This window comes from Papio anubis, chromosome 18 (assembly GCF_008728515.1).
Source record: "Papio anubis isolate 15944 chromosome 18, Panubis1.0, whole genome shotgun sequence".
Lineage (NCBI taxonomy): Eukaryota > Metazoa > Chordata > Mammalia > Primates > Cercopithecidae > Papio > Papio anubis.
Window position 1 is genome coordinate 59,039,688 of NC_044993.1, and position 554,810 is coordinate 59,594,497.

At 44.8% G+C, this 554,810-nt stretch overlaps 10 protein-coding genes, 2 long non-coding RNA genes, 2 other non-coding genes and 2 pseudogenes across 37 annotated transcripts in view; 6 read left to right on the forward strand and 10 right to left on the reverse strand.

Annotated features, from left to right (window-relative positions):
• LOC101025731 (mpv17-like protein) overlaps positions 1–2,780 on the reverse strand; it is a 12,588-nt gene extending 9,808 nt beyond the window's left edge. Inside the window, exon 1 of one of the 2 annotated variants that reach the window (XM_003916579.3) lies at positions 2,366–2,780. In XM_003916579.3, coding sequence (XP_003916628.2) covers positions 2,366–2,675 — 310 coding nt within the window. In that variant the 5' untranslated portion in view covers positions 2,676–2,780. The remainder of the gene's footprint in view (positions 1–2,365) is intronic. The other variant, XM_009196052.2, reaches the window with a different exon arrangement.
• Positions 2,781–23,910: 21,130 nt separating this feature from the next.
• On the reverse strand, positions 23,911–24,761 carry LOC116271315. The gene is made up of 2 exons (XR_004179833.1): positions 24,692–24,761; positions 23,911–24,401 (listed from the first exon to the last, which is right to left on the reverse strand). It is a non-coding gene; the product is annotated as an uncharacterized LOC116271315 (long non-coding RNA).
• Positions 24,339–84,307, forward strand: PDXDC1 (pyridoxal dependent decarboxylase domain containing 1). Of its 7 annotated transcripts, XM_031658427.1 has the most exons (26): positions 24,477–24,683; positions 25,499–25,620; positions 42,353–42,426; positions 42,936–43,001; positions 46,676–46,756; positions 49,040–49,186; positions 51,237–51,426; positions 53,619–53,687; positions 54,521–54,599; positions 61,964–62,048; positions 62,948–62,996; positions 63,149–63,250; positions 64,681–64,806; positions 68,178–68,228; positions 72,100–72,163; positions 74,330–74,418; positions 75,412–75,517; positions 77,164–77,335; positions 78,341–78,459; positions 78,755–78,876; positions 79,745–79,837; positions 79,916–80,012; positions 80,902–81,006; positions 81,477–81,709; positions 82,620–82,782; positions 83,983–84,307. In XM_031658427.1, exons 3-26 carry the CDS (start codon positions 42,377–42,379, stop codon positions 84,144–84,146), a joined length of 2,622 nt encoding a protein of 873 aa, XP_031514287.1. In that variant the 5' UTR covers positions 24,477–24,683; positions 25,499–25,620; positions 42,353–42,376; the 3' UTR covers positions 84,147–84,307. The 7 variants fall into 7 exon arrangements, with proteins under 7 accessions (XP_031514286.1, XP_031514287.1, XP_031514285.1 ...); XM_031658426.1 differs by lacking the exon at positions 25,499–25,620 and having other exon boundaries at positions 24,339–24,683; XM_031658425.1 differs by lacking the exons at positions 24,477–24,683; positions 25,499–25,620 and adding an exon at positions 24,776–25,095.
• NTAN1 (N-terminal asparagine amidase) lies at positions 83,345–101,730 on the reverse strand. 4 transcript variants are annotated; one of them, XM_031658433.1, is made up of 10 exons: positions 101,550–101,730; positions 94,118–94,220; positions 93,976–94,041; positions 93,564–93,672; positions 90,130–90,203; positions 87,241–87,294; positions 86,695–86,748; positions 86,120–86,213; positions 85,609–85,706; positions 84,131–84,150 (listed from the first exon to the last, which is right to left on the reverse strand). In XM_031658433.1, the coding sequence occupies exons 1-8, from the start codon at positions 101,628–101,630 to the stop codon at positions 86,140–86,142; spliced, it is 615 nt and encodes a 204-aa protein (XP_031514293.1). In that variant the 5' UTR covers positions 101,631–101,730; the 3' UTR covers positions 84,131–84,150; positions 85,609–85,706; positions 86,120–86,139. The 4 variants fall into 4 exon arrangements, 3 of the variants coding, with proteins under 3 accessions (XP_031514291.1, XP_031514293.1, XP_031514292.1); XM_031658431.1 differs by having other exon boundaries at positions 84,124–84,150; positions 85,609–86,213; XM_031658432.1 differs by lacking the exon at positions 84,131–84,150 and having other exon boundaries at positions 85,876–86,213.
• Positions 101,731–106,003: 4,273 nt separating this feature from the next.
• Positions 106,004–142,627, reverse strand: RRN3 (RRN3 homolog, RNA polymerase I transcription factor). The gene is made up of 18 exons (XM_003916571.4): positions 142,278–142,627; positions 140,649–140,754; positions 139,439–139,495; positions 131,846–131,935; positions 131,616–131,745; positions 131,096–131,155; positions 130,088–130,151; positions 128,998–129,067; positions 125,567–125,665; positions 122,420–122,512; positions 120,333–120,471; positions 118,564–118,694; positions 116,765–116,895; positions 115,712–115,896; positions 113,841–113,949; positions 110,893–111,045; positions 109,194–109,281; positions 106,004–107,900 (listed from the first exon to the last, which is right to left on the reverse strand). The coding sequence occupies exons 1-18, from the start codon at positions 142,364–142,366 to the stop codon at positions 107,739–107,741; spliced, it is 1,956 nt and encodes a 651-aa protein (XP_003916620.2). The 5' UTR covers positions 142,367–142,627; the 3' UTR covers positions 106,004–107,738.
• A 21,726-nt stretch (positions 142,628–164,353) lies between these two features.
• On the forward strand, positions 164,354–172,226 carry LOC100997094 (annotated as a pseudogene).
• Positions 172,227–172,556: 330 nt separating this feature from the next.
• Positions 172,557–172,659, reverse strand: LOC116271433. The gene has a single exon (XR_004179985.1). It is a non-coding gene; the product is annotated as a U6 spliceosomal RNA (small nuclear RNA).
• A 1,451-nt stretch (positions 172,660–174,110) lies between these two features.
• LOC101023973 lies at positions 174,111–178,338 on the forward strand (annotated as a pseudogene).
• On the forward strand, positions 174,622–175,727 carry LOC110742003 (28S ribosomal protein S36, mitochondrial-like). Its single transcript, XM_021931776.2, has 2 exons — positions 174,622–174,792; positions 175,224–175,727. Exons 1-2 carry the CDS (start codon positions 174,733–174,735, stop codon positions 175,488–175,490), a joined length of 327 nt encoding a protein of 108 aa, XP_021787468.1. The 5' UTR covers positions 174,622–174,732; the 3' UTR covers positions 175,491–175,727.
• Positions 178,339–179,139: 801 nt separating the features above from the next.
• On the reverse strand, positions 179,140–180,819 carry LOC103880338 (nuclear pore complex-interacting protein family member B3). Its single transcript, XM_017953208.3, has one exon. It carries the CDS (start codon positions 180,577–180,579, stop codon positions 179,968–179,970), a length of 612 nt encoding a protein of 203 aa, XP_017808697.2. The 5' UTR covers positions 180,580–180,819; the 3' UTR covers positions 179,140–179,967.
• Positions 180,797–198,369, reverse strand: LOC101026791 (nuclear pore complex-interacting protein family member B4-like). 4 transcript variants are annotated; one of them, XM_031658436.1, is made up of 10 exons: positions 198,223–198,369; positions 195,018–195,146; positions 191,593–191,692; positions 191,294–191,432; positions 187,212–187,272; positions 187,067–187,102; positions 186,930–186,991; positions 186,718–186,812; positions 184,960–185,033; positions 180,797–183,207 (listed from the first exon to the last, which is right to left on the reverse strand). In XM_031658436.1, the coding sequence occupies exons 1-10, from the start codon at positions 198,286–198,288 to the stop codon at positions 180,817–180,819; spliced, it is 3,153 nt and encodes a 1,050-aa protein (XP_031514296.1). In that variant the 5' UTR covers positions 198,289–198,369; the 3' UTR covers positions 180,797–180,816. The 4 variants fall into 4 exon arrangements, with proteins under 4 accessions (XP_031514296.1, XP_031514295.1, XP_031514294.1 ...); XM_031658435.1 differs by having other exon boundaries at positions 184,960–185,030; positions 186,930–187,102; XM_031658434.1 differs by having other exon boundaries at positions 186,930–187,102.
• A 16,723-nt stretch (positions 198,370–215,092) lies between these two features.
• PLA2G10 (phospholipase A2 group X) lies at positions 215,093–240,802 on the forward strand. The gene is made up of 4 exons (XM_003916574.3): positions 215,093–215,653; positions 219,828–219,978; positions 223,992–224,098; positions 240,601–240,802. Exons 1-4 carry the CDS (start codon positions 215,557–215,559, stop codon positions 240,741–240,743), a joined length of 498 nt encoding a protein of 165 aa, XP_003916623.1. The 5' UTR covers positions 215,093–215,556; the 3' UTR covers positions 240,744–240,802.
• Positions 240,803–244,251: 3,449 nt separating this feature from the next.
• Positions 244,252–284,769, reverse strand: BFAR (bifunctional apoptosis regulator). 6 transcript variants are annotated; one of them, XM_009196044.3, is made up of 9 exons: positions 284,566–284,769; positions 267,521–267,856; positions 265,017–265,221; positions 263,649–263,818; positions 260,482–260,526; positions 258,433–258,577; positions 250,557–250,730; positions 248,442–248,644; positions 244,252–245,856 (listed from the first exon to the last, which is right to left on the reverse strand). In XM_009196044.3, the coding sequence occupies exons 2-9, from the start codon at positions 267,781–267,783 to the stop codon at positions 245,664–245,666; spliced, it is 1,398 nt and encodes a 465-aa protein (XP_009194308.1). In that variant the 5' UTR covers positions 267,784–267,856; positions 284,566–284,769; the 3' UTR covers positions 244,252–245,663. The 6 variants fall into 6 exon arrangements, with proteins under 6 accessions (XP_009194308.1, XP_009194310.1, XP_021787465.1 ...); XM_009196046.3 differs by having other exon boundaries at positions 267,521–267,796; positions 284,566–284,734; XM_021931773.2 differs by lacking the exon at positions 284,566–284,769 and adding an exon at positions 284,070–284,534.
• On the reverse strand, positions 268,600–268,661 carry LOC116271354. The gene has a single exon (XR_004179918.1). It is a non-coding gene; the product is annotated as a U7 small nuclear RNA (small nuclear RNA).
• Positions 284,770–287,284: 2,515 nt separating the features above from the next.
• Positions 287,285–487,344, forward strand: PARN (poly(A)-specific ribonuclease). 6 transcript variants are annotated; one of them, XM_031658441.1, is made up of 24 exons: positions 287,288–287,453; positions 287,881–287,995; positions 289,285–289,364; positions 290,197–290,264; positions 290,346–290,427; positions 298,035–298,095; positions 304,786–304,951; positions 306,462–306,527; positions 307,265–307,303; positions 309,056–309,098; positions 311,363–311,443; positions 315,624–315,680; positions 322,415–322,492; positions 330,716–330,759; positions 332,263–332,305; positions 332,631–332,706; positions 334,756–334,866; positions 336,126–336,195; positions 360,996–361,051; positions 362,581–362,667; positions 364,644–364,718; positions 438,285–438,474; positions 475,708–475,901; positions 486,310–486,365. In XM_031658441.1, exons 2-24 carry the CDS (start codon positions 287,944–287,946, stop codon positions 486,363–486,365), a joined length of 1,875 nt encoding a protein of 624 aa, XP_031514301.1. In that variant the 5' UTR covers positions 287,288–287,453; positions 287,881–287,943. The 6 variants fall into 6 exon arrangements, with proteins under 6 accessions (XP_031514302.1, XP_031514304.1, XP_031514303.1 ...); XM_031658440.1 differs by having other exon boundaries at positions 287,435–287,453; positions 287,881–287,958; positions 486,310–487,344; XM_031658442.1 differs by lacking the exon at positions 315,624–315,680 and having other exon boundaries at positions 287,285–287,453; positions 287,881–287,958; positions 486,310–487,344.
• Positions 421,336–423,513, reverse strand: LOC116271316. The gene is made up of 3 exons (XR_004179834.1): positions 423,430–423,513; positions 421,602–421,715; positions 421,336–421,440 (listed from the first exon to the last, which is right to left on the reverse strand). It is a non-coding gene; the product is annotated as an uncharacterized LOC116271316 (long non-coding RNA).
• Positions 487,345–554,810: the final 67,466 nt, after the last annotated feature.

Consider the following 554,810-nt stretch of genomic DNA (forward strand, 5'->3'; position numbering starts at 1 on the left):
ACAAAGGAGGAAAAGAGCTTAGAGAGGTTAACAGCAGACAGAGTTCAACCCAGGTGTCTGATTCCCAAGCCAGAGTTGTTAATCTGTTACCACTCTGGTTCCCCAAGGCGATCCCACAAAGATCATCTGATTCGTGCAATTTCCATGTAGAGCCTCATGCAAACCTCCAATCCATCCCCTTCCACTTCCCCCTTCATGGAAATTTGAGGTGAGGGAAACTGAACCAGAAAAACTGAAAACCGGCTGGGCGAGGTGGCTCATGCCTGTAATCCTAGCACTTTGGGAGGCCGAGATGGGCAGATCACTTGAGGTTAGGAGTTGGAGGCCAGTTTGGCCAACATGGTGAAACCCCGTCTTCATTAAAAATGCAAAAATTAGCCGGGTGTGGTGGTGTGCATCTGTAATCCCAGTCCCTCCGTAGGAGGAGAATCGCTTGAACCTGGAGATGGAGGTTGCAGTGAGCTGAAATCGGGCCACTGCACACTACAGGCTGGGCGATAAAGCAAGACTCTGTCTCCAAAAAAAAAAAAAAAAAAGGAAAGAGAACAATCTCACTAGTTGTTTCAGGAATAAATAGGATTCTGGTTCCCCACCCCTTCACCAGTGTACAAGGCTTCTGTAACAGGTGCTAGGAAGTTGTTTGCAAATCTAGTCTGGAAATCACACCCCGCGACCAGGCAAAGACCTTCTGATAAAACAGGAGGCCGTAGCTCTCAGGCTTTCTGTCCTCCTGACCCACTGATCCCATGAGCCATGTAGTTGGCCGCAATGGCAATAGGCAACCAGGTGGTTTGTGTTTCTGGTGGGGTCTGTAGAGAAAGGAAGTGAATCCAACTCTTCAAAATAAGGTTCAGGGGGCAGGGTAGCTCTCTTCAAGATGGTGGCTTGTCTGACCTCAACCTGGTTTAGAAAGCACCAACAGCCCTTAGGAGAAGTTCCCTCCCATTTGGGGGAAAATCTGTGTTCCCCAATCCCAAGGTCAGGCTTAAGACCCATAGAGATTTTCTCCCCAGTTACCCACCCCATCCCCTTCAAGGTTATAGAAATTACAATGATGATAGAGGCCACAGGGCCTGTTCTGTAAGCAGACGGAGGATCTCCAAAGATCACAAGAATTTAACCAGCTTGAGCAATCAGCCTGTTTTACAGCCTCCTGCCCTCAACTTGTTCTTCCCCAACCCTGGGTGGAATGAGGTCACCCTGTTTGTTTAAACCAGCTCCGAAGTGACCCCAGGTTACTTATAGATGAACCCACGTTAACTCTCCTCATTTCCATGCTAAAGTCTTCACCCCGGGAGAAGCTATAGCTTCATGACTATAACCTATGTAACCAATGCAATCTATGTGCTAGCATCATGACTCACGGGGACTCCTACTCTGCATGCAATCACGTGCCCTCTCCTTTCTCCATCACCCCATAAAACCCTCCTGTCTCCTTCTCGGGGGAACACACTACTTTGGAGAACACCCCCAGTGTCTTCCTTACCTGTGCCAAGTAAAACTCCCATTGACCAAAACCTGCCTCTTGATGGAGTCATCTGGGACTCGTTAGGGGAATGAACCCCGGTATTTTTCAGGTAACATTTCCATTGTTCTTATTGTAGGCAGTAGAGGAGGTTTCCACAGTCAAGCCCCCGTCCCCCACACCCCAGGCCCGGGTCGCATTTTCTAAGGAGAGGGTTCCCTGAACCCTCACAGGTATATAGTCCTCCAATGGCAAGGATCCAAGGTCCCTTGATGTCTTCTGTGGGACCCCCAGGGGAAAATCTTGTCACCAAAGCAGGACTAGGCGCCTGGGCATGAGTTTTCTGAAGATCCAGGCCCAACCTCAGATTCCACCTGCTCTGCCCCCCAGGGTCATGGGTCCCCTTGCGTTTTGTTCCTGTGTTGGCCCCGGAGCCCCAGGCATGGATTTTCTGAACAGCAGGTCGGTCCCTTCCCTGCCTACGACTGGTTCATGGTCATGCAGCTGCTATGGCCTTGAACTGGGATCTCCTTTATTTTCCCGTGGACCCTTTTTCAGGGGGAAAAGACCTCCCCAGCCCTGCCAGCTCCAGCCTTGACCTACATCCAACCCCCGAGTCTGAGCCCCGACCCTAGCCCCTGACCCGCTGGACCTCTGGCTTCCCAATTTCCCGGCTCCCCAGCCAGTGCCCCCCGCAACTTCTCGCAATCAAACACCCCAGTCTCCAGCCTTTGCCCTGGCCCTCCAGGCCCCTGAAGCAACCCCGGTCTCAGAGCCTCAGCTCCTACCTGGGTCCCCAGGCTCCTGTAGCGCCCTCCCTCCAGCTGCTTGATCCTGAGTCCCTGCCTCCAGTCCCCCAATACCGGGTCCTACCCCCTAGGCCCCCTCCCGGCCCCTCACCGGTGTAGAAGGCCGAGACCGCGATCGGTGCACCGACCACCTGGTCGCAGAGCAACTTGGCCAGCACGGCGCGCGGCGCGCGGCCGGGGAGCGCGCGCTCCAGCAGGCCCAGCCACACGTAGTTGAAGTTGGCGTGGAAGGTCACCGCCAACGTGGCCACGCGCCGCGTCTGGCGCCAGTCGGCCTCGCAGCCCTGCAGTCGCTGCTGCAGCGCGTCCCCGGCCGAGTAGAGCGAGCCGTAGAGCAGCACGTTGGTGGGCCACGGGTGGCGCCGGGCCGCGCGCCACAATGCCGGCCACCAGCCCGCCATGTCCGCGCCTGCGATCAGGAGCCAGCGTGGTCAGCAGCTTCCTGCACCGCGTCCGAGCCTTCTGGGCCTCCAGCAGCCCCTGAGCCCGCGCCGCCCGCACCTGCACCTGCCCTCTCCAGACGCTCCGGAGCGATTGGGCGCCCCGCGCACACCCAGCCCGCGCCGTCCAATCCAGAGGCCACGGGCCGTCGTGAGGGCTGAACATTTGAAAGGTGCCCGGCCCACCCCCATGCATGGGTTCATTCACACAAAATACCCAGAACAGGCAAAGCCACAGAGGCAGAAGTAATGGGGTTATTTATTTATTTATTTATTTTTATTAATTAATTAGATTTTTTGAGATGGAGTCTCGCTCTGTCGCCCAGGCTGGAGTGCAGCGGCCCGATCTGGACTGACTGCAACCTCCGCCTCCCAGGTTCAAGAGATTCTCCTGCCTCAGCCTCCCTGGGACTACACGCGATTCTGCTGCCTCAGCCTTCCGAGTAGCTGGGACTACACGCGTGCGCCATCACGCCCGACTAATTTTTGTATTTTTAGTGCAGACGGGGTTTCAACATGTTGGCCAGGCTGATCTCGAGTGATCCGCCCGTCTCTGCCCTCCGAAGTGCTGGGATTACAGGCGTGAGCCACCGTGCCCGGCCAAAAACATTTTGAAATTAGATAGGTGTGATGGTTACATGGATTTGTGAATATATTAAAAACCACTTAATTGTACACTAAAAAAAGGGGGTGCATTTGGCCGGGCGCAGTGGCACATGTCTGTAATCCGAGCACTTTGGGAGAATTAGGAGGATCCTTTGAGGGCAGGAGTTCCAGACCAGCCTGGGCAACATAGGAAGACCCCTGCTCTACGAAAAAAAAAAAAAAAAAAAAAAAGTATTGTAATTAGCTTGCAGTGAGCCGGAAGGGGCCAATGCACCCCAGCCTGGGAAAAAAGGGAGACCCCCCCCAAAAAAAAAAAAAAAAAAAAGGGAAAAAGAAATGAAGGGATAGCAAAACTCAGTCCCCAAAATGGAAATGTGTTTTAAATGTTTGCAGGCCACGAATTCACATTTGCAACACACGCAATACACTAAACTGATTGTGTGACTTCCTCTAGAGAGAATATCAAGTTAGAATGCGAGGGCTTTTATGAATTCGAGAGGAGGCCCATGTGCCTTCTCCTCTTCAGTTTGTACCTCAGTGATCATCACTCCCCAAAACATATCCTGAGCTCCCAGCTTCCAGGCACTGTCCCAAAAGTGGGGTGTTAGTGGGAACCCAAGCAACAGACACTATAGAGTCTCTCACCTCATAGAACTCATTTTTCTCCTTGCTTCTTTTTTTCTTGATTTTTTTTTTTTTTTTTTTTTGAGATAGGATCTTACCCTGTTTCCCAGGCTGGAGTGCAGTGATGCAATCATAGCTCACTGCAACCTTAAACTCCTGGGCTCAACAGATCTTCCTGCCTCAGCCTCCCGAGTAACTGGGACTGCAGACACCTGCCACCATGCCCAGCTAATTTTGTAATTTTTTCGTACAGACAGGGTCTCGTTATGTTGCCCCAGGCTCGTCTTGAACTACTGGCTTCAAGTCATCCTCCTGCCTTGGACTCCCTAAGTGCTGCGATTATAGGCATGAGCCACCATGTCCGGCCTTTTCTGACCTTTTTTCCTACTCTTTCACAGTCACATCCAACCCTGTTCTCTTCTCTATTTACCCTACTTTTATTCAGTTTTCAAATGTTTAACTTTTAATGATTGCATTTATTTATTTTTGAAAGAAGGGTCTCACTGTGTTTCCCAGGTTAGTCTTGAACTCCAGGACTCAAGCGGTACTCCCACCTCAGCATCCCCAGTAGCTGGGACTATAGGCACATGCCACCAAACCCAGCTCTGATTTTTTTTTTTTTTTTTTTTGAGATGGAGTCTTGCTCTGTCACCCAGGCTGGAGTGCAGTGGCGTAATCTCGGCTCACTGCAAGCTCCGCCTCCCGGGTTCACGCCATTCTCCTGTCTCAGCCTCCCAAGTAACTGGGACTTCAGGTACCCGCCACCACGTCCGACTAATTTTTTTTTATTTTTGAATTTGTAGTAGAAACGGGGTTTCACCATGTTAGCCAGGATGGTCTCGAACTCCTGACCTCATGATCTGCCCACTTCAGCCTCCCAAAATGCTGGGATTACAGGCATGATCCCCCACGCCTGGCCCTGATTTTTAGCTTTTCTTTTTTTTCTTTTTTTTGAGACAGACTCCTGTTGCCCAGGCTGGAGTACAGTGGTGTGATTTCGGCTCACTGTAAGTTTAAGCGATTCTCCTGCCTCAGCCTCCCGAGTAGCTGGGACTATGGGCATGCACCACCATGCCTGGCTCATTTTGGTATTTTTAGTAGAGACAGGGTTTCGCCACGTGGGCCTGGCTGGTCTCCAACTCCTGTCCTCAGGTGATCCGCTGGCCTTGGCCTCCCAAAGTGCTGGGATTACAGGCGTGAGCCACTGTGCCCAGCCTTGATTTTTAACTTTTAATTTTGAAATAACTACAGACTTTGAAATAAGTTGCAAAAATAGTACAAAGAGTTACCACATACTCTTCACCCAAGCTTCCTGAAATATTGACATCTTACATGACCACAGTACAATGATCAAAACAAGGAAATAAGCACGGAGATCATATGCTTACCTAATCTACAGATCTTATTCAAATGATCACCCTTAGGTTCTCTGTTCCCAGTCTGGCCTCCAATCCCGGATTGCTTCACATTGTGTTGAACTGTCAAATGGCCTTAGTCTCCAAGCCAGACCACTAACCAGCTATTCTGTAGGCTGTCCCTCAATTTATCAACCCAGTTGTTATGGGCTAAATGATGCCGTCCAAAATTCGTATGTTGAAGCCCTAATTTCCAGTACCTCAGAAGGCGACTGTGTTTGAAGATAGGGCCTTTAAAATCGCAATGAAGTTAAAGTGAGACCTTTAGGATGGGCTCTAATCCAATCTGTCTGGTGTCCTTATAAGAATAGGAAATTTGGGGCCATGCTTGGTGGCTCACACTGTAATCCCAGCACTTTAGGAGACCAAAGCAGGAGGCTCACTTGAGGTAGCAAGATCACTTAAGACCAGCCTGGCCAACATGGTGAAACCCTGTCTCCACTAAAAATACAAAAATTAGCTGGGTGTGGTGGCACATGCCTGTAATCCCAGCTACACACGAGGCTGAGGCCGGAGAATCGCTTGAATCTGGGAGGAGGAGGTTACAATGAGCCGAGATCGAGCCACTGCACTATAGCCTGGGTGACAGAGCAAGATTCCGTCTCAAAAAAAAAAAAAAGAAAATTTGGACGCACAAAGAGGCACCAGGGGCTGGGCGTGGTGGCTCATGCCTGTAATCCCAGCCCTTCGGGAGGCCAAGTCAGGAGGACTGCTTGAGCTCAGAAGTTCGAAACTAGCCTGGGCAACATAGCGAGACTCTCTCTCTCTCTCTCTCTCTTTTTATTTAAAAAATAAAGAAAAAAAAAACGAGGCACCAGGGATGTTTTCACACGGAGGAAAGACTATGTGAAGACACAGCAAGAAGGTAGCCGTGGGAAACCAACTCAGCAGGCACCCTGATCTTGGACTTCTTGCCTCCAGAACTGTGAGCAAATACATTTCTATTGTCTAAGTCACCCTGTGTGTGCTATTTTGTTATGGCAGCCCCAGCAAACCAATATATCCATGCTCTTCAGTTGTTGGCAATCTGCCCATATCTATGTTCTCTAACCCTTTTTATCTGCTCATTTGTTGATTTCTAGCCTTTTCCGGCTCCTTATCCTTGTTACTGGTCCCAAGTAAATTTCTGTTAGATTTCTCCCAGCTGGGCAAGCTTCCAGCTCACCAAAACATCTCCTCCTTTGCTTATTACTTATATCCCCCTTGTATCATTTTTCCATTGCTGAGGTAACAAATTCCACGAATTTAATGGCTTAAAAGAACACAAATTTGTTGTCTTAGAATTTAGGGGGTCAGAGTCTAAAATGGGTCTGCAGGACTGCATTCCTCCTGGAGGTCCTAAAGTAGAGTCCATTTTCTTGCCTCTTCCAAGCTTCTAGATGCTCCCTGCACTCCTTGGCTCCCCATCCAACATCTTCAAAGTCAGCAGCACAGAATCTTCCCATCTCCCTTTCTCTCTCTTTTTTTTTTAGACAAAGTCTTACTCTGTCACCCAGGCTGGAACGCAGTAGTACAGTCATAGCTAACTGCAGCCTCAAATCCCGAGGCTGAAGTGATCCTTCCGCCTCAGCCTCACGAGTAGCTGGGACCACAGGCACGCACCACCATGCCTGGCTAATTTTTAATTTTTTGTAGAGACAGACTCTTGCTATGTCTCTAGGGCTGTCTTGAATTTGGGCGCCCGCGATCACAAGCCAGCGTGGTCGGCGGTTTCCTGCACCACTTCCGGGCTTCCCGGCCCTTCAGATGCCCCCTGCCGCCGCCGCCGGCGCCTGCACCTGGCCACTCCAGATGCTCCGGAGGGATTGGGCGCCCCGCGCACCCGCCTCCCGCGCGGTCCAATCCGGAGGCCATGGGCCGACGTGGGGGCTAAGCGTTTGAAATATGCCCGGACCACCGGATGCATGGGTCCATTCACACGAAATACCGAGAATAGGCAAAGTCACAGAGGCAGAAGGTGTAGGGTTATTTATTTATTTATTTATTTTAATTAATTAGTTAATTAACTTTTTTGAGACGGAGTCTCCTCTGTCGCCTAGGCTAGAGTGCCGATCCCTATGTTGGCTTGATGTGGTGGCTCATACCTGTAATCACAGCACTTTGGGAAGCAGAGGCGGGAGGATCGCTTGTCAGGCCATGAGTTCAAGACCAGTCTGGGCAAAATAGTGAGAGCCCCTGCTTTGTGTCCCTGCCCAAATCTCATGCCAAATTATAATCCGCAGTGTTAGGGGAGGGACCTGGTGGGAGGTGATTGGATCATGGAGGGAGAGTGCCTCCTTGCTGTTCTTGTGATGGTGAGTGAGTTCTCATGAGCTCTGGTTGGTTTAAAAGTGTGTAGCAGGCCGGGCGCGGTGGCTCACGCCTGTAATCCCAGCACTTTGCGAGACCGAGACGGGCGGATCACGACGTCAGGAGATCGAGACCATCCTGGCTAACACGGTGAAACCCTGTCTCTACTAAAAATACAAAAAAATTAGCCGGGCATAGTAGCGGGCACCTGTAGTCCCAGCTACTCGGGAGGCTGAGGCAGGAGAATGGTGTGAACCCGGGAGGCGGAGCTTGCAGTGAGCCGAGATTGCGCCACTGCAGGCCAGCCTGGGCAACTCAGCAACAAAAAAAAAAAAAAAAAAAGTGTGTAGCATTTCCCCCTTCTCTCCCTTCCTCCTGCTGCAGCCATGTAAGACGTGTACAGCCTGTGGAACTGAGTCAACTAAACCTCTTTTCTTTATAAATTACCCAGTCTCAGGTAGTTCTTTATAGCAATGCAAGAACAGACTAATACAACCTCCCTCTCTACAAAAAAAAAAAAAAAATTGTTTTAATTACATGGGTGTGGTAGTGCACACCTGTAGTCCCAGCTACTCTGGAGGCCAAGGCAGGAGGATCATTTGAGCCTTGGAGTTTGAGGTTGCAGTGAGCTATGATCACATCAGTACTCCAGCTTGGACAACAGAGTGAGCCCCTAACTCAAAAAAAAAAAAAAAAAAAAAGGAATAATCTTTATGTGAAAATTATATCTACAAAGTTCCTTTTGCCATGTAAAGTAACATATTCCCAAGAGATTCAGATGTGGGCATCTTTGGGAGGCCATTATTCAGCCTGCTAGTCCCCTCATTATTACATCTTCCTTCTCCATGGTCCTTTTGGTCTCACCTAACAGCAATTGATCATCTTAGCTGAAATCTTACTCGCTCTTTCTCTACACACACAGCCTCAGGACTATGTACGTCCAGGCATTCATTCAATCATTCATTCAATTGTTAAATATTCATTAAGAACCATTATGTGCCAGGCACTGAATTATATGCAATGAGAAGACTTTTTAGTATTTGCAATGCTTTAAAAAAAAAAAAAAAAAAAAATCTAAGACCAGGTGCAGTGGCTCACGCCTTTAATTCCAGCACTTTGGGTGGCTGAGGCAGGTGGATCACCTGAGGTCAGGAGTTTGAGACCAGCCTGCCCAACATAGCAAAACTCCGTTTCTAGTGAAAAATAATAAAATTAGCAGGGCATGCTGGTATGTACCTGTAATCCCAGCTACTCAGGAGGCTGAGGCAGGGAGAATTGCTTGAACCTGGGAGGCAGAAGTTGCAGTGAGCCGAGATCACCCCACTACATTCCAGCCGAGCAACAGAGCGAGACTCCATCTCAAAAAAAAAAAAAAAAAAAAAAAAAAAAACTGATCCCTGCCTAAAATAGAGAAAGCACTTATTGTCTACCAAAAGAAAATTTCCCTAATGAATCATACACAATTCCCTTAACTAAATTTGTTAGACAGAAAAATAGGGCAAAATTGAGTTTCTAGAAAAAAATTCTTATAATCTACAAAAAAAAAAAGAAAGAAAGAAAGAAAGAAAGAAAATTTCCCAAATAATTTCTACACAATTCCTTTAATTACATTTGTTAGGGGAAAAAATACAGCAACACTGGGTTTCTAGCAAAGGAAACTGGGACCCGCAAAGTGGAGTGGGGGAAGGGACTAGGATTGCCAGGTAAAATGTAGGATGCTAAGTTACCTTTGAATTTCAGATAAATGATAAATACCGTTTTAGTATAAGTATGCCCCCATGCAATAACTGGGGACTTTTTATAAGTATATACTAAAAACTTCTTCATTGTTAGCCTGAAATTCAAAGTTAGCTGGGTGCCCTGTATTTTTAACATTTATTTATTTTATTTTATTTTTATTTTTTTGAGAGGGAGTCTCGCTCTGCTGCCCAGGCTGAAGTGCAGTGGCACAATCTTGCCTCACTGCAAGCTCCACCTCCCAGGTTCACGCCATTCTTCTGCCTCAGCCTCCAGAGTAGCTGGGACTACAGGCTCCTGCCACCACACCCAGCTAATTTTTTTTTATATTTTTAGTTTCACCATGTTAGCCAGGATGGTCTCGATCTCCTGACCTCATGATCCGCCCTCCTCTGCCTCCCAAAGTGCTGGGATTACAGGCGTGAGCCACTGCACCTGGATATTTTAAAAATTTATTTTGCTAGCTGGCCATGGTGGCTCACACCTGTAATCCCAACACTTTGGGAGGCCCAGGTGGGAGGATCGCTTAGAGCCCAGGAGTTTGAGACCAGCCTGGGCAACGTGGTGAAACCCCCATCTCTACCAAAAACACAAAAAGCAGTCGAGCTTGGTGGCACTTGCCTGTAGACCCAGCTACTTGGGAGGCCGAGCAGGAGGATCATTTGAGCCTAGAAGTTTGAGGCTGCAGTGAGCTATGATTGTGCCACTGCATCCCAGAATTTTGGATTCTCAGGGGTAGTTCAATTCCTATGATTCTAGAAATAAGAGGATTTTAACTTCTATACTTTATCAAAGTAACTCTTTGTCAGACATATTTCTTATGTTTGAGGTGGGTCTGGGTGGCAGAGTGAGACCCTGTTTCAAAAGAAAAAAAAATTAAATTCTGACACTGATCAAAAACGAATAAAAAAATTTAAAAAATTAAGCCGGGCACAGTGGGTCACGCCTGTAATCCCTGCACTTTGGGAGGCTGAGGCAGGCAGTTCACTTGAGCTCAGGAGTTTGAGACCAGCCTGGCCAACATGGTGAAACCCCATCTCTACTAAAAATACAAAATTAGCTGGGCGTGGTGGCAGGCGCCTGTAATCCTAGCTACTCAGGAGGCTGAGGCAGGAGAATCGCTTGAACCCGGGAGGCAGAGGTTGCAGTGAGCTGAGATCATGCCATTACACTCCAACCTGGGCAACAAGAGCGAAACTCAGTCTCGGAAAAAAAATAAAAACAAAAAAATTTAAAAACATAAATAAAAAAATCGTTTTGCTAAATCTGGCAACACCAAAGGGATGAAACTGACATTTACTGGGCGCCTTCTGCACATGTCAGTTCTCCCAGGAACCCAGAGAGGCGAGGGATTGGTAGCAATCTCTAGAGGCGAATATCCTCTAATATCCCTGGTGTTCTTTGTGGAACAGCTGAGTGGATTTACTTAATGGGAACTGAAAGAAGGAACAATGAAGACTTAGAAGGCTTCGATGATTTCCAATGCATTACTGGAAACTTGTCTCTTCTTAGAAGCAACAGAAAAAAAGTCAGGAACTAAAGGCAATCTATTACTCAAGTAATGCTAAAGGACTCCCATGGTCTTCAAACAAGAAGAGATGCTCTAAGATAAATGAATTCATTACGTTCATGCTTCATCATCTGTGGAAGCTGTGACTCAGAGCCCTCCAGCAATAATGAGGCAGCGCGTTCATGTCCCGTTAATATCCCCAAACAGTGGGAGATGAATGGAGAACATAGGGCTGTGTTCGAATGAAAAAGAGGAGTTTTGTTCGGCGCTCTTTCAGCAGGGAATAAGTACTGATGTGGGAACTGAGCTTCAATTTACAACTAAGGATCACATTAAAAATATATTAAGAGGACTACAATGAAGCTTATTGTAGCTATTATTATTTCATTTAAATGAATCCCAGTTTAATAAGAACCATCAAGGGGGCTACCATGTCTAAAATGTAACTTCTCTTGCGAATCCTGAAATTTCTACTGACAAAAGACTACAATGCGCAATTAATTAATTAATTTGAGATGGAGTCCCACTCTCTCGCCCAGGCTGGAGTGCAGTGGCACGATCTCAGCTCACTGCAACCTTTGCCTCCTGGGTTCAAGCAATTCTCTTGCCTCAGCCTCCTGAGTAGCTGCAGTTACAGGCATGTGCCACCACGCCCAGTTAATTTTTTTGTATTTTTAGTAGAGATGGGGTTTCGCCATATTGGCCAGGCTGGTCTCGAACCCCTGACCTCAGGTGAGCTGAGATCGTGTCACTGCACTCCAGCCTGGGCGACAGAGCAAGACTACATCTCCTGCCTCAGCCTCCCCAATAGCTGAGACTACAGGCACCCCCCACCATGTCCGGCTAATTTCTTTTTGTATTTTTAGTGGAGATGGAGTTTCACAGTGTTAGCCAGGATGGTCTCAATCTCCTGACCTCGTGATCTACCTGCCTCGGCATCCCAAAGCGTTGGGATTACAGGCGTGAGCCACTGCTACCGGCCCAGAAAATTTTTAATCTACCTATAACCCAGACCAAACCAATGTAAATCTTTAAATGTATTTGATTATGTTTAGTGTTTCCCTAAAGTGTATAAAATCAAGCTGCACCCGGACCACCTTGGGGACATGTTCTCAGAATCTCCTGAGGGCTGTGTCACAGCCATGGTCGCTGTTATTTGGCTCAAAATAAATCTCTTCAAATATTTTACAGAGTTTGACTCTTTTCATTGACAATTTTGGCTCAAAATGTGGCTACAGACTAATAAAAAATAGCTATGCTTTCTGCAAATTTTCCAGACAATTTTTCTTTTTGTTTCTTTTCTTTTTTCCTTTTTTTTTTTGAGACAGAGTCTCACTCCATTGCCCAGGCTGGAGTGGAGTAGCAGGATCTTGGCTCACTGCAACCTCTGCTTCCCAGGCTTGAGTGGTTCTCCCACCACCGCCTCCAAAGTAGCTGGGACTACAGATGAGTGCCACCATGCCCAGCTAATTTTTGTGTTTTTTGTAGACAGGTTTTCGCCATGTTGCCCAGACTAGTCTTAAACACTTGGACTCAAGCGATCCGCCCTCCTCAGCCTCCCAAAGTGCTGGGATTACAGGCAGAAGCCACTGCACCCAGCTAGAAGAGGGAAAGTTTAATATCATTGATTCACATTGTTCAAGATAGTTATGTTGTATAAAATCACCATGGACACTGAATTGGCAAATATTGAATCATTGCTCTAAACAAAATGCAGGATTGGGTTTCTCCAAGCCTCTGGTCACAACATTTTTATAAAGCAATCAATACATAACCTTGTGTTTTATGTGTGTGTGTTGAAGGATGCCTTATCTAATACATATTGTTGAATCATTGACACTGAACTCACGGCCAACAGCACTGTAACTCATGCCTGAACAAAGCTTATCTAACAAATGTACTTTCTCCATTAGGCACTTCACAGCGTTCTTGTACTCAGAGATACTCGATAGCACTTCAGGAGGACACTTAGGGGCCTTTTGTTGTTGTTGTTGTTGTTGAGATGGAGTCTCACTCTGTTCCCCAGTCTGGAGTGCAGTGGCGTGATCTCAGCTCACTACAACCTCCACCTTCCAGACTCAATCAGTTCTCCTGCCTCAGCCTCCGGAGTAACTGGGATTACAGGCATGCGCCACCATGCCCGGCTAATTTTTTTTATTTTTAATAGAGACAGGGCAGGCTGTCTCTAACTCCTGACCTCAGGTGATCCACCTGCCTTGGCTTCCCAAAGTGCTCAGATTACAGGTGAGAGCCACCGCACCTGGCTGGGGGCCATTATAAGCAGCAAAATCACAAAAAGCACAGAACTGTGAAAGATATGACACTAAATACACTGCAGAAAGGACACTTGTTTGCAGTCTGAAAACTGAGACAAGAAGGCAGAGTGTGACCAGGTACAGTGGCTCATGCCTGTAATCCTAGCATTTTGGGAGACCGAGGCGGAAGGATCACTTGAGGTCAGGAGTTCAAGATCAGCCTGGCCAACATGGTGAAACCCTGTCTCTAATAAAAATACAGAAATTGGCCGGGCGCGGTGACTCATGCCTGTAATCCCAGCACTTTGGGAGACTGAGACGGGTGGATCACGAGGTCAAGAGATCAAGACCATCCTGGCTGATATGGTGAAACCTCATCTCCACTAAAAGTACAAAAATTAGCCAGGCATGGTGGCACATGCCTGTAGTCCCATCTACTCAGGAGGCTGAGGCAGGAGAATCGCCTGAACCCGGAAGGCAGAGGTTGCACTGAGCCGAGATTGCGCCACTGCACTCCAGTCTGAAGACAGGGCAAGACTGTGTCTCAAAAAATAAATAAATAAATAAACAAATAAATAAAATTAAAACATAAATAAAAATAAAAATAAATTAAAAATGTAGAAATTAGCCACCATGGTGGCACACGTGTGTGACCCCAGCTACTCTGGAGGTTGAGGCAAGAGAATCACTTGAACCCCAGAGGTGGAGGTTGCAGTGAGCCAAGATCATGCCACTGCACTGCAGCCTGGGCGATAGAGCAAGACTCTGTCTTAAAAAAGTTTTAAAAAGAAGGCAGAGTGTCACCTTGTTGGACCTCAGCTTGGAATGGGCGCATCATGTGACTTAAATATTTTGCTGCTCTCTTCATATACATGTCTTCAGATAATGGCAAAAGCACCAGAATTATTGATTTGGGGTCCAAATACATTTTAGCAAGGTAGACAGTTTTATAAATACGGAACCCACAAATAATGAGGATGGACTATATGAAGAATTGTTAATAGGAGACTGGAATAATGAGGGTTTGAGTAGTAAGAAGGGAACTCTGAAAAGTATACAGGCAGGTGCAGGGCTCACGTCTGTAATTCCAGCACTTTGGGAGGCTGAGGCAGGTGATTAGCTTGAGCTCAGGAGTTGGAGACCAGCCTGAGCAATACACCAAGACTCCATTTCTAAAAAAAAATTTGTTTTAATTAGCTAGGCATGGGAGCTCATGTCTGTAGTCCCAGCTACTTGGGAGGCTAAGGTGGGAGGATCGATTGAGCCCGCGAGGCAGAGGTTGCAGTCAGCCAAGATTGTACCACTGCACTCTAGTACGGGCAACAGAGTGAGAACCTGTCTCAAAAAAAAAGTATACAAATAGTAGATACAAGGAACAGCCGTGACACTCATGGAAACAATCACCCCTGGAGGTCTGAGATCCTGACCAGGTAGAGAGGGTACAGCCCTGCATCACTGAATAGCAAAGAAGACAGTTGCTGTGATGCCCTGCTGGCTGGTAGAACTTGCTGGAAAGCTACCCTCAGGGTAAACTTTTCATGGCAAGGTGTCTCTCTGAAGGTACTCTGCTGCAAAACCACCAGAGGGGAGTGCCAGGGGAAGCTGCCTGCCAATGGGTGGTGCCAGACACTGGTGAGGCCATCAGCAGGAACCAATAAGCAAAACTCTTTCCTCCTGCAGTGTCTCTCCAGCACCCTCTACTGACCAAACTTAAAATAACGTGTTTTCTGGCAAAGGAAAACTACTTTACAGGGCCCAGATCCATTTTTACCCAGAAGGCAAAAAGGATGGATTTGGAGCTGGAAGGCAATAGATCAAAAACTGGCATCGTACTGTATGATGTTTTTTCTTTTCTTTTTTTAGATATGGGGTCTTGCTGTGTTGCCCAGGCTTGCCCCAAACTCCTGGGTTCAAGTGATCCTCCCACCTCAGTCTCCTGAGTAGCTGGGACCACAGGCTCCTGGCATTGTGCCTGGCTGTTTAATGGTTTTTAAAAATAATTCTACATGTATGAAAAACAAAAAAGTGTAATTAATAAAATTAACATCTTGGCCGGACGTGATGGCTCACACCTGTAATTGCAGCACTTTGGGAGGCCAAGGTGGATCACCTGAGGCCAGGAGTTCGAGACCAGGCTGGCCAACATGGCACAACCCCATCTCTACTAAAAATACAAAATTAGCCAGGAGTGATGGTGGGCACCTGTAATCCTAGCTATTTGGGAGGCTGAGGCAGGAGAATCCCTTGCGCCCGGGAGGTATAGGCTGCAATGAGCCGAGATTGTACCACTGCACTCCAGCCTTGGCAAAAGAGCCAGACTCCATCTCCAAAAAACAAATAAAATTAACATCTCTAGTGTTAACCACTCTTTTCATTTTTAATGAATTTTTTATAATCTTTTCCTTGCATGTAGTTTTTTATTAAAAAAATTAAATTAGGTTCATATTACACATGCTGTGTTCTTACCAGCCCTTTTGAGTTAACAGTGTCATCTTTCCATGTTGATAAATGTGTACCTGCATCACTTTTTTTTTTTTTTAAGAAGGAGTCTCACTCTGTCACCCAGGCTGGAGTGCAGTGGTGTGATGTCAGCTCACTGCAACCTCTGCCTCCCAGGTTCAAATGATTTTCCTGCCTCAGCCTCCCAAGTAGCTGGGATTACAGGTGTCCACCACCATGCCCGGCTAATTTTTTTTGTACTTTTAGTAGAGACGGGGTTTCACCATGTCAGCCAGGCTGGTCTCAAACTCCTGACCTCAAGTGATCCTCCCGCATCGGTGTCCCAAAGTGCTGGGATTACAGGCAAGAGCCACCGCACCTGGCACTGTTTTTTTTTTTTTTTTTTTTACAGGTTATGTCTTTTAACCAGTTTTCTGGAAGTACCACTGTTTAGCCAATTCCCTGTTATTTTGTTGTATATATAATTTGTTTTCAATTTTGTTTCATTATAAGCAGCGTTACTGTGGATAGTCTTATAGTTAAATCTCTAACATATTTATGTCTTTACACTTTGGGAGTAGAATTTTAAGTACAAAACAGGTATATTTTAAGTGTTTTTGTTACTGAATGCCCAGTTCCATTCAGTTCAATACTTTGAACTGAATCTTTGAAATACGTCAAAGGTTTTATAACAATCTGGAATTCTACCAGTAAACCATGAGAATACTTATTTTCTTCTTTTTTTTTGAGACGGAGTTTCACTCTTGTTGCCCAGGCTGGAGTGCAATGGCACGATCCTGGCTCACCACAACCTCTGCCTCCTGGATTCAAGCGATTCTCCTGCCTCAGCCTCCCAAGTAGCTGGGATTACAGGCATGGACCAACATGCCTGGCTAATTTTGTATTTTTAGTAGAGACGGGGGTTTCCCCATGTTGGTCAGGCTGGTCTCGAACTCCCAACATCAGATGATCCACCAGCCTCCCAAAGTGCTGGAGATTACAGGCTGAGTCACTGTGCCCGCCGAATACTTTATCTCCTTCTACACTAACACTGGATGTTATTTTATTTTATTTTTTGAGATGGAGTCTTGCTCTGTCGCCCAGGCTAGAGTTCATTGGCATGATCTCCACTCACTGCAACCTCCATCTCCAGGGTTCCAGCAATTCTCCTGCCTCAGCCTCCCGAAAGTAGCTGGGACTGCAAGGCGCAAGGCCACCATGCCCGCCAATTTTGTATTTTTAGTAGAGACAGGGTTTCACCATGTTGGTCAGGGCTGGTCTGGAACCCTGACCTCAGGTGATCTGGCTCCACCTCGGTTTCCCAAAGTGCTGGGATTACAGGTGTAAGCCACCACGCCCAGCCGAATGTTATACGAAAAACAACTTTGTAATTATATAGGCAAAAATGCTATTTCATCCATTTCTGCATTTTTTTGGTTACTAGTAATGTTGAACTTTTTGTCATGTTGACTCTTTGCATTGCTTTTTCCTTTTTTTGAGACTGAGTCTGGCTCTGTCACCAGGCTGGGAGGCGGGTGGCCGGATCTCAGCTCACTGCAAGCTCCTCGGGCCCTGGGTTCATGCCATTCTTCCTGCCTCAGCCTCCGAAAGTAGCTGGGACCCCTCACAGGCTTCCTCGCCACTTCTCAGCCTCGCTAGTTTTTGTATTTTAGTAGAGAGACGGGTTTCAGCACCAGTGGCATAGGATGGTCTCGATCTCCTGACCTTTCTGATCCGGGCCCGCCTCGCCTCCCAAAGTGCTGGGATTACAGGCTTGAGCCACCAAGGCCCGCCATGTTTTTCCTTTTTATATTGTCTGTTAATATCTTTGCTCATTTGCCTTCTGGGCACACAGTTTTAGAGAAGCCTGTGCACTTTCATGAAATGGAAATAAATCTGAAACAAGTTAAACACAAATTATACTTTAAAATGCTAATAAAAATTCTTATTTTCAGCCAGGTGTGGTGGCTTATGCCTGTAATCCCAGCACTTTGGGAGGCCAAGGTGAATGGATGCTTGAGCTCAGGAGTTTGAGACCAGCCTGGGCATCATGGTGAAACCCCATCTCTACCAAAAATACAAAAATTAGCCAGGGGTGGTTGTGTCTTAGCCACTGCGGAGGATGAGGTGGGAGGATGGCTTGAGCCCATGAGGCAGAGGTTGGAGTGAGCCGAAATGCCACTGCACTCCAGCGTGGGAGACAGGAGTGAGAGCCTAGCTCAAAACAAAAACAAAAAGAACAAAAACAAAAAGGTTCTTTGAGTACCAGAAAAATTGTCAGTGGGAATACTTTCCTCAAGGTGCTGAAAATTAATAAAAAATCAACAAATCATTGATGGTAGTGGCTGGTTTTGCTTTCTTCTATCTCTAGCTAATTATCACTGAACAAACATTTTCTAAAACATTTTCGATGTTTCAGAACGGAGATTTCAAATTGACAGCCAAGGGACGGATTCATTCATAATTTACTCTCTTTTATTTTGCTTTATTTTTCTTATGGTATTTACAAGTAATTAATGTACATTATATAGCTACTTATCTCTCTGTTACTATAGGATGTAAGATCCACAAAAATAACCAGGCACAGTGGCTCACACCTGTAGTCCCAGCACTTTGGGAGGCCAAGGCAGGAGGATCACTTGAACCCAGGAGCTCAAAGACCAGTCAGAGCAACATAGGGGACCCCATCTCTTCAAAAATTAAAACATTAGCTGGGCATGGTGGTGCATGCCTGTAGTCCCAGCAGTTTGGGAGGCTGAGGTAGAAGGATCACTTGAGCCCAGGAGGTTAAGGCTGCAGTGAGCCAGAATCGTGCCACTGCATTCCAGCCTGGGGGACAAAGTGAGACCTATCTCAAGTTTAAAAAAAAAAAAATCCACAAAAGGCAAAGACTTAATCTCTTTTAATTGTTGTTGTATCTCCAATTTCTAAAATACTGTGTGGTATATAATGCACCTTCGGAAAATATTTGTTAAATCCATGCATTTAGTGATTATTTATTGAACTCCCACTGCATCCTAGGCACTGGACTAGCTAGACTTGGGCGGTAAATTGCCTCTGCGTCTATGAAGTGTCTTTAAAATATGATTCTTGGTCTGGCGCGGTGGCTCACACCTGTAATCCCAGAGCTTTCAGAGGCTGAGGCGGGCGGATCACTCGAGGTCGGGAATTCGAGACCAGCCTGGCCAACATGGTCAAACCCTGTCTCTAATAAAACTCCAAAAATTAGCCAGGTGTGGTGGTGGGCACCTGTAATCCCAGCTACTCAGGAGGCTGAGGCAGCAGAATCGCTCAAACCCAGGAGACAGAGGTTGTAGTAAGCCGAGATCGAGCCACTGCACTCCAGCCTGGATGACAGAACAAGACTCTGTCTCAAAAAATAAATAAATAAAATATGATGCTCATTAAAACCAGATTGAAAACAGTGGAAATGTTTTGGAAATAATATTACTGTGCCAGTATGTGGATTCATTACTCATTCGTTCTATGACTATTTTTTTGAGAGCCTATCTGCTACTCACTTGGGGACACAATAATATTAAAGACAGATTTTGTCCCTGCAGATATGGCATTGATAATCTATCAAGGGAGGCAGACATTAAGCAACTAATTAATTGTGATTGTGCTAAGTACATAAAGGAGAAAGACAGGTGCCTCTAAGCACTCATGAGATTTCCCTGAGAAAATGATACTTATACTTCTACCAAAGGGATTAGAAGTTACACAAGACAAAAGGGAAGGGAAAAAAAGAATAGCCTCATCAAATAAAACAGCTTGTCAGGAAAGATCTTGCAGTACAGGAAGACCAAGATGGGCACTGTGGCTCGCGCCTGTAATCCCAGCACTTTGGGAGGCTGAGGTAGGTGGATCACTCGAGCTCAGGAGTTGAGGACCAGCCTAGGCAACATGGTGAAACCCCATCTGTACAAAAATACAAAAAACTTAGCCAGGCATGATGGTGTGCACCTGCGGTCCCAGCTACTTGGGAGGCTGAGGTGGGAGGATCACTTGAGCCTGGGAAGTGGAGGTTGCAGTGAGCTGTGTTCACATCATTGCACTCCAGCCTGGGTGACAAAGTGAGACCCTGTCTCAAAACAAACAACAACAACAACAACAAAAAGACCAAGAGGATAATCAAGGGGATAATGACAGAGACCGAAGAGGTAGGCAGGGGCCATATTATATACTCATGGGCCAAGTGAAGGATGCTCGCTTTATTCCATGTGAACAGTTGAAGGCTTGTAAGCAGACCATCTGATTTCTACATTTAACAGATGACTCTGGTTTCTGTATTAAGAATGGTTTGGCTACAGAGACTGCTTAGATATGGCAGTAGTCAAGGTGGTAGCAACGGAAATAGAGATGCAGACAGCTTTGAGAGATATTTAGGAGGTGGAAGTGGCAACACGGATTGGAAGGGGTTAGGGAAAGGAAAGCGTGAGAGAGAGGATGACACCCTGGTTCCTGGCATGAACAGCTGGGTGGATGATGGGGAGCTTTTATGGGATGAGGAGTGTGAGAATCCCTGGTTCAGGGTGGAACAGGAGTTCAGTGCAATCAAGGTACAGCTATAAATGTGTATAACTGAAGCAGAAGTTTCAGAAGCAATGAGTACCCTTCCTACCATAGAAGGTGCTCTGATTTGTTTTTCTTCTTTCTTTTTTTTTTTTTTTTTTTTAAGAATTTTTTGGCTAGTCATGGTGGCTCACGCCTGTAATCCCAGCACTCTGGGAGGCCGAGCTGGATGGATCATTTGAGGTCAAGAGCTTGAGACAAGCCTGGCCAACATGGTGAAATCCTGTCTCTACTAAAAATAGAAAAATTAGTTGGGCATAGTGACTCACACCTGTAGTCCCAGCTACTTGGGAGGCTGAGGTACGAGAATTGCTTGAACCCAGGAGGCAGACGTTGCAGTGAGCTGGGATCACACCACTGCACTCCAGCCTGGGCAACAGAGTGAGATTCGGTCTCAAAAAAAAAAAAAAAAAAAGGAAAAGAATTTTTTACTCAATAGTAAATAACCAACCAATGCTCTGATTTTTTTTTTTTTTTTTTTTGAGACGGAGTCTCGCTCTGTCACCCAGGCTGGAGTGCAGTGGCGCCATCTAGGCTCACTGCAAGCTTCGCATCCCGGGTTTACGCCATTCTCCTGCCTCAGCCTCCCGAGTAGCTGGGACTACAGGCGCCCGCCACCTCGCCCGGCTAGTTTTTTGTATTTTTTTTAGTAGAGACGGGGTTTCACCGTGTTAGCCAGGATGGTCTCGATCTCCTAACCTCGTGATCCGCCCGTCTCGGCCTCCCAAAGTGCTGGGATTACAGGCTTGAGCCACTGCGCCCGGCTGGTGTCATTCTTTTAATGGTTGAATAGTATTCTATTGCTTGAACCTCGGAGGCGGAGGTTGCAGTAAACCGAGATTGCGCTGACAAAGTGAAACTTTGTCTCAAGAAAAAATTAAGGCTGGGCGCTTGGATCTCACGCCTGTAATCCCACCACTTGGGGAGGCCAAGCTGGGCAGATCACCTGAGGTCAGGAGTTCGAGACCAGCCTGGCCAACATAGTGAAACCCTGTCTCTACTAAAAATTCAAAAATTAGCCAGGCATGGTGGCACATACCTGTAATCCCAGCTACTTGGGAAGTTGAGGCAGGAGATCTGCTTGAACCTGGGAGGCAGAGGTTGCAGTGAGTGAGCCGAGGTTGCACCACTGCACTCCAGCCTGGGCAACAGAGCAAAAAAAAAAAAGAAAATTAGCTGGATGTGGTGGTGCAAGTCTGTAATTCCAGCTACTCAGGAGGCTTAGGCAGGAGAATTGCTTGAACCCAGGAGGCAGAGCTTGCAGTGAGCCAAGATTGTGCCACTGCACTCCAGCCTGGTGACAGAGTGAGACTCCATCTCAAAAAAAAAAAAAAAAAGAAGTGTTTGAGGCCAGGCTTGCTGGCTCAGGCCTGTAATCCCAGCACTTTGGGAGGCAGAGGCAGGAGGATCACCTGAGGTTGGGAGTTTGAGACCAGCCTGGCCAACATGGTAAAACCCTGTTTCTACTAAAAATACAGTGCATGAGGTGGTGCACGCCTATAATCGCAGCTACTCGGGGAGGCTGAGGCAGGAGAATCACTTGAACTGGGTGGGGGGCGGGGGGCGGAGGTTGCAGTAAGCCGAGATCAGGCCACTACACTTCAGGAAAAGAAAAAGAAAGGTCTGTTAGCAGCACATAAAGCCATATGTCTGTAGAGATTAAAGCTCCCCACAACTGATGGCTTCATGCTCTAAATTGTACAATATTCTGCTTATCTCTCTTCACTAGTCCATAGAATGCTGCTTTATAATTTATCAGTTTTCCTATCTGTGCATCCACAAGCCAAATGGTTTCAACATTGTTTTTTTTTTCTTCTGGGGATGGGGGAGTCACAGACTTGAGTATATCATGAAAACAATGGATGTTTTCCCCAGAAAAATGCACTCACACACACAACAAATTTTGAGTATAGTTTCAGAGACCTCCATCTGCATCCCAAAGTAAAAACCTCTACCCAAAATAGTGTTTTTCTTTAGGGCAGAGAGAAAATAGTGTTTTTCTTTAGGGCAGAGAGCTTGTCTTTGTGGTGTGTGTGTGTGTTTGTTTTTGGAGACAGAGTCTTGCTCTTGTCACCCAGCTGGAATGCAGTGGTGCAATCTTGGCTCACTGCAACCTTCACCTCCCAGGTTCAAGCGATTATGCTGCCTCAGCCTCCCGAGTAGCTGGGATTACAAGCGCACACCACCACACTCTGCTAATTTTTTTATTTTTAGTAGAGAGGGGGTTTCACCATGTTGGCTGTGCTGGTTTCGAACTCCTGACCTCAGGTGATCTGCCCACCTCAGCCTCCCAAAGTGCTGGGATTACAGGCATGAGCCGCCGCACCCAGCCTTTTTAAAATTTTTAAATTTTTTATTTATTTTATTTTTGAGATGGAGTCTCATTGTGTTGCCCAGGCTGGAGTGGTGTTGCACCAGCCACTCTAAAGTTTCTGCCTGAGCCATTTTCTGTTCAGTTCTCCGAGTAGTTGGATCATTAGGAAGCCTGACCACCACCAGCTATTCTCTTTTTTGTATTTTGGTAGAGACAGGGTTTCACCGGGTATTAAAGTTAGAGTGAAGTCTGTCGCCTGGATTTGATCTCGGCCGCCCAGTGTTGGGATTACAGGAGAGTGAGCCACCGTGTCTGGCCCAGCCTCTTATTTTTATTTTTACCAGCTTGAGACGGAGTTCATTTGTTGCTTCCCAGGGCTAGAGTGCAGGTAACTCGGCTCACTGCAACCCTGCCTTCCGGGTTCGAAAGTGACTTCCCGCCTCAGCCTCCCAAGTAGCTGAGATTACAGGTGTCTGCCACACCAATGCCCAGCTAATTTTTTGAACCCGGGAGGCGGAGCTTGCAGTGAGCCAGATCAGCCACTGCACTCCAGCCTGGGCGACAGGTAGAGCCAGACTCCATCTCAAAAAAAAAAAAAAAAAAAAAGGCCGGGCGCTGGTGGCCTCAATGCCTGTAATCCCAGCACTTTGGGAGGCCGAGCGGGCGGATCACAAGGTCAGGGAGATCGAGACCACAGTGAAACCCCAGCTCTCTACTAAAAATACAAAATTAGCCGGGCTGTGGTGGGCTTTTCCTGTAGTCCCAGCTACTCTGAGGCTGGAGGCAGGAGAGAATGGCGGAACCTGGGAGCGATGCAGTGAGCCGAGATCGCTGCCCACTGTGCACCCAGCCTGGCGACAGCCGAGACCTCGGGCCTCCAAAAAAAAAAAAAAAAGAAAAGAAAAGAAAATCGTGGAGAAAAGGAGTAAGATTTGTGGTTGTAGCGTCATCGCAGAGGTGAAGTGTTCCATTGATTGCAACTGTGGTAGTCTACATCAGTTTCCCTCATTAAGGTGGGAGGAATCTACTATGCAAATATACGCCTTCCCCATTCGTTAGAAACACATTGCAGTAAAACTGCAGAAGTGGCCGGGCGTGGTAGCTCACGCCTGTAATCCCAGCACTTTGGGAGGCTGAGACGGGAAGATCGCCTGAAGCCAGGAGTTCGAAGCCAGCCCGGGCAACAGAGTGAGGCATCCCCGCTTCTTTATTAAAATGAGATTTAAATTTTTTTTCTCTTCAATTCATCGGTAACAAGATAAAAAAATTAATAAAAAATTAACTTTTTAAAACATTTAAAGTAAAGTGGGAGTGGAAGCGGTATGTGGACTCATGGGGCTCGGGTCTGAATCATACCTAGATCGGCACTGCGAAATGGGGATAATGATGATCTCCTAGAGCTGTTGAAATAGGAAAATGGAAGAGCAGCAGCTGATGTATTAATATTATAATTATTATTATTACCCATTACCTGACAAGTTATAATTGTTACATGAAGGAGGCTGGCCCAGTTGTCTGAACAATTTTTTCCAGTCTATAATTCGGCGGGAAGGTCTGAGACAAACACCTCTGCTTAGATCAGTGCCTTCGCCGAACAGCGTTCACCAAGCAGCCCCCAAACCCAAAAACCCCAAGTCCCTGGGCGCCGAGGACGCTGTGAGTCCTGCGCATGTGCAAGGGTGCTCGCTCGCTCACCGCCTTCGTGGCGAATGGCCTGTTCCATTCTCGAGGGATGACGGCGGGAGGGGAGGCGGGAGACTTGGAACCCTGGGTCCGGAAGTGCAGGTGCGTCACTAGTATTTCCAGCCTTTCCCTCCATGAATAGTACTTTGTGATTATTATACTTCTACCTTGTTGATTCCGACAGGCTGCTGGAAAGAGTGAGTTTGGTGAGCAATCCACCGGGCATCCTCCCCTTTTCACCTACGCACGTTAAGGAGGGCCGGCGTGAGGCCCAGGTACAGAATCCCAGAGGGCTCCGCCTACCTCCACGGGGCCCCGCCCCGCCGCCCCTCAACCCGCAGGTTCGCCAGCCCGCGGCGCCGCTGGGCAGCTCCTCCTCCTCTCCGCCCCGCCGGCCACGGGCGCGGAGGACGTCAGCGCTGCCAGCGTGGAAACAGCGGCGGGGCGCGGGAGGAGGAAGTAGCGCCCGGGACCATTGGGCCACCACCGGCCGCCTCAGCCATGGACGCGTCCCTGGAGAAGGTCCGTACCGGGAGGGGGCGATGGGGACGTCGCTGCGGCCCGGGGCTCCCGCCTCCGAGGCGACTGTTTGCCAGTCTCAAGCTGCCATTGTGACCCGGGCAGGGGGACGCGGGCTGACGGGCCCCGCCTGAGGAGGCCTCGCCAGGAGGGCGGCTGGGGCCCGGGCGCGTCACGGGACCGGGTGTCTCTCGGGTCCCCGTGGGCCGAAGAGGCTGGGCGGGGTTCCGTGGGGGCCGTGAGGGGCCCGGAGCCCAGAACTGGGACCGTGGGGCCGACCTTGGGCCCTGCCGAGGTTCCGTGAGTGGCCGGCCTGAACTCGGCTGGCCCTTTCGGAGGACTGGGAGCTCTCCGTTGGCGACCCCAGATGCTCCCGGAAAGAAGCCGCAGTTATTTCGGAGCCAGCTGCAAACCTGTAGGTTTTTCTTGGTCTCCAAGTTAGGAATGAAAATTGCTAAAGCGGTGGTTTTCCAACTTCAGCCTGCGTGGGAATCACCTGGGGCCTTTGGTAAAATGTGGAGGTTTAGTCCCGGGGTCAGAACCTCTGGGGGCGGGACCGAGATCTGCATGTTTAACCGCCACGGTCCCCCTCCCACTCCGCCCCACGAAGGTGATTCCGATGCTAAGCCTGCGAACACTGGGCGGTAGAACCTCTATGAGTTCCAGAAAGGGGTGGGTATTGCGTAGATTGCGAATTGAGTTTCAGGGATCGCAGCTGCCCCACAACTTCCTGGCTCCCCCTTTCCAGTGGCGAAGAGATATCCCCGAGTCAACTCCAAATCCACTGGTAACAGAGCCTACCTCTGATTTCCTTTTAGGGGAACGGCAGCGTGGTGTACCTGGCTGACTACTCTACCATGTGAAACGGATTCTCATTGTCCCAGTGTTAGGGCTTGTAAATGGGAACCGGTTTGGGTTTCTTCATGGATTCCTGCTTTCGGTACCTGACATTCTGCCCTCCCTCAAAGCCCTTCTCTCTGTTCCAGCTTGGGAGTCAGCTTGTCCAGTCCAGTGCACACCCGGCTTTTCATGCATGTGGCATTCAGGAGCAATGCTAGTGTTTTAAGACGGCTACATTTGAATTTTGAGCTGGTAGGAATAATATATTTTGTCTTTTTTCAAGGCAGCAGCTGCTGTAGATTTGTTCACTTGTCACTGGAGAGTTGAAGGCAATAATTGTAAAAGGCCAGATGTCTTCATGTGCTCATAGTGGTGTAGCCTACTCCTCGGTTGCTTAGCATACATTGGATGGAAGACAAGAAAAAGATAATATGGTTTTCTTGTGCCATCTCTGGAGTGAATGTTAAGTGTTTTCCTGGCTGGGAATAAAGTCTTTACCGTCTTCTGATTAGCAGAGTGTCTACCTTTTGGTACTTTGAGTTTGTCCAGGTGAGTGGTTCTTAAAGCAGGGGGCAATTTATTTCCCCAGGGGACATTTGGCTATCTCTGGGCATATTTTTGATTGTCACAATGGGGGCAGGGAGGTGCCACCGGTACCTAGTGGGTAGAGGCCAGGGACACAGCTAAACATCCTACATTGTACAGGACAGCTCCCCACGCTGGATAATTCTCTGGCCCAAAATGTCAGCAGTGTTGAGGCTGAGAAATCCTGGTCAAGATCATGTTACCAGCAGTTGAGTACAAAATGATGCAAAGTGGTGTTTTCAATTTCCTAAGAAGGTGGATGGGCTTCATGTGATTGTAATTGGAATCCTAAAGAACTGGGATGATCTTTACTCCAGGAGTAATTAGCCTTTATAGGAAAATCTGCAGAGTGGGTCGGAATCCTGCTTTAAATACTACTTTTCTGGCATTTGATCAGTAGATTGCAGTGGTTGCTCCCTAAGTGTTAATTGATGATAAAATATCTTAAACTCTCTCAATGAAGGTATCAAGAGGGACTGCAATTCCAGTGTGTTTGATATTGGAGCATTCACAAAAATTGCAGTGATCTTTTAGGAATTCAGAACATATGGGCTGGAAGTTTCTGCCTTAGGTCAGTGTGAAAATTCTGAGTGTAAGTTTTTCAGAACTATGACTGGGACTTACTTTTTTGTTTTTTGTTTTGAGATAGAGCCTCGCTCTGTTGTCCAGGGTGGAGTGCAGTGGTGCAATCTCCGCTCACTGCAACCTTCGCCTCCCAGATTCAAGTGATTCTTCTGCCTCAGCCTCCCGAGCAGATGTGACTACAGGCGCATACCACCACACCCGACTAATTTTTGTATTCCCAGTAGAGACGGGGTTTCACCTTGTTGGTCAGGCTGGTCTCAAACTCCTGACCTTGTGATCCGCCCATCTCAGCCTCCCAAAGTGCTGGGATTACAGGTGTGAGCCACTGCGCCTGGCCGGGACTTACGTTTATATTCCCTGAAGTAATAGAGGGTGTTAGATGGAATGAACAATTTATGTTGGTGCTAATTGGGCAGAAAAGAAAAAGCATTGCTATGATGTGAGTGTTGATGACTTTATGTTCTGAAAAATAGTCTGAGTCAAAGTGAAACATGTAACTGTGTTCATTATTCCTGTTTATTTGAGGAATAGACTATGCTGCGTTAAATTCTATGTTGTTAGTATAAACTTGAGAGCTATGTGAGCAGTTATGAACCCATTTAAACTGATCCTTGCATAATTTATACTGATTACAGAAACCACAATGTTATTTGATACTCACCCTCTAAAATTTAAAATAACATCTCTCACTTTAAAATGTAGTATGTGAAAAAAAAAAAAATGTGGTATGGGATCATCATTTAGTAGAATCACTTGATGATTGGGATTTGGTCCAAATATAATTCTGTCCCTTGCTTTTTCTGTTGGTATGTAAACTTGCAGACCTGTGATAGCAGAGCCATTTTCTTGTCATGATTCGCTTTTCTTTCACAACAGTATCAGTTTTGTTGTATCTGAGATAGTGATGTCCCAATAAATCAGATGATCAGGTGGGTTAATTGAGGAGGCAAGGAATTCAAACTAGGAGAGTAGCAGTAGGGGCTTTGCCCCCGCCCTCCACTGTATGTTCAAGGCATAAGGAACAAGGCCCTGTAGCAGAGCCTCACAGTGTGTACTTATGTTAATATTCAGTAAAGAAAATGCCACAGGAAGTAATCACTATAATGATGAAGATTTTAAGTTATTAAACACATACACCTTTCAGTAAAATCCTGTTATAGTATTATTTTTGAGACAGGATCTCTCTCTGTCACCGAGGCTGGAGAGCCGTGGTACAATCTTGGCTCACTGCAACGTCCGTCTCCAGGGCTCAAGAGATCCTCGTGCCTCAGCCTCTTGAGTAGCTGGGACTACAGGCATTCACCCCCACACTGAGCTGATTAAAAAATTTTTTTTAATCGAGACAAGCTCTCACTATATTGCCCAGGCTGGTCCCAAACTCCTGGGCTCAAGCCGTCGTCTTGCCTTAGCCTCCCAAAGTGCTGGAACTATAAGCATGAGCCACCATGCCAGGTCAAAACCTGCTACTCTAAACTTGTAGAACGGCCCAGACCTTTTTCTGTTGGTTAAGAAATCTCATTCTTCCTGGGTATTATGTTTAGACAAGGTATGCTGCAGTTTGTTTTGCATTTACTTTAATTCTATCCTTGAGCAAACTTAGAGCAGTTTCTCAGCGACCGCACTACTGATATTTTGGGTCAGATAATTCGCTGTTGTAGGGGCAGGCCTGTGCATGGCAGCATGCTTAGCAGTGTCCCTGACCTCCGCTCAGTAGATGCTAGTCGCCCTCCCTACCCCCAGTTGTGACAATAAGAAATGTCTCCAGATGGAGGCAGCTGTCCCCCAAGGGGTGGAGGGAATTGCCTCTGGTTGAAAGTCCCCAATTTAGGGAATCTAGAGCTACAGTTGCAGTTTGGTAGCCACTAGCCATATTTGGCAGTTTACATTGAGATTAAGATTAAACACAATTTAACATTCCTTTCCTCAGTCATGCTGGCCACATTTCAAGTGTTCAACCACCACATATGGCTAATGTCTGCTACATTGGGCAGCACAGATGTGGAACATTTCCATCGCCAAAGAAGGTTCCACTGGACAGTGCTAAGAGCTGGCAATTTCTTTTTCTTTTTTTGAGATGGATTCTTGCTCTGTCGCCGAGGGTAGAGTGCAGTGGCACAGTCTTGGCTCACTGCAACCTCTGCTCTCCGGGTTCAAGCGATTCTCCTGCCTCAGCCTCTCAAGTAGCCGGGATTACAGGTGCCCACCACCACACCTGGCTAATTTTTGTACTTTTAGTAGAGATGGGATTTCACCATATTGACCAGGCTGATGTCAAGCTCCTGACCTCAAGTGATCCACCTGCCTTGGCCTCCCAAAGTGCTGGGGTTATAGGTGTGAGCTACCGTGCCCAGCCAATTACTTGTTATATCTAATTCTCATCTCTGAAAGAGGCAACTTTGACCCTGTTTCTGACCTCAATCAGCACAACTCAGTCCATTTTCGGTTCTTGAACTCATCCTGAGCTAAGCGTTTCTTTCCTCCTATTTGGGCCTAATTTTAGAAAATTCTTTGTCACCTTGCTGTTATGCTAGAGGTTTATAGCAGCATCAATAGAACATTCCTGATCATTACTTACTGATAAGGACTCCGATAATTTCTATTCCTGCTCCTTCCTTAAAAAGCATGAGAAAGGAACCCCTGTTAGGCAAGGTTGAAATGACCAGTTTCCGTGTATGACTTTGTAGATCCCACTCTTTTATATAGAATGGCAGGAGATGAGAAGCTGTAATTGTAGCTTTCATATAAAGCCAAGTGCAATGTTATAATGTGAGGGTTTTGCATACAGGTGCATGGTGGCTAAGGCTGTAAATGATTATCTAATACTGGCTGTCAGGGAAAACTGATAGGACTCGGCCATAGTACAAAGTTCCTGATACTAGATATTTATGGCTTTGTTCATTCTTGATTTATTAAAGATTTCAGGGGAAGTCAGGGGCAGAGCTATTGATGGTCCCTATTTCCGTCTTTGCTCTACTGTATCTAGGATTATGAGTTATAGGTAGAAGTTGCTTGAGCTTAATGTCATCTGTTGTCACCTAAAGCAGAAACCTGTTTTGATTTATATATATATATTTTTTGAGACGGAATCTTGCTGTCACCCAGGCTGGAGTGCAGTGGCGCAATCTCACCTCGATGCAACCTCTGCCTCACTGCAACCTCTGCCTCCTGGGTTCAAGCAGTTCTCCTGCCTCAGCCTCCCAAGTAGTTGGGATTATTTTTGTACCACACCCGTCTTAATTTTTGTTTTTTTTATTTTTTATTTTTTTGAGATGGAGTCTTGCCCCGTGGCCTAGGCTGGAGTACAGTGGCTCAATCTCGGCTCACTGCAAGCTCTGCCTCCTGGGTTCACGCCAGTCTCCTGCCTCAGCTGGGACTACAGACGCCCGCCACCACGCCCAACTAATTTTTTGTGTTTTTAGTAGAGACGGGATTTCACCAAGTGTTAGCCAGGATGGTCTTGATCTCCTGTCCTCTGCCTCGGCCTCCCAAAGTGCTGGGATTACAGGTGTGAGCCACTGCGCCCAGCCAATTTTTGTATTTTTATTTTTATTTTTATTTATTTATTTATTTATTTTTTGAGACGGAGTCTCGCTCTGTCGCCCAGGCTGGAGTGCAGTGGCCGGATCTCAGCTCACTGCAAGCTCCGCCTCCCGGGTTCACGCCATTCTCCGGCCTTAGCCTCCCGAGTAGCTGGGATTACAGGCGCCCGCCACCTCGCCCGGCTAGTTTTTTGTATTTCTTAATAGAGATGGGGTTTCACCGTGTTAGCCAGGATGGTCTCGATCTCCTGACCTCGTGATCCGCCCGTCTCGGCCTCCCAAAGTGCTGGGATTACAGGCTTGAGCCACCGCGCCCGGCCTTGTATTTTTAATAGAGATGGGGTTTCGCCGTGTTGGCCAGGCTGGTCTCGAACTCCTGACCTCAAGTGATCTGCCTGCCTCAGCTCCCAAAGTGCTGGGATTACAGATGTCAGCCACCATACCCGGCCTTCATGTATAATTTTTATGAATCGAAGGTGAGCTGTGGCCAAAGCCCAGTGCTGAGTGCTGACAGAGACACCAGGTGAGTAAGATGTGATCTCTGCAGATCACTTTCTGGTAAGGGGTATACTTTTTGGATAAAACCTTGCATAGAAAGGAGGGATAAAAAGCACAGGAGTTAAGAAACAAGTTGTGAGTGCAAGGAGCAAGTGACCAGGAAAGATTGTGTGGAAAAGATTTTTTAGGCAGAATATTTAGCTCAGAATTATGCTTTTCTAGAGTTTAATTATAAATGTAATGCAATTCTTTTTTTTTTTTTTTTTTTTTTTTTTGAGACAGAGTCTCGCGCTGTGTCACCCAGGCTGGAGTGCAGTGGCGATCTCGGCTCACTGCAAGCTCCGCCTCCCAGGTTCACGCCATTCTCCTGCCTCAGCCTCCGAGTAGCTGGGACTACAGGCGCCCGCCACCACGCCCGGCTAGTTTTTTGTATTTTTAGTAGAGACGGGGTTTCACCATGTTAGCCAGGATGGTCTCGATCTCCTGACCTCGTGATCCACCCCCCTCGGCCTCCCAAAGTGCTGGGATTACAGGCTTGAGCCACCGTGCCCGGCCAATTCTTTACTTTATGAGCGTGCCTCATATTATTGCTGGTAGATAAAAATCAAGAAACAGGAAAGCCATTTCATCTTTACCTTTCTGGTTTGATCATGCACTAACAAGCCCTAGGAAACACTGCCTATGAAGAAGCTTATCTTAAGGAAGAGTTATAACAGTATCTGCTTCTGTTCAGCAATTTTCTTTTTGTTCCGGAATAAAGGTGTGATTCCAGTTAAATAGTAAAGTTTTTAGAAATAGAGCTTTCCTATTGTATGCTATTTTTCCATCAGTGTCATTATCTGGAAGTGTTTACTCATAAGGTCTGTGTGAATCGACACTGCAGTAGTGGTCTCTGAGAACACAGTTTTTTGGAACGTGGAGTTGGATCTCTAGCATCTCCAACATATATCTGAGTCAAGTGATTAGAGGCTTTTTCCCCCTTTCACATACTGCTCTCTGTGACTGAGATGTGATCTGTGCAGTTAACTTTGCTCCCTCCTTTCCACTGTTGGGTATTTTTGCCCCTTTCTTATCTTTCTTTCTTTTTTTTTTTTTTTGAGACGGTATTTTGCTCTTGTTGCCCAGGCTGGAGTGCAGTGGCACGATCTCGGTTCACTGTAACTTCTGCCTCCTGGGTTCAAACAATTCTCCTGTCTCAGCCTCCTGAATAGCTGGGATTACAGGCACGCACCAACACGCCTGGCTAATTTTTTGTATTTTTCGTAGAGACAATGTTTCATCATGTTGGCCAGGCTGGCCTCGAACTCCTAACCTCAGGTGGGCCACTGTGCCCAGCCTATTTTTGCCCTTTTCTTTCCTATTTTCCGCCTGTCTTCTTGAGGAATTTGTAAGGTTAAATACTCATAGTTACACCTTATACAATACTTGGCTAAGCCTTTGCAACTAGGAAGATTATGATGCTTAATGAGCCAGTAATTACAGTATGTCTTCATATTCTCACAGACACACTCAAGCGTAGAGACCATGATGGTTAAGAATAAGACTTTCAAATGATAGTATCCAGTTCTTAGAAGATGAGAGGAGACGGCTGGGTGTGGTGACTCATGCCTGTACTCCCAGCACTTTGGGAGGCCAAGGTGGGTGGATCACCTGAGGTCAGGAGTTCGAGACCAGCCTGGCCAATATGGTGAAAACCCATCTCTACTAAAAATACAAAAATTAGCCAGGTGTGGTGGCTCACGCCTGTAGTCCCAGCTACTCAGGAGATTGCACCATTGCACTCCAGTATGGGCAACAGAGTGATACTCCATCTCAAAAACAAAACAAGAAGATGGGAGGAGACAAAAGTTCTGGTTCTTAATTAAATACTGTACTATTGAATCAGACAAAAAATACTTAAAATGTAGAAACTGAGACTCCAATAAGATAAAGCAGGTTTACAAGTCACTGTATCAACTTGGAGGATACCTGTTCCTCTCCTCTCATCCTTGGCCCATAAGGAACATTGTGTTCTTGCCGTGGCTTCTCAGAGGTATGTATTATAATAGATGTGTTTGGGGGACTTGTTTAACTACTGCTAGACAGCAGGCACTGTTTGTTTTTCCCTGGGAGGAAAATAAATGCTTTTTGCAGAGGTGAAGTTGAATGATTATCACTATTCAGGATTTACCTTGTTCAGAAAGCTGTGGGAGGCAAGAGTAGTTGGTAAGTTAGGAACAGCTGTTTGGAGCTTTACCTCTTTCTTTTTATCTCAGCCGAAGATAGGTAGTGATTTTTTATATGTCTAATGCATATGGTATAAACTAGCATTTGATAACACCAAGGTCTTCTAATATGAGCAGCTGGTTTCTCTTTAGCCCTAAGAGGCCCCCAAAATAAGCCCTAAAAGTCCCCCAAATAAGAATATTTCTCTCCTGAAAAAAACTTTGTTGAAATGAAAGTATTACATACTTCTATTATTGATGAATGTTACAATTAATATACTTTTAAAAATAAATTTTAGACTTTCTTTTCTTATAGACGTTGCTTCTCTTAAAAGCCTTCTTTTGTCTGGCTGTGGTGGCTCATGCCTGTAATCCCAGCACTTTGGGAGGCCGAGGCGGGCAGATCACGAGGTCAGGAGATCGAGACCATCATGGCTAACATGGTGAAACACTGTCTCTACTAAAAATACAAAAAATTAGCTGGGTGTGGTAGCATGCACCTGTGGTCCCAGCTACTTGGGAGGCTGAGGCAGGAGAATTGCTTGAACCCGGGAGGCGGAGGTTGCAGTGAGCCGAGATCACCCTACTGCACTCCAGCCTGGGCAACAGAGCAAGACTCCATCTCAAAAAAAAAAAGAAAAAAAAAAAAAGCCTTCTCTTTAAAGGCTTAGCTCTGTATCTCCCAAACAGCAGTTATTCATGTACCATCTGTGAATTTGGCCACATCAATGTACCACCTATACTATTATTTGCTTAATATTTTCTTTTAAATCTAGTTTACATCAATTTACTCCCCCTTTATGAAAAATTGAGGGGACAGTTTACATACAACAAAAATACCCATTTTAGTTATAGAGTTTGTGTTTTGGAAGTTGTATATAGGGATATTACCACCAGCATGATCAAGATACGAAGCATTGACCTGGTACGGTGGTGCACACCTGTGATTTCAACACTTTGGGAGGCCAAGGCAGGAGGATCACCTGAGCCCAGGAGTTTGAGGGCAGCCAGGGCAACATAGTGAGACCCCCATCTCTGTAAAAAATAACTTAGCCAGACTTGGTGGCATACACCTGTAGTCCCAGCTACTTGGGAGGCTGAGGTGAGAGGATCACTTGAGCCCAGGAGGGTGAGGCTGCAGTGAGCCACGATAGTGCTGCTGCACTTGGCCTGGGTGACAGAGCAAGACCCTGTCTCAAAAAACAAATCCCCTACCCACCCACCCGAAAAAAGGTACAGAGCATTTCCATCTCCCTGAAAATGTCCTTTTGCAGTGGATCCCTGCCCTGCTTTCTGTCATTCTCGCCCTCTTTACCCACCCATTGCATCCCTGCACACCCCCCTTTTTTTTAACTTCAATTTGTGCTCAACTGTAATGTCTCTGTATTCTGAGATTTGAGGTGTGTGTGTGGGTTTTTGTTTTTTCCAAATCACATAAAAGTGTGTGTGTGTGTGTGTGTGTGTGTGTTTATTTATTTATTTATTTTTGAGACAGACTCTCATCCTGTCACCCAGGCTGGAGTACAATGATGCCATCTCAGTTCACTGCAACCTCTGCCTCCCAAGTTCAAACGATTCTCCTGCCTCAGCCTCCTGAGTAGCTGGGGTTACAGGCACACCACCACGCCCAGCTAATTTTTTGTATCTTTAGTAGAGACAGAGTTTCACCATGTTGGACAGGCTGGTCTCAAACTCATGACCTCGTGATCCGCCCGCCTCTGCCTCCCAAAGTGCTGGGATTACAAGCATGAGCCACTGCTGCCGGCCAAATGTATTATTTTTTAAATTCACACTTTGATGAACTGGTTTAACTGAGGAAAGTGTTGATTAGTGTCAAGATAATTTCCCCCCCCCCGCTCCCGAAACAGTCTTGCTCTGTCACTTAGGCTGGAGTGCAGTGGTGCGTTCTTGGCTCACTGCAACCTCCGCCTCCTGGGTTCAAGCGATTCTCCTGCCTTGGCTTCCCGAGTAGCTGGGAGTACAGGTACCCGCCATCGTGCCTGACTAATTTTTGTGTTTTTAGTAGAGATGGTCTCGATCTCCTGACCTCGTGATCTGCCCACCTCGGCCTCCCAAAGTGCTGAGATTACAGGTGTGAGCCACTGCGCCTGGCCTAAGATGAAACAATTTTTCAAGTGACTAGTTCATTAATTCCCAAATCTTAGGCTCTAAAGACTCCTTTTATTTCTACTGTAGCTTCCACTTTTGGAAGATATGATAAACAGCTTTTTTTTTTTTTTTTTTTGAGACAGAGCTCCACCTTCCAGGTTCACGCCATTCTCCTGCCTCAGCCTCCCGAGTAGCTGGGACTACAGGCGCCCACCACCATGCCCGGCTAATTTTTATGTATTTCTAGTAGAGATAGGGTTTCACTGTGTTAGCCAGGATGGTCTCTATCTCCTGACCTCATGATCCACCCACCACAGCCTCTCAAAGTGCTGGGATTACAGGCGTGAGCCACTGCACCTGGCCTTGCCAATTTATAATTTTCTGTTAGCTTTTTTGAAAAATTGAGAGTTGCTCCCTGACCTCCTTAACCGTCTTACATTGCGTTTGATTCTTGACTTTTCCTGCAGCATTTAAATTGTCAGAACTTTTAAGCAATTTTAACATTACATATGTAATATTTCTTCTGATAGTGAGGGAGTATTTTAATATCCCATACTGTCCGAAAGTGATAAGAATCACCTAGCATAAAAACGATTCTTGGCCGGGCGCGGTGGCTCAAGCCTGTAATCCCAGCACTTTGGGAGGCCAAGGCAGGAGGATTGCTCGTGAAGCGAGGAGTTTGAGATCAGCCTGGGCAACATAGTAAGACCTTGTCTCTCCAAAACATTTTTAAAAATTAGCTAAGTGTGGTGGCATGTGCCTGTAGCCCTGTCTGCTCAGGGGGCTGAGGTTAGAGGATCACTTGAGCCCAGGAATTCAAGGCTGTAGCCAGCTATGATCACGCCACTGTGACAGCCTGGACAATAGAGTGAGGTTGTGTCTCCAAAAAAAAAAAAAAAAAAAAGATTGAAAAAGTGCTCATGAAGGTATGAATAGTAGGGCTTGTTTTATAGAATGATCTACCTATTAAAGTCTCAGTTCTGGCTGGGTGCAGTGGCTCATGCCTGTAATCCCAGCACTTTGGGAGGCCAAGGCGGGCAGATCACCTGAGGTCAGGAGTTCAAAACCAGCATGGCCAACATGGTGAAACCCCGTCTCTACTAAAAATACAAAAACTTAGCTGGGCATGATGGCGGACGCCTGTAATCCCAGCTACTTAGGAGGCTAAGACAGGAGAATCACTTGAACCCAGGAGGTGGAGCTTGCAGTGAGCCGAGATTGAGCCACTGCACTCCAGCCTGGGAGACAGAATGAGACTCCATCTCAAAAAAAAAAAAAAGTCTCAGTTCTGTGATAGTGAGCATACAGTTGAATGGTTCTTCTTAGAAAAGGAGAATTAAATCATACCTACCATGCATCTGTGTTAGATAAAATTGTAGCAAAAATATTGAACCCACTTCATTTATGCAACAGAATTAACCATAGTCGAAATATCATTAATAAATTTGTAGAGAGGTATAACTGTGTCTAAATTCTCAGCAATTAGCATCTATCAGAAAATGTGCATGTAGATATATCCACTCTGTAAATGCTTTGTTGCACTTTTTTTGGTTTTGGGATTTTTATTTGAGACAGAGTCTTGCTCTGTTGCCCAGGCTGGAGTGCAGTAGTGTTATCTTGGCTAACTGCAACCTCCGCCTCCTAGGTTCAAGTGATTCTTGTGCCTCAGCCTCCTGAGTAGCTGGGATTATGGGCACACTGCCACGCCCAGCTAATTTTTGTATATTTAGTAGAGATAGGGTTTCACCATTTTGGTGAGGCTGGTCTCAAACTCTTGACATCAGATGATCTGCCCCGCCTTGACCTCCCAAAGTGCTGGTTTTACAGGTATGAGCCACCACGCCTGGCCACCCTTTCAGTCTTAAAAATGCTCGAGTTTAAGGGTTGGTGGAGAAAGGAAAAAAAAAAAAATGCCCTGATCTGGATGATGAGTCTATGGCCATTTAGTTGAGACTGTTGTAAAATAGAAATTTTCCCTGTAAAGAGTCACTTTCTTCCCAGGTGAAACCATTAATCAAACAAGGATAATCTTTAAAATTAAACCTTAGTTCTAAATATGATTTTTGAGTACGAGCTTTTTTAAAGCATTGAGTTGCTTCATTGACTTACTTGATAAAATTGGGAAGCAGTATTGCCCAGTGGTTAAGAGCACTGGTCTTAGAATTTTACTTAGTTTTAAACGTACTATGATTTGGGGCTTGTGAGGAAGTAATGTGTGTAGAGGCGTTAATTATTAGCACGATGCCTGGAATGTAGTAAGCAACCCAGTAAATATTAGTAATTATAAGGATCATAAATCTGATTGAATACTTACTCTGACCCTGCACTCAGTGCTAAGGGATTCAGAAGTTATTTGACATTCTTCTCAGGAACCTGACATAGAATAGTGTTTTTCCTTTTTTTGTTTGTTTGTTTTTTGTTTTTGTTTTTTGAGATGGAATTTTGCTGTCGCCCACGCTGGAGTGCAGTGGCATCATCTCTGCTCACTGCAGCCTCCGCCTCCCACGTTCAAGTGATTCTCCTGCCTCAGTCTCTTGAATAGCTGGGATTACAGGCGCCCCCCCACCACGCTTGGCAAATATCTGTATTTTTAATAGAGACAGGGTTTTGCCATGTTGGCCAGGCTGGTCTCAAGCACCTGGCTTCAGGTGATCCACCCACCTCGGCCTTCTAAAGTGCTGGGATTACGGATGTGAGCCACTGTGCCCGGCCTGTTTTTTTTTTTTCTGCCAACATTATCAGACAGCCTCCTATGTACTAACTAATAGACATCTTTATGCATCTTTCTACAATTTAATTCTTCATTTAGGTTTGTGTCTGGCTGTTGCCCTACTCTTGTTTATTAATGTTGATCATACAGCTATTTTGGCATTGCCCACAGCTATTGAGTATAAGAAATGTGATGAAGAAAGTGGTAACTGCCCTCAGTAGAAGCTTATGAAGATGCTGTTTTTAGTTTTAAGGGATCAGTTAACGTACAACTTTTAATAGAGCATTCCTTGGTTTAGATCTTAATATTATCCTGAAACTGGGTAATACTTTATATTTTGGATTATCCAATTAATGCAACAAACACATGAGGGTCTACAGCATTGGAGTCATTGTTCACATTTTTTCACCCAAACTTAACTATCAGTGCTGCTTTTCCTACCCATCCACTGCCCCACCGGGCTTACCCCCTGAAGAGCAAGAACTATTATTTTTATTTAATTTTTTGAGACAGTCTTGCTCTGGCGCCCAGGCTGGAATGCAGTGGTGCAATTTCAGGTTACTGCAACCTCTACCTCCTGGGTTCAAGCGATTCTCCTGCTGCAGCCTCCCAAGTACCTAGGACTGCAGGCACACGTGACCGTGCCCAGCTAATTTTTGTATTTTTAGTAGAGACGGGATTTCGCCATGTTGGCCAAGCTGGTCTTGAACTTCTAGGCCTCAGGTGATCCGTCCACCTCGGCTTCCCAACATGCTGGGATTATAGGCGTGAGCCACCATGCCCAGCCAGCAAGAACAATTTAAATGTAAGCCAGTCCGTGCAGTGCTTGTGCACTCCAGAGTCAGAGATTCGCCTGGGGATTATGAATCTGCATTTCTCTCGTGCCTCTCACAGTTTAAACATCTTGTCATTACATGGGATTTTAGTGTGTATAAATGCGTATGCACACAATATGGCTTCTAAACTATTTTGTGTGTGTGTATATATGTATTATATGTGTATATAGATATGTGTGTGTATATATGTGTGTGTGTGTGTATTTGTTGTCGAGACAGGTTCTCTGTCGTCCAGGCTGGAGTGCAGTAGTGTGATTATGGCTCACCACCAAAGCCTCAACCTCCCAGGCTCACGTGATTGTCCCACCTAAACCTCCCAAGTAGTTGGGACTACAAGCACGCACCACCACGCCTGGCTGACTTTTGTATTTTTTTGCATACATGGGGTTTTGCCCTATTGCCTGAGCTGTATTTTCTCTATTTTTTTTTTTTTTTTTTTTTTTAATTGAGACAAGTTCTTGCTCTGTCACCCAGGCTGGAGTGCAATGGCATGATCTTGTCTCACTGTAGCCTTGACCTCCTGGGCTCAAGCAATCTTCCCACCTCAGCCTCCTGAGTAACTGAGACCACAGGCATGCACTACCCTGCCTGGCTAACTTTTTTTGTATTTTTTGTAGAGACGAGGTTTTGCCATGTTGCCCAGGCTGATCTTAAACTCCTGGACTCAACTGATCCTCCTGCCTTGGCCTCCCAAAATGCTGGGATTACAGGCATGAGCCACCACACCTGGCATGTTTTCTCTATTCTTACTGGAAATATTCGTTATAATTCTATTGAAGGAAATAGCTGTGTTGCGCTTAGAGAACAGTATGTTGATACCCACTCTGGCATGCCTTCCTAAGGGATTTTCAGGGTAATATGACAATCAGAATTGAGCCAACTTTAGACCCTTGATCTAAAGAGAAGTCAAAATTAGTAGGAGTCTGAATCCCTGCCTTTAAGAAGCTTGTAATCTAATTGGGGAGCACATTTATACTGGAAAGCACATCTGTAAAACAATTCACAGTAAAGGGTGTAAGGAATCTTGAGGATAAATGGCAGTCGCAACAACTGCAAGCATTCTGTCCTATTGTCCCCATAAATACAGCCAACATTGTCAAGCAACAAGTCTAGATTTTTGGTTTACGACAGAAGGCGTCAGTGTCATTAGAGGGTATGTGAAAGAGCAAAAGTGGCTTTATCCATAAAGGTTTCCTGGAATTATTGACTTGTAATTGAATAGGTGCTAGGCGAGAGATAGATAAAAGTCATGAGAATGTTTGAGACAGGACGGTCGTTGGGAGCATGAAGGTGTGAATCAAGCCAAAGTGTTTATCTTTTCATTTGGTCAGATGGTAGGGGACACACGGGAGTGTCACAGGAGTGAGGATCATCAGGAGCATCACCAGCTGACTCAGGGGTGAAGATAAATTCTCTTGACCATCGTCTGTTCCTCATTCTCCTCACTAACTGTCAGCCCTGAGTCCTTTTTCATGTGCTTTCTGAGCCTTTTCATAGTTAAAGTGGTGAATTTTATTGAAAACACCTGTTTGAAAATTTGTCTATTTTATCTAAAAATTTGGTTGTGGCTAAATGATTACCTTGTAAGCCCTTGTGGGAGCCAGTGTGATATAATAGAGGTGAGAAACAGGAGTCAGGGACTCCAGGTTTTGGCCCCTCACTGTCATTTATTAGCTCCATGACCGTAGGCAAGTCACTTAACCTCTCTGCATCTTAGTTTCCTCACCTCCAAAATGTTAGACCAGAATCAGATGTTTTTATGCTATACTTTTTTTTTTTTTTTTGGCAACAGGGTTTTACTCTGTTCCAGGAGTGCAGTGGCACTGTCATAGCTTACTGTAGCCTCAAACTCTGAGGCTCAAGTGATCCTCCTACCTCTCCTTCCTAAGTAGCTAGGACTGCAGGAGTGCACCACCGCACCCAGCTAATTTATTTATTTGTTTTTTTGGAAAAGTGGGGTCTCACTATGTTGCCCAGGCTGATCTGGAACTCCTGGCCTCCCAAACAATTTTTTTTTCTTTTCAGTGAAACTTTTTACAAATAAAACTTTACTTAAAAGCCTGTTATATAAAACAGAGCTGATCTGCTAGGGAGCTAGAGGCCCCAGCTGCTTACGTAACCTTTCCTTCTCAGAGTTCTCCCAGGGGCCTTAAGGCTCAGGAGAACACGGCTGGAAAATCCCTGGACTAGATCCCTTAGGTCCCTTCTAGAATGGAACAATTTCTGAATCTTATATTGATAAATGGAGTGGAATTTCTTAAAAACAATTTTGAGGAGGCAGTGCAGTTTTAAATACGTACATATTGTATGCCACGCTGTAAGATATTGCTAGATACAGTGAGCAATACGAAAAGATAAACACAGTTCTTCCTTTAAGCGGCACACTTAGAAGAGTAAGAGGGGAACAAAAGAGCTCTAACTTATATATAATAATGTATGTATTATTGTGTATAATATATATAATTTATTATTATAACAACTCATACTACATAGAGATTGAAGTCAACAAGAATTTTCTCCCTAAAAATAACTACAGAGATTAATAGAGAAAGGAAAATGAATGTGTGTGTTTTAATTCTGCAAAAAGGTCGGGCACGGTGGCTCACGCCTGTAATCCCAGCACTTTGGAAGGCCCAGGTGGAAGGATAACTTGAGCTCAGGAGTTTGAGACCAGCCTGGACAGCATAATTAGATCTTGTATCTACAAAAAAATTTTAAAAAGTAGCCAGGCATGGTGGCGAGCGCTTGTACTTCCAGGTACTCAGGAGGCTGAGGTGGGAGGATCACTTGATCCCTGGAGGTCAAGGCTGCAGTGAGCCACGATCAAACCACTGTACCCCAGCCTGTGTAACAGAGCGACTGTCTCAAAAATAATATTTGTCACAATAGCATGTCTTTGTATCACTGCCACATTGCTTGTCTGAAGTGAAGCTGACTCACTTTGTTATCAGAATTGATCTCGTCAAAGATCAAGTTGTCCTGCTGCCCTGGAGTGTGGGTCATGCATTGCCAGTACCCCGGGGCTGTGTACAAAGGCCAGGCTGAGGGGACCTTGTGGTTACCTCCATGGGACTTGTAACTTGTCAAGGGGGAGGGTGGCACCAAGTGTGAAGAAGGGCAGGGTCCTTGGTTTTGGCCTTACGTGGTTCTTCCCAGAATGAATGGTGAAAAAATAATAATTCTGCAGGAAATTTAAATTATATTTTGTTTACTTTTTGGATGGGAGATAGGTGTACACATGGTACTAAAATTCAAAAGGAACAAAAGGAGGCCAGGTACGGTGGCTCACACCTGCAATCCCAGCACTTTGGGAAGCCGAGGTGGGCAGATCACTTGAGGTCAGGAGTTCGAGACTAGCATGGCCACATGGTGAAACCCCCATCTCTACTGAAAATATGAAAATTAGCTGGGCATGGTGGTGTGTGCCTATAATCCCAGCTACTTGGGAGGGTGAGGCAAGAGAATCACTTGAACCCAGGAGGCAGAGGTTGCAATGAGCAAGATTGTGCCATTGCACTGTAGCCTGGGCGGCAGAGTGAGACTCCATCGCAAAAAGTAAAAATAAAACAGCGACTTTCTGTGGAAAGTGGGGCTGGAGGACTTTTACTTTTTCTGTTATACTTTTGTACTGTTGGAAGTTTTAAAATCATGCATGTATTTTACAGTAAATCCAGAAGAAATGATGCGCTTAATTTTTCTGGGTGAATTGTGTTGTAGAGGTAATAGAGTATTATTAAAATTTCTTTCTTTTTTTTTTGTCTCTCAGATAGCAGACCCCACGTTAGCTGAAATGGGAAAAAACTTGAAGGAGGCAATGAAGATGCTGGAGGACAGTCAGAGGTGAGCAGGACAGAGGTGACCCTGTTCAACGAGTTCAGCCTGCTGTGAAGCCAGCAGCTCCGGTTTCCTTCTGTTAAAGATGCCTCTTGGCTTCACAGTGTCACATATAGCTTTGGCCGACTTGAAAATTGGTATTTGTCTTGGGTAAAGGGTGCCTTGTAATTAAAGGATTTTGAAATTGAGAGGAAGGGCTTACAATATTTAATTCTATTAAGAGTTTCATTTACTTAATATATTGATTTGACTCTATAAGTACTTATTATATATTCAGGTCATATAGAGCACCAAGTAAACAAGAAGTGGGTGGAACTTTTTTGTTGCATATTCTTGTCTTTTCCAGAAACTCAAACGGTACCTGAAACTGGAGGCAGGAAGATGTGATAAATGTGTTTGAAATCCTGCCTCAGTCACTAGGAGGTTATAGGCAACATGGTCATGTTTGCATGTTCAGGAGTTAGAAATTTGGTATGATGAAATAAATGAACAGCTTTTTCTTTTCTTTAAATTAGAAGAACAGAAGAGGAAAATGGAAAAAAGCTCATATCCAGAGATATTCCAGGCCCACTCCAGGGCAGGTAGGTGGCAATGAGGATCCATACTTTTAGTTAAGGTATAAATTTTTGTTTGTTTTTGAGACTCAGTCTTGCTCTGTAGCCCAGGCTGGGGTGCAGTGGTATGATCTGGGCTCACTGCAACCTCCACCTCCCAGGTTCAAGCAGTTCTTTCTTGTGCCTCAGCCTCCTGAGTAGCTGGGATTACAGGCGTGCACCACCAAACCTGGCTAATTTTTGTATTTTCAGTAGAGATGGGATTTCGCCATGTTGGCCAGGCTGGTTTCTAACTCCTGGCCTTGACCTCAGGTGATCCACCCACCTTGGCCTCCCAAAGTGCTGAGATTACAGGTGTGAGCCACTGTGCCTGGCCTACAGTTTTCTTAAACCAGTATCTTACCATCATTGAGTTACGGTTTTAGTTTTAATGAACACGTAGCAAATTTAAATAGACTTATATGCAGTATAACATTAGAAAATTGAAGTGCCATTGGCTAGTTGGTGATACTGCTATACCTACTGGCTTCTCTCCCTCTCCCTCTCCCATTTGGAATTTAATAGAGGCTGAGTACAGTGGGCCACACCTGTAATCCCAGCACTTCGGGAGGCCAAGGAGGGAGGATCACTTGAGCCTAGGAGTTCAAGGTTACAGTGATCTGTGATTGTACCACTGCACTCCAGCCTGAGTGATACAGACACTCTCTAATTTTGAGATGGAGTCTCACTCTGTTGCAAGTCTGGAGTGCAGTGGCATGATCTCAGCTCACTGCAACCTCTGCCTGCCGGATTCAAGCAATTCTCTTCCCTCAGCCTCCCGAGTGGCTGGGATTACAGGCGTGCGCCACCACTCCCAACTAATTTTTTTATTTTTAGTAGAGACAGGGTGTCACTGTTTTGGCCAGGATGATCTCTATCTCCTGACCTGAGGTGATCCGCCTGCCTTAGCCTCCCAATGTGCTGGGACTACAGGTATGAGCCACTGCACCCGGCCAAAAATTTTTTTAAAACCAACAATTTAATACAACCTCATGACTCAAAGTGATGCATGGAGCTAGGCACCATGGTGCACACCTGTAGTCCCAGCTGCTTGGGAGCCTGAGGCAGGAGGATAGCTTGAGTCAAGGAGTTCGAGGCCACCCTGAGCAACATGGCGGGACCCTGTCAAATCAAAGTGATATACAAATTCGCCATTATAACTGGGGTATCATACTTAGGTCACTGTTGAAACCTGTAATGTATTTGGTGGACTGAGTTTTATTCTAAGAGGTATTTTAATTTGATAAGATTTATTGTTTTCATAATGTAAATGAAAGGAAAATGTCAAATTTAATTACTTATTTTTTGGCAACTGAAGCAAATCTGTCACATCTTCATGGTTTGAGTAGCAGGAAAAGTAGCAAAAAAGTAAATAGCTGACTAAAAGTTTCCCAAGACGTTAGCAGTTAATCTGGAATTAGTGTCCCAGCCCTGCTTCCCTGAGACAAACTTATTTTTTTTCCTATTATAACCAAGAAACTGCACATAAGTAAACAGTACAACTCCTTTAAATATCCTTTGACCTGAATATAAATGGAACCAGGTTGCAAAAGAAACATACAGAGGAAGGATCACAGTGTGTTAATAACACGCCAAGATACTAATACTTTTAAAAGTCACTCCTATTCATAGCATGAATAATGCTGATGTGAAGCTAGGTGTGAAGTGCTTTCTCAGCTCAGAACAGGAGGCAGGTCCTATAAAATCTCCTCATTCCGGGCCTACTGATGGAAACCAAAGGCTATAAGGTGTAGTCTCCTGATTCTATGGAAGTTTTCCCAGGAGAGATACTCCCAGCAGCATCTGTAATTCTCAGAATGACAGCGACTTAAGCCACTGACTAGGAGGATTCACACTTAGGAATGCTGCTACCCAGCATTGAAGACTAGTAGCGTGCCAAGCATAGCTAAGCGCTGTTCCCTCACTGTCTGAAGCCTCCCAAATCCGTCACATCCGGCTCGGCAAGTTGGAATAGCTTGCTCAAGGTCATGTGGCAGGCAGCCAAGTGTGCCTCAGGGGCCCCTGCCTGCCCTAATCTCTACAGTGTCTAAGGCCCAGAGCCCCTCCCCACTTGAAGGGCAGCACCTTGGGGACAATTGGTTTGGGGACATTGTTTTGATGGCACTTCCTTTTTTGAAAGAGGAAACATCTTTTTAGTCTATTCTCATTGACAGAGGAATAGCTTTACGTTATTCTTGTTGCAACTTGCCTTGCCATTGCTTGCTACTTTAGCCATTTGAATTCTTTTCATAACCTTCCATCTCCTCATGTAATGAGCATTTCATAGCAACATATCTTGGATAGAAGTAAAATGTTTTTACACTCTAAGCAGATCTCAAGTTTCCCAGCTTGGGGAAGAGCTGGTAATAAATGAAGCTTGCATAAAGGCTGTTAGTCCAAACAGACAAGAGCCCTAAAGAGGAAAATTAGATATATCAGTGGCAATGGAGTATTCTGTGACTGTCTAGCATTATAATATACTAAGGATGATTATACATTTGTTATATTTTATATATTTTACATATTTTATATTTTATATAACATATATAAGTATATATTATAAGGACTTTTGGCTCTTACTACATGCTTATTAAATATTCTCTGTCTTGTATTCCAAGATTAAAATGAAATGTGTAGAAATGTTGCTAGAGCAAGACTGGTGGCTGGGCAAGGTGGCTCAGGCCTGTAATCCCAGCACTTTTGGAGGCTGAGGCAGGAGGATTGCTTGAGCTCAGTGGTTTGAGACCAGCCTGGGCAACATGGCAAAACCCTGTCTCTACCGAAAATACAAAAACAGCTGGGCATGGTGGCTCACACCTGTAATCCCAACACTTTGGGAGGCCGAGGAGGGTGGATCACTTGAAGCCAGGAGTTGAAGACCAGTCTGGCCAACATGGTGAAACCCCGTCTCTACTAAAAATACAAAAATTAGCCGGGTGTGGTGGCGTACACCTGTAATCTCAGCTACTCAGGAGGCTGAGGCAGGAGAATCACTTAAACCCGGGAGGTGGAAGTTGCAGTAAGCCCAGATCATGCCATTTCCCTCTAGCTTGGGTGACAAAGTGAGACCCAGTCTCAAAAAAATAAATGAAAATGAAAAGACTGGTGACATTTATTAAAATGAAACTCTCATTTAGGTAGAAGATTAACCACAAGTCAGTTTATATCACAATTCAGTTTATAATTTGAGCTTTGTTTTTTAAAAAGGATAAACTATATACCACATTCTTTTTTTTTTTTTTTTTTTTGAGACGGAGTCTGGCTCTGTCACCCAGGCTGGAGTGCAGTGGGGCGATCTTGGCTCACTGCAAGCTCCGCCTCCCGGGCTTATGCCATTCTCCTGCCTCAGCCTCCCGAGTAGCTGGGACCACAGGCGCCCGCCACCTCGCCCGGCTAGTTTTTTGTATTTTTTAGTAGAGACGGGGTTTCACCGTGTTCGCCAGGATGGTCTCGATCTCCTGACCTCGTGATCCGCCCGTCTCGGCCTCCCAAAGTGCTGGGATTACAGGCTTGAGCCACCGCGCCCGGCCCACATTCTTTCTCTTATAGTTACTTAAGAAAAAAAAAAAACCCTTTACACTAATTGCATGAGGGAAGCAGCGGGAGAGTGGTGGGGGATGTGTGCTGTTCCCATCAACCCATCAACTCTTCTTATTCTGCAGTGGACAAGATATGGTGAGCATCCTCCAGTTAGTTCAGAATCTGATGCATGGAGATGAAGATGAGGAGCCCCAGAGCCCCAGGTAATAAACCTGGCAGCTTCTCTTCTCGAGTGTATGTTCTTGATTTCGGTAGTGATTGTACTCTGACAAGTTGCTCCAATAAGGAGCTATATTTCATCGAGTTACGTATGATATTAAAATAATCCTTTTTCTTTTCAGAAAGACATTTATATGTCATATATATTTTGTGAAATGAATGCATTTATTGAAATTAGATCCCGTAGTTTTTATGATATCATGCCTTAGAGAGGCGCTGACTCGAAGGACTGAAGAGTGAGTGTTGCATGTCTTTCTGCTGCTGTGCTTCTGCTTCCTAAGAATTGCCGCACCCGTATTAGTCATTTAGTTCGTTTTCTCTTTAATTATTTGAAATTTAATGTTTTGAAATAAGTCAAATTGTTCTCTTGGTTCAAAATTCAGATAATAAAAAACGATATACAAAGGGAATTTTCCTTCCTACCTCTATCTCCCTACCGTGTTTTCTTCTCTAGAGACAGACATTACCAGTTTCTTATGTGTTCTTCCAGAGAGGTTTTATATGTATTATACACAAGCAAAATGTCCATGCCTACCCTAATACATAATTACTGCGCACATGTTCTGCACCTTGCATTTTTTCACTTATGTCTTGGAGCTCACTGCATATTAATGCACAGGAGCTTTCTCCTTTGTCAGAGCTATGTATTTTACTGTGAACAGATGAACCGTATTTTATTTTATTGGTCCCCTGTCATGTTGCACTGTTACAAACATTGCTGCAGCAAACAACTTTCGACATGTGTCACTTCTTATAGAAGCAAGTGTCTGGAGGACAAAGTCCTGAAAATGGGGTTGCTGTCTCAGACAGTGTGTGCTGTTGTAATTTTGATAGATCCTGCCAAATTTCCCTCCGTGGAGTTGTGACATTTAGCAGTCCCTCCAGCAATGTATGAGAGCACTTTATTTCCACACTTTCACCTGCAAAGGCATTATCAGACTGAAGGATCGTTGATAAGTGATATTCTGATGAGAAATCCGATAAGTGAGAAATGGTATTTCAGCATAATTTGAATTTGCTGGGTTTTTTTATTATGAACCAACTGAACCAAGTGAAGTGTCTTTTTGTATGTTTTAAGACCCATTTATATTTCTAGGAACTGTCTGTTGCCCATGATCCTAGGTTGTCTTTTTCTTATTATTTACAGTTAACAATTGTGAACTTATTCCTTCTTTTTTACAGTTATTCTTTATAAGGGAAATTAGTTTCAATTATATATAAAACATTTTATATAATCAATTTTAATTGTATATAAAATAATACCTAGTCCCCCATGAATTTGCTATATTATTGCAATAAATCCTATTTGATGTAGAGACTTGGGAATTAATTCTTTTTTTTTTTTTTTTTTTTTTTTGAGATGGATTCTTACTCTGTCACCCAAGCTGGAGTACAGTGATGCCATTTTTCCCTAGTAGCTGTTACAGGTGCCCACCACCATGCCTGGCTAATTTTTTTGTATTTTTAGTAGAGATGGGGTTTCACTATGTTAGCCAGGATGGTCTCGATCTCCTGACCTCATGATCCGCCTGCCTCAGCCTCCCAAAGTGCTGGGATTACAGGCATGAGCCACTGTGCCTGGCCAGGATTTCATTCTTTAAAAAATGCTTTCAGCTCATTTTACCTTAGCTCTACCCTCCATAATTCTTAAGGCTGGTGTTTAATTTTTAAAATATTTTAATAGGAAATTACTTTAAAACAGTTTGTAGGTACTCAATTTAAAAAGGGATATTTACCTCCCGGAACTCAAATTATAAAAATATTTTTCTGGCCAGGTGCAGTGGTTCATGCCTGTAATCCCAGCACTTTGGGGGGCCAAGGCAGGTAGATCACTTGAAGTCAGGAGTTCAAGAGCAGCCTAGCCAACATGTCAAACCCCATCTCTACTAAAAATACAAAAAATTAGCCGGGCTTAGTTAGTGTGGGTGCCTGTAATTCCAGCTACTCGGGAGGCTGAGACCAGAGAATCACGTGAACCCAGGAGGTGGAGGTTGTAGTGAGCCGAGATCGCACCACTGCACCCCAGCCTGAGCATCAAGAGGGAGACTCCGTCTCAGAAAAAAAAAATATATATATTTTTTTCTCCGTCTCAAAAAAGAGAAAATTCTCACCAGACTATCAATACTGTATATGCATTGAATTTTCATTTGCTTTCTGGGCCATTAAGTAGATTTCACGTCTGACAGATATTTCTGTGGAATTCTGTGTCTCTAAGTTCTATGTCCTTTTTTATGGTTTGACTCTAATACTTTGACTTTGCTTAATAGAATCCAAAATATTGGAGAACAAGGTCATATGGCTTTGCTGGGACATAGTCTGGGAGCTTATATTTCAACGCTGGACAAAGAGAAACTGAGAAAACTTACAACTAGGATACTTTCAGATACCACCTTGTGGCTATGCAGAATTTTCAGGTAAAGACATGATGACTTTCCAGTGAAGACTTTTATGAGTCGCGTATAGTCGGAAAGATCTTTTTTCTGGAGCTGTACTACTTGGGTTCAGATTTCCTCCTTCTTGGAAGGAGTGTTTAACCTCTCAATGCCTGTTTCATCGTCTGTTAGATGGGGATAGTATTAATACCTATTTCATAGAAGTGTTGTGAGGATTAAATGAGCTAATAGACTAACACATGCGAAGGGTGGAGAATAGAAGCACATATGTGTTTGATAGGGTGAGCAGTTATTTATTTGTGGGGTATCTAATTGGCACATGTCAGTAGAAGATAGAGCAATGATCTAGATTCAAATACCGTTGTCCCTTATCCTTGGGTGTCCTTGGGGGATTGGTTCTGGACCTCTCATCGTCACCCCATGGATTAAAAAAATTCATGGATGCTCAAATCCCTTATGTAAAATAGCCACAGTATTTGCATATAATTTAGGCACATCTTCGCATATACTTTAATCTCTTGATTACACATAATACCTAATATGATGTAAATGCTGTGTAAACAGTTGTTACACTGTATTGTTTAGGGAATAATGACAAGGAAAAAAGTCTAGATATTCAGTACAGATGCACCCATCTTTTTAAATTTCTGAAGATTTTTTACTCATGGTTGGTTGAATCCACAGATGCAGAACCCACAGGTTCGGAGGGCCAGCTGTGCTTTGAAAATATTAGCTTGTGTTTTATTAGAAAGAAAAAACTCTTAAGGCCAGGTGCGGTGGCTCATGCCTGTAATCCCAGCACTTTGGGAGGCTGAGGTGGGCGGATCACAAGGTGAGGAAATCGAGACCATTCTGGCTAACACGGCGAAACCCCGTCTCTAATAAAAATACAAAAAAATTAGCTGGGCTTGGTAGTGGACGCCTGTAGTCCCAGCTACTCGGGAGGCTGAGGCACTGCACTCCGGCCTGGGTGACAGAGCGAGACTCCGTCTCAAAAAAAAAAAAAAAAGAAAACTCTCTCATAAGGAAGATGAATATGTGCTATGAAATTGAAATTCGTTTTATTCTGTGATAATCCTAGCAATATTAAGGAATTACAACAGATGAGCATTCAGTAGGAGACATAGGAGTAGTGGTATTGGGTTTATGCTGTTACTTTTGTGGAGAAGGAATGTTTGCCTAACTTGAGACATTTAACTTGAGAGATCCTCACTTTCAGTGTTGGGAAAGAACTTGGCCAAGCAGGAGTGTAAGTTTCCCCAACTTTATTAAAGGAGCAGTGTTCTGTTGTTCTAGTAAAAATCTAATGCCTGTAGTTGAAATTGTCCCTCCTCCTCTAGGAGATGGAGCCTCAGCAGATTATAGTAAAACCAAAAGTTAGCCTGACTAGCTTTTTTTTTTGAGACGGAATCTCGCTCTGTCACCCAGGCTGGAGTGCAATGGCACAATCTTGGCTCACTGCACCTTCCACCTCCCAGGTTCAAGCAATTCTCCTGCCTCAGTCTACTGAGTAGCTGGGACTACAGGCACTCCACCACAGCTGGCGATTCATAGAGACGGGGTTTCACCATGTTGGCCAGGCTAGTCTCGAACTCCTGACGTCAGGTGATCCGCCTGCCTTGGCCTCCCAAAGTACTGAGATTACAGGTGTGAGCCACCACACCCAGCCTCTGACTAGCATTTTTGACAGTTTTATTTACTTTGGATGTTTTAGGGCTGAAACTCTGCTATGAACTATGCCTGTGTTATCCGGTGCTGGCTTTAGTTCATAATAAAGCAGAACCATGATCTTCAGGCTTCTTATATCTGGGAACTCCTGGTCTCTACTTGTTTTTGGTTTCTGCTCTTTATGGAATTGGGTATGGATGGAGGGTTATTGTCTCGCTGCTTGGTAACCCTAGCTGTAATGAGGTGTCAGCCATCTATGAGGATTTTTCGCATTCCTGTCCTCTCTGCCTAATATAAGTGACAATTCCTAGCTTGAGAAAAGAATTGTCTCCATGATTATTAAGGTTGACTTTTACAATCCTTAACTAGAAATAAGAGCATATTCATACGTATCTCTTAACAGATATGAAAATGGCTGTGCTTATTTCCATGAAGAGGAAAGAGAAGGACTTGCAAAGATATGTAGGCTTGCCATTCATTCTCGATATGAAGACTTCGTAGTGGATGGCTTCAATGTGTTATATAACAAGAAGCCTGTCATATATCTTAGTGCTGCTGCTAGACCTGGCCTGGGCCAATACCTTTGTAATCAGGTAATGTGTTATCAGGTGGCTATTTTAAAGAAATAAAGTCTTCTTTTGCCCTGAAAGTTTTAAAGTTGACCCATTTCTCTAGTTGCTGTTCTTATTGAGTTAAAAGAAAGATGGTCTTATATGCTTTTGTCATATTTGTAAAAATTACTGAATTTAGAAATAAAGAACATGTGGTAGATTATCCAAGGGCAACCACAGTCAACATTCTCTCTTTCTTCCCAGACTTTAGTCGAAGGGGGTGTGTTTGTGTTTATATGGTTGTATCTGGCTCTTTTCACTTACTGTTAAAACAAGAATATATCATTTTAATAATAATTTTTCAAAGTATAGTTTTTTTTAATGCCTTTATGGTATTTCTTCAAGTGAATATATAGTAATTAACTGTTGCTTTTTTGGAAAATAGTATTTGCATTCTCTTGCTTTCTGTGACCATTTTCAGGTAATGCTCTTTGTGTAGTGCTGTTAGGGACTTCTCTGTGCATAAAGCTCTTGCTGTATTTTATTTAGGGTTATGGTCCTCAGATGGATTTTCAGAGTCAGTCTAGAATTGCTGGATCAAAGAGCATGACTGTTTTTGTTTTTGCTTTTGTTTTTTGTTTTTTGTTTTTTTGAGACGGAGTCTTGCTCTGTTACCCAGGCTGGAGTGCAGTGACGCAATCTCGGCTCATTGCAAGCTCCGCCTCCTGGGTTCACGTCATTCTCCTGCCTCAACCTCCCAAGTAGCTGGGACTACAAGTGCCTGCCACCACGCCCAGCTAATTTTTTTGTATTTTTTTAGTAGAGACAGGATTTTACTGTGTTAGCCAGGATGGTCTCGATCTCCTGACCTTGTGATCTGCCCACCTCAGCCTCCCAAAATGCTGGGATTACAGGCATGAGCCACCGCACCTGGCTGAGCATGACTATATTTAAAGTTCATGGTGCTTCTAGCCCAACTGGGGGGACTACATTGAGATAAGATGCTGTTAACCTTCTTCACCAAGAACGTTTGAAATCAAAACCCATAGGGTTGGAGTGTTCCTCTTTTGTAAGCTGTAGGAGTCCCAGGGGTATGTTTGGGAGACACTCAGTGATTTTTAAATTGATTCTGAGCTGTGATCACTGGTGGCAAGAAATTATGTCCTCTTCTTGAGGGTGTACAAAATGGGGAGTTTAATAATAATCCTCTGAAACGTGAAAGGAATTACTTAAGTGTCTACTGCAAGCCAGGCTCTTGGGGACACAAGGCTGTTTTGGGTCAACAGTCTGACCTTCAAAAGATGTGTGAGAGTGTTCTGTTGAGAACTGCAGCTGGCAGAGCAGCATATGTAACACGGTTATGTTCATGTTTTTTAAAGTGTGTGTATCCTTTATACCTATGTTTTTGTACCTAGAAAAAGACATAATTTTATACCTAGAAAATATCTGAAAGGTTATGTATTAAACTGTTAACGGGTGGATTGCTGGCTTATAGGGTAGGGGGCTAGGCATTTTCACTTTTAATACCTGTATTTTTTTGATGATTTATTTTACTTGGGTGTCACATTCATAATTTTTAATCCTTTAAGGAGAAAAATGTGCTTATTAAATTTTTGGTCTCTGAAAGCTACCAAGTCTTAGTCATACAGAACAATATGTTGCAACTGTTTACAATTCCTAAAACTGTAAACTCCTCAAGGAATTGGAAGCTAAACATTAAGAATATAAAATTAAGTTGACAATCACTGTGTCTATGCATAACACTGACTTCACTTCTCTTGAGAAATGTGCATCTGCTAATCCATATTTATTACTTTTTGGGTGTGGGTGGACCCAAAAATAAGATACTGTTCTTTGAATGCCTTCAGCTGGTGTTATTTACCAGTAATGCTTGGAGAAAGAATCCAAAATTACCCCCACGAAAATGCTCACGACCCAGTTGTTTCCGTGTTTGCCAAAGTGTTTCTGGTATATTCTAGAATATACCAAAGATAGTAACTTGACTCATTTAGAAAATTTTACATTGTATCCTCTTATAAGGCACTTGGAAATTCACCTTTTGTTTTTGGCTTGGCTTTCTAAATGTACTTTTACATTGATTTATAATATTAAGAGTTCCTAAGGAGAGAGATTTCTTAGAATAATCATGGCTTGTCTTAGAGCCACAGCCTTTCACAATCTGAAGTGAATGGTGCAGAGAGCTTTCTTGTTAAGTCATGTGTTTCTTCCTGCAGCTCGGCTTGCCCTTCCCCTGCTTGTGCCGTGTACCCTGTAACACTATGTTTGGATCCCAGCATCAGATGGTGAGTTTTACTTCTGGTTTGTAAAATCATGTGGGATTGTGTTTTGAAACTGCCTTTCAAATGAAGTTCTGTTTGCTGGCCTCCAGATAATTAGTAGCTTACTCATGTATTGCTTGGATCCTTGCTTTATGTAATATATGCTTCTGTTAATATGTGAATGTCCATGAAGGTTGGTTCGTATATAGGTCAGGAGCACCTGGCTTTTAAGGAGTCTTGTAATTACTGTATCACCTGCTTTAAGTAGAAACATAGCAGCTCAATTAAGCACCAGGAATTTCTTCTAAAGCTCGTACTTTTAATGAGTTAGCACTGTTGCCTGGATTTATGAATGGGCAGATTTTGAAAATGAGGTTCTTCATTGTCATCGTGGAATTGAGTTCTGCTTATTTTCAGACATGCAGGTGATAAATCTCTCCTTAATGATTCCGAAAGGAAAATGAAGGGATGGATTTTAGAGTTTTGTATTTCTTTTGTCAAGGTAGTTTTATTTTCTAGTTCAGGTACGTCAATGAGTAATAGTAGAGATACATTCTTGGCTGTTACAGGGGAGTTGAGAGAACATTTCATTTAAATGTAAATGTTTAAAACCAAAGAAATGTTCCTGCATATGTACAGTTTTTACCTTTAATCTTGTTTAACTGATTTTTCTAGTCTTCAAGGAAAACTATTTGATTTTCACATCTATGATGAGAGAAAACAGAAAAATTGTCAAGAGTAAGAATTGATTTGACATTATTTTTGAGAGTTACCTGCTTCTTTTGTAAGTCATAATTTTTCATTTTATAGCTTTTATACCGGGCGCCTCATTTTTTAATGGTTTGTTTTGGTTCCAGGATGTTGCCTTCCTGGAGAAAATGATTAAAGATGACATAGAGCGAGGAAGACTGCCCCTGTTGCTTGTCGCAAATGCAGGTAGGTAGCATGATGCTCAATCTACCATTTTGAATATACAGAAGTGAGACTAAGTCCTCAGCCTATAAAAGATAAAGTCTTAAGAAATGTGTGTGTGCCGCATGTTTAAGATAGTCCGTGTCCACATTGTAGCAAAAACTGTAAGAGTGAAGTTGGCTCGTTAGATTTTCTTTAATCGTTGGTTTGTTTTGGAAGTTATTTTATGTGTGTGTATACCTTTCCATTTAGATTGTAAATGCTTCTCTATCTTCTCCTTCATGTACTTCCTTTCTCTGCTCTAAACTGAATTTTATTTTACTTTTTTGAGACAGTCTCACTCTGTTGCCCAGGCTGGAGTACAGTGGCAGAATCTCACCTCACTGCAATCTCTGCCTCCCAGGTTCAAGTGTTTCTCCTGCCTCAACCTCCTGAGTTGCTGGGATTACAGGTGCGTGGTACCACATCTGGCTAATTTCTTGTATTTTTAGTAGAGACAGGGTTTCACTATGTTGGCCAGGCTGATCTCGAACTCCTGACCTCAGGTGATCCGCCTACCTCAGCCTCCCAAATTGCTGGGATTACAGGCATGAGCCACTGTGCCTGGCCTGAATTTTTAAATGACACATTTAAGCCAGGTGTGGTGGCACGTGCCTATAGTCCCCCTACTCAGGAGACAAGCAAGATGTTGGCTTAAGCCCAGAAATTCAATACTAGCCTGGGTAACACAGCAAGACTCCATCTCAATAAATAAATAAAAATAATTGTACTGACATTGTAAGATTGTTGTAAAAATTAAACAAGAAAATATATTAAATGTCACACTTAAATATCTACCTTATAGGCGGCAGAGCAACTACCACTTTCTGCTCCATTTATCATATTCAGCATCATACTTGAAATCTAAGACAGTGCAATAAGGTAAAAAAAAAAACTGACATATAGATTAGAAAGGAAGAAGTAGAACTTGGTTTGCAGGCATGATTGTATAGATAGAAAGCTAAAGAAAAACTACTGGAACTAATTATCAAATCTAAACCATTTTCTGGATTTTTATATTACTAGCAAAGAGCAGTTGGAAATTGAATTTTAAATGTCATTTATAGTAGGATCAAAAAACATGAAAAATTTATGGATAGATTTAACAAAATATATGCAAGATCTATACGTTGAAAACTAAGAATGTTACTGAGAGAAATTCAAGAAGACCCAAAAACGATATGCCATACACATGGGTTGGAAGACTAAGTATTAGGTCAGTTCTTCCCAAACTAATCTATAGATTCAACGCAGTCCCTCTTAAAATCTCAACAGGCTGCAATTTCTTATAGAAATTGATGAGCTAATTCTAAAGTTTATATAGAAATACAAGAGATCTAGGAATTAGCCCAAAGAATTTTGAAAAAGAACAAAATTGGAAGACTGATCTTGTCATACTTCAAGAATTCCTATAAAGCTACAAGTAAGACTGTGTGAGATTGGCCAAGGAAAATAGAGAATTCAGAAATAGACTCATGTGACATATATGGTCACTTCAGGTTTTTACAGATGCCCAGGTAATTCAAGGGAGAAAGGACAATCTTTTTCCATCAGTGGTCTTAGAGCTTGAATATCCATATGGAAAACAACTGAATCTTAACCCTTATCTTATTCTCTGTATATATAAATATTAACTATAAATGGTTCATCCACCTAAGCATAGACCTAAGACAATAAAATGTCTTGAAGAAAATACAGGAGATCTTTGTGACCTTAGGTTACATTTCTTAGAACATAGAATATGTGAACCATAAATTGTACTTTATCAAAAATTAAAAGCATTCACTGTTTGAAAGCCCCTAGTAAGATGAAAGGTAAGTTATAGACTGGGAGAAATATTTGCAAAACATTTTTTCTTGTTTTTCTTTTTTTTGTGTGTTTTTTATTATTTTTTTTTTTGAGGTGGAGTTTTGCTCTGCTGCCCAGGCTGGGGTGCAGTGGTACAACCTTGGCTCACTGCAACCTCCACCCCCTGGGTTCAAGTGATTCACCTGCCTCAGCCTCCCGAGTACCTGGGATTACAGGCGCACGCCACCACGCCTGTAAAATGCAAAATATTTTTGTATTTTTAGTAGAGATGGGATTTCGCCATGTTGGCCAGGCTGTTCTCAAACTCCTGACCTCAGGTGATGCACCTGCCTTGGCCTCCCAAAGTGATGGGATTACAGGCATGAGCCACCACACCCAGCTAACCACTGTCCCAGGCCTGTCTTCTCTTAAAATTTCTTTTTCATTCTTTTCCCGAGAAGCTACAAAACATTTGTTTGACAAAGAAGTTGTATCCAAAATATCTAAAGAACTGTTACAACTCAATAAGGAGACTAGCAATACAATTTTTTTTTTTTTTTTTTTTTTTGAGATGGAGTCTCATTCTGTTTCCCAGACTGGAGTGCAGTGGTGCAATCTTGGCTCACTGCAACCTCCACCTCCCGGGTTCCAGCGATTCTTCTGCTTTAGCCTCCCAAGTAGCTGGGATTAGAGGCATGCGCCACCACACCTAGCTAATTTTTTTTGTATTTTTAGTGGAGATGGGGTTTCACTGTGTTGGCCAGGCTGGTCTTGAACTCCTGACCTCAGGTGATCCACCTGCCTTGGCCTCCCAAAGTGCCAGGATTACAGGTGTGAGCCACTGTGCCTGGCCTACAATACAATTTTTTCAGTGAACAGAAGATTTGAGCACATACTTCATCAAAGAAAATGAAAATGTATAGCACTTGAAAAGGTGTTTAACATCATTAGTCATTAGTGAAATGCAAATTAAGATCACCATGAGCCATTACTACATATCTGTTAGAATGGAGAAATTACAGGTGGCTCACGCTTGTAATCCCAACACTTTGGGAGGTTGAGACAGCAAGATCGCTTGCCCTCAGGTGTTAGAGACCAGCCTGGGCAACATGGCGAAACCCCTAGGAAATTTCTACAAAAAATACTAAACAGTAGCCAGGTGTGGTAGTGTGCACCTGTAGTCCCAGCTACTCGAGAGGCTGCGGTGGGATGTTGGCTTAAGCCCAGGAGAGAGAGGCTGCAGTGAGCCAAGATTGCACTACCATACCCCAGCCTGGGTGACAGATCAGATCCTTTCTTAAAAAACAAAACAAAAAAAAATTCTTTAAAATACAATGTCAGGCCAGGCACAGTGACTCATGCCTGTAATCCCAGCACCTTGGGAGGCTGAGGCAGGCAGATCACCTGGGTTTGGGAGTTGGAGACCAGCCTGGCTAACATGGTGAAACTTTGTCTCTACTAAAAATACAAAAATAGCTGGGTGTGGTGGCGCTTGCCTGTAGTCCCAGCTACTTGGGAGGCTGAGGGAGGAGAATCACTTGAACCTGGAAGGCGGAGGTTGCAGTGAGCCTAGATAGCCCTACTGTATTCCAGCCTGGGTAACACAGTGAGACTGTCTCAAAGAAAAAAAGGTCAAATGCTGGTGAGGATGCAGAGGACCTGGAGCAAGTGAAATGCAAATACAGCGTCAAAGGCAGGGGATGTGAGTTGTTACAGCAACTCTGGAAAAGCTTGGCACTTCCTCAAAAAGCTGAACATAGAATTTTCAAGTCACTATACTGGCTAGGAAAAAAAAATAAACATCGAATTGCCATATAATAATAAAGAGTAATAAAAACATATCTCCGCACAGAGACTTGTATGCTGCCTGTAATCCCAGCACTTTAGCAGGCCAAGGTGGGAGGATCCCTTGAGGCCAGCCTGGGCAACATAGCATGACCTCATATCTACGAAAAATAGAAAAAAATTAGCCCAGCGTGGCGTCTGTAGTCCCAGCTGCTTGGGAGGCTGAGGTGGGTGGATTGCTTGAGCCCAAGAGATCAAAGCTGCAGTGAACTATGATAGTGTCACTGCACTCCAGCCTGGGTGACAAAGCAAGACCTTTTCTCTAAAAAATAAAAGACTTGTATGCAAATGTTCAGAACTGAAATAACCCCAATGTCCTTCACCTGGTGAATGGATAAACAGATAAACAAATTGTGCTATGTTCAGCTCATGGACAACTAAGCAGTAAATAGAGCTACTGACATACATATTACCGTGAATGAATTTCAAAAGCATATACAAAAAGCCAGACTCAAAAGTTACAATAATGAATGATTCCACTGATAAGAAATTCTACGAAAGTTACAATAATGGATGATTCTACTGATAAGAAATTCTATAAAAGGCAAAGCTAGGCCAGGCATGGTGGCTGATGCTTCTAATCCCAGCACTTTGCGAGGCCGAGGTGGGTGGATTACAAGGTCAGGAGATCGAGACCATCCTGGCTAACACGGTGAAACCCCGTCTCCCCTAAAAATACAAAAAATAAGCTGGGCGTGGTGGCGAGTGCCTGTAGTCCCAGCTACTCGGGAGACTGAGGCAGGAGAATGGCATGAACTTGGGTTGCAATGAGGTTGCAGTGAGATGACATCATGCCACTGCACTCCAGCCTGGGTGACAGAGTGAGACTCCGTCTCTATTAAAATAATAATAATAATAATAATAATAATAATAATAAATTAGCCGGGTGTGGTGGCGGTTGCCTGTAGTCCTAGCTACTCGGGAGGCTGAGGCAGGAGAATGGCGTGAACCCGGGAGGCGGAGCTTGCAATGAGCCGAGACTGCACCACTGCACTTCAGCCTGGGTGACAGAGTGAGACTCTGTTTTAAAAAAAAAAGGCAAAGGACTACAGTGACAGAAGCAGATCAGGATTTTCAAGGGCCAGTGAGGAGTCGGGGAAAGGGTAATTATAGTAGGGTTGACGGGATTTGGGGGTTGGTGGAAGTATTCTAAATCTTGATTATATTGGTGGTTACATGCTCTATATATTTGTCAAAACTCATTGTACTGTATACTTACATGAGTGAGTTTTATTGCATGTAAATCATACTGCAGTAGGCCGGGCTTGGCAGCTCATGCCTGTAGTCCCAGCACTTTGGGAGGCTGAGGGAGGTGGATCACAAGGTCAGGAATTCAAGACCAGCCTGACCAGTATGGTGAAACCCCGTCTCTACTAAAGATACAAAAATTAGCCAGTTGTGGTGGTGCGCACCTGTAGTCCCAGCTACTCAAGAGGCTGAGGTAGGAGAATCGCTTGAACCTGGGGAGGCAGAGGTTGCAGTGAGTCAAGATTGCACCACTGCACTCTAGCCTGGACGACAGAGCGAGACTGTCTCAAAAAAAAAAAAAAAAAACTACAGTAAAACTGCTTATTTAGGCCGGGTATGGTGGCTCATGCCTGTAATCCCAGCACTTTGAGAGGTCAAGGCAGGAAGATCACCTGAGGTCAGGAGTTCGAGACCAGCCTGGCCAAAATGGTGAAACCCTGTCTCTACTAAAAATATAAAAATTAGCCAGTTGTGGTGGTGGGCGCCTGTAGTCCCAGCTACTTAGGAGCCTGAGGCAGGAGAATAACTTGAACCCAGGAGGTGGAGCTTGCAGTGAGCCGAGATCGCACCACTGCACTCCAGCCTGGGCAACAGGGCAAGACTCTGTCTCAAAAAAAAAAAAAAAAAAAAGACAAAATAGAAAAACCACATAAGTATTCACTTTATTGCCAGCAGGAAAACCATCACTTCCTGCCTTATTGTTGTTTAAAAACACAAATTCACCCATAATAAATCACGTGATAAACTGGAGGGGCTGCAGTTTGCATGTGACTGAGTGACTTGCCAGTGTGACTGTGTTGCAGGTGCCAGAAGACACATCTCAAGGGTTGGTCACCAGTCGTTGCCAAGGAATATAAAAAGAGAATCTGAATGCGACCCAGGCACTAGCACACAGCAGTACGCTTTTATTTTGCCGGAAGAGCCTGGGGCACAGCCCATGCATTGACGTTTGATCTTGTTTCAGCTAAACTAAATGTGTCTGTTAAGATTTTTTTTTTTTTTTTTTTAATTTGAGGTAGATTTAGGTGTGAGGGGAAAAAGTTTTCAGCCATTTTCCTGGCATAGACCTTACAAAAGAACCACTTTCTTTAGCTGTGTTTGCTGAGGGTGTTGGTGAGGGTTTGAGATCTTATTAGTTGGCTTGCTGCTAACTGGAAATTTAGGATGGTTGGGGGAATGCCTGACTCCACGTTTTACCTAAGCTCTCTCTGAAAAGGGATCTCCCCAGCAAAATCTGTAGTGTAATCAATTACCAAGGGAGTGGCTGAAAGTGCTTAATATGCTTAAGCTGGCTTCAGAATGCATGTTCTGTATTACAAAGAACCTGGGTAGAAAAAAAACAAATTCATCTGTATGGTTTTTTTGTGTGTGTTTGTTTTTTGAGATGGAATCTCACTCTGTCGCCCAGACTGGAGTGCAGTGGCACGATCTCGGCTCACAGCAAGCTCCGCCTCCCGGGTTCACGCCCCCCACCACGCCCGGCTAATTTTGTTCTTGTATTTTTTAGCCAGGATGGTCTCGATCTCCTGACCTCGTGATCCACCTGCCTTGGCCCCCAAAGTGCTTGGATTGTAGGCATGAGGCCACCTATATGATTTTTATAAAGGGCATATCTAAATCAAAATAATCCAGGAAGTGACAATAAAATATAAAGGTGGAAAAGTTCATGTTGGACAAATGCTGACAAAATGAAAGTACCATAGCAATATTAGTGTGGGATAAAACAGACTTCATATTGATGAAAGATGTAATCTCCTAAAAGAAATAACAGTTATACCTGTTGGGCACGGTGGCTCATGCCTATAATCCCAGCACTTTGGGAGGCCGAGGCAGGCAGATCACGAGGTCAGGAGTTGGAGACCAGCCTGGCCAACATAGTGAAACCCCATCTCTACCAAAAATACAAAAAAATAAGCCGGGCGTGGTGGCAGGTGCCTGTAATCCCAGCTACTTGGGAGGCTGAGGCAAGGAGAATCGCTTGAACCTGGGAGGTGGAGGCTGCAGAGCTGAGATCATGCCACTCCAGCCTGGGCAACAGTGAGACTCCGTCTCAAAAAAAAAAAGAAATAACAGTTATGAGTGCTTGTGAACATAACCTTAAAATATATAAAGGAAAGCTAAAGGAAAAGTCTGATAGAACACAAGTATATATTGACAAACCACAGTCTTGGTGGGAGATTTGAATATATTTCTCATGAATCAGCAGATCAAGTGGATAGAAAATAAGTATATAAAAGATTTTAATAACACAGTTAGATACATGTAATAGAGTTTACATGCTCTTCAAAGCTTGTAATAAATCAACTTGCAAACACTGATTTTAAGTCCTTCCACAAAGAAAATATCAATAAAATAGGGATATAATAAGTCACTTCCCTCCTAGGGCGATAGTGTGTATAAAAGTGCTTAAGGTATAAAGCCTTAGAAAACATTTGTTCCTTTTAATGCCCTGATTTGTTTGATCCTAGGAACTGCAGCAGTAGGACACACAGACAAGATTGGGAGATTGAAAGAACTCTGTGAGCAGTATGGCATATGGCTTCACGTGGAGGGGTAAGCTGGCAGTCAGGCTGGTGGCTCCATTCGGGCCTGCAGAGTCCTCATGAGGACTGGACATCCAGGCTCTCATTTTGGTGACATTTATCACGAAGGGCTCTTTGGGTCACAGATCACAAAATAACCCAAATTGGCTTAAGCCGAAAGAGATCTTATTGGCTCACATAACTACGAAGAGCAGTGCCAGGACTGCCTCAGGCATGACGCCAACTAGGATTCAGTGTCTTACTCCCACCTCTGCTCCCCCAGTTACAGGCACTGGGCTTGGTTTCCTCTCTCTCTGGACAGATCTTCCTGTTACAGTGCAAAGTAGCTGCAGAAACTCCAGCCTTCTTTTCAGCTTCGTGGTCAGCTGGAAGTCCTAACAAGTCTCATATTGAACCAGCCACTGTGGCCAGCGAGAAGTAATCCTCTGATAGTTCAGGTTCTTTGCCCTCCTCTGGAGCAGATAGTGGTGTCTCCTCCCCACAAAGCTCATGTTCTGCTGGAGGAAATGGGGGTGGCGCCCCAGAAGGCTGTTGGAGGGCCATTAAGAGAAGCAGGGGGAACCGATGTGGGCAGCCAGAGTAGCCCGTATCCACCACATCATACAGGGAGGTTTCTTTTTGATCCCTAAGTAAAGAATGATAACTGGAAAGTGAGATCCATGAAAGAGAATAATACTCCCATTATACTAAATGAGCAGGGTTAGTTCCTGAGACACATTTTTATTAAAGTGCATTTTCAGGATTTTCCTTCATTTGTGTGAAGCACATCTTCTGTTGCTGTTATAAAAGCTAATAACACATTAAAAAGATATTTAAGTGTCAACTTGCAACAGCACAACCTTTATTTTTTTAAGTACATAGTGAATAAGCAACATTAATTAGTTCTTAGGCTGGTGTTTTTTCTTCCAGTGTGAATCTGGCAACATTGGCTCTGGGTTATGTCTCCTCATCAGTGCTGGTATGTTGTTGATTTACTGAATATTGGTGTTTTTAAGAAGGAATTTAAAATCACCCAGTCCCTCATAGCTCTTCACAGTTTTTATGAACGGAGGAGGGTGTTGGGTTTGTGTATTCTGATAATCTAATGAAGAGTTGTTCTTGTTTTGGTAGGCTGCAACCAAATGCGACAGCATGACGATGACTCCTGGCCCGTGGCTGGGTTTGCCAGCTGTTCCTGCAGTGACACTGTATAAACACGATGACCCTGCCTTGGTCAGTTTCCCCTCCCTGGGGAGGGAGTGGGTGTGGCTAATACACATTACTGGCTTTGGGGGCAAAATACAGAAAAATAAAGGAAAAAGTGAAAAATACCCATAATTTCACTTCTATTTCATTTTTTAAAAGAGAAACTTGTGAGACTTTTTTTAGTGACACTTTTTTTTTTTATGATTGCCTAATATTCTGTCACAATTTAATTATTCTCCATTTATGAACTTACAGGATGTTTTCAGATTTTGTTACTGAAATAGTGAAGCAGTGAACGTCTTTCTGTATTTCTAATTATTTCCTTAGAATAGGTTCCCAGATGTGGAATGACTGAGTGGGGGAATTTTAAGCCTCCTGATCCACATTGTCCAATAAGTTGTAACTTTTTTTTTTTTTTTTTTACGGAGTCTCCCTCTGTCACCCAGGCTGGAGTGTAATGGTGAGATGATCTTGGCTCACTGCAACCTCCACCTCCTGGGTTCAAGTGATTCTCTTGCCTCAGCCTCCCAAGTAGCTGGGATTACAGGCATGTGCCACCACATCTGGCTTATTTTGTATTTTTAGTAGAGAGAGGATTTTACCATGTTGGTCAGGCTGGTCTTGAACTCCCAATCTCAAGTGATCTGCCTGCCTCAGCCTCCCAAAGTGCTGGGATTACAGGTGTGAGCCACTGCACCCGACCACATTTTTTTTTTTTTTAATTATAGTTGTGGGCCAGGCGTGGTGGCTCATGCCTGTAATCCCAGCACTTTGGGAGGCTGAGGCAGGCAGATGGTTTGAGCCCAGGAATTTGAGACCAGCCTGGGCAACACGGCGAAACCCCATCTCTATAGAAAAATACTAAAGAATTTGCTAGGCATGGTGATGTGAGCCTGTAGTCCCAGCTACTCAGGAGTCTAATGCGGGAGGGCTGATTGAGCCCTGGAGATCAAGGCTGCAGTGAGCTATGATCACACCACTGCACTCCAGCCTAGGCGACAGAGTGAAAACAAAATCCTGTCACAAAAAAGAAAAAAAAAAATAGTGTGGTTCTTGATAATATACGTCAGCATGCAAAATAAGGTTTAAGTGATTTCTGCTAAAACACTGTCTGCTGTCTTGCTCAGCTAATAATGGCCAGGTGTTTGAGGATGCTCAGAGCTACTTTCGAAGTGGGGAGTCTCCTAGGTTCTGGGATGTGACCCATCTGGGTTTTCTACTGGCTTTTCCTGGCTTTGCCACTCCTGAGCTGTGAACCCTTGGACAAACCGAGGTCTCTGAGTGAAGTTACCTGGAATACTTAGCTCTTAAGAGTTGTTGAAAGATGAAATGGAAAATGTAAGCCAAATGACTAGTATGGCATCTAGCCCATACTAAGTGGTAGCAAATGGTAGCTGGTTAGTTCTATTATGAGATTGCAATGGTTTTGATTAATAAACCTCTTTTGGCTTTTTTAGACTTTAGTTGCTGGTCTTACATCAAATAAGCCCGCAGACAAACTCCGTGCCCTGCCTCTGTGGTTGTCTTTACAATACTTGGGACTTGATGGGATTGTGGAGAGGATCAAGCATGCCTGTCAACTGGTGAGTAGAAGCCTGACATTTAAATGAAAGACTCTTTGGCCACAGCAGAAACAGAAAAACGTCTCATTTCTGTACCTTCCGTCCAGAATGTTGTTGTCTGGATTGACTGTCTTGTGAGCCAGTGACTAACTGCCCTGCATGTAAATCTTTCTTGTTCAGAGTTCTGGGAGAAACTGCTGGGTTGTCTGTCCCTGCATTTGTGTGCCGATGAAATCAGATGAAAAGGAACACCATTGTCAGCATGGGATCAGAAAAGAAGTCACAGATGACTTCCGAGGAGTGGAGAAGGGTGCAAAAGGTGGAGGGGTGGGGAGCAAATGTTCCCCTTAATTGACTGACTATGGCGAAGGAATGGGAAGGTTACAGGGTGATTGTGGAGGGCATGGATATTTTGAAAACCAGCTGGCTTGGGTTCCCAAATTGCAGGGCTCTTGGGGACAATTCTAATTCTCTCTCCATTTTAGGTGTGTTCTAATTGTGAAAAATACATAATTATGCTATATTTCAATGTTTTAGACCAATCTTCTCTAACAAAATACCTTAGACTGGGTAACTTATAAACAACAGACATTTATTGCTTACAGTTCTGGACGTGAGAAGTCTCAGATCAAGGTGCCAGGAGATTCCGTGTCTGGTGAGGGCCCATTCCTCATAGATAGTACCTTGCATGTGGCCTCACATGGCAGAAGGGGTGAACGCAGTCCCTTGAGCCTCTTTCAGAAGGTCACTAATCCTGTTCATGAGGGTTCCATCCTCATGCCCTAATCACCTCCCAAAGGCCTCAACTCATTTGGGATTAGGTTTCAACAAAGGAATTTTGTGGGGACATAAATATTCAGATCGTAGCATTTAGAAAGCAAAAAAACAGGCCAGGCGCGGTGGCTCATGCCTGTAATCCCAGCACTTTGGGAGGCTGAAGCAGGCAGATCACGAGGTCAGGAGATTGAGACCATCCTGGCTAACATGGTGAAACCCCGTCTCTACTAAAAATACAAAAAATTAGCCGAGTGTGGTGGCGGGCACATGTAGTCCCAGCTGCTTGGGAGGCTGAGGCAGGAGAATGGCGTGAACCCGGGAGGTGGAGCTTGCAGTGAGCCGAGATCGCGTTGCTGCACTCCAGCCTGGGTGACAGAGCGAGACTCCATCTCAAAAAACAGAAAAAGAAAAAGAAAAAAAACCAAGGTCATATTTACTCAGGGTTAGAGCTGAGCCCTACCTAAGCTCAGAAGTGCGTCACCATTTTCTTACCTGTGAAATATATGTATGACACAGGATTGCCAGGATGGCTTGAGGAAAGAATACAGGTAGAGCTCTTTCTGTAGTGTCTGTTCATATAGTAAATTATGCACGTGGGTTGAAATCTTTGTTTTAAATATATTCTTGGGGAGTTGGCACTTCCTCAAGTATCATTTCTATATTTAAGAAAAATAGGTGGCCGGGTGCGGTGGCTCACACCTGTAATCCCAGCACTTTGGGAGGCTGAGGTGGGCGGATCACCTGAGGTCAGGAGTTTGAGACTGGCCTGGCCAACATGGTGAGACCCCCCGTCTCTACTAAATATACAAAAATTAGCCAGGCATGGTGGCAGGCGCCTGTAGTCCCAGCTACTCAGGAGGCTGAGGCAGGGAGAATTGCTCGAACTTAGGAGGTGAAGGTTGCAGTTAGCCGAGGTCGTGCCACTGCACTTCAGGCTGGGTGACTCCATCTAAAAAACACACACACACACACACACACACACACACGAAAAACAAGTATTTTCATAGTGCTCTAGCAGTAGTGCCTTTGTTCATCATATGTTAGGATAGTTCAGTAGTTTTAAGATTTATGCTGTGGGCTGGATGCGGTGGCTCATGCCTCTAATCCTAGCACTTTGGGAGGCCCGGGCAGGTGGATCACTGAAGCCCCAGAGTTCAAGACCAGCCTGGGCAACATGGCGAAATCTTGTCTCTACAAAAAATACAAAAATTAGCCAGATGTATTGGCGCAAAACTGTGATCCCAGCTCCTCAGGAGGCTGAGGTGGGAAGATCACTTGAGCCCAGGAGGTCAAGGTTGCAGTGAGCCCAAATAGCACTACTGCACTCCAGCCTAGGCGACAGAGTAGGACCCTGTCTCAAAAAAAGAAAAGAAAAAAGATGGATGCTCATTATGTTTACAGAAGCGGTGCATTTTTTGAAAAGTGTCTCACTGTGCTGTTAGCTCACTTCTTGAGATGTGGTTCTTAGGAAGAGAAGCCTTAATAATTTAGAGACGGTTTAGTGCAGAATGATGCCATTAACTACCAAACCCTTGAGGTCAGCACAGCTCTGGCATCTTCCTGCAGGCAGAACCGTATGCTTCTGAGGAATTGAATGCTGTCCTGCTTCCGACTCACGGGCTAAATGCATGTGTTAAACTGCATGGACATTTAGCAGACATGGTCATCTGTATATAGCCATGCCTTAGAGTCCCCAGTGGGAGCGTACATTTCCTGAGCGCGCAAATCAGCATTCGCCTCCTCATCCTCCTCTTCCTTCTCTTGTTTCTCTTCTTCAGTAGTTATTGACACCTCAGTGTCAGGCACCACGAAGTACTTTCATGCATCATCTCATTTGATCCTGCAGCTTCACTAGAATGTAAGTTCCACTCATGACAGTGTATTCAGAATTAATTTTCTTGAAGAAAAAAAGGAATTTCTTGAGGGGCTTTCTACTGTCCAGTACTCATTGAGTGTCTGTTTAATGAATGTACTCCAATCCCATGAGTTAGATACGATTAGTGATGAGGGACCTGGGATTGAGACATTAGTCTAGTGACACTACATTCTAGACCGCCTTCCTAAGCACTTGTTGTATTGCATATCAACTCATTTAATCCTCACAGCTACGCGAGATACATACTGTCCTCCCCATTTTATGATTGAGGGAACTGAAGCACAGACAGCTTAAATAGCTGGTGACTGGCAGATGAAGTGACTTACCCGTAGTCCTGCAGGTGGTAAGTGGCAGCATCGTGCTCTTATCACCAGCTCTTGAGTGCACTGTGTCCTCTCATTTGTCATTGGTCTCCCCCAGTGTTCGGTACTGTGCCTTGCACGTGTTTATACTCAGTAGCTTTTGAATGAAAGACAGACTTACATTGCAAATACTACAGATTTCTGTGTCTTATTAGAAACTGCTTTTCTTGAATTACTAATGTAACTTTTAAATGAAAGATTGGTGAATATTTACAGATGTTGAAATACAAAAATGGGTGGCTGAACTTAGAAACCACCAAGTCGCAGGTGACTTTGCCTGATATCCATGTTCACAGACCTCCACAGCCCCTGGTGAAAACCACTTCTTCATATCCCGTGTCCGTTTGATTACACATGCTATTTTTTGTCATTTGCAGAGTCAACGGTTGCAGGAAAGTTTGAAGAAAGTGAATTACATCAAAATCTTGGTATAGTATATAATTTCATATGTTTTCAAAACATAACTTTTTTTTAAACTTCGGCAACTTAGAATGATTTTAGAACTTTAGAATGATTTTCTCCACATTTCAGTGGAATTGTGTCACCTCCAGTGAAAACAACAACAAACTGCCTATATTTATACAGTGAGCCTGAAGCGAAGAAATTTGAACCATACAATGTTTAATTCCTACGGTGCTTTTCATAGACTTTATTTATTGTGTTAAAGTTCAGAATTGCACGAAGATAAACACCATTGACTTCAGCTGCCCAAGGCCTTGGGCACACTCATCTTCCCAAAATGAAAACTCACTGTGTGCCTCAGAATGCTTTGGGCTTCTCTTTCTGAAACCTTCTGCCATCAGTTTTCATTTGCATGAAGCGGGAGAAAGGGAAAAGGAAATGGCCCTGCTCTTGTCTTCTGATACCTTCCTGAAGTGAATCCAACAGAGATTGCTCCCGAGGCATGACTAGACAAGGAAATAAGGATTTAGGAGAGAATGAGGGTCAGTTCAGGTTTGATTGTTTTTGTGTTTCGCTTCACTGTATTTTAGAACTTCAGGAAATATATGTCAAATTCTGATTTAAAAATTCTGATTTAAATAGGTTCACTGAGTGTTTCTTTGACAATTCTGCAAGGTATGCTTAAGTTTACAACTAACATTTGAGCGTATTTGGGGTTCAAGTCAGTAGAGTTTATTTTTCTTTTAGAACATGGTTTGGTTTAAATACAAAAAGTAGCCGAGCGTGGTGGCACACACCTGTAGTCCCAGCTACTGGGGAGGCTGAGGTGAAAGAATTGCTTGAACCCGGGAGGCAGAGGTTGCAGTGAGCCGAGATTGTGCCACTGCACTCCAGCCTGGGTGACAGACACCCTGTCTCAAGGAAGAAAAAAAATACATGGTTTTGTTGAAGGGGGTGTGTCTACTCTGCCTTCTGAGTGGGAGTCTGGAGCCAGTTGACCCGAGTTCTAGCTCGGTGGGGGATTCTAGCCTTGGACGAGGAAGTGGACCACTGGAAAAGCAGAAGGCATGAATCTAAGTTCAGAGGCCTGGGCCCTACTCTGAGCAGTGCCACAGGGTGACCCTGTGACATTGAGTCATTTTCTTTCCAGGCCTGTGAGCTCCACTGTCAAAGTATATTGGTTGGACTCCTCTGATTGCAAACAGAGAAGCAAATTATGGCCTCGCTTGAACAAGCTGTTAGGAATCCAGGCAGTGCTGGGCCTGTCTGCTTTCCTGCCCCTGCCACGCTGAGCGCACTCAGCTTTTCCTCAGTCATCGCTGCTCCCTCATTCTCAAATTGGTGGACCCAGTGGTGCTAATCACCAGTTGTTTTGGAGCATCTCTGTAGGCCACGCTGGCCCAGGCAGAAAGCCTGCTCTGTCCCTTCTTCCAGTGGCTATTTTCTCAGTAGAGGATACAATAATTGGCTAACACCATGAGGTGTTATGGTCTGTGAGTCATTGTTGTCATCACCGTCATCACCACCGTCCCAGCTGCTGCTTGTGAAATGCATGCATGGTATTAAGTACTTTACATGCGTTATTTCATTTAACCCTCCCAACAGTCTCCTATGTACATGCTGTTCTCTCTGCCTGGAAACACCGTTTCCCACCCCCTCACCCCCAATTCTTTTTATTTTTTTTGTGATGGAGTCTCGCTCTGTAGCCCAGGCTAGAGTGCAGTGGCACGATCTCGGCTCACTGCAACCTCCGCCTCCTGGCTCCCTGCTCAAGCAGTTCTCCTGCCTCAGCCTCCCAAGTAGCTGGAATTACAGGCACGCGCCACCATGCCCACTAATTTCTGTATTTTTAGTAGAGACGGGTTTCACCATGTTGGCCAGGCTGGTCTTGAACTCCTGACCCCATGATCCTCCCGCCTCAGCCTCCCAAAGTGCTAGGATTACAGACGTGAGCCGCGCCCAGCCTCCCCAGCCTCAATTCTTCTAATGGCTGGTTTCTTACCTTTCAGATCTTAATTCAAATCTCACCTCTTCAGAAAGGCCTTTCCTGACCACCCTAAGATACCCTCCCACCGTCAGATGTTACTCCATCCCTTGGGTCGTCTTCATCACTCTTATTACTATCTGAAATCAGATCTGTTTGTCTTTCCTATAGAAGCTTTGTAAAGGCCTTATACAGACTCACCACTGTCCCTCACCTGGGCATTAACACCCAAGACCCTAGCCCTGAAAGCCCAGTGCCAGGCCCCAGACATGCCCCCATCCCCTGCCACTCAGCTGACAGTCGTCTTTCTGTTTCCTCTGTGTGGATTCACCTTTTTGTGTGTGTGAGCCCAGCCATGGTTTAACCTTTTTTTGGTTCTTAGTTATATTTAATCCAGTATTTCAGATATTCAGAATTGACAGCTTCAGTATCCACTCAGTCTATCACGTTGCTAGAACCAGGAGTGTCTCTAACCCTGTGTAGTATTTCTCACACACCTTGACATTTGAGACCACTGAGTTCAAAGAAAGAAAAGATGATCATAATATTCATAGAAGTCTTGGCACTCACCTCACTCTGCCATCTCCTAGCTGAGGATGGGAGAATGGGTGGATTATTTTGTTGCCTTTTTGTTCCTACTTGCTTATTGAACTTGCCCCCCTATTTAAATATGAAGCAACCCCCCCCCCCCCCCCCCGCTGCCGCCATACCTTTAAAAGTATCACGTTTTATTTGTGTAAGTGAAAGATGATGGATGTGAAGGCACTTAGCACGGGACTGGCCCCGTAAATAACTGGCAGATTTGAGTTCACATCCTGCTTGATCTGAATCCTGTCCACACGGTCCTTTCAAAAGTTAGTAGAAAAGATCTTGGGCCGCTGCTTCTTGCCTTTCCAAGTTAGCATTTCCTGTTGAGGCCCTACCAGTGAGTCATCACACTCAAAGAGCCTTGGAACAGAAGTTTTATGACTAGAGCCATAGTTCTGGGATTGTTGGACGCTTAGAGATCTTCTCCCCCAGGACCGCCCACACGCCCCTGCAGTACCACAGAGCCGGCCAAGGACATGGCTGCTTGTGGTACCCTGACCCCATGGCTTGACCAGGTCAGGGTATACTGTTTGATGCGGAACAGGAACTCGCTGCTGGATTATCATAATACATAATGCAGTGGATGTCTTCAACTGTTAGGAAACCCACTAATGAAGTTAGTCGTCTGTGGCCTGTCTTTAATAATAAGTAAATATATTAGAAAATACACACATCCACTTCTCAGCTGTGCTTGTCTACATCTCCAGCAGGACTTGCATCTTGTTCCAAAAGTTTTACAAAGGGGAAGAAAGTACTTGTTTCCCCCTCTTTTTTCCTGCGAGTATAAAAACTTCTAGTTGGCCAGGCACAGTGTCTCACGCCTGTAATCCCAACACTTGGAAAGCCAAAGTAGGAGGATTAATTGAGGCCAAGAGTTCAAGACCAGCCTGGACAACATAGCAAGACCCCATCTCTAAAAAAAAGTTTAAGTTTCAGTAAATCTTGCATAATTTCTGGGATTCTTGAAAGCATGGGCTCTCTCAGCACTGAGTCTAATTTCACTGCTTCTTACTGATTTGAATCTTTAATGTTAGACCTATGTTTATCCCTTATTAAAATTTCCCCTTGCTTTAATTTCAATGTACCAGTGTCAGATATCTTATAATTCACAGTGTGCTTTCAGGGGCTGGCTCATAGTTATTTTTGAAAATTTTACTAAACATTTGATTTTTGTTTTTCTAGCAGCTGAAATTAATCTCTGAACTTTTTAGTGTGTTTTATTTACAAATATGGCATCTCTAAGCGAGTTTTTGAACTCAGCATTTCATTTTGAAGGTGTCTGGAGTTTAATGTTACTTGGTAATATGAGACTTCCATTCTTCCAGGTGGAAGATGAGCTCAGCTCCCCAGTGGTGGTGTTCAGATTTTTCCAGGAATTACCAGACTCAGGTCAGTGAATTTTAAAAGAGGGTTATTTTCATATCTGTGTTGAAGGCTTTGAATTTGATACCATTTCAAGTTAAATAGTTCAAAATATTTTTATTGCGAAAAATCTTCAGTCAGCATTTCAGAAAAATGTAATAATGTTCATGAAAACTTCAGTCCGAAATGCCTTAGCATTTTGCTGATAGTTTGCGGTGATTAAACCAGGGGTTCCCAAATGCCAGTCCCTGGACCAGTGCTGGAATGGCTGAGAAAGAGTTGCTTGAACATAAAGATTTGTGGGCCTTACTTCCCACATATTTTGAGTCAGTAGGTTGTACCCAGGAATCTGTATCTTTAAAGAATGTCCCAAGTGCCACCAGTCTAGTCCAGAGCACCATTATTTTTTACCTGGATGGCCATTGTCCCCTCTCAACTGATCTCTGACTTTCATACGTTCTACACAGCCCATTCCAGACCATTCTCCACCTGGCAGAGTGAGGGTTATAAGTGGAAGTCACATGGTGTTGAAACTGGAAAGGTTCCCTTGTCCCCCTCACGGGGCACGTGATGGGGGTGCGGCTCACTTCTTCAGTGCCCCGCTGCTGCTCAGACCTCTAGGAGAGCATACAGACAGGCAGGCTGTGGGGCTCCGACCCCATGGCAGCATCTAGGGGTGAATGTTTTATAGCTCCTAAGGCCCCAGTGGGTATGTGTTATAGTGTGCTCTTTTAATTTAGTCATCTGTAGGCAGCTTGTTTTAGCTCAGTTAGACCCCCTTCCTTATCACAAGGACAGAGGGATTAATGTATCCCAGGTTCTTGCCTTGGTGTACCGGAAGAATGGGATCACACGATCACACATGGGCTTGGAGAATGAGTGCAAGGTTTATTGAATGGAAGTAGCTCTCCGCCAATGGGGGAGCCAGAAGGGAGATCGTTTTCCCTTGGAGTTGGGCCAGTCAGCGGCCCTGGCCGAACTCTACCTCATCCCGCTGGCCGATGGCCTGCTGGCTTGCCGGTCGGGGTGCTCTTCTGCCGGCCTGCTCTCGATGACCAGCCCCTTGTGTCTTTTTTCCACCAATGTGTTCCTCTTGCCATCCGGCCACTTTGGTCTGCCCACTAGGGTCTTTATAGGCCCAGGATGGTGGTGTGGCGGGCCAGGGTGGTCTTGGGAAATGCAACATGTAGGGGAAGGCAGGAGTGCCTGTCCTCACGTAGGTCTGTGGGGTGGAGCCCTAGCCAGGGACCGGCCTTTCTCTCCCCAGCAATTCCCTTCCCTGTTTCTGTGTCATTTAAAGGGACCCCGCTCTTCCCTTCCCAGCACTCCTGTATCAGTGTCACTTCCCTGCCCAGAGCCCAAGGGTATCTTACCGTTTCAGTGGAACAAAGGCCAGGCTTTCCCACGCCCCATGAGGCCTGCACACTCTGCCCCGACTTCCCCTCTGCCTTCCCCCCTTCCACTCTCCCTCTCGTTCATTGTGCCTCAGTCAGACCAGTCTTTTCCGCGCTGCAGGAACACTGCCCTTTCCTACTGCAAGGGCGTAACACTCGGTGTTCCCTCTGCCTCACACACATTTCTCTCTTCTGGTGCCAGCTCCTCCTCACCATTTTGGTCTCTACTAAGTATCCCCCTCCTCAGAGAGCCTTCCCTGCCTATCCTGCCTGAGGGACTCCATCATTTTCTATCAGAGCCCCCAGCTTCTCTCGTGACACTAACAACCACATGGAGTGATTTTCTGTCTTTATGGCCCATTTCCTCAACTAAAATGTAAGCTGCAAGATGACAGAAACCTTACCTGCCTTCTGTCTGAAGTGTTGGGCTCTGTGCCTGGCATGGGTTGGTGCCCACTGTGAGGCCTAGTTGGATGATCGTGGCACTCACAGACCTCACACGGTGCTTGGGAGACTGGTTACTCACTTACAACAACTGCTGTTTCCTCTTGAAATCCCTTGAAAGCAAACCTTTTCAAAAATGAAATTAATCATTCTGTTTTATGTGAATGTATTCAAGTGTCACATAGATCATGAGGAAAAAGAAACGTAGCCCTTGTGTCAGATAATACATGAGAATTCAGTAATACGAGGCAGTGCCCTCGGGCTAATATTGGGATGGGAATGAAGTGGGGTTGGGAGGGTGTTTCTGGTCAGCTGTGTTTCTGGGAGTGACTGCCTTTCTGTGTTTCGGTGTCAGATCCGGTGTTTAAAGCTGTCCCAGTGCCCACCATGACACCTTCGGCAGTTGGCCGGGAGAGGCACTCGTGTGACGCGCTGAATCGCTGGGTGAGAATGGCAGTTGCCTGCCTTTCCTTTCAGGTCCTGGCCCATCACCGTCCCACCTGCTGGTGAGGGTGACGCATGCTCCCGTATGGGAACTGAGGCCCACAGGAGGAGCCGCCCTGCCAGTGCTGGGCCTGCTCTGGGGTTCTGTTCCCCGTTCTGTTACCGCCTCACGAGCTGGGTCACCTCTGGCAAGTCCTTCCGGCATTGCTCCCTCACTTTCCTTGCTGCCGTATAAGGCTGTGAGATAACAGGCAAAATGTGGGCTGCAGGGCAGCTGCGGTGGGTTCTGGTGAGCCCGGGCAGCACAGCCGGGAGCCCCAGGCAGAGTCTGCCGAGCATCTGCGGCTGGCAGTGTGAAGCCAGGCCTGCGCTTCGGTAGCTTTTTGGGCACTGGATAGTAACTCTAGGATTTGAGTCTGAAGCGTGTTGTGAACAGTGTGGGATGGCGTCAGCAGCGGTCCTAGCCAATGCTGGACACGCCCAGCCTAGCAGGGTTGGCAGGTAAGTCCTGGTACACCCATGCTGGGGCTCAGCACAGCTGTGAGAGACCATAGAGCTGAATGTCTCACGCAGAAGGGAACTGGTCATCATAAACGAAATGCATCAGTGCAGGTTACTAAGCAGTGTCGAGTAGCCTGTTTTATGGCAACAACTACAACACCCCACCTGCCACTCAGAGAAGTGACACTGGGGGTAGACCACATGTCAGCAGTGGGTGTCGCTTAGTAATGTGTTGTGGGTCATTGTTATTTTTTTTCTTTTTGTTTACCTGTATTTCCTAAATTTTTCTACGATAAACTCGTATTAATAAGAAAAAAGCATAAAATTTACTGTTTTTAAAAAGCTGCGCTAAGTATTCAGAGACAGTCAAAAGATGAGAAGGAACCAGTTCTCCGGGAGCCTCTTTGGTCTGGGGCTGAGGGGATGAGGGTGGGTCCTGAAGACTTCTGAGTCCCTCGTGACAGGAGGGTGTTCATTTTGTCCTCCTCACAGCTGGGAGAACAGCTGAAGCAGCTGGTGCCTGCGAGTGGCCTCACGGTCATGGATCTGGAAGCCGAGGGCACTTGTGTGCGGTTCAGCCCTTTGATGACGGCAGCAGGTAACCAGGCTCGCACATCCCTTGCTCTTGTTCTGGGGCTGCTGGGTGGATTGGCTTGCGCTTATGATACTCCGTTCTCCTGGAGTCATTAGCATCTCTTTTTGGAGGGGCATTTTCTTTTCTTTTGGGCTAAATTTAGGTAGATTAGCATTCCCATGTAACTTATCAGAATCAGAATGAGAATTCAGAAGTCACCTGAATTGGCTGGCTTGGTGGCTCACGCCTGTAATCCCAGCACTTTGGGAGGCCAAGGCAGGCGGATCATCTGAGGTCAGGAGTTCGACACCAGCCTGGCCAACATGGTGAAACCCCATGTCTACTACAAATACAAAAATTTAGCCAGGCCTGGTAGTACACGCCTATAGTCCCAGCTACTTGGGAGGCTGAGGCAGGAGAATCACTTGAACCCAGGAAGCAGAGGTTGCAGTGAGCCGAGACGACGCCACTACACTTCAGCCTGGGCGACAGAGGAGACTCCGTCTCAAAAAAAAAGTCACCACCTGAATTCCTTTTTTGTTGCTGTTGAGTCGGTCTTGCTCCGTCACCCAGGCTGGAGTGCAGTGGTGCGACCATGGCTCACTGCAGCCTTGACCTCCTGGGCTCAAATGATCTTCCCACGTCAGTCCCCGAGGAGTTGGGACCACAGGCACGAGCCACCACGCTGGACTAGTTTTTGCATTTTTTGTAGAAACGGGGTTTTGCCATGTTGGCCAGGCCGGAATTCCTGTATTTTGATGTCTTGTGATCTTCGGTTTCCCACTGCAAGGGTTCTCACTCCCCACTGCACGTGACAGTCACCCGGAGCTTTACACACACCAGGGGCTGCCCACCTCCAGAGAGTCTGGAATGAAGCCTGGGGGTCTGTGCTTTGGTTTTTATTATTTTTTTAGAAACAAGGTCTCATTTGTCACCCAGGCTGGAATGCAGTGTCTTGACTATAGCTCACTGCAACCTCGACCTCCTGGGCTCAAGCAGTCCCCTGCCTCAGCCTCCCAAGGAGCTGGGACTACAGGCGAGCACCACATCTATTTTTTTTTTTTTTTTAATTTTTCATAGAGACGTGGTCTCACTATGTCACCCAGGCTGCTCTTAAACTCCTGGCCTTAAGTGATCCTCCTGCCTCAGCTTCCCAAAGCACTGGCCACTATAAGGATTGTCTGGCCACAGCTCTACAGGCTTAGTCTCTAACACTGCAAAAGTAAGCCAGTGAGCCCTGAGGCCCGGCACTGTCCCCATCTCCCTGCCGTTCCTGTGGGGACACCAGCCCACCACAGTACTTCCCTTTCTCTCCGTCATAGGAATGTATGGAGTCTGTGGCTGGCTTTTTATGCTGAACCTGTGGTGTGATGTCTCCAGCCTGCCTGAAGTAGGCTTGCTGTGGGAAGAGTGATTTCTAACACTGGAGTGTGTCATTGTGGGCCACATCTGTGAGGGAAACACTCCACGCCTGCTACAGCCGGCTGTGTCGTTTCTAACCCTAATTCTTCCATGTCTGGGTTGAGTGCCTTTGTTTTTAAATCTCCACGGCTCCAGGTAACTGGAGTACCTCAAGCTTTTGACCTTCCCGGTAGTGGAAGAGGGAGCCCTGCCCTCTTGTCATTGGCCATCTCGTGAGCATTTCTCTGACATTTTGTGAACATCTTCAGTTTTAGGAACGCGGGGAGAGGATGTGGATCAGCTCGTAGCCTGCATAGAAAGCAAACTGCTAGTGCTGAGCTCTACGCTCCAGTTGCGTGAAGAGTTCAAGCAGGAAGTGGAAGCAACGGCAGGTCTCCTATATGTTGATGACCCTAACTGGCCTGGAATAGGGGTTGTCAGGTAAAGTCTTAGCCTGCCACTTGATGTTAGAGATTTTTCTGTATGAAGAACACGGGTGGGTCATTTTGTGAACCACCTTAGAAATCCAAGATGACTGTGTAGTCACAATATACTTAACAAAAATGCAACTCAGTTTTCTGAGCATTTACAAAAGCACAGTGCAAGCAGGTGATTCGGCCCACCATGGCACTCAGGGAGGGGAGTTGCTGAATGTCTTGCCTGTATGTGCCGACTCTCAGCTACCTAGGAGAAGATGCCGACAGGTATAGATCACTGACAATGGTTACTATCCAGGGCATATAGAGAATTGCAAATCAGTAAGAGAAGGAACCCAGCTCTTGGGGAGAGAGAACTCCCCTGTCCTTTCTCATTCAGTGGGTGCAGTCCTGTGGCTGCTTTCTCTCGCCTTCAGAGGTGAGGCAAACCTCTTTTTGTATTGCACATGAGACTTCCAGACCTTGCATGGAACTAAAGACTTAGGCTTTCGGCTGGGCATGGTGGCTCATGCCTGTAATCCCAGCACTTTGGGAGGCCGACAGGAGGAGAGATCACTTGAGGTCAGGAGCTTGAGACCAGCCTGGACAACATGGCGAAACCCCATCTCTACAAAATTACAAAAGTTAGCCAGGGGTGGTGGCACACACCTGTAGTCCCAGCTACTCGGGAAGCTTAGATGAGAGGATCAACTGAGCCCAGGAAGTGGAGGTTGCAGTGAGTCAAGATCATGCCACTGCACTCTAGTCTGGGCCACCGAGTGAGACCCTGCCTCAAAAAAAAAAAAAAAAAAAAAGGCTTTCCTGTGACTTTCTCTTTACTCCTGGCAATCTATACACCTGTGGCCTTCCTGAAAGTTTGGTCTGGAGACACTCAGAGTAGCTCTTTTGCCCATTGGTTCCACTCCATTGTCTTGCTAATATCTAGAGGTTTCTACTCCACCCCTAATCCTGTATCAGAAGAGACATTTGATCTTTCAGGCTGAAATGCTGTCGTTTGATGTTATTTTAGGTATGAACATGCTAATGATGATAAGAGCAGTTTGAAATCAGATCCCGAAGGGGAAAAAATCCACGCTGGACTCCTGAAAAAGTTAAATGAACTGGAATCTGACCTAACATTTAAAATAGGTAATTACTTTTATAAGTCAGCTGTGAGGTTTGGAAGGACATTTGCTAACTGGCTTTAAAGAAGATGGCTTATCTCTTGGAGGGTTAGCATCTCTCCGGCTGAGTTCCGGGCGAAGGTGCGGTTCTGAGACCTCCCTCCCGTTCTGCAGCCTTGCCAGGCCTTTCTCTCTGTCCTTAGAATCTCCGTGGAGGAGACCCCTTTGTGTGTGGCCAGGCCACTGGACAGGAGAGCAGGTCCACATCTCACCCATGACAGAGGACGTGGGAACCCAAGTTTGTCTCATTTCCTTTGCAGGCCCTGAGTATAAGAGCATGAAGAGCTGCCTTTATGTCGGCATGGCGAGCGAGGACATGGACGTGGCTGAGCTCGTGGAGACCATTGCGGCCACAGCCCGGGAGATAGAGGAGAACTCCAGGGTCCGTAGCACCCATCAGTGTTCATTCCTTTTCCGAGTTTTGTCCCACCAAACAGCAGGGGTCACGAGGAAAGGAGCTGCCCTTGGGATGTCTGTTCATTCTCTCTTAAAGTCTGTCAATATTTCCTGTAAGCTGGGTCTTGTGCCAGGTGTCAGGGATGCCAAGTGGGTTTGACAGCCTATGCCCCAGTGATCTCACAAGCTCAGGGGGAAAGATCCACATACACGCTGTGTAGTAACCCCGCCTTGGAGAAGAGGGCGGGTAGCTGGACACACAGGCAGACACAGTCACCCCTGCCACCAAGGTCAGGGAGGACTTCCGCTCTGGAGCTGTGTCCTGAGGGTGAATGAAACGGGCTTCTTTATGTGTGGTTCCCCCCATACCCCTTCCCTACAGCACTTCCCACCAGGAACAGACCTACTGCTGTGGGTCCCTTAGTGTGGAGGACCAGGCTAGAAGGCTGATCAGGTATCCTCCAAACAGATCATTACTTCCTTAAAATCACTCAAAAGGAGAGAAGAGGGACCAAGGTAAGACTGCTGTAAAAGGAGAGAGACATGTGGCCGAGGAGCCAGCTTCATTCCTTCCTGGGTGGACTCCTTGAGGTTTCTTCCCAGCCTGACTTACTGACTTCTCCGTTTTCAAGAATACCTACCAAATGAGGCTGGTCACCAAGGTGTGTCTGCCTAGGCCTCTGTGAGCATTTTATCCGCTTGTCTTTGATTTTCTATTTTTTTTTACACAGCATTTCAATGCAGGATTTCACTGACGTGCTTTTGAAATATTCCCTCAGTGCCATGTTACTAGCTCTTCTGGGCCCCAGGCGAGAAGCTTAAACAAGTAATGCCTTTCTTGGTCTTAACCGCAGCTTCTGGAAAACATGACAGAGGTGGTTCGGAAAGGCATTCAGGAAGCTCAGGTCGAGCTGCAGAAGGCAAATGAAGAACGGCTTCTGGAAGAGGTGAGGCCCCCGACGGGCAGCAGGCTGGGGGAACCGCCGCGAGGCCAGGTGACCCTGAGCACTGGTCCTGTCTTGCAGGGGGTGTTGCGACAGATCCCTGTAGTGGGCTCCGTGCTGAATTGGTTTTCTCCGGTCCAGGCTTTACAGAAGGGAAGAACTTTTAACTTGACAGCAGGTAGGATGGCGTAGCCGCCACCCAGGTCTCATTGACCTTGGGAGGTTTCACCAGATGCCCTTGGGTCCCAACACTCTTCGCACTAAGAAGCCCGGCCTGGTTCCCATTCTTCATCACTGGATGTGGGCTGGGCATCTGAGAAGACAAGGTCTGGTGTGCCCTGCCCTCCTCCCCCTACACCCTGGCGGCTAAAACAGCAGGGAAGCAGCTACCCTGCTCTCCGCAGCTGTTGCCACCGCGAGGCTATGAGGACACGCCTACTCAGCCATGCAGACTCTCAGGGTGCTGTGTCTTGGGCACTTTGGTTCAGGGTTAATACTTCTTGTCTTCACGTGTGTTCTGCGCCAGCAGAGGACGGCTTTTGCAAGCGGCAATGCAGAGACTGAAGCATGGAGCGCTGGCACAGTTTATTTTGAACCAGGCAGCCAGCAAGCGTTCCAGCCGCTGGAATGTGGGGAGGGTGTTAACAGTCTGTGACTCCTTTCTTGTTCTACCGAGGAAGTAATTTCCTACACTCGAGCCCCTTCCTTCATTCTTCCCCAGGAAACGATGACTCCATTGTCATGAAAGCAAAGATAATCTGATTTCTAATCTCCCAAGCCTTAGCCTTCAGCAGAGGCACCCACTTCTTGTGGCTACAGTACGTTTCCCTGTTGGGCCTGGCTCCCCGGGTGCGCTCATGCGGCACTTGAGTGCTGGCAGTGCTGGCCCTGTGAGGCGGCTTTCTCTAGCTCTCGGCACATTCATAAGTGCTCTCGTCTCCACCGGTCTGTGGCAGGCTCAGTGGCTGGAAAGAGGTTATTGGGGAACAAGGCTATGTGAGGGCAGGTGGTGTCTTCCAGGGCGGCCTGTGCCTGTAGTTTCCACCCAGCCCTCTCCTCTCCCGCAGGCTCTCTGGAGTCCACGGAACCCATATACGTCTACAAAGCACAAGGTGCAGGAGTCACGCCGCCTCCAACGCCCTCGGGCAGCCGCACCAAGCAGAGGCTTCCAGGTAAGTGACCCCCCGGCCCACGCTGAGTTCGGGTATTCCTTTGTTTTCTGGGTTCTTGAACTCCAGACGTCTATTTCTCTTCATTTAAGACCAACCACCGCCATCTCTTTAACCATTTTGGTGGCTGTGGAATTCAGCCTTGAAGAAATCCCTCGGTAGCATGCTAAGGGGAAGTTGGGGTCTTCTTCCCCAACTTCCCCCCAACAATGAAAGATGACATTGTCACTGTGGTGTTTACCCTCCTGCGCATTTCCTAATGAAGATGACCTTGAGAGTTCCCTGGCCTGGGGAGCATGTTGGTGTCACGCTAGCAGCTCTCGGTTTTCTCATCTCTTAAAACACCTCAGAGCCAGTAAGGATTTCTGCTGAAGCCGTGTCCAGAAGTAAAGCAATTATCTGTTGCAGAGCCAGCCTGTGTTGTGGAAGTCTCCTCACTGAGCCTCGGCGCGGTCTGTCTGCCCTTTCTGTAGGCCAGAAGCCTTTTAAGAGGTCCCTGCGAGGTTCAGATGCTTTGAGTGAGACCAGCTCAGCCAGCCACATTGAAGACTTAGAAAAGGTGGAGCGCCTGTCCGGTGGGCCGGAGCAGATCACCCTCGAGGCCAGCAGCACTGAGGGACACCCAGGGGCTCCCAGCCCTCAGCACGCCAGCCAGAGCGAGGCCTTCCAGAAAGGGGCCCCTCACCCAGAAGATGACCACCCACAGGTAGAAGGAGCGGAGAGCTTAAGATAAGACTCACTGTGTGGTTTGAGACTGTACTGAGTATTGTTTCAGGGAAGATGAAGTTCTATTGGAAATGTGAACTGTGCCACATACTAATATAAATTACTGTTATTTGTGCTTCACTGGGATTTTGGCACAATTATGTGCCTGAAAGGTAGGCTTTCTAGGAGGGCAGTCGGCTTGTCTACCTTCCTGTAAATGTAGAACCACCAGGAACTGTTTGCTGTCCTAATACCACTTTTTCCTAAGTTACCATAAACGCTTTTTATTCACAAAAAACACTTCGAATTTCAAGTGTCTACCACTTGGACCCTTGCTCTTTCTAAACATAAGCCTAAGTGATGAGGTTGCACGTGGCAACTTTTTGGTCAGACAGCTTTTCATTAGCATTCTCCAGGTTCTCTGCGACACTTCAGAGGTGAGAGTGGCCGTTTCCTTTGCTGTCGGTGTTAGTCGGTCTTTACTATGATCAACTTGCAATATACAACGGGACTGCTAGGCTTGAAGGAAAGCAGTGTTTGTGGGATTGTAAATAAGAGCATCAGAAACCCTCCCCAGCTACTGCTCTTCCTGGAGACTTAGTAAGGACTGTGTCCACTTGAGCTGTGGCAAGGCTGCTGTCCAGGACTGTCCTCTGCCACAAGCCCGTTTCTCCCTTTATATACTGTTTGTAAAGAGAAACTATGTAAAGTCTCCTCCTGACCATATATTTTTAAATACTGGTAAAGCTTTTAAATTGGCACATAAGTACAGACTGTGCTCATTTCTGTTTAGTAGCTGAAAACCCAATAGATGCTGACCTTCAGAGCCTGCTCTTCCGTGTGCTGCATAGCACCCACGTGGGTTAAAATCTGAAAGCAAATACCCCCCTTTGACTTGTCTCCCACTGAAGCTTCTGCAGCTTCTACTGCCCTGGCAGCTCACCTGGGCCCAACTCAGAAACACGAACCAGCAGATCACTCTCATGCTGATCCAGCCAGGCTCCCTGCTTAAGTCAGTAGAAGCTCGCTCGCACTGCCTGTTCCTCCTTTTCCGAAGTACTGCATCACTTCGTAGTAAGTAATGGCCCCTGTGCCTTCTTAGTCCAGCAGAGTCAAAACTTTTGGGAGACCTGAAAATGGGGAATTCACACTGGGTTTCTGGACTGTAGTATTGGAAGCCTTAGTTATACCATATTAAGCCTATAATTATACTCTGATTTGATGGGATTTTTGACACTTGTTAAAATGCAGGGTTTTTTGTGTTTTTTTTTTTTGGTGCAGATGATTAAAGTCTTCCCTATTTGGTGCAATGAATTATAGCAGATAAAATGGGGGAGGGGTAAATTATCACCTTTAACAAAATTACATGTTTTTATATATATTTGGAATTGTTAAAACTGGTTTTGCTGAAACATTTCACCCTTGAGATATTATTTGAATGTTGGTTTCAATAAAGGTTCTTGAAATTGTTAACAGTGAATTCAGTTTATAAATGTTATTACAAAAGACTTACCCAAGTACCTGAAATAGCTGCCGATAGACCAGTGGGAGGTAGGGTCTCCTCTGCCCCTTGTTACTGACCAAAAAAAAGCTGGACATCAACTTTTTAGTAAACCAAAAAGTAAGTCTCAACAAATGCCTTTGCCAAAATAAGGTTTTATTTTGAAAGTCATTTGAAAGACAGGAGGCAAGGAGGCCTACGACCCAACGGATGTAGGTTCCAAATCTGGATTCGTACCAGCCCCCACCAATGGTCTCTGTCAGGCCAAAAAGGTGCTTTCTTTGGTAATTCCTGTTTTTTAGCTTCCTGGAGAAGAGATCTTTTCCCACAAGCCATCTTCATTTTTTTTGTAGAGTAGGGCTTTATTTCCAGGAAACAGTGTGTTAGTTGGAGATGGGTATTTTTTTAAAAACATCAAGGTAGATCTAATATGTTCAACAAAGTGAGGCGGCTCAGCCAGAGGCGAAGTAGAAAGATTCTGAAAACACAAGATGGTGGGCATGAGAGAAGTCACCTTGCTGTTCCCCGCTTTGATAAAGATGTCAAAGTATCTTTGTTCTTGGACACATATATAGTAAAATATGTAAGAAATGAGGTGGCCTGGATTAATAAGAAAAAAGTTGAATGCTTACTGCTTTACCCACACAAATTTCCATCCAGGACTTTACATATCCCCAGTTGATATACAAGTTAAATGGGGTCTGTCAATGGCATCCAAAAAGTAAAAGGGAAAGCAGCTATGACCTGGTCTAAACCCTTTTTTTTCCTTACAGATGGGGAAAGCAGGGTCCAGAGATTTAAGACTTACCCAGCCTGTAAACTCTCACCTCTAGTATTTGCTTGTCATCTTGCTGCAACCAGAAATCCACATGTGGAAATGGCGTCCAGGAGTACGGTCCTATACGAAGTAGTTCTGTCTCTGCATCATAAATGCTAATCATCTACAAAAGAACGTGTCAAGGATAGAATTTCAGGAATGTCACCCACTTTTCAAACCCTCCCAGTAACGCAAGCGCCAGTGTAGTCCTTTCATGCATTTCTCTGCATAAGCTGCTTAAAGCCTGTCTGAAATAACAAACTGCCAGCTACTGAACACGTCCCATGTGTCTGCTGCTGCACGCTGTGGGGCATACACATGACTGCTGAGCGCCAACAGCAGTCCCACAGGACAAGGGTGTTTTTCCCATTTGGGGTGAAAACTTGAGGCTCAGAGAAACGGGGCCCATTTCCCAGGTCATGTGTCCAGTAAGCCTCAGAGCTGGGCCTCAAACCCAGATGCGTCTGACTAAAGTCTGTGTTCCTCATTGCCTCATTATTTATACCCCAAACAACTGATCACCTTGCAATTGAAAAGCATACAGTGCCTGCTGCCCTGTCTCTGAATTGACAAAAGACCAAGGCGAAAAGTCTGCACAGTCTTAACGTTTCTACCTCCACTCCTAAGAGAAAGATAGGAGGGTGAACAGAATGGCTCCTAAGTGTCTAGAGTTCCCCTCCCTGGAGAGGGAAAATGCAGCCTTTACCCCCATCAAAAGAAAGAAGCTAATTTGCCAAATGATCCATTCCTTGAATTCCCAAATTTGCCAGTGGCAGCCTCAGCTTACCCAGCAATACTCACTTTGGTAACTGAGACTGAAATCTGTTCTGAGTATCAAACTAAACTAGGCCTGTTACGCTCCTTGAGAAGTCCTAAAAGTGTTAAAAGGGGTGGCAAAACAAATCGCTCTGAATCCAAACACATTTTCCAGTGAAAACATCAGCATTTCATAAATGAGAAGATTTCTTTGGGGTGGCCTGAATATGATTTCTGTTTTTTCACACTTTGAGCATTTTTAAAGCTTTCACCCATTCCTCAAATGGCATATAAACCTTGAGTTTTCTGTTTTCTAACTTTTAAAATCACAGTGTTATCTAATTAAGTTCACTGAGGGAATCACACTTTAATTTGATCATTATTTTGGGTTAATTGTTTCAGCAAATTGCTCTTCGGCGACCCTGTCCAAAAGAATGCCTAGTCCCGAGTGCAGAGGGGAGAAACCTCCACTCCTGCGTCCCAGGTCTCCTCTCTTTGTAGGAACTTTATAGGAAGGCTCTTACCAAGTAACAGAAGTTTGTTCTCTTTGAATTCAGATGCTTGGGTTCACACATACCTCCCACACCTTTTAGGCAGAGAACTGGAGCTGATGACCTCAAGATGTTCATTACTATTTTGAGACAGTGAGTGTGGGGAGGTATGTGTGTATGTGCTGGTCCCTGCTAATTGACAACTGTAAAGAAGCTGACATACAGCATAAACTTTTCTAAGATCCAGAAAACTTAAGGCCTTGATATTTGATACCCCCTTTTTTTTTTGTTTTTTTTTTTTTTTTACCCCTTAACAAAGATGATTTCAAACTCACTGGTCCTCCTGCTAAAGTCCGCGCGGCCCGCAGCTGCTCCTCTGGACCCCGATCTTGAAAGGAGGCTCTGTAAATCTCTGCAGTCTTAATATTGACAGCTGTGAAGGACAACAGGATGACTCTGAATTGACAAGAGACCAAGGCGAAAAGTCTGCACAGTCTTAACGTTTCTACCTCCACTCCTAAGAGAAAGATAGGAAGGTGAACAGAATGGCTCCTAAGTGTCTGGGGTTCCCCCTCCCTGGAGAGGGAAAATGCAACCTTTACCCCAAGAAAAGTGCAGGGAGGCCCGAGCTGAACTCGATGAGATTTTGTTCTAAACCAAGAGCTGCTTTCCACATGGGAGGCAGCCATTCCTTCAGTCGGACATGTAGCAAAACCTCTGGTCAGCCCTACTGGTGTACAGCCAGGGGTAGGTAGGTCAACTGTGATCATTCTGTTGGAATCTTCACAATTTAGTATTTTATACATACACGAAATTACACAGAATAGAACAGTGAACACCATGTACCTACTACCCAGCTAAATCAATCAGGTATCACCGATACAGCAGCAGCTCTCTGAAATACAGCCGATTCTTCGCCTTTTCCTCAGGAGTCCTGGGGCTGTCAAGCAGGGAGGATGGTTCTGGGTTTTCTCTAGCCTGAGCTTTACACTTTGGAGGACTTCTGTTCTCAAGCAGAACCTCCTCAGTTCCTGATGTATAGAAGGATTCCAGTGCCTACCTTCCTCCCCCAGAGCACTGGCCGGAGAAAAGCGCGCCTGGCCTGGGGTGCTGGGGAGAGGTGGAAACAAAACCAGGTGCTCTCCCAGCTCCTGGGAAGGGTGGGCAGGGCCTGTGCCTTCTATCTGCTACCACGTTGCTGCCTCAAAGTCTTAAGAAGTGAATGTTACCTCCGTTTTGTAGGTAAAGCTTAGAGAAGTTAAGCTACTTGCCCAAGGTTTCACAGCAGATGTTCACAGGAGCTGGGATCTGAACCCAAGGCTGTCCCATCCTGACAGCAGTGTGGTCACTGGTTTGTTGAATTAGACTTTAACCACACATGTGACCAAGCCTCCAACCCACAAAAGATGCACACTACTTACCAATGCCATATATTATCGGAAAGTGGTTTTCGTTTTCTTCCCGGTCATTTAATTCTACAAAATAAAAATGTTTAAGATACACTTTTTAAAGAAATACCAAACAATTATTTTTACTTTGTATAATGAAGGCCAAGAAGGAACTCCTCAATGCAGAAAGGGAGGAAAATTCCAGAAAATGAAAAGGATTGTGGCCCTGTTTCCCTACCCTGTCCCAAGGCAGGGGGGTTTCTACTGAACAAACTGGCAGCTGCAGAATTGGTCCCCACTCCCCCCACCTTCTCCGTGCGCCCTGTCTGCCACACAGGTGGTGGCTCCTCTGAGATCCAGTGCCCTCCTTCCTGGGAGACAAGGGGGCCGCACTGAAACTGAGGCTGGGCAGATGGTGACAAGGGCAAGGGGAAGGCCATCCCACCACAGGAAGAGCCAGAACAGATGCTGGCCAACCCGTGGCAGCAGTGTGTGCCAGGACTTGGGCCCACTGCAAGGCTGGGGGCAAAACAGTCCTGAGACCCACATCTTCACTTTGGGACAAATGGCAGAACTTACCTGTCACACACAGTGTCACTAAGTGAATGTCATCTTCTTGCCTGTCAAATTCACCTACGATGAGAAGTTCAAGACTGGATATCAGAAAAGTTCCTCTAGTTACCAGAACAAACTGCTGAGCAAGCCAAGGACAGGCAGGGACGGCAGCCAGCTGAGTGTGCTCCACCCCACACCCCAACGCCCACGCCCAAGCAGCCACAGCCTGGCCTCTGGGGAGCTGACACCACAGAACCCCGACCGCCAGAAGATGGCCACATTCTCAGTCTCAGGCCCAAAGGAGCCTGGGCTGAGCCTTCCCATTTTTCTCCTCATTCTGAGAGTTTTGCGGGGACCCATGGATTCATAAGATTTTTACTTTTCTCCTAAGTAAACTGTTTTCCTGATTATCAGAGTTGTAAAAACAAACATCTGGCCACTGTAACAGATTTGAAAAATACAGGAGAACATAAGGAAGTCGGTTTTTAATGTCCATAATCCTAGCACTGTTAATAATTAGTGTATTTTCTTCCATATTTTTCTGTGCTCAGCAAAGCTGACCATAAAGACAATTTTACAATTTTTTTTTTTTAAGATGGAGTCTTAGGCTCTGTCACCCAGGCTGGAGTACAGTAGAGCGACCTCTGCTCATCACAATCTCCGCCTCCCGGGTTCAAGTGATTCTCCTGCCTCAGCCTCCCGAGTAGCTGGAATTACAGGTGTGTGCCACCACGCCCAGCTAATTTTTGTATTTTTAGTAGAGACAAGGTTTCACCATGTTGGCCAGGCTGGCTGGTCTTGAACTCCTGATTTCAAGTGATCCACCAGCCTTGGCCTCCCAAAGTTCTGGGATTACAGGAATGAGCCACTGCGCCCAGCCAACAATTTTATATCCTGATTTGCTTGTGCATAGGTATTTTCCCATGTAATTCTCACCTTTATGTGTTATTTTTTAGCGACTACATAATTATTATTCCATAACATCAGATTTCCTGTTATACGTAATGTTCTACTGCTCATCTTCAGGCTCAAATCTCTATGCACATTTCGGATTATTTTCTTAGCATGTATTTCCACAAGGGGAATTACTGGGTCAAAGGATATTAACCTTTTACTTAATTTTTTTGAGACTGAGTCTCCCTCTGTCACCCAGGCTGGAGTGCAGTGGTGCGATCTCAGTTCACCGCAACCTCCATCTCCTAGGTTCAAACAATTCTGCCTCAGCCTCCTGAGTAGCTGGGATTACAGGCGTGCACCACTATGCCCATTTCGCTCTTGATGCCCATGCTGGAGTGCAATGGCATGATCTCAGCTCACCACAGCCTCCACCTCCCGGGTTCCAGCAATTCTCCTGCCTCAGCCTCCCAAGTAGCTGGGATTACAGGTATGCTCCACCATGCCCAGCTAATTTTGTATTTTTAGTAGAGACGGGGTTTCTCCATGTTGGTCAGGCTTGTCTCGAACCTCTGACCTCAGGTGATCAGCCTGCCTTCAACTCCCAAAGTGCTGTGATTACAGGCAGGAGCCACTGCGCCTGGCCTAATTTTTGTATTTTTAGTAGAGACAGGGTTTCACTATGTTACCCAGGCTGGTCTTGAACTCCTGACCTTAGGTTATCCACCTTCCTCGGCCTCCCAAAGTGCTGGGATTACAGGCATGAGCCACCGTGCCCGGCCGGATATGAACCTTTTTTAAGAGTTAACTCATGGCAAGACCCTGTCTCTACAAAAAATTTAAAAATCAGCTGGGCATCCATCCTGGCTAACACGGTGAAATCTCGTCTCTACTAAAAATACAAAAAATCAGCTGGGCATGGTGGCGGGCGCCTGTAGTCCCAGCTACTAGGAAGGCTGAGGCAGGAGAATGGCATGAACCCAGGAGGCAGAGCTTGCAGTGAGCCAAGATCGCGCCACTGCACTCCAGCCTGGGTGATAGAGCAAGATTACATCTCAAAAAAAAAAAAGAAGAATCAGCTGGGCATGGTGGCATGCACCTAGTCACAGCTACTTGGGAGGCTGAGGAGGGAGGATCACTTGAACTCAGTAGGTTGAGGCTGCAGTAAGCCATGATGGTGCCACTGCACTACAGCCTGGGCGGCAGAGTGAGGCCTTCAGTCATGATGCCAAATTGCTTCCCGGACAGGCTGTACCATTGTATGAGTAAGCTTACCTCACAGCCTCGTGCTTAGTCCACACACAACAATGTCATCTTTGTTTCCTTCTTTCTTGAAAATATTTGCTAATTTAGGCCAGGCACAGTGACTCACACCTGTAATCCCAGCACTTTGGGAGGCCGAGGCAGGTGGATCACGAGGTCAACAGTTCACAACCAGCCTGGCCAACACGGTGAAACCCCGTCTCTACTAAAAATACAAAATTAGGTGGGTGTGGTCGCTCACGCCTGTGATCCCAGCTACTCGGGAGGGTGAGCCAGGAGAACTGCTTGAACCCAGGAGGCAGAGCTTGCAGTGAGCCGAGATTGTGCTACTGCACTCCATTCTGGTCAACAGAGCAAGACTCCGTCTTAAAAAACAAAAAAAGAAAGAAAAAGAAAAAAACATGCTAATAGGGAAAAAACGGTATCATCAGTGTTTTAATTTTCTGCAGATTAAAATGGACATTTTTGCCAGGAGGGAGGGTGGCTCTGTTTTCACACAGTTGAGAGCACTTACTGTTTTGGAATGTGTCCACTGCTGTTTTAGTAGAAAATCTTGTCGCCAGCCCTGCAACCCTACACATGAGCTCCATGCATTCAGTGTTTCTGTGAAGCTCCAAGCGAGGCAGTCTGTTTCTCTATGCTGCTCCAAGGGGGGGTACCCTTCTCAGGTTTTGTACTAGTTGGGATTTTTAACCCAAGCAAATTCAGGTACATATTTGTATCCAATTTGGGGGAAAGAAAAAACAATGAACTTACTAAGAAGTTGATGAGTGAGTTTTTGTGACAACTGCCTGTCGTCACTGAAGCCTCCAACGAGGTGCATTTCCAGCCTGGCAAAGAGATGGGACAGGGGTCAGAGGCCAGAAGACGACACCAGTGCGTGCACTGGTCTCACTTTGCACTTTCATTCTCAGTTTCTGTGAACCTTGCTCTACAGCAGAGCTGCAGGTCATCTTCGTGCCACCGCAAAACACAACACCTGCAGCACACGGCCAAGGCCAATGGCAAGCTTCTGGGGACCCTGCCCAGGGGCCCTGAGGACTCAGGGGATCCATATCTGAACACAAACGTGATGCCGCCTCCATGCACCAGTGGGGAGCTCTGCTCTAGAAGAGTACGGGCACAGGACGGGCGCAGTGGCTCACACCTGTAATCGTAGCACTTTGGGAGGCTGAGGTGGATGGATCACTTGAGGTCAGGAGTTCAAGACCAGCCTGGCCAACATGGTAAAACTCCATCTCTACTAAAAATACGAAAATTAGGCCAGGCATAGTGGCTCACACCTGTAATGCCAGCACTTTGGGAGGCTGAGGCAGGCGGATTGCTTGAGCTCAGGAGTCTGCAACCAGCCTGAGCAACTCCATCTCTATTAAAATACAAAAAAAATAGAACTCCATCTCTATTAAAATACAAAATAGAATAGAAACTCCATCTCTATTAAAATACAAAAAAAAAAAATCTGGCCGTTATGGCATGCACCTGTAGTCCCAGCTACTTGGGAGGCTGAGGCAGGAGAATTGCTTGAACCCGGGCGGCAGAGGTTGCAGTGAGTCAAGATCGTGCCACTGCACTCCAGCTTGGGCTACACAGTGAGACTGCATGTCAAGGGAAGAAAAAAAGAAAATTAGCCGGGCATGGTGGCGCACCTGTAATTCCAGCTACTCGGGAGGCTGAGGCAGGAGAACTGCTTGAACCTGGGAGGTGGAGATTGCAGTGAGCCGAGATCGCACCACTGCACTCCAGCTCTGGGCAACCGAGCAAGACTCCGTCTCGGGAAATAAATAAATAAGTAAGTTGGGCGTGGTGGTGGGCGTCTGTAATCCCAGCTGCTTGGGAGGCTGAGGCAGGAGAATCACTTGAACCCAGGAGGCAGAGGTTGCAGTGAGCCAAGATTGTGCCATTGCATGCCAGCATGGGTGACAGAGCCAGACTCTGTCTCAAAAAAAAAAAAGTTTGGGGCCAGGTATGCTGGCACATACCTCTATTCCCAGCTACTCGGGAGGCAGAGGTGGAAGGATTGCTTGAGCCCAGAAGTTTGAGACTAGCCTGGGTGACGGTGAAACTCTGGCTCTAAAACAAATTTAAAAAAAAACAAAAAAACTGAGCAACTGCCTCTTGGAAGCCCTCCTTAGGAGTCACACTGCACATTAGCACAGTGAAACTCTGAGAAGTCCTGCGATTGAAAAAACCCAACTTTGTTGAATCCAGTGTTTCCCACACTCACCTACTACCCCCTTTTCCACAGCCCGTCAACCGGGGGAATTCATGCTCGGCAAAGTGTTGCCGGACTTCACGCTGCCTTCTGAGACACACAGTCTTCCTAAGGGATGAACCAGGACCTTGGATGTATCCAGCATGGGGCACAGCCTCAAGGGGCCTCCTCATAAACTCCGAGTAGTAAAGAGAGCTGTGCCCACCATGGCTGTGCTCGCCACTGGGCCACTAGGTTTGCCTCTGACTCCCCAAGTAATCACAGTTGTTCTACAACAGATGAGGAAGAGCTGACAAGCATGTTCTGAGAACCATGGAGCACAGTGTGTGGCAACATAATGACACTGATTATGTCCCCCTGCCGGGGACAAGGTGATAGGCAAATGAAAATACTATTTTGGGTCTGCATGGGTCACATGCCCATGAAGTCAGCCCAGCGTTGGCACAGACCGCAGAGGTAGAATTTAGAATCGATCACTATTGACTAGCAAAACTCTCCCAGAGAACTCTCTTTCCTTTTTTTTTTTTTTTTTTTTTTTTGAGACGGAGTCTCGCTCTGTCGCCCAGGCTGGAGTGCAGTGGCCAAATCTCAGCTCACTGCAAGCTCCGCCTCCCGGGTTCCCACCATTCTCCTGCCTCAGCCTCCCGAGTAGCTGGGACCACAGGCGCCGCCACCTCGCCCGGCTAATTTTTTGTGTTTTTAGTAGAGACGGGGTTTCGCCGTGTTAGCCAGGATGTTCTCGATCTCCTGACCTTGTGATCCGCCCGTCTCGGCCTCCCAAAGTGCTGGGATTACAGGCTTGAGCCACCGCGCCCGGCCTCTCTTTCCTTTTTTGACTCCTGCGATTCCAAGCCTTTGTATATGATGGGAATAATTCACTCAATGGCTGCCTTAGACTTCAAATAAAATGACAGCAACGCCTGCCAGGTCTACACAAAGACAGAGCACGGAGAGGGGACAGGTGTGTGAACAGTGGTCTTGACAGCAGGCCTGTGTCATCAGCCTCCACTTAGCTCCTGTGTGCTCCAGCATGTTGGGCCTCAGTGCCTGTCTCTGTCAAACGCAGGCAGCAGATACTTTACTGCAGGGAGAGAGGATAGGTGCTGCGGGGGCAGCCGGGCTGGAGGCTGCTGCTTCTCTAGCAATCCGTGGGAAACTATCAATCTGCTAGAATTTAAAACTGCACCCCCCTCAGCTGAGAGGATCACTTGAGCCCAAGAGTTTGAGACCAGCCTGGGCAACATGGCAAAACCCCGTCTCTACAAAAAAAAAAAAATACAACAAACTAGCCGGGAGTGGTGGTGCACACCTGTGGTCCCAGCTACTCGGGAGGCTGAGGTGGGAGAATCACTTGAGTCTGCGAAGTCAAGGCTGCAGTGAGCTGAGATCACACAAATGCGCTCCAGACAGGGCAACATAGCAAGACCCTATCTCAACAACAACAGAAAGAGAACAAGAAAAAGAACTACAGGCCTCACCCCCTGACAGTCCCCACATCTTCCTGGCCTCGTCTTCTCCACAGACCGCCTCACCACCCAACACCCCCTCTTGTGTACAGTCTCTTGGCTTCGGAATACGAACACCTTGGGCCAGGCTTTCTGTCTACTCTTCACTGCTGTGTCCCTAGAAACTACAAGGGGTAGGTGAGAGGAAGCATTTAACAAGTAACTGCGGGAAAAATGACTGCACGAAGAGCTACCACACCTGGGGGGGAGCAAAGCGACCTGAAAATCGCAAACGCGACGTTCCTAAGAGGACATCAAGTTCAAAGTTAAGCCTTCCATCTCAAGTCCCGCACCCCCTCATTCACTCAACCACTGCTGATGCAGTGCCCACGTCGTGCCAGGTTCTGTTCCAGGGGAACGAGGCAGACACAGCGGTGGCAGCATCCTGTGTTCCCCTAACAGCTTCCAGGCCACGTCCTGCACGCGACGGTTCCAAGATCCCAATTCACCTATGAGAGCAGCGTGGATCTCACCTTCCACATTGAGCGTGGTCGGAAAAGGATTTTATGGAGTTCATGATCAAGGGGACCTCAGCTTTGGTGTCGGTTCCGTCACAATGTGTCAAGCAGGTGGCCCCATTACCTGAAGAACAAGGGTAAAAGGACTCAAGTTATTCCTGATGCAAGCGCAGTGCAGAGGCCGAGACTCCGCCTGTCCCTCTGGACCGCCTCGTCTTTGAATATCCTGTAGGGGAAAAACGGAAAGGTCTGTGCTGCCCAGCCAACCCATTCTGACCAGGACACCAGGGAGACACCATGCAGACCAGAAAAAAGGTAAGCGGAGTCCGCTTCCAACAAGACACCAGGAAACTCAACGCGAGAATTTCAATGGTCCCAAAGGTTGGGTCAGTTTAAGTAATGGTTTCCTTCACCTCTCTCGTCATACCTGTGTGCCTCAGGACCACAATGTGACAAGTAGTGGCATCATCAGAACCCAGAATGGAGATGGAGCCTGTTTAAAAAAGAAATAAAATAAAATATCCAATAGCCTTTTGGGATAACGCCCAATTCACTGCTTCCTAACCTACCATCCTTTGGGGAGGTCACTGCAAGCTCTCTTTGCTGAACATACAGAAGGCCCTGGGGTCCCACTTGTTGAACAGACTGACCTCTGAGAAGTCTGGCTCTTTCCTGTTTAATTAAAAAAAAATAAAATAGTGATGTAAATTAGTGAGGATGGAAAAACTAAAGATGTGGAGAGAGCCAAAGCGGGCTCTGGTGGGCAGCACGGTAGTGTGTCGGGAGTGTGTTAGCGGACAGAGAGGCTCAAAGAAAAAGGCAGCAGCCACGGTCATTCGGAACAATGCAGAGAAGACGATGAGGTTCTGCGCAGTGGTTTAACCTACGAAATCAGATGTCATAGTAACCTATGAAATGAGATGCAAAAATCCTTTATTACAGTTTTTTTTGTTTTTTGTTTTTTGTTTTTTTTTAAAGAGACAGGGCCTCACTATGTTGCCCAAGCTGGTCTTGAACTCCTGGGCTCAAGCAATCTTCCTGCCTTGGCCTCCCAAAGTACTGGGATTACAGGCGTGAGCCACTACACCCGGCTATCACAGTTCTTTACTAAAGAGTGTGAGACTCTTCACAATTTAAAGAGAATCAGATTACACAGGAATAGTGGATGGATGGCTCTGAAATCACATCCCCCTTTTTTTTTTTTGGAGACAGTCTCTCACTCTGTCACCCAAGCTGGAGTACAGTGGTACAATTTCAACTCACTGCAGCTTCCACCTCCCAGGCTCGAGCAATCCTCCCACCTTAGCCTCCTAAGTAGCTGGGACCACAGGCCTGCACCACCACACCCAGCTGATTTTTATACTTTTTGTAGAGATGGGGCCTCCCTATGATGCCCAGGCTGGTCTCAAACTCTTGGACTCAAGTGATCCACCCGCCTTGGCCTCCTACTGTGCTGGGATTACAGGCATAAGCCACCATACCTGGCCTCCTCTTTTTTACCTTAGTCCCTAATCTAGTAATTTCAATTCTGGAAATCTGTCCTAAGGAAATAACTCAAAATGTGTTCATCTCTGTGTTATTTGTTTTGTCTTTTTTTTTTTTTTTTTTTTTGGGACAGAGTCTTGCTCTGTTGCCCAGTCTGGAGTGCAGTGGCATGATCTCAGCTCACTGTAGTCTCCACCTCCCAGGTTCAAGTGATTCTCATCCTCAGCCTCCCCAGTAGCTAGGATTACAGGCAGGCGCCACCATGCCCAGCTTTTTGTATTTTTAATAGAAACCGGGTTTCGCCATGTTGGCCACACTAGTATCAAACTCCTGGCCTCAAGTGATCCGCCCGCCTTGGCCTCCCAAGGTGCTGGGATTATAGCATAAGCCACCGTGCCCTGCCCCCTGTGTAATTTGTAATGGGGAAAAGCTGGGAGCAACAATGGAAAAAGTAAGTAAATTATGCACAGAACCAAGTCACAACCACTAAGTACACAGTCATGAGAAATGAAAACTATGGGAAAAAGAGTTTCAAAATGCTAATTGAAAAGCCAGCTATAGAAGTAGAAAAAATGTTTTGAAGAGCTATAAATGTGCCATTGACATGACAATGATTAAATGCTTATAGAGAAAAATACTGGAAGGAAATTTCACCAATACAACCATGGCTGTGCCAGAAAGAGCAAACATGAGTGATTTCCTGGTGCTGTTGTCCTCTCTTCTCTCAATGTTCTATCACATAGTTATTATTAGAATATAAAAACCGAATGGATAAGGTAAATTTACGAACGATATGTTAATACTAAGTGTCAATAATCTAATTGAATATTTGTACAAACTTATTTAGTGAGCTTGCAAAAAAATTTAAGTGGTTAAAAATTCAAGTGGTTAAATTATTTAATGAAAACTTTTTCAAAAATGTTAAATTGATATAACACTACAATGTATCATCATTTCCTTCTTACTTGCAACAAACTCCTGGATGAACAAAATCTTCCTCAAATGTCTGGACAACGTATGTATGTATTGCCTACACGGGAGGACAGTTTTGCAGTCTCTGTCTTCTATCGACTTCCTGCCATTTCGCATGAGTGGTGCTAATTTAGGTTAGTGCTCGCTTAATAAAATATAAGAGCAGCTGGTTACGATGGCTCCCAACTGTAATCCCAACACTTTGGGAGGCTAAGAAGGGAGGACTACTTGAGCCTTGGAGTTCAAAACCAGCCTGGGCAACGAGGAATATCCTGTCTCTACAAAAAAAAAAAAAAAAAAAAAATTAGCTGGGTGTGGTGGTGTGTGCCTGTAGTCCCAGCTACTCTGGAGGCTCAGGTGAGAGGATCACTTGCAGCCAGGAGGTGCAGGCTGCAGTGAACCATGATTGTACCACTGCACTCCAGCCTGGGTGACAGACCAAGACCCTGCCTCAAAAAAAAAAAAAATTAAGATTAAACTAAAAGAAGACATCTAATAAACATAATGATCAGCTTGATTACTTACACGGCGTTTTCTTCTCTTTATACACTTCCATTAACCGGAAGCAAGGTGTCAATGAAAATGAGACAAGCCCCTCAATTTAAGAAACAAACTAAAGATTAAATGAACTGCAGTGTAAAATTAGATTGGCAAGACAGCCTTGCGTGCTCCAGAAGTCAATGAGAAACGGGTGTGACAGACTGTGCTCTAATTCAGAACACCTCTACAGGTGAAAGCCTCTCATTCTCATTCCACTTCCTACCTCACCTTCATTCAGAATAACATAGGGGAGAATTCAGAATTCCCTCTTGATTACTCCTGAAATACTTACCTTCTGCTTTGCTCTTGGAGGGAAGGGAAGGGAAGGGAAGGGAGGGCGCAGAGGCGAATTTTTAACACTCATTTTCACAACTGGGTCACCACTCAAAAGCAAAGCTATTTGTGAGAAATTAATTATTCCTTTCACAGAGACCAGAAAGCATGTCTCTCTTCAACACAGCTCCTTCGATTTCCCAAAGAAATAAAAGCAAACATTATCGGAAGAGAGAAAGCCAGAAAACTAGCGCAGCAGACTACTCTGCTCTATGTTTTAATTTCTGTTTTTAGACGGGGTCTCACTGTCTGCCAGGCTGGAGCGCAGCAGCAAGACCGTGCCTTACTGTGGCCTCTGGCCTCAAGCAGTCCTCCCACCGCAGCCTCCCAAGGAGCTGGGCGCTACAGGCGTGAGCCACCACACTGGGCTAACTTTTGTATGTTTTATAGAGATGGGAGGTCTCCCTGTGTTATTGCCCAGGCTGGTCTCGAACTCCTGGCCTCACGTGATCCTCCTGCTTCAGCCTCCCAAAGTGCTAGGATTATAGGCATGAGTCACTGTGCCCAGCCTCTACTTTATTTTTAATTATTTTTTTTTTTTTTAAGAGACAAGGCCTCACTCTGTTGCCCAGGCTGAAGTGCTGTGGCCCCATCATAGCTCACTGCAGCCTCGAACTCCTGGGCTCAAGCAATCCTCCCACCTCAGCCTCCTTTGGAGTAGCTGGAACCACAGGCGCACGCCACCACACTTGGCTAATTTTTCCTCTTTCAAGTAGTGAAAAGAGTTTACCCAAACTTCCCTTCTTTGGAAAAACACACAGTCCTACTTTATAAATTCATATACAAATAGTCCCAGTTTTCTTAACCTCTCATATTCTCTAGACACTAATATTTGCTTTAAAAAAAAACTTTTCCCTCAGTCCCTCATCCCTATTTCCCAATTCCTATTCAAAGGCAGTATTCTCTTAACCCAGTGACCAGCAGATTTTCTCAAAAAGGCCAGACAGTAAATATTTGGGGTTCTGCAAGGCCGCAGTCCCCGTCACAATTGCTCAACTCTGCTGTGACGAAGTGAAAGCAGCCACAGACCATACAGATGGTATGTGTAAAACTATAAAGGTGACACCGAAGTTTTAATTTCAATACAATTTAACATGTTACAAAATATTATTTTGATTTTCGACCTTTGAGAAATATAAAGACCACTCTTGGCCTACAGGCTATACATAAACAGGGTCTGGCCCATGAGCTGTGGCTTGTTGACCTGTGTCTTAGCCAATCACCGAGCTGTCACCTAGGGGATGATCATGTGGCCCTCACCCCTGCTGTCCTGTTTGTCAATTCTTCCTTTATAAACAGGAGAGGGGCATGAAAGTGATTTGTGAACCGTAAAGCACAACAGTATATAAGAAATTATGAGGCTCAACACAGTGGCTCACGCCTGTAATCCCAGCACTTCGGAGGCCGACGCAGGAGGATCACTTGAGGTCAGGAGTTTCAGACCAGCCTGGCCAACATGTTGAAGCCCCATCTCTACTAAAAATACACAAATTAGCCGGGTATGGTGGCGGATGTCTGGTATCCCAGATACTTGGGAGGCTGAGGCAGGAGAATCGCTTGAACCTGGGAGGCAGAGGTTGCGGTGAGCCAAGATCGCGCCATTGCATTCCAGCCTGGGTGACAGAGCAAGGCTGCGTCTCTCAAAAATAAATAAATAAAAGCAGGAACTACGCCATGCTGTGAGCATCTTGTAGACTCTATGGAACTATATCACCCAAGATGTTGCAGGACTGGTGACCGCGTACCCAGTGACTGGTTAAGAGTGACTAAGGGAGGGCTCTCAACAGCTCTGGCCAAAGGAACTTTCTGCAGGGATGGTCAGTCTATATTCGTACTGTCTCATTAGGAGCCACTCTGTCTGCTCAGCACTTGAAATGTGGCTACCGCTACTGAAGAACTGAGTTTTCAATTTTGTCTAATTTTAATTGATTTAAATCATAAGGAACCACAGGGCTCGTGGCTACTGTACTGAATAGCGCAGCTCCAGAGGTAAGGGCAGGCTGCCAGGGTTCCAATCCTGGCTTCCCGGCTCCCAGGATGTGGGGCCTGGGGCCAGTTTCCCAGCCTCTCTGTGCCTCACAGTTCTCATCTGTAAAATGGGAATAGCAGTAACACTTGCTGTGGTGCTTGGCAGCTTCCACTGTATTACTGTTATTGTTATTTGCTAGTCATAGCTACACACAGGCTTTGAACTGTTGGTACTCCATACTCAGAACACATTGTTACATGAAAAAGACACATAAAACAACATATAGCAAGCTATCATTGTTTAAAAGCAAATTATATACAAAGAAAAACCTCCATTACGACTTCCACCAAACTGAAGAATGGTTGTAGTCATACATTACTTTTTTCTTCTCTATATTATTATATTTTGCTTTCCTACAAAGAGGACACCCTGCTTTATTACGTAAAAATAGTCCAGGCCGGGCAGACTGGCTCACACCGGTAATCCTAGCACTTTGGGAGGCCGAGATGGTCAGATCACTTGAGGTCGGGAGTTCGAGACCAGCCCGGCCAACCACGGTGAAACCCCGTCTCTACCAAAAATAAAAAAATTACCTGGGCTTGGTGGTGTGCACCTGTAATCGCAGCTACTTGGGAGGCTGAGGCACAACAATCGCTTGAACCTGGGAGGCGGAGGTTGCAGTAAGCCGATATTGCGCCACAGCACTCCAGCCTGGGCCACCGAGCGAAACTCAGTCTCCCAAAAAAAAAAAAATTCCAACCTTTAATGTCTCCCTGTTGCTAAGTAGGTGAAAAGTCCATCTGAGCCCCCTGGTCATTTGGTCATCTGGGTACAACCCACCTCTGTAGGTTTACTTTCCATGTTTCCCCTCCTCACCCTGGCTGCTCTGGGGAAACTGGCCAGGCCACCCACCCACTGAGCCCTTCCCCTCCTGCCCACCGCGCCCCAGGCGGCTTGCCCAGCTGCGATGCCTTCACCCTTCTTTTCAAATCTCTCTCGTGCCTGCATCCTTCACTTACACTGCCGCAAATCAAGGTGATTGCCCCCTTCCAAAGTTCTTGTAACACAAACTGGTCCCCAGTACACAGTCTTTCTAGGACATGTCTTCTTAAATAGGCCAAAACCTTCCTTCCAGAGGAGCAGTCCCAGTATGTCACCAAATCCCCCTCCACACTTAAGTGTGCAGCCCGGGACACCCATCTAACTTTCTATCACGAACATTTTCAAACAGACAAAAGTAGAGCGTCCCCTAAATTCTTCAGGCTGCTGAAATTATTTTTCCTTGGTGAGTCCTACTCCTGACTTCGCTAGTTAACAAGACAGTAACACAATGCAAGGATAAAATGACACACCACCACACCTAGCTCGGTGCATGTTGGCTAACAGACGATGGTCGGTCCTGAAATGCAAGCTGAGAATCACACAGAGCTGTCTGCCTTCTCCCGTCAGTAAGTACTTTTCACCCTTCAGATCACGTTCAGGGGTTATTTTGTGCCCTCGTTTATGCAACACATCTTTACTGAACGCCAATTCTATGCCAGGGACCGTCCTACGCTCTGAGGATACAAAAGTGAGGATACTACTCTTATCTGCCTTCAGGAGGCTTACATTCTGGGGACAGATCAAATAGAGAACAAACGAGCAAACAAAATAATCACAAACTGTACGGCTGTGACAGATGAAACCTCTAAATGCCTTCCCCAACCCCACACACTTGGTCAGGTTCCTGTGCTTCACATCTCAGTGAAAGGTGACGCTTTTTCTTTATGGCACTTAACAGTTTACAGTATCTGAGCCTTCTTCCATCAGAAACCATTCTCCCTTCTAGACTATAAACACTCCGAGGGTAGGGACAGTGATAAGTACGGTGCCCAACAGATATTAGGGGCTCGATATTTGATTCTCAAATCAACGAACTGATTGAGTCCCCTTTAACAGGATCTATGGCAAGTAGGACGTTTGCCTCCCCCGCTCCACGCCCCGCTCTTTTTAAAAACTAAGAACCCCTTTGCCAACAGCCCTTGCAGAAGCGTGGACAAGAGTTGAGAGATCCATTTGAGCACAAAAGCAGAAAAAACAAACAAAACCCGTGCATCAGGGCGTGGTCCTATGGCCCAGCTGGGTTGCAAGGCTCGCTCTTCCGGCTAAAAATAACTCGGCGCCCTACGCCCCGGGGGTAGGGGAGAGAGGAGGAAGGAATGGGGGTCCCCGCCAAGATCCCCCGGCCCAAACGCTCTCCGAAGCCCGCCCTGGAATAACCTGCTTCACGGGGACGCAAGGACGAGGCAACGTTCACGGCAGGCTGCCGGTCCCCGAAGGCGGGCGGCCGGATTTGCCTAAACGGACCGGCCCCTCTGGGGGCTGCAGCCGCCCCGTCTGGGAATAAGGGTCCCGGCGTGTCCTCAAGCCGCAGTGCTGTGCGACCTTGGGCAAGTCACCTAACCTCTCTGGGCACCCGTCCCCTCCCCAGTCAGAGAGTGGCCTCCGCTGCAGTCCGCTGAAGTCTCAAGAAGGCAAAAGCTCCCGGACCCCTCAAGGGGAAGGCGCGAGCCAACAGCCAGGGCTCCGGATGTGCCGACAGCGCCAAGTTTCAAGTCTGTGTCGCGTGAGACGGGCGGCGGCGGCGGGGTGAGGAGGGCGCTCGCCCGCCCTGCAGCTTCCCCTCGGGCCCTCCCCGAAGCCCCGCGCCGCGCCCCGCTCACCTCCAAAGGCGGGTGGGCTCGGACGAGGTCCCCGGCGGACTGCGGCAGCCGCACTCGCCTCCCCTCGACGAGCAGCGGCATCGCGGAGGCGGTCGCCCAGGCAGGCCCAGGGAGGCGGTGGCCCCCCCCCGCAGCCCCGGGCCGCCCGCCACCCCCGCCCCTCGGGCCGCGCGTCCCGCCTCGTCCTGCCCCGCCCCGCCGCGGGCGCTGCCGGGAAGTGGAGTCCAGGCGGAGGCGGCGCTGGCCGAAGAGTCTGGAGAAATCCAGGACGGGGCCGCAAGGCCTCACGGGAAATGTAGTCCAAAGCCAGGAAGCGGCCCCGGAAGCGGCCCGCGGCCCGCCTCCTCCGCAAGTGGCGCTGGGAGGTGTAGTCCCAAAAGCGTGGGAGTGAAGGAGGCGGGGAAAGGGGAGCGGCCAGGGAGCAGCTGTGCGAGCCAAGAGAGCCTCCGGGGGAGTTCCCGGGGCGGGTTCTGGCTCCGGCTACTGCGCTTTAGGTCATTGCTCCACGCTTCCCAGGTGTGACCTTCCACAAGCTTGAGTTTGGGACCCTGCTGTGCAGCTCCGTAGGATTGTATTCAATGAGTAATAAACCTAATCAGGCGGGCACGGTGGCTCACGCCTGTAATCCCAGAGCTTTGGGGTGCCGAGGCAGGAGGATCGCTTGAGGCCGGGAGTTCGAGACCAGCCTGGGCAACATAGCGAGACCCACTCTCCCCCATACCCTCGTCTCTGCCAAAAATTAAAACATTAACTGGGCGTGGTGGCATGCACCTGTAATCCCAGCCACTCTGTAGACTGAGGCGGGAGGATCTCTTGACCCCAGGAGTGGGAGGCTACAATGAGCTGTTTGGGCACTGCAGAGGGAGACTCTGTCTCTAAAAATAATAATAATAATAAACGTAAAGAGTCTTAAACTGGGAAAATATATGCTGAACTGTGCTAGCCCCATGTACTAAAGAGATCATCGATAACACTTTGTGGTTGGAATCCAATAGGCCACTCACAGGTGGGCTGGGAATCGTGGGGGAAGGATTTGCGGATACTGACTGCACAGTCCCTAATCTGAGGACTGGTCCCCAAGGCGAGAGGCGTCTCACCGTGGAGCTCTCGTCTCAAATCTGGAAATACTGCTCAAATTCATCTGACTCTGCAGCACATGAACAAAAAGTAATTTTACAAAAGATGCAGTGGTGAGTTTACAGAAGCTACAGAGGAGCCACATGATAGAGCAGAAACTTCATTAGAATTGTATCATCTGTATTCATCGTCTTTCATAAATCTCCCCTCAGCTTACACACCCCATTCAACAAAAATACCAGGAAATTTACTACAGTAAAGAAGTGACTGCAGAAATGGGTGTTCCCATTGCCAGGTTATCCAACTTCCCACCCAAAATAACTCTATTTCTAGCTACCAGGAAATTATTTCTCTGTATTATTACACCTACATTTCTCGTTTATCCTCACAAATGTAGGAGCTACTATCAACACCTCATTTGTCATTTGTCCTCACAAATCCAGGCGCTACTATCAACACCTCCGTCATAACAGATACGGTAACTTGCTCAAAGTGGTAGAAATAAGTAGTAGCACCAAGACTGAACCCAGCTTTGCATGATTCCAAAGGCAGTGCTCTCCATCACTATAAGATGCTCCTAGACTGTAAACAACTCATTCTAACACAGGTGACATGAAGTAAGTCCCAACTAGGAAAATCGGAGCTAAAAACAGGGTTTCAATCCAGGGTGATCAATGACGAGCAGGCTGGCCTGGAGCAAGCTACTTAACTTCCCTGAACTGGTTTTGTAGAATAGCATGTTTGTTTCACCTGGTACCTACTAAACACTCTAAAGATAGCTATTATTGGAATTGCAGAGCAAAGAGTAGTCAATGAAAGTGAGGCATTTGGAAGTGCAAAGGTGAAGAACAAGGGTCTATGGGTTCTGCCTGGGGCTGGTGCAATTTGCCTAAATGGTTTTTCACTTTTGGGTGATCTTTTTTCAAGTAACCTCAGGTTATCAATCTCCTAGGCTGAGTCCTGCGCTAAAGGACTAAATGAGCGAGATAACAAGCAGGAAACCACTCCCTACCTCTCTTCCACCCTAGCTCCACAAATTTTGGTCTACAGGCAATGAGGAAGCAATAGCAGCTGTGTAGCTGGCACTGCGGCTCATGCCCGTAACCCCAGCACTTTGAAAGGCCGAAGGACTCATTTGAGCCCAGAAGTTCGAGACCAGGCTGGACAACACAGGGAACCCTGCCTCTCCAACAAATACAAAAATTAGCTGGGCATGGTGGCGGGCCTGTAGTCCCAGCTACTCAGGAGGATCAGTCAAGCGTGAGAGGTCAAGGGGTCAAGGCTGCAATGAGGCACGACTGCGCCACTGCACTCCTGCCTGGGTGATTAAAGCAAGACTCTGTCTCAAAAACAAAAAAAAAGAAAAAGAAAGCACTAATTACAATGTTGGAAAGCCTGTTTCAAGATAGGAAACCAACCTGCCTACCTCACAAAAAGGCTGATGGCAAGGTTCAAAGAATATATACAGGGAAGTATTTTTTAAATTACAATTTTTTGAGGCCAGACTTGGTGGCTCACGCCTGTAATCCCAGCACTTGGGGAGGCCGAGGCGGACAGATTGCTTGAGGTCAGGAGTTTAAGACCAGCCTGGCCAACATAGTGAAATGCCATCTCTACCTAAAGATACAAAAATTAGCCAGGTGTGGTGGTGCGTACCTGTAGTCCCAGCTACTCAGGAGGCTGAGGGGGTGGATCACTTGAACCCAGGAGGTGGAGGTTGCAGTTGAGCTGTGATTGCACCACTGCACTCCAGCCTGGGTGACAGAGTGAGACTCTGTCTCAAAAAAAAAAAAAAAAAAGATGGAACATTATATAGAACCTTAGTAAATATTTAGTGAAAGGATCTCAATTTGTTTTTCAAAATTTTTAACATAGAGATGGGGGGTCTCATGATGTTGCCCTGGCTAATCTCAAACTACTGGCTTCAAGAGATCCTTTTGCTCACCTCTCCAAGTGCTCAGATTACAGGCATGAGCTACCACACCTGGCCCCAAATTATTACATACATTATAAATCCTACTCAACGATCCAGTCAGACTGAAACACACAAAAGGAAAGCATTTGATGGAAGAAAACATGGTGGAGCTTTGGATGTTCAATTAGTTGAAACAAAAACACTTGCAGTTGTAAACCAATGAACAGTTCTGAAGGCAGCCTGCACCTTCAAATCACCAGAGGGCTTTAAAAACCATCCATGTCCAGATCCCTCTTCTGGAGACTGATTCAATCAGAGGTTGAATTGGTGTGTGATGTGAGCCTGGGCATACTTAGTTTCTCAGCACGCCCTGAGGGATTGATTCTAGGGCATACCCAGGGTTAAGAACCACCATCATAAGCACTGCCTAGCAAGGGAAACACACTGGTTCCTCCTCTCCAGTTCAGATCTAAGTTGGTACCATTATGGAAGAAATGGATCTTTTTTTTTTTTTTTTGAGACAGAGTCTGGCTCTGTTGCCCAGGCTGGAGTGCAGCGGCGCGATCTAGGCTCACTGCAAGCTCCGCCTCCCACGTTCACGCCATTCTCCTGCCTCAGCCTCCCGAGTAGCTGGGACTACAGGCACTCGCCACCACGCCCGGCTAATGTTTTGTATTTTTAGCAGAGACGGGGTTTCACCGTGTTAGCCAGGATGGTCTCGAGCTCCTGACCTCGTGATCCGCCCGCCTCGGCCTCCCAAAGTGCTGGGATTACAGTCGTGAGCCACCGCACCCAGCCGGAAGTTACCTTTAACCAAAAAAAGCTTCCCATGAAAGTGCTTCCTTTCTTACAAGAAAACAACCGCCATTAAATTGCACATGAATCGAATTATTAAAGCCTTACACTAGTATCTTATTCCCATTTTACAGTTTAATTAGCGCTCAGAGAGGTTAGGTAACTTGCTCAAGGTGAAACAGCTGGTTAGGAAAGGAAGCCCGTGGCAATCGGTAAGTTGACTTGTAAAAATTCAGCCACTTCTCATCAAGGAAGACCAAACCAGAGCACACAGACAAAAGGACAGACCCTGGAGACGCCTACAACTGACAGCTTGCTTTTCAGTGAAAGGGAAAATTCCCATTGTTGGCATGTAACTTATAAGGAGATTTTACAGTATTTTTCCCCATAGATGGCCCTTCAAAAGCCTGTAACTTTTTGCAAGAAGTGTCTCCTTCCCTTGGACCTGCTTAAGCCTCAATCACTCTTGGCTGGGTGTGATTAGGGAGAGTCGCGGATACTTCATATGGTGCACATGGAAGCCATCCTCAGCCCGGCATCCAGTGAAGTTCATCGAGCTCCCTGCCACACCAGCACAATTTCTCCCTCTTCAACAGCATTGTCTCAGGAGTTTTCCACTGCAAAATGCTTTCATACATTAAATTAAAAAAAAAACAAAACACAGCAATTGAAAGAACATGTATTGAGGTACCTCCTTTTATTGGTATAAGAATGGAAGTTCCAGATTAACCATGTCATTGTTTTATTTTCACCATGGATTTTTTTTCACAAACTCCTTTGAAATTAAACAGACTTATTTGTAAATGTCTTTCTACATTAAAACTACTTCCCAACCCACAAAGACCCCACTTACTATTAATTTCTGGGGAATTTCATTTACTCATTTTATCTAACATACAAAAATCCACATTTTACCAGCAGTTAAAAAGAGAACCTTAACGTTCTCAAATGACTTTCTACCAAGACCCGAAAAGAAAACCACCCATATCCAAAACTTTAAAGCAATAAAAATTTCTATTTTCCAAAAAAGTATTTACAGACTGAAATTCAAACTCTACATTTCCCTCAATGTAATTATACAAGTACATACAAAGCCCTGGGAAACAGGAAGTATTTCATTACAAAATATTATGATCAAGAAAATATTGCTTGCCTTTAAATAAATAGAAGTGGCAGAAAATAAATATGCTTAAAGATGGCCATTTTCACCAGTAAACAAAAATACACATGTTAAGAAACAAAGTGAAAATGCTTGAGCTTCAAAATGACTCTAGCAGTGTTTTGCACAAATTTGTTATAAAGCGAGGTCTTCTGAAGACTTCCTCTGTTTAGTCATAAAAATACAAAAAGAGGCTTTGAGAAGGATTTCACCAGGCCGAATCTACGATACGCACAGCCATCAGATGAACACCGCACTAGGAACTTCCACCTACTGTTGTGAGCAAAACCGTTAACACCAAAGAATCTAAACAAATGTTCCTGTTTGAACAAAGAAATCTCAATAACCAACTGATGCAGATCAAAACCGACTCGATTTAATGGCTACCAAGGAGCATTTCTAGATCTAACGGGACGCTTGAGAGCCAAGGGGTCAAATACAATCTCATGTGTTTTACACAAGCCCAGGCTCACTTTCAGTCCATGTGAATTACATCTACCTGGACCTCCATTTTTTGTCTTTTAAATCCATTTTTTTGCTGTGCCAAGGATATTACAGGTCTGATTCTGTTTCCCTAAATCTTCTCTCTCTTCCCTATGGGCTTTTATTGGTCTCTGAAGTCCCTGGAGATCTCCTTCAGTGCCAGCTCCAATGCTGTGTCTCAGACCACGTCGTGCCAGCTCTCGGCTTTCCTTCTATCTTCTCTACACTCCCTTGAAATCCCAACAGACAAATGCCAATACAGCAGAAGGTGAACAATGTAGCCAAAATAAACACTTTCTAGTTAAAGTCTTTAAATAGGAGTTTTATCCTAGAGGATTCTTCACTGAAAGCTGATCAGCAAAATCCCAGGACCACGGACCTGACAAAACCCATGTCAGAACAGCGACCCGTGAAAACAGTCTGCTGCCTATATTAGAAATTACCCGGTAACTGTGTCAAAAAGCTGTTAACACAAAAAATGTACATATTAAACAAGCAAATCCTTCCAAATGTATCATCAACCCCACTGAAAAATATTGCACATGACAGTCAGTCTTTTCATTTTGTCTGTAAGGGGAACAAAAAAAAACCCACCTAGTCTTCAGATGCCTGACTCCGTCTAACCTGGCAGTGCCACAGCCGAGGCAGGCACTCGTTCTAGTTCAATGCCATCAATGCCCAATGGCACGAGCTGGGTGCTGAGGGCATGATGGGTGATGGGGAATCCCAAATGTCACATCTCAGTCACAAATCTCTGTGGTCAGAGGGGACTGGGTTGCATGTACAACATGGGTGGGGAGCCCACACTACTTGAAGGACTTCGGAAATGTGCATCGAAGGAGCTCGGTGTGATCCCAATCACGGTATCATTCTGGGGCACTTCACCTTTCAGAAAGTCATCATCTTCATCTTCCACTATCTCCTGTAGAAACATCAGAAATCATCAGTAAGATCAGTGCTGACTGAAAAGCTTTCAACAATTCCTTCCTTAGGAAGGTGTTACATCTGTAAAGATGGTGAATAAAGTATCTTAATTTCAAAAGAAAGCCAGTGTAGTGGCACACGCCTGTAGCCCCAGCTACTCAGGAGGCTGAGGTGGGAGGACTGCTTCAGTTCAAGAGTGCCGAATCCAGCCTGGGCAACATAGCGGGACCATGTCTCTAAAAAAACAAACAAAACACAACAGAACAAAGCTCCCTCTGAGAAGCACTTCCTTCTTACCAACATACCCACATACCTGCTCATCATATGTTGTAATCATTTGTTTAAAGTCTGACTTGCAAACAGATTTGAAGCTCAATGGGGACAGGAAACATGACGAGTCATTCTTGCCCAGTGTTAGAGCTCTCGTACCTAACACAATGTGAATGAATTACACGCCCCTCAACAAACACAAAACATAAAGAAAAAGATGAAATGACCTTTCCAATGGTTCCTTATTAAAAACAACAAAAAAGCCATCTTGAAGCTGCTTTTAACGCAAAAACAAATGTGCTCCCAAGCAACAGAGCAGCAAAATTCTTCATCACTGGATTCTAACTTTCCTCTCTAACTGTAACTCTCAGCTCCGCCTCATGTGACCTGGAGGGTATGTTGCAACCTGCATTTTCGCCACCCATCCATGAAGATCTATAAAACCAATGGAAACTGCTGGGGCAATTTTAACATGGGTCAACTGGAGATTGTTACTTGGTGAGCATGCGCAAGTAGCAAAGATCTAAATTTGGTCAGCTAATTTGTAATCAACCTTTGCTTCTCACATGTCAGTATGTGAGGTATCCCGTTTAAGCAATTTATCAAAAAAAGCCACAGACTGACTCTACATAACAACAAAACCTGGGTTTGGAATTTATAAAGGCAGAAGGAGTAAGACACGGTTTCAGTGTGCTTTTTTAAAGAAAACAGGGTCTTGCTCTGTCACCCAGGCTGGAGTGCCGAGTCGCATTTACAGCTCACTGCAGCCTTGACCTCTCACCTCAGCCTCCAGAGGAGCTGGGACTACAGGTGTGCACCACCACACCCAGCTAATTTAAAATTTTTTTGTAGAAACAGGGTGTCACTGTGTTGCCCAGGCTGGTCTCAAGGAATCCTCTGGCCTTGACCCCCTAAAGTGCGGGAATTACACGCATGAGCGACTTGCCGCTTACTATATCACTATGACCTGAAACCAGAAAGGAGATTCCGAGAGAGTGTGCTCAATAAATCACAAACTGACCTTTTTCATGGGTTTCTTGAATTCCTGTAGCTCTTCAGCACTCATGTCTTCCCATATCTGATAAATAGGATCAATGAATTTCTTTGACCTGTCAACAAAGATCACATTTCAAAGTCAAGTTAAATACTTCAGCAGAAGTCAAAACTAGTTTGGATCTTTTCTCACAAGACCTACTACCCAAAACCAAGAAGTGAAAACTACAGCTCAAATAATTACATTAAATTATTACCAGGCGCGGTGGCTCACGCCCGTAATCCCAGCACTTTGGGAGGCCGAGGCAGGTGGATCACGAGGTCAGCAGATCGAGACCATCCTGGCTAACATGGTGAAACCCCATCTCTACTAAAAATACAAAAAATTAGCCAGGCATGGTGGCGGGCGCCTGTAGTCCCAGCTACTCGGGAGGCTGAGGCAGAATGGCATGAACCTGGGAGGCGGAGCTTGCAGTGAGCCGAGATCAAGCCACTGCACTCCAGCCTGGGCAACAGAGCAAGACTCCATCTCAAAAAAACAAAACAAAACAAAAAAAAACCCTCTATGTAAATGCTGTAACTAATGTGGCTCTTTCTGGATAAGAGTTCATTCACTGACGCCAATGGAGTATTGAACTACCGTTTTTCATCTTTCCATTTTCAAGTGAAATTTTTTCTAAACTTTACAAAGACTGACAAGTCAGTTATATGTAGTATATCCAAATGAAAATGAAACTAATATTCTGGAACTCTCTTATTTATATTTCTGTAGTAATTTGCTGAAAAGTAAGTCTAGGAAAAACAACTAATCTGGTTTCAGTCAACCAAGACTTCAGGGACCAGACAATCCCAGATGGTCATGATGCTGCTAGTTATTTTAGAAACCATAATAAGCAAAAATCCTGCTGCCTTATACAAGTGCCAAGTTAAGGCTGGCCCACTGGTTTTCTAGAATAATTTATCTACATAAATCGTGGGTTTTTTTGTTTTTTTGTTTTTTGTTTTTTGAGACAGACTCTCACTCTGTCGCCTAGGCTGGAGTGCAATGGCACAATCTCAGCTCACTGCAACCTCCACCGCCCGTGTTCAAGTGATTCTCCTGCCTCAGCCTCCCAAGTAGCTGGGATTACAGGCGCCTGCCACCACACCCAGCTAATTTTTGTATTTTTAGTAGAGACAGGGTTTCACCATCTTGGCTAGGCTGCTCTCGAACTCCTGACCTCAAGTGATCTGCCCGCCTTAGCCTCCCAAAGTGCTGGGATTACAAGCGTGAGCCATTGTGCCCAGCCAATCGTTTGTTTTTTGTTTATCCTGTGCAACAGAATGGGATGTGGTCTCTAGAGGAAGGAACAAGGCACTTGACAGAAAATTATGCAGCAAGAAAAGACAGCACCCTCCCCTATCCTGGCACTGTTATCCCCACAACCTTATATGTTTAAATAACAGTTTAAAGAAAAATAAAAAATAAAACAAAAACCCTTGGTATCAATCTGGCTCCTAGTGAGGCAAAGATCCACCCACTCTGGGGTGCCTGCGCCACTCGGCAAGTCCTGCTAGGCATCCTCCACTTTGGGCCTGTGAAATATTCGCAGGGAGACCACGAGACGCTCATCAACAGCGAGGAAGGGCCACTTCTGGCGAACAGCCCTAAATCCCAATCTTGGGAAGAGCAAACGTGTATCACGTATAAATCCACCTCCTCCAGCGTCAAGGTTTAAAGTACCTACCTCTTCAGCACACAGGGATCAAAGGGGAAGAAGGTGTCCAGTGGGTTTGTGCAGGTCTGCACCGAGTCTCCTCCAGCTGTACTTCTAATGACTGGCAGCATCTGGCGATTGTTCCTCTCAATGATGGTGTAGCAGAAGACGAGCTGATACTTACTGTGGAACAAAAAAACAACACAAACAGAGGCATTAACACGCTGGAGTGACTGTGCAGATGTGAGCTGCGTGTGACAACTGTACCCACCACAGAGAAACCGCTGAACATAACAAGTGCTAGTGAAAATAACAATATAAAGCAGAAAGTAACACTTCTAGGGTACCGTTCTCTGGGTCTTCTATTTGCAAGTTTGCTACGGAGAAAGAAAATGTGGCTATCACTCAGAATGCAAAACTGGGCTTAGATTTTACTGAGTAATAGATATTACTCATTAAAAATAACTGTTTGCAAGGCAAAACTCTTAGATTACATAACTACAGGTGTCTTTATTTTTACTGTTTGCAAAAGAAGTAGAGGGTTGGTGGAAAAGGGATTCAGGAGTTACTCCGGAGGAAATAGCGGTTGGTGAAGAGACTTGCTGAAGAAGCCCCGAAGAAGAAATAAGCCTTTACTGAATGAGGGACATGGGGTTGACTAAGTCATGACCTCAGAAACAGGCTAGACATGCAGAGTGAGAACAGTTAAATGCACAGAAGAAAGCATAAAATCAAAAAGACAATTACGTTTTTAATTTTTCTGGTAGTTGTCTCTAAATGATTGAGCAACTTGAAAAATTATTTATTGGACAGCTTCTCCAAGATGAGGACTTAGATCTCGCTTCTGTCACTCTCCACCTCAGGTTCCCAGGTCACCATGGCAACTTCAAGCCACATACTTCGATTTGATTTCTGTCCTGTTAGCCGAGGCTCACGGCACTTGACCCCTCCTCCTGGTGGAGGCCACATCAGCAAAACCACACTGGAGGGTGGTTTGCACTATCAGGTCAAGTTGAAGATCTGCATCTCCTACAACCCTGCAGCTGACCGCACTTCCGGGTGTGTGACAAGGAAGCATGTGTCCACACACAAGGACACACACACAGGAATGTTCCTGAGCACTAAAACACGAACACAGCCAGCCGGGCACGGTGGCTCACACCTGTAATCCCAGCACTTTGGGAGGCTAAGGCAGGCGGTTCACTTGAGCTCAGGAGTTTGAGACCAGCCTGGTCAACATGGTGAAACCCCATCTCTACTAAAAATACAAAAATTAGCTGGATGTGGTGGCAGGTGCCTGTAGACACAGCTACTCGGGAGGCTGAGGCATGAGAACTGCATGAGCCTGGGAGGCGGTGCTTGTAGTGAGCTAAGATCACGCCACTGCACTCCAGTCTGGGTGACAAAGCAAGACCTTGTCTCGGAAAAAAAAAAAAAACACAAAAACTAACAAATGAAATCCCAACAAAGACTCAATAAAAAAGATTCCCAGAACATAACACAGCAGTTAAAATCAAAATAAAGCTTTGTGGCAATATGGTTCAATCTCAAAACCATCAAGCAGGCAAAAGCAATAGCTGCAGAACAGTACACACCTTTATTTACAATATCTGTACCTAGGCAGAGACCTTTATTTCATTCCCCTGCTCTCAGCCTCACATGGCATCACACTCTGTACCTCTAATGCGCATGCCAACCCCAAATTGAGAGCCCCTGGACCAGCTGGTTCACAAATGCAGTCCTCTGTCCCCACCCCGAGAATATACTAGGGCAGCGGCCTCTGCTTTCTTCATCCGTCCTCACTCTTTGAGCTGCTCACCATCTTAACCAACGTGCTGAAGCCTCCACCCACTCACTGCTGCTGCTTGTCGGTCTCTTGATGCCTTTTCCTAATCCTTCACTATCACTGAGATCTCAGAAGAGAGGTTACCTTGAACCAGATGCCTAGCAAAGGAGAACTAAAGAGGCTGAAGGAGCTCAGCAAGCTGCTGGCTCTTACCTGTTGAAGATTATAGGCTATGATCCGGCCTGAATATCCTCATTAAATATTCAATTCTCCAATTCGTTTTCTCCATAAAGCAGAATAACTTAGTGAAAGCTTACGAAGGAGCCAGACTACATTAAAATCTGTGCCGCCAGTCTAGCTCTATGACTTCAGGTTAAGTGATTTCAGCTCTCTGTACCTCCACCTCCCCATTGATAAACAGGGTTTCATCCTAGAGGGTTGAGGATCAAATGAGTTCTACGTAAAGTGCTGAGAACTGCCCGGCACAGAGGAAAGGCTATGAATTAACCATAGCTACCAGACCTGAGAGAACAGTACTCTCTAAACCAATCTCTTACTGGTCAACATTTGCCTCACGTCCAGTTTATTTCTGTTACTATTACAGGAGTCACTCTAATAAGCATCTATGGCTTTGCCCCTCTCAGCTTACTGGCTGCCTTACTTATTTCAAAGTGCCTAGGCTTCTGCTGAATTATGCCCTTTGGATAAGAAGTAGCAGCAATTTCCAATGCCATTAAAGTACAAAAACAATAGCTGTATTACAATATTTCCTGCAAGGACTGGGTTGTTTTTGTTTAAGAGACAGGGCCTCACTCTGGAGCCCAGACTGGAGTGCAGTGGTATAATCAGGGCTCACAGCATCCTTGACCTCCTGGGATCAAGTGATCCTCCTACCTCAGTTTCCTGAGTAGTGGGGACTACAGGCACAGGCCACCACACCCAGCTAATTTTTTAAAATGTTTTGTAGAGACAGGGTCTCACGATGTTGCTTAGGCTGGTCTTTAACTTCTGGCCTCAAGCAATCCTCCCACCTCAGCCTCCCAAAATGTTGAGATTATAGGTGTCAGCCACCACGCCTGGCCTTTTATAATGTTACTAATTTCACAGAAATTTAACAGACTCTTATAATACTAGATAAACATAAATAAAAATATTTTAAATAACTCCCATCAAGAAAGTGTAAATAACTTACTTTGTGATTGCAGCAAAAAAGTTAACCACCGAGGGCAGGCAAACCTTCAGGGGATTTAGCTGGCTCATCACTATCCGCTCAAAATTCAGACTCTGAAGATACCGCAAACCTTTGGTTAAAAAAAAAAAAAAAGATTTTTTTAGAGGTACAAATGTAAGTGAAAAGTGTAAGATATCTTTAATAGCACAAATTATCACACATTAAAGAAAAAAAAAACTTAATTATTTGCAGAAATGCTTTAAATAAAGGTCCATGCAGATAGTCACACAGTGTATGGCCCAGAAGAGTATCACTAGGCTAACCACATTCATTGATCACCAAGGCAGCTTCTCTAAAGAAAACTCAGGAAGTAGCAGGCTGTAAGATTCCATGACAACTGGAAGTTCACACGTTTGTAAGCTCAGTATATGCTGAGTTAATACAGAGGGGAAAAACACCTTGTGATTTGGTTTCAGCTGACGATCATGACAGGCAACAAAACAAAACAGCAATTTGATTCTAGCTTGCACGTCTCATTAGTGAAGCTGAGCGCTGTTTTCAGGTACACAGTAGTCATTTGTAGTTTTTTTTGTTTTTTTTTTTCCAAACAAGAGAACTCCAAATGTGCCTTCTACCTCAACAGAAGGCAAATTTAGACAGAAACCACTTTCTTAATGAATATAATTCTCTCCTACATGAGTAAAAGAAAGACATCACATTTATTTTAAAAGGCAAGCTGACCAACTTGTACTTAAGTGTATTTTCTTAGGAGTTTCTTTGATGCATATTTTGATAAAAATTACCTAAATGGGATGTCACAGCTTACAAAAACAAGATCTTCAATTCAGATTCCTGGCATTAATTTATACGAAGAAAAGCAGAGCTGATATTTACTTACCTTGTGATAAAACCTCATCCGACTAGTTCATACAACATCTTTTTAGAAGCATGTAGAATGTAGGTAAATACATATAATGCAACACGTACAACTTTCAGTTTAGAGCTCTGGCTGTTAACCCAAGGAGACTATGTCCGCCGCAGAGGACACATGGCAGTGTCTGGAGATAGTTTTAGTTGTCACAACTGGGGGTGGTCGGGGACTGCTGTTGGCAGCTAGTAGGCGGAGGCTGTTAAACATCCTACAGTGCAGAGGACAGCCCCCGACAATGAAGGATGATGCACCCAAATGTCAATCGTGTGAGGTTGAGGGACCTCGCTTGAGAGGAAGTGGCCCACAAAACCATGTGAATTATTCATAAACAGAACAATTTACAATGACTTATAAACACTGTTCTTGGAGACTCTCTTCAACTAAAATACACTAATCTAATAAGTTTCAACTGACAGATTTGAATTATAAGTAACTATTAGAAATTAGCAAAGCAATACTGGTGAATTAAGTCTCAAGGCTTCAGGCAGCGTTTAATCTATATAAACCCAAACTTTAGGCTCAGCTGAACCTGGCTTCGGTTTTCTAATCCTGCCAATAACCATGTGATCTTGGGAAAATGACTTCCCTGTGCTTTGGTGCTGTCTGTAAAGGGAGAACACCTGCCATTTACTGGGCTGTTACAAGGACAACAAAGAGAAGGTGCATCCACCTGAAGCTTTGTACAGGGCGCTGGCACAGCCCAGGGCTCAGCCTCACCTCTGCAGACATCTTCACATTTCAAACCTTCAAAAGCAGAAACCTCTTTCTTAACCTCAAATCCATCTTAAGGGGTTTGCAGGGGCCTATGAGCTGCTTGAAATGATTATTAAAAGTTTGAGTGTACATGCAGTTTTCTGAATCCAGAGATTTTAATAAAAATCTCAAAAAAGCAAAGAATCACCATTCTAAAGGGTGACAAGAACACAAGGAAAATCCAGTCCTGCACTCCCACAACACCGACCTTCTTTCAGGTTTCCGCTCAAAAGCTGCTTGTGTCTAAAAACAAAGGTGTAGAACACAGCTTGGCAGGCTGAGTAAAATGGTCCATGGAGAACAACATCGCAGAATGCCTTTGTTCCCGAATCCTGGTTATTAAGGTATATGTGCAGCCAGTTAACCAAAAGATCTAGGCACGATTTTACAGTACTAGAGAAAAGAAAAATTCAAGTCAACTTTGTATTTCATAAAAAAACCAGAATAACATAAAAACACACAACTGCCTTTCATTACAAACCACGCTAAGTTCATATGTTTCTTTAAATAATACCCATGGGCACAGAGGAAAAGCAAAGAAAGGAAGGATATGGATGGGTGCGTAGGAAGACAAGCTTCCAATTACAAGGCAGAGTAGCTCTGACCTTCTAGGAACAGGTGAGCCCCTAAGGACGTCCCAAGGGATGGAAAGCAGGTTCTCCTAACCATCTCAAAGGTACCCTCTTAGGGTGACTGGCCAAACAGGACACGTTCACCAACATCTCCCAAGAGAAAGACAGTCTGGTGGACTTCAGTATTCCCTGATGCATCCTAGTCAAGTCCTATGGTCAATAATTTTGTGGTTGGGGAAAGGTTTGAACAGCATCCTTGTCCAAAGATATCTTCATGGGCCACTGGAAGAAACTGGCCTTCTAGATAGGTCTATTACCTTTAAAAGGGTTTTTCTTCAGCTTTAACAGATACAATAGATTCGGAACGCAAATGAAAAAATGATAAACCTACAAAAAGAATCAAAACAGTATACAACACTGTTCTCTATCCACAAAAACAAATGGATCTTTAAGTGCAACCACACAGAAGAGATGACAAAAGCCTTACATATGGGGTTTTATATATAAAAAAAGGGGACACTTTATTCTAAAATCACTGCTTAGAAATATAAACATCTTGCACAGAGTAGGAATTTTATTCACTTTAAAAACATACCCCAAAAAAAGGGAGATATTTCTGACTTGAGACAATGCTATAACTCTTTTTAAAGCATGATATTAAAAAGTACTTGGAAAATTAGGCTACTTACATAAGAGGAATAAATTTAGCTCTTGCCAAAAAGCTTCCAATATAATTTCCAGCAGCCTGCCTGATGATGGCAGGATTACTTGGATCCTGCAATTTTTTCCAGAGATGTTCCAAAAATGCCTCTGCGAATCCCTATAAAAAGAGAGGGTGTCGGTGTGATCTTTTTTAATGCCTAAGATAATCTGGCTATCAAAATCCTAAGATTTTTACTTCACCAATGTAGGAAAAAGTTCTAGTATGTCATGGTCTTCATTTTTTAAACATGTTGAGAGAATAACATTAAAAACAAAAGGCATCTCAGGTGTTAATTCAACGGATCCCAAACCTAGCTAAGCATCAAAATCAACCTGGTGCCGGGCACAGTGGCTCACACCTGTAATCCCAGCACTGTGGGAGGCCAAGGCGGGTGGATCACCGAGGTCAGGAGTTCGAGACCAGCCTGGCCAATATGGAGAAACCCTGTCTCTAGTAAGAATACAAAAATTAGCCAGGCATGGTGGCAGGTGCCTGCAATCCCAGCTACTTGGGAGGCTGAGGCAGGATAATCACTTGAACCCAGGAGGCAGAGGTTGTAGTGAGCCAAGATCATGCCACTGCACTCCAGCCTGGGTGACAGAGTGAGACGACGTCTCAAAACAAAACAAAACAAAATAAAAAACAACAACAAAATTCAACCTGGGAGGTACAAATTCAATAGGTTTGTGACAGGGCTTTGGAATCTGCATATTATAAAAGCTCTTCAAGTGATTCCAATGTCAGCCAGAACTGGTGATCAACAATAACCCGCATCCCACGGAGCTCCACACGGGCACTCCTGTGAGTGCAAAGCTCCCTTCTGGTCTCTGTACACACTGAACTCAACCATGAATGGAAACACGGACTCATGTACAGCTGGTATTTCAGTAATTCCGCCAGTCATGGGAAAAAACAGACACAGCTTCTCACCAAAGGGTGTAACTTCCAACTTCTCCTAAATAGCGCCGTTCTAAAGCTAGGCGCGCCCATGTGGGCAGACAGAATTCAACCTCCTTTCCCATGACCAACACTCTCCCCACCTCTAGGAAGCCACAGAACCCCTGCAGAGAAGCAAAAGCTTTCTATCTTCTTTCCCCCACCAAAAAAAAAAAAAAGCCACAGCCTAAAGTTTTTAAAATTCTAGATTAATAAATTGGTTTGGGCTATTCTTTCCAACTTAACCCTTGGAAAGAATAAAGGAAATACAGTTAATTACCCCACGAGATTTTAATAGAGAAAGGCTTAAGGGAAGAGCACCACCTAGTGACCAAAAGGCAGGATGACATTTTCGGAGCACCTAGCTGGGCTGGCAGGAAGCAATCTGTTTTCTCTCCAAGTGTACGGGAAGGCAATGTGGGCCAGGCACAGTGGTTCACACTTGTAATCCCAATGCTTTAGGGGGCAGGAGGCGGGCAGATCACTTGCGGTCAGGAGTTCCAGACCAGCCTGGCCAACATGACGAAATCCCGCCTCTACTAAAAATACAAAAATTAGCCAGGTGTGGTAACCTGTGGTCCCAGCTACTCGAGAGGGTAAGGCCTGAGAGTCATCTGAGCTCAAGAGGCAGAGGTTGCAGCAGTGGACAGCAGAGCAAGACTGTGTCTCAAAAAAGAAAGGAAAAAAACAAAAAAAGAAAAGAGTATGCGATTTTATTAAGCAGACTAGCAAGTAAGCGCAAGGAAAAGAATTATTTACTTCATGGTCTCCATCCACCCCAGTTTTTAGGGAAAAACTTCGGGCAAAAACAAAATAAGCTAAGATAATGTTAATCACATTTTTACTCACCAATTTGAAACTACAGAGGTAAAACATGAAAAACTGCACATGGCAGGAGGCATGGGTGGGCAACAAGAGTTTGTCAAAGATGTTTATCAGGTCGCGATACAGATCCTTTGTTTTGCTGTTATCAACCTTACCTACGGAGAAAATTTGGCATCTCAGTTTTTATAAAGGCATATTTTCAAGTTTCACTTGCCAGATTTTTCATAAAGAACACAACACCATTAAAAAACATTATCCAGCCAGGCACAGTGGCTCCTGCCTGCAATCCCAGCACTTTGGCAGGCCAAAGTGGGAGGGAGCCCAGGAGTTCAAGGGCAGCCTGGGCAACATAGTGAGGCTCTGTCTCTACAAAAAATCAAAAAATTATGGTGGCATGCCTGTGATCCCAGCTACATGGGAGGCTGAGGCAGATGAACCGCTTGAGCCCAGGAGGTCAAGGCTGCACTAAGCCATGTTTGTGCCACCAATGCATTCCAGCCTGGGTTACAGAGTAAGACCGTGTCTATTAAAGAAAAAAAAAAAAAGACAGACATTATCCATTAAAATATGATGAAAACAAAATGCTATTTTTAGTTTGCACAGATTTTCCTCTGAGTATAATAATCTAACACCTGCAAGGAAGCAGGTCCTCACCTCACACACTGTGGCAAGGTCAGAAATGCAAACCCTTCTGAAGGGCAATTCTACAATTCGTGTAGCAAAAGACCTCTGATCCAATCATTTTTCTGCTAGTAAACAACTGAATATAATGGCACAAGGATGTTCATTATGACTATTACTTATAACGGTGAAAACAGTAAGAGACAGTTAAACCCATGTGATCAATAACATTCATTATTAAATTTTGTTTTAGAGATGGGGTCTTGTTATGTTGCCCAGGCTAGTTAGTCTTGAACTCCTGGCCTCAGGTGATCCTCCCACCTTGGCCTAAGCGCTGGGATTCAATAACAATTATTTTAAAACGGGCAATGATATGAGAAAATGTTCACCTTCAGCATCCATGTAAAGGGCAGATTATGAAACATTCATGTTTAGTGTGACCCCCAAATCCCACTAAAAAATTCACTCCTACATATACACACGCTAACAGAAAAGGGAAAAACGTCAAACTTCAAAATGCTCATAACGGTTCTCTGAATAGAAGAAATGTGGCCATTTAAATTGTTTTTATCCTTTCCTGTAGTTTCCAAATTTTCTCTAATCAACATGTATTATTTTCGTAACAACAAGACCATTAAAATAGTAATGCAGTTAATTCAGATTCCAGTTCTATTATTCTGACTCACCGAGCTCATCTTAAATCTTAGCAGTGTGAATGGGAAAAAATTCTGTTTTCGCATGGCAAAGCCTTTAAAGTTCCATGAAGGCAAGAAGCACATATAGTACTAACACCGGCACAACAACGGTGCCAGACAAAGACCCTCTGAACTCAATACGTAACAGAACACCATATATTAGTGCCCTCTACATCATTCTTAAATGCATTCAGCAACCTGAGCGTAATTTAATCTAAAACTGGCCAAACTCTATAATCTTTCAATACAACAATCAGTGAAAAGACGGAAGACAAATATAACTCAGCCGGAATCCCAGTCCCATTTTCAAGCTATGTGACTGGCAAGTAACTTGACCTCTTTAAACCATCTTAAACTCATACTCAATAGATATTTTTACAGGATTTTTATTAGTACTAGAGATAATGGATGGAAAATGCCCAGCACAAAGCCAGGTACACTGCAGGTGTTCAATAAACAGTAGCTAGTGTGATTTACCATCTACATAGCAGACATCCTTCATGTAGGACAAAACCAAAGACATCAGGATGTCCAGGCGCTCGGCTACAGGATGCACCATCTGGTCGAGTCGTGCAGGACCAGCCTTTGTGTCATGTTCAGTTTCTTCATCTTCATCCTTTGAAGACAAAAAGTAAATACTAACATTAAAAAATTCAATGTGGGCCGGGCACAGTGGCTCACACCTGTAATCCCAGCACTTTGGGAGGCCAAGGTGGGCGGATCACGAGGTCAGGAGATCGAGACCATCTTGCCTAACACGGTGAAACCCTGTCTCTACTGAAAATACAAAAATTAGCCAGGCGTGGTGGCGCACGCCTATAATTCCAGTCACTCGGGAGGCAGAGGCAGGAGAATAGCTTGAACCAGGAGGTGGAAGAGGCTGCAGTGAGCCAAGTTCGTGCACTCCAGCCTGGGCAACAGAGCAAGACTCCATCCTCTACCACAAAAAAAAAAAAAAAAAGTAAAACAAAGAAATGGACCAGGCACAGTGGTTCATGCCTGTGATTACCAAAATTTTGGGAGGCTGAGGTAGGAGGATCACTTGAGTTCAGGAGCTTGAGACCAGCCTGGGCAACATAGTGAGACCTGTCTCTACAAAAATACAAAAAAACGTAGCCAGGTGCGGCAGTACTGTAGTCCCAGCTACTCGGGAGGCTGAGGTGGGCAGATCACTTGGGCCCAGGAGGTCGAGGCTGGCATGGGCCAAGATCACACAACACTGCACTCCAGCTGGGGCAACAGAGCAAGATCCTGTCTCAAACCAAAAAAAAAAAAAAAGGGCCGGGCGCAGTGGCTCATGCCTTAATCCCAGCACTTTGGGAGGCCGAGGCGGGTGGATCACGAGGTCAGGAGTTCAAGGCCAGCAGGCCAAGATGGTGAAACCCCGTCTCTACTAAAAATACAAAAATTAGCCAGGCATGCTGGCAGGTGCCTGTAATCCCAGCTACTCGGGAGGCTGAGGCAGGACAATCGCTTGAACCAGGAGGCAGAGCTTGCAGTGAGCTGAGAAAGTGCCACTGCACTCTAGCCTGGGCAACAGAGCAAGACTCCATCTCAAAAAAATAAAAAATTTTTTAAAAATTAACAAAAGAAAAGAAAGAAAGAAAGAAATGCAGACACCTTTCCAGGCAGCGGTCTCATTCAGGGATGTGAATCAGAACCACCTGCGAAATTTAAAATAAAAGCCAAGACTCAGCACCAGTTTCTGATTCTCATTGAGAAGACCCAATGAGCGCTAGCCATGCAAACCTTACAGATGTCCCCTACCTCTATTCCTGGTGCCCACCAGAGTGGGTGCTTTTGGTGCCAGGCCCCCTTTTCCAGGTCGGGATATCCACCTCCCCGCTGCTGTGAGAACTGGTGGCCACCAGCTCACAGCTGCCTACTTTTTCCAGAGAGCTGCCCTGAGCAGAAAGGAGCCAGGACCACCGTTGCACTCTTTCCAGCCCCTCCCCGCTAGAACCAATGACTGATGGACAAGGCGTCAGAAAAGGACATCTCCTTGGTCTCGAGCTGGGACCTAACTCTGTAGAGCAATCCACGCCCCAGAGGGCCTGGTGGGATCAGGCTGTAGCGACCTCCCAAGAGAGACCCACCCCTGAAGCTCCCCTGCCCTCTTCTGCTCCCTGACACCCTCTGTCCCAAGGGCACCTGAATCCCTGTCTCAGACTCTCCTTCCACTGTACCCAACTTCAGATACCACCCAAACAAGTAATGCTATAAAGCGTCCAAGTGGTAAAATGTAGAAATTAAACAAGTGTGCTTTTCTACTAACCACACCCTCACAAACAGCATCTGGCTTACAAAAACAAACACTTAAAAGTTATAAGAACAAAAGGGAAACGTACTTCACCAAACCCAAATTCAAAGCCTTGCAAATAAACCAATTACGCTAAGTGCTAAATGACATGGCAGCAAATTACTCATATAAGGAATCGTTTTCAAGTTTGCTAAACTATTTTAATTCTTTCAATCTAAAGTCTTAACAAAGATAAGCAGCACTAGCTGTTTCCACCCTTTGATTATGATAAACCTCATGTCGACTTCATTAATAAAATGCTAACCATATTAAACAATCCTTCTGTGGAATCTGTCCCACCACAAGTTTGAGTTGCTGTTTCTTCAGCGTCTTCAATATCCTGCCGGGATGCATTCACCTATAACAAAGGGAAAAAAAAAGAATAGAAGGATTTTAAATATACAACTATGTTACTTTGGGATGGAAATTCATCTGATATAAACACGTTCAAGGTGTCCAGATCAGTGCCTTATATCGCACTCCAACACAATACACAATTATGGGGCAAGCCTGTAAATTGACCTAGGTCATGAAGGAATTTAAATATAATAAACCAAGCCCCTTTTACTACATACTTATATAAAATCGACAAGAACTATCACATGATGCTCTATGCCAGGTAGCCTCAACAAATTCAGCATTTATTTTAGTTCTGATATGGTCTGGCTCTGTGTCCCCACCCAAATTTCTTTTTTTTTTTTTGAGGCAGAGTTTCACTCTTGTTGCCCAGGCTGGAGTGCAACAGCAAGATCTCAGCTCACCGCAACCTCCGCCTCGCAGGTCCAAGCGATTCTCCTGCCTCAGCCTCCCAAGTAGCTGGGATTACAGGCATGCGCCACTGTACCCAGCTAATTTTGTATTTTTAGTAGAGATGGGGTTTCTCCATGTTAGTCAGGCTGGTCTCGAACTCCTGACCTCAGATGATCCACACGCCTCAGCTCCCCAAAGTGCTGGGATTACAGGCGTGAGCCACTGCACCCGGCCCCAGATCTCATCTTGAATTGTACTCCTATAATTCCCACACGTTGTGAGAGGGACCGGTGGGAGATAATTTGAATCATGGGGTCGGTTTCCTCCATACTGTTCTCGTGATAGTGAATAAGTCTCATGAGATCTGATGGTTTTATCAGGGGTTTCCACTTTTACATCTCCCTCATTTTGTCTTGCTGCCACCATGTAAGAAGTACCTTTCACCTCCCGCCATGATTCTGAGGCCTCCCTAGCCATATGGAACTGTAAGTCCAATTAAACCTCTTTTTTAGCCAGGTGCGGTGGCTCACGTCTGTAATCCCAGCACTTTGGGAGGCTGAGGTGGGCGGATCATGAGGTCAGGAGATCAAGACCATCCTGGATAACACAGTGAAATCCGATCTCTACTAAAAACACAAAAAATCAGCCGGGCACGGTGGCATGCGCCTGTAATCCCAGCTACTCAGGAGGCTGAGGCAAGAGAATTGTTTGAACCCAAGAGGTGGAGGATGCAGTGAGCCGAGATCGTGCCATTGCACTCCAGCCTGGGCAACAGAGCAAGACACCGTTTCAAACAAACAAACAAACAAATAAAACACCTCTTCTTTTTCCCAGGCTCAGCTGTGTCTTTATCACAGCATGAAAATGGGCTAATAAAATCTCTATGCACAAGACACTCACAGACACATTGTGTAATAAACATATCATCAATCAACTGAGCAGAAAAATGATAAACTGCAAGCCAAATGTGAATTACTCAATATTTATTTTGGTATATCACCATTCAAATATCTTAACATACCACTCAAACCATGCCATTTTTTATTATCTATGCTTGACCTTCTTTGTAAACATTCTAAAATGCTCCTTTTAAGTATATACCAGAGAAACACTACAAAGAGTACATATACAGTTGGCCAGAGAAGTGCAACTCCAAGTGAACACTGCACCAATGGGCCCAAGCTCTAGCTCTTCTAAGACCTCGTTCCATCTTCCTGCTTCCCTACAGCATCAATGTTTTCCTCCACCAAAGCTCCTCTTCCCTCAGTCCACAAACCTGCTCACATCTCCCCACTCCTGAACCACGCCTCTTAGCCCTGCTCTGTCCCCTCCTTCCACCACAACCCTGCACCAAGGTTGTAGCGACCAACTACAGCCCTACTTCTGCTTCCCTACCACCCACACATCCCCTCTCGAAATGCAGTTTCTGCCTCTTCACTGACATGGTCCTCCAGAAAGCAACAAAGACTACCTTCTAACCACTAAATCCAAGGACTGTTGCACTTTTCATCCTTCCAAAAAATGACAGCAGTATCTGATGCTGCTGACCAAACTCCTCCTTCCAGCAGATCCTTCCTGAGCATCCAGACCCATGGTTTTCCTCATACTTCTGATCACCCTTCTCCTCCCCTGTCCTAAACTGTATCTTTCCAAAGGTTTATGCTCAGGTCCCCACCTGCAGCCACCACTGCCAGTGAGTATTCTCTAGTAGGCTGCCCACCAGCAACTGAACCTGGCCAAGATGGAACTCCTCTCTCAACTGCCTCCTCTTGATATTTCTGCCTGCCATGAATGCAACACTACGATTCGACTCCACAGGGAGCAACCTCTGAAGGATTCCTTTCCCTTACTATCTGCCTCCCCTCCTCCAAACCAGTCTCGAGGACCAGTTCACCTTTCCTCACAATGTCACTAGAATCCACCACTTTCTTTCATTCCCACTGCACCTTAGTGCGGGCTTCCTTAAACAAAGTTTTAGCTGTTTATAATTATAATCTGCCCTTAAGAAAGGCCAAACAAGAAAAATCACTTCCTTAGGAATCCCTTCCTGACCCCACTGCGATTCTATCAGTTTCTCTAACTCATAATGTATGTTTCATTCATAGCATTTTCCACAACCATACTTTTACATTTGGCTAAGTATGTATTTAACGCCTTGTTCTCCAATCATGAGAAGGAACTGTCTACAACTCCCAGCACATACACAGATGGAGTTCAAGACACATTTAAAGGAAGGAAGCAAAGAATGGCGCAAGTGGTTTCTTTTGAGACGGAGTCTCACTTTGTCACCCAGGCTGGAGTGTAGCAGTACAGTCTTGGCTCACTGCAAGAACTGCCTCCCGGGTTCAACCAATTTTCCCACCTCAGCCTCCTGAGTAGCTGGGATTACAGGCACCCGCCATCATGCCTGGCTAATTTTTTTTTAATTTTTATAGAGATGGAGTTTCACCATGTTGGCCAGGCTGGTCTCGAACTCCTAACCTCAGGTGATCTGCCTGCCTCGGCCTCCCAAAGTGCTGGGAATACAGGTGTGAGCCACCACGCCTGGCCAAGTGGAGGCCAAGTGGATTCTTTTCTATCACTGACTATTGTTTCCACATACTGTGATTATAACACATTCAAGTCAGTAAATGAAAATAAAAATAGATTGCTCAATACTTACATCCAATTTGAGCAGCTTTTCAATAATAAGCTCCAAAATTTCATGCCTCAAGGTTGGAAAATACACACTAATCCTTAGTAAGTTATGAACGTAACATTCCTAAAGCAGAAAACATAAGATAAAACATTTCAACAGAGAATAAATGTTTCACAATTATGTAAGCGAAACATCAATTACACAATTGAAATCTTTAGTTTCAAATATTTAAACAGAAAAAAACAGACTATCCAGCAATACAAAACTGTACTGTTTCTACATATGTATTATGTTAGGTATAATCATTTCAATTATCCTCAGTAAATGAAGTTTTTAATTTGCAAAACTGTAGGTTTTTAAGTAGCTGTATTGATAAAACTCATAAATCATACAATCACCAACTTAAAGTATACAATTTAAGTTTTTAATATATTGAGTTATGTGACCATCAACATAATCAATTTCAGAACATTTTATTTTAGAGACAGGGTCTGGCTCTCTCTCAGCCTGGGGTGCAGTGGTGCAATCATAGCTCACTGTAACCCTGAATTCCTGGGATAAGCAATCCTTCCTCCTTAACCTCCCTAGTAGCTAGAACTACAGGTGCACACCACCACATCTGGTTAATTTTTCCTCTTAGAGAGACAGGTTCTCGCTATGTTGCCCAGGCTGGTCTTCACCTCTTGGATCTTCCCACTTCAGCCTTCCGAAGTGCTGTGATTATAGGCATAAGCCACTGTGCCCAGCCAGCAATTTTATAACATTTTAATCACTCTAAAAAGAAATCCCATATCCATTAGTAGTGTACCCCTAAAAAATGAAGACTTTGGCAACCACTAGTCTATGAATCTGCCTCTTCGAGACATTTCCTATAAATGGAGTCATATAATACATGTTTTTAGTGTTCAATCATGTTGTAACATGTAAACCATTCCTTTCATATAAATGGAATCATATAATACAGTCTTTTGGCATGTTTTTAGGGTCCAATCATGTTGTAACACATAAAGCATTCCTTTTCATTGCTAATATTCTATTGTACCACGTTTTGTCATCTGTTCATCAGCTGACAGACATTTGAGTTGCTTCTACTTGATGCTATTATGAATGATGCTGCTATGAACATCCATGTACAAGTTTTTCTGTGGACATATATTTTCATTTCTCTCAGGTATAAACCCAGAAATGGAACTGCTAGGTCACATGGTAATTCTACATTTAACCTTTAAGAAATGCCAGGCTATTTTCAAAACAGCTGCACCATTTTACATTCCCACAGCAACATATGACAGTTCCAATGTTCCCATTTCTCCACATCCTTGTCAACACTTGTTACTGTCTTCTCATCCTGAATATAGCCATCCTTGTGGGCATCAGTGAAACCATTTCCCTGATGGCTAATGATGCTGAGCATCTTTCCATGTGTTTTTTTGCAGAAATGCCTATTCAGATCCTTTGCCCATTTCAATTGGGCTATTTGCCCTTTTATTATTCAATTGTAAGAGTTCTTTACATATACAAGTCCATTACCATACATAAAATTTAGAAATATTTTCTCCCATTATTTGGGGATTCTTTTCATCTTCCTGAAAATGTCCTATGAAGCATAACAATTTTTAATTTTGAGGTACAATTGATGTATTTTTTCTTTGGTCACTTGTACTCAGGCATCAAATCTGGAAATTACTGCCTAATCCAACATGTACCCCTATTTTCTTCTCAAGAGTTTTACAGTTTTTACTCTTCATGTAGGGCTTTTATTGATTTTGAGTTCATTTTTGTACATGGATATCCATATGCTTCATTCTTTTGCATGTTCATGTCCACTTCTGCCAGCAGCATTTGTTGAAGTCTATTCTCCCCTATTCAATTGTCTTGGACAAGTGGTTACTGTATGTTGGTCTTCTGTCCCGTAACCATGCTGAACTCATTTATTCTCTCTAAAATGTCTTGTGTGTGTGTGAACTCCTTAGGATGACATATAAAATCACCTTGCAAAAGAGTTTATGCCTTCCACTCCATCTGGATGCCTTTAATTATTTTTCTTGCCTAACTGCCTTGGCTAGACAAGCAGCAAGAGCAGACATCCTTGTTTTGTTCTTATTCTTCAGAAAAAACTTTTGGTCTTTCACCATTGAATATGATGTTAGCTGTGGGTTTTTCAGATGCCCTTTATCAGGTTGAGAAAATTTCCTTCTGTTTTTGTCATAAAAGGATTTTGGCCTTTGTCACATACTTCTGCATCTACTGAGATGATTATGTGGTTTTTGTCCTTTGTTCTATTGCTATAAAATATTTTATTAATTTATTTTCAGGTACTAAATCAATCTCAGCCGGTCACGGTGGTTCACGTCTCTAATCCCAACACTCTGCAAGGTGGAGACGGGTGGATCACTTGAGGTCAGGAGTTCAAGACCAGCCTGGCCAATGTGGCAAAACCTGTCTCTACCAAAAATACAAAAATTAGTGGGGTGTGGTGTCCCATTCCTGTAGTCCCACCTACTCGGGAGGCTGAGGTGGGAGAGTCGCTAGAACCCTGGGGAGGCAGAGGCTGCAGCGAGCCGAGATGGTACCACTACACTCCAGCCTGGGTGACAGAGAGAAACTGTTCCCTCCCTGGAAAAACAAAACAAAACAAAAAAAAAAACCTCAATCTTGCATACCTAGCGTCAATCGCACTTGGTCATGGCACATAATTATTTTTGTATGCTACTAGATTTGGTTTTATACTACGGCAATCACTATTAATTATTAAAAACTGCACAGATGATCTGAACGTTGTACAAAAACTTAAGCACAATGCTTCTACAGAAGGCTTTGCTTTCAGGTTAAAATAAGGCATATTTACAATTAGTAATACAAGAACTATTGTCTTCTAGTAATTCTTGTATAAGCATGAAGCCACTACAGATATTCCTGAAATGAACTCACACCTTGACTTGCACATAGTAATAACAGAAAAAGGCACTGGGAATCCCCAATAGCCGCTTGATAAGAAAGGAATCTGAGTCAAATTCTTAGACATCAAAGTCTAGAAGACAAAGTAACCTTTAAAAGAAAAAGACATAACATCGGCCGGGCACAGTGGTTTACTAATCCCAGCACTTTGGGAGGCCAAGGCGGGCAGATCACAAGCTCAAGAGTTAGAGACCAGTCTGGCTAATATGGTGAAACCCCACCTCTACTAAAAATACAAAAATTAGCTGGGTATGGTGGTGGGCGCCTATAGTCCCAGCTACTCGGGAGGCTGAGGCAGGAGAATTGCTTGAACCCAAGAGGCAGAGGTTGCAATGAGCCAAGATGACGCCACTGTACTCCAGCTTGGGCAACACAGCAAGACTCCGTCTCAAAAAAAAAAAAAAAAAAAAAAACAGAAAGAAAAAGACCTAACATCATCTAAAACGAAACCATGCAAACAAGTTTTCCATGATTTTCTCAATGAAAAGATTTCTTACCAGTGTTCTCTCTGATTTTCGAACAAATGGAAATTTTTCCACCAGTATCGGCATAAGAAACCACGGTGTCCTATTTTTAAAAAATTAAATCAATCCATGTTAACTTTACTTTCTAGAAAAGTAATACTACCATTCTAAAAGCAAATATGGACAGATACAGGAGGCAAACAAGAACCCCTACCGCAAAGAACTGCAACTTTATTTTTTTTTGAGACGGAGTTTCGCTCTTGTTGCCCAGGCTGGAGTGCAGTGGCGCAATCTCAGCTCACTGCAACCTCCGCCTCCCGGGTTCAAGCTATTCTCCTGCCTCAGCCTCCCAAGCAGCTGGGATTACAAGCATGCACCACCATGCCCGGCTAATTTTGCATTTTCAGTAGAGACGGGGTTTCTCCATGTTGGTCAGGCTGATATCAAACTCCCAACCTCAGGTGATCCGCCCGCCTCAGCCTCCCAAAGTGCTGGGATTACAGGCGTGAGCCACCGCGCCCGGCCAGAACTGGAACTTACATTGTATAGCTTCCGAGAAAATCTATAATGACTTAGAGAAAATAAGCTTCTGTTAACTCTGATATTGAGAGCAAATCAGAGGGAGCTTTTTGCTGACATTTCCCACTACACATGTATATTATTTTTAAAAGAAGAAAAAATTATCAAGATGGATTGTTTCAAGTTAACAAATAATCAACGGACAGAGGGAACTAGAAGTCCACCCTTCCAAAAGAAACCCACAAACCTGAAAAGCTTTTCTTAGAAGTGCAATTTTTATTCATATGGCATGACACAAACACACACAGGGGTTTCTCACTGAAAATGTTTGGATAGTGTATCTGTTGAAGATAAAAGCAAAATTCCAACCACCATACAAAATTGGGGGAGAATCTGCATACAAACTTTGAAAAACAATCAAAGATAATAAATAGAAAATGGAAATGCCACTTTTTGCAGAATGTAGTTTCCTCAAGTGGATACAAAAAAAAAAACATGCAATGTAAGACTCAAGCTTTAATGCTATTAACATTTTATAATTTTTACTAATTCATTACAATTTTCTTGAGAATTGAACATTCAAAATAAGGAAAAGTATACTCACGATGGGACATATCTTGCTATTATTTGCAAGGCTCTGTGACATGTGTCAAAATTTGCAGGAAGATCTGCAAAGAGAAAAGTTGAGAGTATGAGCATCAAAACAAAACTGAAGGGCAACGCACTTGAAGCTAAAAATACATGCTGGTCGGGCGCGGTAGCTCACGCCTGTAATCCCAGCACTTTGGGAGGCTAAGGCAGGTGGATCACCTGAGGTCAGGAGTTCGAGACCAGCCTGACCAACATGGTGAAACCCATCTCTACTAAAAATACATAAATTAGCCAGGCATGGTGGTACACGCCTGTAGTTCCATCTACTCAGGAGGCTGAAGCAGGAGAATCACTTGAACCCAGGAGGTAAAGGCTGCAGTGAGCCGAGATCATACCACTGTACTCCAGCCTGGGCGACAGGCAAGACTCTGTCTCAAAAAAAAAAAAAAAACAAAAAAGTGACATACTTGAAGCTAAAAACACATGCTAACCAAAACGGAATTTATCACAGAAATAATAACTTCAAGATTTTTTTCTCACAACCATCAATGAAAACTAAATGGACTAATTATATAAATAATGCATTCAGGACAACTGACTGCATATCAATGCTAAATATAACAAAAACATTTTATCAAAGGTCGTCATTTGTTGCAGTCTACTTACCAGGATAGGTGCCAGGTGTTCTGTGCTTTACTTTTTTTTTTTTTTTTTTAAAGAGAGAGCGTCTTGCCATCTTGTCCAGGCAGGGCTTGAACTCCTGGCTCAAGCAATCCACCCACCTAAGCCTCCCAGGTAGCTGTGACTAAAGACACACACCACTCTGCCTAGTTCTACTTTAAGCATTTTCAAAGAAAATATTTGAAAAAAATGTTTTTTTTGTAGAGACAAAATCTCACTATGTTGCCCAGGCTGGTCTCAAACTCTTGGCCTCAAGTGATCCTCCTGTCTTGGCCACCCAAATTGCTGGGATTATGAGTGTAAGCTACTCTGCCCAGGCTTTAAACCTTTTTACACTTACTATCATCTTCATCCTCAGAATCTGAAACATCTACATCACCTTCCTTAATGATCACTCGAGCTTTTGAGGGAAAAAGAAAATATGTTATTCTGTCATTGATCTAGACAATAAACAGCTACACAAAAAAGTTACTGACGTAGACAATGAACAGCTATACAAAAAAGTCATTTTTCCATAATCCAAAGTTACCCCAATGATTAATTAAAAGCACAATCTGAAAAAAAGTAAAGCAACTATAGTTTTTAAACAGCTAAACATTCCTAGATGAGTTCTAAGACTTCACCAGGAGTTCAATAAAGCAAATTACAATTCATAAAACGCATAGCAACAAATGAATCTAGACACCTCCATAGGGGTCATTACGGGGAACATATGTCTACCAGACCTGGTGCCAATATGCATCTGGAATCTTCCATGGTAGCAGTATCTCTCACATATAACGGGAAGGTGGTATTTTAATAAAGAAGTATTAAACAACAACAAAAAAAAAATTCCAAGCAAGCAAAGAGTAATGACTTACGAGGCACAAAATGGGAAGCAATCATGCTGAGACATGGTCTGAGGAAAACAGTCTGTGCTGATACAAGATTACCAAGAAAAGCCAAATACTCTTCCACTACTGTTTGACTTCTATTCAACCAAGGCAATCTCTAGAGTTGGGAAAGAACGATAAAAGCAGCATGTTATTAATATATACTACTACGAAGTTCTGAATTACATACTAGACAGTGAGATAAATGGTGAACTTACCAATATAATACTGATAAGCTGCTCAAAGTCTTTTGTCAAGTACATGATAGAAGAACGGAATTCCAGCAGCCAGTTGATGATCTGGTCATCCTTAAGTTAAACAAAGAAGAGTACTTTCAAAATCACAAATCCTCTAAGATAACAGAAATTTACAGCTATCTTATATCAATCATCTATCAAGAATAGCTTGGGGGGAAAAGGTCACAAACTTGGAAGGAAATGAAAACTGGGTATCAAAACACAAAAATGTGTCACAATAAACTTTCCTGTTTTAAAAAAGCAATCTAGCAACTCTAAAATGTAGGAAAAAGACTTAAATGCAGTACTTCAGCCTGATCACTTTTGTTTGCCCTAAAAACACAAAATCACCTCAAATGTTGACACCTGGGACTTTTAAAAATTGCAGAAATCTAGCAGATTCAAGTATTAGAAGATCACAAAGGAACAATAGCTACCTCTATTTCCTCTATATTCAAGCTGACCAGAAAGCATGCTGATAAAACTCAGTCTAGGCTGATCAATTGGGGTCATGAATAAACGTAACTTTTCTAAACTAAACCTGTGGCTGAGTTTAAATATATTATGATGTGTTTGTTCTGTATAAATGCCATTCCTCCATGAAATATTTTTCAGGCAATCAAATTACTGTTCACAATAATTGTTAGTGACATTAGAAGAACTGCTAAATTTGAAATGCAATGTATAAAATACAGTGTCAATTATGTAAAATATTACTATACTAATTATATTCATGCATACATACATACACACATTAAGAAAAAGCCCCTAATTTGTGGAAGGGTTAGACATACATTAAGAAAAAGCCCCAGCCGGGCGCGGTGGCTCAAGCCTGTAATCCCATGCACTTTGGGAGGCCAAGACGGGCGGATCACGCAGGTCAGGATCGACCATCCTTGGCTAATATGGTGAAACCCTGGCTCACTAAAAAAAATAATTAAAAACTAGCCATGCAGTGGTGGCACCTGTAGTCCCAGCTACTCTCGGGAGGCTGGCTGAGGCAGGAGGAATGGCGTGAGAACCCGAGGCGGAGCTTGCAGTGAGCTGAGATCCCGCCACTGCACTCCAGCCTGGTGATGAGACTCCGTCTCAAAAAAAAAAAAAAAAAGAAAAAGAAAAAGCCCTTAATTTGTGGAAGGGTTAGACATACAAATAAAAGCAACACAAGGTCATACCTACAGGGATATTCATAGGGAGTTATCATTTAGTGAGAACACACCATATGCCAGGCACAGTGTCTGACACTCTATATACATATCTTCTTCTAATCCTAAAAACTCTGCACGATGTTTAGTTATTCCCATTTTGCTGTTCAGGAAGCTGAGACTAAGAGAGATTAATAAGCAATCTGCCCAACCAAAAAGGCAGTAAAGAAGCAGGTCCAAACCTGTCTGTCTCAGTCAAGGTTATCCTCCATCCACTGTCCCACACGCCTCCCTATATGTGGAGAAGGAGCTGTCTCCTTTTCCTCACCTTAATTCAGCTACTGAGTGCTTACTATGCCATATCCATGTGACAAACTCCCACAGATCACCCATTTTCTGATGAAATCCCAAGTAGCCTGGCAGTAAAATAAAGTAAAACCATAACTCATTTGTACTATGGTAATTTCATAACGTCCACAACTGTTAAGGATAACATTAATGGTAGCTCGCTAAGGCCAAAGGCACGTAGAAAACAAGCTAAATTAGTGTGCAAATAAAAAAAAATCTATCCCATCTCTTTTCCACTAAAAAGACTGCAACAAAACTACAAGGATAACATTTAAACTGTACCATTTTTAAAAGTAAATCAGGCCGGGCGTGGTGGCTCACGCCTGTAATCCCAACACTTTGGGAGGCCAAGGTGGGTGGATCACCTGAGGTTGAGAGTTCAAGACCAGCCTAACCAACGTGGAGAAACCTTGTCTCTATTAAAAATACAAAATCAGCCGGGTGTGGTGGTGCATGCCCGTAATCCCAGCTACTAGGGAGGCTGAGGCAGGAGAATCGCTTGAACTCCAGAGGCGGAGATTGCAGTGAGCTAAGATCGTGCCATTGCACTCCAGCCTGGGCAACAAGAGCAAAACTCCGTCTCGAAAAGGAAAAAAAAAAAAAAAGTAAATCAGTTGCAGGCTTTGATGCATTAGTACTGAGCTATTATTATTTCTACTAACAGCCAGGAACAGTGGCTCATGCCTATAATCCCAGCACTTTTGGGAGGCCAAGGCAGGAGGAGACTGCTTGAGCCCAGGAATTTGAGACCAGCCTGGGCAACACAGGGAGATCTTGTCTCTAGAAAAATTAGCCTGGCATGGTAGCACACGCCTGTGGTCCTAGGTGCTCGGGAGCCTGAGGTGGGAAGACTGCTTGAGTCTGGGAGGTTGAGGCTGCAGTGAGCCATGATCAGGCCCATTACACTCCAGCCTGGGTGACAGAGCACGACCCTGTCTCAAGATGAAAAAAGTTCTACTTGCAACACTCCACACAACTAGTGCAATTCTTGGTATGTTCAAATACCAGGAATGAGAACTGCTGATACAAAATACAGTGGAACACCAAGAAAATGTCCCTTTGTATCTGGGAAAGAAGGCAGGGGTCAGGAAAAGCTTTAAAGAGAAAGTGATGTTTCAGCGGTCTTTAAATAGTAACACAGTTGAGTCTTTTCTGGAAGTTCTACTTCTTACAGAAGGAAAAGTACGTTTTCAGAAAACTGAAAGACGTTCAGTATGGCTGGCATGAATAGTGAGCAAGCTAACAGATAATAAATCTGGGGAACAAAGAAGCACCAAATAGACCATGGAGGGCCTTGTAAACCAGGTCTGTAATCAGAGATCTGGAAGTGTGGGAAACGGACTCAATGAAGGAGCAACCATGTGCTTAGAGAACCAGGGAAAGCTCCATTAAAGACGACACTTCAGCTCAGTTTAAAGGGTGAGCAGGAACTTTTTAAACTACAGTAATAATAACAGTAAACACTAATATAGCACTTACTGTATGCCAAGCACTGCCCTAAGACTTTAACATACAGTAACTCATGTCATCCTTACTCCATGAAGTAGGTACTACTACCGATTCCCATTTTACAGATGAGGACACTGAAACAGAAGCGCAGCAACGTGTCCCTGGTCACACAGCTGGCAAGAGGGGAGGCAATGTAACTATAGCCGGTGCTCAAATAGGTAGCAAATGAAGTACATACAGGGACCTCCTCCAGCCAGCAAAAAAAGGCACAGGCAAAGGCATAAAGATGCAAAGTGGCAAATTCCAGGAATAAAGTATCTAGCAAGAGGAAACATAAAAAAGGTTGCAGGCCACACTGATTTTCATTTTCCATAGGCATAAAGTTTTTTAGTAAGGGAATGACATGCCGAGACATGTGCTTTCCAGAGATAATTTAGGCTACACTGTTGAGGTTAAATGGTGGTTGTGGGGGCCACACAGGTATGAGATAGAGGAGGACTGGGAGAACAGAGAGACCCACTAAAGAGGTTACCAGAATCCATACAAGAGAGAACCAACAAAACAGAAAGGCTTGAAAGATTTTTTCCCCCTAAGGGCTTGATCAGTGAATGGATTTGAGGGGTACTAAAGACCCCAAGGTTGCTAGCTCAATAATGAGGGAAGTAATGAACAGTTAAGCACATAAAAAAATGTGCAGAAGTGGTGGGTGTGAGAGAAAGGTTAAGAGTTTATTTATTTATTTATTTATTTTTATTTTTATTTTTTTTGAGATGGAGTCTTGCTCTGTCGCCTAGGCTGGAGTGCAGTGATGCGATCTCGGCTCACTGCAAGCTCTGTCTCCCGGGTTCATGTCATCCTCCTGCCTCAGCCTCCCGAGTAGCTGGGACTACAGGTGCCCGCCACCATGCCCAGCTAATTTTTTTGTATTTTTATTAGAGACAGGGCTTCACCGCGTTAGCCAGGATGGTCTTGATCTCCTGACCTCATGATCCTCCCGCCTCAGCCTCCCAAAGTGCTAGAATTACAGGCGCAAGCCACCGCACCCAGCCAAGAGTTTATTTTAAGACATGCTAAGTTTGGAACACCTATGATGATTCTGGGTAAATGCATCTAACAGACAGTTAAGAAACAAGTCTAGGCCGGGTGCAGTGGCTCACGCCTATAATCCCAGCATTTTGGGAGGCTGAGGCGGGTGGATCACTTGAGGTCAGGAGTTCGAGACCAGCCCGGCAAGCATGATGAAATCCCAAATCTACTGAAAAAACAAAAAAATTAGTTGGCCGTGGTGGCATAGCTACTCAGGAGGCTGAGGAGAGAGGATGGCTTGAACCCAGGAGGCAGCGGTTGCAGTGAGCCAAGATCATCCCACTACACTACAGCCTAGGTTACAGAGCAAGACTCTGGTCTGCCCCTGCCCCCAAAAACGAAAATGAAACCAGTCTGGAGCCCACAAGAGCAATCTTGGCTACAGACACAAATATATTAGGACACAGGTAGATTTCAAAGCCATGAAGGGAGATGAAGAGATCACACAGAAAAATCTACAGAGTGAGGAAAGAGTCGAGTTTTGAAGCCCAATCAACAACAAATTTAAAATCAAGAACCTATAGAGAGAGATTAGAGATTAAAGGATCCAAGACAGGAGGATCAGAAACACTGTTTTATTTATTTATTTATTTTGAGGCGGAGTCTCACTCTGTCACCCAGGCTGGAGTGCAGTGACGCGATCTCGGCTCACTGCAAGCTCTGCCTCCCAGGTTCACGCCATTCTGCTGCGTCAGCCTCCCAAGTAGCTGGGACTACAGGCGCCCGCCACCACACTCGGCTAATTTTTTCGTATGTTTAGTAGAGACGTGGTTTCACTGTTAGCCAGGATGGTCTTGATCTCCTTGACCTCATGATCCACCCACCTCAGCCTCCCAAAGTGCTGGGATTACAGGCGTGAGCCACCGCGCCCGGCCCAGAAACACTGTTTTAAGAAGTGGGTGGCCAACAGTGTCGGCTGATAGAAGGCTTAAAAAAATAAGTCCACTGAGGCTGGGCTCAGTGGCTCACACTTGTAATCCCAGCCCTTTGTGAGGCCGAGGCGGGCAGGTCACCTGAGGTCAGGAGTTTGAGACTTGCCTGGCCAACATGGTGAAACCCTGTCTCTACTAATAATAAAAAATTAACCAGGCATGGTGGCCGGTGCCTGTAATCCCAGCTATTTGGGAGGCTGAGGCAGGAGAACTGCCTGAACCCGGGAGGCAAAAGTTGCAGTGAGCCCAGATCGCACCACCGCACTCCAGCCTAGGCCACAAGAGTGAGACTTTGTCTCAAAAAAAGTCCACTGAAATCAGCATTTAAAACAATGGGTAACCTGTCAGGGTAATTACTGTGTCCAGAATTCGTGGGTTCTTGGTCTCACTGACTTCAAGAATGAAGCTGCAGACCAACGCGGAAAGTGTTACACCCCTTAAAGGCGGCGCATCTGGAGTTGTTCCTTCTGATGTTCGGAGTTTCTTCCTTCTGGCGGGTTCGTGGTCTCCCTGGCTTCAGAAGTGAAGCTGCAGACCTTTGCAGTGAAGGTGGTGTGGACCCAAAGAGTGAGCAGCAGCAAGATTTATTGTAAAGAGTGAAAGAACAAACCATCCACAGTGTGGAAGCTGACCCCAGTGGGTTGTCACTGGCGCTCGGGCAGCCTGCTTTTATTCCCTTATCTGACCCCACCCACATCCTGCTGATTGGTCCATTTTACAGAGAGCTGATTCATCCGTTTTGACAGAGTGCTGATTGGTGCATTTACAATACCTTTACCTAGACAGATTGCTAGGCAGAAAAGTTCTCCAAGTCCTCACTAGATCAGGTAGACACAGAGTACTGACTGGTGTATTTACAAACCTTAAGCTAGATACAGGGTACTGATTGGTGTATTTACAATCCCTTAGCTAGACATAAAGGTTCTCCAAGTCCCCACTAGACTCAGGAGCCCAGCTGGCTTCACCTACTGAATCCTGTGCCAGGGCCGCGGGCAGAGCAGCCCTCCAGTCCAGCACCACACCTGCACTCCTCAGCCCTTGGGCAGTCGATGGGACCAGGCGCCACTGAGCAGGGGGTGGTGTCCGTCAGGGAGGCTTGGGCTGCGCAGGAGTCCACCGTGGGGGAAGGGGGGCTTGGGCATGGTGGGATGTAGGTCTCCAGCCCTGCCACGCGGGGAGGCAGCTGAGGCCCTGCGAGAATTCGAGTGCAGCACCAGCGGGCCGGCACTGCTGGGGGACCCGGCGCACCCTTCGCAGCTGCTAGCCTGGATGCTAAGCCTCTCAGGGCCTGCCGCTCCAAGTGTGGGGGCCAGCCGAGACGAGCCCACGCCCACTCAGAACTCGCGCTGGCCCTCGAGTGCCAGCGAGCGCTGCACGCAGCCCGGTTTCCCGCCTGCGCCTCTCCCTCCACACCTCCCGGCAAGCAGAAGGAGCCGGCTCCGGCCTTGGCCAGCCCAGAGAGGGGCTCCCACAGTGCAGCGGCGGGCTGAAGGGCTCCTCAAGCAGCCAGAGTGGGCGCCGAGGTCAAGGAGGAGCCAAGAGCGAGTGAGGGCTGCCAGGGCTGCCAGCACGCTGTCACCTGTCATTACTACAGTGATAAGAATAGTGGACTTAAATGTGAGTGAGAAATGATACAGCGAAGTCAGCTGGAACAAAACCAACAGATGACAATTACTGCCCTTATTTTGAGTCAGAGACTGTTCTAAGTGCTTCTTGCATATTAGCTCATTGAATCCTTGTTAAATATTTCCATGTTTAAAGCCAGGCACAGTGGCATGCACCTATAGTCCCAGCTTCTTAGGAGGTTGAAGAGAAAGGATCATTTGAGGCCAGGAATTCAAGGCTGTAGTGTGCTATGATCACACCTGTCAATAGCCGGGGCAACACAGCAAGACCTCATCTCTTAAAAAACAAAACACTCCATATTTTTGAAATCTCTATTGTTTTCTTGGTTTTACACAGTGAAAAAGAGGTAGAGAGGTTAAAACAATTTGCTCAAGGTCATGCACTGGATAATAAAATTGGAATTTTATTCCAGGCAATCTAACTACTGTTGCCATGGTAATAAACCATTCTCTTCAAAATTGGGCAGTAAAGGAAGAATGGTGAAACAAAATGTATCAAGGTTTTACTACATGATAGGTATATCTTGAACTTGGAAATGCTGAATCAGTGGTTGTTTTTTGGTTTGTTTTAGCTTTAAAGAGACAAGAGAGTTGCACGCAGCATGGAGGAAAGAGGTAGTAATCTAATAGAAAGGAAGCATTAGAACAGGGTTTCCCAGCCTCAACACTGTTGTCATTTGGGGCTGGATCACTCTTGGTTATAGGAGGTTGCCCTGTGCACTATGAGATGTTTAGCAGTATCTCTTGTCATTCACCCACTAGATACCAGTAGCACCCCTTCCTCCCAATTGTGACAAACAAAAATATCTGCAGCCATTACCAAATGTCTCCTAGGGTGTAAAACTGTCCCTGGTTGAGAACCACCAGATTAAAGTAAGGGAGGACCATGGAGAGAGCAAGTTCTAGAGGACAGAATGGGAGCCAAAGAACAAACTATGTCTGTATAAAGTGGCAATAATTTTGCTAATGATCAAACACAAAATTAATTACCTTTATGTCTGGATCTAACAGCTGGTTCTTCAACAACTCGAAGTCATTTGTTTCACCCTTAACAAGAAGGGGAAAGAATTAAGTTATGCTTTTGTTTCCTGTTTAGTAGCAACAGCAAGACTTTTAACCATACCTTAACATCAGATGAAATTATAAAAGGAACACTAACTTTCACATGTCAATTGCGGATTATAAAATCATGACTACAAAAATTTAAACACTCATGTTAGTGCAGCCAGAGGGCTTGGAAAAAGGAAAATGATAAACTACATTTGGCTATACTTCTGTATTGACATTTGAATATAACAGTTGATACTCCTGCGAATTCTCAAAAAGCATGAGGGAAAAAAACAGCCAGCTATAATGACCTATTCAGGAGGATCTAAAAAAGTATTCACTCAAATATGGATACAAATGGATATTACATATAAACATACGGTTACTTAACATTTTCCCTCTACTCCTGAGATATAGTAGAAATGCTTCTGAACTACCACAGAAACAAAAATCTCTAGTCAGATGATGGTTTACTGTCCTAAAGTAATGCTTAGGTAAGTTCCTCAAAAAATAAAATGCTGTAGGCCAGGCACAGTGGCTCATGCCTGTAATCCCAGCACTTTGGGAGGCCGAGGTGGGCGGATCACAAGGTCAGGAGTTTGAGACCAGCCTGGCCAACATGCCGAAACCCCATCTCTACTAAAAAAATTAAAAAATTAGCCAGGTGTGGTGGTGCGTGTCTGTAATCCCAGCTATTCAGGAGACTGAGGCAGGGGAATTGCTTGAACCTGGGAGGTGGAGGATGCTGTGCGCTGAGATCACGCCACTGCACTCCAGCCTGGGCAACAGAGTGAGACTCCGGCTCAAAAAATTAAAAGAATAAAAATAAATAAGTAAATAAAACTCTGTAATTGTTTTTAATTCCAGCACTTGCTAAAGCTAAAAGATGCTTTGAAAATAAAGCATGTGAAGAGGTGAAACCTCAGTAAAGACATTATTACTCTCTCATTATTACCTGTGAAACGGGCCAAGGTGGGGGAAAAAAAGGACACTATTACTCTAAGTTTGCACTGACGGCATCATGCTATTATTAAATATTTGATTTCAACTGGTATCTTAATTAAGCTTGCTATTTCTATTGGTCTTTAGTATAACAGCAATAGCTGTATTCTGACCTGACCAAAAGCAAACCTCATACATTATCTCCTCTTACCTTTTTATACTTTAGCAAGACTTCTGTCACAGTTCCACCAAACCGAACAGTTTTTCTTGGGGGAGAATTGAAAAAATCATTCTCTAATGCACGCATATTTGAAATCCTGTGGAACAAAAATGAACAAGCTATTAAGTTCATGAAAATATTAAAAATTATAATAGCCAACATTTATTGAACCAACATCACTCAGTGGGACTATTGTTAAGGCCTCTTTACTGGTCTCCCTGCTTCCACTCCTAACCAACAATCCCTCCTTTGCTCAGCAACCGAAAACTGTCTTCCCACTGCACTTATAGTAAAAATTCAAATCTCTCAGTGTGGTATTTAAGATCCTACATTAATCTGGCCCCTGCCTACCTCTCTCACCTCATCTCCAATACCTTGTTTTACTACAGCCATAATGTCTTTTCTGCTCTTCGACATGCCAAGCTGGTTCTCATTTCACTTACTGTTCACTCTATTGGAAATACTCTTTTCCCAAATCTCCACGTGGCTGGATTTTTTTGTTTGTTTGTTTTTGAGAGGTGTCTTGCTCTGCTGCCCAGGCTGGAGTGCAGTGGTGTGATCTCGGCTTAACTGCAACCTCCATCTCCCGGGTTCAAACAATTCTCCTGCCTCAGCCTCCTGAGTAGCTGGGATTACAGGCACCCGCCACCACGCTCGGCTAATTTTTGTATTTTTAGTAGAGATGGGGTTTTGGCATGTTGGCCAGGCTGGTCTCGATCTCCTGACTTCAGGTGATCCGCCCACCTCGGCATTTCAAAGTGCTGTGATTACAGGTGTGAGCAACTACTCCCGGCCTAGACTTTTGTCTTCATTCAAGTGGAAGCTCAAATGTCAGATGTCTTCCCCACGAGAAATCTCAAGTACTCCTCTCCCTTCTCCCTCCCCCATTACCCTGTTGTATAACTGAAATCATCGTAATTTATTGGCCTATGTACTGCCTTTCCCCCATAGGCTGTAAGCTCTGTAGAAAGCAGGCACATTAGTGTCTTTGGATAAACCACGGTCCCCAGTGTTTAACATAGTAAGCAGGAGCTCGATAAATATTATGAATCATATTATGCTAATTGTTTTACAAGGTCTGCTTCACTTACACAGAGTAAATTAATGAAAAAACATAGCATCCTAATGACTCTGAAAGTTAAACGCCAAGTGTGGTATGGGGGTTAGGGATTTAAAAGCGGAGCAAAATAAAGACTGCTAAACAAATACGTGTGTCGAAACAAACTTCAAACAAAAAAGATGTAATATTCAATTTGCCATGAGTGACAACATTCGGCTGATAAACCGAATAGCCCAGGGAATCCCTTCCAAATTTGGACGAAGAAGCGGGAAGAGAAGTCAAGGCGCAGAAGGCAGTACCGAGGCCTGGGAAATCACGAAGAAACACAGTCGGGAAAGGGGGGCTCCAGAACAGAGAATATACTGACTTTTCCAGGCCCCACCCATGTCTATTACCCAATTAGGAGGAATGAGCTCATTCCCGCGAACATGAGATGACCCTCGACCCCGTGCTCTTACCACACGCCATTAGCTTTGTCCCAGACCCTTTCAATCCGCTCCCCTAACCGCAGTCCTGAGCTTTGGTCTCGGACGCGCAGAAGGAAGCGGCCTGAATCTTACCCAGTCCTCGACGCGCCCAGCGTCTTGACTGCAGAGGCCGAAGGAGCCGCATCTCCCAGCAACCGCGTGTGAAGCAGTGGTGCCGCCATTGGGCCGAACTAACACGACCGCTGCGCCTCAGGCCGGATGCCCTGCTCCTTCCAGCCACAGCCCTCTGTCCCGGAAGTTGCGCTTGCCGGCGCAACCTTCAGCCAATCAGGAACCCCGAGTGGGGAGAGCGTGTGCTCTCCGCGAGCTAGAGCGCCGCCAAACCCCGCCCCTCATTTTACTTGGACCACTTGTTCCACCCAGCGCGAATGCGCGACTAAGGAGAGGCAGGAAGGTCCTGCTCCATCCAGGCCCAAGAATCCCAAAGAAAGGATGGAAATACCCTGGATGTGCTAAGCTGTGGCCGGGTACACTCGAGTGTTAATTTTTTGGAGTCAAAGCCTCCCTCAGTTAAATCAAAGAAACTGAAGCACTGTGACTGACCCAGATCCTCACGGAGGAAAGGGGATTTCAACCCGGGTGACCCAGGAGCCTGGGCTCTGTACTCAATGCAACATTCTTACAGACCACCAAGATAACGTTATCCTCACGTAAACGAGCTCGACGAAGTGATCTACCCCAGAGCCTCAAGGCTGTGATGATGCTGGAATGAGAAACAGCAGGAGAGTTTCCAAGAGGTGTTACCCCTTGACTTTTTTTTTTTTTTTTTTTTTCTTTTGAGACCTAGTCTTGCCCTGTTGCCCAGGCTGGAGTGCAGTGGCGTGATCTCAGCTCACTGCAACGTCCGTCTCTGTTGCCCAGGTGGAGTGCAGTGTCGTGATCCCAGCTCACTGCAACTTCCGCCTCCTGGGTTCAAGCAATTCTCGTGCCTCAGCCTCCCAAGTAGCTGGGATTACAGGCGCATGCCACCATACCCGGCTAACTTTTGTATTTTTAGTAGAGACGGGGTTGCACTATGTTGGCCAAACTGGTCTCGAACTGCTGACCTCAGGTCATCCACCCGCCTCGGCCTCCCAAAGTGCTGGGATTACAAGTGTGAGCCACCGTGCCTGGCCAACCTTAAATTTTTAAAAGAGGAACAGGAGTCAACCAGACCAACAAAAGAGCGACTGGTGTTCCAAGCATAGGAAACAGGAAACAGCAGAGGCCAAAACCTCGGGACTGTGGGGGATGTAGAGGGAGAGCAGAGGCTGCCCCTACCCTCAGGGAGGGGAAAAGGTTGCAACTTTGGAAACTGTACAGGCCTATCAAAAATACAAAAATATCCAGGCTGGGTGACACCGTGAAACCCCATCTCTACGAAAAATTTAAAAAATAAAAACAATAAAAATTATCTAGGTGTGGTGGCACACACCTGTAGTCCCAGCTACTCGTGAGACTGAGGATTGCTTGAGCCGGGGAGATAGCATCACTGCACTCCCACTTGGGCAACAGAACGAGACCCTGTCTCGAAATAAATAAGTAAATTTTTAAAAATGCATATGTATGGGCCGAGCACAGTGGCTCACGCCTGTTATCCCAACACTTTGGGAGGCTGAGGCAGGTGGATCACCTGAGGCCAGGAGTTTGAGACCAGCCTGGCCATGACGAAACCCTGTCTCTACTAAAAATACAAAATTAGCTGGGCGTGGTGGTGGTGCCTGTAATCCCAGCTACTTGGGAGGCTGAGGCAGGAGAATCGCTTGAACCTGGGAGGCAAAGGTTGCAGTGAGCCAAGATCGTGCCATTGCACGCCAGCCTGGGTAACAAGAGCGAAACTGTGTCTCAAAAAAAAAAAAAAAAAAACTGTGTGTGTGTGTGTGTGTGTGTGTGTTTATATGTATCTCTCTCCAGGAGTTCAAGACCAGCCTGGGCAACATAAGATGGTGCATACCTGTAGTCCCAGCTACTTGGAAACTGAGGCGAGAGGATCGCTTGAACCCTGGAGGTCATGGCTGCAGTGAGCTGTGATTGCACCACTGCACTCTAGCCTGGGCGACAGAGCTAGACCCTATTTCACAAAATAAAATACAGCAATTTGGTTTATTTTTTGTTTGTTTTTTTGAGACACAGTCTCGCTCTGTCACCCAGGCTGGAGTACAGTGTCGTGATCTCGGCTCACTGCAACCTCCGCTTCCCAGGCTCAAGTGATTCTTGTGCCTCAGCCTTCCCAGTAGCTAGGATTACAGGCACGTGCCACCATGCCCAGCTAATTTTTGTATGTATTTTTAGTAGAGATGGGGTTTCACCATGTTGGCCAGGCTGGTCTTGAATTCTTGACCTCAAGTGATCCGCCTGCCTTGGCATCCCAAAGTGCTGGGATTACAGGCATGAGCCACCACACCCCGCCAGCAATTTGTTAAACATAAACCATAGCTCTGTTTTGCAACAGTGTAAAATCAGTAACTGTCTTTCCTGAGTCTCTGTTTGGTCCTTACTGAGTTCCTTGGGAATGTTGGACAGGAATCATCTGTGTCTCAAGGACAGAGGAAATAATTGCACACTAGCTCACAAGGATACTTCAAGATAGCTGTTTAAATGAGAATCTCTTCTTCACTTCCAAGGCAAAGCAAAGCAAAAACAAAAAACAATAGCAAAACAGCAATTTGACAATTACCTGGTTTGGTTTGAGAGAGGATCTCATTGTCTCGCCCAAGTTAGAGTGCAATGACGCGATCGCAGCTCACTGCAGCCTCAGGCTCCTACAGCTTAAGCAATCCTCTCATCTCAGCCTCCCAAACCCATACCACCAAGCCCAGCTAATTTTTTGTATTTTTGATAAACACGAGGTCTCACTTTGTTGCCCAGGCTGATCTCAAACTCCTGGCCTAAGTAATCCTCCTGCCTTGGCCCCAAAGTGTGTCTCCCCACCTACACCCCCATTCTTTCACTTAAAAAAAGTCTGAGTCTGGGTGTGGTGACTCACGCCTGTAATGCCAGAGCTTTGGGAGGCCGAGGCAGGAGGATAACTTGAAGCCAGGAGTTTGAGACCAGCCCAGGCAACACAGCCAGACTCCGTCTCTACAAACAATACTTTTTAAAAAGTTACTCAGGCATGGTGGCATGTGCTTGTAGTTCCAATTATTTGGGAGACAGAGGTGGGAGAATCGCTTGAGCCCGGGAGTTGGAGGCTGCCGTGAGCTATGACTGCACCATGACACTCTTCGGCCTGGGTGACAAAGCAAAATCTCATCTCTAAAAAAAAAAAAAAAAAAAAAAAAGGAAAAAAAATTTGACATGTACAAAAAAATATGTTAATGTAAGTTATAAGAATATAATGAATACCTGTGAACATATCACTCAATTTAAGAAGCCGAACATTAACTAGAACAATTGACGCTTACTGTGTGCTGCTCTCAGATTCCACCTTCTACCCGCTTTCCTCCCAAAAGTAGTCACCATCATGATTTTTAAAAGTCGTTTTAGTTTTCTTTGTATAATTCCCATATTTATACTCCTAAACAATGCACTATATTTGCTTTTTTTGTCTTTGCATTTTATAAAGTTACCTCCATGCTGTATTATACTGCTGTTTGTTTTCAACATTATGCTTTTTTTTTTTTTTTTTTCTGAGACGGAGCCTCCCTCTGTTGCCCAGGCTGGAGTACAGTGGCGTGATTTCTGCTCACTGCAACCTCTGCCTTCCAGGTTCAAGGGATTCTCCTGCCTCAGCTTCCCGAGTAGCTGGGATTACAGATGCCCACCACCACCCCCAGCTAATTTTTTTGTATTTTTGGTAGAGACAGCGTTGTTACCCAGGGTGGTCTCAAACTCCTGACTTCAGGAGATCCACCTGCCTCGGCCTCCCAAAGTGCTGGGATTACAGGCGTGAGCCACTGAGGCTGGCTAACATTATGGTCCTGGATGTTGAAATCCATCCCTGTTGTACACAGTTGTGGTTTCTTTTCGTGTTTTGTTTTTGTTTTTGTTTTGAAACGGAGTTTCGCTCTTGTTGCCCAGGCTGGAATGCAACGGTCTGATCTTGGCTCACCACAACCTCCGCCTCCTGGGTTGAAGCAATTCTCCTGCCTCAGCCTCCTGAGTAGCTGGGATTACAGGCACGTGCCAAGATGCCTAGCTAATTTTGTATTTTTAGTACAGACGGGGCTTCTTCATATTGATCAGGCTGGTCTCGAACTCCCGACCTCAGGTGATCCACCCACCTCGGCCTCCCAAAGTGCTGGGATTACAGGTGTGAGCCACCGCGCCCGGCCGGTTTATTTTATTTGCCACACAGCATTTCATTATAGGAACGTACCATGACTTATCAATTTTCCTATCGTAAACATTTAAATTATTTCCTTTCTCCCTCCATTATGTAAATCACTACTGCGATAGCCCTTTTTCATTTTTCTTTTTTTTTTTTTTTGAGACAGAGTTTTGCTCTTGTTGCACAGGCTGGAGTGCAATGGCGCAGTCTTGGCTCACTGCAACCTCCGCCTCCTGGGTTCAAAGGATTCTCCTGACTCAGCCTTCCAAGTAACTGGGATTACAGGCACCTGCCACCACGCCCAGCTAATTTTTGTATTTTTAGTAGAGACATGGTTTCGCTATGTTGGCCAAGCTAGTCGCGAACTCCTGACCTCAGCTGATCCACCCACGTTGGCCTCCCAAAGTGCTGGGATTACAAGTGTGAGCCACTGCACCAGTAATTTTTTTTTTTTTTTTTTTTGATAGAGACAGGGTCTCACTATATTGCCCAGGCTGGTCTCTAACTCCTGGGCTCAAGCCATCCTCCCACCTCAGCCTCCCAAGGTGCTGAGATTATAGGCATGAACCACCGTGACCAGCCTGAATATTCTTGTATAGTGTCCTGATGCATGTGTACAAGCGTTTTTCTAGGATGGAACTGTTGGGTTGGAGGAGGCACAAAAAGCTTTTGGGAAAGGAGAAAGGAACAAATTGGATATCTGCGATTTTTTTTTTTTGAGACAGAGTCTTGCTCTGTTGCCCAGGCTGCAGTACAGTGGCACAATCTCAGCTCACTGCAACCTCTGCCTCCAGGTTCAAGCGATTCTCCTGCCTCAGCCTCCTGAGTAGCTGGGACTACAGGCGCCCGCCACCACACTTGGCTAATTTTTGTATTTTTAGTAGAGACAGGGTTTCTCCATGTTGCCCAGGCTGGTCTCAAATGCCTGACTGCAGGTGATCCACCTGCCTCAACCTCCTAAAATGCTGGGATTACAGGTATGAGCCATCGTGTCTGGCTACTATTAGTTTTTCTATTTAGAAATTGTTCATCTGGATCCTCCCTACCTTTCAGCCATATGCAATACATTTGTTGAGCGTAAAGAGTGATCTTCTTGGCCAGGCGTGGTGGCTGACACCTGTAATCCCAGCACTTTTGGAGGCCAAGGTGGGTGGATCACCTGAGGTTGGGAGTTCGAGACCAGTCTGACCAACATGGAGAAACCCTGTCTCTACTAAAAATACAAAATTAGCCTGGCATGGTGGCGCATGCCTGTAATCCCGGCTACTCGGGAGGCTGAGGCAGGAGAATCGCTTGAACCTGGGAGTTAGAGGTTGCAGTGAGCTGAGATCGCACCATTGCACTCCAGCATATAGGGCATCAAAACTTCCTCTCAAAAAAAAAAAAAGCGACCTTCTTATCCACAGCAAAGAGTCACTGGAAGCTGTTTGATGCAGTATGACCTCATCTCTCTAGGCAGTGTTGATTGGGTTACAGGAGGGCACCAAGAAGCTTTCCAAAGGCTGTGCCAATGTACACTTCCAGCAATATCTTCTTAAGCTTGAGTGCAGCTCCTTATTTTCCCAAAGCACAGCTAAGACTAAGGCTGCCAAGTTTTTTAAAAGATTTAAAGGACACTCTGAGCATAATACAAGAAAAATACTGGCTGGGCCCAGTGGTTCATGCCTGTCATCCCTGCACTTTGGGAGGCTGAGGCAGGTGGATCACTTGAGATCAGGAGTTCAAGACCAGCCTGGCCAACATGGTGAAACTCCGTCTCTACTAAAAATACAAAAAATTAGCCAGGTGTGGTGGCAGGTGCCTGTAATCACAGCTACTCGGGAGGGTGAGGCTGGAGAATCGCTTGAACCCAGGAGGTGGAGGTTGCAGTGAGCCAAGATCGCGACACTGCATTCCAGCCTGGGCAACACAGTGAGACTCGGTCTCAAAAAAAAAAAAAAAGGAGAAAAAGAAAACCTTGAAACTAAATAAACTAAATAGCATAATTTCCTGTTGGAGTTCTTTGGTCATGTCCGTTCTTTGTGGAGCCTCTATTCAGTCAAATTGTCCTGTGGGCAAACTCACCTTGCCAGGATAAAAGCCTCCTTTTCCAGTCTTGCCTTCCCCAGAGAAAATAAGGGGGGGTGGGGGAAGGGACAAAGAAAATTAAGACCCTCTCCCTCCAAAAACAGAAATGACAAAAAACAAGCAAGGATTAACATGCTATCTGCAAAGTCACCACCCTGCCCAGTGTGGCCTTTCACTTCACTGAGTAATGTATTGTTTGTAATATAACAACATAAAGAGCTTCTTCATTCCAGAACAAAATTTTGCTTTACTATCATCATATACCCAGAAGACCCATTAAATTGTGTTTTCAAAAGAGCAGCCTTTCCTTAGAGATAAATTTTACAACTACCCTAGAGTAGTTCTGTTGGCCAAAGCCTCTTAGCTTGCTAGTGAAAGAAACGAAGTCAAGCCAGCTTGAGCAGAAAAGGAGAATTTGTTCTAAGGATACAAAGATATAGTAAGATGCCAAAAAAAAAATTTATCATTGGCCAATTTAGATAAGGTGCCCCCCTGAAATGTAATCAACACTGGTAGAGAGATGAGGTGACAGCATACCAAATGGCTTTTGAATTAAGAACCACTGGTATAAACAAATCAGTTGGGAGTTGTGGTACGCGCCTGCAGTCCCAGCTATTTGGGAGACTGAGGCAGGAGAATTGCTTGAGCCCAGGAGTTTGAGACCAGCCTAGCCAGAATCTCTGCCTAGCCTAGGCAGATCTCTACAGAAAAAAACAAAAATTAGCCATGAGTGTTGGTGTGCACCTGTAGTCCCGGCTACTCAGGAGGCTGAGGCGTGAGGATCAATTGAGCCCAGGAGGTCCAGACTGCAGTGAGCTATGATCTCACCACTGCATCCTGCAACCGGGACCCTATCTCAAATAATTAATTAATTAATGGAAGAAAGAAAGAAATCCTAGCTTTGTCATTTACTCTGTTGCTTTGGGCAATTGCCTTATGTTTCCAGAACTTCAATTTCCTGATCTACAAAATGGGAATAACGTTTTGAGCTATTTTAGAGCTATTGTAAGGATCAGAGCACATAAGCACAAACCACAAAATATGTCACAGTGTACAGGACAGAGCAGGTCCTCTGTAAATGACAATATTTGCCCATTAATTTTTCTGTAAATATGAGATATACTGGGATACTTGATGTGGTTACGATCAGGTGGAAACTGACCTATGAGGGAGATAGACAGATAGGTACAGACTTTATCTGTTCGTGCGGCTATAAGAAAGTACCAGAGACTGGGTTATTTATAAAAAACGGAAATTTTGGCCAGGCATGGTGGCTCACACCTTTAATCCCAGCGTGCTGGGAGGCCAGGGCAGGCGGATCATGTAAGCTCAGGAGTTCGAGAGCAGCCTGGGCAACATGGAGAAACCCTGTCTCTACAACTCTACAAACACACACACACACACATCAAAAAAAAAAAAGCTGGGTGTAGTGGTGCATACCTGTAGTCCCAGTTACTCAGGAGGCTGAGGTGGGAGAGTCACTTGAACCCAGGAGGCGGAGGTTGCAGTGAGCCGAGATCGTGCCACTACACTCCACCCTAGGTGACAGAGACCCTATCTCAAACAAACAAACAAACAAACAAACAAAAAAACCCAGAAATTTCTTTCTCACAGTTCTGGAGGCTGGGAAGTCCAAGATTAAGTTGCCAGCAGGTTGGTATCTGGTGAGGGCATGGTGGCCATTTCCAGTAAGGCACCTCGCTACTGTGTCCTCCCAGGGGGACCAGTGCTGGGTCCTCAAGTGACACAGGGATGTAAGGGTAATGAAAGGACCTAGCTCATTCCTGTCAGCCTTTTTATGAGGTCACTGATCCCATGCCCTCATGACTTAATGACGTCCCACCTCTTAATACTACCAGACTGATGGTTAAGTTTTAACATATGAATCTTGGGGAACATATTCAGACCACAGCAGATATATTGTAGAAAAGAATAGTCCATAAATTGCCCAGCAGTAACACTTCGCATATTTTGCCTCTTACTACTTGAAGTATACTTTGTTTCATACGGCTTTTTAAACTTTCTAAAAACTGCAGCAAGTGCTTGATTATTTAGGGCTTGTTTATCTAGTGACAGACTATTTAGTCCATTAATTTTGTGCTGTACAACAGGAAAGAGAGAGAAAGAAAATGACTTCTGCAGAGACTGAATCATCTTTATGTCCTCTATAGTAGTTGGCACATAGTGGCTATTAAATAAACAATAGGCTGGGTGAGATGGCTCATACCTGTAATCCTAGTACTTTGGGAGGCTGAAGCAGGTGGACAGCTTGAGCTCAGCAGTTCAAGACCAGCCTGGGCAACATGGTAAAACCCTGTCTCTACAAAAACTATAAAAAGTAGCGGGGTGTGGTGGCATGTGCCTGTAGACCCAGCTACTTGGAAGGCTGAAGTGGGAGGATCGCTTGAGCCCAGGAGGTGGAAGTTGGACAGAGCCAAGATCCAGCTCTAGCCTGGGCCACAGAGGGAGACCCTGTCTCAAAACAAAAAAGTCTCTTTGACTCCCAAAATGGAAAGTTCTCCTATATATATGTTAAGTGATTTAAAAAAAAAAAAAAAAAAAAAGGTGCCAGCCAGGCATGGTGGTTCACGCCTGTAATCCCAGCACTTTGGGAGGCCAAGGCTGGTGGATCACCTGAGGTCAGGAGTTCAAGACCAGCCTGGCCAACATGGTGAAACCCCATCTCTATGAAAAATACAAAAATTAGCCAGGTGTGGTGGTACGTGCCTGTAATCCCAGCTACTCAGGAGGTTGAGGCAGGAGAATCGCTTGAAACTGGGAGGCAGAGGTTGCAGTGATCCCAGATCACGCCATTGCACTGCAGCCTGGCGGCAAGAGTAAGACTTTGTCTCAAAAAAGCAAAACAAAACAAAAAACAAAACATGTATTTTAAAACATGGAAAGAATAAGCCAGAAAATTATGGTTTCTTTTTTTTTTTTTTTTTAATTTTGTTAATCAGGTAGCTTCCGGAGCCACAGCATGCTCAGAGAGACTCCCTACTGTTTTTAAAGTATATAAATAACTATATTAATTAAGAAAACTGGCTGGGCACGGTGGCTCATGCCTGGAATCCCAGCACTTTAGGAGACTGAGGTGAGCAGGTCTTTTGAGCCCAGTAGTTGCAGATCAGCCTGGGCAACATGGCAAAACTCCGCATCTACCAAAAAAAAAAAAAATCAGAAAATTACAGCAGTTTGTATTTTTCTCTCAAGGTAAGCATTTTCTGCTTCTAGGCATACCATAGGAAGCACCTGAAACTCACTAATCACAGTTCTTAAAAATGACCTCTATTCACCCAAGATAAGGTCCAGTCATACGGCCAGGCGTGGTGGTTCACGCCTGTAATCCCAGAACTTTGAGAGGCTGAGGCAGGCGGATCATGAGGTCAAGAGATGGAGACCATCCTGGCCAACATGGTAAAACCCCGTCTCTACTAAAAATACAAAAATCAGCTGGGCGTGGTGGCGTGCCTGTAGTCCCAGTTACTCAGGAGGCTGAGGCAGCAGAATCATTTGAACCCAGGAGGCAGAGGCTGCAGTGAGCCGAGACCATGCCACTGCACCACTCCAGCCTGGCGACAGAGTAAGACTCTGTCTCAAAAAAAAAAAAATTCCAGTCATACTAGTATTGATGAGCCATTGTACGAGAAAAGGCTTTTCTGTAGGCTGCGTCTGCAAATACAAACACACTATCCTCTACAATGTCTTTGTTCTGCTGTGCATTAAAGTTGATTTTTCTCTAAGTTCATAACTGTAGTTCTAGAGTTATTAAAATAGCTGTGCTCACCTGGTACACTTTGAATGTACTCAACTGTTGCATGGAATTATTACTTAGAAAGAAATTTGTAAGACTGGACAGGTGGTTCATGCCTGTAATCCCAGTACTTTGGGAGGTCAAGGTGGGTGAATGGCTTGAGGTCAGGAGATCGAGACCAGCCTGACTACCATGGTGAAATCCTGTCCCACCTAAAATACAAAAATTAGCCAGGCGTGGTGGTGGGTGCCTGTAATCCCAGCTACTCAGGAGGCTGAAGCAGGAGAATCGCTTGAACCTGGGAGGTAGAGCTTGCAGTAAGCCACGATCAAGCTACTGCACTCCAGCCTGGGTGACAGAGCGAGAATCCATCTCAAAACAAACGAACAAACAAACAAAAACAGAAAGAAACGTATAAATGTTACATGGCTTATAAATTGCCAGTTTAACCCAATTTTTTTTTGTAGTGAGATACAAATAACATAATATATACTTAACCATTTGTTTTGTTTTGAGACAGAGTCTTGCTCTGTCACCCAGGCTGTATTTTCAATGGAAGCAGGGTTTCACTATGTTGGTGAGGCTAGTCTTGAACTCCTGACCTCAAGTGATCCACCCACCTCGGTTTCCCAAAGTGCTGCCATTACAGGTGTGAGCCACCACTCCCAGCCCTCTTCTTAACCATTTTAAGTGTACAGTTCAGTGGTGTTAAGTAAAATCACACTGTTGTGCCATCATCACCACCATCTACCTCTGGAACTTTCTTATCTTGCGAAACTGAAACATATAGGCACCAAACAATGCCCCATTTCCCCCTCCCCGCAGCCCCTGGCAACCCCCATCCTACTTTTTCCCTCTGAATTTGATTATTCTGGGTACCTCACACAAGTGGACTCGTCCTGCATGTGTCTTTTTGTGACTGGCTTATTTCTCCTAGAATGTCTTTCCAGTTGTTTATTCCAAGCATCTGCAATGCATAAATTCTTCCAGTGTGAGTTATTAAAATTATAAATATAGAAATACTGAAGCAACGGACAGTCAAAGGGGAAGAAATATTAAAAAAACTAAAAATTTTGGAAGTTCCCACTGAAAGTATTATACCATTTAAAAACCCACTTTTGCCTATAATCAGACATTTCAAAAGGAAACTAAAACTATTTTAAAGTAATTATTTTTTGTTCATTTATTTATTTTTGAGACATGGTCTCGTTCTGTCCTCAGGCTAGAGTGCAGTGGTGCAATCACAGTTCACTGCAGCTTCGAACTCCAGGTTCAAGTGATCTTCTCACCTCAGCCTTCCAAGTAGCTGGGACTACAGGTGCACACCACCACTTCCAGCTACTTTTTTAGAGCAATCTTACACAAACAATCCACATATAAAAAGAAAGATCATAAGTGGAGGGTAGTCCCCATTATGAAAATATGCAACCAAATCAGATTTTAAATCTTTGGGAAAATGGAAAACTCAGAAGTTGTGAGCATATACATATAAACTGTAGCATATTAGAATGCATTGATTGTGTTAACTGTCTCTGATAGCTATTTCATAATGAGTTCAGAAAATATCCTTAAGGCTGGGCGTGGTGGCTCATGCCTGTAATCCCAGCACTTTGGGAGGCCGAGGAGGGCAGATCACGAGGTCAGGAATTCAAGACCAGTCTGGCCAATATAAATAAACCCCGTCTCTACTAAAAATACAAAAAATTAACTGTGTGGTGGTGTGTCCCTGTAATCCCAGCTACTCGGGAGGCTGAGGCAGGACGAGGCAGGACAATCGCATGAACCCAGGAGGCGGAGGTTGCAGTGAGCTGAGATTGCGCCATTGTACTCCAGCCAGGGCAGCAGTGCAAGACTCCATCTCAAAAAAAAAAAAAAAAAAAGAAAGAAAGAAAATATCCTTAATTACTAGGAGCTGCATTTTTCAGTCGTCCATTTTTATGGGAATATTACTTATGTACATCCCACCCAGAGTATATGAGACATTATTTTCCATTGGAATGCTAGAATGTGTTCACAAAAGAACTCTATTTTAAAAACTGACTTATTTTAAAACAAGGTTCATTTGGAATAGCACAGTTTATTACAGCTTAAAATTCTGGCAGTGAATAACTTTATCATTTGAAACTGGAAAACTGTCCCAACACTGAACAGATACACTTGGCAGAAGCAGTCTAGTAAGTCCACTGGTCTGTGAGAGGTCAGGACTCCACATGGAGGTTCCCAAAACAAGATGAAGGATTTGAGCTTTTATGAAGCTGGCAGTTAAATCTGTAGAAACAAATATTGGTGAGTTCTGGGGAGGAGGAGAAAGGCAACTTCTGAGATGTTAAACATGATAATCTAGAGCAAAACAAGAAAATGGAAGAATTGCTGATTCTCATTTTCTTTCTGCCAGTAAGGCTTTAGAGAAGTTACCTAAAGATTGATCTGGCATATTACAGCTCAAGGTACAATCAACAGGATTAAGAAAAAGACTCATTAATAACTTTAATTTAGAAGGAAAGCTTAAAACATATACCTTATAACATATTTTTTTTTGAGACGGAGTCTCGCTGCATCACCAGGCTGGAGTGCAGTGGCGCGATCTGAGCTCACAGCAACCTCCGCTTCCCAGGTCTGGCACCTCCTGCCCCAGCCTCCCGAGTAGCTGCATTTCATATGCATGTGCCACTCAATGCCTAGCCACTTTTTTTTGAGATGGAGTTCTGTTCCTGCTCGCCTAGGCTGGGAGTGCAGAAAGGCCGGATCTCAGCTCATTGCAAAGCCTCCAGCCTCCCGGTTTACGCATTCCGCCTCAGCCTCCCAGTAGCTGGGACTACAGGCACCTGCCACTCATGCCCGGCTAGTTTTTGTGTTTTTTTTAGTAGAGATTTGGGGTTTCACCAGAAACAGCTGTGGATGGTCTCTGACCTCCTGGACTCCTTGATCCGCCCGCCTCGGCCTCCCAAAGTGCTGGGATTACAGGTTTGAGCCACCGCGCCCGGCCTAATTTTTGTGTTTTTAGTAGAAATGAGGTTTCACCATGTTAGTCAGGATGGTCTCTATCTCATGACCTTGTGATCCGCCCGCCTCGGCCTCCCAAAGTGCTGGAATTACAGGCGTAAGCCACCGCGCCCGGCCCTTATAACATACTATACTTCAACTATACATCTATTCCAGCTCCTCCATTTGCCTGACATTGGAAAAATTACCTCTCAGTATCAAATCTGCTATCCTTGAAGTGGAGATAATAATGGTGCCCGACTTTGATTGCTGGCACAAATGCCTGAAAACAACTTAGTACCATGTGTAGGGTATTATAAACATTCAACAATTGTTAGCTATTATTATTAATAAATGCCCCATATGTGTGCGTTAACTCAGAGATGATACAAACTGGGGATACGAAGACGAATAAAGCAAAGATGAGTAAGATTCTTGTGGTCTAGTGGCGATATAATTACTATCTAAGAGGGAATGAGTCACCTGAAGGTCAAAATAAGATTTGCTAAAGGATCTCACTACAGAGCAGTTTTTAATTATTATAGATCAGGTTTCTCTATTTTCTTTTGGAAATGTCTCTGAGTCATATAGATCAGGGTTTTTCAACCTTACACTATTGACATTTGGGGGCCAGATAATTCTGTGTTGTGGGGAGCTGTCCTGTGCGTTGTAGGAGATTCAGTAATATCTCTGGCCTCTGCCCACTAGATGCCAGGAGCACCTCACGACCCTGCATTTTTGTACTGCTGTGGGCTACCAATGCGAGCCTCAAAGACCAAGCTGGGGCATGAGTTTCCACCCCTGATCCCTCCAAACCCTCCCAGCGCCTGCCTCTTCTCTTGCCAGCAGTCTGCCCAGGACGTGGCCATCAGCACACTGGGGAACTCCACAGCTGGCAAATGCCAGGCACCAAAAAGGTAGAATCTCAGTTTGGGAGTTGGAAACTTAGAAAAACAAATTGCAAAGGTTGAGTATTCTTTTTTTTTTTTTTGGAGATGGAGTTTCACTCTTGTTGCCCAGGCTGGAGTGCAATGGCGCGATCTCAGCTCACTGCAACCTCCGCCTCCTGGGTTCAAGCAATTCTCCTGCCTCAGCCTTCCGAGTCGCTGGGATTACAGTTGCCCGCCACCATGCTCAGCTAATTTTTGTTTTTCTTAATAAAGACGGGGTTTCGACATGTTGACCAGGCTGGTCTCGAACTCCTGATGTCAGGTGATCGATCTGACCACCTCGACCTCCCAAAGTGCTGGGATTACAGGCGTGAGCCACTGTGCCCAATCAAGACATTCTTCCTAAGATAAAAAGTACTAAAAAAAAAAAGACTTGAAAAGGCAGTAACTTTCCCACCCTAGGACTCAATGTCGTTTAATGTTTGGTCCCTGTACTACCTGAAATCATCGTTTCAGAAACCCTACAGACCCCAAACCCCCGACCCACTCCCAGATCTTATATTAATAGCTCCTAAAAGAATACAATCACCACTCTCTCTCTCTCAAGCCTAAATAAAAAAGAACAGATATCATTATCTGGCAGAGTAGGCAAAACCTTTATAGCATTCATCTACTCAGAGTACTAGGTTTTAAAAACCTACCAATGTCCAAACGGCTAATCCCTAAAGGACACGGTCATTTTGCTTCCATTAACTTTATTTTTTTTTGACAAGAGGGGTTGAAGAAGCCACCAGAACACAAATGGAGAAATCATTAAGGATGAATGTAGGTAACTCTTCCTCCAAAGGCACTTACTTGGCAGAGGCTTGAGCAGCCACGCCAATGGCTGGGATTTGGTCCCTACTAGAGAGGGTGACTTTTCTTCGCTGCCACGGAGGCTGCAGCATTGTCAGTGGGGACAGACTGCTGGGTCTCAGTGGCTGAAGCTGAGCCATCAGGGGCAGATGATGCGGTGGCCAGGGTAGATGGTTTCTGACATGGTTTCTGGCTGGGTTGTGGCGGAGCCTCCAAAACCTGAGCAACTGACATCTCAGGAACCTTCAGGACACTTGAATACTGGCTCAGGGAACTCTCCTGCACTACAGAGGTGCTGGGGATGGCCTGTTGCATTTGAAGTAGGGCCTCCAAGTCCTCGATAGCCTGAGAGGCCTGTGGGTCCACAATAGTAAAGGACTCGGCAGATACAGGCTGCCCTATATGGACCTGGGTGGCCAGTGACTGGGTTCCAGAAACCAAACCAGGTGGTGGAGACTGAGTTTGAGAGGCCTGAGGAAGATTCTGGGGCTGGCCCTGCGAGGCCACAGGAATCAGGGGCTGGCTCAGAGAGACAGCAGGGACCTGGAGGTGGTTCTCAGAGGCCATGGGGACAGCAACTTGGCTCTTAAAAGCCAAAGAAACTACAGGCTGGCTCTTAGAAGCAAAAATGGCTACAGGGTGTCTAGCAGAGATGGAGGGGGCTACAATCAGGCTCTTAGTGGCGTGGAGAGCGGAAGGCACAGGCTGGTGCAGAGGGAACACAGGATGCACTGGATGGGTGGCAGGCGGTTGATCAATCGACGGCGGCTGGGCATCCCGGTCTGGGGAGCCAACGGTCTCCGAATTTTTGTCATCTTCAGGCTCGGGACCCAGATCCTCTTTGCCAAAGTCTTGAGAGGCGTTGCTCTCCTTGACCCCTTCCTCTCCATCTCTGTCCTTGCTTTTCCTTCCCAGCCGTTCTTCTATGTGGACCGAGACAGGCACAGTCAGGAAAGCTTCTCTTTGAAGGGTCCTCCTACGACGCCGCCGCTGCATCAGCAAGTTGTCGGGGACGGTCTGGATGTTCACAGAGAGGGAGTGGCTGGCGCTATGGCGCAGGGCCTCCACCAAGGAGGTAGAGGGCAAGGAGGAGACCTTCAGGGTCTCTTCGGGGAGCAGCTCGATGTTGCCGGTGTACCAGGAGGCCCACCAGAGGAGGCTAAGGAAGATGATGGCGGAGCCTAGGTAGACCAGCATGTCGTAGAAGTCCAGGTCCACAAAGACGCCAGTGAACAGCACCGCCACGCCCACCATGTCGAAGACGACGCCCAGCCAGAAGAAATGCCGGCAGCGGCCAAGGCTCCACCGCTTCTCGGTCGTATTGACCGTCCTTACTGAAGGCTCCATGATGCTCCCACTGTCGCCGCCGCAAGGTCCAAAGAGCCACGAGGCAGGCGGCGCTGCCACAGGCTGGCGGCAGCCTCTGGGTCCCCATGGCAACGCCGTTGCGGTGCGTACCTCAGTGAGGGGCGGGACCAGAGGGCGGGAAAATTGGGCCGCCTCTCACGCTCCCGGCAGGCGCTCATGCGCAATACGCCCCGTCCACCGCGCGGCCGCTTTCTGCGCCTGCGCAATGATCACTGTGGTGCGACCCTGCAGTGTCCGCCCCCTTGTGGGCAGCTTGGGACGCTCAGGCTCTGGGTGGGAGAAGACGGATTCTCGGGAGTGTATCCACGTTCCTCTCCCCACACCCCGGCTGTCTGAGCGAGGGCGAGATTCTGGACCCCTCTTTAGTAACGTCCTTCTCACAACTAGGCGTGTAGCTTGGCCCCAGGTGCAGGCACTTACTGAAGAGTTGATAGTTTTCCTTTGTTTTGGTGGAGAAATGGCGAAATTTGATTCTGATGTCAGATCTTGATTCTGGTCATGTTTGCCCTCCTGAAGATTATTAACATACTTCTGCTAGTTAATAGTTGATTTAGAGGGGAATGTCTTCAGCTCCTTCCCTTTTGTTGTTTCACTTTTTTTTTTTTTTTTGACCTGTTTGTCCAGAATCTTACTACTTAACACTAAAAAGCGGGGCTGCTTTTCCCACTACTCCGAACTGTGAAAGATAGGAAAACTGTGTCAAAAACAGAAAAACTGGCCGGAACCGGAAAATTAAATAGCTTAAAAACGAACTCGGCCGGGCGTGGGGGCTCACGCCTGTAATCCCAGCTACTTGGAAGGCTGAGGGCTGAGTCAGGAGAATCACTTGAACCTGGGAGGCAGAGGTTGCAGTGAGCCGACATCGTGCCACTGCACTCCAGCCTGGGTGACAGAGTGAGACTCTGTCTCAAAAGAAATAAAAACAAAAGAATTAGAAAATAATGCTCGTATTTTTTACCACCCGCTGTTTCAGTCAGAAAGTATAATTTTCTCCTTTGGCCTGGTGGGGTGGCTCACGCCTGTAATACCAGCACTTTTGGGAGGCCGAGGCGGGTGGATCATTTAAGGTCAGCAGTTTGAGACTAGCCTGGCCAAAATCGTGAAGCCCCATCTCTACTAAAAATACAAAAAAAGTAATCAGGCATGGCCGGGTGCGGTGGCTCACGCCTGTAATCCCATAACTTTGGGAGGCCGAGGCGGGCGGATCACCTGAGCTCAGGAGTTCAAGACCAGTCTGGCCAACATGGTAAAACTCCATCTCTACAAAAGTACGAAAATTAGCCTGGCATGATGTCAGGTGCCTATAATCCCAGTTGCTCGGGAGGCTGAGGCAGAAGAATCACTTGAACCCAGGAGGCGGAAGTTGCAGTGAGCCGAGATTGCGCCATTGCACTCCAGTCTGGGAGAGCACAACTGTCTTAAAAAAAAAAAAAAAAATTTAGCCAGGCATGGTGGTGCATGCCTGTAGTCCCAGCTACTCTGGAGCCTGAGGCAGGAGAATCGCTTAAACCCAGGAGGCAAAGATTGCAGTGAGAGGATATCGCGCCACTGCACTCCAGCCTGGGTGACTGAGCGAGACTCTCTCTCAAAAAAAAAAAAAAAAAGAAAGAAAAACTATAATTATTCTCCTCATTAGGTTTTATCTGATACTAGTTTGATACAAGAACCACTTATAAATGAAGGCTATTTCTTAGCTATTGCATTGGATCTCAAAGTGCAGTCCCAAAGCAGCAGCAGCAGCAGCAGCAGCAGCACGACCTGGGAACATGTTAGAAATGTAAATTACAAAGTCCCACCCAGAACGCCTGAATCCCAAACTCAAGATTAGGGGTCAGCCTTGGGTTTTTGTTGTTGTTGTTTGGTTTGGTTTTTTTTGAGATGAGTCTTCGTCTGTCACTCAGGCTGGAGTGCAGTGGTGCGATCTCGGCTCACTGCAACCTCTGCCTCTCAGGTTCAAGCGATTCTTCTGCCTCAGCCACCCCGACAGCTGGGATTACAGGCATCTGCCACCACGCCTGTCTAATTTTTGTACTTTTAGTGGAGACGGGGTTTCACCATGTTGGTCAGGCTGGTCTTGAACTCCCAACCTCAAACAATCTGTCCGCCTTGGCCTCCCAAAGTGCTAGAATTACAGGTGTGAGCCACCGCGCCCGGCCAGCCCTGTTTTAATAAGCACTTTAATACATGCTAGAGTTTGAGAACCACTGAGCTATTGCAGTACTTTAAATCTAGGGATGTCAGGTTAAGTACAGACTACCCAGATAAAACACTGAAAGTTTTTTCAGTATAATTGGAACCCAAATACTGTCTGAGATATGCTTATACTTTAAAAATTCAGTGTTTATCTGAAATTTAAATTTAAGTCGGCACACTGTATTTTTATTTGCTAAATATGGTGGTGCTATTTAAATCTTTCTCATGTAGCTTTGAATTTTAGACTTATAAGAACATAGGATGAATCCATCCTTTTTTAGGTTAACTGCTTTTTTTTTTTTTTTTTTTGAGATGGAGTCTTGCTCTGTGGCCAAGCTGGAGTGCAGTGGCACGATCTCAGCTCACTGCAAGCTCCGCCTCCCAGGTTCAAGCGATTCTCCTGCCTCAGCCTCCGGAGTAGCTGGGATTACAGGTGCGTGCCACCATGTCCAGCTCTTTTTTTTGTATTTTTAGTAGTGACAGGGTTTCATCATGTTGGTCAGGATAGTCTTGAACTCCAGACCTCGTGATCCACCCACCTCGGCCTCCCAAAGTGCCGGGATTACAGGTGTGAGCCACTGCGCCTGGCCTTCTTTTTTGTTGAGATGGAGTCTTTCTCTGTCACCCAAGCTGGAGTGTGCATTGGCACAATCTCAGGTCACGGCAACCTTCACCTCCTAAGTTCAAGCAATTCTCCTGCTTCAGCCTCTGGAGTAGCTTGGATTATAGGCATGCACCACCACCCCTGGCTAATTTTTTTGTATTTGTAGTAGAGACAGGGTTTCACCATACTCGCTGGGCTAGTCTTGAACTCCTGACCTCTAATGATCCATCCCTCTCGGCCTCCCAAAGTATTAGGATTACAGGTGTGAGCCACTGTGCCTGGCCTGTATTTTTCTTTATATAAGTAATTCCATAAAGAAAATCTGGAAAAGATGACTGATTTTTTTTTTTTTTTAAGGAAAACTCTTTTTTTTTTTTTTTTTTTGAGACGGAGTCTCGCTCTGTAGCCCAGGCTAGAGTGCAGTGGCCGGATCTCAGCTCACTGCAAGCTCCGCCTCCCGGGTTCACGCCATTCTCCGGCCTCAGCCTCCCGAGTAGCTGGGACTACAGACGCCCGCCACCTCGCCCGGCTAGTTTTTTGTATTTCTTAGTAGAGACAGGGTTTCACCGTGTTCGCCAGGATGGTCTCGATCTCCTGACCTCGTGATCCACCCGTCTCGGCCTCCCAAAGTGCTGGGATTAGAAGCATCAGCCACCATGCCCGGCCTTTTTTTTTTTTTTTTTTTTTTAAGGAAAACTGAAAAACCAGTATGGGCCGGGTGCAGTGGCTCATGTCTGTAATCTCAGCACTTTGGGAGGCTGGGCAGGTAGATTGCTTGAAATCAGGAATTCGAGACCAGCCTGACCAACATGGTGAAACCCTGTTTCTACTAAAAGTACAAAAATTAGCCGGGCATAGTGGCAGGCACCTGTAGTCCCACCTACTTGGGAGGCTGAGGCAGGAGACTCCCTTGAACCCAGGAGGCAGAGGTTGCAGTGAACCGAGATGGCACCACTGCACTCCAGCCTGGACGACAGAGCCAGACCAGGTCTCAAACAAACAAACAAACAAACAAACAAAAAAACGCAGTGTGATAAAATACACCAAAATGTTCACAATGCTTTGCATGGCAGAATGGTATCATGAATAACATTGACTTATAAACTCCACCCAGAAGAATGGCAGGGCAGATTTTTTTCACTTTCTCAGGCTGAGGTAATTTTTACTTTCTGAACCTAATTTTATCTATGTGATATGTCATGGGTTTAGGAAAGTAAATTAGTTCTTACTACTATTTTGATTTATTAAGAAGTCTTTTTAAAAAGTTAAAACCAATTTACTACAGTGTAATTTTCATAGAATCGTATGTACCTATTTTAAATGTATGATGAGTTTTGTCAAATGTATGTATTTGTGACACTACCACAACAGTCAAGATACAGAATATCCCACACCCTAAAACATTCCCCTTTATATACTTGGGTTTGTTTCTGGACTCTCTCTTCTGTATTTTTTTTTTTTTTTTTTTTTTTAAGACAAGCTCTCTGTCACCCAGACTGGAGTGCCATGGGGCAATCTCAGCTCACTGCAATCTCTGCCTCCCGGGCTCAAGCAATCGTCTCACCTCAGCTTCCCAAGTAGGTGGAACTACAGTCACGTGCCACCAAGCTCAGCTAATTTTTGTCTTTTTTGCAGAGGCAGGGTTTCACCTGGCTGGTCTTGAACGCCTGAGCTCAAGCAATCTACCCGCATCTGCCTCCCAAAGTGCTGGGATTACAGGCGTGAGCCACCACGCCAGGCCAAGCCACCATGCCCGGCCTCTTTTTTTTTTTTTTTTTTTTTTGAGATAGAGTCTCACTCTCACTCTGTTGCTCAGGCTGGAGTGGTATACAGTGATATGATCTCGGCTCACTGCCACCTCCGTTTCCTGGGTTCAAGCGATTCTCCTGTGTCGGCTTCCCAGTAACTGGGATTATAGGTGCACGCTATCTGCCCAGCTAATTTTTGTATTTTAGTAAAGACTGGGTTTCACCATGTTGGCAAGGCTGGTCTTGAGCTCCTGACATCAGGTGATCCAGCCACCTCAGCCTCCCGGAGTGCTGGGATTACAGGCTTGAGCCACCGCGCCCAGCCAGGACATACGTCTGTTGCTTGAAATACCCACTCTTGGAACAGTCTTTCCTAACCCACTTGCTAGGCCCAACAGAGCACAGGAGGAGCCAGAGTGTTTATGTTTTACCCCAACACCTCTGAAGGTCCTTCAGTGGAGCCCGAATAAAGATGGAAACAAACATCTTGCACGTCTCCTTTTCTGCTGGTTACAGGGAAGTTGCAGGATCCTGAGAAGGAAGAATGTCTCATACATAGGACTCAAGTTGTCTTTATTAAATAAGATTACAATGTCTAAACTCTTTTTTGTTTTCTGCTTCTATAACAGAATACCGCACACTGGGTAATTTGTAAAGAATAGAAGTTCAATTGGCTCACGGTTCTGGAGCCTGAGAAGTCTAAGATCAAGGGACTGGCCGGGCACGGTGGCTCACGCCTGTAATCCCAGCACTTTGGGAGGCTGAGGCAGGCAGATCACAAGGTCAGGAGATCAAGACCATCCTGGCCACCATGGTGAAACCCAGTCTCTACTAAAAATACAAAAAAAAAAAAAATTAGCCGGGCATAGTGGCCTACGCCTGTAGTCCCAGCTATTCAGGAGGCTGAGGCAGGAGAATTGCTTGAACCCAGGAGGCGGAGGCTGCAGTGAACCAAGATTGCGCCACTGCACTCTAGCCTGGGTGACAGATTGAGACTCTGTCTCAAAAAAAAAAAGTGGGGGGGAGCCACAACTTGTGAGGGCCTTCTTGCAGTGCCATACCATGGCAGACGGGCAAACAAGCATAAGAGACAGAGAATGGATGGAAACTGAACTCATCTTTTCATCAGAAGCCCACTCCCTGGATAACACAACCCACTCTCGAGATACCAGCGTTAATCCATTCACGAAGGCAGAGGCCTCATGGACTAATCATCTCTTAAGGGTCTCACCTCTTATTCTTTCTTTCTTTTTTTTTTTTTTGAGATGGTGTTTCCCTTTTGTTGCCCAGGCTGGAGTGCAATGGCGTGATCTCAGCTCACTGCAACCTCCACCTCGTGGATTCAAGCGATTCTCCTGCCTCAGCCTCCTGAGTAGCTGGGATTATAGGCGCCCGCCACCCTACCAGCTAATTTTTTGTGTTTTTGGTAGAGATGGGGCCAGGCTGTTCTCGAATTCCTGACCTCAGGTGATCCACCTGCCTTGGCCTCCCAAAGTGCTGGGATTACAGGCGTGATCCACCATGCCCAGCCAGGTCTTACCTCTGAATACCATCACAGTGGCAAATTTCTATATGAGTTTTGGAGGGGGCATCCAAACCACAGCACTTATCTTGCCTTGTTTTTCCTGACTCTCTTGGGATGTCTTCCCAAATTGTTTCATTTCTGTGTGGAAGAGGTAAAAGCAAATAGTTGTGCTTTATCATCAACCCATCAACCGTCAGAATTGAGAGTGATTTTTTTCTTTTTTTTTTTTTCAAGAGGGTTACTGCTTACTGAAATCTGAACTGAATCTACAGAACTTTAAATTAACCTAGGATTTAATTTACTCAACTTTTCCTTTATCCTCCCTTTCCTTTCATCAATTTTATGAAGTGTGTTGTGCTATGTAGGGGTGAGAACTTGGGATTGTTAACAGGAGCAACTGCCCTCCACCGTAAGTACAATAAGATGACAAAAAGATGATAAAACCACAGTGACATCCCTGTAGTCCCAGCTACTCCAGAGTTTGAGGTGGGAAGATCCCTTTAGCCCGAGAGTTGGAGGTCAGCCTGGGCAATATAGCAAGATCCCATCAATCAATTCATCAATCAATAGGAATAAAAGCAGTCATTGTTCCTCTGTGTTCAAAACGATAAATGTAATCCAATGTTGTCAAACATCAACAACCAAGATTAAAAACAAGTTGAGAGCTGGAGATAGACACAGGGATCACAGGCAGGTTTGGGAGATTGGATTGGAAGCTGGGTTATTAATTCAGGAGCCAATCCCCAGGAGGCTAAGCGCCATTGGGATCCGGTAGTTCCCATGCTCTCTCGCTTGGACTCCTGGGAGTTGTCCCTCAGACTCCAGGGAGTTTTTGTAGCTTAGACCCCTGGTAGTTGGTGGTTTCACTCCAGTCAGGGCTGGAGCCATGGCGGTGACCAAGGAGCTCTTGCAGATGGACCTGTATGCGCTTCTAGGCATCGAGCAGACAGCAACAGACAAAGAGGTGAAGAAGGCCTACAGGCAGAAGGCCCTCTCCTACCACCCAGACAAAAATCCCGATAATCCCAGAGCCGCTGAACTCTTCCCCCAGCTTTCTCGGGCCTTAGAGGTACTGACCGATGCTACAGCCAGGGCTACCTATGACAAGGTCAGGAAAGCCAGGAAGCAGGCAGCAGAGAGGACCCAGAAACTTAAACAGAAGGAAGAGAGTGAGGCTCGAACTGGAGGCCCGGGAGCGGCAGGCCCAGGCTCAGAGGAGCAAGGATGCCGAGGGCAGCAGGAACCCCAGGACTCTGGAGCAAGAGATCCAGCGCCTGCGAGAAGAGGGCTCCCGGCAGCTGGAGGAACAGCAGAAGCTCTTCCGGGAGCAGACCCTCCAGGCACGTGCCCAGAGGTGGAAAGAAAAGGCCGCGAGCACCAGAGGCAGAGGAACCCCCAAACTGAAGCTCAAATGGAAGTGCAAGACGGAGGATGCGTCAAAAGGCGGCTACTCCCAAGGTGTCCTTCTGCAGCTTTTGCAGAAGTACGGTGAGGTTCACAACCCGGTGCTTTCCAGCAAGAAAGCAGGCGTCGCCGTGGTGGAGTTTGAGACGGTCGAGTCTGCCGAGCTGGCCATCCGGAATGAGGTTGGCTTGGTGGAGAACCCTCTGAAGATTTCCTGGTTGGAGGGACGGCCCCAGGGCGCTGTGGGCCCCAGCAACCCAGGGCGGTCTAAAGACTCAGTGCTATGGGAAAGGGACTTTGACAGCCTCGTCATGATGCGCATGCGTGCGGCAGCGGAGCGCCAACAGCTGATCACTCAGGCTGCAGCAGCAGGATTAGGCGAACAGCCTACTGAGCCGGGCTCAGCCCTCCTGCCCACACAGCCCTTTTCTTTCTTTCTTCTTCTTCTTCTTCCTTTTTTTTTTTTTTTTTTCTTTTTTTTTTTTCCTGAGACAGAGTTTCGCTCTCATTGCCCAGGCTGGAGTGCAGTGGCGTGATCTCGGCCGACCGCAACCTCTGCCTGCTGAGTTCAAGCGATTCTCCTGCCTCAGCTTCCCGAGTAGCTGGGATTACAGGCGTGCGCCACCACCCTCGACTGATTTTGTATTTTTCTTAGAGACAGGGTTTCTCCATGTTGGTCAGACTGGTCTCGAACTCCCGACCTCAGGTGATGTGCCTGCCTCGGCCTCCCAAAGTGCTGGGATTACAAGCGTGAGCAACTGTGCCCGGCCTAGCTGTTTTCTTAAACATCACCAATCACCATCAACAAAAATAGACATTCTGTACATTTTGACTTAAAGCTGTTGCTTGCCTTCACATCAGTCTCTCTGTTGCCCTGTAACCTTCGCATTGAATTCACATTGCAAAAATACAACAACCATTATAAACAAGGACTGCAGAGGGTATTTCTTGAGTTGTGTTACTAGAATAATAAGATTCATGATCCTAGCAGCATAGGAATATATTTACGGGCCACATTCCAGTTCTTTTGTTGCCTTCTCCTTTTAATTTTCTTCCTGAAATCCCAAGAAACCGTAGTGAATTGTTGCCAGTGTGGGGGAAGGAAGATGGGTGGAGAAAAGAGAGTTCCAAATAAGGCTTCAGGCGGGGCGTGGTGGCTCATGCCTGTAATCCCAGCATTTTGATAGACCGAGGTGGGTGGATCACCTGAGATCAGGAGTTCAAGACCAGCCTGGACAATATGGTGAAACCCCATCTTTACTAACAACACAAAAAGCTGGGCGTGGTGGTGGGTGCCTGCAATTCCAGCTACTCTGGAGGCTGAGGCAGGAGAATCATGTGAACCCAGGAGGCGGAGGTTGCAGTGAGCCGAGATCACGCCATTGCACTCCAGCCTGGGTGACAAGAGTGAGACTCCGTCTCGAAAAAAAACAGAAAAGAAAATATTTGGGCTGGTTGCAGTGGTTCATGCCTGTACTCCCTGCATTTTCAGCAGCCAAGATGAGAGGATCACTTGAGCCCAGGAGTTAGAGACGAGCCTGAGCAACATAGTGAGAACCTGTCTCTATTAATTAATTTTATTTATTTATTTATTTTTGAGACAGTCTTGCTCTGTTGCCCTGGCTGGAGTGCAGGGGCGCTATCTCAGCTCACTGCAACCTCCGCCTCCCAGGTTCAAGTGATTCTCCTGCCTCAGCCTCCTGAGTAGCTGGGACTACAGGTACCCGGCACCACACCCAGCTAATTGTTTGTATTTCTAGTAGAGACGGGGTTTCACTGTGTTAGCCAGGATGGTCTGCATCTCCTGACCTCGTGATCCGCCTGCTTCAGCCTCCCAGAGTGCTGGGATTACAGATGTGAGCCACTACGCCTGGCCACATTTAGTTTTTAATTCCATTTCCACTTACCTGATATTACCTTAGTACAGAACCAACTTCAAGAAATCAGCTAGATACCTACAAGAAAAGTATCACACTTCTCTTAGGAGCTCTTAAAAGGAATAGGTACTATTTTAATTAGATAATGAGAGTAGCCTGGATTCTGGTGTTACCATTTTTATACCACAAATTAATTTTTTTCTTAATTCAATCAATAAGCTGGGCAAGGTGGCTCATACCTGTAATCCCAGCACTTTGGGAGGCCAAGGCGGGTGGATCACCTGAGGTCAGGAATTTGAGACCAGTTTGGCCAACATGGCGAAACCCTGTTTCTTTTTTTTGTGTGTGTTTATTTTTAGTAGAGACGGGGTTTCACTGTGTTAGCCAGGATGGTTTTGATCTCCTGACCTTGTGATCCACCCGCCTCGGCCTCCCAAAGTGCTGGGATTATAGGTGTGAGCCACCACTCCCAGCCACCACATTTCTACTAAAAATACAAAAATTAGCCAGGCGTGGTGGTGCACGCTTGTAGTCCCAGCTACTCAGGAGGCTGAGGGAGGAGAATCACTTGAACCCGGGAGGCGGAGGTTGCAGTGAGCCGCGATCACCCATTGCACTCCAGGCTGGGCTGCAGAGCAAGACCGTGTCTCAGAAACAAAAAAACAACAGAAAAAAACAATCAACAATCAATGGGGCTCCAGGTTGTGTGAATCTGCAGCAATAGAGGTCAACTTTGATTGCCTACTAGAATCATCTGCACGGCTACATTTGACTGGCTTTAAAAAAGTAAAGCTAAAATAGAATCATCTGAGGAGTTTAAAGACCTACTGATGCCAGGCCTCATCCCAGACCAACTCATTGAGAATGACTGGGAGTCAGACCCATCCATCGGTATTTTTTAAAACTCTCTGGCAGGCCATGGCGGCTCATGCCTGTAACCTAGCACTTTGGGAGGCCAAAGTAGGAGGATTGTTTGAGGCCAGGAGTTTGAAATCAGCCTGGGCAACATGGTGAAACCCTATCTCTACAAAATAAATAAATACACACAAATATTAGCCAGGCTGTGTTTGTATTGGGTGGGAAGCACCTGCGGTCCTAGCTGCTGGGGAGTCTGTAGTGGGACGATCACTTGAGCCCAGGAGGTTGAGGCTGCAGTGAGCAGTGATTGTGCAGCAGGACAAGCCGCAGATAAAACTCCTCAGACACCGGATTAAAGAAGGAAAAGGTTTTTTATTCAGCCAAGAGTATCGGCAGACTCACGTCTAAGAGCCAAGCTCCCTGAAAAAGAAATTCTTGGCCTTTTTAAAGGCTTACAACTTTAAGGGGTTCATGTGAAAGGGTCGTGATAAACCGAGCAAGCGTGGGGAATGTGACTGGGGGCTACATGCATCAGCTAACAGAAAAAAAAGTTTTACAACGCTTTTTTCATACGGTGTCTGCAATTTACAGATAACACAAGTAGTTTAGGTCAGGGGTCTATGTTATTATTATTACTTTTTTTTAACTCCTAGGGCCGGGTGGTGGTGCCAAGGTTGTCTGGCCATTCATCTTACTTTTGTTTCTTTCTGACTTTTTGCTTTCTCCCTTTCTTCCTGTCTTGTGATCTAGGCAAGGTGGGGGGAGAAGGGCAGCAGGAGTAGGAGTGGTCTTCTTCCTTAATTGCACCACTGCACTCCAGCCTGGATGACAGAGCAAGACCCTGTCCTAGTGAAGGCCAGGGGGAAAAAAAAAACTCACCGAAATGCAGATACTTTTGAGAATCCATGCTAGAATAGGTAACTCTCTGGCATATTATATTAGGAATACGTAAATCCATATTATAATAACATTGCTTTTCAAATAGGAGCACTTAAGCTTTCACCTGCTGCTCGTTTGGTAATAGTATTGATCTTAAATGCTAGTTGCTGGCATAGCAGCATGTAAACAGTTCTCATGGCTTTTGAAAAATTGAGATATACTTCATATACCTTAGAATCTTTCCATTTAAAATGTGAAATACAGTGGTTTCGGTATATTCACAGAGTTGTGCAACCATCACCATAATCAATTTTAGATCACTTTTGCCATCCCAAAAAGAAATTCATACCCTTTAGTGACCAATACTCAATCTCTCCATCCTCTCCCGACCTAGGCAATCATTAATCCATAGATTTGCATTTTCAAGTCATTTCACATACATAGCATTGTATAATATATGGTCTTTCGTGACTGCACTTAGCATAACATTTTTCTGGTTCATGTGTGTTACAGCATGTAACAGTACTTTGTTTTTATTGCTGAATATTTCACTGCATGGATATACCACATTTTAAAAATCTGTGGCCTGGTGCGGTGACTCATGGCTGCAATCCTAATATTTTGGAAGGCCATGGGAGGAGGATCGCTTTAGCCCAGGATGAAGAGGGTGCAGTAAGCCAAGATCACACCATTGCTCTCCAGCTTGGATGACAAAGTGAGACCTCATAAAATAAATTAAAAATAAAAATCTGTTCATCAGTTGATGGACATTTAGGTCTCATGTGCTTTCAATTTAAGTTTTTTTTTTGTTTGTTTTTTGTTTTTGTTTTTTTAGAGATAGGATCTTGCTCTGTTGCCCAGGCTGGAGTGCAGTGGTGCAATCATGTCTCAGTGCAGCCCCAGACTCCTGGGCTCAAGCAATGCTCCTGCCTCAGCCTCCTGAATAGCTAGGACTATAGGCGTACACCACCATGCCTGGATAATTTTTTAAAAAATTATAGAAATGGGGGTCTCCCTATGTTACCCAGGCTGCTCTAGAACTCCTGGCCTCAAGTGATCCTCCTGTGTGCTGGGCCTACACCACCATGCCTGGATAATTTTTTAAAAATTATAGAAATGGGGATCTCCCTATGTTACCCAGCCTGGTCTGGAACTCCTGGCCTCAAGTGATCCTCCTGTGTGCTGGGCCTACACCACCATGCCTGGATAATTTTTAAAAAATTATAGAAATGGGGGTCTCCCTATGTTACCCAGGCTGGTCTGGAACTCCTGGCCTCAAGTGAGCCTCCTAAAGTGCTGGGATTATAAGCATGGGCCACGAGGCCTGGCCAATTTAAGACTTTTTTATTTTATTTTTTCAATTTAAGACTTTTGAAAAGGCAATATTACTGGGTATAAGTGTCCTTCCAGAATTTTTTTTTTTTTTTTTTTTTTTGAGATGGAGTCTCACTCAGCCACCCAGGCTGGAGTGCAGTGGCACGATCTTGGCTCACTGCAACCACCATCTCCCGGGTTCAGGCGATTCTCCCGTCTCAGCCTCCCGAGTAGCTGGGATTACAGGCACCTGCAATCATGCCTGGCTAATTTTTGTATCTTTGTAGAGACAGGGTTTCACCATGTTGGCCAGGCTGGTCTTGAACTCCTGACCTCAGGTGATCCACCCACCTTGGCCTCCCAAAGTGCTAGGATTACAGGCTTTAGCCACCGGGCCTGGCCCAGAATTTTTAAATTGCATATATAGACATTTATAACGAAAAAGAAATAGGATCTTTACTTGCTATGGCAAAGTCCCTTTTTAAAAATTTTTTATTAGGCTGGGCATGGTGGCTCACACCTGTAATTCCAGCACTTTGGGAGGCCAAGGCGGGCGGATCACCTGAGATGAGGAGTTCGAGATCAACCTGACCAACATGGAGAAACCCCGTCTCTACTAAAAATACAACATTAGCCAGGCATGGTGGTGAATGCCTGTAATGCCAGCTACTCAGGAGGCTGAGGCAGGAGAATCTCTTGAACCTGGGAGGTGGAGGTTGCGGTGAGCCAAGATTGCACCATTGCACTCCAGACTGGGCAATAAGAATGAAACTCCATCTCAACAACAACAAAAAAATCTTGTATTAATAGAATTGGAAGTTGGTTGGGTTAATTCAAATGGCTTCCCACTAGTAACCTACTAGACATAGTAGTCAGTGGACTGTTAGCATCACTCATATGTTTTACAGGGAAATGGAAGGTAAATAAGTGTTGCTTACATCAGGCTCAGTTAAGAGAATTGCTCCTGCACTTGGACTTTTCTTTTTTAAAGAGGATGACTCCCCAGGCTCTCCTGGACCTCCTACAGCTCACAAGGGAGGAGGGCACTCAGGGCAGGCCTTGGGCCCTCCCTGTCACTATGTCCTACTTAGATCTCCACCAGGAAAGGATGAGGCCTTGAGCTGTTTGGAAGAGGAGCAACAAAGGTTCAAAGTAAGACCTGGTTCTAGAACACAGCTCTCCTCTGGCAGGAGGGAGGTAAGGGGAGACCTGGAAAGACAGAGGCTGGGGTGGCCAATGGTACAACTCTGAGAACAGAGCAGAGAAAGGAAACCGATCCCCAGAAAGCAAGCAGCCTCTGTATGGAAAACTGCCCTTCCCCCTCACTGCTTACACAGGGTCCGACCTCCTGGACCCTGCATAGGGACCTGGTGATCCCAGAAGACTGTCGGGAAAGCACCCTGATTCCTGGTCTTGTGCAGAAGGCTATCACTAGCTTTGCTGATTTTACATGAGGACGACGATGATTATTATTATTATTTTTTTTTTTTCTGAGACAAAAGTCTCTCTCTCTCCCAGGCTGGAGTGCAGTGGCAGCAATCTCTGCTCATTGCAACCTCCACCTCCCGGGTTCAGGTGATCGTCCTGCCCCAGCCTCCCAAGTAGCTAGGATTATAGGCACCCGCCACTACGGCTGGCTAATTTTGTATTTTTAGTAGAGACAGGGTTTTGCCATGTTGCCCAGGCTGGCCTCAAACTCCTGATCTCAAATGATCCGCCCACCTTGGTTGCCCAAAGTACTGGGATTACAGGTGTGAGCCACCGCGCACCCGGCCTATTATTATTTCTATATGGAACATTTCACAAAGTGGCGTGCCATCCTTGTACAGAGGCCTGCTAATCCCTGTATAGTTCGAGTTTCAGTGTATGCGCTGCGCAAGCGAGCACAACTAGATTTGCTGATTTTGAGCAGCCCTTCCTGTTGGCCAATGGAAATTGGACTGGAGGAGGCACCCGGCTCAACCAGCGCTCCTCCCGCAGTCCTGCTGTGCTCAAGGTCAAGGTGAGGCCATTGACAGGGTTGAGGACCTGGGAAAGCCCTGGAGTCTGAGCCAAGCACGAGACCTTTGCTCTTAATTCCAGGTGGACCAGCAGGAATGTTTGGCCCCATCTTGCCAGTGGGAGAGAAACCTCTACCTGACTGGCTAGTCTGATGGAGAGGAAGCCAGAGCACAGGCAACAAGGGCCTTGGGCTAAAGACAGTGGGGCCATCTCCACCTCCCGCTTTGTGCTGGGCAAGGCAGTGGATGTGTTGAACCAGGGCCTCCCTCATGTGCCTCTCCTGGACAGCAAGCTCACTTGCCTGTTGCCGGTCAGGCCTACCCGTGCCAAGGCAAATTGGCTGGAGGAGGATGTTCTCAAGCATGCTCAAGGTGGGTTGTGGGGAAGAGCAGTTGAGGCACAGGCAGGCTGGACTTATTTATTTATTTATTTATTTATTGAGACGGATTATAGGAACGTGCTGTCATAACTTATTTTATTTTTTAATTAATTATTATTAGTTTTGAAACTGAATCTCGCTCTGTCACCCAGCCTGGAGTGCAGTGGCACAGTCTCAGCTCACTGCAACCTCCCTCTCCAGAGTTCAAGGGTTGAGGTCGCATAGGACACCCGAGTGAAGTAGGTGAAGTCCCAGAGGACACTCCAGTGGTAGAGGCGTCTGTGGTCTCAGAAAAGCATCAGCTAGAGGAGATGGTAGAGGTACCAGAGTACACTCGAGTAAAATAGGTGGCTGAGATGCCAGGGGACACGCGAGTGGTGGAGCCGGAGAAGATGGCAGAGGTACCAGAAGACACTCGAGGGAAGGTGTCTTTGATCTTAGAAAATCAACTGGGAGATCCGTGTTTCCGCCAAGATGGTGGCGCTGGGTTCGGGGTGACTAGAGGAGACGACAGGGCCTTTTCCCTTGGCCAGGACCCGACACACCACCCTTCGCTCGCTCGCGCACCCCTCCGCCACCAAGCCATCTGCCAGCCCGGGCGCCCGCTGTCCGCCGCCGAGTTCCGCTTCACCTCTGCGGACCGGAGCGCTCGGCTGCGGGCGGCGGCGCCTCCTTCGGGTCCTCCCCGGAGTAGCTCTCGGCCTGCCAGGAGGGCCCGGCAGCCCCGCGGTGTGGACAGGCAGCGACAGCCGGGAATGAAAGCCGGGATTTCCGGGCGGCTCCGGCGCCCCCTTACCCTGCATGGGTTTCCGGATAAGGAAGCGCGGGTCCCGCGTGAACCTTAGCGAAAGGGAACGAGGCGGTGGCGGGCGGAGGCGGAGGGCGAGGGCGACGATGACCCGTGAGGCGGCCGCCGCAGCCCAGGCGCGGGGGCGACGACAGAGGGGGAGGTACGGTGTCAAGAAAACATGGTCACCATTATTATGTAAAATTAAAATATGGAAGAGATGATCCCTACCATCAACCAGCTTACAACCGGAGGCACTGACAAATGTATACAGATGGCTGTAATGTTAAAAATCTCTAAGAGCTTGATTTTAGAATTCACCAGCTCCTCAGAAGTTTGGCGAAATATGCGTTGTTAAGCCTACGCTCAGATCAAGGTAGCAGCAAGACTGGTGTGGCCACCTGTTTTTAATCAGTGACTCAAAGCTGTGATCACCCTGATGTCACCGAATGGCCACAGCCTGTAACAGATCACCAGGAGAACCTCAGTCTGACGACACTGAAGCTAACTGAATGAAGCGAGCAGCTGCAAAGCATCTAACGGAATGCCTCATTACCACCTGTGGAAATGAGGCCTGCACGAATGAGTTTTGTGCTTCCTGTCCAACTTTTCTTCCTATGGATAATAATGTAGCAGTTGTTAAAGCCCTCGAGCTTTATAAGATTAACGCAAAACTCTGTGGTCCTGAGAACTCGAAAGGTGCCCCCAACAACTCCTGCTCTGAGATAAAAAATGAACAAGAAAGGTGCTAGAATTGATTTTGAAGATGTGACTTACGCCCCTTCTCGGGGTCATGATGGGCAGCAAGATGGCGTCTGCCAGTAGGGTCGTTCACGTTTATTGCCCAAGAGAAGTGAATGCACGTACTGTCTCTGTACCTAAATGTTCATAGAAAAAAAAGAGTTACTAGCAAAGAACTGGGGTCCAGAGCTGAGGGATTCCAGCCTGGCAGCAGGAGTGTGGCGTCTCAGCAGGTAGTCAAACCGCACACTCCCTTTTTGAGACGGAGTCTCATTTCTGTCGCCCCAGACTGGAGTGCAGTGGCCGGATCTCAGCGCTCACTGCAGCTCCGCCTCTCCTCCGGGTTTACGCCATTCTCCTGCCTCAGCCTCCCGAGTAGCTGGGACTACAGGCGCCTGCCACCTTGCCCGGCTAGTTTTTTTTGTACTTTTTAGTAGAGACGGGGTTTCACCGTGTTAGCCAGGATGGTCTCGATCTCCTGACCTCGTGATCCGCCCGTCTCGGCCTCCCAAAGTGCTGGGATTACAGGCTTAAGCCGCCGAGCCCGGCCCACACACTCCATTAATAAGATTTCCTGACAGAAGAGACAATCCTAAACTCAATCTATCCGAAGCTTTGAGATCAGCAGGGCTACCATCTCACTATTTTGTAATTTCACAACATTCTAAGGGAAGTAAATCACCAGATTTGCTTATGTATCAGGGTCCACCAGATACTGCAGAAATAATAAAAACATTACCTCAGAAATACAGAAGGAAACTTGTGTCTCAAGAAGAAATTGAATTTATCCAACATGGAGGTCCTGAATAACCATTGTGGCTGCTGTTTGTCATCAGACAATAGAATTGTCTTTACAATAAAGGACTTCCAAAATGACAGATGAGAAACTGTATATTAAACACCTTTAATAAATACTATGAAAAAAATGAAATATAGAAAATTTAGATGGACACTTGTATTTCCTAATTTATGTATCTTGGTCAGCTTCTCCACAAGCTTACCTAATTATTTATACACTTTATACTTATTAAAGTATACATTTTTAAATGTTAGCCTATTTAAAAAAAAAAGATGTGACTTACTTAACAGAAGAGAAGGTATGTGAAATTCTTGAATTGTGTAGAGAAAGAGAGGATTATTCCCCTTTAATCCTTGTTATTAGAGGAGTTTTTTCTAGTGCTAAGGCATTGGTACAGAGCTTCCAGAAAGTTAAACAACACACCAAGAAAGAACTGAAATCTCTTTAAGCAAAGGATGAAGACAAGGATGAAGATGAAAAGGAAAAAGCTGCATGTTCTGCTGCTGCTATGGAAGAAGACTCAGAAGCATCTTCCTCAAGGATAGGTGATAGCTCACAGGGAGACAACAATCTGCAAAAATTAGGCCCTAATGATGTGTCTGGGGATATTGATGCCATTAGAAGGGTCTACACCAGATTGCTCTCTAATGAAAGAATTGAAACTGCCTTTCTCAATGCATTTGTATATTTGTCGCCTAACGTGGAATGTGACTTGACGTATCACAACGAATACTCTTGAGATCCGAATTATCTGAATTTGTTCATTTTCGTAATGGAGAATAGAAATCTCCACAGTCCTGAATATCTGGAAATGGCTTTGCCATTACTTTGCAAAGCAATGAGCAAGCTACCCCTTGCAGCCCAAGGAAAACTGATCAGACTGTGGTCTAAATACAATGCAGACCAGATTCGGAGAATGATGGAGCCATTTCAGCAACTTATGACTTACAAAGTCATAAGCAATGAATTTAACAGTTGAAATCTAGTGAATGATGATGATGCCATTGTTGCTGCTTCGAAGTGCTTGAAAATGGTTTACTATGCAAATGCAGTTGGGAGGGGAAGTAGACACAAACCACAATGAGGAAGATGATGAAGAACCCATCCCTGAGTCCAGTGAGCTGACATTTCGGGAGCTTTTGGGAGAAGAAAGAAGAAACAAGAAAGGTCCTCGAGTGGACCCCCTGGAAACTGAACTTGGTGTTAAAACCCTGGATTGTCGAAAACCACTTATCCCTTTTGAAGAGTTTATTAATGAACCACTGAATGAGGTTCTAGAAATGGATAAAGATTATACTTTTTTTCAAAGTAGAAACAAAAAACAAATTCTTTTATGACATGTCCCTTTATATTGAATGCTGTCACAAGGAATTTGGGATTTTGACAATAGAATTCGCATGTACAGTGAACGAATAATCACTGTTCTCTACAGCTTAGTTCAAGGACAGCAGGTGAATCCATATTTGAAACTCAAAGTTAGATGTGACCTTATCATAGATGATGCACTTGTCCGGCTAGAGATGATCGCAATGGAAAATCCTGCAGACTTGAAGAAGCAGTTGTGTGTGGAATTTGAACGAGAACAAGGAGTTGATGAGGGAGGTGTTTCCAAAGAATTTTTTCAGCTGGTTGTGGAGGAAATCTTCAGTCCAGATACTGGTATGTTCGCATATGATAAATCTACAAAATTGTTTTGGTTTAATCCATCTTCTTTTGAAACTGAGGGGTCAGTTTACTCTGATCGGCATAGTACTGGGTCTGGCTATTTACAATACCTGTGTACTGGATGTACATTTTCCCATGGTTGTCTACAAGAAGCTAATGGGGAAAAAAGGAACTTTTCGTGACTTGGGAGACTCTCATCCAGTTCTATCTCAGAGTTTAAAGAGGGAATGTGGAAGATGACATGATGATCACTTTCCAGATATCACAGACAGATCATTTTGGTAACCCAATGACGTATGATCTAAAGGAAAATGGTGATAAAATTCCAATGACAAATGAAAACAGGAGGGAATTTGTTAATCTTTATTCTGACTACATTCTCAATAAATCAGTAGAAAAACAGTTCAAGGCTTTTCGGAGAGGTTTTCATACGGTGACCAATGAATCTCCCTTGAAGTACTTATTCAGAACAGAAGAAATTGAATTGCTTATATGTGGAAATTGGAATCTACATTTCCAAGCACTAGAAGAAACTACAGAATGATAGTGGCTATACCAGGGACTCTGTTCTGATTAGGGAGTTCTGGGAAGTTGTTCATTCCTTTACAGATGAACGTAAAAGATTCTTCTTGCAGTTGAAAATGGGCACAGACAGAGCACCTGTGGGAGGACTAGGAAAATTAAAGATGATTATACCCAAAAATGGCCCAGACATGGAAAGGTTACCTACATTTCATACTTGCTTTAATGTGCTTTTACTTCTGGAATATTCAAGCAAGGAAAAACTTGAAGAGAGATTCTTTTTTTTTTTTTTTTTTTGAGACGGAGTCTGGCTCTGTTGCCCAGGCTGGAGTGCAGTGGCCGGATCTCAGCTCACTGCAAGCTCCGCCTCCCTGGTTTACGCCATTCCCCCGCCTCAGCCTCCCGAGTAGCTGGGACTACAGGCGCCCACCACCACGCCCGGCTAGTTTTTTGTATTTTTTTTTTAGTAGAGACGGGGTTTCACCGTGTTAGCCAGGATGGTCTCGATCTCCTGACCTTGTGATCCACCTGTCTCGGCCTCCCATAGTGCTGGGATTACAGGCTTGAGCCACCGCGCCCGGCCAAAGAGAGATTCTTGAAGGCCATCATGTATGCCAAAGGATTTGGCATGCTGTAAAACAAAACAAAATGAAACAAAAAAGGAAGAAAAAATTTAAAAATTTTAAAAATATAACAAGAAGGATAAATTTTTGGTGGTGATAGTGTCCCGGTACAAAAATGCTGTAAGTTAGTGAACCACAGTAGTCACCTATGTCTGTGCCTCCCTTCTTTATTGGGGGCATGTGGGCTGGAACAGCAGATTTCAGCTACATATATGAACAAATCCTTTATTATTATTATTTTGTGTGTGAAAGTGTTACATATTTTTTCACTTGTATATACAGAGAGGTTTTTCTGAATATTTATTTTAAGGGTAAAATCACTTTTGCTTGTGTTTATTACTGCTTGAGGTTGAGCGTTTTGAGTATTTAAAAAATAAATGCCAACAGAACTACTCTCCCAAGGAAAATATTGCCACCATTTGTAGACAATGTAACCTTCAAGCCTGTGCTACTTTTTTGTCCCTGTATCTAAATCAAATCAGGAACTGTATTTTTTTTTTTAAATGATTTGCTTTTGAAACTTGAAGTCTTGAAAACAGTGTGATACAATTACTACTGTTCTAGCCCCCAAAGAGTTTTCTGTGCAAAATCTTGAGAGTCAATAAAGATGGAAGGGAGAAACTGGAATGTTTTAACTGCAGCCCTCAGAACTTTAGTAACAGCACAACAAATTAAAAACTCATGCCACAGTATGTCGTCTTTGTGTGTCTTGCAATGAACTGTTTCAGTAGCCAATCCTCTTTGTTAGTATATGAAAGGACAGGGATTTTTGTTCTTGTTGTTATTTTAAGCTTACTGGGGAAAGTGCAGTTGGTAAAATGAAATGGTAGTCAAGCCTACTGCAACAAAGTTAGGAAGTCTGTTGTTTATTATAAACAAATAGCATGTGAAAGTGCACTTCAGATAGATTTTTTATTAAATACTTATTACCTAGATTTTAAATAGACAATCCAAAGTCTCCCCTTCCTGTTGCCATCATCTTGTTAAATCAGCCGTTTTATTGAGGCACGTGGTGAGTGTTGCAACACAATGACAAAGATGGTTACTGCGCCTTGTGTTAATTAATCGTACAGTCAGCTAACCTGGAAATGAATGAAACTATTACTTCTAAGAATTACCTTGTAAAGCCCCACCAGTAAAATTTAATTCAAAACATGTTAAACATTACTTTCATGTACTATGGACAGGTACAAATAGGATTAAGTTACTGGATTTTCAGAAGTAAGTAGTTTTCCCTTTCCTAGTCTTCTGTGTACGAGATGTTAATTTCTTTTATTGCATTAAGAAGTAAAAGAGTTATGTATTTTAACTAAAACAAAAAAGTAAAAACAAAACAAAACAAAAAACAGAAAATAATCACCTAGAGAAAATAGTACAGGTCCCAGGGGACATGAGACTGGAAGTGTCTGTCGTCGCAGAAAATCATCAACTGGAGAAGGTGAAAGAGGTACCAGAAGACACTCGAGGGGAGGTGTCTGTGGTCCCAGAAAATCACTGGCTGCAGAAACTGGTTGGGGTCCCAAGGGACACTCAACTGCAGGTGTCTGTGGTCTCAGAAAATCATCCCCTGGAGACAGTGGCTGAGGTGCCAGAAGACACTCGGGAGGTGTCTTGGTCTCAGAAAATCATTAGCTGGAGAAAATGGCTGAGGTCCCAGGGGACAGTCGACGGGAGGGGTCTATGGTCTTAGAAAATCATCAACTGGAGAAGGTGGAAGAGGTACCAGAAGACACTCGGGAGGTGTCTGCAGTCTCAGAGAGTCATCAGCTGGAGAAAACGGGAGAGGTCCCAGGGGACAGGCAACTGGAGGGGTCTGTGGTCTCAGAAAATCATCAACTGGAGAAGGTGGAAGAGCTACCAGAAGACACTTGGGAGGTGTCTGCAGTCTCAGAAAATCATGAGCTGGAGAAAATGGGAGAGGTCCCAGGGGACAGTCGACTGGAGGGGTCTGTGGTCTTAGAAAATCATCAGTTGGAGAAGGTGGAAGAGGTACCAGAAGACACTCGGGAGGTGTCTGCAGTCTCAGAGAGTCATCAGCTGGAGAAAATGGGCGAGGTCCCAGGGGACCGTCTGTGGGAAGTGGTCTTAGAAAATCGTCAGCTGTAGAAGGTGGAAGAGGTACCAGAAGACACTCAGGAGGTGTCTGCAGTCTCAGAGAGTCATCAGCTGGAGAAGGTGGAAGAGGTACCAGAAGACACTCAGGAGGTGTCTGCAGTCTCAGAAAATCCTCAGCTGGAAAAGGTGGCTGAGGTACCGGAAGACACTCGAGGGGAGGAGTCTGTGATTTCATAAAATCATCAGCTGCAAAAAATGGTAGAGGTACCAGGGGATACTCGACTGGAGGTGTCTGTGGTCCCAGAAAATCATCAACTGGAGAAAATGGTAGAGGTCCCAGGGGACACTCAATGGGAGGTGTCTGTGGTCTCAGAAAATCATCAACTGGAGTAGGTGGAAGAGGTACCAGAAGACACTCGAGGGGAAATGACTGTGGTCTCAAAAAATCTTCAGCTGGAGAAAATGGTAGAGGTCACAGGGGACACTGGAGTGGAGTTGTCTGTGATCTCAGAAAATCATCAGCTAAAGACAATGACTGAGATACCAGAAGACACTTGACGGGAGCTGTCCGTGATCTCAGAAAATCATTAGCTGGAGAAGGTGGAAGAGGTATCAAAAGACACTCGATGGGAGATGACTGTGGTCTCAGAAAATCATCAGCTGGAGATAATGGTCGAGGTCCGATGGGACATTCGACTGGAGGTATCTGTGGTCTCAGAAAATCATCAACTGGAGAAGGTGGAAGAGGCACAAAAAGACACTTGAGGGGAGGTGATGGCAGTGTCAGAAAATAATCGGCTGGAGAAAATAGTCGAGGTCCCAGGGGACAGTCAACGGGCGGTGTCTGTGGTCTCAGAAAATCAACTGGAGAAGGTGGAAGAGGTATCAGAAGACACTCGAGGGGAGTTGTCTCCAGTCTTAGAAAATCCTCACCAGGAGAAGGTGGTTGAGGTACCAGAAGACACTCGAGGGGAGGTGTCTGCGGTCTCAGAAAATCATCAGTGGTAGAAAATGGTCGAGGTCTCAGAGGACACTCGACGGGAGGTGCCTGTGGTCTCAGAAAATCATCAACTGGAGAAGGTGAAAAAGGAACCAGAAGACACTCAAGGGGAGGTGTCTGTGGTCTCAGAAAATCGTCAGCTTGAGAAGGTGGAAGAGATAGCAGAAGACACTCGAGGGGAGATGATTGCAGTCTCAGAAAATCATCAGCTGGAGAAAATGGCCAAGGTCCCAGGTGACACTTGAAGGGAGGTATCTGTGGTCTCAGAAAATCCTCAGCTGGAGAAGGTGGTTGAGGCACCAGAAGACAATCGAGGGGAGGTGTCTGTGGTATCAGAAACTTATCAACTGGAGAAGGTGAAACAGATACCAGAAGACACTCGAGGGGAGGTGTCTGTGGTATCAGAAAATCATCAACTGGGGAAGGTGAAAGAGGTACCAGAAGACACTTGAGGGGAGCTGTCTGCAGTCTGAGAAAAGCATCAGCTGGAGAAAATGGTAGAGGTCCCAGGTGACACTCGATGGGAGGTGTCTGTGGCATCAAAAAATCATCAACTGGAGGAGGTGGAAGACATACAAAAAGACACCCAAGGGGAGTTGACTTTGGTCCCAGAAAATATCCAGCTGGAGAGAATGGTAGAGGTCCCAGGGGACAGGCGATGGGAGGTATCTGTGGTCTCAGAAAATCATCAACTAGAGAAGGTGGAAGAGGTACCAGAAGACACTCCAGGGGAGTTATCTGTGGTCTCAGAAAATCCTCAGCTGGAGAAGGTGGTGGAGGTACCAGAAGACACTTGAGGGGAGGTGTCTGTCGTTTCAGAAAATCATCAGCAGGAGAAAATGGCTGCAGTCCCAGAGGACACTCGACGGGAGGTGTCTGTGGTATCAGAAAATCATCAACTGGAGAAGGTGAAAGGAGTACCAGAAGACACTCCAGGGGAGTTGTCTGTGGTCTCAGAAAATCATCAGCTGGAGAAAACCGTTGAGGTCCCAGGGGATACTCTACAGGAGGTGTCTGTGGTCCCAGAAAACCATCAACTGGAGAAGATGGAAGAGGCACCAGAAGACGCTCGATGGGAAGTGTCTGTGGTCTCAGAAAATCATCAGCTGGAGAAAATGGTAGAGGTCCTAGGGGACACTTGAGGGAAAGTGTGTGTGGTTTCAGAAAATCATCAACTGGAGTAGGTGGAAGACATACAAAAGGACACTCAAGGGGAGATAACTGTGCTCTCAAAAAATCTAATGGTAGAGGTCCCAGGGGACACTTGACTGGAGGTGTCTCTGGTCTCAGAAAATTATCAACTGGAGAAGGTGAAAGAGGTACCAGAAGACACTCAAAGGGAGGTATGTGTGGTCTCAGAAAATCATCAGCTGGAGAAAATGGTAGAGGTTCCAGAGGACACTCGACTGGAGGGGTCTGTGGTCTCAGGAGATCATCAACTGGAGAAGGTGGAAGAGGTACCAGAAGACACTCAAGGGGAAGTGGCTGTGGTTTCAGAAAATCATCAGCTGGAGAAGGTGATTGAGATACCAGAAGACACTCGAGCAGAGATATGTGTGGTCTCAGAAAATCATCAGCTGGAGAAAATGGTAGAGGTCCCAGGGGACACTCGAATGGAGGTGTCTGTCGTCTCAGAAAATCATCAGTTGTAGAAGGTGGTTGAGGTCCTAGGGGACACTCGAGTTGAGAAATAGTCACAGGTCCCAGAAAACCTTTAGCTGATGTAAGTGGTTGAGCTCCCAGATGATACTGAGATGGAGGAGGCGGCTGGTGGCCCATCCATTGTCTTAAAGGTTCAGCCATGAGGTAGGGCGAGTAGGGCAATCCTGAGGAATGATGATGCTCCACTGCAACCATACTGACCTGTAGGGCAGAAGGAGGAAATGTTTTCACATATATTCATTTGATGGACAAAATTACCACCACCAACACAGGCTGCACCTTCTGTTGCTCGTGATAGTTTTTTGCACCTTTCCATCCTCCAGGTTTCAAAATAGCATTATCAGTGTTATAATATCACTCTTCCACTGAGTACCACTGACCGCTGGGGAATAAAGAAAAGTCACTGGGACACACTGTTGTCTCCGCATGCCAGTGGGTCTGTCTGCAAATGTAGGCAGGCTGGCGTCCTGCCCCAGGGAAGACAGAGTCATAACAGAGTAATAAAGCAGCATGTTTGAGACACACGAGTGTCTATGTCCATCCTCATTCCTCCCTCACAGCCATCACCAGAGCATTTTCCTTGCACCAGGTCAACAGACAGTAAGAGAGGCATGAAAAGCCCATTGTCCACACATGCTGCAGCTTCTTTTTGGAGAATGTTTTCCAGGCCTTTTACGTTCTGTCTCTGTTTCTCAGAACTCTGCAAGGTCAGTGTGACCACCCTGCTCAAAATCTAAGAAAACAGAGGTTTGCAGAGGAAGGAGAAAATGTGCACAGGGTCACAAAGCTTGCAAGAGGCTGAGTGGAAGTTGATTCCAGCTCTCCCTGCAGGGCCCTCTCATTTCCCCCTCTGTTTCCCTTCTTGACAAAGGATCTTCTTCACTCTGGAGGTGCCACCCATGAGAACAAAGAGTTCTGGGGAGATGTGGATTCCTGAAGAGCTGCAGGGGAACTGGGAGAGGGTTTTCTGAGAGAACAATCCTACATCAAGAAGTCAGTTAGGCATGGCTGTAATATTTCTTTTCACTCCCAGGTAATACCAAATGGTAGGTGCATTAAGACATAAAGAATACTTTTGTCCACGGAAAAATGAGGTGAGAATTCTAAACAAAGCAAGTTTTAAAAATGTGTTTGACTTCAAGTGTACAAGTCCCATCATGTGTAATCATAGGACTCGGCAGCTGTTGAAGGTACAGAGGCCACACAAGAACCAGCGTAGCTGAGCATCATTTAAGGCCTTCATTTGGAACTGTCCCTTGGTAATAAGTTACATTCACTCTTCACTAACTCACACTCGGGGCCTATTTGCTATTACAAATATGGAACCTCTGACACTGAGAATATTAGATCGGGGCACCACTGGGTGGGGATGAAGGTGTTTTTGCACCACACAGTTACCAAGAGGGATGGGACTGTGATGGACTATGGAATTGGTCTTGTCAAAGAGCATTCAAAACTGCACAAAGCACAAATTAATGTTGGATTAATGAGTTTTCACTATCTTCCGGGAATACAGCAATTTCAAATGTTAATCTCCTACCTTAGAGCAGAAAACAAACAAAATCACAGCAAAAGAAAGAAAACCCCACATATTTCAGAAATGAGACCTCACAACATCTGGAGTAAAGAGGGTTAGTGGGAGTTCACTGCACCATGAGACCTACAGTAGTAGAGGTCAGTGGCACCTCCTCGTGTTGGTTCTGGAAACAGAACAGTAAAAGCCCTTCAGCCCTCGGCCCCTGAGCATTTATGGATTCTGGAGGTGCCACCAACGATGATCAGCTGGGAACGGAGAAGCCTGAAAGCTCATGGGGAAGATTTTGCTTCTGAAAAAGTCCAGACAGAAAAGGCACCACAGAACCCACAGAGCAGAGGCCAGGCCAGGAGAGGGCGTTGTAGGAAAAGACCAAAGTATCCTGATACAGGAAGAGTGAAAACCACCCCAGCATTTACCTTTGTCTTCTCTGTGTTTCCAGCTGGGATGCAGCTGCTGTTCCTCATGGGAACCGAATGAGGTCCTGAATCTGCTAAGGGCCAGAGAAGGGAATGGGGCTAAATCTGGCTTGCATGTTCTGTGCAGAGTAAGAAACCCCCCACACCCTCCACTGCCATCTCACTCTCTGCCACACAGGTCCCTTACCACAGGCGCAGGGTTTCTTGACCAGATGCCTCAGAGGAATCTGGAGCCCTCGGGGCCTCATCCTTGAGGAAGACACCACAGAGCCCTGGTCCAGGGGTATTCTTTTTTTTTTTTTTTTTTTTGAGACGGAGTCTCAGCTGTGTCGCCCCAGGCTGGAGGCAGTGGCCTGATCTCAGCTCACAGGTGTTCCGCCTCCCGGGTTTTTACGCCATTCTCCTGCCTCAGCCTCCCGAGTAGCTGGGACTATCCTGGCTAACCCGGTGAAACCCCGTCTCTACTAAAATACAAAAAACCAGGGGTATTCTTAACTCTCAACAGGCTGTGAACAGGTCGGGCTCTAACCAGCTGGAAATGAGCTCTAAATCAGTACATATCAGAGGAACTCACTCATCATGTAAGTACAGACTCAAAATTAAAATAGGAACAGCCATGTTTGGAAGAATATCAGTAAACCCTGGATAGGAACAACACTGCGCCTCTTCTTCAAGCCATAGGGGCATTTAAAATTCTGTGGATTCATAGTTAATCTAACTTTCATACCTGGCCAGGTATTATCAATACTTATGAACAGAAATGGACATAAAAAGATGAACAGTCATGAGAAAAGGTAAGAGCTACAGAAATTAACTGGAAAGTTTTAGGGTTACACTTCAAATGTTAGAGGAGTCAGATTACATAGAAATTTAACTTGCTAACGGAGTTATATAGTTGACAATAAACAACTTAAACAAACAAAAAGAATGAAGGAAGTTCCAAAAAGTGTAAATAAATACTTCTTCTTCTTTTTTTTTTTTTTTTTCTGAGACAGAGTCTCGCTCTGTCGCCCAGGCTGGAGTGCAGTGGCACAATCTTGGCTCACTGCAAGCTCCGCCTCCCAGGTTCACACCATTCTCCTGCCTCAGCCTCCCGAGTAGCTGGGACTACAGGCACCCGCCACTGCGCCCGGCTAATTTTTTTTGTATTTTTAGTAGAGACGGGGTTTCACCATGTTAGCCAGGATGGTCTCGATCTCCTGACCTTGTGATCCGCCCACCTTGGCCTCCCAAAGTGCTAGGATTACAGGCGTGAGCCACTGCGCCCAGCCTGCTTCTTTTCTTAAAGCAGATTTCATGCTACAGTATTGATCCATGAAGACATGGCCAGAAAATCTGTGCTCTCATCCCCAAATGTGGCTCCCATTCTAAAGTGCTATTGCTGTTTCCTCAAATGAAAGAAAAATAATGCCTTTACACTGAGTCAAGATGGAAAGGGGAGCCAGCCCATTTGCCTTCTAGGCTCATCTCCTCAGTTAAAAGGAACCACGATATCAGGGTGGGGCAATGTCCACAGTCGGTGGAGCGGCCTGAGCCCCACCATTCACAGGGGACCAGCCAAGAGCCATTCAGCTAGGGCACCTGAGATAAATAGGGTCCTGTCACCCAGTGGGACAACTGTTCTCTTTGTAAGTGCTTGGAATTGTTTCCAGGAAACATAACAATTACCCCACCCGAGCCCTCACCCCCAAAAGGAGAAGCAGGGTGTGTGGATTGTGTAGTAGAAATTAAGCAGCTGCCTTCACAGCGAGCTCCTACCTCTCCAGAGACGGTTCTTTAGGCCCGGTCGGCCCTGGACTGGCTCCTGACTCATGTGTCTCTCTGGAATTCTCTGCTTTTCCCTCATTTCACACCTACAAGACAGAGGAAGAATTGACTTGAAGAATTAAAACACCAAGTTCTTTACTAGAGACTCAAAGCTTTATCTTAAAACAAACACATCCTTTAAAATGTCCATCACAGTGACCTACCTGTGCTGCTTGTAGGCAGCCTTCCTCTCAGCCATCTCCCTCTGCAAGGCTTGAGCACAGAGCTGTGGGGAGAAAAATACATCCACGTCCTGACCTGGCAGACTATGTCCAAAAGCAAGGAAAACAAACAAACTTACCCAGTTGTCAAGAGCCTTTCTTGCATAAGGGGCGATCTGAAAAAGCCAACGCATGAGAAATTGAATGTTGAGAGAGTCTAAGGGCCGTGGCGTCATCTGCATCAGCACTGAACAATCCTACAACCGTGGGGAGGAAGGTCCTTACTTTGCATCTGTAGGAGTCCTCTGCCCGCCACTGCAACTGTTGCATGTCTTGAAACATTTTCCTGTGGATTACAATCACTTTCATCAGATAAAGCACCACTTTCAGGATGATTTTAAATAATCTGCCATGTTTCTGTTATCCTCACAACTGTACCCTTACATAATCTATCTATAGCTAGAAAACATACTTCAGATGGCTATAAAAGTACAGTCTGGGCCGGGCACGGTGGCTCACGCCTGTAATCCCAGCACTTTGGGAGGCTGAGGTAGGTGGATCACAAGGTCAGGAGATCGAGACCATCCTGGCTAATACAGTGAAACCCCATCTCTACTAAAAACACAAAAAATTAGCCAGGCATGGTGGCAGGCACCTGTAATCCCACCTACTCGGGAGGCTGAGGCAGGGGAATCGCTTGAACCTGGGAGGTGGAGGTAGCAGTGAGCCGAGATCACACATTGCACTCCAGCCTGGGTGACAGAGTGAGATTCTGTCTCAGGAAAAAAAAAAAGTACAGTCTGATCCAAACTGTTGCTATATTGATTTCTCCTCTTTTGCTTAATGCCTGCTAACTTCTGAGTAGACAATTTCTTTCCCCATTCTTAGTATATCCCTAATTCGTCCTTCATTGGGCATCTTTTATCATAAAGCTCTATTCTCTTTGTATTAATATCCTTGCCATGTTTCACAGGGCAGAAACAGCTGGGCTTATAAACAGGCATAGTCCTTTTGAAGGATGTGGTTGATCCTACAACAAGACACTTTCCTAAGGATGACAACAACTCACACCACCCCTAGAATGGCTGGTGTAAACCGGGTTTCCACACAGTCTAGCTGTTAATGGGGTCAGGAGACGTTTTGCTACTTGACATCTTTTGGTCACTGGTAAATCTTAAGGTACTTTGTTTTCTCTTTTGTGAACGCTCTCTCGCTCTCTCGATATGTCTTCTGACCATTTGTTTCTATTTCTGTATTTACTGGGTCTAAACATTGTACAAAGGTTAAAAACAACACCCAAGAGGGTGGGGTTCAGTTTCTGAACTCACTTGTAGGTGCGTATTTTTTTTATAACCAATTTCCCATTTTCCTCTGCCTCTGAGAGCTGCCTCTCCTTTTCTGCTTGCTCACATTCTTTCATTCTCAGCTTCCTGAGATTAGAAGGGACAGAAATGCACACACATGATTCACTAGCCTGCGTGGGATCCTCTCTGCCCTTCTGGTATCTAAAGGCTGTGATTCAAAAGTCTCTCCCGCAACCTTCCTACAAATGAACCAACTGATTCTCACAACCGAAGGGAGAACTGACACCTCCCCTTGAGAGACAAAGAAAAATCACACTCTGGACTGCTGGCAAGTCACCTGTCATTTCCAGCTCATCTTCATAGTTCTATAGTCCTATTCTTTAGTAAATAAAGACTATTAAAAGCTTCTATGAGGTGCACTATGTGTGTTTCTGGGGTCAGTTTTGTGCTTGACACAGCGAAAGCCCATTTTCAGTGTGAAAAATCAGATCTTCCCAACTCATCACAACTAACTTCATCGGGAGCAGAGGATTGCTCCTCATCTGACTCCTCCTGTGGAAGACCCGATTCTCAGTCAGAGGCTGATGCCAGAACCCAATCAGTCTCAGAGCGATCCTTCCAGAATGTGGTGTCATTAACCCTGCAGTTCGCTACTGCATTTTGCCATGATTCAGGACTGGAACTCTTGTCATTGACTTTAAAGATCCTGGTTCAGAGAAAAGGCAATCTGAATGCTGGGTGCATCTATTGAATTAGAAATGATCGGAATGGCTCCTAAGTCAGGGTGTTATGTCCTGAAAATAGGTGACAACTGCAAACCATCCACCCTGGTGTTGACTGACTCTAACAAGGTTCAGTTCACAGTGAGGGCAGAAAAAGGAAATGGCCTAAAAAGGTAGGTTTGCTGTGTTGCCCTCACACGACTTGATTCATGGTCCTGACCCTAAGGATCTCACCTGATACTTGATTTTATAGAAAGGATATATAAAATTCCAAGAACCCTAGGAAACAGGGACAAACACACTTCAAAGAGAAAGTTAATGCACTTGTCTCTGACCACAGGGCGTCCTTTAGCACATGCTGTCTGGAGTGGCCTTAAGCACGGAGTGTGTGGTGAGGTCCTGAGGATGCAATAGGAGCAGGGTCCTGTTCCCACTCTAAAGGAGCTCACAGTTTAATGCAAATGAGAAGCCAGCGAGGACATCACTACTCCTGCTGTGCACTTGGGAACTAGAAACACAAAGCCTGACTCTGGAGGGAAGCTAAGGAAGCGTTCTGCTCTTGAGTTGACGTAAGTGCATCTAAAGCTTCTGATCTCCCATAAGAACAATGGGGGACACCAAACAGAATATAAAATCCATGATTGAATGCATCAAATTGCTAACATGGCAGTAAAGAGACATGAGGTCAAGATGGAGAAGAAGGAAACCCAGGACGAAGGTCGGCCTCGCATTTGGAACCCATTTCCCTGAGTTTCATTGCTGAATTCCAGAAGGGACTACGAGATGCAAAGAATCAGAGCAGCTTTTGTACACATGCATGGGATTAGATGGAAAACAAGTGGATTGAGGGTCTGGCAATGAAAGTGACCCGTACTGAAGTCCACTGGCTCTGGTTGAGACCCAGAAGAGTCACACACCAGAATAGAGGAGGACAGGAAATACCCTGGCCTTTGCAGGGACTAAGCCTGCACTGATGACCTTAATTGCTGCCTGTATGGAGGACCCCTGACCAACCCCCAGAAGTAGACTCCCATCTCTTCTGCAGCAAGATAACATGCTAGTAGGCCTTAATTCATTGCTAAATATTTTTTAACAAGTATCTCACATTTAACAAAAGAAGATCAGTCATATGGCAGCAAAATACAATGTAATATGACCAAAATGTGAAAGACTGAAAATGAATCTGGAGGTGACCCAAACATTAAATTCAACAATCCAGGCTGGGTCCGGTGGCTCACTCTGGGAGGCTGAGGCAGGCGGATCGCCTGAGGTCAGGAGTTCAAGACTAGCCTGGCCAACATGGTGAAATCCTGTCTCTACTAAAAATACAAAAATTGGGCCGGACACGGTGGATCACGCCTGTAATCCCAGCACATTGGGAGGCCGAGGTGTGCGGATCATGATATCAAGAGTTCAAGACCAGCCTGGCCAATATGGCGAAACCGTGTCTCTACTAAAAATACAAAAATTATCTGGGCATGGTGGCATGTGCCTGTAGTCCCAGCTACTCGGGAGGCTGAGGCAGAAGAATTGCTTGAACCTGGGAGGTGAAGGTTGCAATGAGCCAAGATCACACCACTGTACTCTAGCCTGGGCGACAGAGTGAGACTCTGTCTCAAAAAAAAAGAAAAAATAAAAATTGGCCAAGTGTGGTGGCACACACCTATAATCCAAGCTACTCGGGAGGCTGAGGCAGAATTTCTTGAACCTGGGATGCAGAGGTTGCAGTGAGCCAAGATTGCGCCACAGCACGCCAGCCTGGGTGACAGAGTGAGACTCTATCTCAAAATTAAAAAAAAAAAATAGTGGTGGCTCACGCCTCTAATCCCAGCAGTCTGAGAGGCTGAGGCGGGTGGATCACCTGATGTCAGAAGTTGGAGACCAGCCTGGACAACATGGTGAAACCCCATCTTTAGTAAAAATACAAAAATCAGCTGGGCTTGGTGGTGGGCACCTGTAATCCCAGCTACTTGGGAGGCTGAGGCAGGAGAATCGCTTGAACCCAAAAGGCAGTGAGCCAAGATTGTGCCATTGCACTCTAGCCTGGGCAACAAGAGCAAAGCTCCATCTCAGGAAAAAAAAAAAAAAAAGAGAGAGAGAGAAAGGAAAACCAATGCCAGTACTAGCACCTCCTGTTTCCCCCCAAAAAATTACAAACAAAAATGTAGGAAGGGAAAGGAGTTATGCAGATTAAACTAATCAAGCAGAAAGGACAAACTCAACTTTGTATCCACTGAATTTGCCACAAATATTGCAGAAAATATTCTCAAGGATATTACAGTTATCTACTTTGATTGGCACATGGTTCATACAACAGTGTTTGTGTCAAGGCACATCTTACCCTTCCTCGGTAGTCTTCCTCTGTCCATGGATTTGGTAATGACTGTTGACCTTCGTTGTCACCTTATGGACCTCAGCTCGAACTTTGGCTTCCATATATCTCCATGAAGTAAAGAGGTCTTCCAGGCCAATTTTAATTCCTGGAAAGGAAGAAACCCTTTTCTTTGTGTGCGTACAAGTGGACCTCAGCCCTTGGTGAGGTTGAACAGAGAAGGTGAGAAACCTGAGGGCAAGAAGCTGTTCTTTCCCTTTCCAGGTCAAACTCATTTCCATGCTATGGGGATTCCAACAGAGCCATACCTTCTTGGCTACGGCTATTGGACCTCCAGGCTCTCCGCTGTACATCCGTAGATCTGTCATGTACATTTTGTAACTTTAAGACAGTCTTGAGGAAAGACACCTGGGAAATAATAATTTAAGAATGACTGCCAGGCACGGTGGCTCATGCCTGTAATCCCAGCACTTTGGGAGGCCGAGGTGGGTGGATCACGGGGTCAGGAGTTCAAGACCAGCCTGACCAAGATGGTGAAACTCCGTCTCTACTAAAAATACAAAAAATTAACCAGGCCTGGTGGCGCACGTGTGTAGTCCCAGCTACTCGGGAGGCTGAGGCAGGAGAACCTCTTGAACTCGGGAGGCAGAGGTTGCAGTGAGCTGAGATCACACCATTGCACTCCAGCCTGGTGACAGAGTGAGACTCTATCTTAAAAAAAAAAAAAAAAAAAAGACATGAATATACTTCACACAACTGAACTGTACACTTCAACAGGGTTAGATGGTAATTATCATGTTATTAAATATTTTACCACAGGTTAACATGTTTCACAGCTTGAAAAGGATGTAATTACCTTCAGCTCTCTGAGTTCCAGGATTTGTAACATTTCACCCCCACTCTGGAGCATCTTCCTTCTGTCCCTGTTCTACTCAGAGTCCACTTTCCCTTCCCTGACATCACCCTCATTGAGGCTGGTTTGAACCTAATGCAAAACATACTCACTAACGACTGAATTCCCACCAAGATTTCCATATTGTCACTGTATGATTTTAATCTTCTAAGATATTAAATATTTGTTCTCATCATAGCTACGACGCAATGCAAATCCCATCTCAGATGTAGGTCAGATACCTCTGAATTTCCTGAGGTAGTCATTGAAATAACTTTCTTTCTTTTTTTTTTTAACTTTCTTTTTTTTTTTCTTTTTGAGATGGAGTCTCACTCTGTCACCCATGCTGAAGTGCAGGGGCGCCACCTTGGCTCACCGCAACCTCCACCTCCCAGATTCAAGTGATTCTCATGCCTCGGCTTCCCAAGTAGCTGGGATTACAGGTGCCCGCTACCATGCCTGGGTAATTTTTATCTTTTTAGTAGAGATGGGGTTTCACCATGTTGGCCCAACTGGTCTTGAACTCCTGACCTCAAGTGATCTACCTGCCTCAGCCTCCCAAATTGCTGGGATTACAGGTGTGAGCCACCACACCTGCCCTGAAATAATATCTGTCAAATTCTTTGTAGAATTTGTTTTTTCTGATTTCTGCACATAGGATAAAAAACAAAACATGTACTAGGATTTCGAGAGAAGCAATGGGTAATCTAAAAAGATGAAAGAGCAACCACATCTACCCCACAGCTACTGCTAGATTTCATAGGAAAGGTAGCTGGCCCAGTTTGGAGCCAGGAGAATGTCAAACACATCAAGAAATGAGAAGTGAAGAAACGCTGTCATGCATGAACGTTTCATGGCACCCACGATGTCTCTCCTTAGGAGGTAATGAGATAGATGACTAGATGACAAGGAGAAAGATGAGAAGGTGCAAAGTTGTCCAAGTCAAACAGCTCAAATGAACTTTCCTTAATGGAATTTTGAAAAAGTGGTAAATTTTAAAACTTCCCCCAGCTCATGTGGTGGCTCACACTTGTAATCCCACAATTTTGGGAGGCTGAGGTGGGGGGATCATTTGAGGTCGGGAGTTTGAGACCAGTCTGGCCAATATGGTAAAATCCCGACTCTATTAAAAATACAAAAATTAGCTGGGCGTGGTGGTGGGCACCTATAATCCCAGCTACTTGGGAGGCTGAAGCAGGAGAACCGCTTGAAGCCAGGAGGTGGAGGTTGCAATGAACCGAGATCACACGATTATACTACAGCCTGGGCAACAGAGGGAGACTAGTCTCAGAAACAAAACAAACAAACAAAAAAAGTCCCCCAATTTATACTGAAAATTCTCTTTTCAGGACTAAGTGGGGTAGAGAATGTTAAATTTGGCCTAGATACCTTCATAACTCATACATTTTCTGTTTTGTACATATCTCGGAAGGCAGTGCCAAATGATGTGTAATTATCTAGGTTGTAAAAATAAAACATACTTCCTCTTTCCTTGAATATCAAAAAGCTTTGTGGTATTAGTACTTTTATCTTGGATTATTGTTCAGAAGGAGGTTCAGCCCCCAGACAACCACATTTTTACTGTCATGAATGGCAAGAGAAAATGTACAGCTCAATTTACCCAATGGACAAAAAGGCTCAAAAGGCAAATTATGGCACAACTTAGCAGCCAAATTCTTACCAAGTGCAGACTTTTGACATGCTGATTTCTCTCCAGTTGCAACTGGGAATATGCACTTTGACTGATGTCATTCGAAATTACCCTGCCCAGACACATTTTTCATTGATTCCCTAGAGGGCAGGTCTAAGAGATTCTCTGGGGCTTTCTCTGCATCATGAGACGCAGTGCAGTTCTGCCCTTCACCTTCCTGCAGTTTGTCACCTTGTCCCCATGATCTCAGAGGAACTTTGTCTCAGGCCAATTGTTTGTTCTTTGGGCTCTTTCATTTCCCCTAAAAGTCATTTGCTGCCCCTCTAAATTGCCGACATCTCTATCTATCTTCCTTTCCCCTCAGAAGAGGGTGCTCTTTAAGCATCAACCATCTGGCCCTTCTAGCAGCCTCATTTTTCAGCTGGCTCTCATGTTTATACCTGTTCTATGTTTTTCTTCTCCTGTTAAGCTGTCTGTTGTCAGCTCATTTCTGCAGTGAATCTTTAGAGAGGGGAGTGGAAGCTTTCCTTCCACCTGTACGATAGAATTATAAAGCAGAAGAGTTTAGAAAGAATTTCCTATTTAAGGGATGAAACTTCATACTCCATTTCTGATAAATAGCACAAAGGTTAAAAAAATTTATTTTTGACCAAAAGCTCTCCTGACATTCTACTAAACAAACACCAACCTATTTAATTTTCATAATGTAAATGGCGGATATCTTCATAATTCTTTCTTTTTTTTTTTTTTTTTTTTTTTGAGACGGAGTCTCGCTGTGTCTCCCAGGCTGGAGTGCAGTGGCATGATCTCCTCACTGCAAGCTCCGCCTCCCGGGTTCACGCCATTCTCCCGCCTCAGCCTCCCAAGTAGCTGAGACTACAGGCGCCCGCCACCACGCCCGGCTAGTTTTTTGTATTTTTAGTAGAGACGGGGTTTCACCATGTTAGCCAGGATAGTCTCGATCTCCTGACCTCGTGATCCACCCGCCTCGGCCTCCCAAAGTGCTGGGATTACAGGCTTGAGCCACCGCGCCCGGCTATCTTCATAATTCTTATGCTAATAAATCATTTCCCTGATTTTTTGGGTAAAACCACATATTGATAATGAAGTCCAGAAACATGAATTGTTTTAAATAATTTCTTCTCATTTGTGGTTACAAGTACACCTCTACAGAAAGTTAGTATACTCACACCAAAGCTAGCTTTCCAGAGGAAAATGCCAAGTGTAGAAATTCCCAGAAACACAATAATGATAGCTATCCAAGGAATTCCAAAAAAGTCAGGCCCAGGCTGAAAATGGTCAGGCAGAGAATTGATAACCTGAAATAATAATAGTGGAAATAACGAAAAGGTCAATGACACTGACAATATTTCAGTCAAAAAGAATCATCCTTAGAAACCGTTAACCTCCTCCAAAAGGTAACCACATCCCTCAGATATCACCATGAGATTCCACTGCTACAAAAAAGAACAGAAGTTACCAGTCTCATGTTTTTTGGATGGCTGGTAGTGTTTTTAGGCATTGCAAATGTGGGGTGTCTTTTTTCTTGGTATAAAGCAGGGATATCCAATCTTTTGGCTTCCCTAGACTATATTAAAAGAAGCAAAGTTGTCTTGGGCCACACATAACATACACTAACACTAACAATAGCTGATGATCTAAAAAAAAACTCTTTTTTTTTTCTTTGGAGACAGTCCCACTCAGTTGCCCAGACTGGAGTGCAGTGGTGCAATCTCGGCTCACTGCAACCTCCAGCTCCTGGGCTCAAGCCATTCTCCTGTCTCAGCCTCCCAAGTAGCTGAGATTACAGGTCCCTGCCACCATGCCTGGCTAATTTTTGTATTTTATGTGGAGACGGGGTTTTGCCATGTTGGACAGGCTGGTCTCAAACTCCTGACCTCAGGTGATCTGCCCGCCTTGGCCTCCCAAAGTGCTGGGATTACAGGCATGAGCCACTGCACCTGGCCAAAATCTCATAATGTTATCAGAAAGTTTACAAATTTGTGTTGAACTGCATTCAAAACTGTCCTGGGCCACATGCAGTCCGTCACCCATGGTTAAGACAAGCTAAGTATAAAGTCATTACCTTTTCTTTCTTTTCTTTTCTTTTCTTTTTTTTTATTTTGAGACAAAGTCTTCCTCTCTTGCCCAGTCTAGAGTGCAGTGGCACGATCTTAGCTCACTGCAACCTCTGCCTCCCAGGTTTCACCATCTTGGCCAGGCTGGTATCGAACTCCCGACCTCGTGATCCACCCACCTTGGCCTCTCAAAGTGCTGTGATTACAGCCTGGCCAGTAATTATCTTTTCTTTTTTTACTTATTTTTTAAATTGATGTATAACATTGGTTGTATTTATCACATATCACATGATAAAAGAATCCGTCTGATTCATACTTCTCTCTTGGATTATGTGAATCTTTGTCATTTAAAACTCAGCATAAGTAAAAAAAAAAAAAAAATACAATGAAGAGATGACTTCATTCACAAATAAGTATCAAATTTTAGTGCTTAAAAATTACCAAGGTGGGCCAGGCGCAGTGGCTCACGCCTATAATCCCAGCACTTTGGGAGGCAAAGGTGGGTGGATCACGAGATCAGGAGATCGAGTCCATCCTAGCTAACACGGTGAAACCCCATCTCTACCAAAAATACAAAAAATTAGCAGGGCACGGTGGCACGCACCTGTAGTTCCAGCTACTTGGGAGGCTGAGGCAGGAGAATCGCTTGAACCAGGGAGGCAGAGATTGCAGTGAGCCGAGATCATGCCACTGCACTTCAGCCTGGGTGACAGAGCAAGACTCTGTCTCAAAACAAAACAAAAAAAATTACCAAGGTGAAGATTATGAAAATGGCAAAATGGCATGAATAGTGCAGAATTTCTCTAAGATTGTTGATATTAATTCCATTAGACTCTTATGTGAATGAAGACAAAGACTTCCCCTGGTAAGTTCAGACAGCTTGTGATAACATTTCTACATCGATTCTTCAGGATTTAACTATATATTCTTGAAAACATCTTAATTTTAAATGTTTCTTTCAAGATGGTGAATTAAACAGAGATAGCCGTTCAACAGGTTGAACTTAGCATATACTGAGTCTGAAATGGAAAGAATGGCGTTAGGGAACTGTGCAACAATGGCAGTGATTTCAGAAACATTGTGTTGAGCAGAATAAGGCAGACACAAAAGAGCACCTATGGCATGGCATGCATCTATATACACGAAATTCCAGAATAAGCAAGCTAACCTGTGATAAGAAAGAGACTGGCTGGGAAGAGGGAGAGTTCACTTTCTGGGGTGATATAATAGTGTAGATCTTGGCTGGGCACGGTGGTTCACGCCTGTAATCCCAACACTTTGGGAGGCCGAGGTGGGAGGATCACTTGAGGTTGGGAGTTCAAAACCAGCCTGACCAACATAGAGAAACCCCATCTCTACTAAAAATACAAAATTAGATGGGTGTGGTGGCACATGCCTGTAATCCCAGCTACTCGAGAGGCTGAGGCAGGAGAATCGCTTGAACCTGGGAGGTGGAGGTTGCGGTGAGCTGATATTGTGCCATTGCACTCCAGCCTGGGCAACAAGAGAGAAACTCCATCTCAAAACAAAACAAACAAACAAAAAAATAGTGTAGATCTTGAAAGGGGGTTGGGTTATGCTGGTGTATGTACTTTGCAAAGTTAGTAAACTTACACTTAAGGTTATATATTTTGGCCTGGTGCTGTGGCTCACGCCTGTAATCCCAGCACTTTGGGAGGCTGAGGTAGGCAGATCATAAGGTCAAGAGATAGAGACTATCCGGGCGAAGATGGTGAAAGCCCATCTCTACTAAAAATACAAAAATTAGCCAGGCGTGGTGGTGGGCGCCTGTAATCCCAGCTACTCAGGAGGCTGAGGCAGGACAATTGATTGAACCCGGGAGGCAGATGTTGCAGTGAGCCAAGATCTTGCCACTGCACTCCAGCCTGGGCGACAGAGTGAGACTCTGTCTCAAAAAAAAAAAAAAACAAAAAAACAAAAAAAACCAAGATGACACAAAACTCAACTGACATTTCACTTTGTTTTGATTCTTTGTGTTTGAGACAAGAGCACAGGGCAATCTGGGCTCACTGCAGCTTCCAACTCCTGGGCCGGAGCAATCCTCCCACCTCAGCCTCTCCAGTAACTGGGAAACAGGTGCGCACCACCAGGCCCGACTAATCTTTTTTTGGCATTTTTTTGTAGAGATGGGGTTTAGCCATGATGCCCCGGCTAGTCTTGAACTGCTGGACTCAAGTGATCTGCCCACCTCGGCTCCCTAAAGTGCTGGGATTACAGGCCTGAGCTGTGTCATTTCATGCCGCGTGACACGGCCCAATAACAAGGAAGAAACCCCGCGGGTCCAGCGTCTACTCACATAGGTCGACTGATGGCTGAGAAATCCCAGCAGGAGGAGCCAAAAGAGCAGCCACCGCACCCGCATGTCCCGGTCCTCTCAGGGCGCCCTGAGGCGGCCAGGACAGAGGTGGGGATGGCTTAGGGCGAGAGGAGGGAAGGGGATGGGGACAGCCCGGATCTGACTTGGGGAGGGGGAGGGGAGGAGAGGGAAGGGAAGGTAAAGGAGGAGAAGGGGGCTGTTTGGGAGGGGGAGGGGGGGGGGGAGGAGGAGAAGAAAGGGTTGTGGGAAAGGATCCGGTTCAAATTAAGTTCTCAAGTACTGGTGGAAGGTTTAGCTACAGGTCAGGGAGAAGGTCAATCAGAGAAGCAACAGGACGCGCGGGGCAAGAGAGCGGGAGGCTCAGGAGCAATTAGACGGGCACCAGGGCTCTGCTTTCCAGCAAACCTTCTTCCGTCTGGGCGCTGCCTTAACAACCCTGGGGCTTAATACTCCCTCTCCACCAATCCCCGGCCCCGGAATGTGGTGTCTCACAGTGGACATTCCACAGAGCGCCGGCGTCCTTCCAATGCCCGCTCCCCCATCTCAGCCCCCACGCTCCTCCCAAGGACAGGCCGTCTCTGGAACCTTCACAAACCTTCTGATTTCTGGTCCTCCCCAACCAGCTCCCTGTCCCTGCTTCTGGGCGGCTGCTTCCTTCCTGAGCTCCTAGGATTCCTCAAGGTCAAACCTGGAGGCAAAACATAAAAAACAAGATGGCAGGACGACAGGAAGAACCTCATACCCAAGCAGAGTGCGAAGTTTTATAGTCCCCGCTCATCCATTCATATCCTAAGCAACTAAACATTAGTAGGATGCGGAAGGTCCCAAGTAACCATCTCCATCACATCCATGTAGCCATCCATCCATCAACCTGTATCTCAGGAACAAATGTTGTAGATACATTCATTTTAAGCATGCATGGCACATTTACAAAAATTAACCTAACTTATTTTGTTCCAGCAAATCTTAATATATTTCAGAGGAATTAAATCACACATCATGTTTCTGATCATATAATTGTGCTAGAAGTCAATGAATAAGGCCAGGTGCGGTGGCTCACGCCTGTAATCCCAGCACTTTGGGAGGCCGAGGCGGGTGGATCACGAGGTCAGGAGATCGAGACCATCCTGGCTAACACGGTGAAACCCCGTCTCTACAACAAATGTAAAAAATTAGCCGGTCATAGTGGCGGGCACCTGTAGTCCCAGCTACTCGGAAGGCTGAGGCAGGAGGATGGCGCGAACCCGGGAGGTGGAGCTTGCAGTAAGCCGAGATCGGGCCACTGCACTCCAGCCTGGATGGCAGAGCAAGACTCTGTCTCCAAAAAAAAAAAAAAAAAAGTCAATGAATAAAAGTTAACTCAAAATTATTTGCTTGGACATTCAAAGTGTCCTTATAAGATATAAACATAAGAAAGAATCCAAAATGAAACAACACTGCCTTTAAACTCAATGATAAGATCATAACATGGCAATAAAATGTCTCCCTCTGGCCTAGGAATTCCACTTCGGCACAAGGTTGTGTGGTCTCAAATCACCCCTACCCCACATAGACGTTTTCACATCTGCAACAGAGTGATGATGTCACTTATCTATATCATCTTACTGCCTGTGAGTGTGGACTTTAAATTCTGAACCCAAATGAGGTGGAGAAAATCAAGTTGACTTTCATGATTGACCTACCAGGGATGTCCAAGGAATCTGTGCATTTCAAGGAACAAAGTTCATCAGCTTCTCTCCCAGGGGATTTGGCTACAATACCCAGAGGGTTTGGCAGCATCATGAGTGATGGGTGGGGAGTGCCAAGCAGGTGGTCAGGACCCAGGGGCCTGGTGACCAGGACAGACCCCCACTGTCCATCACCTTTCCTGGCCCTGTCCTTAGCTAAACTTCCCAAAGGCCTTCTTCTGCCCGATCACACAGAGTGCGCCCAAACTCACTCAGGCCTCTGGCAGCTGAAAACCACTGCTTTAAATCCCTTTACCATTTACTATGACATAAGGTTACTGTCAACAGGAAATATTCTATTGATGCTACAAATGGAAAGCCAATGCCTTTACCATAAATAGAAAAACAACCCTAAGAAACACGCAAAACAAAAACAAAACAGGGGCTGGGCGCGGTGGCTCATGCCTGTAATCTCAGCACTTTGGGAGGCCAAAGTGGGCAGATCACAAGGTCAGGAGTTCAAGACCAGCCTGGCCAATATGGTGAAACCCTGACTCTACTAAAAATACAAAAATTAGCCAGGTGTGGTGGCAGGCGCCTGTAGTCCCAGCAACTCGGGAGGCTGAGGCAGGAGAATAGTTTGAACCCGGGAGGCAGAGGTTGCAGTGAGCTGAGATCGTACTACTGCACTCCAGCCTAGGTGACAGAGCAAGACTACGTCTCAAAAAACAACAAACAAACAAACAAAAAACAGGGATAACAAAACTATGGAATTCAATTCTATTTGTATGTTGCTGCCATGCTGCAGCCCTAGATTTGGCTGGGCGAGGTGGCTCATGCCTATAATCCCAGCACTTTGGGAGGCTAAGGCAGGTAGATCACGAGGTCAGGAGTTGGAGACCAGCCTGACCAACATGGTGAAACCCTGTCTCTACTAAAAATACAAAAATTAGCCAGGCGTGGTAGCATGCACCTGTAGTCCCAGCTACTCAGGAGGCTGAGGCAGGACAATCCCTTGAACCTGGGAAGGGGAGGTTGCAGTGAGCTGAGATCATGCCATTGCACTCTAGCCTGGGTGACAGAGTGAGACTCTGTCTCAAAAAAACAAAAACAAAAAAGCCCTAGATTTGGGTTGTCTTGGTTGTAAAGGAGAGACCAAATAAGTGGGGACTGAAGTCAGATTAGCCCAAAAGTGAATGGCAGAGAGTACCATAATGCCCATGAAGGGTTGCTAGCATTGCCTTGATTATAGCCCAAGCAGAGACAGGGAAAGGAAGGCGATGTGAGCAGAGTTTGGGGCTTCAAACAGGGGAGGTTATTTGTGCAGCCCAAGAAAGGCTCCCCAAAGCCAGGATCAACCTCCCTTGCAGGCCGGTCCGTCATGGAGGCAGGGCGAGGCACCTTAGATTTGAGACCAGCTGTGTTGCTGCTGACCAGCTGTGTGACCCTGGGCTGGTTTCCTTCCATACAATGGAAGTGCCAATGGCTGCACGCAAAGACTGTCTGAGGATAGGAGGTAGCACTCTGTTGAGCACCTGTGTACCTGAGTGTCATCACCCCCCAAGGGTATCTTTCTTTCCAGAGCTGGCACTTTGGAAGGCCCTTGGCCACTAAAGGCAGTGATGATGATAGCAGCAGCAGCCGGAAATGATAAACATCATTTACGGCTGATAAGGGAAGGCCAGGGGATAGGGCTCCTAGGTCCTGGATAAGAATGAGGATCTGGGCACTCCTGGGGACAGCTGAGTGGTAGGACTCCTGGGTCCCCAGGGGGCAGGTCCATCTTCAGTGGCATTGGGCCTAGGGCGAGGTGCTGAGGCAGCCACTGGAGCATCAACAGTACAGGCAGGCACAGAGGCAGTGGATCCATCAGAGGTGGCAGGTGTAGGATGTATCTCTCATCTTGTAGAGGTATTAAAAGATTCAAAAGGCCGGGTGCGGTGGCTCACGCCTGTAATCCCAGCACTTTGGGAGGCCAAGGCAGATCACGAAGTCAGCAGATCGAGACCATCTGGCTAACACAGTGAAACCCCATCTCTACTGAAAAAAAAAAATACAAAAAAAAAATTAGCCGGGCGTGGTGGTGGGCGCCTGTAGTCCCAGCTACTCGGGAGGCTGAGGCAGGAGCATGGCGTGAACCCAGGAGGCAGAGCTTGCAGTGAGTCGAGATCGCGCCACTGCACTCCAGCCTGGGTGACAGAGGAGACTGTCTCAAAAAAACAACAAAGATTCGATTTATTTGGTAGATTGTATGGGCAGGCATTGTCAAATGGGGTGATACTGCATGGGAGGGCACTGTCAAATGAGGTGACATTAGATTTCATCTCAGTTATATTTATGGGTATGTTGTTGATATACACGTTCTAAAAATTACATATATTTATACGAATTTAATGTTATGATTTGTAATTTTGATTGTTATGCTAAATATTTGCTAAAGTTATATTTGTATAAACATTTTATGAATGGATGGGCACCATTACTGCAATCCCAGCACTTTGGGAGACCAAGGCAGGTGGATTACCTGAGGTCAGGAGTTTGAGACCAGCCTGACCAATAGGGTGAAACCCCGTCTCCACTAAAAATACAAAAATTAGCTAGGCGTGGTGGTGCAAGCCTGTAGTCTCAGCTACTCAGGAGGCTGAGACAAGACAATTGCTTGAACCTGGGAGGCAGAGGTTGCAGTGAGCCAAGATCGTGCCACTGCACTCCAGCCTGGGTGACAGAGCTAGAATCTATCTTAAAAAAAAAAAAAGTTATTATTTCTGAAGATTATATGAAATTTATAAGTCTGGTGGTCCTGATGTGATGCTGTCAGTCATGACTGGGGTTACTGTCTTAAAACGCTGCACATAAGAGAATTAAGTTTCCTTGTGAACTGGGAACTTTCATCAGATTTTTATCATAACTATTGTTTCCATCATCCACAATTACTGTTTTGAATTCTTTTCTAAAAATATTTGTAATTGGCAATAGTCCAAATTTTCTTTTGTTTTCTTTCTTGTTTTTGAGACACAGTCTGGCTCTGTCACCTAAGCTGGAGTGCAGTGGTGCCATCTTGGCTCTCTGCAACCTCTGCCTCCTGGGTTCAAGTGATTCTCCTGCTTCAGCCTCCCAGGTAGCTGGGACTATGGTCGCCCGCCAGCACGCCCAGCTAATTGGTGGTGGTAGAGACGGGATTTACCATGTTGGCCAGGTTGGTCTCCAACTCCTGACCTCGTGATCCGCCTGCCTCAGCCTCCAAAAGCACTGGGATTACAACCGCGAGCCGCTGTGCCCGGCCCCCAAATTTGTCTTTCATGGAGAAAACTCTAACAAGTCTTCTTGAACACGGTTTTCTGATAACCCAGATCAATGAATTACCCAGGCTTCACCACTATGCAATATAGGCATATGAGAAACGCGCACTTATACCCCCTCAATACATTAAAAGTAAATATTTTTTTAAAAAAGCAGTGGGCCAGGCGCAGTGGCTCACGTCTGTAATTCCTGCACTTTGGGAGGCCAAGACAGGCGGATCACTTGTGGTCAGGAATTCCAGACCAGCCTGACCAACACAGTGAAACCTCGTCTCTACTGCAAATACAAAAATTAGCCAGGCGTACTGGTGCATGTCTGTAATCCCAGCTACTCAGGAGGCTGAGGCATGAGAATCGCTTGAACCTGGGAGGCAGATGTTGCAGTGAGCCAAAATTATGCCACTGCACTACAGCCTGGGCAACAGACTGGGACTCTGTCTCAGAAATAAAAATAAAAGTAAAGATAAATGAACTAAAAACCAATTTCTAGTGGTTTCTAATAAGGAAACAAGGGTTCAAAAAACCGCTGAGATCAAGCAAAACAAGAAATCTATTAAGATAACATTTTTATAACTCGTATTTAAAACATTGTTGATTCATTCATTTTTTTTTTTTTTTTTTTTTTGATATGGAGTCTCACTCTGTCACCCAGGCTGGAGTGCAGTGGCGGGATCTTCGCTCACTGCAAGCTCTGCCTCCTAAGTTCAAGCGATTCTCCCGCCTCACCCTCCCGAGTAGCTGGGATTACAGGCGGCCACCACCACGCCCAGCTAGTTTTTGTATTTGTAGTAGAGATGGGCTTTCACCATGTTGGCCAGGCTGGTCTCCAACTCCTGATTTCAGGTGATCACCCCCCGCCTGGGCCTCCCAAATGCTGGGATTACAGGCCTGAACCGCCGCGCCCAGCCCTTGTTTTGTTTTCTGGATTGAAGAAACGTTTTTCTTAGAAGTTATCTATAATTTACACCGATTTGGTAAAGCATATTTTTGTGAACAAAGGTGGGTGGAAGCGTTTGTTTTTTCTCCCTACTTGATCCCTCCAAACTTTGGAAACTATTCATAAACATTCTTATTTTCATGTACATATGTTCTCTTTATAAGCAGGCTATAATCAGAAAGATTGGTTATATTATCAAGGCTTTGACTGAAACATCCTATTTAAGAATATGCAGAAAATGCCTGGCTTCGAGTTTGCAGCCTTACATCACAGTCAGGGGGAAACTGTCACTGCCTGCAGGCCCGAGAACCTTAGAGCTTTTCGGGGAGCAACTTGGCAGGGAGGGTCCCGGCAGCTGCTCGCGAGCAGGAAGCCCCGGGCGACCCTCGGAACCGCGGGAACCTTCCGCTTCCTGGCGTCTTTCTCCATCGCCCCTCTGGAGGCTGGGGAAGCGGCGGCCGCCCAGTGCCTGGGGGTCGCTCCCTCGCCTCCTCTGGCTGCGGGAAGGGAGAGGCGGCGGCGGTCGGAGCAGAATGGGCGGCCTGAGGCGACAGCCCGGCCGGCCCCCGAGGGGAATATGGCTACCTGCGGTGACCCGAGCAGCAGCGGCGTTAGCTGCTGCACGGCCGACTTCTCGGAGAAGGGAAGGCGACTCGCTAGAAGACGCCGCCAAGTGGAACCCCGCCAAGTGGAACCCTGCAGCAGCGACGCAGCCAGGAAGCCCCGGGCGGGGCGCTGGGCACCAACGAGCGCCACGGTAACCTCCAGGTGGCGCCACATCAACCTCCAGGCGTCGCCGCCGCAGCAGCCTCTAGGCGGCGCCCTACCCAGCCTCCAGGCGGCACCGCCACAGCAGCCTCCAGGCAGCGCCCACACCAGCCTACAGGGGGCGCCGTTCGCACTGCACCTGCCGCCGCCGCCCCGGGGTGTGACTGCGCTGTCCGCCGGGCCACGCTGACCCCGGTGACCCAGGCCCGCAGCAGCCGGAGGAGGAGTCCAGGGCCATTGCCCGGGGGTGATGAGGAGGAGCAGGACGGTGCCCCGGGAAAAGGCAAGAGCTCAGAACTCGGGCCTCCGTGCCAGGAAAGACCAGGAGCAGAAGATGGAGAGAGGGAGATGGAAAAGCAGCAGGTGGGAAGGAGCGGCGCTCGACCGGTGGGGTCAGCATGGGCTGGCAGGGCTTAGAGTATGAAGAGGATGAAGCAGGGCAGAAAGAAGGCGGAAACAAGAAGGTGCAATGACACAACGGAGCACAATGCAGAATCCAGCCCTAGGACTCCAATAAAGGCTGGCTTTAATTCCAACTCACACCCGCTACCCCTAATCAGAGAGGATCAGGGGAGAGAGACGACCCAAGGAATACTGGAACCTGAAGGGCGGGAATCTGAGGCCAAGACTGATTGTTGGAAATTGTGGGAATCAGGAAAGGAGAAAGTGAGGCAGAATGAGTGGACAGAGGGTGATGGTGGGGGCAGTGAACTGGGTTAGGAAGGATTAGAAATCAGAACCTTAGGAAAATTCCAGAAAGGAACTGTCCTTAAGAAGGTGCATGCTGCGGCTGGGTACTGTGGCTCACACCTGTAATCCCAGCACTTTGGGAAGCTGAGGCGGGCAGATTACCTAAGGTCAGAAGTTCGAGACCAGCCTGGCCAACATGGAGAAGCCGCATCTCTACTAAAAAATACAAAAATTAGCCAGGTGTGGTGGTGTGCACGTGTAATCTCAGCTACTTGGGAGGGTGAGGCACAGAGAATTGCTTGAATCTGGGAGGTGGAAGTTGCAGTGAGCTGAGATCATACCACTGCACTGCAGCCTGGGCAACAAGAGTGAGTCTCTAAAAAGAAAAAAGAAAAAAAAAAAGAAAAAAAAAAAAAAGAAGATGCATGCTGGAGATGAAGGAATGGGTTTTAAGACTCAGGGAGTGAGGGTAGGGGAGGGACAGGGGTTGGGGCTGCAGTGGAGTGCTAATTCAGCACCCAAACAGAAGAAGACTGGAGGAAAACAGGGCCCTTCTCCTCCAACTCCAACTGCTCCTCTGAGTCCCAGGCCACCTGATCCTTTGTCTGCCTACCTACTGACCTATCTCTGAATCCTGCTGGAATGCTGTCCCTCCTGATTTCTACTCTGCCTCAGACATTTCACTAACACCGCCACCCCCACTGCCCAGGGCCCACCACCCCCATTGCTCCCAACCATAGCCTGCCCCTATCCCAGAAACCCCTGCTTCCAGACACGCGCCCTAGGTGACGTAAAGGGGACCTGAACATGCAGGTGAAGAGGGTGCTCTTCCGGTTCCTCCTGCTTAGGTATCCCAGTCGCCCAATCATGAGTGTGAGTAAATGTTGGATATGACACAGATTCTATTTCTCAAGCTGTTTCACACCGTGGCTTACCTAACAGTGTTTTTGTGGGGTCATCAATGGGGATTTGGTTCTCCCTGCAGACCAAGGACCTCAGCGCAGATTTCTTGAGCAGCCTAGAGAGGCTCTGGCCTCACCTGTCCACATCAAGTTCTGGGTCCTATCTGCCCTGCTTGGCCCAAACACAGCAAGGGTTACAGGAGGGAAACGGGAAAATAGTGACTTTATAATATTGGAAAGGAAGGATTTCATGGGCCAGTGGAACACAATAGAGGACCCAGAAATAAATCCATGCATTTACAGCCAACTCATTTTTCATCAAGCCACCAAAAACATACCTTGGAGAAACAGATGGTGTCTTCAATAAGTGCTGCTGGGAAAATGAGATGTATCTATGTGTGAAAAATAAAACTAGACCCCTATGCTTCACCATATATAAAAGTAATTAATCAAAATTAATTAAAAACTTACATGTAAGAAACTACAGGCTGGGCACAGTGGCTCACACCTGTAATCCCAGCCCAGGCCGAGGCGGGAGGATTGCCTGACCTCAGGCATTTGAGACCAGCCTGGCCAACATGGCGAAACCCCGTCTCTACTAAAAATACAAAAATTAGCCAAGCATGGTAGCGCACACCTGTAATCCCAGCTACTAGGGAGGGAGGCGGGAGAATTGCTTGAACCCAGGGGGCGGAGGTTGCAGTGAGCTGAGATCATGCCACTGCACTCCAGCCTGGGTGACAGAGAGAGACTCTGTCTCAAAAAAAAGAAAAGAAAAGAAAAGGAACTACAAAACTACTAGAAGAAAACATTGGGGAAATGCTTTATAACACTTGTCTAGGCAAAGATTTCTTGACAGGCAAGAAATCAAAAACACAGGCAACCAAAGCAAAAGTTGATAAATAGGATTACATCAAGCTAAAAAGCTTTTGGACAGAAAAAAAAGGTTAAATTAAAATTAAAAATAAAGTGGACCAGGCACAGTAGCTCATGCCTGTAATCCCAGCACTTTGGGAAGCCAAGGCAGTTAGATCACTTGAGGTCAGGAGTTCTAGACCAACCTGGCCAACATACTGAAACCCTATCTCTACTAAAATACGAATAATTAGCTGGGGATGGTGGTGGGTGCCTGTAATCCCCAGCTACTAGGGAGGCTGAGGCAGGAGAATCGCTGGAACCCTGGAGGCCAAGGTTGCAGTGAGCCGAGATCACATCACTGCACTACAGCCTGGGCTCTAGAGTGAGACTCTGTCTAAAATAAATAAATAAACAAACAAAGTGAAGAGATAACCCACAGAATGGGAGAAAATTTTTGCAAACTATTCATCCATCAACGGATTAATACTCAGAATATATAAGAACTCAAAAACAAAAATCCCAAATAATCGCACTGAAAAATGGGCGAGGCCACGGCGCGCCCCGCCCCGCGGCCTCCGCGCGCCTGCCCAACAGGTCCATGACGCGCCTGGGGTCTACACCCGCTGCCCCGAGCGCGGCGTCCAGCCCGGACGGCGTGGACTCGGCCTCGCCCTGTGCGGCGGGCGGCCTGGACCCCCAGAACTCCGCGTGCTCCCGCCTCTCGTCTATCTTGTGACCCTGGCCAACAGTCCTGCGGGGCCCAGGCGGGCCGGGGTCAGGGCGTCATCCAGACCAAAGCCGTCATTGCGCTGCCCCGGCCGTCAGCCCCTCAAGAAGCAATAGGTAGCAGTAGTCGGACGGACGGGCTGGGCCCGGGAGCAGCCCCCTCCGAGCCCCCAGCCGTACCCCCTGATCGCCCTGCGCCCACCCCCATCGCCCCTGCCCCCGGCGGCGGCCTCGCGTGGGAGGGGACTCCCTTCCCCTTGGTGCCTCAGTTTCCCCAGCTGTAAAATAGGGACAGGGCGACCCAGCAGCAGAGAGGAGCCGGCTGTGGAACCCCTCCTGCCACCTGCCCTCTAGGTAACCCTCCGTCTGATGAGGATTGTTTTCTTTTTGTTTGTTTGTTTTTGGTTTTGTTTTGAGACGGGGCCTCGCTCTGTCGCCCAGGCTGGAGTGCAGTGGCCGCATCTCAGCTCACTGCAAGCTCCGCCTCCCGGGTTCACGCCATTCTGCTGCCTCAGCCTCCGGAGTAGCTGGGAGTACAGGCGCCCGCCGCCTCACCCGGCTAGTTTTTTGTGTTTTTTGTATTTTTAGTAGAGACGGGGTTTCACCGTGTGCGCCAGGATGGTCTCCATCTCTTGACCTCGTGATCCGCCCGTCTCGGCCTCCCAAAGTGCTGGGATTACAGGCTTGAGCCACCGCGCCCGGCCGAGGATTGTTTTCTAAGTGCAATACTTGGCCCGCCGGCTTCCCGCTGCCCCCACCGCTCTCACTCAATAACCTGCACAGCCGCCGTCCCCGCGCGTCCCGCGGTGACCTCAGGGAGCAGCACCCTGGCTCCCTCCAGCACCGGCGCCGAGGGGCGGGCTGTCCTGGCTGCGCAGGGCGCGTGGGCGAGGCTGGGGTCCCACCGCCGTGATTAATGTACTGACGAGCAGAGGCAGCAGTGCCCCCATCATGGCCCCCACGCCCCACTAACCCCCACACCCCCATTCCACGCAATGAACGACAGCATTGGCCAAAAAAAAAAAAAAAAGACAAAAGATCTCAATAGCTATTTTCCAACAGAAGACATACAAGTGGCCAACAGGTAAATGCAAACATGTTTAATATCACTAATCATCACAGAAATGCACATCAAAACCACAACAAAATTTCATCTAACCTCAATTAAAATGGCGACTATCAAAAAGTTAGAAAACAGCAAATGCTGACAAGGACACAGAGACACAGGAGCACTCAAACACTCTTGGTGGGAATGTTTTTTGTTTGTTTGTTTGTTTGTTTGAGACGGAGTCTTGCTCTGTCGCCCATGCTGGGGTGCAGTGGGGAGATTTCAGCTCACTGCAACCTCCGCCTCCTGGGTTCAAGCGATTCTCCTGCCTCAGCCTCCCGAGTAGCTGTGACTACAGGCGTGTGCCACCACACCCAGCTAATTGTTTGTACTTTTAGTAGAGACAGGGTTTCACCATGTTGGCCAGGCTGGTCTCAAATTCCTGATCTCAGGTGATCCACCCACCTAGGATTCCTAAAGTGCTGGGATCACAGGCGTGAGCCACCGTGCCCAGCCACGTCCAATAGAAGGAGGCAGAGAGAGGTTTGGCACCCGACAGAAATGAGTTTAAATCTTGATTTCCCTAGTTCTTGGCTCAAGCTTCTCTGGTGCTCAGTGTCTTCCTATGAAAGGGAATGAGAGGGATCTGGGGTTGTGACAAAATCATGTTTCTAGTGCCGGACAAGGTGATGTGCACCTGTAATTTCAGCAACTCAGGAGCCTGAGGAGGAAGGATCGCTTGAGGTCAGAAATTCAAGCCCAGGCCGGGTGCAGTGGCACAGACCTGTAATCCTAGCACTTTGGGAAGCTGAGGTGGGCGGATCACCTAAGGTCAGGAGTTTGAGACCAGTGTGGTCAACGTGGTGAAACCCCATCTCTACCAAACATACAAAAAGTAGCTGGGCATAGTGGCGGGCACCTGTAGTCCCAGCTACTGCCAACCTGGGAGGCAGAGGTTGCAGTGAGCCGAGATTGCGACACTGCACTGCAGCCTGGGCAACAAGAGCAGAACTCCATCTCAAAAAAAAAAATAAATAAATAAATAAAATAAAAATAAAAATAAATTCGAGCTTAGCCTGGATAACATAAGGAAACCCCATCTCAAAAAAAAAATAAAAAATAAAAAAAAATGTTGGGCATGGTGGTTCACGCCTGTAATCCCAGCACTTTGGGAGGCCAAGGTGGGTGGATCACCTGAGGTCAGGAGTTCAAGACCAGCCTGGCCAACATGGTAAACTCCTATCTCTACTAAAAATACAAAAATTAGCTGGATGTGGTGGCACACGCCTGTAGTCCTAGCTACTCAGGAGGCTGAGGCAGGAGAATCGCTTGAACCTGGAGGCAGAGGTTGCAGTGAGCTGAGATCACACCACTGCACTCCAGCCTGGACAACAGAGTGAGACTCCATCTCTAAAAAAAAAAAGTAGTCAAGAAGAGACATCAACAAAAATTGGTGATGAATGGGGTAGCAGTGGCACTGGGGACCAAAAGGGAACAGATATTTTGCACTGCAATTGACATCTCTTTTCTTTTCTTTTCTTTTCTTTTCTTTTTTTTTTGAGACAGAGTCTCCCTCTGTTGCTAGGCTGGAGTGCAATGGTGCGATCTCGACTCACTGCAACCTCCGCCTCCTGGGTTCAAGCGATTCTCCTGCCTCAGCCTCCTGAATAGCTGAGACTACAGGCGCCCACCACCATGCCCAACTAATTTTTGTATTTTTAGTAGAGACAGGGTTTCACCATTTTGGTCAGGATTGTCTTGATCTCTTGACCTTCTGATCCGCCCACCTCATCCTCCCAAAGTGCTGGGATTACAGGTGTGAGCCACCACGCCTGACCAATTGTCATGTCTTTTCAATATTGAGCACATATGGGTACGCTGTAAAGGAAAATTTAAAATCTCAGGATCCCAGCACCCCCATCTTCTTATGCAAAAGGGAAGGTCATTGCAACACCCTTTTCCAAATGAATAGCTGTTCCTAACATCATGTAACAGCCAGATAGCTGTCTACTGAGCAAGAAAAGGCCTCAGGCATCTGGGAAGGGCTGCCACCCGCATATTATTCATAAGTAAATTATTTGCTGGCCTTCTGTAATCAAGGACATGCCAACGTTAACTTTAGGTGTACAATCTTTGTTTTTTTTCTTTGAGATGGAGTCTCCCTCTATCACCCAGGCTGGAGTGTAGTTGCGCAATCTGGGCTCACTGCAACCTCCGCCTCTCAGGCTCAAGCAATTCTCTTGCCTCAGCCACCCGAGTACCTGGGATTATGGGCGTGTGCCTCCACACCGGGCTAATTTTTGTATTTTTAGTAGAGGTGGGGTTTCGACATGTTGGCCAGGGTGGTCTCCGACTCCTGACTTCAGGTGATCCACCCGCCTTGGCTTCCCACAGTGCTGGAATTACAGGTGTGAGCCACTGTGCCCAGCTGAGTCAATGTCTTGATTGCACAGAATGTATGGTGATATTGGTGGACTTAAGGACATTGAATTGTGTATCAGAAATAAAGTATTATGTGTATTTTCTGGGGCCCTAGGTAATGCTGTAGCATTCAGGGTAGATTGAGTAAAAAAAAAATTTAGAGACGGTTTCCTATTTATTTGTTTTTCCTTCTAATTTTCATTCATTTGCTATTTATTCTCTTCTGGCTTCTGGCTTTGCTTGTGTATGCATATACATATAACCATTTTTTTTTTTTTTTTTTTTAGTTTCTAGTGGAAGGCTTTTATTGGGTTCTGTGAATAGTCATTTTGTTTCCTATGTATTCCTAGCAAGTTGTTATTCATTCCATTCATCTAGATTTCCTAGGCTGCCTTTGTCGGGCCTGCAGGAATTAATGGAGCATACCAGCTTTTTATTTTTTATATTTATTTATTTATTTATTTATTTATTTATTTATTTATTTTTTTGAGACGGAGTCTCGCTCTGTCGCCCAGGCTGGAGTGCAATGGCCGGATCTCAGCTCACTGCAAGCTCTGCCTCCTGGGTTCACGCCATTCTCCTGCCTCAGCCTCCCGAGTAGCTGGGACTACAGGCACCCGCCACTGCGGCCGGCTAATTTTTTGTATTTTTAGTAGAGACGGGGTTTCACCGTGTTAGCCAGGATGGTCTCCATCTCCAGACCTTGTGATCTGCCCGACTCGGCCTCCCAAAGTGCTGGGATTACAGGTGTGAGCCACCACGCCTGTCTTTTTTATTGTTTTTGAAACAGGGTCTCACTTTGTCGCCCAGGCTGGAGTGCAGTGGAGAGATCTCCCCTCACTGCAACCTCCTCCTCCCGGGTTCAAGGGATTCTCCCACCTCCTCCCGAGTAGCTGGGATTACAGGCTTGTGCCACCATGCCCAGCTAATTTTTTTGTGGGCTTGCCCAGCCTAGATATACAATTTGAATGAACTCCAAAGTCTAAGTCAAATTACCTATGATAACCCATTAAGTTTCAATGCTATGCACGTAAATTAGAGAAACAAGGGATATTCAAGAGCACATAAGTCCGATGTTAACTATGGACTCATGGAGAATCAAGATGGCCACCTTGTCCTTCCTGACTCCTTAAAGCGTTTGTTATTAAAAATTCTGGGGCGAGGTGGCGGGCGCCTGTAGTCCCAGCTACTCGGGAGGCTGAGGCAGGAGAATGGCAGGAACCCGGGAGGCGGAGCTTGCAGTGAGCCGAGATCGCGCCACTGCACTCCAGCCTGGGCGACAGAGCGAGACTCCTTCTCAAAAAAGAGAAAAAAAAAAAAAAAATCTGCAGTTGGGCGCGGTGGCTCACACCGCTCCTAATCCCAGCACTTTGGGAGGCTGAGGCGGGCAAATCACCTGAGGTCGGGAGTTCGAGATCAGCCTCACCAACATGGAGAAACCCCATCTCTACTAAAAATACAAAAAATTAGCCGGACGTGGTGGCACATGCCTGTAATCCCAGCTACTTGGGAGGCTGAGGCAGGAGAGTCGCTTGAACCCAGGAGGCGGAGATTGCGGTGAGCAGAGATAGCACCATTGCACTCCAACCTGGGCAACAAGAACGAAACTCTGTCTAAAAACGAAAAATAAAAGGCTCTGCATTCCATGACTCATCATGGAAAAGATAAAATGATCCAAATTAAATATGTATTGGTGTGCTGACTTATAAATTGCTAAAATAGTTCATAGCCAATGTTTGGTTTGTCAAATCCGTATTCCTGGGAAGACAAAGCTTCAGGTGCATTTGGCTACCTCATGGGCCATTTAAACATTTCAATTGTCAATTGTCATTTTCTTTTTTTTTTTTGAGACAGGGTCTCGCTCTGTCGCCCGGGCTGGAGTGCAGTGGCGCGATCTTGGCTCACTGCAAGCTCCGCCTCCCGGGTTCACGCCATTCTCCTGCCTCAGCCTCCTGAGCAGCTGGGACTACAGGCGCCCGCCACTGCGCCCGGCTAATTTTTTTTTTATTTTTAGTAGAGACGGGGTTTCACCGTGGTCTCGATCTCCTGACCTTGTGATCCGCCCGCCTCGGCCTCCCAAAGTGCTGGGATTACAGGCGTGAGCCACCGCGCCCGGCTGTCAATTGTCATTTTCAATGCATATTTTTTAGTTGCTTTCCCATGCAAGAGGGCTGGTATTATAACAGTAGATCATTATGCTACAGTGTATTTTCACCAGGTACTGAAAGCTTTTTATGGCTCACTGACTTGGGACAATCAATTCCTTCACAATCTAGAACCTGAAGATTGGATCTTCTGAGAACATCAGAGAAAGAATGTCCTTGCCATCCACGCTACAGCAAAACTTCAGGACCTTGAACTTTGGGTTCGTAATCTCACAAGAGGGAAGTTTTTCGCCAGAAGAAGATGGCATCCTTGATGTGAATAGCTTTTCCCAAGATCACAGATCAAGACTTCTCTTTCTGTTTTTTTTTTTTTTTTTTTTGAAACGGAGTCTTGGTCTTGTCACTCAGGCTGGAGTGGAATAGCGCGATCTTGGCTCACTGCAACCTCCACCTCCTGGGTTCAAGCAATTCTCCTGACTCAGCCTCCCGAGCAGCTGGGATTACAGGTGCCCACCACCATGCCCAGCTAATTTTTTTGTATTTTTAGTGGAGACAGGATTTCATCATGTTGGCCAGGCTGGTCTCAAAATCCTGACCTCAGGTCATCTGCCTACTTCGGCCTCCCAAAGAGCTGGGATTACAGGCATGAATCACTGCACCCGGTTTTGAGATAGTGTCTTGCTCTGTCACCCAGTCTGGAGTGCAGTGGTGCAATCTTGGCTCACTGCAACTTTTGCCTCCCAGATTCAAGTGATTTTTGTGCCTCAGCCTCCCGAGTCGCTGAGACTACACACACGTGCCACCATGCCTGGTTAATTTTGTGTGTGTGTGTGTGTGTGTGACAGAGGTTTGTTCTTGTTGCCCAGGCTGGAGTGCAGTGGTGTGATCTTATCTCACTGCAACCTCCGCCTCCCAGGTTCAAGTGATTCTCCTGCCTCAGCCTCCTGAATAGTTGGGATTATAGGCGCCCAACACCATACCCGGGGAATTTTTTGTATTTTTAGTAGAGATGGGGTTTCATGATGTTGGCCAGGCTGGTCTTGAACTCCTGACCTCAGATGATCCAACCGCTTTGGCCTCCCAAAGCGCTGGGATTACAGGTGTGAGCCCTGAGCCCAGCCTCCATGTCTCTCTCTCTCTCTCTGTCTCTCTCTCTCTGTGTCTCTCTCTCGACTGAGAGAGAGACTGGGGACAATCATCTCTCTCTATACTGACAGAGAGAGAGAGAGAGACGGAGTCTGGCTCTCACCCAGGCTGGAGTGCAGTGGTGTGATCTTGGCTCAATGCAACCTCTGCCTTCCGTGTTCAAGCGATTCCTGTGCCTCAGCCTCCCAAATAGCTGGGATCATAGGTGCGCACCACCAGCCCGGCTAATTTTTGCATTTTTAGTAGAGACAGTTTCGCCATGTTGGCCAGGTTGGTTTTGAACTCCTGACCTCAGGTGATCCTCTGGCCTCGGCCTTCCAAAGTGCTGGGATTATAGGCGTGAGCCACTGCGCCCGGCCAAATAAAACGTTAAAGTAAATTCAGGACTACTCCTCCTCCAAGTCTTCTGCTCCCTTTAGGCGCCCAGGTGAGCGGGGGAGGGGCTGGGGGAATAATAACATCAAAAGAGCGCCTTTTGCTCCCTTATTCCGAGGAGACTTCCCTGGGCCTGACCCCCGGTCCTGTCCCCAGCGCCCCGGCGGCCTCTCGAGCCCCTTCAGAGACCAAGATGCAGAGATCAGGACGCCTTTGCCCCGCCCCAGGTGCCTGCCCCTAGCTGGCTCCGCCTGGGTCCCGAGGGAAGGTGAGGTCGGGGGCCGGGCCAGGGCGTGGCAGGCGGGGTGTGTGTCCGCCGGGCTTGGCGCCTCCGGTGGCCCGGAGCACCGTCCCACCCCTGCCACCCTCCGATGGGGCCGCTACCTGTGTGCCTGCCAATCATGCTGCTCCTGCTGCTGCCGTCGCTGCTGCTGCTGCTGCCTGGACCTGGCCCCAGGTCCGGCGAGGGTGAGTGAGGAAGGGGCTTTTCCGGAACTCAGGAGTTCCGGGATTCCTCCAGCCCTTCCTAGGGACCCAGCAGCCCTGCCTCCCATCCCTCCCCAAGTTCCTAGGAGCCCTAGAGCCCCCAGCTCGCTCTTCTAATGCTTACCCACACTCTGTGCCCCAGCCCTCTGCAGGACCCCCCCTCATTCCTCCCAGGGACCCAGAACTAGCCCAACCCTTCCCCAGGGGCGCAGAGTCCTCTCCTGGCTCCCTCCGCCAACCGGCTATGACCCTCTCCAGCAGCCCGGAAGCCTCCCGGTTGGCCTGACCTGGGGTCCGCGAACTTATCCTTCATTCCACCTGTCCCTGAGATGTGAGACACCAGAGGGTGGGAGGAGCAGGGGCAGAAAGGGCCCGGCTTGGGGGTGGGAGAAGAACAGATTGTGCCCCTGTACAACAAACCCCTGTGACACACACACACACACACACACAGAAATAGAACATACTGTCCCTATCTTACTATCCATCCCTTGGGGTCACCGTAGAGAGGTCCCCTGGGTGACTGCCCATTTCTGGCGTGCACAGATACATATACCCACAGAGGACTATGCAGACACTGCCAGCACACAGATGCGCAGGCACAGGACCGGCCCCGGACTCACCTGGCACTCAGGTGTGCAGCTCACCGTGTGCGGCTCCGACAGGCAAAAATACTGAGATACCGCTAGGGGGACACACGCACACACAGCTCAAGGATACTCAAGACAGCACTCAGGACAATTCAGATGCTCCGTGTACACACACACACACACACACACACACACACAGAGGCACAGACACACATATGTGCACATAGATCCTGGGGCTCACAGGATGCATAGACAACCCTGGCACTCGCCAGGGAGGTTGCACTGGGCAGACAGGGCAAACAGACCCCAACGTGACCTGCCCCACCTATGTTGGCACAGAGGGAGTGTTTTGCTTGGTTATAAGCACAGTGCTCGATGCCCGCCCCATGCCTGGAACCATCCCTCTGTAGAGGTGTTGCTAGGGCTCTGAGATACCAGACAGTGGCCAGGAAGGGTGGCAGGGGAACCTCTGGGAACAGCTTCAGGGTACAGTGTTGGGACTGGGACATTGTTAGGGGTGCTCAGGGCGGGCATGTTCCCTGGGTCTTGGTGGATTTATAGGTCAAGGGACCAATTCTGGAAGCTCGCTGTGTGCCAGGGCAGCTTAATTCAGAGCTCAGCCTTTTTTTTTTTTTTTTTTTTTTTTTTTGAGACAGAGTCTCGCTGTTGCCCAGGCTGGAGTGCAGTGGCGCAATTTTGGCTTACTGCAACCTCCACCTCCCGAGTTCAAGAGATTCTCCTGCTTCAGCCTCCTGAGTAAGCTGGGACTACAGGCTTGTGCCACCACACCTGGCTAATTTTTGTATTTTTAGTCGAGACGGGGTTTCACCATGTTGGCCAGGTTGGTCTTGAACTCCTGACCTCAGATGATCCACCTGCCTCAGCCTCCGAAAGTGCTGGGATTACAGGCATGAGCTAGTGCGCTTGGCCAGAGATCTGCTCTGCAAGACCCCCCAGGCCGGAGGGCACTGCCACAAGCAGACAGTATGGTGAGGGTCGCTGTGGCCACCTGGCAGGCAAGGTGGATTCTGGAGGGAGGTGGCCTGGGAGCAGGGTGAGGATGCGGTGAGGGCATTTGAGCAGCAGAGTGTCTGCGTGACCGGGCATAACTGGAGGGACAGTAAATGACTCTTGAGTGAGAGGATGAGGGAAAGGTGAGAGAGGCCGACTACCCCCAGGACTTGGGGTGCATTGAGACCCCTTAGCTTTATCCAGACTGGTGGGAGCCATGGAGGTTTCAGGCAGAGGCGTGGGCTGCTGGGAGAGTGAGGACTCACCCTGCAGAGAGGAAGGCGAAGCTTTGAACGCCAAATGCGGTTTGATTTTCGTTTTTTTTTTTGTTTGTTTGTTTTTTTGAGATGGATTTTCACTCTTGTTGCCCAGGCTGGAGTGCAATGGTACGATCTCGGCTCACTGCAACCATCTTCCTCCTGGGTTCAAGCGATTCTTCTGCCTCAGCCTCCCAAGTAGCTGGGATTACAGGCATGTGCCACCATGCCCGGCTAATTTTGTAATTTTAGTAGAAACAAGGTTTCTCCATGTTGGTCAGGCTGGTCTGGAACTCCTCACCTCAGGTGATCTGGCCGCTTCGACCTCCCAAAGTGCTGGGATTACAGGCATGAGCCACTGCGCCTGGTCCCAAATGCGTTTTACATTTTCTTCCCATTTGATTCATCTTTGTCCCCCAACATAAATATGCTACTTATTCCACTGATAAAAAGACAAAATGGAAATTAAATTTGGCCTGGACTTCTCAAAAAAGTCAGCGTGATGAAAACATGTTCTAGACAAAACAGAAATGAGACTGGGCATGGTGGTTCATGCCTGGAATCCCAGCACCTTAGGAGGCCAAGGCAGGAGAATCACTTGAGGCCAGGAGTTTGTGACCAGCCTGGGCAACATAGTGAGACCCCATATCTACTAAAAATTTAAAAATTAGCTGGGCATGGTGGTGCATGCCTGTATGTCTGGAGGCTGAGGCAGGAGGATCGCTCGAGCACAGGATTTGGAGGCTGCAGTGAGCTATGATTGTGCGACTGCACTCCAGTGTGGGTAACAGAGTGAGACCCTGTCTCTAAAGGAAAAAGAGAGAAGATGATCAGGATGAGCACGGTGGCTCACGCCTATAATCCCAGCACTTTGTGAGGATGAGGCAGGTGGATCATCTGAGGCCAGGAGTTCAAGACCAGCCTGGCCAACATGGTGAAACCCTGTTTCTACTAAAAATACAAAAATTAGCTGGGTGTGGTGGCGCACACCTGTGATCCCAGCTACTCAGGAGGCTGAGGCAGGAGAACTGCTTGAACCTGGGAAGTAGAGGTTGCCGTGAGCAAGATTACACCACTGTGCTCCATCCTGGGCAACAAGAATGAGACTCTGTATCAAAAAAAAAGAAAAAAAGAAATGATGATCAAACACAATGCATCAACCTCCCGGAGCCGTAAAAACCCTAACCCTAACCCAGGAAGCAGGCAGGCCTGTGTGTGAGCTTACACTCTATTGCTGGTACCACTCGGCTCTGGCAACCCGGAAGGCCGCCTTCCCCTGTTGTTACTGTGTAAGGAGGAAGGAGCACTGGTTTGCAAGTCAGAAGCCTGGGTCGAAGCCTCTGCTCGGGTTCCGGCTGGCTGTGGGAATGTGGGGTTACCTTTGCCGGCTGGCCTCCTTTCCTACATGTCCAATGCAGGGGTTCCAGTCACATGCATTGGGCACCATTACATGTCCGAGCTGTGCCAGGATCTAGATAAATGGCTGGGCTCAGGCCAAGGGGCCTTCCTGTCTGGGCAGTGAAAATAAGAGGAGATGCCAAGGGCCCTGAGCCTGAGTCTGGAGGGGAAGCCATGAGCACAGGGCAGTCCCAGGGCCCAGGAGCTGTCACAGAGGACAGACACTTGTAGGCTCATCCATGATGCCCAGTGCCCAACATGAACTGGACAAACGTTTCATGCACGATTCTTTTTTCCCTTCTTGGCTACCTTGAGGACCTTGATTATAATAGTTAGCCTTTTTTTTTTTTTCTTTTTTTGAGAGTGTTGCTCTGTCGTCCAGGTTGGAGTGCAGTGGCAAAATCTTGGCTCACTGCAACCTTCGCCTCTCAGGTTCAAGTGACTCTCCTGCCTCAGCCTCCCTAGTAGCTGGGATTACAGGCATGCACCAGTATGCTTGGCTAATTGTATTTTTACTAGAGATGGGGTTTCACCATGTTGGCCAGGCTGATCTTGAACTCCTGACCTCAGGTGATCTGCCCGCCTGGGCCTCCCAAAGTATTGGGATTACAGGTGTGAGCCACCTCGCCCTAACTTATAATAGTTAGCCTTTTCATGCACCAGGGGCTTAATACTCATTATCTCATTTCATTCATGTGAGTTGAAGTCAGCTTATCCCCCATTTCAGAGATGAGGAAACCAAGGCCCAGAGAGGGTAGGAATTTGTCCAAGGTCTTACAGCTAGGAAGTAGGATTCAAACCCAGACAGCCAGGCTGTAAACCTAGGCTCTTCTCAGGCTAATGCCCTTTCCAGGGGTCTGGGAAGCCCTGACCGACAGCCTGTCACCTTTGTTTACCCCCCAGCCTCCAAGACATCACACATGCAGCGGCGTGGGATCCTGGAACTGGCAGGAACTGTGGGCTGTGTTGGTTCCCGAACCCCCATCGCCTATATGAAATATGGTTGCTTTTGTGGCTTGGGAGGCCATGGCCAGCCTCGCGATGCCATTGACTGGTGAGTGCATGCCTGGGCCCAGGCTACCAACTCCCTTACACTCTGGGTTAGTCAAGGCTTATGAGGAAGTACCCAAAACTGAAGCTGGGGTTTGGTCCAGGGAGATGCCAGCATGCGGTACTACTTTGCAGGCAGGCAGAGGCCTCTTGGATAACATGGCCAGTGGGGCCAGATCTTGGTACCAGCTGCCCCTTACCCTGGCCATGATTACATTGCCTTAAGAAATTGTCCAGGAGCGGTGGCTCACTCCTGTAATCCCAGCACTTTGGGAGGCCGAGGTGGGCAGATCACTTGGGGTCAGGAGTTCAAGACCAACCTGGCCAATATGGTGAAACCCCATCTCTACTAAAAACGCAAAAATTAGCTGTGTGCGGTGGCGGGCATCTGTAATCCCAGCTACTCAGGAGACTGAGGCAGGAGAATTGCTTGAACCCGGGAGGCGGAGTTTGCGGTGAGTTGGGTGCACGACTGTATTCCAGCCTGGGCGACAGTGCGAGACCCTGTCTCAAAAGAAAAAAATAATAATAATATAAAGTGATCAGGTGTGGTGACTCCCACCTGTAATCCCACCACTTTGGGTCGAGGCAGGAGGATAGCTTGAGCCCAGGAGTTTGAAACCGGCCTCGGCAACATAGTGAGACCCTGTCTCTATATTAAACACACACACACACACACATGCACACGCACAAAGGCAGCCAGACTATACACTAGGAACTGCCCTGGGAATCTCTTTGAGTTCTCACAACAATCCCATTTCACAGATGAAGAAACCAAGGCACAGAAATATTAAGTAATGTGGCCAGATGTGGTGGCTACGTCTGTAATCCCAGCACTTTGGGTGGCCGAGGCAGGCAGATCACGAGGTCAGGAGTTCGAGACCATCCTGGCCAACATGGTGAAACCCCGTCTCTACTAAAAATACAAAAATTAGCTGGGTGTGGTGGCAGGTGCCTGTAATCCCAGCTATTCAGGAAGCTGAGGCAGGAGAATTGCTTAAACCCGGGAAGCGGAGATTGCAGTGAGCCAAGATCACACCACTGCACTCCAGCCTGGGTGACAGAGCAAGACTCTGTCTGGAAAAGAAAAAAAAAAGAAGAAACATTAAGTAGCTTGTCTGGGGCCACATAGTTACCAAGATGTGGGAACTGGGATTTGAACCCAGGCAGTCTGGCTGGATTCATGCCTACAACCTCTGCGCTCTTGCTACTTACTGTGTGAGAAGCGCCTGCTCTATGGAAAGTTGTGGACTGAGATCTTTCCATGACTTCCACTCATTTACACCCAAGGCTGTTCTTTTTTTTTTGAGATGGAGTCTCTCTGTCGCCCAGGCTGGAGTGCAGTGGTGAGATCTCGGCTCACTGCAAGCTCCGCCTCCCAGGTTCACACCATTCTCCTGCCTCAGCCTCCTGAGTAGCTGGGACTACAGGCTCCCACCACCACACCCGGCTAATTTTTTGTATTTTTGGTAGAGATGGGGTTTCACCGTGTTAGTCAGGATGGTCTCGATCTCCTGACCTTGTGATCCGCCCGCCTCGGCCTCCCAAAGTGATGGGATTACAGGCATGAGCCACCGCGCCCGGCCCCCAAGGCTGTTCTTAAAGACAGGTATGACAGTTATGCCTATTTTACAGATGGGGCCATGAGGCTCAGAAGGGCACGCCACTCACCCATTTCCACAAAGCTATAGCTAGTTAGCAGAGGGCAGAATTCGACCGCCTCTCCCCTAGCTGGAAGGCTGTGATTGATGCAGCGTTTTTTTGTTGTTGTTGATGCTGTTTGTTTCTTTTTTTGGAGACAGGGTCTCGCACTGTCATCCTGGCTGGAGTGCAGTGGTGCGATCTCAGCTCACTGCAAACTCTGCCTCCAAGATGCAAATGATTCTCGTGCCTCAGCCTCCCAAGTAGCTGGAATTACAGGCGTGCACTACCATGCCCAGCTGTTTTTTGTAGAGATGGGGTTAGTAGAGATTTGTTTAATAGAGATGAGGTTTTGCCATGGTCTCTACTAAATCCTGTCTCTACTAAAAATACAAAAATTACCCAGGCGTGGTGGTATATGCCTGTAGTTCCAGCTACTCAGGAGGCTGAGGCAGCATAATCGCTTGAACCTGGGAGGCGGAGGTTGCAGTGACCCGAAATCGCGCCATTGCACTCTAGCCTGGGGTCTCGCTTTTGCCCAGGTTAGAGTGCAGTGGCACAATCATAGTAGCTCACTGCAGCCTCAAACTCCTGGGCTGAAGGGAATCCTCCCACCTCAGCCTTCCAAGTAGCTAGAACTATAGGCATGTGCCATCATGGTGAGCTAATTTTTTTGTGTTTTTATTTTCTCGAGACAGAGTCTTGCTCTGTTGCTCAGGCTGGAGTGCAATGGCACAATCTTGGCTCACTGCAGCCTCCACCTCCTGGGTTCAAGTGATTCTCCTGCCTCAGCCTCCTGAGTAGCTGGGTTACAGGCGTGCACCACCACGCCTGGCTAATTTTGTATTTTTAGTAGAGACAGGGTTTCGCCATTTTGGCCAGGCTGGTCTTGAACTCCTGACCTTGTGGTCCACGTGCCTCAGCCTCCCAAAGTGTTGGGATTACAGGCATGAGCCACTGTTCCTGTCCTGGTGAGCTAATTTTTAAATTTGTTATAGAGACAAGAGAGACAAGGGTCTCCTTACGTTGCCCAGGCTGGTCTCGACCCCCTGGCCTCAAGTGATCTTCCTACCTCAGCCTCCCAAAGTTCTGGGATTATAGATGTGTGCCACTGCACCCGGCCTTTAAGGAGGGTTTCATTATAAACCTGCTCGGAAGGGAAGGAATCCGATTTTATGAGAGGTTGTAGCCTGGGGATGCCTGGATGACCTCCAGAGGCAGGGGCTTGTGCCTAGGATGAGACCTAAGAGACAAAGGGCAGACATGAAGTTGCCCCAGGCAGAGGGTACAGTGTGGGCAAAGTCAGGAAGTGGCAGGGCTTGGATCACTCCAGGAAGAGAGAGGAGTCATATGTCATAGGAACTTGAGACCCAGACAGTGAGGCAGGCAGGCAGGGACCAAGCTCGGGCACAGCCAGAGAGGCAGGACAGGGCATGGTGGGGCCAATGGAATCATTACCCAAGACGGGGATTTTCAGGGAAACAGCTTAGACAAGGCCAGGCATACAGTAGCTCCCACCTGTAATCCCAGCATTTGGGGAGGCTGAGGTAGGAGGACTGCTTGAGCCTGGGAGTTTGAGACCAACCTAGGCAACATAGTGAGACCCCATCTCTTTTTTTTTTTTTTTTTTTTGAGCTCTGTCACCCAGACTGGAGTGCAGTGGCACCATCTCGGCTCACTGCAAACTCCGCCTCCTGGGTTCACGCCATTCTCCTGCCTCAGCCTCCCCAGTAACTGGGACTACAGGCGCCTGCCACCACGCCCAGCTAATTTTTTGCATTTTTAGTAGAGACGGGGTTTCATCATGTTAGCCAGGATGATCTCGATCTCCTGACCTCATGATCCACCCACCTCAACCTCCCAAGGTGCTGGGATTACAGGAGTGAGCCACCATGCCCAGCCGTGAGACCTCATCTCTACAAACAATTTAAAAAAGGAATTTGTGTTCCTGTAGTAGCATACTTGGGAGGTTGAGGTGGCAGTTATCGCTTGAGCCCGGGAGTTCAACGCTAAAGTGAGCTGACTGAGCCATTGCACTCCAGCCTGAGCAACAGAGACCCTGTGTCAAAGGAAATACAAATTAAAAAACTAGCCAGGCATAGTGGCGTGTGCCTATAGTCTCAGCTACTTGGGATGTTGAGGTGGGAGGATCGCTTGAGCCCAGGAGTTCAAGGCTGCAGTGAGCTATGACTGTGCCGCTGCACTCCAGCCTGGGTGACAGAGAAAGACCCTGTCTCTTAAAAAAAAAAAAAAAAAGCTTAGATAAGAGGTTGCTGTGCCCCGCTGGGAGTCTTCAGTCACCCATGGTCCTGGCAAGAGAGAAGGGCTGGGAGAGAGCTTTGCCCACCGGCTGTCCTGCCCATGTGACATCCGCAGGTGCTGCCATCGCCACGACTGTTGTTACACTCGAGCTGAGGAGGCCGGCTGCAGCCCCAAGACAGAGCGCTACTCCTGGCAGTGCGTCAATCAGAGCGTCCTGTGCGGTGAGTCCTCAGCACCACCATGCCACCCACCCCGAGTATCCCCTGGGCATCCTGGCACGGCCAGATGACTTCCGTGCCCCTGTTTCAATAACCACTGCTTCCAACTCTCTATAGACCACCCCTTGGGTGTGTCTAATGTAAGTGATATTTATTTTATTGATTTTTTGAGTCAGAGTCTCACTCTGTCACCCAGGCTAGAGTGTGGTGGTGTGATCTTGGCTCACTACAAACTCTGCCTCCTGGGCTCAAGCAATTCTCTTGCCTCAGCCTCCCAAGTGGCTGGGACTACAGGCATGCACCACCATGCCCAGCTAATTTTTGTATTTTTGTCAGTAGAGGGGTTTCACCACATTGGCCAGGCTAGTCTCAAACTCCCCACCTCAAGTGATCCACCCGCCTTGACCTCCCAAAGTGCTGGGATTACAGGCGTGAGCCATGGTGTCTGGCCCTAATGTGAGTGATCTTTAACACTGAGCACTTGAAAAAGAAAACCCTGAATAAACCTAATTCTTTGATGTCTGGACAACAAGGAAGAAGATAGAAATGGCATCAGATAATAAACAATGTAAATGTTTATCAGAAAGGGACTGGGGGTCAGGACCAGTAGGAGGATCGCTTGAGGCCAGGAGCGCATCTCTACAAACAAAGGATTTTTTTTAAGATTGGCCAGGTGTGGTGGCACACATCTGTGATCCCAGCTACTTGGGAGGTTGAGGTGGGAGGATCTCCTAAAGCCCAGGAGGTTGAGGCTGCAGTGAGCTGTGAGCGAGCCACTGCACTTCAGCCTGGGTGACAGGGCAAAACCCAGTCTCAAAATAATAATAATAATAATATTTTACATAGCCAACCACTTCTAAAGATTAAAAAAAAAAAAAACCCTGCAATTAAAGACGTCAGGTCCCTCAGGGCAATCTTATCAGATTTTGAAACAAAGCAGTAACATAAGGACTGTAGTATTTATTTTATTTTTACATTATTTATTTATTGTTTGCTTTTGGAGTGTGGGGTTTTTGTTTTGTTTTGTTTTTTGATTTTTTTGTTTGTTGTTTTGAGACAGAGTTTTGCTCTTGTTGCCTGGGCTGGAGTGCAATGGTGTGTTCTCGGCTCACTGCAACCTCCACCTCTCGGGTTCAAGTGATTCTCCTGCCTCAGCCTCCTCAGTAGGTGAGATTACAGGCGCCTGCCACCACACCTGGCTAATTTTTTTATACTTTTGGTAGAGATGGGGTTTCACCATATTGGTCAAGCTGGTCTGGTACTCCTGACCTCAAGCAATCCACCCGCCTAGGCCTCTCAAAGTGTTGGAATTACAGGCGTGAGCCACTGCATCTGGCCATGGTATTTATTTTTAAGATTCCATTTTGGGCCGGGTGCGGTGGCTCACGCCTACAATTCCAGCACTTTGGGAGGCCAAGGCAGGTGGATCACTTGAAGCTAGGAGTTTGAGAGCAGCCTCAATGGCGAAACCCTGTCTCTACTAAAAATACAAACTTACCCTGGTATGTTGGTGCATGCTTGTAATCCCAGCTACTTGAGAGTCTAATGCAGGAGAATCACTTGAATCCAGGAGGCGGAGGTTGCAGTGAGCCGAGATTGCACGACTGTACTCCAGCCTGGGCAACAGAGTGAGACTATCTCAAACAAAAACAAAAAGAAAAAAGGTTCCATTCTGATGTGTGGCGTTTTCCATTTATAGTTTCCCTTCAAATAAATAAGAAAGCGAAATCAATGAAAACAACTAGGAAGTGAGTAATGGTACAGGGAGAATGTAGCTAAGGCTTGAGTTTCGGCAGCAAGACACAAAGTTATCTGAAGAGCTACACATGATCCAGACCAATAGTTCCACCGCTTTTTTTCCCCTATTTTCTGTTACTTGAAAATAGACGTAACAGGCTCGGCGCTGTGGCTCACTCCCGTAATCCCAAGACAGGCAGATGGCTTGAACTTAGGAATTCAAGACCAACCTGGGCAACATGATGAAACCCTTTCTCTACAAATAATACGAAAACCAGCAGGGTGTGGTGGTGTGAACCTGCAGTCTCAGCTACTTGGAAGGCTGAGGTAGGAGGATCACCTGAGCCCAGGGAAGACGAGGCTGTAGTGAGCCAAGATTGTACCACTACACTCCAGCCTGGGCAACAGAGTGAGATCCCGTCTCAAAAAAAAAAAAAAAAAAAGTAAATTAAAAAAGAGGCTGGGTGTGGTGGCTCATGCCAGTAATCCCAGCACTTTGGGAGGCTGAGGTGGGCGAATCATGAGGTCAGGAGTTCCAGACCGGCCTGGCCAACAAGGCGAAACCATGTCTCTACTAAAATACAGGCGAGTGCCTGTAATCTCAGCTACTCAGAAGGCTGAGGCAGGAGAACTGCTTGAACCCAGGAGGCGGAGGTTGCATTAAGCCAAGACTGCGACATTGCACTCCAGCCTGGGCGACAGAGCGGAACTTTGTCTCAAAAAAAAAAAAGGAAATAGACATAACATAAAATTAACCATGTTAAAATGTATAATTCAGTGATACTTAGAATATTCACAGTGTCATCCAACCACCACCTAAACATTTTCATCATTCTGCCTCGAAAAATCCTTTCCCCTTAAGCAATCTGTTCCCATTCCTCCCTACCACCAACATCTGGTAAACTTACCGGACTACCAGCTTTCTATCTCTGGATTTACCCTGTCTAGATATTTCATATAAATGGAATTATACACTATGTTTCTGACTTCTTCACTTAGCCTAATGTTTTTTTTTTGACTCGAAATCTTGCTCTGTCGCATAGGCTGGAGGGCAGTGGTGCTATCTTGGCTCACTGCAGCCTCCGCCTCCTGGGTTCATGCGATTCTCCTGCCTCAGTCTCCTGAGTAGCTGGGATTACAGACGTGCACCACCATGCCTGGGTAATTTTTGTATTTTTCGCAAAGATGGAGTTTTACCATGTTGGCCAGGCTGGTCTTGAACCCTTGACCTCAAGTGATCCACCTGCCTCAGCCTCCCAAAGTGCCGTGATTACAGACATGAGCCACCACACCCATCCTGTTCATGTTGTATTAATAGCATGTGTCAGTACGTCATTCCTTTTATGAATGAATAATATCCGCTGCATGGATAGATCACATTTTGTTTATCCATTCATTCAGTGACGGGCATTTGGGTTGTTTCCGCCTTTTGGCTTATGTGAATAGTGCTGCTGTGAACATTCATGAGCAAGTACTTATTTGAGTAGCTGGTTTCAATTGTTTGGAGCGTATACCTAGGAGTGGAATTGCTGGGTCACACGGTAATCCTGTTTTACTTCTTTTTTTGAGACAGGGTCTGGCTCTGTCACCCAGGCTGGAGTACAGTGGCATGATCATGGCTCACTGCAGCCTCAAACTCCTGGGTTCAAACTATCCTCCTGGCTCAGCCTCCTGAGTAGCTGGGACTATAGGTGTGTGGCACGATGCTGGGCTAATTTTTTTGAGACAAAGTCTCACTTTGTCACCCAGGCTAGAGTGCAGTGGCATGATCACCACTCACTACAACTTCTGCCTTCCTGGTTTAAGCGATTCTCCTACCTCAGCCTCCTGAGTAGCTGGAATTACAGGTGCCCGCCACCACGCCCAGCTAATTTTTGTATTTTTAGTAGAGACGAGGTTTCACCCTGTTGGTCAGGCTGGTCTCGAATTCCTGACCTCAAGCAATTCACCCACCTCGGCCTCCCAAAGTGCTGGGATTACAGGTGTAAGCCACTGTACCTGGCCAAGTGCCCAGCTAATTTTTAACCTTTTTTTTGTTTGTTTGTTTGTTTGTTTGTTTGAGATGGAGTCTCACTCTTGTTGTCCAGGCTGGAGTGCAATGGCGTGATCTCGGGTCACTTCAGCCTCTGCCTCCTGAATTCAAGCGATTCTCCTGTCTCAGCCTCTTGAGTAGCTGGAATTACAGGCATGCACCACCTCACCTGGCTAATTTTTATATATTTTTTAGTACAGATGGGGTGTCACCGTGTTGGCCAGGCTGGTCTCGAACTCCTGACCTCGTGATCCGTCTGCCTTGGGCTCCCAAAGTGCTGGGATTACAGGCATGAGCCACCACACCCAGCCATTTTTAAACTTTTTGTAGAGATAGGGTCTCCCTTTGTTGTCCAGGCTGGTCTTGAAATCTTGGCTTCAAGCAATCCTTCTGCCTCTCTGCCTCTGAAAGTTCTAGGATTACAGGCATGAATCACCATGCCCAGTTAAGAGTTCTTTATATATTGTGGATACTGACTCTTACCAGATATGTGATTTGCAAATATTTTCTCCCATTATGCAGGTTGTCTTTTCACTTCCTTGATACTGTCTTTGCACAAAAGTGTGTGTTTGATGAAGTTCAATTAATCTGTTGTCTTTTGTTGCTCGTGTTTTTGGTGACCTTAGAATCCACTGCCAAATCCAAAGTTATAAAACATTTACCCTTAAGTTTTCTTCTAATAGTTTTATCATTTTTAACTCTAATATTTAGGTCATTGATCCATTTCGAGTTAATTTTTGTCTACGGAGTGAGGTAGGGGGTTGAACTTTAGTCTTTTGCATGTTGTTATCCAGTTATCTCAGCCCTCTTGGTTGAAGAAACTCCTCCCCATTGAATCATCTTGCTACCTTTGCTGAAAACCACGGACGGGTGTGGTGGCTCACACCTGTAATCCTAGCACTTTGGGAGGCCAAGGTGGGCAGATTGTGAGAGCTCAGGAGTTTGAGCTCAGGTCCACACGGTGAAACCCCATCTCTACTAAAATAAAAAAATTTTTTTTGCTGGATGTGGCAGCATGTGCCTGTAGTCCCAGCTACTCGGGAGGCTGAGGCAAGAGAATTACTTGAACCTGGGAGGTGGAGATTGGAGCCAGCAGAGATTATGCCACTGCACTCCAGCCTGGGAGACAGAGCAAGACTCTGTCAAAAAAAAAAAAAAAAAAAAAAAGAAAGAAAATCACTTGGCTCTAGAAGAAGGAGGGTTTCATCACTTTGAGCTAATAACTTGACTTCTCTTAGCCTCAGCTTCCTTACCTGGAAGATAGGTCTTGTGAAGATGAGAAAAGGCTTGTAAGATGAGAAACAGATTTTGTTTTTGTTTTTGTTTTGAGACGGAGTCTTGCTCTGTTGCCCAGTCTGGAGTGCAGTGGCACAATCTCTGCCCACTGCAACCTCTGTCTCCCGGGTTCGAGTGATTCTCTTGCCTCAGCCTACCGAGTAGCTGGGATTACAGGCCCCTGCCACAACACCCAGTTGATTTTTGTATTTTTAGTAGAGATGGGGTTTCACCATGTTGGCCTGGCTGGTCTCAAACTCCTAACCTCAGGTGATCCACCCACCTCGGCCTCTCAAAGTGCTGGGATTACAGGCATGAGCCACCGTGCCCAGCCGAGAAACAGATTGGATGGGGATTTTTCTTTTTTCTTTTTTTTTTTTTTTTTGAGACGGAGTCTCACTCTATCGCCCAGGCTGGAGTGCAGTGGCCAGATCTCAGCTCACTGCAAGCTCCGCCTCCCGGGTTTGCGCCATTCTCCTGCCTCAGCCTCCCGAGTAGCTGGCACTACAGGCGCCGTCACCACGCCCGGCTAATTTTTTTGTATTTTGGTAGACATGGGGTTTCACCGTGTTAGCCAGGATGGTCTTGATCGCCTGACCTCGTGATCCGCCCGTCTCGGCCTCCCAAAGTGCTGGGATTACAGGCTTGAGCCACAGCGCCTGGCCTGGATGGGGATTTTTCTTCAATCTCCTCCTCTCTCCTCCTCTCATCCTGATCTGAACTTCTCTCTGACTCCTGCTAACTCCAGAGAGAATCAAAGATCTGTTCCAACTCTTGATTAAAACCCCAGCTTCTGCTGACTCGGTCTGCTCTGGTGGCAAAGAGACTATTGTAAGCATTATTAGAAGTATGTTTTTATGTTTTTATTTTTATTTATTTTTTGAGACAGAGTCTTACTCTGTAGCCCAGGCAGGAGTGCAGTGGGGTGATCTCAACTCACTGCAACCTCTGCCTCCCGGGTTCAAGTGATTCTCATGCCTCAGTCTCCTGAGTAACTGGGACTAGAGGTATGCACCACCATGCCTGGCTAATTTTTTTGTATTTTTAGTAGAGACAGGGTTTCAGCATGTTGGCCAGGCTGGTCTCGAACTCCTGATCCATCCACCTCGGCCTCCTAAAGTTTTGGGATTACAGGCACGAGCCACTGCACCCGGCCTACTTGAAGTATGTTTTTAGATCTTCAGCTATATCTCCTTACTGTGGATTAGAACTTGGCATAAGAGCAAAGCTGAATAAATATGATGATCAATTTTTAGGCCTGAACATGCCCCAGGCATCATCTCAATCCAGCCTTCTCATTAGAGTTGGGGAAACTGGCTGGGCATGGTAGCTCATACCTATGATCCCAGCACTTTGAGAGGGCAAGGTGGGAGGATAGCTTGAGCCCAGGAGTTCGAGACCACCCTGGCAGCATAGAGAGACCCCATCTCTACAAAAGACATAAATAAAGGGGAAACTGAGGCTCAGGGAGAGTAAGTGACTCATTCCCCAAACTGCCCCCTTCTGGTGTGGGTGGCGAGGAGGTGAAATGAGGCTTCAGTGGGAAATCTGTTGAAAATCTTTCCTTTCTCCCTTCAATTTGCATATTCTGCTTGCTCCTACCCAGGTGGAAATGATATTTATAAAATATTGGTGTGTCTGTTGGTGGAGTCTGTGCCTGTTTACAGAACTGTCTTCTCTGAACCAAATGAAAGGAACTAAAATATCTATTATGCATTTTGGACTAAAAATATTATCTTATTCTGTTTGGAGATATTCTGAACATAGTTGTTTATTTAATTACAGGTTTGGCCCATTTTCCATTTATGGGCCTGACTTAAATATATTTTAAAAAATTTAAACCTATAATAATATTTACTAGCAGGCCTTAATTTTAAACTTAACCCTCGGGAGCTATTTTTCCTTTCAAATTTTTATTCTTCTTCAAAACGTGATGCCATCGGGTTCCTGAGGTCATGGAGCAGTGGGGCCAGGTCTTGCTGTTGGAGGAATCTTTGTTGCTCAGGGAGAAGAGTAAGAGGACAGGCAGAGGTGCTGGGTCAGGAGATCCTGGGCTGGAATCCTGGTCCATCCCTTCCCAGTTCTGTGACCTTGGATGAGTTACCAAATACCTGTAAGCCTCACTTTCCTCATCTGTAAAATGGGAATAACAGACCAGAGTTGCTGGGGTTGTGTGAGCACTGGAGATTGTGTATGGCTTTGCTTTCCTTTTTCCTCTCTTCCCCTCCCCTCCCGTCCCCTCCCGTCCCCTCCCCTCTCCCTCACCTCTCCCTCACCACCTCCCTGTCCCCATCCCTCTTTTCTTTTCTTTCCTTTTCTTTTGTTTTGTTCTCTTCTCTTCTCTTTTCTTCTCTTCTCTTTTTCTTTTTCTTTTCTTTGAGATAGAGTCTCACTCTGTTGCCTAGGCTGGAGTGCACTGGCGCTATCTCAGCTCACTGCAACCTCCACCTCCCTGGTTCAAGCCTTTCTCCTGCCTCAGCCTCCCAAGTAGCTGCACACCACCACACCCAGGTAAAAGAAAAAAAATTTTTTTTTTTTGTATTTTTAGTAGAGACGTGATTTCATCATGTTGGCCAGGCTGGTCTTGAACTCCTGACCTCAAGGGATCTGCCCACCTCAGCCTCCCAAAGTGCTGGGATTACAGGCATGAGGATGAAGGGCTTTTCTAAGGCTTTTCTATGGTCTGTCAACAAATATTATTGTGAGTCTACTCTGCTGGGCTCTATGCTAGGTTTTGGGCAAGGCAGAGCAACAGGTACTGTAATCTAAAAGGAGGAGACAGGGAAGTAGTGTGTGCGCCAAGTGCTTTGTAACTATTGTGTTGAGAAATAAAGCAGGTGAATTACTATACCTGCTACAACATAGATGAACTTTGAAAATATGATGGACTGGGCACAATGGCTCCTACCTATAATCCCAACACTTTGGGAGGCCAAGGCAAAAGTATCATTTGAGCCCAGAAATTTGAGACCAGTCTGGGCAACATAGCGAGACCCTGGCATAGTAGCGCATGCCTGTAGTTCCAGCTACCTGGGAGGCTGAGGTGGGAAGGTCACTTGAGCTCAGGAGGTCCAGGCTGTAGTGAGCCATGATCATGCCACTGCATTCCAGCCTGGGTGACAGAGTGAGACCCTGCCTCAACAAAAAAGGCCAGGCACAGTGGCTCACACCTGTAATCCCAGCACTTTGGGAGGCTGAGCCTGCTGGATCACTTGAGGTCAGGAGTTCGAGAACAGCCTCACCAACATGGTGAAACCCCGTCTCTATTAGCAATACAAAATTAGCCGGTTGTGGTAGTGGGTGCCTGTAATCCCAGCTACTGGGGAGGTTGAAGCAGGAGAATTGCTTGAACCTGGAAGACAGAGAGGTTGCAATGAGTAGAGATCATGCCGCTGCCTTCCAACCTGGGTGACTGAGTGAGACTCTGTTTCAAAAAAAGAAAAGCAAAAAGAAAGAAAGAAGAAATACAGCTTTGAGTGAACAGATCCAGACATAAGAGGTCACGTATAGAGGCTTTCTGTTGCTCTGTGAGGAATACAAAAAAAGGTCACATATATTGTATGAGTTCATTTATATGAATTGTCCAGAATAGGCAAATCTATAGAAATAGAAAGTAGACTAGTGGTTGCTGGGAATGCAGAAGAGTGGGAATGGGGAGCAACGGCTTAAAGAGAATTGGATTTCTACTGGGGTGGCGATCTCGATCTGTCACCAAGGCTGGGGTGCAGTGGCAGGATCACAACTCACTGCAGTCTCAAACTCCTGGAATTAAGGGATTCTTCTGCCTCCGTCTCTCGAGTAGCTGGGACTACAGGCATGTGCTACCATGCTGAGCTAATTTTTGTATTATTATTATTATTTTTTGAGATGGAGTCTTGCTCTTGTTGCCCAGACTGGAGTGCAGTGGCACTATCTCGGCTCACTGCAACCTCTGCCTCCCGAGTTCAAGTGATTCTCCTGTCTCAGCCTCCCTAGTAGCTGGGATTACAGGCGTGTGCCATCACGCCCGGCTAATTTTTGTATTTTTAGTAGAGATGGGGTTTCTCCATGTTGGCCAGGCTGTTCTTGAACTCCTGACCTTATGAACCGCCCTCCTCAGCCTCCCAAAGTGCTGGGATTACAGGCGTGAGCCACCACGCCCAGCCTGTATTTTTTGAAGAGATGGTGTCTTGCTATGCTGCCTAGGTTGGTCTTGAACTCCTGACCTCAAGCAATCCTCCTGACTCAGCCTCCCAAAGTGTTGAGATTACAGCCCTAAGCCACCACACTCAGCCTGAGGTGATAACAGTTTTAATACAAGATAGGCACCCAGCATTGTGAAGGTACTAAATGCTACTGACTGTACACTTTAATATGGTAAATTTTATGTTGTGAGAATTTTACCCCAATAACAAAAGCAGGAGTGCATGGTGAGGGTTTCTCTGTTACTGAGAGTGGTTGGGGTGAGAGAAAGTCTCCTGGAGACACCAATGAAGCAGAGACCTGAGGAATAGAGGAGGCAGCCATGTGGAGGTGATGGCACAGCTAGTGCAAAGACCCTGGGGTACGCACAAGTGCCTGGGTGGTCTGAGGGTCACAAGCAGAGCAGTGAGACTGGAGCAGAGTCCCCCAGAGTGAGAGAGGTAGGGGATGATGTTGGAGAGTGATAGGGGCTAGATTCCTAAGGCATTTGAGGCTCTTCTCTAAGACAGATGGGGAGCCAAGGAGGGTTTTGAGAAGGGGAGGGACACTATCTGATTTGGATTTTTTTTTTTTTTTTTTTTTTTTTGAGATGGAGGCTTGCTCTGTCATCCAGGCTGGAGTGCAGTGGCATGATCTCGGCTCACTTCAACCTCTGCCTTTTGGGCTCAAGCAATCCTCCCACCTCAGCCTCCTGAGTAGCTGGGATCACAGGTGTGTGCCACCTTGCCCTGCTAATTTATGTACTTTTAGTAGAGATGGGGTTTTACCATGTTGGCCAGGCTGGTCTCAAACTCCTGATCTCAGGTAATCCACCTGCCTCGGCCTCCCAAAATGTTGGGATTACAGGCGTGAGCCACCGCACTCGGCCTTGATATGTATTTTAACCAAACCACTCTGGCTGCCACATGGTACAAACCCAGGAGGGGGAAAGGGTGGAAGCTGGATGTGGCTGTGAAGCTGTTGCAGTGGTCTTGGAGAGAGGTGGCTTGGGCATGGGGTGGCAGTGGAGATGGTGGAAGGGACTGGCTTCTGGACAAATCTGGCTGGATGGAACTGCAGGAGTTGCCAGTGGATGGGTAAGGGTGTGAGGGGAAGAGGAGCTGGCTGGGGTATTTGTCCCAGTCGCCCTGCAGCTGACCACTCTCCTGTCCTTGGAAAGCCAGCCTCCAGCCAGCCCTGTATGCCACCCTGGGGCTATAGCCAGGAAGCTGCAGTGGCTCCTTCCTCAAGAGTCCCCCCACAACTACCATCGTATTTCTCTGAGGGTTTCTGTTGTGCAGTAGCCCATGGAAAGCTTACAGGCAGGAAGACGTTCCTGCACTGGCTGGTTCTATTACTAATTTTTACACATTATTATTTTTATCCATTTGTCTGTCTTGCCATCTATTCATCCATGATCCATTCACCCATCATCTAGCTATCCATCCATCCATCATCCATCCATCCATTCATTCATCCATCCATCCATCCAGCCAGCCATCCATCCATCCATCTATCTATCCATCCATCCATTATCCATCCATCCATCATCTATCCACCCATCTTCCATCCATCCATCCACCATCCATCTATCCAGCCATCCATTATCCATCATCCATCATCCATCATCCATCCATCCATCCATCCATCCATCCATCCATCCATCCATGGGGAGTGCCTGCTTCAGGGGAATGGGGTTTCTTTTGGGGTGATAAAAATGTTTTAGAATGCCGGGTGCAATGGCTCATGCCTGTATTCCCAACACTTTAGGAGGCTGAGGCGGGAAGATCACGAGGTCAAGAGATTGAGAGCATCCTGGCCAACAGGGTAAAACTAGGTCTCTACTAAAAACACAAAAATTAGCTAGGCGTGGTGGTGTGCACCTGTAGTCCCAGCTACTCGAGAGGCGGAGGCAGGAGAATCACCTGGACCCGGGAGGCGGAGGTTGCAGTGAGCCGAGACCGTGCCACTGCACTCCAGCCTGACAACAGAGCGAAACTGTCTCAAAAAAAAAAAAAGTTTTAGAATTAGATAGATGCCCAGCATTGTGAATGTACTAAATGTCACTGACTTGCACACTTTGAAATGATAAATTTTATGTTGTGAGAATTTTGCCCCAGTAACAAGAAGCAGGCGTGCATGGTGAGGGATCCATCTATCCAACCATTCATTCAACCATTCATTTACATACTTTTTCTGATTCAAACCCAATACATGTTTGTTATGAAAAATTAAAACATTCCAGAAATATTCTTTTTAAAAATTTTTACTTCTTATTTATTTCAGTAGCCTTAGGGGTACAAGTCGTTTTTGGTTACATGGATGAATTGTATAGTGGTGAAATCTGAGCTTTTTTTTTCTTTGAGACGGAGTCTCGCTCTGTTGCCCAGGCTGGAGTGCAGTGGCACATCTCAGCTCACTGCAAGCTCCGCCTCCCGGGTTTACGCCATTCTCCTGCCTCAGCCTCCCAAGTAGCTGGGACTACAGGCACCTGCCACAACTCCCGGCTAATATTTTTTGTATTTTTAGTAGACACGGGGTTTCACCGTGTTAGCCAGGATGGTCTCGATCTCTTGATCTCGTGATCTGCCCGCCTCGGCCTCCCAAAGTGCTGGGATTACAGGCATGAGCCACCACGCCCAAAATCTGAGCTTTTAGTGCACCCATCACCCAAGTAGTCTACGTTGTACCCAATACATAGCTTTTTATCCCTCCCCACTTCGGAGTCTCCAATGCATCCATTACACCACTCTATATGCCTCTGTGTACTGCTCATAGCTGAGCTCTCATTTATAAGTGAGAATATAGTATTTGGTTTTCCATTCTTGAGTTTCATCACTTAGAATAAGTGAAGTAGCTTCATTGCAATCCCTATCAAAATACCAACATCAGTTCATCCAAGTTGCTTCATACAGCTTCATCCAAGTTGCTGCAGAAGACATTTTGTTCTTTTTTATGACTAAGTAGTATACCACGGTGTATATGTAACCACATTTTCTTTTTTTTTTTTTTTTGAGAAGGAGTCTTGCTCTGTTACCCATGCTGGAGTGCAGTGGTGTGATCTTGGCCCCCTGCAACCTCCACCTCCTGGGTTCAAGTGATTCTCCTGCCTCAGCCTCCCAAGTAGCTGGGACGACAGGCACGCACCACCAATCCTGGCTAATTTTTGTATTTTTAGTAGAGACAAGGTTTCACCATATTGGCCAGGCTGGTCTTGAACTCCTGACCTTGTGATCCGCCCACCTTGGCCTCCCAAAGTGCTGGCATTATAGGCGTGAGCCGCTGCACCCAGCCACCACATTTTCTTTATCCACTCATTGGTTGATGGGCACTTAGGTTGGTTCTATATCTTTCCAATTGTGAATTGTGCTGTGATAAACATATGCGTGCACATGTCTTTTTGATATAATGACTTATTTTCCTTTGGGTAGATACCCAGTAGTGGGATTGCTAGGAAGAATAGTAGATTTACTTTTAGTTCTTTGAGAAATCTCCATACTGTTTTCCATGGAGGCTGTGCTAACTGACATTCCCACCAGCAGTCTAAAAGCATTGTTTTTTCACCACATTCAGGTCAATGTCTATTTTGACTTTTTAATAATGGCCATTCTGGCTAGGGTAAGGTAGTATCTCATTGTGGTTTTAATTTGCAGTTCCCTGATGATGACTGATGTTGAACATTTTTTCGTTTCCTGGCCATTTGTATATCTTTTGAGAAATGTCTACTGATGTTATGTGCTCACTTTTTAATTTTTTTTTATTTTTTAAGACGGACTCTTGCTCTGTCGCCTAGGCTGGAGTGCAGTGGCGCAATCTCGGCTCACTGCAACCTCTGCCTCCCAGGTTCAAACGATTCTCTTGCCTCAGCCACCCAAGTAGCTGGGATTACAGGCATTAGCCACCACACCCGGCTAATTTTTGTATTTTTAGTAGAGACAGGGTTTCACCATGTTGGCCAGGCTGGTCTTGAACTCCTGACCTCAGGATCTGCCCACCTCGACCTCCCAAAGTGCTGGGATTACAGGTGTGAGCCACTGTGCCTGGCCATTTGCCCACTTTTTGATGAGTTTTTTTTTTTTTTTCTTCTCCTTCTTGATTTGAGTTTTTTGTAGATTCTGGCTATTAGTCCTTTGTCAGATATGTAGTTTGCAAATATTTTCTCCCATTCTGTGGGTTGTCTGTTTACTCTGATGATTAGTTCTTTTGCTGTGCAGAAGCTTTTTAGTTTAAATAAGTCCCATTTATTTATTTTTGTTTTTGTTGCATTTGCTTTTGGGGTCTTGGTCAATGTCCAGGGGAGTTTTTCCAAGGTTTTCGCCTAGAATTCTTATGGTTGTCTTTAGTCCATCTTGAGTTGATGTATATGGTGAGTTTTGTAGGTGGTGAGAGATACAGATCCAGTTTCATTCTTCTACATGTAGCTATCCAGTTTTCCCAGTACCATTTATTGAATAGGGTGTCATTTCCCCAATTTATGTTTTTGAGTTTTTTTTTTTTTTTTTTTTTTGACGGAGTTTCGCTCTGGTTGCCCAGGCTGGAGTGCAATGGTGCGATCTCTGCTCACTGCAACCTCCGCCTCCCAGGTTCAAGCGATTCTCCTGCCTCAGCCTCCTGAGTAGCTGGACTTAGAAGCATGTACCACCACACCCAGCTAATTTTGTATTTTTAGTAGAGACAAGGTTTCTCCATGTTGGTCAGGTTGGTCTCGAGCATGGACCGCAGGTGATCCGCTCGCCTCGACCTCCCAAAGTGCTGGGATTACAGGTATGAGCCACCACGCCTGGCCTTGAGTGCTTTGTTGAATATCAGTTAGTTGTACGTGTTTAGCTTTATTTCTGGGTTTTCTATTCTGCTCTGTTGGTCTATGTATCTACTTTTATACTAGTACCATGCTGTTTTGGTTACTATAGCCTTCTAGTATAATTTGAAGCTGGGTAGTGATGCCTACAGATTTTTTCTTTTTCTTTTTTTTTCTAGACGGAGTCTCACTCTGTCACCCAGGCTGGAGTGCAGGGGCATGATCTCAGCTCACTGCAACCTCTGCCCCCCAGATTTAAGCGATTCTCCTGCCTTAGCCTCCCGATCAGCTGGGATTATAGGCGCACACCGTCATGCCTGGCAAATTTTTGTATTTTTAGTAGAAATGGGGCTTTTACCATGTTGGCCAGGCTGGTCTCGAACTCCTGATCCCAAGTGATTCACCCACCTCAGCCTCTCGATTTGCTGGGAATACAGGTGTGAGACATCGTGCCTGGCCAGATTTGTTCTTTTTTCTTTTTGCTTAAGATTACTTTGACTATTAGGCTGTTTTTTCTTTGTTTTTGGGTTTTTTTTTTTTTTTTTTTTTTTGAGACAGAGTCTCACTCTGTCGCCCAGGCTAGAGTGCAGTGGCACGATCTCGGCTCACCACAACCTCCGCCTCCCAAGTTTAAGCGATTCTCCTGCCTTAGCCTCCCAAGTAGCTGGGATTACAGGTGTCTGCCACCATGCCTGGCTACTAATTTTTGTGTTTTTAGTAGAGAGGAGGTTTCACCATGTTAACCAGGCTGGTCTTGAACTCCTGACCTCAGGTGTTCCACCCACCTCAGCCTCCCAAAGTGCTAGGATTACAGGCATGAGCCACCGTGTCCAGACTATTTGGCTCTTTTTTAGTTCCATATAAATTTTAGGATTGTCTCTTCTAATTCTGTGAAAAATGATGTTGTTATTTTGATAGGAATTGTACTGAATCTGTAGATTGCTTTGGGTAGTATAGTCATTTTCATTATATTGATTCTTCCAATCCATGAGCATGGGATGTATTTCCATTTGTTTGTGTCATCTATGATTTCTTTCAGCAGTGTTTTGTAGTTCTCTTTGTAGAGATCTTTCACCTTCCTGCTTAAGTATATTACTATGTTTAGGGTAGCTTTTTTTTTTTTTTTTTCTCCCAGCTATTATAAAAGGTACTGAGTCCTTGATTTCAGTCTCAGCTTAGTCCTTATTGATGTATAGCAGTGCTACTGGTTTGTAACCTGAGACTGTTGAATTAATTGGTCAAATCTAGGAATCTTTTGGAGGAGTCTTTCGGGTTTTCTAGGTATACAATCATATCATTGGCAGAGGTAGTTTGATCTCCACTTTTCCCATGTGGATACCCTTTATTTCTTTTTCTTTCATGACTGCTCTGGCTAGGACTTCCAGTACTATGATGCATAGAAGTGGTGAGAGTGGGCATCCTTGTCTTGTTCCAGCTCTTAAGGGGAATGAATGCTTTCAACTCATCCCCATTCAGTATGATGTTGGCTGCGGGTTTGTCATATATCACTTTTATTATTTTGAGGTATGTTCCTTCTATGCCTAGTATATTGAGAATAAGTATCTTTTTTTTAAAAAAAAAATATTATGGGCTGAGAGTGGTGGCTTGTGCCTGTAATCCCAGCACTTTGGGAGGCTGAGGTGGGTGGATCACTTAGCCCAGGAGTTCAAGACCAGTCTGGCAATATGGCAAAACCCCATCTCTACTAAAAATACAAAATTAGCTGGGCATGGTGGTGGGCCTGTAGTCCCAGCCACATGGGAGGCTGAGGTGGGAGAATGGCTTGAGTCCAGGAGGCGGAGGCTGCAGTGAGCCACAACCTTGCCACTACACTCCAGCCTGGGTGAGAAAGACAGACCTTGTCTCAAAAAATAAATAATTACTATTATTATTTTTATATAAGGGAATCTCCAAATGAAATCGTGTAATATCAGGCCAAGCATGGTGGCTCATGCCTGTAATCCCAGCACTTTCGGAAGTCGAGGCAGGAGGATCACCTGAGGTCAGGAGTTCGAGACCATCCTGGCCAACATGGCGAAACCCCATCTCCACTAAAAATATTTAAAAAATTAGCCGGGTGTGGTGGCCTATGCCTGTAGTCCCAGCTACTTGGGAGGCTGAGGCAGGAGAATCACTTGAACCCGGGAGGCGGAGGCTGCAGTGACCCGAGATCATGCCACTGCACTCCAGCCTGGGCAACAGAGTGAGCCCCTTTCTCAGGAAAAAAAAAAAAGAAAGAAAGAAAAAGGAAATGGTGTAATATCGATGCAGAAGAGCAGTATGGTGGACTGTGGACTCTCCATTTGAATCTTTCAATTTCCTTTTCTGTAAAATGGGGCTGACATCGCCTGCTTCCGGGGAGCCGTGCAGATGCAGATCGCATGGTGAACTGTCAAGTATCTCAGCAATGTAATTTATGACCCGTCCTGCCTCCTGCTTTACTGGTTTCCCTTGAGTCTCTCCAGGTCCCTGCTCTAATCTCAGTTTCCCCACTTCTTCCAGGACCGGCAGAGAACAAATGCCAAGAACTCTTGTGCAAGTGTGACCAGGAGATTGCTAATTGCTTAGCTCAAACTGAGTACAACTTAAAGTACCTCTTCTACCCCCAGTTCCTATGTGAGCGGGAGTCACCCAAGTGTGGCTGACTACCTTGACTTGAAATGCTCTTTCGCACAAGGAAATAAAGCGTCCTCTCAGTAATGAACAATAGCATTCAGTTATTTGCAGAAGGGAACCCAAAGCAAGTGATAAAGCCACAATCTTGTGTTTGCTTTCTCTCCCAATCCCGGAACTCAGGACTGGAGCCCGTGTGGTTTGCAGTTAAAAGCCGAAAGTCCTGCGCCTATTTTATAAAACTATGACTGTATTTATCACTGTGTTGGGTTTGGTTCCATTTTTGAGGTTCGCTCCATCTTTATGAAAAGGTGGTCTTTGTCTTCTAACCTGCTTGGATGGCTGGTAGTCAAATGTGAACCAACGCCTACCATGTACCTGGCCGTGTTTTATGTTCTAGGTTGCAGCAATCAACAAGACGGCCATACAACGCCCACCCGGTGAAGTTCAAGTCCAGTAGCTGTTAGCTAAGAAAGAGTATTCCCTTATCCCACTACACCTTAAAATGTATTTCCTGTCCTGCAGCGGTGGCTCATTTCTGGAAGCCCAGCACAATGATTACAAAAGTGGTACATACTAAGGCCGGGCGCGGTGGCTCAAGCCTGTAATCCCAGCACTTTGGGAGGCCGAGACGGGCGGATCACGAGGTCAGGAGATCGAGACCATCCTGGCTAACACGGTGAAACCCCGTCTCTACTAAAAAATACAAAAAACTAGCCGGGCGAGGTGGCGGGCGCCTGTAGTCCCAGCTACTCGGGAGGCTGAGGCAGGAGAATGGCATAAACCTGGGAGACAGAGCTTGCAGTGAGCTGAGATCCGGCCACTGTACTCCAGCCTGCGTGACAGAGCGAGACTCTGTCTCAAAAAAAAAAAAAAAAAAAAAAAAAAAAAAAGTGGTACATACTCATTGCTTTTAAAAAAAAAAGTACAGAGAAATATAGAGCAGAAACAAAAATCATTCCAGTTCCCACAATTCAGCATAATCTGCTAGGATCTATAGTTTTAAAAATGTAGTTCCAAGCCGGGCACGGTGGCTCTCGCCTGTAATCCCAGCACTTTGGGAGACCGAGACAGGTGGATCACGAGGTCAGGAGTTCGAGACCAGCCTGACCAACATGGTGAAACCCCGTCTCTAAAAGTACACAAATTAGCCAGGCATGGTGGTGCATGTTTGTAATCCCAGCTACTTTGGAGGCTGAGGCAGGAGAATCACTTGAACCCAGGAGGCAGAGGTTGCAGTAAGCTGAGATCGTGCCACTGCACTTCAGCCTGGGCGACAGAACAAGACTCCATCTCAAAAAAAAAAAAAAAATTAGTTCAGATTATACTGTATGATGTTTATAAACTTTTCTCCATGTCATAAAAAATCTTTGGAAACTTCATTTAAAATGTCTGTGTTAGGGTTGGATGAGGTGGCTCATGCCTGTAATCCCAATATCCCAATACTGTGGGAGGCTAAGGAGGGAGGACTGCTTCAGGCCATGAGTTCAAGACCAGCCTGGGCAACATAGCAAGACTCTATCTGTATAAAACAAAAAAAATTTAGTAAGGCATGGTGGCATGCACCTGCAGTGTCAGCTACTTGGGAGGCCGAGGGAAGATAACTTGAGCCTAAGAGTTCAAGGTTGCATTGAGCTATGATTACATCACTACACTCCGGTCTGGGCAACAGAACAGGACCTTGACTCAAATAAATAAATAAATAAATAAATAAATATCTGTATTAGATACCATTTTATAGACTGACTGTTTTTGGATATTGGAGCTATTTTCTGTTTCCATTAGTGGCTTGTAAATAATGTAAATAAATCTTCACCACTCCCATCCCCATAGCCTATTCCTTAGCACGGACTTGCAGAAATGGCATTTTTGGATCAAAGGATCTGAATATTTTTTGAGACAGGGCTATCACCTAGGCTGGAGTGCAGTGGTGCAATCTCAGTTCATTGCAGCCTCAACCTCCTGGGCTCAGGTAATCCTCACTTCAGCCTCCCAGGTAGCTAGGACTACAGGTGCATGCACTCGCATCCGGCTAGTTTTTTTATTTTTAGTAGAGATGAGGATTCGTCATGTTGCCCAGGTTGGTCTCGATCTCCTGGGCCCAAGTGATCTGCCCACCTCAGCCTCCCAAAGTGTTAGGATTACAGGTGTGAGCCACCACACCCAGCCGGGTCTGAGTATTTTGTTTTTATTTTGTATTTTTCGGAGACAGTGTCTCATTGTGTTGCCCAGGCTGCCATGCAGTGGGGCAATCTCAGCCCACTGCAACCTTTACCTCCCGGGTTCAAGCGATTCTCCTGCCTCAGCCTCCTAATTGGGATTACAGGTACTGCCACAACACCCAGCTAATTTTTTTTGTATTTTTCTTCCCCCTGGAGACAGAGTCCTGCCCTGTCACCCAGAGCGGGAGTGCAATGGTGTGATACCAGCTCACAGCAACCTCCACCTCCTGGGTTCAAGCAATTCTCCTTCCTCAGCCTCCCAAGTAGCTGGGATTATAGGCGCAGGTCACCACACCTGGCTAACTTTTTATTTTTAGTAGAGACGGGGTTTCTCCATGTTGACCAGGCTGGTCTCCAACTCCTGACCTCGTGATCCACCCCGACGTGGCCTCCCAAAGTGCTGGGATTACAGGCATGAGCCACTGCGTCCAGCCTGGACTATTTTAGACACCCTCTTTAGATGTACCCATCCTGCTATGATTGGTAAGAAGAGGTAGAGGCAGCCTGTGGCCCCTGATCTGAGTATGCCTGTCCTTCCTGCTGATGATAAGGAGTAAGGTCCTGCCCAGCCTGTTTGCTCTAGGCCATGGCTTTGCCCCAGTCCCTGAGCAAATCTGGGTATTACTCATCTTTGAAGCAGGGTGTAGAAGCAGGTAGGGACAGTGTGGGAGGCCATGGGATGGAGGTGGATGGCCCAGACCCAGCTTTGCAAAGCCAGTCAGCACCAGCTTGGTGAGTTTTGCCAGCCACCCTCCATCTATTCACCTGTAAAGGATACTGGCAACCCCTGGGTAGCATGAGACCACGGATGTGTAAACACTGCCATGTGAGTGTCCATGGGAGGTCACAAGCATTAAATAGGTAAAGGTAAGCAACCCTGGGGCTTGATGTGCAAACACAAGCAGGAAAAAACCCATTTTCCCTTAGAGTGGCTCCTTGGCTCAGTATCTGCATCAGGCTGGGGGATTTCAGCGCGTGACTAGATTGACTAGATTTTTTTTTTTTTTTTGGAGATGGAGTCTTGCTCTGTTACCCAGATGGAGTGCAGTGGCGCGATCTTGGCTCAGTGCAACTTCTGCCTCCTGGGTTCAAGTGATTCTCCTGCCTCAGCCTCCCAAGTAGCTGGGACTATAGGTGCGCGCCACCATGCCTGGCCAGGCTAGTCTCGAACTCCTGACCTCAAGTGATCCATCCACCCTGGCCTCCCAAAGTGCTGGGATTACAGGCATGAACCACCATGCTCAGCCCATGACAAGAAGATTCTATCAGGCAATGCAGAAGTTTTGTGTTTTCTAGACAATTGCTTTTTCTCTACATATAGGTTTTATCTGTATAAAAATCTTTATTTTTATTTCAAGTAATTTCTTCAAACTTCCAGATGCAACATTTGAGTAAAATCTTCACTGAAAGATACAAAGGGTTAATTAATGGTTCATGGAGTCACAAGAGAGTATTTCGGATGTAGGCCTATTTCTGCAAGGCCAGTCTTCTGAGATGACATCTCACACCTGCTGTGTTCACATTGGAAGGAAATAAAAGGCCATAGTTCACCTCATTCCATATTTACAATTATAGCACTTGGTGTAATTATACCTGCTGTGTTATACATCAGGATAGGACAATAAAGATTATACAGTGTGAGGTCAATTTATAAAATATTTCCTTGAACAAAAGGACTATCCTGGAATTTATTTTACAGATGAATTTTTTTTTTTTTTTTTGACAGAATCTCCCTCTGTCACCCAGGCTGGAGTGCAGTGGTTCAATCTCCCTCCCTGCAACCTCTGCCTCCCGGGTTCAGGCGATTTCCAATTCCAAGTAGCTGGGATTACAGGTGCAGGCCATCACACTTGGCTAATTTTTGTATTTTTAGTAGAGATGAGGTTTCACCATGTTGGCCAGACTGGTCTTGAATTCCTGACCTCAAGTGATCTGCCTGCCTCACCCTCCCAAAGTGCTGGGATTACAGGGGTGAGGCATCGCCAAAACAATTTTAAATAACATGGAGGCCACTCAATCTAATGGGAACTGCCCGACATCTCTCTCAATCTCTCCATTCAGAGAAAGGGATCCAGACCTTCAATGATTTCCATAAAGCACAACAATAACAAGCCCACTGACTACAAGTCTAACCATCATTCTAGGCTCAAACTGAATCCTTTGAGTTTTACTCTGAATCCTAGCAACTCTTCAGTAAGACAGAATTGTTGATTGAATTTTGGGATTTCTTCGGTACTTTTTATGTGCAACTCTCCATACCTATGACAGAATCTTTCTTGTTTTCCTAAACTTGACTTAGAGGACAGGCCAGGCCCCAATAAGCCTGGTCTCGGGCTCTGAGATCTAGGATCCTCTGTCAGTCACTGAGGTTGGGGAGGGGACTGATGTGGTGCCCTTATGATGTCACCCACACCGTGTCCACTGAGGACCCTGAGTCTTGTCAGCCGTCGGGGACTGAGCCTCCTAGTCCCTGTGAGGAAGGCGGCTGGATGGGAAGGGCCGCTGCTGTGTCAGCCAAACAGACAATCCTCCCTGCGCGGATGTCAGTCCCTGCTGATGCCACCCACAGGCCGACAGGGAGAGGACATGGTTGGAGCGTTTGACATACAAAGCAGCACCTTGTTTTACTGGGGGTAAAAAATAGGAAGTGTGCTCCCTGCCTCACCCCTCTTACGCGTCAAAGCTCAGACGTCAGCGGGACTTGAAGAGTCTCAGCCTGGGCAGTGCCAGTCACAACACCTGGGTTTCCAGCCGCCGGAGTTCCTTGACCACAAGATCAATGTTAATAATTGGGTTAAAGTACAGGGCCCAGTAAAACAAACAGTTGCAAACAAACTGAGGGATGAGGGGCCAGAACATGGCCACAAAAAGCCCCTGCGTTGATACTTTCCAGAAGTGGCTCCACATTCTCTGAGGCACAGTCCTAAACAAGAAGAGAAGAGGCTGAATCAGAGGCACTTCTCATGACCACGCCCGGAAGTCTGGCCCCTCGGCCTTTTCTGGGTGCTGGGAAGAGCGTGGCTGCCTGTGCTGAATGTCCTTGTCTTCTGTCCCCGGTGCCTGAGACCTCTGCCTACTCAACCCATCTTTAACTCTCAGGGACATGACCTAGAGGGAGCTTCTTTGTCCCTGCACCGGGCAAGGCCTCCCTGTGACAGCCTCAACTTCACCTGCTTCATCACTTTGTTAACACTTACATAATTTTTTTTTTTCTTTTGAGACAGGGTCTCATTCCTTTGTCCCGGCTGGAGTGCAGTGATGCAAATGTGGCTCAACGGCAGCCTCGACCTCCAGGTCTCATGATTCTCCTGAGTAGCTGGGACCACAGGCACACATCACCACATCTGGTTTTTCTTTTTTTTTTTAGTAGAGACAAGGTGGTCTCGCTATGTTACCCAGGCTGGTCTCAAACTCCTGGGCTCAGGGAATCCTTCCACCTCATCCTCTGGAGTAGCTGGGACTACAGGTGTGCACCACCATGCCCAGTTAATTTTTTGTATTTTTAGTACAGACAGGGTTTTGTCACATTGTCTATCTTGGCCTCAAGCAATCCTCTTGCCTCACAAAGTGCTGGGATTACAGGCATTAGCCAAGGTGCCTGGCCATCTATTTTTTAACATATATATTTTCTTTGTTAGGCTGTAGGTCCTCACAGTATAGACTGTCTTCTTCACCAAAAGATCTGCCATGCCCAGCAGAGAACCAGGAGTACAGTAGGGGGATAAATAGGCAAATTGTGTATAAATAAGTGAGTTTGCTAAATGGAAAGAAATGAGGGAGGTTCTTTTTTGATTTTTACCTAGTGAGTCACCATGGGAAAGGTGAGAGAGATTGTTGGGTTCTCAGAACCATTCATAAGGCTGCGAGTCACAGAATGTCAAGGTAAAAGGCTGCAAGGGTGGCAGTGTTACTTCTGCCTGTCCCTTTCTTCTGGAAACAGCTTCTAAGGTTTTGGGGTTTGAGATGGAGTCTCGCTTTGTCGCCCAGGCTGGAGCGCAATGTCTCAATCTTGGCTCACTGCAACCTCCACCTCCCTGGGTTCAAGCGATCCTCCTGCCTCAGCCTCCTGAGTAGCTGGGATTACAGGCACCCACCACCATGCCTGGCTAATTTTTGTATTTTTGGTAGAGATGAGGTTTCACTATGTTGGCCAGGCTGGTCTCGAACTCCTGACCTCAGGTGATCCACCTGCCTTGGCCTCCCAAAATGCTAGGATTACAGGCAAGAGCCACCGCACCCAGCAACAGCCTCTAAGTTTTGGGGATTCTCTCTCCTTTGTTCTTTTCCACGTGGTCTGGGTAGGGCTGAAACCAGCCTCTGGTTGTGGGGTGAGCTCATGCCCCAAGCCTGGGGTAGCCCTGCAGGATTGGGGTGATGGATTGCGGTGGGCATGTGACCCAGGCTGGGTCCGTCAGAACAAAGGCGTGGGAACCCTGAGACCTTTTCCAGTGCCACGGGGAAGGAAGTGCTTTCTTTCTGGAGGTTTGTTAAGCTGCACAGATCAAAGTCTGGAGTGGAGAAGCCGAGGGCCCCCACATGAAGAGAGCTGCCTGACGCAGAAAACACAAGAAAGAACAGTGCTGTGAGGGACAGAGAAAGAGCCAGTCCTGGTGACAGCGTTTGGGTCTCAGGCTCCAGTCATGCTTGAAGCCTAAGTTATTATTATCCTAGTTGGTGGCAGATCAGGATTAGAACTCATGCCTACAGAATTTCCCATGAGATCTCTTTATGCTCTACCTTACTGCCATTTTCTATAAAGCACCCTGTGGAGGCCAAAGAACTCCATATTGGATGCTAATCTGCCATGCTGACTTCTCACTAACTCCGGTTTGGGGGAAGCCTCTAAGATCTCTGGTTTATCTAATGTTTCCTGTGTAAGAACACGTATGTCATGTAAATCCTGCCCTTAGGTGAAACAGCCTTGATGTTCTCGTACTTACCATAAATCCTAACCCTAAGCAATTGTTCTGCACATCCCTTCTGAATGAAGCATGTATGCCTCTTCCCTATGTATACAAGTCCTGGGTCTGGGGATCCACCATCTTGTCTCGCTGCCATCTAAGACACAGATAGGGCTTCTGTTTGCAAGGCCTTATTAAATGTTTCTTTCTGAGAAACTGAATGTCAGCTTCTTTCTTCAGTCCCTCAGCTTCCTCTGATTTAGGGGACAGGTTTGCACAGGCCTGCCTACCTTAAAACAGACCCTTTTCTACTCAGTTGCTTATTCCTTGATTATTAAAATCCTTTGACCCCCTCCTCCTGAAATTAAATGGTGTATTATTGCATAAAGACATATAGGAAAATACTTTTAACAATGAGCACCACAACCCCCACCCCAAAACACAAGGTAATTGTCCTATTCACTGCTTAAGCTGGGTTTCTCAAAGCAGAGTCTGAAGGGTCTGGGTGGACAGAGGATTTATTTCAAGTGTGAGAAATAAAAGATCTTTCCCTCACTTGGTATTTCTTTCCCATCCCCAGTTGTGACAACCATTAAAATATACTTACTTCAGTTCACTTCTTGACCAGATTCTCCAAAAGGAGAATAATTCCAGAACTGAGAGTAACATAGCATTGATGATGAGAAACCGTGATGTCCAGTAATGGACCTCCAGCCAGTCCCAAGCAAACTCGGCAATCAGCTGGTATGGAAGGAAGGAGTATTTGACCAGGAACTCTCTCCACTGCTTCCACGTAGGCTCCTTAAGATCCTTGAAAAATAACATACAGATGCAAAAAGTCATGACGACTGACTTTTACACAAAATATTGTGATGATCAGGCTGGGCACGGTGGCTCACACCTGTAATCCCAGCACTTTGGGAGGCCTAGGTGGGTGGATCACCTGAGGCCAGGAGTTTAAGACCAGGCTGGCCAACATGGTGAAGCCCCATCTCTACTAAAAACACAAAAATTGTCCAGGTGTGGTGCTGTGCGCCTGTAGTCCCAACTACTCTAGAGGCTGAGGCAGGAGAATCACTTGAATCCGGGACGTGGAGGTTGCAGTGAGTTGAGATCACACTACTGCACTCCATCCTGGGTGACAGAGGGAGACTCCGTCTCAGGAAAAAAAAAAAAAAAAAGAAAAGAAAAGAAATTCTGATGATCACAGTGAGTTCTACATTGATGACAACACACACACACATCCAACAATCTAAAATGAAATTTCCATCCATCAACTCATCTTGTAATAATTAGTCTTTTTTTTTTTTTGAGACAGAGTCTTGATCTGTCACCCAGGCTGGAATGCAGTGGTGCTATCTCGGCTCACTGCAGCCTCCACCTACTGGGTTCAAGTGATTCTCCTGTCTCAGCCTCCTGAGTAGCTGGGATTAAAGGTATACACCACCACGCCTGGCTAATTTTTGTACTTTTAGTAGAGACGGGGTTTTGCCATGTTGGCCAGGCTGGTCTCAAAACTCCTGACCTCAGGTGATTCACCCGCCTCTGCCTCCCAAAGTGCTTGGATTACAGGCGTGAATCACTGTGCCCAGCCATAATTAATCTCAAATTAAGTATATGTTAGCAAAAAGGTCGAAATGAAATGCTTGTCACATAATTATGGAAGCTCAGAAATACAAATCTAAGCATGAATTATGAATAAATAGAAATAAATTTAAATTAACCAGTGTTTTATTCTCCCATCACTGCATGGGTAGCTTGAACCATTTCCTAAATTCAACATCGGCTATGGTAGAATAATGGTAGTTTGTGGGAAAATTACAAACACTCCCTCCTCCCTCCAAAAAAAGGTAAATTTTGTGGTGGCAGGAGGAAAAGCTTTCCAATTACAGATATTAGCATATAAAAAATTAGCCTGATGAACACGCAGAGGCTGTTGGAGCTCATTAAAATTGAAGGGTTGGGTGCCAGGTGCAGTGGCTCATGCCTATAATCTCAACACTTGGGGAGGGCGAGGTGGGAGGATGGTTTGAATTGAGTAGTTCGAGATCAGGCTGGGCAACCCTGTCTGCAAAAATGGTGAAACCCTGTCTCTGCAAAAAATGCAAAAATTAGCTGGGTGGTGGTGCTCGCCTGTAGTCCCAGCTACTTGGGAGGCTGAGGTGTGAGGATCGCTTGAGCCCAGGAGGTCGAGGCTGCAGTGAGCTGTGGTTGTGCCACTGCCCTCCAGCCTGGCAGAAAGAGTGAGACCCTATTTCCAACAGTCAATCAATAAATTAAAGGTCAGGGTCTCTGCACAGCCAGTCTGGTGAGGTAAACAGCAAGTGAAGACTGGGTAATGAGAGGAGGAATGTGCAAGGGATCTGATTAGCAGGCTTCAAACTATATTCAAGGCTGAAAACAGTTAGCCAGACACTTGACTGTAGTGTTTACAAGGATCTTTGGGGAAAAAAAAGGATCTCTGGAGATTTCAAAATTGTTTTATTATTTATGGGTTTGGATTATACTTGATGATTCCTCTATCCATGTGACTTGATATGAACAGGTCAGGACTGGCCTCAAGAGAAGCAAAGCAAAGGATATTACTCTCAAATGACTTACCAGACATTCTGAAGGGAGTTCATGGGTCAAACTGAAGAAACATGGCACCCATGGTGGGTAGCAATCTCTGCAAATAATTCAATGGGGGAATAATTTTACTCCAGGCACTGTGCAGACCTACCAGAAGCTTGGTGACGATGTCCTCCCCAGAGCTGTCTTCTTGCAGAGGGCAGATGGTGTGGATGAAGGGTAGGAAGGTGTCGGTGTAGTCAAACAAGTACAGGTAGAGCAGACCCAGCCTGGGAGAGCTCTTGAGGGCGTACAGCAAGAACAGAGACCTGCCTGGGTTCACAGCCTGCAGAGGAGAAGAGTACAGGGCCACATTACAACCATAGTGGTCAGCTGCCCACCCACGCCCCTTCCCATCTCTAGCTTGTTGCCATCAGCCTTTTTGCATGGTACGTACAATGCATGAATAAGTGAATGGCAAGAAGAGGTCAAGTGATCCACATTTTGGGTTACATTGTATAAAGATCCGAACTTGGTGGGGCATGGTGGCTCACGCCTGTAAATCCCAACACTTTGGGAGGTTGAGGTGGGAAGATCACTTGAGGTTAGCAATTTGAGACCGGCCTGGCCAACATGGTGAAATGCCGTCTCTACTAAAAATACAAAAATTAGCCACCATGCCCAGCCTAAGACCTTGTCTCTTAAAAAAAAAAAAGGTCGGGTGCAGTGGCTCACACCTGTAATCCCAGCACTTTGGGAGGCGGAGGCAGGTGGATCACCTGAGGTCAGGAGTTCGAGACCAGCCTGACTAATATGATAAAACCCCGTCTCTACTAAAAACACAAAAATTAGGTGGGTGTGGTGGCAAGCGCCTGTAATCCTAGCTACCTGGGAAGCTGAGACAGGACAATCACTTAAACCCAGGAGGCAGAGGTTGCAGTGAGCCGAGATCTTGCCATTGCACTCCAGCCTGGGTGACAAGAGCAAAACTCTGTCTCAAAAAAAAAAAAAAAAAAAAAATTCATTTATTTGATTCTTAGTTGCATCAAAATAAAATGAGCACTTTACCACAGAAGATATAAGGATGGCAAATAAGCACGTGAACGCAAATTAAATGAGAAATGCAAATTAAATCCCCAGTGCCCAGTGGAGATCACTGCATCCTTGTTGGAATTGGGAGGGCTGGGAGGGAGGGCTTAACAGGGGCAGGAGGAAACTTCTGGGAGTGACTGAGATGTTCCCCATCTACATTGTGATGATGGTTTCATGGGTGTGCATATGTCAAAACTTATCACATCATACACTTTAAGTAGGTGTACATCAATTTTACCTCAACAAAAACTGTTAAAACATTCAACTTACCTGATGCTATGAATAACTTGCTGTTAGATTTTTTTTAAAGTGTGATGACTGCATTTTTAAAAAGATTCTTTCTCTTTAGAAATGCATACTACAGAAGCCGGGCGTGATGGATCACACCTGTAATCCTAGCACTTTGGGAGGCTGAGGCAGGCAGATTGCCTGAGGTCAAGAGTTCGAGACCAGCCTGACCAACATGGTGAAACCCCGTCTCTACTAAAAATACAAAAAAAATTAGCCAGGCATGGTGGTGGGCACCTGTAATCCCAGCTAGTCAGGAGGGTGAGGCAGGAGAATCGCTTGAATCCGGGAGGTGGAGGTTGCAGTGAGGCAAGATCATGCCACTGGACTCCATCCTGGCGACAGAGCGAGACTCCATCTCAAAAATAAATAAATAAATAAATAAATAAAAAATTGCATACTACAGGCCGGGTGTGGTGGATCACACCCATAATCCCAGCACTTTGGGAGGTTCAGGTGGGTGGATGACTTGAGGTCAGGAGTTCGAGACCAGCTTGGCTAACATGGCAAAACCCTGTCTCTACTAAAAATACAAAAATTAGCCAGGCATGGTGGTGGGCACTTGTAGTCCCAGCTACTCAGAAGGCTGAGGCAGGAGAATTGCTTGAAACTGGGAGATGGATGTTGCATTGAGCTGAGATTGTGCCACTGCACTCCAGCCTGGGTGACAGAGCGAGACTTGGTCTCAAAAAAAAAAAAAAAAAGAAGAAAGAAATGCATACTACAGTATTTAGGGGTGGAATAAGATGATGTTCGGGTATGCTTTAATATAATCCCGGGTTTGGGGTGTAAGTAGAGGGGTAGTAAGGAAGTAGGAATGGCCATGAGTTGGTCATCACTGAAACTGGCTCTGAATACATTTGTCCCTTTATTTTTGTTTATATCTGATATTTTCTAAAGTGATTTTAAGAAAATCTAAAGATTTTAAGAAAAGATCCAACTAGTGAAATGGCAGATTTCCAAGTCTGGGGCAAGAAAGGTACAGGAGTAACCTGACCATCTTGACACATGAGAAGGGAAACTATCAAACACCAGTGAGGTCACATCAAAAGAACTCACTAAGGTCAGGCATGGTGGCTTATGCCTGTAATAAAAGCACTTTGGGAGGCCAAGGTGGGAGGACTGCTTGAAGCTACGAGTCTGAGACAAGCCTGGGCAACAAAATGACACCTCATTTCTATTAAAAAAAAAAAAAAATTAGTCAGGCATGGTGGTGTGTGCCTGTAATCCCAGCTGCTAGAGAGGCTGAGATGGGAGGATCACTGGAGCCCAGGAGTTTGAGGCTGCAGTTGAGTCATGATCGTGCTACTGCACTCCAGCCTGGGTGACAGAGCAAGACCCATCTTTTTTTTTTTGAGATGGAGTCTCACTCTGTCGCCCAGGCTGGAGTACAATGGTTCACTGAAACCTCTGCCTCCTGGGTTCAAGCAATTCTCTCGCTTCAGCCTTCTGAGTAGCTGGGATTACAGGCGCGCACCACCACACCCAGCTAATTTTTGTATTTTTAGTACAGACGAGGTTTCACTATGTTGGTCAGGCTAATCTGGAACTCCGTCCTCACCTCAGGTGATCCGCCCACCTCTGCCTCCCAAAGTGCTGGGATTACAGTCATGAGCCACTGCACCCGGCCCCATCTCTTAAAAGAGGGCTCACTAGCAAGTATATTCTACCTCAATTAAAAAGTTAAATTAAACAAAAAACAAAAAAAAAAAACCACTCAGAAAACAATTTGAGGAGGCTCCTACTCAAAAAAGGATAATTTGAGCATCAACAAGTATAATCACTAAAATATACTGAAACACATCAAGAATGCTAAAATCCTGCTTACGATCCTGAAGAAAGAAAGTGGCCACCTTTAGTAGACAGTAGTGAACCAGGTCACTATTCTGAAACTGACAAATAAAAGGAAAGCATCAAGCATACTTTCTGGTACAAACTATATTCAGGGTAATCAAAGGATGAGGAAAAATTTCTTTTCTTAATGATTTATTTCAGCTACTAAATGAAGAAGCAATGAGAGAATTATATTATCACTGGTTTGTAACCCTAATGACAGATCTAAACAATCATGATCACAGGGCTGCTGCCATCTGTTAAAGAGAGCACTGGATGTTATGAGCCTCTTAATGAAACAAACCACCACCACCTATGAAACAGTCTTGCCAAACCTGGGTTTGGCAACCTTGAACCAAAGTAAGTCTCCAGATCTAACTACCAGATTTCTGGATACATATGGGGCAGAGGGGCCTGCTAAGTGACACCACACAGAAAATCAGCTAAATTCAAAATGTGGAACAGTCTATGGGACAAAATGATCTAGTTTCTTTGTTGAAATAAATGTGGGGTAACAAACAGAGGGAGAGAGAATCCATAAACTAAGAGACTTAAGAGACTAACAACTAAAGACAGACCTTGTTTGGACCCTGATTGCAACAAACCTACTTTAAAGAAAAAGTGAGATATTTGAAAGTTGACAAGTAATTTAATAATATCAGAGAATTGGCCGGGTGCAGTGGCTCATGCCTGTAATCCAGCACTTTGGGAGGCCGAGGCGGGTGGATCACCTGAGGTCAGCAATTTGAGATCAGCCTGGCCAACATGGTGAAATCCCATCTCTACTAAAAATACAAAAAATTAGGTGGGCATGGAGGTGCACACCTGTATTCCCAGCTACTCAGGAGAGAAGGGGAATCGCTTGAACCCAGGAGGCGGAGTTTGCAGTGAGCTGAGATTGCGCCATTGTACTCCAGCCTGGGCGACAAGAGCAAAACTCCATCTCAAAAAAAAAAAAAAAAAAAAAAAAAAAAAAAATTCAGAATTAATTGGTGGAGGGGTGCACAATGGTGACATTGTAATTTTGTCATTTAAAAAGTCTTTAATTTTCAAGCAGGACATGGTAGTGATACAGGAGTTAAGAAGAAATTACTTAGGCAGATAGTGAGGGTACCGGAGTCCTCAGTAAGGTTTGCCATTTAACGAACAGCAGCCTCAAATCATTTTCCTTTCTAACAAACAGCAGCCTATAAAATGGAACTGCAAACATAGATGCTGGCAGTTATATCAATCATGTTCAAGATAGTGGCTCCTTGGCCGGGCGCGGTGGCTCAAGCCTGTAATCCCAGCACTTTGGGAGGCCGAGACGGGCGGATCACGAGGTCAGGAGATCGAGACCATCCTGGCTAACACGGTGAAACCCCGTCTCTACTAAAAATACAAAAAACTAGCCGGGCGCGGTGGCGGGCGCCTGTAGTCCCAACTACTCGGGAGGCTGAGACAGGAGAATGGCGTGAACCCGGGAGGCGGAGCTTGCAGTGAGCTGAGATCCGGCCACTGCACTCCAGCCTGGGCAGCAGAGCGAGACTCCGTCTCAAAAAAAAAAAAAAAAAAGATAGTGGCTCCATCTTCCCTTCTCTTTGTCAGTCACGTGTACAGTACAGTAAGGAGCAGACAAGATAGCACCAGCCAAGGTGACAGAAAGTTCATTTGCACAATAAGATTAGGGTGGGATGGCCACCCTTCCTGTGTACTACAGAAACATCATACCTGATCGAACCAATCTGTGAGCCCTATGTAAATCAGACACCACCTCCTCAAACCTGACTGAAAAATCTAGCGCATCTACTGCTCACCAGTCTTTTCCTCTTAGAAGTCCCCTCCCTCACACTAGAGACAGAGCTGTTTTCCTTTCTCTTACTTTTGCCTATTAAACCTCTGTTCAACTCCTCTTGTGTGTCTGTGTCCTAAATTTTCCTGGTGCAAGATGACAAACCCCAGTTTTTTTTACCCCAGACAATGTAGCTGCTTCAGTAGACTTTGCCTGTAGTCCCAGCTACCTGGGAGGCTGAGGTAGGAGGATTGCTTGACCAGGAATTTGAGAGCAGCCTGGGCAACACAGTGAGACTCCTTTTCAAAAAAGAGTTTTTTTTTTTTTTTAAGAGATTAATGCTGAAATATTTACCTATGAAAAATATGGCAGCTTGGCTGGGCACGGTGGCTCACGCCTGTAATCCCAGCACTTTGGGAGGCCGAGGAGGGCAGATCACCTGAGGTCAGGAGTTCAAGACTAGCCTGGTCAACATGGTAAAACCCTGTCTCTACTAAAAATACAAAGTTAGCCGGGCATGGTGGCACGTGCATGTATTCCTAGCTACTCTGGAGGCTGAAGTATGAGAATTGATTGAACCTGGAAGGCAGAGGTTGTAGTGAGCTAATGTCATACCATTGCACTCCAGTCTGGGCAACAGTGAGACTCTGTCTCAAAAAAACAAAAACAGGCCAGGTGCGGTGGCTCACGCCTGTAATCCCAGCACTTTGGGAGGCCGAGGCAGGCAGATCATGAGGTCAGGAGATCAAGACCATCCTGGCTAACACAGTGAAACCCCGTCTCTACTAAAAATACAAAAATTAGCCAGGTGTGGTGGCAGGCACCTGTAGTCCCAGCTACTCGGGAGGCTGAGGCAGGAGAATGGCGTGAACCCAGGAGGTGGAGCTTGCAGTGAGCTGAGATCGCACCATTGCACTCCAGCCTGGGCGACACAGCGAGACTCCGTTTCAAAAAAACAAAACAAATCAAAACAAAAAAACAAACCAACAACACAAAAAATAACAAATATTCTATTTCAGGAACTCCATATGTATTCTTTACGATATTTGAAACTAGTTATTAAGGTAATACATGCACATAGTAAACAAGCATTTTTTCTTTTTTTTTTTTCTTTTGAGACAGTGTCTCACTCTGTCACTCAGGCTGGAGTGCAGTGACACTATCTCAGCTCACTGCAACCTCCGCCTCCTGAGTTCAAGCACTTCTGCCCTAGCCTCCTGAGTAGCTGAGATTATAGGCACGTACCCACCACACCTCGCTAATTTTTGTATTTTTCGTAAGACGGGGTTTCACCATGTTGGTCAGTCTGGTCTGGAACTCCTGGCCTCAAATGATCCACCCACCTCATCCTCCCAAAGTGCTGGTATTACAGGCTTGAGCCCAACGTTCCTTATGAACACAAAGTCTTTGTCCCCTTTTCCAGTGGCTGCCTACATGGGTGTGCCTTATTTATTCAACTTGTTCCTAATGAGGGGTACTTAGGTTGTTTCCTACTCCCTGCAATTACCAACAATGCTACAGTGAATAACTTGTTTAATGACTTTCTGTTAATCAAATATTGGAGTCACACAATGACCCGCTAAGGTTATTTACCCAGGAGGAAACAGGCAAGGAGAGGCGCAGGTACTTGCTGCTGTTCCAACAGGTGGTGTGTCTTGAAGGAGCTGGCCCAGGCAGGCTAGTGCCAGGGCCTTACTTTGTTTTTTTCTGAAACAGGGTCTCACTCTGTCACCAGGCTGGAGTGCAGTGGCTCGATCATGGTTTACTGCAGTCTCAGCCTTGCAAATGGCTGGCACTACCACACTCAACTAATTTTTTTTGTGTGTGTACTTTTTGTAGAGATGGGGTCTTGCCATGTTACCCAGGCTGGTCTTGAACTCCTGGGCTCAAGCAATCCTCTCACCTCAGCCTTCCAAAGTACTAGCATTATAGTTGTGAACCACCATGCCCAGCCCACAGCGTTACTCTTTTTGTTTGTTTTTGTTTTTTTTTTGAGATGGAGTCTTGCTCTGTCCTCCAGGCTGCAGTGCAGTGGTGTGATCTTGGCTACTGCAGCCTCAACCTCCCAGGTTCAAGCATTTCTCCTGCCTCCAAGTAAATAGACCTACAGGCATGCGCCACCACACGCAGCTAATTTTTGTGATTTTAGTACAGATAAGGTTTCACCATGTTGGTCAGGCTGATCTCAAACTGCTGACCTCAGGTCATCCCCCCTGCCTCGGCCTCCCAAAGTGCTGGGATTACAGTTGTGAGCCACCGCGCCCGGCCCAGAGCCTCACTCTTGATCACCATGCTATACTGCCTCCATTCCAAGTGCAAAGGAGTGAAATGCTGGCTTAAAGAGCAGATGCGGTTTAAACTGAAATGTTATTGACAAATTGTCGTCCAGTGATATTCCAACAATTCAAGGTCCCCAAAACACATAAGCATCTCTTTCCTTATTTGTTTGTAAAACAGGCCGGGTGCAGTGGCTCACACCTGTAATCCTGGCACTTTGGGAGGCTGAGGTCAGAAGGTGGGCGGATCACCTGAGGTCAGGAGTTTGAGATCAGCCTAGCCAACATCCTGCAACCCCATCTCTACTAGAAACATAAACATCAGTTGGGCATGGTCGCGTGTAACTGTAATCCCAGCTGCTCGTGAGGCTGAGGCAGGAGAATCTCTTGAACCTGGGAGGTGGAGGTTGCAGTGAGCCAGAAAAAAAAGAAAAGAAAAATAAAAGAAAGAAAGGAGAGGGAGAGAGGGGGAGAGAGAGAGAGAAAGAGAGAGGGAGAGAGAGAGAATTAGCTGGGTGGGGTAATCCCAGCTACTCTGGAGGCTCAGGTAGGAGAATCACTTGAACCTGGGAGGCAGAGGTTGCAATGAGCTGAGATTGCGCCACTGCACTCCAGCCTGGGCGACAGAGCAGGACTCTGTCTCAAAATAAAATAAATAAATAAGTAAATAAACAGTCAAAAATAAAAAAGAAAATCCTGAAATTAAAAAACAAATTAACAAAATATAAAAATAAAAAGTAAAAAAAAAAAAAAAAACCTACCAAAAAAAAACTCATTAAAGTGTTCACCTTATATTCCCAGAGATTCTGGGGGGGCTTCATGCCTAATGCTTTGACACGTTCTAGCTCCATGAGGATGGCTCTCCTGTGGCTGCTGTTTTCTATGGTATATGGCGTCTTGGAAAATTCTTCCTCTGTCAAAGTTAAAAGCAACCTGTGGAGGGATAGGAGGAGATTTATTTTGCGATTATATACTAGAAGCAAACTCTCTACACTCAAGAGTTCCATCTTATCAACATAAATACTGTAGGCTTGAGACATTTCACATTTAACAACATCAATAGCAGCAAATAATTGAATGCTTACTATTTAGAAGTGACCATCTGTAAATACTTTCATAAGTCATCACTGATTCGGATAACAATTATTCAGGGTAGGTGGCATTTTGCTGCTTTTGTAGATCAGAAAACTCGCTTTGGCTGGGCGTGGTGGCTCATGCCTATAATCCCAGCTCTTTGGGAGGCTGAGGCTGGCAGATCACTTGAAATCAGGTGTTTAACACCAGCCTGGCCAACATGGTAAAACCATGTCTCTATTAAAAGTACAAAAATTAACGCACACCTGTAATCCCAGGCACTTGGGAGGCTGAGGCATGAGAATTGCTTGAACCTGGGAGGTGGAGGTTGCAGTGAGCTAAGATCTCGCCACTGCACTCCAGCCTCCAGCCCAGATGACAGAGTGAGACTGCATCTCAAAAAAAAAGGAAAAAAAAAAAAAAAAAGAAAAGAAAACTCACTTAGAGAAATAAGGTGACTTTCTCAAGGCATTCCTAGGTCTGTTTTGTTCCTAAGCCTTTGATCTTTCAGTTATCTGATCTCTCACGTATTACTCTATTTTTAAAACTGTGTGTATGTATAGGAAAAATTAGAAGGAAATCCAATAAACATTACAACATTAAGAAGAGTTCGCACTTTGGGAGGCTGAGGCAGGCGGATCACGAGGTCAGGAGATCAAGACCATCCTGGCTAACATGGTGAAATCCCCGTCTCTACTAAAAATACAAAAAATTAGCCGGACGTGGTGGCAGGCGCCTATAGTCCCAGTTACTCGGGAGGCTGAGGCAGGAGAATGGCATGAACCCAGGAGGTGGAGCTTGCAGTGAGCAGAGATTGTGGCATCGCGCTCCAGCCTGGGCAACAGAGCGAGTACTCCGCCTCAAAAAAAAAAAAAAAAAAAAAGAATAGTTCTTAGATGGGCACAGTGGCTCACACCTATAATCCCAGTGCTTTGGTAGGCTGAAGCAGAAGGATCACTTGAGCCCAGGAGTTTGAGACCAGCCCGCACGACATAGTGAGACCCTGTCTCTCCAAAAAAATTAGCCAGGCATGGTGGCATGCACCTGTCGTTTTAATTAGTTGGGAGGCTGAGACAAGAGGATTGCTTGAGCCCAGGACTTTGAGGCTGTAGTGAGCTATGATATTGCTACTGCACTCTAGCCTTGGTGACAGAAAGGGACTCTGTCTCTTGAAGAAAAAAGGGTAGTTGTTTTAAGGTAGGGATTTAATTTAATAAAAAGTATTGGAGATCCTGTATCTGCTTTCCTCATCAGAAAACACAATTTCTGGTCGGGGGCGGTGGCTCACGACTGTAATCCAGCACTTTGGGAGGCTGAGGCAGGTAGATCATCTGAGGTCAGGAGTTTGAGACCAGCCTGGCCAACGTGGTGAAACCTGGTCTCTACTAAAAATACAAATTAGTCGGGCATGGTGGCGTGCACCTGTAATCCCAGCTGCTCGGGAGGCTGAAGCAGGAGAATTGCTTGAACCCAGGAGGTGAAGGTTGCAGTGAGCCAAGATTGTGCCATTGCACCCCAGCCTGGGTAACAAGGGTGAAACTCTGTCTCAAAAAATAAAATAAAATAAAATAAAATAAAATAAAAAAAAATAAAAAAAAGAGAAAACACAAATTCTCCTCCACAGTGATTCATCATTAAAAACATCACCATAAGCTGGCCAGACAGCTATTAACAAGCATATGCAACTACTGGTTGAGTAGTGTTAATTGATGGTCCTTTTATGGGTAATTTGGTGATGCTTATTAAATTTGTGGATTTATTACCTTTGGCCCAGCAATTCCAGTTCCAGGAATTTGTCCTCTAGAAAACTATGTAAAAATAAAAAATACATTGTACTAATTAGGTAGAGAAATTTTTATACCATAATTTTGGGGGAGGTGAATTTTTATATAAAGCTAATTAAAGTAGGAGCATGTCATTTCCTCAAAACAGAGTCGTGTTGAAAACTGAGTGGAGAGGAGGGAAAAAGTCACTGGAGTAGGAGGGATGGCAGTCAGGCAGCCAGGCAGTGGGTGAAGTGGGCGTCTGAAACAAATGAATTAGGGAGAACGGATACTCTTATCACTGTGTGATGTTATGTGTAACATCCTTAGGGGGTGGGTGGATATAGATGTAAATATATATATACACGTATACATACAAGCACAGGTTTGTATGTTTACTACAATCATATTTCCAGTTTAAATTAAAAAAAAAATTTGTATATTTATATTTGTATAAGAATACATCTGGAAACATCTGGAAAGGTTAGTCTAGCAAGATAGTTTTCTGAAGAGTAGGATTACAAGAGTATGTCACTTTCAGTATCACATAGTTCTATATTATTTTTTTAAAAATAAAAATATATATTTGCCAGATGTCGTGGCTCATGCGTGTAATCCCAGCACTTTGGGAGGCTGAGGTGGATCACCAGAGGTCAGGAGTTTCAGACCAGCCAGGACAACATGGCGAAATCCCATCTCTACTAAAAATACAAAAATTAGCCAGGCATGATGGCAGGCACCTATAATCCCAGCTACTCAGGAGGTTGAGGCAGGAGGATCACCTGAACCTGGGAGGCGGAGGTTGTAGTGAGCCGAGATCACTGCCACTGCACTTCAGCCTGGGAGACAGAGTAAGACACCATCTCAAAAAAATAAAATAAAAATAAATATATATTAATGTGGTCTTATATATTGGCTTTCATCCATAGTTCCCGGCTCATAGCTGCTATATCCCTTATTCCAATCTGTGTTAAAATGTTGGAGGCTGAGCATGGTGGCTCACGCCTGTAATCCCAGCACTGAGGTCAGGAGTTCAACACCTGCCTGGTCAACACAGTGAAACCCTATCTCTACTAAAAATACAAAAATTAGCTGAGCATGGTGGCGGGCGCTTGCAATCCCAGCTACTTGGGAGGTTGAGGCAGGAGAATCGCTTGAACCCAGGAGGCGGAGGTTGCAGTGAGCCGGGATCACACCACTACACTCCAGCCTGAACGACAGAGCGAGACTCCATCTAAAAAAAAAAAAAAAAAAAAAAAAGTTGGGCATGTCAGGCCTCCATGCAGGCATCTGACCTCCTGCTCTCCTTTCACTCTAATCTTTTCCTACCTTTCTGATTGTGGGGCTTAAGAATCTTCCATGAGGAGGGTGCGGGGGCTCATGCCTATAATCACAACACTTTGGGAGGCTCAGGCGGGCAGATCGTTTGAGTCCAGGAGTTCAAGACCAGCCTGGGTGACATGGCAAAACCCCGCCTCTATTAAAAATACAAAAATTAGCTGGACGTGGTGGCACGCGCCTGTAGTCCCAGCTACTTGGGAGGCTGAGGCAGGAGGACTCCTTGAGCCCGAGAGGCGGAGGTTGCAGTGAGTCGAGGTTGTGCCACTGTACTCCAGCCTGGGCTACAGAGTGAGACCCTGTCTGAAAAAACAAAACCAAAAACAAAATACTCAAGGGGACAGGATTCAGTGAGCTTCTGGACAGCTGAGCATGTAAGCTTCCTGGGAGGAGTGCACCCATGGAGAGCATGGAAGCTCTGTGCCCTTTCCCCTATACCTCGCCCTAAATGTCTCTTCATCTGTATCTTTTGCAATATCCTTTATAATAAACCAGTGAAAGTTATATGTTTCCTTGAGTTCTGTGAGCTGCTCCTGCAAATTAATTGAACCCAAAGAGGGAATCATGGGAACTCCAACTTGAAGCTGGTGGGTCAGAAATTGTGGAAGCCTGGATTTGTGACTAGAATTAGTCAGGGGCAATCTTGGGGGCAGCGCCCTCACCCTGTGGGATCTGACAGTATCCCTGGGTAGTCAGTGTGGGAACTGAATTAGAGGACATCCAGCTGGTGGTTGCTGTTGGGTATGTGTGGGAGAACCCCATACGTTTGGTTACAAAAGTCTTCTGTGTTTATTCTTGTGATTAGAGAGAATTTTTCCTTACACAATTTTATAATCTGGAAGCAACAAAGAAATTTAAATGATCTGGACACTAAACGGTATAGCTGCTGTGGAAAATAGTTTGATAGTTAAACATAGAGTCAGAATAGAGTTACCCTATGACTCAGTCATTCCACTCCAAGACAGTATTGAAAATACATGTTCATGCAAGAATCTGCATGTGAACGATCATAGCATCATTATTCATAATAGCCAAAAAATGGAATCAACCCAAATGTCCATCAACCAATGAATGGATGAATAAAATGCAGTATACTCTTACAGTAGAATTATTATTCAGCCATAAAAAGGAATGAAGTACTGACACATGGTATGTCATGGGTAAACCTTGAAACAAAATTATGCTAAATGAAAAAGCCAGACACAAAATACCACACGTCGTATGAATCCATGCACATAAAATGCCCAGAATAGAAAATCTGTAGAGACAGAAAGTAGAATGGTGTTTGCCAGGGGCTGGGAGTTGGGGAGAAATGAGGGTTGACTAAAGGGTAAAAGCTTTCCTTTAGGGTGATGAAAATGTTCTAAAATCAGCTGTGGTAATAATTACACTATTAGTGAACACATTAAAAACTATGGATTGTGCAATTCAAATGTGTGAATTTTAGGTGGATTGTACATCTCTCTCTTTTTTTTGAGATGATGTCTTGCCCTGTTGCCTAGGCTGGAGTGCAGTGGCATGATCTTGGCTCACTGCAACCTCCACCTCTTGGGTTCAAGTGATTCTCCTGTCTCAGCCTCCCGAATAGATGGGGATTACAGGTGTGCACTACCATGCCTGGCTAATTTTTAAAAATATTTTTAGTAGAGATGGGGTTTCATCGTATTGGTCAGGCTGGTCTCAAACTACTGACCTCAAATGATCCATCCGCCTCGGCCTCCCAAAGTGCTGGGAATACAGGTGTGAGCCACTGCGCCTAGCCTGGATTATATCTCAATAAAGCTGTTTTCTAAAACGTCCATGGTGTGTCAGAAGACTTTGCTCCTCACCTTCCATTTACTCGTTCAGATAAAAACCTTTCCCTGTAAAGAGAGGCCCAAGGGCCCAGCTGCTCCAGCCAGAGGACAACTTCTTCCGCCGTCCATTTGGCCACAGCCTTGTGGACCAGGAGGTCGTGTTCAGATTCCCTGCTGCTCCAGTGATAGACGAGCAGGACCACCTGGGGAAGAGTGACAGGGACTTTAAACCATGGAGAGGCAGAGATGCCAGTTTCTAAAGATGTGGGTGGGAGGCAGGGAAAGGGAGAGGCTGAGCTCATAGGGAATGGTGCAGAGTCCGTACACAGAAGCAGGGCAACGCCACTGCCACAGAGAGCTGGGGAGCACAGCTGTCCTTGGGTGCCTCTCTCTGCTGATTGCCTGGCAGTGAGGGCACAGAGGCAAGAACACGATTCATCTCAGGCACCTGGGAGCAGGTGGTGCCTTGACTCCATCAACTTGTTCAACATATCTGACTTGTGCCTTTTCTACTGGAAACGCATTTAGATTTTTCATGCATAGAACTTTAAAAGAAAATAGCCTCCACTTTTGAAGTTAGTAAACTGATGGGTTCTTAAGACTGTATTACCAAGGAAGGCCAGGCGTGGTAGCTCACACCTATAAGCCCAGCACTTGGGGAGTCTGAGGCGGGCGGATCACTTGAGGTCAGGAGTTCCAGGCCAGCCTGGCCAACATGGTGAAACCCCATCTCTACTAATCATACAAAAAGTAGCCTGTTGCGGTGGTACAAGCCTGTAATCCCAGCTACTCAGCAAGCTGAGGCAGGACAATCACTTGAACCCGGGAGGTGGAGGTTGCAGTGAGCCGAGATAATGACACTGCACTCTAGCATAGGCAACAGGGCAAGACTTCATTTAAAAAAAAAAAAAAAAAAAACAACAGAGAGAGAGAGAGATCATCCACAGAAAATTCACACATTTGAAGTGTACAATCCATGGTTTTTAATGTGTTCACAAATATCTGTAATCATCACCACAGCTAGTGTTAGTACATTTTCACCTCCCTAAAAGAAAGCTTTTACCTAGATTGCACCACTGCACTCCAGCCTGGGCGACAGGGCAAGAGTCCATCTCAAAAAAAAAAAAAAAAAGACAAAAAAAGATTGTATTACCACGGCAGACATGGTCTTGAATTCCAGTTCTACCACCTTTCTCCATTTACTAGGTACTATGATCTGATCTACCTGAGTAACCAACATTCCTGAAGAAATCATAGAACCCCGCAGATTTCAATGTATGCAGTGAATTACATGGAGTCACATCAATTATTTAAGTGATTTCAAAAAAACTGACTTCAGGGGAAATCAGGGGTTGGGGGGTGAGGTATAGGGGACACAGAGGAACACAGTGATCGACTTACTGCCACTCCAGTTAAAGCTGTGAGAACACCGGAAAAGAATCCCCCTCCCCTCTGCTGATTCGCCCGGCCTGTGTTAGGAGCTAAAGGAATCTGATCATTCCCATATTTCTGAAAGGCTGCAAGGCTTTGGACTATGTCATTATTCTGCTGAATGTCTTCAAATCTCATTCTAATGGCATCAGGAAATAACTTTTCAATGGCATCCCTAAGGAGAATAGAAAAAAAAATTAAGACAGTTGTTTGACTAAATATAATGTTTAGAGGCCAAAAAAACCCTGATAGTAAATATTTAATAATATATAGTTACCCTAGGAGAATTGACAAGAAATATATTATAGTCCTGTGGGTAAAAGCAAAAAATCTGAAACAATCTATTAGGTTGTTTACCATTACTTTCTCCTTTTTTTTTTTTTTTTTAATGAGACGGAGTCTTACTCTGTTGCCCAGGCTGGGGCTGGAGTGCAGTGGCGCAATCTTGGCTCACTGGTGCGCACCACCACGCCCAGATAATTTTTTATTTTTATTTTTAGTAGAGATGGGATTTCACTATGTTGCCCAGGCTGGTAACAAACTCCTGAGCTCAGGCAATCTGTCCACCTCGGCCTCCCAAAGTGCTAGGATTACAGGCATGAGCCACTGCACCCAGCCTACCATTACTTTCAATGGTAAAAACCACAATTACTTTTGCACCAACCTGAAGATATACGTTTACCAGTTGATTTAAAATAGTAAACTGCAGAACCATGCAGACAGCACATCAGTAAGGTGAGAAAATACTTGCATTTTCTATTGGCACTTTTTTTTTTTGAGACAGAGTCTTGCTCTGTCACCCAGGCTGGAGTGCAGTGTCCTGATCTCAGTTTACTGCAACCTCCGCGTCTTTCAAGTGATTCTCATGTCTCAGCCTCCTGAGTAGCTGGGATTATAGGCATGCGCCATTACACCAGGCTAATTTTGTATTTTTGGTCATGTTGGCCAGGCTGGCCTTAAACTCCTGGCCTCATGAGATCTGCCTGCCTCGGCCCTCCCAAGGTACGGGGATTGCAGGCTTGAGCCACCGTGCCCAGCCTGGCACATGTATGTATGTTTAAAAGTATTTTTAAGCAGTGGCTCATGCCTGTAATCCCAGCACTTTGGGAGGCCAAGACGGGTGAGGTCAGGAGTTCGAGACCAGCCTGGCCAAAATCCTGAAACCCTGTCTCTACTGAAAATACAAACATTCGCCAGGCGCGGTGGCTCATGCCTATAATCCCAGCACTTTGGGAGGCCAAGGCGGGAGGATCACCTGACGGAAGGAGTTTGAGACTAGCCTCACCAACATAGGGAAACCCCATCTCTACTAAAAATACAAAATTAGTTGGGCGTGTGGCAGGTGCCTGTAATCCCAGCTACTAGGGAAGCTGAGGCAGGAGAATCGCTTGAACCCGGGAGGGAGAGGTTGTGGTGAGTCAAGATTATGCCATTGCACTCAAGCCTGGAAAACAAGAGCGAAACTCCATCTCAAAAAACAAACCAAAAAAACCCAATAAATTAGCTAGGCCTAGTAGCAGGCGCCTGTAATCCCAGCTACTCTGGAGGCTGAGGAAGGAGAATCGCTTGAACCTAGGACGTGGAGGTTGCAGTGAGCCAAGGTCACACCACTGCACTCCATCCTGGGTGACAGAGTGAGACTTTGTCTCAAAGAACATAACCAATGAATATATATTTCATATATATATGAAACAACGTATATATGTATCTTATGTTATTAAAATCAGTTTATAAGAAGGGAAAAAAGCAAAATTCAGTAATAAGAGAAAGACCACCTTAAATTGTAGGGATCTTTCTAAATTTTCAGTTATACACAAAGAACCCTCCTTTAATTTCAGATTAAATTTAACCTTCAGCTAAAGCAAGACTGACAGGTAAGAGCAAAGTGTAAACACATCTTTTGTGAAAAAGATAAGATTGGGTTCATGGAACTTTCCTTTTTTTTTTTTTTTGAAACGGAGTCTCGCTCTGTCGCCTAGGCTGGAGTGCAGTGGTGCGATCTCGGCTCACTGCAAGCTCTGCCTCCTGGGTTCACGCCATTCTCCTGCCTCAGCCTCCCGAGTAGCTGGGACTACAGGCACCTGCCACCACGCCCGGCTAATTTTTTGTATTTTTAGTAGAGACGGGGTTTCACCGTGTTAGCCGGGATGGTCTTGATCTGCTGACCTCGTGATCCGCCCATCTTGGCCTCCCAAAGTGCTGGGATTACAGGCGTGAGCCACCGCGCCCGGCCTGCAACCTTTCAAACACTGCTATTCTCATTAAGAGAAAGCCCACTGGCCGGACGTGGTGGCTCACACGTGTAATCCCAGCACTTTGGGAGGCTGAAGTGGGAGGAACACTTGAGGTCAGGAGTTTGAGACCAGCCTGGGCAACATAGCGAGACCCCATCTCTGTTTAAAAAAAAAAAAAAAAGCAAGAGAGAAACCACATTTCATGGGCTATCTGTGCTACCAATACAGGCTGAGCATTACCTGAGGAGAATATTGACTTTTGGGAAACCTTCCCATTTTTCTCTGCATTCTGGACATTCTGTTTTCTTTGAAGATGCCCACCACAAAGCAAGGCAGTGACGGCAGAAGCTGTGCCCACAGTTCAAGGTGGTGGGGTTAACCAGGATGTCGTAGCAGCAGTGGCAAGAAAATTCACTAACAGAAATCTGAGGGCCGGTGCTTTTGAGAGGTTCATCTTTCTCAAGGTCCATTGTGTTCAGATAGTTTTTCTGAGGTTCCTCCATCTCTTAGCAAATTCTAGGTTCCAGAGACATAAAAAATTTCAGACGTAGAAAACTGCTGCAAAACATCATTAATCTAGAAAAAAAAAAAAGATAGTGACAAAAATAAAGCAAATAGTAGTTGTTTGAAGAGTAGTTAATATAAAAGTATTGCCATTCTAGCCAGGGGCGGTGGCTCATGCCTGTAATCCCAGCACTTTGGGAGGCCGAGGCGGGCGGATCACGAGGTAAGGAGTTCGAGACCATCCTGGCTGACATGGTGAAACCCTGTCTCTACTAAAAATACAAACAATTAGCTGGGCGTGGTGGTGGGCGCCTGTAGTCCCAGCTACTTGGGAGGTTGAGGCAGGAGAATGGCATGAACCTGGGAGGCAGAGTTTGCAGTGAGCCTAGATCGCGTCACTGCCCTTCAGCCTGGGCGACAGAGCAATACTCTGTCTCAAAAAAAAAAAAAAAAAAAAAAAGTATTGCCATTCTACTGAAGCCCTAATTTTTTTTTTTTTTTTTTTGAGACAGAGTCTTGCTCTCTGGCCCAGGACGGAGTGCAGTGGCATCATCTCGGCTCACTGCAACCTCCACCTCCTGAGTTCAAGCAATTCTCCTGCCTCAGCCTCCCCAGTAGCTGGGACTACAGGTGCAAGTCACCACATCTGGCTAATTTTTTGTATTTTTTAGTAAAGATTGGGTTTCACCGTGTTAGCCAGGATGGTCTTGATCTCCTGACCTCGTGATCCGCCTGCCTTGGCCTCCCAAAGTGCTAAGATTACAGGCATGAGCCACTGCGCCCGGCCTAATTTTTTTTTAAGGGGTGGGGGGCAGGGAGGCTTTCTGATAAAGACCAGAAAACCTTCTAGACGAATTGTAAAGGAGTTGTAATACTAAAGCTCTAACTTTTATTAATTAATTAATTCATTCTCAACAAGGCTGAAGTCCAGTGGCACAATCACAGCTCACTGCAGCCTCGACTTCCCAGGCCCAGGTGATCCTTCCACCTCACCCTCCTGAGTAGCTGGGACTACAGATGTGCAGCACTACCCCAGGTAATTTTTTGTATTTTTAGTAGAGATGCGGTTTCGCCACGTTGCCCAGGCTGGAGATCTAATTTTTAAATGTGACAAATTTGATTTATTGAAATCCACATACCATAAACCACATAATCAGCACTGAATTTCTTTCTGGCCTATTTGTTATACTTTTCAAAAGTAGTAAAGCAAAATGATATGTGTAGTGGAAGGTTCAATACACTTGAAGGATGTGGGCAGACATTTCTGGATCATTCTCCTTCACTAACTTCCTTAGAAAATGAAATCTCCCTGATCTCAGTATTCTCAATTAAATTTCCTTTTTTTTTTTTTTGAGACGAAGTCTCACTCTGTCACCCAGGCTGGAGTGCGGTGATACAATCTTGGCTCGTATCAACCTCTGCCTGCCAGCTTCAAGCAATTCTGCCTTGGCCTCGCAAGTAGCTGGGATTACATGTGTGTGCCATTGGGCCCAGATAACTTTTGTATTTTTAGTAGAGATGGGTTTTTGCCATGTTGGCCAGGCTGGTCTTGAACTTCTGACCTTAGGTGATCCACCCTCTTCAGCCTCCCAAAGTGCTGGGATTACAGGTGTGAGCCATCACATCTGGCTTTAATTTTTGTATTTTTAGTAGAGGCAGGTTTTCACCATATTGGCTAGGCTGGTCTCGAACTCCTGACCTCGAGTGATCTGCCGGTCTTGGCCTATCAAAGTGCTGGGATTACAGGTGTGAGCTACTATGCCTGGTCTCAATTAAATTCCCAAAGACCTTTCCAGGTCTACGATTTTAAATAAACCAGCTTCTTGGCCTGGTAAAATGTCTGGGGTTGGTAACAACAGATATGTTTCCTGTAAATAACACTTTTTGTGCACACAAATGTGCCTTCTCATTAGGCAATCATTATTTTATAAATATTTGATTTCAGAGGCTCTAATGGGAGCAATTCTAAGAAGTGAGTGAAGCCTTGTTTTCCAGCTGTGCCAGGCCAAATCTGCCAAGGCTCAATATACCCTTTCCCCCCCAGATCAACACCAAAACGCATCTCGTGCACTCTGGATCCAGCCAGCTTGGTGCCACAGAAATGCTAACATTACTAATATGCAAATGACAAAGGACCATTCTCTTCTTGTTTTAATCTGGGTTTTAGAAGATATTTAAAAAAATTTTTTTAATTGGGAAGTAGTATGACACAGAAGATCTTGGAGTTAGACTCTTAACTCCCCCAACTCACTAGCTCTGTGACTCTGCAGAAGTTACTTGAGCTCTCTGATCAAGTTTCCTCAACTGTGAAATGGTAGTCACAGTACACAAACCATCAAGATTTCTTGTGAGGATTAGAGACAGTGAAGGAAAGTGGCTCAGAATTTGTAAGGTGTAAATACAGGCTATAGAAATGATTATTCATACTATTTCTGGTGAGTTTCTCAATCTTGCTATTGTGAAGGAAAAGAATGAAAATTGCTCTCTACCGCCCACACTGGCCACACAGGAAAGGGCTCATGCTTCATGCTTTGGAGGCACAGTGGTTAGGAACACAGGTCCCATGGCTGGGCTGCCTGGGTTCTCACCCCACCTCTGCCATTTACCAACAGTGAGGCTCAGCTTGCTCACCGTATAGATGAGGGACAATGACAGCACTTAACCACACTGGGAGTTTTGCAGCATTAAATAAGATAATTCGAGTTAAGTGCCTAGTACAGAGCCTGGCACATGGTAAGTCTACCATAAATGGTAACATTTCACTTTTTATTTTATTTTTTGAGACAGAGTTTCACTCTTGTTGCCCAGGCTGGAGTGCAATAGCGCAATCTCAGCTCACTGCAACCTCCGCCTCCTGGGGTTCAAGTGATTCTCCTGCCTCAGCCTCCTGAGTAGCTGGGATTACAGGCATGCACCACCACGTCCAGCTAATTTTGTGTTTTTAGTCGAGACAGGGTTTCACCATGTTGGTCAGGTTGGTCTCGAACTCCTGACTTCAGGCAATCTGCCCGCCTTGGCCTCCCAAAGTGCTGGGATTACAGGAGTGAACAACCGAGCCTGGCCCAATTCACTTGATTTTTAAAATACAGTGATCAGAGAATTTTATCACCCTTTATAGGGTACAAAATGTTACATACTACATGAAAACACCATATTTGAAATAAGTAAATCTAGAATTAGAGAACAGAAGATAAAGAGTTAGTAGTAGGTGTATTTAATGGAGGAGGGTCATGAGTGACTTTTTTTTTCCTGCATTTGTCAAGTTTTTTTTTTTTTTTTTTTTGAGACGGAGTATCGCTCTGTCGCCCAGGCTGGAGCGCAGTGGCCGGATCTCAGCTCACTGCAAGCTCTGCCTCCCGGGTTTACGCCATTTTCCTGCCTCAGCCTCCCGAGTAGATGCGACTACAGGCGCTCGCCACCTCGCCCGGCTGGTTTTTTGTATTTTTTAGTAGAGACGGGGTTTCACCGTGTTCGCCAGGATGGTCTCGATCTTCTGACCTCGTGATCCACCCTTCTCTGCCTCCCAAAGTGCTGGGATTACAGGCTTGAGCCACCGCGCCCGGCCTTGTCAAGTTGTTTTTTAATGGAAACGTATGATTTGTATAATAATTGTAAAAAACATAATACAGTTGTAAAAAGATATATTGTATTACTTGTGGCCAAACATAGCGGGAGAGCTTCAACTCAGGGAATAAACACAGCTACATTTTATGCCCCATGTTAAGAGTGGAATGGAGGTTACTCATCCAAGCAATAAAAAGATAATTAGGTCAAGATAAGATAAACATAAATTTTAAAAATATAACTAATAAATTTATTCACAGTAAAAGATGATCGATCGTAAAGATGGGAGCAATCGGCCGGGTGCGGCGGCTCATGCCTGTAATCCCAGCACTTTGGGAGGCTGAGGCAGGCAGATCACCTGAGGTCAGGAGTTTGAGACCAGCCTGGCAAACATGGTGAAACCCTCTGTCTCTACTAAAAATATAAAACGTAGCGGAGTGTGCTGGCAGGTGCCTGTAGTCCCAGCTACTTGGGAAACTGATGCAGGAGAATTGCTTGATCCCGGGAGGGGGCAGTTGGAGTGAGCAGAGATCTCATCACTGCACTCCAGCCTGGGTGACAGAGTGAAACTTCAGCTCGAGAGAAAAAAAAAAAAAAAAAAAAAAAAAAAGGATGGGAGCAATCTTCCACATAACCCCTTCAAAAACTGTTCTTTTAGACTGGGCACAGTGGCTCATGCCTGTAATCTCAGTATATTGGTAGGCTGAGTGGGAGGATCACTTGAGGCCAGAAGTTTGAGAGCAGCTTGGGCAACACGGTGAGACCTTGTCTTTAAAATAAAATTTTTAAAAAAGTTAGCCGGCTGTGGTGGTGCACGTCTGTAGTCCCATCTACTTGGGAGCACTGCTTGAGCCCAGAAGTTGGAGGTTACAATGAACTATGATTGAACAACTGAACAGCAGCCTGGCCAACAGACCAAGTCCCCATCTCTAACAAAACAACAAAAAACCATTCTTTTTCTTTTCATTTTTTTTGAGACAGGGTCTTGCTCTGTCATCCAGGGTGGAGTGCGGTGGCATGATCTGGGCTTATTGCAACCTCTGCCTCTCAGGTTCAAGTGACTTTCCCATCTCAGCCTCTCTAGTAGCAAGGATTACAGGTGCCTGCTGCCACGCCCAGCTCATTTTTGTATTTTTAGTAAAGACAGGATTTCACATACAAAAAATTAGCCAGGCGTGGTGGCAGCTGCCTGTAATCCCAGCTAATTAGAAGGCTGGGGTAAGAGAATTGCTTGAACCCGGGAGGCAGAGGTTGCAGTGAGCCGAGATTGCACCACTGCACTACAGCCTGGGTGACAAGAGGAAGACTCCGTTTAAGAAAAAAAAAAAACATAGGGTTTCACCATGCTGGCCAGACTTATCTCGAACTCCTGACCTCAAGCGATCTGCTCGCCTCAGGCTCCCAAAGTGCTGGGATTACAGAAGGGAGACACCACGCTTGGCAAAAAGCTTTTTTTTTTGAGACGGAGTCTCGCTCTATTGCCCAGGCTGGAGTGCAGTGGCGTGATCTCGGCTTACTGCTAGCTCCGCCTCCTAGGTTCACACCATTCTCCTGCCTCAGCCTCCTGAGTAGCTGGGACTACAGGCGCCTGCCACCATGCCCAGCTACTTTTTTGTATTTTTAGTAAAGACAGAGTTTCACTGTGTTAGCTAGGATGGTCTTGATCTCCTAACGTCGTGATCTGCCCGTCTTGGCCTCCCAAAGTGCTGCAATTACAGGCATGAAAAAACTGTTTTTTTTTTTTTTGTTTTTTTTTTTTTTGGGAAGAGAAAGAGTGTAAACAAATGTTCTCAACAAATTCCAGATTATTTCTGATAACCAATCATTTTTGCTCATTATTATGTTTAAGAACATTTTAAAAACTTCTAAGTGCTTTCTTTTGGACAGCCTCTTCACATTGTTACAGAAGTGGGAGATCTTATATACGTTTTTCGAAAAAAAGTAGGATTTTCTTAAAGTAGTTCCTTTATTCTACTAATGCTGATGAAACAATGACCATGTGGAGAGCATTAACCTAGGAGAGGACAATCAAACCATTAATATCCATTAAGCATCTCCTATGAGCTGGTGGAATAGGTGTCCAAGGAAAGAACAGAGACAGCCGGGTATGGTGGCTTAATCCTAGTACTTTGGGAGGCCGTGGCAGGCGGATTGCCTGGGTTCAGGAGTTGGAGACCAGCCTGGGCAACATGGCAAAACCCTGCCTCTGCCAAAAATACAAAAAAAAAAAAAAAAAAAAAAAAAAAAAAAAAAAATTAGCCAGGCATGGTGGCATGTGCCTATGGGCCAAGTTACTGTGGACGGTGAGGTGGGAGGATTGCTTGAGTCTGGAAGACGGAGGTTTCAGTGCGCTGCGATCCTGTCACTGCACTCCAGCCTGGGTGATGGAGTGAGACCCCAACTCCAAAACAAAAACAAACAAAAGAAAGACAAACAGAGACTTCTGAGTGAGGACTGTGAGAGGGTGAGGGCTGGCTTGGGCACTGTCCTGGTGTTTGCACTGAGCAAGGAGAGACAGCTGGAGACGCACGGCTGACACGGGGTCTTGCATGCCAGGTTGATCAGAGGCAGTCAAAAGGGAGACAGGAGCACAGAAAGGTTTCAGAGGCAGTAAGATCAGCAAAGCTGGGCTTGGTGATGCTAAATCTCATCACGAATGAGTGATAGGCTGGAAGCAGGGAGAACAATTAGAAATAAGTTAGAAATCAGGCTGGACACGGTGGCTCACACCTGTAATCTCAGCACTTTGGGAGGCTGAGGCAGGCAGATCACGAGGTCAGGAGTTTGAGACCAGTCTGGCCAGCATGGTGAAACCCTGCCTCTACTAAAAATACAAAAATTAGCTGGATGTGGTGGCCCACGCCTGTAATTCCAGCTACTTGGGAGGCTGAGGTAGGAGAATCGCTTGACCCTGGGAGGTGGAGGTTGCAGTGAGCTGAGATCGTGCCACTGCACTCCAGCCTGGGCAACAGAGTGAGACTCTGTCTCAAAACAAAAAACAAATAACTAAACAAACAAACAAAATAAAGCAGGTTTTCTCACTTCTGGAGGTAGGATGGCAGAAGAGAAAATGCAAAGAAGAGGCTAAATCTGAGAGACGTTAAGAAAATAATGTATAGGCTTCAGTGACTAGAGAGAGAATGATCAAAGATGCTGGTTAGGTCCGGGTGTGGTGGCTCACGCCTGTAATACCAGCACTTTAGGAGGCAGAGGCAGCGGAGCATGAGGCCAGAAGTTCGAGACCAGCCTGGTCAACATGGTGAAACCCCATTTCTACTAAAAATAAAAAAATTAGCTGGGCGTGGTGGTGGGCGCTTGTAATCCCAGCTACTCAGGAGGCTGAGGCAGGAGAATTATTGGAACCTGGGAGGCAGATGTTGCAGTGAGCTGAGATCGCGCCACTGCACTCCAGCCTGGGCAACAATGCAAGATGACGTCTCAACAAAAAACAGACAAACAAACAAAAAAAGAGATGCTGGTTAGATTTCAGAACAAGGGAAGAAAAACTCTACTACTGAGAGAAACTGCATCCCCGAAAACAAATCTTAGTGCCAATCTCAGAAAGAATGTAAGTTGAATTTCAGAAATGCTATGTTTGAGGTAATAAGACGTCCAGGTGGAAACGTCTAGTGAGAAGCTGGAGACACAAAACTGTCATTGGGAATAAGAACAAGGCTAAAGGTATGAATTTCAGAGTCATCTGCAGAGAAATTACAAATAACATATATAGAAATTAATCTCTCTTGGCAGGGTGCGGTGGCTCATGTCTGTAATCCCAGCACTTTGGGAAGCAGAGGTGGGTAGATCACCTGAGGTCAGGAGTTCCAGACCAGCCTGGCCAACATGGCAAAACCCTATCTCTACTAAAAATACAAAAATTAGCCAGGCGTGGTGGTGTGTGCCTGTAATCCCAGCTACTCAGGAGGCTGTGGCAGCAGAATGGCTTGAACCCGGGTGGCAGAGGTTGCCGTGAGCCGAGATCGTGCCATTGCACTCCAGCCTGGGTGATAGAGTGAGATTCTGTCTCAAAAAAAAAAAAAAAAGAAAAAGAAATTAATCTCTCACAAATTAGCCTTTTTTGGGGGGCTACGGGAGAGGGTCTCACTTGTTTTGCCCAGGCCAGAGTGCAGTGTGCAGTGGGGGTGATCATAGCTCACTGCAGCCTTGACTTCCCAGGCTCAGGTGATCCTCTTACCTCAGCTTTCCCAGTAGCTGGGACTAGAGGTACACACCACTACACCTGGCTACTTTTTTATAGAGGTGGAATTTCGCCATGTTGCCCAGGCTGGTCTTGAACTCGGCACAAGTGATTCTCCTGCCTCAGCCTCCAAAAGTGCTAGGACTACAAGCTTGAACCACTGCACCCAACCAAATTAGCTTTCTAAGAACTAGAATAGGCCGGGCACGGTGGCTCACGTCTGTAATTCCAACACTTTGGAAGGCCAAGGCAGGCAGATTGCCTGAGGTCAAGAATTCAGGACCAGCCTGGCCAACACGGCGAAACCTCATTTCTAAAACAATACAAAAAACATTAATCAGGCATGGTGGTGCACACCTATAGTCCTAGCTACTCGGGAGGCTGAGGCAGGAGAATTGCTTGAACCCAGGAGGCAGGGGTTGTGGTGAGCTGAGATCACGCCATTGCTCTACAACCTGGGCAAAAAGAGAGAAACTTCATCTCCATTTAAAAAAAAAGAGAGAACTAGAATATATCAGCAGTTGCCTACTGAATCTGCAAATTCATTTCTCATGAGAGAAAACAAATCACATATAACATTAAAGGTGTATTTTATAAGTCACATCTTGCAAAACTGAGGTCACCATTAGCTCTGTTTTGTAATTCCCTTTAACAAATTAGAAACTGCATGGACTTTGATTACTTCTTAAGAGTTTTGCCAGTTTCATTTCTCCCTAAATTCAAAAAGCAAAAGCTAACAGAGAGTCTACATCCACAAACAAAATCAAAGGATATTTTCTGTTATAATACTTGCTCGTATATATTTTGGTTACTTACACAAATTTTACAAAGCAGTACTTTTAAAGGAGGGAAGTGCCTCTTTTTTTTTTTTTTTGAGGCGGAGTCTGTCTATCACCAGGCTGGAGTGCAGTGGCTGATCTCTCGGCTCACTGCAAGCTCTGCTACCTCCCAGGTTCCATGCATTCTCCTATTCTCCTGCCTCAGCCTCCCAGGTAGCTGGGACTACTGAAGAGCCGCCACCATAGCCTGGCTAATTCTTTTGTATTTTTAGTAAGAGATGGCGTTTCACCATGTGTAGCCAGGATGGTCTCGATCTCCTGACCTCGTGATCCGCCCGCCTCGGCCTCCCAAAGTGCTGGGATTACAGGCATGGGCCACTGCGCCGGTGGAACTGCCTTTTAAGTGATAAAATCTAGTTCCAACACCAAAGTTAGAAGCTGTGGTGTTCTGACTTGGGTAAACACACCCTCCTGCACTGGCTATAATGAAAGGCCTCTTTGAGAAGGCCTCCAGCTCCTAAGGATGTTTACAGTTGTTCTCTGGACACGTGGCTAGCTCTCAGCAGCAGGCTGCAGGCGTTAGAAGCAGCTCTCAGCTACTCTTCTCTTCACTATTTTCTCCATCTCAAAGGCTCCAAAGACAAGGAGGTAGGGGCAGATGTGGACAGGATTGCAGGGAGGAGAATCATTCTATTTCTACCCCTGGTGCTCCATTCATATGGATACACTTGTGTTTAGGAAATTATAACTTTTAATTACCCAGTTTAGTTGATCTTAGCCAAAGGCTGAGAAGCAATAATTACGTAGTTCAAAAAAGAATGGGAAGAATGACTGGGTTTGGGAAAATCTACAAAACAGCAAACAAACAAGTTTAAAACCATAGACCGAACACCATAGAACTGAAGAGTACAGCAAAACCTCAGGAATTTCCATAGGCACTGTGTCATTCTGAAGAGCTGAGGTTTCTAAATAAAAAGCTGGGTCTTCAACTGGAGTCTGGAGAGATGCCGCGGGAGGTCTGAATTCCACGTCAGGCCTGTGTTTGTGTGTGGTATGAGCACGTTTCTGGAAGGCAGTCTATAGGATTTATTAGGCTCTCAGAAGGGGCCAACTCCCAGAGGAGGTTAAGAGCTACTGTTGATCTATCGGGATAAGAGGGTCTTAATGTGAGACACACTTCTGCCTCTTGCAGTGGTTATAAGGAAGCAGGTAAGCCTCACCATGGTGATGCACCATTATTATCATGATCATCCATCTTCTGTGTCCTGGAACAGTCTCACCACCAGCAGCCACAGCACTACTGGGACAACATCTGGCCTGCAGGGAGGCTTTCCTTCACCAGGTGTTTTTTCTCCCTTTTCTTTTTAAGTTAAATGTGGTGCTAGCATTTACAAAAAAAAAAAAAAATCTGATGACATAAAAATCTAGATTTCTGGCTTCTCTTGAAAAAAAAAAAAAAAAAAAAAAAAAAAAAAAAAAAAAACAACCTAGAGATCTGGCAATGCTGGAATCGCATCATGCATGACAAGATCAGCTAGAGCCAATGAACTCAGCAGCCGTGCCAGCGTCAGCTTGCTACATTCCTCTCCCACCTGTCCTTTTCAGTTCTGTTACCTGCCTGACCCCCGAGCTTTCATCCCCTGTCCCATAATGTGATGCCTTCTTCCAAGTATACTAATGGGTGTATGGCTGTTTCTAGGCAGCTTGGCTTTAGGAGTTCTGTCAGCTTAGAGCTTTCCTCTCTCTCTCTTCTTCTTCTTTTTTTTTTTTTGGAACTAGGTCTCACTCTGTTGCCCAGGCTGGAGTGCAGTGGTGAGATCATGGCTCACAGTAGCCTCGACATCCCCAGGCTCAGGGGATCCTCCTGCCTCAGCCTCTTATGTAGCCTGGACTACAGGTATGTGCCACCACACCTGGCTAATTTTTTGCAGAGATGGGATTTTGCCATGTTGCCCAGGCTGATCTCGAACTCCTAAACTCAAGCAATCTACCTACCTCGACCTCCCAAAATGCTGGCGTTACAGGTGTGAGGCACTGTGCCTGACCAGAGCTTTCCTCTCTCTTGATTTCATATCAGGTCGTTACTTGTCATTGTTGGCACAACTGACAGGAAACCAACATCATAATCTCTGAGGATTTGCACAATTCCAAGATAAATAATCAACATGACCTTCTCTTTGTTTTCCCGAAGACATGCCTAACTGACAAAGTATAATTATCTTTAAATCCCTAAAAGAGGCCGGGCGCGGTGGCTCAAGCCTGTAATCCCAGCACTTTGGGAGGCCGAGACGGGCGGATCACGAGGTCAGGAGATCGAGACCATCCTGGCTAACAAGGTGAAACCCCGTCTCTACTAAAAAATACAAAAAACTAGCCGGGCGAAGCGGCGGGCGCCTGTGGTCCCAGCTACTCGGGAGGCTGAGGCAGGAGAATGGCGTGAACCCGGGAGGCGGAGCTTGCAGTGAGCTGAGATCCGGCCACCGCACTCCAGCCTGGGCGACAGAGCCAGACTCAGTCTCAAAAAAAAAAAAAAAATAAAAAAATAAATCCCTAAAAGAAAAGGAAAGGCTGGGAACACATACAATCTCCCAATGATACATGTAACTGAAGAACTTGTTTCTGGCCCGGCGTGGTGGCTCACACCTGTAATCCTAGCACTTTGGGAGGCTCTGTCTCCAAAATGGAGGCAGGCGGATCACCTGAGGTTAGGAATTCGAGACAAGCCTGGTCAATGTGGTGAAACCCTGTCTCTACTAAAAATACAAAAATTAGCCGGGCATGGCGGTGCACGACTGTAATCCCAGCTACTCAGGAGGCTGAGGCAGGAGAATGATTTGCACCCGGGATGTGGAGGTTGCAGTGAGACAAGACTGCACCACTGCACCCAGCCTGGGTTGCAGAGCGAGACCCTGTCTAAAATAACTTATTTCTTAGTTCTGGGATGCTGGGATGAACGTGGCTATTCTTCCCTGGACTTCAGGAGGCTGAGGCGGGTGGATTGCTTCAGTCCAGGAGTTGGAGACCAGACTGCCAGTCCGGGCAATGCGGTGAAACCTGGTCTTTACAACGGAACGGTTTTTCTGACTTGGTGAATGATCATCTATAGATCTATCCAGAGGGCTATTCTCCAGGAGGCAGTGGCACCCTGTTTGCTTCTTTAGTTGCCCAATTAACACTTAGGAAAGTCAATTAATACAATCATTCTTACTGAGTTTATTAAAGAGGAATGCATTAATTCTGAGTTTAAGAACCTTTTTTTTTTTTTTCTTTTTTGAGACGTGTCTTGCTCTGTCGCCCAAGCTAGAGTGCAGCGGTGCAATCTCGGCTCACTGCAACCTCCACCTCCTGGATTCAAGCAATTCTCATGCCTCAGCCTCCTGAGTAGCTGGGATTACAGGCCCTCCCCACCATGCCTGGCTAATTTTTGTATTTTTAATAGAGATGGGGTTTTGCCACGTTGGCCAGGCTGGTTGTGAACTCCTGACCTCACGCGATCCACCCATCTTTGCCTCCCAAAGTGTTGGGATTACAGGCTTGAGCAACTGCACCCAGGCTAAGCATTATTATACCCTTACTTATAAAGACCTTGTGGTGTAATGATTGTTAACTCTTTAGAAATTGTAATCTTTATCCAGAATCACAGGGAAAATAAAAAAAAGAAACTAATTTTTAAACCACTTGGTTCAGCAGTATATGATCATGGTTGCCCCCCTTCACTCAACATACATTTATTATGACCATTGTATATGGCTAATATTTTAAGAATAATCCTTTTAAGGGCTAATTTATTAGAAGTCCAGCCTGAAAAATATGATTTCAATCATTTCTTCTTTTTTGGAGACAGGGTCTCACTGTTGCCCAGGTTGGAGTGCAGTGGTGCAATCATGGATCACTTCAGGCTTGAACTTTTGGCCTCCAGTGATCCTCCCACCTCAGCCTCCCAAGTAGCTGGGACCATGGGCGGTGCCACCACGCCCAGCTAATTAAATTTTTTTTGTACAGACGGGGTCTTGTTAAGTTGTCCATGGTCTCAAGTTCCTGGGCTCAAGCAATCCTCTGGTCTTGGCTTCCCAAAGTGCTGGGATTATGGTATGAGCCCAGCTGACCTCAATTGTTTCTTAGCAAGAAGGTTCAGTGTAAGAATAGAAAGATTTTGGCTTCTATGGGCCTCTGGTTAGGCTAAGTTCTCTCATTATATATTAACTGACAATAGATAATAATGACTTCTTTTTTTTCATTTTTTTATTTTTGAGATGGAGTCTTGCTCTGTGGCCCAGGCTGGAGTGCAGGGGCGTAATTTTGGCTCACCGCAACCTCTGCCTCCTGGGTTCAAGCGATTCTCCTGCCTCAGCCTCCTGAGGAGCTGGGATTATAAGCGTGCACCACCACACCTGGCTAGATTTTTCGTAGAGACGGGGTTTCACCATGTTGGCCAGGCTGGTCTCAAACTCCTGACCTCAGGTGAGCTGCCTGCCGTGGCCTCTCTAAGTGCTGGGACTCACAGGTGTGAGCCACTGTACCCCGCGATAATTATTAATATTTACTGAGGCCTTCAGTAAATCTTAAGGGCATAAATAATATTAAGGGCATAACAATCATATGGAATAAATATTACTACCGTATCTATTTTACAGATGAGAAAGTGGAGGCCTAACTAGTAAAGGGCAGAGCCACGGTTTTTTTTTTTTTTTGAGACGGAGTCTCGCTCTGTCGCCCAGGCTGGAGTGCAGTGGCCGGATCTCAGCTCACTGCCAGCTCCGCCTCCAGGGTTTACGCCATTCTCCTGCCTCAGCCTCCCGAGTAGCTGGGACTACAGGCGCCTGCCACCTCGTCCGGCTAGTTTTTTGTATTTTTTAGTAGAGACGGGGTTTCACTGTGTTAGCTAGGATGGTCTCGATCTCCTGACCTCATGATCCGCCCGTCTCGGCCTCCCAAAGTGCTGGGATTACAGGCTTGAGCCACCGCACCCGGCCAAAGTCATGTTTTAAATCATGGTCTGGTTCCCGGTTGGAAACCAGGCGGAAACACCACAAGAAAAAAAAAAAATCATGGTCTGACTTAAAGCCTGTCTTCGTAATACATCATTATCCTGATAAAGTAATCAATAAGTTATTAGTTCAAAGGACTGATTTACACCTTTATCATCTAGGCCGCATCATAGAGATGCTACTGCACAGCTGAGAAAAACAAACTAGCATTTGACCACACTGCATTTTGGCACATGAACTCTAGCTGGTAGCTGTTAGGGTGAGTATGCAGTTCCACACAGAGACATTTACAATAGAAATAGGGGTAGGAATGGGTGGGGGAAACCCCTATTTCTGACACTCCAGGTCCATTCCTGGAGACATCACTATAACTGCCAGCAGAATACTACAGAAATTATTAAATATCTAAAGAGTGCCCACCCATTTATAGTGACTACTACTAAAATTAAAACGTGCTCAAATGTGGCCGGGCGTGGTGGCTCACGCCTGTAATCTCAGCACTTTGGGAGGCCGAGGCGGGTGGATAAAGAGGTCAGGAGTTCAAGACCAACCTGGCCAATATGGTGAAACCCTGTCTCTACTAAGAATATAAAAATTAGCTGAGTGTGGGACTCCATCTTAAAAAAAAAAAAAAAAAGAGAAGCATTTACAGTCACTTATTGTATAAAATGTTGCATTTTCAAACTCCAACTAGATTTCTTTTCTGGACAGGGTCAGAAACCAGTAGAGCAAAGGTGACTAGTTCCTCTAGATGCTAACTTGCTGCCTAGACCTTAAAGCTCTGTGATTTATTGCCTTGGGTGGTGTTGAGTAAGATGAGGGCAGGCTGAGAAGGCTATCCTGGCTCTCACTGTAGCCTGTCCACTTTCATTTCTCGTGGCATATATTTAAGGACCCATCCTGTACTACACTCTGCAGATGTTCAGCAACTAGATAGCTATCAAAAACTATGGGTAGTTACCAAGTTACCCACACCTTAACTATTGGGTTTTGTTTGTTTTCAATCTTTTATTTTATTTTTTTGAGACTGAGTCTCACTCTGTCGCCCAGGCTGGAGTGCAGTGGCATGATCTCGGCTCACTGCAACATTTGCCTCCTGGGTTCACACGATTCTTGTGTCTCAGCCTCCCGAGTAGCTGGAATTACAGGCGCCCGCCACCATGCTGAGCTAATTTTTGTATTTTTAGTAGAGATGGGGTTTCACCATGTATCCCAAACTGATCTTGAACACCTGAGCTCAAGTAATCTGTCCGCCCTGGCCTCCCAAAGTGCAGGGATTACAGGTGTGAGCTACCGCGCCCAGCCTTGGACATTTTTCCTTATCCTCACATTGTTCCCTTCATCTGCAACACAGCTTCACAACATTGCTGGGTCAAAAGTATCCAACTGAAAAGACCCAAATCAACTGTCACTTGAAAGTCTTTAATGACTAACTCCCCAACACCCAAATTAATCTTTCTTGTCTCTGTGCATTAGCATAACTTTTATTTGGGTATGTTTTCTCATCTGCTGGACTATAATTTCCTTAGGCTGGTAGAGTTGAACCAGTATGGTCTTAAGAGTGACACTGATCTGGGTTCCAAATCGGGTCCCAATTTATTCTTCCTAAACTTCCTATTTCCCACTGATCCGTCTGGGATAATGTCAATTTCGAAGGGCTGTTGGGAGGTTTACTTAAAAAATTTTTTTTAAAGAGACAGCGTCGTCTCCCTATGTTGCCTAGGTTGGTCTGGTCTCCTGGGTTCAAGGGATACTCCCACTTCCGCCTCCCAAACTGCTGGGATTACAGGTGTGAGCTGCGGAGCCACGCCCTGTTGTGAGGTTTAGATGACAAACTATAGGTACTCAAAGTTTACTTTGTGGCTGATGGGCATTACCAACAGAATTATCAACATCAGCATTTATTCAGTGATGGCTACCTACTTAGTGCCACTGCCAAACGCTGGAGCCAAAAAGCAAACAAAACTGCCCTGGAGAAATACAATGTTTCCATCAAGTTTATGGATACAGGGAAAAGCAGAGCACATCTGTCAGGATACACCCAGGCTGGATGTTGACAGAACAGCAGCTACAAGAACAAACAAAACAATCCCATCAGCACGTGCAGTCCGTGCCGGCTCGGGGGTGTGCCCTGGGAAGACAGTAAAGCTCTTTCCTATTGGCGATTTGGAGCGTGACATCAAGACCACCCCTTGCAAAGGGCGGACCAATGGGCCTCGGCGGGGAGGACCCAACGGCGACAGTTGAGGGCTTAACAGGATCCCCGTTTAGACGCAACCTGACTCTCATTTGTCGCCCCCTCCCGCCAGCTTTTTTAATAAAAGAAAATTCCCGGCCGGGCGCGGTGGCTCAAGCCTGTAATCTCGGCACTTTGGGAGGCCGAGGCGGGCAGATCACTTGAGGCCAGGAGTTCGAGACCTGTCTGACCAACATGGTGAAACCCCGTCTCTACTAAAAATACAAAAATCAGCCGGGCGTGGTTGCGCGCGCCCGTAATCCCACCTACCCAGAAGGCTGAGGCAAGAGAATCGCTTGAACCCGGGAGGCGGAGGTTGCAGTGAGCCGAGATCGCTCTACTGCACTCAGGCCTGGGCGACAGAGCGAGACTCCGTCTCAAAAACGAAAAAAAGAAAATTCTCTTTTGCACAAATTATTTCCGAGCCGCAAGTCGCAGAATCAGAAGAGCGGAGTTCTTGCCTGGCCCCAGCGTGACTTTGGGATTTCACTTTCTCCCTTCTGCGCTTCGGTCACCTTACTTTAAAGAATGCGCACAATCGCTCCGCCTTGGGCCAATAACATGCCTCGCCAATTAGACCGTAAACTCAGCGTGGCGATTATCAGGAACCTCCGGCCGCTGCAGGGTGTGGCAAGCGCTCCTGGCGGGCAGACGCCCCGAGGTACCCCTCCAACGTTTTTGGAAGCGACACCTCTTCCTTCCTGCCCTAGGGAGCCCCTGGAGCGAATGGCTCTGACCCTGACCCCCGAAAGGACGCAGGCGAGGCCCAAGGACCGGCTATGCGGACGTGGGGCTCTCGGGAAGGGATAGCGCGGTTGGCCAAGCTGGGGTCCGAACCCCGCGGCCAGGAGTGGGGATGCTCAGGACTCGGGTCTGCGTGAGGAGAGGCCCCGCGCGCCTCCTGTGACCCGGCCGGGGAGGCTCTGCAGAAGGGATTCCCCCTCCGTTTCCACGTCACGCCCCGAAATCAAGCCCGGGTCGCCCCCTCAGCACACCCCAGCCGTGTCCCGGCTTACCATTCCACTAGTCCCGGGTCAACCGAGCCATTATTCCCAGCCCGGACGCCCGCGGGAGCAAAGGAAGAAGTAGTGGCTTCGCTACCGGAAGTAACAAGACGGACTGCGGGGAGAGTGCCCCGGACCCGCGACCATAGAGGAGAGGCCGCTCTCCTTTCAGAACCTCCCTCAACCCCGCGACCTCCCCGCTGCCTAGAGCGGCCACTCCCGGCTGGAAGAAGTGGGCGCATGCGTAACATCGCCGGACCCGCCCCTTCCTTTTCACCCACAGACCAAGTACCCGGGAGTGTCAGTGTCTTTTCCTCCTGGGCGGCTGTTTTTGTATCCGGAGGATACAAGCTTTGCGTAGAAATTAAAATAATATTACAAGACCGCACTATACTCTCCACAGTTATTTTTTTGCCTTCACATTTTGTGTAGAAAATCACAGGACTGTAAGTTCAATTTGCGGTGTTAAGAATCGGAATTAAATGACTTATTAATATTACAATATTTTTTTTCCTAGAGATGGGGTCTTGCTATGTTTTTTTCCTAGAGATGGGGTCTTGCTATGTTTTCCATCTGGCCTCAAGGGGTCCTCCTGCCTCAGCCTTCCAAAGTGCTGAGATTACAGGCGTGAGCCACCTCGTACAGCTTGAAATGATTTTCTTATCACCACATTTCGCCCCTTCCCAGCGTCTGGGTCACAGCGTCTAGAATTTATGCTGATTATCTGGTTTTGTTTTGTTGTTGTTATTTGTTTTTGAGACAGAGTCTCGCTCTGTCGCCCTCCAGACTGACGTACAGTGGCACGATCTCGGCTCACTGCACCCTCCGCCTCCTGGGTTCAAGCGATGCTCCCACCTCAGCCTCCTGTATAGTTGGGACTACAGGCGTGCACAACCACGCCTGGCTCATTTTAGAATTTCATTTTATTTTTATAGAGACATGTTCTCGCTCTGTTTCCCAGGCTGGTCTGGAACACCTGGGCTCAGGTGATCCTCCTGCCTCAGCTCCCGAAAACTCGGATTACAGGTGTGAGTCATGGCGCCAGGCCCCCATTAAACAGTGATTTATACAGAGTTATTAATACGGTACTTCCCAGTTCACATCGATTAGCACCACTGAGCCTCAATACAATCCCAGGATATTGAGGTTTAGGATGGTTTAATACATTCCAGAACTAATAAGTGACTGAGATAGATTTTGAAAATAGGTCTTCTAATCAATTTTCTTTTTGTTTGTTTGTTTATTTTGGAGACGGAGTCTCGCTCTGTCGCCCAGGTTGGAGTGCAATGGCTCACTGCAACCTCCGCCTCCCGGGTTCAAGCAATTCTCCTGCCTCAGCCTCCCGAGTAGCTGGGGCTACAGGCGTGTGCCGCCACGCCAGGCTAATTTTTTGTGTTTTAGTAGAGACGGGGTTTCACCGTGTTGCCCAGGCAGGTCTCGAGCTCCTGGCCTCAAGCAATCCGCCTGCCTCGGCCTCCCAAAGTGCCAGGATCACAGGCGTGAGCCACCGCACCCGGCCCTAACCACTTTTTCATAGTTGGCTTTTGTGAAAGACCAACTTGAATGTATTCATTCAACCCATGCTTATTGAGCGTCTACTATGTGTCAGCCTAGTGCTAGGCATTGGAGAACAGCAACTCTAAACCAACATACAATTCCATTAGTCCCGGCCCTCATGTGTTGCACTCGACATAGTATTCCCAGAGGCTAATGCAGTAACTAAGAGTCTCAGCTTTGCTTTCTCTGATCACCTAAGTAACAACCCCCATTATTCTTTTAATTTAGTTTAATTTTTTTTTTTTTTGAAAAGAAGTCTCGTTCTGTCGCCCAAGCTGGAGTGCAGTGGCGTGATCTTGGCTCACAGCAACCTCCATTTCCCGGGTTCAAGCGATTCTCCCGCCTCAGCCTCCGGAGTAGCTGGGATTTCAGGCGTGCACCACTGCACCCGGCTAATTTTTTGTATTTTTAGTAGAGACGGGGTTTCACCATTTTGGCCAGGCTGCTCTTGAACTCCTGACCTCAGGTAATCTGCCCGCCTCGGCCTCCCAAAGCGCTAGGATTACAGGCGTGAGTCACCAAGCTCGGCCAATTCTTGTAATTTTAGGAGAGACAGGGTTTCACTATGTTGGCCAGGCTGGTGTCGAACTCCTGACCTCCTGATCCACCCGCCTTGACCTCCCAGAGTGCTGGGATTACAGGCGTAAGCCACCGGTCCGGCCCCCTTTTTTTTTTTTAAGAGACAGGTCTCACTATGCTGCCCAGGCTGGTCTCGAACTCTTCAGCTCAACAGAGCCTCCCGCCTCGGCTTCCCAAAGTGCTAGGCTGACAGGCGTGAGCCACCGCGCCCATATCCCATTATTCTCTATTATATCACCGGCTCTTTTTTTTAATAGCGATTTTCATGTGTTACCAAATAGCAAGTTTGACTCCTGCCTGAATTTCCCCTTACCCCAAGTTTAAGTTACAATGGGGCAGGGAGCACGTTTTCCTGTTCATCACTGTATCTCCACCCCTATAAGAGTGGCGAGCATTTCGTAGAACCCCAATAAGTATTTCCTGGTTGACTGGATGTCCAGACAGGCACATTTTTCCTACTAAAGTGAATGCCCGCACAAATTAGGCCACGCCTTGGGGACTTCGATAGCCACGCCCCTCCCCTGTCCCTGTCAGGAGTGAAAGGAGCCCAGCCTTGGCCCCGCCCCCGCCGCCGACGCAGGCGCTGACGCAAGCGCAGCAGGCGCGCGCTGTTTCCGGAAGTTGCGGGTGCCGTCTCGGCTGCTGCTGCCTCAGCTACTGCCGCGGTCGCCGCGGAATTCGGCGAGTAGAACCGCTGAGGCGAGCGCGGGCCCGTGTGGGGCCGGGGTTCCGGCCACTCTGCAGAATGGAGATAATCAGGAGCAGTGCGTGTTCGCCGTGCACCTCCCCGCCTCCCCACACCCCGTTATCCCTGGCCTGCTAGGCCGAGACCATGGCCGGCCTATTTGGCTGGGCGTGGGGCTGAGGCAGCCCCTCAGGGCTTTTCCCTCCTTAAGCCGGTGCGCCTCCTGGGGTCTTGTCCCGCTGCGGACCGTGCATCCTAGGGTCCTTGTACTTCTCCAATCCCGGCACCACTCGGGGCCTTGTCCTTCTCCGGCCCGGGCACCCCCCGGGGCTTGTCCCCGCTGCCCATGCACCCCTCGAGGACCTGATTACCTTCGCCCCGGTGCACACCTCCGAGACTTTTTCCCTTCCGGCTCTCAGCCTCAGGAGGTCCTCGGCCCTCCTTCCCTCTCCTCTTAGCAGGAATTCAGGCCACTGGTTCTGAGCCTCTTTTCGGTTTCTCCGCAGATTTTAAGAGTAATCTTCACAAAGTGTACCAGGCCATAGAGGAGGCCGACTTCTTCGCCATCGATGGGGAGTTTTCAGGTATCCCTCCCTCGCAAGCTCAGGCTACCGCCTTGCGGTGCGTAGCCAAGGCTCCTTCAGTCCCCCAGCCCCAGACTTCTTATGCTTGATGGTGGCCTCTCGCTGTTAGTAGCCTTGGGCGGGTTTCACAGGTCTCAATGTTATCTTTTAAACGTTTCAAAAGCACGGAAGAAATGAAATGCCGTGGGTTTGTGATTGCACTCAGGATTGCAGATAGAGATGATGGTTTTGGTGCTGCTTAAAACAGTGCGGCATGTACATTGCGGAGAGCTTGAGGATTAGGGTCAGACTTTTTTTTTTCTTGATGGTAAAATAGATATAACATGAATGTGCCGTTTTAAGTGACTTTACAGTTAAGTGGCATGAAGCACATTCACACTGCTTTGCAAACATCCCCATCCATTTCTAGGACTTCTTCATGTTCACAAACTGCAACTCTTTACTTAAACTCGCCATTGCTCCTTTTCTCCAGCCTTTAGCAACCGCCATTTTTCTCTGAATATGACTGCCCTTGACATATCATATAAGTGGAATCTTACAATATTTGCCCTTTTGTGACCGGCTAGGGTCAGGTTTTTGCAGATAAATGAGATATTTCTTTATACATTAGTGGACGTGTTGATTGCCTGCCTCAGCAGATGTGTATACAGGAAATACTTCATTGACACTTAAAGTTGCAAATTTTTTTTTTCCCTTTTTTAGGGGGAGCAAAGGCTAGTTTTAAAATTGTCGATGTCAGTATGAACGGTTCACTCCCTTTAATATGGATATCCATTTTTGCTGTCTGATTTTCCATGCAGGAATCCATGCAGGGGTAAATATTATCCTTGGCTTTAAGCAGTTTCTAGTTGGAGTCACTTCCCTAGGAAGCTAAGAGTTTTCACCAGAAATAATTTTCCCTTTACCTTGAAGATACATTCTTTGTATAGATATTAACCGCTACAAACTCTTGACCAAGACTGGAACTCTGGCAGTAATGTACTTAGGGATTTATTGATGTGTGCTTATACAAGAATCTTTTAAAGCAGCAAAATTTATTCAAGCATAGAGTTTGTTTTCTTAAATGATTACTGTGTTTTAAGTCACATTTTAGGCACTAGAACTGCCTATTCTCAAGTTGAAACATTCACATCTCTTAAGTTCATTATTAGAGGGTTTAACCTGGTGGCCAGCAAAATTAATGCTTATTTTGAAAAAGTAAGTTAGGGAGTGCTTCCAAGTAACCTTAATTCGTGATATGACAGTATAGAGGCACTGAATGGTTGACTGGCATTTTTACGTTAGTATTTATTAGTAAGTTAAACATTTTTATTTCTTAAAATCTAGGAATCAGTGATGGACCTTCAGTCTCTGCATTAACAAATGGTTTTGACACTCCAGAAGAAAGGTATCAGAAGCTTAAAAAGGCAAGTGGATGTGTTAGAAAATCTTTTTTCTTATGGTAGTCTTCCTTATGTTAAATGATAGAGAAATATTATTAAACTTGTACATTAAGGTTTTGTAAGTGCAGTATTTTCTCCTCAAACCTAGCCATGAATTGATTTTTTTTGTTTTGTCTTGTTTTAGAGATAAGGTCTCACTCTTGTCACCCAGGCTGGGGTGCAGTGGCATGATCATTGCTCGGTGGAGCCTTGAACTCCTGGCTCAAGTGATTCTCCTGCCACAGCCTCCCAAGTAATTGGGACTACAGGTGCAAGCCACTGTGCCCAGCCAGTTTTTTTGTTTTTTTTTTTTAATTTTTACATATTCTTTTGTGGAGATCGGTCTCACTTTGTTGACCAGTCTGGTCTCGAACTTCCGGCCACAAACGATCCTCCTGCCTCAGCTTCTCACAGTGCTGGGATTACAGATGTGAGCCACCACACCTGGCCTTAAAGTATTATTTTAATGATATTTAAAACAGCAAAAATAATTGTTTGCTGGAAAACATTTTGGGGAAGATTTAGCATTTTCAGTGTTAATTTGATTCCTAGGAAATATGAGGCAGTTATTTTAATCATTTGGAAATAGACCTAATATGATTCTTTGGATGATGGATAAATAGGTCCTTAAATGGGAAAAGTATTATGAAATGTATACAAATTAGTAATGCTTCTGATTCATATGTGTAATCTGTTCTACTTGGAAGTATTCTGCTGAAGTCTCATTGACTAATTCAGAAAGCCCACCTGTTTGAGAATGCTATGCTCACATGAAATATGCAGCACTATTGTGACATGTTTTATTTCCCTTTTCCAGCATTCCATGGACTTTTTGCTATTTCAGTTTGGCCTTTGCACTTTTAAGTATGACTACACAGATTCAAAGTAAGTTGTTTTAACAAACGTTGAGAATTCTGTATTTGTGGCACAGTGTCACCTCCTAAGTCTCCTTTTATCTTATCCCAGGTATATAACGAAGTCATTTAACTTCTATGTTTTCCCGAAACCCTTCAATAGATCCTCACCAGATGTCAAATTTGTTTGTCAAGTAAGTAGCATAATTGAGTTTTTTCTTTTCTGAATTACTGATGAGGCAGCATGAAGATGTGGAATCAGAATTTGGTTCTACTACTAACTTTGGGCTTTGGGGCAAATCATTTCACCTTTGACCTTCAGTTTTAGGGTAATAAAAGAATGACCCTGTTATCTCCTCCTTTGCTGTAGAATGAATTAAGGAGGGCCAGGTGCGGCGGCTCGTGCCTGTAATCCTAGCACTTTGGGAGGTTGGGGTGGGCGGATCATGAGGTCAGGAGATCAAGACCATCCTGGCTAACATGGTGAAACCCCGTCTGTACTGAAAATACAAAAAAAAAAATTAGCCGAGTGTGGTCATGGGTGCCTGTAATCCCAGCTACTGGGGGAGGCTGAGGCAAGAGAATGACGTGAACCGGGGAGGCAGAGGTTGCACTCCAGCCTGGGCAACAGAGCGAGACTCTGTCTCAAAAAAAAAAAAAAAAAAAAAAAAGAATGAATTATGGAATAAGATGCAGAGACAGGCAGATGGATATGAGAACATGAGGTTTAGTAATTCTAAAGCCGAATTTGAGAACATAGCTTCGTAACTCCATTTGGGATTTTTATTATCTTACCCCCAAGTTGAACCACCTACACATCAAGACTTACAGGCTTCTTGGCTGGACATGGTGGTTTACACCTGTAATCCTAGCAGTTTTGGAGGCTAAGATGGGAGAATCACTTAAGCTCAGGAGTTTGAGACCAGCCTGGGCATAAAATAGTGAGACCTTATCTCTATTTTAAAATAAATATAAAAATAAAGAAAAGACTAGGAGGCTTCTCGCTATTCTAACTCATTCTCCTCGCATCCACTCCAAGGGTGTCGACCTTTATTTTCTGGAAAAGCAGAGTATGTGTGTATCCTATCCAAAAAGAGAGAGCCCAGAAGGGGTTAAACTATTTATGCTCACTTCCTTTTCTCAAGCTCACTAATTAGGAAACGGGGGGTAGAAAAAAAGCTACTGTTTCCTCTTGAGGAGAAGAGAGCTTAATTGATGGGGCAATATTAGGGTGGTTCTCCTTTAGGATATTTCCTCTAGAGGTGGTGTAGTTGACCTGGTAGACACTCAGTAAATATCACTTTTTCCTTTCTGCTCTCTTGATTATCTGTTGTAATGGATAAGGAGAATGTGAATAAGGGGTATGGGTATGTGGCTATGTGATTAAAAATAAGTCTTAATCTTTTCTTATTTAAAATCTTGCATCCTATCTTCTCTCCCACTAACAACATGAATTCATTTGAGTCTTGCCATCTTTCCCTTCTCTTGCAGATTAATGGTAATGCAGTTATGAAAGCCTCGAGGGTAGGCTTCACAGTGATTGAGTTATGTCAAATTCTTTCTCAAAACTGGCAGTATATAAACAAATGAAATCGAGAATTAATCATATGCTTGTGGGCAAAAGAGAAAAGGTGAAAGTTAATTTTGGTGTTACAGACAGTTTCCTAAATTAGCAAGTAAACCAGCTGACATTTTACCTTTACCCTGCAATCAGTTAATAGCTATTTATCAATCACTGTGGTATGGGATACTTAAAGAGTATTTGTACATTTTTTTTTTTGAGACGAAGTTTTGCTCTTCTTGCCCAGGCTGGAGTACAGTGGCATGATCTTGGCTCACCACAACCTCTCCCTCCCGGGTTGAAGTGGTTCTCCTGCCTCAGCTTCCCGAGTAGCTGGGATTACAGGCATGCACCAAGATCCTTGGCTAATTTTGTGTTTTTAGTAGAGACGGGGTTTCTCCATGTTGAATCAGGCTGGTCTCGAACCCCCAACCCCAGGTGATCTGCCCGCCTCAGCCTCCCAAAGTGCTGGGATTACAGGCATGAGCCACTGCACCTGGCCTTATAGTGTGTGTGTGTGTGTGTTTTTTTTTTTTTTTTTTGGTAAATTTTCATTGAGGGAAAAGTAGGCTCAGTTGGGGAATTTGTGTGGATATAGTTTTCTAGTAGTACCAGCAACACAGAATTACTTAAAGTGGGTTCCATGGCTTTGGCCAGGGGTTAATCAAACAAAAGCAGAGGGTGGCAATGAGACACCTTAGGGATGGCACTCTGTTCTTTTTTTTATTTTTTTTTTTGAGACGGAGTTTCGCTCTTGTTGCCCAGGCTGGAGTGCAATGGCATGATCTCAGCTCATTGCAACTTGCGCCTCCCAGGTTTAAGTGATTCTCCTGTGTCAGCCTCCCGAGTAGCTGTTACTACAGGCATGCACCACGATCCTGGCTAATTTTATATTTTTAGTAGAGATGGGGTTTCTCCATGTTGGTCAGGCTGGTTTCGAACTCCTGACCTCAGGTGATCCTCCCACATTGGCCTCCCAAAGTGCTGGGATTACAGGCATACACCATCACGCTGACTAATTTTATATTTTTAGTAGAGAAGAGGTTTCTCCGTGTTGGTCAGGCTGATCTTGAATTCCTGACCTTAGGTGATCCTCCCACCTTGGCCTCCCAAAGTGCTGGGATTATAGGCATGAGCCACCATGCCTGGCCGATGGCACTCTGTTTTAAATGACTAAGACAAATCTGGTTATTTTGGGAAATGTATTGGAAACAGATCAGAGGAACTTCACCCATTGTACAAGCCGTGATTGTACACCTGGAATACTTAATACAGTTCTAGTTGCCAGCAATTCCTTTAATAAAAGCTGTCATAGACTTGAAGATAGACCTGAGAGTGATGTCTAAAACAGACGAATAAAAGTGCTGGGGTTCTCTAGTCTGGAAAAACAAAGGCAGAGAAAAGGTTTAGACTCTGTAAATTTGGGAATTGTATGAAAAGGGAAATGTATTTTTGTATTTTCTTTGGTCTTTCATTTAAGGTTTTTGTTTTATTTAAAATTCTATAGTTGTAGCAGAGTTGCGTACAAGGGCATTCAGTTCTGGAGTTAGTAATTAGGGTGAAAATTGGGTCAAAATCTCTCTCAGAAAGCTCTTATCACCCTTAAAGCATATAGGATTTGAGGATGCAACAACTTAATATGTTTTTAAAATATAGGACCCTGTGTGCGCAGTGAGATGCTCCCATATTCTTGTCGAGATGTGGAGGAATGGGTTGACAGAACCACACTCACACCCAGAAGAGTGTATTTGTAGAATAGTAGGGCAGTCAGGATAGCAGGACATTTATATCATTTTTGTCTTCTTTTTCTTTTCTTCCTCTTCCTTTTTCTGGCTAAAGATCTGTAGTTGAATTCATAGAAGGTGTTTTATATATATGGTTGTGAAAAACTGAAATATAACTGCTGTATGTAGAGTAATAGATGTGTTTCTTTTCTTTTTCTTTTTTTTTTTTTTTTTTTTTTTTTTGGTTTTTGAGATAGAGTCTTCCTTTGTCGCCCAGGCTGGAGTGCAGTGGTGCAATCTCGGGTCACTACAACCTCCGTCTCCTGGGTTCAACCAATTCTCTTGTCTCAAACCTCCAGAGTAGCTGGGACTACAAGCACCTGCCACCACGCCTGGATAATTTTTGTATATTTAATAGAGACAGGGTTTCACTATATTGGTCAGGCTGGTCTCGAACTCCTGACCTCAGGTGATCCACCTGCCCTGGCCTCCCAGTGTGCTAGGATTACAGACATGAGCCATCGCGCCTGCCCAGATGTGTTTCTTTTTTTTTTTTTCTCTTTGTTTTTCAGACGGAGTTTTGCTCTGTTGCCAGGCTGGAGTGCAGTGGTGTGATCTCGGCTCACTGCAACCTCCACCTCCTGGGTTCAAGCGATCCTCCTGCCTCAGCCTCCTGAGTAGCTGGGACTATAGACATGTGCTACCATGCCCAGCTGATTTTTATATTTTTAGAAGAGACGGGGTTTCACCATGTTGGCCACGATGGTCTTGATTTCTTGACCTCGTGATCTGCCCACCTTGGCCTCCCAAAATGCTGGAATTACAGGTGTTAGCCACTGCGCTTGGCTGTGTTTCTCTTCTTACTTTTCCCATGCCACTTCCTTCCTGTTTTACTCCTTTTTTCCTAGCTTTTATGTACATGTATACATATACACATATACCTAGACACACATACCTATTAGTCTTTTTTTTTTTTTTTTATGAGACAGAATCTCTCTGTCACCAAGGCTGGAGTGCAGTGGTGTAGTCATGGCTCACTGCAGCCTTGACCTCGCTGGCTCAAGTGATCTTCCTGCCTTAGCCTCCTGAGTAGCTGGAACTACGGGCACATGCCACCATGCCCAGCTAATTTTTGTATTTTTTGTAGAGACAAGGTTTTACCATGTTGCCTTAGCCGGTCTCGAACTCCTGGGCTCAAGCAGTCTGCCCACTTTGGCTTCCCAAAGTGCTGGGATTGCAAGCATGTACCACTGTGCCAGGCTTACATTTAAAAAAAAGGGCTGGGCGCGGTGACTCACGCCTGTAATCCCAGCACTTTGGGAGGCCGAGGCTGGCGAATCACAAGGTCAGGAGATCGATAGCATCCTGGCTAACACGGTGAAACCCCGTCTCTACTAAAAATACAAAAAAAATTAGCTGGACCTGGTGGCGAGCATCTGTAGTCCCAGCTACTCGGGAGGCTGAGGCAGGAGAATGGCATGAACTCAGGGGGTGGAGGTTGCATTGAGCCAAGATCGCGCCACTGCATTCCAGCCTGGATGACAGAGTGAGACTCCGTCTTAAAAATATGTATATATATATAGGTGGAATCCTAATATTCACATTTTATGCAACTCGCATTTGCCACTCAGCAGAATGTCTTTTATTTCATAGTATGGATACATATAATTTGTTTAATCAGTTACTTAATTGAAATTTGGAGGCTTTCCAATGGTTATCAGCAATTCTGTAGTCAACTTCTGTGTGCAGTATATCTTTTTGTATAGGTAAGAATTTTTTTGTATTATAGATTTCCTAGAAGGGGCATTGTTGAGACATATGATATATGCATTTAAAGTTTTGATGGGTGTCTCAAATTGTCTTCCCAAATACGTATTCTCATGTCCTGAATTTTTTCATTTTATTTGAGACAGAGTCTCATTCTGTTGCCCAGGCTAGAGTGCAGTGGCATGATCTTGGCTCACTGTAACCTCCGCCTCCCGAGTTCAAGCGATTCTCTGCTTCAGCCTCCCAAGTAGTTGGGTCTACAGGTGCATGCCACCACGCCTGGCTAATTTTTGTATTTTTAGTAGAGACAGGGTTTCACCATGTTGACCACGCTGGTCTCGAATTCCTGACCTCAAGTGATCCGCCTGCCTTGGCCTCCCGAAGTGCTGGAATTACAGGCATGAGACTGTTCCCAGCTTCAACTCTTCAATGTTGAAAATGTTACATTTACGACAAATCAAAGTAGTGGCTAGTAAACCGCAAAAGGTTTTGTTAATTCAAAGGTTTTTTTTTTTTTTTTTTGGAGACAGAGTCCCCGTCGCCCAGGCTGGAGTACAGTGGCGTGATCTCGGCTCACTGCAAGCTCTGCCTCCTGGGTTCACACCATTCTCCTGCCTCAGCCTCCCGAGTAGCTGGGACTAAAGGCGCCCACCACCGCACCCGGCTAATTTTTTGTATTTTTAGTAGAGATGGGATTTCACCGTGTTAGCCAGGATGGTCTTGATCTCCTGACCTCGTGATTCGCCTGCCTTGGTCTCCCAAAGTGCTGGGATTACAGGCATGAGCCACTGTGCCCGGCCAGTGTTTTTTGTTTTTGTTTTTGTTTTTGTTTTTAGTAGAGACAGGGTTTCACCATGTTGGTCAGGCTGGTCTTGAACTCCTGGCCTTGAACACCTCAGCGTCCCAAAGTGTTGGGATTACAGGCATGAGCCAACACACTCAACCTGTTTTTTGTTTTTTTTTAAGAGGCAGAGTCTTGTTCCGTCACCCACGCTGAAGTCCAGTGGTGCGATCACAGCTCACTGCAGACTTGAACTCCTGGGCTCAAATGATTTTCTTGATTCTCCCACCTCAGCTGTGGGATAGCTGGGACTGCAGATGGGAACCACCACACCTGGCTAATTTTTAAATTTTTTGTAGAGACGTGTCTCCCTATGTTACTCAGGCTAGTCTCGTACTCTTGGGCTCAAGGTATCCTCCCACAATCTCCCAAAGTGCTGGGATTACAGGTGTGAGCTACTGCACCCAGCCTAATATATACTTACTTTTAAATAACTTTATTATTATTATTTTTAATTGAGGTGGAATCTTGCCATGTTGCCCAGACTGGTCACACAAACTTCTGGGCTCTGGTGATCTAACCACCTCAGCTTCCCAGAGTGCTGGGATTACAGGTGTAAGCCACCATGTCCAGCCCAGTCTAATGTTTTTATTTAAATCTGGGAACATATTTTGGCTCATGCTAGGTTCAAGATATATTTGTTTAGTAAGGCTTATTATTGGGAACTTCTCTTTTGATCTTTTTTGTTTTGAGACAAGGTCTCACTTTGTCACTCAGGCTGGAGTGCAGTGGCATGGTAGTAGCCCACTACAGCCTCAACCTCCTGACCTCCCGTACTCAAGTGATCCTCCTACCTCAGCCCCTGTGTAGCCGGGACTACAGGTATGTGCTACCATGCCTGGCTAATTTTTAAATTTTTTGTGGAGATGGGATCTCACTGTTTTGCCCAAGCTGGTCTTGAACTCCTGGGCTTAAGCAATCTTCCTCCCTTGGCCTCCCTAAGTGCTAGGTTTGCAGGTATGAGCCATGGTGCCTGGCCTCCCTTTTGATCTTGATCATTGAGAACATTTAATTAAGATTTTGGGTCTTCATTATCTAATTTGAGGTGGATGTCAGTGTCTTATAACCTGTGTACGTAGGCTACATTAAACTTGAACCTGGGATGGGGTAATAAAATACATTTTAGTTCTATTTACAGTTTCCTAGTCAGTACTACAACAGTCAAGAGATCAGGAGCTTTCTGCCTATTGGGAGAATATCTGTTCACCCAGTGGATTTTTTTTTTTTTTTTTTTATATATACAGAGTCTTGCTCTGTCGCCTGGGCTGCAGTGCAGTGGCTCGATCTCGGCTCACTGCAACCTTCTCCACCCAGACTCAAGCAGTTCTTCTCAGCCTCAGCCTCCTGAGTAACTGGGATTGCAGGTGCACATCACCACACCTGGCTAATTTTTGTGTTTTTAGTAGAGACAGGGTTTCACCATGTTGACCAGGCTGGTCACGAACTTCTGACCTCAAGTGATGTGCCCACCTCTGCCTCCCAAAGTGCTGGGATTACAAGCGTGAGCCACTATGCCGGTCTACCCAATGGATATTTTAAAAATATTATGAAGCAGGCTGGGTGTGGTGACTCATGTCTGTAATCCCAGCACTTTGGGACGCCAAGCAGGAGGGTCGCTTGAGTCCAGGAGTTTGAGACCAGCCTGGGCAACATAGGGAGACCCTGTCTATAAAAAAAAAATTGTAAAACAAAGGATGTTTGTTTTGCAAGCTATAAAGGAGGAAAGCCCAAATGTTTTAAGTGGTTAATAGATTGTTTGTGGAGTAGAAATTCCTTGTATTGTGACCTTTGGCACATTGCTTCCTTGCCTTGTTGTCTTTGTTTTCTTGTTTGAGTTACTTCTCTGCATCTCTTTATATTCCTGCCACTGACATCCCCAAAACATGTGTTCTGTTTACTCTGTTTCAGAGCTCCAGCATTGACTTTCTAGCAAGCCAGGGATTTGATTTTAATAAAGTTTTTCGCAATGGTAAGATTATGGGTAACCTATCTTTAGAGCTTATAAACCTTCACAATGTCCTTAGGAAGTAAGTCTGGACTTGGTTGAGAATTATTATTTTGTGTCTGCTGAAACACAGTCTCAGAGTTCCAGCATACTTGTGTAGCCATGTGCAGCCTTAGAATTTTTAAAAACTTGCTTACTGTGATTTTTTTTTTTTTTTTTTTGAGAAGGAGACTTGCTGTGTCACCCAGGCTGGAGTTCTGTGGCGTGATCTAGGCTCACTGCACGGTCCGCCTCCCAGGTTCACGCCATTTCCTGCCTCAGCCTCCTGAGTAGCTAGGACTATAGGCACCCGCCACCACGCCCGGCTAATTTTTTGTATTTTCAGTAGAGACGGGGTTTCACCGTGTTAGCCAGGATGGTCTCGATCTCCTGACCTTGTGATCTGCCCGCCTCAGCCTCCAAAAATGCTGTGATTACAAGTGTGAGCCACCACGCCCAGCCTACTGTGATCTTTTAGGGGGAAAAAAAAATCAGCCATGAGCTGAACAGAATAGATGCTACTTCATTTAACTCTGATAAGGCCCTTCAAACTCCTGTTTTTATTGAGTGCAGTTTATTCTACCACTGGTGTGACATAGTGGCCTAACTCACCACCTGTGGGGAATGCTGCCTTGTTTTCTTTCAGTGTAACAAGAGGTGTGTACTTTACAAATATACTGTATTCCAGTAATGCTGTAATGAAAACCCTCTTTGCCAGCTAGTGCATATTTATTTTTATTTTATTTTTTATGTTTGTTTTTTGTAACACCTCTGCTGGCAAGAATTATTTTGAGACAGGGTCCCACTCTGTTGCCCAGGCTGAGTGCAGTGGTGCAATCATAGCTCACTGGAGCCTTGACCTGCTGGGCTCAAGTGATTCTCCCACCTCACCCTCCCGAGTTGCTGGGACTACAGCTTTGCGCCAGCCTGCCTGGCTGATTTTCATATTTTTTGTAGAAATGGGATTTTGCCGTGTTGCCCAGGCTGGTCCCAAACTGCTGTTCTCAAACAATCCACCTGCCTTGGCCTCCCAGCGTGCTGGGATTACAGGCGTGAGCCACCACACCCTGCCTCCCTGTTGCTTTTTTAATAGTTGGAGACAGTATCTTAGTTTCTTACGAGAGAAGGAAAGTACGGAGACTGCACGATTGATAATAGCTAACTTGCTAGGGTGATGGCCTGGGGAGCACCTGAGGAAGGGACTGTGTATTGTTCATTTCACATCCCCTTGCATAGCATGATTTCTTTTCTGTATCACCAAATATTTGATGCAAGTGGGTGCATGAGTACTGGACATCAGGGTGTTTCAAATGGGTTTTCCTTCCTCTTCATTTGCTTCTCCAAAAGTGTTTAGAAAGACCGTGCTTTTTGCAGTGGTATTAAGTATGTACAAGGTCAATATTTTAATTTAATTATTTACATAAATTTTGCTTTTTTTCCCCAATGGTGACTGTAGAATTAATGAATGAAGGAGGGAAGGAGGTTTATCCCAACAAGAATAAGTGAACTTTTCTCAGAAAAAACTACATGGGCCTCAAATGAATTCTCCTCTTCTCAGCAGAACCTCTTTGCAAGGTGTTTAGTACCCATGCCATATTGGTGTTTTTTTTTTTCTTTTTTTTTGAGACAGAATCTCACTTCCAGGCTAGAGTGCAGTGGTGTGATCTCGACTCACCACAGCCTCCGCTAACAGGTTCAAGCGATTCTCATGCTTCAGCCTCCCGAGTAGCTGAGACCACAGGCACATGCTGCCATGCACACCTGATTTATGTATTTTTAGTAGATAGGGGGTTTCACTATGTTGGCCAGGCTGGTCTTGAACTCCTGACCTCACGTGATTCACTCACCTTTGCCTCTTAAAGTGCTGGGATTACAGGCATGAGCCACTGGGCCTGGCCCATATTGTTTTTTAATTTCTTCAGTGGTGCTGCATCTTAATTTTTGTTGATTTCGATCTTTGGAGGTAATGAAAACAAACTTTTTTTGAGCCAAAACTACTTCACATAGTGACTGAACCAGCAGAGCAATACAGTTTGGGTATTATAAAGACATTTTTTTTTATTAGTCTCGTACCTCACTCTGAAAGCCATCATAAAATAGAAGTTCCAAATGCATTTAGAGCATTGTATTGGACTAGTGGCAGCATTTCTTGAAGGAACCACTTTATCTGGTACTCGTATGGATGCGTAGTTCTAACTTTTTTTTTTTTTCCATAAAAGAAGAGAAACAGCCAGATTGAAATGTGCCTCCTCCTTCTGTTTTATAGTCATGCCCTGGAATATTTTAGTCACAATAGTTAGGACTCCCAGGTCATCCATACTACCAAGCCTCATCCCATGCTGTTGTTGATATGCTCTAAATCTGACTTACACCCTCATCTCTCCATTTGCAAGACTTTCCATTCAGGCTCTGTAAATGTCAGGCCCTTTCCTTACAGCAGTCTTCTCTCAAGTTCCTTTGATTTCCTTGTCTGGAAGGAAACCAGGTGACTCCTCTTGTTAGTTTCTCCCTGTAGCCTTCTCCATCCCTGGTGGTTTTCCCTCTCACTCTTGTCTTCCTCTGGCCAGGCTGTGCTAGGTGTCCTCCTTGTTTCCCCATGCCACCTTCAGACACCTGAATTTTCTTTTCTTTTTTTTTTTTGAGACAGAGTTTTGCTCTTGGTGCCCAGGCCAGAGTGCAGTGGTGCGATCGCGACTCACCGCAACCTCCGCCTCCTGGGTTCAAGTGATTCTCCTGCCTCACCCTCCCAAGTAGCTGGGATTATAGGCATGTGCCACTATACCTGGCTAATTTTGTATTTTTACTAGGGATAGTTTCTCCATGTTGGCCAGGCTGGTCTCCAACTCCTGACCTCAGATGATCCACCTGCCTCGGCCTCCCAAAGTGCTGGGGTTACAAGTGTGATCGCCGCGCCTGGCACCTGAATTTTGTTTTGTACAGGAGCCGCCATTCTCAGGCTGTCACCAGCTCTGCAGCCCCTCTCTGTGCTGACTCCTGTAGCCGCAGCGTGCATCATAGCCTTGGCTTTGGTGTGTTATCACTCTCTCCACTCCTGCCCTTCTCTGGGTGACTTTAGTATCCTCAAGGATAACCAGCAAATGCTCTGGTCTGTTTCTTGACCAGGTGGTCAGCAGTCTTTCTTTCTATCTGTCTTTAGTCCCCTATACCAGTGGCAGTGTCATGGATCTTAGGGTCAAAAACTGCACCTCTCATTTACTATCTTTTTTTTTTTTCTTTTTCGAGACAGGGTGTTGCTTTGTCACCAGGCTGGAGTGCATTGGCACATTCATGGCTCACTGCAACCTTGACCCCCTGGCCCAAGTGATTCTCTAACTTCAGCCTTCCGTGTAGCTGGAACCGTAGGCGCACATCATCATGCCCAGCTAATTTTTACGTTTTTTATAGAGACAGGGTCTCACTATATTGTCCAGGCTGGTCTCAAACTCCTGGGTTCAAGCAGTATTCCTGCCGCTACCCCCTAAAGCTCTGGGATTATAGGAATGAGCTGTTGTGCATGGCCTCATTTATTGTTTTTAGTGTTTTTAATGTTTCTTTCTTTGAGAGTACTACTTCTTGTGCTTCTAATTCACTTGCTCTGGTACCTATTTCAGCAATCTGTTGACTTACATTGCTTTTTCATTTTCACTATCTGTTGCCTTCCCTGCTTCTCCTTTGAGTGTGTTCTCCGTATATCATACCAGGAGGCACATGATGTCATTTGTCCTGTTACTGCTGATGTTAACTTGGACCACTTTTTTTGCCAGTTAGTTTTAGCATCCATTGATAATTCTTGCTTTAAGCAGTTATCGTTGACAGATGGTGGTTTTCTGCATTCATTGTTCTTTCTACAAATTCCTTAGTGTCCCTTGGCTTTGTTGTTATTGTTGTTTTGAGACAGTCTCACCCTGTTGCCCAGGCTGAAGTGCAGTGGCGTGATCTTGGCTCACTTGCGACCACCACCTCCCAGATTCATGTGATTCTCCCACCTCAGCCTCCTGAGTACCTGGGACTACAGGCGCGTGCCACCATGCATGGCAAATTTTTGTACTTTATGATAGAGAGGGCGTTTTACCATATTGAGCAGGCTGATCTTAAACTCTTGATCTTAAGTGATCTGCCCTCCTCAGCCTCCCAAAGTGCTGAGATTATAGGCATGAGCCAGGCTCCTGGCCTCCCATGGTGTTTGGTTTTTTTTTTTCTGGGAGATGGAGTTTTGCTCTTGTCGCCCAGGCTGCAGTGGAATGGCGCAATCTCGGCTCACCGCAACCTCTGCCTCCTGGGTTCAAGCAATTCTCCTACCTCAGCGTCACAAGTAGCTAGGATTACAGGCATGTGCCACCACGCCTGGCTAATTTTGTATTTTTAGTAGACACAGGGTTTCTCCATGTTGGTCAGGCTGGTCTTGAACTCCCGACCTCAGGTGATCTGCCTGCCTCAGCCTCCCATAGTGCTGGGCTTACAGACATGAGCAACTGCGCCTGGTCCCCATGGCTTTTAATACCACCCATATCCCAGTGATAAGTAAATTTATATTTCAACACCTTTCTCTTGAGCTTGTAACTGCAAGTTTTAATTTGTGTATACCCTTAGATGATTTGATATGTCCGTGGCCGGGCGCAGTGGCTCATTCCTGTAATCCCAGCACTTTGAGAGGCTGAGACGGGCAGATCACCTGAGGTCAGGAGTTCAAGACCAGCCTGGCTAACATGGTGAAACCTTGTCTCTACTAAAAATACAAAAATTAGCTGGGCGTGGTGATGGGTGCCTGTAGTCCCATCAACTTGGGAGGCTGAGGCAGGAGAATTGCTTGAACCTGAGAGGTGGAAGTTGCAGTGAGCCGAGATTGTGCCATTGCATTCCAGGCTGGGTGAAAGAGCAAGATTTAGTCCTGAAAAAAAAAAAAGAAAAAAAATAGTATGTCCAAAAGGTAGCTTTTGATTTTCACTCCTTGGACCCCAATACCTATTTTTCTCTTCTTTGTTTTCACGTCAGTTAGTGGCCCTAGCATCTTCCCAATTGCTTGAACCAAAGAGCAAGGTTGTTGTTTTTTTTTTTGAGACAGAGTCTCACTCAGTCACTAGGCTGACATGCGGTGGCATGATCTCGGCTCACTGCAACCTCTGCCTCCTGGGTTCAAGCAATTCTTCTGCCTCAGCCTCCCAAGTAGCTGGTACTACAGGCACACGCCACTATGCCCAGCTAATTTTTGTATTTTTAGTAGAGATGGGGTTTCACCATGTTGGCCTGGATTGTCTCCATCTCTTGACCTCGTGATCCACCTTCCCTGGCCTCCCAAAGTGGTTGGATTACAGGCATGAGCCACTGCGCCTGGCTGCAAGGTGTTTTTCCTGATTTTGCCTTTCCCTTTATCCTTCATCTCCAGGATATCAGTAAATGTTACCTCTTACGTCTTGAAAATCACTGTCTCCATCTACCCTGCCATCTCTGTAGTCAACGCCAGGGTTGCAAACGACAGCCCACTGCTTGCTCCCTGTTTTGTAAATAAGATTTGTTGGACTCCAGCTATGCCTGTACATGTACATTCTGTGTATGGCTGCTTTTGTGCCACAACAGCAGGGTTGAGTATTGCAACAGAGAGCCCCATGGCCCACAAGCCTAAAACATTTACCATCAAGCCTTTTAAGAAAAAGTTTGCTGGCCGGGCGTGGTGGCAGTGACTCCCACCGGTAATCCCAGCACTTTGGGAGGCTGAGGCGGGCAGTGAGGTTAGGAGTTCGAAACCAGCCTGGCCAACATGGTGAAACCCTGTCTCTACTGAAAATACAAAAATTAGCCTGGTGTGATGGCGCACTCTTGTAAATCCCAGCTACACCGGAGGCTGAGACAGAAGAATTGCTTGAACCTGGGAGGCAGAGGTTGCAGTGAGCTCAAATTGTGCCATTGCTCGCCAGCCTGGGTGACAGAGTAAGACTCTGTCTTAAAACAAAACAAAGAAAAAATTTGCTGACCTCTGATCCAGCTCTTGTTTCTTGCCTGGATAATTGCTCCTAACTTGTTTCCCAACTTCCACTCTCAGAGTAGTTGTCATGGCCTTTTAAGCATTATGCAGGTAGGGTAATTATCTTGCTTAAAATCTTCTAATGTTGTCCAGTCACTGTTAGAATAATGTGCATTTCTTACCCTGTGAGGGCCTGCAGAATCTTGCTCCATACTCTCTCCAATCTGATGCTGTACCATTCCATTTTTGCTCATGACGTCTGGCCACACCAGCTCCTTGCTGCTCCTGGAACAGTCCAAGCCATTGCCATCTTCTGGGTATTCATACTTGTTCCCCTACCCGAAGGATTCTTCCCCTAGCTCCTTTCATATCCGAATTATTCTCATCCTTTGGGTTTTCCCTTACTTTCCTGATTATCTTGTCAGAAGTAGTTCCCTTCAGAGAAGGATGCATCAGCTTGTCACTGTTCATTCCTCAGTGCCTAATATAATGCTTTGGCAAAGCATAAGTGCCAGATAAATATTTCTTGAAAGAAGACTGAATGAATGGATGAATGATAAACACATTTCAAAATCACTTGCCTTTCTGTTCATTTTTTGAGATGTAGTTAAATATGGTAAATCTTTCCTGAGTAATTTAGACTCTTTGGTTTGTTAAACAAATTTTATGTTAGACAGTTACTTCTGCTAATGTGTTCTTTTTAAAATCATGCTTAGGAATTCCATATTTAAATCAGGAAGAAGAAAGACAGTTAAGAGAGCAGTATGATGAAAAACGTTCACAGGCGAATGGTGCAGGAGCTCTGTCCTACGTATCTCCTAACACTTCAAAATGTCCTGTCACGATTCCTGAGGATCAAAAGAAGTTTATTGACCAAGTGGTGTAAGTTCCTAAACTAAAACTAAGCGTGCATTGTGTGCTGTATATTGGGGCATGACAGGCATATGTATCTCAAACCTCTGCTTTGCAAACATAGCACACACACAGGTGTGACGTTGTGAATGGCAGGATGTAATTGTGGCATATTAAAAAAAATTTTTTTTGTTTTATTTTTGAGACAGTCTTGCTCTGTTGCCCAGGCTGGAATGCAATGGTACAATCCTGGCTTACTGCAACCTCTGCCTCCCAGGTTCAAACAATTCTTGTGCCTCAGCCTCCTGAGTAGCTGGGATTATAGGTGTGCGCCACCACACCCAGCTAATTTTTATATTTTTAGTAGAGCCGAGGTTTTGCCATGTTTGCCATGCTGGTCTCGAACTCCTGGCCTCAAGTGATCTGCCCGCCTCAGCCTCCCAAAGTGTTGGGCTTACAGGCGTGAGCCAGCATGCCTAGCCGGCAGATTCAAATTTGTGCAACAGCAACAAATTGTAAATAGAGTTCCATGTATTGTACTTGGACTTGCTACATGTCACTAGGCACGAGATTTCAGTACATGGGCAGACCTGCATGGACTTTTTTTTTTTTTTTAATTAAATAGAGACGGATCTCACTGTGTTTCCTGGGCTGGTGTCAAACTCCTGAGCTCAAGGGATCTTCCTGCCTCGGCCTCCTGGAGTGCTGGGATTATCGACCTGAGCCATTGCCTGGCCCCTTTTCTTGTTTTTTAAATGCTCATCAGCTGACTTCTAAAACTTGCATGTACTGAATACCTGACAGCCACTGTCGGATGTCCTTGAAGGCAGAGTAGTGGATCAGGCTTATCCAGCTTGCAGCATGTCCATGTTCTCTTTGCTTGCAGTAAAGGTGCTGACAAGCAGATATGATCTTGGACAAGTGTCTGGTCTTGCTTAGCTTAGTTGTTGGTGTAACCATTTTACTGGGAAAGTCAAAAATTAAATCACTTGTAATGAGTCCTTGAGAAGTTGTCACTAATTAATAACAGCAGTAACCCTCTTCCCCCAAAAATATGCCAAATAAAGCTTTTTTTGTTTCATTTTATTTATTTTTTGAAACAGGGTCTCTGTTGTCAAGGCTGGAGTGCAGTGGCGTGATCACAGCTCACTGCAGCCTCAACTTCCCAGGCTCAGGTGATCGTCCCACCTCAGCTTCTGAAGTACCTGGGAGCACAGTTACACTGCACCGTGCTCAGTTAATTTTTAACATTTATTTTTTGTAGTGAGGGACTCTCAGTATATTGCCCAGGCTGGTCTCGAACTCCTGGGCTCAAGTGATCCCCCCCAACCTCGACCTCCCAGAGTGCTGGAATTCTATGCCTAGGTCAAAATAAAGCATTTTTTAAAAAGTCTTTGAACTAAAAGTTATCAGGTAATTTGGTAGAATTACATTGTCACACATTCTTATATTTAGACTGTTTTTGGTTGTGATTATTTTCTTGGTTGATGACTTAATTCCTTAAAGGTACTGATGGTCATGGTCTATTCTAATTCTTCAGAGAGAAAATAGAAGATTTATTACAAAGTGAAGAAAACAAGAACTTGGATTTAGAGCCATGTACCGGGTTAGTTGTCCTGAACATTTCTGCGTGTTCTTTTTTCAGAAAGGTAGATGATTTATGGCATTTGATGCATCTAGTCTTTTCAAAACACCTTTATAAAGGGTCTTATTATTATTGGTATGTTCTCAAGAATTAAGCACTAACTTTAGCATTACACAGTGGGGATGACTGTGTATACTGAGACACTGAATGAATGCTTTGTCCTATACCTGGAGCGGAGAAAACTGTTGTGCAACCTTGACTTTCAGTTATGCCCAAGAGTGGCATAATTACTTTGGCCTTGAGGAGTGCTTAGTACATGAAGGCTTCAGAAGAAAGAATTCACTTTCAGGCTACTTCTTCCCTTTTAATTTCTCTCTGCATTTAAAAAACATTAGCATTTCAAAGAGTTAGTAACGTGATTGTCTTTTTCCTTTTACTTTGTGAGGAGCTTCACAAAAGTATTTTAATGTGTCTGTCTACTTTAAACTCTCTTTATGCAGCCGCAGGAAGCGATATTTTGATTAGACAAGAACTTCTACCTCTTCAATAAAAGCAGTATAATATTAAAGAAAATTTTAGAAGACAAGTGATGAGGAATTCCCCCCACGTCAAATAACCTGCCTATTTTTGTTTGCAAATTACCTGTCAGTTCTAGTGAAGTCTCTTTTTAAAATGAAATCCTTCTCAACAAATGCTTGATCAGTTTGGATTTACTTCTAATGAACCAAAATCAATACCTTTTTTTTTTGTTTTTATAGGTTCCAAAGAAAACTAATTTATCAGACTTTGAGTTGGAAGTAAGTATTTATATTGTATGCAGGAGCTCTTTGGGGGACCCAGGATTTAAAGACTAAATATAATTTCTTAGCTCTCATTTCCTTTTTGAAATTCTGTGGTTCTCAGTGATTTGACCCCACCAAGTTCCCCTGCTTTCTTAAGTTGAATACTCACTTAATTTTCTTTTGTTACTGTTTTTTAACAGATGCTTTAAGGCTTCTTAAAATAATTATCACTTTGGTGCATCCATTAAGCTATGGATTGGTAGTGTTTTTGTCCTTTGGGGGTATACAATGAATATTTGGTTTTCAGACCTAGGAAATACTCAGATGAATGCTTTTGGTAAAGCAAGAGTTCTTAACTTAGGGTGAGACTATGGATGGGTTTCAGGAGGTCTGTGAATCCCCTGAAATAACATCCAGACGTTTGTGTGTGTATTTTTCCAAGGATGTTTCCCTTGGTTTCCTTGTGTTTGCAGGTGGGTCTTCAATTCAGAAATTGAACATTGACATAGACAGGTGGACATTTCCATTTGACTTTGGGGACCTTGTTCTTCCATTGAAATCTACTGGTGACATGTATACTGGGAATATACTTTGAACACAATAGGAAAGGGCTGTTTAGTTTGCCGACATTCCTTTCCTGTCATGTCATCCTTGCAGCCTACTCCACCTGCATTCCACATCCTTTTCGTTGGCTGATGCAAACTGTTAATACCATGCAAAACTACAGCAGATTTGACCATCTAAAACCTCCTCTTTATATGCCCCGTGCAATCTAAAAAGACTTTCAGGCCGGGTGTGGTGGCTCACTCCTATAATCCTAGCATTTTGGGAGGCCGAGGTGGGCAGATCACCTGAAGTCAGGAGTTCAAGACCAGCCTGGCCAACATGGTGAAACCCCATCTCTACTAAAAATACAAAATTTAGCCGGGCATGGTGGCACATGCCTGTAATCCCAGCTACTTGGGAGGCAAAGGCAGGAGAATCACTTGAACCTGGGAGGCAGAGGTTGCAGTGAGCCAAGATTGCAGCTCGGTTCTCCAGCCTAGATGGCAGAGTGAGACTCCATCTCAAAAAATAAATAAATAAATAAAATAAGACTTTCACAATTTCAGTTAGGAAACATTTTTATATTTGGAAGAAAGATTTGACTCTGATAATGAGTTGACTGTATTTTGAGATGTAGAACATTTTAGAAAATGCCTTAAGTCCTGACTGGGCGCAGTGGCTCACCCCTGTAATCCCAACACTTTGGGAGGCCAGGGCGGGCGTATCACAAAGTCAAGAGATTGAGACCATCCTGACTAACACGGTGAAACCCTGTCTCTACTGAAAACACAAAAGATTAGCGGGGCGTGGTGGTGCGCTCCTGTAGTCCCAGCTACTCTGGAGGCTGAGGCAGAAGAATGGTGTGAACCCAGGAGGCGGAGCTTGCAGTGAGCCGAGATTTCGCCACTGCACTCCAGCCTGGGTGACAGAGCAAGACTCTATCTCAAAAAAAAAAGAAAGAAAGAAAATACCTAAGTCCTAAAAAAATTAATTTGAAAGTCAAATCCATGTTTATGTGTTTACGAGCAAGGGTAAGGAAACATTTAGCAGCTGAAACGTTATAAAATAAATGTGCTGTGAAGTCTTCATTGTAGTGATAATTATTTCATAGTTAATAAAACTTACGTTACTTAATTTATAGCTGGATGGTTGCTTATAAAATATTTTGGGATTTAGCTGTCATTGACTCATCTACTGATACCATGTTTTTCTTTTCTTTAGGTATCCGAAAGGCATTCATGTGGAGACTTTAGAAACTGAAAAGGTAACCCCAAGAATTATCTAGCGCTAACATTAAACACATTCATTGTTACGCTGATACGGGTTTCGTTTTTTTTTTTTTCTCGGGATCTTGCTCTGATTGCCCAGGCTGGAGTGCAGTGGGGTGATCACAGCTCACTGCAGCCTTGACTTCCTGGGTTCAGGTGATTCTCCTACGTCAGCCTCCCAGGCTGGGACTTAAGTCAGGCTCGTGCCACCATGCCTGGCTAATTTTTTATATTTTTAGTAGAGACAGCGTTTCGCCCTGTTGTCCAGGCTGGTCTTGAACTCCTGGGCTCAAACATTTTGCCCGCCTCGGCCTCACAGAGTGAGCCACAGCAGTGACCTGAGCCACTGCCCCCATTCCCTAGTGTGCTGAAAGTCAGAATTTGTACCTTGTCTATGCTTGCTATGAGCTGGGTAACCTAGGGTAAGTCATTTGACCTCTTTAAGCCTCATTTTCCTCTTCTGTACATTGGGGCTGAGCATGATAACAGTGAGCTATACTTTCTCATAGCCTTTTTATGGTGATACTGTGGGTAAGTGGAAGTGATGCTTTGTAAACTTGAAAGTATACAAATGTTAGTTTGTATTCTTAGTATGGCAGAAAGCTATAATGGTACATGTGAAGAAATGGCTTCATGTTGCATGGGCAGATAAAACTAAATTTTAGAATCCTGGTCGTAAGCATAGCTATTGTCTTGGGTACGCAGGGTACACTGATAGAATTGTGGTGGATAGTGGGTGGCTAGTGGTGGGTTCCTTCTGCAGTGTTTGAATTTTGTAATTGTTGTTGCTCTTAAGTCAGGTATAAAATTAGAGATTAAATAAAGTAGAAAAATAATCTTGGTAGATGATTTATCTTTAGTGGACACAAAATATATACGAGAAAGAAAGCACTAGTTATCTGACACGTTGGCAGAAAATCCAGGGTTTTTTCTTACATTAATACAACATATATGTGTAAGTTTTGTTAATGTTAATACAACATATGCATTTTACTTTAAAACTCTTCAGAAATCGATGTTCAAATGCAACATAACTTTTTTAGTATTTGTCATAGGAAATGTCTTATTCTCACAGTCTGTTGATATTTTTAACTGATGTCTGTTGGGTTGAATTAGTAAACTGTAGGAAAATGTCATGGAAACACAGAGACAAAATTTGGTTTGTAATGCATCAGCTCAACTTATGTTGGCATTTCAAAGTGTTTTCTGTTATATTTGGCTCATGAAAGACTGCAGTGACTGGGCATGGTGGCTCAGGCCTGTAATCCCAGCACTTTGGGAGGCTGAGATGAGCAGGTCATTTGAGCCCAGGAGTTTGAGACCAGCCTGGACTCATGGTGAAACTCTGTCTCTACTAAAAATATAAAAAGAAATTAGCCAGGCATAGTGGTACATTCCTGTAGTCCCAGCTCCTCAGAAGGCTGAGGTAGGAGGATCACCTGAGTCCAGGAATTTGAGGCTACAGTGAGCTGTGATCATGCTGCTGCACTCCAGCCTGAGCGATGGAAGTGATAACCTGTCACATACAAAAAGAAGTGTGTAGTTACAAAAATTATAACTTCTGGCTGGGCATGGTGGCTCATGCCTGTAATCTCTGCACTTTGGGAGGCCAAGGTGGGCAGATCACTTGAGGTCAGGAGTTTGAGACCAGCCTGGGCAACATGGCGAAGCCTTGTCTCTACTAAAAATACAAAAATTAGCGGGGCATATTGGTGCGCACCTGTAATCTTGGTACTCTGGAGGCTGAGGCAAGAGAATTGCTTGAACTTGGGAGGTAGAGGCTGCAGTGAGCTGAGGTTTTGCCACTGCACTCCAGCCTGGGTGATAAAATGAGACTGTCTCAAAAAAAAAAAAAAAAAATTCTAATGGCAGCAGAAATCTGAATTTTTTGGATTAAGTTGCCTCTAGAAAATTGTGTATCTGTGGCCGGGTGCATGACTCACACCTGTAATCCCAGGACTTTGGGAGGCTAAGGCGGGTGGATCACCTGAGGTCGAGAGTTTGAGACCAGCCTGACCACCATGGAGAAACTCTGTCTGTACTAAAAATACAAAAATTAGCTGGGTGTGGTGGCACATACCTGTAATCCCAGCTACTCGGGAGGCTGAGGTAGGAGAATCGCTTGAACCCAGGAGGTGGAGGTTGCAGTGAGCTGAGATCGTGCCATTGCACTCCAGCCTGAGCAACAAGAGCAAAACTGTCGCCAAAAAAAAAAAAAAAAAAGGAAAAGAAAATTATGTATCTGCTTTATGTCTTTTAGAAAGAGCGATACATAGTTATCAGCAAAGTAGATGAAGAAGAACGCAAAAGAAGAGAGCAGCAGAAACATGCCAAAGAACAGGTAATTGGGCTATGTTAGTTCTTGGGGGGTGAGAAATGGCAACATAAATATTGATTTATTCCTGTCTAGTTCAGATCATATGTTGGATTCAATTTAATGAATAATTTTCTTTTATAGAACAATTGAATTGGCAGGAAAACCTGGACTAGAATAAGGGGAAGTTAGGTTTAAGCATGAGACATAGCCAGCAAAGTGAGTCTGACGTCACTGTTGACCAGTGTCTACTTAAACCAGTCCTGAAGAAAGTATTCTTGATTCTCATTTAGCTTGTGTGTCACTGCCCTTTAATACTGCCACGTCTAACTTCATGTATAGTTACTAGTTTTCCTTAAACCAAGTTCAGAGCACATGATCTGACAGATGAGGATGACATGCTTAGGTTGTGCCATTGGAACATCATCCTGCTTGCTATGTGAAGAATGGTTTTGAGTGAGTAAGACTGGAGGCAGGAGACCAGTTAAGCTGTGGAGTAACCTAGCTAGGAGATGTTGGTGACCTGGCGTAGGATAGTAAGTAGCAGTGTAGATGGGATCTGGAGATATTTGGAAGGTAGAATCCATGGAATTTATGACTGGATGTGGGTGGTGGAGGAGGAAGGGGGAAGGAGGAAAATGCTTATGCCAGACATTTGCACAATGGGGTAGATTGTGTTCCGTTCACTTGGAGGAGTTGGCTGGAGTGACATTGGTCGGGGGAAAGGTGGAGGAGAGAGGAGTAGGTTTGCATGTGGATGAATGTCATGCTCATACGTACATTAGGCGGGGTCACTCCTGATTGACTCAACCAGTAAAGATACAACGACCCACTTTGGGAGACAGCATATTACCTGTACAGAGACAGATGAGCAAAAGGTGCTGCCTGTGGTCCCTGTCCCCCATACTAAAAAGGAAAACGCAGAAACAAAAGGTGCCATTTAGAAGCCAGGTACGGTGGCTCATGCCTATAATCTCAGCACTACTTTGGGAGGCTGAGGCGGGAGGATCACTTTGAGCTCAGTAGTTCGAGACCAGTCTGACCAACATAGTGAAACCCCATCTCTACAAAAATACAAAAATCATCCAGGTGTGGTGATATGCACCTGTGGTCCTAGCTACTTGGGAGGCTGATGCTGGAGAATTGCTTGAACCCAGGAGGTGGAGGTTGCAGTTGCAGTGAGTTAAGTTTATGCTGCTGTACTCCAGCTTGGGTGACAGAGTGAGACCTTGTCTTAAAAAAAAAAGAAAAGGTGCGAGATGATTGCAGTGTGTGTTGTGTGATGTGACTTCACTGAGGAACCAGTTCTAGGCCACAGCTCAGGGCTTTGGTATTCTGCAGCTCTCTTCTGAGAAGACGAGGCAGAGAGCCTCACACGTCCTCAGAATCCAGGGGGCAATGAGGAACTGTTTCATGACAGCCTCCCAGGAGTGACAGGCAAGGGGGTGGGAGCTGGCCTCATAGCTGCTCCTTAGAAGCCTGTGCCTCCCACTCTTCCCTCCTGATGTGTTCTGCCAAGATGCAGATGAGTCTGTAGCCAAGACGCAGATTAGCCTTTACCTGCATGACCTGTTTTGATACATGCGAGGCCACCAGGGCACCATGGCGTCCCCTAGAGTGGAAAAAGACGTTCCCCCAGAGTGGAAAAAGATGTTCCATTCTGGTTTTGACCTGATGAGATTTTGGGTGTTTTCAGAACATGCAAGGGTGGATATCCTCTCAGCAGGTTTGTCAGTGTTGAGCACAGAAGAGAGGTGAGGGCTAGGCATGATTGTCATTGGCAGAAAGACTGGGACTGGATCAGAGCAACTGCGGAGTACATGAAGAATGAAAAGAGGATCTGGGACTGAATCCTGAGGATGAACAGCATTTAAATGATAGGCAGAAGTTGACAAAATGTACCAGGAGATTATTGTGGTACACAGCCAAGGGAAGCAGTGTCAGCTCCCATGTAGGGGTTAGGATTGAGACATGGCTGGATTCAGCCCTGGCAGTAGTTTTTTAAACTATAATTAAAACAGTTTTTCCTTATCTCTACTAAAAGAATAAAAAAATTAGCCGGGCGCGGGGGCATGCACCTGCATTCCCAGCTACTCAGGAGGCTGAGGCAGGAGAATTGCTTGAACCTGGGAGGCGGAGGTTGCTGTGAGCCGAGATCATGCGACTGCACTCCAGCCTGGGCGACAAAGTGAGACTCTGTCTCAAAAACAAAAAACAGAACCAAAAAAGCAATTTTTGTTTGTTTGTTTGAAACGGAGTCTCGCTTGCAGTGACATGATCTTGGCTCACTGCAACCTCCGTCTCCTCAGTTCAAGCGATTCTCCTGCCTCAGCTTCCAGAGTAGCTGGGATTATAAGTGCCCGCCACCGCTCCTGGCTTTTGTATTTTTAGTAGAGATGGGGTTTCGCCATGTTGGCCAGGCAGGTCTTTAACTCTTGACCTCAGGTGGTCTGCTTTCCTCAGCCTCCCAAATTGCTGGGATTACAGGTGTGAGCCACCATACCTGGCCCAAAAAAACCAATTTTTAATTGTGGTAAGATACACATAACAAAATGTATTATGTTAACTCTTAAATGTACAGTTCACTGACATCAAGTACTTTAACATGGCTGTGCAATCATCACCACCATCTATCTCCAGAATTCTCTTTATCTTGCAAAACCGAAACTCTGTACTAATCAAGCAACTCATCATCTCCCACCCCAGACACCCGCCCCCTCGGCAACCACTATTCTACTTTTTGTCATATGAATTTGATCACTCTGAGGACCTCATGTAAGTACAGTATTTGTCCTCCTGTGACTGGCTTATTTCTCTTAGCATAGCATCCTCAAGGTTCCCCATGTTATAGCATGTGTCAGAATTTCCTTCTTTTTTAAGGCTGAATAATATTCCATTGTATGGCTAGACTACATTTTGTTTATCCATTTGTTTATGGACACTTGGGTTGCTTTTGACTATTGTGAATAATGCTTTTGTGAACTCAGGTGTGCAAATACCTATTTGAGTCCCTGCTTTCAATTCTTTGGGGTATATACCCAGAATGGAATTGCTGGGTGATATGGGAATTCTTTTTGGGATAAACCTCCATACTGTTTTCCTTAGCTGCTGCACTGTTTAGCATTTTCATCAACAGCACACAGGTTCCAGTTTCTCTACATCCTTGCAAATACTTGTTAGTCTTGGGGTTAGTTTTTTGTTGTTGGTTTTTTTTTTTTTGTTTTTTTGGGTTTTTTTTTTTGAGATGGAATTTTGCTCTTGTTGCCCAGGCTGGAGTGCAATAGCACGATCTTAGCTTACTGCATGCAACCTCCGTCTCCCGGGTTCAAGCGATTCTCCTGCCTCAGCCTGTGGCATAGCTGGGATTACAGGCATGCACGACCACGTCTGGCTTATTTTTTATTTTTAGTAGAGATGGGGTTTCACCATCTTGGTCAGGCTGGTCTCGAACTCCAGACCCCAAGTGATCCATCTGCCTCTGCCTCCCAAAGTGCTGTGAGCCACCGCGTCTGGCCAGTGTTGGGGTTTGTTTTAAGGAGGTGAGCAATTTCAGTGAGCATGAAGCCAGAGGACTGGGAACACCTGGGAATTAAACTGGAGAAGTCCTTCAAGTTAGCTTTGATGAGATAAGTAGAAGGGGCGGTAGTCTGAGAAAGCTTAGAGGAGGGGAGCGTTTTCAAGATAGGAGAGACACTGAGCCAGTTTCAACACTGCTGGAAAGAATATAGAAGAGAAGAAGGTGGGTGGGAGAATTTTGTAAAAATGTATTTTTCAAGGAAAAAAATCAGGAATTACGAAAATGCTTGATTTGATCAGTTAACTGCCAGATGGGTTTCCTCAGAATTGAATGTGTTACTGAGTTTAGCCTGCAGGTGGCGACTTTTTAAGTTAGTGTTTTTAAGATACCTTGAAAGACTTGAAAATGTTAAAGAATTCAGTGAAGTGATGGGTAAATCCTAAGCATTGTTATTTTAGTAACTAATGAATAATTTTCCATTTGTTCATTCTACTTTCTAAAATAGAGGAAAAGTATGTGCGTAGATCATTTTAGATGCAGATGTTTGGAAAGATAGGCACAAAGCACAGGAAACTAAAGCTATCTAACTTGATACAAAATTGCAGTGTCTTTTTTTCGGGTAGGTTTTTAATTCATTCACATAAGGAATATTTATACATCAGTAATACTTGTATATATTTTTTTAATTAGGAGGAGCTGAATGATGCTGTGGGGTTTTCTAGAGTCATTCATGCCATTGCTAATTCGGTAAGTGAGCCAGACTTTTTAGCAAGATTGCAGAACATACTATTTCAGGTGAAGTATCTAATTATCGTTGCAGATTAATCATTTCATCTCATTTAGAATGTTTATCTGGTATGAAGGAAGAAGTTAGAACTTCATCAAGATAGACTATTGTTATAATGCACTTGGTGACACATTATTGCTAAATTATATTCAAATCAATTTTCAGAGAGCCTTGCTTGAAAAATGCATAAGAGGGTTACACTATGTTGTCCTTATATGACTACATGGTAACCAAGTTATTCTCAAAACCAGTAAGAAGTCGAATAAGAAAGTAAGGAATAAGGGGAGAAACAATAGATATTTGACTGAAGGTGTTTTGTTCCCTAAGTAGAAGAATCTAGAGGGTAAAAATAATGATGTCTTTGTTTATGCTGCATAAATGTAATTGAATCTTATTCTTAATAATATTTGATACGTTTTAAAAAGATATTGGCCATTTGTGTAAATGTTCTAGGGGACTCTATGATAGATATGATGGGTGTTTTTCCTTGCTTTGTGAGGCCTTTCTGAAAACAGGTGGCCGGGCATAGTGGCTCATGTCTGTAATCCCAGCACTTTGGGAGGCCGATGCGGGTGGATTGCTTGAGCTCAGGAGTTTGAGACCAGCCTGGGAAACGTGAGGAAACCCCATCTCTACTAAAAATACAAAAATTAGCCAGGTGTGGTGGTACATGCCTGTGGTTCTAGCTACTTGGGAGGCTGAGGTGGGAGGATCACTGGAGCTCGGGAAGTCAAGGCTGCAGTCAGCTGTAATCATGCCATTGCACCCCAGCCTAGGTGACAGACTAAGATCCTGTCTCAAAAAAAAAAAAAAAAGAGAAAACAGGCATCCACATCTTGTGCAGGTAAACTGGGTCATGCTGCTGGTTGTTCTAGACAGACAACTTGCTTGGATGCTGAATTGCCTGTAGTCTAGGACATTCTCTTCTTTGAGCACAGCCCTTGGAGAAGGAATCATCTTGTACCTTAGATGCTGAACTTTGCATCAGGGAAGCTTTAAGGCCATGGAAACCCTCTCAAAGTTTCATGCTGTCTCACTGCTGGCTGCAGGCTTGTAAACACAGGGGCACTGTAGGGGAGGCCCCCCACTGTCTTCATTCCGGAATAAACAGAGGTTTACAGAGCCTTGTAAAAGAAGAGGGTTGGCTCATGAGGACCTCTCTCGCTCAAGTAAGTGGGGCGATTAAAGTCTAATAGAAAGTTGGATAGATCCAGATAGAAACAAAGCTGTGAGCCTGTTCAGCAGTGGCTGAGATTATAGGTATCCAGAAAAGCAGAATTGAGTTTCTGGTTCCATTTGCTCATGTTGTGCACTCCTTGCTAGCAGACTTCAGATAAGTGATGGTTTTGATTGAGGCGGGCCCTAAAATTCAGAGATACAGAACATCAGTTGGTTTTGAGCTCTTCTGTAGCCATCATGATAATTTAGTCAGCTTTTCCGAGATTGGACATTTGTTTGCCTTACACACATTCAGATACCTTAGCTTGCTGTACCTGTTTTCTTTTCTCTGACATCATCTTTCTTCTACAGAATATTCATAACATGTTGCTGACCTTTGGTAGTCAACATCCCAAAGCATACTACAAAAAAGCCCTGTTTATTAGCAATCTGGACATTTAAAATTTTTGAGTCTTCAATGAAAGTTGACTAAAATAAGATGCATAAATCCCATACCTTAAATATGTATATTTTTTGAGCTGGAGCCTCACTCTGTTACCCTGCTGGAGTGCAGTGGCGCGATCCTGGCTCACCACAACCTCTGCCTACCAGGTTCAAGCAATTCTCCTGCCTCAGCCTCCCAAGTAGCTGGGATGACGGGTGCCTGCTACCACGCCTGGCTAATTTCTGGTCTTTCACCATGTTGGCCAGGTTGGTCTTGAGCTCCTGACCTCAAGTGATCTGCCTGCCTCAGCCTCCCAAGGTACTGGGTTTACAGGCGTGAGCCACTGTGCCCGGCCCTATGACTTGGATACTTTTGAATGATATTGATTGCTGTTTTGTCAGAAGTCCCCCAGTTGGAATTTGTCTCACATTTTCTAATGACTGATCTGAGGATATATGGTTTGGCAAGAATACCACAGAAATGATGGTTCATGATGTTGTTGTTTTTTTTTTTTTTTTTTTTTTTTTTTTGAGGCGGAGTCTTCACTCTGTCCCCCAGGCTGGAGTGCAGTGGCACCATCTCGGCTCACTGCAAGCTCCGCCTCCCGGGTTCGCGCCATTCTCCTGCCTCAGCCTCCCGAGTAGCTGGGACTACAGGCGCCCACCACCGCGCCCGGCTAATTTTTTTTTTGTATTTTAGTAGAGACGGGGTTTCACCTTGTTAGCCAGGATGGTCTCGATCTCCTGACCTCGTGATCCGCCCGCCTCGGCCTCCCAATGTTTTTTTTTTTTTTTTGAGAGGGAGTGTTGCTTTGTCGCCCAGGCTGGAGTGCAGTGACGCGATCTTGGTGTACTGCAAGCTCCGCCTCCTGGGTTCACGCCATTCTTCTTTCTCAGCCTCCTGAGTAGCTGGGACTACGGGCGCCCACCACCACACCTGGCTAATTTTTTGGTATTTTTAGTAGAGACGGGGTTTCACCATGTTAGCCAGGATGGTCTCGGTCTTCTGACCTTGTGATCCACCTGCCTCGGCCTCACAAAGTGCTGGGATTACAGGCGTGAGCCACCGCGCCCTGCCCATGATGTTGATCTTGATCGCTTGGTTAAGGTGGTGTCGGCTGGATTTGTGTTCTGTGAAATTAACTTTATAGTTAATAAATTAACTATATCATTAAATTATAGTTAAATTAACTATATAGTTTAATTGACTTTATAGTTTATAAATATCTTAGGGGAGATACCTTGAGACCATGAAAATCCTGTTTTCCCCCAAACTTTGCCTACTAATATTATCGTCTATCAGCATATCTTTCCTGCAGTAGTTATTACTGTGGTATTCTGATGGCAAGTTTCTATTTCCTTTGTCCTTTCTACATTTGTTCTTGGAATTCTTCTATAAAGAAAAAAATGGGCTGGGCATGGTGGCTCAAACCTGTAATCCCAGTACTTTGGGAGGCTGAAGCGGGCGGATCACTGGAGGTCAGGAGTTCGACACCAGCCTAACCAACGTGGTGAAATCCCATCTCTACTAAAAATACAAAAATTAACTGAGCTTGGTGGCACACACCTGTAATCCCAGCTACTTGGGAGGCTGAGGCAGGAGAATCGCTTGAACCTGGGAGGCGGAGGTTGCAGTAACCTGAGATTCCATTGCACTCCAGCCTGGCGACAAAGTTGAGACCCTGTCTCCAAAAAAAATGGGGGGAAAAGAAAAAATGTCTTTTTGCCCTGTTTATTTATGTACTTACTTAATTTTGAGACACAGTCTTTCTCTGTTCCCCAAGCTGGGAGTACACTGGGAGTACACTGGCTCACTGCAGCCTCCACCTCCCGGGCTCAAGTGATCCTCCCTCCTTGGCCCCCCGACTAGCTGGGACTAAAGGCATGCGCTACCACATGCGGCTAATTTTTTATATATATTTTTTGTGGAGAGGAGGTCTTCCCATGTTGTCCAGACTGGTCTTGAACTCTTAGGCTCAAGCAGTCTGCCCCACCTCACCCTCCCAAAGTGTTTGGGTTATAGGCATGAGCCACCACACCCAGCCCTTTCCCGTTTATTTAATTGTTTTTATGTATATGAGTATGAGCTCAGGGATTTTTTTTATTCTACAGATTATTATCTAGTGTTTTTACTGTTTACTTTGTTGCTTAAATTGTACCACCTTTGACCATTGGAGCTTCTTTGACTTGGCTCCTGTGTCCTTTGAACAAGCACCCTGTCCTTTTCTGAGCATTTCTTTGCTTTCTGGTATTCTTGTAGTTTCTCTGGCTCAGTTGTGGAATGAATGACTTCTCCATGGAGCTGTGGTCCCTTTTAATGGGGAATGAAATTTAGAAACCAAGATCTGGCCCTAGGTTACTGCTGTGATATTATTGCTTCTAAGCCCTCTCACTGGACAGAGCTAAGAAGCATATGTATGTAGACCTAGGCATGTACACACACAGCTATATTTCTGTCTCTCTCTGTGTATGTATGTGTGTGTGTAGCTATATAAATGTGTATGTAGCTGGGCATGGTGGCTCAACCCTGTAATCCCACACTTAGGGAGGTCAAGGCAGGAGGACTGCTTGAGGCCAGTAGTTCAAGACCAGCCTGGGCAACATGGGAGACCCCGTCTCTACAAAAAATGTAAAAATTGACTGGGTGTGTGTCTGACGCCTGTAATCCCAGCACTTTGAGAGGCCAAGGCGGGCAGATCACGTGAGGTCAGGAGTTTGAGACCAGCCTGGCCAACATGGTGAAACCCCGTCTGTACTAAAAATACAAAAATTAGCCGGTGTGGTGGTGCCACCTGTAGTATCAGCTACTCAGGAGGCTGAGGCAGGAGAATCTCTTGAACCTGGAAGGTGGAGGTTGTAGTGAGCTGAGATTGTGCCACCGCACTCCAACCTGGGCAACAGAGCAAGACTGCATTTCAAAAAAAAAAAAAAAAATTAAAAAATTAGCCAAGAGTGGTGGCACATGCCTGTGGTTCCAGCTATAGGGGAGGCTGAGGTGGGAGGATTGCTTGAGCATGGGAGTTTGAGGCTGCAGTGAGCCATGATGGTGCCATTGCACTACATCCTGGGCAACAGTGAGACCCTATCTCTAAATAAATGTGTGTGTGTGTGCGCGTGCACATGGGTGTATCCACGCCTTTATACGGATACCTCAGATTCCAGTACAATACCACATGACTTATTTTTAGCTTCCTCTCTTTTCTTATTTGTGCCTTCTTTCTCAACAGTGAGAAATCCAGTTCCTTTTACTTCCCTTATGTTTACTTGTTTAAACCTGGTATACACATAAAATAGCTTCAGAGCTACTAACCCATACCTCACGAGAAGTACATTTATTCATGAGATTATAACACTTATGATTTATGTGCAATTCCTTTTGTTTTTAGCTTTATATTATCTAGTCAAGATGCTCTTTTCCAAGTTAGTTTGTTTCTTCTTAACCTTCAGTGTGATTATGGTAGTCGTTTATAATACAGTTTGGTTCATTTCTTAGTGTTTGCATTCCATTTGGGGTTGCCTACACATCTTTTCTGTGGTTTCAATTAGTGCTCATTATTTTAGCTTAGCATAGGTATTCAGAATGTACAACAATACTGAGCCAAAAGGACAGCTTCTCTGTTAGATTTGGGAGATTTTGTGTAGGATTATTTCAGATAATGTGTAGTCCCATGAGTCAAGCAGTGTTACACTGAAGGTCCTTTGGGACATAGTAAAAAGCTCCATCGTGGTAACCTGATTTTTTTTTTTTTTTTTTTTTGAGATGGAGTCTGGCTCTGTCACCCAGGCTGGAGTGCAGTGGTACGATCTCAGCTCACTGCAACCTCTGCCTTCTGGGTTCAAGCCATTCTCTTGCCTCAGCCTCCCGAGTAGCTGGGATTACAGGCATCTGCCACCACACCCAGGTAATTTTTTTTGTTTTTACTAGAGACAGGGTTTCGCCATGTTGGGCAGGCTGTTCCCGAACTCCTGACCTCAGGTGATCTGCCTGCCTTGGCCTCCCAAAGTGCTGGGATTACAGGCGTGAGCCACCACGCCTGGCCCCTGATGTTTTATGTTAAAAATGGTGTCAACTGGCTGGCTAAATCTAAGTTGATGTTGCATTTTCGAAGTTTAAGTTTTGTCAAAGTGGACTAATTTGTTGCACATATAGCATAAGACAGACACACTGTCCATTGCACGAAAAGGGCTGCCAGCACATATATTGTATTTCAGTTGGCTGAAAGGCAGTGACTTTTAATGGATACGTATTTAAGAACATACCCCATGAATTTTGACATAATGATATAGGAAATGCAATTCTGTTTAATATAGTTAGAAATTAGTTTTTTTTACCTTTTAGCATTGGTATGAATGTATCTTTTAAAATAAATGGGTTGTTTTAAAGGATGCAGCCCTAAAATTTGTGTTTAGTTTTGTTCCCAAATTATTTGACAGTTTAAGGGAGTCAATGCTTTCAGATTTTACTGTTTTTTTTTTTAAAAAGAGTCTCATTCTGTCACCTAGGCTGGAGTGCAGTGGCACAATCTTGGCTCACTGCAGCTCTGCCTCCTGGGTTCCAGCGATTCTCCTGCCTCAGCCTCCTGGGTAGCTGGGATTACAGGCATGCACCACCACACCTGGCTAATTTTTCTATTTTTAGTAGAGATGGGATTTCGCCGTGTTGGCCGGGCTGGTCTTGAACTGCTGACCTGAGGTGATCCACCCACCTTGACCTCCGAAAGTGCTGGGATAACAATCGTGAGCCACCATGCCCAGCCCAGATTTTACTTTTAAAAAAACTTTTCAATCAAAATTTTACTACTTCTGATGCATGAGGGTGGCATAATTAATAAAAATTCAAGAAAAAGATCAGTGACATCAAAGTCATTTGGAGCTTTCACTTTGCCTTCTGGAGTTAACATTCCAAAATGGAGGAGGAATGAAGCCAGCTCAAATTTGCTTATTTGTACTTTTTTTTTGTTTTTGTTTTCTTTTTTTTTAGTGTGGAAAGCAAGTTTAGAGCAAAGTCCTCTTGGAATCTGAACTATACATCCTCAAACCCCAGTATAATTTTGAATGTACAAGTCTTTTTTCTAACCTTGACTTTCTTTAGGGAAAACTTGTTATTGGACACAATATGCTCTTGGACGTCATGCACACAGTTCATCAGTTCTACTGCCCTCTGCCTGCGGTAAGTGACCTGTTGGTCTGTGTTAAATATTAGCAGGATGCTTTTTATCCGAAAAAATATTATGATGCTTTTAACTGAGAAACTGTCCTCTACTTGGGTGCCATTTCCTTGTATGCAGCATGTTCCCAGACAGAATCTTTTTTTTTTTTTTTTTTTTTTTGAGACGGAGTCTTGCTCTGTCACCCAGGCTGGAGTGCAGTGGCCGGATCTCGGCTCACTGCAAGCTCCGCCTCCCGGGTTCACGCCATTCTCCTGCCTCAGCCTCCCGAGTAGCTGGGACTACAGGCACCCGCCACCTCGCCCGGCTAGTTTTTTGTAATTTTTAGTAGAGATGGGGTTTCACCGTGTTAGCCAGGATGGTCTCGATCTCCTGACCTCGTGATCCGCCCGTCTCGGCCTCCCAAAGTGCTGGGATTACAGGCTTGAGCCACCGCGCCCGGCCCCCAGACAGAATCTTATGTGCTCAGTTGCACTTTTTTTTTCCTTGAGACGTACTTTTGCTCTGTTGCCTAGGCTGGAGTGCAGTGGCGCAGTCTTGGCTCACTGCAACCTCCGCCTCTCGAGTTCAAGCAATTCTCCTTCCTCAGCCTCCTGAATAGCTGGGATTACAGGCACCTGTCACCATGTCCAGCGAATTTTTGTATTTTTAGTAGAGATGGGGTTTCACCATGTTGGCCAGGCTGGTCTCGAACTCCTGACCTCATGATCCGCCTGCCTTGGCCTCCCGTAGTGCTGGGATTACAGGCGTGAGCCACTGCGCCTGGCCACAAGCTTTTTTATTAAGGGATCTTCAGTCACTGCCATTGCCAGAGAAAGATTAAACATTTGGTTCATCGTCTTAATGCCAGTAGTTTGCTCATTTAGTGCTGGGCAGGGATTCCCAGGCCACAGGTGTGGGCTGCTAGTTTGGTCCTGCTAAAATTAGACATAGCATGGCCATTGAAGGTAAGTGGTGGCAGCTGAAGTGAGTCCAGTCCTACAGAATTCTTGATCGTCCCTGCTAGGCTGCTTCCCTTAGATTCTCTGCTGACCTCAGTAGTGCTTTTTTCAGTCTTAGAGCCAAGTTGCCTTGGTTGACCAAAGCACAAGCTGCTTTGGTTCCCCTACTGGCTCTCCCTCTTCTGCTCCATACGGTATGCGTGGCCTCACGTTACTTGTCCTCCGCCACTCTGTGCTCCACTCTCTCTTATTTCCTCTTCATCTTTTTTTGTCTTTTAGTGATCTCACTGACTTTACAGCTTCAGCTGTAGACACCAACATCTTTATCCCCAGCTGTGGTCTCTTTTCAGCTCCAGGTATACATTTCATGCTGGACTCCAGAAATCCCTACCTGGATAGCCCCCAGACTAAGTGTTGTATTGAATTGACGTGGCTCAAATGAGATATTTCACTTGTACTTCTTTTCTTTCTTATTGTCTCCAAACCACTTCTTTCTCCTCATCCCATTACCATAAGTGATTCCCAGTTACCAACCCTGTTTTTAGCATCAGTTTTGACTCTAGCTGTCCCCAGATCTGGTCACTTCCAACATCCTGACAATTTTATCTCCATGCCCTCTCTCACATCTGGTTTCTTTTCTTTTTTTCTTTTCTTTTCTTTTTTTTTTTTGAGATGGAGTCTCACTCTTTCACCAGACTGGAGTGCAGTGGCATGATCTCGGCTCATTGCAACGTCCATCTCCTGGGTTCAAGTGATTCTCCTGCCTCAGCCTTCCAAGTAGCTGGGACTACAGGCGGGTGCCACCACGCCCAGCTGTTTTTTTTGTATTTTTAGTAGTGACGGGGTTTCACCGTGTTGGCCATGATGATCTCAATCTCCTGACCTTGTGATCCACCCACCTTGGCCTCCCACAGTGCCGGGATTACAGGCGTGAGCCACTACGCCCAGCTGATTCTTTTTATTTTTGTTGCAAGCGTTCTCATTTCTCACCTTGGAATTTAGCAAATTCCAGGCAGTATTTCCTGTCCCCCTTCAACCTTCAGCCCATCCTTTAAAATAAAAGTTGGCAAATGTTTTCTATAAAGGACTACATAGTAAAATATTTTCAGCTTTCCAGGCTGTATAGTTTCTGTCACAATTCTCAGCTCTGCCATTGTAGCCCCCAAATGCCATATAATATGTAAACAAATGGGCGTAGCCATGTTGCAATAAAACTTTATTTAAAAAATAATTGGTGGGCTGTATTTGGCCTGTGGACCATAGTATGCCACTGGACTAATCTTTTTCTTTTTTTTTAAATAATTTTTTTCCCCCAGATCTTTTTTTTTTTTTTAGAGACAGTGTCTCAGTCTGTCGCTAGGCTGGAGTGCAGTGGTGCGATGTTGCTCACTGCAACCTCCACCTCCCAGGTTCAAGTGATTCTCCTGCCTCAGCCTCCTGAGTAGCTGGGACTACAGGCGTGCACCACCATACCCTGCTAATTTTTTTGTATTTTTAGTGGAGACAGGGTTTCACCATGTTGGCCAGGATGGTCTAGACCTCCTGGCCTCGCGATCCACCTGCCTTGGCCTCCCAAAGTGCTGGGATTACAGGCATGAGCCCCCGTGCACGGCCTTCCCCATATATTTTTAATAAAATAGAGACTAGGTCTTGCTCTGTTGCCCAGGCTGATCTCAAGGTGTTGGGCTCAAGTAGTCCTCCTGCCTCAGCCTCCTGAGTAGGTAGAACTACAGGCATGCACTACCATGCCCAGCTAAAAGATTAATTTTTGTTACTTCTGGATTGGAAGGCACCCGCTTGAGAGTTCAGTCTCACGTATACATCTGCAAACCTTCAGTTACTTCACATTTCTTAGGTCCCGTTGTTCTGTCAGCATTTTGATTACCCTCCTTTAAAAGAGGACAATACAGACCAGTCATGAGTGGGTCAGTTGCTCCCTTTGTATTTCTGAAAATTTAGGTTGTCTTCACTTTTTATGACAGCTCTATCACCTTCTAACACATTTTAGGACTCAAAGACTTCATAGTTGTGGGTCTCAAAACAAGTGTGACAGGTGTGGAATTGCATTTCTTTTTTTTTTTTTTTTTTGAGACTGAGTTTCACTCTGTGGCCCAGGCTGGAGTGCAGTGGCGTGATCTCTGCTCACTGCAACCTCCACTTCCTGGGTTTAAGTGACTCTCCTGCCTCAGCCTCCTAAGTAGCTGGGATTACAGATGCCTGCTACCATGCCAGGCTAATTTTTGTATGTTTAGTAGAGACAGGGTTTCGCCATGTTGGCTTGGGTGGTCTTGAACTCCTCATCTCAGGTGATCCACCCGCCTCCGCCTCCCAAAGTTCTGGGATTACAGGTGTGAGCCACCGCGCCTGGCCCGGATTGACATTTCTTAAGTCTAATGAGCTAATGTTTATTTTATGTCACCCACCACACTTCTGTTTTTTTTTTTCCTCTTTCCCACTTTTTTTTTTTTTGAGATGGAGTCTCACTTGGTCACCTAGGCTGGAGTGCAGTGGTGGGATCTCGGCCTCCTGGGTTCAAGTGATTCTCCTGACTCAGCCTCCCGAGTAGCTGGGATTACAGGCGCCCGCCACCATGCCTGGCTAATTTTTATGTTTCTAGTAGAGACAGGGTTTCACCATGGTGGCCAGGCTGGTCTTGAGCTCCTGACCTCAGGATCTACCTGCCTCTGCCTCCCAAAGTACTGGGATTACAGGTATGAGCCACCAGCAGCCCCTAGGCCCTGGATTTGCACATTTTACATTAGAGTCCTAATGAGCTAATGTTTATTTTATATCACCCCACTTCTGTTTTTTTTTCTTTTCTTTTTTCTTCTCTTTCGTACCTTTTTTTTTTTTTTTTTTTTTTTTTTGAGGCGGGTCTCGGCTCTGTCGCCCAGGCTCAGGTGCAGTGGCGGATCTCAGCTCACTGCAAGCTCTGCCTCGGGTTCACGCCATTCTCCCGGCCTCCAGCCTCCCAAGTAGCTGGGACTGCAGGCGCCTGCCACCTAGCCCGGCTAGTTTTGTATTTCTTAAGCAGAGGCGGGGTTTCACGTGTTAGCCTGGATGGTCTACGATCTCCTGACCCTCGTGATCCGCCCGTCTCGGCCTCCCAAAGTGCTGGGATTACAGGCTTGACCACCCAGCCCGGCCCCTCATTACCTTTTTTTTTTAAGATGGATCTTGCTCTGTATCCCACCTAGGCTGGAATGCAGTGGTGCAGTCTCGGCCCGCTGGAACTTCCGTCTCCTAGGTTCAAGCGATTCTACTGCCTTAGCCTCCTGAGTAGCTAGAATAAACAGGCGCCTGCCACCATGCCCAGCTAATTTTTGTATTTGTAGTAGAGATGGGAGTTCGCCATGTTGGCCAGGCTGGTCTCGAACTCCTGACCTTAGGTGATCTGCCTGCCTGGGCCTCCCAAAGTGCTGCGATTACAGGCGTGAGACATTATGCCCAGCCATTTTTTTTTTTTTTCTTTTCTGGGAGAGTGTCTTGCTCTGTCACCCAGGCCGGAGTGCAGTGGCGCGATCATGGCTCGCTGTAGCCTCAACTCCCCGGGCTCAAGTGGTACTCCTACCTCAGCCTCTCGAATAGTTGGGACCACAGGTACATGCCACCACGCCTGACTGTTTTGTAAGTTTTGTAGAGACATAATCTCACCATTTGCCCATGCTGGTCTTGAACTCCTGTGCTCAAGAGGTCGGCCCACCTCAATCTCCCAAAGTGCTAAGATTATAGATGTGAGCTACCGCACCTGGCCAGATCACCCACTTCTTATTGGCCAAGTAGATCGAAGTAGCAGCTCTTCTCTTGACTGTTTAACCTTTATTATTTATTTATTTATTTAGTTAGTTAGTTAGTTTTGAGACGGAGTCTTGCTCTGTGACCCAGGGTGGAGTGCAGTGGCACGATCTTGGCTCACCACAACCTCTGCCTACGGATTCAAGCGATTCTCCTGCCTTAGCCTCCTAACTAGCTGGGATTATAGACACCTGCCACCATGCCCAGCTAATTTTTATATTTTCAGTAGAGACGGAGTTTCACCATGTTGGCCAGGCTGGTCTTGAACTCCTGACTTCAAGTGATCCACCAACCTGCTTTGGCCTCCCAAAACTCTGGGATTACAGGTGTGAGCCACCACGCCCAGCCTGTTCATTTATTTTTTGAGACAGAGTCTCACTCTGTCGCCAGGCTGGAGTGCAGTGGTGTGATTTTTTGGCTGACTGCAACCTCCCTCTCCCAGGTTCAAGTGATTCTCACGTCTCAGTCTCCTGAGTAGCTGGGTAAGGTATATGCCACCACATCTGGCTAATTTTTGTATTTTTGTTTTTTTTTTTTTTTAGTAGAGATGGGATTTCACCATGCTTGCCAGGCTGGTCTCAAACTTCTGGCCTCAAGTGATCCACCCTCTCGGGCTTCCAAAGTGCTGGGATTACAGGAATGAGCCACCATGCCCAGCCCTTTTTGATCTTTAAAGCAATGAAGTTATCAGCAAGGCAAGAAGAAAATGTATTTAATTCTGTGCTTCTAGGTGTTTTGAATACTGAGTAGAGCTTGGCACTAGAAGGCATTAAATATCGATTTAATGAATGAAGTATCTCCCGACTGCCAGTTTTGTAATCTTCTGATGTATGGCTCCGTTTCTGTCGCTGAACCTGCTGAAAATTCTAAATTAATCCCACACTCTTTGTTTTCTAGGCAGTTGAGTGTTTTTACCCCTGCATATCAGGCTTTTCTGTGATCCAGCCCAAGCTTTCTGTGGAGTCTAATGACTTGTTTGTTACTCTCCTTTTTCCAAGACTGACTTATTTGTTCCCTAAGAGGTGCTTTGTTTAATTTCTTCCAACTTGAATTTTCTTTCGTTGTTCTCAGTGTTGTTCACAACTTTCCCTTAACTCTCCACGGTGCAGCTTTTGCCTCCTCTGTGAAGTTTTTGTTGCCTGCTACCTTGCCCAAGAGGTGATCTTTCCTTTCTCTGAACTCCCATAGAACATTGTACCTCTCTATGTTACATAAATTTTGTCTTATATTATACAGCATAACCCCCTTCTAGGTGGTTAGCTCCTTGGACAAGGGGTGTAGCCATTTTGTTGTCTGTGTCTAAGTGCCTAACATAACACATTGCGTATAAGCAGTTAATGAATGTTAAGTGGAACGAAAGTGGTCTTTAATTAAATTCTGGTAGAAAGAGCAAGTGATTTGTTGTAGAGTAGTAAGTGGGTTAGGATACGCAGTTTTATCCCTCACTTTATTACTAAGGCTATCTGGGTAAGTTACTTAACTTCTTTATGTTCTGGCATTGCCAGAGAGAGAATGTTTTGTTTTGTTTTTTTCCATCTACCTTTAGAAGAAGTGATGAGAATAAATTAGAAAGCCTAATAAATTAGAAGGCTGGGTGTGGTGGTGCCTACCTGCTACTTGAGAGGCTGTTATAGGAGAATTGCTTGAGTCTGGGAGTTCAAGGCTAGTCTGGGCAACATAGTGAGACCCTGACTCAATAAGAAGGTAGAACTTTTACATGCACTGGTATCAAAATTTGCATTTAAAAGGACGCTAAAGAATCCATATTTTGCAGTTGCCTTTTAGGGGAGAGTGTTTTCTTATGAACCATCTTGATATTTGAGCATGACCTTTTAGAAGACGCTGGTCTAGAACTGTGCTATATGTTGGCCTTGGAGGTAGCTGTAATTCTCCTTGTTCCTTGCTTGTAAAGCTTTCTAGTGGTATTGAGAGATTACAAATTATTACATTTTTTTGACTTTGCATTCAAACCGCCTGTTCATACTTTGCCCATTAATTTAACTATAGCCATTGAAGCTTTTCAATGGTAAACATATCAAGCTAGCTAAATACAGTCTGTATTTACAGGCTTGAAAAGCTAATTGGAGCTGGGCGCGGTGGCTCACGCCTGTAATCCCAGCACTTTGGGAGGCTGAGGCGGGCGGATCATGAGGTCAGGAGATCAAGACCATCCTGGCTAACACGGTGACACCCCGTCTCTACTAAAAATACAAAAAATCAGCCGGGCATGGTGGCGGCGCCTGTAGTCCCAGCTACTCGGGAGGCTGAGGCAGGAGAATGGCGTGAACCCAGGAGGCGGAGCTTGCATTGAGCCGAGATTGCGCCACTGCACTCCAGCCTGGGTGACAGAGCCAGACTCCATCTCAAAAAAAAAAAAAAGCTAATTGGAAACAGCAGTTTCCTATGAGGCATGAATAACATTGAAGAGAAGTGTAGACAAAGGGTCAGGAGTATGACTACTCAGTCTAGCATGGCAATTATGTATGTAAATGAGTTAATTCAAAATTAGAGGACTCTCATTTCAGCTCTAGACTTCCTGATCAAAATAAACTTGAGAAATGAATTGTCTAATCTAGGCACTTGCTATTAGTGCCTCTTGAGCAATTTTCTGGAGTTGAAACAGGAATCATATGTGTATTGAAAGGCCTGTGTTTCCAAGGCCTTTTTTTTTTTTTTTTTTTTTTTTTTTTTTTTGAGACGGAGTCTCGCTGTGTCGCCCAGGCTGGAGTGCAGTGGCTGGATCTCAGCTCACTGCAAGCTCCGCCTCCCGGGTTCACGCCATTCTCCTGCCCCAGCCTCCCGAGTAGCTGGGACTACAGGCGTCTGCCACATCGCCCGGCTAGTTTTTTTTTTTGTATTTTTTAGTAGAGACGGGGTTTCACCGTGTTAGCCAGGATAGTCTCGATCTCCTGACCTCATGATCCACCCATCTCGGCCTCCCAAAGTGCTGGGATTACAGGCTTGAGCCACCGCGCCCGGCCCTCCAAGGCCATTTTTACTAACATTTCAAAGGTGATCTCAGGAAAGGTCTAAGCTAGTTTATAGTATGCCCATTTCCTGTATAAACCATTTAATTTTAATGACTCTGCTTGTCTCACTGTTATGATAAATTTGTGTGGTAGATCGCAGCCTGTTAGCTATTACTGGAAGTTTTCTGGATTTATTATAGGCCTCTCAAATATGTAGTTTTTAACATTTTATTGGAACCCCCCCACCCCTTCCCAATTTCAACTATTAAATGCTTAAATTTGTTGTTTTGGTTATGCAGAAGTTAGTTATCAGGTTATATGGTTCCCAATGAGTGAGGAAATTGGGAAGGTTTTTTTTTTTTTTTTAGTACTTGTTAACTAGAAATGGGTTTTGTAGTTTAGCTTAAGGGCTCCAACAGCTTGTTTGAGAAGACAGCTATGGAACTTGAGCTGTTTACATGTTTTTTAATACTGCAAGTGTATTAGGAAAATTGTAACAAGTCCTTCTCTTGTTCTTTAGGACTTAAGTGAGTTTAAAGAGATGACAACATGTGTTTTCCCCAGGTAAGCTTTCTTTGAGGATTTCTCTTTCATTTAAAAGAGTCAGCTGGGCACAGTGGCTCACACCTATAATCCCACCCCTTTGGGAGACTGAGGTGGGAGGATCACTTGAGCCTAGGAGTTCAGAACCAGCCTGGGCAACATAGTGAAACCACATCTCTACAAAAAATAAAAAATTAGCTGAGTGTGGTGGGATATGTGTGGTCCAGCTACTCAGGAGGCTGAGGTGGGTAAACTGCTTGAACCTAGGAGGTCCAGGCTGCAGTGAGCCATAATAGTGCCACTATACTCCAGCCTGGGTGACAGAGTGAAATCCTGTCTCAAAAAAAAAAAGTCATTGTGACATACATACACAATGCAAATAGGTATATAGTAATTTGTTAAAACCATTAGATCATGTTCATAGAAGCCTGGAGCTCACTTAATAGCTGCAAGGTTGTGATGGCTTGCTTTTTATAATTTATGATTGGTTTTGTTATCGAAAAATCACAGTTTGAACTGAGAGTGAAAGTGGACAGAGACTCCTTTTTTCTTATGCCTCATCTTGCTTTCTGAAGAACTGGTGAAGCCTCCTTGAGATGGCTCTTGTCTGTCTTGCGTGTAGGATGTACCTTGTAACTATTGAAGTGTCCAATTGAGAGTGTTCAAGAGTCAGTCAAGTACTGTCTGTCTGGCTAGAGATTTTTTTTTTTTCATCCACTTCAAGTCGATGCCTTTTCCTGTTGGTGTTTTCCACAGTTAGTATTGCACCCTTGTTCTGATAGGTCACATGTCACATATGTCTCAGACATCACAGGTCAGCCATGTGGAGCTTACAGAACAAGTGTTTGTGTTTTAGGACCTGTTTGAAGAGGGATAGGCATGGTGTTCAAGCAGTTTCTCTTTCAGCTGGGCTTATTTCTGTCTTGTTACCCACTCTGTTCACATTTATATGAAAAAAAAATAGAGAAATAGAGTTTTTGTGTGGGTTTCTCCCCACCTTCCCCTTTTGGTATTTCTGATCTCTGAAATAGAATAAGAAATAAAAACAACAGCATGAAACTACTTATTGCAGATTTTGGCCCTCCAGAAGAATTTATAGTTTACAAACCTGAAGAGTAGGAGTAGATGGTAGCAGTTTGGGAATGGTAGACCGGCAGCAGTATTTGAACCACGTAAAACCGTATGGGAGTATTTGACTCACCCTTGAGTTCACCGGGCTTTCTCAGGATCCAGGTGAATCTAGAACTTGTACTCCAAGTGTGGACTCTCCTGCAGTTGCTCAATGAAGTTGCTGATGATGGGACTGAGTACCTACTCCAATGTAGCAGGGATGCTGGTGCTAGGTTCAAAATGACTGATGTGTTTAATTCCTTTGTCTGTGTTTAAGTATTTTATGTATTAAATATTTTATGTTTTAAGTATGTATTTTATGTATTAAGTATTTTAAGTAGCTTACATGTGTGAGTAAAAGACATTTTAAACATTGATACACATTTTGTTTACCTTGTTAAAAATTCTTTTTAGACTCTTGGATACTAAATTGATGGCCAGCACACAACCTTTTAAGGTATTATTCATTTGCTACTTTATAAAGTGACTGCATATTACTGAGTGAAATAAATACCAGAACAATATTGCCTTCTGGCAGAAGGTTTGGAGGTATTTAATGCATCTGTAAAGATCTTCATTCATTTGGTTATACTTTGTATATTATAAAAATTAAACTAGCTGCTTCTCTTTCACATTGGAAAAAAACGAAGACTTCTGTGTTTCTTTAAAGAACATGAGGCAGTACTAGATGCTGCCTTTTCTTTAGGGGGAGTTAGTGAATCTCTTTAATATATTGTACTTAGATGATGAAATCTCATAATTCTTTGCTTCCTGGTTTGCAGGATATCATTAACAACACATCCCTTGCGGAATTGGAAAAGCGTTTAAAAGAGACACCTTTCAGCCCTCCTAAAGTTGGTGAGAATATTAAACAAACCTGAAACCCTCCAAACTCTTGGTAATAATTATTGATGTATATTGTAGAAGAAAAGCAGAATGGCTCTGGAAACCGTATTGTTCATTTATAGATTTTGGCTGAATTCACTTGGACATGTCTTGTGTAGAATTACTGTTTTTTGAATAAAGATGGTCTTTTAATTCTACATCTATTTTATGTTAATGGAGTTGAATAGCCATTCTTTGAGAATTTTAACAATTAAAGCTTCAAGGCTTTTATTTCCTAATGTATGGAATTCTCCTAAAACTTGATGTGCCCTTCTATTCTTTCATACATTATTTAAGCAGAGACAAAGAGCTAGTGATTAATCACCAGGGGTAGAGTAAAAAATATATTTTCCATCTCAGAAAAGCCCAACAACTGGATTTACAGATGAGATTAAGGCAAGTCCCCATCCTGCCTCCTTTTCAGCTGGTTTCAGAGTGGAAACAGGAGCACTGAGGAAAACCAGAAGTAGGGAGATGAGATGGTGGTGTTTTGCCACCTCTAGCCACCACCAAGGTGTGTGGAGAGCCTTCCAGGTGCTACTTCCTTGGTCTCTGTTAACCTGATTGTGCTACTGATATGGTGATTAGCAAGCCATTACCTATAGCCTGAAAACTGCTAAAGACATGGATAATAGGACTAATGGTTTAGAAACTGATAATGCAAGGTATTAAAGCAGCCAAGATTACAGTTATTTGCCTCTTTCTGGGTAATAGTCCAAGAAAGGAATTAAGAAAAGTGGTGATGGGGCCATTGGGGGAGAAAACCTAGACCTTTTCTATAACGATATAATGGAAATAATTGATTTTGGAAAGAACGTGTCTCCGTTGATGATGGAGCGGAAGATATTACTTAGGTGGCTACCATGTGAAAAGGCTTTTTTTTAAAGGCATCAAGTCTAATATTTAATACGGAGTTAAAGAATTCTTACTTAAAGAGCATTGTATTGACATAAAAACAGTTACAGTCTTTTCATTGTTAATTTCCATTTATGCTTTTTATTTCTGTGTTGTAGTAACCTTCATTTCCAGAATGGTTCTAGGATATAATTATTTATGAGTTAAAGTTTTATCTTATTTTTTCCATATGAAATAGTGGCATCTGGTAGAAAATTCAGTCTAAAGCAGGTCATTCCTCTTAGAGTTTATCTGGTCACATCTGTATTTATCAATGTCACAAAAGAACCATATTATATATAAAGTAGTCTTTGCTGTAAAGTGGCTCCATGATCCAAGGCCAGCATTATAGCAAGTTCAATTTATTTTTGGAGTTGGTTATGCTGTCACCTTTTGATCTCTAAGCTTAGGAACATAGTAGAGGATAGTAGTGAGTTGGAGCTGTCGATATTGAATTGCAGTCTTCTGTTTTTTGGGGGGAGGGTTACCTCAGGTATTGATAGATAACAGTTTTTGAGCACTTACTGTGTACCAAGCACTAGGTAAGAGTTTAACTTATACTATCTCATCTGAGCCTAACAATAACCTTTTGAAGAAGATTTGATTATCATCTCCATTTTACAAAACTGGAAGCTTAGAGATGAAGTGACTTGCCCAACGTCATACAGCAAATAAGTGGCGGAGCAGAGGTTCGAACTCAGTGTGACTCCAGAGCCTGTGCTCTTAATCTTTACTCTGAATCGTCTGTTGTGTCCTGATGTGACCATCTTGTATAAGGGAAGAATATCCTTTTCATGGCCTTAGAAAGCAAGCAAAAGAGGAATAATTGTCCTAGAGCGAGTTATGGATGATCATAAATAGCACCCACCAGTGTGGGATGAGAAAGCCCACAGCTGAGTCCTTCGTAATGTAACTGAGGCGTTTCTGTATCCTAGATCAAAGTCCTCCTTTTCAGTGACTCTGTTATCTTATATTTTAAGGTCTCATATGGAGAGAATTAAGAAACAGATAACTTTTTTTCTGCCTATTTAGGATATTTCTCTAGCATATACTAATGCAATTTGGATTGGTAGGGCAGTGTGCTTACTAGTCTTTGTTTTGAGGAAAACTTTTTCCTTTTTTTCTTAGAAAGTGCCGAAGGTTTTCCAAGTTATGACACAGCCTCTGAACAACTCCACGAGGCAGGCTACGATGCCTACATCACAGGGCTGTGCTTCATCTCCATGGCCAATTACCTAGGTACGCATTGCATGTGTTTCAGTCAAACACGCAGTGATCTAGGGTGGATATTACCTGTCTCCTGGCTTAGGCTGCTGTAATAAATTACCGTAGACTGTGGGGCTTAAACAACAGGCATTTATTTCTCATGTTCTGGAGGCTGGGAAGTCCGAGACCCAGTTGCCAGCAGACCTAGTGTCTGGTGAGAGCCCATTTCCTGGTTTGCAGATGGCTGCCTTCTTATGTCCTTACATGGTGGAGAGCCGAGAGAGCAGAAGCTGTGCCAACTCTTCTTTAAGAGTCAGGGTCTCACTCTGTCACCCAGGCTGGAAGTACAGTGATACAGTCGTAGCTTACTGCAACCCTGAACTCCTGGGCTCAAGAGATCCTCCCACCTTAGCCTCCCAAGTAGCCAGGATTACAGGTGTGCATCACCATGCCCGGCTGACTTTTTAATTTTTTTATAGAGAGAGGGACTTGCTATGTTAACCAGGCTGGTCTAGAATTTCTGGGCTCAAGTGATCTTCCTACCTCAGCCTCCCAAAGTGCTGGAATTACAGGCTTGAGCCACTACACCCGGCCTCCTGACCCTTCTTATAAGGGCAGTAATTCCCTCATGACCTAATCACTTCCTAAAGGTCTCACTTCCAAACACCATCATATTGGGGATTAGGCTTCAACATATGAATATTAGGGGGACACAAACATCGAACCTATAGCACTACCATTTCCTTGGGATCCACTCATCCAGTTAGAAGTGGGAGGGTTTTGAGGTAGGAGTGGGAGGAGATGAGGGGAGGGGGAAATCTGCAAGAAAAACCGCTGACACTTCCTGTGGTACGGTACTTGGTCCATAAGAACATCTTTCACAGGCCAGGTGCGGCGGCTCATGCCTGTAATCCCAGCACTTTGGGAAGCCGAGGTGGGTGGATCACCTGAGGTTAGGAGTTTGAGACCAGCGTGACCAATGTGGAGAAACCCTGTCTTCACTAAAAATACAAAATTAGCCAGGCATGGTGGCGCATATCTGTAATCCTTGGTACTCAGGAGGCTGAGACAGGAGAATCACTTGAACCCGGGAGGCGGAAGTTGCAGTGAGCCGATATCACGCCATTGCACTGCAGCCTGGGCAACGAGTGAAACTCCGACTCAAAAAAAAAAAGAGAATATCTCTCACCTTTGTTGAACCATGCTGTTAACTTAAATCTGTTTTGGTCTGAACTTTCAGGCATTGTCTATGTGACTATGAATAATAATGCCTCTCTCCTTTTCTTCATTAGGTTCTTTTCTCAGCCCTCCAAAAATTCATGTGTCTGCCAGATCAAAACTCATCGAACCTTTTTTTAACAAGTAAGTAATCAGAGGGTTCCAGTTCCCAAGTTCTGTCATTGTCGAACAGCCTCATATTTTGGGATGTCAGTTTAGAGTTATTGGGAGCTATAGCACATTTTTAGATAAAATATTTTTCATCTCAAGTGACTCAGATGTTTTTTGAAAGTAGAAATTGACCTTTTGGGGAACAAATGTATTAAAAATATAGGCTTAAAAAAAAAAGAGAGAACATTGCTAGATGTACTGCATCTCTTCCAAGGAAAAGAACTGGTAGTTCTGGCATTTAAATTTCCTATGAGGGACTGGGCGCGGTGGCTCACGCCTGTAATCCCAACACTTTGGGAGGTTGAGGTGGGCAGATCACTTGAGGTCAGGAGTTCGAGGCCAACCTGGCCATATGGTGAAACCTCGTCTCTATTAAAAATACAAAAATTAGCCAGGTGTGGTGGCGAGTGCCTGTAATCCCAGGTACTTGGGAGGCTGAGGTGGGAGAATTGCTTCAACCCGGGAGGCAGAGGTTGCAGTGAGCTGAGATTGCGCCACTGCACTCTAGCCTGGGCAACAGAACAAAACTCTGTCTCAAAAAAAAAAAAAAAAATTTCCTATGAAGTAGATGTTTATGTATGGTGCCACCCAACCCCTAACAAATTTGACAGGTGAGATGATTATTTATGCTTGCATTATTATCTGATTGAATAATATTGTGTCTAAGAAGGTGTTGGTTCTATAAATGGTTTTTAAGAAATCCGTGAAGTTTTGGCCTGGGCGCTGTGGCTCATGCCTGTAATCCCAGCAGTTCGGGAGGCCAAGGTTCGCGGATCATTTGAGGCCAGGAATTTGAGACCAGCCTGGCCAATGTGGTGAAACCCTGTCTCTACTGAAAATACAAAAACTAGCTGGGTATGGTGGCAGGCACCTGTAATCCCAGCTACTTGGGAGGCTGAGGCAGGACAGTAGATTGAACCCAGGAGGCAGAAGTTGCAGTGAACCATGATCGCACCACTGCACTCCTGCCTTGGGTGACAGAGTGAGACCCCATCTCAAAAAGAAAAAAAAAAAAAAGGAATCCGTGAAGTTTTGATTGCGATTACATCCTGAGCCCTCATCTGAATGGACTTAATGAAGTAAAGGCTTGCTCTTGTATCCTCATTGTTGTAAGCAGTTAGAGTGATTAAACAATCTCAAGGTTGTTACTTCAAAGTGTGTTTTGTGCTTGCTTAGCAAAGCTGAGACTGAAGTTAAGGAGTGATCCTTGAGCAGACTACAGTTTGGTTCTGTGCTAGAACCCTAAAGCATCATCTTTCCCTGAGCTCTAAGGCAGGGTTTGTTCTAGAGGTTCTGCGCAAGCCAGACACAGAACAAGGCAGCCCATGACTATCAGCAACACCAAAAGAAATCACTATTTCAGTGTTGTGTTGGTTACATCATTTCCTTACATTCTGTGCAGTTGTTAACAGTCCTATCATTGCTTTGCTGGGTGAGAATACTGTACTGTCTCCTTCAGATGTCTGTATAAATGCTTGTGCTTAGGTGGCGTGCTGCAGACACCCATGTCAGTTCTAAACATCTGGATTCCTGAGGTGCTGAGTTGTTGTCTGAGTTTGTGAATTTTATCATATTATGCCTTCTAATTTTTTTAAAATCTTTTTTCTTGTTTTCTGTGAAAGTTCAGAGATAAATGTATATGTCTTTCATATACATTGAACTCAGTAACAGTATAGTGTATATTGGAAATTAAGGCGAATTTTTCTGTGTGGAAAATTAATTCTGCTAACCACAAGTCCTTGCTGTTTCTAGTTCCTTAAGAGTAAAACATGATTTTCTTAGCTCTTTTATTTTTGGGGGCAGTGTTTCTTTGGAAATGTAGCCTATGCCATAGATCATGGAACCCACAGGTGATGTTAAATATAGTTTTTTGGTTTTTTTTTTTTGAGATGGAGTCTCACGGTGTCACCCAGGCTGGAGTGTGGAGTGCAGTGGCACAATCTCAGCTCACTGCAATATCTGTCCCCTGGGTTCAAGCAATCCTGCCGCAGCCTCTGGAGTAGATGGAACTACAGGCATATACTACCACACCTGGCTAATTTTTATATTTTTAGTAGAGATGGGGTTTCACCATTCTGAATAGGCTGCTCTCGAACTCCCTTCCTCAGGTTATCTGTCTGCCTCAGCCTCCCAAAGTGCTGGGATTACAGGTGTGAGCCACCATACTTGGCCTGTTTTTATTATTATTTATTGGAATAACTTGGTTAAGTATAGGCATTCATTCTTAACCCACTTAGAAAGCGGGTTTTATGGCCAGATGTGTTGGCCCATGTCTGTAATTCCAGCACTTTGGGAGGCCGAGGTGGGCGGATCACCTGAGGTCAGGAGTTCGAGACCAGCCTGGCCAACATGGCGAAACCCAGTCTGTACTAAAAATTCAAAAATTAGCTGGGCATGGTGACGGTGTCTGTATTCCCAGCTACTGGGGAGGCTGAGGCAGGAGAATTGCTTGAACCCAGGAGGCAGAGGTTGCAGTGAGCCGAGATCGTGCCACTGCATTCCAGCCTGGGCAACAAGAGTGAGACTCCATCTCAAAAATAAATACATAAGCAAGTAAGTAAGTAAAGTGAGTTTTCTGGACCGGGTGCAGTGACTCATGCCTGTAATCCCACTACTTTGGGAAGGTGAGAGAGGAGGGTTGCTTGAGCCCAGGAGTTTGAGAGCAGCCTGGACAATGTGGCAAAACCCCATCTCTACAAAAAATACAAAAATTAGCTGGATGTGGGGGGTGCACACACATGTAGTCCCAGCTACTTGGGAGGCTGAGGCAGGAGGATCACTTGAGTCTGGGAACAGGAGACCAAAAAGAGAAAAGGAAAAACAATTGCTTCTTTTGACATCTCTTTCTGTGTTAATATTGACCTTGTTTTTACTTACTTGCAGGTGATTTAGGATATTCAACCTTGCTTTTTGTCATTTTTCATGATTACCCTTGTAGGTAAACATTCGGTAGTTGCCCCCAACATTATCTCAAGCTGATGATTTTAGAAAAATATGCAAGATTTTCTGAAGATTAATTTATTTTGACACCACACTTTTCTAAATGTAACCTTTACCAAACATGCATACTCATAACATAAATTTGTGTGGACATTAAACTGCCCACATATACAAATCATATATTATTTTGCTGTCACTAGACTTAACATTTAAAAAGTAAACCTCGAGGGGAAGTAAACTTCACTTATTTCTGCGTTATTCTAAATTAACATTTAGTAGCATCAGTTATGCCATTTTGGGAAGCTTTATCAAGTCAACTATTGAGGAAATCCTGAGAACACTGTTGCTTAATCGGTATGCAAAGACTGAATGTGATATGAGGTGTTTTTATAAGCCATACTGGTCTGGAAGAATGTCCGATGAGGGTTTTGTGTGGTGCCATTTTGTCTTTTTCATGGCCTGGGCACCTCCCATAGTCCTCTTTGCTTTTTTGGAATCAGGAGGAAAGTCATGAGAGAATTGAGCCTTGGAAATGAGGATTACGCCACTGCTAATGACAGCCTGTGTGGAATACACTCTTTGTTTATATTGGAGGCTCTCTCGTCAGGAAATGATTTACCTCCTTTTATAACCTTGGTCAGTTTTAATCAATGCATTGAAAACCAGATTTAATGTTAAGATCCTTTGGTCAAATCCAGATCTAAAATCTAAGAGCTGAAAATACTCTCTGCTTTTGCTTTTTATTGTACAACAGAAAGCACACAACCAGACATTTGCCTTATGTTTTGTTGACTGTCTTTGGTTTTGTCAAGACACCTTGACCCTTTTATGAAGGTTTTTGGGAAGGTTGTTTTCTGTTTACCTCAGTTCTTAGAAAGAGGAAGAATGAGCGGGTCTCTTTTGGCTATTTTCAGTAAGCAGTGGAATGTGTTAAGATGAACTAGATGCCTGCAGTTTACTCTACAGGATTGCTGCCTTGTTTTGAATCTGAACAGGGTTCCCCTGGAAATCTAGGCCTTCCTGCAATGACATTGCTTTATGGTCTTTCTGAGCTACCGATGAGACAAGGAATGATATGCTCTTAGACAAATGTTTTCTCCTGTGTAAAATGGGGATAAAACAGTTCATCTTCTGTATTGGTCCATTTTCATGCTGCTAATAAAGACATACCTGAGACAGGGCAATTTACAAAATAAATAGGTTTATTGGACTTATAGTTTCATGTGGTTGGGGAGACCTCACAGTCATGGCAGAAGGTGAAAGCCACGTCTCAGATGGCAGCAGACAAAAGAAGAGAGCTCATGCAGGGAAACTTCCATTTTTAAAACCATCAGATCTTGTGAGATTCATTCACTATCACGAGAACAGTGCAGGAAAGACCTGCCCCATAATTCTGTCACCTCCCATTGGGTTCCTCCCACAACATGTGGGAATTGTGGGAGTTAAAGTTCAGGATGAGATTTGGGTGGGTACACAGCCAAACCATATAATTCCACCCTCGGCCCCTCCCAAGTCTCATGTCCTCACAATTCAAAACCAATCATGCCTTCCCAACAGTCCTCCAAAGTCTTTTTTCAGCATTAACTTACAAGTCCATAGTCCAAACTCTCATTTGAGTCAAGGTAAGTCTCCCTTCCACCTGTGAGCCTGTAAAATCACAAGCAAGTTAGTTACTTCCTAGATACAATGGGGGTACAGGCCAGGGATAAATACAGCCATTCCAAATGGGAGTCATTGGCTACAGGCCCTTATTACCTGTGTGATCTTGGGCAAGTTACACAAGTCTGAAATCCATCAGGGCAGTCAAATCTTAAAGCTCCAAAATGATCTCCTTTGACTCCATGTCTCACGTTCAGGTTACGCTGATGCAGGAGGCAAGTTCCCATGGTCTTGGGCAGCTCTGCTTCTGTGGCTTTGCAGGGGTACAACCTCCCTCCCAGCTCCTTTCATGTGCTGGTGTTGAGTGTCTGTGGCTTTTCCAGACGCATGGTGCAAACTGTTGGTGGATCTACCATTCTGGGGTCTGAAGGACAGTGGCCCTCTTATTACAGCTCCGCTAGGTGGTACCCCAGTAGGGACTCTGTGTGGGGGCTCTGACCCCACATTTCCCTTCCTCACTGCCCTAGCAGAAGTTCTCCATGAGGGCCCGCACCTGCAATAGACTTCTTTGTGGGCATCCACGCATTTCCATACATCTGAAATCTAGGTAGAGGTCCCCAAACCTCAATTCTTGACTTCTGTGTGCCTGCAGGCTCAGTGCTGCATGGAAGCTTCCAAGGCCTGGGGCTTCCACCCTCTGAAGCAACATCCTGAGCTGTACCTTGGCCACTTTTAGTCATGGCTGGAGCAGCTGGGAGGCAGGGCACCAAGCCCCTGGACTGCATACAGCAGAGGGTGCCTGGACCTGGCCTATGAAACCATTTTTCCTCCTAAACTTCCGGGCCTGTGATGGGAGGGCCTGCCTTGAAGACCTCTGACATGCCCGGGAGACATTTTCCCCATTGTCTTTGGCTGCTCGTTCCTTATGCAAATTTCTGTGGCCAGCTTAATTTCTCCTCAGAAAATGGGATTTTCTTTTCTTTTCTTTTCTTTTTGAGACGGAGTCTCGCTCTGTTGCCCAGGCTGGAGTGCAATGGTGAAATCTCGGTTCACTGCAACCTCCGTCTCCTGGGTTGAAGTGATTCTCCTGCCTCAGCCTCCTGAGTAGCTGGGATTACAGGCATGTGCCACCATGCATGGCTAATTTTTGTATTTTTAGTAGAGATGGGATTTCACCATGTCAGTCAGGCTGGTCTTGAACTCCTGACTTCGTGATCTGCCCACCTTGGCTTCCCAAAGTGCTGGGACTACAGGCATGAGCCACCACACCCAGCCAGGATTTTCTTTTCTATCACATTGTCAGGTTGCAAATTTTCCAAACTTTTATGTTCTGCGTCCCTCATAAAACTGAATGCCTTTAACAGCACTCAAGTCACTTCTTGAATGCTTTGCTGCTTAGAAATTTCTAATGCCAGATACCCTAAATTATTTCTCTCAAGCTAAAAGTTCTACAAATCTCTAGGGCAAGGGCAAAATGCTGCCAGTTTCTGCTAAAACATAAGAAGAGTCACCTTTGCTCCAGTTCCCAACAAGTTCCTCATCTCCATCTGAGATCACCTCAACCTGGATTTCATTGTCCATATCATTATCAGCATTTTGATCAAAGCCATTCACCAAGTCTCTAGGGAGTTCCAAACTTTCCCATATTTTTCTTTCTTCTTGTGAGCCCTCCAAACTGTTCTGGCCTCTGCCTGTTACCCAGTTTCAAAGTCACTTCCACATTTTTTGGTAGCTTTTCAGCAGCGCCCCCTCCCAGTACCAGTTTCCATTTTCATGCTGCTGATAAAGACATAGCTGAGACTGGGCAATTTACCAAAGAAAGAGGTTTATTGGACTTATAGTTCCATGTGGCTGAGGAGGCCTCACAATCGTGGTGGAAGGTAAAAAGCACATCTCACATGGCAGCAGACAAGAGAGCTTGTGCAGGGCACCTCCTGTTTTTAAAACCATCAGATCTCTTGAGACTCATTCACTATCAAAAGAACAGTGCAGGAAAGACCCACCCCTGTAATTCAATAACCTCTCATCACGTTCCTCCCACAACATGTGGGAATTGTGAGAGTTACAATTCAAGATAAGATTTGAATGGGGACACAGCCAAACCATATCCTCTTCCGTCGAGGTTATAAGGGTTGTGTGAGATGTGAAAGGACTTGGATAGTTCCTAGAACTTAGTAAGTGCTCAGCATATATTCTTTTCCTTTTCTTGAAATATAAGGGATGCGGAGAGGATTGGGCAGATACTGGTCAAAGGACACAACATTTCAGTTAGCAGGAATAAATTCAAGAGATCTGTTATACAGCATGGTGACTGTGGTTACTAACAGTGTATTGTAAACTTGAAAATTACCAGAAGAGTGGGTTTTAAGTGTTTTCACTGCAAAAAGTGAGTATGTGAGGTAATGGATATGTTAGCCTGATTTAGTCATCTTACAATGCATGTATATTTCAGAACATGTTGTACACATGAATATATACAATTTTTAGTTGTTAATTAAAAATAAATAAATAAGGATGGGCATGGTGGCTCATGCCTGTAATCCTAGCACTTTGGGAGGCCAAGGGAGGTGGATCGCTTGAGGCCAGGAGTTGAGACCAGGCAGGGGAACATAGTGAGACTCTATCTCTTTAAAAAAATTAGCTGAGGATAGTGGCACATGTCTGTATTCCCAGCTGCTCAGGAGGCTGAGGCAAGAGGATTGCTTGAGCCCAGGAGGTTGAGGCTGCAGTGATCCGTGGTTGCAGCACTGCATTCCAAACTGGCAACAGAGCAAAACCCTGTCTCAAAAAAAAAAAAAAAAGAAATAAAAAATATAAGAAGACCTAACATGATAGGAGATTCAATAAAGGTAGAGGTGGTAGCAGAATGTGTTTTATGTTTTAGTTTAATGAAAAAGAAACTTTGTTAGCTTGTGGACATAAAATTGGAGTGTAGTAGCAACAATTGTGAAGTGTTTACTTTTGCTTGTACGTACACTTTAGTGTTTGCCTGTGAAAAATCAGATGACGATTGTGTCACATTGGTATGTAATAGAAGCAAGATGGCTTTGATGTGGAGCATTTTTTAAAGTTTTGTTTTTCAAGTGAATATAACGCAGCAGTGTATGGAGGGTTGAATAGGTATACATAACAGCTGTATGTACAGAGGGGAGAGGAAGGAACCTGTGGTGCCTGAAATAAAAGCACACCAGTGGTTTCCCTTTTTCTCCATAGAAAGCAATTGCATGCTGGTAGCAAATTGGGTTTTTCTTGTAATATGCACGTGCTTGACATTTAACATCAGAGAGATTTTAAACTGAAGAATTAAAGATTTCTTCCCAGTGTCAACTTATTTTGGGTGACAAAAAAAAAGAAAGAAAAGATTTCTTCCCAGCCCTCTCGCCAGTCATGGACAGAGCAAGACTTTCTTTGCTACTTACTACCACAACTGCCATTCGTGCCCAGCAGCACAGCATGCAGGGTCGCAGTGGGTTCTTAAGGGACCCCGTGTGTCCAGCTGTCTCCCTGGAGGGTGCTGCCTGATCACCTGCAAGGAAGCCCTCGCTTAACCTTCTGCTGTCCGGCCTGTCCCTCCCTCATACAGAGGAGCTGTGTATTAAATTGAGTCTTACAGTAATTCCACCTCCCTGCTCCATGGGACTTCCAGCTTCCCAACATAAACACGAGTTTTAACATAGCTTTACTGTTGGTAAGCGCATAGCTCTCAGTGTCACAACGCTCCACAGGATTCGTTTCCATTTGAATTAAAATATTTAAAAAGCCATTTGATTGATTTCTCCCGAAGAATTGCTTCACTTCAGGATCTCATGGAGCGTACGTAGTATAGTACAGTTGAATCCCAGCTCTGCTCTTTATTACCTGTGTGATCTTGGGCAAGTTACTCACCCTCTCTTTACCTCAGCTTCCTCATCTGTAAATTGAGAATATTAGAACCTGTTTGATAGAGTTGTTGTGAGGATGAAATAAGAGTGTGTGTGTAAAATGCACAGTGCCTGGTACATGATAGGCCTCAGTTAACTTGTCACTGCTGTCACTGCTGTGGTGACATAGTTTGAGATGCTTCTCTGATTAGATGTGGGGAACAGAAGGAGTGCTGTTTTATTTTCATAGAAGATGCTGTATGATGCACTGTGTACATCCAGTAAACAGGACTTTGTTTTGAATTATTGAGGCTTGACCAGAAAGCAGAGGAGACCCCCCCCAAAAAAAACCTACATGTAACTAAATAATATGCAGGGAGAAGATTGAATACGTTATTGTTTTTTGTTTCTCCCCTTTGAATCATATGGTTAGTTCTTACTCTTAGCTGTGTATTGTGTTTTCAGTTTTAGACTTTTTTTTTTTTTTGAGTTGGAGTCTTGCTCTGTTGCCCAGGCTGGAGTGCAGTGGTGCAATCTTGGCTCACTGCAATCTCTGCCTCTGCCTCCTGATAGCTAGGATTACAGGTGCTCACCACCGCTCCTAGCTAATTTGTATATTTTTGGTAGAGATGGGCTTTCACTAAGTTGGCTAGGCTGGTCTTGAACTCCTGACCTCAAGTGAACTGCCCACCTTGGCCTCCCAAAGTGTTGGAATTAAGGTGTGAGCCACCGCGCATGGCCCTGTTTTAGACTTTTATTGGGAAAAGGAAGTAAAGAAATACATCTTCTAAGTGAACTATTAGAAGCTGTTTCTTTCCTTTCTTAAATTTTAACTTTAATTCTTCTCTTTTTCTTTCACTTGAGACAGAGTCTTGCTCTGTCACCCAGGCTGGAGTGCAGAGACGCCATCATGGCTTACTGCACCCTCAACCTTCTGGGCATAAGTGATCCTCCTGCCTCAGCCTCCCATGTAGCTACCAAAGGTGCATGCCACCATGCCTGGCTAATTTTTTTTTTTTTTTGATAGAGATGGGGGCCTCACTATGTTGCCCTTGCTGGTCTTGACCTCCTGAGCTCAAGTGATTGTCCTACCTCAGCCTCCCAAAGTGCTAGGATTACAGGCATGAGCCACGCTGCCCAGCCTCTTCCCTTTTTCTTTTTTCTTTTCTTTTCTTTTTTTTTTTTTTGAGACAGTCTCACTTTGTCGCCCAAGCTGGAGTGTAGTGGCACGATCTTGGCTCACTGCGGCCTCCAACTCCCGGGTTCAAGTGATCCTCCGGCCTCAGCCTCTCAAGTAGCTGGGACTACAAGTACACACCACCGTGCCTGGCTGATTTTTGTACTTTTAGTAGAGACAGGGTTTCACCATGTTGGACAGGCTGGTCTCGAACTCTTGACCTCATGATCCGCCCACCTCTGTCTCCCAAAGTGGTGGGATTACAGGCGTGAGCCACAGTGCCCAGCCCTCTTTCCTTTTTCTTTACTTTTTTTTTTCTGAGACAGAGTCTCGCTCTGCCACCCAAGCTAGAGTGCAGTGATGTGATATTGCCTCCCAGATTCAAGCAGTTCTCTGCCCCAGCCTCCCGAGTAGCTGGGATTACAGGCACGTGCCACCACACCCTTCTGATTTTTGTATTTTCAGTAGAGACGGGATTCCACCATGTTGGCCAGGCTGGTCTTGAACTCCTGACCTCGTGATCCGCTTGCCTCGGCCTGTCAAAGTGCTAGGATTACAGGTGTGAGCCATCGCACCTGGCCTCCTCTCTCCTATTTCAAAACCACTTTATTGAGATATAAATTCACATGCCGTATAGTTTACTTATTTAAAGTATATAGTTCAGTGGTTTTTGGGATATTACATTATTAATTTTTTTAAATTTGGTAAAATATACAACAACTTTTGCCATTTAACCATTTAAAATGTACAGTTTGATGGCATTAATTACATTCACAATATTGTTCAACTGTAGCCACTGTTTCCAGAACTTTTTCATCACTCCAAACAGAAACTCTGTAACCAGCAAGCCAGTAACACCCTATCTTCTCCCTCTCCTCAGCTCCTGGTTACCTCTAATCTGCTATGAATTTGTCCTTTTGTGAGTTGTTTCTTTTTGAGCAACTCATTGCTTCACTGACATTTTAATTTATTAAAACAATGATATTTTGCATCACCTGGAGCACTTTTCTTTTGTAATTGTATTATTGCCTTATGTTTAGATCACACCTTGGGCACATAAACTTTAAGATACATAGATGTGGCCGGGCGCGGTGGCTCAAGCCTGTAATCCCAGCACTTTGGGAGGCCGAGACGGGCGGATCACAAGGTCAGGAGATCGAGACCATCCTGGCTAACATGGTGAAACTCCGTCTCTACTAAAAAATACAAAAAACTAGCCGGGCGCGGTGGCGGGCGCCTGTAGTCCCAGCTACTCGGAAGGCTGAGGCAGGAGAATGGCGTGAACCCGGGAGGCGGAGCTTGCAGTGAGCAGAGATCCGGCCACTGCACTCCAGCCTGGGCGGCAGAGCGAGACTCCGTCTCAAAAAAAAAAAAAAAAAAAGATACATAGATGTGTATCTGTGCAACATCTCAGCTAGGGTGGCTTATACATAAGGCAGCAGGAGTATAAGGGAAAGAGCTGAGGCTTCAGGGTGGGTCAGTTGGGTTGATGCCACCGGGTGGGAGATTTGTCTTGCCAAAGCTAGGTTTCTCCGTCTGTCAACTGGAGATCATAATCTCCACCTGGTTGGGCAGTAGCACTGATAAGGCTGCTTAGTGTTGGATGTGGCACGTAGTAGGTATGCAGAGAGGGTGGTTGTTACTGTGCCTTACACTGCAGTGAACTTGAAGAAAATAATGGAAATCTTGTTTCTCATTTCATTTCTTTTTTTTAATTCTTATTTTTTTAAAAAAAAATATATATTTTTTGAGACAGAGTCTCCCTCTATCGCCCAGGCTGGAGTGCAGTGGCATGATCTTGGCTCACTGCAACCTCCACCTCTGAGGCTCTAGCAATTCTCATGTCTCAACCTCCTGAGTAGCTGGGATTACAGACTTATGCCACCATATCTGGCAAATTTTTGTATTTTTAGTAGAGACAGGGTTTAACCATGTTAGCCAGACTGGTCTCGATCTCTTGGCCTCAAGTGATCTGCCCACCTCAGCCTCTCAAAGTGTTGGGTTTACACATGTGAGCCACTACTCCCAGCATTTTTTTTTTTTTAATTTTTTTTTTTTTGAGATGGAGTCTTGCTCTGTTGCCAGGCTGGAGTGCAGTGGTGCGATCTCGGCTCACTGCAACCTCCGCCTCCAGATTCCCCTGTCTTAGCCTCCTGAGTAGCTGGGACTACAGGCACGTGCCACTATGCCCTGCTAATTTTTTGTATTTTTAGTAGAGACAGGTTTCACCATGTTGGCCAGGATGGTCTCGATCTCCGCCCACCTCAGCCTCCCAAAGTGCTGGGATTACAGGCATGAGCCAGCACTCCCGGCCAGCACCCGGCATTTTTTAAAATTATTTTTTTGAGACAGAGTCTGGCTCTGTCACCCAGGCTGGAGTGCAGTGGAGCAAACATGGCTGACTGCATCCTGGGCCCAAGGGATCCTCCTGCCCCACCCTCCAAGTAGCAGGGAGTACGGCTGCATGGTACCACACCCAGCTATTTTTTAAGTTTTTCGTAGAGATGGGGTCTCGCCATGTTGACTGGTCTTGAACTTCTGGACCCAAGAGATTCTCCCGTCTCGGCCTCCCACGGTGCTGGGTAGTTTTTCATTTTATGAAAGGGTGATGGTGGAGAAACACAGCAGGCGGTGTGTTCCGAGCTGAGGACCCTTGGGTGACAGTCTCTCTGTGTTGATAGAGGCCAAGTGGCCCACACACATGATGCTAATAAAAACTTTTTAATAATGGCAATTTAGATATCTTACTAAGAAAACACTTTATACCTGTCTTTGCATCTTAATTTTAAAGGTCTTGCTGCGAAGTTGGGTTGTAAGTGAGAAGAAAATACCTGCCCTGTGTGTTATTTGCACTAATTTGTGTTGAGCCTTCTGACGCTGGTGAGGCTGATTTGTGAGGCCGTAGGGTTGAGAACACAGCCTCCTCCATTTGTCTGCCTGTGCCGGGCACATCCCTTCTCATCCCTTTCCTAGAAGCCCCTGGTGATGCCAGAACCGAGGTCAGGGAAGGCAGGAAGGAGGCCACTTATAGCATTGGTGATCATAGGCCCCTTTCTTATTGGCTGGCTTTCCCAAGAACTTGGTAGTACTTATTCTTTAATTTTGTATTAAAATGCTTACATAAAGGAGTAATAAATCTTTTAAAATATGATATCCTCTGCCCCGTAGCTTTTATCAAAAATGGGTCTGGATCCTGGAATAGGGAGCACAGTTTATCATAAACTGGCTGCATGTGAACAGTGGTGTATTTGTTGATGCTACTCTTTAATCATAAAGAGCCCAGGAAATATGTCTTTTAAAAAAAATGGAGTCCCCATTTTCAACCTCTTCTGGATTATGTAAATTTTGGAGTCAGGTGCCATGGAGGAGTAAAATTATAGCACTGCAGATGCTTCGAGCAGCCTCCCAGAATCCAGAAGACTTGAAGCCAGTTTTTCCCTAGTTCACAAAATATATTTTCCCCAATACACAAGATGCATTTTTTCTTCCTCACATACTTTAACCAAACCCATTTATTTTGCCTCAAAGTCTTGTTTATTTTGTTTTTGGCTCCCCAAGTTACCATGATAAAAAGAATCTCCATGAATTGGCTTGGTTTGATTACCCTCAAAGTTTAATACACTCACTGATTTTTCACAAAGGCAAAAGACAGGGCACATTAAATTACTGTGAAGCCTTGAGTCTGGTTTTTTAGGACTGGAAACAAGTGCTACTTCGAGGAAGGGACTGCTTGCCTCAAGTTGATACTGCCTTATCTAATTTCTGCCTTGTAATCTTGATTGCCACTTCTGTGGCAGCATCAAAAGGCTGCTTTTTAAAGAAACCTTACAGGCCACCCACCCAGCAACCTGTACTTGGTATGCTAGCCCTGCAGCACTACAGGGGCAGTCCATGTGCTGAGCTGAGCTGTTCTTGTGCTTGCTCTGGTTACTTTAAAGTACATTTCTCTCTGGCTTAATAACTTGTTATTATTATAATTTAAAAAGTAACTTGTTGAGGTAGAAGGAAATCAGTCAACCCTTGGATGTATATTTAAGCTGCTTGCCTTCTCTGTAATAGGGTATTGGATTAGTGTTCTGTGGCTGCTGTAACAAGTTACTACAAGCTTGGTGGCTTAAAATACCAAGTGTTTTAGGTGAATACATCTCTCATGGTCTGGAGGCCAGAAGTTTCAAATCAAGTCATCAGCATTGCCGAGCTCCCTCCAGAGGCTCTGGGGAAGAATCCGTCCCTTGCCTCCTCTGACTTCCAGTGGCTGCCGGCATTCCTTGGCATCCCTCTGCTTAGGGCCACATCACACCAGTCTCTGTCCCCATGGTCACATTGCCTCCTCCTCCTCCTCTGTGTGTGTGTGTCCTGTCTCTGCCTCTCTCTTATGAAAACATGTGTGATGGCAGTGAGGCCCCACTTGTACAATCCCAGATAATCTCATCTCAGGGTCCTTAATATAAAAACATCTACTAAGATTCCTTTTCCAACTAAGGCAGCACTCAGAGGTTCCAGGGAGTAGAAAGTGTACATATCTTTTTGGAGGCCACCATTCAGCCCACTGTAGGCATGTTAGTAGTAAAGTCAGCAGTCTTAGCTATTTCCAGTTTTGCATTGGTCCTGGCTAGGAGCAAGTGGGCAATAGTTATTTCCAAAACTGTTTAGCACTTAATTTGCAGTGTTCAAGGATTAGCAGTATACTCTAAGAAATTTGGGCTACCTATCAAATAGCTTATCCTTTGAACACCTTCCACTATGCACAGTATGTCACCTGCATTGACTATTTTTTCTAAAGGCAGTCAGTCCTCACAGGTAGGGAAAAATGTGCCCATTTTAAAGCCGAGACATCTGCCTAGGGCCCCGGGAGTGGCAGTCAAGGATCATCAAGCTTGTGCTCCACTCAGAAGGGATTCTTCCTCCATAGCACACAGTCTCTATAAGGGACAATGCTATAGTTGGTTGCATATCTTTTTAAGAGACAATGTTAGTCTCTTTGAAAGAAGATTTCCTTTTCTCTTAATGTTTGGCCTGAGCACAGTCTCTAAAAGATGTTGACTTAGACCATTGGATTGTGTGGGGCTTGTTTCCTCTGACACTTTACAGTGTGGTGTTTTATAGGCCCTGCAGGCATTGCCTTTGTATAATGCTTAATTTAATGTTTTTAGTTGATGTAATTTGATATGCTTCATTTGATGGAGACTGTTGAAATGAGCTGCTGGTTTTTTTTTTTCTTCCTTTTCTTTTGCCTTTGTTTTAGTGTTGTATGTATCTAAGAAAGGACATGAGTTGGCTTCAGGACAAATGTTGAGTAACGCTCTGTTTGTCAAAACAGCAAGCAGCTAGATTGAAAACTGTATTCCCCCCACCTGAGTGAAAGTAAAATAACTGATGCCACAGTCACTCCCATCTAGCCAGTGGTTACCCTTATTTTACACAGGAGCTTTAGTGAGCAAAATAAATGAGCTTATTTTGTGACAGATGTCTGCATGCTTCCTACCCTGGATGATAAAATTAGTTTTTTATAGCACATAAATATGTATAATGATGAGCCTTGCATACGGGTTCTTATGAAGTGCTTTTACTTCTGCGCCCTAAAGGAAATACCAAGACCATTTGCAAGTACAGTAGAGCTGCCAGTCGGTAAAGGTTTCAATTTCTCTTTAGAAGGCTTGGGACTTGGGGTGAGCCGCAAATTAATTCTGTGCTTAAATTGTGTTGAGATGAGATTGTATTCAACATTTCTGTATCCCAGTCTAGTGGTAGGAGAGGGGTACAATTTTATTTGGAAATCTCTTTTTTAAGAAATCGGAAGTGTAGTCTTGATGGAAGCAGAAAGCAGATGGACACAAATGCAAATTTTCACTCAGGGAGTGAAAATACTGAGTTCTTAGGAGGAAGGATAAAGAGTTTGGGGGCTTGAGGTTTTTCCTTTTGCTAGGAAGAGAGACCAGAATAAACTCTGTTCTTCTTTATTAAGACATGTCATGACATTAGAAGTCTGTCTAGATCGTCCAGTCCTGTGTATGCATCATTATGCAAACTAAGCCCCTGTGTCCACACACCTCTGAGGCGTCTCCTCACCCTGAGATGCTGATTCACTCGTTTTCCTGATGGTGATCACGGTGTGTGGGACCAGGTGTGCCTGGCAAGCCCCATGCCCAGGTAGCAGCTTGCTTTGCACTGCAGTCATGGGAAGGTTGTCCTTTTGATATCCGGCCACATGGCTCTCTTCACTGCCTGTTGTTCCTGTTGCCTTGAAAATTCGCTGTACCCAAAGCTCTTCCTCAGACAGCAACCTCATTTTTTGTACCAGCTCTGTGCCATGACACAAAGCCATAATTTAATCAGCCCTTCGAGTATTATAAAAAAATGTTTCTGGAATGTTGTATCCCAAGCACTTGCTTCTCTTATATACACAAGGGCTTTGACTAGTGGTTTAGGACGAAAACCCTTGACCCTAGCTGCTCCCGCTGGGACTGTAGGCTTACCATTTCACAGGGAGGCTGTGGAGACAGCTCAGGTTAAAAGGCACGCGGGAGAAAGGGCCTGTGTGTGTAGGGCAGGTAGTGGGAAGCTTAGGGTCTTCGCCCATGGTGGCCAAGGGCAAGTAGCTGAACTTGGAAAAATCTGCCTCCCATTCTCAGTACAGGGGGACCCATAACTTCCAGACAGGAGAGGAGCAACTGAGGCTGAACAGGCCATGATAAATGTGATTTTAGTTAGGAATTTTTGTACTTAATTTTTTTTTTTCTTTTTAAAACACAAAAATCCCACTGATAATTCCTCAGCCCAGAAGAAAAAAAGCTGTCCTCTTAGTTTCCTGCTAGTTTGTGTTCTGTGTCTATTTCATTTACTAATTGAGATCAATGTTCTTCATTTGCAGATTGAGATTATACTAGTTATATAATTGTATAACTTAAAAAAAAAAAAAAGCCAGGTGCGGTGGTGTGCACCTGTCGTTCCAGCCATTTATGAGGCTGAGGTGGGAGGATCACTTGAGACCAAGAGTTTGAGTCTAGCTGGGGCAACATAGACCCTGTCTCAATTTAAAAGATACGTATTTAACCTGCATGTCCTGCACATGTATCCCATAACTTAAAATATTTTAAAAAGAATTATATATATATACACACACACGATAAGGAATTTTCAGACACATTAAAACTCATGGTCAGTGTCACGTAGACAGGCTTCAGTGGCCTACCAGCCAGATCTGTCGTGGTTTACTCACAACCTTCCTTTGTGGTTGGAGCTCTTGTCAGTACATGCATGCCTTGCGCTGCACTGGCTCCAACACTGGGTGTGACCATTTTTTGCTAACTGCTTAAAGTGGTCACCTGTCTGATTCATGCTCCTCCTCTGCCATCAGTTTTAGGACTGGAAAACCTGCTGCCTCAGGAGCAAAACTAAGTATTTCCTTTCCTTCGTGAATCAAATCTGTGATTTTATAGATTTGGTAATGTAGAATTTGAAGGAACTATAATGATCTTTTCAGTTCCCGGAGGTTTGAGTCTCCATCCAAAGTATTCCTGAATCAGCTTTAGGACTGCTTGCGTGCATTTTTGAATATCATACTTTGTTTTCTTGAGCATAGCTGCATAAAATGGGTTAATAGCAGCATTGTTTTGCAACCCATTTATATTCACCGGACTACTAGGGAATGACTTAGATAAGCCACAGTCCAAGGCAAGCCACTGTGTCATCATAGAATAACCTTTGATCTTTATGTGCTTGTACTTACATAATCTGTGTCTGAAGCTTTGTGGTAAGGGTGGAGGATTTTGATAATGTTAGAGGTGTCTGATTCTTTTGTATTGTGTGTGTTACTCCCTCAAGTGTTTGCTAATCTTTAGTTCCGCATTGGTGGCTAAAGCTTAATTTGTGGCCAATTCACAGAAACGGGTTAGACTTTTGCTAATGACTTACCAAGAGAATAGTTTAATTTTTTTTTTTTTGATTGTCTTAAAAACAAGAATAGCAGCTGTCAGCAGTAATTTCGCCCAGTTTATCTCTTGCAGAGAACCTAGTCGCATGCTACAGTTCGACCTCCTAGTTTCAAGGAGTGGTAGAAGGCTTATGTTACTGCCTTCTGGATTTTGAGGTAGTCCTTGGTATTTAATAGTTTTATGTTTTTCTTTTGTTTATTCATAGTTTCTTTTTTCTTTTTTTTTATCTTTTCGAGACAGAGTCCTGCTCTGACCCACAGGCTGGAGTGCAGTGGCTCAATCTTGGCTCACTGCAACCTCCGCCTCCCAGGCTCAAGGGCTCCTCCTGCCTTAGCCTCCCAAGTAGCTCGGGCTACAGGCACGTGCCACCACACCCGGCTAATTTTCTGTATTTCTTTGTAGCAGTGGGGTTCATCATGTTGCCCAGGCTGGTTTCAAACTCCTGAGCTCCAGCTATCTGCCTGCCTTGGCCTCCCCAGGTGTTTGGATTATAGGCATGAGCCACTGTGCTTGGCAGTTTTTTCTTTTTTAAAATTTTATGCGTCAAAGTTTTGTGTTTTTCTTTTCTTTTCTTTTTTTGAGATGGAGTCTTGCTCTGTTCCCCAGGCTGGAATGCAATGGCACAATCTCAGCTCACTGCAACCGCTGCCTCCTGAGTTTAAGCAATTCTCCTGCCTCAGCCTCCCAAGCAGCTGGGATTACAGGCATGTGCCACCACACCTGGCTAATTTTTGTATTTTTAGTAGAGACGGGGTTTTGGCATGTTGGCCAGGCCGGTCTCGAACTCTTGACCTCCAGTGATCCACCTGCCTCGGCCTCCCAAAGTGCTGGGATTACAGGCATGAACCACTGTGACCGGCTAGTTTTGTGTTTTTCTAAGTATTTTATTTATGTGTTTGTTCATTTAATTATTTATTTATTGTAGAGACAGGGCCTGTCTCTGTTGCCCAGGCTGGAGTGCAGTGGCACGTTACAGCTCCTTGCAGCCTCAAATTCATGGAGTCAAGCAATCCTGCTGCCTTAGCCTCCTGAGTAGCTGGGACTACAGGCACAAGCCACCTTGCCCGGCTAATTTACTTTTTGTAGAGACAGGAGTCTCCCCATGTTGCTCAGACTGATCTCAAACTCCAGGCCTCAAGTAATTCTCCCACTTCTGCCTCCCGAAGCAGTGGGATTAACAGGGAGGAGCCACAGAATGATTTAATATAAACAAATCATTAAGACTAATATCTTTTGGAGAAGTTGGCACAAGTCATTATCCAGCTGATTGCTACATCATCTTTAGTGGTAATTAACAACACCACATTGAATATACTGTTTTCCTGTTAACTCCATGATTCTCAGTCCAGAGTTTCTGAGTCAGGAGTCTTGGATGGCACCCAGGAATTTGTAGCTTTAACAGGTTCCCAGGTGATGCTGATCCAGCTGGCCGGGAAGCACATTTTGCTAAGGGTTCAGGGTTCTATGTATCAGAGTTTTATATCTGAAATGAAATTCTTCAGTAACTAATGAGCCTTCTCAGGCAGTCTGGGACACAGTTTCATACCGTCCTTTTCTTTTATTTTTTGAGACGGAGTTTCGCTCTTACCACCTAGGCTGGAGTGCAGTGGTGCAATCTTGGCTCCCTGCAACCTCCACCTCCCAGGCTCAAGGGCTCCTCCTGCCTTAGCCTCCTGAGTAGCTGGGATTACAGGCACCTGCCACCATGCCTGGCTAATTTCTGTATTTTTAAGTAGAGACGGGGTTTCACCACATTGGCCACGCTGGTCTGGAACTCTTGACCTCAGGTGATCTACCTGCCTCGGCCTCCCAGATTGCTGGGATTATAGGTGTGAGCCACCGCACTCAGCCTATATTGCCCATTTCACAAAAAAGTTTGGAGGGTGGCTTTTTGTGAGTGCCACCCAGCAGAAGGGTATTGGAGATGATGAGGTGGTGGCTCTTTGGAGATAAAAGGTATTGTGTAGCATATGCTGTGTAGCCTGTGAAGAGACTGAGTGGAAGTGATCCAGTGTACTGAGCAAAAGACCCTGGTATACTGTGCTTTACTCTGGAGTCTTTCCAGACTTGTTTGAAAGTCAGGATAACCAGCACTGCCAGTGATATACTCGTACAACATTTTAAAAATGACAGATTCCACAAAGGATAAAACTTGCTCTATGGCATCTAGAATGTGAACTTGAGTTACATTGTTTCTTAGGATAGAATTCTTCTGTAAAATTAGCCATTGTATCTAATGGGAATTTTAATTTTAGTGTTTGATAGGGTTAATGTCAGTTTTTTAGAGAATAAGTGGGGAAATAATATTTCATCAGAAAGCTTTCAGAAATGTGGCAAGACTCCCGCACGCAGTCTTGAGGGTCTTTACCGTGTTACACCCTCTCGGATATTCACTAAAATAGAAAGAATGTTTCATGCAAGTGTTAGTCTGAGTGTCTTTTTGATATCTGGCAGATGAAAGTCCTTCTGGGAGAGATTGTTCTTCAATACAGTTCACAGTGATGGAACATCCTTTCATGTCTTTATCAGCATTTCTGCTTGCCTAGTACATTTCCTCATATGCTAGGATGAAAACTGTCAAGTTGGATGATGCATATGTGAAGTATTTTATCAAATCATTCCAGGGAGTCGGTGCAGGCCCTTTGACAGCCAGCTGGGATGAGGCATGCCTACATTGAAATGTTTTAATTTTACTTCAGAAGGGCAGAGATGTTACCAGAGCAGTGGCTTCGAAACAGCATGGCATAAGGACGGTGGGAGGTCGTTGGGAGAGTTTACTTTGGTTCATTTCCGCAGACGCTCAGCCACAGTTTTAGAGTCAGTTTCACAATTGTGTGGCGCTGTCCAGAGCCGCAGTCTGCCAAGTCACACAGAGTTGGTTTTCGTGTTCTTCTGAGCTTTGGAGCTATTCAGTTCCCTGTAAACCCCAGATGTGAAGGTGGAGGTATAGGAGAAGAGTGAGAAGTGCTATTAATAATTCATTTGAAAGGGGTTTCTGTGTAAGGTAATGTGGAGTTAACAAACAAGATAGTGTAGGATTGACTACGTTAAAAAATAGCTTTTATGGGTACAAAAAAATAGAATGAATAAGACCTACTATTTGATAGCACAACAGGGTGACTATAGTCAGTAATAACTTAATTGTACATTTTAAAATAGAGTGGTGTTGGATCGTTTGTAACTGAAAGGATAAATGCTTGAGGGGATGGACACCTCATTCTCCATGATGTGCTTATTTCACATTGCATGCCTGTATCCAAACATCTCATGTACCCCATAAATATATACATCTACTGTGTACTCATAAAAATTAAAAATAAAAAAATCTTTTGAGTGTTTTAGCTGAGAATAAATTTTTGCTAACTTTAATCGGATAATATTGAAAATTCAGGTGAAATATTAGAGAACACATAGCCTATATATTACTTGACAAAAAATATTTTTCAAAAAAATGTTTTAAAAACATCTAAATGGTAAGAGAAATTGGGAGAGCCTTCTTTTTCTTTGTTAGTATAATCCTCCTTGGTATTTGTACAACACTGAGTTTCCTAAATTAGTTGTTGAGGTCCCATGACTTTAGCAATATAACAGAATTGTAACCAGAAATACAGGAATTGCAAATTCAAGCTTATGGTTTTATATTTATATTTTTATATTTAGATTTTTCTCCCTCCTGCCAGGTGAGGTAGTGCATAGTATATGAAAGATTAATTCAAATGGCATTTTCAGTTGGCTTTTTCTAAGAAAGTCTCTAGTTATTTCCCCTGGGCTTCTCAGTTCTGTTAGCCTTTAAAGTTTAAAAAATGATCATAAAAGGAATTTTGAGAAACAAAGCTCAGAGTTTCTCAAAGCTGTTGGCGGGGGAAGGGAGGGTATTTTTTTATTCTTGACTTAATGACGTCAATATTTTATAAAGGTAAAATCATAGTATAAAATTTTGTGCCTTTTTAAAACTTAAAATTATAAGTTATCCATGTTTTGACATTTTCATAGTTATTTTGATTGCTTTTAATATATTGAAATTTTGAACTACAATTTATTGACATCCATGTATTATCAAATCCTGAGGTTGATTTTGATTTTTGGCATATTTGATGGTATAGCAGTGAACATTTTGTTGATTCAACTTTTGTTCTCAGTTATTTTTGTGGTGCTTGATACGTTTCATTAACTTTTTATTTTTCTTTGAGACGGAGTCTCGCTCTGTTGCCAGGCTGGAGTGCAATGGCGCAATCTCGGCTCACTGCAACTTCTGCCTCCTGGGTTCAAGTGATTCTCCTATCTCAGCCTCCCAAGTAGCTGGGATTACAGGTGCCCGCCACCACGCCTGCTAGTTTTTTGTATTTTTAGTAGAGACAGGGTTTTACCATAGTTGGCCAGGCTTGTCTCAAACTCCTGACCTCAGGTAATCTGCCTGCCTTGGCCTCGTAAAGTGCTGGGATTACAGACGTGAGCCAGTGTGCCCGGCCTTCATTAACTTTTAAAATAAATTTGGTGTTTAAAATTGGAGACTATTTCTAAATTTACTAAATGGAGAACTGAGAATTATATGAAGCATGACTAACAATAACAAAAGTCATTCCTAGGTTAGTTAGCTTACCTAATTAACTAGCTTACTAACCTAGGAATAACTTTTGTTATTATTAGGTTCTGGTAGGCGATAATAATGATAGTTCCAGTGTGTATCGTTTATGCTGGAAAATAATATTTAAGAAAAAATGATAGCTGCCCTCACTGAGAACCTGCCATGCTAGGTGCTGTTATGTATCTTCTTGTCTTCTGGCATTGCAGGGAGTATTGATTAAATTGGTTAAAACAGCTTACAAAACCAGAATAGTACACTTGAGCCTAAATTAGCAAACTAAAAATAAATTTGGTTTCTTAGCCATAGCATTTGGTTTATTAAACTGTAGGGCAGACAACAAATTCTCAAACCACAGAGTACCATGACTTCGTTTTTTCTGACATTAACAGAACAGTATTGTTCATGCTGATGGTTCGATTTGTAAAGTAGCTTTTGCCCTGCTTGGCTTTTTTTTTTTTTTTTTTTTTTTTTTTTGAGACAGAATTTTACTCTTGTTGCCCAGGCTGGAGAGCAGTGTTGCTATCTCAGTTCACTGCAACCTCCACTTCCAGGGTTCAGGCGATTCTCCTGCCTCAGCCTCCTGAGTAGCTGGGATTACAGGTGCCCACCACCACGCCCAGCTAATTTTTGTATTTTTTTTTTTTTTTTTTGAGACAGAGTGTCGCTCTGTCACCCAGGCTGGAGTGCAGTGGCCAGATCTCAGCTCACTGCAAGCTCCGCCTCCCGGGTTCATGTCATTCTCCTGCCTCAGCCTCCCGAGTAGCTGGGACTACAGGCGCCTGCCACCTCGCCCGGCTAGTTTTTTGTATTTTTTAGTAGAGACGGGGTTTCACCGTGTTAGCCAGGATGGTCTCGATCTCCTGACCTCGTGATCCGCCCGCCTCGGCCTCCCAAAGTGCTGGGATTACAGGCTTGAGCCACCGCGCCTGGCCTAATTTTTGTATTTTTAGTAAAGACGGGATTTCGCCATTTTGGTTGGGCTGGTCTTGAACTTCTGACCTCAGGGGATCCACCCACCTTGGCCTCCCAAAGTGCTGGGATTACAGGCGTGCCATTGCACCTGGCTCTGCTTGGCTTTTGGATGCCTGGTAATGATGTTCCTTAATTGCGGGTCAGTGAAGCCAAACTAATTGCTTCTTGAGCACATAGATTGCCTTTTTAATTTGCTGTATAATGTTGTCTCTACCAGAAATGCATAATATATTGTTATCTAAGTAAAACTCATTAAAATAATCTTACACACAATAGAATGCCTGATATTTTGTCCATAATCTTGCAAATAAAAGAAAATTGAATGGCATTACAGAGAGTTGTAATTTACAGGCACTCTTTTTTAATTGCCTTTGTACCCATTTTGGAAGATAAACATAAAATGACTGCTATGATTTATATTAGTGTGATAGTTTTCTTTACCAAGGATTGTTTTGTTTTGTGCTTTTAGTGTGTTTTAAATGAGAATAATGATGTGGCCTTTTGAGACAGTCACTTATTTCAGACTGTACAGTTTACCCAGAGAGATTAGCATTTATCCAGTGACTTTGCATTTCATTAAAAAAAAAAAGAAACCTGTGCTGTCATTCTCAGTTCACAAATGTCCATTATAAGGGTTACCCTTTGAATTTGTAGAAACACTTGTTCTTAGATTGGTAAGATGGGTAATATTTATTTTCTTTCTGTTTACTTGGACTAACTAAAACGACAGCTCTGCGAAGGACTTTCCCTTGACTCTTTGATGATTAATTTTGTTCAGTTAACTAATATTTATTGAGCAGCTACTGAGTGCCAGAAACTGTTGGGGATACCTGTTTGTTTGTTTGTTTGTTTGTTTGTTTTTTCTATTTGTGATAAATATTTGGCCCAGGAGAAAAATCTCTGAAATAAATTTCAGAGCTTTAGAAATGATTTTACATGGCTGGTGCGGTGGCTCACGCCTGTAATTGTAACACTTTGGGAGGCTAAGGCAGGTGGATCACTTGAGGACAGGAGTTCGAGACTAGGCTGGTCAACATCGGGAAACCCCATCTGTACTAAAAATACAAAAAATTAGCCGGGCGTGGTGGCCCGCGCCTGTAATCCCGGCAACTCAGGAGACTGAGGTGGGCAAATCGCTGGAACCTGGGAGGCAGAGGTTGCAGTGAGCCAAGATTGTGCCACTGCACTCCAACCTGGCGAGAGAATGAGACTCCGTCTCAAAACAATAATATAATAATAATAATAATAAAGCCAGGTGTGGTGGCTCATGCCTGTAATCCCAGCGCTTTGGGAGGCAGAGGCAGGTAGATCACTTGAGACCAGGAGTTCGTGACCAGCCTGGCCAACATGGTGAAACCCTGTTTGTACTAAAAGTACAAAAATTAGTCAGGCATGGTGGCACATGCCTGTAATCCCAGCTACTCGGGAGGTTGAGGCAGGAGAATCACTTAACTGGGGAAGAGGTTGCAGTGAACCAAGATGACACCACTGCACGCCAGCCTGGGCGGCAGAGTGAGGCTCCATCTCAAAAAAAAAAAAAACCAATAGAAATGATTTTACAAATAAAGTGATATCAAGGAGCTTCTACTAAAAAATTTAGTAAATGCTTATTAAACAATTTTTTTTTTTCTAATTCAACCTTAAAAATGTCAAAACACCTATCGTTTAAAGGAAATTGCCCGTTACCTGTTGGTCTTTTCTTGTAGGTTATTTCTTATGAGGGTCATGGATATCCCCTATCTAAACTTGGAAGGACCAGACTGTAAGTAAATTTTTATTTTCTTATTACATCTGTGCATTTAAATGTGTGGTCTGGAAGGGATAACAGGAAAATATTACTAAAGAAAAAGCTTTCTTCACTTAAAATTGGGTAGTGATTTTGTGGTTGATATGAATAGTATGCTTAAGTTAATGGGACTCTTGGGCATTCATTAGTCATCACTTCACTTATATTTTCCAGTTTATGCATGAATTGAATTTTAAAAACATACATATCTTCTCTATATATTTCATTTTCACACAGAATTCTGATTTCATCATTTTTTATAAGTATTTATCATATATTTTTAAGATATGCTAGCTCTCAGTTATCTTGGTAAAATTTCTATTTTCCAATTACTTGAGTGTGTATATATTTGAATTTAGTAGGTTGATTTTTGTTTTTTTTTTTTTTAATTTAAAAAACATGGAGGGTCTATGGGAGGTAGTTGCTTTTTGTTTTCCTCTGCTTTTTTTCTGCTGTTTCATTTGTTCTTTTTTACCTTAATGCATGTCATTGGCAGGTAGAAGTGGGTGAACTATACTTGGTGATAATAATTGTTGCAATGATAGTTTGAGGACATACTGTTGTGTTGCCCTCCATGTTAGACTAATATTTTGGTCTGTCATTCTCACAAGAATTCTGATGCTAAATATCGCCATTCCCAGTTTATAGTCCAGGGTGGTTAGAGTGATTAGGTCTCTTGCTTAGGGCTGCACAGAAAAGGTCTAGGTTTGGGATTAGAAAACAAGATTATGACTCAGGATTGCCTTACTTAACAAATAGTCCATTTAATTTGGACAGTGCCTTTTTTTTTTTTTTTTTTTGTTTTAGCTAAGTATATTAAAATGGGAAAGTTAAATGTTTAGTGAAGTGAAACTTCATGAACAGAGCAGCCTTGTTTTTCTTCTAAATAATTTGCACAGTTGGGTGTGGTGGTTCATGCCTGTAATTCCAGCACTTTTGGAAACCGAGGTGGGAGGATCACTTGAGGCCAGGAATTCGAGACCAGCCTGGGCAACGTAGTGAGACCCCCATCTCTAGAAAAATAAAATTAAAGGATAAAAAAATTAGCCAGGCATGGTGGCATGCACCTGTAGCCTCAGCTGCCCAGGAGGTTGAGGTGGGAGGATAACTTGAGCCCAGGAGTTTGAGGCTACAGTGAGCTATTACCGTGCCACTGCACTCTAGCCTGGATGACAGGGCAAACCCTGTCTCAAAAAAAAAAAAATATATATATATATATAAAAAATTTTAAAAATGAACATAATTTGCACAGGAACTTCATGAGAAGAGAAGATGTCTTTGCATAGGGTTCAGTTTGTTGTGGGTTCTGTAATGTATCAGAACCTAAGGTCTAGATTACCATGGCAGAATCCTACCAATCCTAGGCATACTTTCAGGAGTTGTTTCGTAATCATGAGGAATTCATAACAGTTCTGCATATTAGCTTAGACTTAATTTCATCAAAGAACCAGTGGTTTACTTGATCACTTTTCACATCAACATTTCATCATAAATTTGTCTTATAGTGCAGCCTAAGCGTGATCATGTTCTGCATGTGACGTTCCCCAAAGAATGGAAAACCAGCGACCTTTACCAGCTTTTCAGTGCCTTTGGTAAGTCACAAGTTCAGATGTACCTTTTAGGGTTTTGCTATTCATTTGGTATAGGTGGTCAGAAGTAGAAAGACAGTTTTGGCCTGGGAATAAAAGAATGTTAATATTCAAGGTTTTAATTTCACTCTTTGAATTTTCTGGTTTAGGATACTGTTATCTTTGTGCTAATGTGATCTGAGAAACTTTTAATAGCACCTCACAATACAGAGCTATTAATTCATGGAAAGCAAAACACCATGATGCTGACTGCCCTTACTACTGACCGGGGAAAATAACCTGTGGCTGAGCGTAAATAATTTTTAAGATTAAACTCAGAGGGCTTGTATGTTTCATAATGGGAGGGGAGGTCGTCTCTGCTTTAGATTAATCAAAGTGACAGATGTTTGGGTAGATCAGGAATTGTGATACGTGTGTGATGTAGGGCAGTCCTTCTCTTTCCTTTTTTACCAGGTCATGTGATTAGGTTCGTTTGAGCAGTCTCCTGATATGTGTTTATGAAAACCATTCTGATTGTAAACCCACAGCAATACGTCTCTTACTTTAACAAACGAAGCATTTAAGCTAGTCTCTGGAAATTCTTGGATAAAGTGAAGGCCACAAGACCTAAATGTCCAGTAGTAAAAAAGTTTAGTAAATATTTATGTATCTTCTAGTGTGTAGCCATTTAAAAAATATTTGAAGAGTTTGTTAAAAGTAGTTAAAGTGCTTGTATTTTAACGTTTAGAGTAAAAAGCAGATACAAAGTAGGCCTCCCATATAACTAACATCATTTTTCATTTTTTAAAAATTTAATTTAATTTTTTATTTTTTAAAAAATAAAAATGGGGTCTTGCCATGTAGCCCAGGCTGGCCTTGAACTCTTGGGCTCAAGTGATCCTCCTGCCTCGGACTCCCAAACTGCTGGAATTACAGGCATGAGCCACTGAGCCCGATGTATTTTTTCTTATCTTTATTTTAAATTGATATTTTAGAATAGTAGACTTTCACAGCAGAGCCTTCTACACTGATAATACGGCATACCATTTCTGAATGTAAATATTTAAAATAAGTCAGAACGAACATTAAGGCATACAAAGTTAATTTAAGTACTAACACTATTATTATTATTATTATTATTATTATTATTTGAGACAGAGTTTCGCTCTTGTTGCCCAGGCTAGAGTGCAATGGTGCGATCTCGGCTCACCTCAACCTCTGCCTCCCGGGTTCAAGTGATTCTCCTGCCTTAGCCTCCTGAGTAGCTGGGATTACAGGCACATGCCACCACGTCCAGCTAGTTTTGTATTTTTAGTAGAGATGGGGTTTCTCCATGTTCGTCAGGCTGATCTCAAACTCCCGACATCTGGTGATCCTCCCACCGCGGCCTTACAAAGTGCTGGGATTACAGGCATGAGTCACTGCGCCTGGCCTCTAACACTGTTTTCAACAAGATTATGTGTAAGCATGGTGGTGTGTGCCTGTAGTCACAGCTACTTGGGACACTGGGGTGCGAGGATTGCTTGAACTAGGAGGCAGAGGTTGCAGTGAACTGAGATTGCGCCCCTGCACTCCAGCTTGGGCGACAGGGTGACACTCACCTGGGTCTGAAAAAAAAAAAAGTTGTGTTTTTGAACCTATTGGTCTCTGATTTTTGTTAGTGGTCTTGATAGGTAAATAAGTCTCCAATCCTGGTATTGCACTGAATGATGACAAGCCCCAGGGTTTAATCTGGAAGGATCTTTCTATTGTGTTAAATTTCTAATCGCTTCTTTTCCCACTGGTTTGTCTCTTCTCTTGAAGTTTTAACCTAAATAACTGCTGTGGTAGCCTTTAAACAGGCTAACTCTCTGTAGTGCTGAGATTTTGATCATGTTTTAAATAAGCACCTTCTCTCTCTTTAAAGATAGACTATACTGAAATATATAAGATATGCATATTAAATCTGATAGCTCTCCACATGGACAAATATTCACTTTAGTTTTAATTTGTGATTGCAGGTAACATTCAGATATCCTGGATTGATGACACATCAGCATTTGTTTCCCTTAGCCAGCCCGAGCAAGTAAAGATTGGTAAGTGTTTTGGATTTCTGTTTTGTGTATTAAATACAGTGAGAGGTTGCCCTCCCGCTGCCCGCTTAATTTAAAAGCTGTGGGCTCAGTCAGCTTACACTCATTGCTGCCTGGTTTTTGAGATTGTCTCTGAAATAAATGAAATAATTAGTAAGTATCATGTATGGATGAGAAAATAAGACAAATCTTTTGATTCATTAGGTACACTACATAGTATATTTTTTTATTTACCTCCATTCTGTTCCTTTCTCGTTCTCGTTGCACTTTTTCTAAAGTGAGTTGCAGATTTACTTTGAGAATGAGAAGTACCTATAGTAAATTAATACTTACATTGACCTGTTCATCTCTGTACTTCCCCCATTTGTTTATACATATTTGAGATTTATTCACTCCATTAAACTCGTATCAAATACTTGTTTTTGTTGTTGTTGTTGTTGTTTGAGACAGAGTCTCGCTCTGTCGCCTAGGCTGGAGTGCAGTGGCGCAATCTTGGCTCACTGCAAACTCTGTTTCTTGGGTTCAAGAACTTCTCCTGCCTCAGCCTCCCGAGTAGCTGGGATTACAGGTGTGCAACATGACACCTGGCTAATTTTTGTATTTTTAGTAGAGACGGAGTTTCACAATGTTGGCCAGTTTGATCTTGAACCCCTGACCTCAGATGATCCACCCACCTCAGCCTTTCACAGTGCTGGGATTACAGGCATGAGCCACTATGCCCAGCCTTGTTTTACAAACAAATAAACTGAATATTTTGTTTGCTTTTAAAATATGGTTCTAGGCTGGGCACGGTGGCTCTCGCTTGTAATCCCAGCACTTGGGGAGGCCGAGGCAGGCGGATCATCTGAGGTCAGGAGTTCGAGACCAGCCTGGCAAATAAGGTGAAACCCCATCTCTACTAAATATGCAAAAATTAGCTGGGCGTGGTGGCGTGCACCTGTAATCCCAGCTACTTGGAAGGCTGAGGCAGGAGAATTGCTTGAACCTAGGAGTTGGAGGTTGCAGTGAGCCAACATCCATGCCTACTGCACTCTAGCCTGGGCGACAGAGTGAGGCCCTGTCTCAATAAAAACAAACAAACAAACAAATAAATAAAAGAGTTCTAAAAAGATGGGGCACCCTGTTTCTTGTAGGATCCTAAATAATTTTGATATTAACCATCAATTAAATGTTTTGTTTTCTTAAGATGGAAAGTTTTTGAATTAAATATTGATGAAAGTGTGTATTGTTGGCTGGGCGCGGTGGCTTATGCCTGTAATCCCAGCACTTTGGGAGGCCGAGGCGGGCGGATCACGAGGTCAGAAGATCAAGACTATCCTGGCTAACACGGTGAAACCTCGTCTCTACTAAAAAAAAAAAATACAAAAAAAAATTAGCCAGGTGTGGTGGCGGGCACCTGTAGTCCCAGCTGCTCGGGAGGCTGAGGCAGGAGAATGGTGTGAACCTGGGAAACGGTGCTTGCAGTGAGCCGAGATCGTGCCACTGCAGTCCAGCCTGGGCGACAGAGCAAGACTCTGTCTCAAAAAAAAGAAAATATGTATTGTTAAGCTACATATTCAAACAAATTTCAAGTACCATGCTGCTTTGATAATGTAAAAGATGTGAAAAATTTAAGTGATATGTTTGTTTTTTACTTTAACAAAATGCCGCACGGTAAAACTATATAATTCTGATAGAACTGTTGAGTAATTATATATGAAAATTTCTGCAGATATACAAATTCAGATCACAATATTTTGGTATTTTTCTTTCACTATCTGACTATTGCAGGAATCCAGGCCGTGTTGTAGAGGGGAAAAGCTTAGGCTTTTGGAATCATACTGCAACATCACTTACAGTTGTGTGACCTTGGGTGCCTTATTTAACGTTGATGAACTTCTGCTTATCTGTGTAAACTGAGCATAATAGTATGGACTTTAGTGTTATTGTGAGGATTCCATGAGATTGAGTAAATGAACCTTGGCATGGTTTTGAGCTTTTATTATGGCTCTTTAATAGCAGATTTCAGTGCGGAATGTACTTCAGGAGCATCAGACACCAGGGATAGTGGTGGATGCAGGGTGTGATGTGGCTTGTTAAATATTTTAATTTTTGCATAGAGATTTTTTCTGTGATCCATTTCCCCACCATCCTTAGAAAGATGGTTTAGAGAGAATCCAGAGGGATTGAATTATTAGAAAGCTCAAGATAACTTCAGGTGGGAGTGGGGACCTTGAGGTTACAGTTATAGTGAGGCTTCAACGTGGCTACAAGAAGACTGAGTTCAAAGTCCTGACCTGCAGTCTAATCCAGCCTCCTCTGCTCACTGTATACTCTTCAGCTCCTTTGCTGGCCACATTCAGTGACATTGAAGCTGTGCAGCGGGATAAACGGAGTTTCACAGACTGACACGGGGACTAACTTTGGCTCCAGCGCTTGTCAGCCACGTGTCTTTGGGCAGGTTATGTAAACCCTCAAAGCCGCAGGTTCCGTGTTTGTAAGAGGGAGATAATAGTTACTTTGCATGATTGTTGTGAGGATGAAATGAGATCATGGATATTAAGTTTGCAGCAAAGAGCCCCGTACTACACAATCAGTGCTTGACCAGTGGTAGGTAATTATTAAAATAGCTGCTTGGCCTCCCTTGCTGTGAACAGTGTGTAAGAGTGCTTTGAAGTCTGTAAAACCTGAGTTAGTAGCATTTATTTGAAAATTCAAGCATGATTCCTTTTTTATGTGTGTGGGATGTCAAAGTTTCTTTTCAAATTCCTGGTATACCATCATATCTGATGTCAAATAACAGTTGCTCTCCTTTACTACTGGACGATTCTTAAAACAGTAGCTTTTAAGCTAAGTATTTTATTCCATGGTAACTCTAATCAGGGAGCTACATTTCAGAATCATGTGTAGCCACAGAAGCGCTCTATTGTCTGATTGCTCATTGCGTTGGTTTCCTGAGGGCAATGTTGGGTCCCTCTTGTTCAGCCCTGAGTCCTCTCTCATGCCTGACACACACTGCAGCATGAGGAAATAAGTGTGTGTTTGAATAGGGGATATGGGGAATAGGCCAAGATGAAATTGTGATATTTTACCTTTTTTCCTCCTAGGTTAAGTAGATCCCTGTTCTCTTGATACATGCAGCTTTGCTAGTAAAGTTTAATTTTCCGCTATAGTCTCTTTTTTTATGCAAAAGGCAACTCTTAACAAAATACTTGGCAGTTTGAGCATGTTGTGCCTCTGACAACATTTCCTTTGCCAGAAGAAGCCAATCTTTTATGCAGTCATCACCTCCCACCAGAATCTGGCCCCCTCCTCTTTTCTCCCCTCCCCTCTTCCTTTTTTCAGATGGGGTCTCTTCTTTTGCCCAGGCGAGAGTGGAGTGGCATGAACTCGGCTCACTGCAGCCTCCACCTCCTGGGTTCAGGCAATTCTTGTGACTCAGCCTCCCAAATAGCTGGGATTACAAGCATGCACCACCACACTGGCTAATTTTTGTATTTTTTGTAGAGATGGGGTTTTGCTATGTTGGCCAGGCTGGTCTCGAACTCCTGGCCTCAAGTGATCCGCCCATCTCAGCCTCCGAAAGCTCTGGGATTACAGGCATGAGCCACTGCACCCGGCCTCTTTGATGTTGTCTCTGGCTCTCTTTGTAGGGTACTGGACCTCTTTCTCTGTGCTTTCATAGCATCTTGTGTACCTTTTTGTATTGTTTTCACAGATAGACTGTAAACTCTTTGAGAGTAGGTACCATGTCTCAGTCACCATTGCGTTTTCAGTGCATAAAGTGGTAGTGTCTGACATTAGTAAGTAAATGTTGAATACTGAATTGCATAAATGATATTCATGGTATTGTGACTCGGAAATGCCTTTTTGCATGTGATGGATGTAACTAATGTCTCTGCTCTTTTGCTGTGATTTCTAAAATTATGCAGATGTTTCACTGAAAGACAATGTGAAATTTGTTCTTTATAATGGTGATTCTAATGATAAGAAGGACCCAGGGTATCTGATGTGCTGCAAATCCTGTTAATTTTGTTTTGTTTTGTTTTGTTTGAGACAAAGTCTCGCTCTGTCACCCAGGCTGGAGTGCAGTGGCGCGATCTCAGCTCACTGCAACCTCCGCCTCCCAGGTTCAAGCGATTCTCCTGCCTTAGCCTCCCGAGTAGCTGGGACTACAAGTGCCTGCCACCATGCCCGGCTAATTTTTGTTTTGTATTTTTAGTAGAAACGGGGTTTTACCGTGTTAGACAGGATGGTCTCGAACGCCTGACCTCGTGATCCGCCCTCCTCGGCCTCCCAAAGTGCTGGGATTATAGGCATGAGCCACTGTGCCTGGCCCCTATTAATGTTATCTTAGACAAATTACTTATTCATTTCAGCGGAAACAGAGGGCGTCTTAGATCAATAATGTAACATTGAGAAAATCATTAAATGCCTATTTATGTAGCAGCTTATAATGGCTTCTTTGGCTCTGTTGCAAACTATTTCTGATTTACATTTAAGGAGTTGCTTCTTAACTGACACCTTTTTTTTTTCTTTGAGTATTATTCTAATCAAGATTTTTAAAGCCATTTTTGACTTTGTTTGGGAGACTGGGTTTCACTCTGTTGCCCAAGCTGGAGTGTGGTGGCATGATTATAATTCACTGCAGCCTCGATCGAACTCCTGGGCTCAAGCAGTCCTCTTGCCTCAGCCTCTTGAGTAGCCAGGACTATAGGTATGCACTCACCACACCCTGCTAATTTTTTCAAAATTTTCTTCTAGAGATTGGGCCTTCCCATTTTGCTCAGCTGATCTTGAACTCTTGGCCTCAAGCCATCCTCTCCCCTTGGGCTCCCAAGTTGCTGGGATTACAAGTGTGAGCCACTGTGCCTGGCCATTTTTGACATTTTGAGTATGAAAGTTTTCTTTTATAGGAAACCTTTTTATACTAATTACTAAAACCCTTCTCTTGAGTGCCATTTGGTTTCTGTTGCTTTTCATTTGCTGCTGCTGGGAAGCGGGTCCCTGCTGGCTTTGGGGTGTTTGGATAAGTGGTAACCCCTACAAGCTGTGCATTTAGCATTATTCCCCCTCTAGCTCTTCAGATGAAACAGTACATGGCCAGTGTGGGACTTGATCCCATGGAAAGACCACTTATCTTCACCATGTGAGAATTTTTCTCAAAAGTAGTCAAGCAGGAAATCTTTTTTTGTTTTTGAAGACAGAGTCTTGCTCTGTCACCTAGGCTGGAGTGGAGTGGTGTGATCTCGGCTCACTGCAACCTCCACCTCCCAGGTTCAAGCAATTCTCCTGCCTCAGCCTCCTGAGTAGCTGGGATTACAGGGGACTGCCACCATGCCTGGCTAATTTTTGTATTTTTAATAGAGATGAGTTTTCACCATGTTGGTCAGGCTGGTCTTGAACTCCTGACCTCATGATCCACTCACCTCAGCCTCCCAAAGTGCTGGGATTACAGGCGTGAGCCACCGTGCCTGGCCAGGAAATCATCTTTAATGGTCAAATCTGAATAGCTCATTTATATTTTGGATTTTTATATTTTTAATGTAGTTTTATTAAATTGGGGGGGAAGAGCTCAACAATATTTCAAATGTAGTAGAACTTTCTAGCCATACTCTCAATGTTTAGACATTGTTCTGAGTGTCTTTAAATGCATTGTAGGACATTGTCTCTCTGAATATAATTTTTATAGAAATGGCTTTAGAAAAAGAGCTTTTTCACATATTTTGAAAGCTAGAGATTGGAACACACACAGTAAATACCATAAGAAACTTTTTAAAAGTAGAAATTGATAAAGGCACTTTAGAAGAGGCAGGATCCTAACAGTTATTTTGTGTCATAAAAAGTTAACGCAGTAATTATAAATAAAATAAAAGCCCAAATTCAGGTAGTTGTATGAATTCCTGATATCCTGCCTTCGAAGCTTTTTCAGGATGATTGTTGGGATGAGGGAAGATACTTGGCTTTGCCTCAGTCTAAATTATTGAGTGTGCTTATGTTAAAATTATATTTTTAAAAAGCACAGCTTTTGATTATGCTGAACAGATAAATATTAGAATTGTAGAGACAACTCTTTCAGGGTGATTGTTCAGCCTTAAATTTGCTAAAAGGCTGCTTATAAGTTTGAACTTTACCTGTGCTTTTTATTATCCTTTTGATGTTTGCAAAATCTGTAGTGATAACTGGTTTTTATTCGTGATATTACTCATTTGTGTCTCATTTTCCCTTGTTGATTCCAGCCAGCTGTTACCAATTTTGTTGATCTCTCTCAAGAACTAGCTTTTGGCTGTGTTCGTTTTTCTGTATTGTTTGATGATGTCTATTTTGTTGGTTTCTGTTTTTTTTTCGTTTTACTTGCTTGGGTTTACTTTGCTCTTCTTTTTCCAGTTTCTTGAGCTAGAACCGTATGTGATTGGTTCTTCTTTTCTTCTTTTTTCTAAATTCTTTTTAAAAATTATAAGCCTGGCGTCCTTGAGGTTGTTCGCAGGTCAACATATTAATATCTTACTGATTAGCCAGTGATTGATCAGAGGTTGTGCTGAAACGCCTTGAGCCAGTAAAACTTGAACCCTTTGCCAGCTAAATTAAGGAACAGATTCAACATTCAAGCAGTTTACAAGTCTGCCCCAATGTTTACTTTTGTCTGGACCTTCTGGTCCTCTGTGGGTGCATAGGCCTCATGGTCAGCTAGCAATGTGTACATAGCTAAGACTCTGCAAGCCATTGACATGAACCATTTTCCTTTTCTAATAGAAGCATTTAAAGCTATAAATTATCCTCTACGTACTGCTTTAGTTGTATGTTAACTGTTTATTAGTATGTTTTCAATATCATTAAGTTGGAAAAGTTTTGTGATTTCTTTGATCCTGGATTATTTAGAAATGTGTTGTTTCATTTCCAAATGCTTAGGATTTTCTTAGATTTCTTGTTACTAATTTATAATTTCATTCTGTTGTGACTAAAGATTTCAATAGGATTTCAGTCCTTTTAAATTTACTAAAATTTCCTTTATAGTCAAGCATAAAGTCTGTCTTGCTGAATATACTGTGTGCACTTAAAAGAACATCAATATCAGTTAGTATTATTCATACATCCTATGTCTTTTTTTGGTGTTTTTCTTTGAGACAGAGTCTGGCTCTGTCACCCAGGCCAGAGCACAGTGGTATGATCTCAGCTCACTGTAACCTCCACCTCCTGGGCTCAAGCCCTCCTCGCAGCTCAGCTTCCTGAGTACCTGGGACTACAGACGCATGCTAGGATGCCTGGCTAATTTTTGTATTTTTTTGTAGAGATGGAGTTTCACCATGTTGCCCAGGCTGACCTTGAACTCTTGAGCTCAAGCAATCCTCCCACTTCAGCCTCCCAAAGTGCCAGGATTACAGGCATGAGCCACTGTGCCCAGTCTTATTCTATATCTTTACTGATTTTTTTAGATTTAGTTGTTGTGTCAGTTTTTGAGAAGGGTTGTTAAAATCGCCTATGATTGTAGAATTGTCTGTTTACCCTTTTAATCTTGTCAGTTTTCATGTCATGTATTTTGTGACTGTATTATTGGGGGCATACATATTTAAGATTGTGTTGTCTTTCTGATAAACTGGCATCTTTATAAAATGTCCTCCTTTATCTTTTGTAATACTATTATTTTTAAGTCTACCTTATCTGATATTATTATAATCACTTCATCCTCCTTGTACTTTTTATATTTGCCTGGTATATTCTTTTATTATTATTATTTTTCTTTTTGATACGGAGTCTTATTCTGTTGCCCAGGCTGGAGTGCAGTGGTGCGATCTCGGCTCACTGCAACCTCCACCTCCTGGGTTCAAGTGATTCTTCTGCCTCAGCCTCCCAAGTAGCTGAGATTACAGGTGTGTGCCACCATGCCCAGCTAATTTTTGTATTTTTAGTAGAGACAGGGTTTTGCCATGTTGCCCAGGCTGGTCTCAAGTGACCCACCCGCCTTGACCTCCCAAAGTGCTGAGATTACAGGTGTGAGCCGCCACACCCAGCCAACCTGGCATTTTCTTTCTATTTATTCTAGACCTATCTGTGTATACACAGAGTGAGTCTCTTATAGACAGTGTATAGCTGGGTTTTGCTTTTTTTTTTTTTTTTTTTTTGAGCTGGAGTCTTGCTCTGTCGCCCAGGCTAGAGTGCAATGGCATGATCTTGGCTCACTGCAACCTCCGCCTGCCGGGTTCACGCGATTCTCCTGCCTCTGCCTCCCAAGTAGCTGGGATTACAGGCATGCGCCACCATGCCCGGCTAATTTTGTATTTTTAGTAGAGATGGGGTTTCTCCATGTTGGTCAGGCAGGTCTTGAACTCCCAACCTCAGGTGATCTGCCTGCCTTGGCCTCCCAAAGTGCTGGGATTACAGGCGTGAGCCACCGCGCCCGGTGACTCTGACATTTAATTGGAGTATTTAGTCCAATTTAATGTCCTTATTGGTATGGTTAGGTCTGTCATTTTAAAATTTGCTTTTTGTTTGCTTTCTCTGTGTTTTGTTCTTTTGTGTACCTCGTTTTCTGCCTTCTTTTGGATTATTTGAGTTTTTTAAAAGAATTCCATTTAAATTTCTCTATTGGCTGTTTTTGTTTTATCTTTTTGCATTATTTTTAGTGGTTGCTTTACAGATTTCAATATCTATCCATAACTTTTAACAATCTTCTCAGAGTTCATATTATACCATTTCACATAGAGTGTAGAGACCTTACAATTGTATAGGTTCATTTACAACCATTCCTTGTAGTCTTTTAGGTTTTAATTGGGCATATGTATTACATCTGCCTTCATTATAAATCCCACAAAGTGGTGTTATAATTTCACTTTAAACACTATATGTATTTTAAGAAATAAGGATAAAAATATATTTACTCAGATATTTACGATTTTCAGTGTTCCTCATTCATTCCTGAAGATCCAGATTTCTTTTTTGGTATCCTTTTCTTTTAGCTTTGTGAACTTCCTTCAGTATTTCTTGTATCGATGGTTTGGTTGGCAACTGATTATCTAATTTTTTTCTTTATCTGAAAATGTCTGTATTTTGCCTTTATTCATGTAGGATATTTTCATTGGATATAGAATTCTGGGTTTTTCTTTCAGCATTTTGAAGCTGTAGTTCCACTGTCTTCTGGCCTCTTAAGATGAGATGTTTGTGTCATTTGAATTGTCATTTTCCTGTATATAATGTGTTAATTTTCTCTGGTTATTTTCAAGATTTTCTATTTACCATTGGTTTTAGCAGTTTGAATATGATGCACATAGACATAGCTTTCTTTGCAATTATCCTGTTGGGGTTGGCTGAACTTATTGAGTCTATAAATTTATAGTTTTCACCGGATTTGGGAAGTTTTTAGACTTTATTCAAATACTCTTTGTGTTCCATATTCTCTTTCTTCTCCTCTGAGACTCCAGTTACCCACATGTAGGAGATCTTTTGATGTTTTGGTATTTCCTAATGCTCTGTTCCTTTTTTCTATGTTCATTTCTTTGTCTTCTTCATGTTATATAATTTTTATCTATTCACAGGCTCACTGATTCTTTCCTCTGACATCATTTTTCTGTTATTAAGCCCATCCAGTGAATTTTTTATTGCATATATTATGTATTTTAGTTATGTGTTTTCATTCGGTTTATTTTTTCTGTTTCTCTGTAGAGAGTTTCTTTTATTTCATTTGGAGCCTATGTTTCTGTTTTCATTCTTTTTTTTTTCTTTTTTTAATTTTTTGAGTTCCTGGCCACTTAGTCTGTATTTCTTTACCTCATTGAACATAGTTATAATAGGTTGTTTAAAGTCCTTGTCTACTGTCTGTGGTGGTACACATTTTTATTCCCAGCTACTAGGGAGGCTATGGTGGAAGGATTGCTTGAGCCCAGTTCGAGGCTGTAATAAGCTATAATTGCACCACTCCACTCCAGCCTGAGAGATAGAGCAAGACCCTGTCTCTTAAAAAAGTTACAAAAGAAGAAAAAAGCCCAGGTGTGGTGGCTCATGAATGTAATCGTAGTACTTTTAGAGGCAAAGGAGGGAAGATGGCTGGAGCTCAGGAGTTTGAGACCAGCCTGGGCAACATAGTGAGGTCCTGTCTCTACTAAAAATAAACAAAATTAGTCAGGCATGGTGGTGTGTTCCTGTAGTCCCAGCTACTTAGGAGGCTGAGGGGAGAGGATCCCCTGAGCTCAGGAGGTCAAGGTTGGATTGAGCCAAGATCACGCCACTGTACTCCAGCCTGGTGACAGAGCAAGACCCTGTCTCAAAAAAAAAGTCATTGTCTAATAATTCCAACATCTGCATCATCTGAGGATTGTTGATTCCTGTTGTTGGGATGGTTTCCCTTGAGAATGGGTCATGTTTTCCTGGTTATTTGTATATTGAGTAATTTGGAATGGTATCCTGGACATTGTGAATGTTCTCTTGTGGAGACTGGATTTAGTTACATTCCTTAGAACAATGTTAATATTTGTATTTTAATTTCAGCGGGTAATTGGCCTGGTGTGGTGGCTCATGCCTGTAATCCCAGCACTTTGGGAGGCTGAGGTGGGTGGATCACTTGAGGTCAGGAATTCAAGACCAGCCTGGCCAGCATGGTAGAATCCTGTCTTTACTAAAAAATACAAAAATTAGCTGGACATGGTAGCACGTACCTGTAGTCCCAGCTCCTCGGGAGGCTAAGGCAGGAGAATCACTTGAACCCAGGAGGCAGAGATTGCAGTGAGCCGAGATCGTACCACTGCACTCCAGCCTGGGCAACAGAGTGAGACTCCATCTCAAAAAATAAATAAATAAAACTAAAAAATAATTTCAGCAGGTAATTAGCTTTGTTAGACTCAAACTACAAACTTTTTCGTGGCTGTGGTGGGTTGTGGCTCAGATCTTAGCTTAGATTGCTCCCAGTTTGCCACGTGCATGGTTTAGAGTCAACCAGAGACTTGGGCTGGGTCTATATACCAATATGAGTTTCTTCTTCTCTGGCTTCCTATTTTCCAGAATTCCTTCCTCACTCTCTGTTGCCCCTGTTTGCCCCTAAGCTTCTTCCCTAAGGACTTCCTTACCTGTGATTTTTTTAAAAAGTCATTTAGTTTCATGACAAACCCTGCATGTAGCATTCAAAACCTGTGCTTTAAAAAAAAAAAAAAAAAAAAAAAAAAGATGTTTTGCCATGATGCCCAGGCTGGTCTCAAACCCCCGAGATCAAGCGATCCAATTGCCTCAGCCTCCCAAAGTGGTAGGATTACAGGCATGAGCCACTGTGTTTGGCCGAAATCTGTGCTTTTTAATTGTAACCCTTATGGCATCTATTTTTTTGTTTGTTTGTTTTTTCAAGATGGAATCTTGCCCTGTCACCCAGGCTGGAGTGCAGTGGCGCATTCACAGCTCACTGCAGCCTCGACCTCCTGGGCTCAAGCAGTCCTCCTGCCTCAGCTTCCTGAGTAGCTGGGACTACAGGTGTACACCACCATACCCAGCTAATATTTTATTTAGAGACAAGGATTTGCCATGTTGCCCAGGCTGGTCTTCACTTCCTGGGCTTAAGCCACCTGCGTGCCTCAGCCTTCAGCTATCTGCCTCCCTCAGCCTCCTAAAATGTTGGAATTACAGGTGTGAGCCACCGTGCCTGGCTGGCACCTGTTTTGTGATTTAGACCTTTTTTCCACATCACATACCATGCTTAAACTACCTCCTTCTGTTTATTTAATAACATTTTCAGAAAATCTAATGTAAATGCATCAAAAAGCATGCCTTTAACTGATTAAAGTGATTTAAGTTCATTTCCTTTCAGATATATATATGTATTATATCTGAAATACAATATATTGATATATATTTGACATACTGTCCAGACATAGTAGTGTCTTTGCTTCTACCTTTGGTGCCTTTTATAGTTGGCCAGTATGTTACTGTTTATTTATTCTTGTCATAGAGTGAATGCACAAAATATTCAAGAAACAACCAAAAAATGAGTATTTTTCCTATGCATGTTAATTTTCCTAATCTTAAACTGTATGTAGAATTGGTTTACAATAGTGATCTTGAATTCTAAATGTGGCAATAGATAAATGAGCCAAACTATGGCATGACTTTTAAAAATAAGATTTCTGTTAAATAAGCGTATTTTGGAGGGGGATGTATGATTTTTATTCTATACGTACAGGATCCTGGAAAGCATGTTCAGTTGTTCCTTCGTATCCATGGGAGATCGGTTCCAGGACTCCCTGCAGACTTCAAAATCCGGGCATGCTCAAGGCCTTGATATAAAATGCTATAATGTTTGCAAATAACCTATACATATCCTCCTGTATACTTAAAAACATCACTAGATTACTTATATGCCTAACGATGCAAATGCTATGTAAGTAGTTGTTATATTGTGTATTATTTAGGAAATAATGACAAGAAAAAAGTCTATGTGTTCAGTACAGACACAGTTTTTTCCCCCAAATATTTTCCGTCTGTGTTGGTTAAATCCACAGATGCGAAACCCACAGATATGGAGGGCTGACAGTATTTCTTTTTTAACAGGCAAGATTTTTACAACAGTAGCTTATAAAATACCTGTTTGCTATAGGAGAATCGTTATTGGTAAGACATGTGAATGTATGTTTTGTATAGATACCTTCTGATTTGAAAACTTGTAAAAGCAACTGACTTGTTTTTCTCTGAATCACTTAAGTCATCAAAAGCACCATAGAAATGTTTAATAATACTGACTGAGAATATTATTGTTTTCTGATTCCCCTTATGTGTTCAATTTGGAGACTTAGCCATCTTATGTATCTCTGCTACAAAATGTTCATCAGACAGATTTAAGAGCGTGACAATAACTTGGACTCTCCTTAATTAGCATTCTTTAGGGCATTAACTGGTATGAGAATAGAGCAAAAAGCTTCCTGACTGCCAGAGAAGGATTCCCAAGTCTTTGATATAATTATAGCATTAAAGCAGCTGTTGTGTCCTGTGGTAGTTAGAATGTAGCCAGGAGAAAGGGAGTACTTGTGCTCTGGAGACGGAAGTTTCATGTTCTGTTACATTGTTTCTTATCCATATTACTGGCACTTGATTTTTATGTTTTAGGGCAGCAGTCTTTGGCACCAGGGACTGGTTTTGTGAAAGACAGTTTTTCCAGAGAGCTAGGCGGAAGCTGGGGTGGGGAATGGTTTCGGGATGATTCAAGCACATTACATTTATTGTGTGCTTTATTTCAGTTATTATTACATTGTAATATATAATGAAATAATTATACAACTCACCATAATGTAGAATCAGTAGGAACCCTGACCTTGTTTTCCCACAACTAGACAGTCCCATCTGGGGATGATGGGAGACAGTGACAGATTATCAGGTATTAGATTCTGGGAGTGCACAACCTAGATTCCTCATATGTGCAATTTATTATAGGGCTCGTGTTCTTATGGGAATCTAATGCTGCCACTGATCTGACAGGATGCGGAGCTCAGGCAGTAATGCGAGCGATGGGGAGTGGCTGTAAAAACAGATGAAGCTTTGCTAGCTCACCTGCTGCTCATCTCCTGCTGCGCAGCCTGGTTGTTTTAGGGCCTATGTTAGCTGGACCTAAGAATGTTTGCTTTATGATGCGATATCAGAGTATTGAATAAATCTCTCTAATTTAATTGCGGTGCCACTTGTGAAAAATTACTTTCATTGTGCTCTCTCACCCCCTTCAAAAATTTGAAGTAAATCAATCTCATTGAAAATGTGAAAAAAGGCCAGGCACGGTGGCTGACACGTGTAATCCCAGCACTTTGGGAGGCTGAGGCAGGTGGATCACTTTATGCCAGGAGTTTGAGACCAGCCTGGCCAATATGGTAAAATCCTTTCTCTACTAACAATACAAAAATTAGTCAGGCATGGTGGCGCACACATGTAGTCTCAGTTACTTGGGAGGCTGAGGCAGGAGAATTGCTTGTATCCGTGGGGCAGAGGTTGTAGTGAGCCGAGATCATGCCCTTGCACTCCAGCCTGGACGAGAGAGTGAGACTCTGTCTCAAAAAAAAAAAAAAAAAAAAAGTGAAAAATATTTGAAAATACAAAGAAAACAATTCAGCCATGATTTTACAACCTAGTAATGAAGTAAAATTTTGTATTTCCTGTCTGTTACTTTACGCTGTCTAGATGAGTATTTTCATATTATTTCCCCTTTAATTTTAGTTGACACATGATAATTGTACATATTTATGGGATTCAGAGTCATATTTCAATGTATGTATACAGTATGTAATGATCCAATCATTAGCATATCCATCATCTTAAACATGTATTATATTTTTGTGTTGTGAACATTCAAACTTCTGTCTTCTAGCTTTTTGAAAATATACAATAAATTATAGTTAACCACATTCACCCTCCAGTGCTGCCAGAACATCAGAACACATTCCTTTTACCTAACTGTAATTTTGTAACCATTAACCAAACTCTCGCTATCCTCCCCTTCCCTCTATCCTTCCCCGCTTCTAATACCCACAATTATTCTCTCTACTTGAGCTCAAAGCTTTTCAGCTCCCACATACGAATCAGAACATACATTTGCCTTTCTATGCCTGCCATATTTTGGTTAACCTAATGTCCTCTAGACTCATCCATGTTGCCATAAATGACAGAATGTCATTCTTTTTTATGGCTGAATAGTATTACATTGTGTATATATACCACATTTTCTTTATCCACTCATCTGTTGATGAACATTTAGGTTGATTCCTTATCTTAGCTATTGTGAATAGTGCTGCAGTAAATATGGGGGTGCAGGGTATGCCTTTGACTTTCTTTCCTTCAGATAAATTTCCACTAGTGGGATTGCTGAATTGTATAGTAGTTCTGTTTCTAATTTTTTGAGGAACTTCCATGCTGTCTTTCATAGTAGCCATCCTAATTTTCCATCCCACCAACAGTGTGTGAGAGTTCCCATTTCTCTACATCATCATCAGTCTTTGTTATTTTTTGTCTTTTTTATACTAGTCATTCTAACTGGGTTGAGATGGTATCTCACTGTGGTTTTGATTCACATTTCCCTGATGATTTAGTGATGTTGAACATTTTCTTGTGTTTGTTGCCATTTGTATGTCTTCTTTTGAGAAATGCCTTTTCCGTTTCTTTGCCTACTTTTTAATTGGATCATGTGGGTTCTTTGCCATTGAATTGTCTGAGTTCTTGTATATTCTGAATATTAGTCCCTTGTTGGATAGTTTGCAAATATTTTCTCATATTCATCAGGTTGTTTTTCATTCTGTTGATTGTTTCTTTTGCTGTGCAGAAGCATTTCAGTTTAATATAGTCTCATTTGTCTATTATTTTGTTGTTGCCTGTGCTTTGAAGTCTTAGCTATAAAATCTTTGAACCAATGTCCTTTAGCATTTGTCTAATGTTTTCTTCTAGTAGTTTTATAGTTTTGAGTCTTATGTTTAACATTTTTAATACTAATTAGGCTGAGACTTTAAATGCATTTTTGGATCTGCTTTTTTAATTAACATCATGTCATGAGCATTTCACATGTCATTTTTTTTTATTAGAAAAATTTAAAACTACATAGAAAAGGAAAAAGTTGTTTAGTACCCTTCTCTTTATTAATAAAGATAATTGCTGATTCATATTTGATATTTATTTTTCAATTGTGTGTGTAGTATTTAAGTGTACGGTACATCTGTAGTATCAAGATTGCACAGCACACTTTAGAAAGCAGGTACCCCTGTACCTTATTTAGTGCCACGGTCATAATTCACTCTCTGGAAATATTTTAGGACTCTGGTGATAATAGGAGATGCAAAGCAGTGAGATTAATCTGCCAGTTTGCTCTTAGGCCACTGAGAAACTGAATATAAGGAAACATGCCTCTCTGATCCTTATTTCTGAGGCTTTTAATGTTTTGTTGTTGTTTTTGTCAGTAGATATAATGAAGCGGTTGATTAATATTAGCTGTTCTAGTCTTTACATGTTGACATTGTTTTCTCATACATGATTCCTGTTCTCTACAACTTCACAGTTTTAAAAAATGAAATCTGATTTTAGCAAATTTGAAATGTAAGTGAAATGTATTTGGAGGACTTTGTTATATAAATGGCTAATCCAGAATATAATATTATTTTGTAACAAAAATGCTACTGATAAATCTCTTAGGGTGATGGAACTATAGATGGATTTTATGTTCTTATGTTTTCTTCTATTTTCTGATTTTTCCATAGTGAATAATGTGTAATACAATTTTTAAATTTAAGACTAAAAAAGCATTACATGCTTTTTTGTTTTTTAAATAAGTAAAGAAACACAGCAAAGAGAAACATCTTGCTTTTAAAACTCTTAATATGGCTAGCAGAGTACAGTAGTCCCTCCTCATCCATGGAGGATATATTCCGAGGCTCCAATCAAATGCCTGAAGCTGCAGATGTTATGAAAGCCTGTATGTACTCAGTTTTTCCTATACGTACATACCTATGATAAAGTTAAATTTATAAATTAGGCGCAGGAAGAGATTAACAGTAATAACCAACAATAAAACAGAATATTTATAATATTCTTAATAAAGCTATGTATATATGCTCTCTCTGTTTTTCTCAAAATATCTTATCATACTCTACTGCAGGAAACTGAAACTTTGGAAAGCAAAATCACAGATAAGGGGGAACTAACTATAGCCCTTTTTTTGTTGCTGACTGTAATTATTTTATGGCATCTTTTTTTCTAATCATAAAATGTATAGCATTAGTTTCTCTGAATTTTCCATCAACTTTTTGGTTTAAATCTGCTATTCTGAAAAAGAATCTATTAAACATTTTTGATTTGTGATGTTTATTGATAATATTTCCACTGTTGAGTATTTTTACAACCTGTCTTTTCTTAGAAAAGATGTAATTTGTGTATCCTGGAAAGAAGCCCAAATATCACTTTAATAGCAGAGTGAATGTCACTTCATTTTGTTTAGCAACAACACTAGCAAATGCTAGACCACTGGAGTGTTAGGTAACTTAAAATTAATGGTGGTGGTGACCTGAGCACCTCAGACCAGGGGTTTACCCACATCTCATCTAGTACTCACTAACATCTATGTTAGTGAGTACTTTCAGGTGATAAGATTGTAAAAAGTAAACATGACTTAAAATAGTTATTTAGCCCGGGTGCGATGGCTCACGCCTGTAATCCCAGCACTTCGGGAGGCCAAGGCGGGCAGATCACCTGAGATCAGGAGGTTGAGACCAGCCTGACCAACATGGAGAAACCCTGTCTCTACTAAAAATACAAAATTAGCCAGGCGTGGTGGCGCACGCCTGTAATCCCACCTACTTGGGAGGCTGAGGCAGGAGAATCGCTTGAACCCAGGAGGCGGAGGTTGCGGTGAGCCAAGATGGTACCACTGCACTCCAGCCTGGGCAACAAGAGTGAAACTCTGTCTCAAAAAAAAAAAAATTTATATTTATATTTATATTGTGCAGTCCAGCTATTAATAGTAGGAATGCCTTTAATCCTTTCTGCATGTGAAATGGAGCGATGTGGGGAACTTCACAGTAACTTGTTTTCAAATTGGGTCAGAGGCCAAGGAGCAGCTGCTACTCTGCTATGTAAAGGAACATAGAAAGACACTGTCATATAAAAAAAACTGAAAATGAGATTTTTCCCATAAGTCCTTTTTTGATATGTAGATAATTTAGAGAGAAGAGAAACAAATGATTGTAGCATATTATGTAGGGGGGAAAATGAGCTCATTATAGAATATCACTAATTTAAATAATTGTCTATTAATGCCCCAAATAAGTTTGAATCGCTTTTAGTGCACATTGAAGTGCACATTTAGGTGTGCACTTTTGTCATTATATTTTAAGATGGACAGTAAGCCTCTTATTTCTTACTAATTTATCCTCGTGTAGTTTAGATACCATATGTTTATATGCCTAGTGTTCTTTGTAGTAACAACAGAATAATTAGGAAGGTAGTTTGCAAGATTTTTTAAACAATGACTTTCATTTGAAACCTGCAGTATTATTCTTTGTGTTAAGTATTTTCTTTTTTTTTTTTTTGAGACAGGGTCTTACTCCGGTTGCCCAGGCTAGAGTGCAGTGGCGCAATCTTGGGTCACAGCAGCCTTGATCTCCCGGGCTCAGATTACCCTCCCACCTCAGCCTTCTGAGTAGCTGGAACTACAGGAACATGCCACCATGCCTAATTTTTTGTATTTTTAGGAGAGATGGGGTTTCACCATGTTGCCCAGGCTGGTCTTGAACACCTGGACACAAGCAGTTTGCCTGCCTCAGCCTCCTAAAGTGCTGAGATTACAGGCATGATCCACCATGCTTGGCCAGTATTTGCCTTTGTACTGTTGAAGGACTGAGGGACTGAATTTAGATGTGGTAGATGAAATAATCGGCTTTCCATTCAAGAAATCAGTGTCTTGTGGTGCAGAGAGGCGTGTAGACAACCAGTGCATCAGTGGCCACTGAGTGTTGTGATAAAGGGAAGTTGCTGAGGAGAGAGAACTGGCTCAAACTGGCAGGAAGATGCAGAAGAGGGTCACCGGGGAAGGTTTCTGGAGGAGATGATGGTGATGGCTGAGCTTGCCCTCCCGTCCTGAGTTGGAGTTGCTTAGTAGAGGAAGGCTGAGAAACCTGTGGTGGATTGTGGGACCAGTACATCCTTTGGCATGACTGAAACAGAGGGCACGTGGAGTGGAGCAGCTGTGGGGCAGGGGGGAGCTAGAACGTGGAAACACGGATTTTATTTGATTTGTTAAAAATCAGAGTTTGAATCTTGTCCCTTGTATAAACTTTGCTCTCATGTTGGTTGGGGGGGATGTATTTATTCTTGATTAAAGCAAGTTTTATATTTTAATTTAATTTTATTTTTTAAGACAGGATCTCACTCTGACAGGGTCAAGCTGGAGTACAGCGGTACAATCATAGCTCACTCCTGCCTCGAACTCCTGGACTTAAGCGATCCTCCTGCCTTAGCCTCCCAAGTAGCTGGGAGTATAGGTGCATGCAACCACGCCTGCCTTTTTTTTTTTTTTTTTTTTTTGAAAAGAAATGGGATCTTTCTGTACACTTTCCCATGTGTGTAGGGTGGCATGGTAGCACAAAGTCAAAAGTAGATGAAACTGATAGATGTACCCAAACAGTTTCTATGTATTTTTAAGCGTGTAGAAGGTTAGTCTTTGCATGTACTCTAGTTCACAACCTTTTCTAAGAGGCTGAGGCCAAATTGAATTTATCTGGGAAGTTGCCACATCTATAAATGCTACATAGGGTAATAAATGGGCCATTGGCTTCCAAGAATCAGTGACAGTGCACTTCAGTTCTTAATTTAGAGTTCATGAAAATTATCCCTTGACAAACAAGATTGCAAAAAAAGGAAACCCTATTAGATGGATTCATCTTTTTTTTTTTTTTTTTGAGACGGAGTCTTGTGCTGTCACTCAGGCTAGAGTGTGGTGGTGTGATCTCGCCTCACTGCAACCTGTGCCTTCCTGCCACCTCTGCCTCCTGGATTCTAGCAATTCTCCTGCCTCAGCCTAACCGAGTAACTAGGACTACAGGCACTAACCACCACTCCTGGCTAATTTTTGTATTTTTTTATATAAACGGGGTTTCCCTTTGTTGGCCAGGCTGGTCTCGAACTCCAAGTGATCAGCCTGCCTCAGCCTCCCAAAGTGCTGGGATTACAGGCATGAGACACCGTGCCTGGCCTACCTTTTGACAAATGTAAACTGTTGTTTCCACAAATGATGTGGGAGTGAGTCAAGGTGGGGAATGGATGAATGAATGCATGAATGAATGAATGAATGAATACAGATAACAAGTGTTTTTGTCTTCAGAAGAAGAGGCAGTATCAGTGTTTCCCACCCAGTAGACTTGGCTTCTCGGCATGGGGACTATGTCTTAGTCATTGTTCTCCATCCTTGGCATTTGGGATGGTGCTGGCACAGAGCTGGAGAGGGCTTTGAGGAGAGGTCTTGGTACAGTCCTTGGGAAGGGGCCAATTCTGGGATAGCCAAGAAGAGAGAGGAGCGAGGCACCCAACAGAGTGATGAACGAAGGCAGAAGTTTACGACAGTGTTTACCCAGTGAGGGTTGCACTCCCTCACTGGGTTGTGAAGTCATTTGAATGAGTGGTGACCAGCATTTTTTTTTTTTTTTTTTGAGACGGAGTCTCGCTCTGTCGCCCAGGCTGGAGTGCAGTGGCGCGATCTTGGCTCACTGCAAGCTCCGCCTCCCGGGTTCACGCCATTCTCCTGCCTCAGCCTCCTGAGTAGCTGGGACTACAGGCGCCGCCACCGCGCCCGGCTAATTTTTTGTATTTTTTTTAGTAGAGACGGGGTTTCACCGTGGTCTCGATCTCCTGACCTTGTGATCCGCCCGCCTCGGCCTCCCAAAGTGCTGGGATTACAGGCGTGAGCCACCGCGCCCGGCCCAGCATTTTTAATAAAATGGAAGAAGTTAAAAAATGTCAGTGTGTCTTATATAATAAAGATAGGTTTTTTTTCTTAATGTAATCTTTTTTTTCAGGGTTAGTTCTGTACGTACAGATGTACGTGTGTGTACTGAGTTATAATGCACATGGATTTCTCGTTGAGCGTTATGGTAAACAAAGTTTGAACTCAGACAGTTCAGGAGAAGCATAGATTAAAGTCCTCATTTAAAGAAGAATTATTCTTTTCCAGGTGTGCAAAGCACAGTGGCAGGTGTTGGTGGGGTGGAGGGAAGCAGAGGTAACTGGCAGAGCCCTTCCTCCTCAGGTGCTGCCTCTCTCTAGAGCAGCCTCGGGCTCGGGATTCCTGTGGACAACTTCAGGAAGAAATGCTCATTCCTTCACCCTGTGGTCTCCACAGGTCTGGAGGAGACTTCTGTGCTGCTCAACAAGAGAAGGATGTCGTGATTAAAGCACAGTCCTCTCTCCATCCACCTTGCTTGGCTCTCCTTGAGGGAGCAGGATGAATAGCTTACCTGATGAGCAGAATCTGGAAGAGTCTGACACCCAAGGGCCATTTGACAAGTGGATGGGGCCACTGCATTGAAGAAGGCAGGCCTGGAAACCAGCTGCTGGGGTCTCTTCTGGAAGCTGAGATTAAGGAATCATTTGGAGTTTAGAGGCCACTTGCAGCTGTCATGATGGGGTCTTGTGGTCTGAATTTCTGGATTTCTGTAGGGATGGCATCACCTATAGGAGGAAGCCCCATTTGGACCTCACACCCAAGATCCATCTCCAGCACAGTCTACCAAGGAGTCCCATGCTTGAGCGGAACAGGAAGGCGATGCCGAGTCCTCATGGGCTCCATAAGAGGATGATAGTCCTCGTTAGAACCATCAGAGGACGATACTCCCTACCTGCCAACAAGTACCAGTGGGAGATATGGTTGGGCCACTGTCTGATACTTTATTGCTGCACCATCACATTTGGACTTTGTAAACAGCAGAGAACCTTTTGCACAACCAGGGGAATGGATGTGACTCTGATGACACGATAAGGAATTTCTTTCATAGGGCACAGCGGGCTCCAATGTCAGAGGGCTGAGAGACTGGGAGTGGCTGCAGTGTGCCCAGAAGTGGAACAGTAGCCAGTAGTGACCTATAGTTAAAGTGTTTTCTATTCCGTGACTGATCTGTGAGGGTGTTTAGTTGCTACTGACATTGTTCGGATTTTATGGAAACTACATTTTCAACTTTGCCACCCATCTGGGTTACAAAACTTGAAATGCTCCAGATGTGACTTTGTGTCTTAATTCCTTTTCACCAACCAGAAGGTGGTGCTGTCGTGCTGGCAACCAATCCACCTTTCCAACTTCAAGTAAAACTTACTGAAATGCTTATTCATGCTAAGTAATGTGGACAGACTTAGCATTCGGATTCAACAGTGTATCTCTCCTGCAGTTGTGGGGAAGCCTTCAGAGTTCAGAGCTGGAGAAGCCTGGCATACGGACCTTGGTTAGGCACTTGCTTAGGGCCAGTTTTGCACCGAGGGTGAAGTGACACTCTTATAGGAGTCAGGGTGAAGATGTCTGCTGAGTGCTGCTTGATCTGTGTCCAGTCTTCCATGAAACAGTTAAAGAATTGTGACTAGAGATGAGAGAAGTCTCTGTAAAGAGAAAACTTTTTTTCCCTCGTTTCTTACGGGGAAAGATCTGTACCTAGAGGAAAACTCATGAATCCAGTTTATAAGAAATACTTATAAAGTAATCATTAGTAATTATTTAAAGTAATTAATTGAATACTCAACTAGTTGAAGTACCCAAACAATCTCTCGGGTTATGTTAGCCACTTGAAGGAAATAAAATTTAAATAAAATTATTTTATTTAAAAATAAAATGGTGTTTGATGTAACCTCTCTGAGTCCTTAGCTCAAGAGGTTAAAGTGGAGAAGAGAAAATTCATTTTACCAGGCTGGGGAGAATTCAGTGAGGTAATGAAGGTAAAGTTCTCGACATAGTGCCTGGCATTAGCTGCTTGGTAAATGTTCATTTTCCACCCCCCCACATCACTCTATTCAGGAATCCAGACAATTAAAATATCACAAAGTCAATTTTGTAAAAAAGATGTATTGCTGCACCATGGAGACTGTGAGTGTAAAGGTCTTGGTGTTTGTATGTATGACTGGCTTGCAAAATGACAGCATGTCCCTCAGGTAGGGCCATGTTTGTTGCTGTAAGTGACTTGCAGGTCTTCTCCTGTCTGTACCTTTTAAACGAGACAAAAGCTGCTGCCAGAATGATTTTTAGTTGTCTTTTCTTTTCTTTCCCATGACTTCCTACAGCTGGATTGCCATTCTAATTAATCTCTTATCAGTGCAGTCAGGGGTCTCCTTTGGAGCCTCTTGCGGGGGTCCCACTTCAGCAGTTACTAGAGCAGCTTTCTGTTACCGAGGTTAACTTTTGAGTAGGTTCATAAGGAATGTGAGGATTCCATAGGCACAGGAGAAGTTTGCTGTAAGGTGAAGTTGTACTTGTTAGGGCTATGGATTTATTCTGACACTCAGTTTGGGCAGCTGGTTTGGGCATGGTTTTAAAAATACAGTCAGTCCTCATTATTCACAGATTCTGTATTTGTGAATTCAGATATTCACATTTTTTGTAACCCACAATTCAGTTTTCACGTGCTTTTGTGGTCATCCCCAGGGATATGCAGGTTGGGAAAATTTTGTATTGCCCAACGTGTGCTCCCAGCCAAAGCTGAAGGAGACCATTCTGCCTTCCAGTTTCTGCTCTTGTGCTGTAAACATGGCTCCTTTTCACAGGCTTTTTGTGCCAGTTTTTTGTTTTGAATTTTTGTCCTTTTTATTAGTAATTTTGCTGTTGAAAATGACCCCAAAGCGTAGTATTAGAGGGATACCCAGTGTTCCTGAATGCAAGAAGGCTGTGAGGTGCCTTACAGAGAAAATATGTGTTAGATGAGCTTTGTTCACACATGAGTTATAGTGCTGTTGGCGATTAGTTCAGTGTTAATGAATCAACAATATATTCACTAAGATGTCTTTAAACAGAAACACACATAAAACAAGATAATGTATTGATCGGTTGATGAAAATGTGACCAGAAGCTTGTAGGACCCTAATCTGGTATTTTCCTAGAAACAATGACTCAGCATTTGCTAATTGAGCTTTCATTATATCAAAAAGAAAAAAATTATGACAGATTTTGTTTAAAAATCATGATTGGCTTTATTTGCAGTTCTAGAATGGGACAACAACTCATTTTATAAAATAGAACGGGTGTTCCAATGAGCTGGGCAGAGGAGGTTGGTTTTATAGATAGAGAATGGTTGAAGAAAACAGAAACAGAAAACAAAAAGCAGATTGGTCATTTCAGAGTTACTTTCCTTGTAAAGGTTAAAGCAGAGGGAACTCAATTTATCATGTCAGGTAAAACTGGCTTGTTTGGAGATTTAACTATTTACTCTCATTTGGATTCCCCACAAGGTCAGATAGAGAAATTAGTTTCAGCTTGATGACATGGAACTTTAACATGAGTGACTCCATTTCAGTTTGGGCTATTGGGCCTAGTTACAGGAGCTCAGTCCAAACCATTGACTTCTATACATTTTATTTAACAAAGAAGACTTTATAGAATATAGCTGCAAGACTGGAGTGTTTGTTGCTCTCTGCCTTCCTTTCTTCACCGGGGTGTTTGACCCAACACCGTTAGGAAGAGGATTTCTGAGCTGTCTACTTTTTATTTTTTATTTTTATTTATTTATTTATTTATTTGAGACGGAGTCTCACTCTGTTGCCCAGGCTGGAGTGCAGTGGCCGGATCTCAGCTCACTGCAAGCTCCGTCTCCCAGGTTCACGCCATTCTCCTGCCTCAGCCTCCCGAGTAGCTGGGACTACAGGTGCCCGCCACCTCGCCCGGCTAGTTTTTTGCATTTTTTTTAGTAGAGACGGGGTTTCACCATGTTAGCCAGGATGGTCTCGATTTCCTGACCTCGTGATCCGCCCGTCTCGGCCTCCCAAAGTGCTGGGATTACTGGCTTGAGCCACCGCACCCGGCCTGTCTACTTTTAATTTGCTTTTAAAGGAGAGGTACTTAACTCAGAGCTTCTGGAGAGTCATTCTGGTTCTTGCCTGACAAGAGAAATGCTGCAAAAATGGGCTGGCTGCAGGCAGGCCCGGCCACTCCTGGCCCAACTTTAACCCTGGCACGGTGACCATGGACGGCTCTAAGTACTGCATAGTTAGGTGAACGGAGACATAGGAGACAACTGTTGAATTTGACTTTAATTGAAGATGATGTTGCTTTATTCTTTTCTTGATAGTTTCTTTTCTGCAGATGAATCTCCTTATTGTGGATTACAGCCTTGACTTTTCCTTTGTGTGATGAAGTTTGAGAAAACCAGGGATGTATGGTTTACTTTGCCAGCCTCTTCATTTCAGATGCTTAACTTGCACCTTGGCCCCTTTAGAAGAAAGCGGCCTGAGATAGGAGCTGAGTAAAAACAGTGGATGATTTATTTAATTCTTTTGGCAGGTTCTTGGGAAAAGTAACATGTATTCAATTTGGTTATAGGTGGTGGCTCACACCTGTAATCCCAGCACTTTGGGAGGCTGAGGTGGGCGAATCACTTGAGGTCAGGAGTTCAAGACCAGCCTGGCCAACATGGTGAAACCCCGCCTCTACTAAATATACAAAAAAAAGTTAGCCGGGCCTGGTGGTGCACACCTGTAATCCTAGCTACTCAGGGGGCTGAGCTGGGAGGATTGCTTGAAGCCAGGAGGTGGAGGTGCAGTGAGCCAGGATCGCACCACTGTACACTCTAGTTTGGGCTTCAGAGCGAGACTCCATCTCAAAAAAAAAAAGAAAGAAAAAAAGAAAAAAAATTTGGTTGAAATCATGGTAGAGCACTCAGTGTCCTTCCTATTAGGCAATCTTTCTTTTCAACTCTGTGCATATGACAGTACAATCTTTTCCTGTTGGAGCCTACAATTAAGGAGAGTGTTGCTTTTAGGTCTGTTGAGCGAACTGAATCTCTGGATTCACTGAGCCGCTCTGTGATAGGCTTGCAGGGCCCCTTTGCAGGTAGGTGATAATGAAGAGAGGGTGCCATGAATAGGAGGGACATGCTGAGGGGAGGGTCCTCTGTCCCCGCAGAGCACACAGCCTCCATGCCACTGCCTTCCCTCCTGACCTGGAAGCTTGATTCATGGTCCCTGTTTGCTTGCTGTGCTGACCTTCATTTGAACGGGATGTTTGTGCATCCCACCTTGATGGGAATAATTGGGTTCACTGCCTTCCCATCATAGAAGGGTTGTCCCTTCTGTGACCACTGCATTAAGGGTTACAAAATACCACATCAGTATTAAGTGCTGGAAACTGATGAGTCTTGGACAACTTCAAACTAGGCATCCTGAGTTTTCCAGAGACATCCTTATCTTCCAGATGGGAGGGAGTCATCTGTTTTATTTCTTGGGGGACAGCCTTTATCCCTTGATGCATTTACTTTCTCATCTGTAGAGGGGCACGTTTACTAGCTTAAGAACTTAATCCGGATCTTTTTCTTAGAGATCTTCATACTGAAATTCCATTGCAAGATTATCTGTAAGTATTCTGGACAACTTCAGACAAACTGAAACAAGGAAATTTAACACTCCTCATATTTTATAGTAGTAGTTGTTTCTATTATAGACTTTCAAAATCTGACATTGTTTGAGTCCTTCTCTTTTCTCATGAAATTATATCCCCCTTCCTCCCTATTCCATATGCTAGGTTGCACTATATTATTTAAAGGAGAGATTCATCTTGATATACAAAGGAAATAAGAGTTTCATTTTATGTATATGATATTCTGTGTTGTCTGGTAATAGAAAGATTTAATGGATCTGAACAAGGAAAGACACACATAAAAACCATGAAGCAGGATCCGAGTGGCACTGAATGATGGCTGTATTTTGCTGATGTTAACTACTTGGAGAAATTTTTATAGGCAGTTGATTAATCAGTTTTCATACTGTTTCTGAGATATTTTAATTGAATAATGTTTGGGAAATTATATTCTAGTGGAGATAAAATATCTTAAGTAACATATTTTAAGTAAATGTAAAGAGTTTCCTTTAAATTATCAGTAGATTTCTAATTTTAGTTAAAGGAACTTTTCCCCTCCTTGTCTTTCCCCACTTTGAATGCTTTGCAAGCAGTTTGAAAAGTGATTATGTTCAAGCTTGGTCTTTGTCTTCTTATCTTGATAAATCAAATACTCTTAATGCTGCAGTTTAGCAGCAGCAGTAAACAGCTGCCCCTAGGAGTAAAGATCTTTTTCATAATTCATGTTTGGACAGGAAGGTGTACCTAGTAATGAATCTTGATGATCTAAACCGCCAGTGATGGACCAAGGGTATGATGACATACTGGTTTGCCTTCAGGCCTTGGCTGTTCTTAAACAAACAAAATAAAGACGTCATAACCAGGTAGCTGTCTTGGGGAAACAACACTCCATGAAATATTTTAAGTGTCTTAGGCTAAGAAAAGTGAGAATTTAATACATCACAAGTTAGAATCAACTACAGTCATATGCTACATAATGACATATCAATCAACTATGGACTGCACACACCACAGTGGCCCCGTAAGATTGTAATACCATATTTTTACTGTACCTTCTCTGTGTTTAGATAAACAAATACTTAACCATTGTGTTACAGTTGCCTACAGTATTCAGTACCATGCTGTGCAGGTTTGTAGCCTAGGATCAATAGGCTATACTGTATAGTCCAGGCGGCTAGTAGGCTGCACCATCTAGTGTAAGTGCTCCCTATGGTGTTCACACAACAATGCATTCCTCAGAACATACCCCTTCATTAGGCGACACGTGACTATACTTAGGTTGTTTCAGGACCTCCCTGTCCTCTGAATGACTGAGCCCTTTATGTCCCTAATCCTTCTGTCACTTCTGGGAGGCTCAAAGAGGCAGGCAGGTTTTGTTTTCCTTCAGTTAGCTGTTCTGTCTTTGATATTAAATGTAATAATCATTTCATGTTCTGTATAAATCTTTAGGCTTTTCTGTGTCTGATCTCTCTACGTATGTGCAGTATTAATTTTAGGTCAGCAGGAGGATAGGCTTCTCCGACTGTGTTCAGCGAAATGGGGCAGAAAGCAGAGATTGCTCTAATTTGCATCCTGTCCTGACTGTATTTTCTGATTGTATTGCATTGTGTTAGAGAATGTGGTTAAGACAGTGTGTGCTATTTGTTGAGTCTTGCTTTATGGCCTAGTCAGGTTTTGTAAATGTGCCAAGTTTGTTTGAAAGTACATTTTCTAATTGTTAAGTGTAGGGTTTGTCAGAAATGTCCCAGTCTTCTATATATTTACTAATTATTTTTGTTTGCTTGACATGAGTTTATAATTGGGGGATATATGTGTATGTATAGTTTGTGTGTGTGTGTGTATGTGTGTGTGTACTTGTTAGTTTTTCTTTATAATTCTGTCAGTTTTTGCTTTGCATAGTTTAATGCTGTTTTTCTAATTAGTGGTTTGTTGTTTGGGGTTTTTTTGTCCTGAACTCATTTTGTCTGATAACTTTATGTCAAGGTTTTCCTTTTTTTTTTTTTAGTATTTGCCTGATACATCTTTTTCATCCTTTTACTTCTGAATTTCTTTCTGAGTAGCTTTTTATGTGCCTTTTGTGAAGAGCATCTAGATGTAAATTTGCTTTTCTTCAATCTGAGAATCTGTCTTTCAAATGGTGAATTGGGTCCATTCATCTTTACTATTGCCAGGTGTTTTCTTTGTTCCTTTTTTCTTAGCACCCACTTGTGGAGCAGTCTTGAGATGAGATTTCTCTTTATAGACCTTTGTCTCCCTACCCCAGGCCATGGACAGGGAGCGTTGGTTGCCATTTCTCTGGACTGGTTGTTGTTCTTGCCTTCTTTGCTTGGAGAGGGCAGCCTTTCTGTGTGCCCAGCTTGATGCAGTGACCTTGTTCCAGCTTCCTGTGCCACACAGGTCTGAGGCCATGCCTGGGTCTCTGTGACTTCTGGATATTGGCCCCTGTACCTGGTCTTGTTTTCGCCTTTTTTCCACCGGAGCTACCCCAGCCCACTCTTTCTCTTAAGCCCTGGCTTTATATTTTCTCTTATTTCTCCCCTTCCTGCTTCCCTCTTATTGAGAGACCAAGTCTCACTGTGCTGCCCAGGCTGGCCTTAAACTCCAGGACTCAAGCCGTCCTCCTGCCTCAGCCTTCCAGGTAGCCAGGATTTCAGGCGTGTGCCACCATGCCTGGCTCTTTTCTCTCTTATTACTGATACTTGGTATTTGTGCATTTAGGGAAAAAAGTTCTAATTATCCTTTAATACTCCTATACACTCGTAGTGGGAAGAGGCTCTACCTTAGCTCAGCCTACCTACCTCACCCAAATTCTGTTTGGTTCTTGATGTGCAAATGATGTCTGTGGCTAAAGATCTCTCTGTAGTATTGGTGTTTGAGCTTTTCTTGTTTTTACCTGCTAGACTATTTTTACCTTTGACTTAGCTCCTTAGTAATACAGTCATAAGCTCAATAAACAGGGGCCACCTTCTGAGAAATGCATTGTTAGGCATTTTCATTGTATGAACATCATTGTGTACTTAAACCTGTATGGTACAGCCTACAGTCCTAGACTACCAGGAGTAGCCTGTTGCTTCTAGGCTGCCCACCTGTACAGCATGTTACTGTACCGATTACAGTAGGCAGTTGTAATGCAATGGTATTTGTACATCTAAACATAGAAAAGATATAGTATCATAATCTTATGGGACCATCATATATATATGGGGGGTCCACTGTTGACTGAGACATCAATAGATGGTGGTTACATGTTTTCTTTCTTTTTTTTTTTGAGATGAAGTTTCGCTCTTGTTGCCCAGGCGGGAGTGCAATGGTGCAATCTTGGCTTAGCACAACCTCCACCTCCTGGGTTGCAATTCTCCTGCCTCAGCCTCCCTCCTGTGTAGCTGGGATTACAGGCATGTACCACTACACCTGGCTAATTTTGTATTTTTGGTAGAGACGGGGTTTCTTGTTGGTCAGACTGGTCTCAAACTCCCAACTTCAGGTGATCCGCCCGCCGTGGCCTCCCAAAGTGCTGGGATTACAGGCGTGAGCCACTGCACCCAGCCAGTTACATATATTTAACACATATTCCAAATGGAAAACAAAAGCGTTCCTGTGACTGTGAACCGATGTTCAGTGGAGTGGCTCTGTGTGTTTATTTCCTGACATGTGACTTTGCACAGGGTTTACCGCATGTCAGAGATTTGCCAAGCTGGAGGATGGGGTGACACAGGGACCTGCAGGCCATAGAATCTTTTGGCAACCGTCGTTTACTTTCAGAGAACGGCTGCAAGAGATTGAGTTTGGGGATATGTGTGCTCTGTTAGAGCTTGAATTCCTAATCCCGGTGAGTGTGAAAGCTCTGAGGAAGCCCGGATCTGGCTTATTTCTTAGTCAGGGCTGAGGCCTCATCTTCATTATTCTAAAGGGAAAAGAAGAGGAAATTCTCTGTCATCTGTCAAGTACTCTATTTTGCTTTGTTTTTCATATGAAAAAGAAAAGGGAATGTTTAGTTTGCCAAAGTGTACATTATAGCAGCCCTTGATAGAGCTGAAAAGCAGTGAAAGTGAAAATGGTATTCTGATAAAAATCTTTTTCCTTACTGAAGCTATTTGGAGAAACTAGACTAGAGAATTAAAGGATAAAGCTTTGTGTTACCAGAGAGGCCAACACCATGGCTATGACAGTGGCCAGTCTCCTCCATGCTCAGAGGGAGAACCTGTTGCACTTACGTTGTTTGTTTGTTTGAACTTTTTGTTGTGGAAAAAAATGTCCAAGACACACACACCATAAAGAAGAATATAGTGACAAGTCTGTACTCACCCCCCACCCCTTTAGCCACTTATCATGGCCAGTCCTGTTTCATCTCTACAAACACCTGCTCTCTCACTTTTTGTTTTATTTTGAAGCTAGATCCATATCACATTCACTGGGCAATATTCCAGTGTGTATCTCTTAAAAACAGATTCTTTTTTTTTTTTTTTGAGACAGGATTTCACTCCCATCACCCAGGCTGGAGTGCAGTGGTGCGATCTCCACTCGCTGCAACCTCCACCTCCCAGGCTTAAGCTGTTCTCCTGCCTCAGCCTCCCTAGTAGCTGGGACTACAGGCGCATGTCACTGTACCTGGCTAATTTTTGTTAGAGACGGGGTTTCGATATGTTGCCCAGGCTCGTCTCACTAAGCTCAAACAATCTGCCCACCTTGGCCTCCCAAAGTGCTGAGATTGCAGGCATGAGCCACCATGCCTGGCCTACAGATTATTTTTTTAAACATAGGTACAATATTAGTATTGCTCCTAAAAAATAAATTATTAATATCATGATGTGATAAACTATTGACAGACTGTTAAAATTTCATGTTATCTCACAAATCTCATGAGTTTATCTTTTTCCGTTCGAGTCAAGATTCATACAAGGGCCACACGTGGTGGTTGAAATTGTCTGTGGTGTCTCTTAATCTATAAGTGTATCTCTCTTCTGCCCTCACCCCCTCATTTGTTGAAGAAGCAAGGTCATTTGTCCTGTAGCATTTCTTACAGTCTGAACTTTACTGATTGTATCCACTCCCTGCCTCTCCTGTTGTTTTATATATTCTTTTGTCCTCCTTTTTCATATAAGCTTGTTGTTAAAGCTGGAAGCTTGATCAGAATAATAATTGATGTTTTGAGGCTGCAAGACTGCTTCACAGGTGGTGGTGTGTTCCTCCATCAGGAAGCACATCTAGTATCTAGTATCTCTCTTTCTGTGTATGATTTATTGGCTGTGTTAATGCTTAACCTAGATCCATTATTTCATTAGAGACTGCAATATGGTGGTACTGTAATTCTAGCATGTTTTCGTTTATTCGTTGGAATATATCTATAAAGAGAAACTTATCTGCTATGTGGTTGGCAATTGGTATAGGAAAAGCAGAATTTGTGTTTGATTCCTGCCTAGAATTGGACAATAGTGACCAGTTAGTTTGTTTTAGTATCATCATGGACTTGTGGACATAATGACATAGAGACATCTGTAATATGATTTAGTCAGTCACAGTTTTGACCCTTACTAATGCTCCAGTTCTCCCAGTGTTGCAAATCAGAACCTCTTGAGGTTGGCCAGTGAATTCTTTTGACTGGCCCTCTGAGATGACAAGATGTTCCAGGCTCATCTTGTACATTCGCTTCCCCAGACCTGGAATCAGCACTACTACAAAGAGCTCTGGTTCCTTTCATGGAAAATGGCATTTCGAGACCTCATTCTGGGTGCTAGAGTGCTCATTGTACTGGGTTAGTTATTGTTTCTGAGCCTTTACAACAGAGCTCAGAAAATGTTCTCCCCTCCCCTCCCCTCTCCTCCTCTCCCCTCCCCTCTCCCCTCCTCTCCACGCCCGTCTTTTCTTTCTTTCAGATAAAAATATATCATGAGTTCAAATTGGTATTTCTGATGCAACATCAGGACTATAGGTTTTCTACTTAATCTCTTTTGTCCTAAATGTATACCTTCTTTCTCCCATAGCAAGAATTCTGGTTCTCAATGACACTGGAGATGGTAGAAATAGGATATCATAAAATCATTCAGTTGCTTTATCCCATGATACACACCCGACAGCCTCGGAGTAACAAAACGAGTGCATTCGCCACCAATTTAGTAATGGAGGATGGCTCGATTTGTCTTGTGCAGTTCTTTCCACCTTAGTGTATCTCTAGGGGCGCACAGTCTGACAGCTTCTGGAACATTCCCTCTCTGTGAGCTTATGCCCCCAATTGGAGACATTGGGTTCATTTGTTTTATTTTCATTTCTTAGAGATCACTTTTAAAAATATAACTGTTTTGTAATTATTTAAAATATTGTTGTAGTTCCAGTCAAATTTAAAAGAGAAGGTGTACTATATTGAGAAAAGTCTAGTTTTTAATTCCTGTCTCCTCCATCCTGTTCTCTACCCCCCCTTAATGAGTAACTTTTTAAAAATAATTTTTGTTTTTGCTTCATCCTTCCATTGTTTTTCTTAATATAAAAAGATAAGTATACATATTTATATTCCTCTGTTTCTTAGGTAAATTGTCATCTGCTATATTTACTTTTTTCTACTTTGCTTTTTTTATTTTACAAGTCATTCAGGAGATTATTGCATAGTAGTACCACAATGGTAAAATGACATAGTGTGGGATTTTGCTTTGCTAGCCAATCTGAATTTTTTTTTAATTTTAACACATAAATTAAGCCCATTTAAATGTATTGGTAAAACCAATATGTTTGGCCTTGGCTCTGTGATTGTTTCATATTACATATGTATGTATGCAAGTCTTTTATATGAGTAGTCTTTTTTTTTTTTTTTTTTTGAGACAGGATCTTGCTCTGTTGCCCAGACTGGAGTGTAGTGGTGTGATCTCAGCTTACTGCAGCCTCGACCTCCTGGGTATATGAAGTAGTCTTTCTCTATGGTCTGTTTTATTTATTTTCTATCCCTTTTAATTTGTATTATTTTTATTATTTTTGTGGGTTTTTTTTTAAAGCGTAAATTAAATTTTTGTTCTGAGGGCTACATATGCCATTATGTAATACCATAGCCACTTCCCATTTTTTTCATTATCCATTATTTTCCTAACAGGAATATTGAAATTAGATAACACCCCCTCAACATCTGGTTTGAAAAAATATCCTTTTGACCAGGCATAGCGGCTCATGCCTGTAATCTCAGCACTTTGGGAGGCCAAGACGGATCACTTGAGGCCAAGAGTTTGAGACAAGCCTGGCCAACCTCATCACTACTAAAAATACAAAAAAATTAGCTGGGTGTGGTGGTGCACACCTGTAATCCCAGCTGACTCAGGAAGCCAAGGCACGAGAGTCACTTGAACCTGGGAGGTGGAGGTTGCAGTGAGCCAAGATTGTGCCACTGCACTCTAGTTTGGGCAACAAGAGCAAAACTCCATTTCAAGAAAAGAAAAAAGAAAATATAACCTTTTATTTTCTGTTAACTTATAAGGCAGTCTTCAAACATATTCTGTTTTTCAGCATATAAGCTATTCACTTATAAGGCAGTCGTCAGGCATATTCTATTTTTCAGATGTCCTCCTCGTTCTAACCCTCATTTTTTGAACACATAATGGTTTAGAACAATACTTACTGTTTCCCATAATTCTGTAGGTTGCCTAGGCAGTTCTGGTCTAGGCCAGACTGGCTGGGATTGGATGACCTCAGTCACACTTCTGGTGTCTCAGCTGGGATTGCTGGGACAGTGGGAGCCTCTCCCCATGTGGCCTTTTATCCTGTAGATAGCTAGTCCAGGCTTGTCCACATGGTGACCAAAGGGTTCCCAGCAGCATGACAGCACAAGCTACCCGGCAAGCCTCAGTTTGCATTATGCTTGTTAACACACCTTCAGCCAAAGCAGGTCTCATGCCAATCTTAAATTCAAGGGGAGCAATAAATACACCGCACCTCTTGATGGCAGGAGCAGAAAAGTCACATTGCAAGGGGCATGCATAAAAAGGAAGGATTTTTTTGCCGTTTTACAGTCTGCCACAAATAACGTTATACAATACTTCAATCTTGTCTCTTTTTGGTCATTGTCTGTTGGTTCCCTACTATGACCAATATTGAAATTAGCTATAATCTCTTATTTTCCCTGCCTTCCCTCTTCTGTGTCTGATTTAGAGAAATACGCTTTATTAGCTGTAAGGAAGTCAGCACTCTTATTCTACCTTCTTGTTGCCCTCTTCGTTCTATCCTTTTCTTTTTAAAATAATTATACTGTATCTACATTGTCAGAGCAAATAGCCATTGTGTACTCTATGCTAACCCTTATAACCATCGTTTGGTCTCTGTTTTACAGGTAAGTGTACATTTAATTCTCACTCTCAGTTTGTACGATGATGTTTGCTCTGTGAGTTTGGTCATCTAGTACATTTTTTTGGAAGAGTCATGGGAAAAATGCTCCCTGAGTTCTTGAATGTTAGCTTGTCAGAAGCCTTTGTACTTGAAAGTAGGCTCAGCTAGGTGTAAAAGAACCGTTGATTCAATTGTTGTTTCTTTGAAAATCTTAAATATATTCCATTTTATTTTGGCTTGAAATGCTTCTCTCAAAGTGTGATGGCAATCTGACTTTTTTTGTCTTGACTTACTCTTTTTGACCAGATGCACTGAATTTTTTTTTAAGTCTCCTAGTTTTTGACTAGTAGTTTTGGATCCGTTTTCGCAGATGTATATGGTATAGCCTTCCAGCGTGCACAATTGAGCCTTTTTTGGTTATCTGAGCAGAGGTTTCTTGAATTGTAATTTTCAGCATCGTTCTGTTCCCTTGCTTTTGTTTTTGTCTATGAAAACTTCTATTATAGCCCATCATCTGTGTCACTTTCTTTGAAATCATTTTTAATTTATTTAATTTCTAATTATTTAATTATTTTTTGGTTTTAAAATTTTTTATCTTTTAATTACCTATTTCTCTTACAGCATTTTTTTTTTAATTCTTGTATTTTTTCTAATTTGGCCCTCATAAAACAATTTTCCTTTTTATATCTAATTTTTTTTTTAGTTTTAATGTTTTCTTGAGTACTGTGACCTCATTTTTGAGATTTCCTAATTCTGACGTAATGTTCATTCTCTTTGTCTGTCTATCTGTCTATGAATTTACTTATTTATTTTTAGTTGGGTATCTATCTGTTACCTAGTCTGGAGTGCATTGGTGCTATCATAGCTCACTGCAGCCTCAATCTCCTGGCCTTAAGCAATCCTCCTGCTTCAGGCTCCTGAGTAGCTAGGACTACAGGTGTGTGCCAGTATGCCTGGCTAATTAAAGAAAAAAATTAAGACATAGGGTCTTGCTGTATTGCCCAGGCTGGCCTTGAATCCCTGGGCTCATATAATCCCCCTGCCTCAGCCTCCCGAGTAGCTAGGATTATGGGTGCAAGCCACCATGCCTGGCTTTAATATTCCTTTTTTTTTTTTTTTTTTTTTTTTTTTTGAGACGGAGTCTTGCTCTGTCGCCCAGGCTGGAGTGCAGTGGCCGGATCTCAGCTCACTGCAAGCTCCGCCTCCCGGGTTTACGCCATTCTCCTGCCTCAGCCTCCCGAGTAGCTGGGACTACAGGCGCCCACCAAGTCGCCCGGCTAGTTTTTTGTATTTTTTAGTAGAGACGGGGTTTCACCGGGTTAGCCAGGATGGTCTCGATCTCCTGACCTCGTGATCCGCCCATCTCGGCCTCCCAAAGAATATTCTTTTATATATTATTATCTTAAATCTTTTAGTTCATTTCAAAATATTAGGTACAGCTTTTCATCTGTTTTTTAGGCATGTCCTTCTCTCCTGCATTCATTGGCCAGCAGAATTTTTTCTGCTGCTGCTTTATGGGGTTTAAATGCAGTCCTCTTCACTTACCTCTAGTGGTTGTTTTCCTTTCTTTTTACTACTGAAATTTCTGAGAAAACATTAAATTTACAATAAAATGTTTCGATCTACATATGTTTAAGGTCAGTTGTTGGGCCAGTGAAACCAGTAACACTGCAACAAAACCTACCGTAGAATTTGCTACCTGAGGTGGAATTCATGTTTATATTGGGGACATCTATTTTTAAAAAGTTAGTAGCCAGGAGTGGTGGCACAAGCCTATAGTCCCAGCTACTCAGGAGACTGAGGCAGGAGGATTGTGGAGCCCAGGAGTTCAAGTCCAGCCTCGGCAGTGTAGCAAGATCCTATCTCAAAGGCTGAATAGTAAGAGACAAAAACAAGTATATATTCTGGAATTTGGCCAAGAAATGAGTAACCAGCACAGTGACGTGGGCAAGTTTGGTTGAGGGGACAGTAAGGAACAGGCAAGTGTTGATTTGTAAGGATGTTTGTTCTTTGGGTCACATACTGTGTTACTCCCCAAGAGAAGTTACATGATAGAAACTTAGCTTCACTTTGGCATCTGTAATAATTAATAGCATGATTTAACGTGGCTTCCCTGTGCAGCCTTATTTATGCCATAGAGTGTCTGCTATATGCTTGCTTATTCCAGATCATACTGCACAGGTCCTCAGGTGGCCTTTTCACTCACTACTTCCTCCCTTCTCCCTTGGGAGAAGGGAGCAGGAAGCTGGAAGACAAGCTGGCCACATGCTGCAGGGCCTTCTGGCTGAGTTATAGATTTTGCTCTTAGTGAACTATCTAAAAAGTTACTCCAATCCGTAGCCATAAGGTAACCTTTTGGGCCAGAACTCATAAAATATGGCATATTTTAAGTATGGTATTTTATAAGAATGGTATATTCTGGGGAATATCTTTCCTCAGATATTTAGTGATTTGGGCTCCCTCACATCACCTCCATCGAACAATTGTTCAAAATTTCTTAATGATGTTGTGCCTTCAACTGCATTTAAAGTGACTCTTGGCTGGGGGCGGTGGCTCATGCCTGTAATCCCAGCACTTTGGGAGGCCAAGGCGGGCGGATCATGACGTCAGGAGATTGAGACCATCCTGGCTAACACAGTGAAACCCCATCTCTACTGAAAATACAAAAAAAATTAACCAGGTGTGGTGGCAGGAGCCTGTAGTCCCAGCTACTCAGGAGGCTGAGGCAGGAGAATGGCATGAACCCAGGAGGCGGAGCTTGCAGTGAGCCAAGATCGTGCCACTGCACTCCAGCCTGGGTGACAGAGCAAGACGCCGTCTCAAAAAAAAAAAAAATTAATTAAATTAAATAAATAAAGTGACTCTTACATCCCCTCTTCCTTGCTCTCTTGTTTTCTGAAGCACTGATTGTTTCCTTTGGTCCATACCCCCACCGTTGTCTGTTTCCTTGACTAGAATCTGAGGTTCATGATATGTCCTCTGTGCCTACAACAATCCCTTATATGCACTAGTGCTCAAATGTTTGTTTAATTAATGTGTGTGTGCCAGGCACTGACCTGGTGCTGAGGATACTGTGGTGAACAAAACATGTTCTGCCCTCATGGGGTTTGCAGTCTAGTGCGAGAGACAGAAATTTGTCCAGTAAAGGGTGGAAAGTGCTTTGAGAGGGCAGAACAGGGTAAACGGACCTCGTCTGCAGCAGTCAGGGCAGGCTTCTCTAAGAAAGAGTTTTATGCACCAAGAAGTGAAAGAATGGTCAGTGAGAGCTTTGTGACAGTAGTGGGAACGCTCCACGATGATGAAGCGCCTTTTCCAAAGGCTCAGCCACAATAGGGAGAAGGGCCGACAGGTTCCAGTAGTGGCAGAAGGCCAGTGCCAAGCAGTGTTGTACGGGCAGGGGAGGGAACAGGAAGCTGGAAGACAGGCAAGCCATGTGCAGGGCCTTCTGGCCCAGTTACAGATTTTGCTCTTAGTGAACTATCTAAAAAGTAGCTCCAGTTCTTAGCCATAAGGTAACCTGTTGAGCCTGAACTCATAAAGTATGGTATATTATGTCTAATGAAGACAGGATTTTACAGGACTCCCAGCACGAAACACTAATCATTACTGGTAGAATCCATAGGCCATGGCTTGAAAATGGTTTCCTTATAACAAATTTGAGAGAACAAAGCATAGCTCAGGTAAAATGAATATATATATAGTAAATAGTTCATGTTTGTATTATATATGAGTAGTTTATATTATGTTAATGATTTTGCTTTATTTATACTTTATTTGCTGAAGTTTTGAAAATATTTTTGGCCAGGCGCAGTGGCTCACCCTGTAATCCCAGCACTTTGGGAGGCCGAGGTCAGGAGTTCGAGACCAGCCTGGCCAACATGGTGAAACCCCATCTCTACTAAAAATACAAAAACTAGCCAGGCATGGTGGCGTGCACCTGTAATCCAGCTACTCAGGAGGCTGAGGTACGAGAATCACTTGAATTCTGGAGGTGGAGGTTGCAACATTGAGCCAAGATCATGCCACTGCACTCCAGTTTGGGTGATAGAGCGAGACTCCGTCTCAAAAATAATAATAATAATAATAATTTTTAAGTACTTCTGGTAGAGAAACATTTATTTGAGCTGTAAGATTAAAAAATAAAAACAACAACAAAAACCCCTTTAAAATGTGCAAAATGAGTGCTTGCTTTTATTGCTGATTTTACCTGGATGGTCAAATTCTGTAGAAAGGTATGGATAAACAAATCAGAGGCAATAAGGCAGAGTGGAAAGAATTCCATTTTTGGAGTCCCATAAGGTCCCACTTGGATTTCTGGGGTCCCACCCTTGATTTCTTATCAAAGGTGTCTGAGCCCAGCTGTCCTTCTGAGTAAAACGAAGCAGAAGTAATACTTTGCATGCACATCTGGAGCAAGACAGTGAGTCTCCTCCTCATAGACACACCATTCACCCTGGTGTCTTTAGAGCAGACCTCACAGGATGGATCTGAGGATGGGTGAGATGATTTTTTTTCTTTTTTTGAGACAGAGTCTCACTCACAGAGTCTCACTCTGTTGCCGAGGCTGGAGTGCAGTGGTGTGATCTTGGCTCACTGCAGCCTCCACCTCCCAGGCTCAAATGATTCTCGTGCCTCAGCCTCCTGAGTAGCTGGGACTACAGGTGTGCACCACCACACCCAGCTAGTTTTTTGTATTTTTAGTAGAGACAGGGTTTCACCATGTTCACTAGACTGGTCTCAAATTCCTGACCTCAAGCGATCTGCCTGCCTCAGCCTCCCAAAATGTTGGGATTACAGGGGTGAACTACCACGCCCAGCCAGGATGATTATTAATACAACAGTTAGCACAGTCATGACACTCAAGGAGCTCTTAACTAAATGGTAATTCTTAGCTACACAGTGGAAGATTAAATTCTTTGTCTTACTGAGTTTTGTACACAATGCCTTTTTAACTTATGTCTTCCAGAAGGAAGGAAAAAACCACTTTATTTTTAGACCCTACAGATTTTTCAGAATTACTTATAAAGTAGGTTATAGATGTATTTAACGGCCAGGCCTGGTGACTCATGCCTATAATCCCAGTGCTTTGGGAGGCTGAGGCTTGAGGACAGTTCAAGACAAGCCTAGGTAACACAGCAAGACCCTCATCTCTACAAAGAAATTTTAAAAATTAGCTGAGTGTGGTGGCACACACCTGTAGTCCTAGCTGCTTGGGAGGCTGAGGCAGGAGGATTGCTTGAGGCCAGGAGTGCGAGGCTGCAGTAAGCGAAGATCGTGCCACTGTACTCCAGACTGGGTGACACGATGAGACCCTGTGTCCAAAATAACATAACATAAAATAATGGATGCATTTAACCTTTCGGGTATAAATACACATGGATCTCTGCTTGAAACTGCTACTCCCAATAATTCAGGAGGCAGAGGCGAACCAGACATGTCTCAGTCTCATATTTTTGTATGATTTGAGCTCATTGAGTCAAGCTTATATTATGTGTGATGTATTGTTGATTAGCTGTTCTTTCTGACTAGTGTAGGAAGTTATCTGCCGCCTGAACACTTCCCAAGTAATTTTTTTTAAATGAGCCATCAAATAGGATGTGGTTTGGGTTTCTCAGCAGTGGGAATGGATTTGTGTTAATCTGTCTAGACGCTCTTTCCCTGTCCTTTGTGAACAAACAGTGTCATTCATTTCTGAGCAGGGTGTTGAGGGTATAGCCTTGTGTTCATCGAACAAGCCAAGCTATCTCATCCTTGACCTCTAAAAGATAATGGGACCTTGGACTCATCACCCTGTGTCAACTCATGGAGGTAAACAAGCTAGTGCTTTCAGCTTTAAGCTAGCAGTGAATTTTTGATTTTTATTTCTTACATTTTTTTAACAAGGGAAGAATAATGTATAATTTGAAGGAAATATTTTCATAGATGTGATAGAAGAATAAGAACTTATGATCTGATTTTGTGTTTTCATGGGGCTCTTAAAGGAGAAATGATCCAGAAACTACCTTGATTGAGCAATCCCATGGTTGGGTGGCATTCAGAACTTTTGACATCGGTGAATATTTTTTCCTGTGGCCCAGTTTTTTTCTGAAAAGAAAATGTGCCTCAGAAACATTTTCTGATATTTTATAGATGTCTTTTCTTCCTTTGCCTTGTCTTTCCCCCTTCCTGGTTTAGCGTAACGGAAGAGTAAGTTTGGCTAGGTGATAAGCATTGTCTGCATGGCAAAGTCAAAACACCATGTCACAAAGATGGGGGTGGCTGGACTTCTGCCCAGGGCCTCTGGTGTTGGCAGCCGAGGACTTGAGCATGGAGATCTAGGCTCAAAACACAGTGCCCTGGCGTGGACTTCAGAAAAGTGGAAGGGTAGATTGAGAAACTGAGTCCTGCTGAAAGTTTGGGTTTCTTTATTTGTCATTTTAACTAAGTAATTATTTTCTTTCTCTTTGAGTCTCTGATTTTTTTTCTTTTTTAAATCATAAAGATTAATTTTTCTTCCTTACTTGTGGATTAAAAAAAACAAATTTTTACAAAGCCCTATATAATTTGTGGTTCAGTGTAGGCACTTAATTATTGCTAAGTTTATAGCTTCCCTATTCTTCATTTTTTCCTCCTAGAATTCACCAAAATGATAGAAAAATAATGGTACTGTGTACATTGTATATTTTATATGTAATGATTAAAAGAGCCACCCTGATGACAATTTACATTTTAGGAGAATATGTAGCTTTACTCAGTTTTTCTGCAGTTTTTGTTGACTTTTTTTTTTTGGGAAAACTAATCACTCCATGCTCTGAAAATGACCCTGACATTTTCATTTTCTTTACAAATGAACGTATTCCCCCAGCCTCTGCTGTTCTTTCCTTTGAGGAGAGTCTCGGACTGCAAAGATGCCTGAAATGCCCTAGCAGCAACACCCAGTAGATGACAGGGGGAATCGTTAGGTGATCCGGGAATCCTTCCCAATGGGAACATCCTACCAGTTGTTTTTGCCATTGTTCTGTTGGAGTGTTTTTGTTTGTTTGCTCTGGGTGAGAATTTAGCCTTCTCCACTGAAAGAAAATTGTTAGGAGTATGTTAGAATCAACCAAGCCCTCACATTTTTGTTTTGTAACTCTGGTGAGTTGTGAAACCCATTTCTGAGGGATCCAAAGCAGTAACAAGGACACTTATCTATTATCTTCCTTTTCTACTAAAAGAAATTCAATGCCAAAGATGAATTCTTTGAAGAATAGAAAAACATGCAGACCTTTCCAGGGGTTGAGGATGTACTGATTTATATGAAGCAAGTTTTACACTTTGCCCTAGTATTTGTTTAGTGCAGTTAATACTGTAAATAAAAGTATCTTTCAAGTGCTCTTGGAAATTGGTGGATTTGACCAACTGTTAGAGCTTAATATTGGTGGGTAGGCTTTAAATGTTGATCAGAGTTGATCTTCATAATTTGTTATCTATCTTATGTAATGGATAGAGTTTAGGGCTTAAAATTTGCATCTTCCAAAGGTCCTTTCACATGAAAAACGATTGGTTATTAAACTGCTTTACCATTTCAATAAAATGTTAAAATAAACTGTTAGCCAAAGAAAAAAAATTACTAAATAATCATGCAGTAAGTCACACTTATTAAATAAAGCCATTTCTTTCCCTTGTCTCCACCTCCAGCTCAGTAACTCCTAAGTGTGCTGTTTATTCTTTCTGTGAGCCAGCAAGGCCAGCTTAGTGGTGATGTTGCCAAGAGAGTGTCCATGGGTGGGTAGATGGTGTCTGGATGCCACATCAGGGGCTATGAGTAAGTCTAACAAATAGCTGACACAGGGTTTATACTTTTCTTAGGTAGCTTCTCAAACAAGCTGTTTATCATAAGCCAAAAACATATTACCTATGTAACCTTGTAGGAGACAGATACCTTTCTCATTGCAAACGGGTGTCTTTCTTGAGAGGTCAGTCTCAGTGGTCGATGTCACCTGAGTTATTTTAATTATTTCAGAATAATTTTGTTTATAATTTAACTGCTTCTTTGGAAATTTTACCTTTTAAAAAAATTTACCTTCTGGATTCTCAGAATAATTTTATTATTCTCAGAACCACTTACTTTGAATAATAATATATATATATTTTTAATTAAGAGACTGGGTCTTGCTTTGTTGCCCAGGCTGGTCTTGAACTCCTGGCTTCAAGTGATCCTCCTACATCAGCCTTTCAAAGTGCTGGGATTACAGGCGTTAGCAACCATGCCCCGATCCCTGAGAATAATTTTTAAATTATCTTTGTTTTTCACGTTTCCACATACAACATTGAATAATTTTTAAATTCTATCAAATGTTGGAAATTGTCAGCTTACAATGTTGATTTGCATGCATTCAGAAATTATAGGGATTTCTGCCGAGACCAGCTCAGTTGGGGAGACCCTAACCCAGTGGTGCTAGAGGAATTAAAGACACACACAGAAATACAGAGGTGTGAAGTGTGAAATCAGGGGTCTCACAGCCTTCATTCAGAGCTGAGAGCCCCAAACAGATTTACCCACATATTTATTAACAGCAAGCCAGTCATTAGCACTGTTTCTATAGATATTAAATTAACTAAAAGTATCCCTTATGGGAAATGAAGGGATGGGTCCAATTAAAGGAAAAGGTTGGGCTAGTTAACTGCAGCGGGAGCATGTCCTTAAGGCACAGATCGCTCATGCTATTGTTTGTAGCTTAAGAATGCCTTTAAGCAGTTTTCCGCCCTGGGTGGGCCAGGTGTTCCTTGCCCTCATTCCAGTAAACCCACAACCTTCCAGCGTGGGCTTTATGGCCATCATGAACATGTCACAGTGCTGCAGAGATTTTGTTTATGGCCAGTTTTGGGGCCTAGTTTATGGCTAGATTTTGGGGGGCTTGTTCCCAACATGTCCCCTTTATTTGATTTGCAAATGGATGAAAGCAAAGGCAGCTTTGTCACAGTGAGCTACTTCTCACAGGAGTCAGGATCCACATCTGCAGACTATACAAAGAAACAACACAGATTAAAAGCACAATCATCATTGAAATCACAGAGCTTCCAAGTGTTTTTATCCATTTTAATGGCTTACTAGCTGCTAATTTATCTGTAACTCCTTCAAGCACTCCAGTTCCCGTCATTAAGGTCAGGTATGCCTGGGATACTTTAAATATTTATTCTTTAATTTTGTAATATCTAAAGACAAGTTTGTAGAGTGTCTTTCTAGATGCTTTTTTATTCTTTCCTAAATGTTGATCTTATTAAGAGCTATTAATAGTTTCCACAAATCCTTATGTTTAGCTCCTGCAATGAGCCGTATCATTTGAGGGTGAGGTGCCACTATACCACCATGGTTCCAGATAATAGGAACTTTTGCCGTACTTCTTATCATTTCTACCATGTGACCATTTTGTTCAGACCAGCTGAACATAGTGTGGCCATGGCATGCAGACTGAGAGGTGCAATTTAAACTAAACATCCCCTTAGGGGACCAATCAATAATGATTCCATAGGAATCATTGTGCAGCACCTCTGTCTGTTCTGCAGTGCAATCTTCCTAAACAAGTACGTTCATTATTTCTGGCCGGGTTCTATTTTGTTTATAAATAGGTTTTTGAAGGCGGTATGCCTCAATTATAGGAGCAGATTTATTATGGTAAATACTGAGATCAGAAAGCATGTGTAACAGTGTTGTAGAGTGATTACATCTAGGCATTATTACCAGCCAAGATTGATAAGTATGCCTAATAAGTGTAACTGTCCTCTGTGTCAGCCTTTGTTGAAGGAATATTCACAGCAGTGATGATAACTGCTATCACAGGTACTATTAAATTACTCATTGTGACTGGTTGTCCTGCTTTCCTCAGGTTTTCTTCCGCCTTCTGTGACAGCTTCTTGATCTTTCCCCGGGTGGGTGGCTGTGTTTGACGGGTGTTGCTCGTGACAGTTGGGGTCTTCCTCAGCGTCAGTCTTGATGTGGCTGCAACTGGGGGGTCCTTGGGATCCTCCTGGAATCTCTTCCTCGGCATCTAGCTCATGATAAGGTTTTAGGTATCTTGATGGTATCCAAATCGGCTGTTGATTTTGGCCTGGAGAAACACAAGTAAAACCTCTACCCCAAGTTGTTATTTTACCTATTTCCTAACTTTTTGTTATTGGATCTCTCCACCAAATCAATTGTTCTGCTTCTGTCTTTGCGGCTGGTTTCTGTAGATGCTGTTCAACTACTGATAACATCTGGCCTTTGGGCAGTCCCAAAAAATTTAAAGTTAATAATACTAGATTCATTTGCATCTGTGGGGTTCCATATTCTCTATTTCCCCCTTTCTGCTTTTGCAACTGCTGTTTTAGGGAGAGAGTCATTCATTCCACTATGACTTGTCCTTGAGAGAATTGTATGGGATACCAGTAATGTGTTTAATATTCCACATAGAGAAAAATGTAGCTAGAGCTTGGCTAGTATAGCCTGGGCATTATCTGTTTTAATAGAGGTTGGAATGCCCATCACCGCAAAACTGCAAACGGTGACATTTAACACAGGCAGAAAACTTTCCTGATTGACATGTAGCCCAGACAAAGTGAGAAAAGGTGTCCACACATACAGGTACATAAGCTAGTTTCCCAAACAAGGGAGTATGTGTGACATCCATTTGCCAAAGAATGTTAGGTTCCAATCCTCGAAGATGAACTCCTCCTGTAAAAGATGAGGAATGTATCATTTGGCAAGTTGGGCATTGCTGGATAATAGCTTTAGCTTCTTTCCAGGTAATGCTGTATCTGCATTTGAGACCAGAGGCATTAACATGGGTTAAATTATGAAAGCGTGTAGCATTAGATATTGCATTAGCAACTAGGCAATCGACTATTTGATTCCCTTCAGTCAAAGGTCCTGGAAGAGGTGTATGAGCCCTAATGTGAGTGATGTAAAAAGCGTGTATTCTACTTCTAACTGCTGCTTGCAGTTGGGTAAATAAAGTCATCAGTTGTTCACCTGTATGAAATCGTTAACTGAGCATTTTCAATTAACTGTGTGGAATGAACCATGTATGAAGAATCAGAAATCACATTAATAGGCATATCAAAAGCAGTCAATACCTCAATTACAGCTACAAGCTCTGCTTTTTGAGCTGAAGTATAGGGTGTCTGGAAAACTTTACCTTTTAATCCAGAATAAGAAGCTTTACAATTACTAGACCTATCTGTAAAACAATGAAAGCGCTTAGCAGGCTGCAGGTTGTTTACTGCAGGAATTGGAAATGCAAACTGTTCACAGTCTTGCTTAGCTAAGGGAATAGTAAAAACAAACAAACAAACAAAAAACAGTCTTTTGAATCTATGACTATTAAAGGCTAATTTTTTGGAATTATAGCAGGAGAAGGCAATCCTGGCTGTAATGCTCCCATAGGTTGTATAACTGAATTGATGGCTCTTAAGTCAGTTAGCATCCTCCATTTACCTGATTTTTTCTTAATTAAGAAAACTGGAGAATTCCAAGGGGAAAATGTTGGAGCTATGTGCCCATTTTCTAATTGTTCAGCAACTAACTTCTCTAAAGCCTCCAGTTTCTCTTTACTTAGCGGCCATTGTTCTATCCAAATTGGCTTATCTGTTAACTATTTTAAAGGTATAGGTTCTGGAGGCTTAACAATGGCTGCCATCAAAAATTATTTCCTAATCTTTGGTGGGAACTTTGTCTTTCCTCTTGAAGCGGTTTTTTCAAACCTTGCAAATTGTTTTCTAGTACCATACCAGGGACATACCCCATTTCATGCATTGTATGTTGACTTTGAGGGCTATATAATTGTTCTGGAATTGGAACTTATGCTCTCCATTGTTGTAATAAATCTCTTCCCTATAAATTTATAGGTACAAAAGTTATAATTGATTGAATAGTCCCAGGTTGTCCATTGGGCCCTTCACAATGCAAAATATAACTAATTTGATATACTTCAGGGGCTTTACCAACCCCAACTATGTTAAATTGAGCGGGCTGGATTGGCCATGCAGACGGCCAGTGCTGTAGAGAAATGATTGAAATGTCTGCTGCTGTTTCTACCAAAGCTTTAAATTTCTCTCCCTGAATAGTTATTTCACAGGTAGGACATTTATCAGTAATTTGATTTACCCAATAAGCTGCTTTGCCTTGTTTATTTGTGCTTCAAAATCCTCCTGTTCATTTAATTTCACATTTTCCTATTCCTACATACAGCACAATCAGGAGCTGTGCTATATGCTTTCCTGGCTCTGCTTTCCAGGGAACAGAAGTAGATATAACAATTTGAATTTTCCCGTTGTAATCTGAATCAATGACTCCTGTATGTATATATACCCCTTTTAAATCTAAACTGGATCTTCCTAAAAGTAATCCTATTGTTCCTGCTGGCAAGGGTCCACAGACTCCTGTTGGGACCTTTTGTGGGAGTTCCTCAGGCAGAAGGCTCACAGCTTTTGTGCAGCATAAATCTACTGCAGCACTACCGGCTGTGGTGGGGGACAGACATTTTACAGGGGTGAGGAAATAGCCTGAGCTGAAAATGCCCCAATTTAGAATGGGGCCCGGGACGGGTCCCTCATGGCGTTTCCTGAAATCGGGTTCCCTTCTTTATCAAACTTAGAGTGACACTGATTAGCCCAGTGTTTTCCTTTTTTGCATTTTGGACATATTTCAAGCTCAGCAGTTTTCTTTTTTCCCCTATCTGGTAGCCTGACTCCCTGATTTTTTCTACATTCTTTTTTAGTACGACCATGCTTTCCACAGTTAAAACAGGCTCTAGGAAACAGAGTATTTCCTTTATCCACTCTCAGTCCTGCCATTGCCTGTGCCAACAAAGTAGCTTTATTCAGATTACCTCCGATACCACCACAGGCCTTGATATAATGAACTAAATGTGCTTTCCTGAATTTAAAAGGAAAAGGCTCAAATGTATCTATAATATTTCCTTGTTGATCTGGGGGGTGTATTCTAACAGGGAACTGCCAAGCCTCTAAATCACCCTCTCATCTAGCTTGCTGAATTCCTGCCTGAATAGAACTGAGAGTGGTCGCTCAAGGCGCTGCTCGAACAGTCACTGGGGCAACTGCTTTTCACCCAGTGTCCTCTGGAAAAGAAAGATCTGGAGGGTCTTTTTCCTCAAAATAATGAGGGGGTGCAGAAGGGTAGGGATGAACCTCTCCTTCCTTTGCCACTTTAGCTTTAGCTGGTAAATAAACATGCTCTGTAACCTCTTCTGTTACTTTGCTATACTCTCCTTTCTCCTCATCATCAGTGTGAAAAAGTTCCAAGGCGGAACAAATGAGAGTCCACACTTGTCCCATTGTTACCCTGACGCTTCCAAACTCCCCTTCTTACTCACCGTGGGGATTGCTTTAAGAATACTCGGGTGTCCTCCAGCTAGTTCCACCTTCTCCAACTTTGGCTCTGGCAACGCTTCCACCTGGATTTGAGGCCCCACCTTGGGCGCCACTTCCCGAGACCCGCTTTGTTGGGGAGACCCTAACCCAGCAGCACTAGAGGAATTAGACACACACAGAGAAATATAGAGGTGTGAAGTGGAAATCAGGGGTCTCACAGCCTTCAGAGCTGAGATCCCCGAACAGAGATTTACCCACTTATTTATTAATTTTTGATACATCTGTTTATAGTTATTTTAAAGTTTCATTTTTATAAACTCTCTCTGGTTATTACAGAGTATCTCACTATGGGAATATGAGCCTGCATTTGTCCACACTCACTTTTCAGATCCTGTAAATCAAGTCACTATAATAATAAAAATCTTTTATTATGTTCTGAGTCCAGGAATGCTACACATGCTTTGTCTTTTATTTTTATTTATTTTTTAAAAAAATTATTTTACTACTATTATTTTATTTTTTATGTGTAGAGATGAGGGGAGTCTCACTCTACTCTCCAGTCTGGTCTTGAGTTCTTGGCCTCAAGCAATCCCCCTACCTTGGCCTCTAAAAGTGCTGGAATTACAGATGTGAGTCACCGTTCCCGGCCTGCCTATCTATCTGTCTGTCTGTCTATCTGTCTGTCTGTCTGTCTGTCCTATGTCTGTCTGCCTGCCTGCCTGCATGCCTATGTTATTTGTTTATTGACCTGCCACTTCAGGATAAAAAAGTATTTATAAAAATAAAACAGGTACATATTTGTGACAGAAAATTTGGGAAACACACAATAAAGAAACATAATCACCCAGAAATAATTATGATAACATTCTGACATATTACAGTATCATGTTTCATTATTTTATGTAGGTGTAATCATACTATAGATGGACTTGAATATTTGCTTTTCACATTAACAGTTGTGAGAAGTGTTCTCAAGCTGTTTAAACTCTGTGAAATCATTTTAAATTTTAACTGACTGCATTAGATAAGCCATCAAGTTGATATGCCATAATTTATTTACTCAACAGTATTCTTATTATAGGATCTTTCATTTATTTTTTATTTTTACTACAATTTTTATTACTCTCAAACCTCTTTGGGCATAGGAATTTCATATGAAAGAAAGAACTGCAAATGGGAAATTAAAAGTCTCTAGAATTCCACTTGGCCTCTTTTTTTTTTCCCATCACCCAGGCTGGAGTGCAGTGGCGCAATCTTGGCTCACTGCAATCTCTGCCTCCCAGGTTCAAGTGACTTTTGCGCCTCAGCCTCCCGAGTACCTGGGACTACAGATGCACACCACCATGCCTTTTTTGTATTTTTAATAGAGATGGTTTCGCCATGTTGGCTAGGCCCGTCTCATACTCCTGGGCCCAAGCTATCCACCCACCTTGGCTTCCCAAAGTGCTGGGATTACAGGCATGAGCTACCACACCTGGCCTTCACTTGGCCTCTGTTGATTACATGATAGTCAGAGAGCTGGTTTCAACAAAAAGTTTCAGAATCAGAATTTCTTATAGATTATCAGATCACCCTTTAAAGAAGGTTATATTAGTTATGCTTCTCCAACATTAAGTCTTTTCAAAACCATTCTTCTTGGCATTTCTTTGATTACTACTGAGAGAATGCATTTTCTTTCCTTTTTTGTTTGTTTTTGGAGTTAGACCTCATGCATTTTATTTTTTAATGATATTTTCTCCCACTCTTTTTCTTGTTTTAAAGGCAGTGAGGTCTCACTATGTTGGTCAGGCTGGACTTCAACTCCTGGGCTCAAGCAGTCCTCCTGCCTCAGCCTCTCAAGTAGCTGGAACTAAAGGCTCGTGCCACTGCATTCAGCTTCAAACCTATAGATAACTTGGCAATATTCTATCATATTTGCTCTATCTCCCTCTCTGCAGACACACACACACACATATGTACACAAGCATAATATATACATATGTGAACATGTATACATGTATTTGTTTTTTATTGCTAAACTACTTGAGAGAGATATAATGGTTCGCTTAAAAATATTTTAGTGTATTTCTCTTAAGAACACAGGCTTTTTAAAAATATTGCCCTGATATATTTATCACACTCAGGAAATTTAACACTGATATGATTTTGATATGATTTAATGTCCATGCTGTAATCAAATTTCCCCAAATGTCCTAATAATGTCCCTTACAGTTTTTCTATTTTTATTTTTGGATCCAAGCTCCAGTCAAAGTCCTGTGTTACTTTTAGTCATCATAGTTCTTTAGTCTTTAGTATCCTTTAATCTGGAACAGTTCCCCAGCCTATTTTTTATTTTCACAAGATTGACATTTTTCTGAGGAGTTCAGATCAGTTGTTTTACAGTGTCCTTCAATTTGCATATTTCTGATTATCTCATGATAAGATTCAGATTAAATGTTTTTGGCAGGAGTACCACGTAGTTGATGTGCTCTTTTCAGTGCATCACACTGAAAGGCACGTGGTATCAGTTTGTTCTGTTATTGCTGATGTTTGGTTTGACATCATTTAGGTAAATAGTGGTCACAGATTTTTCCATCGTAGCCTTCCTGCTTTGTAATAAATAAGTACTCTTTGGTTAATACTTTGAGACTGTGAAACCCTATTCTTCAGTAATCTTTCATCCAGCAGCATTAATGTCCATTGATGATTTTTTTTAAACATGGATTGCTTTTGAAATTTTATGACCTCTTAGTGCAAGGATGTCATTCAAATTTTAGTTCACATGTTGCCTAAGCTGACACTAGAATTATTTTCAAAAGTTTAATTGGTTGTTATTATTTTGTGAATTGTGTGCTTTTCTTGCTGATTTATAAGCACACCTACATCATGATTATCATTTATTACATTTAATGAGCCATTGGTTATTAGGTACAAGACACGGTTCTGAAATCCTTGTAATTGTATGAACTACAGGTATCTTCCCCTTCCCCTCATTTTATGGGAGAAAATGATGCTTAGATTAATCCTGAGTTTTGTATTTCGCAAATATTTGTCCCGATTTGTTGTACAGTGTGTGTGTGTGTGTGTGTGTGTGTGTGTGTATTTTAAGAGACAAAGTCTTGCTATATTACCCAGTATTCACAGGTGTGATTATAGCACCCTACAGCCTCAGCCTTGAACTCCTGAGCTCAAGGTCCTCCCACCTGAGCCTCTGGAGGAGCTGGGACTACAGGCATGTGCCACTGTGCCCAGCTCTTCTTAATCTAGTCTATGTTGCTATACCAAAGCTTTACATTTTCCATAGTACATCTGTCAGTTTATTTTTTCATAGTTTCTGGCTTTAGTGTCCTGTTCAGAAGCATTAAGCATTTAATTGATTAGGAATGAGATTTGTTCACTTGACTTTCAGTAAGTAGGATTGCCAGATTTTGCTTAAAATAGCTATGTCCCAAATATTGCATGGTATACTAAACAATAATATGTAATTTATCTGAAATTTGGCATCTTGCATTGTTATGTGGTAACTTTATCAGTAAGACTTTCCCTGACCACTTAATTTAAAATCACAACCCACACCTCAGTACTGCCTGCTTTTTGTTTTCTCCATAGCACTGCACGTACACTGTGTATTTTACTTTTTTGTTTAGTGTCAATATCTCACCATTAGATTGTAAAATCCATGAAGTCAGGCTTTTTATTTTAACTTTTAAATGGAGGCTTAACATACATGTAGGAAAATACACATGTGAAACTGTACTGCTCAACGAATTGTCTTAGGAGGGCAAAGATTTTTTTATTGTAAGTTTTTCTCAATGCCTAAAATAGTAGGTGATCAGCAAATATTTGTTGATTGAATCAATGATATAACCTATGAGAGAGGCATTCATGTTACTTTTTCCCAAATAACTAGCCAGAGAATTTATTGATTATGTATTGCTTGTTTATTATTCTCTTGAAAGCATGTTTTTTCCTCCCCTCTCCCTACTTTCTCCCTCACATAATTTTTATTTTATTTTATTTTATTTTTTTTTGAAATGAAGTCTTGCTCTGTCACCCAGGCTGGAGTGCAATGGCACAACCTTTGCTCACTGCAACCTCTGCCTCCTGGGTTCAAGCTATTTTCCTGCCTCAGCCTCCCGAGTAGCTGGGATTACAGGTGCACGCCATCATGCCCGGCTAATTTTTTGTATTTTTATTAGAGATAGGGTTTCACCATGTTGGCCAGACTGGTCTCCAACTCCTGACCTCATGATATCCCCACCTCAGCCTCCCAAAGTGCTGGGATTACAGGTGTTAGCCACCGTGCCAGCCCACCTCAACCTCACATAATTTTTAATGAATATGAATAGCATAATTTAACTGTTCTCCTACTATTAAACATTTGTTTGTGTTTTAAAAACATTTTTAATTCAAAAATTTGTATATCCTTGTGCATTAAAAATTAGTCATCATTTCAGATTGTTTTCAGATGATTTCCTAAAAGAGGAATTACTAGGTCAAAGGATATGATCCTCTCTAAGCCCCTTCTCGTTTAGACAGAACACTCACTGACAGTCAGTAGACCTCTCTGCTGAAGAATGCACACACAAGGACTGTTGATATCATGCCCTTGGTTCACTGCTTCTAAGAACAGCTTACCACCATCTGCTAGCAGAGTAGGTGGTCATTACTTTGTATCTTCCTTGACATCAGCTCCTTGCAGCCATGTGGGATCGAAACATCTTGAATTTGTATTCCAGTTCTCCTTATACCAGTTGCAAGACTTTGGACAAGTCATTCAACAGGGTCTTCAGTTTTTTCTATAAAGTGAGGGTAACAGAGCCTACAGCACTGGCAGCGTGTACTACGTGTGATATAATCTCAGGGAATGATAGCTACCACCCTAAGGCAGGTGACCGTGCTGCTCAAAGCCTGCCCAGTCAGTGGTCCAGACCATTTTGGTAGATGCACGAGTGACCACTTCACCTTGGCCAAGAAATACTTGTAGGACAAATGAGGGCCAGAACCTGAATTTATAAGACAGGATTCCCACCTTTCTGTTTTGTCAACAGGTAGGCAGGGAAAAGAGTGGTATCATAATCCCTTTCAAACAAGAGATTTATTTGAACACCTTCTCAGCTTAGGCTGCCCTCATCTTTCCTTGCATGACATATTCATGATTCGTGCATTTCTATCACCTTTGCTAAAAGAAATAGATATTGCATTACCCTTTTCTCATATGAGTCAGCTCTTTTCAGAATTGCTTCTAACCACAGAGAATTCCTTACAGCTCCCTAAGTGTTGTTTGTGCACCTAGAGTACAAATTGACCTGTGTAAACTACCCTTGTATGGACATTACATTCACCTCCTTGCTGCCAAGAAGAGAAGGTGGGAGTCTCTTCTTTCTGGTGTTCTCATTCCCCAGAAAGGAGAATCCATTCAGCTAACATCACTGCCTCTGTGGGAGGAGGTTATTCTCAAACTTCTATGAAGCCCCCCAACACCAAAGCAGAGCAGATAGGAGCACTCAGGGGCACAGCGGAGTGAGGGCGGGGCACAAGTTGAAATTTCTCTACAGTCTTATATTTTATTTAAACCATTGTCATAATTTTTTAAAAAATGCTATTCTACAATATGTCCATTTTACTTTAATACTATTTTTTTTAATTGCCAGATTAATTATTTAATTTTTCCTCCCTGATCTCTAGTAAAATCCATGTCCTGAGAAGTTAAGCCATGGTTCTTCAGTGGCTTGTAGTAATTGCAAGCCCAGGGCTGTTCGGAAGCAGAGAGAAGTAGCTGTATTAGCTGTTCTCTCCTGGAGAAATATCACTGCAGGTATAGAATAGCTAAAACATCTTCCTTGTCTTCAGAGAACTAGGTTGGGTACGTGTGATCAGAGGACAGGCACAGAGGCTTAGATCATATGTTTGCTAGATACCAAGTAGAGTTACATCGTAACATTTTAAAACTTGTGTGAATTCAAATGTACTTGATGAGGCTAATTGTTTTTTAGGGTGTGAGACTGGTTTTGCTTGTCACTCCACTCAGCAAAAGTATGTATTCCAGTGAGTTGGAGATGAAATGGGAGATGTAGATTCTGCCCCTTCCTTGTGAATATCAATTTTCACACTCTTCTTGTAGCGGGCTTCTTGCTAGTTATAAATAATGTGTGTTCATGCATGTGTGTGCATGTGTGTTTAATAACATGGTGCTCACATGAAGCCATCTTCTTCCTCTGATGTGCTAGAGGAGAACCAGTAGTGTGTTGGAAAAACCAGCTGTGTTGGCTTCGCTGAGAGACACATGTTCTCCAGTGTGAAGAAAGAAGTTTCAAGGGTAATTTTAACTAAAAGCAAAGTTCAACTTTAGCGTCCCCACCCCTTTCCCCACGCATGAATACTCTGTTGTGACTGCAGTCTTAGATGCTTTCCCTGAAACCAACTGTGGAAAGCACCTCAATTCAAAGATAAGAAAACAGTTGCCCAGAGAGGCATGTGGCCTTCCAATAGTAGAGCTGTCTGCCCCAGAGTATGCACACTCATTCCATTGTGCCTTCTGCTCATATGATGTTTGTTAACTCTTTTAAATCCTGAACCAGTCAAAAAAACATTTTAAAAAAATAATCTAAACAGCATTTAGCTAAGGCCTCTAGAGAGCTGAGTGCAAGGTGTGCCTGTGCTATTTCCAGAAATGGCAGTGATTTATGCCTGCACTCTGGCTTGAGTTGTGACAGAACAGGCTCCAATGGGTGTGGTTTTAGTGCCTTGTCTGTGATTTTCAGGATACATTCAGGTAACTACTTCCTAATGCATTCACCAAAGAGCATGCTTGTGGGCAGAGCATGTGCTGGGGAGAATGCCAGCTGTGAGCGGGGGAACAGATGACTCAGCATTCCAGCGGGCTGCCTGCCCAGGGACTCTCACCATGACAGCTTTAATAACATGGTGGCACATTGCCTGGTAACCTGAGAGTTGGTGGGGTTTGTTTCTACCTACTATACCAAAAAGCTTTCTATCAACTATTGGCCAACCACATCACGGTGGGGTAAGAGATAAACTTGGCTCTGCAAGGTGACTTTCTTTTTCTAGTTTTCATGCCTCTGCCTACATTTTAACATTCATTCCCTTTTTCTTTCTATTTTTGTTTGTTTGTTTGTTTGGGACAGAGTCTTGCTTTGTTTCCCAGGCTGGAGTGCAGTGATGCAATCAAGTGATCCTCCCACCTCAGCGTCCCAAGTAACTGGGACTACAGGCGCACACCACCACTCCGGACTAATTATTATTATTATTATTATTAGGTAAAGATGGGGTCTTACTCTTTTGCCCAGGCTGGTCTCGAACTCCTGGGCAGGCTCAAATAATCTGAAAGTGTTGAGATACAGACATGAGCCACTGCAACCAACCTGCTCGCTTTTCTCATTTGTATACTATGTAAAGGTGGAAGCTGGATAGTTGACTTCCATATCATGTCCTCGAGGGAATTAGTTACTGAAAAGATGGTCTTTTTTATATTAGTTAAAATTATTTCGTTTGCTATTCAGACCTCTGGACTATTTCCCTGGGTGCCTCATAGCAGAAGAGTCTGTAGCCATGGACCTGCTTGCCACAGATTTGATTTTGGCAGAACAGATCTGGGTGTAGCCTTAGAAGCAAGCTAGGCTTTTTCTTTTCTGTTGGTAAAGGCCTCTAACTGCTGCCCTAAGCTGGCATAGGACACAGGGTGCTATCTGTGAGCTCACTGGAAAAATGTGGTTTGTGGAGCTTTAGAGCTGGGTTCCACGAAAGCTGCTTTCAGGTACTTTTTTTTTCCTCCATCAAAATCTCAGCATATGCAAAGGCAGTAGAAGCAAATTCATTCATTAGACATGCTTTAAAATGAGATTTTGCTTATGCTAGAGGCATTAGATGTAGGACTTTAGAATTAGAATCTAAAGGGTGGTAATATTTTTTTCTAGGGAAAGAAATGTAGAGAGTACTTTATAAAAACCACAAGAGTAGGCAGGCTTGGTGGCACGTGCCTGTGCCCTGGCTGCTTGGGAAGGTTGCTTGAATCCAGGAGTTTGAGGCTGCAGTGAGCTGTGATCACACCTGTGAATAGCCATTGCACTCCAGCCTGGGTAACATAGTGAGACCCTGTCTAAAAAAAAAAAAAGTAAAAGATAAAATTTACAGCATTCCATTATCAATCAGAAACCATTCAAAGCTAGGCACAGTGGCTCACACCTGTAATCCCAGCACTTTGGGAGGCTGAGGCGGGAGAATTCCTTAAGCCCAGGAGTTCAAGACCAGCCCTGGCAACATAGTAAGATCCCACCTCTACAAAAATTTTAAAAATTACCCGGACATGATGGCATGCTCCTGTAGTCCCAGTTCCTCGAGAGGCTGAAGTGGGAGGATAGCTTAATCCTGGGAAGTTGAGGCTGCAGTGAACCATGGTTGTGACACTACATTCCAGCCTGAGTGACAGAGTGAGACTGGGTCTTAAAAAACAAAAAATGAAAGAAAACATTCTGTGTTCTGCTATACATATACATGACTTTCAGAAGTTGTTTTTCAATTTCCTAATTTGTGTTGAGTATTTTGACATTGTAGGAAACTCTCAGGTCACTGAGAATTTTAAAATATGATGTTATAAAATATTCAAAAATACTTTGACATGTTATAATATCACACTTGCCATTGCATTAATATTGTTTTTATTTAAAAAAATTTTTGGAGACAAGATTCCCTTTGTTGCCCAGGCTGGACTTGAACTCCTGGGTTCAAGTGATCCTCCCGCCTCCTCCTCCTGAGTAGCTGGAATTACAGGCACGTGCCTCTTCACCTGGCTTGTTTTCGTGTTTTATATTTATCTCTTGTTGGCTTGACTTTTTTATCTAACCGGTTGGTTTTACAACGAATGTTTAAATAGACAAAAAAGCTCTACATTAATTTCTCTGTAGAATGTAGAAAGCAAAATGAATACTTAGAACAATTTAGAGATTTAATGACTTGACTGGAAAGCTGAACAATGCCAGTATCACTTTTTAAAAAATCCTATTCTCCTGCTGGCAGAGAATTTCACAGATCCTTTTAATGTCCAGGAGTGGTGAAGAACTTGTTGCTTCTTTGAAGTTTGGGAGTTGCAACCTTCTATTGATAAAAACAGTTTCTCAGCAAATGGGAAAAGTTCGCTCTCCCTGATTCTCCTGCAGGCTCACTGTCTCCTCCCACTTCCTCTCTCTGTCCCGCTCTCTCTCTCTCTCTCTCTCTCTCTCTCTCTTCCTTCTCCTTCTCCCACCCCTCTGTATTACCTGTGTTAGACTCAAGAGTAATGTCACTCATCATGCTTCTTCTCCTAGCGGCCTAACTTGCTCCAGTTCAGATCTGAATGCTGTTTTTAGGTCTGATGTCAGCAGCAACAGCCCCTGTAACAGGGAAGCAGCTTACTTAAGGAAAAAGAAAATAAAGAGCTAGAATAGTCCTCCTAAAATCCCAAATCCACAAGGAAGTGATGTGGTCATTTAAAAGCAGAAATAACAATACAAGTGTAGAATCATTGTGTTAAATGCCCAGGCAGGATGGGACTTTAAAATCAAAACAATTCTTACTCAGATTTGCGCCACCATTCGGGGACATTTGGTGATCCTCGGGGTTTCAGTGTGTAGGTTCTAGACAGAACTCACCAATACAATAAATTAGTCATTGGGCACATTGCCTCATCAAGGCAAAGAGTAAAATTGATGTGAAAAATAAAAATAACATCTTCATTCTTTATCCATTTCCCTTTTGGAGAAGTGTGACTCTTTTTTTTTTTTTTTTTTTTTTTTAAGAAGTGTGACTCTTCCGAAGTCAAATATTGCCAGTTACAACAAGTACATTTCATCGTCCCAAGGCAACCTGTAGTCTGGAGAGAGGATTTCATTCCCTTCCTTTAAAATAAACTGTTCTCTCTCCACAGAGGATGGGAAGCACAGGCACAGGGCTCCATGAAGGCACGGAGGATCTGGCCTGGTGTTCAAGGAGGTGGTGTTGGCATTTTTTCAAACCTTCTTGGTGGTGACAGATCGTGTGTGATGTGACCTGGAGCTGCTCTGCATCTGTAGGTGGATTGCAGGGCTAGCGGGTGGGAAGAGGTGAGAGGCAGGCCTAGGAAGAGGACTCTTGTTCATAGTGCAGCATCCTGGCACCATCAGGAAAGCGCTGAGTGCTTCCAATGCTGGGAGCATGGCAAGGGATGGTTAAAGGGAACCAAAGACAAAATTGTCCCATTTACAATTGATATGGAATTTCTGTGACTCTTTCTTTAATAGGTTGGGAGAGGCTGCTTTTGGTGACCAACACCCTCCCTCCGAGGGGCCATGACTCACCTCAGAGGTGAGCTAGCTCAGCTCTGCTTGGCTGATAAGGACCCATCATTCTGTTTCTCCAGTTCCCCTCCTCTCCTCGGGGGTTTCACTTGGTTAATGAATAAGCTGAGTCATGAGGTGTAAGTAAATTCTCTTTTTTTTTTTTTTTGAGATGGAGTCTCCCTCTGTTGCCAGGCTGGAGTGCAGTGGCACCATCTCAGCTCACTGCAACCTCCGACTCCCTGGTTCAAGCGATTCTCCTGCCTGAGCCTTTTGAGTAGCTGGGATTACAGGCACACGCCACCATGCCCAGCTCATTTCTTTATTTTTAGTAGAGACAGGGTTTCATCCTGTTGACCAGGATGGTCTCGCTCTCCTGTCCTCGTGATCCACCTGCCTTGGCCTCCCAAAGTACAGGCGTGAGCCACCGCACCCGGCCAGTAAATTCTATTATCAGATGAAAACCACTTCAAAACATCCACAGAGACACATTTAATGAAAGTGTAAATAGTGCAGCCCAGCAGCTCCTATATTAGCTTACTCACAAACAGACTACGCTCTTCAGCTGCCGAAACCTATAAGCCTTAAAATATGTGCTGCTCTGTCAGGCTGTTTGCATACATGGCTATGGGAAGTAGAAGAAACATGGAGCACTGTGCTTTATCACCGTATCACTAATATTGTGGCAGATTTAATACTTCACAAACAGCCCAACAAGTTGCCAAAGTTAGCTAGGTTCAAAAGTGTTGTCTCAATGCAGGCGTGTGTATGCCTGTTAGGTGTATATTTGTACCTGGCATCCGAAGTTCCTGAGAACTAGTCCAGTTGAAAGGACCCAACTTGAATCTGTAGATGCAGCCACTACCTCCAGCCAGCGCTTCAGTTACACGCAGGCTGTGATGAGGTTGTGTCCTAAATGTTCTTTTGTTGATTAACCTTTTAGAACACAAAGCACATTGTCGCATAGTAATGCTGTTTTGAATGGTGGGTGTCAGTGAGCTGTGGTGTTTTATAGAGTTCAGGTCAGGCAGGGCCTGTTTCGTGGGTCAGGAAATCAATGCTGGTAGGTGCCAGCATTAAAAAAAAAGAGGGGAGAAAGTCGACGAAAAGGACATACCAGAGTGGGTTTCACGTAATATAAGTAGGTATTGTTTAGTGATACTGTTACAATTTAAAACCTATTGCAGGCTGTATGCTGGCATTAAATTGGGAATCCCTCAGGCAGGGGAAGGGGCGTCAACAACAGGTTAAGTACTGGCTGTGCATGGCAGTCCAGCACGGTGACATCAGGCAAGTTATTTTAACATGTCTCAGGCACTGTTCTGTCATATTCAAAATAAGACTGCTTTACAGGGGTAGGATTAGAGATGGAAGAAAATAGATTAACGTGTTAGGATATAGAATAACGTGTTAGGATTAGAGATAGTAGAGTACCTGGTGCTTAGTAACCTCCCTATAAACCATGATTGGTATCTGTTTGTACTTCTTTATGATATGTAATAAGCAGACCTTAAAGATACAGCATTAACTAAACCGTGTACTATTTAGTCTTCCCTGGAGTGGAATTTATTCAGACTTCTTGACTTTTAGGATCTGCCATTTCACATGATCTAGCAGATCTTTGATTTTACCTTAAATTATTCTTGTGTAGTTGAGACATCAATCTTAATTTTCTCCCATGAAGTGTGAAGAATGTTGTAAATTGCTTAGGTCTTTCAGCTGTCTGTCAACTTCCTCAAGACTGTTAAGTATGGAATTGCTTCCCAAGTCTATTTTAAGTTGTGTTTCGTCTTTTAAAAAAAGAAGGTTTTCATCTGCTTTTTTTTTTTCTTTAAGTAATAGTTCTAAACTTTTTTCTGAACTCCCATCTGCTTCTACTTGATGCCATCATAAATTCCTTCTTACTTTCTGCACTTCACTACCCACTTTTTAAGCTACTGTGTCAGCACTTGGGAAAGCCTTTTGTGTGTTGGGCTGGGTGTGAGCACAGTGGCTCTGTTGACTGCTTTGAGGGGCAGGTTCAAGTTGTCATCAGCAGCTTGCATCAGGGTCAGGGAGCTCGGGCTTCACACCCCACTCTGCTGTCAGAATCACCATCTTCGGCGGGCCACTCAACCTCTCTCGGCCCCTGTTTGTTTGACTGTGGAAGTAGAATTGTTACCCACCTTGTGGGGTGATTTTGAGGAGAAAAAGAGCATTGGGCAGATTGTTAGCACTAGTTGGAAGGTCACATCTCTGGCAGGGACATTATCAGGTGCAAGCTCCATGGCCTCTTCTGCTCTTCCTGTCTTCCCAGGTTCCGGCCCTGGTGCTTTTGGGAAGATCCCTCCCCTCCCCCGACCTCGACCCCTTTACAGAGGAAACCGCCAGCTCCCAGGTGCAGCTTCCTGCCCCCAGATTCACAAAGCTGTCCATGCACACACCTCCCTCTTTCTTTGCCTCTGTCAGACATGTGTCCCTACCATGTGCTCCAAGTCCCTTCTCAGGGGCCTTGTGCTACATCTTATCCATGCCCACCCATGGGCAGAATCCCTTCCACCTGTCCAGAAGAACTCCCACAACCCCAGCTCGCCTCTTCTCCCATATCTTTCCTTCCTTTTCAGAATTCGAAGCATCTGCAGTCACCACCCTTGCCGTGGTTCCTCGCTCACTCTCCTCTCGCTGTGGTCCCCACACCACTGAGCCTGTTCTTACTGAAGACCCACTGACCCCCTTGCCACACCCACCAGGCAGTCTTCTCACCTTGCCTGAGTGCTCAGTACCCTGACTTCTTTTTTTTTTTGGAGACGGAGTCTTACTCTGTGGCCCAGACTGGAATGTGGAGTGCAGTGGTGTGGTCATAGCTCACTACAGCCTCAAACTCCTGGGCTCACGATCCTCCTGCACAGTCTCCTGAGTAGCTGGGACTACAGGTGTGCACCACCATGCCTGGCTAATTTTTTTTTTTTAGTGGAGACTGGGGAGTCTCACTGTGTTGCCCAGGCTGGCCTCAAACCCATGAACACGAGTGATCCTCTCACCTTGCCCTCCCAAAGTGTTGGTGACTACGGTTGTGAGCCACCGTACCTGGCCTCTTCTTCCTCCTTGAAGCAATGTTTTACTGAATCCCTAGGTTTGCCCTTTTCTTTTTCAGGCCACAGCTTCCCAGGCTCTCATGCCTGCCCTCCCCATCCATATGAGGATTAAAGGCCAGTGCTCCTAAGTTCAGTCTGGAGGCTTCTGTGCTTATTCTGCACCTTCTCCTCAGCAATTCCATCCTTTCTCGGGGCTCGAACCACCTTCATGCCAGTGATTCCCAAATGGATTCTCTCTGCCCTTCCTACATTTCCACCGATGTTTCCCAGGTACTTCAAAGCCACCATCTACCCCATTCCTGTGTTCCCACTATCCTGTTCCCTGGTCCCAGATGGTACAGCCCTGCACTGTCCAGGCTAGGACTCGGAGGACTGTGTAGTTTCTCTGTGTCCCCACCTCTTCCATCCTAACAAGCCACTGCCCTTTCTCTTTGTATTACAATTACCCTGGCGTCCTGCTGATCTCCCAGAATCTTTCTCAGGAGGAGGAGATATGACCACAAGACCCTCCTGACTAAACTCCTCAGTGTGGCACACCTCTGCCCATCGCTCCGGCTGCACTGCCGGCCCTTCTGCTTCCTCCCTAGGATTTGCTATTACGGTTATTCATCCTTAGTCTAGACTGTGTCCCTCTCTCAGATGAGTCACCTCGTACTCCTTCTGCCTGGATCACAATTCCCCACCTCCAGAATTTCTACACTATCTGCTCTCCCATCCCTTGTCTCAGGAAAGACCCAAGTGTCTTTTCCTTAGGGAAATTTTTGTGAGCCCTCAGTGTGGTCATTTCCCCATGGGAAACTCCAGAGCAAGCTGCTTTTCTAACCCTCAGCCCACGGGTGATAGTCTGTGCACTCTTTCTCTCCCTGAGTCACTCTCAGCCTCAGCTGCCTAGTTTTAGAAGATGGTTTGTTCATGAATGAATGGATAGATGAACAAATGAACAAGTGAGATTGAAATATGCAGGCATTCATTAATGTCCACCAGAGATTGGTTCCAGGACCCCTGAGTATACCAAAATTCTCACGTACTCAGGTCCCACAGTCAGTCCTGCAGAACCCATGGGTATGAGAGGCCCTCTATATAGGCAGGTTTTGAATCCCTCAGAGACTGTGTTTTCAAAATGTGTTGGGTTGAAAAAATAATCTATATATAAGTGGACCCATGCAGTTCAAACACGTATTGTTCGAGGGTCAACTGTATTTGTTTGGAAAGTAGTTAGCATAGTTCTTTACAAGCATTATAGTAAGTACTTAATAAATGGTGGCTTTAATAATTTTTGACTGACTTCTCAGCCTGTAACCATGAAGAAGAAAAAGAAAAAGAAAAACACCAGGCTGGCTAATCAAAGTAGGGTTCCTTAGTGGCATCATTCATTCAATGCTGAGGCAATTGGCTTGGGCCAGTTATAGCCTTGGGAACTTATAGCCTAAGCGGTAGCTCTTCCACCCTCAGTCAGCTTGTTAATAGCTTGTATTTATTGTCACCGTTTCTGCTGCCCCTGCTCATGTTAAAATGATTTCCTACCTAGATTCCTGCCTACTTGGTGTTCCCTTACCAGTCTTTTCGCCTCCTTTACTCTTCCTCCAGATTGCGGGCTTCTTAAGGTCAGGGAATCTCTGCTCCCCACTGCTGCATCCCAGTACCCGGTGCCAGTGTTTATTGAATGAGATGGCTGGGCACAGTGGCTCATGCTGGTAATTTCAGCCCTTTGAGAGACCAACACGGGTGGATCACTTGTGCCTAGGAATTTGAGACCAGCCTGGACAACATGGCAAAATCATGTCTCTACAGAAAATACAACAATCAGCCAGGTGTCGTAGCCTGCACCTGTAGTTCCAGCTACTCAGGAGGCTGAGGTGGGAGGATTGCTTGAGCCCAGAAGCTCAAGGCTACAGTGAGCCATGTTTGCACCACCACACTCCAGCCTGGGGAACAGAGTGAGACCCTGTCTCAAAAATAAATAAATAATAAATGAATGAATGAGATGAATGTTTTAACAGGTGGTTTCAGGAGAGTTGGGAGAAAATCAATTAACTAATTTTGGTCTCGGAAAATTTTGAAATTTATAGTTCAGACTTTTTTTTTTTTAATGTTTCTTTTGTTTTTTGTTGTTGTTTGGGAATATGCGGGGCAATGGAATGTCTTATACTGGCTTTGGCAAAGTTCTTTTTGTCTGAATTATATATTTGTGATTTAACAGCAGTAATCTTGTTAATTAAGCACCTACTGTATCTGAGGCCCTGTGATAAAAGCTTTGTAAGGTAGGTGGATATGTCTGTTTTATGGATAAAAAAGAGAAGTCCAGGGAGGCAGGTAACTCACCCCAGACAACTTAAGGTTTGGGCAGGATTCGAACCCAGGCCTGTGTGGCCTCCTAGCCTGTGGTTTTCCCATTTGACTTTGTGGCTTCCCTTTGCGTAGGTTTTAAATAATTAAACAACCATTGTCTTCATGTCTAGTTTGTAAAGACTTTTCTTTGCCACTTCCATGGCCTTAATTAGAGAACCGTAAAGTGAAGTGATACGTGGGAACAGTGGCCGGCATGCATGCCTGTCCATATTTAATTGAGGGGAAGGATGGGGAGGTAGCAGAGTGGAAGGCCTGACTTGTTCTAAGTGACAGAACCAAGATCACACCCTGCCCTGTTCTGCTACATCCTAGTTGGGTGCCAATGGAACTTTCTCTCTGCCTTGTCAGTGAAGCGCTGATAACAGCACCTGCCCTCACCGTGGTGAGGGTCCAGGCAATGGGATCTGTGGAAGCTGTCTGTAGACACCTCGCTGGTCTTGCAGGTTCCTCTGTACTCTGCGTCTCTGTAAGCACGGCCCTTTGAGCCTACTTCCTTTCCTTGGTTCATTTCCTTTCCTTTCCTGAGTGCCTCTCATGGGTCAGGCGCTGTCATGGAGGCCCTGAAAAAGCAGAGAGGAAAGAATGCCGTCCTCCATTATCTTCAGTAGTTCTGTCTGTCCCTTTTATGGGGCTCGGATCTCTTTCACTGCCCTAGTTTCCACTCTTCCAGCCTCAGGACTTTTTTAAAAACATAATTAGCCTTTGTTGGAGAAACACCCATGGTATGAAAGGAAGCATGAAGGACAAGGAATCCCAAGCTCTGGCTCCTAACGGTGTGAGCAGGCAGGTGGGTCAGCCTCTGCTGTCAGTGAGGGTGACCTGTTTCCTGCCCAGGCAAAGCTGCCTGTTAGAGCCAGAGCCAGGACCTCCAGTTTCCAGTCCAGGCACTTTTTTCACATACCAGGCTTCAACATGGGATTTTTAACTGAAAAATGTGTAAACATGCTGGCTTGTTTTTTCTCTTGAGTAGAAACAGGCTGCCAGCAGACATAAAAGCTGTTTTTATTTATTTATTCATTTATTTATTTACTTATTTCATTTTTTTTTTGAGATAGGGTCTCACTCTGTTGCCCAGGCTGGAGTACAGTGGTGCAGTCTCGGCTCACTGCAGCCTCAACCTTGCTGGCTCAAGTGATCCTCCCACTTCAGCCTTCTGAGTAGCTGGGACTATAGGTGTGCACCACCACACCCAGCTAATTTATTTTTATTTTTTATGTTGTAGAGATGCGGTCACACTATGTTGTCCAGGCTGGTCTCAAATTCCTGGGCTTAAGTGATCCTCCCACCTTGGCCTCCCAAGGTGCAGGGCTTACAGGCATGAGCCACCACGTCTGGCCTGAAGTTTTGTTTCTTCCTTTCTTCCTATAATCGTATATTGAATTCCTGGAAAACTACTATGGTAAACCCCAGGTGCTACAGAAATGAATAATGTATAATCCCTTCCCTCAAAGGGCATCTGGCCCTGTTTGGGAGACAAATAAATGTGGGAAAACAGAACTGAGATGAAAGGGCTGGACAGAACTGGGTTATTATTGAGGCAAACTTGCTGGTACACTGGCTGGGTGTACCAGCAAGTTTGCACTTTATCTTGAAGATGCTGAAGGGTTTAACAGAAGAGAATGGATCATGTCAGCAGGGGAAGGATGGACTAGAGAGGGTGGAAAGGAAGGCTGTCATTTTCTGGGCTTGCCTGCCCATTTTTACTTCTTTGGGCATGTTGGAAATACCTTCATTTTACCATGTTTCTGTTAGATCACTGATTCCTCTTTGCAACTTAGTATCTGCCTAGTTCCTTAGTTGGGTTGAGGGGAAATACATCTCAGATCATTTTGGAAAATGTTCATAATGACCATTAGGGTTGGGTATTTCTGTTTTCCTTTATTTCTAATATCTTTCTTTAAAGATTTTAAAGTTTGCCCTTTTGCAAAATCTGATAAAACCATCCATTCTCTATATGGTAAATTGGAGAGGCTGTCCATCTGTTGTAAATTTAAACTTGATCAAAACTTTATGGAACATGAAAAAACTTTTGTATCTAATATATTCATATTTAAATAAGCAAACAAACACAAAGCAACCTTTGGTGTCATCCAGGCATGGGGTGACAATCGGAAATGACAGTGTGGTGATTTAGGGCCTCAGGCTGGTGATTGCTCTGAGGGGAATAAGGAGAGGCCATCTTAAAGGGTGTCAGAGAGGGCACCTTTGACATTAAGGCACACGCTGGTATTAGAGGAGTAGGATTTGGGCCTGTGAAGTAGGCAGAGGCCACTCTTGACACACACCACTTCTGATCGTGGAGTAACACACCAGGGTATCACACAGGGACTCCTTCTAGCATTTGCACAAAGCTGTTGGGTGGAGAGATGGACACTCTGCTTCCTTGCAGACAGATGTATGCCTGTGTTAACTCTGCGTGACACAAACCGGGTCCCTTCCAGTGTATGTGGTGTAGTGGAAATAATGTAGGCTTTGGTTGGGGTCCCAGCCTACACATGTGTAATCTTTGGGACCTTGGGACAGTCCCTTTTTGTGAGTCTCAGTGTCCTTATCTATAAAGCTAGGATAATGCTGACAGGATTTTCTCTGCTAACAGAGGAAATAGCCAATAAATAGTTCTCTTTCTTGGTTTTGTTTTATTTTTATTTATTTATTTATTTATTTATTTGAGACAGGGTCTCACTTTGTCAACTTGGCGGGAGTGCAATGGCACAATCTCAGCTCGCTGCAATCTCCACATCCCAGGCTCAAACAATCCTCCTGCCTCACCCCTCCAAGTATCTGGGACTACAGGCATGCCTGGCTAATCTTTGTATTTTAAGTAGAGACAGGGTTTCACCATGTTACCCAGGCTGGTCTTGAACTGCTGGACTCAAGTGATCCGCTGGCCTTGGCCTCCCAAATTGCTGGGATTACAGGCATGAGCCACCATGTCCAGTCCTCTTTGTTGTAACCATTGGATTAATACGAATATAGGCAATTCCCTTAGACATTGAGAACTTGATGTTTGCTGAGAATGGCCATGGCAAAAAATGCAGGACTAATGGTGTGTAACTGCTTGAGCAGTTTCCTAGTACACCCTCCCCAGCCCCAAACAGTTGCTACAATAAACTGGTTTCAGCCCTCTAAGAAGCAGACTGCAAAAACGCCCTTGGCCGCCAAGCAAGGCTGAAGTCTGGCATCTGAGCCACAGTAGACATTTATACCACGTGTCCCACTCAGGGGCTCCACTTCCATGGGACCGAAGACGTTGAAACAGGAATAAGTTTGAGCTAATCTTAAAGAGACCTTCTCACTTAAGCAGATTGTATTGGAAGTGGCCTTTAGTAGTTGGACAGGGTAAACAATGGAAAAGCCAGAATTTTTTTTTTTTTTTTTGAGTCTCGCTCAGTTGCCAGGCTGTAGTGCGGTGGCACGATCTCGGCTCACTGCAACCTCCACGTCCCATGTTCAAACAATTCTTCTGCCTCAGCCTCCCGAGTAGTTGGGATTACAGGCTCGCTAGAAATTTTGTTTGTTTAAAACGTAATGAACATCTGTGAAACTACCACTCAACCAAAGAATTAAAACATTACTAATAAATTACATCTACCTATTATTCTTCTCCTATTTCTCCTGATTCCCTTCCAGCACCAGCTATTCTACTGAAGTTTGTGCTGATCATCTTCTTGCTATTTTTTGTTCTCCCTCTCATACACACCCCCACCGCGTGTGTATGTATGTGTGTTGTGGGGCGTGAGGGGGATTGCATTTATCATTCACCGTTACATCACTGAGATTCATCCATTTTATTCTGTGTAACTGTAGTTCACTCATATTTTCTCTTAGACAGCATTCCATTGTGTGAATGTACCACAGATTTGTCCGTTTACCCAAGGATAAGGATTTGGAGCCCTCCCTCTCTTTCTCTTTCTTTTTAGCTGTTATGAACAGTTGTTTTTTGAAAACTCTAGTATTGATCTCTTATTCATGAGTGAAATTGCAGGGTCGTAGGGAGTGAGAATGATCACCTTTAAAACACTGACTTGTTTTCCAAAATGGTCGTACAACCACTGGGGATCCTGTGGCTCCACACCTTCCCAATAATTGGTATTAATGTTTTTGTAATTTTTGCCAGCGCAGTAGGTATAGAGCCATGTCTCGTTATAGTCATGATTTGCCTTTGTCTGTGGCTGAGCACCTCTGCGTATGTCCACTGGCCTCACACACCTCCCCCTGTGCAGTGACTGTACGTGCTTCTCATGCCTTGTGCCCACTTTTCTGCAGTTGTTTCCTTACTAATTTGTGGCTGTTTTTATGTATTCTAGTGCTAATCCTGTCAGTTGAATGTGTTACAGATATCTTCTCCCAGTTTATAGATTGCCTTTCTTCCCTTTAAAGTGCCTTCTGATGGACAAAGGCTTTAATATTAATGTAGCCAAACTTATTGATCTTTTCTTTTATGCCTATCCTTTTTTCTATCTTCGTAAATTCTTTCCTACTTCAAGCTCAGAAAGATACTCACTTATATTTTCTTTTCAAGTTCTCAGAGTTTGCTTTTGACATTTAAGCTCTTCATCCATCTGGAGTGAATTTTTCGGCATGGTGTGACTAAGAATCCAATTTCTTTTTTTTTTTTTTCCTATGGATAAACAATTTTTCCAGCTTTTCCTTTTCCCGACCGTTCTGTCAAAAATCAAAGTTTCACAGATGTATACGTGTTTTTCTAGGCTCTTAGAATTCTGTACCATTGGTTAGTTTATCTCAGCACCATTACTCCACTGTCTCAATTCCTATAGCTTTCCAATAGGCTTTTTTACCTAGTAAAGCAAGTCCCCCTTCCCATTCTTTTTTAGAAATGTCCCAGCTATTGTTGGCCCTTTTGTTCTAATTTTAGAATTCATCTTTCAGGTTTCCCAGAATAACTGAGGTTTAATTGATGTATAATAAAATGATGTACAGTTCTGTGCCTCAGCAAATGCGTGCAGTAATGTAATCAGCACTGCAATCAGGATATAGAATAGTTCTGTCACCCTCAAAATGCCCTCCCACTCTTTGTAGTCAACTTCCTCTCCCATTCCAGCCCCAGCACCAGCCCCAGGCTCTCACAACCACTGTTGTTTTCTACTGAGATTTTTTTTTCTTACTTTTAATTTTTTTCAATATTTAATTAAAATGTTGGAGGCCAACTCTGGACACACTGCCTATGAGTTAGCCCTGTTCCACAGAAGCTGTTTAAAAAATAAAATGTTGGAATATTTTTGCTGGAGTTGCAGTAAATCTATAAGTCAGTTTAGGAAGGAATCTATATCTTATGTTGTCTTCCTGTTCATAAACATAATGCATCAACTTAGTTAGAAAAGTCTTTGACTGACAGTAGTGGAAAGTTCTTAAAAAAAAAAGTGTAAACATTTTAAGTAATTCCTTAATACAGGAAGCATTTTATAAGCTAATTGTCTACATAAACAAAATGCATATAAATACACAGCAGACATGTGGCAGTATTACATTGTTAAAATGTGTGTGTGTGTGTGTGTGTGTGTGTGTGTGTGTGTGTATATATGCCACATCCTGGTTCCAAGCCAGCTTTGTTGCTTACCTACAAGACCTCGGGCAAGCTGTTTAGTTTCTCCGATGCTCAGTCTCTTTATTTGTGTGGTGACTAGAACATCCGAAGATTAAATGCTATGCTGTGTGCAGTGTCAAGAGACAATGGACCAGGCACAGTGAAGCTGGAGTGGTTGAGACTCTTATGTGAGGGAACTGCTCCCACTCACCTCCAGGGAAACAGGGAGGACTCTTGGCACGTTTGGTTCCCCAGTGGCTTTCACAAAGTGGCAAGACGGATAGATTGCCTTGAATCATTTCCCTGACAAATTTGGAAAAGGTTAGTGTTACCCAGCAGCCTGCTACATGCTGCTTCTGACAGGGGAGCTGGAATCGCTGGAGGACACAGTTGACAGCCAATTCATTTTGCTGATTCATCCATTAGAGGCGTGGCTTCGAGCCAGAGCTTGGCTTCTAGATTAAAGGCCAAGAGCTGCAAAGCTGCTGGGACTCGAAGGAATGCTGGTAAATTATTGCCACGTGGAGGCCAGCAGTGAAAAGCAGACTGTTATTTATTTCCCCTTTTAAGTGATCCTAAATTCCAAATGTGCTCAGATAAATTCCCTCGCCATGGTTAGGGAGTTGTTTGTAACATTTGTCTATCAGCTGGGAGCTGAATTATTGAAAACAATCAGATACCATTAAATAGATTATCTCAGCTCCTCTATGACCCTGTCATCACCTTTGCTTTCATGGGGAATATTGACCCAAGCCTCCTCTCCTACTTGGTAATCCAAATTAAACTTGAGAGAAGGATTTTTTTCGAGGTAGGGTCTTGCTGTGTTGCCCAGGCTGGAGTGAGTACAATGGTGCACTCATGGCTCACTGCAGACTTGACTTCCTGGGCTCAGTCGATCCTCTCACCTCAGCCTCCCTAATAACTGAGACTATAGTCTCAAGTCACAACATCTGGCTAATTTTTGTATTTTTTTTTGTAGAGAACGGGGTTTTGCCCCGTTGTCCAGTCTGGTCTCGAACTCCTGGGCTCAAGCAGTCCTCCTACCTTGGCCTCCCAGAGTGCTGGGACTCTAGGCATGAGCGACCACACCTGGCAACAGAGGGATTATTGCAGGTGTCATCCCTTTTGGGTGTGCTTGCAAAATAAACCTTTTAGATTAAAGGATGCAATAGCCAGGCCGGGCACGGTGGCTCACACCCGTAATCCCAGCACTTTGGGAGGCCAAGGCAGGCAGATCACTTCAGCCCAGGAGTTTGAGACCAACCTGGCCAACAAGACGAAACCCTGTCTCTATGAAAATTACAGAAATTAGCCGGGCGTGGTGGCGTTCGCATGTAGTTTCAGCTATTCAGGAGGCTGAGGCACGAGAATCACTTGAACCTGGGTGGTGGAGGTTGCAATGAGCCTAGATTGTGCCACTGTACTCCAGCTTAGGCAAAAGAATGAGACTCTGTCTCGAATAAATAAATAATATATTAATAAAAATAAAGAACTTTCTTTAAAAAAATGAGATGGAAGAAAATCCAGGAGATGCTCATTGGTTAACAATTAGTACAGAATAATGATGGTAGAACCAATGGGTTCTCATATATCCACATTGATAGATGAACATATTTTAATCTATCACAAGCTTAGGGAATCACAAGCTTACAGGGAAATCACCACTACATAAATCTGGTATGTGACAGGGTGACCTTTAAGAGAGGGTGGAGATTGTGTCTTGATTTACCAAATACCTGACATAGTTCCTGGGACAAAAACACTCAGTAAGCAGTTACCACATGGAAGAATGGGTGGACAATGTTTACTGGATATAACTTGTTGGGAGGCTGGGTAAATGAGTGAAAAATAACAGAAATATGACACATTAAAAGTAAGAAAAACAAGTGTTCCAAGGAATAAGATTTTCAGGAAAGGATCGTATTTCTGTGGCTCTCTGATATGAGTAACTTTACTCAATAGCACGTCTCCAGAACCTCCTGCTTTCACCGCTTATCTCCTGAGTGAGGCAGAGCATGCTGTTTTGAGCTCACATTTCAGTAACCCACTCGACTTCTATGGGAGACATTGTATAATATGAACATTCTCTAGCACTTTTTTTTAGACATGGGGGGTCTCACAGTGTTGCCCAGGTTGGTCTTCAACCCCATGGGCTCAAGTTATCCTCCCGCTTTGGCCTCCCAAAGTGCTGAGATTACAAGTGTGAGCCACTGTGCCCTGCCTCTCTAATACTTTGAGGTTTTTTTTTTCTTGTTCTCTTTAACTCTAGAGTGAATATTTAAAAGTACACAAACTTCTTAGTAAAAATTTGTGTTTTCTGAAGAAGTAGAGTATTTTCCTGTTTTGTTCTGTTTTTTAGATAACTAAATATTTAGGGCATGACATTCCAGAAACCTTTGTTGCACTAAGTTTTAGTGAAATCTGGCCTAGTTGAAGATTAAAATGTGTCAGGTGCCGGATGTGGGACATCTGCCTCTCATACAGTTGTCTTTCCCTCTGTTTTAAGGTCCCTGGTAAACTGGATTCCCTTGTCCAGTGCCGACGTGTCCAAAGCCTGCATGCTCGTCACCAGCACTGTATTCTGCTCTGCATTCAGCCACATCATTTTTATTGAGAACTATTCCATATGCAGGGGTTTTCTAGGTGCAGGTAGACAGATTCGGTTTCTGACATCATGGCACTTTGCAGCTACCAGGTACAAGGCAGCCCTGAACAGTGTGGCCAGGCTCTTATGGTCTCACTGCCAGTGTGGGTAATAGTTGTTGGCAGTGATAGTGGGCTAGGAATGCATATGCCCAAACTGGAAGCCAGAAGTAACAAATGGGCACCAAGAGGCCATCATTGGTCCTCACTCCCATGCTGCCATCGTGATCTATCCACAGCAGCCTCAGAAGAGGGGGCAACATGGGATCAGAACACAACTGACCTGGCCTTAGTCTGAAGCATTAACACCAAGGGGGGATTAAGCCCCAGCTTTCAAGTACCCCTGCCAGCCAGAGCGCATTATGGAGAATTAGCAGTCTTTTAAGGCGGAAGGAGCAGAGGCATGTCCTAAGTATTGTGCAGCTGTCTTAAATTTGCAGAGTACATGGGAGCTAAGCTATGAGGATGCAAAGGCATAAGAATGATGTACTTTGGAAACTCCCGGGGAAGGACAGGAGGGGGCGAGGGATAAAAGACTGTACATTGGGTGCAGTGTACACTGCTCAGGTGACAGGTGCACCAAAACTCAGAAATCACCACTGAAGAACTTTTCCATGCAACTACATACCACCTCTTCCCCTAAAACTACTGAAATAAGATAAATAAAATACAAAAAAAAAATGCATATGTAGTATAATTCCAGTTATAGGTAGCTCAAGAGAAGGCAAAATTAAGCCCTGATGATAGCAGTGGTGACAGCAAAGTTATCAAATTGAGGAAGATAATGCCGTAATTGTGCTACACATCTGAGGTGCCTTCGTCCAGTGAAGGAGGGGTGGGAGGTTGTCTAAAAACAGGCATGAGGGTGAGGGGGATGTTCTTTATCTTAATTCGCTTGATGGACGACACGTGGGTGTACAAATTTGTTTAAAACTCATTGTAACAAAACAGGTAATAAAGCCTGATAGTTTAAAAAAAAAAAAAAAAAAAAAAAACAAATAACAAAATGAAAATAATAAAGCACTGCCAAAAAATTTTTTTTGCGGAGTCCAGAGTAAGGTGCAGAGTGATAAGGAGGACCCTGGGCCGGGCGCGGTGGCTCACGCCTGTAATCCCAGCACTTTGGGAGGCCGAGGTGGGTGGATCACGAGGTCAGGAGATCGAGACCATCCTGGCTAACATGGTGAAACCCCGTCTCTACTAAAAATACAAAAAATTAGCCAGGCGTGGTGACGGGTGCCTGTAGTCCCAGCTACTCGGGAGGCTGAGGCAGGAGAATGGCGTGAACCCGGGAGGCGGAGCTTGCAGTGAGCTGAGATCACGCCACAGCCTGGGCGACAGAGCGAGACTCCGTCTCAAAAAAAAAAAACAAAAACACAAAAGAAGGACCCTGGTATTAGGGTTTGGGGAACCTGGTTTTGCATCTTATCCCTGCCACTTACCCAGGGGTGGTCTGCAGCAAACCCCTGACCTCTGTGACCCTGCTTTCTCACATGTGAAAACATTTCCTCTCTTACAAGTGTACTATGAAGATTAGATATAATGCATGTAAAACACTGCACACAGACTTACAGATCTTCAGTGTATGACACAGTAATCACCACCACTGGCAATACTGTTTTTTGTTGTCATTTTATTTTAGGAAAATAGTGAGGGTTTACAGTTTTTCCTTAGTGTTTTGTTTATTTTCATTTTGTTACTCTGAAAATGAATAATATCCAAATAGTAATGTTGACTGCAAATATTTTGAAAATTAGTATTTTACTTACATCATTTTGGTTCTTTACAGTTTATAAAGTACTTTCACACTGAAAAGGAGATTGAGGAGCAATGACTTTTTTTTCCAGATGAGAAAACTGAGACTTGAAGAGTTTACAGGGTGTACCCAAGGTCATTTGTCTTCCAGGTGGCAGAACCAGGGGTCAGACCTCAGGCCTGATGGGGCTCCTTTGACCACCTTAGGCCACATTTCAAAAGTGGTATCTTTGGGGCTAGGCCAGACTTTAGTAAGCATTTTTTTTTTTCTTTTCCTTGTAGCTGTCAATACCAGCAAATATGCAGAAAGCTATCGGATCCAAACCTATGCTGAATATATGGGGAAAAAACAGGAAGAGAAGCAGATCAAAAGAAAGTGGACTGAAGATGGCTGGAAGGAGGCTGACAGCAAACGGTTAAACCCCCAGTGCATACCCTACGCCCTGCAGAATCACTATTACCGCAACAATAGGTAAGGGCTCTCAGCTGTTCATTTAAAAGGCCAGAGTTCTAGCAATTTCTTGTTGCTTCTTATAGGATTGTAAGTACTAAATCTGACTTTTGAGAAAGATGGCGTTTCTAACTGTTCACATCATTTCAGAAATGACTACGACCTGAATTCCCTGTATTTTAGAGACTGCTTTATAGACCACAGCTATTTTGGTTAACCCTCACAAAACCTCTTTGAGGTAGACAGGATTTTTTTTTTTTTTGAGACAGGATCTCATTCTGTTGCCCAGGCTGGAGTGCAGTGGCACAATCACACCTCACTGCAGCTTCGACCTCCTGGGCTCAAGTGATCCTCCAACCTCAACCTGAGTAGCCAGGACTACAGGTACGCACCACCACGCCTGACTAATTTTTGATATTTTGTAGAGATGAGGTGTCACTATATTGCCCAGGCTGGTCTCAAATTCCTGGATGCAAGTGATGCTCTCACCTCGGCCTCCCAAAGTGCTGTGATTACAGGTGTGAACCACTGTGCCTGGCCCAGGATATGTCTTATTCCCATTTTAGGGATGAGGAGATGGAGGCTCTGTGTCTTCTTCAGTAGTTCTGTGAGAGAACCAGGATTAGAACTGAACTCATGTGTGTCTCATCCCTTGCTCTTCTCAGTAGAACTGCCTCTGCCTGATCTCCTGAGCTTTCAGATCCTATGGATACTGAACCATGTGCCTACTGTAGAAAGAATGCTTGACTCACACTTCCTTTTACCACCCATAATCCTCCCTGTAGGAGATAAATGCTGGCAACATTTGGTATCTTTGTGAAACTACAAAACACATATAGAAAATGGGAAAAATGTATACATATATATGTTCATTATAGAAAATTGTGAAGGCCGGGCGCAGTGGCTGAAGCCTGTAATCCCAGCACTTTGGGAGGCCGAGACGGGCGAATCACTAGGTCAGGAGATCGAGACCATCCTGGCGAACACGGTGAAACCCCTTCTCTACTAAAAAAAATACAAAAAACTAGCTGGGCGAGGTGGTGGGCGCTTGTAGTCCCAGCTACTCGGGAGGCTGAGGCAGGAGAATGGCGTAAACCCGGGAGGCGGAGCTTGCAGTGAGCTGAGATCCGGCCACTGCACTCCAGCCTGGGCAACAGAGCCAGACTCCGTCTCAAAAAAAAAAAGAAAACTGTGAAGTTTAGAACAATGTGAATTTACAAGAGAAAAAAATGAACCATAATCCCAACACCCAGAAGCAATCACTGTTAATATTTCAGATTGCCCTCCATACTTTAAAAATGGTGTTTTAGAGATTAAAGAAATTGAGGTATGATTAAGATAAAATAAAATGCAGAGATTGTAAATGTTTAGTTCAAAGAGTTTTAACAGTTGTATGCAGTCATATAACCTCCAACCAAAGCGAGATACATAACATTTCTATTTCCCTTGAATTTCCTTATGTCTGTTTTCAAACAATCCCAAATTCCCACTACAATTCCCATGACCCTAAGCAACCATTTTTAAATTTTTACCACTGTAAGATTAGTTTCACCTATTCTTGGATTTTATAAAAAATAGAATCGTTTGGCATTGTGTTTAACTTTTTTGCTTAATATATTTTTAAAATTCATCCTTGATATTGCATCTCAGTAGTTTTTTTAAATCGTTGAGTAGTATTTAATTATGTAAATGTGCAACATTTATTTTACCCCCATTCTCTTGATGGTGGACGTTTGAATTGTTTCTCGTTTGGGGCTATTATCAGTAAGGCTGCTGTGAATGTTTCAGTAAGAGAATTTTTTTTGTCTGCATATGTAGGAGTAGAATTATTGATTTTTTTTTTTTTTTTTTTTTTTTTTGGGACGGAGTCTCGCTCTGTCGCCCAGGCTGGAGTGCAGTGGCGCGATCCTGGCTCACTGCAAGTTCTGCTGCTTCCCGGGTTCAAGCCATTCTCCTGCCTCAGCCTCCCTAGAAGCTGGGACTATAGGCGCCCGCCACCACACCCGGCTAATTTTTTTGTATTTTTAGTAGAGACGGGGTTTCACCGTGTTCGCCAGGATGGTCTTGATCTCCTGACCTCGTGATCCGCCTGCCTCGGCCTCCCAAAGTGCTGGGATTACAGGCTTGAGCCACCGCGCCCGGCCTGAATTATTGATTTTTAGGATAAGTATGTGTTAAACTTTATTAAGAGCAAAGAAACAGCTCTCCAAAGTGGATATAGCATTTTATAGTATGAGTTTGATATGCCATTTTATTGTGTGAATTTTATTTACTCCACATCCTTGTCAGCATTTCATGCTGTTAATCTTTTATAATTTTATTTATTTATTTATTTATTTATTTTTTGAGACAGGTCTTGCTCTTTTTCCCAGGCTGGAGTGCAGTAGCGCGATCTTGGCTCACTGCAACCTCCTTCCTGGGATCAAGCGATTCACAGGCCTCTGCTTCCCGAGAAGCTGCAACGACAGATGCGCACCACCTCACCCAGCTAATTTTTGTATTTTTAGTAGAGATGGTGTTTTGCCACGTTGACCAGGCTGGTCTCGAACTCCTGACCTCAAGTGATCCACCTGCCTCGGCCTCCCAAAGTGTTGGGATTACAGGTGTGAGCCACTGCACCTGACTGTCAATCTTTTAACTTTAGTCATCTTAGAGGGAATGAAACAGTATTGCATTGTGGTTTTAATTTGCATTTCTCTCATGCTAATGATGTTGACTACCATTTAATGTTCTTGTTGACCATTGAGGTGGCTTTTTAAGTCTCTTGCCCTTTTTAAAATTGGATTGTCTTTTTGCTATTAACTTATAGTTCTTGTATATAGTCCAGATACATAGCCTTTGTCAGATGTTTGTGCTGCATGTGTATTTTTTTGATTCTGTGGTTTACCTATTCATTTCTTTGTGATGTTTTTAAATGAGCACATATTTCTGATTTGTTCTTCTTTCCTTTTGAGACAGTCTTGCTTTGTTGTCTAGGCTGGAGTACAGTGGTGCAATCTCAGCTCACTGCCACCTCTGCCTGTCAGGCTCAAGTGATTCTCGTGCCTCAACTTCCGGAGTAGATTACAGATGTGCGCCACCACACCTGGGTAATTTTTGTATTTTTAGTAGAAACAGGGTTTCACCATGTTGCCCAGGCTGGTCTTGAACTCCTGGCCCCAAGTGATCCGGCAGCCTCGGCCTCCCAAAGTGCTGGGATCACAGGTGTGAACCACCACACCCAGCCAGATATCTTTTATTTTCATAAAGTCCTATTTATTAAGTTTTTCCTTTTATTGTTAGTGGATTCTCCCCCCCCACCAAAATATTTGCCTACCCTAAGGTTGCAGTGATTGTCTCTTCTTTTTGTTTTTTTGGTAGAAGGTTTGTAATTTTACCTTTTACTTTTAGGTCATGACCCATTTCAAATTAATCGTGTATGTGGAGTGAGATATGGAGATCAGGGTTTATTTTTTCCCATATGACTGTCTGGTTGTTCCAACAACATTTTAACAATTTGTTTAAAAGAGTTTTCTTCCTTTATTGGTTTAACTCACTCAGCCACCCAAATAGCTGGGGACTACAGCTACTTGCCACCATTCCTGGCTAATTAAAAAAATTTTTTTTGTAGAGACAGAGTCTCACTGTGTTTCCCAAGCTGATCTTGAACTCCTGGGTTCAAGTGAACCTCCCGCCTTGACCTCTTAAAGCGTTAGTATTATAGGTGTGAGCCACCAGGCCTGGCCTGGCCTGGAATTGTTTCTTAAATGTCATTTTCAAACTGTTTGCTGCTTTTGTATAGAAATATAATTCATTGTTGCTGGGCACAGTGGCTCACACCTGTAATCCCAAAACTTTGGGAGGCCGAGGCGGATGGATCCCCTGAGGTCAGGAATTCAAGACCAGCCTGGCCAAACACTGTCTCTACTTAAAATAAAAGAATTAGCCAGCTGTGGTGGCAGGTGACTATAATCCCAGCTACTCAGGAGGCTGAGGGCAGGAGAATCACTTGAACCTGGGAGGTGGAGGTTGCAGTGAGCCAAGATAGTGCCATTGCACTCCAGCCTGGGGGACAAGAGCAAGACTTCATCTCAAAAAAAAAAGAAATATAATTCATTGTTATATATTGACTTCATGTCTTGCAACCTTTTTAAATTCAGTTATTTGTTCTAATAGGATTTTTAAAAATATTCCATAAGGTTTTCTATGTGCACAATTACGTTGTATGCTGTTCACAAGTTTTACATCTTTTCTAGTCTTTATGTCTTTTATTTATTTTTCTTGCCTTATTGCACTGAGTAGCACCTTTAGCATATGGTTAAATAGAAATACAGAGAGTGGATATCTCTGCCTTGTTTCCAGTATTAGGGAGGAGAAGTTCAATGTTTCCCCATTAAGTAAGATTTTAGGTTGTTCATACACATTCTTTTTCAGATTGAGGAAGTTGCTTTCCATTTCTAGTACGTTAAGAAATCATTCAACATCACAAGTGGATATTGAATCTTTTCAGGTGCTGTTTCTGTATCTTTAAAAATTGTCTTATGGGTTTTGTCTTTTATTTATTTATTTTTAATATTTCTGAGACAGGGTCTGTTGCCCAGGCTAGAGTGCTGTGGCATAATCATAGCTCACGGCAGCCTTGAACTCCTGGGCTCAAGGGATCATCCCACCTCAGCCTCCTGAGTAGTTGGAACTACGGGTGTGCACCACCACACTTGGCCAATTTTTTTATTTTTGTAGAGACAAGAGTCTCACTATGTTACTCAGACTGGTTTTGGACCCTTTGGCCTCAAGAGATCCTCCCACCTCCCAGAGTGCTGGTATTAGGTAGCTGTGCACCTGGCCATCCTTTATTTTGTTAATATTTTGAATTATACTAATTGATACTTGAATGTTTAATCAGATTTATATGCCTGAAAGAAATCCCACTTGGCTGTAAAGTGTTATCCTTTTAATATGTTATTGGATTTGATTGCTGATATTGTGTTAAATATTTTTTGCATCTCTGTTCATGAGGAATATTAAACTGTAATTTTCTTTTCTTTTCTTTTCTTTTTTTGAGATGGAGTCTCACTCTGTCGTCAGGCTGGAGTGTGCAGTGGCGCAATCTCGGCTCACTGCAACCTCCGACTCCCTGGTTCAAGTGATTTTCCTGCCTCAGCCTCCCGAGTAACTGGGATTACAGGCACACACCACCATGCCCAGCTAAATTTTTTTGTATTTTTAGTAGAGACGAAGTTTCACCATGTTGGCCAGGACGGTCTCGAACTCCTGACCTCGTGATCCACCCGCCTTGGCCTCCCAAAGTGCTGGGATTACAGGTGTGAGCCACTGCGCCCAGCCTGTAATTTTCTATTTTTGTCAAGTTTTGGTATCAGGGTTATGTTGATCTCATAATAATAATAACAACTATTATAATAGTTGTTATTATTATTTTTTGTTTGTTTGTTTGTTTGTTTGTTTAGACAAAGTCTTGCTCTGTTGCCAGGTTGGAGTGTAGTGGTGCAATCTCGGCTCACTGCAACCTCCAACTCCCTGGTTCAGGAGATTCTCCTGCCTCAGCCCGCCGAGTAGCTGGGATTACAGGCATGTGCCATCACACCCAGCTAATTTTTTGCATTTTTAGTAGAGACCGGGTTTCGCTGTGTTGGCCAGGCTGGTCTCGAACTTCTGACCTCAAATGATCCACCTGCTTTGACCTCCCAAAGTGCTGGGATTACAGGTATGAGCCACCACACCTTGCCTATTTTCTTATACTTAGTGTTTGCGTCGTATATTTTTGTTCAGTCTTTACTGGTAACTGGTTTGTCTTTATAATGAAAGTGTGTTTCTTATAAATTGCATATAGCTGGCTCTTGCTCCTGACAATCTCTGCCATTTATATTGAACTAATGTTGAGGACAGATCTGCCTCCCATCTTGTGGTTTGTTTCCTGTTTGTCCTGTTTCTTCTGTGTCCCTCTGTTCCTCTTATTCTACTGCCTTTTGGTTGAATTATGTATTATTTAGTATTTGCTGATATTTTATCATCCCGTTTTATCTTCTCTATTGACTTTTTGCTTATACCGCTTTGTGTTGTTTTTTAAAGTCATTGTTCCAGATTGGTGGTTGGTAAACTACAGCTCTCAAACCAAATCTGGCCCATGTGGCTCACATGTTTTTATAAGGTTCTGTTGGAACACAGCCTTGCCCATTCATTTATTTTTATTTTGTTTTATTTAAATAATTTTTTCATAGAGATGGGGTCTCGCTATGTTACCTGGACTGGTCTTGAACTCCTTGGTTCTAGTGATCCTCCCACCTCCGCCTCTCAAAGTGCTGGGCTTACAGGCACAAGCCACTGTGCCCAGCCACCCATTCATTTACATATTGTCTGTGGCTGCTTTTGAGTTACAGTGGCAAAGTTGGGTAGTTATGACAGAGACCTATGGCCCCCAAAACTCAAAATGTTTACTCTGTGACCCTTTAGAGAAAAGTTGACCCTTGCTGTGGAATTATACTGTCCAAGACGGTAGCCATTAACCACATGGCTATTGAGTACTTGAAATGTTGCTAGTCCAAAATGAGATGGGTTGTGAATATAACTACGCACCAAATTTTTTTTTTTTTTGAGACAGAGACTACACACCAGATTTTGAAGAATGTAAACTATTAATCATTGTTTACATGCAGATTACATGTTGAAATGATAATATTTTTGATATATGAGGTTGAAATATTAAATTAATTCGACTTCGTTTTCGTTTTTAAATGGTAGATATTTGAACATTTTTAATTATATACCTGGTTACATTACATTTCTATTGGCCAAGCACTACTCTAAGATTACAATATGCATCTTTCAAGTATCACAGTCTTTTATTTTTATTTTCTCTTTTTGTTTTTGACAGTCTGTCTTCAAGGAAAAAATGTACTACTTCATGAACAGTGTGAGACTCTTAACAGTATATTTCCAATTACTCCCTTCCCCAATCCTTTGCGATCTCTTATCTTATATTTTACTTCTACATATTGTATAAACCCCATGGATACATTAGTGCTTTTATTCATTTTCTTTCTTTTTCTTTAAACAGTTATTAGTCTCTTAAATAAAATAAGGGATTAAAGTATGGGGGAAATGGCATAGATATAAATTTAAAAATTCAGGCATCCATAATTAGAAAGGTACAGTTAAGATTCGGAGGGCAGCATTATGTTTGAGAGGAAGACAGGCACTGCTCTGTGACTCACTTCTATTTGCTTTAGAGAATTGACTCTGAGCCTTTAGCAGAGCTGGTCACAGCAGTCAAGCTTCTACGCGTGGCCGTTAGCAGTGCTGCTAGAGATGAGCATCCATTTCTTTTGCTGTTTGCACTGGTATTGTAGCAGTGTGCTTCTTTTCTTTCCTGTAATAGATTCAGTGTCCAGAATATTCAAGCATTTTATAGTTAACAACTGGAAAAAAAAAGAGGGCTTGGGTTCTGGAGAAACTGGACTGAACATCAGTTTGCTGTGAGAGGGAGGAAGATTTGGTTTGGTGGTGTGGGATCTGAAGAAATACAGGGTAGCATAGTGTTTGGAGAATACTCCTCTACAGTCGATGCTGAAACATGTAAGATCTCACTAATAGGTACTCAGTCCCCATAAGCCAGCACCAACACTCACAATATTCCTGAAAGATAGGTGCTATTACTATTCCCATTTTATTAATACTATAATGTTCTCTAATTAAAGGGAATGATTTTTTAGAGCCACTTTGCACTGATAGAGATTTTAATCAGTCATGCCCTTTGGTTACTTGCTCTTTGGTTTATCTCAACTGATGGGAAAATCCCACTGGCTGGTCTCTTCCCTCTAACCTTTCCTTTCTATGAGACTAAATTTCAGCCTTCCTTGAAAATTGAGTAGCTCTTGGAATTCCTGCTAGGTAGGAAAGGCTAATGCATATATCAAAGCTATGGTTTTTTGATTCCATATGGTTTTCATCTGCAGCTAGTGGTTTCTGAAAGTAACTGAATATATGTATTACATTAGAAAGTGAGGAAAAAGCCCTTTAGGAAGGAGAATTCTGATTCACTGGACCATATTCCAGGACCCATTGCCTTGTCAAAGTGCTTACATGTTTATTCATCAATGGGCCTGTGGAGCAAGTGTTTTCTCCCTTCCTACTGAAAAATGCCTTAAAGACAACAGAAGCCGTAGGGCGAGTGGACAGGGAACTGACTTATCAGGCAACCAGAAGCCAAGGGTTCCAGCTTAGGCTCTGCCACCACCTAGCACCTCGGAAAAGACTCTTCGTTCTCTCTTCCCTTCAGTAAATACCCATGAAGAGCCCAGCGTGTGCCTGTTTTCTCATTTTAAATGAGGCATTTTGGTGGAAAGAATGCTGAAGTCCCTTCTGGCTCTTAAATTCCAAATGCTTTTATACTGTGCACAGTGTGTAGGGCATGACGTGGAAATTGATAAAAACTTGTGAGACCCTTTGATTCTCTCAAATAGCAAATAGCAGTCTCTTCTAAACCTGAGGATTAGAGTTTTGAAAATCCTTATAGTGGAATTTTTAGTTTAGGAACATACAGTAAATCAGTGTCACAGGTGAACCTATGAAAGCTCTTTATGACACTACAATAATAAAGACATGTCAAATAAAAAGATCATTGGCTGAGCACAGTGGCGCATGCCTGTAATCCCAGCACTTTGGGAGGTCGCGGCTGGAGGATTGCTTGAGTTCAGAAGCTCGAGACCAGCCTGGGCAACATGACAAGACCCCATCTTTAAAAAAAAAAAAAAAAAAAAAATTAGCCAGACATGGTGGCCCATGCCTATAGTCCCAGCTACTCAGGAGGCTGAGGTGGTACAACAATTTGAGCTCAGGAAGTCGAGGCTACAATGAGCCATGATCCCACCACTGCACTCCAGCCTGGGTGACAGAACGAGATTCAGAAAAGAAAAGAAAAAATCATTGACCCTTTTAGTGGAGACCACCCTCTAAATTTCCACCTATCATTTATATACTAGACATTTTTAGAAGGTCCTTCTCATGGTTTCAACAAAATGGTTGGAAACTACTAGCACTGTGGCAGAAGAATGTGTAGTCAGCCCGTTTTGCCCTCTGTGTCTTGGCCCTGTGCTTAGACATTCATCACTTTGAGTGGCTGCCTCTCACCTTGAGACCCACAACCGTCCACTGCTGTTTCAAAATGTGTGTCTACAGCGCAAGCAGTGGCGCCTTTGACCCTGGTGGCAGCTGGCTCTCTCACTGCAGTCCAGGAAGCTCTGTGTTGGCTCTTCCTTGGTGCTTCTTTCTTGCCCTGGGCCTCTTGGGACACCTCCAGTCTGCTCTAACTGTCTCTTCTGCCCCTAGTCTTGCCTTTTTCTGGGGAAATTTCCTGTTGTTTAGCTTTTGTTTGCTCTAGGTTCTATAGCCAAGGAGCAGAATTTACATCTCTATCTTTATCTTAACCAAATTACATTTTTACAATTTGCTTATCCCTTGAGATAGAGCCTTAGCTTCTGGAAAGGACTGTAGATTTACCTAGTCCAGCCACCTCAGCAAAATCTCTCTTATATTTGGGCAGAGTAAATGTTGGCAAATTCAATGTAGATCTTATAAGTTAAGTATATTTTAGCAGAGAAAATGTTTCCCATGACACCTTTGAAACCACCGAAGTGATAAATGCACATAATTTTTAAAAATTCATGTAGTACAGTAGAGTGTAAAATGAAGGAGGAAAATCTTCACTCCTCACTCTCAGTTCCTCTTCCCAGTGGCAGCTCCTGTTATATTCTTTCAGTGGTTTCTATTATTCCTTTAAATAATACGTCCATTTCTTGACTTACCAACTTTGAACAATATATCCTGATTACTGCTATAAAAGATTTGGAATTTAGGATGTATATTCTGCCTTCTTTCTGCCCTCCTCTCACTTTGGTTAGTTATTATTTATAATATTTACTACTTTTTGTATCCATACTTTTGTGCCTTCTTATAAGTTGATCCTAAGAGACGAAAACCAGGATACAGCATGTATAATATTATGGTTGTATAAATGTTATCCTCTGTAGAGAAAAAAAGTTACATAAATGGGACATAGAGAAGAAAGTGTATTCCTATGTCATTGAAACTTTGCTGCCCAGAAGAATCTTTCAGCCATCCCAGCGGTTTTTGTGTGGACTTTTTTGAGGGAGTAATTTTCTTAAATGTTATATTGTTTTGCATGTATAATGTTGCTGGATGTAGAATTCTAGATCCCAAAACTGTTTCCTCTCAGAACTTTAAATACATTGCTCTTATTACTAGAATCATTGATATGCTTTGGGCAGGTGCCATGTTTTTTGTGCCTTCATGTTCTAGCAGCAAATTGAGAGCTCTTCCTGCTGACCCGCCACCACCTTTCCCTCCTCCTTGCCAGTTTTGGCTAGGTCTAGTTGTCTTTTAAAGGGCTATGCTAATTTCAGACTGGAAAAGTGGTAGAGACCTTTTACACCTGTTCTAAATTATTTTTTTTAATAAGTGAGGAAGAATTTCCACCACCCCCACTCGTTCCTCCCTCTGAATTCAGCTACTTTGCACCTTACCAGCTGTGCAATTGTAAGAAAGGAGATCAGCCTATTCTCAAGGGAGTATTTTAAGAAATTCAAGTAAATATTCAGCATAAAACTAGAGTCTGGTTAATGTAAAATGCAGAATTTTAAAGTGTGCAGTTACTAATAAAATAGAATGATTAACTAGGAAAATTGATTTTACCATGTAATGTACATAAAGACATAAAACTTGGTTTTTAATAAAGATGTGGTATAGCTCTAACAGATGCCCCCTCTGGCATATCTGTCTAGTTGGGTGTCCAGGAAAGATGAATGAATGTAGTTTGTCTCCTTCCTTTGACATCTCTTGTACCAGTAGATCAGGACACGATTGCTTTCTTTGAGATTGCTTTCTTTGAGAGTTCAACAGGATTCCTGAGAGTAGCATCATATAAAAGAGATGTGGACAACTTGGATAAGCAAAATGTGGCATATGCTTACAGTGGAATATTAATCGGCCTTAAAAAGGAAGGAGATTCTAATACATGCTTCAGTTTGCTTCAAGCAAATTGTAAAAATGTGATTTGGTTAAGATAAAGATATAGATGTAAATTCTGCTCCTTAGCTATAGAATCACCTTGAAGACATTATGCAAAATGAAATAAGCCCATCACAAAAAGACAAAACACCAGATGATTCCACTTATATGAGGTTCCTAGAGTAAGTCAGATTCATAGAGACAGAAAGGAGAGTGGTGATTGCCCCCGGCTGAGGAGAGGTGGGAATGGCAAGTTGTTTAATATGATTCAGTACTGGAGATTGGTTGCCCAGCATTGTGAGTGGACATAACGCTGCAGAACTGTATGCTTAAAATGGTTAAGACACTAAATTTTATGTGTACTTTACCGCAGTTTTAAAAAATTTTAAGGGATTCAGACAATTTGGAATACTATTTTTATAGTAGAATTTTACATGAAACCTTCCTTTTGATGGTTGAGAATGGAGAGAATGCTGATGAGAGACCTAAAATACTTTAAAAATGTAAATAGAGAATTATGAATTATTGATAATTCATGAGTGAATTATCATGTAATATGAGTTACCACATTTGAGTTCATAATTTTCAGTTGCTTTTCTGTTTTATGCTTTATTTATGAAAATGCTTTTTAGATCTGGCCTTTCTCCTCTCACCTGTTGTATGGGCTGTAACACATCTGGCAAATGGATGGATTGATTTTTAGATGAAGGTCTGCTTTAATCGAGCTAGAGTGTAAAGTGTCAGCTCTGTAGACTTTGACAAAAGCACAGCTGTGGAAGCAGAACAATTGTTTTTATTAAAAATTATCTATATTGGCTGGGCATGGTAGCTCATACCTGTAATTCTAGCACTTTGGGAAGATGAGATGGGAGGTTTGCTTAAGGACAGCTTAAAGACCAGCCTGGGCAACATAGCAAGATCCCATCTCTTAACAACAACAACGACCAAAAAAAAAATCAAAAAATTAGTTAGGTATGGTGGCTCATGTCTGTAATCCCATGTACTCAGGAGGCTGAGGTGGGAGGATTGCTTATGCTAAGGAGTTTGAGGCAGTAGTGAGCCATGATCATGCTATGGCAACAGAGCAAGACCCCACCTCAAAAAATTTATCTATATGTATTATTAAAACATAATTCAAATTCAGCCAGGCCAGATGGCTCATGCCTGTAATCCCAGCCAGCCCTTTGGAACGCCAAGATGGGCAGATCACTTGAGCTCAGGAGTTCAAGACCAGCCTGGGTAACATGGTGAAACCCTGTCTCTACAAAACATACAAAACTTAGCCGGGTGCGGTAGTGTGCCCCTGTAGTCCCAACTGTGACGGGAGGCTGAGGTGGGAGAATTACTTGAGCTGAGGAAGTCGAGGCTGCAGTGAGCTGAGATTGTAACATTGCACTCTGGCCGAGAGTGACTGAGTGAGACCCTGTCTCAAAAATAATAATAATAATAATGGTAATAATAATAATACAAACTCTAAGATTTCTATAGTTTTTTTAAATGTGTAATTATTTCATTAAAGTTTAGGAGATTTTAGCAATGACTTAGCTTTCTTTAAATTTGAAAACATAGAAAGGTTTGTCAGTGTCTCCAATAAAATTCGGCATTTCCATTTAAAAGCTCTTGTATGCAGAAATTTGGAATTCAGCACTGAAAGCCTGCTTTCACCTCACACATTAAAGCAGTGTGTCATCTCAGGATTTTATTTTAAATAACATGAAGCTAAGTTTAACATCACCTTACACTTATATGACCTTTGTTGTGTTAGAACGCGTTCATGTTTCATAATAGCAGTAATATTTGAAAATTAATGGTTTCTTTCGATACCTTCATGTTATTTATTTGATTAACCATAATTAAAAGTCTCATTATCATCTATGTTTCTAACATTGTGTTATATTATTGAGTACTTATCTTCATGTAATAGTATAATTTTTTGTGATAGTGTAAGCTGCTAATAATTGAAACAAATTGCCCTCAGCACACTTAGATGTTAGGGAGGTGAAATACTGTTTTTTCCATGTCTTTAACTAAATGCAAAACAGATTTTCTGTTTGAGTTGCCCAAATCATGTGCATTTAGGATTAGTCCTGTATAGTTTATAGTGGTGTTAGCGGAAATAAAGCATTAAATGTATAAATCCTGTATTTTAATTGCCAGATATAGAAATCCTTAACATTTTCCTCATAGTTCTTTTTTTTTTTTTGACACTTTATGCTTATTAAAAATTCTGCTGGTACATCGTAAGTCAGCAGAAACTGCAGCATGTTTGTGTTTATTTCGGGGAGGTTGGTGGAAGAATGAAAAATGACTGCTGTGGCCCAAAACCAAGTTTGTCCTTGTACTGGTAGGTGGTTCCATGTTTAAATACGATCTCCAGATTTGAGGGGCCTCCTTTTTGGCCATTCAAGAATCTCTGAAGCAAAGATTTTTCATTTCATTCAGCTTGCTGATAGTGCAGAAGCCAAAGGTTTGCAAAACGAGAATATTCTAGAATCTCCCTTTTGTGCCTCTTTTTCCCAAATGCAAAAGGACTCAAATCTGTGATGGGTATGTGGGTGTTTACTATAGTTTTGTTTGTTTGTTTGTTTTGATGGAGTTTTGCTTTTGTTGCCAGGCTGCAGTGCAGTGGTGTGATCTTGGCCCACTGCAACCTCCGCCTCCTGGTGTGATCTTGGCTCGCTGTAACCTCCACCTCCCGGGTTCAGGCGATTCTCCTGCCTCAGCCTCCCAAGTAGCTAGGATTACAGACATGTGCCAGCACAGCTGGCTAATTTTGTATTTTTAGTAGAGTCTGGGTTTCACCGTATTGACCAGGCTGGTCTTGAATTCCTGACCTCAGATGACCCACGCACCTTGACCCCTCTCCCAAAGTGCTGGGATTACAGGCGTGAGCCAGTGTGCCAGACCCGTTTTTTTTAGGTTGTTGTTTATATGTGTGTGTTTCTTTGTGTTTTGTTTGTTTTAGTATTTCAAAGGTTTCATTTTTATTTATATTAATTAATTTATTTATTTATTTATTTATTTATTTATTTATTTATTTATTTATTTTGTGGTGGGGTCTTGCTATATTTCCCCAGCTGGTCTCCTATTCCTGGGCTCAAGCTATCCTCCCACCTCAGCCTCCCAAGTAGCTAGGATTGCAGGCACACATCACTGTGCCTGTACTGTACAGTTCTTTAAACTTTTCTATATATTTGAAGTTTTCATAATAAAATGTTGGGGAGAAGTAGAACTGTGAAACTAGAAACCTGTGTACACTTCCGATAGAGTAGGGCAGTTGAGGTAGTTCTCGGTGATCCACAGGTTCCGAACAGACACCTGTATTAGCTAATGTCCACGTAGCTGATGGCTTACCTGCCCATCAGCAAAGCTGCTGGAACACTTTCCTCCTTGCTGCCCAGCGTTGGGGACCATCCTGTACAAGCTGTTCTTACTCCTTGTGCCTCCTTACGGCTCTTCCTTCTCTCTTTCTCTCCTCCTTTTCTGATGTTTTTTATTCGTCTTCTCTCTGAAGACCCATATCGGTGTCTTCTCCAAAAACATGGACCGACTGTCCACCTTTCCCACCATAGGAAAGGAAGGTGACAGAGAAGCCACTGACATTTACTGAGTCTCTCATATGCCAGGCACCATAACATGCACTTTTCTGTTTTTGTTTCTTAATCTTCACAGTAACCCATTTTTTAGTTGAGGAACTTGCTCAGAGTCATAAAACAAATAAATAAATTCAAGCCCTCATCTCTCTCTTCCCAAATCCCATTCATGCTCTTTCCAAAATGCCTGCTTCCTCCTAAGATATCCATTTATGATCCTTCCCTGCCACTAGAAAAGGCTTGTGAGATGCCTCCTGTGCCACCCAGAGTCCTTGGGAATTCTTTGCCTTTGGGACTGTTGTAAGAAGTAAAAAGATAAAGTCAGGGATTGTCACGTATTCTTCTTAGTGTTCCCGCACCTAACAAGTAATGACTTGTGGCCACTTGGAAAAACGTTTAAATAAATGAACGAACAGGAGATCCTCTACCACACTTGGAACGTGTCTTCCTACTCACTGTCCTGCTCAGAAGGCCATGCAGGCTGTTTTGTTTCTTTTAACAGTACAAAGTCACGCTAGGAATGCTTTTCATTGCTTTGCTTACAGTAAGGCAGAGAGGAATGACATTCTTTTCATAATTGCTCCATAATCTACCTTATTTGTATTGCCTTACCTATTGTTCAGACTGAAAGAGCCACCTGAAGGTAGGAGTATGTACATGCCTTGGAATATTAGATCTGAAGATTTTTCATGCCATTTTTAGGGGAAAATAAAAAGGTTATCAATATCATGCAATGCCGCAGAAATCAGTATTCACACCACTATTTTCTGAGTATTACATCATGTCATCTATTTGATAAAGAGAATTGGGGAATTCTTGTGAATGACCATGTGGTACATTGGTTCATCATCTTAAATTAATGACTCTGAATTCTTGGCAGATTAGTTCCTAGTTTGCTATAATTGTAAATTAACCCCGGAAGAGTCATCACAAACTAAATCAAGAGGCAAGAAGCATGTGGTTTCTTGATGTTACAACTTTTGGTAGGTGATTCTTTGTTCTGAGGGGGGCTGAAATGACATTCTCCATGTGATGAGAAGCCTCTCAGGTGGGCCCCCCATTTCTTCTCCTTCTGGTAATGCCATCATACCCTGTTCCTTCATCACATCAAATTGTTAGTGCTAATGATGCCTTCATTTGGAATTTGCGTAAAAATCTGACATGAATGTCCATTTAGGATTGCTAAGTTAATGACATAATGAAACTATGAGAATTTAGAATAGACTTCTCCACATGATTGATGGCTTTCTCTTATTTCTGGTCATTTACCTGCAGGGGGCATCAGAAAAAGGGGGGTGCACAAGCAGAGAGGAGAAAGGAGTGGGTGGATCCTTCCAGGCACCTACCTCTTTTTTTTGGTCATTATTTGTGAAGGAGCAGTTTACTTCCAAATTTGACCCTGCCCAGATGCCATTAGGGGGTTTTCTTTTCTTCTCAAGTTAGAGTTAGTGGGTTTATAGGAAAACCAGAAGGAACCAAAAATGACAGTTTCCAAATAAATGGAACATCTTCAGAAACACACAGGATTAAGATTTAAACTTTGTTGTTTAGGTAACTGGCTTTGAATGTTTTCTTTTGTGTCATTTCTATCTGCAAATGTTAATGATTGTGGAATACAGTAATACCACAGTAACTCAGATGGATGGAGGTGAAGATAGATGGGAGGACATTTTTGAAGAAATGGAATGTATTATTTTAAGGAATGGGTAGGTAGTATCTGTAACTGTGTAAGCAAAAATGTTACCTGATAAACATGGACTGGTGGAGCCAGAAGGGACTTGGAGGTGATCTGGTCCATCCTCTGTCACGTTACAATTTTACAGAAGAGGACTGGAGGCTCAGAGAAGCTGTCATATTCAAGGTCATAAAACCAATTCGTAACAGAGCTGAGTTGTGTATACCCTTTAAAGACAAGTCATGATTTACCATTGCAGTAGTGATTTTTCACATATTGAGTGAATCTTTGTGAAGCCCTTGACATTTAAAAAGAAAAAAGTATTTTCAGTGAAAGATGCAAACATTGTCTTTAAAAGCCAAATAGTACAAAGAAAAGTTTATAATAAAAAGCAGCAGTCCTCTGCTACCCTCATCCTGTCCCTGAGAGACAACCACTTTCAATTCTTTCTTTTGATATTTATTTTCTCAATGTACTTACTGCTGCTGCTTCATTTTTTTTTTTTTTTTTTTAACTTTTAGGTTCTGGAGTACATGTGCAGATTTGTTATATAGGTAAACTCATGTCACAGAAGTTTGTTGTACAGATTATTTCATCATCTAGGTACTAAGCCTGGTACCCAGTAGTTATTTTTTCTGATCCTCCTCCCACCCTCTACCCTTAAGTAGGCCCTAGCGCCTATCATTCCTCGCTTTGTGTCCGTTTTAGGGGAACAAAGTGCCTACTTATAAGTGAGAACATGCAGTATTTAATTTTCTGTTTCTGTGTGAGCTTGCTAAGGATAATGGCCTTCAGCTCCATCTATACTTCTTGATTTTTCTGTTTATCTTTTGACTTACAAATAGGATAGGTCAGGATTCAGCTCTGTTGCTCTCACCCACTCCAGGTTGCCTTCCTTTCCCCACCCTCAACCTTCCTCCAACTTTGTTCTCTTTGGTCTTCCTTTTCATAGTTATTTTGGCTGTTCTGTCCTTTGTATTTCCTTATGAACTTCAGTATCAGCTTATAAATTTATATAAAAGCATCTGGTAAAATTTTGATTGGGTTTGAATTAGGATATATAGTATTTTCTTTTAACCTATTATAGTCTTCCTTCAAGTTATATCAATTCACATATAGCATAAGAACCTTACAGTAGTATACTTAAATTTCCCAGCTCCCAACCTTTGTGCTATTAGTGTCCTTTACATTTATATGTTATTAACAGCATGCAACATTGTTACATTTCTTATTTAGTCAGTGATTTTCTGAAAGAATTAAGTAATAAAAAATCTTAATGCTGGGTGCAGTGACTCACACCTGTAATCCCAGCACTTTGGGAGAGTGGGAAGATCACTTGAGCCCAGAGTTTGAGATCAGCCTGGGCAACATGGAAAGACTATCTCTACAGAAAGCCAAAAAATTAGCCAAGCTTGGTGGCACCTGAGCTTGGTGTCACATGCCCGTAGTCCCTGCTACTCGGGAAGCTGAGGCAGGCGGATCCCTTGAGCCCAGGAGGTTGAAGCTGCAGTGAGCTATGTTCACACCACTGCACTCCAGCCTACATGACAGAGCGAGATCCTATCTCATTAAAAAAAGAAAAAAGAAGAAAGAAAAAAGGGAAGAAAGAAAGAAAAAAGAAACTTATCTATTTATACATGTAAGTATTTCCTCATTCCTTTGTGTAGTTCTATATGTATTTCCATCTGTTACCATTTTCCTTTTGCCTGAGTCAACCATGTCTTATGTCAAAGACCTGCTGGTGATGAACTCTTTCAGCTTTTTTGTTTTGTTTTGTTTTGTTTATTTAGAGATGAGGTTTCACTATGTTGTTCAGACTGGTCTCCAATTCCTGGGCTCAAGTGATCCTGCCTCAGCCTCCCAAGTTCTTTTGTATGTATAAAAATGTCTTTATCTCTTCTTCTTTTTTTTTTTTTTTTTGAGACAGAATCTTCCTCTGTTGCCCAGGCTGGAGTGCAGTGGCACAACCTCAGCTCACTGCAACCTCTGCCTCCTGGGTTCAAGCAATTCCCCTGCCTCAGCCTCTGAGTAGCTGCAATTACAGGTGTGCACCACCACACCTGGCTAATTTTTGTATTTTTTAGGAGAGATGGGGTTTTGCCATGTTGGCCAGACTGGTCTTGAACTGCTTACCTCAGGTGATCTGCCTGCTTCAGCCTCCCAAAATGCTGGGATTACAGCGTGAACCACCGCACCTGGCCTCACCTTCATTTTTGAAAGATATTTTTGCTGGGTATAGAATTCTAAATGGACGGGTTTTTTTCTTTCATTCTTTTAAGATACTGCCCAACTTTCTTCTTACTTGCATTGTTTCTCAGCAAAAATCTGTTGTCATCCCCATTTTTGTTTCTCTGTATGTAACACAACTTTTTCTGTAGCTACTTTTTACAATTTTTTCTTTATCATGAGTTTTGAGTAATTTGATTATGATGTGCCCTGGTAATGTTTTCTTCAAGTTTCTTATCGGCTTGGGATTTATTGAGCTTCTTGGATTTCTGGATTTATAGCTTTCATCAAGTTTGGACATGGCAGGCTAGGTGCAGTGGTTCATGCCTGTAATCCCAGCACTTTAGGAGGCTGGGACGGGTGGATCTCTTTTACCCAAGAGTTCACAACCAGCCTAGGCAGTATGGCAAAACCCTGTCTCTTCAAAAAAAAATACACACACAAAAAATTAGCTGGACATGGTGGCACATGCCAGTAGTCCCAGCTACTAGGGAGGCTGAAGGGGGAGGATCATGTGAGCCTGGGAAGGTCAAGGCTGCAGTGAGCTGTGATTGTGTCACAGCACTCCAGCCTGGGTGACAGAGTGAGACCTTGTTCCCCCCAAAAAGAAAAGTTTGGACATTTTTCAACCATTATTTTGAAAGATTTTTTTTCTTTTTCTTGCTCTCATTTTGTCTTTTAGGGACTCCAATTACTTATGTATATTGAGGTGCTTGAAGTTGTCCTCTAGGTCACAGATGCTCTTTTTAATTTTTAAAATTCTTTTTCTCTGTGTTTTATTTTGGATAGTTACTATTGCCAGGCCTGTATCTCAGACATTGTACTTTTCATTTCTAGAAGTTCTGTTTGGTTTGTAGCTTACCATTTTAAACCTATGGAATGCAGTTGTAAATACCCTTCAGTGTCCTACTCTGTTAATTCTAACATCTGTATCAGTTCCACATCACTTTCAGTTGATTGATTACTGTTATTGTGGGTTGTGTTTTTCTGCCTTTTTGCATACCTGATAGTCTTTGTTATTTTACTTTTTTTTTTAAGCCATCTCCTACAGGAAGGAAACCTAGTAGTCTTTAATAAGATGCCATATATTATAAATTTTGCCTTGTGGTGTGCTAGATATTTTTGTATTCCTATAAATGTTCTTGAACTTTGTTCAAGGATGTCATTGAGACATTTGGAATCAGTTTGATTCTTTCAGGTCTTACTTTTGTAGTTTGGTGAGTCTGGAGCAGTGTTCATTGCCTAAGACCTTCCAAAATAGTCTCCCCAATGCTGTGATATATGTTTTCCCAAGTTAGCTGGTGGGAACAGGTGTTGTTCTCAGCCCTGTGTGAGTACCATATATTGTTCCCTTGAATCCTTTCGGATGGTTCTTTCCCCAGCCCTGGGGAATTGCTCACCCATTATGTGCTGATCAGTCCTCTGCTGAATCATCAAGGATTTCCTTTGCAGGTATCCAGGGTTCTCTAACCAGTAAACTGGAGCAGTCATTGGGTTCACCTCATTAGTTTCCTGTCTTTCGGGGATCACTGTGCTTCCTTGCCCAATGTCCAGTGCCTTCAGAACCATTGTTTCATATATTTTGTCTGATTCTTTTGGTTGTTTTAGGTGGGTGGGTAAATCCAGTCCCTGTTTCTCCATCTTGGCTGGAATGGAAGTTGCTCCATTGTCTTTGTGTCTTTGCATTCAAACATGCTATCCAGAAATCTAATGTCAGTTTTATTCAAGATCCTTTCTATGTAGCCTCTTTTTTCTTTTCTTCTTCTTCCTTTCTCTCTCTCTCTCTCTCTCTCTCTCTCTCTCTCTCTCTCGGCCTTTCTGGAATTTTTGAGAATATTCTTTTTTCTCTCCCAGTGTTTTGAAATTCCACAGTAATGGGCCTTGAAAGTGTTATGCTGGGTACTCCCTGTGGGCTGTTACAGGCTGGAGACTTGTTACTTGTGACTTGTGTCTTTTATTTTGGAGGAAATGTATTGTTTTATTTCCTTGACAGTTTTTTTTTTCTTTCATTTCTCTCTTCTTTCTTTCTGGAACTCCCATGGTTAAAGTCAGGTTTCCTGGATTTATCCTCTAATGTTTTTGTCTTTGTTTGTTCCATTCTATTGTCTTTCATCTTTTTGTTCATTTCTTGGACATTTCCCTGACTTTCCCCCTTCAATACTTTCATTGGATTTTTTTTCTTTCAACTCCTATTTTAATTTCTAAGAATTCTTGTCTTCACAATATTCCTTTGAAAGAATGCACATGGCTCTTCTTTCTTGGATGTAGAATTATCTTTTATGTCCATAAGGACATTAATTTTTCAAGTAATTCTCTGTGCATGGTTCTGATATGCATGGATTTCAGTCACCAGGTTAGTTAAATAACACCAGTCACCCAATAATATGATTCCATTTTCAGTGACTATGATGTATTAACTGTGAGTAATTGAATAAAGTACAAACTTCACTACTAGCTCTTCAGTCCACTTATCCCTGTGTAGAAAACAGATGCACATCCTGATCTGTCACCAATCAGGTCACTTCTTTCAGAGTCTGTGTGTCTGCACATTCATTATTCTATTCACTCAGACAGCAAAACATGTCATTATGTTGTCTCCTTGTTTCTCAGTGATAAACCCAGGCAACATTCTTTTCAAATGGATAATCAAAAGAGGGAATTGATCAACCAAGATGAAAGTGTGACAAGGAACCAATAAGCGATAATGTTGGAAGTAAAATTCAAATCAAAACAAGTAGAATTATAAAGAAGAATTAGCTGACCATGGGAATGTTGACACTGCTGCCATTTGAGTTACTATAAATCTGCAGCCAGAGGAACTTAACGAAGGCAACTTATCAGCATAAATGAGGAAAGTGGTTGTGACAAAAAGGATGAAGATGTCCCAGAGGAAGTAACGCCAGCACAAAATTTCACATTAAAGGAGCTCGCAGAGATACTTCACTACATTGAAAGCGCAAAGGATAACCCATTGGAAGCTGATTCAAACTTACAAAGGAGTACAACAGTTCACCCAGGCATAGAAGAAACACTCACTCCGTATCATAAGTTATATGGCAAGAAGAAGGCACACACTGTTTAAACTACTCTGAATAAGGTTTTTTGTTTTTAACAAAAGCTCATACTTTATTCACATTTCCTTGGTTTTTACCTAATGTCCTTTTACTGTTTTAGTTTCAGGATCTCATCTAGGATACCACATTATATTTGGCCATCGTATCTTCATAGGCTCCTTTAGACCACGACGGTTTCTCTGACTCTCCTTGTTTTTGATTACCTTGACAGTTTCAGGACAAAATTGGTCAGCTAATCTATGGAATATCCTTCAACTTGAGTTTGTCTGTTATTTTTCTAGTGGTTTTAGTAAGGTTGTGGGTTTTGGATGGAAGACCCATGATGAAGTGCCATCCTCATCACTTCATATCAGGGAACATGCTGTCAATATGATTTCTCACTTGTGATGTTAACCTTCATCACCTGGGTTGAGGTGGTGTTTGTCAGATCTCTCCACATGAAGTTACTGTTCTCCCTCTTTCCACACTTTGCTCTTTGAAAGGAAGTCACTGTACACTGCCCAAGCCTAGGTGTGGGGAGTTGTGTTCCACCTCCTTGGGGGAGGAGTGTCAAATTCTTCTGAACAAGAGATTTGTCTCTTATTTATTGTTCAGTCATTGATCTATATCATTATATGGACATAAGTTTTATACAAATGAATAAAACACTTTAATTCCCAGTGGTTTCTGGTGTTTTAAATTGCAGTGTACTAAGTGTTATGGCTTTACTTTTTGTTTGTTTGTTTCTCTGTTTTTAACCCGGAGTCAGAGACTTAGTAATGTTTTGACAAAAATTTCTAAAGGTCACAGAAAAATCCATTTTTCTCTGATCTAAAGGTGAGTGGAGAACACCTTTGATTCAAACTTACAAAAGAGTACGAGTGTAGAATACTCACCTTTCAGTGGTCCAGATGTTTTTATGATCCTGTACTACGTGCAAAGCAAGGACTGGCTATAGTTTGTAAAGTTTCCTTCAGCTCCCTACTCTGTGCTTGTTTCCTCAGAGTTCTTTATTTCTGTCTGTATATTGGTCTGTTTTGGTTTTTGTCTGTCATGTGGGAAGCTTTATTTAAATATTTGGCTATTCTTGGCCATCCATTATTATTACTTTTTATTTTTTTTTGAGACGGAGTCTTGCTCTGTTGGCAGGCTGGAGTGCACTGCCTCCTGGATTGAAGCAATTCTCCTGCCTCAGCTCCCGAGTAGTTGGGATTACAGGTGTGCGCCACCACGCCCGGCTAAATTTTGTATTTTTAGTAGAGACAGGGTTTCACTATGTTGGGCAGGATGGTCTCGATCTCTTGACCTCGTGATCCGCCCGTCTCGGCCTCCCAAAGTGCTGGGATTACAGGCGTGAGCCACCGCACCCGGCCATCCATTAGTTTTTAAGAATGAACTAAAAATTGTCGGCCAGGCACGGTGGCTCACGCCTGTAATGCCAGCACTTTGGGAGGCTAAGAGGCAGGTGGATGCAGTCAGGAGGTCCGAGACCATGTGGCCAACATGAGTAGGCTACATCTCTACTAAAAATTAAAAAAAAAAAAGTGTGCTTGGGCGTGGTGGTGGGGCGTCTGTAGTCCCAGCTACTTTCGGGAGGCTGAGCCAGAGAATGGCGTGACCACAGGAGGCAGAGGTTGCAGTGAGAGGTGGCACTGCCTCAGCCTAGGCTGACAGAAACAAGATTGTCGCTTTAAAAAAGGCTGGGGCGGTGGCTCAAGCCTGTAATCCCAGCACTTTGGGAGGCGAGGCGGGTGGATCTAAGGTCAGGGGCCGAGACCATCCTGGCCACGATTGAAACCCATCTGTACTAAAAAACACGAAACTAGCGAGGCCGAGGTGGCGGGCACCCTGTAGTCCCGGCTACTGGGAGAGCTGAGGCAGGAGAGATGGCATAAACTTCGGGGAGGTGGAGCTTGCAGTGAGCTGAGATCTGGCCACTGCACTCCCAGCCCTAGTAGGCGACAGAAGGCGAGACTCCGTCTCAAAAAAAAAAAAAAAAAAAAGAACTAAAAATTGATGAGAAACTCTGGGTGTGGAGACAAATCTTATTGATGGTCTTTCTATGTAGGATGATGAAGTGAAAAGTTGGCTTTATAATTAATTTGTCTTTTCTCTGAGGCTGATTCAGTTCCTTTATGGCTTATGCTGCTTGTATCTACATAAGAACTCTGCCTAAATAAGGTCACAAGATTTTCTTATATTTTTAAGCAGTTTTTCATTATTCTTAGTTTTATTTTAGGTATATGATCTATTTCAAGTTAATTTTTATATATGGTATGAGGCATGGATATGAGTTTATTTTTTGCATATAGATATCCAATTATTCCAGCACTATTTTATGAAAAGCAAATTACTGAATTATATATGACTCGTTAGTCAAAAATCATTTGATCATATACATGTGGCTCTATTCCTGGACACTATTCTCTTCCATTGGTCTATATGTCTGTTCTTTTACCAGTACCATACTGTCTTGATTACTGTAGCTTTGTAGTGAGTTTTGAAATCAAATAGTGTACCCTTTAATCTTGTCTTTTTTATATAAAAGTGTATTCACTTTCCCACAAAAATTTTAGTCGAGTTTTTCAGTTTCTACAAAAAGCCTGCTAGCTCTTTGATTGGAATTGCATTGAACCTGTAGACCATTTTGAGGAGAATTAACATCTTAACTACATATACACTTCCAACCCATGAATGTAGTATATCTTTTCACTTACTTAGGCTTTCTTTGATTTCTCTCATCAGTGTATTAGAGTTTTCAGCATACAAATTTTGCAGGTGCTATACTGGAGTTGTCCCTTAGTATTTTACCTTTTGATCTGTTGTAAGTCATATGTTTTTAAAGTTCCATTTCCAGTCATTTATTGCTAATATAAAGAAATATAATAGCCTTTTTATTTTGACCTTGTATTCTTAGACCTTCCTTACTTATTCACTTATCAATTCTAATAATTTATTGTAGAGTATTGGGTATTTTTTGTTTAAGAAATCGTATCTACAAATAAAGACATTTGCATTTATCTCCCCAGTACAAATTTTCCCATACACATTTTCTTTCTCTTGCCTTTATTGCAATGTACCTCTAGTACATTGTTGAATAGAAGTTGTGAGAGCTGACATCTTTGTCTTGTTCCTGATCTTAGGAGGATCAAGCTTTCAATCTTTCAGTGTTAAATATGATACTAGCTGTAAGGATTCAGTTTTTTTAGAGATTGATTCTCTGATTTTCAGCTTGGGGAATACAAGCCTAACTGCTGTGCTCTGGGTACAGATTGGCAGAAGGGAGCTGGAGCCCTCACTCCTTGGTATGTGAGGGATGGCTACCCATTTTGTCAGCTCATATCGCCTCACTCCCACTCTTCACCATTGTACCTGGTGCCACTGAGCCTGCAGAGATCATTTTTACCCGGATCTAAACCTCCTATCTAGCTCCTACTGGCCTAGGGTGATGCCAGTCCCTGGCTTCTCTGGGATGGGGGATCCTGTTACAGGCTTGCTCCCTCCTGACATGGCTGCAGTCCTTATCACCTGCTCGTTTTAGGAATCTAGGGCCTGGTTGTGCTGAGATTTTGCAGGGCTCTCTTGGGTAAATCTGCCTTTTGTGAACACTTAAGATTTCTGTTTCTGCCGCTATGCAGAGCTCTTTGCCACTCTTCTCCCTGCTTTTCCTCTACAAAGAGAGTGTCTGCAAGGTGAGCTGATACCCCATTCTCTGATGCTGCCTTTCCTCTTCTCTTTTCCTCCATAGGTGTTATCTTCTCTTTGCAGATAAATAGTGTGTTCAATTGGTCGTGTTTAACTTCCTGGAAATTTTTAAAAAGTAGTTTATTTTCTGAAATAGTTGGCCTTTTGGTTTGCAGGGATGATGTTTTGTTTTTCTTATAGCCTTGATTATGTTGCTAATTTGATTAGTAAGTCCTTTCATTGAAGTCAAAAGGTAAATTTTAGTACAAAAGTAAATTTCATCCTAGCCTCTGAAAATTTCAGATGTTCTAAATTCAGGTCCAACTAATTGTATACTGATTATATATTTTACATTTAGAAGTTATTATTAATGTAATATCTTTCATGTTTGCATCAGTTAATCTTTTCCATGTTAAAGCGAGTTGACAGTAGGGGATTGTTTGAAATATTCAAAACAGATTCTTGTGAAAAGTATTTCTTATTGAATGCCATTGATTCTTTGTAATGTTGAACCAGTTTTTCTCTTAAGCCTCATATTCACAAATAAGCTTTATGTCTAGGATGGAACACATACAATGCTTTCATGTTTTCTCTCTCTCTCTCTCTCTCTCTCTCTCCCCCCTCTCTAACACATACACATACACACACACACACACCTATTCCACAAGAGATGTCCTTTATTACCAGACAGCTACCATTCAGACCTGATTTAATGCTAAGTTTGTTTTCAGTCTCTTTTTTTTTTTTTTTTTTTTGAGACAGAGTCTCACTCTGTCGCCCAGGCTGGAGTACAGTGGCGCGATCTTGGCTCACTGCAACCTCCGCCTCCCGGGTTCGAGCAGTTCTCCTGCCTCAGCCTCCCGAGTAGCTGGGATTACAGGCATGCATCATGATGCCCGGCTGTTTTTTGTATGTTTAGTAGAGACAAGGTTTCACCATGTTAGGCCAGGCTGGTCTCGAACTCCTGACCTCAAGTGATCTGCCCACCTCGGCCTCCCAAAGTGCAGGGATTATAGGTGTGAGCCACTGTGCCTGGCCCCAACACTCAAATTCTTTGTTAGAAATAAGAATCCTGGTTTATCAGTGATCTCTGAGGGTTTGGCTTCTGAACTGAACATAGGTTGTCCAACATCTTCCCCTCTCCCGCCTAAATTGAGCCCGAAACACAGAAACAGTCATGCTCATAGAATTCAAATTCACCATGAGAGTTTGTGAACACAATAAAAAGGCATTTCTAGCTCCCACTTACCGGATCTCTCCAGTTCATTTTGCTGTGTGAGGTAGTTTGCACGGTGGGACATTCCCTCAATCCCTTAGCTACATCTAATAGGGAATGTGCTTTCATTCAGCCTAGCAGGAGAAGTTGCCCATGCACTGGAATGTAAACTATGTTAATATTATTTCTAATTCAGGATGAAATGAGCAATTTGTTGTTTGTCACTTGCATTATTGCTTTTAAGGAAGTAGCTTTCACTTATTTCATCCATTCAGCAAACCTTGGCCAAGGACTTACTCTGTGCCAGGCCCTGTGCCAGGTACGGAGAGCACAAGCAGTTAAGAGCCTGCTCTCATAGAACATACATTCTAGTGGCAGAGAGAGAGAATAGATAAGTAAGGACATAAATAAGAAGCAAGGCAGAGGCAAGTAGGAGAAAAATAAAACAGGGCAGAGGAATGAATGTGACAAGGAAGGTGGCTATTTGGACTCCTCCGCGGGGGTTGGGGGGTGATCTCTTTTCAGTTGAGACTGGCACAGTGAGGAGAGCTGGCCCTAGGAAGATGGGAGTTTATAAAGTAGTGCCAAGAGCATTGAACTTGGAGTGCAATCTCAGACCTGCCCAGCAGCAGTACCTGGGGGAGGTCATTTACCCTGAAGATGAGGTTTCTTGTCTGCAAAATGGGAGTGTACATGTGTCCAGCTTCAAAGGGTGATATACAGTTACCAAATAAGAGAATGTTGTAAACAGCAGCTCTTTAAAACGAAAGGGGACTGTTTGTTATTTTATACAGCAGTATGAACGTTCCAGCCAACTAAAGGACTTTCTATACCTGTCTTTAAGACTTACTGTAAGCCAGGCATGGTCGTTCACGCCTGTAATACCGGCACTTTGGGAGGCCAAGGAGGGAGGATTAGTTGAGCCCAGAAGTTCAAAACCAGCCTGAGGCAACATAGCAAGACACCCCCATTCTTACAAAAAAAATTAAAAATTAGTCAGGTGTGGTAGTGCATGCCTGTAGTCCCAGCTACTCAGGAGGCAGAGGTGGGAGGATCGCTTGAGCCTGGGAGGTTGATGCTTCAGTGAGCTGTGATTGCACCACTGCACTCTAGCCCAGGTGACAGAGTCAGACCCCATCGGTTTAAAAAAAAAAGAAAAAAAACTTACTGTAAAACTGTAGTAATACAGTGTGGGGCTGGGTAAGGAAAGACAGATAGCGAAACAGAATAGAGAGTCCAAGAATACAGCCACACATGTGTGATCAGTTGATTTCCCATATTTTTTCCATGCAGGAATTCCTTCTTAGCATTTAGAGACATTTGACTCTTATTCCAAATTGTGAGCAAAATGAGTCAAGAAATCAGGAAAAGGAAAAATTCTGCAAGAATTAAAATTTTAACAGCCAACATGGGCATTACTAGTTTAAAGGAATTATCCAGCATCAGGTCAAAGGCAAGAGCACAGTCATAGAGTCATAGATTAAGGTCATCATTTCAGAACCAGGACAGCAACATGTAGGAGATAAGGGGTCACAGTCCAATCAAGTCATTCTTGCTTGTCACTGTCACCATATTGCAAGTGTGTGTTTATGGCCTTGCCTGCTATTAATAGTGAGTCATTCTTCTCAATAAAAATCTATTGAGTTACGCACATGAGTACACTTTACAAAATCCTGCAAGTCTTGTTGGAAGATGTAAGTTTTGGCAGCAACCTTTAAGTTGGTAGCTTTGAAGCATGATTCCTGTGTAGTGCTGTTAACTTTGCTAGGATAGCCAAATGTTACATTATCTTCATAGAATCCAGTAATGTTCACTGGTGTTTTCCAATGTTTGAATATTTAATGTAGGCTACAGTTCTTTGTAAATACTTTTACAGGACAAATGTAAAGAGAAGATGTGTGAATATGACTGTGGAATACTCTTAATGTGAAATCAGCTGATATAAAATTTGAATTAGGAAACGCAAAATCAAGGCAAAATCAAAGGCAAGCAGACAAAATATTTTCAACACTAGGAAAGGAATTGGGCTTATATGAAGCCGTATGTAGTCTAAATCCCAACTGCAATTTGCTTTGGACACACTCTGAAGAGTTTGACCAACTCTTGACCAATGTTCAGCATAACATGAAAGAAGCTTTTCCACATTTGGAATATTTTTCACAAAACAAATATTAATTAATGCTTGTGTGTTTTAAAGATCATTTAAGAATAACTTTTAAATATTTGTGGCATCTTTCAATTTTTAAATAATATTTATTTGGCATTCATTTGGTGCTACTGTGTTTTTAATGTTTTCTGTTAACAAATGTCTATATCAGGTAGAGGTTATTTTTACGTGTTATTGAAATACATGCTTTTCTCACAGTGTATTTGTTCGTAATAACCTGTGCGTATATTATTATATATTACTTTGTAGAACTAACCCCTGAAGCTTTCAGTATAACTGTATCACGTAAAAGTGATTTGCTATTTATAACTCATTATTCAACAATATATAACAGTGCTATGAAAAATGCAGAATATTTTATAATTTGGGAATTCTGAATTTCTCATTTCTGAATCTCGAAGGTAATGACTGTTGAGAATTTGGGAAAAACAAAAATTCCTGACAGAGGTGCTGCTAATCCAGTAGGCGAAGGAAGGTTTTGTCAGCATACAGTACTGAAACAACTGGGTAACTACGCCAAAAAACACATTTCTGTTCTTACATTACACCACATTTAAAATGAACTTGAAGCGACTCATAGAACTAAATGGAAAAGCTAAAATGATAACCACTGGTACAAGAAAAAAATGAAAGGAAATCTTAGTATCTTGCATTAGGCAAAGATTTCTTAGATATGACAACAAAAGCATGAGCCATAAAAGAAAAATGTTCATAAATTGGACTTAGTCAGAATTAAATATTCTTTTCTTCAAAAGATACTATTAAGAAACTGAAGAGAAGGTACACACTGTGGAAAAAAATTTCTTTTCCTTTTTTTCTTTTAAATAGAGGTGGGGATTCACCATGTTGCCCAGGCTGGTCTTGAACTCCTGAGCTCAAGCGATCTACCCACCTTGGCTTCCAAAGTGCTAGGATTACAGGCATGAGCCATCACGCCAGGCCAAAAATTTTCAAACTGTAGATCTAATAACGTAGTTGTATCTACATGCAAAATAGTTGTATCATGATCATATGTATTCTTACAGTATAGACTCGGCAATTCAGAAAACCACCCATTTTTTTAAAAGGGGGATGAGGTCAAAACATTTCAACAGATTCTTCAAAAAAGATACACAGATAGCCAATAAATAGTTTGGCAGTTTCCTGTAAAGTTAAACATAAATTGCAAACATATTTGTATATATCACCCAGAAATCCTTCTAGGTATTTATCTTTGAAAAATAAAAACTTATGTTTTATAATAGTAAAAGCTAGCTTTTACCCAAATGTTCATACCAGCATTATTTATAATGACAAAAACTTGGAAGCAGCCCAAATGTCCATCAACTGGTAAATGAATAAATTGTGATCCAGCCATACTATGAAATAAAGTACTAGTACTAACAGCCATGTGGCTGACTCTCAAAGTATTATGCTAAGTGAAAAGAGTCAAACAAAAGACTAAATATTGTGTGATTTCATTCACATGAACTTCTGGAAAAGGCAAAACTACATAAATAGGACTGTAAGCAGATTAATGGTTGCTGTGACAGCGTGGATTGAGTACAGAATGACACAAGGAATCTTTTTAGGGAAAGGGCATTGTTCTGTATCTCAATTGTAGTAATAGTTACATGGTTATAAGCAATTCCCAAAGTTAACCAAACTACATTTAAAATAAGTGAATTCCATTACGTGTAAATAATACCCTAACTAAAATGGGGAAGATGTTCATATGGCAGCTAGATTTTTGTTACTGTTTTATGGAAAAAGGTATTTGTAGGGGTTTGAAAATATGGTCTTTCTATAAGCAAACATTTTTTTCTTTTTTTTTTTGAGACGGAGTCTCGCTCTGTCGCCCGGGCTGGAGTGCAGTGGCGCGATCTCGGCTCACTGCAAGCTCCGCCTCCCGGGTTTACGCCATTCTCCTACCTCAGCCTCCTGAGTAGCTGGGACCACAGGCGCCCGCCACCTCGCCCGGCTAGTTTTTTGTATTTTTTAGTAGAGACGGGGTTTCACCGTGTTCGCCAGGATGGTCTCGATCTCCTGACCTCGTGATCCGCCTGTCTCGGCCTCCCAAAGTGCTGGGATTACAGGCTTGAGCCACCGCGCCCGGCCCAAGCAAACATTTTTTTCTACTAAAAGGAAAAAGTTACTGGAGATGTTCACACTTGTGGAATTTGATGGATAATTGACAGTAACTTAGCTTTTAACAAAACACTAATCAAAGTTTAATGTTCAATTTTAGCATACCAAGCTGTGTCTGTGACATTTTATTTTTTAATTAATCACCACTTCTTACAGTGGATTTAAATGTCCATTTCATATTCATTATAAACTAGCTCACTTTGTACATTATAAATCTGTATGTAAAATCTGACCATATGAATGGGAGATTGTTTTGCCTCTCATTTTACCTTTTGACATTTAAAATCAGTTAATAAAAGAATGCCTCATCAACATACAGGTATTGAGAGTGCTACACACACGAGTGCACACACACGTGTGCACAGCAGTACCTTCCAAATATATAATCACATTTATAAAGGCAGTATTACATATATCTGGTTTTTAATGTATAATTAAAACTATTTTTTATTTAAAACTGCCGTAGTTAAGTTATATGGGATATAATCACAGCTTTTATTTTTATTAGAGGATGGCAGGTCTTACATACATATAGAAACATTATATGAAATAAACTAATTCCACATATATCTGAGAGCTTTCTCAGGCAGGATGCCCAATAACCATTAACCTCTCCTAGGAAGCAAAAGACTTATTTGAGAGCAGAAACTACAGATTAGCAATTAAGAAATATGCTGTATGCCGGGTGCGGTGGCTCACGCCTGTAATCCTAGCACTTTGGGAGGCCGAGGCAGGCTGATCTCCTGAGGTCAGGATTTCAAGACCAGCCTGGCCAACATGGTGAAACCCTGTTTCTACTAAAAATACAAAAATTAGCTGGGAGGCTGAGGCACGAGAATCACTTGAACCGGGGAGATGGAGGTTACAGTGTACCAAGATTGCACCACTGCACTCCAGCCTGGGTAACAGAGCAAGACTCTGTCCCTAAATGAATAAATAAATAAATAAAGTTGTAAATTAATTGAGAAACTATTCAGGAAAATTCTTTGTAAACTTAAATGTTACATAGAAACAAGAACCCTGCAGAAGCACATCCGGCGGAGTCCTTGTTGCAGAGCAGTCAGTTGTTTATGGAGAGGAGCATTACAGATGCATGGGTCTTGTTGGCCAAAAATACCATAATAACCTGTGGTTAGGACACAACCAGTGTATTCTAGTAAGTGCCTTCAAAATCATTGCTTGCAGTTAATGCTAAAATGAATCAATCTCTATGTCCATAGAATAGCCACATGATGTTGAGATATGAAGTGGTGGTTGTTGTTGTTGTTGTTTGAGACAAGGTCTCTGTCACCCAGGCTGGAGTGCAGTGGGATGGTCATGGCCCACTGAAACCTCAAACTCCCAGACTCAAGCAGTCCTCCTACCTCAGCCTCCCAAATAGGTGGGACTACAGGCATGCCACCACTGTACCTGGCTAATTTTTTGTATTTTTTTTTTCTTTGGAGACGGGGTTTTGCCACATTGCCCAGGCTAGTCTTGAACTCCTGGGCTCAAGCAATCCTCCTGCCTTGGCCTCCCTGACTGTTGGGATTACAAGTGTGAACCACCACACCTGGCCAAGATAGGAGTTTTGACCAAACCACACTCCTATAAAGACACAGAAAATTAACATCACCCCGGAAAGTTCCCTCATGTTCCACCAGTCAATCCCTGCCTACCGTCCCATATCCGTCATTTTTCTGAATTTTTTTCTCTGAAGATTAGTTTAGCCTTTTCTGGAATTTCATATAAATGGGTTTATAAAATACCCACCCTTTCCTGTGAAGGCTTTATTCACTTAGAATGTTTGAGATTCATCTGTGGTGTTGGAGTTAACAGTAATTCATTTTTTAATTGCTGAATTATATTTCATTGTATGAATATAGCCCAGTTTATCCATTCTCCTGTGGATGCACTGCTCCTAGTTTCGGTTTATTATAAAAAATAAGATGAACGAGTTAAAGTCCTCTTGAGACAGACAAGCAGAGTGTTATGGGAAGCATGGAAAGAACAGTAAACAGGGATTGGGAACATTCCTGGAGGAGAGTGATGTTGAGCAGGAGATGGGCAGTAGGGTCTTAGCATGAACAGTAACATTGAAATGGGCAGTGTGGGATTTATTTGGGCTGATAAACTTCTGGTGGGATGATGGGCATGTGGGAGAGTACGGACGATGGACTTCGTTAGGTAAACCTATATAGTCTCTGCAGCTTGGCTGCCTAGTGAAAGATAGGCCAGGAAAGCAGATTGGGACCCAGATGATAGAGGATCCTGGATGATGTGCCAAGCAATTTAAATTTAGGTTTGTAGTGGAGAGTTGGAGTTCTTCTTTCCCTTCCCTCTCCTTGTCTTACGTATTGATGTAGACTCATGGATTCCTTTTTTTTTTTTTTCAGTGATTCAGAATTTATTACTGCCCCCTAATAAATTAGAGGGCATACATTGTCTCAGATTTTCCCAGTGGGAGCCCTTTCCGTTCAAGCTAGTTCCTATTTCCCTGTGACATGCCTAAAAGTTTTTTACTTTTTGGTATTGCAAAATATTTTAGACTCATTTTATAATTTATCTCCCTTGAGCCTGGAATCAGCCACTTATTTGAGGAGCCCTGGTTCCTTTTGGTAGGGTATTAGAAACTAAGATCTGGACAGTAGATATGCCCATTGCTTCTGTGGTGTCTGTGTTTCTATGTCCTTTCTGTAGACAGAGCTGGGAATTTTGTGCCTGGATAGATACAATTATCTATCCCTGAATAAATATACGTGTATATATATGTGTATGTATACATAAATATGAACACATATATGCATACTTATTTTAGAAATCACAAGCCCAAACCCATATCTCCAATTTCAGTCTATCCTCAGAGGGTTCTTCCTTATCTTCCCTTATTCTAATACGTTTATGTCTGTCTTCCAGAAACATCAGCACATTTACTGATTTACCCAATGCTATCATGCAGCTAAGTGTTTTCAGAATTGCTTCACTCATTCTACTACAGAAGCAAACCTACTAAAGGGTTCAGGATTTGTTTGCAATTCTCTCCCACACCCTATTTGAGATTGGGCATACCAGGTTCATAAGTTGTTCTTTTGCACTTGGCTTTTTGCACATATTTTACTGGAAATCATTCCATCATCATTTTCGGTTCTTTGAGATCTTTCTTTTTGGTAACTGCTTAGTAATTCATTGATTGTATGTGCTGTTTTGTATTCAACCAGTTTTTTATGCTTAAACATTTAGGTACTTTGCAGTATTTTGCAGTTCCAAATAATGCTGTAATGAATAACTTGTACATACATATTTTTGCATTGTAGGAGGTATATCTTCTAAATTCCTGGAAGTGTATGCGGTTTTGTTAGATATTGCCACATTCCTTCCATAAGAATAAGTCGTGCTATTTTGCATTCGTACCAGTAATGTGAGAAAGGACCCATTTCCCCAGTTTACTGATGGAGTATATTATCAAGCTTTTGAAGGTTTTTGCCAGTCTAAAAACCTAGTGGATGAGAAGTGATATTTCAGTGTTTTTATTTTGCATTATGAATGGAGTTGAACATCTTTTCATGTGTTTAAGGAGTGTGTGTAATGAGCTGTTTATTCATAGCTTTTTCAGTTTTCTATAGGACTTTTGGTCTTTCTTTTTCTCTGCAAGTTTGAGTTATAATTTGTTAGAGACAGTAATCCTTTATCGGTGATACAGGTTGCAAATATTTCCTCCTGGTTTGTCATTTGTCTTTGCTTATGTTATTTATTGCCCTGCAAAAGATGTTTACATCTATGAGGTCACATTCATAAATCCTTTATTATGTCTGGATTGTGAGACATGACAAGAAAACCTTTTTCTACACCTAGATTTTGGAGGCATTCACCCACGTTTTCTTTTAGTACCTGTAAAGTTCCCGTTTTTGCATTTAGATATCTAATCCATTAGGCATTTATTCTTTCATATGGTGTGAGGAATGGTTCTAATGTTATCCTTTTCTGCTTGTCCCAACACCATTATTTTGAAATCCATATATGCCCCAGTATTTAGAGATACCACTGTTATATAGTAGATTTCTATGTACAGTTGCAGCTATTTCTAGACTTTATATTTCACAGAGTATTTTTAATGCCCGTGGTTCAAGCTGAGTTTTCATTAAACATTTTTGTATGTCTCAGAGGCTACCAGGTTCCTGAATTTGCAATGCAAAGGAATTTTTAGGCCTGTTCCCCTTTCATGATGGAAGAACCATTATTATCTTTTTATACTTTCTGAATTTTCTAAATTTTCTGAAATCAGCCAAACTTTTTCTAGTCTTTAAAAAATCTTCTTAAAGGTATCAGTTTTTAAACAGGAAACTTTAGCATACATTTTTAACAGCCCCCCCTAAAACATTACCATTAATACCCTCACTTTTTTCCATAGTCCCTCAATTAAAAGAGATGTTTCAGAAAACTGTCTATAATAGACATGAAAAAGAGGACCAATGAAAGGCTAGCCAGCCAGTCATAGGAGGATGAGTGCTCCAGCCTCTTCTGCTTCCCATGCCTTAGAGAACCACCAGGAAGGCAATGTGTTCTCCTCCGTCCCCTGAGTGTACCGTCAAGTACAGCTGGCAGATTCAGGGAAGATGTTGAGTGCAGGAGTAATGTGGAGGAACTTGAATATTTAGGGAGCCAGAGTTTTCTATATAGAACATTTTAAACTATTCACCTCCTGGCTGGGCATGGTGGCTCACACATGTAATCCCAGCACTTTGGGAGGTCGAGGCGGGCAGATCACTTGAGGTCCATCATTCAAGACCAGCTTGGCCAACATGGCAAAATCTCACCTCTACTAAAAATACAAAAATTAGCAGAGGCCGGGCGTGGTGACTCAAGCTTATAATCCCAGCACTTTGGGAGGCCGAAGCGGGCAGATCACGAGGTCGGGAGTTGGAGACCAGCCTGGCCAACGTGGTGAAACCCTGTCTCTACTAAAAAAACAAAAATTAGCTGGGCTTCGTGGCGCATGTCTGTAATCCTAGCTACTCAGGAGGCTGAGGCAGGAGAATCGCTTGAACCCGGGGGCCAGAGATTGCAGTGAGCTGAGATTGTGTCACTGCACCCCAGCCTGGGGGACAGAGTGAGACTCTGTCTCAGAAAAAAAAAAAAATTAGCCGGGCATGGTGATGGGTGCCTGTAATCCCAGCTACTTGGGAGGGTGAGGCAGGAGAATCACTTGAACCCGGGAGACAGAGGCTACAGTGAGCCAAGATTGCACCACTGCACTCCAGCCTAGGTGACAGAGCAAGACCGTGTCTCAGAAACAATCAGATAGATAGATAGATAGATAGATAGATAGATAGATAGATATTTAAAAGCACCCACCTCCTAGGAAAAGGTGATAGGATCATTTTATCTCTCTCACTCCCCACCCTCCCTGTGTGCTTGAATGGCATCTCCTAAATAGAATGCTTTGAATTTATTTGAGGCTTTTCATAACTTGGGGGCTATAATAAAAAAATCTCTGAGACCCATTTAGAGGAGAAAGGACTCACTGGCTATGTGGACACGGTTTTTTTTTTTTTTTTTTTTTTTGAGACGGAGTCTCGCTCTGTCGCCCAGGCTGGAGTGCAGTGGCCAGATCTCAGCTCACTACAAGCTCCGCCTCCTGGGTTTACGCCATTCTCCTGCCTCAGCCTCCCGAGTAGCTGGGACTACAGGCGCCCGCCACCTCGCCCGGCTGGTTTTTTGTACTTTTTTTTAGTAGAGACGGAGTTTCACCGGGTTAGCCAGGATGGTCTCGATCTCCTGACCTCGTGATCCGCCCGTCTCGGCCTCCCAAAGTGCTGGGATTACAGGCTTGAGCCACCGCGCCCGGCCCACGGTTTTTATCTAGTTATATTTCAGGGAACATTTTCTTAAGGAAAAATCAGGACACATAATCTGATTTAATTCAATATGTCAAATCCTATAAAGCTTTCAAAATGAAACCAGATTTAATTATACATTTAACAAGTCATCTTTTTGGAAAGGAAGAGGATTACATGAAGGTAGGGTATGCTCTGTAACTATATCCAAATTTTAAGCAGTGGGATAGCAAACTGATTGAAGAATTCTGCAGTTCTGCTGTTTATCCATTAGGGGAGTCATGAAGGGAATAATCCTATCTTCTGATTTAATGTAATCAAAACTATTATTTAGTTATAGTGTCTCTACTATTCTATTCTACTATTCGGTTACAATAGTTTTATCAAAATAGAGACTAGGAACTGTACAAATTTGTTCTTGAGCACTCGGATCAGCTTAGATTTGTATATATCTATTTAGAAGCCTAATTTAGGACTTTTTTCTGAATAAGCTTGTTATAGGTAAACTTTCAGAGTTCAGTTCATAATAAGGTCTTTAATTTTTACACACAGGCAGCAGCTGCCCATGTTGTTGATGGCTGGCTGAGTGTTAATAGAATTAAGAGTATTAAAATATTTTTATAGACTAGTCTTCCTGTAACTCTCAGCACCTTTCATGTTGTTCCACTTTTTGCATTTCAGTTTTACAGCTCCCAGCACAGTAGGAAAGAGAAATTTGAGTCCTAGTCAAGAGGAAGCTGGCCTGGAGGACGGAGTGTCGGGGGAGATTTCCGACGCTGAGCTTGAGCAGACTGACTCCTGTGCAGAGCCCCTCTCAGAGGGAAGGAAAAAGGCCAAGAAATTAAAAAGAATGAAGAAGGAGCTTTCTCCAGCAGGTTTGTATTAGATCTTGCTGAAGGCTGTAGACTCTAAATGCTCTAGAAACTCCTATTTTGGGGGAGAAATTATAGCAAGGCTTCACTTGGTGGCAAAGCCCATGTAGTCTTCCACCAGAGCAGATATTTTTAGGATCAATTTAATTTAATTTGAGGAATCCTAAAAAGCTCTGGCTGGGGTAGCATAAGGCCTGGGGGGTCTCCTTGTTAAAGATGGCTAGTCTATTTTGGTAATCTCTCTCTCCTCCGTGGTGTAGAGGTTTTGCTGATGTGTTTAAAGCAGCCTCAATATTTAAAATGTGCATTTAAATGTGTGCTGAGGCCCCTCCTACATGTTATTTTCAGTAGCAGAGTTTTCACTGTTTCCAGCAAAACCCCCAGGCAACCTGGATTTCTCTCCTAAGCAGAATTACATAAGAAGCAAACGAAACAGGAAATTAGCACCTGTTGAGAGCCTACTACATGCTAGATGCTGTAGTAGGAGCCATTTCACTCCTTATTTCATCATCTTTATTTGATGAAGCAGATGCCTGGGCTCAGAGAGGCTAAGTGTGCAGGGCCATGCTGCTCTTAAGAAGCACAGCCGAGGCCGGGCGCGGTGGCTCAAACCTGTAATCCCAGCACTTTGGGAGGCCGAGACGGGCGGATCACGAGGTCAGGAAATCGAGACCATACTGGCTAACACGGTGAAACCCCGTCTCTACTAAAAAATACAAAAAACTAGCCGGGCGAGGTGGCGTGTGCCTGTAGTCCCAGCTACTCGGGAGGCTGAGGCAGGAGAATGGCGTAAACCCGGGAGGCGGAGCTTGCAGTGAGCTGAGATCCGGCCACTGCCCTCCAGCCTGGGCAAGAAAGCGAGACTCCGCCTCAAAAAAAAAAAAAAGAAGCACAGCCGAAAGGCAGACCCAGGCCCACCTGAGCTGAATCCCATGTCCTCTCCAACCCGCAGATGTGCCTCACTCAGCCCTTCATGCACACACACCACGCAGGGCCAGAGCAAGAGGCCAGAAGGGCATCTTGTCAGTCAGCACATGGAAAAGGCCGTTCCCTGCTGCTGGGGGTGGTCCAGCAAGGCAGCAGTCACAGTGACAGTAATTATAGCCACTGCTTATTGAGTGCTTTCTACTGGGGCGAGGACAATGCTTAATGTGTAACAGAAATTATTTCATTTAAATCCTGAGATAGTCATCGTTATCCATTTTACGGTTAAGAAAACGGAGGCCCAAAGGGTTATGTGAGTTACCCAAAGTCCCAGAGCCATTAAGGCTGTCCTACAAGAAAGCCGGTGAGGCCAGGCTTGGTGGCTCACGCCTGTAATCCCAGCACTTTGGGAGGCCAAGACGGGTGGATCACTTGAGGTCAGGAGTTCAAGACCCGCATGGCCAACATGGCAAAACCACGTCTCTACTGAAAATACAAAAATTAGCCAGGTGTGGTGGTGCGTGCCTGTAGTCCCAGGTACTTAGGAGACTGAAGTAAGGGGACTCCCTAAGCCCCGGGAGGTCCAGGCTACAGTGAGCCAAGATTGCACCACTGCACTCCATCCTGAGCAACAGAGTGAGACCCTGTCTCACATACACACACACAAAAGAAAGCCAGTGCTTTTAACCAAGGTTATGTGTTGAGAGACACTGACCCAGACACAATTATAATCATTCTCCTTTGTCTCACATTGTGACAGTTGTCACGGTTAGCAGAACTAACAATCAAATCAAAGGAAAGTAGTAGTCAAGCAATGGAACTTGATTCATACCCAAGCTATGAAATCACTGTTTTAATTAATCCACTTTTGCATGTGGCCCGATCTGTGGGGAGTTTTCTGAATCTCATTGTTATTAATGAAAACAGACAAGTAGCAAAAATGTCACATATGCTTTTTATACATTATGCTGAAACTGAATTTCAACAGAAAACTTAAACTCGTGTTTGAAGCCTGGATTGGATGTTTTAGCTGTCTCCTTGACTCTGGGTGTCTCTCTTTACTTACCTCCTCTCCTTTCCCTGAATTAACTATTGGAGGGGGCCAGGCATGGTAGCTTACAACGATAATCCTACCACTCTGGGAAGCTGAGGTGGGAGGATGGCTTGAGCCCAGAAGTTTTGACACCAGGCAGTAAAGTGAGACCTTGTCTCTACAAAAAAAACAAAATTAAATATTAGCTGCATGGACCTGTAGTCCCAGCTACTCAGGAGGCTGAATCAGGAGGATCGCTTGAGCCCAGGAGTTTTGACTGCAATGAGCTATGATCACATCACTGCACTCCAATCTGGGGGACACAGCGAGACCTTGTCTCAAGAAAAAAAAGAAAGAAAAAGTATTGGAGAAGTTTTTAATCTGTAGCATCCTTAGTCTTCATATTTGATACCTTTATTACCACTGTCATGTTTCATGTGCTCAACAAATGTTAAAATAATAAATGTTAGCATGATTTCTAGAGATCATACTGAGCAGGATTTAGAGGGGCAGGAGAGTTTCCCCTCTTGCATTCCTGTCCTTCATATCTTTCTCTTCTGGATTTTTTTAGTTTATTACTTCTCAGGGACAAGGTTTTCGTTTTTCCCCTCTATATCAGCATAATCTGAAAAATATTAAAATTAAAATAACTAATAACTAAGACTGCATTAATAGATTAGTTCCTTTTATAGCTTTCATCGTTTTAAGTGAAAACTTTCTATAAGTTATTTAGGGTTTTGAATTTATAATACTGTAATTAAAATAGGGGTTTTTTTCCTCCCATTGACAGTAAAGCTGTCACTGCCACAAGATTTGAGCTAAAAAAAAAAATTGTAGATTTTGTACTTCTTTGTCAGTGCTACCAAAAAAAAAAAAGAGAGAGAGAGAGAAAAAGAGACATCTTGACAACTTTTAATTGAATCAGAGAACTTGAGTGAATCGAGCTTTCTTCTGGAGCACCATTCGTCGAGCAAGACCCCTGACGGTGCCAGGTGGAAACTTAATGGATCCTTTCCAACTGGTTTGTTTTCAGTGTTTAATCCTATTAGTATTAGCAGGATGTAGGTCAGGATATCAGGTGCAGAACCTGTGGAATCAACCAATTTGACTTGCTCATTTACTTTAATAAGGTCCCATAATGAGTGCGAGTACAAAGTTCAAGCCCTGTTAAGGGTCTGCATTAAACTCTCAGAGGTATTTAGAATGTGCCAGAAGCCGCGAGGGTCTGGTTCGGGTGGTGGCAGGAACTGTATTAGAGTGCTAGGCACGGCGTGACAAAGTCTGTCCAACCCAAAACAGTGCTGAGGCTTTGGGTCTGAGCTCTGGTACTCAGAAAAGTGTCTCAGCAGGTACTCAACAGATCCTCGGGGGCTTGGGGGCCCAGCACTGGCAGTGAGGGCATGAAAGACATAAAAGGGCACTTCCTCCAAGGAGGAAGTAGCAAAAATAGGACGCTGGAATATCCTATGTTGTAGCAATTCCAGAACAACTGGTGCTCAACAAATACCACACAAAACACATTTTTAAAAATTTAATCTCGCCAGGTGCAGTGGCTCACGCCTGTAATCCCAGTACTTTGGGAGGGCGAGGTGGGCAGATCACCTGAGGTCAAGAGTTCGAGACCAGTCTGGCCAACATGGCAAAACCCCATCTCTACTAAAAATACAAAAATTAGCCTGGCATGGTGGTGCACACCTGTAATCCCAGCTACTCGGGAGGCTGAGGCAGGAGAATCGCTTGAACCGGGGAGGTAGAGGTTGCAGTGAGCTGAGATTGTGCCATTGCACTCCAGCCTGGGTGACAAGAGTGAAACTCCGTCTCAAAAAAAAAAAAAAAAAAAGTGTAATCTCTTTGTATCTGTTCTTTTTCTTTTGATTTTTTTCTTGACCCAAGCATATGAACTCATAGTATACATTTTGATATTGAAGATACACTAAGAATTAAGTGCTAGAGACCCAATCCCAAATAACAAAATGACATAAATAGCGGAAGAAAGGACTATTTATTGGGTTTATACTATTAGCGTGCTAGGAACATCCTTTATTGTCTTGTCTAGACCTTTTAAACATGCAGTAAGGCACAGATACTCTGTCCCAGTTGTACAGAGGAAACTGAGGCTTAGAGTGGCAGACTTAAAAGTATCTATATATGTGGGAGGCTGGGAAAACGTATCCAAACTTTAGAGGAAATGAAGGATTCTTTACAAAGGTGAGTGTTTCTTGCAGCTGTTCTAGATCAGAAACAATTACCAATCTAGACTTTCATGTGATAAAATCATTTGATAGAAATCCAAGCAGGCTGGGCATGGTGGCTCACGCCTGTTATTCCATCTCCTTGGGTCAGGAGTTTGAGACCAGCCTGGCCCACATGGCAAAACCTTGTCTCTACTAAAAATAGAAAAATTAGCTGTGAATGGTGGTCCTTCCAGCTACTTGGGAGGCTGAGGCGGGAGGCTGAGGCAGGAGACTTGCTTGAGCTCAGGAGGCTGAGGTTGCAGTGAGAACACATGGCGCCACTGCACTGCAGCCTGGGCGACAGAACAAGACTCCAAGACTCGGTCTCAAGAAAGAAAGAAAGGAGAGGAGAGGAGGGGAGAGGAAGGGAGGGGAGGGGAGGGGAGGGGAGGGAGAAAAAGAGAGAGAGAGAAAAAGAAAGAAAGAGGAAGGAGGAACGGGAGGAAAGCCAAGTGACCTCTCTCCTTCAGGCCTTATAGTTTATGTATATACTATGTACTCAGCAAATATTTTTCTCTTAAGTGTGGTTGTTTCGATCCTATTTTCAGGAGGTGAACATACAGCGTAAGTTCCCTCCTTTTCTGTTGATATGACTGTGTTGATATGACTGTGTTGATATGACTGTGCTCACTTTCCATCCGAGCAGTTCTAGGTACATACTCAATTGGTACGCAAAGGAAAACTTCTGCATGCCATTAATGCTGGAATAAAATGTCTTTAGGAATTGTGACTGTTTTCCCAGGTCATGTTTAATTGACGATTTCTGTCACATACTTGTTCTTGTTGGTGTGTTCCTGGGGCCTGGAGAAACATTGCCCACCCTCCCACTTCTCTGGAAAATCTCAGGGTCGCATGGATGGTCTGATGCTGCCTGGGCTGACCATTCTGAAAATACTGCTGGCTGGTCCCTAGGCGCAGGTTCCATCAGCACCTTAGTTAGACAGTGTTTACAGAGGCATGCCCAAAGGAGATACATTGACTATTCCTGGTTATTTTTTGTCCTGTAAATACAGACATTGTTCAAAGTCTTTTTTTCCCCTAACATTTAAAACAACACGTTAGACCTTTTAAGTGTTTGCCAAAGAACCTGGAGTTTTATTGGAGTCTTCACTAACCTGCTGAACTTTTCAAGCTGAAACCCTGAGGGTTACAGTATAAAAATTTAGAAACCTACTTAGAGCAGCAGTCTCCTCATGCTGTTATAGGCCTCATTAAAGTCAGAAACAAGATCTACAGCTGCTGCTGTCGGTCACCTGAGAGACCAGGCTGAGGCAGCCGAGCAACCTCCCAAGGAGCCTTTTAATTACTATGTTCAAGTGTGGTTTGCAGTGAACGTGGTGAAGGAGGTGTGGGCTGCTGTGCAGTGAGGCAGAGGCAGGGCACTCAGTGTGCATTTGTGCCCTTCCTGTTCCTCCTGGCAACTCCAGGATGTCATCACCCTTGCAGGAAGGGGGCTCACCTTCTTAGTGTGGGAAATTGGCCCCAAGGCATACCCCCTTGAGCGTTTCCTAGTTAGAAATTTGTGTGCAGCTTCCCAAAGGACCTTCCTGTGTACAGATTCCACTCTGTGGAAGAGGATACAATGGGAAGCTTCTAGTGTCCTGTGCAGCTTCTTAGATTCCATTTGGGATTCACCTGGAAAAAGCAATGCTTATGCCTTCGAGTTTCTCCATTTCAACTCCAGTTAGGTAAAGGGGAGAAAAGTAGAAATATTCACCTTTTGTGTTCCCCATCTTTTAATTTTTTGTTGTTTTGGTTAATAAAAATAACGTACTCAGCATGAGAATTTGGAAAATGCAGAAAAATAGAAGACAGGCCCCCCCCCAGCCCCCTACTTGATGCTGTGGTAACAAGCATTGTTGCTCTGCAGCCGACCTCACACCCTGCATGCAACTTGTATCCTGCCTTTTCCCCCTTTAAATAATCTTAACTACAAGCATAGTATTTCATATTAACATTCTGTTGGTTTTCTTTTAAAACACTGTTCTTAATATCTTTTGCCAGGTCAGCTTCAGTAAGATATAATTGCACCCAGTGAAAGTCATCACTTTCAGGTATACAATTTGATGAGTTTTGACATCTGTGTACAGTCATATAACCACCACTACGATCAAGATATAGAACTCCATCACTCCAGAAATTTCCCTCATGCCCCTCTGGAGTTGATCCTTCCCCCAACCCCCACACAGATCCCAGCAGCCATTGGTCTTCTTTCTGTCCCTGCGATTTTACCTTTTCCAGAATGTCATATACCTGGAATCATGCAATAGTTAGCCTTTTGAGTCTTTCATTTAACTTCTTTCATTTAGCATGATGCGTTTGAGATTTGTGGTGTTGTGTGTATCCTTAGTTCACTCTGTTTTACTGCTAAGTAGTATTCCACTGTATGCAGGTATCACTGTTTATCCGTCGCCCAGGAGAAGGACATTTAGGTTGTTGCCAGTTTTTGGCAACCAAGAATCAAGCTGCTATAAATATTTGTGTACAGGTTTTTGTATGAATTAAGTTTTCATTTTCTTTGGGTAAATATCTAGGAGTGGGATTGCTGGGTCATATGGTAACTATAGATTTAATTTTATGAGAAATTGATACACTCTTTCCAAAGTGGCTTCACCATTTTGGATTTCCCCCAGCAGGATACAAGGCTTCGGCTCACTCTGTACCTTCACCAGTACTTGATATTGATACACACCCCTTTTGCTTGTTTGTTCAGCAGTTCCAATGGGTATGTAGTGGTATCTCATTGTGGCTTTGGTTTTTATTTCCCTAATGACTAATAAGCATCTTTTCCTGTGATTTTTTTGCCATCTGGATTTCTTATTTGGTGAAATATCTTTTCATTTTTTCCCTTTTTTCTGGGGTTGTTTTCTGACTGCATTTTGAGAGTTCTTTATAGATTCTGGATGCAAGTCCTTTTAAGTTTTTACAAATATATTCTAGATTGGCTTTTCATTGTGTTGTTGGTGGTGGTGGTGGTGGTTTGTTGTTGTTGTTGTTGTTGTTGTTGCTGTTGAGACAGAGTCTTGCTTTGTCGCCCAGGCTGGTGTGCAGTGGCACGATCTTGGCTCACTGCAACCTCCGCCTCCTGGGTTCAAGCGATTCTCCTGCCTCAGCCTTCTGAGTGGCTGAGATTACAGGTGCCTGCCACCATGCCCGGCTAATTTTTGTACTTTTTCAGTAGAGACAGGTTTCACCATGTTGGCCAAGCTGGTCTCGAACACCTGACCTCGTGATCTGCTGGCCTCAGCCTCCCAAAGTGCTGGGATTACAGGCATGAGCCACTGCAGCCAGCCTCTTTTCATTATTTTAACAGTGTCTTTTGAAGAGTGGAAGTTTTAAATTTTGATAAAGTCCAGTGTATCAGATTTTTCCTCTTGGATTATGCCTTTGGTGTCATATCTAAGAAATCTTTGCATAATTGTAAGTTGCAAATATTTTCTTCTATGTTTTCTTCCAGAAGTTTTACAGTTTTAGGTTTTACAATTAAAATGTACAATTCAAGTTAATCTTTGTGTATAATGCAAGCTATGGATTAAGGTCCACTGTAGCAGGAGACAGATGTTCTTAAATATCTGTTTGTTTGTTTCCTCCCTCCGTCCCTCTTTTTTTTTTTTTTTTTTTTTTTTTGAGACAGTTTCACTGTGTCACCCACCTGGGCTGGAATGCAGTAGCACTATCACAGCTCACCACAGCCTTCATATCCTGGCCTCAAGTGATCCTCCCACCTCAGCCTCCTAGGTAGCTGGGACCACAGGTGTGTGCCACCACACCTGGCAAATTTTTAAATTTTTTGTAGAGGTGGGGTCTCCCTGTGATGCCCAGGCTGGTCTCAAACTCCTAGGCTCCAACCCTCCCTCATCAGCTTCCTGAAGTACTGGGATTACAGGCATGAGCCACCAAACACAGCCAAGTATCTGTTTAAAAAGAAAAGTTGTTCCTAAATGATTCCTTACACTCCAATAAAACAGGGCTGTGAAAATGAGTTCTGTGGAAACCTGACCATAGCTGCTGCTTTTTAAAAACCATACCTTCTTATCTGCCAGTTTTGAGACTGGCCCATTGTTGATCTACAGCTCTCCCTTTTTGGAAGGTGCTGGAAAGAACACTGTTAGTGGCCTTCATTTCCCCTCTGGTCTGGGTCTCCTGTAGATGGCTTCTACAGTTCTGGCCCCTCTGTACACATCATTCTTGCTCAGCAGCTGCACAGGTAGGCAGTGAAAACTAGCATCTTTTTGACTATAGACTGTTGGCTTCCTGGGGAACAGCCATGTTCCATGTTGGGTCAGCTTATTGATAAGGGGAAAAGACCTAGCGTTCATTAAAAACTTGCCCAGCAACTTTGCTGTATCACAGAAGTCCTATGCAACATAAAATAGTACTAGGTCCATCTTTTAGACGAAACAGTGAGACCTGTTCAAGGTTATGCAGCTAGTAAAATGGTCCAACCTGACTTGCCTTACTCCAGAACTTTTTGCTTATTCCATTATTTCCTGTCAGCTCTTCATGGAACCACTTCCTGTGTGTCTGATGGCTCACTGTGCGCTCACACACACACCCCAACTAATGGCAGGTGCAGATTGGCGGGTGCAGATTACAAGTATTGCAGTGCAGTTGCTTTTAGCAATTTATCTTCCTCTTTCCTCTGAGCTGGATTTAATTTACTTCAGTTCCCCACATTTGGCCTTGTAGCTTTTACCTTTAGAATGGCTAATTGGCTACTGCAATATTTATTTCATATGTGAATTATAAAAGTGCCCTTAGTGGATGTTTGTTTACATACAGTTAAGTGTTTGTTGTATCAGTGTGTGACTGGGAAGGCCAGGCTAGCTGCAGGTTATCACAGGCCCCTTGCCTGGACCCCGTGAGCCACTGGACCCCGTGAGTCCTTTTCAGTGGATCATCTCCTGCCCACCCTCACTTCTCAGGAGTGGTCTCGCCATCGTTACTGGGAGTCCCAGAATGTGCCTGTTCACAGCGATGAGACCCAGGGCAGAAAGATTCCAATTACCCTCTCCCGGTCTCTTCATCCTAACTCCCTGGATCTTATCACAGTAAATGATCAGAAGTGGGAATTCTCATGTTAGCTGAAATTCTCTTCATGTTTTTTCTTGTGTTTAGACTTCGTTATCTTTAGGCATCCCTGTTATTGATGATAACCACTCTGAACTCAGTGATATGATTCCCTAGTTTGTAAGACACTGCACCCCCTCCATATTTAAGTTATTTCCTATTGGAGGTATCATCGAAGACTTCTCTCCCTTTCTGAAATCTTGGCTAGAAGACAGACTGCCAGTTTTCCCTGCCAGCCCTACTTTATGACTTAATGCATGGCACCACTTGTGCAGCTGATGCCTGGTTGGGCCACACTTTCCATTATGAACATGTTCTTTCCTGACTTCCCTCGCATTCATCGAAGTCCAGATCCCAGCTCAGTTGCTGGCCGCAGCTGCTGCTATTGTACAAAGTGGCATGAATAAAAAAGAAAGACTTCTGACGTTGAGGTGAAACTTTGTCACTGAAGAGATCTTTTCAATCCAAGAAGAGGACCCCAGCCAGCTTCACCGAAGCTGGAAAAAGCTGCAACCTTCTTTTGCCCCTGTTGAGATATTGGAACCCCCAGTCGTTGGCTTCCCTCTGCCTTACAGCTGCCCACCTGAGATTTCTCACCTAGGCACAGCCACAGCACAGCACACAGAAACTCAGTTTCCAGGGACTTTGGCAGGGATCTTGGTCCTGTGGGAGGATTCAAACCCCATCTCAGCCACTTACTAGCTCTGTACATCCGGTAATATTACCCCACTTCTCTCAATCTGTTCTTGCATCTGTAAAATGGGGATAGTGGTACCACCTTGTTGGCCTTTTAATGAAGATTGTATGAATTAAATGCCCACTGTAGTGCCAGCAAAGAATCCAGCGTGGTGCTCAGTGAGGAATACTGCGCATGGCTACAGTTTAACTCCTGTGAAATAGATAGATAGATGCTGGAGGCGGGGAGGTGCTTCCTCTGCCCCCCTGTGATGTTTCTGTGGTTTCACCTTCCCATGCTGGGCAATGCCCTCCTTAGACAAGACCTGTCTGTGGACTCTTTCCAGCGCGACTGTGCCGCCAGATGCTGGCCCTGTCTGCAGCTGTCGCAGGCCCTCTGTCTCTCTGCTGGTCGTGTCGTGTTCTCCTCAAGGTGCCGTCCTGCTGTTCATATTGTTTCGTTCTTTCCCACCAGGAAGCATCTCGATGAACAGCCCTGCCACACTCTTTGAAGTTCCTGACACATGGTAACCAGGACCTGAGGGCAGCAAACCGCTGGTGCTGTCGCTGTGAGCAAGAGCCGGCTGGCACATTTGGAAGCCATACTGTATTTAACTTAATCAAATGTGGTATGGGAGGGGTTGGAAACCTAGTTGTCTCCTGGGGGTGGGGGGAACAGGTTTTATTTTTGTGGCTGTGGTTTTTTTCCCTTTTTAATCTAACTGCCTGTTGACGTTGACACTCATCACGGTTGTAGGCTGTCATGAATGTGTACGTGCTTAACCAGTGAATTCCATGTTGCTTGTGTGAGGCCTTTCCTGTCATGACCCAGTGTGCTTAAGAACCTGCCTGATGGGGAGTGTTGGCTGTGAAATCTGCAGAAAGAGCTGACGTTCCAGCTGCCGTGATCATGAATTTGGGGGTGTACTCCCCTGCCTGTGCATCTTCTCGCGCTGAGATTTTGAGGCGGTTGCAGCCCCCAGTTGGTCTCCCAGTGGAGATATCAGTTGTGCCTCCCTGCTTCCCACCATAGCTGCCTGAAAACATGACGTTCTCACACTTGTCCTTCCATCAGGAAGATGTTCACTCACGTCCACCCATGAGGGGGCTTGCTGTATGCCCTGGCCATTGGGCATATTTATGTAGAGTTCCTTTTTCCTAAGACGTGAGTTTCTCATGGGGGATGTACGAGTAAAAGGGTTAACTTCTGTTCTTATCGTGGCGCTGTGTTTACTTTCCAGAGTCTCTGTTCGTTTGTTTGGATGGTGGTCTCGGGGTACGGCAGCGTGTGTGCATACGTGTGTGTGTGTGTGTGTGAAATCGTGCAAATCTACATGTCCCAGCCCATTCTCTGTTTAAACAGATCACAGCAATGACAAACGCTCATGGCGCTGCTTCGCTTCACCTGCTTCAGATAGATCATTGTTAGATATTTCACATTTTTGTATGGTGGAAATAAAAATGAAAAATGTATTTCCAAAAGATGAAAATTAAAGACATTTTCATAGGACTCTGGTTTTCTCTTCTCTCTTTTTTTAATAAATGAATGATGCTTTTGCTCTCTAGTAATACACAGATAAATTTCACACTTCTAAAAAATCTGCTAAGCCACCAAAGCTGATGTTCATGGATTTTTTTCTTTTTCTTTTTACTCCTAACTGCTGTACCTGCCGCAATGGGCCAGCTCCTCAGTTCCAAGCTGAGCCCTGGTGGTAAGTGGCCTTGTAGAAGGGTGGGAGGAATGAGGACCCTTACCACTCATGCTGGAATCCCAGGGCATCATACAGATTCCGATTTGTGAGACAATTTCCCCAATCAAGAGCCTTTGTCACACCTGTAAGCCGAGACGGGAGGATCACTTGAGCCCAGGAGTTCAAGACCAGCATGGACAACACAGTGAGACCCTATCTCTTAAAAAAAAAAAAAACTTCTTTTTTTTTTTTTTTTTTTTTTTTAAGGCATTTTAACTTCTCTTCTCCCTTCCAGCTCCTCTCCCTTCCCCAGGAGTTTTGTAGCCACAAAGTTAGAAACCCAGGCTTGGCAGGAAGGACTGCCCACCCCTCCTAGAGCAGTCAGCACCCACGGCTCAGTGGAAAGTGTGAAGGTGGGATGGAGACAGGCAGTAAAGAAAGGTGTATGCAGGAGTGTGTAGAGAGGGCTGCCGGATTGCCAAGTCAGCAGCACTCGCAGGGAGAAATGAGGAGAGTCTGACCCTTCTTTTTGAAAGAAAAAGAGGGGGCCCAGTGCAGTGTCTCACGTCTATAATCCCAACACATCGGGAGGCCAAGACAGGAGGATCACATGAACCCAGGAGTTCGAGACCAGCCTGGGCAACATAGGGAGACCCCATCTCTACAAAAAATACAAAAATTGGCCGGGCTTGGTGGTGCATGCCTGTGGTCCCAGCTACTTGGGACCACAGGAGAATCACTTGAACCTGGGAGGTGGAGGTTGCAGTGAGCTGAGATTGTGCTGCTGCACTTCAGTCTGGGCGACAGAGCAAGAATCTGTCTCAAAAATCAAAGGAAAGTAATTTCACAGGGTAGTTTTGAGGATTAAATGAAATTACATACGATGCCCAGCATGCGCAAGTACACAGTAAATTGTAGTTATATTTAAAGATTATGCTTTTGATCTGAAACCCTTACTGCATTTGCTTCTATCAATGGGAGCAGACATAGTCACTGGAATTTGACTTAGAATTAAACACCCAGAGGAGCTTTCATATGTGCCCAGACCTTTGTTTTCTCTGCTGCATCAAATAACTTAAAACAGGTGAGCTGTGGCTCATGCCTGCAATCTTGCCACTTTGGGAGGTGGAGGCAGGTGGATCGCTTGAGCCAGGAGTTCAAGACCAGCCTGGGCAACATGATGAAACCCTGTCTCTACAGAAAATTTAAAAATTGGCCCGGTGTGGTGGTGTTCGTCTGTTGTCCCAGCTACTCAGGAAGCTGAAGCAGGAGGATTGCTTGAGCCCAGGAAGTTGAAGCTGCAGTGAGCTGTGATTGCACCACTGTGCTTCCAGCCGGGGTATCAGAGCAAGACCCTGTCAAAAATCAGGTGAGATGGGCTAACCCACTTCCTTCTCCACACACACACACCAGGCTTTCCTGACATATCTTTTGGGCATAAAATCCTAGGATGGTACTTCTGGCCTTTTGATACCGAGGCTCAGGGGCATATTATGACAACAAGGCTATGGTCTGGGGTCTTCTTGAATGTGGTAGCCAGATCTGGAGGCAGGCGTCAGAGTGGGAACTTCTGTGTTTCCTTGCAAATAGTTCTGTAGTCCTTTGATTTTGGAGCTGGGCTGGAGACGAAGCACTGTGGCTCTGTCCATTTTCATAACTTTGTATATGTCCAGTTTTCCCCGTGAGATTTTATCATGAAGATTTTCAAGCATACACCACCTAGGTCATCGTTACCATTTTGCTGTACAGTCATGCCTTGCCGTCAACCATGGAGGTCCCATTAGATGACCTTAGAGCTGGGAAATTCCCATCAACTCCAGTGTATCTGTGTTTTAAGCTAAGTGTTGTTACAAAGGGGTCAAATAGTTGAAAAAAATTTGGAAGTTTATTAAGTAAAAAAGTTAACAGTAAGCTAAGGTCATTTTATTCTTGAAAGGAAAATTTTTTATAAATTCAGGGTAACCGTGAGTCCCAGGCCTTCACATTCACTCTCTACTCACTCACCTTTCCAGCCCTGCAAGCTCCATTCATGGTAAGTGCCCTACACAAGTGTACCATTTTTTTTTTTATACTATATTTTTACTATAGTTTTTATATGTTTAGATACACAAATACCATTGGGTTACAGTTGCCTACAGTATTCCGTACAGTAACATGTTGTAAAGGTTTGTAGCCCAGGAGCAATAGGCTATACTATCTAGGTTTGGGTAAGAATACTGTATGATGTTCATACAATGATAACATTGCAGGCTGGGCATGGTGGCTCACACCTGTAATCCCAGTGTTTTGGGGGGTCAAGGCAGGAGGACTGAGTTCAAGTCTGCAGTGAGCTATGACCGTGCCACTGCACTCCAGCCTGGGAACAGAGCGAGATCCTGTCTCTAAAAACAAAAATAAAATAAAAAATCCTATCCATGTTTGGGAATATTAATTTTTTTTTAAATCACCTAATGACGCATTTCTCAGAATGTATCCCCATCAATGACATGTGACTGTATTCACTTTATTACATATCCTTCCATTCATCAATTTATCTTTTCTTTTTGTTGTTGTTGTTTTTGTTTTTGTTTTGTCTTAGAGACAGTCTCACTCTGTTGCCCAGGCTGGAGTGCAGGGGTGCCATCATAGCTCACTGCAACCTCGAACTCCTGGCCTTGAGCAATCCTCCCACCTCATCCTCCCAAAGTGCTGGGATGACAGGTGTGAGCTACGGAGCCCAGCCTACATAATGTTTTTGAGATTCATCCATGTTTTATAGGTATCAGTAGTTCCTTCCTCTCTATTTCTGAGTATGGCTCTACCACTGCTTATTTATTCAATTGATGAACACCTAGGCTGTTTACAGTTTGGAGCCATTATGAATAAAGCTGCTGTGAACAGTCTTGTACAAGTCTTTGAAAACACAATCTTCAGTTTGGGGGAGTAAATGCCAAGGAGTGGAACTCTTGGGTCATGGGATAGGTGGTCTATGTAGAAACCGCCAGATCTTTTCCCAAAGTGATCATAGAATTTATACTGTCACCAACAATGTATGAGAGTTCTAGTATCTTCCTTCCTTAGCAATATTTGGCGGTGTCAGACTTTAATTGAGCCGTTTTGATGGGCGTGTAGTATATCTCGTTGCAGTTTTCATTGTCATTTATCTGATGACTCCTAATGATGTACTCATTGGCCACAGGTATATCTTCTTTTGTGAGTTAGCTGTTCAATTATCTTGCCCATATTTCATCCGATTGTTGGTCTCTTCATTAAGTTGTAGAAGTTGGCCAGGCATGGTGGGTCACGCCTGTAATCCCAGCACTTTGGGAGGCCGAGGTGGGAGGATCACTTGACGTCAGGTGTTCGAGACCAACCTGGCTAACATGGTGAAACCCCATCTCTACTAAAAATACAAAAAGTAGCTGGGCAGGGTGGCAGTCACCTGCGCCTGTAATCCCAGCTACTTGGGAGGCTGAGGCAGGAAAATCACTTGAACCTGGGAGGCAGAGGTTGCAGTGAGCTGAGATCACGCCACTGCACTCCAACCTAGGTGACAGAGGAAGACTGTCTCAAAAAAAGAAAAAAAAAATATTGTAGGAGTTGATTACATATTCTGGACATCAGTCCTTTGTCAGATAGTTGTTTTGCAAATATTTAGTCCCAATGTGGGGCTTGCTTCTTTTCTTTTTTCTTTTTTTTTTTTTTTTTTTGGCATGCGGGTTCATGCCATTCTCCTGCCTCAGCCTCATGAGTAGCTGGGACTACAGGCACACACCATCATGTCCGGCTAATTTTTTGTATTTTTGGTAGAGACAGTGTTTCACCGTGTTAGCCAGGATGGTCTCGTTCTCCTGACCTCATGATCCACCCGCCTCAGCCTCCCAAAGTGCTGGGACTACAGGTGTGAGCCACCGCACCCAGCCGGCTTGCTTATTTTCTTAACAGTATCTTTTACTGGGCAGAAGTTTTTAATTAGAATGAAGTCTATTTTATAGACTTTTTCTATGTCCTGCCTAAGAAACCCCCAAGTTATATTCATCCATGTTTCCTTCAAGCTTTCTAATTTTAGCATTTATGTTTAAATCTATGATCCATCTTGAATTAACTTTTTATGGATGGTATGAGACTAGAGTTGAGATTCCTTCGTTCCATATGGATGTCTAGTTATTCCAGCACCATCTGTGGAGAAGACCTTTCTGTTTAATTGTTGTGGTGCTTTGGTCAAAATTCTGTTTACCTAATTATAAGCATGGATCTTGAGGGTGTGTGTATGTGTTTCATTTTATTTTCACTGACAAATAATAATTGTACATGCTCATGGAGTACATGGTAACGTTTCTTTTTTTTTTTTGAGATAGAGTCTTTGTCGCCTAGGCTGGAGTTCAGTCCCCCAATCTTAGCTCACTGCAACCTCCACCTCCTGGGCTCAAGCAATTCTCCTGCCTCAGCCTCCTGAATAGCTGGGATTACAGGTATGCATCACCATGCCCAGCTAGTGTTTTGTATTTTTAGTTGAGATGGGATTTTGCCATGTTGGTCAGGCTGGTCTCAAACTCCTGGGCTCAAGTAATCTGCCTGCCTCGGCCTCCCAAAGTGCTGGGATTGCAGGAGTGAACCACTGCCCCTAGCCAATAGTAATAATTTTTTTTGTGTGTGTGAGACAGGGTCTCGCTTTGTTGCCCAGGCTGAAGTGCAGTGGCATGATCTCAGTTCACTGCAGCCTTGACCTCCAAGGCTAAGGCAACCTTCCAACCTCAGCCTCCTGAGTAGCTGGGACCACAGGCATATGCCACCAAACCTGGCTAGTTTTTTGTGTTTTGTTTTTGTAGAGATGGGGTTTCACCATGTTGCCCAGGCTGGTCTCGAACTCCTGGGCTCAAGTGATCTGCCCACCTGAGCCTCCAGAAGTGCTGAGATTAAAGGCGTGAGCCACCACGCCTGGCCTGCATCATATGATGTGCTATTTGTAGTGTTTTGAGGAGCCTCCATGCTGTTCTGCATAGCGTCTGTACTAGTTTACATTCCTGAATGTGTGTATTTATTTATTTATTTATTTTGAGACAGTCATATTGTAATTACATGTGTAATGTAATGAGGTGATGGATATGCTAATTACCCTTATGTAATCATTATACATTATATGTATGGAAACATTACATCAGTGGTTCACCCAGGCTGGAGTGCAGTGGCACAATATCAGCTCACTGCAGCCTCCGCCTGCCGGGTTCAAGTGATCCTCCCACTTCAGCCTCCCGAGTAGCTGGGGTTATAGTCACATGCCACTGCACCCGCTAATTTTTGTTTTGTTTTGTTTTGTTTTGTTTTTTGAGATGCAGTCTCACTCCGTTGCCTAGGCTGGAGTGCAGTGGCATGATCTTAGCTCACTGCAATCTTCACCTCCCGGGTTCAAACAATTCTCCTGCCTCAACCTCCCAAATAGCTGGGATTACAGATGTCCGCCACCATGCCCAGCTAATTTTTGTACTTTTTAGTAAAGATGGGGTTTTGCTGTGTTGGCCAGGCTGGTCTCGAACTCCTGACCTCAAGTGATCCACCCGCCTTCGCCTCCCAAAGTGCTGGGATTACAGGCGTGAGCCACCGTGCCCAGCCCCTGAGTGCGTGTGTAGGGGGGGTTGTTTTGTTTTTTGTTTGTTTGTTTTTGAGACAGTCTCACTCTATCACCCAGGCTGGAGTGCACTGGCACAAACTCAGCTCACTGCAACCTCTACCTCCCAGGTTCAAGCGATCTCCTGCCTTCGCCTCCCGAGTAGCTTGGATTACAGACATGCGCCACCATGCCTGGCTAATTTTTGTATTTTAAGTAGAGACAGGGTTTCACCATATTGGCCAGACTGGTCTCGAACTCCTGACCTCGTGATCCACTAGCCTTGGCCTCCCAAAGTGCTGGGATTACAGGCGTGAGCCACCGCGTCCGGCTGAGTGCGTGTGTTTTTAAAGTGCATCATTATTACTGAACAGCAGCACGGAGAGTGTCTCACAGTTCCTGTGTGTTCTCACTTGGACTATTTTGCAACATTCCTCATGACGTTGAAAAGAAAATGCCATGACACTTGGTTACTGCTGAGGCGAGGCCAAGCCACCCTCTCCAGACCTGGGAAACCAGTAAGTATTAAAAATAGTTCAATCTTTTTCGCTACTTTTTAAAAAATCTCATGAGTTCAGCTGAAATCTTTTTCCCCCAAATGATTCATAGAGTAAATCAATGTGTCTTATTTTGCCAAGGAGGGGAAATAGGACACCTGAAGGCCAGTTCATGTTTCCCCTGGTTGTGAGCCATCCTCTCCTCCAAGTTGCCTGATCCCTGCAAACAGCAGTTCTGTTTGTCTTCAGCTGCGTGCTTTTTGCTAGTCGTGCTGTGAACTTGAACTTGATAAAACTCTTGATGCTGACTGGGCCTGGTGAAAACGCTACACACTCAAGTTGAGGGTCTTTTTAAATGGAAATGTTTCAGACTGGCTCACGCCTGTAATTTCAGCACTTTGGGAGGCCGAGGTGGGCGGATCACTTAAAGTCAGGAGTTTGAGACCAGTCTGGACAACATAGCAAATTCCCGTCTCTACTAAAAACACAAAAATTAGTCGGGCGTGGTGGCACATGCCTGTAATCCCAGCTACTCGGGAGGCTAAGAAAGGAGAATCACTTGAACCCGGGAGGCGGAGGTTGCAGTAAGCCAAGATCTCACCACTGCACTCCAGCATGGGTAACAAACAAACAAAAAAAAGTTTTTTTTAAAAAAAAGATTTTAGACAAGATAATTATTGTCAAAAAAGGACAACAAATAAGCACTCTTTTTTTTTTATGTTTTGGGAGGTGAGGTGGGGAACTTAAGTGTGTGTTTCATAAGAAAGTAAATCCTCACGGTGATTTTTTTAAGCTTGAGAACACAGGAAAATGCTAAATCAGAAAGCTTGAAGCCAAGGAGCCTTGCCTGTGTGTGCAAGTGTGGACTTGAGCAGAGGGAAGCCTTAGGCACCTGTGCCAGGCGCATGCAATTTTTGCATGGACACGTCTTCCCGTATTTCCAATAACAACCAGAGAACCAGTTACCTGTCTTTTTCCTGCAGGAGGAAGGATGGGGGGACAGGATTCTTCCACCCAGGTACCCTTGCAGGTGTCTAAGCCTGGGCAGTGGAGTCTTGGTTCCTGGCAGGCCTTGGTGAGCAGGCAACAGCCAGACTGCCAAAAACACCCAATTAGACTGAATGCGGCTGTGGGTAGGGAGGAAAGTTAAGTCTCTTTACACATCTCCTCTCTGCGTGCTGTGGTCTAGTTTGCACAGCCTCTGCTTATTCCTAATAACCCAGAAGCTGAGAATTTAGAGTCCTTCTTGCTACTTAAGAAGGACTAATCTTCCCCAGCAGGTTGTCCTGCATTTGTTGAATGGGGTAAAAATTGCATAGCATCTCGAGTGCTGTGCCTACAAATTACCTTGATAAATGACTGTGACTCAGCAAAGCTTAGGCTTTTGCCCTAGTTTTGGAGGCTGGGGCTAACTAGGAAAAAAAATGGAGGGTCTGTTGGGTGTTTCTGCTGTTTTTACAAGGCTTCATAATTCCCCATTGTCTGCATGTGTGTGAATCAGCAAGTGCTTGGCATCCTGATCGGGTGGTGTGATGGGAGCACCCACCTCGCAGAGCCTCAGAGCCCTCATTGTCTGCCTTTTCCATTTGCTCATTCCTACTTTGGCCAGTGGCATCCTGAAAGAGTTTCGTTAGTAACAGTGTTGAGGAAACCACGCACTAGAGGTAGCGGGGCTACGCTGACCAGCATCTGGGCTGGGTGATTGCTCAGATCTGAGCTCGCGCTTGCTGTGCTGCTCACCAGCTGTGTGAGCCCGAGGATGCTGTCCCGGCTCCCAGCCTCAGTTTCCTCACCTGTTGGACTAGACGGAACCAAACCAGGGGGAGAACAGAAAGCACCCACAGGTAGTAAGTGCTCACCGAGGCATTTCCCCGGATTCCTGCCATTGTTTACTTACACTGGGAAGCACCCACAGCCTCCTCCTGGAAAACACACACCCCCTACTCTCAAGAACTTTCCATTTTAAAACAAACTTGCCCTCTGGTGTGTCATCCTTGCTTTCTGAAAGTGGGTTTTCTTCTCCACTCCACTGTGTTTTTTTTTCTGATAACAGCAGGGACTGTGTATTGGAGCTCACTCTATGGGAAGAATTTTGTACTCTTTTGACATTTAGGCACTATTATCTCCATTTGAAGATAAACTGAGGCTCAGGCAGGTTCAGTGACCTGCACTGGAGGTCAGGGTCAGTGGCAGAGCTGGAATTCAAGCCCCAGGATGTCTGACTGCAACACCCAGGTGCCTAACCACGATTTGATACTGTCATCTAGATGAAGGACATCACAGGGTAGGGAGATAAAGATGGAAGGAGGTGGGGGTGCCCAGCAACTGAGGGTGGCCAGGATCCCTTCATAAACCCGGCTCATCTATGCAGAGCATGTATCCCTCTGGAGTCAGTGCGCCTGGTTGGGGCCAGAATCCCCCCTCTTCCCACTCTGTCCGTCTATAGCTCTAAAAATAGAGAGTTACCCACATACCTGCAACTTCCCCTTTCTGCATGCCACAGGCAGCCATCACACTTTGTCCATCTCTTAGATTATTCTTAAGAGATAGCTTCCAGGAAGGGGGATTACAGCACCAGGAAGCAGAAACATTTCAAAGGCTCTTGATACATGTGGCCAAACTGTTTTCCAATTTACTCATCAGCCAGAGGACTACAGATCCTGCAACGCAGCATTTAAAACAACCACCTCCCAAGCCAGCCAATCTTTTTTTTTTTTTTTTTTTGAGATGGAGTCTTGCTCTTGTCACCCAGGCTGGAGTGCAGTGGCGCGATCTCGACTCACTGCAACCTCCACCTCCCACGCTCAAGCGATTCTCCTGCCTTAGCCTCCCTAGTAGCTGGGATTACAGTCGCATGCCACCCCACCCAGTTAATTTTTATATTTTTAGTAGAGACGGGGTTTTACCATGTTGGCCAGGCTAGTCTCAAACTTCTGACCTCAGGTGATCCACCCGCATCAGCCTCCCAAAATGCTGGGATTACAGGTATGAACCACTGTGCCCGGCCCTTTTTTTTTTTAAAGAGATGAGAGCTCACTCTGTTACCCAGGCTGGAGTGCAGTGGCACAATCATAGCTCACTGCAGTCTCGAACTCCCAGGCTCCAGCAATCCTCCCTTCTCAACCTCCCAAGTATCTGGGACCACAGGTGCACACCACCACGCCCAGCTAATTTTTAATTTTTTTAAAATTTTTTATTTTTTTAACTTATTTTTTATTTTTTTTTTTTTTTGAGATGGAGTCTCACTCTGTCGCCCAGGCTAGAGTGCAGTGGTGTGATCTCGGCTCACTGCAACCTCTGCCTCCCAGGTTCAAGCAATTCTCTGCCTCAGCCTCCCGAGTAGCTAGGATTACAGGTGCCCACCACTACGCCTGCTTATTTTTTGTTATTTTTAGTAGAGATGGGATTTCACCATCTTGGCCAGGCTGGTCTTGAACTCCTGACCTTGTGATCTACTCACCCTGATCTCCCAAAGTGCTGGGATTACAGCTGTGAGTCACCACGCCCAGCCTAATTTTTTAAATTTCTGTAGAGACGGGGTCTCTAAGGTCAAGTTATCTTTAACCTCACAGAGTGAGATGAAACAAATACAGAAAATAATAATTACCAAATCTAGGTAGTGGGTAGATAGGTGGGTTTATGGTACACCTGGGATGACAGGTGTGAGTCACCGCACCCGGCCCTAAACATTTCAATTACAAGAGGGCTATGGGGGCCCACAGCCACAAGGGGTTTCACCCGCAGGAAGAAACAGACATGAAACCTGCTCACCTGGCTTTGAAACTCCTTGTGCTCAGCATGTGGCTCCAGCGGAGCAGCATCGGCCTCACCTGAGACCTTGCTAGAAATGCGCATTCTTGGGCCCCACTTCAGTCCTACTGAGTCAAGAACTCCAGGGCCAGGGCCCGGTTGTCTGGAAACAAGCCCTCTAGGTGATGCTAGTGCCTGCGCAAGTTTGGGAGCTGCTGGACTACAGAAAGCTACGTGAACTGAAAGGGGAAATGTACCACACTTGTTTATAACCAAATCTATGCCAGCTGGGAGCAGGTCCAAGGGAAATGTCACTTCCATCTCTTGTTCACATGATGAGTTGGCGCCTCTTAACTCAATAGTGTCTTTAGTTTGGATGATTTGACCATGTGGAAAATGTCCCTCTGTCCCTCATGTTAAGGGGTCTAGCCCTCACAGACCTTGTACTTCATACCGAGGCTTATGATGGCCTGGGCACGTTATTATTAATATCCCTGTTGTTCCCTCGGGAGGGGAAATGAAAGCTTAGAGCAGTTTATTTTATTTTTCCAAGACGGAGTCTCGCTCTGTTGCCCAGACTGGAGTGTAGTGGTGCGATCTTGGCTCACTGCACTCTCTGCCTCCTGGGCTCAAGCCATTCTCCTGCCTCAGCCTCCCGAGTAGCTGGGATTACAGGTGCCCACCACCACCCTTGGCTAAATTTTGTATTTTCAGTAGAGACAGGGTTTCGCTGTGTTAGCCAGGCTGGTCTCAAACTCCTGACCTTGTGATCTGCCCACCTCAGCCTCCCAAAGTGCTGGGATTACAGGCGTGAGCCACCACGCCTGGCCCTCAGAGCAGTTTAGAAACAATCCAAGGTCGGCTGGGCGCGGTGGCTCACGCCTGTAATCCCAGCACTTTGGGAGGCCGAGGTGGGCGGATCACGAGGTCAGGAGATGGAGACCATCCTGGCTAACACGGTGAAACCCCGTCTCTACTAAAAATACAAAAAAAATTAGCCGGGCATGGTGGTGGGCGCCTGTAGTCCCAGCTACTCGGGAGGCTGAGGCAGGAGAATGGCATGAACCTGGGAGGCAGAGCTTGCAGTGAGCCAAGATTGTGCCACTGCACTCTAGCCTAGGCGACAGAGCAAGACTCCGTCTCAAAAAAAAAAAAAAAGAAAGAAACAACCCAAGATCCCACAGCTAGTAAGTGGCAGAACTGAAACTCAAACCCAGTCCATCTGCCAGAGACAGAGCTTTAGCAGCCACACAGGCTGAGAGAGAGAGAAAAAACAGAGAGTTGAGACACTTACGTAAGGTGGGAGCCCTGCAAATGATTGGGTGTGGTGGTGTTCTGGAATCTTCTGAAGCTCTGTATTGAGTGCTGTGAGGTGTGGCTTTCCCCTGCCCCTCCTAACCTTGGACCCTGACACATCAAAGCCAGTCTTGGGCACATGTGGCTCTTGCCTGGCTGACAGTCCCCACCAAGCTGGTGAGGTGGTCTTGTCTTTCTTCCCCAACCTGTTGTAATTTGACTCTTAGGAATTGTGCCCTGAGCACTGAGACTTGTAGACATCCCGTTGTAGGGGTCTTGGTTGTGTATCAGTGTGCTCATGGCTCTTAGGGTGACACACACCCAATTCTCAAATCCTGTCCCAAATGACAGGTGGGGTCCAGAGGTACTTAAAAGTCCAGGGAGTCTGAGGGACAGGGATGCTGACAGTGGGCACTGGTGGTTTGTCTGTTTTACTGTTTCAGGAGGATGAGTCCACCATGTGGAAATCAAGACGGGCCTTCTGGCTACCCCAGGGGCTTCCGGCTCAGTTTCCTGAGCATGTCGGAGAGGGGTGCCAGGGGCCAGAGCTGAGGAATGAGGCTTGGCTTACTGCCCCCCAGGAGGAGTCCCTCTGGAGAGTCTCAGAAAGTACCTGCAATGGCAATACAACAGAAGAGCCTCTAAATATTTCCTTTTGTGGATAGGGCAGGAAAGCCAAAGGAAATGTGAAGAGGTGTCTGAACGCCCAGAGGAAACCAGTGGGCCTTTCCAGAAGTTCTATTTGTGGTAAGAAACCTTGGCATGGGGCAGCCAGCTCTCCTGCAAAAATAGACCAATGTGCCGAGAATTCTGGGAGCTCAATTCTGGGAGCAGTTCCCTCCACGGGGAAGAGGGCTTGCACTGGGACTTAGAAGGATCTGCCCCCTCTCTTCTGCTTGCCCCTGGACTCCAGAACCAAAAACAAGGAGAAAAAAAGGTAAACATTTTTCCTAAAAAAATAACTCTTGGCCAGGTGGAGTGGCTCACACCTGTAGTCCCAACACATTGGGAGGCTGAGGCAGGAGGATCACTTGAGGCCAGGAGTTTGGGACCAGCCTGGACAACATGGCGAGACCCTGTCTCTACCAAAAAAACCACAAAAATTATCTGGGTGTGGTGGCGCATGCCTGTAGTCTCAGCTACTCAGGAGGCTGAGGCAGGAGGATTGCTTGAGCCTGGGAGGTCGAGGCTGCAGTGAGCTATGATCGCGCCAGTGTACTCCAGCCTCAGTGACAGAGTGAGAACCCCATCTCTTAAAAATACAAAAAACCAGAGCTTATGAATGTATCCATGACTTAACTCAAAAGTGGCCCAGTGGAAACACAGGGCAAAGGAAGGTTTCACATAAGCACCTGTACACAAACGGACCCAGGAGGTGACACATGGCATTGAGAACCCACTCCCCGTCACTAGGTCTTTTTTTTTTTTTTTTTTGAGACGGAGTCTCGCTCTGTCACCCAGGCTGGAGTGCAGTGGTGCGATCTGGGCTCACTGCCAGCTCCGCCTCCCGGGTTCACGCCATTCTCCTGCCTCAGCCTCCAGTGTAGCTGGGACTACAGGTGCCCGCCACCTCGCCCGGCTAGTTTTTTGTATTTTTTTTAGTAGAGACAGGGTTTCACCGTGTTAGCCAGGATGGTCTCGATCTCCTGACCTCATGATCCGCCTGTCTCGGCCTCCCAAAGTGCCAGGATTATAGGCTTGAGCCACTGCGCCCGGCCCCGTCACTAGGTCTTTTGGCCCCAAATGGGTGAGATGACTAAGAAAATAGGATACCATGTGCAGCAGACGGGAGGGTGGCTAGACAGAAAATGATGGCTTTGACTGTGATGGTCATCACAGACAGGACCTCTAAGAAAGGTGGCCAAGGGGGTCTGAGGACCCATGTTCAGAATAGCAGGCTGACAGCCTAGCAAGGGTCTGGGACATCACCATGAAAGAAGACAATGAAGCCAGGTGCAGTGGCTCACACCTATAATCCCAGCACTTTGGGAAGCCAAGGCGGGAAGATTGCTTGAGCCCAGGAGTTTGAGACCAGCCTGGGCAACATAGCAAGACCCCCATGACTACTAAAAATTAAAAAATTAGCCAAGCATGGCTGGGCGCGGTGGCTCAGGCCTATAATCCCAACACTTTGGGAGGCCGAGGCAGGTGGATTACGAGGTCAGGAGTTTGAGACCAACCTGACCAACATGATGAAACTCCGTCTCTACTAAAAATACAAAAATTAGCCAGGTGTGGTGGCAGGCACTCGTAACCCCAGCTACTCAGGAGGCTGAGGCAGGAGAATTACTTGAACCCAGGAGGCGGAGGTTGCAGTGAGCCAAGATCATGCCATTGCACTCCAGCCTGGGTGACAGTGAGACTCTGTCTCAAAAAAAAAAAAAAAAAAGAAAAAAATCATTAGCCAAGCACAGTGGCATGTGCCTGTTGGGAGCCTGAGTGAGGAGGGAGGATTGCTTGAGGCCAGGAGTTGGAGACCAGCCTGGGCAACATAGCAAGACCTCGGCTTGGAAGTAAGGAAAGAAAGAAGGGAGGGAAGGAGGGATGAAGGTAGAGAGAAATGGGACGAGATGGACTCCTGAGGCCATCCTAATTCTGGAACACAACACGATGGCCTCTGTGTTAGGAGGGCTCATTTGGCTTCTCTCCAAGGCAGCGGTCCCCATCTTTTTGGCACCAAGGACCAGTTTTGTAGAAGACAATTTTCCACGGATGGGATAGGGGGATGGGGGGATGGGGGTGCGAGGGGATGGTTTCAGGATGAAACTGTTTCACCTCAGGTCACCAGACGTTAGATTCTCATAAGAGGTGCCCAACCTACATCGCTCGCACGTGCAGTCCACAATAGGGTTTGTGCTCCTATGAGAATGTAATGCCACACTGATCTGACAGGAGGCAGGGCTCAGGCAGTAATGCTCACTCACCTGCCACTCACCTCCTGCTGTGCGGCCAGTTCCCAACAGGCCATGGAATGCTTACTGGTCCACAGCCCTGGAGTTGGGCACCCCTGTTCTAAGGCACAAACTTCTACTGTCTTAGGAGTGGCGCCCTGGCCTCCACAGCAGGGAGAGAGCAGGAATACCCAGCCACAGATATTGATCAGGATATTGATCAACTTCCTACTGTCATGGTGGATCCAAGCCTGGAGCCCTCTGGGTGGTCATCAGGTAACCCCAGCACATTTTTCTGCCCTGGACTTCTGGCCACGCTGAGGTTGCTGTGAACAGACACGATGTGCAGGGTCATGGATGTGCAGCTCAAATTCCTTGGCAAGCGGGAGCTTTATTTTATGGCCCAAGCAGTTTGGAGACAAAATCATAAGGTGATTACCCATCCAGTGTCTTCTCAGCCGGCAATGGGAGGTGTCAGACTGACCAGATCCTACTGCCCCTTCCGCCCACAGAAGATGGGTCTGCATTTCTCTCTCTTTCTCTCTTGGTGACCAAGAACTGTCAACATCCATCTATGACTCTGCACTCAGCCGCCACTCAGCCTGCTCAGGTTGAAAGGTCAAATATTGTCTGGAATTGGCAGCCCAGCTTACTAGCAGCTCTTCTGTCTTCAGAGTGCCGCGAGGGGAGCTGTCACCGGGCTGAGGCAAGGACCAGAGAGGGAACTCCCGCGACAGAGAAAGCTCACCCCTGGGTATGTTCTGGAGGGACAATGGCAGGGTCTGTCCCAGGAACTTTATTAGCTGGCAGTTAAGATCCTCATCCACAGAAAAGCAGGTAGGAATTAGCCAGGTGGTGTGTGCCTATGGTCCCAGTTACTCAGGAAGGTGAGGAGGGAGGATTGTTTGAGCCCAGGAGGCTGAGGCTGCAGCTAGCTATGATTGTGTCACTGCGCTCCAGGCTAGGTGAAAAAGCAAGATCTTGACTCAAAAAAAAAAAAGGAAGAAAGAAGAAAAAGAGAAAGAAGAAAGAAAGGAAAGAAAGAGAAAGGGAAGGAAGGAGAAAGAAAAGAAGGAAGGAAGGAAAGAAAGGAAGAAACAATGACAAAGAAAGGAAAGAAAGGAGAAAAGAAAAGACAAAAGAAAAGCAGATAGGAAAGTGAGGGGAGAGGGCCAGGAAGACAGAAGATGGGATGGGCAAGAAGGGTGGGAAGGATTCCCACACCAGATTCAGGAGTGGCTCTGCATTGGGAAATCCATCTACAACTGCCAGGCACTTGGTTTTGCAAACACGCACAGAGAAACCTTCATCCACCTCTGTGCCATGTTGGACTGAAGTAGAAATGAGCTGCTGTTTTCTGGAAGCACCCCATTTCTTGGAGCAGATCTTCTCTAATAATGAATTCTGGTGGAGACTGCCATTCACAGCACCCCACCCTCCCATCTGTAGGAGGTGGGCACAGGACCCAGGCCAGTTGATCAGAGAGCTCCCTTGCCCTGGGATGAGCATGTGACCCAGATGGCTTCATCACGGGGAAGATCCTCTTGCCTGTTCTAGCCACTATGCTGGAAGAACAGGATTTGGGCTTGCTGGCCGCCATCTTCCAGTCCACGCTGGGAACCCGTTTGCAGGAGGAGGGAAGGAGGACAACCCATTTTGAGGGAGCATATGGACGGCAGCTATAGAAGGCTCCATATGTGCCCAATGCTAGATCCACCCCATCTTTTCCTGTTCCATAAATCCATACATCTTCTCCCGCTTTTGCTTACCCTAGTTTGAGTTACATTTCTGACACCTGCCACCATAAAAGCCCAAATGATTACAGGGAATATTTGGTTACAGGAAAGACCCAGCAGTCTGTGAAAAAAGAGGCTGCTGATGCATAGTCATCACAGACCAGCGCAAAGAGTGAAACAGGAATGTCCAGCTTAATGTGCAAAAGCCTCTTTGGATCCTTGAGAGGCACTCAGACTTACAGCAAACTGGTAAGCTGATATTCTTCTTTCATCCAGGTAAGCGCGTTAACTAGGTTAATGTTCCTGTCTTAAGGGACTGCTGTAGGTTAGGGTGAGTGAATGAAAGAAGCAAGTTTTTAAACAGGAAAAAGGCTGCAGAGAAGTTGAGGTGACAAGCATCGCTTCACCCCCAGTGGAAGGTGAGCTTGTCTGTTAGGTCCCAGGAACTGAACTGGAGTTCCGTGGTTAGGGGATGACCCATCTCAACCAGAAAACTCCCATCATCCTTCCGTGGGGATGTGATTAAGATCTTCTCCAGAAGGAGATGGCCTCGTGCGTTGGGGCTTTTTAATCTCCCTGTCCCACCTCTAGAAGGGCATTGCTAATGGCCTTGCCCTGCCAAGTCTTCAGCCTACAACAGCACTGCCCTGCTTCAGACACAGCCCAGATCCTTCCCAGACACGCTGTTATTCCGACTTTTTGCCCTTTCAGTCCAGCCTTCCCTATCACTTATGCTGAAATTGGGAACGTTTCCCAAACCAACAATTTCCTGGTCCACAATGTTCTCTTACTGAGTGTCCCCACAGGAGAGATAGGCAGCCTGATAAATAAAACCAGTCATAAAACCTCCCTGCCTTAGCAAAGGGATTGCTTTGCCAGGCTGCTGTCACATAGCACTCCTGTCTCCCGTTTGACTTCACATAGTAAAAATTGTCTAAAAGATAAGGCAGGAGCTCCGGTTGACACCATCACCCCCATAGATCTCTCTCTAGAAGCATTGGAAGAGGCCGTCTCAAAAAAGACAAAAAAATAGAAGCATTGGAGGAAAGATATGGTTTGTAGTGAAACAAATTGGAAGTCAAGCTCAGCCTCAACCACTTACTTGCTTCTGACCTTGGGTCAGTCCTATGTACCTCGGAACCTCGGTTTTCTTTTCTTTTTTTTTTTTTTTTTTGTGAGATGGAGTCTTGCTCTATCGCCCAGACTGGAGTGCAGTGGTGCAACCTTGGCTCACTGCAACCTCTGCCTCCTGGGTTCAAGTGATTCTCGTGCCTCAGCCTCTGGAGTAGCTGGGACTACAGGCGTGCACCACCATGCCCAGCTAAATTTTGTATTTTTAGTAGAAGCAGAGTTTTGCCATGTTGGTCAGGCTGGTCTCAAACTCCTGATCTCAAATGATCCACCCGCCTCAGCCTCCCAAAGTGCTAGGATCACAGGCACAAGCCACCGCACCTAACTGGAACCTCTACTTTCTTCTGTACGATGGAGGGGGGACAGTAATATTGCAATGTTTACAATTAGGTTCAATTGAGAGTAACAGAGGTCTGAATACAGTAGCTGAAATGGGGTGGGCAGATCACTTGAGGCCACGAGTTCAAGACCAGCCTGGGCAACAGAGTGACATACCATCTACAAAAAAATAAAAATTAGCCGGGCATGGTGGCACAGGCCTATAATTCCAGCTACTCAGGAGGCTGATGTGGGAGGATCACTTGAGCCCTGAAGGTTGAGGCTACAGTGAGCTGTGATTGCACCACTACACTCCAGCCTGGGTGACAGAGTGAAACCCTGTATCTAAAAAAATAAAAAATAGAACCCGGGAGGCGGAGCTTGCAGTGAGCTGAGATCTGGCCACTGCACTCCGGCCTGGGCGACAGAGCGAGACTCTGTCTCAAAAAAATAAATAAATAAATAAAAATAAAAATAAAAAATAAAATAAAATAAAAAATAAAACACTTGGCCATGCCTAGCTGCAAGAACATCTGGGAAAGGTAGCTGTGGTAGGTAACCTCAAAAATGGCCCCAATATCACTGGATGCAGTGGCTCACACTTTAGGAGGCCAAGGCAGGAGGATTACTTGAGCCCAGGAGTTCCAGATAAGCCTGTGCAACATAGTGAGACCCTGTCACTACAAAAAAATTCAAAATTAGCTGAGCATGGTGGTGCATACCTGTAGTCCCAGATACTTGGGAGGCTGAGGTGGGAGGATCACTTGAGTCTAGGAGTTCAAGACTACTATGATCACGCCACTGCATGCCAGCCTGGGTGCCAGAGTGAGATCTTGTCTCAAGAAAAAGAAAAGGCCCTTCTCCACTCCCCAAAAGTCCCCATGAGTCCCTTTATTCCAGCGTTTTCCCCCCTTGTGAGGAAGGGGGGGAGTTTGTATTTGTATTTGTATTTCCACTCCCTTTGAGTGTGGCTGGACCTAATAACTTTCTTCTAACCAATAGACTATGGCTAGAAAAATAGAATTTAGTCACATAACCATGTCTAGCTGCAATAACATCTGCATTAGTCTGTTTTCATGTGGCTGATGAAGACATACCCGAGACTGGGAAGAAAAAGAGATTTAGTTGGACTTACAGTTCCACATGGCTGGGTGGTCTCAGAATCATGGCGGGAGGTGAAAGGCATTTCTTTCATGGCAGCAGCAAGAGAAAAATGAGGAAGCAGCAAAAGCAGAAACCCCTGATAAACCCATCAGATCTCATGAGACTTATTCACTATCACAAGAATAACATGGGAAAGACTGGCCCCCATGATTCAATTACCTCCTGCTGGGTCCCTCCCACAACATGGGGAAGTTCTGAGAGATACCATTCAAGTTGAGATTTGGGTGGGGACACAGCCAAACCATATCCACGTCTATGGAAAAAGTGATGGGATGTCCCTTCTGAGATTAGGTTTCAAAGAGATGACGGTTCTGTCTTCGGCGTCCTCTCTTGCTCTAAGGAAAACCAGACACCATGTTGTGAGGTGCTCTCTGGAAAGGCCCACAAGGCAAGAAACTGATGCCTCTGCCGGGCGCAGTGACTTACACCTGTAATCCCAGCACTTTGGGAGGCGAAGGCAGGGGGATCACTTGAGGTCAGGGATTTGAGACCAGCCTGGCCAACATGATGAAACCCCATCTCTACTTAAAATACAAAAATTAGTCAGCATCATGGTGCACACCTGCAGTCGCAGCTACTCAGGAGGCTGAGGCAGGAGAATCATTTGAACCCAGGAGTCAGATGTTGCAGTGAGCTGAGATCGTGCCACTGTACTCCAGCCTGGGTGACAAAGCGTGACTCTGTCTCAAAAAAAAAAAAAAAGAGAGAGAGAGAGAAACTGATGCCTCTGGTCAACATCTAGCGAGGACCTGAGGCCCTCAGTGCAACAGTCTTATCATGAGTGACCTTGGGAAGAAGATCCTTCCCCAGATTGACCTTCAGATGACGGCGGCTCTTGTGGAAATCTCAATGCAATCTCACAAGAGACCTGAGCCAGAGGACCCACTGAAAACATGAGATGCCAAACTTTTTTGTTCTGATTTCAGGAGCTAAGTGTTGTGCTCATTTGTTACACAATAGCTAACTAATACAATAGTTTTCCAGCTAGACACATTTCCAGGATTCTGTTACTAAGAAGGAAGGGAAGGCTGGAGATTGGGAAGCAGTGAACAGTCACCATCGCCAAAACTGAGGGGTTAATTTGATGAGGTCTGGTTGCCCTGCTTGCTTTGGTCACTTGCTTGTTTTGTTAATTTTTCTTTTTTCTCCTTTTTCCTTTCTTTTCTTTCTCTTGCTTTATCTCTTTCTCTCTCTCTTTCTTTCTCCTTCCATCCTTCCTTCCTTCCTTCCTTCCTCCCTCCCTCCCTCCCTTCCTTCCTCCCTCCCTCCCTTCCCTCTCTTCCCCCCTCCTTCCTTCCTTGCCTGCTGTGTCAATTTTTTTTTTTTATTATAATAGAGACAAGGTCTCACTATGCTACCCAGGCTGGTCTTAAACTGGGCTCAAGCAATACTCCCACCTTGGCCTCCCAAAAAACTGGGATTATAGGCATGAGCCACCATGCCTGGCCTTTTTCTCTTTTTCCTCTGAAGCTGAAGACAGTCATAGCTGAAGGCTGTGGTAGCTGAATACCATGGTATTAAACACTGAAATGTACCCTTCACTAGCTTCTTTAGAGATCACAGTCACAGGTCACTATGGTAATGTTTGATTCAGTTGTTTTTCGGGAACTTGGGCCAGCTCCTGTCCAGTTCAATCAGGTTGGGACCACCAGTTCTTCAGTGGGCCTGCCCAAATGCCCAGGAAGTGGACTTTTGATGTCAGAGGGCCAAAGATCCCACCCTCAGATCATGCTAATGCCACCACTTTCTGTACACATGTCCTATGAAATGCCACAAACCCTGACTACTACGCTTGTGAGGAACAAACCTATCAATTAATTTTCCCTACTGCCAATCACCTTTCCCCATGCCTTACACCACCATGTTTTCCTAACCCATAAATATCCCTAAGCCTTATCTTCAGGAAGCAGGATGTGAGAGCTGTTCTACCTCCTTGCTTGGTGGCCTTGCAAATAAATCTTTTCTCTTTTGCAAAACCCACATCATAGTCACAGTGACTGATTTACTGCATGCGGGCAGGACAGACCTGCACCCGGCCAATAACACCACTCATACCTACCCCAAAGGGCTGTTGTGAGGATGGAATGAGGTAAATATGTAATGTACCCATATCCAATTTGCCAGCATCCAGGAAGTGACTAAGGAGACATGGTTTTATTATTATTATTATTGTATTTTTTGTAGAGATGGGGTTTCCCCATGTTGGTCAGGTTGGTCTCGAACTCCCAACCCCGGGTGATTTGCCCACCTCGGCCTCCCAAAGTGCTGGGATTACAGGCGTGAACCACCACACCCGGCTGGAGACATGGTTTTTAGTGAAGGGCCACTGTCTAGTGTCTGCTTCCCAAGCTTTTTGCCAAGCTCCTCTAGGAGACAAGGTGGGCTGTGTCTAATATTCGATCTTTCCTGACTTCTCCCCTTTGACAGTTCAGATTCCCCATGCCCTCATCCAATTAGTACAATTACTACTTCTTTTTCTTTTTCTTTTTTTTTTTGAGACGGAGTCTTCCTCTGTTTCCCAGGCAAGAGTGCAGTGGCACTATCTTGGCTCACTGCAACCTCCACCTCCCCTGTTCAAGTGATTCTCCTGCCTCAGCCTCCTGAGTAACTGGGGTTACAGGTGCCTGCCACCATGCCTGGCTAATTTTTGAATTTTTAGGAGAGACGGGGGTTTCACCATGTTGGCTAGGCTGATCTCGAACTCCTGACCTCAGGTGATCTGCCCACCTCGGCCTCCCAAAGTGCTGGGATTACAGGCGTGAGCCACGACACCTGGCATTATAGTCACTACTTCTGCAAAAATAAAGATCCCCAAGCCCAGCAGGAGGGTTCACAGAATGGTAAGATTTCAGAGGAAAAGGGGCTACAGCCCTTCTAATTCAATTTCCTCACTCACCATTGTGAACCCAGACACTTGCACAAGTCACAAAGGGACCTGGCCCCTCTGGAGAGATGACCTAGCTCTGTGTTCCTCCCTCTCTCCAAACTGCTAATGCTCAGGCAGAGGCTGGTGTATGCGGCATTTTACAAAGTTTCCTATACAAGCACTTTGGGAGGCTGAGGTGGGTAGATCTCTTGAGGTTAGGAGTTCAAGACCAGCCTGGCCAACATGGTGAAACCCTGTCTACTGAAAATACAAAAAAATTAGCCGGGCACGGTGGCACATGCCTGTAATCCCAGCTACTCCCAGCTGAGGTGGGAGAATGGCTTGAACCTGGGAGGCGGAGGCTGTAGTGAGCTTAGATTGCACCATTGCACTCCAGCCTGGACTACAGAGTGAGACTCTGTCTCAAAAAAAAAAAAAAAAAAATCTGTAAAGTGTCCTATAGAAAAAAATTAATGTGCACTAGTTCAACCCAGTTTTCTGTCCCTGGGAGGAGTTGAGGTCAGGTTTATGGGACATGCGGTGCTTTTTGAGTGAACAAGCGTCATATGTCCTTCTGGTTTCCCTTTAGGCTTTTGGGGGCCCCTCCTCTTGTGTCTTTGGCTTGGCAGGGAGCTGAAGTCCTTGCAATCACGAGCCTGTCCCTCATGGATATAACTGGGAGAAAAGTCTAGAAAGTGCTCCCTGGGGTCCCAGGATAATGTGTCCATCTACCTAAGGCAAGAATGCAATCTGTATTATCTATCACCCTTCCCCAAGGGTGCAGGATTTATGTCGCCCTGGAAGAATGCAGACTCCCGAATCAGTTCACACACAATGAAACCCCAGTTTTTCAGAATAGATTGAGAGCAAAGCCTTTCAGTGAAAATGAATGTTCTGGGCAGAAAAAAAAAATTAATGAAAGTCCTGAGTTTTTTTTAAACTATTAATCCAACAACAGGAGGTAAAATGTGCCAGTATCCCTGCCACTTATTTCCACTAGTGAACTGGGCTATACGGGAACTTAATAAAACATTCACAGAAGGCAGCCGGGTGCGATGGCCCACGCCTGTAACCCCAACACTTTGGGAGGCCAAGGTGGGCGGATTGCCTGAGGTCGAGAGTTTGAGACCAGCCTGGCCAGCATGGTGAAACCCCATCTCTACTGAAAATACAAAAATTAGCCGGGCGTGGTGGTGGGCGTCTGTAATCCCAGCGACTCAGGAAGCTGAGGCAGGAGAATCGTTTGAACCTGGGAGGCAGAGGTTGCAGTGAGCCGAGATGGTGCCACTTCAGCCTGGGCAACAGATTTCATTTCAAAAAAAAAAGAAAAAAAAAAGAAAGAAAAGAAAAAAGAAGGCCGGGCGCGGTGGCTCACGCCTGTAATCCCAGCACTTTGGGAGGCCGAGGCGGGCGGATCACGAGGTCAGGAGATCGAGACCATCCTGGCTAACACGGTGAAACCCCGTCTCTACTAAAAATGCGAAAAATTAGCCGGGCGAGGCAGCGGGCGCCTGTAGTCCCAGCTACTCGGGAGGCTGAGGCAGGAGAATGGCGTGAACCCGGGAGGCGGAGCTTGCAGTGAGCCGAGATCGCGCCACTGCACTCCAGCCTGGGCGACTAAGCGAGACTCTGTCTCAAAAAAAAAAAAAAAAAGAAAAAGAAAAAAGAAAAACAACAAAACAAAACAAAAATATTCACAGAGGGCTCAACTGCAATATTTAAAATCTTTACCAGTGGCCGGATGTGGTGCCTCATGACTGTAATCCTAGCACTTTGGGAGGTCAAGGCGGGTGGATCACCTGAGGTCAGGAGTTCGAGACAAGCCTGGCCAACATGGAGAAACCCCATCTCTACCAAAAATACAAACATTAACTGGGTGTGGTGGTGCATGCCTGTAATCCCAGCTACTCAGGAGGCTGAGAGGGAAGGATCACTTGAACCCAGGAGATGGAGGTTACAGTGAGCTGAGATGGTGCCACTGCACTCCAGCCTGGGCAACAGAGCAAGACTCTGTCTCAAAAAAAAAAAAAAAAAATTTTACCCATCATTTGTATTTCATAAACAGCAGCAATTTCATTAAAATCAGTGCATATGGGGAAAATGGATGCATAGGTGGTGTCCTATCTTCTTGTTTAATGCTGTGTTAACATATTTTTGCACGTTTGAAAAATTGACATGGATAAATTTTTAGCATGAAGTTGCAGAAGCTGACCTGGGTTCTGACTGTAAGATGCAGAGGAACCCTACTCATACAGAAGCTTTGTGAAGTTGACTCATTGCTAACGTCCCTGTGAGTACCTAACTTAAAAAGTCCAGTGTAGCCAGGCATGGTGGTGCACACCTGTAATCCCAGTTGCTCAGGAGTCTGAAGCAGGAGGATCACTTGAGGCCAGCAGTTCGAGGCTGTAGAGCATGGTGATTGTGCCTGTGAATGGCCACTGTACTCCAGCCCGGGCAACATAAGGAAATCCTGTCTCTATTTAAAAAAAAAGAAAGAAAAAGAAAGAAAAGAAAGTTCGTCAAGAACTGGAGGGCTATGGAAGACTGAGCATTGAGTTTAGAAAGTTGTCACTACAGGGCGGGCATGGTGGCTTGTGGCTGTAATCCCAGCATTTTGGGAGGCCGAGGTGGGGTGATTGCTTGAGCCTAGGAATTTGAGACCAGCCTGGGTGACATGGCAAGACCTCGTCTCTACTAAAAATTTTAAAAATTAGCCAGGCATGCGGGCATGTGCCTGTAGTTCCAGCTACTTGGGAGGCCCAGGTGGGAAGATTAGTTGAGCCCAGGGGTTCGAGGTTGCAGTGATATAAGACCACTCCACTGAATTCCAGCCTGGGCCGCAGTATGAGACCCTGCCTCCACATAAATAAATAAAAAGTAAAAGAAAGTTGTCACAACAAAATGAGGCACATGGAGTTCGAACACCTCTCTTTTTGGGAGAACCCACTGAGTAGACAACACCGTGTGTGTGCGTGTGTGCATGAGTGCATCTGTGAGTGTGTGCGGGGTGCTTTGGATGGGGGAAGAGTGTGAAGGAGGCCATGAATCCTTTTATTCTGATAAAGAGCAGGGCCAGGTGCAGTGGCTCACACCTGTAATCCCAGCACTTTGGGAGGCCAAAGCAGGTGGATCATTTGAAGTCAGGAGTTTGAGACCAGCCTGGTCAATGTGGCAAAACCCTGTCTCTACTAAAAATACAAACAAACAAACAAAAATAGCCAGGTGTGGTGGTGCACACCTGTAATCCCAGCTACTTGGGAGGCTGAGGGAGGAGAATCGCTTGAACCCAGGAGGCAGAGGTTGCGGTGAGCCGAGATTATGCCACTGCACTCCAGCCTTGGTGACAGAGCATGACTCTGTCTAAAAAAAAAAGGAGCAGGAGTATTTATGAAGCAGCCAGGAGCTGGGTATGTGTCCAGTTTGCATCTTTGTGATAAGCATTTGATAACCATTGAGCTTAGCAATAGAGTTACAGAAATGGTACTTAGATGTTTTCCTTTTTCTTTTCTTTTTTTGAGACAGTGTCCTGCTCTGTCACCCAGGATAGAGTGCCATGGCGTGATCACGGCTTACTGCAGCTTCGACCTTCTGGGTTCAAGCCATTTTCCTGCCTCAGCTTCCCAAGTAGCTGGGACCACAGGTGCACCTGGCTAATTTTTAAATTTTTGTAGAGATGGGGATCTTGCTATGTTGCCCAGGCTGGTCTCAAACTCCTGGCCTCAAGTGATTCTCCTTCCTCGGCCTCCCCAAGGGCTGGGATTACAGGTGTGAGCCATCTCCCCTGGCCTGTGATTGCTTTTCTTAACATGGTACTCTGCCATTATATTATCTATTAGGAATTTGATATGCTCAGAAGATATAGTGAGTTGCCTGTTTACTAACATCGGGGTCCTTTCAGGTAGTGTCCACCACAGGAAACATTACTATTTGGGTTTTGTGACCCAGGAATCCATATTTACCTGGTGGCAGTGACCCAGCACTCACCTTTCCAGACCTCATCTGGTGGCCTTGTAACCCTGGAGATGAAGCTGCATGCACATAAGCAATCAGTCGCAGTGTATCGGCACAGGGTCCCAATGCACTCCAGGATTCATTTCAGGATAGCTTCTCTTCCCTCAGCCGGGTCTCCAGCCCTGTTGCTCTCCATGCCTGCCCATCTCTGCCTCCACGGCGATCATGTGTTTGCAGGGAGCCATCAATATTCTCTTCTCTTTTGCTTTCTGAATGGAAGAGTCAATCTCAACGGGAAGCCAGCAGGGACTTGGGTGGACAGGTGTCTCACGCTGGATGGGCGAACCCAGATGGGAGGGAGGGTGGGCTTGCTCTCATTTGTGGGTGGGTCATGGGATTTGCTACGAAGCTGGAGGGAAAATCTGGACCCCTAAAGAGGGGTCCCTTCCCTTCCTAAGGGAAGGCCCCAGTTTGAGACTGCAGGAGGAGCTGGGTAGCCATTGGATATGGCTTAAAGCACATGAATCATGATCAGGGTGCACTGTTTGGACAGCAAGTCAGTGGCCCAAGGAGAGAGAGGTTAGTGATGGGCAGTGTCCTGGGACTCACCGATTCATCTTTATATTTTTCTCTTTAAACATTAGGAGGAGGCTGGGTGCTATGGCTCACACCTGTAGTCCCAGCACTTTGGGAGGCTAAGATGGGCAGACTGCTTGAGCTCAGGAGTTTGAGACAAGCCTGGGCAACATGTCGAGACCCCGTCTCTACAAGAAATTTAAAAATTAGCCGGGCATGGTGGTAGGTGTCTGTGGTTCCAGGTACTCAGGAGGCTGAGGCCGGAGGATTGCTTGAGCCTGAGAAGTTGAGGCTACAGGGAGCTGTGAGCTCACCACTGCACTCCAGCCTGGGCAACAGAGTGAGACCCTGTCTCAATCAATCAATCAACAAATATTAGGAGAATTTGTTGATGTCCTTTTCTGTCTTAAGCTTGGCTCTCCAAGAGCCTTTTCTTCCCAGGAGGACATGCTGGTGTTTTATGAATCTAGGGCTTCTTGCCTGAAGCTTGTAAAGTGCTAGATGGAATGAAAACGGCAACGGTAAGAGCAGGCTCTTATGCAACTTTGCTACACACCAGGTATTGCTCTAAGTGCTTTGCAGGGGTTAAGAGATGCACTTGACTAGCTGAGGACAGTCCAGAGGTGGGGTTTCCAGAGCCTGTCAGGCGAGTGGCCCCCAGCCTTCCTGGTGGAATCCCTGAGCAATAATCACACACATAAGTTTCACTCCACAAACATGGGTTGTAAAAACATTACAATCTGGCCAGGCGCAGTGGCTCATGCCTATAATACCAGCACTTTGGAAGGCCGAGGCATGAGGATTGCTTGAGGAGTTCCCGACCAGCCTGGGCAACATAGCAAGACCCCATCTCTACCAAAAAAAAAAAAAAAAAATGGCAGGATATGTTGGTGTGCACCTATAGTCCCAGCTGCTTGGGAGGCTGAGGCAGGGAGATTGCTTGAGCTCAGGAGTTCAAGCCTGTGGTGAGCTACGATTCCACTACTGTACTCCAGCCTGAGCAACAGAACAAGACTCTTTTTTTAAAGCCATAATCCATTATTTCTTTTCTAAATTAAATGGAATGTATTGTGAACCATAATCATTTTATTTATTTATTTATTTATTCATTTATTTATTTTTGAGACAGAGTCTTGCTCTGTAGCCCAGGCTGGAGTGCAGTGGCACGATCTCGGCTCCCTGCAACCTCTGCCTCCTGGGTTCAAGCAATTCTCCTGCCTCAGCCTCCGGAGTAGCTGGGATTACAGATGCGCACCACCACACCTAATTTTTGTATTTTTAGTAGAGATGGAGTTTCATCATGTTGGCCAGGCTGGTCTCGAGCTCCTGGCCTCAAGCGATCCACCTGACTCGGCCTCCCAAAGTGCTAGGATTACAGGTGTGAGCCACCGTGCTTGAACCTAGCCACAATTATCTAATACCAGGGCTCCCTACTGTCACTCCCCAGAGCTAGGAGAAGGTCTCAGGAGCATATTGGGTCAGGTATGTGTGGAAAGGCCCTCCAGGCTCCAATCCACACTGGGCCTGCTCTGTGCCCTGACTCCAACCTCCAGGAGCCCTCAAAGGAGGCAGCTCCACTGCTCATGAGCCAAGCTTGGGGACTGGGGCTCTTCCTAGCAGCCAGAAGGATCCTTATTCTTAGCTTTTTTTTTTTGGTAGAGACAGAGTCTGGCTCTGTTGCTCAGGCCAGAGTGCAGTGGTGCGATCATAGCTCATGCAACCTCTGCCTCCTGGGCACAAGCAATCCTCCCACTTCAGCCTCCTGAGTAGCTGGGACTACAAGCATGCACCACCATGCCTAGCTAATTTTTAAATTTTAAAATTTTTAATTTTCTGTAGAGACAGGGTCTTGCTATGTTGCCCAGGCTGGTCTCAAACTCCTGGCCTCAAGCGATTCTTCTGCCTCGGCCTCCCAAAGTGCTGGGATTACAGGCATGAGCCACTATGCCTGGCTCTGCTCTTAGTACCAAGGGCCCTCACGTCCCCTGTCTCTTCTCGGGACGCTGCCAAGTCCCAGGCTCCTTCTCAGCCTTGGGGACGGTTCCCAAATGAGCACATCCACTTCCATCTCCCCACCTCACCCCAGACACTTCCTTCCAGCATCTAGAGACATCCTGAAGTTTTAGCCCTTCTGGGTATGCTTAGGGACTGAAATGCTCAAACTGGCCTCACCTCTTGACACTGTAATTGTCCCTTATCTCCTATTAAACAGGAACCCTGCTTTGTGTAGTTCAGTGCCTTCTGCCAAGTCAGAGCTGTGACCTCAACGAAAGTGGCCCAGTCATACCAAACCTCAGTTTCCATAACAGTACTGGAATCCAATGTGGCTTTCACACTATACGTCACTTCACTCTGTTATCTCTGACAGAGAACTCAAACTGGCTTAAGCAAAAAGGGTACTGACTGGACCATGTAACCAAAAAGTGTAGGTATAGGTGCGGTTTCAGGAATGGCTGGATCCAGGCACTCACATGTGGCATCAGGAGTCCCTCTCCTGACTGTTGGTTTCAGTTTTCTCTGCAGGGGTTTCATTCAAGCACTGGTTCTCTCCTCATAGTGGCAAGGTGGCTGCCCAGGACAAGAGGTTTATATCCAAGAGCTCAGCTACTTAAGGATAAGTTCCATCAGAAGTCCAAGTTGAGGCTGGGCTTGGTGGCTCACAACTGTAATCCTAGCACTTTGGGTGGCCAAGGTGAGTGGATCACTTGAGGTCAGGAGTTCGAGACCAACCTGGCCAACACAGTGAAACCTTGTCTGTACTAAAAAAAAACCACGAAAATTAGCTGGGTGTGGTAGCACGTGCCTGTAATCCCAGCTACTTGCAAGGCTGAGGTGGGAGAATCACTTGAACCTGGCAGGCGGAAGTTGCAGTGAGCCGAGATCACGCCATTGCACTCCAGCCTGGGCAACAGAACGAGACTCTGTTGGCAGTGACTAGATCATCTGTCCAGTCCTGAACCAGTCACTGTGTCAGGTAGAAGCACTGTTGGATTGACCAGGTGTGGGACACACGACCATCTCCAGACTAGGAATGGCATCATCTCAACCCAAACTCCGTGAACCAGGAGTTGGGGAGGAGCAAAGCTTCAGAGGAAACTCCGGGCCCTGTCATCAAGCAGAGGAGGAAAGGAGGCCACAGAGACTGAGGCACCAAGTACCCACTGAGCCCTCACCGCCAGCTCCTGCCCTGGCCAGTGCACTCCTGGACCATCACTCCTCTCCATCTTGTTCACATTCACCCTCTCATCCCAGCAGAGATCAGGCCAGGGGACTGGTGGCAAGTGAGTGAAGGGCTTCAGCAATGGGGGCCCCTACCTTCCAGGCACAATGCAAGTGGACCCCCCACACTTGGGGGCTCTCCTGGGTTGCACAGTGTCCTCCCAAAATTCACATCCACCTGGAACCTGCAAATATGACCTTATTTGGAAATGGAGTCTTTGCAGATGTTGTCAAGATAAGATGAAGTCATACTGTGTTAGGATGGGCCCTATATATGGTACAACTGGGGTTCTTATACGAAGCGGGACCCTGGCACACAGAGGCATACAGGGAGAGCGCTGTGTGATGAGGAAGGCAGAGATTGCAGCCATGCTGCCACCAGCCAAGGAGCCACCATCAACCAGGAGACGGGGCATGGATCCGATTCTCCCTGTGAACCTCCAGAAGGAGCCAACCGTGCCAACACCTTGGTTTTGGTTTGGACTTCTGTTCCCCACAACTGTGAGATAATACAATCTGTGGGTTTAAGCTTTATGATAATTAGTTACTGTAGCCCTGGGAAAGGAATACAAGGGTAGACAGACACTGATCAAGTAATCAAACAAATGTGAAATTGCCCTGTGACAAGGGAGGTGCAGGGTGCCTGTGTTGGGGAAAAATTCTCTGAGACTTGAAGTCAGAGGAGTTAGCTAATGGGGCCGACAGGGGTCTGCACACGCAGCTCACGGCCCAGATCTCCTTGGCCCAGTGTTTTTGCAAGGATTAGGAACTAACAATGGTTTTGCCAGAACATCCCAGGCCGAGGGGACAGCACGGGCAAAGGCCATGAAGTGGGAGGTGCCCTCTGTGAAACTAACAGGCTTTCAGCCATGTGGGTCTCTGTGATGCGTTGTCTCCAGCACAGAGGGCTTTAAAAAGCCCCGAAACTGGACAGGTGTCACTGCCTGTGGCAGTAGCGGCCATTTGGCGCCTGTGGTTTCAACTCCACCCGTTTCACATGTCTATGTTAGCAGACTGGCCCCTGAAGGGGATCTGCGTGCCAGGCCCTGACCTGCCAGGCTTTGGAAACATCCTCGCCAGTGTCCCCCGACCTGTGCCCCGCCTTGTGGAGTGAGGCCTGGTTGCCCAAGTTGGCTGGGCCGGGCTGTTTGCTGCTTCCAACAAAGGAGAGAATGTATTGCCGCTTTTTATTGCCAGTGAGAGCTCCACGAGGCCTGGCCCCAGATGTGGCTGGCGTAAGGGGTCCCGGACCTGCTGTGCTGTGGACGCACCCAGTTCTGTGGTGCTTGGTCCAGCGAGGACTCGAGCCCCTTGGGGGCGGGGCCTCGGGCTGCGGGGGCGGGGCCCCGTGCCGCCTGGGGGTGGGGTCTCAAGCTTCGGGGTCGGGGCCTCGAGCTGCCTGGGGCTGGGGTCTCAAGCTTCACGGTCGGGGCCTCGTGCCGCCTGGGGACGGGGCCATCTGTTGGGGAGGAGGTTCTCGAACTGCTGAGGAGGACCACAGTGCTTTTGCTTCCTCTAGGAGGCCAGCTGCACAGGCTGGAACATGCCATCTCTATGCCTGTGTTCCGTCGATAAATCCAGAGACATTACTCTCATCATTTCTTCCTCTGTAACACAATATTCATATCTGTGACCCCTTGGTAAAGCAGTTGTAAGCATTAAACAAGAGGAATTGCTCTTCCTTTCAGCAAATATTTTTTGAGCAGCTACTAGATGCCAGGCACTGTTTTAGACAGTGATACTTCAGGAAACATAATCAGACAGACAGACATACCCTCCTGGAACTGACACTGTAGAACAAGGGTCCGCATCCTGTGGCCCACAGGCCAGATCCGGTTGACAGCCTGTTTTTGCGTGGACGGTAAACTAAGACTGATTTTTTGCGTTTTGATTTTTATTTTATGAAAAAAATTTTTTGGCTGGGTGTGGTGACTCACACCTGTAATCCCAGCACTTTGGGAGGCCAAGGTGGGTGGATCACCTGATGTCAGGAGTTCAAGCCCGCCCTGGCCAACATGCGGAAACCCCGTCTCTACTAAAAATACAAAAATTAGCCGTCATGGTTGTGGGCACCTGTAATCCCAGCTACTCAGGAGGCTGAGGCAGGAGAATCGCTTGAACCCGGGAGGCGGAGGTTGCAGTGAGCCGAGATCGCACCACTGCACTCCAGCCTGGGCAACAAGAGTGAAACTCTGTCTCAAAAATAATAAAAATAAAAAATAAAATAAAAATAAAATAAAATAAAATAAAATAAAATAGTGGTCTCTGGAACAATAGCTCAGTATCACCTGGACATTTGTTAGAAATCCAGACCTACTGAACCAGAATCCGTATTTTAGCAAGACCCCCAGGTAATCTGTGTGTACATTAAAATGTGAGATGTTTTTGTAGCAACACTGATGGAACTGAAGGTTATTATCTTAAGTGAAATAAGCCAGATACAGAAAGACAAATATTGCATGTTCTCACTCCCAAGTGGGTGCTAAAAAATGCATACACATGGCTCCACAGAGAGTGGAATAATGAGCAGTGGAGATTCAGAAGGGTGAATGTGAATTCTGACGGTTCATCCACCGCTGTGAATCATGATAAATAAGTTAATGGCTGCCAGGTGAGGTTGCTCACGCCTGTAATCTTAGCACTTTGGGAGGCCGAAGCAGGAGGATCACCTGAGCCCAGGAGTTCAAGACCAGCCTGGGCAACATGGCAAGACCCCATCTCTACAAAAAATGCAAAATATTAGCCAGGCATGGTATCATGCACCTGTAGTCCTGGCTACTCAGGAAGCTGAGATGGGAGGATCGTTTGAGCCTGGGAGATAGAGGCTGCAGTGAGCCATGATTGCACCACTGTACTTCATCCTAGGTGACAAAGTGAGAACCTGTTTAAAAAACAAAAACAGGCTGGGCACAGTGGCCTACGCCTGTAATCCCAGCACTTCGGGAGGCTAAGGCAGGCGGATCACCTTAGGTCAGGTGTTCGAGACCAGTCTGGCCAACATGGTGAAACCCTGTCTCTACTAAAAGTACAAAAATTAGCTGGGGATGGTGGCGGGTGCCTGTAATCCCAGCTACACAGTAGGCTGAGGCAGGAAAATAGCTTGAACCCGGGAGGTAGAGGTTGCAGTCAGCCGAGATTGAGCCTGCACTCCAGCCTGGGTGATAGAGCAAGACTCTGTCTCAAAAAAACACAGCAACAACAACAACAACAACAACAAAAAGAAATCACTTAATGGGTACAATGTATGTTATTGGGATGATGGAGATCCTAAAAGCCCTGACCTGACTATTACACAATCTTTGCATGTAATGAAATTGTATTTGTATCCCATAAATTTACGTAAATAAAAAAATGTTTAAAGTGTGAGATATGCAGGTCTAAAATGATGCAGAATGCTCAGCACAGGGCATGACACTTAGCAAGAACTCCACGAATATTAGCTAATGTGGTGGATGGACTCATGGTCCCCCAAAGAGGTCCACATCCTAATCCCCAGAACCTGTGAAAGTGCTAATTTACATGGTAAAAGGGGCTTTGCAGGTGTGATTGAATTAAGGCTCCTGAGATGAAGGAATTCACCTGGATTATCCCCGAGGGGTCCAATGATGTACTCATAAGGGTCTTTTTTTTTTTTTTTGGTAGAGTGTCTGTTGCCCAGGCTGGAGTGCAAGCTCGATCTCGGCTCACCGCAACCTGTGCCTCCTGGGTTCAAGTGATTCTCCTGTCTCTGCCTCCCGAGTAGCTGGAATTACAGGCGTGTGCCACCATGCCCAGCTAATTTTTGTATTTTTAGTAGAAATGGGGTTTCACCGTGTTGCCTAGGCTGGTCTCGAACTCCTGACCTCAGGTGGCCTCGGCCTCTCAAAGTGCTGGGATTACAGGCATGAGTCACCACACCTGGCCCACAAGGGTCCTTATAAGAGGCGGTCGGCGGGGCAAGAAGAAACGTGAGCTATGAGGCTGGAAGCAGAGGGTGGAATGCATGCCTTGAAGGTGGAGTCACCTGCTTTGCAGGGGGCCTGTAGAATCTGGAAAAGACAAGGACTCGGATTCCCCCTTAGAACCCCTCGGAGGAACCAAGCTCTACCGACATCTTGATGTTAGACGTCGGACCTCCAGAACGGTAAGAGAATAAATGTACCTTATTTTATGTTACTAAGTTCGTGGAAGCTCGGAAGCTCATTGGAGCAGCAATACAGAATGAATATAGCTGCCATTCTTATTGTTATCATGTTCGTTGCAGGTTGGCTCTGCCATTTTCCTATTCCATTGTTTCAGGCAAGTTATTGAGTCTCTCTGAACTTGAGTTTCCTGCTCCGTAAAATGGAGACAAGAAGTTTTCCTACTTTGGGTTATCGAGAAGCTTAAATGAGATAATGCACGTAAAGTGACTCCAGCTGTCATGATTGTTGCTGCTCTTGTTTAAGTAAAGGCAGTGGCCACGACTGGCTCTGTGTGACCTTGGGCAAGTTATGTGACTTCTCTGAACTTGAGTTTCTCCACCTACAAAGTGGGGGTCATGACAGCACCTACCTCCTCAGGCTGTCATGAAGCTGGAAGGAGACCCTAAGCATAATTTCTGGGCTCATGCCCCACTTGAGGAGGACGCAGGTGTAATTCTGGTCGAATTGGAGAATGTGATCTCTAAACTGGGTGGGCTCCTCTAAGCTGTCCTGACTCGGGTCCTGAGGCTCGGGTATCCTACAGCCTCAGCCTGGCTGTCAGGGGAGTAGATCCTTCCTATTCCCTTTGCCTCCCCAGCTCTTTCCAAGTGGACACCAAAACCCCATTGCTTTTTTTTTTTTAAGAGATGGAGTCTCCCTCTCTCACCCAGGCTGGAGTGCAATGGTGTGATCTCGGCTCACTGCAACCTCTGCCTCCCGAGTTCAAGCGATTCTCCTGCCTCTGAGTTGCTGGGATTACAGGTGCATGCCACCACTGCTGGCTAATTTTTGTATTTTTAGTAGAGATGGGGTTTCGCGATGTTGGCCAGGCTGGTCTCTAACTCCTGACCTGAAGTGATCTGCCCGTCTCAACCTCAAAGTGCTCAGATTACAGGCGTGAACCACCACGCCTGGCCCCTATTACCTTTTGTTGTGACTGCAGCAGACTCCCTGGGGGCTTCTGTCCCCATAGGGCTGGGAGATCAAGTTAATTCATTGAGGAGGGGCAGGGGCCACTGGGCTGTGGCCGGGCCTGGACATCCCGACACAAGGGTCCTTCCTGTGCTGGGGTTCTGGACTCCGAGGCGGGAGTCAGTCTGAGGCCTGGCTGTGGGGCGTGGCTTCTATCTGGGCTGAAGTTTGCAGGATTTGTGCTGTGAGTGCTGGGCTTGGCTCCCTCCGAGTGTGTCTCACTGGGTTGGATCTGTCTGTGACTGGGGGTATTCTTTAAAGGGAAGAACCTGACAGACTTCACACTGCAGTGCCCCGTGCAGGGCCTGGCACACAGAAAATATCTATTGGGCCAGTGAATGGATAACCCAAGGGACTGAACGTCCCCAGTGCAAACAAGAAGGGAGTTTGTGTCAGTGGGGGATCTCCCAGGCGCCAGTAAAGGCTGGTTGACCAGGTCCTCCCTAAGCTCTGGGTGTTGCTGAAGTGGCCTTGCTGCTCTGAAAACAACAGGTAGCATTTCCTGAGCGGCTCCTCTGTACATCTCAGCCTCGCCTCTCCCGGATGAGGACGTCTCACTTCCTACGAGGCCAGGACTGCAGTCTCAGAGAGGTTTGAGGGTGCGCCCAGGGCTACACACTTAGAGTGAGTTTGGGGCATGAGGCAGGGATTCGTGGGGTGGCTGCCCAGCTAAGCACCTGGACACTGTTCTGTAGGAAAAGAGAGCCGTTAAAGAATTTGTTTCTACCTCTTCTTGGTTTTGTTACTTTCCCCCAACATTTTATTATGAAAATTTTGAAACAGCAACATCAACTCCTTAACATTTTACTAACTTTGAGTGAGCACATATCTGTTCCTCTATCCTTCTATCCATCCAAATTCTGGGTGCATTGTCTTCCTTCCCTCCCTTCCTCCCTCCCTCCCTCCCTTCCTTCCTTCCTTCCTTCTGAGTCTCACTCTGTCACCCAGGCTAGAGTGCAGTGGCACGATCTTGGCTCATTGCAACCTCCACCTCCCGGGTTCAAGCGATCCTCCCACCTCTGCCTCCCCAGTAGCTGGGACTACAGGTGCCCACCACCATACCTGGCTAATTTTTGCATCTTTTAGTAGAGATGGGGTTTTGCCATGTTGGCCAGGCTGGTCTCAAACTCCTGACCTCAGGTGATCTGCCCACCTTGGCCTCCCAAAGTGCTGGGACTACAGGCGTGAGCCACAGCGTTTGGCCCACCCCAGTTTTTTTTTTTTTTTTTTTTTTTTTAATCCAAGCACCCTGTTCTTACCCTTCATAGGAGGATTACAATTCGATACACACTATGTGTTTCCTTTTGGGCAGGGCTAGGTCTGTCTTGTTCCCTCCTGTGTTCCCCAGTCTGGCACAGGTTGCATGTTCCATAAGTATCTGCTGAAGGAACAGATGAATGAGGGAGATGTTACTGGTCTTTGCTCCTCCGATGCTGCCCCCTAGTCCCGATGTCATGTCTCGACATGTCTGATTTCCTGAGAGCGGCTTATGAAGCCTTCTATGAAACAGCCCTCTGAGGCAGGGATCCCTAGATCGTACATTCACAGATGCGGCAGCTGAGGCTCAGAGAGGTGAAGTGACAGGCTCCGGGTCACACAGCATCGAGGGGGCAGGTCAGGATGTGATTGCAGTTGCTCCGACCCCAGGCCTGTGCCCTGAGTCTCTACATAGCCAGCCTGAGATCCCAAAGTGGGTCCTCCTCATGTCCCTGCTCTCCCCACTTCAGAAGCAGGAGCTAGAAAATTTCAAGGGGCCCCAGATACCCCACCTGGATGGCGACCAGGGTCAGGGCAGTCCTGCCTCCCAGGCTCCGAGTTAGGTTCCGCTCTTTCTCACTGCCTCCCAAATTAGTTCCACGTTCAGCCCGGGGCCTGTGGATTCCACTTGCTTTCTGTAACCGGAGCTCCCCCAGTGCTTGGCACCAAGCTCGGTGACTCGGCATCGGCTCAGGTTCCTGATTTTCTTGGACAATTTCAAATGATTTCACTGGCAGAGAAAAGCCCAGTCGGGGGTCAGTGAGCAGATGACTCCCCTTTCCTGTAATCAGGTAGAAAAGGATCACAGATGATGAGCAGTGCCTCCCAGGGCACACAGGCTGGAGGAACAGGCCTCCTTTTCTACTTTCACCCCGGAAACCACCTTGCAGGATGGGCCTTAGGATCCCCACTTCACAGATGGGGAAGTGAGGGCTCAGAGAGGTTGGGTGCTTTGCTGAGAGTTGCACAGCAAATGAGTGGCAGGACAGGATCTGTCCCTTAGTCTGCTGGCCCCAACACCCAACGTCTTCCTCCCAGATTCCTTTCTGGCTCCAGGCTGCAGCAGGAACCTGGCCCTGGGGACTCAGAGTGGCGAAAACCCAGACCTTGCCCACAAAGAGCTCAAAGTCGAGCAGAAAAAGACTAGATTGAGTGCAAACAGTGATCAAAGCAGCACCCGCCAACATGAGACAATATGTATTTTTAGACAGTGAGTCAGTCCTGATGATTCACAGGCCTGGCTAGGCTTGCAGGGCAGCCCCAGGACACCAGGGGCAGGGCAGGAGATGAGCTACCCAGGGGCCAGGAGACCGGAAAGGGGTCCGGGGCTGTGCCTCCTTATTCTCCATTGTGTTGTCAAGGGCTGGAGGTGGGGCTGGACGCCTTCCCACTTGATCGGAAGATGCATTTTCGAATAAGTTCTTAACTAGCTCATGGTCACAGAATTAGAATGTGATACAAGCAGCCTCCTATCACTTTATAAGCATCTGCTCTGGACTGGGCACTGTGACGGGTGCTCAGGAGATGGCAGAGCATGAAACTGACAAAGTTCTAACCTCATGCAACTGATATTCCAGAACAGGTGTGGGCACACTTTCTCCATAAAGGGCTATGTAGTAAATATTTTAAGCCTCGTGGGCCATTGCAACTCTTAAGGCTGCAGTTGTAGCTGGAAGGCAGCCATATGCAACGTGTAAATGAGGGGGTGTGGCTGTGTGCCAATAAAACTTTATTTACAAAATCAAGGAACAGCTACATTTGGCCTACGGGCTATAATTTGCTGACCCCTCTTCTAGAAGATGCCTTCCTCCGCACACCCTGGTTCCCCTCATTTGCTCTCTGCTGTGTGACTTTGGGACCCCTGATGGCCCTGCGGACTGTGGCCTGCACGGCAATGTGCTGGTTCTGCAGGTGAAGCTGCTGCAGTGCTCTGTGTTCCTCGAAGATGTGTTTGCATTTGGCCTCACAAGCCCCCACATGTAGCTCTTTCTGAGTCATGTTGTACTGTGACCTTGTGGGGCACCAGCATCCGTGTGTCACTTGGTTCAACCTAGTGCTTGGTCCATAGCGGGTGATGGATGAATGTTTGTAGAATCTGCAGAATGAACAGACCCAAGGCTGTGCCTAGTCCTGTGTATCTTCACTTTAGTGAGAAACTGGCAATGGGTCGGGGAGTTGTGACAGAGACCAGGGCCCCCTCTGGTCTTCCTCCTTGTCCTCCAGGGGTCTAGGTACCCCACTGTCTCACCCCCACACTGTGCACACACACGACAGTCCAGGAGGGAGGTGCAGGGCAGTGGGGAGGGCCTGGCTCGTTGTGGGCACCAGCACTGAGTCCCGGCTTCCTGATCTGTGAAATGGGCGGGGATGAGGCCCGCCTCTCTCACAGAGGTTGCTCATGGGCTCAAGTAAATTCCTGTGCCGGCTCAGCCACTGAAATTCAAGATGAACTGTCTCAGGTGTGCCTCTCGGCTCTTCTAAGAGGTGGAATTAGGCCAGGCATGGTGGCCCATGCCTGTAATCCCAGCGCTTTGGGAGGCCAAGGCAGGTGGATCATGAGGTCAAGAGATCGAGACCATCCTGGCCAACATGGTGAAACCCTTTCTCTGCTAAAAATACAAAAATTAGCCAGGCATGGTGGTGGGCACCTGTAATCCCAGCTACCCAGGAGGCTGAGGCGGGAGAATCACTTGAATCCCGGAGGCGGAGGTTGCAGTGAGCCGAGATTGTGCCACTGCACTCCAGCCTGGGCGACAGAGTGAGACTCCATCTCAAAAAAAAAAAAAAAAGAGATGGCGTTAGCACCAGTCTCACAGATAAGTTAACAGAGACTGGGGCATCCAGGGACTTGCTTGAGGTCACAGCTAGCAGGTGCTGAGTGGGGTTCAGACCCAGCCTCTCTGTATCTCCCTTGACCATGGGTCACCCTCTGCAGTCAGCAACAGAGTGGCTGGAAACCCGCTAGTCTTTTTCCCGCCCCTGTATCTCTAGCAGATGGTCTTGGATAAGGTGGTCTTATCCTACGCCTGCCTGCCCCTCTACCCATGCCCCTGCCTTCCACCTGTACCCATTCGGTGGCCAGGCCAGGGGATGGACGAGGCTCCTTATTGCTGTGTGGGTGTCTGGAGAGTGGGGCAGGCAGCCTGGCAGAGCTGTTAAGCAGCAACCCCACCACCAGTGCTTCTGGATGCTTCTGGGGCAGGAGCTACACAACTGTCATTCTCAGATTCGGGCTCACGTCCTGTGCTGGAGGATGGCTAGCCATGTGACCTGGGAAAGCGATGGGAGTCTTCCAAGCGTGTTTCTCACCTGCGTACTAGGAATGGTAGATGCACACAGTGGATTCTTATTTGTGGCAAAGTCCCTGCAAACACTGAATTAGCAGATCTGGAGCCATTGCTCCTAGGGAGAAATACAGGTTAAGTTCTTACAGGCCTCTGGTCACATTTTCATCAAGCGATCAATACCTAACCTGGTTTTATGTGTTTCTGTGTAGACGCTTTATTTAATATATAAGCGACTCATTAACATCGAGCATGTTGGCTGGGTGCAGTGGCTCATGCCTGCAATCCCAGTATTTTGGGAGGCTGAGGTGGGCAGATGGCTTCAGCTCAGAAGTTTGAGACCAGCCTGGCCAACACAGTGAAACCTCGTCTCTACTAAAAATACAAAAATTAGCTGGGAGTGGTGGCGCATGCCTGTAATCCCAGCTACTCTGGAGGCTGAGGCACGATAATTGCTTGAACCTACAAGGCAGAGGTTGCAGTGAGCTGAGATCGTGCTGCTGCACTCCAGCCTGGGCAACAGAGTGAGACTCTGTCAAAAAGAAAAACAGGCCAGGCGCAGTGACTCGTGCCTGTAATCTCAGCACTTTGGGAGGCCAAGGCAGGCAGATCACGAGGTTAGGAGATTGAGACCATCCTGGCTAACACAGTGAAACCCCATCTCTACTAAAAATACAAAAAAATTAGCCAGGCATGGTGGCGGGCGCCTGTAGTCCCAGTTACTCGGGAGGCTGAGGAGTAACTGGGACTACAGGTGCCTGCCACCATGAGAATGGTGTGAACCTGGGAGGTGGAGCTTGCAGTGAGCCCAGATCGCACCACTGCCCTCCAGCCTGGGCGACAAAGCGAGACTCCGTCTCAAAAAAAAAAAAAGAAGAAAAAAGAAAAATAATTAAACATGTACATGTCCATAGGCAACAGGACTAAGTCAAACCCTCTCTGACACATGTGTTTGCTCTGTAACGTAGCCATTCCTGCCTTGCTGTCACTGCACATGGGGGTCATTCTAAACATCGACACGACCGCAGAAAGCACAAAAATGGGAAAAATTTGGCACTAAGTAGACCACGAAAAGGATACTTGTTTGCGGCGTGAGAGCTGAGATCGGAAGGCAGTGTGAGATCTTCTGGAAACTTCAGCTGGGAACATGCCCCTCAGACAGTGGAAATTTTTTGCCACTTGCACATGTCTGTGAACGACCTTGAAAGCGCCTTGAGTGTTGATTTTTGAGGTTACAAATACATTCTAATAAGTAGGTGAACTTGAAAATACAGAATCCACAAATAATGGGGATCGAGTCTGTGTCTGTGAAAATATATGCTCAGTCATTAGCTGAAAGCACCCTATGGAAAGGCGATTTGGTTTTTTTCTACATATAAGAAAAATCTTTTTTTTTTTTTTTTTTTTGAGATGGAGTTTTGTTCTTCTTGTCCAGGCTGGAGTGCAGTGGTGCTGTCCTAGCTCACTGCAACCTCTGAATCCCGGATTCAAGTGATTCTCCTGCCTCAGCCTCCCAAGTAGCTGGGACTACAGGCACCCACTACCACTGCTGGCTAATTTTTTTTTTTGTATTTTTAGTAGAGATGGGGTTTCACCATGTCAGCCAGGCTGGTCTTGAACTCCTGACCTCAGGTGATCCGCTGGCCTTGGCCTCCTAAAGTGCTGGGATTACAGGCATGAGCCACCGTGCCGGCCCAGATGAGAAAAATCTAAGGCTGTGAGCAGTGGCTCACACTTGTAATCCCAGCACTTTGGGAGGCCAAGGCGGGCAGATCACGAGGTCAGGAGATCGAGACCATCCTGGGTAACACAGTGAAACCCCATCTCTACTAAAACTACAAAAAAATTAGCCAGACATGGTGGCAGGTGCCTGTAGTCCCAGCTACTCAGGAGGCTGAGGCAGGAGAATGGTGTGAACCCGGGAGGTGGGGCTTGCAGTGAGCGGAGATCACAGCATTGCACTCCAGCCTAGGTGACAGAGTGAAACTCCATTTCAAAAAAAAAGAAAAGAAAAATCTATGCCACTTTTGAGAACTTGCTTTTGTGCCTGTCTGAGCTAAGCTCTTCAAGGCCTTATCTCACTTAATCCTCACAAGGGTCCTGTGAGTTTGGTACTGTTATTATCCCTGTGTTACAGATAAGGCACAGAGAGGTTAAGTAACCTGCCTATCATCACACAGCCAGCACATAAAACTCACACCTGGGCAACCAGACACCACGCATACAACACCCCTGGTACGGGCCTGGCATAGAGTGTTGTATTTTGAGCAGTGATTGGACCCAGCCCTGTGTGGACTCAAAGCTCACCACACCATGGAAGATGACCATGTTTCCTTTTGTCTTTTTTTTTTTTTGAGACAGTCTCTATCACCCAGGCTGAACTGCTGAGGCATGATCTAGCTCACTGCAGCCTTGAACATGTGGGTTCAAGCAATCCCCCCATCTCAGCCTCCCAGGTAACTGGGACTATAGACATGTACCACCATGCCCAGCTAGTTTTTTGTTGTTGTTGTTGGTTTGTTTGTTTTTGTGGTCGTTTTGTTTTTAAGATGGAGTCTCACTCTGTCACCCAGGCTGGAGTGCAGTGATGTGATCTCGGCCCATTGCAACCTCTGTCTCCTGGGTTCAAGCGATTCTCCTGCCTCAGCCTCCCAAGTAGCTGGGACTACAGGCGTCTGCCACCACGCCTGGCTGATTTTTGTATTTTTAATGGAGATGGGGTTTCACCGTGTCAGCTGGGCTGGTCTTGAACTCGTGACCAGATTATCTGCTCACCATGGGCTCCCGAAGTGCTGGGATTATAGGTATGAGCCACCACACCTGGCTCCCAGCTAGTTTTTAAATTGATTTATGAGATGGGGCCTTGCTATGTTGCCCAGGCTGGTCTTAAACTCCTGGCCTCAAGCCATCGTCCAGAGACTACAGGCATGAGCCACTGCACCCAGCACACACATGTATTAGTATGCATGGTAGACACTCCATAAAGAGTAGTTTTAGCCTGGCCAACAGGCTGCAGGATGTTGGAGCTCAAAAAGACTTCAGATTTCATCTGTTAACCCAAAAGAGAAGGGGACTTTATTTTATTTTTCTGAGACACAGTTTTACTCTGTCGCCCAGGCTAGAATGCAGTGGCGCCATCTCGGCTCGCTGCAACCTCCACCTCCCGGGTTCAAGTGATTCTTGTGCCTCAGCCTCTTGAGTAACTGGGATTACAGGCGCCTGCCACCACGCCCAGCTAATTTTTGTATTTTTAGTAGAGATGGCGTTTCACCATGTTGGCCAGGCTGGTTTCTAACTCCTGACCTCAAGTGATCTGCCCACCTCGGCCTCCCAAAGTTCTGGGATTACAGGTGTGAGCCACTGTACCTGGCCGAGAAGGAGACTTCTTTAGAGCATTCACTTGTTCATTTATTCAGTTAATCTGTGACCTGAGTACCTTCTGTGTGCCAGATGCAGGACTAGGGACATGGAGGAGAATGTACAAACAGGTCCTGCCCTCAAGGGGCTCCTAGTCCATGGGAGACAAACACTGAACAACCACAGGTCCACATAAAGACCAGATTGTAACTGTGATGAGTGCTACCAAAAAGGGAGGAAGCACATGTGCCCAGCTCTAGGGGCCACGTCACGAGGGTTCTGGCCCCGTGGTGGCAATCCCTTGCCCTTTGTTGGACATTAGTATTTTAGCTTCTCTTGTAGTTAGAAGTAGCCGTGTGGGCTGGGCATCATGGGTCACACCTGTAATCCCAGCACTTTGGGAGGCCGAGGTGGGCAGAGCATTTGACATCAGGAGTTTGAGACCAGCCTGAGCAACATGGTGAAACCCTGGCTCTACCAAAAAAAAAAAAAATTAGCCGGGTGTGGTGGCACATGCCTGTAATCCCTGTAATCTTAACTATTCAGGAGGCTGAGGCAGGAGAATTGCTTGAACTCAAGAGGCAGAGGCTGGAGTCAGCTGAAATTGCACACTGTACTCCAGCCTGGGTGACAGAGGGAGACCCTGTCTCAAAGAAAAGAGAAGTGGGCCGGGCGCAGTGGCTCGCACCTGTAATCCCAGCACTTTGGGAGGCCGAGGCGGGTGGATCACGAGGTCAGGAGATCAAGACCATCCTGGCTAACACGGCGAAACCCCATCTCCACTAAAAATACAAAAAAATTAGCTGGGCATGGTGGCGAGCGCCTGTAGTCCCAGCTACTTGGGAGGCTGAGGCAGGAGAATGGCGTGAACCAGGGAGGTGGAGCTTGTGGTGAGCCGAGATCGCGCCACTGCACTCCAGCCTGGGCAATAGAGCGAGACTCCTCCGTCTCAAAAAAAAAAAAAAAAAAGAAGTGGCCATGTGTATGCAAGGGCTAGACACCACTTCTGTCTCTTTTTGCCTTGAACTAGGATGTGACAGCACATAGGCTGGAGATGGAAAACAAACACACAAGGGTGGCAGAGTGAGAGAAGACAGGAGGAACCTGGATGCTTTTTTAAAAAAATTATTTTTGTGGAGACAGGATCTTGCTATGTTGCCCAGGCTGGTCTTGAACTCCTGGGCTTAAGGGAGCCTCTCACCTTGGCTTCCCAAAGTGTTGGGATTATAGGCATGAGCCACTGCGCAGCCAGAATTTGGATCCTTGATGCCAAAGAGCCTCAGTGCGAACCTCCAACCTTCTTGCCAAGTATAGCCACCGTCTGCAGCTTTAAGTCACTGCCAGGTGCATTTCCTGTGACTTGCGGCCGAAGGCACTCCTGACTCAGTCAGCCGCCCTGAGGACCAGCTGTTGAGGTTAGGGCCTGCACCAAGGAGAGTTCACAGGGGCCCACAATGGGATCCCACAGCCTCTGACTCCGCATTCAGAATTTGCTCTGCTTTGCACACTGGTTCCCAAAGCTTGGGCCTTGGTTAAGCTGGGTTCTGCTTCCGTATGTGAACACTGCTGCCTCGCCCGTCAGGTACGGGGATTCCAAACCGCAGTCCCTCCCCAGCCTCCCGTACCACCATGTCCCCACCACAGGTGCTGCGTGCTCTCCTTTCAGCTCACCCCCCCGGCCCCAATCCTCTTACAGTACAGTTGTTTACAAAGGAGGCAAACTTTTGTTTACAAAAGTTCCATCGCCATCAGTGACAAGCCAGTATCCCTTGCCATAAAACAAGGCCATTGTTCCATTTTTCCCTCTGTGAAATGGGGATTATAATATTTTGCTGTGTTTGGTGTATGAAACTGCTTAGAACAATGTATGGCTTACAGTAAGTGCTCAATAAAGGTTTGTTGTCACTGTTACCCCTGAATAAGAAGGTTGTTGTAAATACAAACAAATACATACATGTAAACAAATACTATGGTAGACCATATGAAATCATCATCTGACTATTTTCAAGCTATAATCACAGCAAAATTGTATTTGGTTTAACTATGTCTATGTACATATAAAGTATGATAGCTGAACTCAGTGGCTCATGCCTGTAATCCCAGCACTTTGGGAGGCCGAGACGGGCGGATCATGAGGTCAGGAGATCGAGACTATCCTGGCTAACATGGTGAAACCCCGTCTCTACTAAAAAGTACAATAAACTAGCCGGGCGAGGTGGCGGGCACCTGTAGTCCAGCTACCCGGGAGGCTGAGGCAGGAGAATGGCGTAAACCTGGGAGGCGGAGCTTGCAGTGAGCCGAGATCCGGCCACTGCACTCCAGCCTGGGCGACAGAGCGAGACTCCATCTCAAAAAAAAAAAAAAAAAAAGTTTTTAAAAATTAGCTGGGGATGGTGGTGTGCACCTGTAGTCCCAGCTACTTGGGAGGCTGAAGTGGGAGGATTGCTTTGAGCCCAGGAGCTCGAGGCTGTAGTGAGCTATGATTGCACCGCTTTATTCCAGCCTGGGCAACGGAGCAAGACCCTGTCTCAAGAAAATAAATAATAAAGGCCGGGTATGGTGGCTCATGCCTGTAATCCCAGCATTTGGGAGGCCAAGGCAGATGGATCACCTAAGGTCAGGAGTCCAAGACCAGCCTGGCTAACATGGTGAAACCCCATCTCTACTAAAAATACAAAAATTAGCCAGGCGTGGTCATGAGCACCTGTAATCCCAGCTACTTGGGAGGCCGAGGCAGGGGAATCGCTTGAACCCAGGAGGCAGAGGTTGCAGTGAGCCGAGATTGCGCCACTGCACTCCAGCCTGAGCAACAAGAGCAAGACTCTGTCTCAAAAATAAATAATAAATAAATAAGTAAAGTGCAAGTCCTGGTGTGTGTGTGTCTGTCTCTCCTCCCCTCACCTCCTTTTTCTCTTTCTCTCCCCCACTTTCTTTTTCTCTCTCTCCCCAACACAGTATAATATATGTGTATATCTAAATATATAATAAATAGATATTCTAAATGAAAAAGCCCTGGTCTGTGAACCACAGAAAATGGTCTTGCTCCCACTGTGGTGGCACTCTGCCCTGTGGGGACCCCTGACTGGAGGAGGGCAGCTGAGAGTTGGTTCCAGGCTTCAGAGTCACATGGAATAGGGTTGGAATGGTGGCTGTGTCACATTTTGGCAACTGGACAGGGGACAGCCTCTCAGGTACCCTGTCAATATCTCCCTGTCCAGGTGATATGTGTGTTAAATGATGTCATGAATGTAAGTGCTTAACCCAGGCCGGGCACAGTGGCTCATGCCTGTAATCCCAGCATTTTAGGAGGCCGAGGTGGGTGGATCACCTGAGGTTGGGAGTTTGAGACCAGCCTGGCCAACATGGTGAAACTCCATCCCTACTAAAAACACAAAAATTAGCCGGGCGTGGTGGCATGCACCTGTAATCCCAGCTGCTCAGGAGGCTGAGGCTGGAGAAGCACTTGAACCCGGGAGGCAGAGGTTGCAGTGAGCTGAAATTGCGCCATTGCCCTCCAGCCTGGGTGACAAGAGTGAAACTCCATCTCATAAATAAATAAATGAATGAATGAATGAATGAATGAATGAACTTAACCCAGAGCCCAGCAAGTGATGAGCATGCAATCAATGGCGTTTTGGTTTCTCCTCTTCCTTCTTTCCATTATTAGACATGTTTAGTTGTTAATATCATGTACTAGTCAATTAAAAGCATCTGCCAAGGAGTACAGACAGCAAGAGCTCCAGGAGGGCTTGCTCTGCACAAGTGGTGGGGAGGGGAGGGCCCCCTCTCCTGCCTCCGAACCTCATAGCACTTGTTGCTCCCCCTCCCCGCTTCCCAGTCTCCCCCATGCAGTGTCTCAGTGTCTTGCCAAGCCAGCCTTCCCTCAGCTCCACTCTTGTGGCCTGGCCCCTTGGTAGGCACCGTCCTTCCTGTTGCCTTCCTGCCCTTCATTGAGTCATTCATTTATTCAAGAACCTTTTCTTGACCGCATGGGCCATGCCAGGCTACCTGCCAGCCCCTGAGGTCACAAAATGAGCCAGGAAGGCCCTGGCTTCCCAGAGAGCATAGTCCAGAGATGCAAACAGACTCAGGACCAAACCCACAGGCCCTCCCTAAGTTTGAGGCTCCGGCTCAAGAAAAACAAGTTGGTCCTCTCTTTAGAAAGAGCCTGAAGCAGCTGGATGCAGTGGCTCACATCTGTAATCCTAACACTTTGGGAGGCTGAGGAAGGGGGATCACCTGAGGTCAGGAGTTCGAGACCAGGCTGGCCAACATGATGAAACCCCATCTCTACTAAAAATACAAAAATTGCCCGGGCATGGTGGTGGACACCTGTAATCCCAGCTACTTGGGAGGCTGAGGCGGGAGAATCGCTTGAACCTGGGAGGTGGAGGTTGCAGTGAGTTGAGATTGCGCCATTGCACGCTAGCCGGGGCAACAAGAGTGAAACTCCATCTCAAAAAAAAAAAAAAAAGCCTGAAGCTCTGCACACTTCTCATCATTGGCTCCCGTGGCCCATCTCCCTACCTCCTGCCTTGGCACGCCCCTTGGCCCAGCCAGAATACGACATTTATAACCTTCCCAAAGCAGGAGCGGGAACTAAGAGTGTAGGTGCTGTGCCTATGTCCCCCTCTCAGCCCTGTGACCTTGGGTGGGTGACAAACACCTCTGGTCAGTAAAAATAGATGCTATAGGCAGACATGGTGGCTGACGTCAATAATCCCAGCACTCTAGGAGGCCAAGGTGGGAAGATTGCTTGAGGCCAGGAGTTTGAGACCAGCCTGGGCAACATAGTAAGACCCTATCTGTAAAAATAAAAATAAAAAATAAGCCAGGTGTGATGGCATGTGCCTATAGTCCCAGCTACTCAGAAGGCTGAGGCAGGAGGCTTGCTTGAGCTCAGAGGTTGGAGGCTGCGGTGAGCTATGATTGCACCACTGCACTCAAGTCCTGGCCACAGAGCAAGGCCCTGACTCAAAGCCTGGAGCAGTCGGTGCCTCGACTGAGTGAATGATGGTGTTACCAGGCCGGTGCAGGGGCCAGCATCAGCTCTCTCCTTTCTCCTCCCCTTGGCCAGCACCTCCTAGGGTCTAGGAGCCATATCAGGAATGATTCTGATTCCCACGAGTCATTCAAGGTGCTGATTCTCAGCCCTGGCTGCACGGGAGAATCATCTGGGAGCTTTAAAAGGTGTATGTCTGGATCCCACATCAGCCCAATTAAATCAGACCTGTGGGTGACAAGCACATTGTTTTTTGTTTTAAAAAACTGCCCCCATGATTCTGAAGCAAAACCAAGGCTAGGAACTTCTATATTAAAATCAAGTTAAATAAAATTAAATAAAAATTACATCTAAAATTAGCAAAGAGAATTTTAGATTTTTCTTAGGCCATTCTCCAACTTGTTTTTGTGAGAACATTTTCATACAGACAAAAACCTTGGAGGAAAAATAGTACATAAACCCACCATCTACCCACTACCTCGATTTGGTAATGATTTTCTGTATTTGTTTTATCTCACTCTGTGGAGGCTAACGATAAGTTAGATCTTAAACACATCACCCCTAAGTACAATTAATGAATATCAACATCATCTAATAACCTGTCTACATTCAAATATTCTCAGTTGTCCCAATGTGTAAAAATACATTTCGCCATGCACAGTGGTTCAAACCTGTAATCTGAACACTTTAGGAGACCAAGGTAGGAGGATCACTTTAGCCCAGGACTTCAAGACCAGCCTGGGCAACACAGTGAGACCCTGTCTCTACAAAAAATACAAAAACTAGCCATGCGCAGTGGTGTGTGCCTGTAGTCCCAGCTACTCGGGAGCCTGAGGTGGAAGAATAACATGAGCCCTGGAAGTTGAGGCTGCAGTGAGCCATGACTGCACCACTGCACTCCAGCCTGGGCGACAGAGGGAGATGCCATGTCAAAAAAAATTTAAAAACACATTTTATAGTCAAGCATGGTGTCAGGCACCTCGGATCCCAGCTACTCGGGAGGCTGAGGCAGGAGGATCGCTTGAACCTGGGAGGTAGAGGTTGCAGTGAGCCAAGATTGTGCCACTACACTCCAGCCTGAGCGACACAGCAAGACTCAAAATAAATAAAGAATACATTTTATACTTTATTTTTATAATAATAAATTATTTATAATAATTTATTATTATATATAAATATATATTTATTAAATATATAATAGTTAATAAATATATAATATATATTTAATATATAATATTTGATATATATTAAATATATAATATATATTAAATATATAATATTTGATATATATTAAATATATAATATATAATATATAATATTTAATAAATATATAATGTTTATTTATAATAATTTATTATAATTTATTATATATCATAAATATATCATGGGCTCAGACAATCCTCCCGCCTCAGCCTCCCAAGTAGCTAGGACTACAGGTGCGTGCTACCATGCCCAGCTGATTTTTCTATCGTTAGTGGAGATCAGGTTTCGCTATGTTGCTCAGGCTGGTCTCGACCTCCTGAGCTCAAGCGGTCGGCCTGCCTTGGGCTCCCAAAAATAGTGGGATTACAGGCCTGAGCCACCGTGCCCAGACACATTTTAGATCTTAAACCAGGATCCTATCATGCATGCATAGCACGTTGCATTTGGTTACATTGTTTGTCTTTTTTTCTGTCCTGCCATTTCCCCCTACTCATGACACTGACTTCTAGAAGAGTCTAGGTTCTCTTTATACTGTAGGTTATTTTAAATTCTGTACAGCATTCCCCCCTTTTCCAAGGGAGATACACTCCAATAACCCTGCTGATGCCTAAAACCGTGGCTAGTACCGAGCCCTTTATATATTAAAACTATGTCTCTTCCTGTAGATAGATACCTGTGACAAAGTTTCATTTATAAATTAGGCACAGTAAGAGATCAGCGACAAGGACTCACGATAAAATGGCACAATTATAACAATGTACTGTAATGAGTTTTATGAATGTGGGCTCTCTGTCAATATCCTGTTATATTGTAGTCACCTATTTTCATTTCTTTTTGAGATGGAGCTTCACGCTTGTCACCCAGGCTGGAATGCAATGGTGCGATCTCAGCTTACAACAACCTCCACCTCCTGGGTTCAAGCGGTTCTCCTGACTCAGCCTCCTGAGTAGCTGAGATTACAGGAGTGTACCACCATGCCTGGCTAATTTTTCATATTTTTAGTAAAGACAGGGTTTTCCTATGTTGGCCAGGCTGGTCTCCAACTCCTGACCTCAGTTGATCCACCTGCCTTGAGCTCCCAAAGTGCTGGGATTATAGGCATGAGTCACCACACTCGGCCAGTCACCTATTTTCCAACCACAGTTGACCGTGGGTAACTGAAACCTCGGAAAGTGACACTGAGGATAAGGGAGAACTACTGTATTTGTCTAATTCTTTTTTTTTTTTTTTTTTGAGATGGAGTCTTGCTCTGTCACCCAGGCTGCAGTGTAGTGGCGTGGTCTTGGCTCACTGCTGCAAACTCCGCCTCCCAGGTTCAAGCAATTCTCATGCTCTCGAACTCCCAATCTCAGTGATCTGCCCGCCTTGGCCTCCCAAAGTGCTAGGATTACAGGCGTGAGCCACCGTGTCTGGCCTGTATTTGTCTAATTATTTCCTGGTGAAGCTGTTCAACTTGTTCATCTATCTCACGTATTTCTCGTACTCCGGAAAGTTAGGCCTAGATGAAAGATTATTATTATTTATATTATTATTATTTTTGAGACAAGGGCTCACTCTGTTGCCAGGTTGGAGTGCAATGGCGCGATCTCGGCTCACTGCAACCTGTGCCCCCGGGGTTCAAGTGATTCTCCTGCCTCAGCCTCCTGAGTAGCTGGGACTACAGGCGCGCGCCACCATGCCCGGCTAACTTTTTTGCATTTTTAGTAGAGATGAGGTTTCACCATGTTGCCAGGATGGTCTCGATCTCCTGACCTCGTGATCTGCCTGCCTCGGCCTCCTAAGTGCTGGGATTACAGGCGTGAGCCCCTGCGCCAAGGAGATGAAAGATTTTAGCGCCCGGGGGTAATATGATGTCGCCTCACATCACGGGGGCTCCTGCCAGCAGACTGTACCGCTCAGGGGTCCTGAGCTTACTGCTTCATTTACGTGTTGACTGCTTGATGTCCGCATTGTCAAGTCGTTGTCCCTGTGCCATTGGTAATCTGCGGGGTGCTGTCCTGGCACTGGGTGAGTAGCCTGCTCCCCAGTGACCTTTCACCCAGCACATTGGCATCTCGTCATGACTCTGACCTGAATCAACAATTGCACTGGGGTTTGCAAAACTGTGATTTTGCTAACTCCATCATAACTGCTACATCTGAACTGGTAATCTTCCATAGAAAAGAACTTTTCTGGCTGGGCATGGTGGGTCATTCCTGTAATCCCAACACTTTGGGAGGCTGAGACAGGAGGATCACTTGAGCCTAAAAGTTTGAGACCAGCCAAGGCAACATATTGAGACCTTGTCTCTCCGAAACATTTAAAAATTAGCTGAGCGTGGTGGCATGCACTTGGAGGCTACTCGGGAGGCTGAGGCAAGAGGATCGCTTGAACCCCGGAATTGGAGGCTACGGTGAGCTGTGATTGCATCAGTACATTCCAGCCTGGGCAACACAGCAAGACCTTGTCTCAAAAAAAAAAAAAAAAGGCTTTCCCCCACTTTTATTTCTTAAGTACAGTGAATTCTCATTAGAGTGAGTTATGTTTTTTAAAGTTGCCACAGCAAACATTGAATTAAGACATGCTGAATCATTGCTCCTAGGGGAAATATAGATTCAGTTTCTGTAAGTCTCTGGTCATGTTGTCAGCTGATGAATACATAACCTGGTTTTATCTGCATTTCTGTTTGAAGATGCCTTATTTAATGTATATGGTTGATTCGTTAACATTGAACTAAAAGCCAGCAGCACTACAACTTGTCTCTGAGTGAAGCTTACCTGACATACACATTTTCTCTGTGAGGCTCATCACAGCCTTCCTTGCTTAGAAACACTAAGGCCGGGCGCGGTGGCTCACACCTGTCATCCCAGCACTTTCGGAGGCTGAGACAGAAGGATCGTGTGAGGTCAGTAATTCAAGACCAGTCTGACCCACACGGTGAAACTCTGTCTCTACTAAAAATATAAAAATTAGCCGGGCGTGGTGGCACTCACTTGTCATCCCAGCTACTTGAGAAGCTGAGGCAGCAGGATCACTTGAACCCAGGAGGCAGAGGTTGCAGAGAGCAGAGATTGCACCACTGCATCCCAGCTTGGGCAACAGAGCAAAACTCCGGTCTTAAAAAAAAAAAAAAAAAAAAAAGCCGGGTGGGGTGCCTCACACCTGTAATCCCAGCACTTTGGGAGGCTGAGGCAGGCAGATCACCTGAGGTCGGGAGTTCGAGACCAGCCTGGCCAACATAGTGAAACCCTGTCTCTACTAAAAAATACAAAAATGAGCTGAGCATTATGGCACATGCCTGTAGTCCCAGCTACTCGGGAGGCTGAGGCAGGAGAACAGCTTGAACCCAGGAGTCAGAGGTTGCAGTGAGCTGAGATCACGCCACTGTATCCCAGCTTGGGCAACAGAGTGAAACTCTGTCTCAAAAAAAAAAAAAAAAAAAAAGAAACATTGGACATCATGTTAGCAGTGCACTGGTACCATTTTGAGAGATAAAATCACCCACAAACATACAAAAAACGTGGCATTTCTGGTTAAATCAACTATAAAAAAGATGCTTGTTTGCAGTATGGGAACTGAAAGGAGGTCAAGTGTCACCTTGTTTGGCCTCCCCTGGGAGCATGTATGTCAGGGGATTAAGATTTTTTTCCCTGCTTTGCCTTTGTCTGTGATTTTGACAATGAAAGTGTTGCAAGATCTGTTGATTTGGGGGTTACAAATAAATTAGAGTGAGTAGGCATATCTGCAAATATCAGATTCTTGAATAATGAGGATAATTGTCAATATGGACACATGGATTTTTATTCATCCAATTTATTATTCAACATATTATACTTCATTATAGTCATTATTCTTCTAGATGTTTGGAAGTCCCAGTGTGGCCAACAGATATCCCTTCGGCCTGACTTCTACGTCCCTTTGATGTGATTCTTTTTGTCTTTGATAGCTTTCTTGATTTTCTATACAAGATATTGTAAGCTCAGCTGGAATAAAACATTTCTCCAAAGAGCCTCAGTTCTTAGTTAAGAGGAAATGGTGTTTAGACTCCAAGACCTGGGTGTTAGATGTGCTCATTGCTCCTAGGGTGTCATTACCCCTAGGCTATTTCAGTAGACAGAGATATAAAATGTATTTTTAAAAAATTATGCACAGGTTGGGCATGGTGGCTCACATCTGTAAATCCCAGCACTTTGGGAGGCTCAGGTGGGCAGACAGCTGGAGTCCTGGAGTTCAAGACCAGCCTGGGCAATACGGTGAAACCCTATCTGTACAAAAAATACAAAAATTAGCTGGGCTTGGTGGTGTGTACCTGTGGTCCCAGTTACTTTGGAGGCTGAGGTGGGAGCATCACTTGAGCCTGGGAGGCAGAGGCTGCAGTGAGCTAATATCATGCCACTGCACTCCAGCCTGGGTGATAGAGCAACACAAGACCTTTTCTAAAAAAAAAAAAAAAAAAATCGTGCATGAATAATGTTAAATCTTATACGTATACATATAAAATTGAAACCTTGGAAAGTGAAACAAAGGATAAGAGGGATATCAACAGAGGATACTGATAGTTCCAATGTAAATATCACATGTCAAGAGTGTTTTCTTAACTACTTTTTTATTATGTTAAAATATACATAACATAAATTGACCTTCTTAACTTTTCTTTTTTATTGAGACGGAGTCTCACTCTGTCGCCCAGGCTGGAGTGCAGTGGTGCAATCTTGGCTCACTGAACCCCCGCCTCCCGGGTTTGAGCCATCCTCCTGCCTCAACCTCCTGAGTAGCTGGGATTACAGGCATGTGCCACTATGCCCAGCTAATTTTTGTATTTTTAGTAGAGATGGGGTTTTGCCATGTTGGCCAGGCTGGTGATCTCCTGACCTTAGGTGATCCGCCCACCTCAGCCTCCCAAAGTGCTCGGATTACAGGTGTGAGCCACTGCACCTGGCCTGACCTTCTTAACTTTTTAAGTTCAGTGACATTAAGTGCATTCACATTATTGGGCAGCCCTCACCACCATCCACCTCCAGAACATTTTCATTTTCCCAGACCACGATTCAGTATCCATTAAATACGAGCTCCTCATCCCCTTCTCCAGCCCCCAGTAACACCATTCTATTTTCTGTCTCTATAAATCTGACTACTCTAGGAACCTCATATGTGGAATCACACAATATGTGTCCTGCCATGACTAGTTGCTTTTACAAAAGCATAATGTTTTTGACAATCATCTGTATTGTAGCATATATGAGAATTGTCTTCCCTTTTTTTCTTTTTTTTTTTTTTTTGACAGAGTCTCGATCTGTCACCCAGGCTGGAGTACAGTGGTGCGATTTCAGCTCACTGCATCCTCTGCTTCCAGGTTCACGCCATTCTCCTACCTCAGCCTCCCGAGTAGCTGGGACTACAGGTGCCCACCACCATGCCTGGCTAATTTTTTGTATTTTTAATAGAGACAGGGTTTCACCGTGTTAGCTAGGATGGTCTTGATCTCCTGACCTCGTGATCCGCCTGCCTCGGCCTCCCAGAGTGCTGGGATTATGGGCATGAGCCACCGCACCCAGCCAATTTCCTTCGTTTTTTAAGGCTAAATAATATTCTGTTGTGTTTATATACCATATTTTGTTTATCATTCATCTGATAATAGACATGGGTGTTATTTCTACCTTTTGACTTATTGTGAATGATGCTGTTATGAATATTGGTATAAAAATGGCTGTTCATCCTAACTGCACTTATTTTTATTATTTTTTGAGATAGGGTCTCACTCTGTTGCCCAGGCTGGAGTGAAATGGCACAATCACAGCTCACTGCAGACTCTACTTGGGCTCAGCAGATCCTCCCACCTCAGCCTCCCAAATAGCTGGGACTACAGATGTGCACCACTGTGCCTGTTTGTTTTGTTTTGTTTTTTGTTTTTTGTTTTTTTGTAGAGACTAGGTTTTGCTGTGTTGCCTGGACTGGTCTCAAAGTCCTGGGCTCAAGTGATCCTTCCACCTCAGCCTCCCAAAGTGCAGGGATTATAGGCGTGAGCCACCACGCATGGCCTCATCATAACTACTTTTATATTTATATCTTTTTTTACACACTGAAAATCTAGGTGCCTAAAAACATTAGTATTTCTCCTACGCTAAGTATACAATTGTTCAAAAATTGTAATAGCAACAACCTCTAAAAACAAACCTACAAGAAATAGAAAGCAGATTGGTGGTTTTCAGGGCCTGACAGGAGGGTGGAGTAAGGAGTGGCTGATTCATGGGGACGAGGTGTTCTTTTGAGGCAATAAAAAAGTTTCAGATAGTGATGATAGATAGTGGTGATAGTTGCACAACATCTTGAATGTCCTAAATGCCACTGAGTTGTAAACTTTAAAACTTTAATTAATTTCATGTGAGTTTCACCTCAATTAAAGAAAAGAACACAGACCGGGCATGGTGGCTCACACCTGTAATCCCAGCACTTTGGGAGGCTGAGGCGGGTGGATCATGAGGTCAAGAGATTGACACCATCCTGACCAACATGGTGAAACCCCGTCTCTACTAAAACTACAAAAATTATCTGGGCACGGTGGCACATGCCTATAGTCTCAGAAACGCTTGAATCCAGGAAGTGGAGATTGCAGTGAGCTGAGGTTGCACCACTGCACTCCAGCCTGGGTGACAGAGCAAGACTCCATCTCAAAACACACACACACACACACACACACACACACACAAAACACCTGTGTCCTGGGTACTATTTAAGATGCCTATGTCGTTCTTTTGTTCCTTGAAATATGTCACTCTGAATATATATCACCCTGAGGAGGTACAGTCAGATCACTGTGTTCAACAGGTATTATTAACAGAAATAAGTTTTAATCTGGGTGCAGTGACTCACTCCTGTAATCTCGGTGCTTTGGAAGCCGAGGTGGGCAGATTACCTGAGGTCAGGAGTTCGAGACCAGTCTGGCCAACTTGGTGAAACCCTGTCTCTAAGAAAAATACAAAAATTAACCAGGCGTGGTGGTGGGTGCCTGTAATCCCAGCTACTCAGGAGGCTGAGGCAGGAGAATTGCTTGAACCTGGGAGGTGAAGGCTGCAGTGAGCCGAGATTGTGCTACTGCACTCTAGTCTGGGCCATAGAGTGAGACTCTATCTCAATAAATAAATAAATAAATAAATAAATTTTCTCATTTTGATTATGTTATCAATTTGATATGCAATTAGCTTACTAGTTTCTGTATTGTATTCATCTCTGGGATGTGCTTTTTATCTTTTTATTGTTATTTTTGAGATGGAGTTTCGTTCTTGTTCCCCAGGCTGGAGTGTAATGGTGTGATCTCGGCTCAGCGCAACCTCCACCTCCCGGGTTCAAGCGTTTCTCCTGCCTCAGCCTCCCGAGTAACTAGGATTACAGGTGCACCCACCACGACAGGCTAATTTTGTATTTTTAGTAGAGACGGGGTTTCTCCATGTTGGCCAGGCTGGTCTCGAACTCCCGACCTCAGGTGACCCGCCCGTCTTGGCCTCCCAAAGTGCTGGGATTACAGGCGTCAGCCACCATGCCCGGCCTATTTTTATTTGAGATGAGGGTCTCACTCTGTTGCCCAGGCTGGAGTGCAGTGGTACAATCTCAGCTGACAGCAACCTTCTCCTCCTAGGCTCAAGAGATCCTCCTCCCAGTCTGGGACTACACAGTATCTTGAATGTACTAAATGCCACTGGATAGTAAACTTTAAAACAGTTAATTTCATGTCTGAGTTTCACCTTAATTAAAAAAAAAAAAAAAACTACAAATGTGAGTGATATTTAAGATGCCTATGTACTTATTTTTGTCCTTAAAATATGCCACCCTGCCTGGCTAATTTTTGTATTTTTTTGTCAGTTTTTTGTTTTGTTTTGTTTTGTTTTGAAATGGAGTCTCACTCTGTCACCCATGCTGGAGTACAGTGGTGCCATCTCAGCTCACAGCAACCTCTGCCTCCTGGGCTCAAGCAGTTCTCCTGCCTCAGCCTCCCGAGTAGCTGGGAATACAGGTGCACCCACCAAGCCTGGCTAATTTTTGTATTTTTAGTAGAGACGGGGTTTCACCATGTTGGCCAGGCTGGTCTCAAACTCCTGACCTCAAGTGATCCTCCCACCTCAGCCTCCCAAAGTGCTGGGATTACAGGCATGAGCCACCGCGCCTGGTCTTTTCCACTTTAAATAAGAAATAACACTTTATCAAATGTTATAAATATTTTTTAATTTGTCCTTTGTCTTTCATTTTTGAACACAGCCTTAAAAAGAACAGGAATGTAAGATCCGTATGTGGCCCATTTTACCATAAGGATGCTTCATGGTTTCTTGTCTCTGGTGCTGTGTACGTTTTCTTTTCGCTTTTCTGGTGTCTTTGCATTGAAACATTTAACCATTAGCCTTTGTTTCCAGGTGAAGTAGGAATTGAACTCTATTCATTTTCCAAATCGCTGGCCATTTTGAATGACACGTCCTTTGCTGCCTGCTTTGATATGCTGCCTTTACGGCAGACTGAGTTCTCGTGGAGGCTCAGGTCTCTTTCTGGACTCTCTTCCGGTCCATCGCTCTGCCATTCACGTTGTTATAGTTCCTTCCCAGTCCCCACTGTAGCATCTCTAAATTCCCCCACACTGGAGAGTTGGGAGGCTGGACGGACCCCGTTCATAAGGGTCTAGTTTAAGGCAAACCACGTGACTCAGCCGTTTAGAAGACGCGTTCGGGTGATACCTTTTGCCCAGGTACTGTTTTCAGTGGGAAAATAGAAAGATGATAAAGGCTCGATCCCTAAGGCTCTCAAGGGTGACTGCTGCAGTGTTGGAGTTGAGTTTTGAAGTTTGGATAGAATTTTCTGGGCAGAGGAGAAGGAGCAGTGGGGGAACAGAACGTGGCAAACCTGGGAGACATCATGATGGGGCTCAGGGCCAGCTCCCTGTGACTGGAGCAAGGATGGGAGGAAAGGAGGGTCCCAGCTTTGGTCTTGGGAGGGAGGAAGGGCTGGGCCTCTTTCCCAATGCCAGGCACTAGAGAGCCACTGAAGGTTGTATATTAATAGAAGCAGAGTAGCCTGGTTGCCTCTGGTTTGGTAAGATGGGCTGGGGGTTGGGTGGGAGGCAGCCGCTTAGAGGGACAGTGAGGGTCTGTCTGAGAGGTCCTCCCCATTCTCCCCCAAGTCCCTCTGGACTTAGATTCAGAGCCAAGGGTAACTCTGATATGTTTGGAGGCCTCTCCCTCTCCTCCTGACCCTGCCTTGCCCCTGGATGGATGCATTAGGTGGTGTGTCCTCCCTGTGGCCCGAGGTCCTCCCTCTCCTCCTCCTTCCCCTCCTCCCTCCCAGGACCTCCAGAAAGACCCAGGCTTGCCTGTAATCGCAGCACTTTGGGAGGTCGAGGGCAGATCACTTGAGGTCAGGAGTTCGAGATCAGCCTGACCAACGTGGTAAAACCCCGTCTCTACTAAAAATACAAAAAAAGTAGCCAGGCATGGTGACAGGTGCCTGGCACCTACTCGGGAGTCTGAGGCAGGAAAATCGCTTGAACCTGGGAACTCGAGACGCAAAGGTTGCAGTGAGCTAGGATTGTGCCACTGTGCTCCAGCCTGAATGACAGAGTGAGACTCCATCTCAAAAAAAAAAAAAGAGATCCAGGCTCAATTCAAAGATGCCCGCTTGCTTTGAGCTCATTCTTTCTTCTCACTCCTTGGCCGTGGTCTGGACATGTGTCCTGGGATGGAGATGTTGGGGTGGGGACTGGGTGACTCTGGTCCCTTGTAGTGCTGAGGGAGCATGGCAGGGGAGCTGTCCAAGCCCACTGCACGTTCTGGAGGGCTCCTTCCGATGGCCCAGGAGGCTCACTGAGACTGAGCCTGGGGACTTGCCCAGGACTTGGGAGAAGAAGTGCAGAGACAAGACTGCCCCCAGGCCTCTGAGTGGCTTCAAGGAGGAGAGTGGACAGGAGAAGGTGGGGTGCCATGCGGGTGGCTACCAGGAAGGAGCTGGGCCCGGGAAGGAAAAAGGCCCTCAATCCCATGGATTGTTGCAAAAACTCCCAGAAGGGCTGGGGCAGGTGGAGAGGGCTGGGGGCCTCCACGTGGGTTCACCAAGCCTTATGACTCACTGTCCTGCCACTGGGTTTCTCAACTTACCAGCTCGGTGCAGGAATCCCTGGGGGTGCGGAGCCCTTTCTGAGTCAACCTTTCCCCTCAATGGGCCACTCATCGTCTGGGACCACATAAACCCAGTTCCACCCCAAGCTATGTCCTGCCTGCCCTGTGGCCTCAGCCAGGCGGACCCCTGCACCCCTCCCATCTCTTTCCTCCAGTGCAAAATGAGGGGATTGTGCAGTGTGCTTGGTACCCGGTGATCTTCAATACACAGTGATGGGGATGGTCTCTTTTTTTTTTTCTTTTTTTTTTTTTTGAGATGGAGTCTCGCTCTGCCACCTAGGCTGGAGTGCAGTGGCCGGATCTCAGCTCACTGCAAGCTCCGCCTCCCGGGTTCACGCCATTCTCCTGCCTCAGCCTCCCGAGCAGCTGGGACTACAGGCGCCCGCCACCTCGCCCGGCTAGTTTTTTGTATTTTTTAGTAGAGACGGGGTTTTATCGTGTCAGCCAGGATGGTCTCGATCTCCTGACCTCGTGATCCGCCCGTCTCGGCCTCCCAAAGTGCTGGGATTACAGGCTTGAGCCACCGCACCCGGCCTATGGGGATGGTCTCACGTCTCCCTCCTGCTCCTTGGTCTTGGCAAAGATGAAGGACCTCAGGCTTCTAGAAGGATCAGCATGCAGACCAGGGCTTCTGCATAAAACTCCCCTGATACTCAGCCAAGAGACAGGTCGATCTGTTTCCCCAGCTCCTCCCGCCCAGGGTAAACCCAGCTCTGGTCAACGACACCCTTCCTTCAGGCGATCAGGTCACAGGAAATCTAAGTGACAAGGGGCAAATCTCTTCCCCTTCCAGCCTCAGTAAGCTCATCTCCGAGGCCAGAGTTGAACCCCATTAGACTTTCCTATGTCCAAATTCCAGGATCCCTTTTATTTCTTCTTCATATGAATGGGATCAAATAACATGTGACCTTTTGTGTCTGGTATCTTGCACTTAGCATAATGTTTTCAAGGCTCATTCCTGTTTTAGTGTATCAGTACTACTTTTTTTTTTTTTTTCTGCCAGAAGTACACATTCATAAGTACTTAAGTTTTTTTTTTTTTTTTTTTTGAGACAGATTTTGCTCTTTTTGCCCATGCTGAAGTGCAGTGGCATAATCACAGCTCACTGCAACCTTCACCTCCCTGGTTCAAGGGATTCTCCTGCCTCAGCCTCCTCAGTAGCTGAGATTACAGACATGCACCACCATGCCTGGCTAATTTTTTGTATTTTTAGTAGAGAGAGAGTTTCACCATGATGACCAGGCTGGTCTCAAACTCCTGACCTCGAGTGATCCGCCCACCTCGGCCTCCCAAAGTGCTGGGATTACAGGCGTGAGCCACTGCGCTGGGCCTAGGACTTCCTTTGTTAATGGCTGAGTAATACTCCATTGTGTGGACAGATCAGTGATTTCTCTGGACATCTGGGTTGTTGCTCCTCTTTGGCTCTTGTCAGTCATGCTGCTGTGAACTCTCATGCATAAGTTTTGTGTAGACAGATGTTTTCAGTTCTGCTGGGCATATGCCTGGGAGGGGAATTGCTGGGTCACAGGGCGACTCTAAGTTTGTTTGTTTGAGGGACCTCCAGGCTGTCTCCCATCAATGCTGCATATTGAACATGAGGGCCCATTCTGAATTCTCTATATTTACTTCCCTGTTAGGGGAACCCTCAGGGTTTTAGAAAAAAGCTGCAACAAAAGAAGTGGCCACCCATCCAGCCATGAAGCCTAACGAATTACTCGGGACCTGTTGGCCCCTTTACCCTGGAGATCCATCCTCTGAGCTCTGCCGCGTGCCAGCTCCGCCATCAGGAGGATCATGAGGATCCCAGGAAGTTCCATGCCCGTTGATTTCATCCTGGCTGTAGCCTGCCAGGAGGGCACTTTATTATTATGGCCACTTTTTTGGATAAGAAAGTGAGGGCTCAGACATGATAAGACTTGCTGGGGCCTGTCATCCCAGCACTTTGGGAGGCTGAGGCGGGCAGATCATGAGGTCAGGAGTTCGAGACCATCCTGGGCAACATGATGAAACCCTGTCTCTAAATACAAAAAAATACAAAAATTAGCCGGGCATGGTGGTGGGTGCCTGTAATTCCAGCTACTCAGGAAGGAACTGAGGCAGGAAAATGCTGGTTTCCAATTTTGAAGATTTACAGTGAGCGGGCCACTGCACTCAGCCTGGGCAGCAAGCACAAGACTCCATCTAAAAAAGGCATGTGATGGCTCAAGGCTGTAATCCCAGCACTTTGGGAGGCGAGGCCGAGTGGGATCCGCGAGGTCGGGAATCGAGAGACCATCCTGGCTAACAAGGTGAAACCCGTCTCTACTAAAAAATACAAAAACAACCCGAGACAAGGTGGTGAGCCTGTAGTCCCAGCTACTCGGGGAGGCTGAGGCAGGAGAATGGCGTGAACCGGGGCTGGGCTTGCAGTGAGAGCTGAGATCCGGCCACTGCACTCCAGCCTGGGTGACAGAGCAAGACTCGTCTCAAAAAAAAAAAAAAAAAAAGACTTGCTGGGGGCTGGGCTTGGTGGCTCAGCACCTTGGGAGGTCAAGGTGAGCGAATCACTAGAGGGCAGCAGTTTGAGACCAGCCTGGCCAACATGTCAAAACCCCGTCTCTACTGAAAGAACAAAAAGTACCCAGGTGTGGTGGTGCACACCTGTAATCTCAGCTACTCAGGAGGCTGAGGCCGGAGAATGGCTTGAATCTGGGAGGTGGAGGCTGCAGTAAGTGGAGATCGTGCCACTGCACTCCAGCCTGGCAACAGAGCGAGACTCTGTCTCAACAACAAGAGAAACACTTGCTGGATGTCACACAGCCTCGTAGTGACCCACCTGGGATCTGAAGCCAGGTGGCCTGATTCCAGGCTCTCTGACTGTAACCAGGAATCTGCACTGCCAATGCCCCTTGTCCCTGAGCTGGTGGGGGCCTGAGGTGCAGGTGACACTCTCTGCCCTCTGATATTTCATTAGTAGAGGGGTCTGGCTCAGTTTGAAGAACCTGGGGATGGAGATTCCATATTGATGGCAAGAGGCCTCCTTTCTCTGATCCCAGGGGAGAAAAAAAGTGGGAAGGGGGCATACTGCCAGCCGCCCGGCCCCCCTTCCCTGTGCCCCTCACACAGCTGGCACCAACGTCAGTTCATGTTGCCCAAGCCATCTGGCTGATTAACCACGGCTGTCGTCCCCAGGAGGCTCCCAGAGCATCAGAATGAGCTGATTACTCAAACGGCAGGGCCCCTTCCCTCCTTGGCACTCCTGCCTGCCTCCCTGTGGGGACCTGTCCTCAGAAGGACTGGTGGGGAGGGAGGAACAGCTGGGCAAAGTCCTGCCCGTGGCTGCCCCAATAAGAGGTTACCTACAGGTTGCTTTAGGACGAGGACGTGTTGGAAGGCCCCCTGGCCAGGTCGTGTGTCTGCCTAGAAGAGTCTTTTTTTTTTTTTTGAGAGGAAGTCTCACTCTGTTGGAGTGCAAAAGCTCACTGCAACCTTTGCCTCCCAGGTTCCAGCGATTCTCCTGCCTCAGCCTCCCGAGTAGCTGGGATTAAAGGCACGTACCACCCACACCCAACCAATTTTTGTATTTTTAGTAGAGACGGGCTTTCACCTTGTTGGCCAGGCTGGTCTTGAACTTCTGACCTCAAGTGATCCTCCCGTCTTGGCCTCCTAGAGTGCTGGGATTACAGGCATGAGCCACTGCACCAGGCTGGGAGTCTTTAATATTTTTTTTCTATTTCTAATTTTTGATGCATTTCAAACCAAGGGATCTTTATTTTTTTGTCTTTCTTAAACTATAAAGAAACGGGGTCTTGCTATGTTGCCCAGGATGGTCTTGAACTCTCCAAGTCAAGCAATCCTCCTGTCTTGGCCTCCCAAAATGCTGGGATTACAGGTGTGAGACACTGTGGCTGGCAAAACCAGAGTCTTTAGATACCTCTCTGGGCCCTGGGAGGCTGCCTTCACTTAAACAGCTTTAGTAAGATGTAGTTTACGTACTATAAAATTCCCTCTTCTGATGTGTTCAATCCCATGAGTTTTAGTGAATCTATGTCATTTTGCAACCATCACCCCAAACTAATCTTACACATTTCCGTTGCTCCAAAAAGAAACCATGTACCTGGCCAGGCTCAGTGGCTCACGCCTGTAATCCCAGCTGTTTGGGAGGCCAAGGTGGGCGGATCACTTGAGGTCAGGTGTTCAAGACCAACCTGGCCAACATGGTAAAAGCCCGTCTCTACAAAAAATACAAAAACTTAGCCGGGTGTGGTGGCCTGCACCTGTAATCCCAGCTACTTGGGAGGCTGAGGTAGGAGAATCACTTGAACCCGGGAGGTGGAGGTTGCAGTGAGCCTAGATTATACCACTGCACTCTAGCCTCGGTGACAGAGGGAGACTCCGTCTCAGAAAAAAAAAAGAAAAGAAAAAAGAAACCACGTACCCATAGAAGGGTCTTCTCATTCTAACCCTCAGCCAGGCAACCACTAATCTACTTTCTCTCTGCCTAGGTTTACCTCTTCTGGGCTTTTCTTTTTTGTTGTTGTTTTGTTTTCTGAGACAGGGTGTCATTTTGTCATCCAGGCTGGATGGAGTGCCGTGGGTAGAATCACAGCTTACTGCCGCCTCGACCTCCTAGGCTCAATCGATCCTCACACCTCAGCCTCCCCAGTAGCTGGGAGTAAAGCCATGCACCACCACGCCTGGCTAATTTTTGTATTTTTTGTAGAAGCAGGGTTTCATCATGTTGCCCAGGCTGGTCTTGAGTTCCTGGGCTCAAGCAATCTGCTCACCTCGGCCTCCCAAAGTGCTGGGATGACAGGTGTGAGCCTCTGTGCCCAGCCAGCATTTTCTAATGGAATCATACAATGTTGCCTTCTGTGCCTGGGTTTTTTCACCTGTGTGTTTTTGAGTTTCGTCCATGTTGTAGCATGTGCTTCATTCTTCTTTTTTTTCTTTGAGACGGAGTCTCGCTCTATCGCCCAGGCTGGAGTGCAGTGGCGCGATCTCAGCTCACTGCAAGCTCCGCCTCCCGGGTTCACGCCATTCTCCTGCCTCAGCCTCCTGAGTAGCTGGGACTACAGGCACCTGCCACCGCGCCTGGCTAATTTTTTTGTATTTTTAGTAGAGACGGGGTTTCACCATGTTAGCCAGGATGATCTCGATTTCCTGACCTTGTGATCCGCCCGCCTCGGCCTCCCAAAGTGCTGGGATTACAGGCGTGAGCCACCGTGCCCCGCCTCTTCATTCTTCTTAATGGCTGAATCCTATTCTATTGTGTGGATAGACTGCAAAAGTGTTCATTCATGTGTTGGTGGGTATTTGAGGTCTTTCCACCTTTTGAGCTATTCTGAATATTGCCGCTGTGAACATTTGTTTACAAGTCTTTGTGTGGACATGTTTTTCTTTCTCTTGGACATATACCTAGAAGTGGAACAGCCAGGCCATAGGGTGACTAAGTGTCCGAGGAGCTGCCAGACTATTACCCACTTAGTCTGTGCCCCCAGTCTAAGTTCTTCATATTCACTTCCCTGTCAAAGTTCCCAGGGTTTTAAAAAAACAAAACTAGCCAGATACGGTGGCTCACGGCTCACGCCTGTACTCCCAGCACTTTGGTAGGCCGAGGTGGGCAGATTACCTGAGTTTGGGAGTTCGAGACCAGCCTCACCAACATAGTGAAACCCCGACTCTACTAAAAATACAAAAATTAGCCAGGTGTGGTGGCGCACACCTGTAATCCCCAGATATTCAGGAGGCTGAGGCAGGAAAATCGCTTGAACCTGGGAGGTAGAGGTTGCAGTGAGCTGAGATTGCACTACTGCACTCCAGCCTGGGCAACAGAGCAAGAGTCTGTCTCAAAAGAGAAACAAAAAACAAAAAAAAACACATAAAAACAAAATCAAGCTCAGGTGTGGCAGCTCACACCTGTAATCCCAGTACTTTGGGAGGCCGAGGCAAGAGGATTGCTTGAGCCCAGGAGTTTGAGACCAGCCTGGGCAACATAGTGAGACCCCATGACTACAAAAAATACACAATTAGCCAGGCATGGCGGCACACACCTGTAGTCCCAGCTACTCAGGAGGCTGAGGTGGGAGGATTGCTGGAGCCTAGGAGTTTGAGGCTGCAGTGAGCTGTGATCATGCCTTCTGCACTCCAACCTGGGTGACAGAGCAAGACTCTGTCTCAAAAACAAAACAAAACCAAGCAGTAGCAAAAGTGGCCACCTGTCCAGCCATAAAGTGTACCTTGAGGTTGAGCTCTTTGAAGAGCTGCCAAGCTGTTTTGCAGACAGGCTACTCTGTTTCCTATGAAGGCTCCAGTTCCTGCTACATCCTCACCAACTTTTTGAGATGGAGTTTCACTCTTGTTGCCCAGGCTGGACTGCAATGGTGCGATCTAGGCTCACCACAACCTCCACCTCTTGGGTTCAAGTGAGTCTCCTGCCTCAGCCTCCTGAGAAGCTGGGATTACAGGCATATGCCACCACATCCGGCTAATTTTGTATTTTTAGTAGAGATGGGATTTCTCCATGTTGGTCCGGCTGGTCTCGAACTCCTGACCTCAGGTGATCTGCCTGCCTTGGCCTCCCAAAGTGCTGGGATTACAGGTGTGAGCTACCGTGCCCTGCCCTCACAACATGTTTATCTTGTCTATTTACAGCCGTCCTTGTTTTAATTTGCATGTCTCTGATGAGTAACGATGTTGAGCGTCTTTTATTGTGTTTCTTGGTCATTTGTATCTTTTTTTTTTTTTTTTTTTTTTTTTTGGAGAAATCTCTACTGAAATGTTTTGCTCATTTTTGTCTGTTTGAGATGGAGTTTCACTCTCTATGCCCAGTCTGGAGTGCAGAGGTATGACCTCCAGCTCACTGTGGCCTCCGCCTCTCAGGTTCAAGCGATTCTCCTGCCTCAGCCTCCCAAGTAGCTGGGATTACAGGCACCCGCCACCATGCCCAGCTAATTTTTTTCCCCTGTAGAGATGGGGTTTCTCCATGTTGGCCAGGCTGGTCTAGAACTCCTGGCCTCAGGTGATCCACCTGCCTCGGCCTCTCAAAGTGGTGGGATTATAGGCGTGAGCCACTGTGCCTGGCTATTTTGCTTATTTTTATTTAGGTTGTTTGTCTTACTGGGTAGCAAGAATTCTTTACATATTATAGATACAAGTTCCAGGCAGGCATCTAATGTCTCCACTTCCAGCACAGGCCCAGCCCTGAGGGTGGTGAGGCCTCACAGTGGGCCTCCTCTTGGACCATGGAGGTAGCTCCTGCTGGAGCCAGAGGCCTGGGCTGGCTGGGAGGGGACGGCTTGGAGGAAAATGTCAGAGCTCTGGGGTGTCAGAGTGAGGGGCGTGGGGTGAAGAGATGACAGGGCCTGGGTCTGCTGTTCTGACGCCTGCGTGGGAGTCAGGGGACCCTCGCCTCTGGCCTCTGCTCCTCCTTTCTAGGAAGAGGGTCCCCAGAACCCCGAGCCTGTCTCCCTCAGATCATCCAACCTGACCCCAACCGTTGCTCTCCCCAGAGGTCTTCAAAGCAGCCTGTGAGGGCCAGGTGCGGTGGCTCACGCCTGTAATCCTAACACTTTGGAAGGCAAAGGTGGGCGGATCATGAGGGCAGGAGTTTGAGACCAGCCTGACCAACATGGTGAAACCCCATCTCTACTAAAATATGAAACATTAGCCGGGCATGGTGGCACGCACCTGTAGTCCCAGCTACTCAGGAGGCTGAGGCAGGGGAATCGCTTGAACCCAGGAGACAGAAGTTGCAGTGAGCCGAGATCACACCACTGCACTCCAGCCTGGGGGACAGAGTGAGACTCCGTCTCAAAACAAACAAACAAAAAAAACCAAAGCAGACTTTGAGGTTGTATTAGTCTGTTCTCGTGCTGCTAATGAAGATATACCCGAGACTGGGTAATTGATAAAGGAAAGAGGCTGAATGGACTCACAGTTCCACATGACAGGAGAGGCCTCACAATCATGGCAGAAGGCAAGGAGGAGCAAAGTCACGTCTTACTTGGCGGTGGGCACGAGACAGCATGTGCATGGGAACTCCCCTTTATAAAAGCATCAGAACCTGCCTGCCACCCCGCCCCCCCCCCCCGACCTTTTTTTAAAGACAGGGTCTTGCTATGTTGCCCAGGCTGATCTTGAACTCCTGGGCTCAAGCAGTCCTCCCACTTCAGTCTCCCAAGTAGCTGGAACTACAGGCATGCGCCACCACGCTCAGCATGCCCCTCTTTTGTGAAAGCCTGGAAGGGGGCCCTCCTGGGTCTGGGGGTTAAGGAGTGACATCCTGAGACCCCAGCCTTCTGCGAAGCTGGACAAGATGAGGCAGTAGTACTCTTGGCCAAATGCATGATGATTCTAGGTGGTACACAGGTGAGCCAGGTTTTATTTTTGTGGTTATTGACTTTCTGTAAAGCCTTAGGGGGAAGAAGTATAAGTAGCCCCTCAAACTTGGCTTCACCAGGTTGTGATAGAGTACTTTCATTTCCAGTGAATAATGAATGAATGTTTGTGCGGCCCTCTTGTAAGACTTGTAAGACAGCTATTAGGTAAGTGAAGGTGAAGATAAAATGTGTGGAGATAGCAAATCCTCAGGGATCTGGGAGCCTGGGATGAAACTGGCAAATGTGGCCTCCGTGGAAGCTGCTGGAAGCCAGAGCCCACAGTTTCCTCCACCCTGAGCTTCCTGGTTGCAGCCGCAGCCAAGCTCTGCTGATGGGCTTGGAAAGAGTGACTCCCAGCTGGCCTGCGTTGGAGGTCAGAGTGACCGGGAACAGGCGCCATGCCTGCTGCCTGGCGCGCCACGCCCAGCCTGGTCAGCAGCTCCCATGGCCCTTGGTGGCCCATCCCTGTGGCCTACACGTGGGTCAGGGGCTGGAGCTCTCCACCCCAGACCAGGAGCTCCCAGGCTCTGGTTCACTCCCTCTGCCGATATCTGAGAAACTTCCCAAAGCCGGGTCTG

What these genes read in the sequence shown, in the direction of transcription:
- RRN3 (XM_003916571.4), bottom strand. Translation starts at nt 142,366, where the DNA reads ATGGCGGCACCACTGCTTCACACGCGGTTGCTGGGAGATGCGGCTCCT. An exon ending in TTCTGAGGATGAAGATGATA is followed by an intron (nt 130,152 to 131,095) that starts GTAAGTGTAAAA and finishes TTCTCTTTGCAG; the next exon opens with ATCTTCCTGCAAATTTTGAC. An exon ending in ACCTCTGTAGTTTCAAATTG is followed by an intron (nt 116,896 to 118,563) that starts GTGAGTAAAAAT and finishes CTCTTTTTATAG; the next exon opens with GGATTCGCAGAGGCATTTTT.
- LOC110742003 (XM_021931776.2), top strand. Translation starts at nt 174,733, where the DNA reads ATGATGGGCAGCAAGATGGCGTCTGCCAGTAGGGTCGTTCACGTTTAT. An exon ending in ACGTTTATTGCCCAAGAGAA is followed by an intron (nt 174,793 to 175,223) that starts GTGAATGCACGT and finishes TAAGCCGCCGAG; the next exon opens with CCCGGCCCACACACTCCATT.
- LOC101026791 (XM_031658434.1), bottom strand. Translation starts at nt 198,288, where the DNA reads ATGCGGGTGCGGTGGCTGCTCTTTTGGCTCCTCCTGCTGGGATTTCTC. An exon ending in CAATAGCCGTAGCCAAGAAG is followed by an intron (nt 191,433 to 191,592) that starts GTATGGCTCTGT and finishes CTTCCTTTCCAG; the next exon opens with GAATTAAAATTGGCCTGGAA. An exon ending in AGGAAGACTACCGAGGAAGG is followed by an intron (nt 187,273 to 191,293) that starts GTAAGATGTGCC and finishes TGTAATCCACAG; the next exon opens with GAAAATGTTTCAAGACATGC.
- PLA2G10 (XM_003916574.3), top strand. Translation starts at nt 215,557, where the DNA reads ATGGGGCCGCTACCTGTGTGCCTGCCAATCATGCTGCTCCTGCTGCTG. An exon ending in TGGCCCCAGGTCCGGCGAGG is followed by an intron (nt 215,654 to 219,827) that starts GTGAGTGAGGAA and finishes TTTACCCCCCAG; the next exon opens with CCTCCAAGACATCACACATG. An exon ending in CAATCAGAGCGTCCTGTGCG is followed by an intron (nt 224,099 to 240,600) that starts GTGAGTCCTCAG and finishes CACTTCTTCCAG; the next exon opens with GACCGGCAGAGAACAAATGC.
- PDXDC1 (XM_031658424.1), top strand. Translation starts at nt 25,710, where the DNA reads ATGCATGTGGCATTCAGGAGCAATGCTAGTGTTTTAAGACGGCTACAT. An exon ending in GCCAATACCTTTGTAATCAG is followed by an intron (nt 51,427 to 53,618) that starts GTAATGTGTTAT and finishes TTCTTCCTGCAG; the next exon opens with CTCGGCTTGCCCTTCCCCTG. An exon ending in CCCTTTGATGACGGCAGCAG is followed by an intron (nt 75,518 to 77,163) that starts GTAACCAGGCTC and finishes GAACATCTTCAG; the next exon opens with TTTTAGGAACGCGGGGAGAG.
- PARN (XM_031658440.1), top strand. An exon ending in ATGTCAAATTTGTTTGTCAA is followed by an intron (nt 290,428 to 298,034) that starts GTAAGTAGCATA and finishes ACTCTGTTTCAG; the next exon opens with AGCTCCAGCATTGACTTTCT. An exon ending in CCAGCTTTTCAGTGCCTTTG is followed by an intron (nt 362,668 to 364,643) that starts GTAAGTCACAAG and finishes TTGTGATTGCAG; the next exon opens with GTAACATTCAGATATCCTGG.
- NTAN1 (XM_031658431.1), bottom strand. Translation starts at nt 101,630, where the DNA reads ATGCCGCTGCTCGTCGAGGGGAGGCGAGTGCGGCTGCCGCAGTCCGCC. An exon ending in TGTGGTCCTGAGGCACACAG is followed by an intron (nt 93,673 to 93,975) that starts GTATGACGAGAG and finishes CTTGTTCTTCAG; the next exon opens with GTAATGGGGCCACCTGCTTG. An exon ending in ACTCACTCATCAACTTCTTA is followed by an intron (nt 87,295 to 90,129) that starts GTAAGTTCATTG and finishes TTCTCATCGTAG; the next exon opens with GTGAATTTGACAGGCAAGAA.
- LOC103880338 (XM_017953208.3), bottom strand. Translation starts at nt 180,579, where the DNA reads ATGAAATCACAGACTCCTCCCCTCGAGTGTCTTCCGGTACCTCAGCCA.
- BFAR (XM_009196044.3), bottom strand. Translation starts at nt 267,783, where the DNA reads ATGGAGGAACCTCAGAAAAACTATCTGAACACAATGGACCTTGAGAAA. An exon ending in CTGGAATTGCTGGGCCAAAG is followed by an intron (nt 258,578 to 260,481) that starts GTAATAAATCCA and finishes ATCCCTCCACAG; the next exon opens with GTTGCTTTTAACTTTGACAG. An exon ending in TGGTCAAGAAGTGAACTGAA is followed by an intron (nt 245,857 to 248,441) that starts GTAAGTATATTT and finishes CTTCTTGTTTAG; the next exon opens with GACTGTGCCTCAGAGAATGT.